Raw genomic sequence first — 571,166 nt, forward strand, 5'->3', positions numbered from 1 at the left:
GGTGCCAGCCCACTGTGCCACCTCACGCTAGAAGGCTTCCGGCCCTTTCACTGAAACTCTGCATGCCCCTTGGTTTTCTTTATGTACACTTGGGCTGCTTTAATGTCACAGTTACTGAAATGTCACCGTTTTGTTTAAATCACTCTCAGGCATTTTAAGAATGTAATATTAGGGTTTATCAGGCAGACCAATGATGTTAAGAAATGACAGGACACTTGTTTCCAGTTTTTAATGCTTTCTTTGTAAAACTGAAAATATAAAACCAGCTGAGCAAATGAAGATCTTTATATACATGAGGTCTGTGATTAAAAAAATCCTTTTAGTTAACAAAAAAAAAAAAAAAGAATTGATGAATGAGTTAAATGAAAACCGATTAAAGGGAACAACATTCTCAAATTGAAACATACTTCCCAGGAAAAAAGCCCCTTCTTTACAAGTTTATTATATAACTTACATTTACATTTTACTGAGAGAACTTACAAAACAAGCTGCTTGAAATGCTCCTCATTCCCTTAAAGCATTAATTTCAAAGTGCCACAGCAAAGGAACAGATTCCAATATTATCTTATACAGACTATTCATGTATAAAATGGTTTGGTAAATGTGAGGTGTTTATTTAAATGAGCACATATAGGGATACAGACTAAATAAAAGTACTTGAACAACACCTTTGTTATTACATACACAGTTATAGGTATAATAAAGGAAACAAGGTCAGCACTGCTCTTAGGTATCTGTATAGATGGAAGGAATGTGATTCAAGCAGTGATCAAAGGCGCCATTTTGGAAGAATCCATTGTCATCGGTTCCGTTGGAGACCATGTCTTCAGATACACACTGTGCTTCAGCGATTGCATCATAGCCTGAAAGCGGGACAAGTTGTATGGACATGATTTAGTACCGCAGTACATATAAGGAAGGAAGCATAGTTTGAGGCCTGGGATTATACAGTACAGCCCAGTGTTAATGAAAAGACAATAGTGTTTACCATCAAAGCCTTACCCAGGAGATACACAAACTAATCTCCACGGGCATTTGTGTCATAGTAGATGAAGCTCCCATTCATTTCTGTGGAAAGCTACGCATTTGGAAGTGAAGTGCAAGTATCAGAGCATGACTCTCTTGGGACTTTACAGTCATTATCTGAATAGGATGTCAAAACAATGAGTGGGCAAGGATCCTAGTCAGTGTGCACAAAGTGATGCAGTCCTTGTTTTACGTGTTTTTCCTTTTAATGGCACTTAGGAAAAACGTTCCATGTGTCTCCCAGCTGTTCTGAAGAGCCAGAAGATCTTAAGATCTTTAGACCTGCAGCAAGTGTCTAGATGTGGCTGAACCAGGCTCAACAGCCTGCAGGCTGTGCAGCACTGCACCACCAGCAGTAATGACAGATCCTGTAGTCTTGCGAGGCCAGTCCTGCTTTCACAAAGAACCGTCAGCTCACTCCTTAGAACTTAATTATAGGTATTTTACTATTAGGTATGTTTTTATTATTCAAGACCAAATTCTCTACTTATTTACATTTCTGCATTTTCCTATGACGTATTAATTTACTGTTAGTTTACAGGTCAAATTCTGCTGTCTGCGGAAATCTGGCATACAGCATGCGTCCCAAGTCTCTGGAAGACGAACTTGGCCTCTTTATTTGCCCTGTGCTGTGTCAGTCCAAGTGGAGTGACCAGTATTTTGATAACTTTTGCGAGTGTTTATGTTATGCTAATTTCTATTTGATGAGCCTGTATACAGGGTAGATACACAACCACAGATGGACAAAACCCAAGATAAGCATACACCCCAGAAATCATTATTAGATTCCACATAGAGTAAACTATCCAAAGTCCTGAACAGAAAATAAAAATTTATTGACTGTTAATGTGATTCATGGAACAGCTGTTTGCCAGTCACATTTGGCATTCCTGTGAGATGAGATCTCATTTAATATTAATGGTGCTATAAAAGCCTGAAAAAAAATAACGCATAGCCTTGATGAATCTTGCAAACCTGAATGGTTCTATTTTACACACAAAAAGATAAGATTTATATATTTCATATATATTTATATTTCAGCCTTTTAAGTATTTGCATACCTCAATAACCACTCTAAAAACAAAAATATTACACAGAAACATTTCATAATAGTTTAGCCCCAGACAGAAAAATCAACTGTTGTTGAAGTTGGTGTCTTGCCATTGTATTATTCTTTGCTCCTACAATTTCTTTTGGAAAGTTTATTTAGTCTGTTCTTTAAATACTGCAGGCTGTCAATCTGAACTTGAAATTTGATGTTAGCATGAAAAAACTATGTTTTAGTAACATCAAACTTACAAATAACACAAAAGAATTCAAAGTCGAAGTTGAAACTTCATCTTAAACTTTTCCCTTGTGTTTGTTACTGATGCATACACTTTCTAGCATGGAACACCAGACAAATGCATGCATGCTTTCTCTGAACAGAGTCTCCTTTAATATGAAACAAACAGGAAAGTCAACTCTAATTTTGTAGTCTGCCTTAGGCCCCATTTCAAAAAGCATTTAAACATATGTTTTCAGTATCATCCTTAACTGAGATGCCCTCCTGAATTCAGACATAAAGAAAAATTTATTGGAGATACATAAGTGAAGATTGCAGTAAATGGTGGTGTTTTGTGGCTCTCACAATACTCACATTTTGTTTGATTTCAGTAATTCTGCCAATTCTTAATCGTGGTTTTAAAAGTAGAAAAAAAGCTTCATAAAAATGAATACTTAAATATTGAAGTATTATAGTAATCTAGCTATAATAACTTGTTGCAAATTTTATGTTATGCAAATATGTAACTGAATGGGAAAATACAATTGCCATGAATGTGCAACAGCACAAACACAAAGGAACTTCTGAACAAAATGTAACTAACAAATATTTTTAGCTTAACCTATCAAAGCAGTGTCTTTCCATTTTGTAAATGTCAGCATTGCAAAACAAAGCCATCCTTTAATTCTTACATGGACAGGAAGTTCTTGCTGCTGCTATTTTCTTCGGAGTTGTGCTAATGATCTTCTTAACTTTGATCTGATTATAAAAGCCTGCCTGAGCCTACCTGAAGACATGTGCAATGAATAGCCAACACAATAAATGTGAGAAGTGTCTTTTTTGTCAGCCCTTCTGAAGGTGTGTGTTGCCTACGACATCCAGCAGAACAAAAGGAGGATTTGTCCATCAAATACAGGAGGATTAAAGAAAACAAATTTGCTTTCCTTTTGGGATTCTTCTAGATGCAAATGAATTTCAGTGACTACGTTTTTTATGCAAACGTTTTTGTAATAACATCATTGACTATAAAGTGTGTTCTTTTCTCCTCCTGCTAAAAATATCATAGGGATAATTTTTTATAGGCAGAATAAATTACCTGTTGAAGCTAGAGGTGTGCTGAGTATGTGATAGCCATTCTGTCTCAGAGGATTAAAGCAAGGCGATTCCCCTGTGAGCACATCACCAGTGACAGATTGGTCCATTGTTCTGTAGCAGTCTCCGTAGTGGAAACAGTTCTGTATTGAGTGAAAGCTGCCTTGGTAACCTGAAAACAGATATTGCACACACATTTTTAACACTACTGCAATGGTATTAGCTCCATTTCTGTCACAGTATTTCATTACTATTGTGGGGGGTTTAGTTCCTCCATTTTAACTATGGAAAAATGATCATGCTATTCTGTAAGGCGTAATAATATAAAGGCTACATCAGACTCGGTCCCACAAGGTGCTGTGGACTGTGATCCCCATCAAGCAAAAATGTCAAGGATGTGCTTGATTTCAAGCAATAGATCAGCTGAACAGTCAACAGTCCACTTGTGTTCAAAACTAAGTCTAAGTACTCACTGGATCAGGTCCAGGATGCTAAGCTCCTAAGGGAATGTGTCTATAATGAATTACTTTTAATTTAAATACAATAATGCACTATTTAAATGAATAGCACTGCTTTGTTTTCAGTTGAGTAAAGTCTTTTCCCATCTAGTGTGCTGGAGACAACGTTATTTATGAGAAATACCTCTAAGAGTACCTTAAACCTCTCCTTTCTCAGACTGCTCTTATTTCAAACGAAACCCCTTTCACTGAACACAGGGGCCACAGTCTGCCAGTAAAATTGAACTAGAGGTGCAGAACTGACTCCACATGGACGTCGGGTGAAGACTTCTAGTCCAGCTAGAGGCTCTTCGTGCTTCTGAAAAGTGCCAAGGTAAATCTGTATGGCCTCTGACTGCCTCAGTCATTCTGCTTTTGGGGCATGTTGACTTTTGTCCCTCACGTACATACCCTACATTTGTTATGTCCTGCTATTTTTGAAAGTATCATACTACCAGCGGACCAGCAGTTTGGTTTTTGCCAACAAAAGGTATGAATGAGCTGTATACAACAAGAGAAGATATTTAATAGTAAAGGATAAATGAATTGCTGAGGAATTTTACAACTTACAAGTTTGTGCCAGCATCCTAAAAGAAAATGTTATTTGCTCCGATAAGGGTGACCTCAAAGCATGCCACAAGATTTATACCAACCATCACCTGATTTAATTCTCTTCTGTCCTGACTCAATAACCTCTTCCTGATTCCAAGTTCATCACACATTGATTGCACATTCATATTAACTGTCTCTTCTCCTACCTTCTCTGAAAGTCCCTTCTGAAATGATGCTCCTTCCCTTATATGCAGCTGAAGTCAATCGTCAGACTTAAAGTTTAGTAGAATGTGCCATCAGGATTTTCCTCTAATTGCAAGAAAAAAATAAGGAGCTGTTGTTTTTCTTCCCTTGGACTTACTCAGGCTGAAACATTTCCTAAGGAACTACGGCAAAAGCCCCTGGTAGTTCAGTCAAACACAGCCACAACCAGATCTTCAGCTGATGAGAGCCGTCAGCACAGCTCCACTCACTGGTGGAAGACTTGGCTTGCTGGGCAAGTTGTGCAGCTATTCAGACGGTTTGTTCAGAAATGAAACACCCGTGCCTATCACCACAGCACCCGGTGCTGTACAGGGTGGAATTTGCCCCTTACAACTCATGCAGTGTATAAGCTCTTTCCTGTTAAGATCTCCTGTCTTTTTCCACCTTCTCCCTTTACTAACAAAATTTTACCAAGTAGATAATATCAAGCAAAACTCAGGGTCTGGCTGTTCCTTCTGGCTGTGTTTTTCTAAGGTGGTAATAAATAAGGCTGAGGCAATTCTTTAGTAGATATGCAATGAACTCATCGAGTGGTGAAAAATCTGCTCTGAAGTGTCACAGTTTAATATGTGTTTTGGCAGAATCTGCAAGGATTACATGAGTCATTTCTTGAGAACCTACGATCTACCACCACAAAATACCTAAATTGTTGATATCCATGATTGGTGAAGTACTAATGGATGACTATATTAGATAACGACACTGCACACTGTACCAAAGCTGTTCATATGTACTGCTATGTAAAAGACCCAGAAATTTGGAAAGCTAAGTATTGAATTATGCATGTCCTTCCTCAGAATAGACAGCCACTTCTATTTACTGCCTGGAAAGTCTGGCTCAAAAAACTGAACAGCTCTTGCTAGAGGTTGCAAAGCCATCTTTTGATGTGGTTTTAGGTACAGTGCTGTATTGACTGTCTTTTGATTATTATCCTGACTTTTCTGTTTATAAAACATGAACTCTCTCCTGTAAACCTTCTAAAAATATATCCTTTTGAGATGAGCAGTGAAAAAAAAGAGACACTTGTCTTCAGATGAGGTATAACTGGTTGCAGAGAGCACTTATATGCATTGCTAGAGAAAAAAAATGAACTTTTTCCAGAAAGTCTGCTATAGACATCACTTCTAGGGAAGGCATGACGTGTATTTTCTCTTTGTCTCTAATTGCTGCCCTGTCGTCATGCTCCCAGGTTTGCCTTTGTTAAATCAATTAAATATCTTTATGATCTACAGGGCTGGAACAGCGGCTTAGAAAAATCAGAGAACAGCCAACCATGACAGAACTGGATTGAAACTAGTTGGATCCAGGGTTTTCTCAAGACCTATGGGTAAGTCTTTCTTTTGAAGTGTTTTGAGTTACACTGTCTAGCTGCTCAGGAAAAAATATCTGAGGCAAAGAACTGCCTCAAACTCAAAAGTCTGGAAAAGAACTGCCATAAACAATCAAATTCTCTTTTGGGTTGCAGTAGCTGCCCCTCAGTTTCACTGTGTGATAATCTGAAAAGGCAGCACAAAAAGTTTTACTGGAACTATCCAATGAAGAGACACAATGTAGGAAAATACTAGTGTTATTGCACTGTTGTGTTCACTAGGAACAAATTTCTGCGAGTGCTTCACAAAGAAAATATAGAGAAAGACACCATTCCTGTTCTAATGTGCTTGCAGATGTGATAAATGTGGGTAGCAAACTAAAGATAAAAGATGGAGTGAGGAAGAGAAAGACTGCAGCAAGAACAATGGTCATGTAAAACAAACCATGACACTAAAAATGGGACTTTTAACCCTTCTGACCTGAGCAGGATAATGCAAGCTTACTTCCTTTTTCATTAGATTCATAGAAACAATGAGGTAGTGGGACCCTATAAGAAGGGGACAGAGGCTTTACAAGGCATTCTAGGATACAAAGGAAGAATTTGTTGATGTTCCCTGCACTTAAACTGGGCGTGAAACACCACTTGGGTGGGAAGAATTGTGCTTGCAGTATTCAAAGGTGTATTTGAAGTAAGTCTTGGATTGACTGCAATTGCATGCCTCCAGCTTGAAGGACCGCAGGATCAGGGAGTTGCTGTGTCACTAAGATTTTTTACATGGCTTTTTACATGGCTTTTTAATATACTTTCCATACTCCCACCCACTGCTTCAGAAGCACAATCGGAGAGTTTCTTTTGGTACCAGGTCAGTTGGCTCTTGCTGATGGCCTTTAGTAGCCTGGCATGGCTCAAGAGGTCAGTCACTCCAGAGGATCTGAGCCTCACACTTTTTTACACTATTAGAAAGGGAAATTGCAGCTTGTTTAAATGCTAAGTGTTCCCAAAAAGGGTAGTCTTTTCACAAGAGATGCAAAGGCCATGTGAGTTAAAGCAGCCACAAGGACTGTTGTAACAACGGGTGCTCTTACCAGATAAGGTTTCATTCATTTTACACAATCACAGGAAATGAAACTTGTTGCCTGCAGGCAATACAAAGTTTGATTTTCATATGCAGTATAGGGCAGAGCTTTACTGCATTTATACATTTTAAAAATGCGCAGTATGAAACAAAGGTGCTTTCGGTTCATGCCATTTCCTTGTGGTTCCTTTAGATTTTTTGAAATGCTTTACACAGAAAGTATTAGGAATTAAGATACGATTAAAATCCCATAACAGTTCAATTAACAACCACACATGGTTGTTTAGAGTAAACTAAACATGGAGCACTTTTTACAAGTTCTTAAATAGACTCTCCTCAGAGGTTAAAATATGAAGTAAACAAGAGGCTTCTCTGGTGCAAACATCCCTCTTCCTTCTAGGAAAGCAAAAGTGTAGCACCAATTTGGCAACATGTGTTTCACCAATATTTTTTTTTCCACGTGGATTGCAGGTTTTCCTTCAGTTTTGATTTAAATAAAAAATTTTCTGAGGTTAATTTTCAAGTGAAGAATTTACTAAATGTCCCGTCAGTTTAAATGATCACTATTAAATGTTTTATGTACAGTAGATGTAGAAATATCACAGTTAATAAAGGAATAAATCTAGTTCCAAACATAACATTTAGCTAAAATTTTGCTTTGACATAATTTGTGACAGAAAAGCTGCAGTTAACCACTTCACACAGTGCACTGGCTGCCTCTGTTTCTCTATGGCACAGCCTAGAAAACTTCAAGCCACTTTAAAATGAATGATGTAATGAGCAAATAATTGGTATATGCCTATTAAATACCATCTTGTTATGTAACGTCATTCACATGTATGTGCAAATAAATCTCAGCTTTTCAAATTCCATAAAATTTCAACAAGAAATCATGTCAGGTATAAATAACTACAGGATTCCATTGCCTGCCAAATTCTTTCAGCATGTAATAATTTCCATCTGATCTTCCTACAACTAGGTTTAAACATATAAATAATGTCCACTTATTCTTTCATTATCAATATTTCTGTTACCAGCTTGACAAAGCTTGCTGTCTTCTAAAAATGTCAGATCCACAATGTTTCTATGCTTCTATACAGATGCCCAGTTCTACAGCTAGACTTACATAGTGTTCCTTTTTTGGCAAAAATTCAAAACTCCCAAATTACTACAGATTTCATTATAAAAATGTGCTATTAATGAACTGAGAAGCGAAAAAGATGTAAAGCAAGTACAGCTAAGTACAGGTTACAGATCAATTGATTTCAAAGGCTGCTAATCAAAATTGATTTTTGAATGACCATTTCCATAATGAATTTAAAACACTACTTCAACATTTGGCTAAAGTAGAAAATTATTGCTTTTTCAAAACCACACGACATAACACTTAAAAAGCAACAATTCATTCAAAAGGAAATGTGGTTTTCTTAAGGAATAAAGTCAATTTATTTAAGTGGTTCAAAACTTGTTCTGTCTATGCATTTGTTTCTGCCATAGTAATGAGCTGCTAAACTTTCCTCTTGTGGTTTGTAGTTATTTAGCTCATTATAGTAACATAATCATATATCATTATATGCTATCATAAATCTGCCACTTTTCCCTTACAGAGTTAATCTTTTAAAATTGACTAATCTGTTGAGCATCAGGTCAAGTTAGTTTTGCCTTCAGCACAAATCACTTAATGTAGTACGCTTTAACTTTTCAGACTCAGTCAGTCCAACCAAAGAGTAAAAATACACCTTAGAGAACGAAGGGCTGAGGGAACTGTGGGGATACTGAACCCCACTGCAGCTGTGAGTTGCTCACTGGGTTTGTGTTCACCTCCTGTGTGTCCTCCGAGTCTCAGTGTACACTGAGGGAAAGCAAACCTCCTGGTTTGCCCACTGGTAAATTGATCGCGTGAGACTCTGCCAGCCAAAAATGACCTTATACAACTGACAGTACAGCTGTGAAATGAGTTTCAAAAACTGGTTATCTGCCTGTATAAACTTATACGCTTGGTTATACTTGCAACCAGACAGATGTCCTGCACGCTTCTTTATTGTGAGTATTTACCATACTAAGCAGCATACCATCTGGATTATAAAACACATTTCATAAATATGCAAGCTCCTGTTACTGGAAGAATCTGTGATGATAATAATATCTTTTGCTAATTTATACCTCAAAAATTGCAAACACATTAATTAGTTCCCACAGCAGAACTCTGGACTAGGTGAATGAGCTCCCGATTAAAAAGGCTGAATAATTCAGAATAAAAAATATTTTAAATTAAGCAGTGGGACAGCTGCTTAGCTGCTCCCATACCTGTCCTCAAACCACACCGGCACTCAGTAGCTATACGTAGTCCATTTGCATATTATTATATAAAATAATACAGATGCCAAATTTCCAAATAATAAATAGCAAAATATTTTTTCTTTGTCTAAGCTCATGTCTAGTGCATCACTATGAGTGGATGGAGCAGGCCATTGCCAAGGTGCTCTTCAGTCCACGTATTTTGGGACTAGATGGCTCTTGCTTTGGCAGTGTCCCTCCATTCAAGCTGACAAGGCCGGATGACAGCATACCAGCACAGCTAGTAGCCGTCTACTGAAAAATCTGAATAAATGCAATAAATCTGCTGTTGTAATAGCTTTCCACATTATGATAACATATCACAGCATGAACTGGTCTGAAAATTTTGCTCTATGTGTATAGCAAGCCACTTCAAAAATCGAAGTTCCCATTGAAATGCTGTCAGTCGCTTACTAAGACAGTATTCACTGAAAAGACAAAAACAAATTACTTCTCCCCAACTAGGAGTTGGGGGAAAAAAAAGGTGAAAAAAAGAAAAAGAAAACAAACAAACAAACAAAACCAAACCAAACAAACAAAAAAAAAAGAGGGAAGAGTTACCTTGAGATCCCTGCTGTACAGACTGGTTTTGAAACTGAGCGTATGGTTTATTTGGTATTCCAGAAAATTGCTGCCCATTTGGTGACTGGCTGTGTGATGATGGAGAGCCGTGTTTCTGCAATAGAGAAGGTGGAACTAATGCTTTCAGGGGGCTGACAAGTGGAGATATTATGTTGGGTGCAAGCCTAGAAAAAAAAAAACAGAAAAACTTCACATATCACATGCAATATGGGAAACTGAAATACTTGAATGGCCCTGTTGCCATGATGGCCAAACTATAGAAACATTTATTTTGCAGGTAGAAATTATATTGCAAAAAACCCAAAAAACCAAAATGATAATGCAGTGCAGCTTTCAGGTATTCATTAGTGGGGAAACGGCATAAGAAAAGGATTTCTGTTCCTTTGCACTGACTTCCTGTAATAGTCATAATGACAGGATTAGAATGACACCACTCCTCAGTAAGCAACTTAGACACAGCTCAGTTTTAATTTAAAATTTTGTGAGCTGAGAGACACATCCAGAAAACAGAAGTGGAAAATGTAGTTAAAGTGAGTAAATCCAACTAATGCCTTCATAGCTGTAATGGGGTGAAGCTTTACACCCAAATTTCAGCCAAGACAAAGAAAAGCATTTGTTCCAATTATTCCTCATGTAGAATTTTTTTAGACTTAGAAATACAACTTTAGCTGCAGCAGATGGTACTGTCCTTGCAAAGAAAATCCTGAGTAAGTGTTTGCCTGTGGCAGCACTGCTCAGCGGGAGACTGAGAAGTGATTGTACCTGAGAGATGGAAAATTCCCCCCAGATGTCTGGGACTGGGGACAGCAGAGGAGCGCGGGGGCTGTCCTGCTTGGGGAACAGAGCCTGACCCAACGCTCCCACGAGGCGCTGGAGCAGCTCAGGAAGAACCTCACTAACCCACTCCCATGAAGTCCCCGGGCATCTGCCACTGGTGGAGCAGAGAAGCTTCAGTCCTTCCTCCCTGTCCCAACGTGACTGTTCCATCAACAGGTGGTTCAGCATCTGGCCCAGAAGCGATGAACCCTTTGCCAGAGAACTGTCTTTTGGCCATTTACAGACAGAAAGAAGGCACGGTGCAGAAGATGGGACCAACAATCTGGACATTCACGTACGAACGCCTTTTATAGCTGCACTAAACTAACTCTATAAAGAGGTAAATACCCTGTTTCCCTGAAAATAAGACCTACCCTGAAAATAAGCCCTAGCATGATTTTTTCAGGATTTTTGAGGATGCTCAAAATATAAACCCTACTCCAAAAATAAGCCCTAGTTACAGTTAATTTTAAAAGTCAATTTAAATAGTGTCCAGGCAGCTATACATGTAAAAATGTAAGCATCTTTCAGAACAAAAATTAATATAGGACCCTGTCTTATTTTCCAGGAAACGGGGTAGGAAGAAGCTGGTTCTTTAACCCTGCTATGGTAGCTGTGACAAATGGCCTTTTGCTCCATAGCCCAGTGTCACACTGTCAGATGTGCTGGCTGCGTGGTCCCTGTGTTCACTGTATACTCTCTGTTGCCTCTGGAGCTTTTGCTAAACATAAGAAGCGGCTCTTTGAACAGCACTAGAACTTTCAGATGCTAGAAAAACCACTTGTCTGTTTGAGAGGCATCCTGCTGAAACTTCAGAGCTACAGGTCCTGAAACATGGAAATAAAATTACCCTGCAAGTTATAATACATCAACTAGCTGGAAAATATATTGAGTGCAAACCATTGCATGCATACAAAGAATCAACTAAAAACAAATTAAATCATTCACTGGTATCTTCCTCTACCACTGCACAAGCTGTTTGAACACCATAAACCATGATTTGCAATAGCAGTTCCTCACCAGTAACACGACTGCTTCTTGGAGCAGTTAGGATTAAACTTGAAGTGCAAGGCTATGCTTGACTTAGGGCTAAGCACTACATGGCAGCATTCAAGAGGTAAATATAGATGATCTGTGAATTAATGGTGACAACAGCTTAATCAAATTTAACATGAGAGGCAGCGGAACACTGCCAAATGCTGTCAGAGTGACACTCTATTAAAAGGGGCTAAAATAAATCAACCAGTCACAGCCCATCCTATGCTGAAATAATTCCATCTCCCAAAGCAGAAAAATAGGGCCTATAATACAAACCACAGACACTCTCAATATCCCCAAACTAAACTGAAGAATTAAACCAGTATTGTTTAATGGATGAAGGCAAGGATATTTTCAAGCCAAATATGTAAGAACTGGAAAATATGTTTTTGTAAGAAAGATAACACTCCCTCCAATAAGTGATGACTATGTGTAAACTAAAGAGGACTAAAGTCGAATTTTAAGAGCCAACATGCAAGGGAAAAAAAAAAAATCTTACCTGTTTTTTGTTTTAAGTGCATATTAAAAAGAGCTCTGCAACAGAGCTGGGATGGTTCTTGCCCTACCCAAGGGTAAGGGCCTGGGGCTGCAGAGGTGCTGAAAAGGGACACAGGGAATGCAGGGGCCACCTGTGCCCTCTTCAGGTCAGACACAGAAAATGTTCTCTGGAATCCAAACTGCTGAAGAGCATATGCTCAGGGGAAAATACTAAGTTCATTTGCTAAGAAGCAGCTAAATGCTAAGGTCAGCTCCCATGTGGCTGTAGTTTTTCCTCAAAGGTCTCAGTAGAGAAATAGTTTAACACAAATGAGCTGTCATGCAGCCCAGCTGCAAGTTCTGTCTTCTGCAAATGCTCTCTAATGTGTGTGCGTGGTCAACTATTGCATGAAGATGGGGCTGATGTTATCTGCTGGGACATGCAGAAAAGACTTTGCTATGGCCTCTTCTGAGGCTGCAAGTGAGTACTGGCAAAGCACAACCACAAATTACAAAATGGTCACCAGCCCCCTCAAATGGCACACACAGAGACATTGTCCTCGACATGCCAGAAATGCTATTAGAAGCCTGGAAATGCTTCTATCTGAAAGGAGATTTAAAAGATTGCAGTTGTTTTCATTGGAAAGATAATCGCTAAAAGAGTTCATGATAGTGACATTTATATGGATAATGACCACACACACATTTAAAAGAGAAACAAAAGATGTACTAAAAACTCCAAGGCCTGGATGAGCCAGAAACCACTCTGAATGAGGGAGGAAAATACTTCTGGTAAGCGAGTACTCTGGAGCTGCCTGTGCTGGGTTCCCTCTGCCGTCTCTTGAAATGTCTTGTCCTGGCTCCTGCTGGGAAATGCGGCACCCCAGCGAGGCCTGCGGGGCTGCTCGCTGTCGAGTGCTTTGTCAGGATGGTCGAGTAATTGCATTTTTAAATTCTTTGCAAATATGTTACATGTCAAACAAAAGTGGTACATTTAAGGTGTCCAGCTGTGGGAATACTGAAAATCACAGCTTCCCTACACAGTTGATCTACTCCCAGAGGCTATTTAAATCTTAACCATGTGAGAAGTATTTAACAGTTTTTATTGTTATTTTTAAAGCAGCGCTTCTCCCATTCACACTCTTTTGCATTCCTGTTTTTCCTCTGTGTGAGCTCAGCAGTTGTGACAGCATTTGTTATCTCGAAACCTTTGCAATGGCTGGTGAAGAGGTGAGGTTCCCCAGGCGAGGCCAAGGGGTGCGGAGGTGTGTGGGGCCCCGCTCCAGTGGGTGAGCCGAGCCGCCGGCTCGCTGCTCCCACTCGGCATGGCTGACACGGTGCCGGGCCCCAGCAAACATCCCTGTCTGCGGGCAGCAGGTATCCTGGGAACCTCCTGAAGCACAGGAGCTGGAGCTGAAACTCTGACAACTCTGTGTAACGCTTAACCACTGCTGCCTCTGTGTTAAGAGTTTAATACGGTTGAGCAGGTGACCGTAAAATCGACCATGTTCTGCTCAGTCTCTCCCAAACAGGGAGCTAAGGCACAGCTTTTAGTTAGGAAAGAGCTTTGCTCAGCAGAAAAATCTGGCTGTATTAGCACAAGTGGCCAACATGGGTATTTGTTGCCTTAAAACATTCATCACAATGCCTGCAGCTCAAGCTGGTCTCTAAAATATTATTTTGTGTGCATGTGTGAATGTGCTCTGGCATGCTCAAGGAGAGATTTTTCATCAGCTAACTGTCCAGTTCCCAGTGCCATGCTTTAAATTCTCTCCTGAATATTTGCCTACTAATTAGGTTGCTGTGATACTCAGGTTGTTAAAAGAGAGAAGAAATCATTCCTGATACAAATTAGATAATGCATTAGCAACAGAAAATAGCTTAAAAGGAGATGCCTTCTGTGTGGAAGGAGAAACACTAACCTACTTACACCAGGAACTCAGCTGGGTCTATTAAAAATTCCCAGGCAGTAGCTCAGGCATATGTTTCGATAACTAATAGCCTGGACATTTCCTGTTAATACTGTACTACACCCACAGTTTGCTTTGATTTGGATATTAATAATAAATACCATCTATTTTACTTTAATTGTAACCGGTATAATTCCGTAAACTTGCAGGTCCTTTGGGGGCCTTTTAATATATATCTGCGCCTATATATAGCTATATAGAAAGAAATATAAATAAATACTCTCACGCATATGTAAAAAAAAATCCTTAGCCTTCCTTAATTCATTAAAGTTGAGGGCTCCTGGCTATACGGAATATTTCTGTTCAGAAGGATAAATCTTTTTTATCCATCTCCCCAGTCTGGTGAGAAAGCTAAGAAGAATCAATGGTTCTCATAGGTTGCTTGCACTGCTGATGTAGTTTGACTGTCAATATAGTCTACCCTGTCTTACAAGGATTCTTGATGGTAAAAACACTTGGTAACTCAAACAACAAATTAACCCACTGCAATGCTTTCACTACTCCATTATCGGAAACTGTCTGTCCCTTATGTGGAAGGTAACCTGTTAACCATGCATTGACCTTATTCCTTAGCCATTATCTGCAATGGACACTAACAAAGTTACTTGCAAGCCCTCTCTGAATCCAGCAGATTTCTAGTTGCCAAACAATGACACTGCTATTGTTAAAACCCTCGCTGTATGTAATATATGATGCAAGCAGGAAAGCTTTTTCAGTTGAAGATTCATTTTGGTGAATTCAGACCTAAGAACAGTAGAGGCTTCTCAATATCTCTCAGACAGAGAGGTGTGCACCAAAAGAGTCTACGTTCCTTGCACGTGTTGACTGGTTTTGAACTTGAAGTATCTTTTGGGAACAGCACTCTTGTAGGAATGAAGTGCAATGCTCCTGAGCAGTGATAATAACAGAAAGGGAACTATACAGTTGTATGCACTAAGAATCTACTTACTATTACCCATGTATTACATAGTGGTGAAACCAGAAGAGCTGTATTCAGTTATCATACACCAAGTTACTACAGGAGTTAAAACTGCTGAAGATACACTACAAGAGAAAGACAGGGTTTTCTTACAAAGTAAAACTGCCAAAACTAGAAACATGCCACTGGAAGATGAAAATTTAGAATGCAGTTTTTTAGATTACAGTGGTGCAATGGAGGAGCCAGCCTCCTCTCCATGCTGTCCAAGGCCTGGGAGTGACAGGGCATGCACCACAGAGAGAAGCAGGTTGGTTTAAAACAAAAGCAGCATTTTCCTCACACAGCATGCTCTGGCCTGTGGCATTCACAGCCACAGCAAGTCACGGAATCAAACAGAATACCTAGGTTTTTAAAAACGGACTGAACAATTTAATGGCCAAAACCAACACTTCCATGCTAAGCAAGGGGTAATCAAATCTCGTGCTTCAGGATGTAAACTGATCACCCACAGAGTCAGAGAGAAATTCTCTCTCTTCACTCACCATACAACTTCATACGATTGACCAGGTATTGTGGGTTTTTTCAAATTGCCTTTGAAGCACCATGTGTAGGATGGCGTTGAAGACATAATACTAGTCTTGAGGGACCTATGATTTCAGGTGGAATTGCAAAGTTAATGTGTTCCTCACCTCAGGATGCATCAGCAGACAAGTAAAAGGACTAATCAGAAAAATCTTGTTTATCTAATACCTTCATCCACACAACCGACACAAAACTATCAGCAGAACTCATCCTAACTCGATAACATACCTTGTCTAGGATACCGCACAATTTCTGTACCATGCTAAACACTGTCTTCAAACACTGTCTTAAAATATTCAGCTTCACAGCCCTCCCTAAGGGAAGCTCTTCAACTCAGAGGGGAAACTACCCATGAAGGGTCATTAAACCAAGTGTTAGATACAGACAATGAGCCAATTCCTCACCTCTACTGCAAAGCATACTACTCACAGCAATCTGGATCTTTACAGAAAGATTTTTTTTATAAAAAGAAAATTAAACGTCAAAACATAGATTATATTAGTCTTCTCTATCATTTTATAAAGTGCATACCTTTAAGAATCTCAAACAGAAATCCTAGAAAGACTTCTATGTAAATTTTCTTGTTGATCCTGTTTTAACAATATATTTTGGATTGTGAATGTTAATATTAAATTATAAGGCATATGTGAAGGAACTATCTAGCTATGCCATGAGTTAGCAGTGATCTATAGAAAAGACACCTAATGGGTTAGAAGTGCCATTATCTTGTTTTAGAAGTCATTATCCTGCCTCCAGTTTCAGCCTCCCCAAGTAGGCAGTGGTGTATAAGAATTTGTGTAGTTTCACAAGGCACACCAAATGTCTTCTTCCAATGTTATTGCAACGTAAAGAACCAAAAAATAAATACATATCAACATTGACTTTTTTGAGCTTTCTGTCAAGATGTATGTTTTCTATATTCATTCACAGTAGTTAGTCTGAGTAAGAAATATTTTTACACTTTAGCCAGTCTTTGTTCAATAGCAGTTTCTGGGCAAATTAACACAGAATAAGAAATTATAAAGCCAGATTTTGAGCTGTGTTAAGATGAGCTTTTTCATGATCTAGTTGATCATCTCGACTGCCAAAAACTACACGCAGTATATTTAATTAGTAAATACTGAATGGAATTGAAAATTGAAAAATAATGAAAATAAATTCAAACTAAGTTTCTTGAATAAGTGGGAATGAAGTATAACCGCAAAATAGAAATAGCTAAAATAGGGATGTTTCCAATATGAAAACTGTTTTTTTCTTTTTATGATGTGATGGTTTGATTGGCAGATTCCTCAGCTAGACAAAAAAACCTCAGCCCATATCCCATTGAGTTCAGTGGAAACAGGACTGAATCCAGACTGAAAAACATCTGTCCTTTATCTCAAATAAATTTTTGTATATTTTGGGTTATAAGACCATTCTGTAATACAGTTCTCATGCATAGTGTATCGCCATATCAAACAATCTTGACTTTGAGAATTATGTGTAACTCATATTAAAATGAAAAGTATATGATAAAGCACCAGAGTGAAAAGTACAAAGCAAAGAAGCTCCATGTTTTATCTTAAGTGACTTGTACAGTATTGCAGCTAGTTACAGAAACCTGAGATTTTCCATGAAACCAGGTTCTACCATTAAATCCAGCATGCCAACCATTTCATTCACAAAATCTCTCCCCTAAGCATTATAGTTACTTACACTGTGAGAAAGTCCAATTCAGTTCCAGGACCAGGAGATTTTTTTTTTTTAAATGGAAAAAAAAGTTAACACTGATTTTCATCTCTTCCCATAATATTAAAAATGATGTGTAAAGCTCTGCTAATCTGGTCTCTGGATAGCGCCCAATCTCTTGCCACGTGTTTCTGTTCTGGGTCTTGCCCTACGGGAATTTCTGTCAGCACATGCTCAGGAAACAGTTATACCGTTCACTTTTTAAAAACTTTTTTCTTTTTTTTAAGATGGACTCTATCTGAAGTTTGGTGAACCTTTGCACTAATCACTGCCAGGTGCCTCTGGCTGCATTTCTGGAATGCAAGGAATCTTTTCCTTCTCTCCCTGTTTCTTCCTTTCTCCTCTTCCCCCCGTCTCTGTGATAAATAATAAATCCTTCATTGTGGATCACCTTGCTGGGCATCATTGCATTTTATTACCCTTTTCTATAAACAATGAGCAAACAAGTCACTGGGCTGTGACACCGTGCCCTTCTTACAAGCCTCAATCTCTGTTCCGCAACTGCAAGACATGACGCTGCGTTTCTGTTCTTCTCCTTTCTTGCTGTGCTTCTGGCAGCTCCAGCAGCTGCTGTTGAGAGACTCGGGCTCTATTCCTGGCTCTGCTACTAATGCAGCGTGTGACACCTCCACATGTAACATCTTTAAAGTAGGACGGAGGCCATGTCAGCCTTTTCCCAACTTCTAGTGCATACGAGATCCTATTTTTCATTCCGAATACTTCCTTGAATTACGTGAATCCGGTTCTGCGCCTTCACTCACCCGCGCTCTGAGCAGTGTCAACAAACACCTGGGCAATGAGGGCAGGAGCTCTGAGGAGCAAGAGCAGCTTCATACACAACATGGAGAACGATATCTGTGGGACCTTTAATGTGACTGGAGAGTCTTGGGTCACTTCATTGCTTCAGAGTATTTTTAGTAATACTAATCAACTGTGATATGAAAACAGCTTTGGGTTCAAAATTACTTACTGAAGTACTCACAATCTTTTCTAACTAATACACATACAAGTCTCAGTTGGGCTTAAAACATAACTCAGTATATTGTAATGAATTTCATTACTTAAACAAAGACTCACACATATACGCAAGCACAGTTCTTCCATGTTAAATGAGTACCTCTACAATTGTTCTGACCTGATATGTGCAATTTCTACTGAGCAGTTAATCATAGTGACCATTATAGGCACTGTGACAATCTAAAAGACATTTTTATTTATAAGGGTTTGTTCAATAATGTTCTTTGAAATGAAACTGATGACTCACTACAGTGGAAGCTGCTACACATAAGGGAAATTTGAAAACTTATTCTTGCTAACCATCTAGCAGGAAAATGTGTTTCAAAAGTAAAAAAAAAAAGTCCTTATCAATGTGGTCAGAGAAATACAAAAAATATTTCAATAAAGAGCGTTGTCTTAGGTTCACATGATTGCCAGGAAGACAATTACAAAGACATGCAATCAAACACAGATATTGTCTACTCAATATTTTCTGGCATGAACTGCATGCTTGACTGACCTATCTTATTTTTAGTCATTTAAGATCATTATTCTCTGGCAAATATGCAGCAAGATGCTTCTAGGTGCAGGTAGATTCTGTGCAGGTAGCTGATGCCCGCTTTCTTCAAGTTTAGAGTCTAAAAGGCACTCTACCAAATAGTGGGAGATATTAAAATAAATTATCATTTGTTATACCATGATGAATAATTGTGTTTGGGATATATGGCTTACATCTAACTGCAGAAGTTTTACTTAAAAGGAAAAACAAAATTTGGAAAAAAATAAAAATAAGTCTTTACACATAAGTGTAAATTTAAATACAGATAAAACCAGTAATGGCTAAAATCATTAATATAATGCAGAAGAGCTGTGGTTGAATCCATCTTAAATGTTCCCTGAGTTACTCTGACCAACTCCTTTATTCTCTCACCTTCTCCTGTAATTCTGTCATTTTTTACTCTAAGATAGTTTTGTTTACAGTGTCTATTCTAGGCAGGCGACACAGCATTTACTGTGAGGCCCACTGCTGAAGGCTCTCCAATGAATGTCAATTCAGCCCTTTCAGAAACACAAATGAAATACATGCCCACCTATTTCTGCCAATGACCAAACAGTATTTTACCCCATGATCAAGCACTAAGTTATTCTTAACCATATATTGTTGAAGTAAGCCTATGCTAATGCTAGTTTTGCTTTAAGGGGGGAAAAACTGTATAAGACTATCTGGACATGATTATAAATGAATTCTGATCACATTTTCTACAATGAGATAAATGACTTGGGATTTGAAACCAGATGCTTTTAATTACTGATTTTCTTTGTTACATGAACCTCAGCTCCACACCTGTACATTGTTCTTTCTTTGGACAGATGTACTGATGCCTCTTTTGCGTGCTCAGATCCGTAACACTGAGATAAATTATGATGGGTTCTTGGCTTCCTCCATTGAAAATGTTTTCAGCTGTCAGAGATATCTGTTTCTTGTTATTGGTTTTAGTGCTTTTGAAAGAAAGACTAAAACACTGACTTGTGTATTCTATTATAAATGAAGAGTATTCTCCAGTGGAATCCACAATGAACGAATGATGTATCTCCTTGGTCCTAGGAAGTGTTATAAAAACTGTGTAGGTATTTAGTTCTCCAGAGTACTTCTAGATGGCAAAAGTTTGTTTCCTACAAAGATTTTAGAAACATGCCAGTTACTACTCAATTTATTTATATGAGTTCACAAACTTAAAGATGAATAAAATTTAAACATAAGTACTTAGACACGTAATTGTCACTGAAAGTAATGAGAATTAGGTACACAAATGTATTTTCCTATTTGGCCATGGATTCTGGCATTTAAAGGAGATAGCACAACCTACTGAAAAGAATCTCCCCCATTTCTTTTACTGGTTTTGGGGAAATTTCTTCAATCTTATCCCAGAAAAATTCATGCTCCAGAAAAGTAGCTGCTTGCAAACAGTGAAACTCCTACAGCCACAATTTGAGTCTGGTCCCATCTGATAAGCAAGCACCTACCAAACCCTTTGTATGCCACCATCATCTACCAGCCAAGCTGAGGCCAAAAGCAACTCACAGAGCAGAGATGTGGGGTTGGTGGAAGGTGCTTCCTCCCAGCTCATCACTCACCAAGGACAGGCAGGGACACCAGGCCAGATTCCTCTTTGAAATGGCAGCACCTGACGGGGTCCTGGCCGTGTTTGTAACAGGCCTGAAAGGTGGCGGGGAGCCGGCTTACACTCTCTTATTGCCACAGTTTAACATGGTAGTAGTACAAAAGAAAATCTAACACACAAGATTTTTATCCTGCATATTTGTTTTCTACTTTAAAAATATCAGGAATTTAAAGTGTGGTGTTCCCTGATTGAGCAAGAAGGAAGGCTCTGTGTACCTTGTGTTACTTTACATAAAGAGAAATGAAGGACTAAACTTTTAACAGAGAACTCTTTACCTTTAAGTGTTTCTGTGGTATTTGAATTAATGGGTGCTAAGAAGCAAGCAAACAAAAATCCTGATGTTTAAGTAACCTGATTAAAATGTCTCTTTTCACTTGATCGTTTTCAAGTCCTGTTTCTTGTGATTTTGTACAGATAAGTGGCTCTTCAGGGGGGTCTGGAACATGGTTTGAACTGGTTGCAGTTAGCTGGTGAGAAGCCCAGGCAAAAGCGAGTTGTGTAAGCTCCGCCCTCTACCCTTGATTACTTAATCCTTTATATTAAAGGCTCACAAGATTGGATTCAGAGTTCTCATTAATCATCACCTATGGACATGTCTTAATCCCACTAGTTCTTCATTTACTGTTGTGTTTACAGATCAGAAAGCCCTAAATTACCACAGGAATATAAAAAAAGAGTTTCATTTTCCTTTCCCTTGGAGACACATCACCTTCCCAGTAAAGTTGTTATTTGTCAGTACTCCCAGCTTCTTTGGAGAACATAAGTGCTGTGTGTTATGGGTGACACAAGTGACAGAGGGCCTCACAGTCACATATAGAGGGACCGTGTTCAGATCCTACAAAGTGACCTTGTTAGGTCATTAAACTAAATTGCTGCAAATCGCTAACTTGGTGCCACCACTCAAACTCACTTAACTGTAATCGTATCAGTTTCATTTAAGCTGATAATTTATCACACTAAATAATTTAAACTGGAATTTACAGAGATAGTTTACAAATGAAACTAAGTACATTTTTAGATGACTTAGATAATAACAGCCAAAAAATAGTAGAAAGAAAGCCAAGTGCAACATCCACATAAGATTTAATACTAAAAACTGGTTTTCCATCTTCATACTGCTACAAATCAAAACAGACTATTTTTGCACAGGGCAAAATGAAACCAAGTTAGACATTATACATGGCATATGCTGCAAGAAATGCTAAAATAACACTTTAATACCTGAAATAAAAAATAAACATATATTTAAACCTGGATCATGACAAGCCCACTTTCTGGATGCCAAATTATTTCTCAGTCACACACTTTTAGTTTAATTAATATCAATATAAGTAAAATTTTTTTTGGTGTAGCATGCATTTCATACCAGAATTTCAAAAAATACTCTCCATATTGTATAAAGCCAGTATAAATACATTTGGTAATGAAGTCAGATTTTGTTAGAACATTTTCAAGTGAATTAGATAATTTTGTCAAACTATTTAAAAGTCTTAGCAAACCATTTGGGAAAATTGACTGCTGCACTTAGTATTGACTTTGGCAAAGGATGGTATAACATAGGGCGCTTTTTTTAAGAAAAAGCCTTTAAATCAAATTTTGAATCTTCTGTCAAATTTGAGTACACTATTTGTACTCTGCCTCATGTAGTTTTTGGCATCTTGCATATTTGATGACTCAGTAACTAGATTTCTTGATAGTAATCATTTGGTTCATTCCACAGACTTAAACTATGCAATCCAGTCTTGTCATCATACTGATTCACAGTATAGAAATTCTTTGCATTTACTTAAACATGAATGCTGAGACAGCTGACAAATGAGGGAAAACATTATATGTGTGCCAGGACGCTGGAGCAGTTAATATGAAGAAAGACAGTATTAGGTGTTTCTTTCCTATTGTAAACCATATATATTTTATATGAGTAATGGTGTACTGCTATGAACTGGCAAAGGTTTAACACTTCTGTAATTCAGTGGCTCCATGCATTAGGTTATGAAGTGATTTTGCCCAGTTAGATGGATGAATTCTTTAAACAAAACTGCACTAAATGAAATTCAAGGGCTATTAGTTCACACTAAGCTTTTTGTATTTGCACTTAAAATCTCAGTTATGGGCTTTATTTCAGCAGTCATTAATAATGTAAGCATAAACAATTAAAATACAGCAAAAGGATCTTGGACTGGGTATGACAGCGCCGAATGCAGATTATTTTGAGTTTAGAAAATGGCATTTGAGATGCTGAAAAATTCCATGTAATTATGTCATGAAACTAGACACCCTGTTTTAAAATAACTATTCAAAATTACATTCCACTCTCTATTTCCTGATGCTTGGTTCATGGTTAGAAATCTGTTATCCTCTCACTTTTACTTTTTGTCATAGGATATTGACTATAGTGTTTCTGCAAATAATTTACATCACTTAAGCATATAAGCGCTGAGATAATAAATCAGCACTGTTGTCCCCTCTGAGAAAGAATACCTATTTCACTAGAACGGAAAACAGTGGAGACAATTCTGATGTAAACTTTGTCCTAAGAAAATGATCAAAATGTCCATAGAAGGAGCTCAGTGAGAAACTCAGTTCACTCAGCACAGTGTTTCTGTGCCATACTCTGGCATGGAGATGAGGGCAGCACGGAGAATTCACCTGGGAGCTTCAGACCCCTCAAACTGGAAAACTGTCTGTTGCCCTCATTCTGGTCAACTCTTTGCTTTCATTTCTTATTAACAGTACTAGAACGTGAAGTGCCTTAGAAACAAATCCACCTTACTGACAGCCTATTAAATCCTTCCCATCCTTAATTTATTTCATTCTTGGTTGGCATTTTTTGCCTTAACTCCCCTAGGAACCAACTCAGGGAGGAAACAGCTGAGCAGCATCCTGGGCAGCCGCGAGCGGAAGGGATCCTACTGCCCCAGGCTCACCTAGTCCCATTCTGCAGGGAAAGAATAGCTCCTGGGTTACTTTATTTTGAACTGTCTGTCTCCATTCCTCCTGTTCGCACTCACTGCCTTTGCTGCAAAGAAAATGTCATATTTATCTGGTATAACTTCCATCTAAATCAGCATGCCCAGTGCCTCCCGTGGCCATGACTCTGCCATGGGCAGAGAGGAGCCGTCAGGAACGTGGGTGGTTGGGCGGGGAAGGAGCAGGGTTGGGCACAGGCATCTTACGTGAACTTTTCAGTACCTGAGGGACAGAGTAAGTCTACGATGGGCAGATATGAATCATACATTGGGAGGGGGCACTGGTACCTGCTGCTGGCATAGGTCAGAAGAGATGGCGGAAGGAGGAACAGGGTGTAGAAGTTAAACTTGCTACAGCATTCATTACCCAGCTAAGAAAAAGAATGGAGTAATTTGTTCCTAATTGAATTTCCTCAATTAGATTGTTCTTCACTACTCCGGGTGTAATTTTCCTTACTGTGCCCTTTCCATACCACATACCCTCTGCCTTTTGCTTAAAGCATACAATTACAAACTTTCTGGGCTTCCCTTTCCCCATAGAAAAGAAGGGATGGGTTAGTTACTAGACTAGGATGGAAAGACTCTACGTTCAATTGCTGTTTTTTCTAAAGAACTCCAATGTATTTTTAGGAAAAAAACCTCTTAATCTCTTTGTATCCCAAATTCCCATCAGTAAATCAAAATCAGAGTCCCTTCCCTGTCCAAAGTGCTGGGAAGAAAAACTATAAGTTTGATATTTAATTTGCATGAGTCAAAAAAAATCTGAGCAAAAAGAGCAGAATTTGGTGGCCTACAACAAACCTTTACTATTGAGAAGATGTTATGAGATTCTTGAGCAAACAGTGCTTTAGAAATATCAGATACTGTAGCAATGAAATCTATACAATCAATGTGAGTATACTCCTCCCTGATTGGGAGCTTACTGGCTAATGCCTGCTGCTGAGAGACGTATTACAGAAAATCTCAGAGAGAAAGGAAGTGAGAAAGCCTGCTGTTCTGACACAAAATAAGTCTTACTAAGGCAAACACTGCCTTATTGCTGAGTGAGTCATAGTTTGGGTTTTTACCCGTTGAGAGATTTCACATTTTAGCTGAGAAAAGTTATCTGCACTTATCCAAACCTACAAGAAGTCATCAAGGAAGAATTAAACCAAACGACCAACCAAACCAAACCAAAAACCAACCAAACAAAAACCAACCCGACACCAACTAACAAAAAAGCAAACCAAAAAAACACCCCACCAAAACCAACCAACCAACCAAAAACCAAACACCAAACAAAAACCCCCCACCTTGAATGGAATTACATGCTACATGGAATTACATGCTATGAAGAAAAAAAAACCTCTCTGTGTTTCGTTGAAGACAAGGACGAAGCCCTGAGCAACCTGACAGTAATGTCAAAGTTTACCCTGCTGTGCACAGGGGTGGATGACATGACCTTCTGAGGTCCCTTCAAAACAAGATTATTCTATGATTCTAAACCAAACCAAATTGCTTAGTTTAGGCCAGTGTTTTTCATTTGAACAGCATCCATGCAAAGTAAAATAAACAATCATTCATTATCATGCCAGACAGAGGCCAAATCATATTTCACACACATACCCTTCCCTGGCACTCTCCAACGGCGACTGATGGTGATGTGGACTGGAAAGGGTAGAGTCGAGTGGATGGTGTCTTGAAGGGACGTCATGAGGAGGAGGCAATATACCTGGTGAGGGACCGTTATGGTTAGCGCTGGAACCACTGTACATGCCTGTGAACACACAGCATTTTGCAAAATAAAATAAGCAAGGAAAGAAGCATCCAAGCAAGTTCTTGAAAGTCCCCAAGTTCTTCCCTATTCCGTAGCCAAACCTGAGACACTAACACACAGAAGCTCGCTTCTGTTGGGGAAGTTATAGTGCCAGGGGGAGTCACCCACTCAGATACACAGTGCCTCAGTGAATACTGCTGTGCTTGGAACAGCACTCAAAGCTCTATTAAGGTGCTTTGACACATGTGTGTCTCCTGGTCAGGCAATCCATTTCTTCCTTGCTGTGACTGCAGACCTGTAAGCACTGCTTCTAACGGCTGGCAGGACTTGGCAGGACTCTCACCCTGCATTCACCTGCTTCTAAGTGAGAACCTACAGTGCTCAGTTGTTTGCAGCACGATGGAGCTCATGTTGACAGCAGAGCAGCACATCATACTTACCAACATCACATTAGAGATTGAACTCAGAGCACTGTGTTTGCATAAGAGGGACCAGGACCTGGGTTTTATCATTGTTATTGCACTCTAGGCTACCTGGGGGTCAGGGCCTTGACACTGACTTTTGGGTGAAGGCTGCACTGAGGGCCAGTCTCTGTAATGAGGGGAGATCGCAGGAGTGCTCGCTGCCCAGAGTTACAAATGCCGTTTGCAAATGCCACCCTATAACAGGAGGAAAAAAGGACTGGCTGCTAGTAAATTCGATTATTGGAAAAGTCTACTCCTTCTTTACTCAGTTTCTCTTCCTAAAATTTGCCTACAAGATATCTCCTGGATTTTTGGCCCCCCCAGGGCATGCCTCCCAGGGAATCTGCATGCAGATAGGGATTAGAGCAGCTGCTCACATTGTATTCTGAAGGCTGTGGGGAGAAGTTAAGTTTGCCACCTCCCACAGTGTCCAGCCACACAGCACAGAAGACCCCACGCTCCCTCTGAGGCCTGGTTTCTTTGCCTTCTCTCCTCCCATAGCATTCACCTTTCCCACTCATGTGCAGAGCTACACATTCAGGAAGACAGCTGTGTGTCAGCTATGCTTGGCTGTGTCCCATGTCACTGACAGGATTCACGATGGCACTCCTCCCAAACCCTCACAGTGACATGGAACAAGGCAACATGAAAATCTGGAGCCGTGGAGAGTGTGTGACAGCCCTCTGGGCAGATAAGCAACAGCTGAACATCAGCATCTGTTTCTGTGCGATTGAAGAGAATGACTATGGCAAGATTCCAGCCACCTTTGTCAGGGACTTCAGATGAGTCAAAAACCTCTCATGAACAATAAGTCCTCAGCTGTTGACAGATCTAAAGCAACAAAAATGAACCGCATCATCTCTGTCTCCTGCTCGACAGACCATTTGTCAGCCAGCCAGTGAAACCAACTTGCTTTCTGCACTGAAAGCCAGACAGAAGGGGCTTTAAGAAGTCAGATGTTCCCAGGTGATGCTAGGATTTATTTGTCAAAGCTTCTTCTGATATCAGTAGGTCAGTAGCTAGGATGCTACACTGCGAAAATGTTTTCCACTGGTGGCTTCAGTCCATTTAATAATACAATAGTTTCCACTTCCCCCCAAATCCTTACTGTTCATATGTTCGTTATCAAGCTTGGACGGGTGAACCAAATACCAATTTGACCTTGACTCTACAGTGTCATTTCACACTTCAGCTCTCTTTCCTACAACATGCAGTTCAGGTATATTGGCAGCACAGCCTGGAGGAAACTGCTGAATCTAAAAAGAGACACTTGTGCTCTCTAAGGCTAGCAGAATATTACTGGCTCCTGTCAATAACTTGTCCAGAAAGTTCAAAACCTCTCAAAAGGCAGTTTTAGCAGTGTGATGGCCAGTAAACATACTCAAATGTTTTATCTTACAATCCCACCCATGAACAGTTCACAAATGTTTCAGAGGTCTCTCCTGGTCCCTTCCTTACTATCTCGGCTACTGATGACAGTTTCAATTCTTTGTTTGAGGTAGATGAGAAAGACAGAGGAGCAAAGTACCTACAATCAGAGTACCCCTCTAGAGAAGCAAAAAAATGTTAAAAAAAACCACTCCACACATCCATATGTACAGGAGCCGAGTCCTGCATGATTCTATGCACTCAAACACACCCCATTAGAAAACCAAATGAAACCAGAATCTGTGTCACTGTGAGTTTCTGTCATATCCAACCACTATGCAAAGTGTTTAACCATCCGTGGAACTACTTGGGTGGACATCCATTGCCCACTCTTGGGCTTGCATAGATGTCTAGCTGTGAACCTCCTCTCCTACTTAGAGTACGGCTTCTTCCACCTACCCTGAGTTTATCCATCTTTTGACTTACTGATCACACCTTCTCTGGAAAAGGACCCTGCTTGGAGCATGTGTGTGCTGAGGCTTGTAGGCTTTGATCATCCATGAGTTTTCCTCTTCCTACATCTTTATTTAGCACAACGCCATCAGTCATGCTGGGTTTGATATGTGGTGTCTCTTGTCCTCACATTTCCCTGACCCCCTTTCCACACCGCAGCTTGTGCTGCCTCAGCCCAGAATTCACTGACACCCCCTCTCCACAGCATTGCTCAATCGACAGCCACCACAACATCAGCTGAAGCATGTTGGGGTAAACCCAGCTGTCCCCAGATCCTCTGCAACACTTTGACAAATGCAGTGCTACACGTGTGCTGCCTGCGGCTGCGCAGCGTGTGTCACAGCTGAGCCCTGCCTGCCTCTTCTGCACTGGGAATGCTCATTTTGGGTGCCACACTCTGGTATCCAGCTGCCAGTGTTCATGAAACTTGTCAGAACACAATTATCTCTGAGGCATTTGTCAAATGTGGTTGAGCTTAGCTACTGGATTCAAAAAAATACTGAGAGGAAGAGGGCTGAGATACATGTGGACAGAGAAGCGAGCAAAATGACTGCAAAAGCTTTGCTTCCTAAGGAAATGAGACTAGGCCCTGAGTCCTGGTTTGTACAGCATGTATCCCTCAGATATGGGGCCAGTGCGAGGAACCGGGGCAAGCTGCAAGGCTGCTCTGGTGTCCGGGCTCGCTGGTGAGCATCCGAGAGGGCACAGCCTACCAGCTGGATGAGGGCTCCATCGCCCCTGAAGCTGCTGGATAGTGAGGAAGCTGAAACAGGGGCCAACACAGACAAATACTCGACCCTATTGTTCATTTGCTTCGCTTGCATGGAGTGTCTGCCTGTAATTAAGAGTGCTTCGAGGGCCATGTGGCACATACAATGGAAGATGAGATTTACTATGAGATTCCACGTGAATCTGCAATGAGACATTAGTCATTTCTGTTGAGTCACTGAGAACCAAATCAGTACTTACTTAAAATTAAAAGTTATTTATCTTACACAGTGCAGAACAAGGGTACTCAAACAGAATGTTAACTTTACTTCCTTCAGAGGGACAGACCTTTCTCTGGTCATGGGCACCGTGCAGGGTGTACTATACTACACACTATGCCTGCTGTCAGCCATTTATGCTGCTACTGGAATTCATTTTGACTGTAAAAAGTTTTGATTGATATGCATATTTTTATTCCAGAATTAAGACACTCAAAGTTTGGGGCTGTTGTCACTCTGATTGCATGACTATCTAACGGTATGTTCATGGGTGTTAAGCCCGCACATGGTGCTTTTAGAAGGAAATATTGGCAGTGGCAGAGTATCAGGAAAGAGAGAGAATGAACTGCCTTGTTCAGGGAAGCAGGAGGTACATGCTGATACAAGGGTGCATAAGGTCCTTCCCACTGCCAAGTCCTGACAGTAAGGAAGGGATGATGGGAGAGAAATGCCATCTTTGCTGCATGGATCCTTTTGCCCAGGGAACCAAGTGCCTCTACAATGGAAGAAGTCAAGGGGGGAAGAGCAGTTGCCGTTCCAGCCTCAGTATAATTTTCAATACTTCTAAAATGTCTCTTCGTTTAAAGTTTTTCTTCCCATTTTTCAGCAGTGAGTTATCCTGAGTACCTGAAGTTACACAGAAGCCTTTGGAGTGTTCTGAATGACCTCTCCTGCAAGTGCAACCCATTTCAGGGCTGTGCACCCTGGGCCTCTTCAGGCGTTGGCCATCTTGGATTGTAAATATATGTAATCAATTAATATTTTAAATAGCTTGGCCTTTCACCTTAACATCTGTTGCCAAAACAGTACTCTGAGCATCTGTGACTCACAGCTTTTCTTTTCCGCAGCTTTATGCCAACTGAAACCAGAATAACAACACTAATAAAGGCCCAGAGAAAATGAGTGGAATTACCTGAATGGAGATACTTGCTTTGTGGGGAGAGTGATAGGAGCTCTTGGGCACAGCTAGAGTTGAATCTGTGCAGCCATGAAGTATCTTAGTTACAAGGAGGGGAAAAGGAGGAAGATCTAAGCGAACAATGGGTTCCTCTCACTGCAAAACATTCTTTTGCTCACTGTCTTACCCAGTCCTAAGCACAAACCTTCTTTGAAGTTGGACACAAGGGATGGGAGCTTTTTAAATATTTCATTTTTTTTCTGTGATTGGCTTTCATCCCTGACATATTTAGAATGTGCTTTAACTTGGAGAAAGAAAAAACTGAAACTCTTCAAGAATCCAAGTGATCCCTAAAGCCCAGAGCTCTGCACATTAATAATGTGGTTTCTTTGGGAAAAAAAAAAAGGGGGGGGGGGGGGAGGGAAGCACTCAAAACAAAAACCCAAACCATGAACATTTTCAGATTTTCAAGTGGAATGAATAATATACTGTATTTATCCATATATAACCTACATAGAGTATTTTAGTGGATTTCTCCAGAAATATTACCTCCGCTTATTTGAAAGAGCAAATGTGTAATCATTGCAAACTGTAGGTGGTAGCAGGAGTATCCTTATCCTTTAGTTCTGTAAGGATCAGCACTTTAGCTTATATGCCCTAAACAATGACAGAGGAACGGTTTTGCTCATGGAATTGTACTTCACATAGTATGAAGCAACTTCATTTTAACTGTAAGACAGTCTTTTGACTCTTGATTTATTTTCCTTGGCATGTTTTCATACTGTGCATGTGATGGGGTCTCATACGGGGCGACCTGATGGGAATATCAGGGAAGATTTACTGGGTTTTTTACAACATCCTGGTGATGGATTGATATAATCAGCAAAGAAATCATATCAGAAAAAGCCAGTATTATTGATAGATAAAATCCTTAATTTCACAAGAGGTTCTCAGAAATGACACTGAGAGGTTTAGGGATGGTCTGTTTATCTGTAAGCTAATAACTTTTTTCCTTTTTTATTGTTATCACTTGAAATCTGAGGCTATTTCTGAGGTTCTTAAGTGCAGCCTGTTCTGAGGGACTTTTCACTGGTCTTTCCTGTCCTGCCTAGAAGTGAGAGGCCAAGCCACGCTGCAGCTATGCTGGGCTGGAAAGGTGGAGAGCAGAGGCCACGTGCTGCACTCGCAGATCTTAAGAGTGCAGATGACAAAGACAGAGAATAGAAAACATCCCCCCAAGTCCCTGCAGCTTCCTGCCACTTTTCAAGGAGCCACATATAAACCCTGAGTGCGGACTCCCAGGGGAACAATATTAGAATGATGGGTTATTTCCCTTTCTACTCCATTCTGTTCACCAGTTACATTCCAACATTTCAGTGCGACTTGAACTGGAGAGTAGGAGTTGTCAAGCAGGATGAGTTGTTTGTTTTTAAGATTTGTAATGAGAAGAAAAGCAGGAGATTCTTGCCTAAGTAATTTGTAGTAGTTCATTATTTTGGTCTTAGAAACCAAAATATATTAATAAAGTGCATCAGCTCTTCCCTTGGTGTAGGGGAACTAGCACAGGCATTTCCATTTTCTAATCCCAGTTTACCATTGTATTTCTCTAAACCTCAACAGAAACAAGCTAGGGTTTGTCTGGAAAGCTTATACTAAGTTACTACATCAATTAAAAAAAATATTTAGCAATATTAAGTAAAGCCTCTCCTCCACAATGGAACTGAAAGAGAATAAACTACATCTTATATCAATATAGATTAATTTAGCTCTATGCTAAATTGTTTTATGAATAATGTTGGATTTTAATAGCACTGAACATTTTCTTGTATTGACCAAATTTGAAAGTAAAGTTTACAAAAGTGGCATCTCCACCTTTTTTTTGTCTCACCTCTGCTCTGCAATCCAAAAACTTCCTCCTATAGGGAAAAGCTGAGAGAGCTGGGTGTGTTTAACCTGGTGAAGAGAAGGCTCCGGGGAGACCTTATTGTGGCCTTTCAATAGTTAAAGGGGACTTATAAGAAAGATGGGGACAGATTTTTCATAGGGCCCATTGCAATAGGACAAGGGGTAAAGGTTTTGAACTAAAAGAGAGTAGATTCAGACTAAAGACAAAGAAAACATTTTTTGCCAATGAGGGTGGTGAAACCCTGGCCCAGGTTGGCCAGAGAGGTGGTGGATGCCCCATCCCTGGAGACATCCCAGGCCAGGCTGGACAGGGCTCTGAGCAACCTGAGCTGGTGAAGATGTCCCTGCTCATGGCAGGGGTGGGAATGGATGAGCTGGGAAGATCCTGTCCAACTCAAACTATTCTATGATTTCATGATTCAAACTCTCCTCTGCCAAAGTGTGGGCTTGCTACTCACTGATACACGTCACATTGCTGAAGCCAAGAATAAAATAAATAAGAAAATTTGGAAAGGGTCTAAATAGTTACATGAGCAGAAAGAGATTTGAGAGTGAAAATAGTTAAGTGAAATGTTTGGCACTGTAATCTCTAGAATCATTGGAAGGATACGAGTGCCTTCACAGGGTGAGGCAGATTACAGTTAAACTGATGGCCTTGGAGAGTTCCTCTCTCTACTGGCTAAACACAGAACCTGGGATTGTTGCATCCCTGATTCAGGATCCTCTGCTGAGGTTCCAAAGTTGTGAATCTAGATCTTATTTTCAGCAGAAGGGAATGGAACCATCTTTTTCTCTTCATTTCAAATGTATAGAACAGTTTAAGGTCGCTGAAAGGTGCCAGCTCTTGTTCAAACCACAAGAAAGACAGACAAGAAGGAATGAAAAAAAGATTAAATACCAGAAAATAGAATTAAAACAACATGTTTGACATTTCAAATGCAAGCTTTTGCCCCATTCATACGTCACCATAGTATTTGTTGTAATCACACAATGTATGACAACACACAGCCTCATCAGCTTTTCTGCAGCTCCTGAAGAACTGGAAAACCTTATTGCTGCATGCATCTGTCTTTGCTAGAGCACTCGTTTGGCTTTAGCAAAGCTCATGCACCTGCATTTTGCTGAAGCCAAAGCAAACTTTTTAAAAGAGAACAAAATGGATGGAGGCTGACTTTCAGCAGGGCTGCTACCCGCTTCATGTGACATTATTAGGAGTTATTTGGTTGACTAACTCTGAAAAAAGAAAAAGTCAGGCCTTAGCAAACAAGTCACAAAATTATTTAATTTTTAAAAGAATTACTTTCATCTTCCATACTGGTAGATCAGCCCCAAAAGCTTTTCTCAAATTTTAAGTCCTGTATTATATGACATACTTAGCACCATACTTACTAGAAGTTTTCTTACCTGTAATTAAATCATGATGACCTACAGATCTACCACATTTCCCATCCAAAATGTGTTGTGAAGATGTGTGGAGTTGTTGTATAGCTAAGCATTCACTTAGTACGTCTTGTTCAATATCGGTACATGAATTTATCTACAAGAGGAGGATAAAACAAACATTTTATTTCAAAGTAAACCAAATTACTTCTAATTAAATTCATCTATCTTTGCTTAATTATTATGTATAGTAGGAAGGAACAAAATGTCATTCCTAGTAACTTGGTGTAATTAAGGTGTACCTATTACTTGGTATTTTTAACTAGAGATAATTCTGGTTTTCTTAAGTGCACAAGGTAAGTGTGCTAACCTTAAACCAGCATCAGTTTGCTTCAGAAAATAATGTACCCTGTGTTTCTTCAAACCTTCCTGAGTAATTTAACTGCATATTTTCAGGCTTTCTGTAGTTTCTGGGGTTCTGTGACAAAAGGATTGCATCACCCTGTAGCTGTGATACTTGGAAAGACATTTGATAGAGAAAGAAAAGTATTCGTGCTTATCAGATTAGAACTGGTGGAATAATATGCTGTCAGTAATGTGTAATAGGTATCACTGATATGTCAGCTGTTCTCCATGTAAATTAAAGCTCTGGCAAAAGTGTTTGAAGTGAACTCTTGAAAACCACAATGTCGATCATATTAAAAACAGCAGGAGAGGAGAATTAAGAAAGAAAAGCATTTCTAATTCTCTTTCAAACATGCTGATGTTGCCAAGCTTTTGTCATAATATAGTGCTTACCTTACACAAACAGCCATCATATTCTATAGCCATTAATAAATAGTTATTGTCTTTACGTTTACAGTTTTGCATACCGATCTCCCCTGGGTCTGGTTATTCTAAATAAAAGGTCCAGGCAGACCTATTTAGAATTCAGCTATGCAGTCATTTGTTGGTTCAAGATAAACATCTAACATTTGGATCACAAAGTGCATCTGCAGCCAATTAAACTTAAACTACTACTACATTAACAGCTAACTTTCTCCTATTCTGTGCTCGTAAAGCCTTTCAGAACAACCAAATATTACTACTGCACTCACCTTCTATGCTATGAACTAAATATTCAGGATTCCTTTGATGTAAGCCTAAACTCAGGGCATTTTGTTTTATATCAGAGATGGCACATTCTGGTAGCATATCTGAAGACATGGGCAGAGCAGCTTCTTAATTTTTCTTTCTTGGTGAAGTCATTTCCACTCAGAACTCTGGGGAAGCTGATACAAACAGACAACTGCCTTTGCCGAGTTACAACCAAAAATGAGCGAGTACAGTCTTTTGCCCTTTTTCCCAAAGCAGACTGTCACCGTTGCAATAACACTGAGATTTACATTGTGAAAGGGATTTTCTCCTATAATATGTTTAAGTGAAATATTTGGGGCGTTTTATTATTTCTTTATGAGTCAGATTTGCTTTGGTCCCTTTCAAGAGAGCCTGATCAAAATGCACTTTAAATCTGCTGCTTTTTCAGATGCCCTTTAAGTTCCAGGAAAAAAGACACAGTATCAAGTATTCATAAAGTTATCATGGATAAATGAGACGGGAAATCTGAAGATGATTTCAAACCACTGGAGGAGTGGTCTACTGGAGTAGACTGGTCTACCAAATAGAGTGTGGGAGGCAAGGAACTAACATTATTTTAAGATAGACTTGAGAAGTCTATGGGAGGGTATGTATATGCATTCAGGAAAATTCCTCAAGCTTGAGAGATATGAAACCCTGGATATTTGATGTCTTGGTATATCCAAGCAGCTTGAGTTTGCAACCTGTGTGTACCGCATTGGTCCTGTGTTGATTCTAGGCTTAAGGCCTTCCGTTGCTTACAGAGGACATACTTTGTGCCCCTTAATGCAAAGTACAGATTTAGGTTTTTTTTCCCACCTTCCTCTGTAGAACTGGAAATGGGCCTCAGCAGGTGACAGGGTGTAACAGTGGGGCCTGTTCCTTTGTCCCAGATGTAAAGGATGTTAACACGTTAATGCAGCCAGCCCAGTACACAGAGCTGAACACATGATACCCATGTTTAGTATTAGGAAATAATTCCCTCCTTCCTTCCCCCAAGAAATATGTCAACAACCACAGGAAGGAAAGATGGGGGTTCTCTCCTTTGGATTAGGGAGCAAAATCTTCCTGTCGCAATGATCTTGCCATTGCAAAAGACTTTGGTGCCACAGTTAGCCCTTCTGACTCTTACTCTCATTAAGACCTAAAGGTCACTTTAGCATTGAGAACTTTGCGACCTGTGGTGTGGGAGGCATGTGCACAGCACACCCTGTGGAACCTTCTCAAGTGCTGTAGTGAAACCACATGGCTTGATAATATAAAATTGGGCTTGAAAATTTGGTAGTCCTTTCCGGTCCTGCCAGGCTGAGAGTTCTGATTGAACATGATATATGCAGAGACAACAACCTGATGAACGGTGTGACTGCCAGGCACAAAGATTCTCATGTAATTAGTGTTTCTTGACTATTTAAAATAGCGTGCACAACTCTGGACACTGATATTCTAGAAACTGTTACTTAGGCACCATACACCTGATTAGGAAGAATTGGGGGACAGACAAATGTTCTAGGGAAGGGGACCGTAAGTTCAGATTGGTGAATCTAGCAAAGTGCAAACTATAGGGGACATCATTCACACAGGCAGGAAGTGGCATAAGACAAGGACATGGCTGACAAAAGGACAAACCAGTATGAACTCATCACAGTTGTATTCAAGAACAAAAATAAGACCTTTTTGACATCCATCTCCTCCACGGCTCATCCCAAATTCTGCAACTACAGTCACCTGGGTTCTGCTATTGTCTCTTCCCTCCATATGTTCCTCTCCTTGCCCTGCAGTACTTGTAGTTCTTTTGACATTTTTCCAAACTAGCTGCTCACTAGCTCTATCTCACCAGGCTGTCATTTCTGCTCTGCACTCCATCCTTTAAACACGCTTTGCTGTCTTATCCGTGATGCTCTTGGCAGTGGTGAAGCAGCTGGGGGAAGACGTCATTGCTGCTTATTGAACTAATTGTAATTGCTTGCTAAGACTTACATTCCCTTCCACTCCTGGGCCTGAAGTATACTCACGGTCTGTTCTGTCATAGATCAGCTCTGTGGGGTCCCAATTATCTTTTTACAAACTGTGTGTACAAATGTGTAATAAACAAGTTTCTGATCCTGGGTCGGTGCCCATAAGCACCCCCCATTTAATAATGAATTCAGGATTTAGCCCACAGAAACTAAAATACTTATTTTAATCTAATAGTAGTGAAAACATAACTAGCAGTCTGTGTTTGGAATGATTTATAAATGCATTTAAAATAGAGATGTGGTGGGAAAAGTGGGGGGTTTTCATTCTCATCTATTACAAGTGCTCCTTTCCTGACGTTTCCATAGTATCCTGGCTTAATCTCATTTGTGTTTTAGATGATCTGCAATATGTATTTACTAGCTGATTGCAGAAACTCAATGCATGGACATACGTGAATGACAGCAGAATTTGGGCTTGCCTATGATAGATGAACAGGAAAGAAATGCTTGGAGAGAAAGTGTGGGACAAACAAATTACAGGGTGGTAGCCTTGAAAGTGTAAAACTATAAAGTGGACTGGTTAACAATATTGATTAAAAACCAACAGGAAAATTAGCTCCTCTTAAGTTTTCTGCTAGCAATATTGCAGAACACTGATTTGAAAATAGAGAAACTAAAGTGAAATTATAAATAACTATATTGAGGAGATCTGGAGATCTGTCACTTTTTGCCTAGTGGGTCTTACCTTCTTACGCACCTGTTGTTCTTTGGCTGAATGAGCTTTCACATGTTTGCGCAGAGAGCTGGGGTCGGTGTAGCGTTTGGAACAGCCAGGAATCTGACAGGCATAGGGTTTCTGTAAATGTGAGGAAAGGGAAAAGATTTCATATTCCTCTGCATCTCTACAATCTCATACAGAGAGCTGAAGGACGGCCATTTCTGTTAAGCCTGAGCTATTTGCTCTGTTTGCTGTTTCCAGATTTGCTCTGTCTCCTCCATGTACGGAAGCCCAACATGATGCACACAGAATAACCACATAGATCGCTCTGGTTTTGCACTCCAAGTAAGCACCGACAGCACTCGACTGTACTCCGGCATGTTGGATATTGGGCTGAATTAAATGCTAATGAGATGTAACCAAATGGGTTTTGAGAGCATTACTTTTTTTCCTAGCCTTTACACTAGACAAAATGATCATGAGATCACCTAGTATCATTATAAATACAGAAAATGTGGGTTTGAGTTCTGATTTACATAGTTTTTGCAACAACTGTTCCATATGCAGCAGAGCAAAACTTGTGGCATAGCACACATTTTGTTTGCTTCATACCTTGTTCCTGTTTTGAATAAAAACAGCAGTATTTTCTTTTTGTAATTCCTAACCAAACAACCTCCATCAAACATTAACATCGGAGCAAATCAATACAGAAGGGAAAACCCACTGTTGTTGATTTTGTCGGGAAGATCTTTCCAGCTGATTTTGGCACGTGTCAGAGCTTACCACTTTAAGTGGCACAGCATGAGCCCTGTCTCCTGGGAAAGCCATCTGAGTCTGGGCACGCAGGTCCAGTCCTCTCTTCTCATAGAAAAATAAAAGCATAAATAAATGAGGATGCTCCAATTGAACTGCTCATTCTGGAGTCCCGATGACTGAAAGCCTCACCAAGTTCTCTTCTTAGTTATGCCTACTCCCAGCAAATGAAACACTATCTCTCTGTTACACTACAACCTCCAAACGAATGTGCAATTACCAAGCTGAATAAAGGGACTCTGGCACTTGTTATTAAGTAACTATTGACTTAAGTGAGAGCAAAATAGAGCTGCACGTCAAAGCTCACAAAATTTTAAAGTTAAGCCCGACATTCCTTTTTTCTCTGTTTTCTTGCCTCATCTGTTAACATTAGCTTAGCCTTCTCACTTGGACTCTAAGTCCTTTTGGTGTCTTCCCAAAGGTAGAAAACTGGTTTGTTGTAACCTCAGTCTCACATTCTTTAATCTCCTTGGTTTCAGAAAGGGGATGCACAAAAAGGAAAAACAAAAACAAATTTGAAGTGACTGTGAGTTCCTTTAAACAAGTTGCTCTACTCCTAGAGGAGTGATGACATGCCCTTTTTACCACAAGGACAGATATGTTCCCTTTGTTCTGTTTCTGCCTAGGAGAAGGATCTACTTCCAGATGATTTAGTAGAGATTTGATCTAACTAGCATACACCAGTAATCTCTGAAATGATTTACAGATTCTCCTTTTGGAGAAGATAAATGATGGAGTGACCTACATTGAGAAGCTTTAAAACCAGTTCCAAATGCACTCAATAAGGAATAAGCAGTCTATATAAACCCCTTTTCTTCATAAGTACCTCCAGAGGATAAGTATTGCTGCTCTGTCCAGCCAGCAGGAAATTTCTGAAGGAATAATAGAATCATTCACCAACTTATGACCTTACAAGCTAACGCAGCACCTACCCAGAAAGTTACAGGGCAAAGCAGATTTATTGAGAGTGTCTGGAACACAGAGAACTGACAGCTGAGGAAAAACTATGGAAAACTTTAACAAATCCTTTTGCAGAAAAACCAGCAGAGTATTTTTCAAATCAATCAATTTCACGTCATCCAAATTAGTGATAGAATTGTTCAACTTAGGGAAACTAGATGAAGATCTGACTACCCTTGAAAAGGTTCGTGGCTCTTCGTTTTGACATTCCAGGCAGTTATTTTCTTCGTGGAGCTAACGCAACGTGCAGGCTTTACAGCAGCACCATCCTGCAGCTCTGTTAATTTTCATATTCACATAAGCACATAATACGCTAAGCTAAACCACACAACTTCAATAAAACCAGGTGAGTGGAAGTTAGTTACTGTGGACTACAGGAAGAGTTTTAAATAATCTATAACAGAATAGCACGGAGGATGTTTTTAAACATTTAAGAAAGTTAGTAGAAAATGATTACTGTACCTTTTTCCTGATTTATGAGCATTTCAGATAATAAAGACAGAGATAAAGGGAGAAGAAAAGAAAATAGAAAGTTAAGAGATTTGTCTTCAGTAATGCACAGATCAACAGATATAAGAATTTTTGCTTATTTTAGTAAATATCTGAATTCTCTTTCAAAACTAAAAAATGGCATTCCATTTGTGACTTTGGCTAATAAAAAATGTATCTATTAGATTCAAGCAGTTAAATTTCAAAACCGTGCACTCAAGTTAATATATCCACTTTCAAAAGAGACACATTTTAGAACTAATTACAAATTCAAATATCTGAGGTTGACTTTCAAATAAATAAAACATTGTTATTTTAAGTGTGCTTTGGTTTGGAAAATGTGACTGACTCGCTTCTCTTACTTGTTTGTTTTTGCAAGGCATAATGTACATTAGACATTCCTTAATGCTGCACTGTCTGAAATGTGTAACTGCTTAAAAAGTAAATATCAATTAAACTCAAAGGTTCTGCCCCATAAACACTTGGCTAAACATTAAACCATATATTCACTTATTTGAAAAAGACAAAGGAACAACTCTGCCTGTGATTCTTTACAAGATTTATGCTGGGGATTTAGCTGGCCTGCAAAGCTGTCTACTTACTTTCTTTCCCCGAAATATGGTGATTTAATTTTATCAGAACCTAAGACAATAGACAGGCTCCCATCTTCTCTGCAAGACAAGTGAGAAGCCTTGTAGAGTTGAGCCAGAATTACCAACTGTACATATGAAAATAATTCGGTTTTTAAGTTAATTCTGACGGTGGGTACTTAATAAATTTAATATACTTACCAGACAGATGTATTTATATCTTTATAAAACTATGTCAGAACTCAGATGCATTTACCTTCCACTGAGATGTGTGAACTGCTTTTGCATTCCTTCAGAATAGACTTTATTGAAGCAACACAGGACAGGAAGACAAGGACACACATTTAGGTCAGCAGCAATGACTCAGCTTTCACTCACACTGTACCTTATTCTACTGCTGCCTCCTCTTACTGGAACGAGAACAATGGGAGAGTTTGCTGAGTAACTTATTCCTGAGTAACCTATTCCTGAGTAATTTACTCCTCAGCATGAGTAAGAGCTGAATTCGCCTTTCTGTAATCAAGATTTTTTCATTTCTCAGAGCACAAACAATTCAAAACAAAATTACAGATCTTTATAGCTGAGTTTTCTGAAACACTCCTCATGAGAAGGAAAAGTCACCCTCCAGTTGCAGAACAGATTGTGTAGAAGGACCATTGGAAAACTCAGTGCAACTCCCAGTATGAAATCGTGCTTACGGTATCCAGGTGTGTTCGCTGATGCTTCGCCCGGTCACTGGAGTTGCTGAAAGCTTTCTGGCAGCCAGGATGCTGACAAAGGTATGGCTTCTCCCCAGTATGACTCCGGAGGTGAATCTTGAGGTTCTCAAGCCTAGAAAATGCCTTGTTGCACCCTTCAAACTGAAAAATGTCATAAAAAATCGTTGTAAAGTACTATTAAATAAACCATATGCAGCCACAATGAGAACAGTGTTAAGATCCAAATTGGACATTCAAACATCTGTTGAAATTTATGGATGAAACACAACATTTTGTGCTGTTCATTTCATCTGTCACTAAAGACATGGTGTGTAGCTCTATAATAATACAAGGGTAATAAATATCTCACATGTTCTGTCTGGAAGTACTGAATGTTTAAAGACATGGTGTCAGAACAGTAAAATTTGAAGAAAGAACAAGTGTTCTGATGAGATCTCTTAGATGTTAATTGGCATCAGAACCACTGTGGGCAATAACAATCGGCTGCTACAGACAGAGAGAAAGAGAAGCTATTTGTGGCCGGTAAGAACCTGGTTTCAGATGTCTGAAATACTATACACTGGAGCAGATGAGCACGGACTATTACGAGAAGACCTGATCCATTTGAAGATCAATCCAAAGAAACTCTGCTGTTATTCTGCACCCTTTTCTTTATTAGCCGTATCATTCAGATCTGTTCTCAGCATTTACACAACCAGTAACCTGAGCAATTCTGACTTCTTAAGTACGCGTTTCATTAGATAACTTAGTAATAAAACACTGCATAGCATTCATAACAAAACTCACTGTTTCAAGTTAAATCTGGATAAATAAATAATTAAAATTTCCAGCTACTAGGCCAAGGGAAGGGTGTTTTTGCAGTGCTCAGTGCTAAGTTTCAGTGTTACAGACAACAGGTAACTGCAGTGGAGGCTCTGTCTCTGGGATGTGCTTTGGGAACTCGCTCAGGTGAGCACAAATACATGCATATGCACATTCATGCATCAATAGACCCATAAAATGCACTCAGATACTTGATGAATGCGTACACGCACTTATACACACACATGCTCACATGTGATGATATTTATATACTTTCTGTCCACTCTGCATTGCAGCTTCATGGCACTGCAGATCTAGTGTCTCTATACAGTTAGAACCCTGGCTCCTCTAAGAAACACAACCCAATTCACCTTCATACCAACACTAACAACAATTTTGAAATAAGACGTGTATCTTAAAACCACTGTTTCTGGAAGCCAGATTTTTTTGTACGATTCTTGCTCATAAAAACAGCAAAATCCTGATCCTCACAAAATTAGTGAGTGCTTTACCACTTCCTTCTGCTGAGTCAAGATTTTATTCAGCAGCTTTCCATGCACTACCTGTGGCTCCTCAGATGGCATCACAGAAATTAGAGTCTTGCCAATCCCTGTCACATTACACACATACCTCTCATATACATTGGTGTGTACAAACCTCTGACTCAGCGGTTGCCTCCAACGTTGCAGGCAGAGGGACGCAAAGGGAGAGCAGATGCAGATGGAGCCTGGATGCTGCTGTAAACTGGAGGCACCTGATCTCCTGGTGCCTTAACAAACCCAATTTAAACTACTCATGGACAAAAGGTCCATCACATTGTGCTCAGACCAGTGAACAAGTGATCTGGACTCTCAAGCTGTCACTCCATTTCACATGCTGTGTTGTGTCTTTGCATGCAGATCAGCTCTGCACACTACAAATTAAGCCCATTAGTGCGCTCACAGGCACCCATGCAGAGGTTTCCTGGCAGACTGCAAATTTGTGCCTTTCCCCACCACTCATACATGAAAGGATCACTACAGCTTTTACTGCCCTAAATATTTCACCACCCTGGACAGATATTTAATCTGTCTGAATGGCATATGTGGGTCTATGTGTGCAGATCACTATCTGATCTGTATATATTTCCACCTTTCCCCATCACAACTATCAGGATAGCTCCAGAGAGTCACCTGGAGACATGCAGTCTATGTCTTCAGAAGTTTGGCCACAACTCCACTCTGAACACTTGAAGTGATGTAGGGAGGCAGGGGAATTTTGGAAGTGACCAAGCCACCAAGGATTAAAAAGAAACAAATTTTATTCTTAATCATCACTAGAAATCTGGCAAGGATTCAAAACAAAGCAGTCTGAAATGTGCAAATATGCTGAAGTCTATGAAAAATAAAGCATCAAAAAACCCAGTCCAGAAGGACCCTATATCTCAATGCTCCTTGTTAATGTGTCCTTGGGACACTGTATTCGCTGTTGGCACCACAATCGCTACAGTGACACTGCACAACCTGATCCCATTTGTCTCCATGGTGTATCAGACCTGGAAGACCTGTTAGGTCACTGAAATAATTTCTCAGCTGTTCAGTCACAAATGCAGGATCTTGACCCCCAGAATGTTTTTCTAACGGATTACCAGTCTTCAGCTCCACATCTATGGCCTAATGCAAATTAGGAAAGTATGCAGAATAATCCAAACTAATTAAAGGTCCAGATCCATTCTCATTGATGTCAGTAGCAAAAATTCCAATGGCAAATGTCCTAAAACATGTAAACACAAACTGAATTTAAAACATATGAAAACACATATGTTTAAGAGTTTGCTGGATGCTGGGTCAGGACTTCAGGAAGAGATGGAACAGGCCCTACCATGAATGCTCAGAGCTACAAAGTGAACAGCAACACTCAAATAGGGGTTTATTATACTTTTACTGTGGTCCACAGCCTTTTTTTGGTATTAACACGTTATCCACAGGTCTAATGCCTTCAGCAGTAAAGTTCCTTCACCACCACATATGCCTGGACTTTAAGGACTTTTCTAGTTTATATTATTATTCCCTAATTTGTATTATTTATGTTATCCAGAGCTGGATAACAGACAGTGGGACCATCACAATGCTGTGATAAATTCGGTCTAATTGCATTAGGTGGGAGAACAGACCAGCAAAGAGAATGCTCTGACTCCAGCACTCACATTTTCAAGGAGGCCGGGTCGCTATAGGTAAGGTTGGCTAAATAGGGAGAAAATCAATGGAAAAGGAGTGGGGGTGAGATATTTGCTGGCAAGAGATAGGAAGAGGGGAAGATGATGTACAAAGGTGAATGAAGGTGAAAGGTCTGAGGCAGATGGAAAGGAGCTGAAGCAAAGAGGTGAGAAGCATGGGGCTGAGAGAATCCACTCAGAGCTGCAGAACTCTCTCTACTTTGAAGGACTCCAGGAAAACCCATTTCAACTCTGTTATTTCTTACTGGGGCTGCTCACTGTGTCCCTTGCAGTTTTCTCCTACAAATCCACATGTGGAGACAGCACTGCTGAGACCCAGCTCCCCCAAAGTGGAAGTGTCTCACCTGGACAGTTGTACGAGGACAAGATAACTTCAACTGGGTTGCTGAGGAAACTGTGTTAGGATGACTTTGTAAGGTAATTCTTGGACTTCATTGCTACTCACCAACACTTTTAACCCTTCCATCTGCCCTTGGTACTTGGAGTGTACTTGTATTTGTATATACACCAAATAAAACTGCTCCTGGACAAATGGGGTGCTCATTCTCCTTCTCAAATAACCTCCAGGAAGATCCATCAATCCCAGAAGTGTATCAGCTTCAACTACAAAGAACAAATGTTCAATTTCCAAAGGGCTTTAGGATTGTAACATCAACTGAGAAGGCTACTTACAGTATCTCCCAGACATCTGGCCCCAATCTGTCACTGCTTAATCCTACAATCTTAAACATTTTGTTGATGTTTGATGCCTGGGATAACTGTAAGAAATGCTGCATGATCCTCAAAGTCTGTAAATGTCAACAGAGCTCTTAAACAAGTTCATCAATAAAAATAATAATTATATTACAATTACTACTTTTGTCTTTCGTGTGAGATTGTTAATGTGTGCTTCAGACCCTGCTATGCTACACACATCTGAGCACAGACACAAAACAATGCCACATGATTACAGTAAATAGCATGATGCAATTATTGGATTTTATAACTACTGCTGCTTTTAGAATAGGGCTTCTGCCAGGAAAAAATACATTGCAGAAATTTACAGGACTAAATTAGTTCACTACCATACGGAAATACATATGTTATCTTTATTTTACACTAAAATATCACTGGAATGTAACTGCTTGCAATATCATGCATTTCAAAGGCATATTTTATGAAAACGCTAAATTATCTCACAGTGATCTAAACACATCACAATTTTCCTAACAAAACAATTTAATCTAGTAATTGTAATTGCTTAAAATGTTTTTTCTTTGCTTCCACATTATACTTTGAATGCACCTGAGAATGTTGCCATGCAGAAATAACAGCATATTCCCAAGAGGTTTTATATTATCAAATGTTTACCATTTTCATAAGTGTATTTAATCACAGTCATGTCTAGAATATGTCAGTGGTACAGATCAGAAGAAATAAACTATAAACTAAACAGCTCAGACCATAAGGTGAAGCAATAACTGACATTTTCTTAGGAAATGAGTTATGACTGCAAAAGAGAAGCCTTCACAGTCGTAGTGCTAAATAGGTCCAGTGTGCCATTAGAGAAAGCTCATTAATATACACCTCTGCTCTCTGCTGCAAGATCAGTTAAACAAGCTGCCTTTTATTTATAGACCTAAAAGGGAAAGAGCAGGTCATATTGGCTGCTGACATCTCAGACAGCCTGCAGATGGAAAACCCAAAACATTTCATTCCAAAGCATTTAATACTATCAATAGGAAATCTTATGTCTGGTCAAAACATCTACAAGCCTTATGAACATTGTGAAATATTCTTTCTTCCCAACTGATTACAAAATTGCGAGAATTTTATTGGAAAACATGTTATGAGAAAAAGGATCCTGTGAGGATATGTATCGCTTCTGGAGGGGAGGAAATAGTCACACCACTCTTTAAATAGCATCAATGTTTTATAGCACAGTGAGTCTAATGTTGGGGACATGGCAGGAGGCACACGAGACTCCAGACTGTTCTGAATGTCAGTAACTTAAGCACATGAGTTGTTTCACACAGTACAAGAATCAAAATATCTCATTTGGTGCTTTGTTTTTCCTAGCTAACTCCTGGCTGTATTCATTTTTAATTTGCTATTGTAGCTACAATGTAAAGCCCTGATCCTGCAAATACTTGAGCATGAGTAACATGACTCATGCAAGGAGTTTTATAAAACCCAACAGAACTATTTGTGTACATAAAAAGCAACCCATAGGACTGAGCTCTCAACTTCTTATAGAATCCCACTTCATATAGCCAGATTTAAATGCACAGATCTAAATTGTTAGAAGCTGTTTTTTTCCCTTTGTGGTAACAAAATAATGGAAGATACCTGTAACAGAAAAAGGTCTTGCCAATTTCTATGGGGTGGTTTGGGTTTTTTTTGAAGTCTGAACAATTTATGTTTGCAAAGTGGCACTTCTAAATGATACTGCATTTGAGTCCTGGGAAAAATTGCTTGTACTTGTTTTATTATTTGTATTACAAAAACGCATTTGGGGCTTTGGCCAGGCTATTGTACAATCGCTGGTGTGTAGGAGACGAAAAGGTAAAAAGGTTCAGAATGGGAAAAAGAAAAAATATAGAAAAGTAGGGCACAGTATAAATGCAAAACATCATTCACATTATTGGATTTTAGGGTAATTACAGCCAAGCATTTGACATCAACACACTGTACACCAGCAGTTAATTTTTCTTCATGCTGTTAGACAGGTTGCATATTTCCTAATTAACATGAAACTGGGAAATACTGATACACTGAAAATCCTGGAGGAGGTCTTTGATCAGCATACGTCACTGAATTAAACAAGACTTTGGGCTGTCTCTTTTTTTTCAACTTTATGAATTTTATAAGCCCTTAAGTCTGCATTCCCACCCTCCTCTCTGGCAGTACCAGGAGTTCTGGGTGTGCAGGAATGGAGACCTGGCCCATGCAAGGCGGAACAACAGACTCATTTAAGTCATGAGGCTTTCAACAGCAACCAGGTCTGATTCTGCATGCGAGGCAATTTCCACACACAGACTTCTCTGACTGCAAAGTCCAACCACCTGCCTGCCAGCATCCCCAGAGATGATTCCTCTGCTCTCACTGTACAGTCTGAAAATGAACAGCCTTGCTGTTTGAGCTGCACAAGTCCCCAGGGAATGGCAGTTCTGCCCAGCACGAGGTCGGCTGCTCAGAGAGCTCAGTGGGACACATCCTGCTCTGCAGGTTCCTGTCTCTTTCCCCCGACTACAGAGGCTTCTGGGTTTTGTTTTTTTAAAGATAGTTTTACCTGTGCTCCTGACTGTATCTGCCATTAAATGTGAGTTTTGCCGGTCATGTCCCAAGGTCTGCTGTCACACCGAGTGCAGAAGAGCAGCTCAGCAGGACCGGCACTGAATCTCAGCCTGTCTCTAAGTAGCACTGGCATGTTTTGGCTCTCAAAAGTCTTGCTCACGTAATTGTAAATTATCATATGTCAAGAAAGGGGTGAATGTTGTTCAAAGCCCTGAAATATTCACAGATTTATTTCTCCTACTACCACTAGATCAGGCACTTCATTGAGCATTTCAGCGAGCAGAGTTTTCCCTATATTTTCCAACGAAATCCAAAATATCTGAGAAACTATTGGAGCATCCTAACATTTTCACAAGACCCTGTTGATACTCTTAAAATTCTTTTTAGTAAGACTTCTTTAATCAAGCAGAAAGATAAACATTTGTCAAAAATGGGGATACTCGCATTTATTTGCTGCAACATATGAGAATGAACCAGGAAAGTTGGGGATATCTTATTATCAGCAGCATGACAGCCACAAATTTTGCCATAAGGTTTTGCTAAATATGTCATTTGGAAACTGAACAATTTTCTGAAACCTCATTACAGTTGGACTGAATGCAGTATTATGGCTTGCAGGCAAAAATAACATTGCATGGAGCAACACTTCAAAAAACAAAATGCAAAATTCATATGGTCATGTAATGAGCAAATAAGACATCCCTCCCAAAATCTAGATGTCGTTCCCTTCATTATCTCATATGTAATTGGGAAACTATTATTTATTTGAGATTATTTGAATAGCTTGCAAGTTGACATTAAGGAACAACACACACAATCAAAGATTTGCTGCTTCAATATCTGAAGCCAGATCCGCTTGTTCTGGGGACAAAATTTAGCTTGAACAAAATCAATTTAAAACCCTCTCCAGCTGTTCCAGCAAAGAAAATTAATTAAAAAATAAAATTAAAATGCTTCCCTCCACTTCTTTTAGAATTTTAACAAAATTATAGTTTACTACATGTACTTCGAAAGCTTGTTCCTCTGGATCAGTAAGTCATTATCTTACCTCACTTTCCAAGGAAACATTTCAATTCCAGTTTGCAACTAACACATCACCTATTTACAGCTATTTAAGCTGAAACTCTACTGACACTCTGTCCTATACTCTTGACTACGTCTTTGTATTCTGGTTGACATTTTAGTCCCATCTTTAAATAACAGACTGTGCTTTTGGTCTGGGAGGCCAGTTACGCTGCAAAGAGTTCTGTACAGAGTGCATTTCACTGACATGCAAGATGGAACAGGCGCTTGTAATTTACTTACAGGTACAGGAGTTTGCAATTTTGGAGTGAAGAATTCATTTGCTGAAGATAATGAATGCAGCCTCAGGACAAAGGGAGAGTCTGTTATGATTTATTTGGACTAAACAGTTGGGGGGGAAAAAAAAACCAAACCAAAACAACAAAAAAACCAAAACAGAAGACAACAGCAAGAAGGAAAAAAAAGTCATTACAAAAAGAAAAAAGCCCAAAGCTTATGGCTGATTAGCCTAGCGTAGCATCTTAAAAGGCCAAAATACCACATGTGTGGCATGTTACAAAAGAAGATTAAAATAAAGGAAAAAATATCCAGAGAACCATGAAGTCTTGAAACATCTGGAGTTTTATAGTAACAAGGAGGAAAAAATCAAAAACATAATTGAAAAAAGTCCACTGCAATACATTATTGTACAATGAAGCTTAATGGAATTGAAAGGAGAAGAGATGAAAAGGCAAAATAAGGAGGGGGAGGGAATAAATAAAAGAAACAAGAAAAGGCATTTATATTTTAAAGATGTCACTGAGGGTTTTTATCCCAGTTATTAAAAATTACACACTCTGCTTCTGTAAGCTGTTCCTGTAATGTGTTGAGCGCTCTCTTTCAGCATAGGACATTCATGCATGCTGGGGAATTCATCAACCCTTTTGTACCCGACGTAGGGACACTTTTCACTCCCGATTCTTTGAGAGACATCTGCAAAGAGAATGGCAGAGAAACTGCCTGTCCTGGTTTACATTCTGAATCCAATGGGAGATTCGAAGAGAGGCAAGACAAACGTGTAAATTAAAAATGTTTGCTAAAAACAATGCACACATTCAGGAATTAAGCAAACAATCCTAAGCTGTTGTATTGGGATCAGACACTAGAATAAACTGTAATTGAAATATTCTGAATGTATTCACTAACACACATTTATATGGAATAGTGAAATGAAAAACTTCCCCCTTTTTTTCGTATTTTTCTCTTTTTTTAATGAACCAGTAAAGGACGATCTGCACACAGTCCAGTCTGCCTTTGGAACATGCCAACAGTGTCTGTGAACAGGAAGGACCCCAGTACAGCACAGGCACAAACACCCTGGAGTAGCTCTGTGCTCTGTCCTCAGTCACAGGAAGATTTGAGACAAGCGTGTGCCAAACCCTGTCTGTAATAAATACGGTGTCATCTGGCAACAGTGAGTGTCCATCCTAACTCCCCACTAGACTCATCCCCCAGACTACTAGGGTTTTTTTAATCCTGGGAAATCCAGCTCATATCTTTGTCAATATGTTTTACAGTCATAGCTTGTCATATGTCATCACAGCTGACAAAGTGACTCCTGTCCTTGGCAGATCAAACAGAGGAGGATCCTGTGGGTGAAAACTGATCTACAGTTGGAAATTGCTGGCTACAGCTAACTAAACTACTCAATCACAACCAAATTCTTTCTTAGAAAAGATGAAAACTAGCAGCAAGGTAACTCTCCACCCACCTATGTGGGTTTTTTGTTGCAAATGTAACTTTTTATATGTAGTTCAACATAGGTCATTAGTTTTCCTCACAAAATCTGTTTCACAAAATGGAAAGCTTTACTGCTGGGGTTTTCTCCCATTTTAGATAGGGTGGATTTTTTATCTTAAAAGGTACTGTCCTTCTCACACTCTACCTGTATTTACTTCCATATGCACATAACGGAGCTTTTATCTCAAGTTGTTGTTTCTAAAGATCAGCTAGAAAGAATAAAGTCTCCCTGCAAATGGACAAGCTGCATGAAATTTTCAACACTGGACTAATCTTTGCACAAAGTGATAAGAAAGACATACGAATTTCTCCAAGGTTCTTCTTGGCAAGGGAGCAGACAACTCAGTGGGATTTTCCGTGCTCAGATAGGCTCTTGCTCTTTTCTGTACCATGATGGGCCAATTTGATTGTCCATAAATGAAGACCGGAGTTCCACCTGTAATCCAAGGAAGGCAAGGGATCTGCTAAGATGTACGTGATTATGCCCAACACCTCCTTGCAAGTGTAGAGTTGAGATCTGGCAAGACTCCTACAAGAGCTGCTGGTGAACCAGCAGGGAAAGAGAGATTGTGGAATGTGGTGGGAGCTTGTTCTCATTTCAGGGTCGGTTACTTTATTCTGCTTTCCCTTGTGCCCTGGTTGTGGAGCAGAACCTCAGGAGACACGGCTCCCTCCTTCAACACTGACCCACTCCAGTCACACTACAACAGAATCCCACAGGGTGACTTCACACTGGGAGACCTAGAGGGTAACAACATGGAGAAGAATAATCTCTTTTTGAGAGAACAGGCTTGCTTTCCTGTGGATGAGGAACTTCTCCTCAACTTACTCAAAGCTGTCAATTCTAGTCTTGCAGTGTTCTCATTTCATCTTGCTTGGCCATGTTCATTACATGAAGGAAAATCTGAGAGATGTATTCCTAGGAAAGTGGCTTCAAGACCTCACCTGTTTTAATGGAAGTCAGGTTTCTGGCTTTGCCAAAATCCAATCAGTGCCTAGGCTTGGTTAGGCACTGTGTTGTTCGAAGAGCCATGTTTTTGGAAACACAGTTCTGTTCTTGCACTTTGGACTTTGAGCCACAGCAATAGTCCATACCTAAGCTCCTTCTCTCTGTAAATCCAAGACCATGTCATGCCTTCTGTTTGAGGCTGAGCTCACTCCTATCACCTGACACTTCCATGCACTAAGTGCATGTGATTTGATACCTACAGTGGCTGGTGCACACCAACCTGTGAAGTGATTTTATTGGATTCTGCCTAAGCCCCTAAAGGGGATGTTAAATCAAAACTTTGCTAACAAACATCCCAAAGTCCATTGTTACTTCTAACTCATGGTGACTTACTACACCCTAGCACACGGAATTAGTGTGGGTAGTTACGACCTTCACCAAACCCTGCTCCAGTTTTATGTGGCGGAGTTGCCTTCTAAAGCCTATTGTGAAGATGAGCTCTCTGCTGAAGAGCTGACGGCATGGCAGCAGTGCCAGGTCCCTTCATTCTCTAGAGACTGTGGGATCCTTTGGATGAAAGGCAGTATAGCAATGTTCTTTTCTGAATAGCACTTAGTGTTTTCCCACAGTCTTATTGTTTACAGGGAGTTTAGCAAGTCACTTCACTAATTTAAAATAGATTTTATCCCACATGGGTGGATAACAATAACACATATTGGTGAATCATATGGCTTTCAAATGACATGTATGAAAAAGAAGTGCTACACATATTGTCTGACATTTTATTGTGTGAAACCACAGCACTTAGCTCCCTACCAGCTGTGTCAACAATTCAGTGTAATAAACTAATACAATTGTAGAATAACAGCAAGGTTAGTTCTGAAAAATGAAAAGCCAAGATTAAAAAAAAAAGGCAACAAGAAAATGTAAATGAATGCAGATGAACACCATTTCAGGTGGGAATAACCAGCCTTGCAAATGATGCGACCTCACAGTATTTAGATTCCATGGTTTCAGGCTGCCATTTAAAAACCTAAGAGGAAAAGAGATATATGGATGAAATTATTTTTTAAAAGGGAAGAAGAGCAGGTTTTGATATCTGAGGCAACTGATGTGTTACACTTAGACTGTACAGCCACCACAGAAGCATCCTATCTTACTACTAACTATATATGCAGGGTCAACTTTAAAATGAAAGAAGAATAAGAATCTTTCCTGGACTTTGCTTCCTAGGTTCAGATCAGCTTCATATCCATGCCGACTCGTTCATACGAGCTGCTTTACACACATGACGTAGCTCCCGAGGAGGACGCTGCCAAAGGACATTCCTGACATACTTGACCAATACCAGCCCATGCACAGGAATGGCTGAATGAGCCAGGCTCAAATAACAAAGGTTTCACATTGAGCTGTCTCACATGATTTTTAATATGCCGCTACATAAATAAATAAATAAATAACTGAAGAAAAGATATTTTCTAAGATAATATTTTGAGGGAAAACTGGAAATGGAACTCAACAGAAATAGGTTTTAAATTGAAATGTTGAACTGTAGCCCAGAAATGACAAGAAAATTAAGTCTCTTTTTTTCCTGAACCCCAACAAAAAAGTCTTAAACACTCTCGGTAGACCACAGTTTTGAAAGAAATGAAATTATGTTATTGTCATGCATGATTATCCAATATTTAGAAGGTACCTGCAAGGTTTTCCTGAGAGCTGTACCTCCATCCCATAACCTAGCAGGAAACCACAATCACTTCTATACCTTACGTGAAGGACTTTGAAATGAAAGTGCCTCAAAATAAAATATAAGCAGCTTTCAACATGTGCATTCAATCTTCCTAGGTTAAGAAACACCCTGTGGCCACCACACTAAAGAACTGAAAACGTAAATTGAAGAAATTATATCCATATGATTAAGTAAGATTCTTAAAGAGAAACATGTTTTTAAGTACTTCATTGAGAATAAAATGAAATGCAGTAAAATAGAAGCTATTTGGAATAAATCACTGATGCACATGCTTTCTATGCAAAATGGCATCGTTCAGCTCTGAGTGGACATCTGGATCAAATTAGCATTATGTTGAGAATAATATAAAATTAAAACATTTAGTTTCAGCTTCTAAAATTAAATATAAAATCAGAGACCAATGTTGTGTTGGACAGCTCGCCTTATGACTCTGATAGCAAGAGTTTATTTTGGTTTTAAAGTTGTTCATGCCTCCGATCACTGTTCTTGGAGCCCTGACTCACAGGTATTATCTGTGCAAACCCCACCAGGTAGAACAGTTGTATCACAAAACGTGCTGCCGAGTCCTGCATTGGGGGTTTGGATGAGGAGTCCAAGGCCAAGCATGGGTCAAAGCAGCTTGGGTAAAACAAGAGGTAATGACCTAAAACAAAAGGGAGAACTCGGACCACACCCAAGCCAAACCTGCCAGGGCCTGAATTTATTTCATTTTTATATTTGCATGCTGACTCTGCACTTTCTGGCTCTGGAGAACGTCCAGGGTTGATGTGTCGAAGGTGAGGGATGACTTCAAGCCCTTGCGGGGCTCCTCTTAAAATATGCCAAGCTCCTCCTGACTGCTGCTGCTGAAGCTACAAAATTCATATGAGGGTTGATATGGCCAACCAAGTAGCTCTCCCAGTTCCTACTGAGCTGAGAGACAGATGGGAAGATGCTGCTCCCGGTGGGCCCTGTCCTATTCGTTTCAGGGACACAGGCTCTGCAGGAGGCCACTGCACAGTTCCCTGTTTCCAAACCCAAAGAAAGCTTCTGTCCCCTTTCCTGTCTCTTCCGTATGCAAACTCCAGGCACTTAAGACAACCAAGCATTTGTACTGCTCTTCCTCTCACTTCCTCGAGACGTTAACCAGGATAAAGGATGTGTATGGGCTGTAGCTCGCTATAGTCACCCTCCTCCACAACTGGGTCCTCTGTGTCACTAAAGGGGAAAGGCAGCTGCCTTCAGCCTTAGGCTTGCCACAACCGGATGCCTGGTGCCTCCACTTTCATCCCAAAGCAGGAAAAATGAGTGCTTCTACTTCCTCGGGGCACCAGGTTCGGCATTTGACAAGACCACAAATTTCAGGGCAGAACTAACTTTACTCCTGGATCATCTCCTGTCCAGAGTTTAGTCCTTTGTAGTTTCTGACTGTACTGAAATGCCTAATGAGCAGGGACTGTGCAACATCAAGAGCCAAATGAGATGCTTTCAGAGCATCCTGAACTCAGCAGACACTGGTGTGAAGCCCTTGAGCCAGGGACAGGGCTCTGCACAATCAGGCCTTCCAGCAGAAAATCAACAACCATAAGACTCTAGATAATGCTAGACACATAAACATCTTCAGGTCATTTGCTAATTCACCTTTATGCTTTCAAATACTCTTCTAGTATTCGAATAAAATAACATCAAACAACCATCTAGCATTTACTTCATACAGCACAAACCCAAGCTCTTTATAGTATGGTTTATCTCTCTTTTGATATATTTGGGAACATGCCAATCTTGCCACCTGTTCCTGGGCTTCCTTTAAGGTAGCCCCGTCTTTCAACATGAAACCTAAATTGGATGTGCACAGACTTGCTCCTGCACTTTGCAATGTAAACACCTGCACATATGTTTTAAATAGTCTCACACCTCTATATGTAAAATTTCAGACACCTGTGAATTGGCTTTAAATAGCCCCACTGGGTTTTGTGGATATAGAACAACTTCCAGGTGCAGATGAATAAGGTTATTTCAAGGGCATAAGCAATGTACAGCCCCCAGTCACAGCACATACAATACCGCATTTCCAAATTTAAAGCAAGGCTTTAAACACTTGTCCTCTCTGTGACTCATTAATCTTCTACAAAATGCGGATATAAACACATTTGTGTCTCTCTGGATTGTACTGAGCCTTAATTCATTGGGTTTTAATTCTCTAAAGCACCTTGAGATCTTTGCACTGAGTGTGCACTCCGCAGGCAAGAATAGTCTCAGTCTTGCTCTTCAAACAGCTGCACAGGAAAGGCAAATTTTCGCTGGTCATGGGCTACACCACTTTGTGATTCTTCTGGAGAGAACTTTCTTTCCATGTCTCTATTTTTAAATAATGAAAAGATTCTGTTGTTTTTATTCCAACTCTACCAGGACCTCACAAATGATTTCTTATTCCAAAATTTTGGCCTGGTTTGGCCCATCATTTACTCATACAGATTTCTGATAAACACTTTCAATATGCTTTTGCAAACGATACTTTATGTGAATAAAGGGTGAGAACTCTGAATTGATCTACAGTACGTCTTTTTAAATCGCTGCCTTTCCTCCTACATTTCTTTTCCAGTCACCTCATAACTGAGAAAAAAAAAGATGGTCAGTTTATTTTTCTGTTAAAGAGATGAGTTCTGGAGTAAACTTGCTTTGATTTCACAGTGATCTATGTGACCACAATGCATTCTTTGAAATGCAGAATAAACTTTGGCATTTAATGAATGATTAGAACTTTTCCAAAAGCTACCATTATTTTTTTCAAAATGCTGTGTCTTTTTCTTCTTCCCCAGAAGAAAGTCCAAAACAACCTAAACTTTCCGTATACAAACAAACACATATTTTAATGACAGTGAGGAAAGTTTTGCAGGGAGGAATAGTACCTTTTATCAGACTAATACAGTTGAAAAAGACAGGCAGGCTCTCAGCACAGAAGCCCTTTGGATGTAAAACTCTCTCCAGACTGAACACAAAGAACTGTAGCCAGAGACTAAAGAAATCTGCATCAAATTTCCATGCTGCTCTATGAAGAGAAGAAGTCTAATGAGCAAGGGGGTCTTTGTGGCATATCTACACTAGCCTGAACAACAAGTGGCATGGGTTCACTTGTGCCCTTGAGAACATGTCGTTAATTCAGACTCAGGCCACCACAGCTGGACTAGTGAGGTTCCAGCTGTGGCACAGGCCAGAGCCAGGGCAGTGCCAGGCTCCCTGAGTGGGCACTTCATGCTGCTCAGGCATGGCACAGACCCAAGGAGATGACAGCTGACACAGCCACCCTCTGGGGTGGAACACTTTGCCTTGAACAGAGGAGGCCACGTATTATAAAATATATTAATAAAAGACAGCCTCTGCCTAGCACGGGTCCACTTACTTTTTAGCCTTGGAACCAGGGAGGAGATTTTGTGGATTCTTCCTAGTCCAACTCCCCTCCCACTGTTTGCAAACCTGGAAATACCAGGGCCCATAGGAATGGAGAGATGCAGCCCCTCTTTCTGTCCAAACAATCCTGGATCAATGTTTTATGTGGGGGAAAAAAACTCACGTTCCTCCTTTTGAGCTTTCCATGTTCTCTTCTCACTGCCAAACATGAGCATATGAAATAAGAACTCTTTAAATTTAATCTTGGATGCTGGTGCCTTTTTAATTAGCTCCTAATTACAGAGAAGCTAAAGAGCAAGCAGGCAAATACGCAGTTGGAAAACGTATGCAAGGAAAATTAAAGGGGCATGAGTGGTGGGCCTACTAGTCTTTACTGTTCTTCAGATTTTTATATACACATGACCTCACCAATTACATATGACATCAACAGCACCGTTCTCTCTGGGCTGAATGTCTTCAAAACATTCCCTGAAACCACTCACTAAAATCAGCCTTTCGCATATCCTGAAACAGAGACTTCACATACAGTCGTGCTTCTTCCAAATAATGAGTAGCACAACAGGTTACAGAGCCCTTGTACATATGACCACACACACAGCTACTGATGTGTGCATGCATTAAAAACTCTCTTGAACTGCTGGGGAAACTGTATTGCCCCGCTCAGTAGAAAATCTTCATAGAAGACTGCCTTAAAAGCTGATTCTTGAGCTATATTGGGATCTTCTGTTTTGCACAGGAAGAATGAAAGGGCATGCAATGAAATTAAGAGATGGCAAATTTAAAACTGAGGAAAAGTGAACACTTATTCACAGAACATGGGAGATTTCAGAGTTCATTACTGTGGGGAACTGGTGTGGAGGGAAAGTGAAATTTAGAAAAATTTTGGACCAATGCATGCATACCAATACTACTGAGAGCTGTCAAAATTCAAGCAAACAGTATGGAAAGGATACTAAGCCTCCTGCTTCTGGGCTTACGGCCACTTTCTAACATTCAGATGAGTACTATGTGACAGGAAGGTGTCATATCTGTTTGTTCCAGTTTTCATAGCTGTTGTGAAGCATTTGCTGCTGGCCACTGTCACCTGTTATAACACTAGGTACCTGTTGTACTACTGGGTTTCTTACCCACTGCTTGTGGGAGACAGCTTTAATGTTTTAAAGATCACAGACTCCTCAAAGTCATGTTAACCAGCCGTTCTGGAAGGATGCCTCACACACACTTAGAAATGAAACAGCTAGTTGTCTCAGTCACTGACACCCTCCTGATGAACGCGGAGGCAAAGAAGGTGACTGAGCCCCCTCATCCTCAGACAGCTGTCCAAGACAGCTAGGATATGCTGCCACCACTTTCCTCCTTACTGACCATTAGGAGATCCTAGAGAAAAATAAAATTAGGATTGCTCCTGAGGAGGTAAGGCTTAGAAAGTAATATTGGGCCCAACAGGCAACCAGGCCAACAAGATGCCACTGTAAATTCTGTGGCACCTCCCAGCTAAACAGCTGGTAGCAGGACAAAAATTGAACTCAATTTGCTGGAGAAAATAACATTTGGAAGGACAAATAAGAGAATGATGGCCTCTGGGAAGGCAAGACCAAAGCCTGATTGGGTGGGAGGACAAGGGAAGACAGGGTGTGGGGAGATAAAATCTAATTATTTCAGCTAAGCAAATGGAGCAGTCAGGTCTCAACAGTCAACTGCAGTCACTGTCTTGCTTTCACTGTGGGGTCACAAAGAAAAACAGAGCAGCACAGAAAAGCAAGACAGAGGAAGCAGAACAAATGCTGAGCGACCTGTGTGGTAGATTGTGCCCACTGAACAGAAAAGATTTAAAAATTAGAGGCCAGGATGGGGACGAAAGAAATGATACAAAGGGTACAGGATACGCCTTCTGACTGAGTCTTGTTTACAATTAATAACGTGTTACTGATTCTGACACGTGAACCTAGTTCTGCTTAGGATCAACCAAGTCCATGTACCTAAATACCCCATGTCAGGCAGCACAAAACATACCCCGATTTTTTGTTGTTGTTGTTTAGCTCTCCATTGAAATTTTTTACCATGACTAACACATGATTTTCCCTCAAAACTTACCATGACAAAATCACAGCTCTTAAACATAAGAGTACAGCCCGCAGGCAAGCCCTGGCACAACAACAGCATGGAGGACACAGCCACAAAGGATTACACCAGCAGATCACCACAAGACACATTTGTGCACTCACCCTTAAAAGCCACATGCACCAAACTTTGGCAAACAATGTCAATGACAATAGGAAATGACACTTCATCAGGGCACAGAAAAGATTTGGTCAACTGAGGAGAACCTCTACGAGCACTGGGTAAAACCATCTTCTCCCCTAGGTTGGCCTTCCCTGCAAATCAGCTGTATTGTCACACTGCAAGGCAAATTAATCAGATCAGTTGGTTCAAACCTTAATTAAGCTTGCAACCATTTTTTAGAGTCTTTTCCCCCTGCATTAATATCAGTTTTCTCAGCATATAAAACATTCTTGGCATAGGGCAGAACAAAGACAGAAAAAAAAAAGGTTATATTAACATAGTCATGGCTGAAAGGGTAGTTTCCCACAGCAGCATCTGTGAGGAATATTTTGTATTATCTCTAGTTGCCTTGGAGACACTGTGCCAACCTGATGAGCCAGTCACAATTTCAGCTGTGACCTCTTCAACTAAACCTCAAAAAAGCAATGCATTCGGGCATTGCAGGCTATCCATCTAGCCTGGTCTGGCATTACCTGGCACTCTGCTCTCTTCTCAGGATCACTGTATGAAGTTGAACCATCCCTGCAATTTGGATCCCATCTTTCTTTCCTACAAGACATTCAATGGTATGGTCCCACTGCATGTAAAACACTGACCAGAGTACAAAGAACAAGTCTTTGGTAGAGAGCTTCACTACTCCAGAGAATCAAAATCAACCAGTCCAGGGGCAAACAAGAACAGAAACTGTTCTCCCCAAGACCATTTCAGAGTTATTCTGCAATTCCACCAGCACAGCTACCTCAGAGCTGACATGCAGAACACTGACCTCTTTCTGGAGAGCCATCAGCAACAGATCTTCTCTGAAAAACTTCAGGCTGGACATGGCAGGATCTTACTCCAAAGATCTGCTCCTTGTACACAACCACCATGCTCCTCTTTCTACCACCTGAGCTCCTGGTTTCAGAAGGACTGACAATCGGCTGCAGGGCAAGCCGGCTCACCCCATGGACCCCAAAGGCAGACGGGGCTCAATGGCAGCACCAGGCAGCTGTAGCTGCTGGTCTGATTTGACCAAAAGCACTTTTTTCAAAGTAATGAAGGAACAGGTCAGAGTGAGTGTGCTGCCAAGTTTAATAGCAGGAAGAAATGATTTCGCTTTCACCAAAAGCATGTAATTGTTGTATCCATTTGCAGGTTGTTCTGAAAAGTCACTTTTTTTTTTTTTAAGCAAAACAAGTTTTGTGAATCCTTTCTTGTTCAAGCAGTCAAGTTACTCAGCTCTTCCATCTCAGACAAGGATGAATTGGTGTTAACTCATAGGACTTCTCTCCTGTGTGTAAACCCATTGACAAATAGCCCAGCACAGGAAGGGGACTGTAAAAAACGTGAAATCTTCTGGTTCACACACAATATCAACAAAGGCAGTCTCTCACCACTTCTCCTGGGATATTCTGCCTTTCTCCTCTTAAGTTGTAGGGTTGGAGTATTAGCAAAAAGTTGACACAGCTGTCCCAGATGCAAACCCACTGGCACTTCATCTGATAAAGTGACAGCAAACAAAACCAAAAAAGTTTTTATGCCAAAACCAGCAGTCCAGCTCCAAATACATGCTAACATTTATAGCAGGATAGATATGGAGGTGGGGACCATAGTACGTTAAAACATTTCGTTGCTTTTAATATCAGCTGGGAAGCCGTAAAAAACTGGTAAATTCTAAGCCCTAGGCACAACATGATGCTGGCCAAATTTCATGCTCTTCCAGTGCTGGGTAGGTGATCTAGGAGTAAATGGCAATATAATAATGGTAATGATAAACAAGATAAAAACATGTAATTCTGCATAGTAAAGAAAAGCCATTATGACCCAATTTTTGCTGTTGGCCATTGTTCAATAACTGGCAATTTAGCCACAAAGGAGCTTGTTGCTGTGCATCTGCGATCTGTCAGAAACAGTTCTCTATTGAAACGTACAGTTACTGCTGTCCTTTGATCTGCTGGTGTGTATGGGACTTTATACTCTGATTGTGCACACAGCACTCCTAACTGGAAAAGTGTGTGCTCTTATAACACAAGGGCCATACACTCTGTAATGTAGTACACTGCTTCATTTATAATATTAGCTAGTCTTTTATTTTACTTCAATCCTGCAAATTGACACTACCAGCACGCAACATGCATGATACACACTTCATCTGGAGTCAACCCTTGTCCCCAAAACTCCTCTAAATCCTAAAGTAATCCGAAGGTCTTTCTACTAAGGTTTTCAGGTAATAGAACCTGAACAAATGCCTTTCGATTTTAGTCCAAAATTTTGATCATGATTTTATAACTATTAAAAATAATCAATTTTTTAAAAAGTCTCCCTATTAAGGTTTCTCGTATGCCCTCTTTTTCTCTACCACAAGCTCATTTGAGAAAAAAGCTGAACTGGTTGAAGAGAGCACAAGCAACTCTTCCATCAAATCCTCATCCAGATTAACCTAAAACCACACCATACTTCTTTTTTAGTAGCTTTAAGCGTGCTTAAGAAAATATATATATTTTTTTAAAAAACTATTTATTTTCTTGTTCGTGTTTTCTAAAGTATCTTTGTGGGTCTAAAAGCTCAAAACTTTGGTTTGTTTTGCTTTTAATGAAAATGTAGATTCTGGCAATCATGTCCGTGTTAAAGGATTTGGGACGTGGCACAGGAATTTGGCCCATGGTGTGGATACCTCTTAAGTGCCTGCCTCTGGTTTACTTATCTCATTTCCCTCTGACCTAGTAATTCCTATTTTGATGCAAGTATTTAACGGATTTATGTGGAAGAGAGAGAGATATGTACATATTTCTGAATCCAGCCCAGTATGGAGCAATCATTTTCAATTAGCATGTCCTCAGATGAATACAATAAGCCAGTGTTTTCCATTTCCAATTTGTTTTGTTCCGTGAAAAAGGAATTAAAGCGATAAAGGACATACAAAGACTAGTCCCAGATGCAGCTGTAAAGCAAGATTTATCAATCAGCATGTTAGAAGTATCAGGCTGGCCACCATTCCTAGGGCTTCAGATTCTTGTCTTTTAGTTGTATCAAGTTTTCTGCTTTTAATTAAATATTGAACGTCAAGGTGGTTACTTGAGATATTGTGGCATCAAAATACGTAGCTGCACCCCAACACTGTTCTGTGATCGATGTTCTAGGATCGCTAGTGACATACAGTAATTTATTTTAACCATCACAATTAAAGGAAAAAGAAGATGTACTAAATAAAGGCCTCTTTCCATTTCACTTCTAGAGGAAGAAACTCTGGAGCATTAGGTACACAATATTGTACACAATATTCAGCACACAGCAAAGCCATCCTGTCTTTGCCTTCTCTGTGATGTCCCGTAACGCTGAAGTCATGCTCAGCACTTGTGCTGAATGTGCAGCTTTCTGTTAGAGCAAATGTAACATAGATGAGCAGGCACTGACTTAAGGAATTCTTGCTACTGTTTTCTACCCTTTTTTGCTCATTCCTACTTTGTTTTGCGTACCTTCAGTTCAGCCAAGACATGTGTTTGCAGGGCCATGCTGTGAACCGGACCAGTGATTTTATCAGAGTCAAAACCAGAGAATGTTCATTTTAATTAGGATCTGTTCAGTTCAAATTGCGGATCCCATAAACACAAATAATGGAAAGGAGAGCAACACTCAAACCCTGGTGCATGAATGAACAGCCAGGAGATAACTTCTTAAAACCCATTTGCTATTGAAAGCCCATGCACCGCAACACTAGGTTTGAAGTTGCAATGGACTAGCCCAGCTGAGGTTGCAGGGCACTATCTGAAAGCATAGCAAGTCACATCCCAGTCTCTTAATAAAATACCATTTATACAGTAAAACTGCAGCCCATTGTAATGCTCTCACCCTTGTTCAGCTCTGTATGATCTCTTTTCCTACCCTAAACTGCCAGACAAGCAGCCTGACCTGTGCCTTGGTTAAGGAATCTCAGACTTGTTGAAATAAAAGACTCTATACAACTGTAAGTGATTATTACTATTACAATTTCCATTCATCTTCGAGAGCTTATGTTTTCACAGGTACACAGGCATTCATGAACAAACTTTAACATGCACTTCAAAAAAGCTTTTCTAAGAAATAATGACCGTAAATCTTCGATTTATACCTACAATAATCTGCATGAGGGCCTATATGCTAGAACGAATGCCACTGAACACATTTTCCTTCTTAAATCCTCCATAACTGCACAGAAATGAACAAGCAAACCATTTATAAAAGGCACTAAGCACTTACGAAGCCAAAGGCAGGTTGACAGAAACCAGAAGTTTATTTGCCTTTAGAGCTGCATGTATTTTAAAATACATGAGATAATATAGGCATCCCCTGGTAGGTGCAGATGAGAAAACTCTGCTAAATTTAAAAAAAAAATGTCCTAAAAATGTTTAGCATTCCATACAGTAACACAGGGAGAGAGAGCATCTGATTATTCAGACATAAATCTTTGCAGATAAACAGCATACTGCATGACAAAATCTTTAAGTGCTCTCTCCTCAGCATCACCTAAAGAGCAAAGCCAAATTTGCAAAAGCCAAGAGGAAAAAAAAAAAAAAAAAGGAGAGCATCATAATTCATACTTTGAAAACCACAAAACAAGTACTCAGCAAAGCCATCCTATCTCTGTCCTCTCTATGCAACGGTCCATAACACTGCAAGTCACACTCAGCACCTATGCAGAATGTGTGCTTTTCTGTTAGAGCAAATGTAACATAGATGAGCTGCACCAAACAAAAATCACCTATGTTTGTCATACAGAATCACAGAATAGTTTGGGCTGGAAGGCCATCTCATCCAAGCCCATGCAATGAGCAGGGACATCTTCAACTAGGCTGATGTTTGTCCATGAAAATGAACCCTATCGCCTTACCATAATTTCCCAAACGCTTTTCTCATACACACAGGGCTGTTTTAAGCAGCTGGTTTTTATACGCAGGGTAACACCACATGTTGGCTGCCTGCTGATCATCTGGATAAGAAGAGGCCAGGGTATCCCTGCTCACACAGCTCACTACCGAAATAACACACGCCCTGCGTACACCTGCAGCTGCCACCTTCTTGCCACTGCTGTGCTGGGTGGGGAGAAGATGAGGGGTTGGCAAAGGTGACTTCAAACATCACCCTTGACTGTGGGAACGGACTTTCTCAGCTTGTCAGCTGTTCTTAGAGTGGCGAAGGCAGTGAGAAGGCAGGCAGACAATGCCCAGTGGCTTTTGCCAGCTCCAGTGGGACAGCTGAGGCTGCACTGGAGTCTGTGTGAACCACCTATTTTCTCATTTCGGCTTACGTTAACTCATTCTTCCATGGCTTCCGGATGCTTGTGCTTATCTCAACTGGATATTCCAGACAAGATAGACAAGTTGTCAGTAGGTAACTGCAGCTCCAGGTTAACTGAACTTCCGGCAAGTTTCTAGTTTTGTTCTATTTGTTAATAAAAGAACTGGGTGGGGGAGAGGGGGGCAGTATTAAACAGCTGGGACTAGTATGTTAATCTATACTTATGTTTCTCCTGTGGCTACATAGAGATCAATATTGCTAAGTAACTGCTACACATCCCTGTACTCTCCTGTGTAATCTTAGAAGAGTGAACTAGGGATACTAGGCACCAGAATTCCTCATGTCTTAAATCTCAAAGGTGTAAATTTAGCCACTGGGCAATCTCAACTGTGTGTCAGCGGAATTGTGTGCCATTTAATTTCTTTGCTTTTAAAACAATAATTTCTCATCATTCTCATTCACTATCCTTCTACACTCCCTCATCCCCTTGGCAATGACAGCCCCAGCTACACAATGCCCATTCTTACTTCTCTGCTTTTCTCTGCATCTCCAGTGCTGCTCGACGCCCCCTCCTCACGCAGCTTCCTCCCAAAGAGACCCGAGGAGCTGGGAGAGGGCACAGAAATGGCACAGAGTGTGGTCAGTGAGAACATTTCTGATTTTTCATGAAAGCAGAAACAGACACTCCTCAGGAGGACAGGCAGAACCAAGTGAACTGGGCTGATTGACCTCTATGCCATATCTCCCTCACCCCAGTAGCTGTGCTGCCCCAAAAAGCTCTCTTGCAGCAGCACTGACCCAAGTGAGCTCTCCAGGCCTCTTGCACCAAGAACGCGTACCTTTGCCCTTCTCCACAGTTGCTCCCTCCAGGAAAATGGTTTCTTGACCATTGCCTCCTGTCGGCCCCAGGTGTGACGGTGGTGAGGCTGTGGGACATGGGGGACCGCTGTGGCAGGAAGGGTCCAGAGAGCAGCAGCCCATGGCTGCTTGCCAGTGCCAGCAGGGTGTCAGAGCCCTCTCCTGCGGGGCAGCTCACACAGGAGGCTGGGGAAGGAGGAGTAGGGCCCTATCAGGACCTGCACTCGTCCTCTCTCCCTCCATGGTGCTCCTCACTGTGTCCTTTTCTCTCTGTCCCTGCTGAGCCCCTTTCCCCTTCTCAAACTCCACTGTGCCCCACACACTCCATGCTGCTCTGCCTTCACCTCCCCACACACGTGGCTGGTACTGATGTGCTTATTTCCTAAATCTGCCCCTCCAGGTACCACTGTCCCAAAATCCCAGAGGCCTCTCCCTGCAGAGAAGGCATGTATGTCATTCAGGAGACAAGATTACTTTATTGTAACCAACCTTCCTTTTCTCTCCAGCGCATCAGTGCTAAGGGTTCAATCTGTATAATCTTTCTGCAGTAGCTGTCCCCATGTGGAAGAAATGGCAACATGGTGATCATTCCAAACACATCTACAGAGACTATAGCATCTGTAATTTATTACCTTTAAAGAAGAGCCTCTCTAATGTTAGCTATGCAAATTAGCACAGCAAATCCCTGCACACACATACCCTCTCTGCAGAATGAAGCCTGCTCGCAAACAGCAGAGGACAGTTGCGACAGGGTGCCAGAAGACTGTCAGTGTTCTGCCAAGAGAAATAGATACGGCAGCAATTTGTCCACTTGACTTGCTGAAGTACTGTGACTATACACAGTCTAACAATTCGTTTGCTTGGTCTTTTTGGTATGTACCTATACAGCCATACTTTCTTTAGAAAAAGTATTCAAAGTTGTATCCCCAAGGGCACAATAGGAATCTTGAATTAGCCAAGACAAATCTCAAAAGGGTGCAATCAGTCAGGGTGGGAGATACAAGAAGAGCAATTTTAAGCTTCATGAGAGTACAAATACCCTGTGATAGTAAAAACACTTTTTGTGATTACCAAATTAATTTTTCTGAGTGCCAGGAGGAGTTAGATCTAACACCTTGCTACAGTGCTTCAGTTTTGTGACATTCTACACAAAGAATTTGAGTCTGAAAATAGGAATTATCTAGTGAGCCTAAGCCCAGTATTTCCCTTCTGAAAGTTAAAGATAACAACCAGTTTTTCAACACATCCAGTGAAACACCTAGGAGGTCCTAGCAGTTGAATTCATAAAACGTCAATCTTCTCTTTCACATCAGCACAGTATGGATGCAAGATATTTAAAAAGTAGTGTCAAGAAAGATACTGCTTCACATTGGCTTAGATACTGAAAAACAAACTAACCAACACAACCCATTTTCTCTTGCTTAGGTCCAAAAGGTGCACTCAGACATGGCAGGAAAGTCGTCTTCTGTATGTGCAACACAAACCTGCTCAGGCTCAAGTTCTCAAACATTAGCAAGGATCATCTGCAAACCCGGACACATATTTATCACATTTTTACTTAAGGATTAAGTAAAGCTGGTTAAAAAATGTGGACTAGTTTGCACAAAATAAATACAGGTATTTTGTGTGATACTTTCACTATAAAACTAGAATCCAAAAGCTCAATGCATGTAATTCCAACCTGCAGAATTACACATGCATAGGAGTGTGGGACAGAGCCTTCACCAAGAACAGCTTCAATTTCTAAGTGCTTTACTTCGTAATTTCAACAATTTTTCCCTGGTATTTGAAAGGCTGAGTTAAGAACCATGCAAGGGATGTCAGCCTGTGAGCAGAAGGGTGACAGGGATTTTGGCAGGTGGGCAGGGGCTGGAGAGCAGCCTGGCCAACTGATCAGAATTAACCTCCCTGTGTTCACAGATACTCAAACACCATGATCATGGTCTGCAAAGCCTGAACTCCTTGTCTGCAGCACTAGCTCTGAACAGTCAGTAAAACATCTATCCATGACTGAGCTCTCAAAGCAAAAGCTTTAACACAGCAATGGCTTAAACTCTAACTGCAAAATTACTTTCATTCCTACCTGTACTCTCCAGAAGAGAGTGGCAGTACCTGAAATTCCGATCTACAACATCTGTGCTGTCCTTTGCAAAACTAGATGCATTAAATTGAATAGTCTGGCCCAAATCACAATAATTCCTGCTCTGTACATCTTATATACCCCTAGCTGCTTCATTTTATCCTCATTGATGTCACTGTTTCAGCTGTGAGGAAATTAATTTCTGTGTCTCTAGAAAGCTGGAAAGCTGCACTGAGATTATTCAGGCTGAACGACGCTATATGCTGTAAGTATAATTGCTCAACAGGCACAGTAGCCACTATTTAAACGTGAATTTCTTAACTAGTTTTAATTCTTTGTAATACTCAAAGGCACCAGTAGATGTTTAAAGCTGTTTTGGGGCTAGAGAGCACTAAAAAAGGAAAAAAAAACTTTCTGAAACAATTAGATTTCTATTTCACTCGTCACTCTCTTGCAATCTGAAAACAGGCCCGTCAATAAACCAAATGTAGTTTAAATAAAAAAAGCAGCACGCTCTCAGGCTGGAACCCTGTGTGCCAAATTATAGCTTGCAGTAACTTTTTATGAGCAAGTTATAAACCCCTGAAAAATGGAGCTTACAACAGAAACACTGGAAGAGCCATCACTGCAGCAGCCCTAACATATACTGCTTATTCTTGCCTGGTGAAGTCTACTATAGCTTCATCTCTTCTTCCCCTTCAAGATCGATATGGCTTCCCAGAGTGACTGTGAATCTGCAGTCGCCTCTGAAAGGGCTGTACCTCCTGTCTCCACTGCTGAACACTGCCCTGAGCACCAAAATACAACACGTTCCCCGGCCTGTCATGCACCCTGCTCTACACTCTGATTTCTGTGGCTTATCCTTAGGGAACATCTCCTTCTCCGATTTGCGGTTTACCCTAAAGCCTCCTGTTGGCCTCTCACTTTCTACCTTGGCAGAGGAAATGTACTTCAATTTCACACATCAGTGACTGCCTATGGGGCTAATTTTGGAATAGCATTTTCAGAGCAAGGGTCTGTGAACAAAAGTGGAGATTCAGAAGAGAAAAGAGAATTCCAGAAAGAAGAAAAGCGTAACAGAGAATAACCAAATAACAGATGAGTGTTCATTATGAAGCTAAATCGGCTGTTTTATGAACTTGTCAATATAAAACCTATAATGGGAATACAGTAAATTTGCCCAATAGGATTATCACCTGAGTTGAATGGAGAACCTTGTCATCACAAATTGCCCCTGAAAACTGGGAGAAGGAAACTTGGATTTGTAGCCACAGACCGAAAGTAACGTAATTGAGTTCATCAGGATAATCTCTACTCATATAGCACATCTGAAAACACATTTCCAAACGGATCAAAAGCAAAGATGGACACAAGGGCAACACCACAGGCTGATGAAGAGAAAATGTGCAGGTTTAAAGGCAGTTGGAACTGCTGATCTGATTCAGAAGCACCATGAGGTTCATTTGTTGATGTACTAACACAGAGGTGCGTAGAAAATACATCAGACAAAGCTAAGCACTATTAACCACGACACCTTCAAAGTCTGAAAAAAACCCTATCTAATGGAAAAAAAGGAACAATGATCACATAAGTAATTGTCTGCAGTGATCACTTGTGTTCACTATGAGAACTGAGTTTTTAGGACCTGGAGTGGTCTGCTATTTCTTTTTTTTCATCTCCAGTTTAAAGTGACATTTCCCCAAACCTGAAAATGTTCATATATTTTAGATTTTTCTAAATGCTTCTAAAAGAATTCCCACAAACTTTTAAGTATTTCTTTGCTGGTTTTCTTCCCCCTTTTCCTCTTCCTTATTTTTCTTCTTGCTATCTGCTCCTTCTCTTTTTGCTTTTTTTCATTACTGGAAAGGCACTGAGGGGAAACAAAACGCAAAAATCTGTATTTTGCATTGGGCAATCAGGACATTTTTTGGTCAGGAAATGCTGAAGTTTTCAATGAGGCATAACTTGACTCATTTGCCAGCTCCATTCAGTGACCTCCTTTTTCACAGACCAGAGACTTTCTACAATATCACCCTGTTCTCATCAGGTTAAACCATAAGCTGGGAGCATCTTCCACAACCAGAATGTCACCAGAATGAGCTAGTGTTATTCCCTCATATAGCATGCAATATTTAGCTTAAGTCAAACCCAAACACAATTAATGGATTAATACCAGCTGTCATGACTGTACTTTGAAACCTGTTTGACCAAAGCACAGTCACTGTCATGGAAAACTACCTCCTTCAAGGCTTCTCTGGTCTCGCTGCTAACAAACACAATGCCAGTTACACACAGTACAGCCTATGGGAGCACTCCCTGTTTTCTCATTGTCTCAGTACATCGTCCGTGATTTAATTACAGATTTTGGCTCTGCTTTGATTTCAGTTTATACTAATGATATTTGATTGACAGTAACTTAAGAAAAATCACAAACTTATGTTAAATTACCAGATTATTTATGTATTTTCTGCTGTACTGGTAACAATGACTTCAGTGAAACATATGGAACAAATAATAGGATATTTAGAAATCAGGAGTTTATAAGAAACTGGAAACAACTTGATATAAGCCATTTAAAAACTATATTTTGCTTCATTAAAAAAGATATATATTTACCTAGTCTGTCTGGTATTACAGGAAGCAAATAAGAGAGAGGTACTTGCAACTGTAATTGAAGTGACAACATATTTCATGGTAGCTGGAGATTTCAACTATCTCTAAAGACTGGATTCACTCTAAAACTACACAGCCTACTCATATCACCGTCCAATTTCAAAACATGCCTAATATTAAGAAGAGTTAGCAATATGTTCCTCAAGCCAGAAAAGTACTTTACAGTATTAAAGCACAGTTGATTTTGATTATCCTGTTGTTAAATGTCACCCTTTAGGCACAGCCATCTTTCCTCCCCGGAGCCAGGTAATTCAGAGCTTCCACAGGCACAAGTTAGGCTGGTCTAGTTCAGTATTTGCACTGCTGCTGAGTCAGGTCTGGTGCAGATGAGCATCTGAGACGTCTCTACTTTTGACCCTGTCTGGTGATCTTCACAATCATGGTACCAGCAAAGAGCTTCCCCAAAATGCTGACTTTCCACAAAACACATCAGGTCAACCTACTTTGCAACATCCTGTCCCACTGGGCCCCAAAACCAAAAAGATCACCAAGTACGTGCTAATAGCAAACATGGTAGAAAGCCAACAGCAATTAAAGAGAGCACTAAAGTGGAGTGGCAGGCAGAGGACAAATTAACACACCGCCAGATACTAATTAAGGTGAAGCAATAATATGTTGGGAAGTTACACAATTAACAAATAGCTTGGGATAAATACAAAGTATTAAAAAGCAGTTTATGTGCTCGGTCATTTTTAATCACCACATTTATGAACAATTATGAATAATGACGCCTCACAACACTATGAATTAACAATACTGCTGTGACACAGGCAAAGCAAAAGCAGCCCATCATCACTCTTGGCTGCTACAGATGTCAACAGCTGCTATAAATTTGATTTGTCTTAAGTGGCATCTCCTACTCACATTGCAATCTAATTCCAAAACATACCAAATAGGTATCAAGGATATACTTCCCACAACAGAACGGTTTAAGTGCCTTACTCATGGTCACTTACAATGTCACCAGCAAAGCTGATCTGGAACTAACCACTCTATTTCTCTGGGCCCTTTGCTGGCCAGTAGAAAAATCTCCTCCAGTTTGCAATGAGAAACTTCTATTCTTAACAAAGATTGACTTTTATTTGGAAGTTGTTCTTCTAGGAAGGCTAGGAGTAACAATATTGGTGGAAAAGCTTCTTACTATGTATTCCTGTGAAGACAAATCTTGCTCCTGGGTAGCTGGCAGGGAATATTTGATATTACTCCACAAATTATTTGATAAAATGAAAAAATTAAATAGCAATTAAATAGCCTCGGAGAGTGGTCACACTGCATAGCTCAAGAGCCAAACCTATACTCGTGCTTTAAACCCACAACGTAGATTCCCACCATCACCTGTACCACAGTTTTTTTATGCTGGCGCTGGGCGCAGCCGTGGGAAGGCACTGAAGACTCTGTGTCCTACCCTGCTGAGTCTGAACAGAAGTAAAATCAGCATTTATGACATAGGCCTAGTGCCTGGCTCCATGAATACGAGGTACATTCCACTCTAAATATTTCTAATTGCCATGACTTAATGTGTAAATATTTGCAACACACGAATATAAAAGTGCTTCCATACTGTAGCTACAGACATGTTAGCAGCTGCTAGCATGTTTTCGAAGCCTTTGCAATTCCTCCAGACACAGGCCACGGAGTACAGCTCCTCAGCTGACGTAAGCCCTTTGAAGTGAGGGGCTGCCTTGTTTTGTTGAGGTTTTCAGCAGAGAGTTGAATGGGAACCAGTGCAGTTCTGATGCCCCAGTTTGCACACACCATCTTCCCATAAATCTTTCTTTTATCCATTTGTTATTGTTTTCCACTGCTGTTGGATGTCTATCACTTTGTTGCCTGAACCCCACCTACCCTAAATCTGCCTTTGCCCTGTCCTGACTGCTCCCTTGGTACTTAATATTCTTCCCCTCCTGCATCATGCTTACACTGTTCGTATTCTAGTATATTGGAGAACTTATATGGGCAAGATGAGGCAGAGGCCAGCTGATGGTAGAGCAGACATGACCCAAGCACATTCTTACCAATTTAGTCCCTTTTCTTGGTAGAGCCAAACCTGCAGAGTCAGAGACGAAGTCCAGGGTGGTCAGGGAGAGGGCTGAGTAGTGAGTGGCACTGGGAACCAGTGGGACTTTGGCTGCCAATTCCAGAAAGCTGACAGGATGCTTCTGGAGGCAGACGCTCCAGGGGCCAAGGCAACCATTTAAATGGAAGATTCTTAAGGTTACCCTGCAATGTTGCAATCAAGTTTTCCATGTCCATCAGCGTTACACCTCGAGCGGGTGTGCCAGAGCAGTCTGGCAGCATGAATTCTTCTCTACAGAGGTCAGATTTATTGACTGAATGCACCAATTGCTGTCAGCCACCGAGCTCTCCTGAAGCTGTAATGATTCTCAGCCTCCTTCCACTTGGGCCAGTAAATCAGAGCAGCTGAGATACTGTATGCAGACACAGTGCTGTAATTCATTACAAGTCCCCTGTGGCATCCTGGGCCATAATTTATACAGCTCTGAGTACTTTTATATTATATAGAACTGAGAGCTTGAAGGAAAACCAAACCAAATGAAACAAAGCAAATGCAGACAATGAATAGTCTGAAAAACTAAAATAGCCTCAAAACTTGAAGAACCCAAACTATCCCCCTAAATAACTCCTACTGAAGAAGATGCCTCATTTATTAGGCTGGAAGAATTGTAAAAATAAGGACAGACTCAAAGAAAGAGGGAGCTCTCAGGAGATTAATAGGTTACTCTGTTTTTTCTTTTCATTCTAATCTGTTATTACCTATTACATGTAAAGCCCTGCAGCTGCCCCAAGTCAAGGGGCTTTCACTATGGTGGTGACAGGGTAGCCTGTTCTTCCTCCTTTCTTTGAGGGTAGGGAAGGTACTGTAAAGGGCTAGGCATTATCACCACCTCAAAATCTGTTTTTTCTTTTCCATCTCCCAGGGCTAAATGTCTCTTGCCCAAAATCTGACAGACAGCATGTCCCACAGCAGGCCCCGCTAAGAGGCTGGGGAAGAGGAGGGTGAGACAGGACAGGTCACAGGATGACAGAGGATGACAACAGCCTGAGTTCATCCCCACTGAATCCTCTCCTTGTCCACTCTCACCTCGAAGAGTTCACAAGGTTTTGGCAATGTTGAAATAATTTTTAATGAACGGTAACAGCAAACCCAAGTTAGTCTAATAATGTAAGCTAATGCAAGTCATACTTCTCGCAGATAACACAATGCGCACACTCTACTGTTAGCCTCTTTATCCATGCCATTTTCCCCAGCATTCTTCTGCAAGTTGAATGGGAGTTTCTTTCTGGGACTAACAGTCCTCAGCAAACTCTGAGTAATAAATAATAATAATAAATAAATTGCAAAAGCCCTGGAGCAGTCTGCATAGTCATCTTATTAAGTGTTACCAACACTTTCACAGTGTTGAACAGGCCTTAGTCATTCACCCATTCCTGTAAAAGACACGGTTTTCTCATCAATAATCCTCTGCAAAAGTGCCAGAATGTCACGGCTGGAAAGAAATAGCTACAAGCAGAGTAAGGAGCTCCCCTCTGACCTCTCCCATCAGCCAGACAGCAATTAAAGGTTGTTCTGCACTTCGGAAGCCTGTTCTTTTAGTGTTGATTTTAACTACATGACAGCATTTGATAATTTCTGATTATCAGTCCGCTCCCACAGCAGTGAAAAGGGCTGGATTGCTTGTCTTTGGCTACAAGAAAAGCAAGAGAAAGACGCCGGATATGAGCTGGTGAGGCACTGCAACACATTATTATACAAATCTGCTTTTAAAAACAAGCAAAAGTTTTTCTCATTCTACGCAAAATAAAGGGGATATAATGACAAGGTAAAAAAGAAATCAAATAGTAACCCTCAAGAGTTTAAATTTCCAGGTGCTTTGAAGAGAAGTTCCTAAACTGTTTCTTGAATTTTAGAGATTGATTCACACGATCATGCTGTATCTGACCAGAAGTGTTAATCAGAATGAATAGTAACAGCTTATCACAATGGTAGTAAGTACATAAATATTATTTCACATACTTTTTCTATAATCTTATATGTGCTTTTTAACAAGCCTCCATAACACAGAGAACATATGAGCCCTGCTAATATATACTGTACGGCAAGGTAGTTAAGAATATATTGCATTTATAAACTATGCACAACTTTATGAGTCTCTAGCTATAATTTCATCATAGCACAGTAATTGAAAGTCTGCATAATTTTGGAAGGATATGTGTTTTAGTTAAAAGAACACTATTATTACTAATTGGATACCAAGCTTACGTTGTAAATCAGAGCAAAGTATGGGCTCCTAATTACAAACTTTTTTGAAACAAGCACTGTATGTCTTTACATTATTTTTGGCTAACAAGTGACTTAAATAACCTTAGTGTTACAAAGTCCATAAATCTTTTCTTTAGCTGTGGCTGATGAAATGTTACAGGATAAGAATGTGTGTTCCCAAGGTAAATATCTGGCTTGGCAGCCTCATCTCCTACAGAGAATCAAGGTAAAGGGGTATGTAAGTGATTGGCACTGGCAGAGCCCCAAGCAGAAAAGGTAAAAAGTAGAAAGCTGGTATTAACTTATTTACCATGTTGCAGGTTAACACATTTAAACAGCTTGGGTTCACTCTTTGGCATCTGGAGCTAAAAACTTACAGCCGTGTTCTTATGTGGAATGAACTTGTGTATTAGAGTTTTACAACACCAGCAACAAGCTTTCATGAAGTTGCTAGGGTCCTGAATTCAGAGCTGTTATGCAAGGCTATTTTAAAGATTATTTTTTCCACACAGCTTTTCCTCCCCATGCCTTGATCCACTCTTACACACCTGTGGCAGCAGAGACGGCACTCACCATTGAGCAGGGAGCTGGGCAACAAACACCAATGGAAATCAATGTGCTCGCTGGGTATGATCCTTCATGGACTCTGCTGGGCTGGAAAGTGCCATATGCCTCAACCTCCTATCAGAGGCTGTGGGAGCAGAGAACGTTCAACAGAAGTTGTGATCTTCACAGGATCTGCCTCCTGAGCACGCAGGGGCCAGGCCTTCCACCCCAACCCTGTAGCCAAGGCACAGGGAAGGCAGTTCACTACTCAGTGTTTGGTTGTTTACCATGGCCTTAAAAGCTCAGTGAGGGACAGAGTGAAAAGCCTTGTGCATTAAAAGGCATAAAAAGGAGGCAACTTAAAAACATGGGCCTCTTGGAACATGTAACATGGCCCAGGAAGATAAAAAATGCCAAGTCTGAAGTCTCTCATTCTCTCCCCATTTAAAGAAAATTCATGCCTATTTTTAAAGTCTGTTGCAAAGGCAACGATGTACTACAAATCTCTGGAAATTCTTTTCATCTTTCCTTTTGATTTTCAATGTATGATATATATTTATTAAAATAATGTAATGTAGACTCAGCCATGTTGATGCTGCTCAAATGTCAGCCTGCATAGCATCAAGACAGAGACCATGTGTTGCAGATTTAAAAGCTGTATTCACTTTTTGATATACCATTCAGCAAGGACTCACTGTCAGACAAGTCTTCTAATCTGTTCAGCATGTCTTCACCTCTTCTTGTTCAAGGAATGGTTGTGGGACATTTCACCAGGTTACCTAGTAATTTTGGTGTCTTAACAGCCTGTTGGAGCAGAAGAGGTCTTTAATAGTCTTGGATAGCCTATGGATCCCATCTAGACTGAAAAAGTCCCCAAGGTCTTGGAATTCAGCAGCTTGGCAGGGTATATATGTTTAACCTTTCATCCTGGGCAGGTTATTAAAATGAGTTCACTGAACTTGATTCCAGAAGCAGCGTGCTTGCGCTGTTGCAGATGAGTAAGTATGGTTAAGTCCTGTTTTATGACCACCTTAATTCCTTTCCCATAAATTCACTAGCTTCAAATTGCAACTGTGAATGCCTCTGACAAACAAGACTTGTCTGCATAGGAGCAGAGCACTGCAAGCTCCACTTGGCTTGTACCTATTTGGTAATGCAGGATCTGAAAACTATTTTTGTCACAAGTTCAAACACAATTTCTCCATCCACCACAGGGTTAACCCAGGTTCAGTCTTGCAGTGCAGATGACTCAAAATGTATTATTAAAAACATAGTGCACCAGGCACGCTGGCCACAGAAGCTGGCTTGTAGCCCCCTTGCCCCCAACGAAAAGTAGCACAGCTTTATCCCAAACCTATGGATCTAGGATGGTCAGATATCCATGACAGACAAAAATCAAACTGCCCTGGCAGGCAGAGAGACTAATGATGAGTTGCTCTGCGTTGATTTGACCACCTTGTTCCAGCTCAAGCTTTTAATATTCGAAGTCAGCCTTTTAAGATCATCCTGATAACCAAAGATACCATGACAACACTGTGTCCCTCCCAGAATGACTGGCTGAAGCACTACAGTGTCGGAAAAGCTCCCTTGTGGAGGAATGTGTCGCAGGTGTTTCCCATTGACCAGAAGAACTGGGAGTTGTTCTGGAACAGGAAACAAGTCCTTTGAGACCTGGAGGAAAATGCCAACTGGAAACTTTTAACAGTGCAGGTATGGCAGAAGCCTTAGACTAAATCATTAGTGTGTGATTGTAAAAGAAGAGAAAAAGGGGACAAAGTCAGATGTGGATATGTAGATTAGACAGGAGGACAAGATTCATCCCCTTCTGGATAACTTTAGCTCTTAATCAGAGTCTCTACTAGAGAATTCACCAACACATTCTTATGAAGCTGAACAGAACATGTGCTCTTCATAGCCCCCAGAAACCCAGGACAGATCGGGCACAGAGAAACGGGAGGCGAGCGTACATAGTTCAAACCTCTTTGGAAGGGAACCTGTAGGCTCCTTACATCAGATGCCCAGCCAGAAATGCTCCCTGAGAAGCTCTCATCTCAGCAGGCGAGAAAAGATTTACTATATCTGGAAAATAACCTTTCTACACAGAACAGAATTTGTTGTGCTAAAAAACAAGCTTAGACAGTCACAGACCGCACCATCCAAACTTCACCTGCAATGCATTTTTTAAACTTTCTGGTAAGATTTAATGTTTTTATTTTTATTTTGCTGTTCTGAAAATCCTGATGTTTCTGTTTAACATTGCTTGCAGTGAATAATTAATTTCAACTGAAACCAGGCCAAATTCTTCACCTAAATCCTTATTTAAACACCTTTCAAAGTAGCCTGTTTTTAAAGGTGCTGAGCACTTTACACCTCTGAAGAAAAATCAAAGTGCTCTTCTTTAGACACCATTTTTCTCTTGAGCTGACTGGTTTTTCAGATAACTTGAAATACTTTGTTTTCAAGTAAAAACCTATCCTCTGTATCCTTAGCGCTCTCTGACAGTTGATTCACTGGTTGTTTGTCGTTAGTTTTTTAGGGGCACAGAAATCACAATGTCTTCCCTGTCAAGATAAACACGTTCCTTTTCCTACTGACCACCTGAGTACAGCTATGGGGCTAGGTTCCCATTAAGTTATTGAAAGAATTGCCTCAAGACCAGGTCAGATGAAATTGGTGAACAACCCTGCAAACAAAAAGCAGAGAAAGAGCAGGAGCTTAGAAGAATCCCTCTTTTGCACAGGATATCCTGAGAGCACTGACCACTAACTCTGCTTTTGAAATAAAGTGAAACGGTCTGCTAAAATTGCTTTAAAGCCAGCTATTAGAATTACCATGTGCATGTTGTATGTGCATGTTTTAGACTATCCCTAAGTAACACATGACATTCCCATTAGCTTTTCTAAACTTCTACATCAGAGTAAGCCAGAATCTTAAGATTAACCTCTGTTCCTAACTGTTCCTTAATTTTTATTGGAACAATTTTTAGGGTAGTTTTGCGGGCTTTTTTTCTCCTTTTGGATGGATACAGACATTTCTATGATGAAAGCTTCACACTTTTTAATTTAAAAACAATACAAAACAAAAAAGCCAAAAACCCCCAACCTTGTAAAATTATTTTGCTTAAAGAAACTGCCAAAACTCCAGGAATCAAATTACAGAACAGAAGCAGACGTCACAATTCCAGCTCTACCTACTCGGGGAACCTGAATGCTTTTCTGAGGTGATGAGTTGATGGGAAACAGCACAATTCTGCACCAAGGAGGGAATTTCTATTTGTATTTAATGATCTTGGTGAAAGTGAAGCTTACGAGCACATGTAATGGATTTCTGTGTTCTTAAAAGCTGGAAAATAATTCTTTTGCCTACTGCTGAATAACTCCTACACACAAACCTAGAGCCATCTAAGAAAGAAAAAGACTGGGGGTTTCCGTCTGTTGTCTGCAAAGTGTTAAGGTTAACTATCTGCAAGACTGCCATAAAACATAATTACAAAAAGCTGATTACTAGTGGACATACATTTGCTATCCAGGAGTCTGCAATTCTACTCAACCATTTTTCAGAAATCTGAAAACTGAAAATGACTTCAGGGTCAGAGGGCCTGATTTTGGCCTTGTCCTTCACTCTCCTTCACTGTTTCTGCTTTTTAAATTGACATTGTTCATTCATAAGCCCCATTGTTTAAATGGTCATTGACTTCAGGAAAATAAGTCTCTGTTACATTCAATAACTGCTAACTCCATTTATCCAACCAATAAATAATCCCTCACCCTCTCCTCCCTCCCCCTCAACCCTTAGGTTACTACACTGCAACATCTTGGCTCTATGCCTATTTAATCTTGGTAATAATGATCAAAATCAGAGTGCACAGATCTCAGTACCCTGATTAGGATCAGCCATCCAACTATACATAATGCACATACCTCATTAGAAAAAGAAGGTTCTGCCAGAGGTTGCCATATTCGATTGGAACTTTTACATTTCTCAGGATTTAATATTATCATCAGCAGTTGAGATCCCACTGGACCTTAGATGGTAAATGGTAAGTTTATTAGATTTTTCCATTGTTAGAGGCAAATGAGGAAGTGGTTTGGTTTTCTTCCTTTTTTGCATGAACTTATGTCAAGAATGGTGACTCTAAAAAAGTCATTAGAGAGCAGGAAATAGAGGGTGATTACATTATAATACCTTACAGCTCACAAGGCTCTGTTCCTGCTCCAACCAATAAGAAATGTTGGGGAGGCTTCATAGTTACATGCACTAAGAAACAGGATAGTCAAAATTTAATGTCTGGGTGATGTCTCTTTGGAGCCTTTTGCAGTATACATTAGAGTCCACTCACAGAGGACATGACTCAGTTCCTATGTATGACAGTGGCCAAACATCTACCAACCAAAATTGTACAGGCTAAAGGTTTCGCTTGTCAGTCTCGTCCTATAAATAACCAGTCTCCAAGTGTACAGTCCAGTTTACCTTGGCAGGGAGAAGATGGCATACTGATGTACACAATCTAACTACTATCAACATGTCTTGCACTCAGATGTGCAACAACAGGTACCATTGGAACAATAACCCCCAATGTGTGGTCTTGAAATAGCTGATAAACAAAGGATTCACTGTAGTTATGTTGTTTATATTTTAAAGTCAACTCTACCTTCCAATATATGTGGGAAAGACAGGAATTAGTTTGGTTTCACTTCACACTTAGTGGCTGATTCCTCTGCAGATGGTGATTTTGTCGGCTAGCAGAGCTTTTCTTCCACTGATGCGCAGCTACATAAAAAATGTAAGGCCTGAGGGGTTAAATGAAGTTGTTTAAAGGGAAAAATGCAAAGATGTAGTTTTAAATTATGCTTTGCCATTGATCTGCCTTAAGTAGATTAAAATCAGCTTAGAGCCTTGTTCTTTTTTGCAGAGAGTCAGTGTCAATGAGGCTCAGAACATGGACAGAAATACCAAACCTGCAGCCTTGGCTGTAGATGGCTTGAGATACCCAAGTTTGTGCTGACTTGTTTCTGATTCATGGCCACTTTATAAAAAGAACCATTTTCCTTACCAGTAGGTTACCTTAACGAAAGCAACCTGCCTTTCCACTTTAAGTTGTCCAGAAACACTTAGGTGTGCAAGAGAGAAAGACTTTTCTGTGTAGAGAGAAAATTCCAGGCAAATTTGACAGAGGATTCCTGGTTGCAAATATATTAAGTTCTTACTAGGTTTTATGAATATTGGCAGCTGAGTAGGAGAGAGACTGAAGAAAATACCTCAATGGGAGACTTTTCCTAGACATCAGAGTCCTCAGAGGCACTCAGCCTTGAGACAACAAAAGGAAAATGGGCCTAATTAGCTCTGCCGTCCATAGACTTGTTTTTAGGTTAACTAATTTATCTCCTTTACAGAATACTAAAGAGTCCCTTACAGTAAAAATGCCTATGGTATGGGATGATACTGTACAAAGTGTTTCTGTCTATCTATTGTCTCTGTCCATAAAAAACATTAAGTCCCTCTGTCCAGCATGGACAATGTGGCGGGGTAGGGGGAGTGGGCAGGAATTGAGGGAGGAGGCATTTGCCTATGCACATGGGTTAAAAGACATTTAATGAATCACAGAAAATAATAGCTTTACACAGTAAAAACATTCCCTCTCCCTGCTTCTCTCCCCCTGCCTTTTGACATAAATTATGTGAACATATCATCAAAACATGATGATTTTTATTTTCATAAACGGGGCCATATGTCAGTTAAAACAGAAAATGTGTGCTGAACTGTGATGTGGGTTACATGATACACTTTAATTGGATGTCACTTTAATGTAAACAGCTTTACATAAAACTCAGCCTAAAAGAAAACTTTTTAAAATTGTCAAATATTAGTTGCTAAAACAACTCAGTGCTGTATTTGTATTTTGCATTGTCTAGTCAATCAAAGGGTATCAGTCACCAAGGGGCTAGATTCTGATCTCACTTGCACCACAGCAGTCACAGAGCCTTTGCTAGAGGTCCTTAGAACAGGGAGCCAGGGACAAAAAGACTTCTGCCTAAACATTTTTGCCTAAATTTTCAATGTAAGATTTTATTTTTTAATTGCAAATGTCATTGGCTCATCCAAACATTTAGCAAGTGCAATTCACTTGTGGTCAAGTCTGTATGCCAACATCCCTTTTTGCAGTGGGAGAAATCTTAATCTGAGAAGAAAAAAAAAGAACCAAACCCAAGTACTATACACACACTCTTATACAGGCGAAACAACCAACTTTCCCTCATGCAACACAAAACTTCAGGTACCCATAAGGAAATAACCTCTATGAACGACACACTACTGTAATAATGAATGGCTGAAAATAAGAGGCTTTAAAAAAAAATAAAAGCAGCTTTGGTAATGCTGATAAAACATCAACTGCTTATATTGGGAAACGTTACCAAGTCAGTACTTGCTAGCAGATACCACAGAGTCACCACAGTCATTTTCTATATATAAACACAGGAAAAAGCCGTCACATCTCACCTGCTGCTCCGTGGTAGCTGCTGGCAAAGGCTTATTCTTTCATGCCACTGTGCTCTACTATCACAGCAATACTCAGAATGGGACCTTTCGAATGATACTGTCAAGTTGAATTTCAAGTGACAACCGATTCTGCCTGACTTGCAATAACAAACTCAAATTTTGATACCAGATATGCAGCTGGATAACACCTGCTACCTTTTAAAAGTACTTACATGTTGAACAAAACTGCCGGCATTAACACATACAGCGAACCACTGAGGGGTTTATCGAATATCTTTTGTTTCTTTTAGCAATTAATCAGACCTGCAGGCACATACTGCTATGGACACACTCTCTAATCTTCAATGCTATCCCTAACACTTAAGGCAGAATCCCATTGCACAGTCAGAAGCATCCCCTATAAGCTACCCCACCAGAATCCAAGGTCTGCTTTGTAGAACAAATAACAGCTATCATTTCTTAATCTGCAACTTGCCACAGTAAGCCCACTGCACCTCAGAGCCACGGCAGAAGCCCACATGATGCCATCTTAGGCCTGGACTCCTCTGAAAACAAAAGAAGCTGCATGCTTCTCTCTGAGAATCATCTAACACGTTTTAGAATTACGTCTAGACCACCAACAAAGCTGTTGGGGAAAAAGAGGAGCGGCGTTATATTACAAAGCTTTTCCTTACAGTTCCTGTTACTAGTTATTTGACATCATTATGGCTTTTATAACAACGGCAGCGTAAATCAGCAGGCGAAGGTTGAATAGAATGTTCTATCCTTGTCTCCCAATGAAAATTCCCGTCCAAAGAAGGGATAAAATAATAAATTTGTTTTAAAGAATATTTTTTTCTTTGGGTTTATTTTGGTTTAATTTAGCAGAATGCATAAAAGAAGGATAAAAAAATCCACGAAGCCAAGAAAAACCACAAAATCCCCTTAAAAATGAGATTTATGTTCAAGTTCGAAATGGCATAAACAGGCATTACAAACATCATCTCTGTTCCAATCAGAGTAATAAAAATGGTCTTACAAATTAGAAGGCTATAAAAATTGAAGATGACTGTTTCTGCAGTCCAGTTGGCTTGCGCTAACTTCAGTATTTGGTGTTCAAATGTAAACAGCACTGCTGATTCTTCACGTGTTGCCTGTCACTCAGGCTTCCCACAGACAGATCACAACGTATGTAAGGAGGAAGCATTTCTGTGGGGCTGTTCCCTGAAACCATAAAGCACTCGAGCTGATCCCACATGCAATGCCGGGCGACAGAAACGATCAGGGAGACACTTCCAAAGCAGTGTGTCTTTTTCACTGGCTAGTAATTAAGAGAAACTTACCCTCATCAGAAGGAAAATTTAGGGGAAGCTTATTGCTTTAAAGCATTATTTTGCACATTAATGTCTGCTGAGATGGAAATAATCTTTAACCACATATTCTGGAATGAAAAAATGTTTCAGAATCTCATTTTTCTGGCTGTACTGAAGGGGGCATCCACTCTCTCAGCTCATAATCTAAAAAAAAAAAAAAAAAGGCAAAACTTTCGTAATAAAGCTGCTGTAACTGCAACAACACAAATAGAAAAATCCAAACCAGAATGGCGTTTATGATTTGTGTCAGGAAGGCTTTGAACCTGCTACATGTGAGCAGGGCAGTGACAGCACTGCAGCCCCGGTGCGTGCCATGTGTTCCCCATAAGCGTGTCCATGTGTATTTATGCAGCACCACCCCGCTGCCTGGGAAGCACGCTGTTCTTTCTTACACCACCCTGCCCATTAGTCAGATGGATTCTTTAAACAAAAGCCTATTTACACCAGCACAATATAAATCCCATGCATGAGTGCTCACTGGAGGTGCGCACTACCCCGTGCAAAGTCTCACCAGTGGTGGCTGTTCGACACAACATTTATCCCAGATACCCAGGGCCTGCAGCACTCATCCCTGCCCGGCGTCTGTCCCGCATTGGTGCTATGGCTCCTAAGCAGGGAGGCGTTTTGTCTTTCTGCCTCTGGGGCAGCCCTGGCAGGACACAGCCCTGCGATTCCTTTATATACCTTTTCGGTCAGGCAGTAGGATCCAGCATCCCATTGGCAGCAACTGCTAGGGATGTAAATCCCTCTCAAAATGAGGGTTAGGGTCTTGTTCTGCAGCAGTTCACATGAAATGTTAACTCAGACACTGCAAAATCAGCTCCTTACAGTTACCTGAGAAGTACAGAAGAAAACAATACATATTGGACCTATGGCTATTCACTCCCTGCCTCCTACATTCATCTGCAGTATATAGAACAGAAAGAGCACATTGAGATGTTAAATGTGCCTGGCAGCAGATGAATGATTTAACTGTGACTTGGTAACATGTTTTGCACAGGTGGTGGAATTTTGTATGTAAAGCATGAGCCTGGTTCAGGGAAAAAAAAAATATATATACACATGCACACACATACATATACATATATATACACACACACATACACTCTTCCTTTCTCCAAGAACCAGGCTGGGGAAGTGGGGTAGAGGGAGTATGCACACATACATACATACATGTATACACACTTACATATACATACACACATGCATGAATGCACACATATATATATGCTTTAAAACATGCCCAGAATGGAATACAGTTGCCTAACAAAATTACTAAATTTTGTATCCATTGTAGCAGCGCTGCCAATCTACCATCAAGCATTCCATCTTTCAGATAGAATTTGGTAAACATATCAATCCAAATCTACGACCCATAGCCAAGGTATCAATAACAGTGACATATTATGAAACTTTCATTCCCTTTCCCCCTCCCCTTCCAGCCCAGTAATAACTGTCAGGCGATCCTGGCAGTTTCACAAGCATAGCAATGATTCAGCTGGCAGATTTCAGTGGATTATTGTGGCCAATTTGGAAAAACACTCTAATAAGCGTTACTTTCCAGAAACCAATATAAATCTGGAAGAGGGGATTATTAAACCCAGGGAAACTATAACAAAAGACATTAATTGCATTTTTGGAAGGACCTTTTGAATTAAATTATTACCTGCTAGTTTATAAGGCAAATATATAGATAAAAACCACTACCATGACAAGAATTTATTTATATTGGCCATATATACTGTAGGAAATTTATATAAAAGCATAATTTACACACAAACACTATGCTCATTTATGGCATTATATAAGCAATACATTTTGTTATATGTCTATATGTATATCTTCAGACAATTAGGATTAAGTTATTTACTCTCACATACACACATATGCACACAAGTGATGTTAAGTAAAACAAAAGATCAAAGGTAGGAAGTGATCTCAATGAATTATAAGCCATCTGTTTGTGTATTTCTAAGTGTATTTTAAGATTTCTAGATAGTCTTACAACAGAATACAGCAGTTTCTTAAACTGAGTCTACAGGACTTAGAAGGATTTTCCTAGCTTGCTTCTCATTTGCTGCTTACACGTAATATTTAAAAATCACTGGCCTGCTCCAAAGTCTGTGAAGTATATGAGGAGCTTTCTCTTGACATCACTAAATGCTGGATCAGACCATTAATATAGAAAGATTAATCACTGCCTCTAACTTTTGTGTCTTTGGAGATTGTGCGAGAAGAACGATGGAACAACCACAAGCCATTTTGGAAATTTAAGCACTGGATGACTCAAGGATTCATCCTGCTGTTGAATAACAGCTTTGAAAACAAAAATAATGTATTCTTACAATAATATGATGTAACCTCCGATTTTCTTATTTTGCCTGCTGTGAGACTGTTAGCTTGTATACACATTCTTCACAATTTGTCTGCATTCTCTTTCTATTTATCTTTCCAAACACATCATGAGTAGCTTTGGAAGAAAAAGCGAAAATCTCTCCTTCACAGTGAACTTAATTCCTCATTGGAGCCAGTGCTCTAGAAGGCTTAATAAGGTAGCAGGAAGGTAGCGTGACGAGCAAATATTTAAATACTAAAGATCGTATAGCCCACATATGACTAAAACTGGTCACAAAGACTGCATTTCTTTTCATAACTCAAAAAAAGCTAGGATTTGACACTCTATTATTATTAATGAACAGACTCCCAACAAACACAGGAAGCCAAGCTCCACAATAACTACTGCATAGGACACTGCTGCTAAAACCCAAAGTGCCAACTGAAGAGGTAATGAGATCAGATCTATCTAAACAAAACACATGCAGGGACTGCGGCTGAGCCACAGGACTCCCACACAGCTACCTTTTGCCTTCCTGAGGGGGAAACAGAGTTTGTGTCTTGAACTCAAACACATTCAGCACCTCTCCAGTGCCAAACACCAGCCCCATCTACCCTGTCTCTGGTATTTCTGAGTCTGCATCTGGCTACCATAGGGTTTGAGAAACCTTCAAGCTTCTATAAACACAATTGCTCTGCACAGGTCCTTTCTAGCCAGCTCCCTCCAGAGACTGAACGTGACAAAAGACAAGTGAAAACGGGGTATTTGAACCTTCTGCTGATGCTGGCAGTTGACAAGGTCTCCCCACACCAGCATGGGGGTGAGACTGTCCCCTGTGGATGCTCACTTGCTCATGGTGCTGTGCCCACCTTGCTGGCCTAACTTTGATACCATCAGGAGCACGCTGCAGGGGATACACCTAACACATTGGCCTAAGCACCACTATCAGCTGTTAATTTTATTAATTTCTGAATTAACTGATACACTGTGCTAATAAACAGTGTCTTTCCCACTAATTCCTATCTTAAATTTTTGTTTCCTGGATACCCCAAGACCAAAAATTAAAACCACCACTATGTGGTAAAATTAAAATTCTGCATTCACCATGAAACAGAGAGGACCAGATATACAAAGGAAGAAAGAATAAAGGAGTTGTCTCCCTTTCTTCTCCTTTTAGCCCTGCACATTGATACGATCAAATAAGACCTGCCCCCTCCCACCCCAATCCCCAAAAGACAGCCAGGCATGAGTTGTCTGCTTAATTTGGCGAACACTTGGCTTTCAGTGGGATATGACTGGCTGTAACAAAAGGCTCCAATGTCTTACATTGTTTTGCCCTAAACTTTGTTGTAATGTGCAATTACCGTAGAATTCACTGAGAAAACAAAGTTCCTGGATGATTCATGTTGTGTATTTTCCCTAAACCTGAGCTAAAAACTTCAAAGTCTCCCAAACTGAATCACCAAACTGAATCATTCAGTTTTCAAACACGTGGAGCAACTCATGGAGAGCAGCATTGGGAGGGACTGTATAAGGGAGCTGTGTGCAGCACAGCAAAGCCCGGGGAAAGTCATCCACCCCTGCAGCAGAAGCACTCAACATCTTGTGAACTGGGACTTGATTATAAAGCTTGTATCATTCCAGCATTGGCTGTGCTCCCGCTCATTTGCGGTCAATGGGAATTTTGCCCCTGCTTTCAGTGCAGCTGAAATTTGCCTTTAGGAATTGGCAGAGGCTTAAAGTTTGCAGCTGGGAAGGCTCCATGCAGGTGCACAAAGGATGGAGCCCCTGCTTCGGCCGGAGAGACCACAGCTGGGGGACACTGGAGAAGCAGAAGTGTCTCTCCCTCACAGCTTCGCACGGTCACTGGCTGCTCGAGAGCGGAAACAAAGCAAAGAGCAGACGGGAGGGTGGGAGAACAGGACCCTCTGCCAGCCCACGCTGCGTTAGTGACAATCCCACCTGGGAGCTGCAATGGCCACTTCACAGCAGCTCCAGCACATCCAACAGCAGAGTTGCTTTCTCATCAGCAAACATTTCTACATATTTAGCAGAATAACCAGCCTCTTTGCTCTCAGCCCTTCCCACCAACATCTCTTCCCCTCCATAAGCCCAGCAACTTGATAGCTAAATGATGTGCCTATCGTTTCTATAATAACATCATGAAACATGTATCAAAATTTATCAGAACCAGACTCAGGTCATGAACAAAGCCACTGTACACTGATAAATGTTGTAAAGAACTGGGAATCATGGTTTAAAGGCTCTCTGTTCTTTGTCTTTCATAATCTAAATTAAAATTGGCTGCAGTCAGTCCTGGAAATGAGGCAGTCCAGCTACGGTTGTTTACTAGTAACTGTATTTAAGCTACATTTGCCAATATTCTCTATTTACCATTTCCTTAAGTATACACTGGAGTCTTTGCGTGTAGGGACGGAGAGTTGAAACAATGACAATGTTTTCAGTGCAACAAGGCAATCAAAAACGCTCGATTTCATATACATGTTTGATAGTTTGTTTTGTCTAAGGTGGCTATTTTGCACACTGTGTTTTTTTTCTTTAAATGGTTCCTGGGCAAAGCACCATAGATTTAGAATGACATGCTGCCATGTTTTCAAGGAAAATATGGTTTTGTTTAAGCTACAATTAGATGCTTTCACAATTTGTCTCTGGCAAACTGACACTGAAAACTCCAGAGTCAATTTGTTTGGTGTGAACTGAAGTAACATCTATCTCAATAAAGAAACTTTTACAACAAAAGAGTAAGTATCATCATAGTAAGACCTAGGAGTTTTCCTTCTAAAAATGCAGGGCTGCCATGCAATTCTTAACATAGTCAATTCACAAGGCTATGAACCATGTATTGTTTGGAAGCCATGGGGGTAAAACAAATTATCACGAATGACACTAATGATCCCATACTTGCCTGAACATAATGCACATTATATAGTCTTGCCTTTAGGGATTATTTTTTATATATATATAATTGGTATAAATGGCTCACTCCCTCTCTTTTGTTGATTTTACAAAGAAATGCACCCAGGTAGAGTCTGCCTTTCCCAGGTTAATTATGTGAGCCAAATCAGCCATGCCATGCTATCGTGAGAAGTCCCCAGGTAATGCCTTGGAAAGACCCAAGTGCAATAAATGCAGTAGTGTATCCTAAAACTCATACAACTACCCTCTCCTGGATGGAGCTAGAGCTGCTGAGCTGTGCCAGTGGATCCTCAAAGCCATGATTTAATAGAAGTCCTTTCACATCGACTGGGATGGGCTTGGGTTTTCACAGAAGTGGATCTAAATGCAGTTGTCAAAGGGAATTCCTGAGCGATCAAAGTCTGCTGTCTTTGGACAAAGAAGCGTTTCTGCTAAGTACAGGTCAATTATAAACACAACATAGAAAAAAGCAAAGGCTATATAATGAGAGAAGACAACCATCACAGACTTTCAAAAATCCAAATAGTTTCTTTGCCTTGCACTTTCCTTTCCCAGCAAAATCAGGCCAGATCCCAGCTGGTAAAAACTGGCAAATTTCCATTGGCCTGTGGGTCATTAACTCTGAAAAAAAGGGCAGTTTCAAAACCAGTTTTGTGTATAATGTTAGTTTTTGTCAGCGTTGCTATAAACAATTGAAATTGAAAGTATTTGGGATGACTACAATACCCATTTCTTTCTCTTGCCATTCAGAGATGTGTTCCAACACAGATTTTCCTAAAACAATTTACACATATCAGAGCCTATGAAATATTCAAAACAACAATACCTTCTAAGTTTACACCGCTGGTGTTACACAATGATAGTCCTCTGTTGTCCAACCACAACTGTTAGACAAATTCTTCATGAGGTTGCTTTTACCTGCTGAAAGTACGACTCCTTCGAAATGCCTGGTGAAAATACTGAGAGCAATTAGAGAGCTGGTGTGCTCTATGCTTGCTGATCACAGCAAACACCTTTGCAAGGAATCTCAACACACCCCAGATGTGAAAAAGGAAGGCAGGATTACTGTGCTTTTCATTGTCTTGCTTTTCAGCCATGTCTATCAGGCTCAGAGATAGGAAAAAAAATGGACAAACGTAAGCCTAGGTACAGATTTAGCAGAGGTGTCTAGAAAAAAGCTGGCTTCTTTCCTTCTCCCCAGGTTTTGCACAGCATCATCTGACTGTGATCCCGTATCTGTGCAGCTCCCACACCCCCAGCACAGCTGTATCCTGCACCTTTCCCCAGCCAAACACACACCAGTCCCCAGGACTTCAGGACACCAAACAAGCTTGATCTAAAACTTGAATTTCACTGCCTGAATTTTGAGAAAGTTGGACCGGGAATCTGCAGGTGAAGCTGCTGCATTCAACTGTCTTTATGTGCCCAGTTTCACGGCAGAAATAAAATATCCATGTGTCATGGCACAGTCATTTCTGGCACAATGGCCTATGCGGTACATTAGCATTCACTGGAATCAATAGCGAAGCTTTCATTCACGGTGAGGAGAAACTTTTTGTTCTATAAAGGTCAAATCTGGTAAGGGCAAAGCAAAACAAAAGGTATCTTTCTTGGCAAACTGTCTGCTCCAGCCCATCATCCCTGATTTCATACTTGCCAGCCTGCAAAGCAAATGTTCGTTTGTGAAATGGTCCGAGAGCCTCGCCTGGCAGGACAGTGGGGCCCACACATCAGGGGATGCTGAGCACCATTGCTCTGCATGGTGACTGTCCCCAGCCACCCCATAGCAACATTGGAAGGACAAAATATGCAAACAATATATTGGGAATAAAGACATGTGAAGGCTTAAACTGTGCTCCTGGGCCTGCTAATGCAATTCCTTCTCTTATGCCTAATGATGCAATCGATTTGCACAGAATGGCACAAATCAGGAATATGACAGTTTACATTCACAATGATTCTCCACAATATATTTCCAGTTTTTCAGACAGTCTAGCTTATATTATTCACACAGTTGGCCATCTTCTATTTCCACTACAAAAATGTTCCACTCTAAAATACTCCTCATTTTTAGGAAACTTTCACTGAAAGATTAACTTTACATTTTCCTTTGCTTGATTTTGCCTGATCATCCCTACTTATTCTCTACTCTCTTCTATACAATCCCTCCCTTTCCTTCATCTCCCCACCCCAGCCCTTGTTTAATTCCTTTAATCTTTTCTTAAAAGTTTGTTTCTCTATCCCCGTAATCATTTTTTAATTTCCCATCCTTGAGGCGAGTGCCAAAGATGCTAAAATGAGAAATGGATGCTTGCCATAAAGGAACAGAACTCCTGTAACTCCAAAACAGTTTAAATCATGAGAACTTGCAGGCCATTACCCCATTATGTGAATGGTATTTTTACAGCACTAGAAATGAAGTAATGCAGCTACAAATATTCATGTTTCAAGCGTGCTGTCATTCTAGCAGCCCAGCTACAAGTTGCCCGAGAGGTACTGATGGAAGGTTAGTGATATTGCGGTCCACAGTAAAGAACATCCACGCTTCACAAAGGTTCCTTCCACTGATCCCTTCAACTTTCCTTAGTGTTAAAAAGTATTTCCTTTAAAAGTTCTGTTTGCTGCTTTTCAGTATTCATCTGTGAGAACAGATGATACAGAGTCCCTTACCTGGCCCTTCCCGTGATGTTTGCTGTGTACCTCCAATACCTCTCTCTCTAAATTCAGTACAGTCTCTTCACACCTGGAAGTATTTCTGATTGCCTCTCTCCTTTCAAAATATGAACAAAAATGATCAGTGATCATCTGTGCTAACTTCGGCATGTAATTTCAGCCCAAAAGTAAGATCTATACAAGAGGAACTTTGCCTGTCTAAAGTGTAAAGCACACTATTTAGCATGTACCTGGCTAAATTACTTAGCTCTGTGCATCCGATGCATATGCCTTGCTTCAGTGTATTTGCTCTTGTCTTTTCACTTGTTGGTCTTGAAGACAAAGCACAAGCTAAAACTGTTTAGTTAGACCAAAGCACTGTAAACAGTGAACTCTGAAATCACCACAACTGTGCAATAACAAGTGTCATTATGTTGGAGGGTATGCAGGAAGAAAAAACTATCACAGTTATTCAGAGACTTTAAGTATTTTCACATAATCTGCTTTTTTCTGCTCTCCCATGTCTTGTCTGAGGAGACAATTTATTGCATGGACGCAAGTGGGCAACATGTCAAGCATTAGATGTGGTTTTGCTGAGAGCACCCCAAACTGAGTCAGGTCTACTGCTGGTTTTCCGTGAGCGCAAGCAAGCATCACAAGGTAGATCTCCTGCAAGATCCCTTCTCCCTGCAGTACTAGAACGTGTTTTCAGGCATCACGACTTGTGCCAGTCCAGGAGTAGCCCCCTGGGCCTTGTTTTACATGGAGACAGTGTGCTCGAGGTCTATGGGGAACTGGGTTGAGACTGTGTCTCTTTATAAGGGAAAGCAAAGCAACTCCTACAGCTGGCCAGTTCCTGGCAGAGGCAGACAAATAGAGTTGTACCCATTTTAAAAGCAGGGGGAAAAGGGCAGGATTTGTTTCACATAACTTTGAAAGATCCTAACTTACAAGTCAAAGTGTTGACACTGCATCTTTCTTGAAGGCACAGACATCAAGGTGTTCTGGGCCTCTGGGTGTACTGAAGGGATTACTATAAGGTGATCGGAGAGCCTGGGCTCAGTGACCCAGAGGGCCCTACCAGTTTTGCCTTGTGTTTTCCTTTTTGTAATACTCCATCTTCCTCACTCTCTCACTGCAACAGAGTGAAATCATACCAACATGGACACAGCAGATTAGTTTTACAAGGTTCCCACCAGTCTGACATTCATCAGCTTTCTAATCTAATAGTAACACAATACCCTTTACAAGTACATGTTGAAGCAGCGTGCTCTCAGTCTGTGTCCAAGGGCTGCAGGTTAAATTGATACGCAGGTCCTGCATTCTACCAGTCGCTGACTGACGAACGTTATCGGTGACATTCCCAGGGCCTGGCAGCCCTCCATGCAAGGGTTAAGTGAAAGTTGTAAGCAACAGTTCTAAAACACTTGGAAGAATCTCCTTGAATCAAAACCATTTCAGAAAAGGCTCTCTGCCAGGCAATAAAATATTTTTGATGGACTCTTATTTTATCATTACCCATGTAAGAAAAATGTATTGCAAGAATCCCAACACAATTCAGGGAAGTAATCATTTGCAGATTTAGTAGGCATTCTCAATTGGCAAAAATGAAAGATTTATTGTAGGGATGATGAAACAAAGAGCAGTTGTGCAAACTTTACTGAGCTGGATTATGAGAACATGCTTTTTCCATTTCCCACTTTTAAATGCTTTGGATGCAGTTTCAAAAGAAAGCTCAAGATCAATTATTTAACACTGCAGCTACACTGTACCTGAGTGTAGGATCTCTTCACACATATGTTATCTGTACACAACAATAGAAGGAGATCGACAGAAGACACTCCTATAGACAACAAAAGCAGACTTTGGAATAAAACTCATATCATTCCTTGATTCCATAATCAGCTCAGGGATGTAAATAGAAAAGTCAGGCAATGATAAATGTTTGTGATGTAAATGCGCAGCTATTTGAAATGAAGCCCCTTTTGACTTAACAAAACACAGAAAATACAGGTGTCCTTGAGATAGAATACAGGGCACTGAATACTTCATAACAGCAACATTTTCTTTGAAAGCCACTGTAGAGCTGAATAAAATTGCTGTCTTGCATACCCTTACTCACGTGAATAATGCTCTGAAGTGAACGGAACTTTCTGGGCAGCAAAGGGGTATAGTCTCACACCAACTTTAAGAAATAGGTAGAAGAGAAAACACTTTTGGAAGGAGGAGTTCTTTTTCTTGGCTTTTCTGCCAGGCACTCAATGTGTGACTTTTGGCATTTTCTGGCTGAGCCATTCTGGGCTCATGTACCCTGATGTAAATTCAGGATTCCTTTACAATTACACCAGCGTAAACAAGGACAGAAAGCAGCAGAGTAATTTGCCTTAACTGTGTCTGAAACTTGGGCACAGGAGTTTCCACTGCACAGAAATGCTGTAGGCAGGCAGAAGCTTGAAAGAGCTCTGAGATTCTCAGCAGAAGGAACCATTAGAGATGCAAAATAGCATTATAGACGCGTTACATTCTTAGCCTCACCACCTTACTGTGATTGTTCACCCTCACTGTGCTCCAAAGATTATTTCGTTGTACTTGCGAGGAAATGCAGATCTAAGGTCAAAATTTCCAGAAGTAATCATGAAATTTCCGTAACTCAGTTACACATTGTTTGGATCGAGAGAAAAAAGACCCCAACATCAGAGGTGCCCCATTTGAGTTGAGCAGCCCCAAAATAAAGCTATCCAAAACCAGGGCCTGCTTTTGAAAATCTTGCTCAATGTGAGTTGTCAGATGTCAAAAGGTCAAGTTTTGGTATATTTAGTTTAAATAACATATTGTTATTTTTTACTAGGCCCATTGGAGTACTTGCTAAACAAGTGAGTAAAGGTTTCAGAATCTGGCCCATTGTGAAGCCCAAGCCGACATAAACACTCAGCGCTGCAGAACGATGGCTGTTTATTTCTCATCTGATTGTTAACTGTTGCTGGTTTGCCCTGAAGTAACAAACAAATGCATCACATTTAGAACTGAGACCCAACTGCATAAATGACTGTATAAAGTTTTTAATGTGCACTAAATTCCTCTTTCTCCCCTGAGACTATACTATACAGCCTCTGTGCTGCCTGCAAATGCAGATTAACATTTTTATTAAATGACATATGTTTCACTAACACAGAGTATTAAAACGTATTGGCCTAATAAGAAACATTAATGAGTATATCATTGGCACAGTTTTTAAACAATATTTAATTTTACTGCTTTTTAATTTGACCAAGCCTTCTGCCAGGTGATTCAAGCTATTTTTCTTTCTTGAGGTTAATCACTGTTCAGAAAGGCTAAATCACTGACACTTCAGAACAATTCGATGCCATTTTTAATAATCCCCACAGAACATATATACAGAAATAAAATAAAGCTGAGCACTTAACCTCAAGAACACAATCACAAAGACTTCAAAATTTTAGAGCTTTCAAGCTCTCCACCTTCTAAATGATAAGAGTAATAACATTCAGAGGCTTTTTTTTTTTAAATGAAAATTTAGGAGGATAAAAAAAGCTTCTCTCACTGCTCCTAGATGTTTGATAACTACAGACTGCCTGCAAGTCACTGAACGTAACCCTCTTTCCCAGATCTTCTGGAAGACAACTCATCCTGCCAAAATGATGCTGGATCCTGCAGAATTACAGTTTTAGGACTTGACTGCCAGACGCATCTTTGAGGGCCTCTTGAGGTGCATTAAGACATTCTTACAAGAAGCAGGTAGTTCACAATTATATTTACTGCTCTGTAAACTTATGACTAAAATGGAGAATGCATCTGACTAGCTGAGGGTCTATCACTTGATCCTTAGTACTGTGCAGATTCATATAGTGAAACTGATGGATGATTCACTCCCAGACAGGATGCAGAATGAGAAAGAAATCTTGTCGCACTTTTGCTAGATGGGAAATCCTTAAGAGTTATAGTAAACTTAGTGCTTAAAGGCTGGAAAGCCTTTCCCTTTTTGCATCTTCAGATGTGATTATTTGATAGAATTCATTGATCTGCATGGCAAAGAAAGGGATCTTGTGGCGGATCTGGAATGAATTGGGAGTGAAGAGGCTGCTTGCAAGATATCTTCAAAAGCTGATGCCCCATGAGAGGTTTATAGGTCTGTGCTAAGACTGGGGTTTGAATAAATCTACATGTGGAGTATCATCCAAAGCCAGGCAGAGCTGGAAATAATTCTGAGTGTCTTAAAATAAGAAAGAATCACTATTTACTGAGTTTTATGGAACAAGAGGATAAAGATAAAAACACGGCATCGAGATGTCATTTTTGTGTGCAAACGGTAAAGGGAAGGGAAAGGAACGTAGCAGAAATTTTCTAAAAAGATGTGGGAGACATGCCTAGAAATTTGTCTGGCAGTCAAACATCGTAGGTCTCAACTAATAAATTTCACTTTTCTAAGCTGGGCATACTTTAGCCTATATTATTTGACAAAAACCATGAATGACATTGCTTGGCATGGAGGAGTTCTCATACAAATACCTTTTCTATGTGACATGATGCCAAGCAGCACAGTCACTGTGGAGAACCATTTCTAATACAAAAATGTATCCTTCCTTTAAGATGTTCTCTGTCAATCAGACCATTGTCAGGTATTTTTCAAAAGCTCAGAGTGTTCAGGATTCTGACGAATATCTGCTACTTTGTAGGAAAGTGGAAATTTTCCCTTTACTGAAATCATGTCACAGTTGGAATTGTGGTAAAAAATATGTATTTCAGTAGCCAAATCAAAACACTGAAGAATGAAGATAAATTAGTCCAGGATGAGCTGAAAAGTAATTGTTTGGGGGACTGCTCTAACAAAATGAAAATACTGAATAAATCAAATGGGAAGAGCTTTTAAACAACCAAAAAAAGCCTCTTTGTTTAACTTTTTTTCATTATGAAAGTCAAAAAAGATGGATTAAAATACAGAAACATTTCACTATTTCCAAAATAGTACACTATTTAGAAAATATCAATAGTAACAAAATCCTCCTGTCCTGTTCCCTGTCCTTCCACCACTGTTTTCCAAATTGAATGTGACCTGGATTCACTAATGTACTTTAATGTACTTGAAAGCCTCCCTCCATGAAGTTCCATGCTGTACCTCTAAAGAAGTACTTATCAGTATCACTTATCACTTATCAGATCTCTTCAATGTCCTTTACAACATTTTTAAAGCAGGCAAATGAACTTGAAAACCATTCTGGTTTTATTAGATTTACACAAACAAAAATAGTGAGAGCATGCCAGTCAGACCAAACCCATATCAAACTGCTGCAAAAGAACTGAAAAGGCAACCAGTCCTGCTTGGTCAGAGCCGAAGTCCATCTGGCCCAGCATCCTACACCTTTTTCTATCAACCTAATAAGGCAGATGCACCTCACAGAATGTCTTGAAGGTCAGCAATCCCAGGGGCCACACTGGGAAGCTGATAATCCCTCAGGGAAAGCAGCGGCAGCTCCCCTCTGCGCAGCTCAGCTCAAGAAGGCAGGTCTGCATCCCCTCAAGGCACTGCACCATCGTGTGTACCATAGCGCTGCACTTCCCATCTGCACCGAGAAGTGCAGGTTTGCATTTCTGTCCCACTGCACCAGAACATGAGACAATCCGACCCGCAGCAGAATCTGGGCCCAAACATTTCTACAGTGTTTGGGCTGCAAGATCTGCTGATGTGGAGTTCTGTGGACAGACAAGAGTCCTAATTCACCAACTGCCACTGGGCATGAGCGGACACAGTGCCAAGCCTAAAGCCATTTGCCAGCCTGCCCTCCAATGCTGGTGCACGCTTAAACCCATTTGCACAGCCATGTAATCTGTAGTGGTTTTTGTAAACAAACATTGTATTTTCACAAAACCACTGTATTGTTGTCTACTCCTCTAATCAGAGTGTTCTTAATGCTGCAGTTCCTTAGCAGTATTGGGAAATGCCATCAGAGACCTAATAAAAAAAGAGATCTCTGGTGAGGCAGCTTTGATAGAATGGATGTTTCTTACCATTGACTTCAAAGGAAAGAAAGTGAAGCTAATATTATTGTTTTTTAAAGCACTTCTTTGGCATCAGTGCATGACATCCTCTACTCCAAAAGCTGAAAACACTTTCCAGACTTCCACAACATTCCCTCGAGTCAGGCATGGAAACTTATTGTTTAGGTGAAGTTACTCAATATAAACTGGTGCATGCAGACCTATTTTTCCTGCAATGCAGGGCTGTCCTTTAGACTCATCTGTAGCTGTAGCCTGTAGAGATCTCATTACTCACCAGGCATTGCTAGGCACAAGCTCCCCACTGACTGCAGACAGTGTATTACTTGCTATCTACTGAGAACAGAGATTCCACATTGGTTCCCTTAGCAGCAGAAGCAATAATACTAATCTGCTCAATAGGCCCCTTTCTCCTGTAATCGTAATAACCAGGTTGCTGCCCTTGAAGGGTTACAAACGTAGCTGAGCCTTCTGATGAATTTTTTTACAGGTTTGTGACATGTCGAACCACCTGCGTCAGAGATATACAGTAAAAAGAACAGGAAGTTCAGCAGGACCACTGTTTTTTATGTAATCTGTACAAAAATCTGTTTCATAGGTAAATTGCAAATGGTTAGTTTGTGTGCTGTAGTGATTTGCACACAAGATCTGTGCTGGAATGCTGGAATTGCCTAAAGATGCCTTTAGGTAAGTTACTTATCTTCTGTGTGTCTCAATTTCCCCATGTTTAATGCAGTACCTATAGTGTCTCACTCTTAGGGATTCAAAAGAACTGACTACAAAGAGCGCAAATGCTGAATTTCACTGTGTACAATACAGCACCTAAACTGTTGCATCAGGACTATTCCCAAACTGAATATGTTGCATATATACAAGAAAAAAAATTCTACTAGAAAGTCTTAACTATCTAGGCAAGAACACGATGTGACTGACAGGTCTAGAAAGTAATCAGGAGGCATTTGTTTCCTTGAAATACACAAACTAGATACATCAACAATGGCTATTATCACTGTCCAGCTCCTTTCATGGATATCACATATGTTACGATACCCAATTGCATATGTAGAAATGACATAAATATATTAACCTTGATCATGTCTGTGGAGGCCTGCAACATGGGTTCCCTCAGCACATATGCATGCAGTGATGGGAACTTTATTTTCTATTCTTTATGAAGCCACAAGAGTGCAAGAGGATAAACTGATAAGCCAAGTATACATTTGTCCAAATCAAACAATTCTAGACAACTGAATGAGCAGCTCTATAATTACATTTGCAAGCAGAGGCTTAAACTGAGGATGCAATATCTGGAGATATTGGAAGAACTGAAAGCCAGCAAAATATGCAGCTATGAGAAACCTGGTTTTTAAATAAAAACCATTTAAGCTTGCTAATTTTTGCTGTCTCAGATAATCAAAATTCCAATTGTCTGGGACATCAAATCTAAAAAAGCACGAAATTAATCTTCAGAAGTTAAAGTCTTAAAGGCATTGCATCATTATTTTTGTTGGATATATTTTTGATTATAATGCAGATGAACCCCAAATTTAATAAAACTAAAATAACATGAGTTAAGTATGAAACATAACAGGATATTGCGAAGAGATTAGGTAGTTTCCTTTAGACTACTTGCGGAGCCCATGGAAAAACCAAACTGAGGGACATGATGACGAGAAGGCACCACTTAATTAGAATATTTAACAGAAGATGAAAACAGAATACTCATAGTACCCGTTTTGGCAATGAAACACAGTGAGCAGAATATGGACCCGAAACATCAGTAGTCCTCTACACCAGATACGGTTTTGCATGTCGACTGTCTGTAGTAAAGAAAGAAGCAGGCTAGCTAAATTTAAACCAGCTGTGACGATGAGAGTGTTACAGTTGGACTGAAGCAAGCTTACCTCATGAAAGTATTGTGGAAACTGCTGTTGGAAAGATAATAAAAGGATTAACTGCAGTTTTAGTGAACCATTTACTTTTCAATCAAAATGTCTCATGTATTTCCTGTTCTTAAGTAGCTTGAATTCCAAAATTCCTTTGTCTATTAGAGTACATAGTAGCAAAGCCTGTCATAAGAAATTAATAATTTTACATGGAAAAGTACTTTTATGTACGAGGGCAGGGTGCTGCTCACTGTTAACTTCTCCTGAGCAGTTCAATACCTAGTCAGCCAGTAATTTTACAGAGAGGAACAAAATCAAGGGCTTAAAAAGAAAGCACAATGGGTAATTGTGAACAGCGAAAGAAAATCTCCACTACAAATACCAAGAGATGTAAAGTTACTTTAACAGGGCTACAGCGAAAACGAAACAAAATCTCGGACCTCTATAGACAGAGAATGAATTGCCTTCTTAATTTGCAGGAATAACAGCACAATTATTACCACATCAAAAGAAAAGCCATCATTTAAAATGACATGACATCACTGCACAATGAAACACTGCACAGCAACCCTTGTTTAAAGTGGAATGGAATTCGCTGGGCAAATAATCCCCACTTGATATTAATAACTTTAAGGAGCTGTGTTGCAGCTTTGGATCTTGTCCCTGCTAGATCAAGGTCTTCTCAGAGTAGAAAATTAAATTTGCAAAGAAGACGTATTTTTCATGTGTTCACTTGGATCCAACTTTACTCCATGCAGAATTCGATGTTGTAACATCCGATACACGGATACCTCTGCTGACAGTGGAAGGCTCTTATTCTGGGAATAGAAGAGTTAACTGCAGGCTGTGCAATGTAAAGCTCCTAATTCTGATTGGGCCATTCCATGTATGGGAACAACTACAATACTGCTCAAATAAAGCAGATCTTGATGTACTTACATGGCAAGTCTACATACACGTGCCACGAAGGCTGTCTGCCATATCAGATGAAAGGTTTTTCCAACCTATTCACAATGTTAAACTTTGAGATGTTACATAAAGCCGGTTCTTTAACGTAGACAAACATAACTGAAAGCAGGAAATTTTTAGCATTTGCTAAGATATTACATCCTTTAATGTCTCTGGTTTATCCAGTTTCCTGTAGGAACGTCAATGTAACATTAGAAATCTGCTATAGAATACCTGCCAAATATGCATTTTCCTGAAAAGACAAAAGCTCCCGCACTCATGGAGTCCACGGAATCTTTCAGCGTCATAGTAAAGCTCATCAGGGTTTCACATTTTAAGTATTTCTTTTAAAAAGTGTGAGATAAAAGTGGGAGAAGACCAATCTCATTCCAGATGATAAAAACAGTAAGACAAAAAGTAGGCTAAAATAAAATCTGTAAGAACGCTTTCACGGCTTGCTTACTTATACTTTTGTTTGGAAAGAAGCAACTAACTTACATTATCCTTTGATGATTTACGACCAAATAAGAGATGTGCATAGGAAGTTAAATTCCTTTGTACTTTTACAGATTGTGATTGAGCTACTTCTGGAAATGACGAATTCAGTTCTTTCTCTCAAAGGAAAAAGAAACGGGTAAGTCTTAGAGCATTTCCAGTTTACCTTGGACAACTTCATGGTGTTCTCTCAATATCTGCATTGCTTCCAGTATTATTTTAGGGAATACCCACTGAACAGTGCCGACATTAAGATAACATTTTTAATTTATCCAATGGAAGTAAAAACATAATCAGGATGACCACTTACAGAGAAAACTTTTCTCTGTAAAACATTTTGAATATTGTTGTTTTCTTCCTTTTTCCAGGCCAGCATGCTTTTTGTTGAGCTAATGAAAAAAATAAGCTTTTTATATAAACATTCCTTCCTATTCCTCCATAGAAAGCTACAGTTTCTCATGAATAAGTTTGTCTTGATGTTACTTGAAGTATTTTCCATTATATCATTCTCTGATCAAAACAATAAAACAGACATACAGTTGAAAATTCTGCCTATCAAGAACTGCAACCTGTCGCCATAACCATTCCCTTTGTTTGTACTTATTTGTGTGTGTATGTGCATGCGTGCACACGCATGCGCATGTGGGTGTTACAAATAAGACTTTCCAAATTTCATGGCCCAATTTGGAAGCTTATGTCAAACTTGTTTTGCTTCATCTGTTTCAGTCAGGGTGTTATATCATTGTTTTTTCAAACATGTGGAAAGCTTAATGGAAGTCATTAACTTTTATTTTAGTTTGGCCATATTGTCATCATGGTGGGCAGATGCAGAGATGGTGTTATTCCCAAGATCCTCTTTTTGGAACACTGAGGTTGTTTACATCTTCTTGATCAGAAGAGAACAATGGTTTTTACTTATTTTTAAAGCTCTGGCAAATTTAAAAGCTCCTAACAACCTTTGAAAATGTAATTAAAGATATTCCTTTTATTCTTTTAACTGTTTCAAATCCTTAACAAGTTTCTTTTTCTTTTCTAAACCACCATTTGAAACTTTTGCACTCACAACTCTACGGGTTATTGTTCAACTGAAGGAATGAAAAGAATTTCATTAGATGTGGTTTATGTTTCTTGATTAAAAATGTCACCCGAGGCTCAGTGACTTTGTTTTATGTTAAATGACTGCAGTGTGCTTTGATCATCACTTTATTAATGCTTTAATGAATATTAAAAAAAATAAAACACTGTATTAAAAGTTAAGCTCTCATATGAGGAAACCGAATCCCTTTTCCAAGAACTACAGTATTCCTTACTCAAACACTTCCTTCTAGATTAAGGTTTTCTCCAATTCCCCTTTAGCCTGCTGCAGACTAAGTTACAGGAAAGCACAACAATTATATTGGGATAAGACTGAAGAGAGAGCAAGAAAGAGAGCAGAGTAGCATGTTTCTATTCAAATAAATATATTCCAGACTTACCATGCACTTGTTTGGTTTTTCTCCAGAATGAACCCTCATATGAATCAGCAGTTTGTAACGAGCATTGAAGGGTTTATATCGGCGGACACAGCCAGCCCAAAAGCAAGTGAAGTCCTCTCCTTTCCGCTGGTCAATGTGAGTCTTTTCTATGTGTCTGACCAGTTCATCTTGTTGGTCGTAAGCGGCACTGCAGTCAATCCACCGACAGACCTGTTTGCCATTGCTGAGGTCCTGTTCATCACCGTCGCTGGGCTGAAGGGACTTCGGAGACATAGAGGCGTGTAAGTGAGGCAGCGTCCCTTGAGTCTGGCTTAGCTGCTGGTGTAGGTGGTAAGGGGGAGGCAGCCCCTGGTGATGTCGAAAAAGATCAGCAGTGGAGGAATAATCGTCAGCTGGTTCTTGTTTTAAGAAACTCACCTTCTGGGTGCTGTGCGAGGTGTTTTGATGAGGAATGCTGGTACCATTCATCATAAGGCTGAGGCTTCCATTCTCCTCAACTTGCTGCATTTGTATCTGCTCACAGTCACTTCTGTCACATTCAGCAGAAATAGGTACAAGACATGCTGGCGGGGAGGGAATACTGCAAGGGTTTCCAGGCTGAGAGCAAGACTGGGGCCGAGAGGATTTTTGAGCACCGTGATGACTGATCTCCACAGGATGAGAGGAAATGCCAGCTGAATTAGTTCGCAGTCCATTCACACAGGTGACCAGTGACGTCTGTGACGTGCGGATGATAGCTGTAATATCAATTCCTTCAGCTGAAGACGGCACAACAGAGATGCATCTCTTCTTCAGGTTGCTTGTTTGTAGCCTAGCTGAGTGCTGAGGGGTGCCAAGTGACAAAGGACCGAGGGAGGAGCTATGTTCATTATTAAACAAGTAGGATGAAAGCGAATTTGTAAAGCCATTATTCATTAGGTCTATTTCAGGATGCAGACTACCGGAGGCTCTCAGCTCCATCCCCTCCGTAATCCTTCTATGTGTGGAAGCCTCAGACAGAACCTTATAATCACTTGGGCATTCTTGTTTAATGTGCTGAGCTGGGTGACTTCCATTCAGGCATGGAGCAGCAGAATCCACTGAGTCTTGAAATCTGGGTGACCTGTAATACAGTTTTCATTAAGCATCACTAACTACCACAGGATTTATGATTTTTGTACAAGACACAGCATTTGTTAAGCCCTGGAGCATGGGAGCACTTGCTCTCTGCTGAATGTTGCCTGTCTAATGCAGCAATTACGCTAAACAAATCTGCAATGCTTCCTCTACAACACTAGTAAAGGCAGCATCATTTTACATGGGATTAATTTTACACAGTGGGTTACGCACAGAACAGACAATCTCCCCTCCACTGCTACGGGCAGTTCATCAATCACAATCTAGTTTTTCAATGCATAATAGACCAGGCAAAACAATAGCTGAGAATTAAGTTTGAGAGCTTTGGACGTTTTTGAATTATTCAAATATCAGCATTTTCCTCAGAGCACACCGGGAAAATGCCTTGGCATCCTTTTCCACACAAATCAAAAAAAGGCTTGCTGAGCTTTGCTTACATGTCAGAGAGATCCTTCCCTTCGCTAAATTAAAAAAGGAGCAAGATCAGTGGGGAAAAAATGAATACAAGGAAGAACACCTTGCTTTCAACCAGTGGTCCAGAGTTGATGAGAGATCAGCTGAGTATTAATGTCTAATAGCTCTACAAAAGATAACTAAGAAAAGTTCACAACCAGTAGATTTAAACTGTCAGTCTATGTATTCCCGTTTTTCATCAAATCCGAAGACTGTTCTGCAGAAGCGATTTTTAATCTTTTTTGATGTGTGCTGAATCCAATCACTCAGGAAGCAGAACCTTGAGGAACCCCAAATAGACATTTCAGAAAAACACTGCATTTAGGAAACGTTTCTTCCTAACATTTTCCTCCAAGCAGTTAGCAACTGGTTTATGCCTTAAAATAAAACACTTTATCCCAGCTATAAACATTTACTGTGGATGACCGAACTGTGCGATTTGTCTTAGGACCAGCATGTGTTCCTTACATATCCCTAAAGCACTGTAGGGTTTAACCTATGGCTTCATCATGCAGCAATGTGCCAGACCGAGGAAACAGTACATCTGTGTGCAGGACAGCTCTACCTGAACTAATAAACCCTCCAGAGAGGTGATCCATGGCTCTTATGCTGACATGTTCCACCTACATGAATGGTATGCTTTTTTGATGTTGGCATCACAAAAGCTGAAGAAAACCTGGCAATTGGTAACTTGTGTGTGACACCGTAGCTAAGACAAATCTGACACATTTTAACACATGAAACACATATACATAAGGTATTTTAGACATATACATACATGTAACTGTGAAGCTGCTGAAAAAAGTGCATTTATTTTATGACTTAGATTGTTTTATCACTATTATTTCCATTAATCCACCACTAACATTAAGATGGGAAGCTGAGACAACTTCTAATGCTTCCTTGGTAACAGCTCCCAAAGAACTACCAATTGGGAAAAAAAAACCAACTTCCTTCCCATGAAATTAAGGATTTCAGAAAATGACACCTGCCTGAGGCACACAACTGGCAATACTGCATTCACTAGTGACAGGTTTCTATGCTCCAACAGTGTGCAGCCAGTAGGGCTTGATATAAAAAAAATCTTCAAGGTCAAGAAGGAAGTTAAATTCCCATTCATCGGTACAGAATAATCAGACCTTGCATTTACCACCAGAATTTAAAAAATACTACATTTTAAAATTTTAGAGGTTTCCATAATCCATTAGTTATAATTTCTCCCTTTAGGTTTGTGCAGTTGGTCTCAGGGTAAACTTAAAGCACCTGGTTTTGCAGCTGGTAAATTAAAAAAAAAAAAAAAAAAAAAATCTATCACAACCCCCCCCCATGACTAACACCCAACAGTATTCATACATTATTTTTTAACGTTTACAAAACCATATGTCTGTAAAATATGTGGCAAAAGCATAAAAACCTTTTATTGTACATATTTGGGAAACCCTGCCCTGCTTGCTTGTAGCTTCACGGCTCAGTAGAAGGTGTGCTGTTTTAAACTCATTCTGAGAAAGGTTTTACAGCATACCATGCCACGCACAATATTTCCTATTACTTAGTTTCTTTGTATGAGAACTCTTCTAAATAATTCAGTTTGTATCATAGTTTAGTGGTCCCAAAGCCCCAGGCTAAAGTAAACATAACACATTTCTTACATCATACAAAGCTAACCCAAGCCTTACGTTTCAGCCTGTGATAATTGGTGTCATATTATTAAGCTTTACATAAGCTCCCATCTTGCCAGAAATCTATGTGAGGAGTTCAAGCTGGAGTCAGTGCAGTATCTGCATGATGGATACAAACATTCCTGTCCTGAGAAATATTACATTCCCGAGACTCCCAGCAACATCGATCTGTATTTCCAGCACGAGATCTTACTCAGAGTCAGGACTCTATTCTGTGATGCCACAGTGCGGAACATGAGACACAAAAAGGAGGGGAGTTTTGAACCAAAAGGCAAGCTGAAATACCTTATTTCAAAAGCAAATGATATGAAGGCACTGAATTCATGCTTCTCATTGCCACAGTCGTGTCTTATCCAAGCTCTCTCTACATAATGCTATGCACAGGCTGCTTGTGCAGATCCAAAGCAAGTCTTTTCTGGGAGCTACGCTTTCCTCTGTAGCACTGTATATTTACACACATTATGTACCCTGTGTTAGTTAACTCTGCTGGGAGAATCCAGCATTCTTTCCATTTCCCGACTTTGAGTGTTGGGGTACTTAATGTCAAGGCTGCATTAATGCAAACTTTCTGTATTCCTGGCAGAAATTTGCCAGCACTGTTCTCAGCCAAGCCCTGCTGTTCCTCCCATTCCTGGGGGGTGGAGGGAGAAGGGGCACAGAGATAAAACTGATGTGGGAGAGAGACAAGGTGTCTGGCATCCAACTTGCTGGGTGGCTCCTCTTATACCCGTTTGCTCCTGTAACAGCATCTTGCTGTTACACCAAGGGATCAGATTCCAGGCAGGTACACACAGGCAGTGCTGGCCATAAGGATTTCATAATCTCTGGACAGCGGTGAAATATAAATATATATGAAACAAACAGCCAAGAGAACAGCGAGAAGCACGAAGGATAGCAGGACAGGGTAAAGAGCACTGTGTGGACACGCGGATCAGCATGAGCAGCTCTGGGGGCTTCCAGATGAAGAGAGTGGGGTCGGCAGGAGAATATACTCCACAACCACTCTTCACAGGGAGCATCTGTGTAACAGGGACAGACAGTCTGAGGCAACAGAGCTGCTGCTAAGCACATGAAAGCTGAGTGTAAGGCCTTTGAAGAGTAATAGCAGCTTCTCAGAGGATACTAAGGCAGCATTTCCAAAGAGACTCTCTTACGTGGTAATTGGAGCCAGAGCACGAGGCCAGTAGCACCATGCCAGAAGTACTGCAGTTCCCAGCTACCCTCAGAGGAAAAGATGACTGTATCTGAAATCTCCAGACTATTTACAAAACATACATGCCTTCACTTGCCACTGTAAATGTGTAATCAGTGATAACTGACAGTTTGAAGAAGCTGGTGGGGATTGTTCTGCTGCACATCCAGGGACCCTTTGCAGCACTATCTGACTGCTCTGGTGTCTTCCCCGGGTTTTATATGCCGAGCACTGAGCACAGTGTGGGCAGGTTTGCAGTGTCTGATAATGGATTATTTGACAAAAGGCCAGCATTAGTTGTGTGCTGTCTGCAATTGTGGTAAGAAAGGTATTAGGACTTTTCCAGTCCCACACACATTGCATTCACAGATAGCATGTAGCAGCAATCATGTTGCACAACTTAAAATCTATTAACCGAGTGGGGAAAAGGGGCCAGGAAGAAGAGGAATCATGATTCTTGGATTAAGGCAGTCATCTCTAGAAGACAGTTTCTGAGTGAAAGTGATTGAGGGGGAAGCTGAAGGGGATAACAAGTTTCAGTGCACTGAGAGAAGAAAAGACAAAGCCGATCATAACCCCAAATCCTGAGGGAGATTTTGGATTGCTAGGGGAGGTGCTCTTTGGTTTGTTTGGGTTTTCCTTGGACTTTGCATATCCTAGAAATGCAGAGTCGTTCAAAGCTCAACCCAGAGAGACTGTTTGAATTCGTATCTCCCTTTATTTCCGTGCTGGTCACTAGAGCTGGACAGAACAACCAAATAGAGTTTGCCCTGATGTCTGTGTGCTCCAAAATCTGTCCATTCCAGTCCTATTTCTCTCATCTATTTTCTAATGAAGGCTGAAATCTGAGGAGACACAGTGCACCCTTGGCTCCCACTGACTTCACTGAAACCTAATGGGCATCCACCCCCACATCGGTACTATTCTATTTTCAGATCTTCAAGGAAAGTGTATGTTTTCTCTTACTTGCTTGTCAAGAACCTTCAGCATCACAAACACCATGAAGATAAGTCATCCCAACTGCTGTCCACCTTCTCTCACATGCCAAGGTTTTGTGCCTCATGTGTACCATGAGTAGCATGGTGATAAAATTAGACACTGTGTCTATGAGGTCCACAGAGCAGGGCTGGGCATTGGCTTTACCTTGTAAATCCCATGCAGACCAAAATAGTATTAGCCAGGTGGACACACAAGCAGACCATGATCAGCAGGACATACAGCAATCCGTAAAGGAATGGAAGGATCCTTCAAGACATTCTCCAAACATTTCCAAACTATTGCTTTGAAGTATTAATAGAAGAGCCTCAAGGCTTTAGACCATGCTACAAAGCAAAAGGGAAGGAATCAGGCCTATCACCTGCTCCTTTCTCATGTTCTGCAGCAGACAATCCTTTATGCTGTTCTGGGAATCCTCTTCCAAATGGGGGCTGGAAGGGGTTCATATTTCTGAGGGTGGGTACTGTGATCCCCGGTATGCAAGTATCTGTCATTTTCTCATTATAGATTTTACAAAAAGGTTCAAAAAGATCTAAGCAGACTACTCTCTTCCTCCTTTTGTTTGGTCCTGCCCTAATTATCTTTGTTTCATAATTGTCCTCACTGACAGAATGACAAAAGGTTGATAACTGCCAGTCCCACATTGAGCCATAAAGAATCTGGGAGGGAGCAGACTTACATCCAGCTGCAACCTCATCTACAAATCTTCGTAGTGATAGCAGAATATTTTGTCATGTGGCATGGATATTATTTGTCATTTACAAACAAACAAACAAACAGCTCTTTCCACTTGCTTGCCATATTGCTGTGCCTCCTCCTCCTGAAAACACAGATGTTTTTACCCCACCAGTAAATGGAAAAGGGGAAACAAGACATAAATATTTATAATAAAATCAGAAACAGTCAGATTTCCACAACCAAGCTATAGGCCATATTTCCACTTGCTGCGACTATGGAAATTTGGGCTTGATAGTTCCATGCACGGAGTGCCAATTATTCCAAGCATCTAAGATAAAGGCTGCAACTTTATTGAGGTTTTTGTTTTCTACAGCTCTTCAAAAAGGTCAAGATTATTCCGTATTATATCCCCTGCCAAAAAGCAGCGTAATTAAAATAGATGGACAGATTTTAATTTGTAGCAGGCTTCTATTCACAATGGATGTCTGTTCAGGGTACTTGTTTAAAATCTGGTAATGTTAAATTTGTAACAACAACAAAAAAATAATGGAGTTCTGTGTTTTCATATAATTAATTTATAGCAAATGCTTAAATAGAGATTCTGTTCATAGCATATCCAACTACAGTGTATATATCAAAACCAGAGACCAAATTTTCACATTACTGCCTTAAAAGCAAATACCAAGGATGTGGCTGTATGGGAACATTGAAAATACTTCATTAAAAGAAACACTGTAGAAATAAAAGTGGCATTGGCTTCCTGTAGGTTTGATGGTGGCATGCCAAATTGCCATATGGGAGACATTGGTTTGGGAGCGAGTATCATCCCTGCCTTCCAGGCTTCAGTTTGGAAACAACATGGCATTGGGGTGCAGTGTGGAGGCAAGTCTGACCCTGCTTAAGCCCCTGGCAAAACTCTCATTGACTTCTGAGCATGCTGGAAGGGTCCCCACAGAGAAGCTGTATTTAAACCTGAATGCGGGGAGGCTGTGGCTGCACAAACAGGCACTGCTTGGGAGAGCTGTCTGTGCACATGTGCATGTCCACGCAGTGCAAACCTGGAAATGAGCAATGCAGTTCAATGAGCATCCAAAGGACTTCCAAAATGAAGAAAAAGCCAAAAATACTCTTATAAACGTAGCTCCCACAGATGCTACTGGGAAATATTTCAAGCAAAGAAGCACTCCAAGAGCAAAGTAAATCAAGCCATAAAACTTGCAGTGATACCTTATATCCGAGTGTGTCAAGTTGAGCTGACCAACGTGCAGCAGTCTCTCACAGGACAGTGGGTGGTCTCGCATCAGGGAGTTTCCTGTGTGGATGAACAGACCTTGTCTGCAGACAGGTACTGAGCTACTTGTCATCTCCATGTCCATCATGTTCTTCTTCTCAGAGGTCAAATTACAATGATTGTAGCCACCGTTCACTGTAACAACAAAACAAAACAAAACAAAACACACAAACATGAGCCTTTGACTAAGAACCCTCTACAGTGACTACTACTTTGTATATTCATCTTTAATCTCCTTGCAAAATTCTTGTAAATGACATGGCGGTAGAAAGGAAAGGTTTCACATGGAAGCAAAAAGTAATTGCAAAGGAATGGTTGTTTATTTCTCATTTCTCTTCTCTTATTACAACTATGGTTTATTTCTCATTTTAAGTTTTGTGGCTATTTTACACTTTGCAATCTAACTCAATAAAACTTAGTTTGATAGATTGCTTTCCTTCTGTGTATTTTTATGGTAGAGTCTTGTCTGTGTTAGATTTTGGAGAGGGATATTTTATTTTCAGGGAGTGAAACTCTGAAAACAGTGACGTAAGTCAAGTTTTTCTTTGCAGACAATTATCTCTATGATTATGACTTTAGATGGGCATGTTTCTACTTTACTGTCAGGTCAACAGTGTGAAAAAATGAAACTAATTTTGTTTCAATGTATACATTTAATTGTATTTTCCAAGTAAGCTATTATTACAAATGCTAATAATAATATATTCTGCTCCAGTGAACATCACATTTTACCAGACTTGGAAAAAGAAACTAAAGCTACAGCAATTTTCTTCAGAAATACAAATTATAATCTAGCTAAAAAGAGAGGACAAAGGGGGAATTGAGAATTTAGATTGTATTGGTCAAATGCTAGCAATTCCATTTAATTTAAAGCATATTAGTTGGGATTTTTACCTCTAGTGAACTAACCAAATACTCAAAGATAGGCACATATAAAAAGTACTTGTAAGAAATTTAGTCTTCAGAGGCTAGCTAAAAAAGTCACAATAGCCATTTACCATTATTTTCACTACTACATACGAATCATGCTTTTAAAATACATCTCCCTCTAATTTTTTTTTTTCATGGAGATAAAATGTAACAGTGTCAGATACTAACAGCAAACATATTTCTGTAGTTTTCATACAGAGCCCAGAAAATAACCCCTTCACCCTTGTACCCAATGCTCATGGTGATGAGTTCTATAGAGCTGGACTGCACCGTAGTTGGCCCATTCTCTACAGAGTGTTGCACATTACACCCAGATCATATAGGTATAATATCACATAATTAAGCAGTATCTAGTTAATTATATTTTCATGATATAAGGGTAAGTAAAAGCCTACTCGTGAAGTTCTGCAATCACTGCAGTTTTGTTACACTGTTTATGAAGTTCCAATCAGAGTTTGTGCTCAGTCACTGCTTCAGCACAGCTCCTCAGAGCACAGGCACCCTTGACAGACAGGACCCCCGTTTCCTCTCAGGGACGCTGCTACCCCTCTAGCTAACGAAAGGCAAGCAGGAGAGCCTGAGCTGCAGTAGAACTCTATAATGACAGTCTATGAATGCTTTGAAAGCAATGAGAATCACATTCAGGTTTTTGGTGAGTATAAATGAGAAGAAACAGGTGACAGGGGAAAGCAGAAAAAGTCTCTGGTAACTGGTGAAATTGTGAAAAGGATCACAGCACAAAAGTCCATTCTCCTCCACTGGCTGGGCTCCACAGCCTCCCCATCGTGCTCCCCGGCACCATTGTAATAGGGAAGACCATGGCAGATAAAGACGTAGTCCAGGCAAACATCCAGACCCAGAGAAAAGACTTGGATACATGTGACACCCAAATTACAAGTCCCATGAGGTATCATTGTGACATTTCCAGAATAGAATTCCTTGTTTCCAGAGAAAAGTTCTCAGCGTTTGGCTGATGCGTTACATTTCTTGACCATTTATTTATTTTTTATTTTTTAAAGAATTCAGAATCTTCAAAATTGGAAAAACAATACCAGGTTTTTCCTACCCAGCTCCATCAGAATGCCAAGGCGTGGGACAAGCCTTAGGAAGCGTAAGCCAGCATTATTTTATATAAAGAAAAAGCCCTTTTAAGATTTTTAGGAATGACACGAGATTTTAAAGATAAAACAGTTTGTATTTAAACTATATGAAATGGACTATTAGCCTTCTTCATGGTAAATACATATATTCCAGTTATTTCAGATTTATATTCAGAGTTCACTGAATTCACTGATACTCCGTGACTGTTCTGAATGACTCTGAAGAGACCAAGAAGCTGTACAGAAACACAGCATCTTTTGCCCTGCACAGGGCAGTCATTTGTAATCGGTGGTTTTGCAATGAGGCATTTGAGAAGATCACTTTGGATGCCTTTCAGCTTATAGTGGGTGTTTGTGACCATTAGCTCTGCCCTGCTTGTAATTACAGCATAAATGATCATTACATCCTCTCGAGTCCACAGTTCCATCCGGCTTTATTCCATTCCTATTTTAGCTTTATCCCATCATAACTTATCTTACTTCAGGGGTAATATCTGCCTTAGCAAGATGGCATAATAAAACTTGTGGTTGTTAATTAGGATACACGAATCACATTTAAAGGGTATCTAAATACATTGTTGAACACTGACAAAACAAGTTTTGTGCACTTTAAAAGGCCACACCATCAAGAGAAGCTGGTAAATCACTCGTACATACAATACCCAACTCATGGTTCCTCACTTTTTCCATCAGCAATGTTACCTGGAATAGATTAAAGATTTATCTTCCCTCCAAAATACTGTGGATTCTCTTAAAATGTGTCATATTTATACTGGACCCGTAATAAAAACATTTCCTTTCTTTAGTTCCCCAAATTATACAATTCTGAAATTCATTAGGGCTTTCTAAATATGCATTTTATCTATTTTATCATATTATTAAAACACAGAAACTTGAAGCTTCCACCAAAGTTCAGCAATACCAACTGTAGCACACACTGATACCTAATTGCGTGAAGGTGGCAATTTCCTATAATAACATGAACATTATCCCTGTGCTGTCAAAACCCATTATCTTCTCTTGTAGCTGTCAAATCAGAAAATACATTTTCTCCTTGCAAAGGAACAGAACACTTACACTGAAAATGTGAAATTATGTGTGTTTCAGCCAATCCACCCTACATTTGCCTTCACAAAGTACCTTGCAGATTTATTAACAAGAGCTAAAAATTTCTTGCACAACAGTGCCTTGAGTGAAGTCACACTTGCATCAAAGCCCTCTGAAATGTGCCCACCACACGGGAGTTGGAACAATGATGGAAAAGGAACAACACCAGCGACTCACTTCCCCCACGCCACAACTAAAACAAGAACCGAGAGATTGTCTCTGACCACAGACAACTAGAACCTACATTCAACTCCTCAAGCACATGTGAAAGCAGATTCATTGCCTCAGAAAAAAGAGGGGGAAAAAAAGCCTGGTTTACACCAGCGTAACTGAGAACAGAATCTGGCCCTTTGACAACTGGCTGTTTTATACAATATTAATATCACTGGCTGGCACACGCAAGATTTAAGCATTTTCCATGTCTGGAACTAGATCTCTTCTTTCACTGGTATCGAGGGGCCTTTAACCTACATACTGTAACTTACCACTAACAGACAAAAAGAGCACATACTCCCTGCCTTATACCAGAGGGTTCGCCCTCCTTTCCGCAGAACCATAGCTATTTCATAAATCCATATAAAAAACCTAATCCTAATTTACAGAGAGTAAATCTAATAAAAGCAGAATGTTTTCCAGAAGGAACTCATGGAAGTGGAATCCATCAAGGTAACTTTTGTCTTTCTCTTTTTCTGTCTTGCAGTTTTGATTTATATCTTCACAGTTAAATACTCGTGAAGGGAACAGAAGATACAATGTGCAAAGGCTTCAATCAGGCAATTCCTTCCATATGAGTAATCAAGTTAGTTCAGTTCTGGATATCTTGCTTCTTTCATTCTGGGGTAACTGACTTTGGGGGAGTTTTTTTTCTTGATTTATGCCAGATTAAGTAATGTGAGAATTGGTCCCATTGTGACGGGGCTCCACACCTCAGGAAGGGCTCACACTGGTCAGGACCTGCAGAGCCAGCCCTACATTTCTTGCTAGGGGTAAATTCTCCTTGAGGAAAACAGAACATCTCACACAGAGGGAACCCTGTCTGTGTAAAAATGAGATAAACATTTAAAACAACCCTGCTACAGGGCAATAGCGCTCTTTCTTCACTGGGGAACATCTTGTTTACCATTCAGGAAGACTTCACTCTTACTGATAAAATTAGCTATTAAGACTACGGAGATAAGAACAAGAACTCACCAAAAGGGTAATTATTCAACAATAAACACATGTTGCGGTGCTTTGGAGTTTACCTAATTAAGGCCAATGAACAAATAACTGAAATGATGTATAATTGAAATGACTCGCATTCAAAATAGAGATAGATTTGAAATATTTGCCTAACATACTTAGATATCTCCAGAGCATTGTGGGGTTTGCGGCAAAGACCAAACTAGGTCATTTGCTTTTTTTTCTTACTGCTTCATTCTTTTTAATTACTTTTTTCAAAAAAAAAAAAAAAGCCATTCTTGAGTTTTTTTGGATGTGATGTCCAAAATTTAGCACGACAACACTGAGAAATAGAACGCCGTTACTGGCAGCTGGATGAGTCATGTGAGACAAGTGAAAGACCAAACAGTACCAGATTTTCTCAAACAAGTGAAAATGATCCACACTGGAAGAGGCCATTAAAGCCCTCCACTGAGAGAAAACTATTAACTCAAAAGGTGCCAACACCGCAAAGCCATGCATCGTAGGGAAGGTACTGTACCCATGCTAAGCATCCTATTCTGCATAACTAGCACTGAATAATCTCCATTACTGTATGGCTGGAGCGACTGCCACAACTCCTACAGAGTCAGTAATTGGAAAGCATCAAGAGAAGTGTATAGCACTATGCAGCCTGCCTGAAGGCTCTAATGAATGAACTGAGTGCTTCAAAACACAGAATCTTCACGATTATTCATGAACGTACAGCATTTTTGACATTTTCAAAAACAACAACAAAATCAACACTTTCCCAAAGTATTTCATGCCTGTTATGCCATTCTCTATTGTGAACGGGAGGGTTTGTCTTAATCCTGCAACACCAAGCCTGAGGGACAGAAAAGTAGTATAAAAGGCCAGAAAACATATACCATAGTTGTTCTTACACCTCCTACAAAGCAAGTCTGACTGTGCGATTGTGGAGTTCATTTCCTACGCCTTGTGAAAAAACATGCTTTTACCTTCCATTTCAGTGAACCACTATTAGAAGGGATAAGAGTTTGGGTCTACATTTTTTCTGTTACTGACAGAGCTTAAGAGAAGGAAAACACATTAGAAGTAAGCTGGTGTCATTAGGCATGTATGACATTACAGCCTTAAGCAGACCTTACCCAAATGTAATGTTATTTTCACTCAGATCTTCAAGCTCATAACAAGATATCCTAAACACAGACTTCTAGATCTTGCCCTGGAGACCCAAAAGAGGGAATGTCAAGATGTTTTACTGACATCTTTGCAGTCATTTGCACCATCTGGTACACAACAAACTTCTAGACATTTGGGCTTCTCACCACTTGAAAGAGGAAAGTTCTGCACTCTAAGAGACCTTTGCAATAATTTCTAATTCGGCACAAGACTTCCAATAACATTTGACTATGAAAAATTATCTTCTTCAAATCACACAAACATGATGTGGTCCCAGATTGTCCGACCATGATTCTTTATGTAGGTAAATGTATACTCTCACAAAGCTTTGAAAACTCTTACCTTTTCATTACAAGGTAAGTTTTACTCTGTGTATTTCGGAAGTGTTTCAATTTAGTCTCTGTGTGATATCAATACTGTGCACCACTAAGTTTCTAAGTAGATGGAGGCAAGAAGCTCCTTAGAGCTGAATAGCCCCAGAGCAGTGCACTAAGGTGCAGAATTCTTTCCTTGTTCCATGAACTGAGTCATCTTTGATGTACAGGTAGCAAATGCAGGATCTGAATGTGGTGCTGAGGAAACAACTACATAGATAGTGACTACCAAACAAAATCAACATTACACAGAATAGTTACTAAAAATGTTAAAATATACTTGTGTAGTTCTTTAAGCCTATTGGGCAGCCCAACGGGTCAAGCACATTGACTTTCAAATATGACCATTTGTCACACATGGCTCCTTCGGTTCGTTCAAACTCACAAAGGAAGGCAACAATTCTCTCTCAAAGGCATCAAGACAAGAGATCTCCAAGTCTCTTTCATTGTTCTTTGTCCTTACCCAAGGACCGAAGTGGTTAACAATAACAGCACTACTGCATTCAGGAGTTCATATCTCAAAGATGAACAAAGCACCTCACACCACATTCCAGGTTCACCCTAGATCTCTGTATCCATTACAATCTGTTCACATTTTAAGGCCTGTTTCATACAGCTGATAGAGACTTGGCTTCACTTTTTATAATGCTTGTACAACAATCTTAATAAAAACACACTGAAAGCCAGAAGGTTCTTTATTACAGAGCAGACCATACTGTAGAGTCAGAGACCGGTGAAGACTCAAATTGTCCTACATTTGTGTATCAGAACAGAGGTGACAGGCTCTCTGCCTATCTGAAAATAGATACAGGTGATATGAATCTATAAAAAATGAGGGTTAGAAACAGCAGCATTCAACAAGATTAGAATGAAAAAGAAGGATCTCTTTCCTCCAAGTTGTTTTGAACCATCCTATAAAATCCTATAACAGAAATACTTACTTCTTTACTTCCACAATGATATATGAGCGAAGACAGAAGAGCTAAGGAAACTCTTGTAAACTAAACCAACCCAGCTAGCGAAATAAATTGTGGATTATCAATCTTAAAAACTTGTGAAAGATAAATATAACCCATGTGTGTCTTTCTAGTAGATTCTGGACCCTAAGTGTTGGCTACATCTATATTTATTATTTCATGTTCAATTTATTTTTAAAACAACTTATTTGGATTGCATTTTATTTCTGTTCTGTGGAATTTGTTTTCACAGACTACACACAGTATTTTAAAAGAGTGAATCAGTAGGGTTGGCATTACTGAATAAAGACGCATGGTTAATTTCATATCAGTCTAACTTAAAACTATTTGAAAACATTTCAGTGGTTTGGAGATCTGTAATCTTTTCACCTTTGAGCATGTGGGTATATATGGCTCCCATATTTGACTTCTTCATGATATTTTAACACAGTAACAATACATTACATCTTTCACTGCTAAAATGGCTTCCAATGTTAGGTAGTTTAGATTTCCAGCGAAGAACTTCACAACACTTTTTGAAGTTAGCAAGTATGGCCAAGATTCAGGAAAACACATGCCATGTGCTCAGGTTCCAGTGACTTCACAGACTTAGTTATGTTCTGAGTTAGGCTCTAGACGTGTAAGAATATAACCTTTTTAGGCAGCAGTGAATTGATTGTCAGAGAAATAATATAACTGTCTACTATCACAAGGAGTCTTTCACTACACTCAGGTTTGGAACACAACATTTTTGGGTTCCTATTTTGATCTCAGACCTCTAAATTATGCCCCCAAACAGAGCTGAGAGTAGACTGAAAATGACCACTGCCTTCTTTTGTGGCAATCAGGACAAAACCTTTTGCAGCCTGATGAAACACAGGTCTTGTCATTACATTTATTGTTAGAGAGTCTCCTCAGCTTGGAATCACCTTTTGCCTGTTGCCAGGCAATCTGAAAAATATTGTTCTCAGCACATCTGGCCTTTTTTGTGGTCAGTTACCCTTTCTTGCTGCTTGGATTTTAGTAACAGGGGGAAAAGACATTAAAATAAATGTTTTAGGAAAATATTAAGCTCAACAAACATTATTTTAATTAAAAGGAAATCCTAAAACCCTCCTAATGGGCACTTGGAGAATATAAGCTCAATGTAATGAAATTCGATGTATTTCTTTTTCTTTTTTTTAAGACCGTGTTTGGAATAGGTTTCATTCTCAGTATTTCTGATAGGTAGGATATATCATTACGGTTCTCCTTGCCCTACCAAACATTGGAGAATAGGGGTGTCTCTGACACCTGATGAGTAAACATATTCAAAGGAGATGCAAATACAGCCATTGGCGCCGTTTTCCTTTCCCACTTCTCCACTCATCTCCACTTGCCTTTCATTCCTAAGCTCAGTTTGAAACCCTCTCTGCCACTGACAACTTTAACCCTCTCCTACCTGTGCCTCACTCTCTGGTACACGCTCCAGGATGCCACAGATGCAGGACCGCTGCCGCACTGGACGAACCTGGCCCTGCCAAATCCATTGTACAGTTTAGATGCACGAGTTTTAACCCCAGGTGAAGCTGGTCACACTGTCCAGGCACCAGATGACTGAATTTTTCAATGCAACCAACACACATAACACAGCTGCTGTCAATCTACCTGCTTTAAAATCCCTGCTCTCATGTATGAGACTGAGGAACAACCTGTGCTCCCAGAGACCAGCTGAATCAATCCACACCCACCAAATAAATGCCATTGTGCATATTGGTGCAAGGAACAAGCCAACTCTATGCCATTTGTGGTTACATATACACTCACCTGCCCTTGTCCCCTTTAGTTTGTCTTTTTTATTGCTCTAAATGGACATCACCAGGGCTTTCACAGCAGCCTGTAGTTAGATGGGGCCTGTAGGTTAAAAGAACTCCAGAGTGACTCTTTCAAGACAGAAGTTCACACATTTTGTGAAGAGGGTACTTGAATTGTTCCTATTGTAAATGTGCTTTCATCATTGATTATATGACTCCACTGAGAAGACAGGATCTTTCTATACATGCACAGTTTGAGACAAATCTATTCCTTTTGGGTTTTTTCCTCTAAGTCATTTAGTTCACTAATAGCCAAAGCATGTCTACTATGAACTGCATGTGAGGTATTGCTTTCCCATCTACTTATTAAATCTTGAACTTTTAAACTCCCAGATCTTCTCTCCCCTATATTTTCCTTATTCCATTTAGTCTCTGTTTTCCATGGAAGTTCTAGCCAGAGGACCATGTAAAGACGCCATGGGGGTATATGCTCTCCCAAACATTTGAAACACAAGGATGTGCAGGGACTGAAAGCTGGGGTTTTGCCATATGGCACCTTGCATGTGTCTTGTGTAAACATAAATGTCTCTATGTCCCAAGAAGGAATTTTATGTCTGCCTGGCTCAGCAGTACACTATATATATTTAAAAAGGAAAAAATCCACCATCCAACAGAGCCCAACCAAAACTATTTTCATTAAGATGTTGGGCTCAATGACTTAGAAGCCTGGAAGTGTCACCAAGTCAGTAAAAGCCACAGAAGCTAACTGCTACACAGACTGAATCAGTGTAGATCACACAGGGTTATGCAGAAATGATAAACTTTAAATAAAGGGGCAAGCTCCTAACTAGAAAGGATTTTGTTCCTTTCAGTACAAGCTAGACAGTGGAAAAGATCTGGTGGGATGCAGATGCACAATGTCTAGTCTTAGGGACCTAATTCTGGAAACCAGTCTACTCATAGTCAAAAGAGACAGAAAATGACTAATAATAGGAATCAAAATGCACTGGGAGTCTAGAAAGAACTTGCCATATTGCTGTGTGATGGGAATGCTCCAATACGAAAAGGGAAGACAATGGAGGGAGGCCAGTAAACCTGCACTGCACAGCAGCTTGCAGCTATGAGTTGTCTTCCATTTGCTGGCCCTCCAAAAACTGTGAATTAAGCTCCTTTCCTGTGAGAGGCTTCATGAGTCTCTCCTCTCTACTGGTATCTTTGCTGCAAGCTCACTTGCTAAAGGAGTTTGTTCCAGGCATTTTTTTTCCTGGTTCATTATGTATTGGAGTGATGAAAAACTACAGTGAAAAGGCATTTGATTGCTGAAGACTACACATTCTCCTAATGCAACAGTGATTTCTCCATTCTATTATTAAAAAGGAGACAACTTCACATATACGACTTCCAGCTAGACCCACTGCAGGTCTCTCACACTTACCAAGTAACCTAGATCCCAAATCACTACTTTGTGCTCTTGTGTAATACTATTTTTTACAAGGAAAACTCAAACTGCTACCACAAACAGGCAACCATTTCACATACACAGTCTCCCTGATCGTTTAACAATTGATGCCTAATACAGTAATGGCTTCTTTGCAGCTTAGAATTAACACTGTCAGAAAAAAAATCCAAGACAAAGTTTCTCCAATATATGCTGAAAAGAGCAACAGCCTATCCCTGCTACTTTTCATTTGCTGTTTTCATTGTTTGACACTTCTTTCTGCCAAGATTTTGGCATTATTTCAAAGATTTATTTGAAATATATTTAACACCAAGTGGTTTGCAACGTTGTTTTTTATTTTACCAGAACTGTGCTTGGGACTAATTCTATTTAAGTAGAATTTACCCATTCTCTACTCACTGCCAGCGAACGAGCCTCTTGCGGGCTCTCCACAACGGAGTGTACTTCTCCCTAACTGTACACAACTCTGAGAACAGCAGTTACCTATAACTGCAGTCTTGAGATTGTAGGTATATGCAGTGCCCCTTAAACATGCACCTTAATGTTATCACCAGTAAGAACGATCTACGGAAAGACAGTGCCAAACATATGAGTTATTGGTGCAATAAATACCTATCTGCCATGCAACATAGGAAGAAGAAAAACTACGACTTAAATATAACTAGTGCAGGTGTATATCCAAAATTTGGCAGCTTCAGACAACAACTGGGACAACTGAACATCTTGACTATATCAGTCTCTTCAGAAAGTTGGATTCTGGTGATAACCATTCCACACTCACCATCATCTGTTGTGCTGTGGGGGTTTTTTAGCAGACGTTGGGACAGGGTAAGAAGAAGGCTACTGGAGAATCTGCTGTGAAGAGGTAAAGGCACAACGAAGAAGAAAAACAGAGACAGGATGATGCAGAAAGATTAAAGGGTACAAGGGCTGCTACAAAAAGGGAAAATGTTCTCACTGAATGGTGCTGGTTTACATAAACACTGAATAAACAACAATTAGAAGTTTAGCTTCTGCTAAAAGCCCTCTGTGAATCTTCCAGTGATGACAGTGGGCAGTTGCTGTTGATTAGGAGGTATATGGAGTACTCTCTTCTTTTATTTGGTATTGCTGCCTTCTACATCCTTCTGTAAACTGGATCTGCACTTTCCACACAAGTCATGAGAATAAGGTATCTCAGTGATTACATGAAGCTGGATATTCCAGTGAAGAAAGAGATACGTGTCATAGTGATCACCAGAAGCCCTTTACTCTGAAACACAGAGTATGCACCCATAGAAAACCAGGCTGAAAGAGTCTTCAGAAGGTGATTTACTCTACCCTGTTTCCCTATAGTGTAATCCAATCTCACAAATTTAAGGTGGTTGCCAATCTGCCCTTTACAGCCTCCAGCAATTCCCCAGCAATTCCCCAGCAATTCCCAGCAACCTATTCAGTTGTTTCACTTGACTTAGACATTTTTTCTAAATGTCTAACATAAAACCCCCTCAGCACAACTTAGCCTGTTACGTTTTGTCCTGTCCAAACTGGACATGGAGAAGAGTCTGTTCTCTTGCCCTCCATAGCAACCTTTTATGTCTGTGAAAGTTGTCTCCACTCAGTCTTCTCTCTTGCCAGTGTTACACAGCCCTCATTATTTTGTTTTTTTCTCATAAATGATGTTTTCCAGAGCTCTGATCTCTTCCCTCTGTCTCTCTTCTGAACTCTCTCCAGCAGACCCTTTTCTGTCCTTTATGCTACCTTTTTTTCCTCTGCATTTTACACTATCACGTCCTGTTCTTTACAGATGGAGGAGGCAGGTACACGCTTCCTTCACTGTGAGCCAGCAAAGCAGCAGAAAAATGGCAGTCAGACCCAGCAGCTCGATCTCATCTGGATTATTTTATCTTTTTTCTTGGATGGATAAGACACAGATTAATGAGGTTAACGAAGCTTTAGTATGACCCAGTGTTCCTGTTGGTTCTTACTGCTGCATTAAACTGCCCTCTGAAAAATGCCTAGAAATCTCAGTATAGAACTTACCAAAAGAATCCATGCAGAGGTAATGGTTGCTACATCAAGGCCCTATCACTCCATAATTCAACTTAACAGCATAAAACACTAAACAAAAACTCTCAGGAAAGTGCACATACTTGCACACTGTCCAGATTCCAGTGTTACAGCATTCCAAAACTCTGATTACAGCTGACTCTTCAGATTTACAGCACTTTTTCTGCTGACCATCCCTGCCATCAAGAATACATGAAGGGCATGAAATCATTCTAACGTGCTGATCTAATTGATGCAGTGAAACTGAGAGTAACCCATTAATCATGTTGTCTCTGTGTCCAGATCTGTTCTTGTCTGGTTGTCAATCAGGAGTCACTGCCATAGCCAGTGAAATAACAGTACTGCAAAACTAGAAGGTGCAAGATCAGACCTATGAAGTCTTCTAGAACTGAGTATCTAAAGGTGAATTCTAACATCTCCATTTTAATAAAAGCTTCCAGTGCTCCATTAGAGATACAAATACTGCAGCCAGCAACTCAGTAAATGTTGTTGACTAACCAAGTTGAGCAGAGAACCACAGACAAAACGATCTTTTTCAACTCAGACTAGATTTGGGGGCCTCAGACTGAGAAAGTCCAGCTTGTTCCAACCCTGGGCAGATGTTCCATTCCTTTTCTCTTTCCCATCGCCTTGGCACACTGCTGACCTTGATAATGAGGTATGAGGATTTATACCTGGAATGTGCATTTTTATGTGAATTTAGTGTTGGGAAAAAAAAATGCTAGGTTAAGAGCTGTGGAGATGGAAATGTTCAAGTGTGGTCAAAAGGTGTGCAAGGTTACCTAAATGTCAAGACCAAAGCTCCAGAAATGTGCCCCATAAGAACTACTTCTAAGTGGGAAATGGAGACACTATGGTGAAGTGATCGAGTTTGTGAATAGCAGGCACAGCACAGGAATAGAGAGCAAGTTCTAAAGACCACATAGTTTACAGGCTGAACCCAGAAAGAATGCCAGTGTGCTTGGTGCATTTTATTTCCCACGGGATATCTGTGTCTAGTTTAACCACACATTGTTGGATCTCGAGCACATCTTTTAGAAAGACATCAAATCTCGAAGTGGAATCTTTAAATGGTGGAGGATTGATTCTGTGGCAGTTTGTTCCATGGTTCTCAGCATGAATTTTATATAGCTTGAACTTGTTTGACTTCAGTTCCCAGGCACCGGGTCTCATTATGCCTTTGTAAGCTAGATTAAAACACAAGATGTACCCAGTACTTTCTCCCTCTGTAGATAACTTTAGAATTTGTTCCTACCTTTTCCTCAGTGACTAAGTGTCCTCTTCTTCGTTTTCTTACAGTATAGTATGTTCTCCAGATCATGAATCGTTTGCATGAATCTTAAACACAGCTGGTTTTTCCAGGGAACCTTATTAAATCATCAACACTAGACCAGTACAGTACTAGAATCATTAATAACATAAGACAGCAATGTTGTTTTGCTACTTCTTCCTAATGTATAACTAAGCACAGATCTCAATTTTTTTCTTTAATTATTATCCTGTTGCAGCATCAGAATAGGAACTCTTGTTCAGCCAGCAAATTCTTAATGTTTTACCTGAGGCTGCCTGAGTCCTTTAACGCTCTCAGAGTTTGGGGGAAGGGAGAAGGACGGTTATTCTCATTTTCTGTGTATGTGACTTTAATGCAAGTCTCTGCTAAGAAATAGAATAGTCACCAAATTATACTACTGTGCCTCCAAACTTAATGACCCAGAATGAGTTCTGCTGTCGATGGGCCTAACTCAATAGGCACCACTGAAAACAATGGAGTCTCCCAGTGTGTGACCAAAAAAGAAATAACAACTTTTTAAGGAATGTAGCAACTGCAGAAGCTCAGTAACCACTTATGAAACTGAGGGGGGAAAATCAGCCATTTTAATTTTTTGTTTACAGGCAAAAAGGACTCCAGCAACAGAGTCAGTGAGTGTGAGATTTCTGTTGTTTTAATTAAGCCTTTCTTAGGTTTGCCTTGTTTGGTTTAGCACAAGTTCTGCAGAACGCATCTAAACCCTATGAGTGGTTTGCAAAAGGCAGCAGAGAGAGAGAGTAACTGAAGCCATTTAAAAAATAAGGAGCTGGAAGCTGAACGTGTATGTCATCCGAGCTCCATGCAAAACCATGGCCTTTTAGAGCGAAAATGATTGCCGACAGAGCAGAGTACGGCTCACAAAAATCCTTATTTACCTGGCAGAAATCCATGTAATCCCAAGTATGCTGACTAAGAAATTAGCTGAGATGAAGGGTGAGGAATGCAACCTCTCAAAGTTCCCCAAAATAGAAAAACAAGGAATTTTTTCCTTCTCATTGTCATAGCTCTTCATTTGTATGAATTCTAGCAGTCAGCAAGAGGGAAAAGACAAAAGCAGCACAGCTCCAAAATCACTATTTGTAATATTATGGAAGCAAGTATCATGCATTATTTTCACTGTAAATCATTAGCACTAGTTTTCCAAAAAGCAAAGCAAGGAAAGAAGGGACTAGCGGCAGCAAAGCTGGGCAACCTCAGAGCATGTTGCAGGGATCTCTAAGTTGGTATGACTCGAGCTACCAAGTCCTCACGCTGCAGGGTAACACCTGGGGGGGTTTCCTGCCCCCCAGTAAGAAAGTTTGTCTCCAGAGGCCGCTTTAGCATGGGTCCGGGGCTAGGCTGGCAAAGCTGCTCAGAGTCTGGTTCAAAGGCAAGCCCAGATGTCAGGCACTGTGCTGTTGGCCACATGCGCTTACTCACTGGATATGCTTAGAAAGCACTAAGCTCTACAGAAACACCAGTATGCATGCTGCAGCGAATAGTCCTGCACAAACAAAGAGTGGCTTCCCAAAGCTCAGGTCTACACCCCCTGCGTGTCACTTCATTTTCCTCTTTTCAGTCAATGTGGAAAAGCAAAGTATCTTGTTTCTGTGTAACTGAATCCCAGCCATGTGTATACAGCTAATGACTAGTTACACCACACATAGTGAAGAGTCACGTTTTGCTAATTGCATAGAAAATAAACAAGCTAAAAAAGAAAACAATTACTGGCTTTGATAGGAATCTCTCTTGACCTTCCTTCTGGACTCAGACCCTTGATGCTCAGACTGCTATGCATTATAGTCACTGTCAGGCACATGTATTGCCTGCTCCAGTTCTGCTTTCCCTTTGATGCCCATTGATATTTATTAACTTTCTTTGCTGCAAAACATCCATCCAGCAGAGGCCAGAGCATCGGAATTACTGTGGTCTGCCTGGCATCATCCATGGCTTCCCACCTACCTGACTGAGATGAAGCAAAGGAGCCATCCCCAGCTTTTACTTCTGAGACACGGGTAGTGTTTGTCTAAACACAGAGACATGGCAGAGGTGTGAGGGAACCCTGTGCCCTCCTTCTCCTCCACATTGGAAAGAGGACTGTTCTTTGTACATACAGTGAGAACTGTGCAGTTCCACAGCATGCCTTGTTATTTATTTAATATTGCCAAAGTACAAAGGATTATAATGCCATTGCAGTTTATTCTGCACAGGAATGACCAAAAATATTACTCCTGCCTCAGAAAGTTCACAGCCTAAGAGACAGAGGGACACAAGCAGCAGAGCACAAAGGAATGATGAGCCAGTGCCACTCAGCATAGCAGCAGTGGCCTTGGCACAAATGTAGTTTAAGGTTTCTACCTATTTTGTCTGCACCATGGGCCAAACACAGCATGTCAAACCTCTCAACATGCACTAGAGACAACTGCTGGGCTTAGGCTGTGGTAGTAAATACCAGCAGTTAATGGCTGGCGGGAGAGAAAGCAGGGAAGGGCGAAACCATGAGAAGATATAGGGAGAGAGCTCACACAGACACAGGCCACGTTCTGCCCCTGCAACCTACGCTCACAGCTAAGGGAACCCCTTAGCACTTTCACATCAGTGCTTTGAGTAAAAAAGGAAAACAAGTCCCTCCTAAACCTCCTATCACCTCGGGACCTGTATCTCCCTCTGCTCTTTTATAGCCTACGGCAAGCCCTGTGTTACAGCGATGTCTCCAGAGATGATGTGGTGGCCTGCACACCCCTGTCCAGAGAAGCAGCAGCTCATCGGTTGTTTCAGTCACCACTGGACAGGGACATTTTATATAGAGGAGTGGAGATAGAGGAGGAAAAAAAATAAAAATAAATAAATAAAAAGAGGGACTTACGCTGACAAGTGCCTGGTGGGGATAATGACTCCAGTCAGAGCCCTTGTGTTCTTACAAAAAAACTCTCAACAAACCCCAGCATCTGGTAGTTCAGCTGTGGGTTTCCACTGTTTATTTTTCTATTCCAGTGCTCATCCCTATGCACTGCCTCTGCCTGGCTCTGTTAAGCATTCCAAGTGCTACAGAGTATAACTGAAAGAATAAAAACCCCAGGCTCTGCATCAAGCACGTACAGGGGAAAAAAAAAAAAAAAAAAAAAAAAAGGAAAAAAGAAAAGAAGGAAAAAAGAAAAGAAGGAAAAAAGAAAAGAAGAAAAAAGAAAAGAAGAAAAAAGAAAAGAAGAAAAAAGAAAAGAAGAAAAAAGAAAAAAGAAAAAAGAACAAAGAACAAAGAAAAAAGGAAAAAGGAAAAAGAAAGAAAAAGAAAGAAAAAGAAAGAAAAAAGAAAAAAAAAAGAAACTGCTTAAATCCTTCCTTACACTGATGAGAACACAGGCAATAATCCCCCAATGCCACGCCAGGCAGGTCTGAGGCAAATGCAAGCTACAAGTGCCAACCCCAGCAGCCTTCTCTGAAACAGTGATTGCACACATCAACACCAGGTTATTTTGTATAACTAGAGGGAACCATGACCAACCTCTGTGATGCACAGTGAGAAGCACTTACTCCAGTGAGCCATCCAGAGGATGGATCCTGTTCACATGTCCTCTTAATTTCAAAGAGATGAGTCCTTTCTCTACTTCCCTCCTCCCTCTTCACCTTCACACTGGTAACCTCAATTACAAAACCAAACATAACCATCCTGCCTCTGCTGATTATTGTCTGCCTACTACCGCTTAAAAATTCAGTCTCTGATGTTGTTTCCTAGATGATGTCACCAAAGGCAGCTCCATGCAGCCGAAAAACAGGCTGGTGCACCTTCAGTTTGCTTCTTCCTTCCAGTCTTACTTTGAACAGTCTCTGTCACAAGGTCTTCATAGCACAGGCTTCATCTCTGCCTTGGAACTCTCAGCTCTCACTTCACTTCCAGGCCTTTCTGCCGAATATTCCTAAGGCAATGCCTTTCTGATCTACCCACACCATCAGCACGTCCATCCAGCGCCTCATTACCCTGTGTTTCTATAGCTAATGCATCCTCTTATGCGATCTTTACTTATGTGATATTCACCTGCTGATAATCATCCAGAGTAGTACAGGAAAAAAATAATATACAGTGACAGGAGGGCTGAAAAAAAAAGAGCTGGGGAAAGGCTGTTCTCCTGACAAGATGAAAAAAAAAAAGGCAGCCTATCAGCTGTGATTCAAGAACATGAGGATTACAGGGGATCCCTGAGTTGTGTGAGCACTCAGAGAAGATTTCTCTCTTGCAACACTGGTAGAACTAAAACACTGTTCATTGCAGGGCTCACTGCCTGGTACCTGCCTCCTTCTTGCTGTACCAGCCCTCCACTTGCAATGCACTATTTCCAACTTGCCAACTCCACAGCTCAGAGTCAGGAATGGAGAGGTGGCCAGTGCCCAAGAGGCAGGTTGGAGAGGAGCCTGAAGTTCAGACTCTGCTCCTTTATGGCAAAGGGAGAGCAGGAAGAGTTTTATCAGCACCAGGGATGCAGCTCTCCTCCTGGAAGAGGGACCTACACTGTGAGGTGTCTCTGCAAAGCCTGAGGGGCTGTTAATGGTCAGGAATGCAGTCTCTGAAAGTCATTTTTAAAAAATCTTTTGAGAAATGCCCTTTCAGTTTGGGAAAACCACGTTTTTCATCTAATTCAGCAGGCCACCAGAGCTGTTAACTGTAATTGGTGATAATCATGGGAGAATTTTATTCAGTGACAATTCATTTTCTGTAATTATTTCTCTGTTCTTAGAGAAGTTACCTAAATGCTCACAGCTACAAGAAGAACATTCCTAATGCCAGCTCTCAACTTGTTTTCATTTATAGAGGTGCATAATATGGAAAGCAGATGTACCAAATTGAACCTTTTTCTTTTTTGCAACATACTGTAAATGTTTTTGACATGCACTGTACCAGAGTCACATTTGAAACAATTGAATCCAAGGTAAAAAGTGCTGCCAAAAACAGAAGACAAATGAAGTTTAAAATCAGTTTTGACAGATTAAATGGAGACACTTTGAAGCCATAAATCAGATGGCCAGTCTCTAGGAAGTTAATAATGAATGTATCTTTCCTCCCTATCTATTATCCTAAAGATACACAGAAAAACAAGCCAGCATCAAAAGCAAATTTGTACCTCCGTGTCTAAAATACTTCACCCAAGCAGCAGTGAAAGTATGAGCAAGTTCATCTCCCAATATTTGCTTGTTCTGAAGACAGATGAAAGACTAATATTTGTATGTAAAACACACAACTTCCCAGTGTTCAGAGTCATTGTCTAAAGTAAACATCTGAGCCTAGTGCATTCTCAATAATGTATGACTCTGCATGCACAAACGAGGGGATATCTGGATTATTCTTTTAAACATTTGTTACAAGAAAATCAGTGTCTGTTTCAAATTGGGGGTTTTTTTGGTTAAATTACATCCCAGTAGAGAAAGGACACAAGGAAACAAATTTTCCTTGTCAAACCTTATTCTACCTTCTGTGCAATCTGGGTGGTTATATTGGGTTAATTTCTTCACATGTAAAATGATGCATGCAAATAAAATCAAACCAAAACAAAGAAGGCAGAGCAAAATGTTTTCCAAGCTTTGCAACAGAGTACTTGCAGTGTTTATACAAATAGTAAAGTCTGGCTAAAACAAGCATCTGACAGCTTCGTGCTTCTTTCAGCCACATGACTCCTATTTGCCATTTATTCCATGGAGGCAGAACTGGGTGCCCAGGCAGAGTCCCAGTGAAATCCCTGGGGCAATGCATGAATGCAGCTTTGCTTGCACACATGCCATCGCTAGATTAGATCTCGCGTGTTGTGCACTCACTTCCATGCTCACTCAACACGTTCCCACTGAAGCTGAACAAATCTAGATATAAACAGTTACCACAGAATATATAATAAACAAAGGCCTAAGAAATTTGTGCACTAAAACACAACTTTCACCTCCTGGCTTTTTTTGTATTACAAATTATATTCCACAATCTGCTGGCATACATCCTACTTGGACATCAATGAAATCTCTGAAGAGCAAGGTCTAGCCAAAATGTAGCACTTGACAGTAAACTCAGCAAGGATTAAATGAGGAAGTCGCCACAGGTTGCAGGAGAAATACCTGTCACAGCAGCCTCCTAAATTCAAATTTAGGAGGGACAAGACTGGATTAGCACATACATCTATAAACATGTAAGTGCCAATACAAACATTAGCATTTGAGAATACTGCATGAATGAAGGACACTCTGTAGAGATTAATAGCATTACAATAATCTTGGAGTAGTTATATTTATACAGTCCTAAAATTAATTTGGCCCTTTGAAGGCAACCGCGAGGCTGATGTGGCTCCCGGTGAAAATGAGTGTGACACCCGTGATTTAGACATATGAAGAAATAAAATTCTCTTCTGATAAATTTGATGCTGATTCATTAAAACAGTCCTGCCATTTTGCTCAAGTCACTATTCTGAATTTTATTTCATCTGTGAAACAAAATCAGGAATAATCATTAAATCTCAACAGACTGTGTCTTTTGAAATCATAGTTTGCAATTAAAACATGCAACATTTTCTTTCAGCTGCTTAAGATCGCAGAACCTCTCTTAAGTGATCTCATACGTAAGTTACTCTTACTTGATTTTTATAAACATGATCACATACTGAGTTTATAAATGCATTTGTATGCAACAGTCTGACTTCACCACCACACAGCTGAAGGAATGGCCAGAATGTCAGGGGATGGGCAGTGCTCACAGGACTGCAGATTGTGACCTGCCAGCCTGCCCTGGGCTCAGCCGCTCTCCACATACAGCTGTGAAGAGCCTTTCGCCGACATCTGGGCCTAAGAAACAGGCATCCTATGCAAACGGACTTTGCATCCTAAGCAAAGCCATCCTTAGCCAATTTCTATTAAATATAACTCTTTGCTTTGACCCTGATGTAAGACAGTGTTGGTTCTACTCCCAGCACAGGGCACTCAATACCAACGATGACCTCAAATCAGTATGCACCATCGCTGGCTCTGGTAATTACTGCCAAGTTCTCCTAATTCAGGGATATTAGCATTTAAATCATAGATACTTCAGTTTTAATCCTATCACACACATCTCTATATAAGTAAAGTTCCTCTGGAATTCAACAAAATGCTGAGAGGCTTGCGAAAGTCACTACATAAATCATGTGGAGGAAGGGGGAAAATATGCAACACAGAGACAAGCAGAACTTGTTTTCTTTGCAAAACAGCATTTTCCATAGTTGGTGGTACCACATTCTTCTGTTCTTTGGAATATTATGTTAGAGTTAAAACTAGGATTTTAGTCAATGCAAGGTTTTCCTTTGTGAGTTCTTATCTTATGAGACAATTTATGTTATTTTATGGATCACTGAACTGCTGTTCACAAATACAACCCTAAACAATATGCTTTGTAAAATAGAGAGCTCAAAGCAACTCGCTCATTGCAAGATCCTGTACTTTGCCTAGAAGCAGTGCAGGCAAGTACACCAGAGCACAAGAAAGGCAGCAGAGCCCCATTTCGTTAGTATCAAAATTAGTCATTTTGCAACACTGAAATCTCCTCAATACCATTGGTTTAAGCTATTTTATAGATACAGCAGCTAAAGGCAAAACTGGGAACAAGACGCGTTCCTTCTATAAACACTGTTGCTTAGAAACCCTGTATTTTTAATAACCTAGCACTCTAAATTCAGCATGGCCTGTCAGTATGGGATTTCAGCACAAGACACTAAGGCATTTTGAGGCCAGTTTCCCAATTTGCACTGTACCATACACAGAGTTGTTCTTCATAGCAATACAGTGACATGGGCAATTGGGACAAGTAGACAGGAAGCTGAGGACTTGTTCATTATTCATATTGCCATAGTGCCTGAAATCTCAAGTCCTAAAGTACATTTTCTTTTGCTAGTGATGTGCAAATACAAAATGAGATAGACAAACCTTGCCCCCAGACAACTTAAATGTAGCAAACAGGACACCAAAAAGATATAAAGGGCAATGCATTTGAAAAATAACATATCCTACACACAAAAAAGTTACAAGATAAATAACAAACTACAACAAAAATTAAGCGGAGTTACTGCTTTTTGCTAGAATAAATATGGTATATTTGCTTGAAATATAGCCTTTGTTCTCAGAAATAAAGAAAAACATACAGATGCAGCTACTCTCTCTACTAAGTGGTACCTGACAGCTTACAGGATGCTGCTGAAGCACGGTCACATCTGCTCTTAGTATCTTCATTGTGTTTCATTATCTCCATCCTGCTGTATTGCTTCTTTGCCTGTTAAAGGTTTAAAGTTAAAAAGTTTTCTCTTACTTAGAGGAGCCTAGAAGAGTTGTTTCAGTTCAAGCAGTTAGGTTTGTACTAAGGGAAAAGTGATTTTTATAAAACCAAACATGACTCCTCAGAGACATCTGTATTTTTTCAGAGATATGCAAACATCTGGGAGTGAGATTCATATTGGTAAATAAGTTTTATAAATGGGGAACACGGGACAAAGTTCCCTCAGAAAGACAAGAATATGAAGCAGAATCAAAGACTAAATTCTGAGCTCTCCCAGACATAATCATCCATGGTTTTATTAGAAACTAATTATGAACAATAATTTGAAATACTTAGTGAACCAAATCCTAACCTTGCAGCCAAAATCTTCTTTGAAGTCTATTAACTTTTACCTAAGAAACAACCAAATCAGAAGGGTATACGGGTATTGAGATTTCATTCATGAGTTTTACCTTGATTGTACCTATTTTAATTGCCACTATTTTTTCTCAGGTACTTCCACCCATCACAGAAATTTGGTCACATCCCAGCAATATTACTTCACTTCCGTGTAATCTCTCTGTGCAGCTGGCCAACAGGTTGTTCTCGTGTAGAAATACACCATTCCTAGCCATAAAGGATGCAGAGTTCTAGCAAGGATAAGCTCAGCTCTACCTATAAATGTCCCTTCTCCTCCTAGTCCAAAGGGATGGCAAATCTTGCTGTTTTGCCAGGAAAACATTACGTCTAAATGTTGACACTCTGATCCTGACCCTCTATGGCATGTTACATCTTGTTCTCCAGCCATCAAGTTTTAACATCTATTGTGTAATTCTGCAACAGTGATGCTTTCAGAAGATACTGAAGGCCAAGGTTTTATTGCAATATGACGTACACCGAAATCAATGATGGGGCCTCAGTTTAAACAAAACAATACACTTTTACATATAGTTTATAGGGTTTAGCAGAGGGGCTCTAACTTCTCATGAGTGAACAGTGTACCGTGGATATTTCTGAGCACTTCATTGCTGAAAGTTTCTTAACAATTCTCCATTAAAGTGTTAGTGTTTATTCAAAACAGAACTATGCAAAAAAATGTACAAGACAAAGTCTGGATTAATTACACAGCAAAAACAGTTGTTACCAATGTGCTTTTTTTAAATTCTCTCCCTCTACTGGTTTAGTGCTTGAGGTTGCTCTATTGATTCTTGAAGAAGAATGCTGGAAGAAAAGTTTACAGTCAGTTGAGGCAGCCCTTAAACATTATCACGCTACTCTTCTGAGTAAGGTTAATTGATTTACCTGAATCTAATCCTTTCATTAAGATTACAGATTGGCTTGGTGGCCAGAGTAAGGTTTGTATGACAATTGCCTTCTATTGAAAGCAAGCAGCAACAATGGGCTCATAGAAGAATGTAACGAAATGCAAAACAAAGAGTGCACCCTGCCAGAAACTACTTCTTATCCTTAGGTTTTCAGCTTGCCAACACTTCAGTAGCTTGGGTAAGTCTGAAGATTTATTTATTTTTTATTAACTCAGCTGAAGTTTAGCAGAGACCAAGATCTTTTTAACATAGTCAATATTTTTTGAAAAGATATTTTATGTGGAGAAAAATGACTGCTAATTCCCCAAATGTTTTTAAAATCTTCAAAAACACTCATCATTCTTGGCCAAAGCCAACGGCGCCAGAATTTCCACAGATGCATCAGTACTGTTGCCATATTAACTCATGCTTTGAACTTGACAAGTCTTGCAAGCAAATCAACATTGAACACAGTCAGGTTTTGGTGGGAAATGTCCATGACAGCCTCAGGCACTACAGAAAGTGTTCTTGACACCTTGCGAGCCGCATGTTCCACTGCAATCAGTGCCTTCTGGATGCTCCAAGATGGTATTAATGTTACTACCTGCAAGGATCCCGATTGTTAATCTAAATAGCAAGCAGGCCCTGTTTATACGAAGTAAGTGCACACACGCACGCAATTACATACTGGTTTTGCAAATTAGTTTTTTAACAACAGCTACCAACTGCCTTTCAGGAAGACTGCGATCCTCTACTAAAAAATCCAAACAAAAAACCCAAATCAACAAAAACACACACACAAAACCAAACAACAAAACCAAACCAAAACAAACAAAAACCCCACCACCAGCAACACACCTTATGATCACTTTAAATTGTGACAGTTTACAGGAGTGAGAAACAGCCTCTGTATTGGTGGATTACATGCAACAGAACAGGCAAACCAAGAAGCAGCACAGATTTTCAAAACTGCACATTCTGTGAATGTAACTGCCCAGTACAAACTCCAGCTTAGACAGATTCCAGCAACATGAAATAAACCTTACAAATTCTTCTAAGTTTTACTAGATCACACAGATGCAGACAACACTAGGATGGCCCGCTAACAAAAATGACTGATAGAACTGATATGTTTTCAGAGATTAATAGAACTAACCTTCCACATATTTTACTGTTCTTTCAAAAATGACCCTTTACTGTCTGAATCTTTCAGGCCTCCCTATCAAGCTTCCATCACTTCCATCACAGCTTCCATCACAGCTGATGTCTTTTGTTATTGTTTTCTTAGGATACCTTAATTAGGGCAAGGTTAGGGCACATTTAAGTTTTCCTCCAACAGTGTACGACTTATTTTCAAAGACTATGTTGCCTATGTCCGCTTGAAGGTCTAAAAGGAAGAATGGTCCTTGGATCAGAGCAGACTCAAATGTTGGAGCTGATAATTCACATCTTGCATGGTACTCAGGTGAGTCACTGAGTTCGGCCTGCACTTTATACCTTTCTGGTAAAAAGGGAGTAAGAGCACTTCTGTCTCTCATAGGGATACCAATAAAATAAATATATATTAAAGGTTGAGAAACACCCAAGCTCTACAGGACCATCTAATAACCCTATACAGAGAAGTTACTGTCAAGGCGTTGCTTTCTGGCCACCCCCGTTTCAACGCTTTATGTATTTGCTGGCAAGATATAAAGCCTCCACAAAAAGTACCTTAAAATATAGCCAGAGAACACTCAGGGGATTGCACGATCTTTGTCAGAAAGAAGTCTGGATAACTCCAACAGGCTCTAGAATTGCACATATAAATGGATACTCACTGGAGCTAAGCCTGAATTCTGAACCTCCTAAGCCTCTGCTGTCACTGCCAGACAGGAGGAACCTCGATGGTAAATTTTAAAGCACGTGGAAGGATCTTCAGAAGCATCTCCAGGAACTGTCAATGCAAGTGACCCCCACAGACATGCCTCCTATCACAAATAAAAGTGATGCAAAGGCAGAAGGGAGAAAGAAAGCTCTTTCGAGCAGGTTTCTATACCTTTTACAATCTGTCTTCATTCTTGGCAAATAAGCTCAGACTGCACTGCCTTGTGTGCTGCAAGGACCATTCCCCAACAGATTACCAACCAGTGAAAGGGCAGGTAGCCAGGACCTTGCCAGAGCACATTTCAGTGAGGTTTTCTGGGACAAATAAGTTGGATTTAGTGCTCAAAGGATAGAAAGAGTGAGAAAGGATTTCTGGGAATGACGGTTTTGATGGGGGTAAAATAATAGTGCAGGCCAAGGAGCAGCCAGAAATAGAGCACAGTGCAGTTAGCCCCAAGGCTCAACCAAATCTGAGATCTGGGCCTATGTGAAAGCCAAGCTTAAGACAATAATTTAACCATAATGATTTCAGCCATTTCCCATTCACCTTAAGTTGTGGCCTAGTCACATTTTCATGGTTGCATCCACAGGGAAAAACAATAGGAAGGGACAAAAGGAAGGGAAAGAAGAGGAGCCCTGGAGTCCCTGTCACCACTTTCTCCCTCCCTTTCCCCAGCTTGTTCTCTGTTGGGTCATCCCAGCCCTCCCATCCCATCCCTCACACTCTTCTTTGCAAGGCCTGGAGGCCTGTCATCACCAGGGAGGCAAACTAGCACATCCCTCCCTCCGGCCTGCCTTGGGAATACAGTATGTTTGTAGTCTCCATGCCCATGCAAATGACTGCTGCTAGCAGAACCTCATAGGAAGGAGGAATGGCTGCAGGATATGTTCTACTCCATGACTGTTCAGAGACTAAGAATATACGTAGACCAGGACTTCTAATCACAAACCTCCCAGCAATCATTTACTTCTAGCTAAGAAGAAAGCCAAGCATCTCAGCCTCAATCAAACACAGTCTTTGACCAGCACTGAGTAGAGAGATTTTTAAAACTGGTGATACTAGGGTAGGTGGGAAAAGAGCTTTCTCCAGATGTCTCCACTGGATTGATTTAGTAGTGCTCCTGGAACAAAAACAGTTAAGAGAAAATACTTGCTTTAAAAGAAGGACATCCCTCTTCCCATCTCAGTTCCTTCCACTTCATCCAGTTTAGAGGACTTGTGTTACTCTGGGATCAACATTGAGTTTCAGGCTCTACATCCTTCTAGAGAAAGACCATAAGGAAATCAGACAATCAGGTAATAAAGCCCAAACCTATGGGAGACTTGCTATTTTTTCCCCTTTTTTTTTCAGCACTTGGGAGGAAAAGGAGGACAGTTTTTCTGAAGGGAATGTTGTGGTTGGGGACAGAGTGGAAATTAAATTTCCAAATTTTCATTCTACCAGAAATCCTCTAAGGGAGGACATTTCTTCAATGGAACAGCAAGAGCATTTTTGAACTTCCAAGGAAAGTAGCAGGGAGATACATGTTCTGAAGTCAGAAACAGATGAAGATGATTAAATTGTCTTTGACTTCTTTGTGAACTGGGGAAAAAAAAATGCTATATTTAAAGTAAAAGGAAACTGAGAAAACTCAGAGATCTAGAATTCAGCCACACAGATTAATTTTTGCAAAGTGGCAAGTTACTACTTATCAACCACTTCATATGAACTGTCTTGTACAGGCACTTTCCTTAAGTGTAACCTATTATAATTTAAGGTAGCTTTCCTTCACGACCAGAGAGCCAAAGTACCTCTCATTGACAAGGAGGTGCTGCAGGATCAGAGTTATTCACAACCAAGTAACCCACACATAGTGATTTATTACTCTCTAGTACTAAATTTTGCTGACACCCAAGTGCTAGGCCCTGTGCGTCCATCGACCACCTCTGCTCCTATCCATAGGCTCTTTAAGAGACCTGAAACATCAACACAATTTCTTCCCGGAAAGGGTTGTCAGGCATTGGAACAGGCTGTCTAGGGAAGTGGTGGAGTCACCATCCCTGGAGGTGTTTAAAAGACGTGTAGATGTGGTGCTTAGGGACATGGTTTAGAGGTGGATTTGTTAGTGTTAGGTTAACAATTGGACTTGATGATCCTAAAGGTCTTTTTCCAGCCTAAACAATTCTATGATAGTCATGACTCCTGACTGCTCAAGTTTTGTGATTTCACTGAAGTCTTGTTAGATACAGACTGAGGTGAAGGGTCATATACTATCAGTCAGCCAAAAATGAAGCCCTGAGTCAAACAAATCAACCGTTGTTAAAGGCAAGGACAGGTTTGCTTACCCAAGTTCAGCCAGAAATATAAGCTCTTCACATTCCAGGACAGCCTCTCAGTATTTTCCATTTTCATTTACATACCTTATAAAAATAGCCAACGTCTCATGATATATACTCATAGAAGTTAGTCCCTGAGGACAGATGCAATTTTTGTTTACAGGGAAAACCTGTCAAAGGCATTGGGGGATATATGAGCATTACTGTTAGCTGTTTGAATTGTGTCCAAAGAAGAAAATTAACTTTGTAATTAAAAAAACAAATCCTGCCTGAGGCTAGGCAAGGAAACCAAACAACAGTGGAGTAGATGTTCTGTACTGGGGAAAGGAGCTGTTTAACGTGGCATCTGGCAGAGCCATGATAAGCACAAAATGGAACTGCCTACAGAAAATGGCAAAGCAAAAAAAAAAATCCAGAGAAAACAGTAAAACACACAATGAACAAAAAGTGTCCTCAAACTCAGCACAGTTTAAATGCACCAGGAGTCCCTTCAAATATTGAGCCTTCACTGGAGAAGTCCCACAAACAACTCACTCTGGAACACAACTAAATCTTCATATTTCTCCAGATAGTTCGATCACCAATGTAACAGGATAGTGCTTTTCATTCTGCACGGTACCAACAACTTACTAATGACAACCTGAAAGCATTTAAGAATATCGGTATTGCAGCTCCATTGGAGCAGGTGCTCTATAACATAGTATGCACTCTAAGAGATACAAACCAAAGAATGATCTGGAGATAAAACACAAGCAAATGTCCTGTCCTGCACTTCTGGAATAATTTTTAAACAAACGAAAACAAGTTTAAGGAATTCTTTATACCAGTAAAGCATTCCAAATGCATGGTAACTTCTAGATCAAACCGAAACTTGTGATGCAGAAACATGCAAAATAATCTTCCTTCACATTAAGTAGTATCTATTTCGTATCTAAAGAACAGATTTGGTATGTCACTCACCATATTCTTGACTTCATTACAGGTCCTAAAATATGTCTCTTTGCAAGACAGGACTGCACCAACCAAAATATTTCCTTAAGCAAAATGCAACAGTACAAGCTCTTGAAATAGGAAAAGCTATTCCAGCAGCATCTGCTAATGTACAGAAATGTTAGCTTTCTGCACTGCTTTATATGGAACTCCTTGACAGACGCTCTATAAGTCAAAAACCAGAATAAAATGATTTATGTTCCTTGTGTATCTATTGGCAATAATACTTACACAATTTTAATGAATTTGCTGGTAAATCAATAGCTCTGTTTCTGTTCTGCATTACAAGTATTACTGCATGTCAAATAAATCATTGTAATGAAGTTTGATGAGCAAAGGGTTTGATGGTGGTGTTCCATAATTATAAACATCAGCAGTAAGACTTTTTCAAATCATGAAAGGAAAAGTGCTTTGATGATGGCAAGTAAATTCCCTGATTAAAATTACTTTAGACATTTCAGGCAATGGAAGTCTTCAAATTTGGCCCTGACCTTTGCTCTTCAAACTACATCTCTTCATTAGTAAATTGCAATACGTTTAATCATCAAATAATAAGAAGACACTGAACATCACAAAAGCCACAATACATAGCTGATTTATTTATGCAAATTTTAGAGATGCAGTTGCTTAAAACCATTTTGAAGGTATTCAACTTCTAAGAAAAGAAACAGCCATATCAACCTGATGGAAGTATTTGTTGCCTTCATATGGAAAGAATCAAAGGACTGAAGAAATAAAGTATCAGCTGGAACAGACACCACATTATCGAGATCATAAAATATGATTTATTTTCAAGTTTCTCCTTGACACAGCATTATAAATTTAAAACTCTAGCTAACACTGGATCAGGTGCAAGACTCAACAGAAGTAAAATCATATTCGCCACTCACCCAGTATTACATCAGATTCCTCCCATCTGCATATCAAATGAACACCTGAATGTCTCACATGCATGAAGGAACCAAATGACCCAACTAAATAGCTCTTGCTGTGAACTGTAAATAATTTAGGTGTTCCCATCAAAGAATAATAGCAAACAAACCTGGACAGTAACATCAGAACAGATGTGCAAATGGAGTGCTTGGAAATAAACAGGGCTTAGGTCACTATCCAACAGAAAAAAATATGGGCTTTTATAGGACAAATCATTTTATTTTTTGTCACTTTGTAACATCCCAAAATACTTCTATGTATTCTCAGTTATTATGCTTTTTGTTCTTGGTTACAACAATAAACTCCAACTACACACCAAAGACATTTTGCCAAACTCACACCACCACGAAACATTCCCACTGCTCCTCCCTCCCTGTATTTGTCCATGCCTCTAACCTTGCAGGCTGTACCTCTGAGAACACTTTGGAAACGGCATAGCAAAAGAGCTGTTATTTCTAACCTTTTTCCAGAACTGATCACGAGATTTCAAGGATCTGACAAACTACACATGCTGGAGAAGTAGCTGCCCTCTGCTCCATTAGCTCAAAGAATTAGGAGCAACAGAAACCTAATCCAGAGGCTTGCATTCAAGAATGTCTTCTCCTCTGATCCAAAAAGGGAATGTAAGAACTCAACACTTGTCCGGCCTTCTACCTTTCTTACAGGTCCCTCTGGAATTTGGGCAAGGACAAAAGCAAATCTCTTCTGAAAGCAGCATTAAATACACAGTGATTATAGAGGAACTACCTGAAGCAAAGCTTGAAAGAGAACCAAGTGTTCCTGCTGAACAGTGAGAGAGATGGCTCCAGGAATCTTGTTTACTAACCATAAGCTGAAGGGAAAAAAACAACCTATGAGACAGTGCAGTTGCATATAAAGGACAATGTCTATCCCTTGTCATACATGCATATAAATGTTTATTTTGAGAGTTGTTCCACAAGGTGTATGTCCAGAAGGTTTTTCCAGAATAGCTATAAGGCCAGATCACCATCAGACTTAAGAATGGTGCTACAGCTGGACAAATGGAGGGACACATTCTTCTTCCTCAAGCCCACCCTCAGGGCTACACAGTAGATGTAACCCAACCACAGCAAAACCAGATGACATCTTCTAGCATAAAAGTCAAACCACATCAGCACAGAAGTCAGAGTAATTCTCCTCACAGATGAAATGTCAGCGACACAGAACGTCACTTTGGAAAGCAGAATGTACACCAAACTTGCAGCAGCCCTATCAAGACAATAAAGGATGTGATACGTGTTGGGTTTGTGGCATGAATTCTCTATCACAGACTGCAGATACAATTAAAATAACCAAACAGAAAACCGCACTTTTAAATGGGACCAGATAGATGGTGAAAGGCAAATATTTAGGGATTGACTGAGGTGCTGATCCCTGAATGCTCATCCCTGGAATGCTCAATTAAATGAGGGAGAGGTTTTGCCGGAGACAAGACTGGCCCTGAGACTGGATATAAAGGGATGGCAGGCAGCTTGTTCCAAATGGTGAGGGCAGCAGATTGGAAGGGATAAAAAGAAAGGAGTCTGGTGCTTTGGCTGCCAGAAAACATTAGAAATATATTTTTAAATACCTTTAACTTAAACTTGGCTTTTTTTTTTTCTCCAATCAGTAATACAAGTACAATGAGAGACAAACTGAAACAGCTGCCTATGCTGCCACATCCAAGACACTCTGCAGAGATCACATCAGAGAGTCAGTGGCCCAAATCCAGAGGTGAGTATAAGCAAGGCTACAGGAAACCTGTGGTGATGTGACTTACATCACCTCCAAAAGTGGTTGGCCTACATGTCATCTCCACTCAGACTCCCTCCAGCTTATAGTGTACACTTATCTGTGCCTAACTTAAAAAACCTCTTACTCATGCTTCACTTCTAAAGTTGGCTCTTGGCATTTATAAGCACGTGAGGATGTTTTGGGGAGCCCAAGCTATGGGATCTGCCAAGAAAGCATGTACAGGATCCTAAGAGGGGGAAGAGTGCAACCCTGGGAGCAACTAACTGGAATGCAAAGAAAGTGCAACTCGAAGAATGGAAGGGACTACTTCAGCTTACAGCATCTTACGACTGATGTGTATATAAATTATAGCAGTCCTAAAAACACCTACACTAGAGGTATTTGTGACATGACATCTTTGGTTAGTCCCCAGTTCTGCCAAATAACAGTGAAATCTTAGTTTTCCCAAGGTGGCTCCCAAGGACATTGGAGTATCTCGCCCAGTGGTAGCCAGCTGCTGCCTAGTGCCGTTTCCCAGGGAGTAGGCAGGTGGCCAGTCTCCATGGGTACCAGACCCAAACCTTTCCATTCACCTTCATGAAGCTGTGCAGTTCTTAAGTGAATGTCATCATAATCTCTTAGGCTTTACTTCCAATATTAAAAGCCAGAGCCATTTTAAGTAGCACCCAAAAGTTAGCCAAGTGAGCTAACATTTTCCTTTGAACCCATGAGCCTTTAGAAAGGTTGGTAAATTTTTACACAGTATAGAAGCGTGGTGTGCTTGCTCCTTAACAATCCAGTTCTGTGCTGGATCTGTCACCACTACAGTAAAAAGTTTAAGTGTATAGTGTGCTTATAATAAATACTTTGCACAAAATTATTCATTCCACAGATGGGCAAAAGGGGCTTTAATGCTTACTTTGTTTGCAGAATGTTATATAAACCCTGCTAGTTACAGGCAAGAATATGGAAGTCGTTTTGTTCTATTAAATAGAGGAAACAAGGTTCTCATTTTAAAATTAATTCAATGAAAACTATTAAGTAGCTGACTGTGAATGCTTTGGGAATTTATATATACACACATATACATTTTTACCTGATACTGATTTCCCTCCCCCCTTACCTCTTAAACAAACACACTGTTAACCACATCATTTCCAGGGAGTTCTGCATGGGAAGGGCTTGCAAGTCAAGACCACATGGTAACATTCACTACCCAAGTATTGTAGCCCTACACAGCATCTTCCAGCAGGCACACAGGGAGGATAAGCTCAGAGGGTTTTCTCCCAACAGATGCAATTTGATCTCTCCCATAGTCACACTGGTTTAATACTAATAGCTGAGGAGGAACAGCATCACTGTCAGCATCACTTGGGGAATAAGCCCAGAGTAGCCTTTTGACCAAAGCATGACATCTGAGAGCTTGTCTGTGCTGGGTGTTTGCCTTGACTTCAGCTCCTCTTCACTGTGTTCAGGGCAACTAAGCTTTTATTCTGAGCTGAGACAGACGTAACAGCCCCATGCTTTCCGCAGCCTGTTGTGAGCTTACAATACAAACTTAACTAAGCATTTTAACTGCTTTTTCTGGGAGGCTCTCAGCTTTCCCAGAGCAAAGGTGCTGGCTATGAAGTTATCATTTTCTTCTGTGAAAATAGGCTCTCTCTTTTTATTCTCAACTGATTCTTTAGTTTTTGTATTTAACACCAAGCAAGATATGTGATAACATTATTCCAGAACATCCTCATATTGTCTGTGTGAGGCCACAAATGATGGGTTGTGTATCCAACTCACAAGGAGGTTGAGTGTTTGGGAAGAAAAGAGATTCAGTTTAAATAAAACCAATTGTTTATCAAGAACCACAGAACAAAGTAATAACCAAAAAATAAGAAGAAATTAATGCACTTAATTAGGAAATGTTACTGATGTTTTTAAACACTTTCATAGAACTTTTATGCATCCATGCCTCATTGAGTTTCCAACAACATATTTCTAATCTGTCACAGCACAAGTCACACATCGTAAAAAGCAATGATAACATGGCCAAAGTCAGAGATCCCTGCACCACTCACAGATGCCCTACCGTGGAGCTTTTCATTCTCTTGAATGGTGCTTCCCATGTCTCCTCTCTCTCTCAGGGCTGCATATTAGCTTCAGAGACAAATTCTGGCTTAAATTAAGATGGTTGTATCAGGATGAAATGTGCATGTCTTTCAAAACTATAATATATAAAATCTTTTAGCTGGCATGGGTTTTTTTCTAAAGCTTCACTGCTGATTTACACTATCTAATGATCTGTTTATTCTCTGGATTGTGTATAGCTCACAATGGTTTAAATTACTCATCTGCTTGCACTTAGGCATTTGGCCTCTATAAAAGATATGATAGGTAAGTGCAATGCAAATGTACTTCCCAATGATCAGTGCCACCAGGGTCAAAGCTGCAGGTGGGTAAACGCTGTACGAGCACACAGATTTATGCACCCTCTGATAGAACCCTTTGGTGAGGATCTGTGGAAATCTCTAACAGGAAAGTCAGTTTTTACTCTTAGTCTTATCTACAGGAGGTTTTAGCATAGCAATCTCCAGTGACATATTTTGAAGCTCAGTCTACTAAGCCACATGGATATCTTTAATGATGAAGCAACAACCTCTCTACACAGTTACATTAAAAGAAGCAGGGTATGCATCAGATTGGCTTGAACAAATGCAACATTTGGGTAACAGTGTAAAATTGTATTCAGCTCATCTGATCTCATCAGGTAGTTCCTCAGTATTTCATGGGGACATCAACATGTGCAATTATAAGGTTTACATGGGACATTAAGGCTCCAGGTTATTTGCTCTGTGTTGCTGGGGCACCTTGCCCTTGACACCAGAAACTTCTGCCTAGAGAATCTCCAAGAGTCATATACATATACATACACACTTAGACACAACACCTCAGCAGAGATTGTCTATATTCTTACTGAGATATAGCTCAGGATCCAAGTAAAATTGAATTAGCACATCCAGGGAAGCTTCCCAGCAACAATGATACACTTGCCACAATTACTATACAACCAAACCCATGCATCTGAAAGCTGGACTGGATCATTAAGACCATTAGGAATCTTTCACTACCCACAGAGTCAGCATGCTGTTGTTATCAAAGCTAAAACCATACAGAATCTTAATGTGATGCTCTTTTTTTCTGGAATAACCACATGTATTGCAGGTCAGAGTCAAACTTACGCAAAATGACCTAGAATCTCACCATAACATATTTGTTACTGTGGCAAGCCTGACCAATGCTCTTCAGCACACAAGATGTATCAGTAGCTTAACTTCATGAAACAACATGGCAGAGAGAAGCAAATAGAGGAGAAAGAACAAGAGAACTATTGTTAAGATCATTTAGCTATTCAGAGAAAGAAAAAGAAAACGCAAGCATGCTTTCTTAGGAAACAACAATAACAATTGTCTTTGTCAGCTAATTCCCTATTGGCTTCATCGGACTCCAGTAGAGACTTAGCTGAAGAGCATCGCGCAGATGAACTCAGTGAGGGCCTGGCATGTGTTTGGGAAATCCAGCAGAAGGGAGGGAGGTAGTTACTCAAGACACAGGAAAATAATCTACTGTGTGAAGGCATGATAGAGGGAACAAGGGGATAATAGGATTAGTGATAAAGACAAATCATCAGGGACAAGGCAAATTACTGACTTTCCTGAAGACAAAGCAAGTAGTATTATACCCAAAGCAGAGGAACATTGGAATCAAACAGAAGAATTCATTTGGGACATGATGTGATCTAATCACTGGGAGGGAATGCTCAAGATTTATCCCATCCATCATTTAACTACCGGAAAAAAAAAACAAACCCACACAAAATACCAAAAAAACCCAAACCAAACGAAAACAAAAAAACAATTAAAAAAAAAAGGGGGGGGGGGTTCAGTTCTTCTTGACTACAACAGAACACAGATTTGCTTCAGTATAATCAGAGACAAAGTCCAGACAGAGTGGACTGCATAAGTGAATAGGAGACAGGCTTGTCAGATGTGAAAACACTTTACTAGTAGAAGGTGAAACGAGAAAATAAAGGCAGGTATCACAGCTGTCATGCACTAGAATTGTACAAGACTGACGTAAGGAAATAAAAGTATTGCTTTAGTGCGTATACTTTGGAAATATTAAGGAACAAAAAACATGGAAATCTTCAATGCTGTTTTTAGAGCTGCTTTTCAGGGAGGAGCTGCCCTTTAAGTTTGAGTGACTAATGGCAACGAATGTAATCTGTTTTTTATTTGCAGTGCCAGGCTCATTTGGCTTGTGTAAAATGCAACCCTTTGTTTGGTAAACAAGCAAATTAAACTGGTGATCCAGAGAATCTTGGAAACTTTACTTAAATAAAGGAGCCTCTCTCTCTGAGAGTCATGGTTTAAAACCCGTTGGAAGGTGTGTTTCCAGATGTTTATCATGGGCTTTGCTGTCAAGATTAAATAGGTAACCTCTGCTAATACAGTCATGCCATATTAAAAATAGAAGTAGCGAATAAACTCCTATTTATTCATAAAGCAACAGTGGCTCAGCTTCTTGGTCAAGCCAGGACAGTGCTGCCCAATGTATTATAAATGAGTTAAAATTCAGTTACATCACTGGAAATAGCCTCAAAAAAGGCAAATATTGACACCAATGTTACGGTAGGAAGACTGATACAAAAAAAAGGAAACAGGGCAAGAGGAAAGAAAAATATGCACAGCAATAACTGTATAATCCTTTCAAAACCTCAGTAAGTTTTTTGAAATCTTAGGAAAGATGAGCAAAGACATATGCTGAATCTTGGGGGAATATTCCATGAGAGGTTCCTCCCAGGCAATGAACATGCCAGCCAGGGTTACACGCTGGCATCCCAAAAGACACAAGACAGAACCACACAACATCAACCTGCCTCAGTTGAGTTATGTCTATTTTCTCACACTCTAAGCCTGCTCATTGCAGAAGTGCAAATATTCCCCAGGATTCATTCGACGCAGTAAGCTTCCCATGTAACCAGGGCGTACACCATTCCTAGCTAATAAAGTCGTCTGTCCTAAAAGCACCCAGAGATATAGATGCAAGTGCAGCTGCTCATGCCAGTAAGAGCAAATTGCTTTGTTCCCACCAGATCTCAGCATCCCTAGGCAGAGCAGAGGTTGCAATAACAAAGCCTGCTAGTTTTAAGTGAGTTTGCAGCTATTGCAAGAAGCCTCCTCATAGGCACTGACTATTTCCAGACCATGGAAAAGGCAGTACTGAAAACAAACACATCGGTTCTTCTGCTGCAGTTCTTCTAAAAGATAAATTATGCAAAAATGTCACCCTCTGGCTCCCTGGGCAGAGCTGTTGTTTTAACATCTTAGACTGGACTGCATTCAGGTACTGACAGAATTTGGAAAATGCTTGCTACAGAAACCAAAGCTAAACAATACAGAGACACTCTAAGGACATCACTTGCCAAAATGCTTGTTTTCGCCCTTTCTACAGAATTAAGGCAGCAGAAGCAGGATTCCCTCTGCTACATTATCAACAGACCACTGTGTTGAACTCCAGGCAGTTGCACATATTTAAATGCACAATGTGTGTTTAAAGGAACTGAGGAAGGTCTAATCTTGGCTCAGTGACATGCAAGATGAAATAACCCATTCTTGAAGACCAAGGTTAGTTTGAGAAACTGGCAGTCAGAACCCACATCTTTCTATCTGCAAACAGAATAAACTGTTAAGCAATCAGAGACATAATAAATCTAGAAGCCATTGCCATTATTTTCATAGGCCTACTTTTCACAGCAAGGCTGGATCTGACCCTGATTTTATGTCCAAACAACACAAAGTCTTACAAAATGAAATATGCAAAAGGAGATAAATTAAAGCAGGTTCCTTCTGAGTTGAGACACCTCTTCCATCTTGAGTGAGTAACACAGTGGAGTACATATGTAAATCCATTTTATCTATTCCTCGTTGTGAGGTTAAGCTCAAGACAGCAATAAACTCCATTCTGAATTGTTTTGATTTTGTTGGTTTAAACTTGATCCTCAACATTTAGATTTTTTTCTTATTTGATTATACGCACTCTTGTCGGAAAGGAATGCAGAGGGCTCTCTCCAGCTTTCAATTAGGGTGATGAGATTACCTTGAATTTTGTAACACGGCAGCAATGCCTTAAAGTGAGGATGGAGTAGCCCCTTTGCCCCAACAACACTGGAGAAATGTGTGATTTCTAAGAATCTACATATGCTAATGCTCACTGTTTGGATATTAACTCGCAATGCAAAACCAGCAGCCAAAACACAAATTAGAGCTGGTGGCAAATCGACTCCTGATCTGTTTGGTACTGTGCAATGAAATCCCTCAGGAATTTGCTGTCATATTTTGGCTGCTCAGTCTGTTGCTTGTGTACGTGGTCACAAGCACACTGTAAGACCAACACCCTACTAATGAGCAAAATATGAAAAACCGTGATAGCTCAAGATAAACTCTGCCACAAACTCATGCACTCGTTGTTCTTTTTCCTTCCCAGACAAATCATCAGCTGTTAGGGGGAGGGGGGAATTTATACCTTTTTCATCTCCTGCATCTTCCCTAACCCAGCACATTGCCAACACCATGTTAACGGTTTTTGAATATGCCCCTGAAGAACAAAGATACTCTTTTTGCCAGATCCCAGTATTTACAAGCAAGCCCAAATCTGTGAGAAAATTCAATTGAACACAGATGGCAGGAAATTCCTCTAAAATGACAGTGGCCAAATTCAAACCACAAGACATGAAAATAACCCAACATACTAGACATGAAGAACATATCTTATAGATTTTTCCTCATGCAATTCACAATCTGTGATTGATTACTGGGAAGACAGACTGCAGATTTATTGGACTTCTGTAGAACAAGTATTCCATTTGCAACAATTAAATCTTATGTGGTTGAAAAATAGGTTGGAAGAACCAGTGGATGGCTCTGACACTGAGGAATGCAATTTTAGGTTGTCCGTAAGACTGTAGTTTGTTTAATTTTGCACTAGACCCCACTGTGCACTTATTTGTTTAAGGTAATTAACAGGGCTGACTCAAAATTTTTGTCATTGTATCAGAAAACCAGAGCAGAGAAATATTTTAACTGCTATAATTCCTTTTCAGTTTTTTCAACTACAGATGTCAGTCTTTTTTGATATAGCAACTAACTTAATCTTTATGTGCCCTTCAGAAAAAAAAAAGAAAAGGGAAAAGAAAAGGGAAAAGAAAAGGGAAAAGAAAAGGGAAAAGAAAAGGCAAAGGAAAAGGCAAAGGAAAAGGCAAAGGAAAAGGCAAAGGAAAAGGCAAAGGAAAAGGCAAAGGAAAAGGCAAAGGAAAAGGCAAAGGAAAAGGCAAAGGAAAAGGCAAAGGAAAAGGCAAAGGAAAAGGCAAAGGAAAAGGCAAAGGAAAAGGCAAAGGAAAAGGCAAAGGAAAAAGAGAGAAGAGAAGAGAAGAGAAGAGAAGAGAAGAGAAGAGAAGAGAAGAGAAGAGAAGAGAAGAGAAGAGAAGAGAAGAGAAGAGAAGAGAAGAGAAGAGAAGAGAAGAGAAGAGAAGAGAAGAGAAGAGAAGAGAAGAGAAGAGAAGAGGGGAAGAAAAAAGAAAAAGAGAAAAGAAAAGGTGGCAACATGGAGATGGAGCCTGGACAAACTACAACGATGCCTCAAACTCAGACAAGGATAAAGCTGAAGCAGTCTTCTGTGCTGAGGGGACCAACAACAAGTCAGCTGGACTAAGCTAAATCCTGATTCACTGAAATTTGACAAATTTATACTTTGCTCTGTGTCTGCTGTAAAACTCAACTGGCAATGCAAGGACAGAAAGGCACAGTCTGGTATTAGACAAATCCCAACAATCTGCATCACAGGAGATGAAATGCCATCTTCTTTACTTTCACTCTACCTCAAATGCAGGTGACCAGGGAATTCTGAAGGGTAGCATTCATACAACATTATGTTTCTGCTACCACTTCTGGTTTTGTTTTGTTCCAGCAAATTTTCAGGATTATTATGCTTTGTGTCAATACTCATATGAACTATTTGCCCTCCAGTTATGAGGATTCTGGTTAGGCAATCAAGAGACAGAAATCTTATCAAGCAGCTTACCAACACTAGAAAATACGAGAAAACCTCCCTGAAGAGACAGTGTCCAGAGTAGATCCTGTACACTAAAATACGATTGCATGGGATGTATGTGAACTTCTGGATAAATTCTAGTCCCAGGTAGTTCAAACACATACAAAGGGCTAAACTAACCAATACAAACACTCACCTGCAATGATCTATCCAGGCCTATTGTGCTTCCCTGAGCCCATGGAGTCCAATACAACTTTCCTGGTATTCTCTTAAACCAACAGCTTTTCTCTCCCTTCTCCGTTGTCATACGTAACCCCCCTTCCTTTCCATCAGTCTGCTGGCACCTCTCAGTTCAGAGTATTGAGGCAGACAAACTTCAAGTTTGGTCTGAACGTAGCGGCTTCTTGGGGAAAAGGAGTACAATAAGAAACAAGCAGTAAATGCTTCCCTCTCTCCCAGAGCTGTAGTAAGCCCTCTGGGCACTACATGGCATCCCCTCTCCCCAGAGAATTCCTGCATCTCAGGAACAGCCTCCCTGGGATGTCACAGTCACCAGCACAGGCCTGCAGCTCCTCTTCCCTGACAGCAGCACCATGTGAGGCTCAGGTGCATTGTCCCCATTAGGTACCACTTCTCTCATTGTCCCTAGTACAGCTCTTCTCTCCCCAGCTAGAGGAATACAGCTCCCTCCCCTTAGTTCCTAATACATCCCCCCTGCTAGGACAAGATAGGGCAGCAGAGACTTCACGCTGGCCTTTGTGGCACGCTATGTCTGTTTTCTGGCTGCAGCGTGCATTGTGCACGCAGCAACACAAAGAAACTTGGCAGTCCCTTCGCTTGCTGCACCGACCTGTAGAGCCCCCCCAGCCTCTTCCACTGCATATCCATTAGCTTTCATGGGAATTTTGCACGCACATCGAACAGAAAACAGAGATCTTGGCTGAGGCCTGCAAAGAACATTCGCCTAACAGCATGCAAAACAAACAAACACAGCCTATTTTCAAATGAAATACCATCTTCTCACAGTCACTGGGAAACAGGTAGCAAAAGCAACGGTTTAGACCATGATCAGGAATTGGCAGTCTCCTCCAGGCAGAAAGAGATACACAGCATGGATAATCCATTATACAATAACCTGGTGCAATGCTCAAACAAGAGCTGCCCAAATATGTTCTTAGGCACCACTGTCTATGCCATTTTTATGAGCAACAGTAACTTCTGTGCTGGGCCTAGGAATATCTCTTTTTTCTTTTTTGTCTCCAGGTACCTTTTAATATAGCTGTGAGAGCCTGGAAAAAATCTGCATTGCAGACAGGCTTTTTCTCTCTCTGCCTTTATCCTCCCCCCTTCTTCCTGCTCGTCCTTTTTCAAAATAACTCTTCAAACTCAAAAGTCCAAGGAGATCTCCATGGAAAGAACAGTGAAGACACGAAAGCAATTACAACTGAATCATGCAAATATAAACAAGTCTGATTCTGATCTTTCAGTTAATTTGTATGGGTAGGAATACATCAAATTTATTGCAATTGTTACCAAATGACACTGGAAAATGCAATATCCAAATTCTGATTTCTGTGTTAGCTCTTGGAAAGATAGTCAAATAACTATTCCAGTGCTTTAAAACTGCACTCAAAAGGGCTGCTTGTAGGAGAATGTGTTAGCAAATCTCTTGCATTTAATATCTGACATGAACACTACCAAATCAGAGTGCTGATCTGGGAGTAAAAATAATCCTATTTTGACTCACTCATTTTCACTGAAGCCAATGAAAGCCCTCCCGCTGAGCTAAATCAGACCCTTTTAAGGATGACAAAGAAAATCTGGTGAAGGTTAGCAGGAATGTGATATGATTAACATCTGCCTTTACCATCCCCGAGAGAGAGCTGGCTCTGCGCCTGACCCTAAGCTTTAGGTGATACAAATTTTCAATACTTTTTTTTCTTTCTTTTTTTTTTAATAAGACTGCTGGACCCATTGAATCCCATTGCCCGACCCCACATTTCTCTCAGTTACCTCTGATCCCATAAACTCATGTTATAGATGAACACGACTGCCAAAAAAGCATCCAGTCTTGATTTCAGGAGGCCAAGAGCCTTCACTTGTTCCAGGGATTCTTTACATCTTTTATTAAGAATTTATGACTTTTTTCATTTTATTTGTCTGATCTCAGTTTCAAGCCCCCTGTTTTTGCTACGCTTTTCTCTGCTGCATTAAGAATCCTTTCATGCACAGAGTTTTCTTGTTATTGAGTCACTTAACCTTTTTGATACGCTAGAGGCTAAAGCCCTCAAGTCCAGGAAGGTTTCTTCCTCTTTAATGCACTTTCTCCAACCTGTCATAATTTCTAGTGGCGCAGCCTAACAACATGCAACACCTCACTGCACATACCGCCACTGCTTCCCACAAATGCAAAATCACCTGTTAAGTCCAAGCTTCCTAGGACAAGGTGCTCCTCCTTCTGCAGATCCTGCCTGCCTGCCTTCCTTGCTTCCCCAGCAGCTACAAGACCTAATACCAAGCTGCGATAAAAACAATTTTTCCTCAGATGGCTCCAACTTATCAAGTGATTGACAAGCTACCTGTTGCACAACTCTGCTCTTCTCACGAGTTGGCATTGGGCCAATCTTCACATCACGCAGAATTTCTATCAGCAATGGTGTTAATGTTCTAGCCTCAAGCATCAAAAAATCTAACCACTCCATATGCAAACCTACTGGATCTACCTACTTTCTACTTGCTCCTGTAAGCCACTCTGAGACAGTACCTAAAAATGTTTAATAGATGTTTCAGCAATATCACATAATGTGTGTTAGGGGTTTTTTGGGTTTTGATTGTTGAGGTTTTTTCTAAGAAAACCTCAATCCATTAACCTTATAACCTCATGGAAATCTGACGTCAGTTTCTTGGACAAGATGCATTTTCCTTACAACCACATCAAACTCACTGTATGTCTATTCTTCAATACTTCAAACCATGATTTTGCAAAATATGAAGTTCTACTAACTGTCTCACCACCACCCCATTTGTTCTTTTTTAATATTGGCTCAACACCCACTTCATGCTACTCTTTCACAGCAATGTTGTCAGTAAAAGGTTTGAACCACAAGGAAAATAGCCAGGCTGTTGTGCTGTCTGCTAACTCCACTGTGAAGCCATCCAGCAAATACCTGACTCTAGTGATGCGACATATTAGCAACAGCGTCCAACCACAATCACGGAAATCAAGGCTTCTTTGTGCCAGAATTGGGACAAATACCTAATGATTTTGTACACACTAAACAAACAGAAAGATAAGTGAAATGGGGTAAGGGGGAGGAAAGGAAAACAAGTGGAGGATGTGCCTTGCCCACAGTCAGTCAATAGCTCCTCTGTATCCAGGGAATGTACTGCAGCAGCAGCAGCTATGGCTGTCAGAACCTATCATGGATCTTAAACACCTTGGGAAAACTGTCCTGTGGTTGCTGTTAGTGTAATTATTTTAACAAGATAAGCAGAGCTCTGAGAGATTCCCCATTACTCTTTAATTTCTGCTTCACAGACTTGAAAGACTCTTTCTCCCATGCTCTGCTCTTCTCTGCTCTGAGCATTGACTCTGTAGCAATCTAAACTCCTGCCAGTACTACGGCCGGAGACAGGATTCAGACATCTCACAGCTGTGTGCATCAATGGCATGAATTCACTGCAGACCTCTGGGGTCAGCCTGGGCTTCATTCAGACTTGTTCAGGAGTCAGCAAAGCCAACTGAGTCACATGCAATCTGCTTCCCACAGGGCCATCAGCCTTTGAGGAGGAAGCAGTTGCCACTGCTGCAACACCGTTCTGTGTCACATTTCTGATCCCGTGTGACTCACCCTCACGTTCCCCCATGCACCCAGCTACCTTAGCCCTGCAATTTCTTTGTCTCAGTCTCTCTGTCTCCTGGCCATGCTGAGGGCAGCACAAGACAGTTATGTGGCAATGGTTATCCAGTCACTTACCTCCCTCTGCTGAAGCAGGGAAAGCACCAGGATAGCAGATGCCAGGAGAAGGAAGAGATCACTCCAGCTAGTCAGAGGAATAATAAGAAAGGGGAGGAAAGGCCTAGAAAGTAAAAAACTGACATTTGACTTGGAAAAGCAGAGTTGAATCTGGGGAGAAAGAATGGAGACACATCCTTTCTAGGTGATTTGAAGGAGAAAGGCAAGTGGACGGCAATGATCCTACACAACACACTGGTATGTTGTTTAGTAAGGGAAGCAGAGGCAAATGCACGGGATGAAATTAAGGACAGAAAGCAGGAAAATACAGCCTGATAAGGGAGATCTATTCAGCTACAGAGAATTTTTTCCAGAAAATGCACTACTTAACAGAAGTTAGGATAGGGCACATCATACAAGAACTTTGTATATAAGCACACCACGAAATGCCAAGATGTCTGTAGACTGATTCTCAGTGCCTCTGTTTCCCCACTTGCAAACAGTGGTAACTTCATGCCACAAGGGTGATGTAAACTATAAAAAGAACCAGGAGAGCTATAACAGAAGATGCTGTAAGAAGCACAGAATGCTTTTGTTAAAATGGGAGAAAAGCTAGAGGAGCAAAGACAAGGAGAAAGAGAGAAGATGAAAGGATGAGGACAATCACATGACAATCTCTACAACAGCACTGCTGTTTTTGCAGAATTGTCTGAGTAAGCTCTTTAAGAGAAACATACTTACAGTAAGTGATGTCTAACTGGTCTGTGAATCACCCCATTCCCATTCCCTACTCTTTGTAAAAAAAAAAAAAAAAAGGTACATGCTTCTGTACTGCTCTTTGCTCAGATAACTCACTCAGAGCTGTGCTGGCTGGACATTCACAACACAAATACTTTCTACTAATGTTGCTCATGGTGACAACTTCTCCTCCAGCATATGGCTGGAAGCTCTGATGGGCAGCTATTCTACCAGGAAAGGTGAAGGTAAAATCACCCTCTACAATCAGTATTTTTAATTTTGAAAGGTTTATTCCTTCTCTTGCCTTGAGCTGCTTCCTGCCCAGGTACTGTCACAGCATACCCACAGACCTTGGTAATCCTGGTAAACACTCAGCTATTACTGGAACAAGAAGAGTACAAATATGTTGATTGACTGCACAGGCAATACTCAAACACCTTCCATACCCCGGTGAATAGAGATGAAACAGTGCCTATGCACACAGTGAGTAGGATCTCCAGGATCTCAAGCCTGGAGCCAAAAGACACTTCCACTGCATGAATTACAAATTGCTCTTTCGGGAAAACAAAACAAAGCAGAAGAATGAGAAAAGAAAATTAAAAACAAAAACAAAACAACAAAACCCACACACCTCAAAACAGAGAGCCTAGAAACCTTTACCAAGTACTGATGATGCACATTTATCCGAGGTTAAAAAACAAACAAACAAACAAACAAAACACACAAACAAAAAAAACGGGCAATTACAGACCCCTGGAGAGGAGCAGATAAAAGTGAACAGGAAATAACCAGAGGAATTCCAAAATCCTGCAACTGAGAGCAAGATTTCTACAATGTGCTTTAAGAGGGCCAGTGTGCATCAGCACAAGCAGCATTGTTGCATGTCAACCGTCACATATTCCTGACAATTTCACACAATTTAGGGCACACGCTGAAGCACTGAAATAGTCAAATGAGCCTGAACCATCAGCAAAAGAAGACAGCAGACTCTGGAAGTGCTGTTGAGGTAGGTGATGTTATGGAGCAGGATTTGCTTTTAACGAACAGTCACTTTCCCTGGGGTGACTGGACAGTGTGGTATGTTCAGCCCTGTGTTTTGATGACAATGCCTCTCTCTGTGCCCAACAGATCAACTGTTTGATGGGGCATTTGCTCAGCAGCTCCTGGAACAGCCTCAAGATCATGAAACTTCTGTCTAGTCACACTGCAACGCTGTTTCAGTCATAATTCAAAAGCTAGATTTTCTCTCGAAGTACTCCTGACGCCATTCTCCTTTTCATGAGTAAACAACAAAGAAGTCATTTCAGTTTCTGTAAACATGTTTTTCTTCATGAGCTAGACTGTTTAGTGTGCATTACACGCCATGCTGGCACAAGCCAGAATGTCTTGCAAAAATGCTTTCCACTAATACTGGAATCTTCCTACTCTGAGGGAATGCTGGGTTGCACAAGAGAGGCATCAAGAATCAATTCTGTGTTTTTCCCCACAATTTCAGATAAGAAGAATTAGTTTTATGTTAATTGCACATTCCATTTTTACAAAGCCCTTGGGTGTGAGTCAAAATTTCAAAAGAACTTATTTATTTCTCCAGAAAATTATAGTATTTAAATAAAGCAAACTAAGTACTTAGTAGGCTGAAGCAGACAACACTAATTTGTTACATGATGAAATGGCCACATTCCATTTTCACTCTAACTGAAACTAGAATAGAGACAGTGCATACTATGAGAGCGAATGGGAGGAAATTTCACATGTAAAATTTTATATAGGTAATAGATTGGCAAAGCAGGAGAATCATTTATTTAGCAAATGGGCTGGGGTTTGCTTCCATAAAGTGGCATTATGGTTGATTCTACTGAAGTGTATTTTCTTTCCCCTCTTGTCTTCGGGCCTGATTCTTACAACTCCTCCAATGGAACTGGCAGAGGATAGTGCACCTGACATTGTTTTGATGAAAACTTCTTGTTAAAGTAATTGTTTTATTTTTGTTCTCGTTTATCTGTTAGTGAATACTCCAAAGTTTCCATTGGGGATTTCCTGTCAAGACTATTCTGAGAAGAATCCCTATTCTTCCTAATAATGTATATATTATTTACTTCAGAATGGCATATCTTTTATGATATGATGAACTGTAATATAGTCAGCACTGCAGCTAGTCTGTGAATCTTCCAGTGATGCCATTTCCCAAGTTAAATGTAGCATCTAACTCCTTGTCTGTCATCCCTCCCTCTGAGCTCTCACTCACCGCTTTGGACAGTTGCTTATTAAGTCAGCAAGGGTCTCCATGATACTGGCTGCAGTAGCATACTGATTGAGAGGACATTTCAGAAAACACAGGTACGGAAACTGCTGCATACTATGGGCAAGGAATCACAGAAGGAAGCTGAATATAAACTCCATTGAAAGTCATGGGATTTGTGCTACTCCACTTAGAAAAATAATTTTTTAAGCCGGTTTTGATTAATGTGGGCTTCCTCTCAGCCTTTATTGAGATTCTTCATGTCCATCACAAGTCTATATCTGGCCTTTTATGTTGAAAAGTACCAGTCTGGCTCCACCTTCTTTTGAAAGCTAATAAAAATCTGTGGCTCAATTCACTACAGCCTACTCAGACCTCCACACTTAAATCCAGACCTGAATTCATTTGGAATCATCTTACTCTTGCATAAAAGTCAGAAGAGACACACACGCAACTCCAGATCTTAGATAACCAGATCAACCTTTGTGAAGTATCTGTCTTTTCATTAATCCCAGAACAAGCCTACGGATTTGGCCTCTCAGCAGAGATGGTTTTAATTCAAAAGCCTAAATTTAGCTGGGATGCCACTAGTAAGATGTCTTAGTCCAGAGGGACCTTATGGTACATTTGATTCTTCAGCTGGAATAGGTCCCTTATTTTTATCTCCAGAATCACTGATACATTTTTTTTTTACTTTATAAATACAGACTACAGTTTTCAAATGCACACTTTGCAACCAGACACCTACAAGCATCTGAACCTAAAGAATTTTGCTTTCCAAGAAGCTGGCTTTTCATATAAGTACGTGAATGAAGACAAAGAATGTAACTTCACGGAATTTTAGTTTGAAATGGATAGCCCCAGTGTGATTTCTCACTGCTAAAAGTTGCTTTAGACAAGTGCAGGCGACCCACTGTATGCCACAGAAGCAGCCTCCTGTGCCTCAGCTGTAGCTACCAGCAGTCTGCGCACAAATGCAGAGCAGTGGGATTGAGCTCACTGAGTGAAAAATCCCTCTAGTGGGGTGACATCGCAATCGTAAAGCAAGCACAAAGCTGGACTTGCTCAGGCTGCACCACTGCAGAGGGTGCAGCACAGCTGCTTTCCAGCCCCATGCACTCAGGCTCTGCAGCATCCTCATCACAGGTATTGCTCCTTAACTTGTGTAATGCAACTGCAGGATCCAGCTCATTTTCACAGTATGAATTTCTGTCTCTTCTTATTTCTAGACTTAACACTGCCTGAGGGGAAAGTTTCTTTTGGACGCAATGTCAGCTCTTCAGTAAACTGGATTTGACTTCTGTTTTGAACATCTTCTGAATTCAGAATCTGAGAAACAAAGATCTCCCAAAAGCTAACTACGGAAAAGGTGCAGAAAGGCAAGTTCTCTAACAAAATTCTACTGTAGGTAACAGCCCTTCTGCTCACATTGTCCTTATTATCAAAAATCTCATTGCACTTAGCCAAACTCCTATCAGCTTCAACAAAAGCAAGATAAAATCATGAGGTTACTACTGCACATGTATCTTTTAACTGGATGCAAGAGCTTTACAGCTAAAAGCACTTCTGCCTTGCTCTGAGATGTCACAGGTATTGTAACTCAGCTCAGCTCCAGGTATCACCTTTCCAGCAGCCACTATCTTATCTATTATCTTTGCTCTTTAGTCTTAAATGAAGATAACTCCAGTCACAGAATCACAGAATGTCAGGGATTGGAAGGGACCTCAAAAGACCACCTAGTCCAATCCCCCTGCCGGAGCAGGAACACCTAGATGAGGTTGCACAGGAAGGCGTCCAGGTGGGTTTTGAACATCTGCAGAGAAGACGACTCCACAACCTCCCTGGGCAGCCAGTGTTCTGTTACCCTCACTGAGAAGAAGTTTCTTCTCAAATTTAAGTGGAACCTCTTGTGTTCCAGTTTGAACCCATTACCCCTTGTCCTATCATTGGTTGTCACCGAGAAGAGCTTGGCTCCATCCTCGTGACACTCATCCTTTTTATATTTATATATTTATACTTATATATTTCTTGCTAAGCACATTCTTTGGGCCACCAGAGTGCTTCTAAGCCAGATGTACAGTTTTGTATACAGTAATGGGCTTCACGAATTATAAACCATTATGAAGGAGCAAAACAGTCTCCCAACTGCCCCTTGAAACAGTGAATGGAAATGCAGCATCCACCCACTAGGCTCGTGTCCATGCTGTGCTAGAACATCTCACCAAGGATCAGCTTGGCACTGCATACAAGAAACAGCTCTAAAATGCTGAAGGAGAAATCCTTGTTAAGAGTGCAATTAGAATGTGCTTTTCTTGCTTAAACAGACTGTGACGTGAAAATAAATACACACAGGAACACTCAGATTTACTGCTCTTTTGACTAGACAGGTCTCCTATGGCTTGGATCATTCAGTGACAGCCCCTGCCACCCTCACCCTGACCCCCGCCCACCCCAACTCCTCTCTGTTCTCAGCATCAGCCTATAAATGTGTATCACCCTGTTCAAAACATTGTTATTTTCTCTCTTTTTGTCCTTTAGCATGATACAGCTCCCTCCTTGCAGTCCAATTCCTTTGCTTCCCAACCTGCACACCACCTGCACACCTCTCCCCTCAGGAGAGCCACTGAATTCCCTTGAAGCAGATTAAGTTATCTAGGAGACAAAGTCTTATGCACAGGACATTAATAACTCACAACAAAGGCCCCTGGGCATTTATATTTATATTATATATTTATATCCCTATAGAAGAATCATTGGCTCCTCTTTCATTTGTTCAGAAAAAGGGTACCTCTGATTCTCCCCATGTTGTGCCTGCATGCTAGAGAGTACACATACATAATCTCTCACACACAGCAAGTTTGTAAGTCCAGAGTGTGACAAGGTGACCATATGCTCTGTAGTACTTCTCTGAGCATGTCTGGTGGCCAGGACACCTAAATAGCCAACGGAATTCTAGAAAGCCTCTGACAAGCCTTCCTTCTTTCTACCTGGGACTGCACCACCACCACTGCCAAAGGCACTGCTTTTGAAGCAGAAAGAGCTGCCCATTTTCCTTCTTTTCTCATCACCCATAACAGGAAACATTTTGACGACTGGCCATTGATGTATGTTAGAACATTACATCTCAACCTATTTAATGCCTATAGCAAGCTACAGCCTGATCACTGCACCAGTACAGTTAAATAAGTGTGCTTGGATCTTCATTTGTATCTCCAGGCTCAGCACTGAGAGCAGCCTTACAGGTCCAGAACTATTGTTTGAGACAGAACAGCCCATTAGTCTTAAAAACAAATAAATAAAAATTAACAATTTAAAAAATCCCAGTTCTTGAACCAGAGATGCGAATACCGTCATTCCTTAGCTTTCAATCTATGTGTTAGAGGCAGAACTGAGGCCTCACTCCCTGCTGCTGAGAGATGACGTTCTCTCCTGCACAGCAGGACTGTAGCAGAGCCAAGAGACCACATCTTCCCCTACTGCAGCTTGCTCAGCCACATCTCAGCACCACCAACCCAAACTGGTCTGCCTTATTAGTAACTGCATCCTTACTAAACCAGAGAAGAAATCCACAGTCTGACTGCATCTCACACAGCACGCTCTACGTGGGATATTTTGGTCAGGACTACTTTCATACTAAACGGACCTGAACAAAAAAAGGCAAACAAGAAGGTGGTACCAGGACCAGACACTCAAGATAACTATTCTGTCTGTTCAAATTAATCATAAGAGATTTTTGAAGAGAATGTGATCACTTCATAAGCAAATTAAGCTTGTAGTTTATTAATAACTGAAAGACCACCTATTTTCTTTGGCCTCATCTTGTAAGAAACTTACCTCTTTCCTGAAGAGAAGTCCAGCTGCATCTGAACTACAAAGAGCAGCCAAAGAGCAGCTTGATAAAGAAAGGCTGAGGTGATTTATGTAAGGATGGAGCTCTCCTGCCACGAGAGCTTACAAATAAGAAAAGAGTAAGATATACATCAAGTCTCTGGAAACCTCTGCATCAGCTCAAGAAAGACTGCTAGGGAGCACAGAGCAGAGTTGAATTCCTCTGCGGAGAATTCAGTGGTCACCAGTCTTTAGAGCTGATTGCTAAGCCACTTTGAATTCCTTTTTGCCAAGCTGAAAACCATTTAAATTCCAAGAGGTCCAGAAAATTACAGTATTTAAAGAACTCATCTTGTTGCTGATGTCCACAGATTTTCTATGCCACCTGCCCTCCACAGCAGCTCAACACCTTATGAAGAAAACAACCTCCTTTTCCAGATGTTTTTGTGTGATTTTAGAAGACTCAGTTTATTCTACTTTCTTTCAGCACTTGACACCATATTCAGTAATTCATAGCTTAGCTGTAGCTACCTTATTTCTCAGTTATTTAAAATATTTCCTCTCTCTTCCCATGCAGTTTCAACCCGAAACAATCTGGTTCTTTGCTCAGACTAAAAGAAAATATAAGGATCATGGCAGATGAGGTATGAATGGAATACATACACAAAAGCATGCTTAACTGAGTATAGTACCTACTCATATGAGTACTTGCTTATCCAAGCCACAATCTTCCCATGTACTCTGCCAGTGCCACAAGCCACACCCATGATTTTCTAACATCTATGGCTGGTGAGCAGGTTACAATTCCAGACAGGAGAAAACTGGGACCCCCAAGCCCGTTGCTTTGACAAGTGCCTTAAAACAGTCCTATTGGCAAATACAAGTAATCTCCGATGGCACATCACCATCCTATAAATTCAATGGAAGAGCACTTGAGGGTAGTGATCAAACTGAAAGCCAAAATAGTCTATTTAATGTATCAATGGCTTCCTTTTATCATGAATATAGTTAACCCTCAAGCCAAAAGGGACACAGTAGAAAGAGTGGGAATGTCAGAGACAGGTGGTAATGATGAGCAAAACCAGAAAATGCACCTCAGATTAAGAGATCCTGCAGAGATCTGTGACTTTATCTCAAAAACAGATATATGGGAGGTGACTAAGCTACATTATGAATTAGTATAAAATTAACCATGGAATAGTTAATTCTCACATCCTCATATCATAAGGAGAGGATATTCAACAAAACTTCACTAAGCCATCCCATAACTACCCTGCTGAAGGATCTCCTTCTCTGAAGCATCCAGGACTCACTGCTGCCTAAAAACAGACTCTGAACTACATGGACCAATGGTCCAAATTGCTTTGGCCAGCCCCTCATTCCCGCTATTGTAAGTTACCACTCCTACAAGGAAAGGGCTTTTCTTTTTAATTTTCTAAGTTGTCTTGTAATTGTTTTCAGAAAGCAATTGCAAAGCTAGAAGGGGTAGAAAGCACAGGGCTTCCGTCACCCAGGGAACAGACGATATCGTTCCAGGAGCTGGTGTAATCATAGCTATATTAACTGGCATCAGCTAACGGTTACCTTAAGCAATAAAACAGTCTCAAAGCTGGAAGAGTCCATTAGAGAACAATTACTCAGAATAACAGGGAAGGTAATAATTTTCCATATCATACCTTCAAACTTTCAGACACATGGCACTGAAATCCAGTACAGCTCAGCTGTAAATCAACTGTGCATCACAGGACTATTAAATACTTTTGAACCGGTCAAAAGGAGCTTTCCCACCACTTGGTACAAATTGAATCAAGATGTATTCACAGCTGTATGAATATCAGAAGGAATAATAATTTAGTTTTTCTCCATTTCAAAATCAATTTCTATTGGCGTATCTAATTTAATAGATTCTTTTTTCCAGTTTCACAGAATATGGCTGAAATGCAGAAAAGAAAAACGGTTGTTGATGCCTGAAGCAGGCACCTTTAGTTAGGAATGGAAGCTTACTGTGCAATTAAAATACAACTCCCAAAAAATCTTTAAAATAACTTATAATGCTTTTGAGAAAGCTCATAGTGATACATTTACTGCTTGTTTACTAAGAAAATCCAGCTTAGATTTAAGATGAAAGTGGTGGAGAAACCAGACGTTAGAACAAATATCTGAACCTAATGCAATGCAAAAACAATTCAGTCCTCATATTTTTAATGTTTCCCTCCATTTCCCACTTCATTTTGGCTCCCCTGAAGCAAGCTGGCCTTTTAAAATTATCTCATTTTACCCTAAAGGTCATGCTATAAAACTCAAGTGTGTGTCTGCACCAATCAAACCGAGTTCAATCCTGTGAAAAGTTTCCTTCAGGACAAAAAATAATGAGTTTCCTTCCCTAACATGTCTTTCAACATTGTGCAATCCAACTAGTAAAATAATACTAAGCAGCACATAGATTATGGACCACACCACTCACTCTCCTGTAAGGTGCAAAGCCAAGAAGGTGCCAAATGAAGACATCCTATGGCAGTTTCTTTGTAATCAGAATGGGTTAGCTTTTAATGGGGAGGTTAACTAACACACAGTTACACCATAAAACTTACCATCAGAGGACATTGTGAATGTATGTGTTCAAAAGTGATTAGAAAAAATTGGGATAGTAAAACTGGTCAAGGTCTATAAAACAGAACAGCATGAGTACTAATTAAAGAAGTCCCTAGGCTGCCTACTATTAGTGGCTGGGAGAATACACTCAGGAAGTTTGACTGCACCCTTTCTTCTGCTCTTCCTTCAGCATTTGTTCCCAGCTCCAACAAATACAGAATATTGGGGTTTTAATCCAATATGAGTGTTCATACATCAGACAGGACTGAGGAAAATTATCAGTCTCATGGAATAGAGATTAGAAGTTTCCCCCACATGTTATCTATGCAACTCTCTTTTAAATCAGAATAAATTGTATATCCGACTCTTCCCTGACAGATGTGTTCCTAAATACGGAAAATGTGATGACTTACCAAGCTCTCTGCCCTCAAACAGGTCTAGGTCTCATTTTGATCTGCAAGGGCTGACCTAGCTGTATGCGCGGGATCAGGCACAACCATGTCATGTCACAGTGCTAAGAGGTAGACTTTCTACTGTCTTCCCTCCTCAAGTAAATCCATGCCCATCATCTCATACTAAGTATCTGGGTACTGCTTCCTATGCCTTAACAGGTAAAGCTGCAGTCAAATCTGTGCCTTGTTAGATAAAAATCAATAAAAATCTCTCTCTTCAAATTATTTCAAAATTCTTATTTTTAAAAGTAACTGTGGGCAGCAGCCATGTTTACTGACAGAAACATCATGTATTCACCTTTCAAATTCAGGGGAAATATTGTAGCATACTGGCACTAAATGGCTGTGTCGGTTGTAAATCAAGGCGGTGGGTTTCTGAAACCCCACCTCATTTTGCACTGTAACACACTTGGCAGAGGCACACAGTCATGTACTGACTCTCACACCAAGGAAGCGGTAAGTTCTAAACCACACTCACGTGATCTCAAGCCCTCATCTTGAAGTAAAGCATTACTAATCACTCAATGTTGTGGAAGACTAACAAGAGGATTTGGTTTGCATCAACCTCAAATCAATCTGGGATCTAAACCTCAACTCTCTAGAAGCCTGAAAGCATCTCAACAATTTAGGTAAGGCTTTCTACAGCAAGAAAAACAAAATTCTGAATCCAGACTCCGGAGTTTTTTAAAAAATGGTATTCTTGACATACACATCTACATACAAATGTAGATACATATAAATGTCTTTACAGACCCCTTTTAAACAAATACCTAAACCCCTATGTTACCTAGATATACCATAAATATAGATTTGAGGCCTCTTTATCATGGAATGATGTAATGCAAAAAGAAAATACCGAGTTGAAATAATCATGTGAAATACAGCTGGTAAAAAAAAAATGTATTATTTGTTTGCAATCAGTAGGTTCTATTTTCAATTTCAACAATGTCACCATATGATCAATTGCTGTAGGATCAAAGGTATTAATTATGTAAGCCACGACAGATGTACTAGCTAAAACTGAGTTTTTACTACGTGCACCATAAACATAATCATCCCCAGCTGATGAAATTACATTACAATTAGTAAGGACACGTGCAATTCTCTTTTGGTAAAAGGGTCATTAGACACAAGCTCCTCACAGACTTCCAGACCTCTACAGCCCAGAATATTTCTTTAAAAGGAGTCAGGGCTATTCATGTCAAAGACAGTGGCAGACCTGTGCCCCTATAGGGGACTGAATGTGTATGGAACAAATTCTCTCATGCTGTGTCTCAACTTCAGCGAGTTATGTTAGCAGCAAACATGCCCTTTGCTCAAAGGATGTGCTCTTTTCCTTTGGTTCTCAGACATTTTGCATTTTTCCATAACTCTGAGGCTTACTACTAGATGGGGTTGTTGAATGTGCTGCATGTTTCTAAAACAATGCTCACTGCTGGATCCATTACGCCATCCTCAGGAACAGCAGTGGCCATCAGCATTAGTGGTGGAAGGGCTTGTCCCTCTTTGTAAACAGTTCCCTTTTTTCTGCTTGTGATCTCCCTCAACAAGGCTGGCACACCAGATGTGAGAAACTACCTTCTCATCCTCTCATATTGCGCATACATAAAAGGATATCACTCTGATAACACTCCTCTTGTTACCCTTGCATCTATTTGTAATAGGGGAGATAACTCAGAACAAAGTGATGTCCATGTAGTACCAAGCATGTCATTATTGTCTGACTGAAAATGTAGACAGCAACTCGCATCCTCCATTTCCTTCTTATGTATTGCTTGAAATTGCCTTGTCATTTTCCCCTCAGTGACCACACACTTTTCTCACATAGCTGTACAGACACAGTCATCTCAAGATAACAGTTTTAGCCAATACACAGTTAATACGATCTAAACTACTCTATTTTTTGCACGTATTACATAAAACAAATCATCTCTATTTTTTTATTATTCACAATTTTATACTTTTCTTGTCTTTAATTATCCTTTTGAAATGACATCACAGTATTTTTAAAACTTTTCTTCCTGAACTTGCATTTTCAAAAGGTACTTAACATGCAGATTAGATTGTGCCTTTTGATACTGAGCTTTCTAGCCATTGCATTGCTTCTATTAGTTCTAACATCTGGGATCAGCATGTCCCATTTCAAGGCATGAAAAAGTTCCTACAATAGAATAGTCAGTTCTGAGTAAGAATTCTGCAGCTTGCACTATTGATACTATGTGCCTCAAGAAAGTCAAAGTGCACTGAAAGCACTCCAAAAGCACATTTCTTCCTGGCTTTTCTCTAATTCCAAGCTCTGACCACTCAAGCAGTCAGCCAACAAAGCCTTCTAGCATCAGCGCCTAAATTCTACCAAAAAGGCATGTTAGGTGCCTAAGCATTTTTCTTACAGCTGGCCCTCAGAATCTCTCCACTTTGAATGAGCAGCACTGCAAGAGGCCCTAACATGTTTCTTTTAAGGCATATCATTTGCCATGGGTGTAGACACTTGTTTCTATGTGAAATAGTGGGGTAGGGAAGGGAGGAGAGACAGCTTGCATAGGAAAGCTGACAAACCATTTTTTCTATTGATTACAGTCAGCAGAATCAGTCCCCTGGATATGCAGTTTGCTCTTTAGTTCAGATGCACAGCTCTTCAATGGTCCCAGCTGCCGCTCCTCCCACAGAGTCAAGCGGCTCTTGGAAAATCGTTGTGAATGGATGGGCCTTTTCTACAACAGTGTCTGGATTCCTCTTTTTCCTGGCTGGAAGAATAACCTAACATGGCCTTCCCATTTGAGCCTGGCTGAAGTTTACCTGTCTCTACTTCTCCCATTTCTTCTACACTATTGTCCTGCTTCTCTCAAAAATGGCTTGTCTTTCACTGTTCACAAGGATACTCACTGTTTAAAGAGGCATGGTATAGGTCCAGCTAACTTCCTCTGCTCTTACCATTTCTTCTCTTTTGTCTCCAAGTTTCAATTATCTTTGCATCAGGAACAGCCAGCTTGGCAGCAGTGACACCATGATTTTTAGTGGACTTTCTGCGGCTTGAAATCCCACATCCATAAAGTGAAAGGGTTTCTTGCTCCCCTCTTAAATGCAGTTTCTCTATGCCAGAGGAAAATGCAAAGAGCTACCAGTTCATCACTTATGTTTTGTTTTTCTTTTGTAAATGATACATCATAAGGATTGTTCTTCTTCTACAAACACTGCAGTAGCTGTATAAAACTTTCTCTTTTCCAGACAGGATTACCTAAGTGATAAACAACCTACTATTGTACCATATCGCTGTGTCAGTAGTGTGTGAACAAAGCACAAAATTAGTGTAACTTCAAGGTGTCAAAATGAAAATCAGTTAAAGCTTTCTGATCACTGTGGAAAAAAAAGAAAAAAGGGAGAAAAAGAAACAAAACCACTAAACTTTCACTAATATGCAATTCAGCTTTTGCTGGCTAAAGTTATATCTGATGTTGTCTGCAGCCAAATCCAACCACAGCTTATCAAGAAAAATGCAATTCCTTTATTTGACTGTGTGTTCAGCTCCCTAACTTGAGGATTTTTAATAGTTCTGAGATTCTCAAAGTGGTCAGAGCACACACGGTTTCTACTGTTGTAGCTTGCACCCGAAAACTGAACTTTTGACTAACTGCACAGATGAAGCTTTTATGCCATCCATGTTTTCCAGTTGGGAGAAAAAACAATCTTAAAATCCATCTGAGATCACTGCAAAGCAGCTGATACTCTTCTAAAGCCCACAGAAATGTGGGTGAAATGCTAAATTTTCAATGTTCTCTAAAGAAAAAAAAACCAACAGGAAGATCCTTATGAAAATACTAAGTAGGAGGTATTATCTTGCTTGACAAAGGCTTGCACTGCAAGACCACCGAACTAAAGAAACTGAAAATATACCCTTTAGCAATGTTTAAAGTTGAAATCAATCTTAGCTGTCTTGTTTGCAAACGGAATCTGATCCTCATATTTCAAAGTAGCTGAAAATGACTCAAGACAAATTCACAAATCCAGTTACTCAACATGAGATAATGGAAATTATGGCTCTAAAACTCATGAGGGATGCTTCTGAGAAAATTTCTGGAAAGTGCTCTACCAATTATGAATTATGAAACAAAGGATTTCTCCAAAAGACAGCTAGCGGTTTTGTGTCTGCAGTATGTGGATGACAACATGAACATTCACACAAAGTTCGCCAAATTCTGCAATCCATTCTATACTTGTGGTGAAGTTATATCAATAATTAGAATGTTGTGTGTGGATCTAAAGGACATCCAATGGTATAGATAATGCTACAACAGTGCTGTTAAAATGGCAAGCTTTGCATCAGCCTGGCTACAGAAGGAAGAACTACAAGCCATTAATACTCACTAAAGATTTTCCTTTATCTCTACAGACATTTCTGAAAATCTTTAACTTTTTTGGAAATACTCAAAAGGGATGAAGCATATTAACAAGGATGTGTTGCATACATCACTTACCATGTGTGTCAATCTAGCAAGAGGAATAACTTCACATTCTGAGAAGTGCTTTGCACATGTGAAACTTGGGAGTATGTAAAGCGTACAGTGAAAGATCCTGAACTAATAGCACGGTAGCTCAGACACGAAAGAGAAATATCCTCTTTGGTACTGAATCAAGTAAGAGAATCCTAAATATGGTAAACAACCAATCTTTTCACAGCCCTGCAGCAGCTGGCTATATTAATAGAGAAGGCCACTTCCTTACACAAAGACATTAATTTCCTTCAGCCATCCAATAGAGATAAAAGTTACAACTTGTTTGTATCCAATGGCTTTTCACCAAAGATTACTGGAGTGCCTGAATGCAGTTACCAAAAATTAGAAGGGAGTTGTGTAAGTGTATCTGTGCTGAAGTAATTGTTTTGATAGCATCCAGTATTCAATCAATTTGAATGCACAGGCTTAGAAAATGATTCAAGATCTTTAAACTCGCATAACAACTCCAAACATAACAGAAATGCAAAAACAACATGGGCTTCAAGTGGCTGATTCTGATTTCAGCCGTAATTGCCCGATTACTCACCCTCTTCTGTTGCAAGCCAACTGTAAGCTCACAGAAAGGTCCTTGTAGTCAGTTCAGAAGTATTTTAGCTGGCTCAGCCAAGGCTGGCTTCCAGAACAGCACAGTCGATAAAGATAATTTTGATGTCACCAGCCACCAGTGCTACAAGCAAGTACAGTTTCAACGCTCTCTATCACGTTAAAAATAGAGCTTCAATCCAGGATGAGACAGTTATTTCTCCAGTCTCATATGGTTTTAAACATGAGAACAGAACTGATGACTTACAGATGTTTTGGAAGAACTCATACCATGACATGGAGGGCAAATATGGGTGACTAGAACTTTTGGGGGCCTGCATACGATTTATTTTATTCACATTTAAAAACTAGTCTTTTGTCCTCTTCTCACAGAGCAATGCTGATGTGCCTCCTCATAGGCTCAGGTGGCCCTGTGGGCAGTTGCTTCATCTTTTCCTCCAGTGCTCAGAAATAACCTTTTCCAAGCATGCACCTGTAAGACAAGGCTCCTGTTCCTCCAGAAGCCTCACACACTCAAAACAATCACCTGGCCCAAAGCAGAGAAAAAGCTGGCTTTCCTCTGAACACCTCTCAGGGGTATGACAGGAGCCTTGCCTCATCCCAAGACCTTACAGGAAGAGGGTGTGGGTTACTTACCCCTTCCCTTCTTCCAGCAAATGGCTCCAAGTATTGTCTTCACCTTCCCCTATTTATCCCCTAAATAAGTGGGAGAGGAGAAGTGTCCTCTCAAACTACTAGCTTGAGCTAGTCTCCCCCTTACACAGACAAGACAGTTTTTCCTTCCAAAGTCAGCATTTCCTAGGTTATAATTATAATCCTGTTTTTGAAAGGATTAAAGGTCCTAAAACCTCAAATTATTTGTGCCTATGCTGGTTCTAGAGCTAAAGCATTTAAAGTTCACACATACTGTGAAAGGGACATTTCCTCAATTCTCATAAAAGCTGCACTTATTAACAGCATAAATTTTGCATTGAGGTGCAAACTGTGGTCTATAGGCCACATAGTACTGATTCTTAAAGCTACAGTGAATACTTGAAAGTAGAAATCAGAATGTCTTTCAAGGTATTTTTGTTTAAAAATACTGGTCTTGAGTCCCTTATTCGCTGCTTAGCCTGACACTAGAGGAAACCTTCAGAAAAGGCCAGACTTTTAGAAAGAAGAGTGTCCATTACCTACCCAGTATTTCTCTCCCTGTAGGACATCCTGCTAGACTGCTGCCTTGACTCTGTTTGCCAAATAGTAAATACTTAAGATATATAATGCCTGATTCCTCTGCTTCCCCTAGGAACTACTTCAACATTAACAACTTAAGGAACTGATTTGCGTTCCCTCCTCCATTTCAGTACAGAAAACAACAAATAAGAAAAATCCTCACAAAATAGTTTGTCAGAAACCTTTGACTTTATCACCAGCACATATATTCCTATGATTTGTAAGTCTTCCTTCCTTATAAGAAGTCTGACTTCATAGTTCAGCACAGTTTGATCCAAAGATAGTTGGCATCTTTACAGTGAGTAGATAAGTAATGTTTTCATGCAATGTGACAGTAGTTACTGTGCATATAGCGGAGTAAAGTAATTGACTCTCCTGATTTATTACAAATGCTATCAACACAAAATTCACAGTAAGACTTTCATTATATTATGTTTTCTGTATAAACATCTCCATGGGTTTTGCTGATCCATTTTACATCCAAAAAAATGTTAACAGCAGGGATGCATAAAACATAAATATGTCTGAGTCTGTATTTTGACTATTCTAAGAAATATGCTTTAAGCAATTAAAATGATAAATAGAATAGAAAAGGAAGCTACTTCATTGTTTAAATCCAACATATCATGCTCAAATGATTTCACAGGATCTCTCTCTTCTCCAAATTGTCCTTCCATCTACCTGGATTTCCCCCAACCCCAAAGGAAATCAACTACAGACAGTTTGGGGGGAGATAAGATTTATGCGTCTTAAAGACTATAAAGACTTATTATATATTGCAGACGAGTTAGACAGTCCCTGCCAAAAACCCAGTCTATACATCCCTAGCTACAGACTGAGTTGGTGCCATAACCTGCAGTTGGGAATGTGTTTAAATCCAGCATTACCCAAGGTACAGATCAGGTGTTTTCAACCACCCAAAAATATCTATACTGAGTGTAGCCATGCTGATACTGCTGGCTTTACAGCACAATGGAAACATTTCATATCACCTGGTTTGTGATACCTGACCAATTTGTAATATCCAACACTCTAGGGCTTTTCCAACAGGGGCACCACTCCTCTACTAAAAGGCATCTTCAATTCAAAAAGCTTCAGTCTGAGCCTCTCTCGTACAAGGTCAGATTCAAAGCCAGGCTTTCAAAGGACAAAACCAGGGGCCACACAGAAAATGTATCAATATGTTCACATGCCTGTCTGTGTGTTTATCTGAGATAGATGAAAACTGAATACCTGCAGATGTAAAAGTCCAGTTAAGGTATTTACAGGAGCAAACTAGCTACAGTCCTGCCCTCATACTCAGCCTTCAAGATGTGAAGACTCAGTCCTCAATGAGATAATGCTTTTGACTTAATTGTGAAAAACCTTATGCAGCATTTGGGTTAGATTTTCAAATATCACTCCTTTGGATAGCTAGACATGAGACATTCATTAACAGAAGTGTCAAACAAGAGCAGATGAAAGTTCTATCACTAAGTATTTTTTTCCAATTCCACAATTCTTTCAGCAGCTATAAGCAAACAGTAGCACTCTTGTCCATCAGGAAGAGTCTGTGGGCCAGACAGATCTTATTGGCTGGAAATCAAGAAAACTCCCAAAGAGATTTGGGAAAAAAAAAAAAAAAAGTAAAGTATTGTAAAATCTTACAGACATTTGTTGGCAAAAAAGTACACATACATAAAAAGCAGATTCTGCATTTGCATCTGGAAAAAAAGCTCTTGCAAGTGTTTTGTTTGCAAAGCATCTATTTCCTCTACTCCCACCCTTAAATCTCCTGTATGTCAGCAGTAATTTAAAGTATTTATTTGCAAGTTATTATTTTTGAAATACAGGTAGCAGGTTGTATGTATTACTCTGGCTACTGATATAATATCCTTGTAGAAAAGTAGGGCTTCCATGGACTCTACCTTTAGAAAGAAGTCCTAGGACACCTTAAACTCTCGGGCTTGTATATCAACTTTCTCACACATCTGAATAAAATACAAAGGTGATAGTTAGCTAGGAACACCTGTAATTATCAAGAAGTAAAAGTCCAACGAAATACCACTTTCCATATCTTTCCTTCTTTGTGGTATTACTGTGCCTTCTGTGGGCTAAAACTTCTTTTAACTCTACCAAGAGAGATAGGAGGGAGAACAAACATTCATTGGGTCTAACCAGGAGATTTCTTTATGCCTCAGAGACAAGGACTGAGCTGATAATCTATAGTAGAAATCCATCAGTAGATCAGAAAGGTCCTCCTTGATAGGTCAATAAAGCTCACTCCAGCACTGCATAATCTTTTTACATAGCAGGTCTGGTTTAACACTGTCAGGTTTTTTGAATACTTTCATACAATCTTCATGAAAGGTCACTGTTGTGCTACTCACTAAGATCTCCAGAAACAGCAGTCGCAACAAGAGATCTTATTACACACCGTTAAAAACAAAATGAAACTCTCTTCTGTAGTGGAAGTAAACGTATTCTAATCTCAGCTCCACAGGTGTCTGCCAATGCGATCTTAAATGTCTGTCTTCCAAGCACATGTAATTTGGTCTAGACTCCATCAGCCAAATCTTTCTGTGAAAACTGGATCTATAGCAACTGCCAAATGCTTCAGCAATTGCATATGTCCAGCAACGCATGTCTAACCTACTTGTAGATAAAGAGCTCTCTATCACTGCCTTGTTCAGGCCTAGGTCCAATGACAAGACATTATGCTAATAAAAACAAAATATGACGCTTAAACCTGCCTTCCCACAGGCCGAGAGTGAAATACTGTACTGCAAAGAGGTAGCTATTGCCATCATTTTAATGATGACTAAATGGTATCTTGATTCCAAAAGCTAATCCTTGTCTTGAACGAAGTTAGCTAATCCATCTGCTGTGTCACTTGTGTTCAGAGAGGATGTTTGTCTTTATTAGGCTGTGATGTTGAATCAGATACTAAGAAGAAACAGCTTCTTTATCTATTCCAACTGCCAAAACTAGCAAAGACACAGAACTGGTGCTCTCATACTGGGAAATGTTACAGGGTTCATCCTCCAAAACAACTACTACAAGATTACAGAATGTTTTATACTTTTAAGTGCGTGTAAGATGGCAGGAATGGCAGTGACTTGCATTGATCCTCTTTCTGTCAGGTCATTACGCCCTACTCACAGTAAAGCAAAACCTTTAAAGCAGCAGAGCAGACAGGCACTCTGAGAGCCCTGTCCCAGGCTTCAAGCTTTGCTCAAGAACCCTGGCGCTGGCCTGCTGTCCTTAGGCTGATGTGACTTCGCTGAAGTAACTTCTGCAAATGCACGCACTTCAGTACTGGCCCAACCAGAGGCCTTTATTATTGAAGCCCCTAACTTCCACTGAACACAACAGCTAATGTTAAGTCAGACTTCAAGGCAAGTACTATCTGCAATGTTCTCTAGAGACATTAATGAATCTGCACTGAGTCTAGGGTAATATCAGAGTAGTTACGGCTTCCTGCCTTTTACAGGTGAAGGACTGGAAGCAAGGAGACTTACTTACTAAGTCCAGGACAAGTTACAGGACTGTATTCAGAATAATGCTGTCCCTCAAGTTCACAGTCTCTTTAGCTGCCTGTCCTTGTGTTATGCCTCAGAATGCCTTATGAACTATCCAGAATGTTTTGGGCAGAGAAAGGGTAAGATAATTTTGTTCTTAAGGAGGTCCATCTTCATCTAAACTTGTGCAAAAGAGTAACGGTACTGCTAGGGACCAGGGTAGGGATGGGAGCAGCTGCTCCAAATATTCACATAATCAAGATGTCCAAATGAAAACATGCGGTTGTAGTGGCTGCCATTTCTGCTTGCTAATTTTTCCCCTGTTACTGCATACATAACTCAGCCTGCCTGACATGCATATGTACATGACCGTTTCGTATTTGCCAGAACACTCACAAATATTTCTATGGTCAAAGTATATCCAGGTCCCTACTGAGATGCAGTATCCTTTGTCTAGATAACATACACAAGGCTTATAGACAGTTACAGCCTGAGGAATTTAAAAAAATAAGAGGGCAAGGGAGGGAAAGCGGAGAACTGAGGCACAGAAAGTTCAAGTAACATGTTTGCAGTTGTACAGCAAGCCTGGAGAAAGTTGGGAATTAAAGCCAGAACTCCCAAGGCCCAGCTCAGTGCATTAACCATTAGAATCTCCTTCCTGAAAAGCCTGCTCCCACTTTCAATTGCACAGCAAATTGGAGCATTGAACCAAATACTTGGCACCAAGGAGCAATACTGATGGATCACTTAATTTCCTGATACCTCAACTCATCACTATACACATTGTGGTCTCTTGCTCCACAATATGTACACTATATAGTATATTTTCACAAAGCCACAAGTAATTGTTGCTTCATCTGTTAAAGAGTATTTTGGCAGGATAGAGGTTTTTTGTTTTGTTTTTGTTTGGAAATCCTGCCAAGAAACCCTCTTTAGTGGATAGTAACACATTTAGGGACTTGTTACATTACAAGTTAAAAGGAAAACTTGATTAAAAATTATATTGAACAGAATGAAGTTGGCTGAAGAATCAGAGCATCAAAGAATGGGAATCTTTCCCAGTAAGGCCAAAGTTACTGCCCAGAGTCCATGGCAAACAATGGAAGTATTCATCAGAAGTAGTACACCTTCCCCACTGAATGTTTGCAAGAACATAGAAAAGCAGAGCTGGTCCTGGTATCAATAGGTTAACTCTATCTTCGAAAAAAACCCATGGCCTAGAGTCAGTCACAATGTCCACAATATATTTCAAATTTTAACCATGCTTCACAAGATCAGACAGATCATGTTTCCTAAACAACTTAAGAGTTAGCTCACAGGGCTTCCAAAAAGCTGTTTAAGGAGAAGTGAACCCCTGAGAGTTTTATATATATCCACGTATATACACACAGAAATACCTAGCATAAATTTTCAAGGCTTTCAGGAGACCTGCATACATGCAATGAGCTGCCAACATGAGCCAAAGCCCACAAAACCCAACTCGAAGAGACGCTAAATGCTACAGCCCTGTTTCTCTGCTGGAGCAGTAGGTAGCAGCTTATCACACCTGACCTGGGGATGTACAGGGCACTGAAACCTCTTGAGGTGGCCTCCATCTTGTTGATGTGTAATAACAAGGGAATGATTTGTATTTGAGTACATACAAGATGCTCTTGGATTGGAAGATTTCCATGGGTTCAAATCACCACAGCTTAATAGCTGAGCCATTCTGTCTGTTCATGGAGTAAGCATTTTTAGCCTGAAGTAGGTGTGAGATCATTCATCTCAAATATTTTTTCCATGGTGAGACAAACTAAGTTACATTCTCTCCTCTTTGCCACAGGCCAAGAGCACAGTAGGGGACAGTCATCACAGTGTAGCTGGCACATGAGAATTTTTATTTTGCAAAAATGAACAACAGTTATAAAAGCAGAAGACTTTCATTGTCCTCTATCCCCATAACAAAAACAAAACCTGCCTAAAAATATACCCCTCCATTAAACAGAAATGTCTTCGGGCAAATAAAGTCATTTAAAAAAAGCAAGAAAGGGAAGAAAAGAAAAAGAAAAAAACAAGGAGCATGAGCAGCTCTCAATGGCTCAAGTCAATGAAAACAGTAGGTGTAATATGTAAACACTTCTTCACTGAAAGATCAGGACTAGTTCTGCACAGCTCTGCAGCTCTTAGACGTGTAACACCTGAACAGCCACTGGGCTAGTCCCAATGCTCCATCTTTTCTTTTTCTTTTTTTCCCTACAAAGCTGAGTTTATAGTAATTGAACTATTTTCTTAGCCCTGACCGCATGCTGCAAACATTGGTGCTACAGCATGGACATTATGACGTTAATAAAACTAGAAGCAACTAATGGTTAACAATAAAAAATAATATTTTTCCTTCAAGCAATTAAATTGTAATATAGGGCTCTCTAATTCCTTCCTGTCTGGTCCCATGGGCCTAAGAATAAGGCAACATGAGAAATAAATAATGTGTTGCTGTTACACTGTTTCAACCAAATCTTAAAAGTCTTTACAGGAGAAATATTGTCTCCCTCATTAATTCTGAAATCTCTTTTATGGTTTCATATATCAAGTTACCTTTCTGCTAACTTTTTATTTATATGCTAGTTTACTGCATTATGTTTCCAATTCAGCATTGTTTTAATGAGTAATTTGACTTTGATAAGTCTATTGCACACCACAGACAAATTCATGTTACGTTTAGACCAGCAAAAACTCAAAAATAAGCAGACACACAGCATTCAAAGGGCATACAATATTTTGCAACCGCACCTTAATGTTAGTTCGTTTTTATTTATTCCCTTCCAAATGCAAATAACTACCCAGCTCACTGTAACAAAGAAGTACTAACAGCAGACAAGAAAGGGATTATGTTAGAAGTAAGGGAGGATTCAATAAGCATTTAGACATGAGTATTAAAATATCAGAGTCTGATTTCTAAATCAGACCCTAAATAACCAATGCAGAATTGAAGAAACAACCCCAAAACTGCAGCTTCAACATAATCTGGGACTCAACTTAATCTGCTATTATGGAAGCTATAGATGGTCTGGTCAAGATCAGTCTTTCAGTGCTAGGTGCTGTATGAACAGATGCAGCCTTCTAACTGTTTTTTTTACAGTCTGGATGGTAGTTACATATGGGTATCAGATGGCTCTGTGAGTAGAACAGCAGCTTCTCAAGTCTACAAAGTAATTTACAAGCATTTGCAAGATTGTACTTATGCGAAAGAACTGGACAATGTACAGAGAACAAAAGGGAAACCACAAAAACATGCAGTGGAAATGCAACCATCACATCGGGAAGTCTTGCACAGGGATCTGAGGCAAGACAAGGAATCCATACCTTGCAGTGAAATCAGAGTAGGACTAAAAAGGTAACACGGGGGAAAGCATCAAAGTGTCTGCTAGACTAAAAGCAGATGAGAAACCCTCAAATTCAAACAAGTTTGGGGTTTTTGATGTGTTTTTCTTTTGTTTTGTGTTGGAGTTTTTTGTTTGTTGGTTTGGTTTTACTGTTGTTTGTTTTTCTTTTTTTTTTTTTTTTAAACAACTCTGAGACTCAGGTCATAAAGCGACCCCGGGTTGAACCTGAAGAGCTGGGGGTTCTGCTTTCACCACAGGGCTTGTTCAGGGTTCTTCAAGCAGCCACTGTGGCCTGTCCATCCTGAGCCTTGGACTTGCAGCTATTTGTTCTAGGCAGGAGGCATACCTGATCTCAATTACTGTCACCACCAGGGACAGACATTTCAATGCGAAATGTCCCTCTCGTGCCACCTGGGTTGCAGATCTCCTACATAATGTAACCCTGAAGTTGTTACAGAACCTGCATCATGAAGATTCACAGAAGCTGCTCGATGCATCATCCATTTTTCAAAAAAAAAAAAAAAAAAAAAAGAAACCACACATCAATTATAAGAAAATAAGTGTTATTTCCCCAATATTGTAAAAAAAAAAAAATCATTCCAATTTAAAATAAGATGGGAAAAAAAGGGCTTAGTTCTGTTTCTTTTTTTAACCTGATGAATGACTGTTGCTTGAGTATGTGAAAAATCACAGTTATGACAGCATAAACAGCACTGAGGAGAGTCTATCTTCCCATTTCAGAGGAACTGCATTAGGATACAGATCCTAAGGCAGCAACTTAATTAAAAAAAAAAAAAAAAAGTTTTTCAGTGTTGGCAGTATATGACTGAAATGAGTGTGTGTTGTGTTAACTAGCTTAGCTGTGCTTCAGAGACCTCTTCCATCCAGTAAGACTCCTTAGTATTTTACAATGACACATGTGCCCCACACACTCCTTTGCCATCTTCAGTCATGATGTTTGTCCTGGAAATACTAGTTATTGTAGTTCCAAGCCCTGCATTTTATGAGCCCTGAGTAATTCTTAGCATTCAAAAACCTCATTCCAAAGGAGAAGAATAACAAAGTTTATTAAAAAAAAAAAAAAGGCAAAGAGGGGTAGTGGTTGGCATGAACAGAAATGGGCACCAGAAGTTTCTTTCTCCCTGCACATAGTTTTGGTTGCACTGACAGGCTGCTCCATTCAATAGCTTCATCAGTTCCACATTAAGTGAAACTCAACTTTTTACCAGTGTTCTCAAAAGTGGAGCTCTAAGGATTTCTGGGTTACAATATTTACTTATATGGAGTGCTCTTGGACCACATATTCTCTCCTCAGCCACTAAGCACTTTACAAAAGCAGAGCAGTACCACTAGCTTCATTCTGCAACCAGCAAGCCCAAGGCACAGAGAAGCTGCCCAACTCGTTCAAGATTGTAATGATGAGCCAAGTCTCCATTTACATAGCATCAGGTTCATAAACTTCTTTTAAGTTAAAACTTTAAAAATAACAATATTTACTTTTTGTCTTCTTTCGCCCTCCGCTTCTCAGTTACAAGAGTTTGCTTATGAATGCAGAGAAGAGATAAATAAAATGAAGCTGCTTTTTAAGAGAGAATTATTTACTGCTGCTTTTCAAAATTGTAACTGATGCAGTAACATGTAGGACACTTCGGTATCTTTGATTCACAAAAGAGGTTATTTATATTATACATTGTATATATTTAGTACATATTAATATGTAAGTATATAAACGTATGTACTACAGTGCATACTGAACTACTTCGATAAAACATTTGTCAGAAAGGACAATGTCTTAAACAGCACAGAGCTGAACAGAGTTGTTTCTGTTTAACTGTTTCTGTTTCACGGAGTGTTTATTCTACTCCATTAACTATTTTTTCTGTTCTTCTCAATTGGGGCTCATACTGCTATCACTTTCACCACCAAAACTAAAACTACAAAATGCTCTATAAAAGCCTGCATTATAATATCACAGTTTAATCACCCCTAACCTGTCTAGCTTAATGAGGAACAATTGTATAAGTAGGAAAATTATTTATCTTGGGACTGTGAGGCAGATAATTTTGGCTAAATTTTTCCGGATGGCTTCAAAATCTGAAAATTAGCCAAATCCTTTACCGACCTACTGAAAGAGCTTGGATGCCTTCCCTGGCTGATTCATAAAAATAACATGTTGTATATACTCTATATGGCATTATACTCTCCATTCTTGGCCACTGGCACAGGGATATAATTCGTCAGTACTAGCTGATATGCGTTTTTCTTTCTGTTTATATTAGAAATGCAGATTAAACACAAACTTCCTACAACCTTTGGGTTTGATTTGCTTCCCTTCTCTTTGATCTGGTAAGCTCTAATGGCGGGAAACGAGGCACTGCTGCCTCCCAGCAGCACAGAGAACTGGGATAATGCTCATGCTATATGCATGTGCTTATGTATATGTATAGTTACCTAGCATAGTGCTTTGAACATGCTTGACAATAAGGACTTAAATATAGCTGTTCGGTACCATCTAGAATGCACCACAAAAAACAGTGGCACATGTTAGACATGGACTTTACCTCACTGACACCTAGTGCTCAATTATCCCCTGGCGACAGTGCTCCCCGTGACTGTCTGTCTCTGCATACCAGCTGGGGTTCCTTGGAGTTGTCTTCTTTTTACAATGACCCAACACCATGGCCAGTAGGTCATCCTTGCTTCCCAAGCACCACCCAGGGAGATCCTGATGTGCAATTTAGCTGTTACAGTCATCTCCTAAAGTCCTCCTGCTCAGCCTGTTAAGCTTCCTTAAGCAATGTCCCAGCACCATTAGTCTGCATCCTTCACAGCAAGGAGATGCAGAAACACAAACCAGCAGTAAGCCAAAAAAAAAAAACCCCACCAAACCACACAAAGAAAAAGCAACATGTTGAAGAGGAACAACCACTCTGGCAAAGCATGGCAGGACAGAGCCAAGGAAGTAGAGAAACTGTTGGTGCCAGCAAGAACCTTTGCAGTAGGAAGCCACATTGCAAGGAAAGTTATAACTGCAGGGCTTCCTCCCTGGCAGCCTGGTACCAACACTTTGACTCCAAGGACAATTCTTTTATGAGACAGGAAATCACTAATAGCATGACTGGTTTTCCAAGGGAAGCAGTATCTGTTAGAGCTGAAGGAATTCATGTGTCCTTCAACTCACACATACTTAGAAAAATCTAAGTCAAGAAGAAGATTTCTAGATCCAGTTCCTGACCTATTGCTAGCACTACTACATAAAGCTCCAAATTAATTTTGCTGACAGAAGTCAAGCTTAGCAAGCGACACTGAGTTTAAACATCAAGGAGAGGGCTGTGAAAGATAGCTAAGCATTACGACGGGGGAGCAGAGAATCTCTGTTCTTGACGGCATGTAAGAACAGACTTGGCAAAGTTCTACCAGAAATGGTGTAGGAAGAATTGGTCCTGGCTGGGGAAGGAGGTTGTCTGTCACCTATTGAGTGCTGACCATCATCACCAGCCATTTTCACTGGTGATTAAAAGTGCTGTTTTTCCAGGAGAACCTGACAACCCAGCTATGAGGGCAGAGGGTTGCAATGCCTTCACGAGTCTTAGGGGTACCATCACTTGTATAAGCCGAAATGCAACAAATATTTTTCTACCTGCCCTTCCTGTTCAGCATCCAGTTACCCATTTGAAGATACCATCTTACTAAAAGTGATAATTTTTTCCATTTTATGTATGACTGAGGGCCTAAGCTGCATCTTCTTCAATACTATTCATTTTCTACCCTCCGCCCCCTCATTTTTTTTGCACAAACACTGTGCATCTCTGATCTGTATCAGTTCACAACAAAATCATTCCCATTCTTTTCAATCTTAATATGCTTTTTTTTTAAGCCTCTGATCTATTATTCAATCCATCTTGGAAGCCTTTTAAAATTATGCTAAATCCTCCAGGAGGCAAAATATTAATAGAACAATCTTAAATTACTTCCAGTGTTATTTTTTTATTCTCTGCTTTTTATTCTCTAACATCTGTTGGTTTGGCTTATGCCATAAAGTTGGGGATGGAGGGCTGAAATCTCTACAACGAAACATCTGTATTATGAAGATTTTCACCTTCTAATGGCAGAGAAGGCATATTCTAAAATCTCAGGTAGGTAGGAATGTTTCAGTGAGCGAGCTGTAAAAAGAAAAAAAAAAAAGATCATTTCCACTGGATTTGTTGGAAAGCAGGGATGTACTCTAGCTATCAGATTTTCAAATACAACTCATTCTGATGACACTGGGTGGAAAGTCCTGCTTTAACTCAAATTGAATCATACAATGCTTTATGAAATTTCTTTTATATAGCTTTCTCATTTTGTAAATATCAGTTATCTGTCCTGAGAAGTCCAAATGAAAGCAAATTATAAGTGTGCCTATAATTTGCATTCCGTCCCTGTAGAAGATATTAAAGCATTTTATCTGATAAATATTTGAAACCTGTAATTTTAACACTTTTTTTTACTGTATCTCATCCAGAAAATATTTTGCTTTTAGATTAAAAGTAAACAGCTACTAATTTGGCACAAGTCTTTCAGTTATGATGAAGAGGTTACAGGAAGGAGGTGAATATTGCACATCAATATGTAATTTTACTTTGTTGTCATAAAAAGTATACTTAACATTTTCTTCTAGTGAACAGTACTTCTAAAAATCTAAGTTGATATGAGGTAAAATGCAATATAAACCAGCTTACAAACTCAAGGCCATCTTCTCATGCAACAATTTGTCTGTTCTAGAGAAGATGAATATTTGAGGAAGATCCAGGCTACCACAAATTCAGCCACAGAATGCTAAAATTCAGGAGTAAAAAATGCTGCACCAAGCCAGAATGTGTCCTTAGCTACAGCCATGTAACTGAAATCAGCAGAAATATTGCAGGTTTGCACCTGTGTAACTGAAAGTAGAATTCAGGTATCTGATTTCCTTTTAGACTTAACATTCAGTAAGACAATAAAACAAATTCAAACTCTTCCCACTTCTTGTGTTTATCAAAGTCCTATAATTGCTCTCCACAGGAAATACTTAGAAGGTACTCTTAACCTGACGTGCAAAATATTACACAGGGTGATTCCCTACTAACAACTCTGTGTGAAGGCCCAGATATCAAGGTGGGGAGAAGCAGCTCCAGCTCACTCTTGCCGATTTACCGATTTACCAATTTGCACCCGTGTAAGCAGAACTTAGAGCATGTCTATAGAGCAGTTTTTAGCAGTGTCAAAAGCTGCTTGCACAGATCTGCTGACTGGGAATCCTGAAGCATAGAGAACACAGGTACCACCAACGGTAAAAGCAGTAGGCCATAAAAGGTCACAAGTTCTTAAGTAGAACTGAATAAATTCACTTGAAAGACCAGAAATATGAGGTAGCCAGTGGCTCACAAAGGGAGAAAAACAAAACTCAAACTTTCCAAAAAGCAAAAGCTTACTAATCTTTTCTGTTCAGTTTCTAGAGTTTTATAACTACATATCTCACCTATAAATACTCAGTCTAAGACCAGTGTGTCTTGTTCCGTGTAAACTCCCCAATCAATGCTGCCTCCTTTTCTACTAATCCACCCTTTAAAATACATTCTTTTATCAGGTTTTAATGTCTAACATGATTTAATCAGGAACACATGCCTCATAAATATCATCTGTCATGTTCCATTAGTTTCATGTGGAAAAGTACAAGTCAATAAACAAAGGTTGTGCCATAAATCTGCCTTGAACACATTATACCTCAAATAAGAAAATAAAAACATGTGTGTCCTTTGACCTGGATATTCTTAAAATGGAACTTCAGGTATTGTCTTATGCCTTTAAAAATGGCTAAAGCATTCACAATTAATTGCGTACCTAAGCAATTTCAATTTACATAATGTTGATATGGAGACGATGATTAAATAAGCACTATGCCTTTAAGGCACCTGTTAAATAACATCACTGCCTCTGGGTTAAAACTGATATCCTGGACTGCACAATGAAAACCAGGTCTCTCCACCATGCAACTCTGCTGTAAAAATCCCTCATAACTCAGAGGAGCCATTGGGTTCAGTGATTAAGAGAGAGAGAGGAAGAAAGGAAAAAGAAGGGGAAAAACAAAACAAAAAAGCACCTTCTCTTGTGCACTGCATGAAAATGTGGTTGCTGTAAACACCTGTGAGTCCAAACAGCATGCACAGGATCCCCGTCAGCGTTCCTCAGCCCCTTCACTCAGGGGTTGGTGAGCACCAGTTTGTCACCGGTTCTCTGATTGTCCAAGTACACAAATAACACAAGGTATATGGTTTTGGTACTTAAACCAATGATCAAATTTGATGCTTGGATCATCTGGGGATTTTTATTTAAGGAAATTCCCAGCCTTTCCAGAGTTGCAAGCCACAGTCAGTGCTTTCAACCTCTCCTGCTCTCTACTCTACACAGCAGTTTGTGGCTTTCGGTATTTTCCACTAATGATCTCTGTTTGTTACAGGCTGTTGGGGAGTGCTTTGTGGCTTCTGAGTGGTGTGGGACAGATGCTCCCCAGACTGAGCATCGATTTCCTGCAACAGCAACAAACTGGATTCGATTGTCCGTGTGGTCCTTCCCAGTCCTTTGCTCCTACCAAGCCAGTGGGCTTTGGATCAGACACCCTCCCTGCCCAGCCTTCCAGCCTACAGCGGGGGACTCACTGGAGTCCCTGTCCATCCCCCAGCACCTTTCTGTGTGGCATGCTGCCTGTTGTGTCCTACCGCTGGCCAACTTGCTATGTGGCTCACTCAGTTTAGCTATGTCGGAAGACATTCTTTTTCCAAGGACCCACTGACTTCTGTAGGATCTAGAAGCAGGGAATAGTTCTGATTCCTGTGTAAAACCAGGGAAATAGGAGTTACAACAGCTCTAGAGTCCTTGAGAAAGGAAGTCAAAATGTTTTCCTCTCATGCATTGTGACATCTGAGGAACAAGCAGCTCACAAATCAGTAGTTCAATTCTGAAGCTTTAAAAAGAAAATAAATACCTGCTTTTTTCCTTAGTGACTACTTTGACCAAACACACACTCTTCCTGCAGGTCTGGTTTGACCACTTTGTGCAGATGGGCCTATACTCATGTCTACATTAGGTGATCTCCATTGGTTTTCTTTTTTTCCTGTTCCTCCCGTCTTTTCCCAGTGTTCCTCCCCTACCATGTCCAATCTCACCTTCAACTTCTCCCAGCCCTTCAGCCACCAACTGATCAGCCTAGGATGTGCACAGACACAGATGGTCTGGGTGTCCTTTACCATCATTCACCTCTCAGAAGCAAATGGGTCAACACATTTTCTCTCCCTGTCCAACTCTACAGTTGGAGCACTTTCTCCTACGGGGAACAGCTGAAGTCAATGTCAAACAGTTTTATGTAAGTCCCAACACAGCATCTTCTAGATTTCACTCCTTTCTCAAATGTTCACCTTTGAAAATGGGAGCTGCATATCACCAGTAGGGTGATCATCATCACAGCACCCATCAGAGTAACCCTCACAGCATACTCATGTAGCCCTTCGCAAGTCTGAGACTAGAGAACTGGCCCAAATGGCTGGGCAGTGACTCAGATCTCTGGAGTGTCTGACAGGACACACCGGGAGCAGGCAAAGTATTTTATTTTATACGTTAAGTGAGAGGACACTTCATGTTCTCAGTGCCAGACGCGGAATCAGTGTATGGCAGGCAGTTCCCAAGTCCTTACTCCCAGACTACATCTAACCTGGCTGAACACCAGGGCCCTTTGCTGGCAGAGGAACAAGTCTCTTCCAAAAACCTGTACTAATTACAGCTGCTTTCAGGGCCCCTATAAATTTCAGGCTCCGCTTTCCAGCTTTTGTGTTTCCTTTTCTTTCAATAACAAAATTTTAAAACAAAAGCTAGTTTTCTGGGTCAGAACACACTATGCATCAGAACAGTTTGATAGGGAAGTCATAATACTTATAATTCCCTGAGATCTTTTATCTTGCACATCTCAGATGGACTCCAATGGTACCACCTGGCAAGGAGCCAAAGGAGCTCTGCCACTAAACCAGCATGATAAGATCAACATTGAATGGAGGAAATGCCAATAAAAATCTCCCGCTTTTCCCTGGATTTTCATCCAAGCAAATGAATATGGCACTTTAGTTTCCCTCTCAATATAGTGCCTGAAGGTTATCCCCATCCTCCCTCAGTAACACTAAATTAACAAAAGAGCAGTGTATTTTCTCTGAGTCGCTCTCCCACCCCACTGCTTGTCTAGGAGGCCTCAACTCCTTGGTGGAACAGTAGATTATCAGATGGCATAGCTTTCTAGGCAACTGTCTGCATCATGTGCTGGAACTCATGATGGGAAGAATTCAAATTGCACCACTCACAGAAGATGCCATAAAAGGAGACTCACAGAAACCTGAATATTCAATGCCAGAAGGCTAAGGACCAGATCCAGAGAGGTATTTAGGCACTGAATTTTCACTGATGTCAATGGGAGTTAGGTGCTGAAATACCTCTCTGGATCAGACCTTCAGTAGAGGAAGCTTTAAAGCTTGATTTTTCAGTGGTTCTACAGTTCCTACAAACTCTTCAGCACCTTGAGGAGCAAGTCCTTCAAAGGAATGCCTAGGAGACTCATCACATATTTGTCTTGCCTGAAAACAACCATCCAGTCCTTAAAGGAAACAGACTGGAACTGATAAGAACATTAAACAAAAAACCCCTGCCTTTTATGACATCGTTCAAGTGTCACTGCTTGGCTTCCTAGGAGCCATTTAACTCCATGAATCTCTAAGGCAGGATTCTGTCTCTACTGCCAGGCTTATAGAGTGGCGATATGATAGGAGGCATCTAACAGCTATTTCATTGTGGAAGAACACCTGACAGACATTAGCTGCTCGCTAAAACTTACACTTGTTTTCAGTTAACGTAGGCATCAATGGATTTCACTGACTCTTAAAACAAAATAACAACAAATAAATAAAACTGTTCACAATAACATAAACCAAGAATCTGATCAGATTGATCAACTATAAAGAAAATGAACTGCACATGCTCTTAGTGGGCACCAAAGGGCAATCACTTGCACCATTCAGAAATATAAATCAAAGATACCACCCAAAGGAAAGGGGAAGGGGAAAAAAGGGCCTCGTGATGACAGTTCAGATGGAAATTAATTTGCCCACTTGCAGAAATTCTGCAAGTGTTTGCTCTTGATTTTTCATCCCCACCACATGCCAGCTGCTTTCTTCCAAAGCACACACTTGCACTGTTGTGGGCTGTTGGAGCAAGACAGCCAACACTGGCAATAGACGTGTCCCACAGTGGCATGGCAAGCAATGGGTACAGCGGCCACACCGCAGGGTGTGCAGAGCCGTAAGTACATATACAGACACAGACTTGTGTCTGGCCCAGGGACTGACAGAGGGGGAAGGTGTCACAAATATAAATCTCAGGCCAGGGAGCCAAAGAACTCAACTGAATTTTAGTCATGTGGGTATCTCTCAGTTTCCCTTGGCTGCCTCGATCAACTGTGGCCCAAAGTTGTAAAACCTGCCCACAGCTGCTCTGCTCACCCCCAACCTGATGTTTCACACTGTGACTTTATGCAGGCTTGTTTGGGTCTAACAAGGTCCTTATTTTTCTACAATGCAGGAAATAAGGAAACCAGCCATCAATTATTAGAAGCGCAGCAGATCTGAGCCGCGTGGCTGTAAAACAGATTTTTCTTTAATGAAACTGAGCTGGCATTTGCCAGAAATAACAAGTGCCCAAGACCAAAATGTAAATCAAAACTAAAGGAGAGTTTTCAAAACTTTGAATCATTGGTAGCAACAGACAAGCTCAGAAGGAGGTTGGTATGATTTTGGAATGTCTTAAAAATGTGTGACTAATATGACTTCTAAAGACATTATTTGTGAGTTAGTATTTCAGTCTCCCCACAGAAAGAAAACATCATGACCAAAGAGCGCCACAATGTTTGCTGTAATAACTGTGTTAGTATGTCACTATTGCTATGCTAGGAAGGAGGCTAAGAGCCTTTGTTTTCATTTCAGAAAGAAAAGAAAGGGAAGACATTAATGCTGAAAATCATCAGTGCTTGGTAAGAGAAGGAAGAACACAGCTGTCACCCTTTCCTTACACATCCAGGTTTTAAATCCAGCACTTGGTTTTAGTTGGTCTCAGCCCAGGTCCTAAGAGACAGCAGGTTCCATCACAACATATCTGAATAGGGACTAGTCTAGTCACAGAGGAGTGGTGCTGTTTGCTGAAGAGAGAGACATAAAAAAGAGGAAAGAAAAAGTGGTTTGGAGGAAAGACTAGTTGCTAGCAATTGCCTTACTCTAATTTCTGTTATAACTATGCGATTGTGGTGCCATAATGCTCCTGCTTCCCCAGCCTGCCCCCTACTCTTTATGTCAAAACCCAGAATGAGTACCTAAATTTGGCCCTAATACGGATGCTAGGCCCAAGGATTGGAATGCAGAGGGCACATGAAGGAAAAGTAGCACCAGGTCTGGCAGAAGCAGACGGTCTGGGACCTGATCTTTTACAGATGGAAGCTGTTGGGACAGTCCAGTTTGTTCGTCTAGTGATTCTACCATTTAATGCAATCATCCATGGTTGAAATGAATCATTTCTTCCATAGGAACATCTAAAACTGGCTCGGCAACTCCACGTACCAGAGGATTTATCACATCTTTTGCTAAGCTGTGTTAATCATCCTTGCAGTCAAAAACATGGGTCTTCCTTCTTGTTTGATCTTTCTCAGCTCGAGTTTCCAGCCAGGAGATGCTGTTCTGCATTCACCTGCACTCAAAAGAACCCTCAAGTATCACGTATTTTCTCCTTTGGTGCATCTCCAGAACACACCAGATCGCCTCTAATCTTCCATTAGTCCATCAGTATGACATATGGGTTAGCATCTTCCAGTTCTTCTCCAAATCCTTTGATTTTTCAAAGCCGCTTAAGAAAGTTTGAGCATTACTCTACCTTCCTGCAACTAGAGCGATGCTTAACAGAAAGATAGCATCACTTCTCTATGCTTTTTAATAATGTATCACATCACCTCTTACTCTATTAGAAATGTATTTTCTCATACCAATTGAATATGACATCCCAATCCTTTCCAGTGTCGCTGGTCTCCAGGTCATACAGCCATCCATCTATAAAACCAGCTTATATCCTCCATGCCAAGGTACAGTCTCATGTGTTTGACTGTATGAAAATATTCATTGTCCAGTTCCTGATCACTGCTTAAGAAACGCACGTCGCATGCCAGTCACATCCTAATTTTTATGTATTATTCCCTCAATCTGAAATAACAGACAAACTTTACTGGCAGCAGTTTTCTATTTTCTGTCAGGATTTCAGTAGGAAATAGGGAACAAAACTCAAACTTTCAGAGTTGTATTCAAAATACTGTCACTGTATAAAATATTGTTGCTTGGTATGAATATCAGTTTCTATAGATAAATCAGTTTTAACTTCATTCAAAAGGCAACATTGTTTTCTATACCACTATTTTTCTGCCATCAGTATTGCATGTAACAATTCAAAATGTATGCCAGAAACTTCAGTCTAATCTACCAACACATTTACCTTTGCCAGCCTCGCTCCCAGGCTTGTTATGAAACAAGAACAAGCTTGAAGAACTCTTCTAAGCAGCAGAACAGCTTCCTTCATCTGCTGTGTTAGTGTAGATTTCCACCGCAATACATCCTCCGTCCTAAACAGTCTAGACTCCACCTGGACCATAAGGATGTAGAAATGACCAGCAACTAAAGGCTAATAATGCTGGAGGACTTCAGTATGGTCACTTAATTTTTATATCTGGAAAACAGGATGCACTGCAAATGAATAATAATTATTATTCAATGTGAGCCTAATTCAGTATCAATAAGGCTATTTCCTTCTTCAGAACAATGGCTGGCATTTTCTATCCCCAACAGGCAATCGTTTGTTAGCAATGGCATGTCCCCAGAATGCCACAGAACATTTCACAACTGCTTTGCACATAAAAATCAATCATTTTCCATGCCCAGTTGTCCCACCACTGGTTCTCCCAGCTGCTGCTCTTAGAACCCATCTCTCAGTCTGGTTTCTATTGCATGCCTTCTCAGTGTTTTCTTGACAAACGAGTGGCCAGAAACACCAACATTAGACAAGTAGAGATTTGAACTTTGTTCACTAAGTCAGAGAGGATAAAAGCCTGGAGTACTCCAGTTTGAGGGACCTCTTGTAACTCTTTATCATGTGTAAGCAGTTGAGCGTGAGAATTAAAAATGGCACCGGAAAGACAGTTGGGCCCCAAGAGGTACATCCCACAATAGGATTTCCATCCAGCCTGTCTTTAAAAACTCCAGTGACAAACAACTCACAGCCTGCTTGGGCACCATATATCAAAAGCCAAGTATATTCCTAGTTAACATGTTTCCTAATGTCAAGCCCACATAATCTCTGTGGAAGAACAAACCAATGTAGAAGAGACAGAAGGTGCTCAATATCAGGTGCATTTCAGAAAGTACCAACAGGGAAATGCTACAGCCACACAGGTTCAGAAAGGATGCAATAGGAGATTTTCTTCCATGCCAGCAGAACAAGACTGGTGCCTTTGAAGGATGTGTGGGCACCATGCATACGAATTATAACTCTGATCTATAAATCAGTGGATTCCATGTTTAGAAGGTCCTTGTCATATCCAGCTTATATTCTAAATCTGGGTTACTTATCTAACTAGTAAATGCTGTAGTCAGGAGCCTTCACACTGGAAGCTGTATCCAACCTTCCAGGTTGTTTTTTCCAGTGGTAGCTAATATCACAATTCATTTTTACCTAAATGCTAGTTGGTTATGAGGCTATTTTTCACCAGGGTTCTTCTGAAGTCTCATTATCTAGGTTTTGAAACTGCCTCCCTGTCACTTCAGAGTGACCACTTGTTGCCAAAACATCTACCCTACACATAAACATCTTTCCCACTGCTAATGTTTACTGTCCTGAATTTTCAAGTCTCCCAGCAACTTCTCCAGCAGCTAATAAAAACTCTGTTGTTGGCATTAACACTAACCCTTAGCAAGGAAATCTCCCCAAGCAGGTCAGTCCCATTTTGAGAAACTTAACCTGGGTACCACTGAAGTAGCAAACCTCTGCAAAACACCAGTGTTTTAATTCAAGTTTGCCAAATAAACTGTACTTGTAGCCAATGTCATCATGCATTCAGGCTCAAAACACTATTGATGATTAATCATTCCAATGGCTTGCTCTGACTTTCTAGATTTTGGTCCCCTTTACATTATCTTTCTATGACTAATCTTGCAAAACATACAGACTTGTCAAAGTATTTGTGGAAGTGGTAAACTTATAACCAAATAGGCATAAAAGCAAATTTTGACAAAGCAATCCGAGTATTCATGCCAGTAATCTCTGCCTAACAGCTTCTGACAGGATGCAGTAAGAGAATGGAGATCTCATATGAATAATGTTTCCAATAAAAGCTAGCTAAATCATTCTGTCAGATTTTGAGTATTTACACATTCAACAGGCCAAAAGCTATTTACACCAGTTGCCATACTTCCACATATTTAGCCCACAATTCAAATAAGTCACAGCCCTTTATACATATTTAAAAATAAGCCAACAGCAAAGTTGCACAAAGTAAAAAGCAGTAGCCAGGAGGCTAACAGAGTAGAAAGAATAAGTTATTAAGACTGGAGGGCAAGGAAAGAGCAAGTGGGCTCTAGGAGTAAACATCCCCTTAAATTTCCTGCATAGCCATTCAAATCAGAGAAATGCTGAAATGCATGAGGAACTTTGTTTTGAAAAGAGAACCATTCACACACATAGACTGTAGCTTATCCTCATGAAAATATGACAAGTCAGCAAACCTTATCGAATAGCTCAGAAACTCAAAGAAAAATAATATAAGCCAATTTGTGGGAAGTTGGCAAGAGGAAAAAAATACACAAAACTGTTCAGATTAAAAATGTGAGACATCTTTTTCTTTAGCCAAGCGAAATGAGTCCATACTTACACGACAAACTTACACATATTAGCCCTCCAGGGCCCAACTCTGTCTCCTTTTTATCCACTCTTGGTTTAAAAATGGTGTCACTTCAGATCTGCACCAGAGCTAGGAATAATGGAATCAGGCCAGCTCAGTTTCAGTTGAACATAAACCAGCTTTGATGACTTCAAGGAAATTGAACATTACAACAATCAGATATCCAGAAAGAAGGAATGTAGTGTTGCTTTTTCTTCTTCAAGTCCTGGGAGACAGTCTCAGCTGCACACAAAATCTGTTCTGCCAGAGCAACGAGGATCTCAGGAACTTTGGAGTAGCTACCTGCACCTCAAACCCAGGAAGCATACAATCCATATGGTGATTTCTGCCTCAAGAACAACGGCCATCTGCTGAAAGGCAAGGGCAACCCTGAAGTTGCTTCCTCCAGCACACCAGGGTGGAAAGATTTTCTTCCCAACAAGTACTTACATTGGCTGTTTCCAACACAGCTCCTTTAATGCAGCCTCCTTTCCCTCACCTCAGCATGTCAAGCACTAAAATAAATGTATTTGTTCCTCAGCAACAATTCTGCAACTGGCAGCATAAAGCAGATGCCAAGCAGAAAGAACCCCAACCAAAATGTTCCACTAAAAACATTGCTCCCCCAAAGGTAACAAATACGTATTTTGCATTTTTTTTACCACCAATACTTGAAGAGACCTACCAACAAGGGCAAGCACCACGTACTTCATGCAGCAAAGAGAGAAATCCGCTTCATTCGCACACTGTATAGAGGGGTATGGCCATGCTCAAGCAAGTGCCACCCCAGACTGACAGAGCTACACATCACAGTGCAGCATCCTGCAACACCACCAGATCAGATCTCAAACACAGCACAGCCACATCACCCAAACACTGCACCTGAACTAACAAACTCTGTCCTTCAGAATAGAAAATTAAGCTGGCCCTGATGGTATGCCAAAACAACTGCTGTTTCTTTCACGACACCATACTCCGTTACACTCCTGCAGAAGAAATATCATAAGCAGTACACATATTTGCCCCAAAATGATAGAAGTGGTACAGCCTAGAACAGAGTTCAAGCACCCTAACACTTTTCATCCGAAACATTTATATATTGGGCCATGTCAACTGCTAGCACAATCCTTCACCATTTTTGCCTGTTTCATGTACAATGGCAGATAACACCAGCTTTAGACCTATGCATAGTCTTGAACAGGAAGAAAAATTAAAGGTGGACATGCTGCACTGTGACATCCGAGCTACTGGGCTGCTTCTGCTTGCACACTTTTCTCTCTGGGAGAGAGTTTAACACTTGGATGTTCTCTTCTGTTCCTCAAAAGAGCATGGATGGGATTTTAAAACACATTCAGTATTGGCCTCTTCCTGAAGTTGATGCTACAACTCCCTGCAATTTCAGCAGGAGCAGCAAGGCAAAGCAAAAGTTATGAAACCTCATGTTAAATCCATTCTGGGATTAAAAAAAAAAAACCACTCAGAAATAAACCAGAAATATCCTTTTTTATCTGCTCTCACTTCAACTCTCTCTTCTCTGTCCAGCACCGATGGGGGTTGGGAGGTAGGCAGGAACAATAAGCAAAAGCTGTTTTGGCATAAAATGAGTCCTTCTGAATGCAAAATGCTGGTTCCTTGAGCACCCTTCCTTTATATTTGGTCTTCTCTCTCAAGCATCTGCCACTGCAGAGATGTTCCATTAAAGAGCACAACATACAGCCATCGTAAGTGACTGATCATTTGCCCTCAGTGAAGGATTCAGGTTAAATCAAAGCCAGCTGCTTCAGAGGGAGGCAGACATCTAAAAAGAAGTTAAACAAAATAATAATAAAAAAATGCAGTCTAGAACCTACATACATGGGAAATTTACTCTTGTATTTCAAACAAATAACTCCAAGGTATTTAAGTCTCATGCCCAGAAAACAATTTTGTAACTTTTTAAAGTCATCCTCTTGATTTGTTGTTCTGCCCTAATAACTCTGAAATGTGCTACTCATCTCTCTCCGTTAAATATCCTGTTTCACAAGCCCACTCCTAGATATCTGAAACTGCACAGCATTTCTATCTAGCTTTAGGCATCTAGCATTCCAAAGAATTAATATTTAAACTTATTATAAAGGAATGGGGGTTGCATTAAGCATGTAGTATTTAGCAAAACATTCACATTAATAAACTGTTTTGTTGCTTGTTTGAAGCACATTCATAATTCTTTAATCTAAAAACAAAAAACAAAACGAAACAAGGTCCAAAACTGACACATGTATCTATTTTCCTTTTAATACAACCAAGACTTAGATAGGTTTATAGAGTGGAAGCTATCAAATTTCAATTTTTACAGTACACTTAAAATTATATTATCTTTCTTTGCCTAGGGGATTGTTGACTTCAGTATTTAAGTGACTTAACCACAGCAAATTGTGAAATAGCAGTGAACTTATTTTAAATAATCCTAGACCCTCTACCTCTTCTTGGGAAGCGCCTCAAGTTAACATTTTTATACATATTATTGCTCTTATATCTCTTGATTATAGGTAAATTAATAAATTCTAATCAGTTACAAGATGTCACTAATTGAGGGTTTTTTTTCTCTTGTATTAGCCTTTGATTTACACCTGGATACGTTCTCCCAAGGCAGCATGTGTAATTTATTTACAGCATTGGAAGGCAGGCAAAATACATCATCTACCATTATACAACCTTCTAGTAGGTATTAAAATACCAGGCCCCTGGAGACACACTTCATGTAGTTCAGCGAGTTCCAAAATAAACCAAACCGCCAACCCTTTAAGCACTTAAAACAACAATGGAGATCTGTATTTAAAAGTTAGTTTTACAGTATTTCATGATGTCGCCTTAGTGTCATTTTCCCCTCTAGCTAGATATGCATAAAACCACGTAAGAATGTATTTGCTTTCCCCTCATTCTAAAACAATTGACAATTTGATAGCTCTCATAAAGCCTTCTTCTTATCACACGCTTAAATGCCAGAATTAGATGTAGTTTTAAGATGTTTTGCATTCATTTAACTGTGCAAATACATTTGATCAGGTAGGTTCAATTACAGTGCTCCTTACAAATCCACTATGCAAAATAAGCACATATACATTCAGACATAATGACAGAAAAGTCAGACATAACTAGAGATACAACTCAAGCACTTTACGATGATTAGACTGGTTTCAAACTATTGCAGCTCTGGCAATGTCTCATCTGTTTTTCAAGTAGTTCCCTTTCTACAAATAATCATTAACAGTCATTTAATATATCGAAAGTAACGACTGTAATAAAATCTTAAAAAAAAAAAAAAAAGAAAAAAAAAGTTCTTGTTCCAGGTTACTAGTGAAGCACAGATTCTGAGAACAGAAAGTTCCAGGTTCCAACTGAGATTTCACATACTATGTGCCAGAAATGTAATAGGAGGGTAAGGAAAAAGGGGAATTCTTTGCCTCTGTTCTTCAAAGCCTGCACAGAAAGGTAGCACTGCAGCAGTCTGAACTGATACCCATCTGAATGAAACAACCAGCCCTCGCTTTTTTTACATGCTCCATTTAAACGCAATAAAATGGCATGAGTGGTTTTAACTGGTCATTCTGTCTATGTCATTGTAACGCTCCCTGCTCTTGGGAGAAGGTAACAGCTGTGCCATATTCAGAAACACATACTTTTGCTATTGTCTGCACATTTGTAGGGCAAGATTATGCTGTGCCACAGTTAGTGAGCACTGGCGTTGCTTTGCAACCCTATATTCTTTGAGTTACATCAGTGTGCTGGGAAACAACATTTGGTGGCTGAGAAAAAAAAAAAGCAAACAAAAACAACAGTCTATTAAAAGCAGTTTCATGCACTGTAAAATGATTACTAGATTGCATGCCTTGTTCAAGCTTGTTGACATATAACGACAGAAACCTGCAGTACAAAATGGAGTGGTTTACATCCATATTCCCTCTCCAATTACACTGCCATCGACATCTTCAACAATTCTAAAAAAAAATTAAAAAAAAAAAAAAAAATCACTAAACAGCAGAGGTTCACATTTCTAGAATAATTATAATCATGGTACTGAACATGGAAATTATATTCAAAGTACTACAAATTTCCCTTCCTAGTCCATACATTATTCCGCTTTCTAGCTTACAGATGGATTTAATACAAGCTTGTTATTTGTCCTACAAGCTTTCCCCAGTACACAGGATAAATAACTTCTGTAATAGTAGGATTGAAATACTGACCCAGCTAAATTTAGTGGCAAGACTCCTGCTGATATTAATCATTTACAGTAAAATTTTGTCCCTCCTATTCAACATACTGAGCATCTTCGCTCACCGAAAGCGAAGAAAAAAAACCAAACCACAACACAACTTTGTTGCAATAAAGAAGTACTATCTCCAAGAAGACACTCACAAGTAGTAGTTTTACTTAAGAGAATCTTGAAGCACTTCCAGAATATGATTTCAAATCTACTAAAAATCCTCAGCATACACTTCAACAGCTCATGTGTGTACAGAGTTGAACTCTAACACACAAATAATCATTTAGATATAGTTGAATGCATAAATTAGCAAATTCTAAGTCCAAAGTATTTGTAGTTGATGAGACAACTGACAGGAACACAGTAATACACATACTTAAGCACTTGAAAGATTTAGATTTTAAACTTTTTCTTAATGTAAAATAAGAAAGGGAAAGATACTTCCCTTCTCATTCCATTTAGCAGAGTATATAACAATCTCCATTTTCATTCCATGTGTTAATGTAACATTTTAAAGCCAGAACAAGTAATTTCTTATTTTTCACTTCTTTTCCCTCAAGTAAAACTTGGTAACTTAAAAAATCTCTTCCATAGATCGAACTTATTTCCTGCAATATGACATTATTTGTTATTCCATATATTTCTACACAATATAAAGATAGATACAATATTTATTCTCTTAATTTGTTCCAATAGCTGAATGTTTTTCCTGAAGTAGAATAGAGGTTTTTTGCTTTCATTTTACAAGTGCCAAATGCCTTTATATGACGGGTTGATTGTTAGATCTTCTGGGTTGTATTTACTAAATATTCTCTGTCACTGATCCCTAAATAACAAATATTTTAATTATTAGATACACTTAAACTTCTTTTAAATTAAAACCATGAAAGGCTCATCTTCAATTCAGTGACTTTGATTTTACAATGCAAATTGTTAAAAGAACTTCCTTCAGTAAGTAACTGAAAGTTATTTTCTTATTCAAGACAAGTAAGCATTTTAGCCAGTTTAAGGGAGGAGGGGACAGTCACAATTTATCCCGAATTACTTTATGCACACATTCTTCAGTCTGCAGTTTCTTCTCCTTTCTCCCCTTACAAAAAACAACCAAAAAAAAGTGCACAGATCATGAAATAAAAAGGAGTTCTGTTACTGCAAGTTCGTTTCCAATAAAGCTTTAAATTCCTTTTTTGTGGTGGAGAGTTCTAATGCATAATACAGCAAGCAAGAGAAACACAGTGAAAATTAAAAAAAATTTATTACTACAGCTCTATATAAAATTGAGTTTAGAGATCACCATATCAGTGAGCCCATTGCCTGTCTCCTTATCAACCCAAATAATATTTATCAGCTCTAGGCAGTCCCATTTGCTCCAGTGGGATAATTCAGGTGAATACAGATAATGTATATGAAAGAAAACGGCAAAATCAGGTCCGAGACCAGTTGATACACCTAATAAGTCATATAACCAAAACATATGCTTTTGCTTAAGATCCCAACAGTCTAAGCTGTTTCTTATGCAAAGACTGTCCTGCTAACCAAGGGAATAGTCACAGGGGGTTGAAATGGCAAGATCCTCATTCTCAACAGCAGAAGAAAATTAAAACATTTCAATACCTTAGTCGTATGTTTGCTGAAAGGAGCTACAGCTAAAAAACCAAACAAACAAGAAAAGAAACCCAACCAACTTTTTCCTTGTCTCTCAACAAGGAAACATCCAGCCACTGCAACCAGAACAGCTTATTGTTTTGCCCACTGTAAGTTAATATCTGAAGTGGTTACTGCAAAGGTCTGTGCCATTTGGATGACTTCCCAGTGGCACAACTAACAGGATAAATCTCGTCATTTCTACTGAGTCATGAATCAGGTACACCAAACAAAACTGGAAAAGAATGAAAAGGAGAAGTGTTTCCTGGTAACAACCATAATCAATGTCATTAAAAAAACCCTCAGATATCTGACATCTTTATAGATTACTTTTTTGCCACCACTAAAGCTTTCTTTCACAAAAGTTTCTTCCCAGGTGACAACAATTAATTTGTCCTGTGTTACTTTCAAAATAGTAATACCGTAGTATGTAATTCAACGAAACAGAACCAAACCCACAGAATCCCTGGAAAACATCGTTATACAGACATCATACCTTAGGGTACAGTTAATTCGATGCTGAGCAGACTACAAATGCCTATAGGAAGCACCATCTGGGTGCAAATACTCTGCCTTGTGACACCCAGAGAAATCAACGATCAAGAAAAGCGGGGTGTGTATCACAGCCAATCATACCAGAAGGGGGAGGCTGGGTGAAAACTGGGTGTTTATTTTAAACAGCTCCCAAACAGAACAAAACGTGAAGCACAGTTCCAAAATACTGACATTTTTGGTGAACAAACAACTGCTCCATCCTGGAAAGTTTAGACACAAGTGATCTGATTCCCAGAAGTAATCCTCACCGCCACTCCTCAAGTTTTTGTTTGGCTGTTCATGTAAAAAGACTTGCTCAGGCACGGAAGCATTTTGCAGTATCATAACTTTACTGTGAAGCAGTGGAGTAACACCACACAGACATTATAACAGCAGGATGCTTTTTTCCCCATTGTGATTACTTCAAAGCTCCCCTTTTTATTAGTAGTGTATCATTTTGATTCCTTCTTTTTTGAAAAAAAATCTTAAAAAAAAAAAAGTAAAGGCATGTTTAGAACAAAAAAAAAATGTCTTTTTACAGGCAACTATAAAAATTGATTTTGCTCTTGTTAAAGAGGGTTTTTTACCCTCCCTACTTGCAGCTTTCAACTGTGGATAAACCAAAACCAGGAGGCACATTCTGTAATCTAACCCAGATTGCAAAGGGAATTACTGCATACATGGTACTCAGGGGCTGGAGAGCAGGAGACACACAGTGTGATGATGTGAAATCAAGCTGTCATCAGTTTCCTTCCCAAAACCTTTTACTGGGTAAATCTGAATATTTCCCTCATTCACACTTTTTAGCTATATATTGTTATATCATTTCCGCATACAGCCATCCTTGGCCCTTTTCTTATCGTCTTGAGAGAACCAGGGTTGTTGGAAGATAGTTTACACCACTCCTTGAAAGACCAGTAGTTCTCCCATTTGCAGCATAACTCACTTTAGATACACAGAGCTCTGATTTTACCATTAGATCCCAGTGAGCAACTGAGTGCCTTCTGTTATTTCTGTGGAACTGACGCGGAAGGATAGGTTGCTGAGCAGAGACTGGCAGCTCACAGTATTTGGTGGGAGAACTCCCAAATGCTCGAGTGGACACTAAGGCACTTGATGACACCAGAAGCAGCATCACAGCTCACATATTTGAAATCCAACTCTAGCCCAAATTTTTTCTTTCCCTAACTTCTCCTAAAAATATCTTCACAAGGTAAAACAAAACAAAAAAAAAAGGAAGCAAAAAAAATACCCACCCCCCCCAAAAAACCCAGTACTGCTGTCTTTGTAAAAATCCAACATTATCCATCAAATCACCACACTCAGTAAATGAACCCTATCCTGACCATGGATACCTCCTACTAACTCCCCATGACTCAAGTCACCCACATGCTGAAGCAACCACAAAGTAACAGCCTGGACAGAAAATGCATTAAACAAAAAACAGCAACAAAACTTAAAACGTGGGGTTTTTTCCCAGTAGTGAAAAGTGGAAACTGATCAGTCAGGAAAGATAAATTAGCATCCTCTCCCAGTGCCCATCTACACCTAGTATAAGAAGTCCCCAGTGAATGGAATTTACACTACTTCTTTCCTTCCCTACATTCCTGACCTTCGCAGCATCCACTAGAGAAATAACCATGAAAAGAGGAGTAAGTAGCTCCACGTGAAGGCAAAAAAAAAAAAAAAAAGAAAAGAAAGCACTTCAACAGTCTGCTTGAGTAGGGCAACTCATGAGATGTTTTAAGCTAGTACAAACCCTAGTTGTCCCACGAGTGAGGTTGGTACCACTTGAGTTCATATCAGCTTAAACATCTCACGAGTCCCTTCTACAAGCAGTAGCCATAGCGGCAGGGCAGTACTAGAGCTCATAGCTATCCCTTCATACTTGGTGAACCCTCCTTCTCCCGCCTCCAAATCTGGTTCTGCATAACAGACCTTCATTTCATTCTTGCCAAACATTAACGACCTTTTTTTTTTTTTTTTTCCCTAAATCAGGAGAGGAGAACTGCAGCATTAACAAACAGAAAAATAAAAAAGGTAATTTATAACCCGTTGCTCCACTCTGTCTGCTTTCACTGGTGATGAACAAACACATCCTACAGTTTGCAGGACAGACCTAGCACAGATTGAGGTGTTCATTAACATAACTTCATGGCAATGAAAGGTGCCATCACCCTAGGTAAAGAGCTCACAAAAGAAAATGTTAGTAGTCCAAGGGCATGCAGTCTATTTTTATTTTTCAGAAGAACAGACAGAAAGGGACGCACTGAAAAAATCCTAGTGGGAACTGTCTTACACCAACAAGAAAACAGCATGTACATCTCTAAAACAGAGAGCAGGAGAGGACTGAGGAAAAGAGGATTAACTTTTTAACTTCACAAAAAAACATTGCTTTCATATTAATAACCTCAGGTGCATATATGTCTCTGTAAGTGGCTTTGGACTGTAAAAGAATGTTTGAATTCCCTCCGAATCCACCCAGTGATACCTCAGAGGGATTATTTCCAAACTAAATTTTGATTAACAAATTCCAGCTCAGTTAACAAGTTCTGGCTCGAAAGGGTAACTAACAGATTTTAGTGGGCAATTCCTAACCTAACTTCAATGCCACGTCTTGACAATGGATTGATGAAAACTGGGTACTTGTTAAGTAGCAGAATTTGAACTTACGCCATGCCTTTCAGGCACCAGGAATCCCGAATTTGAGGATTCACTGCCTGAATCCAGCGTTTGTAACACCTCCTTGAAATACAAACTATAAATCCAAGCAACCGTAGTGAAACTGCTGAATAAGAGCCCGGCATTTATTGTCAGTCAGGCATGCTCACAAACAAACACCCCACACGCAGGCTGAGGCGCGGGACAGACTAACCCTGTGTCCAGCACCATCCTCAAAACAACCACCACTGAGAAGCGATCAAACCGAGCAGCAGTCACTCAGGAGAACTAAAGAAGATGCTGGTCACAGGATTTCTTAAAGAATATTGAAAAAGTCTCTGCTGCCCATTGGCAAAAAACCACTCAGGTTTATCCTGCATCTCCAAGGTGCACAGAAATTTTAAAAAAAAAAAAAAAAAAAGTTTTAAAGCTTGCAGTTAAATAAACAAGTTAGAAAATATTCTTAAAGGGGCAAAAAAGCCCCAAACAAACATGAAAGGAGCTTGATACACATTTTCATTTGTTTGTGGATATACTTTTTTTGTGGTGGTAGTGTTCAGTTCATGCATTTTTAAACTCACCCTTCACGCTTTGATGTTTCTGCTGCTGGAAATATTCTCTGGAGCCTCTAGCGCATCGCAGCTCCTGCGCCCTGGGCAGAATCGGGATCCTCTCGAATATGCTGGGTCTTTTGGGGACGAAATCTAGCAGAGGCGCTGACATTTCAGGGGGGCTCTGCTGAGGCTCCGTGTGGTCGCTGCTGTTGCTGACAGTCACTTTAAAGGACATCTGAGGATTCAAAAGAGCTTCACCAGCGCTGGGACGAGCCACCCGCGGCGCTTCCTTCACATGCGCTGCCTGGCATTTATCGGTCACCTCGCAGCGAGCCGAACCGGCGTTGGCTTTCTGACCCCCCGCGGGCTCACAGTGCATGTCCGCGTCCGGCGGCTGCCAGGGCCCTCGCCGCTCTCCTGCACCGAAGGGCACACGGGGTGTCAGCCCGGCCGCCTCAGCCCGGCCGCCTCCTCAGCCCCGCGCGCGCCGCCAACGGCCGTTAACGGCCGCCCGCGAGGAGCCTCACGCGCCCGCAGCCCCGCTCGCGCTCGCACGCACCCCGGGGAAGAAACGGGGCGGGGGGGGAGGGGGGTCAGACCTCGGCGGCGTCCCGCCTGGCAGGGACGGGGAGGCTGGCGCCGCGCCTCGGCTTTCCTCCCTCTCCAGGCAACGCCGCCGGGCTTTTCGTAACCGCTGCGGGGAAGGCGAGACCGGCCGGCAGGGGAGGGGGGCCCGGCGCACGGCCGGGGCTGCGTTCGAGGCCGGTGCCGCGTTCGAGGCCGGTGCCTTTCAGCTGAGGCATCCAAACAGCGGGCACCCAGGCAACGGCGGACGCGGCGGCAGCGCACGCAGCGCCGCGGGGCGTGTTTGCCGACGCCGGGCGTCCACGCCGGGCTCACCGCGGCCCCTGGGTCACCGGCCCCGGCCGTGCGGGAGGGAGAGCAGCGCCTCGGTGGGGCGGTGACAGCCGCGCCCCCGCGCTCCTACCTGGGAGGGGCCGCCCGGGGGGCCGCGCTGCCCGCCGGCTCCCGCCGCGCCCCGTCCTGCCGCCGCCGCGCCGGGCTCATTGGGCTCAGCCCCGCTCCCCCGCCGCACAGCCGGCTGCCTGAGTGAAGGCGGCCCGGGCCATTACCCTGGCGCGGCGGCGGGGCCAGCCCTTCGCTCGGGCCAGTCGGGGCGGGCAGGGGGAGGGCTGTGCCGCCGGGGCCGCCCCTCGGGGCTTTGACAGCAGCGAGGCGGGCAGCGGGGCCCGGCCGCCCCCCGCGGCCTCGCCGCGCCGGAGACGGGCAGGGACGAGCAGGGAGTCGGGAGCCCCGCGGGCATCGGGGGAGGGTCGGCATCTCCCTGCGCCCTGAGCTCGTCTCAGCGCCCGCACCTTCCCAGCGGCCACCCTGGGGCCACGTTTGTCCCTCACACCTGCTGCCGAGGGGCTGGTCTCTTCCCCTTTTCCTCGAGGGTCCCCCCGTGCCTGTCCCCAGGCAACCTGCTCATGCATCCGGCTGCCTTTGCGCCAGGCACACACCAGGCGGGAGACGTGGGGCACCCGCAAACCAGCCAGCCGCAAGACAGCCAGCAGCACCCTATAAACAACTTCTGTGCGAAAGCCACAGCAACTGCAGCGTGTCACGGAGGAGCAGCGGGAAACAGCGAAAGCCCTGCCAACAGCCTGGGCCCAGGAAGGAGGATGTCAGAACCAGGTACAACCTGGCCAAGACGTCTCCTCAGTGACGCAGCTTCAGATGCATTCAGTGCTCCTCTTTACACAGTGGCCACACATCATTCTCTTCCTCTCCTACAGGTGCCTGGAGCTGGCCCACTCTGGTAGAGACATTAAACTAGCTCAGTGCAAGCAGCACAGAACACAGTGACATTTGCGCTGGCTCCTCCTGGGCCAGCGCGGGTCTGGAAGCAATCTAGCTGGGTTTATTAGCTTGGGCCTGGTTCCAAGCGAACACAGGCTGAGCTACGATGTGCAGCTTTGCACCAGCGAGATTTACCAGCCCGCTCTTTGCCGACACGGGGATGTCTGCACCCTGCTGCCCTGCCTGCTGCAGTCGGCACAGGTGCAGCGCGGCAGGTCTGTGACACACCAGGACAGTTCAAAGCTAGGAGTGACTCAGAGGCACCTCTGATTCACATGGGTGTAAATCAGGCAGACATCTGGTTGAAAATCATGCCTGTTCACATCAAACCTAAAGGAGAGGCTTGGGAGATTTAGCACAAGGAGGAGGCACAGCTACCAAACTGGCGTCTTGCTACACCCCTCCCAAGGAGCATCCCGCAGCTGGATGACAGAGATCTTCTTGCAGCACAGATGCTGCACAAAGCGCCTTGCCCAGTTTTATCCATCTCCTTAATAACATATGCCACCCTACAGAATAAAGGAATGGTCAAGACAGGAGCATGTGACTTTTTCTTGGCAAATGCTATCAATGTGGATTTGGTGGGAAGGAGGTGAATCTCCATAAAAGACATGAGATCTTGAGATGGTACAAGCAGTTCCGGGAGCAGCAGTACTAATGAAGTCCCGTTTGCAGTGCCTCTCTTCCTTCCTGCCCAGCATGGATGCCCTGAAATCTACCAAAGAAATAGTTTGCAAGCCTTTCCCCTCAAGAAGGGCAGTAATATGGTCTTTTTCTTCTGCAAGACCATGTCTTAAATTGTCAGAAGTTAATAGCTCTCTGTCAAATTTGGTAGAAAACTGGTTAAACGTCCTCAGAACATGCTAGTGGAAACAAGATGCTATGAAAAGGAAGAAATCCTCACCTTACCTCTATAGGAAATGAACCTAAATATCAACACTTAATTTTAACGGTGATATCCTGGGGATTTATAAAAAGAAAAGTAAAAATTCTCAGCGTACATTGTCCCTCTGCATGGCTGTCCTCTGCAGCTCCACACCACCTCTCAGCGCTCCGCGAACCCACCTCCATGCCCCGCTCCCACCGGCCCGCGGGGCCCTCGGAACCGAGCAGCTCCTTCTCTTCCATTTGGAATTGCTAAGGGCACCTGGCAGTGCCACCAGAAACAGCAATGACTCAAGACACAAATACACTGTGGTAACAATCTAAACCCCAGTGATGTGAAGAGGCAGTAAAATTTACTGAGGAAATATTATCCCAGAGCATAGTGTAACCAGGGTAATCCCTCTGCTTCCAGCACAACTAGTGTTTAGGTGGATACCGAACATGGCCTCAGCTTGTTCAAATTATTACACCTACATTGATGCACACCGTCTAAATATCTAAACTAGAGGGGGTTTCCTAGAAAACAAGTAGTTCTGGCTATATTGTATAACTTCCTGGAGGGATTTTCTTTCATGGCTATGGATCTTCCCACAGCAAGCCGAGAAAAGGACAGACTTCAACACTTGGCTGCTCTCACCTCGTTAACCCACACCGTTGTGAATTCCCTACCTCGGGCCACGTGTGTCCTGCTCTGAACCGCTGTTTTAATTCCATTTCTTTTCCTCACCATCACCGTTATCCAAAATATTCAGCAAAATGCCGGCAGGTGCCGCCACTCGCTTAGCAATAGCCCAGGGCTGGGCTGCTCTGTGCTCTGCAGCAGGAGGGGGCACGAAGCCTCCTCCGTGCTCTGGGCACCCTCGGAGCAGATTTAAAAATAAAATTAAAATAATAAAATAAAATAAAATAAAATCTTTTTTACACACGATTGGCCAGGAAGGTTTTGGACTGAAGCACATTACAGCTCCAAGCCATCAACAGCCTGTAGGGTTAAGGCCCTTCACAGCACGGTAAATGTCTGTGGCAGATGATCTCTCATGGACTGCATAGTTCAAGCTGCAGTTACCCACATTCCTTCCAGCCCAGTAGGAAATGAGGCTACATGGACTCAAGCCTTCTCTCACAACAGTATTTGCCAGTTTCCAGTGAGGCGTTTGGCGGCTGCCCTGTCTTTGCTGGGACTATTCAGCTGGGGATGCCCATCCCTGGGCCTCAGCAAGGGAAGCAGGTGGTGGATGGACATCCTCCTCCAGATCTAGCTGTGCCCGAGAGGGACTTGATGTCTAGAGCTCTTTCAAAGCAACGACTTGGCTCCTCTGGCAAGTTCACAGATGTGGGAGGAACAAGTGCTCCTTGAATCATTGTACTAATGAAAGAGTTAAGTAGTTGCCTTTCTCTCCCTGCTGAATCAGAAGATGCTTCATATGTTTTGGTTCTGGAACAAAGGCCAAGGAAGTGCAATCATAGTTGCTAAGACTGTTTTATGCCCTGGGTCACCATGACTTCGCTGTATGCACAAGCTGTACAGCAAATACTGATTCACCCAATGTTGTCGCTACATCCATGAGTTAGGTGGGTGTCTCCCCTCCTTGTGTCCTTGCGTAAACCAGTCATTGGCCTCTTCCCCCATGACAGCGATACAGGGGGGAGGAGATTTCTCCACATTAGCCTTCTTATTCAACATTCCTAGTTGCCAAGGGCTGTCGTCATGGGTCATAGCATGACCCACAACTAGCCCAGTTGCCTCTTCCCTCTGTTAATGAAGTTGCCATCATGCATCACCAAATCAGACCTTCCAGTTAAGGCAGACAGGCCATCTTCAGTCCCTGAAGATAGTCCCTGGGGGTGCTTCATTTCAAGTCAGATATGAAACATGAGGTTGCAATATGGGATAAAAAACATCCAGAGGAATCCAGCTGCTTGCCTGAATATCCTCCCCCTAAGTCAAGGTAGGACACAGGTGGTAAGTAACCAGAAACTTGCCCATCTGCCCATTTACTCCTAGTTGGTGACCAAAGAAAGAGAAAACAGATAGTAGTCTAAGGCTAGCTCAGGCTAGGGTGAGATTGTACCTCACAGCAACTAAGAAAAAGCCAGGACATAGACAATTCCTGGAGCAATGGTGCTAGTTGTGCCGAATGGTGTCCTTGTAGCCAGACAGCACTGAAACACCAAGAACTTCCCTGTCCTTGTGGTTGTGGGCATTGGTGGTGGTAGGACAAGGCTGTGACACCAAAACCAGCTCCCAGACCGTGTTAGCCACAGAAACTAGGCAGTCCCGCACCACCGCTGCACAATTTAGTGTAAGTACGCCCTGAGCACACACAAGGCTGTATCACACCAGGCCCAACTCAAAGCTTACTCAGAGCAGTGAGGAGAAAAACAAAGTTTAAACATGTTTGATACTTAAGCTTTTTCCTCGCTGATACCAGCCAAGATCAGGTCATTGCCACAACAGTGGTTTTCTCAGCATCTACAGGTGGCTTTGGAGACTCGCAGCCTCTTTGCTCCAGACAGCATGAGCCCCTGTGGTCACAGCTGCAGAAGCAGAGGCACAGCCGTCCCAGCTGGAGATGATGCTGCCTGGGAGCTGAATACACGAGGACAATGAGAGATCATCTGTAAAATGTGAGGGAAAGAGGAGGGGTAAAAGAACATTATGTGAAGGGAACCCCGGTTTACCATAATCAGTCTTCAAAGTGTGCTCTTTACCTTTGTCAGGAGCAGACGGTTGTAACTGGCCTCAGCACTATGGCTGGTCACAAACCAGATCTTTGAGAAACTTGTAGACGCTGAAAACTCCAGTTCCCCAAGCAGTTCTTCTGTGGGAGGAGAGGAATGAAGCAGGACAGATACAGGTAACGTGAGCTGCGCAGAGCAAACAAGCTGAGTTGAAGTATTAATCTCTAGCTCACGTACTGAAATCCCTGCTTCTACTCCAGCAGGCAACAAAATTAAATTTCAAAAGGACACAATTGAAATGGTGAGGCCTTCGTGTAACTGCTGCAATATAGACAGAGGTGGGAGGTGTTACCATAAGCATTCTGTTCATACAGGGCAAAACAAGCTCTCTGTTGGGAGAAACAACAAACTTTGTTATAAATAACCTGGTTGCAAACGAGCTGTCAATTCACCACAGCAGTTTATTTACAAAGACGTGCCAAGTCCAGACTTGTTTTTGTTTTAATTTACTGCACCACAGATAGTAAAAAAGAAACAACCAAACAAAAACTGAGCCAAAAGGATTGTCTCTGTAAGCATGCCCGTTTCTTAGAGATTGCCCATATCCCTTTAAGGCAGCACAAAGCCCTTCTTTATAGTGGTTTTAAAGTGACCTCCTAAATTAAGACAGCGAGGTCAAACTGACCACACATTATCTAGCGATGTACTCAGCTATTGCCTCATAACTTACAGATTTGTTTATAGCTCTTGTAGTTAGAAAAAAAGAGATTCCTGAGATCACTGTGGCTTATCTTTTAGAAACAAGGCTCTCTTCAATAGCTAGCATGTTCTGGGAAAATCATACAGTAATCTTGAATCCACCTTGGTCTTACAGAGACTGCAAGAAATGACCAGCATCTCCAAAAGCCACTGTAACACTACAGATCCCTCCTTCCTGCCTCCCCAGTTCTTGGTGGATCATTCTAGAGGACTTTGAGGAAAAAAACCCGTAAAGAAGGGTTTGACCAGCCTCCATCGAGGACATGGTTGTTCACAGCTGCAGTTAGCTTCCTCAAACATTCATCTCTAGTATTTCTCTGCATCAGTCCATAAATAGATTCATCTCTCACTCCATGCCTACACAACACAGGTAGTAAAATAAACTTAAGTCATAAACAAACAAACAAACAAACCAGGACAGCACAACTTAGGAATGTTCGGCTTGTAAAATCCAGCCCTCAGCATTGGGACATGCCAGAACTAGAATGACTGGTAAAACCTTGGTTCATGCCTGCTATAAATGAGTTAGAGTACTGGCTTCATAACATGGACCCACGGTCATTTTGCCTGGGGACCCACATATTCAATGCACTGAAGATAGGGATTGTGGAATGAGCAGCCAGTCGCTTTTCTCTTCTCTCTTCATTGGCACAGCGTCTGGATCACACATTGACTATATTTACCGCACACCAGCCAAGCCCTGTGCAGAACACAGAATTATTAATTTTCTCCAGGGCATTTCTTTGGTGTCCATCACTGCAGCGGCCTACTGATTTGAAAACAAGTATTTACTCGTCATCATTGGAGGTGAAGGAGGATGGGTTTAGACTAAATCCCATTTTCCAACAGAGGCCCAGAAGCCAAAAGCTTCAGTTTGAGTACTAAGCTTGTGACAAAGACTGACTGCTTTCCCCACCCCTCGCTCCAGGTTATTTAGCATTTCCCATCATTGTATATGGTACAGCACATTTCCAGTTCCATCAGTTAAATTCAACCCTTGGTGTCCCCAGCGGAGCATGTGGAAACTGGGAGTTTTGCAAAGCGTGGCCACCCGTGAAGGGCTGAAGTGCTGCACAGGATCTCTGTGACAAAGGCAAGGACAAACCATTTCTCCCTGCAGCGTTCAGTGTGCACTAACAACAAGGCTGGGCTTTCTCTTCCTACAACACTCTTCCTGGTTGCTGATAAATCCTTCCCCAGGCCCTGTGCTCAACCCAGAACTTTGTACCACCAAAGGTCCACAGCCTGGCACTTCCCCAAACCTGCTTTGAGCAGTGATCTCTGCTGGTAAACAGAGAGGGAACCCAGCGGTTTACAAAACTGGTGCTCCATCCACCTGGTCCTCCAAGCTTGCCCTGAAGGTATTCACCCAGCCTGTCTCTTGATCTGAAACATCCTGACATTACTAAGCCCACAACTGGAACTTGCTAAGCGAGAGCGGAGAATGATGCTTACACGTCACCTGTATCAACCTTTGACTCACAGGCAGCTATATAATCCCCCTCAAAATTCACTCCAGGGCTCTTGCTGTACCTTTTCAGGCAAGATGCAGTTAAATACAACAGCCGCCTCAGCATTGCTGTTTTAGTCGTCAGATTTAAAAGTTGAGTTATTCAAGAAGCAAAAGGCAAAGTCTGTATTTTTTTATGTGCTTTGGGCAGGGGAGGCAGAGGAGCTCACTATTTGCTCAGCACTTGGTTCCTTTGATGATTGCGTGAGCACATACACATGCTTCTTAGGCCACAGATTTCTCTGAAATTCTTCCTACTTCAGGAACTGACTCTTTAAAGGGATTAAGAAAAAAAAAAGGAGAAAACTCCTATGCCATCACCACCTATTAGAAGAATCATCTAGCACATCCAGCAGGCCACCCAGGGGACTATTCCCCCCTGAATTTGTGTTTTGATCTCACAGCAGGCTCCAGAGACACCACATTCATTTATCTCCTGACTGACTAGCTCTCCTGTAGTCTCAACATTTTTGCAAGGGCAGAAAGGTGAAATCCTCTGTAGTTTATTGTTTGTCTTCTGAAATCAAGAGTACAGTGTAGGTTTTGCTTTCTCAGGCTGTTTTCTCAGACACAAGAGAGCTGTACAGTTTGTTTATACCACAGGTTTGTCCAAAGCTGATAGGCCACATGCAGATCTCTACCATGAGTCTGCAGCGAGGGGAAGCAATATTCTGGTGCAAGAACATCCCCTTACAACACAAGAGCTTGGCAAACCAGACTCCAGATATGTCCCCCGGCCCCCAAATGCATTTGATCCACATAGTAAATATGTTAACATAGCATCAGTGATGGGAAATAAAGACTGCAGGGGAAAGAAGGTGTGTGAGTAGTATGGCGGGTCCTTAACTTGCAGCATCTGTGATGATTCCACCCAGACCTTCATCTTCTTATTGCATCTTTGAGGCAGGGTGGCGGTGGGAGGGTGGGGGCATGGCTGCCACCAGCAGTGAAGCCCCACAGCTATCAAATACCTGCCTGACCACACAAAGCCCCACAAGCTGCCACCATCCATCCCTGCGGAAAGGGGACAGCACTGCACATGGTGAGAAGCACCTCCACAGCTGAGGGTGCTCCTAGGGCCACCTCATAGGGATCCACACATACCACAACCCCACACACACACCCCTCCGAAAGTGTCAGACCCCCCTCCCAAGGCAGATCCTGCTCATGGCCAGTTCCAGCAGCTGGAAGGGGGTCTGGTGAGCACACAGCCCACACACTGCACGACTTGCCTGGGAATGAACAGGAACCAGCAAATTCATCAGGAAGGGACCAATGTTTCCATAGGTGCAGGTGGATGCATCCCCAGGGGTGCTCGCCTTGTCCTCAGAGCCACACATGTGTCTCAGGAGGTGGGAAGATGGCTGCTTAGGGCCTTAAGACACCGAGCACGGCACATACAATACAGCCTCTGTTCAAAGTAAGCAGCAACAGAATCGAAACCACTTCATTTCAAGGGTGCATTCAGGCCCTGAGCTGCAGTTGGCATTGGGACAATTCTCCAAAGAGGCAAAGTGCTTCTGTTGCGTGAGCAAGTCCTGCCCGGCTTCCCCAGGGACAGCAGCGTACAGCCGTTTCAAGGACTAGGGCCACTGCATTTGTCCACCTACAGACTGAATTTCCAAATTTGTATTGCAGAACATGCAGCAGGATAGGCTTTTTTCAGATTTATAAGGGACTGTTTAAGAGCTAAAGCCTCTATTTTATTACTCCATTGTTAACAGGAACACATATCTGAACAATCAACTATGTACTCTCTCCACAGCTGCCGGGGAAATAATTTGAGATGCTGTTGTCTACAGCTAACCTGGAGGGAGAGGCAGGTAGTTCATGAGCTTACCAGAACGCCATCAAACCAAATGCTATCGGTTTCACTTGTGCATTTGTTATGCAATCCAGCAAGATGCAGCTCAGCTTTGAGATTATTAAACAGATGAGAAATATTATGAGGCTTGAGGGATCCAATTGAACTGCAGTTACATAGAAACCAACTGTAAAAAGGCTTTATTTTTTTCCTTATTACCCAGAATGCAGAAATGAAACAGAGAGACTCTTCCCATACCTCACAGAAGCTTCACAGACTGATTATTTTTATGTTAAGACAGAAGTATATAAAAGGACTTGAAACACCAGCACAGTTTGCCAGAGGAATATAATTATTCCCAAAGCCAAAACTAGAATAAGATGTTATCACTGTTTGAGTTGTGTGAACCAGTTACTGCATCTCCAGAAGGCACCCAATGTACGCTTTATATTCTTGTACACTTATATTCATAAGTGTGAGATACTGTTAAAGATGCATTTTTAAGTAAAGGTTTAAAAAAAATAAAAATAAAAAGGTCGACAGCTCTAAGAATTGGAGCTTGTAAAGAAACCACAAAGCAATCAGCTTTTGAAAACTCTTCAGTCATACACTGAGAATGCTGTGAATCACATGCACATTAGCAGATGTCGCGTGCAAATCTCCACTGCAACACAAGGAGGACAGACCTCAAGCACTTTGGCATCAAAAAGAAGTCACATTTATGCCTGCTGCTGACAGCCATAACACTATTACAACTTACAGCTTATAGCTGTGGAAGCGTTGCAGAAAATACCAGCGCAATAAAAAAATATATATATATTATATATATTCTGCACCTGTTGAAATGCATGAAAAAAATTATTTGAAACTTTCAGCTGAAGTATTTGCGTCAACAGTTACACCCAAAGTACTAGCTAAAGCACCATTTTAACTGCAGGTGCACATTGCAATACCAGAAAATAAGCAAATTAAATTCTTTAGTAAGCCAGACAGGCAAAAGGCTTTGACATAATAGTCAAACCTGTGGTAGAAGTTAAGCCTGGGGAAGCTTTAAAAGACTTTGTGCTTAACCTCTAAATATAATGAAAGGCATTTGCTGTAAGCCACCTCAATGCAAAAGGAACAATAGAGTTCTAATTTCTGCTATCACATCTAACATTTGCAGTGCCTGCGTTACAAGAAAACTATGTGTCTTTTGTACTGAGGAAAGCAATGGGAAGGTCTCATTGTAGATTTGGGGTTTGCTTTTACCCAAACCTTACAGGCCCCCTAAGAATTATTACTACACAACCACCCACTACCCGCTGATCATTTCATCACGCCAACATAACTGACACCATGACCATCCTCAGATCTTAGGTCTCCTAGCAAAAAAAAAAAACACCAACCAAAATCCTATAGGACTAACAGCACTGAAGAGAAAGGGAAGAAAATTCTCTAAATTTTGTTACCCCTTAACATACTAAATTCATTTGCAAGGAAATTCCAGTAAGGTACTGCAGCTACATCTAAGCTCTTCAAACATGTTTTCTAGTGTAGATATCACAATAACTGGAGTTAAAAATTCAGTAGATAATTTTTAAACAATTTGGAAAGGTTTACTTTCAGATAAAGAGCTTAAAAAAATGCTTTTTAAAAGTCATGTTTTTCACCAGAAGCTACCCACAATGTATATTATTTTAGAAGAGCTGGATATACTGCAAACGTCCTTCCTATCCCCCTTAACAGAAAGCTCTTGACATAAACTTTAATTCACAATACCGTAACGTGGAGTTTTATTAAATGCAGTAGTGTTTCCTGTATGCTTCAGCATAGATCAGAACTTAGTTTCCTAGGTCACCTTAAAGATAAAACCCAAGCTGCTGGGCTTTTCAAGCAGTATTTGTGCCTTCACAATGCTTTTCTGCACACCCATTTCACTCTGAAGGAACATTTCCATCGTACAGAAGAATAGCATGTTTTATTCCTGGGCACATCTGTTTCCTAGTCTTAAAGCACTCACTTCATCTGCACTGAAAGTGTTATCAATTAAATTTATGAAACACTTAAGCACACTAAGTATCTATGGAAATCTCTACTCGGCCCTTTAACAGAAAAGGGTAGGGAAGGAACACATAGTAAAAAACAGTGAAGGATCTGAGTGGCAAAGTAACTCTGATAATCTCAAATGTCATGGTCTTATGTAAAATAAGAACTGACACTTTCTCATTTGTAAATGATATTAAAAGAAGGCAAGATGAATTTTTAGAAAAGTTTTATTATACAAAAGAAGATCCAAACCCAGAAGAGCCCTTCTACAGCTCTAAGAGTTTTGTTCTGTGACTTGTACTTCCATATGCTTTTCCAAAAAGCCAAAATAAAAAGGCTCATTAGTCCCACTTTCTTCTTACCAAGAGTGTTGAAAAAACCAAAGGTAGCTCCATCAAAATCTGTTATTTATTCTTTGTATTCCAAGAATTGCTGAAGTCTTTTCTTATGTTCTGCAGACACTTGCACTGCACTAAAAACAACAAATGCAGAACATAAGATTTTACATTAAACGCAATACAGCACAAAAATAAAGCCTCATGCCAAAATTAAGTATAAATTGAAATCAACAATTGCACTGAAGCTAAATTTTATAAAACCCATCTGTACGAAAAACCTATATTCCAAGAGAAAGACAAAAAAGTATATTAACTCTTAAAACTGTCAGTTCTTACCCTCAACAGCTTCTACCACTAAAAGACCCCAATCTCAAGAAACCTGGCTTATTTCCTTACCTTTAAACACACACAAGCAATTGTTTAACTTGCAAGACTGAGTAAGGTAAGAAAGAATCTCTTAAAAAGGATCTCTCCTGTATAACCAGCACTTCCAAACTGAGTAACATTTCATCTCCACAGGGAGAGATGGGCTGATACTGCAGGAAGTTTCGGTCCCACATATTCAGACGCCAAGTATGAAAGTCTGCGGCAGTGGCTGAGCAAGAGCCACCAGACAACCAAGCAGCGAGGGAATTTGATTATTTGGAGTCTTCATACGATTCTCAGCATTCTCTCCCTACAGAACAGACAATTGTCTCTAGTTGATTTACCTTCTTTTCAACAGCTAAGATTTATTAAACAAGGGCTATTCATGGACTGCTTAAGAGTTCATGAAAAGTCACTAAGAAAAATTGCTCAGAAATCTATGAATAATAAGTTTCTAAGGGGAACCATATATCTACACAAGGATTTTAAGGTTCCACAAATCAAAAAATACTAAAATACCATCTTAGAATAATGACCTGAAGGGATTTTTGCACAAACTTCCTTTATCACAGGTCCTACAATAACGTTAATTAAAACTAAATTTAGCAAGCAATGGATCATGAAAAAGCTCTTACTTTAAGTGTTCTCCAAAGACAGTAGTTATCCGGTACAGTGCTGTTTTCAGAGATGCTCTAAGTGCAAATCGCAGCGTTTTGTAGGATGTGTCCACCAGGCTTCCTGAAATCCTGGGGGGTTTGCTAGAAACATGAGGCAGTTTGAAATGTCTGTCTACAACCTGATTGAGGAGAAAAACAAATGAACTTGTTTCATCTGTTAAATTATTTCATAGCGTAACTAGCAACATGTTTATGTCAAATAAAGCAAAAAGAAAGTGCAAGTTCATAAATGCCACCAAGACGCACAAAAATGTTTTGGTAACTGAGCGTGACCTTGCATTTCTTGGCCATCAACTGAATACAGAACCAAATTCAGTGAAATAAGATTCTCTGTTAATGAGTCTTAAATGCTAAGCACAGCACACACTGCAGCAGGAATACAATTCTATCCCGACGGTATCGTTTTGTTTTTCTCCCCTCCCACCCCCCAGCCTGGTGCCTGTTATTGGAATAGATGACTTACACTGAAGAACTTTAATAACCTCTAAATTCTTTCCAAGAATCTCCATTAAGGCAGTGTAAAATGATTATGGCAATCGAACATGCATAGCATTGGAAACAAATCTGGATTTTTAAAAAAATAATCCATATTACACAAACATCAGTAATTTGAGAGTGATGTCTTAGGAGACAAACACCACACAGATATCATCTCCCACAACTTGCAATATCTCCAAGTGCTCCAGGTTGTATTAGGAATTGTGTACAGCCAAATAAATATTAAGTCCTAACTATGCATAAAATATAGTATTATAATTGCTGCATCCCTGAAATAAGGTCTTTTAACTGAGCACATACTACCTTTTTTTTAATTAAACATTCAATTAAAAACATGCTTTCTACTCCTACATTTTAAAAACCTAACACGGTTTTTATTTGCTTTTTCGTAACTCACATAGTGGCAACTGTTTTATTTAGACTAACTGCAGAGGAGAAGCCATGTACAGTGGTAGCAGCTTGAATGTTTTGACTAGTTGGCAAGGTCAAAATATAATATTAACAAAACTCCTCCTCTTCTCTTGAAGTTGTTCTGCAATAAGGAAAATCTAACAGTTTTTACCTCCTGAAGAGTCAGTAAAGTATTGAGGATAGCTGGCAGGGCGGTTTGGACAACTCCAAAGTGGTCTTCAGTAAAGGAGGCTGCTACCAAGTGCGACAGACCTTAAAAAAAAAAAAAAAACAGTTTGCTCTAATTACTGAATTCTCAGCTTCTGAAGTGTTAACAAAGATCATGGCTTTGCCTCAATATTCTACCAGTGTGGTGGAATTCTTCGGGACTTACTGCAGGCAGTTACCTCAGCTTCAGCTTGCTTCAGTACTAAACCAGTCACTGGTTTGACAGATGTACAATAGTTTGAGGTTGATAAGGCAAGAGAGATCATATATAAAATAAATTTAAAAAAACAAAAACCAAAAAACATTGACCCCCTTTTTCCCCTGCTCTGATCAGAGGTGTACCTGACATCAACCAAAAGACAAGACCTATTTCACAATTCTTCTGGTCATACACAAACATTTCCAGATCACTTAACTTTCTTTGTTCAGCTTTTATGAAGAGAACTCTACTTGTGCGGGAAACCTTAGTTTAGTTTTAAAGCCCTTCTCAGTTTACTTGTTTATCATATTTTAAAAAATTACAGCCTAGCCCTCTGCCCTTAGTTAAAACACAAATGGTATCTTTTGCTTTTCTGTAAATTGTGAATCCCATCTCCTGACTCTATATATCCCAACTCATCCCCTTCCATCTGATGCAGCCTGGCATATCTGCCCACAAAACATATAATCTAGGAAAGAAGATGACCTTTTGCACAGACAAATCTAATAAAAGATTCTATCAAACAAGAAAATCCTGTAGTGTGACCGTATACTGTCATTGTTCTTTTAGTTCTCTGCAGACCACCTTTTCCCATTTATTTGTTAAGTTCCTACCCGAGTGCCTCCCTCCCTCGAGTCTCCGTGATTAACAAAGAAAGACTCAGAGCCTTTAGTCAGAAAAGCTGTTGTAAAGAGACACCACAAATCTATTACTGAAAAATAAAAAATGTGAAAGCGATACATGTCGGAGAGAAACAACAGAAATCAGGTTTAGGAATCTCTACCAAATGTCTGCAGAACATAGACCAAGAGATCTCACATGGGATCGCAAAACTAACAAGTGTATTAGACCTTTATGCATGTTGGTATCTGAAATGCAGTCAGGTTTTTGTCAAAATAGATTCAAAGATTTTTCTTCCGTTACATTTATGAAGGACAGAGCCCCAGAAACCTGGAATCGGATCCTTTTAGTTGTAGTTTCATGAGCCGGAGCAGATCACCTGGGAATAGAAACTGCTCACCTTCCAAAGCCCAGATGTGCATTTGAGCATCGGAGAAGACAGCTTGGATGGAGGCTTCTGGGTGCTGAGAAGAAATCAAAGCATTCCAAGTTCACTTTACAAATAATATCACAAAAATTGCAGGTTTCAATTAAGGTATCACACATTTGACAGGGTCATATCCCTTCCCTCCAAAAACACCTTTGAGGCTGACAGATCTCAGGCAATACCCAGAAAAATCTGATCTTTTAAGAAACTAAAATTATTTTTGGACAGGAGCTGCCCACAAAGCTATAGCTACGGTTGGGACTTGAAGAAAATAAAGGATATTAGCTAGTAACTACCTTTCAAAGGCTAAATGAACAACACAATTCCTCTAGGCCTATTTCATGATCTTGCTTGCCTCAGGCTCTGCTCCAGACTATAACTGAGCAGAAAACACTGCTGTAAATGGAAGCATAAACCATTATCACATACACAGAAAAGACCTGCATATAAAAATATGATCTCTACTTGCAGGAAACATTTAAATCCCTGAAAACCAAAGACTTAAAGTAGAGAGGGATGCTTCTGTAAAATGTAACTGAGTTATTGTTCAATTATGCTAAAAGAAATACCCAGTTGTTTTTCTGTGTAAACACTATGCAAGTTTAGTTTAAGTTTTTGAGTTCACCTGGAAAGTAGTAGTAACATGAAATATCACCATTATTTCATAAGGAGAAATTCCCAACATTCCAGCTACCGCTTCTCCCACAAAGGAAAACCATGAAGAATTTATTTGATACAGTGGTCTAACAAAAAGCAGTTAACTGAATTATAAAATGAACTAGAAGCCGTGTCATCTTGCAATTACTATACCAAGACAATTGCATTTAAGTTCTCAGTTGCATTTTACTAGTACATGACACTTTAAACAAAATGCAGTTTATAATCAGATGAGTTTAAAGTAGTAGTATTATTCTTTTTTATGCAGGTATGCGATAATCCTCTATGAAACTCATGGTTAGTACAATGTTGCTCTTATGGAAAACCTTAGATTAAAAAAAAGGTTTTAGAACCGTTACTATATGCAAAAGGTAGTGTCACAGCAGAACCCATATGCTCATGCGTTTCTAGTCCATGCTTCTCAGTCACAAAATATAAGATCATGATTACCTTGCTGAAGAAATACATTATCAGCACTCGTTTTGACAAGAAGTTTTTTATCTGGAAAGAAACAAAAGATTATATTGAATTGGTATTTATCTGAAGGTATGTACAGTTGGCCCTCCTCAACCCGTCTCACAGTATAAAGGGATTGGGGGCTGGGAGGAAGGATTTTTGTGATGTAAGCTAATTGGAGAAGGAAGTATTAATTAACAAAAACGGAAAGTTCTTTCAGAAGTGAGAACACCTAAGCTGTAACCTATCTGTACCGCAACTTTTACTCTACCTGTTCTTGCTTGTTCTGAAGCCACGTGTAAATAAAACTTGGCTGTACCACCTTACTGTCAGTTCTTGCAGCAGAGAGCACTGGGAAGGATTCATGGTGGGAACCATTCATTTGCAGCTCTACAAGAGAAATACAGTATCTTCAGGAAAACTCTGGTTGCTGGCACTTTAATCCTCAAGATACAGATTTCTGTTGACACAGCTACTACATTCATGACTACAAGGCTAAAACCAGCGCTGGCGGAAAATCTCTACCTGAACCCAATGTCCACAGCTTTGGTCCCCCTCTCCTGAGGTGAGGACTTTGGACTGATCCATGCCAAGGAGAGTTTACATCCAACATTCCCGTCTTGCAATTTAAAGCAGGTGAGCTGAAAGGTGAACCAACATCAGACCCAGGCGATGCCTTTAAATGCATTACAGATGATTTAACCAGTGAAGACATGGAGGCTCTGGGAAGGATATTAGACCTCTGTGGTTGGAAAGACACATCTTCTGTCACAACTGCTCCTAGGGACAAAGAACACACTGCATGAAGACAAACAGTCTAGCACACATGAAATAGGAGAGGGATTTCTTATTTGACTGCTGTTTCAACCACCTCTCTATCATTAGAGCTTTTAATAAAAGACATTGTTTCCACTGTGGCCTTGCAAAGGAGTAAACATCAGTGTGAGCACGGAGTGTTTTAAAAGTTCATCAGCTTAAGAACAGCAAGTGATGAGAAGGCTGCCTGTGGATTTATTTCTTTCTCTCCTTTTGCTAGCTAGCATTACTACGCCCTGCTATGTATCTACATAAAGTGTGCTTTCCGGATAAAGTACTAGAAAAAAGGCCAACTATAGAAGAATGGCAATTCTTTCTGGTCCTGCTGGGTATGTAAGACAAGACATAACAGTCACAAAATCCAAGGAGCTGCAGCACTAGAAGAAATTCACCTCTGACGTACGAACAGTCCCCTGCTGTTCCCAGGACACTTGTATCCTGGGCACTGGCTGCTAAGGGATTCCATCATCTGGCACCTTGCATGCCAACGCAACGCTGCTGACAGGAACGATGCCCGAGTCTGGCGTGTAAATCACCTGAAATGCTTGCAGGCTGCACGCAGCTCAAGAGTCAGATCGGCTTTTCTTATTCTACAGTGATATCAGCAAATCACACAAACATAATGTCCCCACAACAACAAAACAAAAACTAACTTTACCATCTTCAACTAACCGTAAGAGCAGCTACACAAATTACAAAGTATTTCTTGGCAAGACTTACGTTCTCCCTGTAACCAGGTTCAACCACTTACTAATACTGAAATAATTAGACTTAATTCATGCAAGTGTGGAAAAAACACTGTATCGAACATAACGTCATGCAAAATAAACAAACCAAGTAAACATGACCTTTCCAAGTCTTCTAGTTATTTTGGGATTATTTCAACATGAATACCTAAAATGAAACCGGGGCAGAGACGTGTTTCTTTGCAGAAAACCCCGTGACTCATTTTCCTCATACAACTTAATTGAGACTAATGTACCTGTGTAATCTATCATCACTTTCATGGTTCACGAAGTATTATGAGCATTTCCTCGCATACCTGGGGTCTGTGGAGCTACTTTCAGCTCTCCTATTGGCTGCTTTGCTCTCCCATTTGCCGCTGCAGCTTCCTGCTGTGCCATCAGCCTCTGGGTCAGATCACTCAGAAGACTCAAACACTCTCTTGATATCGCAGTCCAGTTGTGCGGGTGCCCACCTAGCGATATGCAAACAAAAAGGAAATGTAGTATGTACGTACAACCCAGCTGCTCACTCTTTTATCTATTCTGACAGTGCTCATGTGGTCTCAGTATAAGCTTCAAAAATTATAGTACCACTTCATTTCTAAAAATACATAGAGTGTATTTGCACTGTGACAGTTTATTTGTACTGTGAGGAAGATGAAGACATGGACAGATTCTATCCTCCTGTCAATGGATAACTCTAAAAAGACTTCAGTGAAACTTGCTAAGCAAGTAAGAAAAACAGGCAGTTCAGCCCAGCAAATCTGAAATCACTGAACAACTAAAATGAACAAAGTAATATCAATGGCGATGAGTAAACAGTTTTGGGGTAGTACAAACGCTAGAATTCCTGATGAGGTGTAACGAAAAGTTCCTGGAGGCTTTTAAGCAGTTTTAATTTACTTTCTCTGCCATATCTTTGTATATAGCAAGAGCCTTGAATGCTGATTGAAATTAGAGCCACTGTTTGCTTTCACAACTCTAGTGGTGACTCACTATTTATGTTTGATTTCACCTCACATCAGAACATCAGGTTTTCAAAGCCATCTGTTAGATTATTCAGTTTTGACTGTTTGACTGGTGGTGTCAAGAGGATCCTGCTTTCAGTACCCCAAGACCTGTGTTCCCTCATGGCTGTCATTTAAATCAAACAACGGGCACCAGAATTTGTTGAGTTTAGTACATGAAACTAAATATAGACAATCAAGCATCCTCTTGGAAAAGGCATCATAGGGATACTTTCACTTATGAGGCTTTCCGGCTTATGTAGCATGACTCAGAGCATTAAATAACTTGTAAAAGCATTTGATTAACACTTTAAAAAAAAAAAAGTATCACGACAAGATAGTTTCTATAATTACCTGGTTGACTAAGGCTAAAGACTTCCTGTCGTCGAATAGGAGAATATTGGGAAAGTAACATCAAGTCTTGTAAGGCTAAAAACTAGAAAGAAAGGAAAATGTTTTAGCAAATGCGAAGTCTAATGGATTTTTTTTTACAAAATGTAGTTATCCATACAAAAGCAATCCCTAACAAAGAGTGAGTTCACACAGACTAAAACCAGCTATTATAACAGAAAAAGAAAGAAGGCAAATGACTGCAGACATCCCTAAACCCACTCTGGATGGGGCTGCTAAGTTAGTAAGAGCTTCAGAGAAATTAACTGGAAAGTTGTTTCTTTGGAGTTAAAGACAACCTAACACCATTTTTTATCTCAACAACTAACAGCTCTGATAGAAAGAACCTAAGATGCAAAAAAAATCTAAGGAAAGAATTCTTGCAAGCCAGAGCTCAACTACGCAGTATGCCATACAGTACTGGACCTAATACTGCCTTTTCACGTGATTCAGTAGTTAAATGTGGCAAACCAAAAATAACCAGATTTCTCAAACTATGCAAGACCCAATTATAAATTAGACACTTTAGTAACCACTGAGATTACAAATCAGACTTCGTCTACCTTTAACTGTGCTGTGCTCAACTCTTCCCACCCATCCTTTGATAATGCAGCAAAGCTTAAAAAAGGATTCAAATGAATTGCAGCCGGTTATATCTCCAGTCCTATCAGAGATCTGTAAAGTCAGTAAATGCAGATTTTGCATGTGCAGGAGACTATTCTTATCTTTATTTACATAATAATTCTATGGGGTCTCCAATTTCTAAGTATTACAATCAGTAAATCCCATTAATGATTACCATAGACCAAAATTACTCTTCTTTTCTCACAGATTTTAAGTAGCTTTTTACTATTGTATTTTTTAAAAAAAGAAATTCAACTTCCAACATGCACATGGAAACAATTTAAGTTCAAGAGAGAACACACAGATAAGAACTCAAATATAAGCAGCAGGAGCCAAAGTGTTAATAGTGTACAAAGGTTTGATAAAACACCTGCTTATCTGACAAGACTTGAATGAGTTAGAAAAAAAATGAATCTCACTGATCTGTTGGTGTTGCATCAGTACAGACTAATATGCTGCAGACAAATAGATCTTACCTCGAACTAAATGAGTCTATTTTCAGCTCAAAGTAACACTGTGCTGAGCACCAGCAGATGTCACTACTCAACAAATTTTCACCATGAAGCGTAACCGCCTCCTCCAGTGCTCTGAAGCAGATTTTAAAGAACTATCACCTCAGCTAAAATAACCGGTACCTTGAGGATCTGATTGCAGGCTTTGAGAAGCACCTCCTCAGCACACACCTGGCTGGGAAGACAGTGAGAATTCAATTACCTTTATAATGAGGGGAGGGTTGCTGTTTAAAATTTTAGGCAGGCACTGGTCTGTCTCCTCAGCAAAAGTTGGCTGGATAGGAAAATGATGTGTCTAAATACAAACATCAGAAGTTGTGTTATACAGAGCAAAATACTACAAAACCTTATGAAAGACCCCACCTGAGCTGTTATTTGTCAGATGAATGATGAACTACAAAAGCACATACTCCATCACTTCAAGTTACTCTAAACAGGCTTGACATTTCTAAAGCAGAAACAAAAGACTTTACTTCTTACGTTTAAAATCGAGAAATCTTAGACAATCCAGGTACCTTTATCTTCAAATACCTTCCATGTACCCATATAATTCACAGCTGGGGCATCATATCATTATGAAAATAAATTCCTCTAACCACATACCCAGGGGAAAACCTAGTGACACCATTCAAAAACAAGGCAGAAATCAAAACTGTAATGTCCCTCTTTAGCCACTCCGGTGAAGAACTTGGGGTTCTTTTATCAAATAGTAAAAGATTTAGCACCAGTTACTATGGGTACAAGTTACACCTGGGGACATTCCGATTGGACACAAGATGGACATTTTTCACGATGAGAACAATCAGCCATTGGAATAATCTCCTTGGGGAAGTGGTGGATTCCCCAACACTGGACACTTTTAAGATGCAGCTGGACAGGGTGCTGGGCCAGCTTGTATAGACCAGGCTTGTGCCAAGAAAGGCTGGACCAGATGACCCCTTTGGTCCCTCCCAATCTGGTATTCTATGATTGTATCATTTGCTTAATTCTTCTTTTGCACTATTGCACTGATAAACTAAGGAATTATTATTTTTATCATCATGATATTCATATTCTGTGTAACATATTTTTTGTTCTTGTGCCTACAACATTTAAAATGTAAATAGCAGTGCTTAAATTGCATCAAACATTGCATCTTCTTAGCACAATTTACCATGGACCAGTTTGGGCACAGATTACCTGTTAGTTTTGTGTTAGTGCACTCATTTTAGCTTTTTTCTCCTCAGCTTCCAACTGCAAAATTGAAATTTGAGGTACCAATTTGTTAGGGAAATTATCTTCAAAGTGTTAATAAAGTGACTTAATGTGGACTAAGTTTACATCTTTCCTGAGTTTTCAGTTAACGCTATACAAATATTTACCAACAGCTTTGGAAGTTTTTTAGCTCATTAAAAAATAATTATGTGGATAAACCAATCTTCTGTTCAACAGTCAAAAGGGCAAAGTCCATTTTATGCCTTCACAGCTGAATGTTTGTCTTCCACAGTTTTACAAGCAGTACAATAATTACAGACATTGACAGGCAGTGTTCACTAGTGCTTCAGGTATTAATATTATCCTTTGAAAAAGGTTGTTCCCACCTCAGAGCTGTTGTTGGTAGATTCTGATGCATCATTATATCAGTTATGCTTGATTCATTGTTAACCTTTTCTCCACGCAGCCACAACTACTAGACCTTTTTAATTAAAGCTAACACTCCAACAAGCACTTTATGCCATTTCATCCCCTAAGAGTGTTTTGCCAGGATTAAACCTCGGGGTTTTTTCCTACTAATCTGCAGTCTAGTAATGTTTTCAAAAAGAAAAAAAACCATCAGGTTAGATGAACAAGTTTTTACCTCTGTTCTTACAAGAAATATCTGGATTAGGCAATAAAGATCAAGTCTTCTCCAATTCTTTCTTGGCAAGACTTTTTTTTCCTCTTCAATCATGGTCTCACATTTATTCTAATACGATTACATATTTAAACAGCCTTTTTTAGCCATATCCATTTGTAACTTTACGGCTGAATGAAAAAGCACAAATGTCTTAACTCCCAAGATTGCTTGAAGTCCATATTAATACTGGAGCCTGAATTAAATTAACATGTCTCGGCTTTGGAGAACTGTGTACTTTGATGGTTTGCTTAAGTTTGAGATTTCTAGAACTTAGCTTACAGAAAATTTACAGTATTTTGTTCTCTTCCCTATTGTAAAGTTGGATTGGGAGCTACACAGTTTCTGATATTATCTTCCCACGTAACCTGTAGCTGTTTGTCACAAGTCTTCAGCTAGTCTCATACTCAAATCCAAAATCATTGCTTGGAAACACATACATACACCAAATTAGTAAATTTTGCCAGACACATACAGGCCTCGCGCTGGCTCATCTGTCTTTACACCTGAAGAGGTCAAGGAACACGGTACAGACACTGTGAAACAATGTGGTTCTGTGTTAGGGTGGCCCCAACAGCATCTGCAAGGATTTAGCATCAACCACAAAGAGAAGTGGGACATGGGAACAGAAGTAGAGGAGTAAGAAAAGGAACATTGCTGTAAACCTGTTAATTTTGTAAGCAGCGCCAGTTTGTGTTATAGCAAAACTGAAGGTCAGTTAACGCCCAGGCCTATTATATGTGGTGTTGAAAATTCAAGAATTCATAGTAAGTTACTTCCTAGTAAAACTGCTTTTGAAAAGTAAGAATTATCTAAGAAACACTGATGTTACACCTTTAGCACCGCCACTGAGTACTAACCTCTGTAGCATAGATTCTGAAGAGTGACCACGCAATGTACCAGGTCATCAGAAGAAATACGCCACATAACCAGGCATGGTAAAACAAGGAGAGATCCAATAACCCAGTCAGGGTGTCAAGAGGATGCAATTTACTGCAAATTAAAAAAAATAAAGAAGACATAAGTACTATTATTATGAAAAATGTCTACAGTAAGCTGTTACAGTAGCAAAAATTTCAAGAATAAAATCGCATTTTTTGCAAAACCAGTTTCTTAAATATGTTTGAGATACCATTTCTTTAATTTTTCAATAATTGTGAGGAAACGAAGAAAAATAAATAACGAAATTTAGGAAAATAAATATGAAATACAGTTTTGGTCAATTAAGGTATTAGGGCTCCAATTTCCCTATTTTAAAACAAATGGCAGCCATATAAAAACAAGGATATGCCCCCCTCAAAACACAGAAAAGCAGAGAAAACTCACATACGCGATTTGGAGAGATTAGTCTTTCTAATACGTTTAGGACTTAGAGAGATGAGGGAAACTGAGAGTATTTCTTAATGACTGTTTACAAGTGGACGTTGGTTCCATTTGGATCCATTTCAGAAGTACCCAACGTTCCCCGCATTCTGCACGGGAGGTGAGGAGCCAAAGAACCAGCTGCTAAACTGGATTTCTTCAGCCCGGGGAGCTGTCGGCAACATTCTCCTGTGAGTTTTCAGCACAACCCACCTGTCCGGATGAAGATCCATCGTGGTGCTTATCCACATCTTTGGGATATAACCTAGGGGATAAAAAAGAAACACTGCAAAACACATCACAATAGACCAAAAAGATGACAAAAGTACAATGCATGTATAGAGAGGAGACTGGTCTCGTAACATCCATACACCAGGAAACAACCTGCGTTTGTTATGTCTTTCTTTTGTTGTTGTTGTTGTTGGGGGTTTTTTTGTTGTTTTTGTTTTGGTTTTTTAAGAAATATAAACAGGAGAATGAAAAAAAGGCTTCGAGCCAGCAACTACACATTGAGAGATACAAACCTTATCTTTTATTGCCAGCCTCTCAGCATCAAGTCATTTGTGTTTCCTCACTTACAAAAGAGGGTTAATAGTCATTTAATGTTCATTTTCACTACAGCTCAGGCAGCAGCAGAGTATGCTTTTAAAGACTTAATGGAAACTGATAAAGAACTACCGGACTTTAATTTATCCCCTAATGTAAAGGAAGTGGAAATAATTCTGGCATATTTTGACATCATTTAGGAGGATAACTACAACCATAACATTAAAAAAATCCTGATTTTCAGGAAGTCCAGTGCAATCACCTCCATCAGCAGATTTTTTTTACCATAGTTTTAAAGGCCAAACTTCATTTTCCTATGGGAGGAAGCCATACTGCCTTTGTCCCTCCAGCTTTCTCCAAATAATATAAAGGAGACTTGCGAATCAAGCCAAAGTGCTAATTTTTACTTTAAAAACAGTGAAAATATAGCAACATTACACATGGTGAAGTCATGTCCACTGCTGGTATGTCAGGTTCAGCTCCGTGACATTTTATTTCCAATACCAGGCAATGGAAGGAACAATCCAAGGCATGAGATGTTTATCCATGTTAAAAATATTTGGGAATATTTAATACAGACTTCAGGTTAGAAACTGTTGTTCCCCACTCCCTTCTCTTTAGAATCCTGTCATCTTCTTAGAATGGTACCAGCTAGACAATAAATTCTTGTAGAAGATGTTAATCCTCTTGAGAAAAGACATTTCTGATATGCTAAACGAGCTTCTGTGAGGCTGTAAGAATTGCCATCACATAAATACCATATAAGTATCGCTGTACAAACCTTGTACCTTTTCTTACTGTTTTAGAGAGGTGCGAGATCTCTTTATTTGTTTAAACAGGTCTATGTAAGTTACCTGGAAGGCTGACAAATAGCATAACAGGCTGACTAAATATAGTTTTCAAAATACAGGAATTAAAAAAGGAGAATTTCAGGAACCCTTACCAAAAAAGTAATACGTGGCACAGAAGTTTCTAACGAAATACAGTGATTCCACACAACTGTGTTTAACCAGGAGAGGCAAAGATCTTCTGAAACGCAAGTACTTGTATTGCTAAAAACAAAAATAGTTTAGTATTCCACATTCAAGAACAAATTAATAAAATAGTAAAAAAAAAAAAAGTACTTGAAAACCTGAACTCTAGATGAATTAAAAAGAAAATAGTTTAAGGCAATTTCAAAGTGTTACAGCTATTATTTTTTCTGTCATTTTGTAATCATCTCTAGTTCTTATCCGTCTTCCTATTTGTGACAGCACGAAAATGGAGGGTGGGGTAAATTGACTCTATAGACAGGGGAACTAAGTAGAAGAATGCTGTCTAATGCAAAATAAACAACAAAAAAGGCATATTTAATCTTCTAGATTTCATTTAGATTAGAAGTGTTCCATTAAAATATAGGTAAAATTCAGACAAGCATGAGTTACAGAGTCAATAATCCTCCAAGCAGCAAAACCAGTGTAAAACTGACGCCCTTCTCCATTCAAACAAATTATATCTCTTTCCAAATAACCAAAGCGACCCATGTGACACTACATGCAAATGAACCCAAAATGATTTCATTTTTTACTTGGCTAAATTGCATTAAAAAAAAAAAAAGGGTGGGGGGGAGGGGGGAGGAATTAACAGTATTCAAATAATAGAATTTTTAAAAATACTATAACTACAGCATTGCCAAAATGATGCTTGGTTTGCTGACAAACTGAATGGTCATGACTTAAAATGTTTTCCACTAATACAAATATCTTTGGCTAAAGTTACCTTTTGCCAAATTGGTTGGACTTTGTAAATCTGGGAATCAGGCAAAGCTATGGCTGCTGTGAGGCTACAGCAACACAGGAAATATTTGCAAGACGATATTTCACAAGCCGCCCCTCACCACTTTGCATTGGTACAGATTTCTGTAGAACTGCTGGAGTCCCCTCCAACGGAATTGACAGAATTTCAGTTTTCATAGCACTACACACATGAACAGGCTTTGGATGTCGAGCTTTACACAAGATTTAATGTGCTATTTAGACTTTAAATTACCTGGTACCCAGTTACAAATGATAATATGCTTCTTCTCAGGTTTCTCAGCTTTTAGGTGACCCTTGTTGTCAGTTCCTGAGGTTAATATTCAGTTTATACAGTTCACTTCCTGCAACAGCCCAGCTCAGCCGGCTTTTAATGTGCATCAGTGGAGCATAAGTTGTATAGTCAGAGCATCCCAGATTTCTGTGTTCATTTCAAAGCAGGAAGGAGGAAGATGAACTCTCCAGGCATTTAAAGTAGATTGTACACTTCATCTACTAAGGAAAGCCTGCCAACAGACAGCTGCTACTGACATATTCAAAATATAAACAATTAAGGCTTTTTTTTTGTTTACTTAGACATGTCTATCTGCAAAGGTGTTTAAATCTCTTACCTGTATGATTGGAAATGGCAAATAATTCATATTGTTAATAAGATACAAAAGACTATAACTGTATCCCATGAAAGCTCCAGAGAGTAGAAAAAAGAGGTGATATTCATTCAGGCACATCTGAGGAACAGCATCATCTAGGCTAAAATAGGAAGCTTAGAATTAATTCTGAGTTAAAAAAAAATAAAGAAAAAAAAGTCATTCTAGCCTTAGGAAGTTCAAATCAAAAGCTTGATGTTACTTTCCTGATCAGTACACATGATGATTTCTCAGTTTGTTTGAAAGAAGACATCAGTAAATAAATTTAGCAATAGAAGTTCTCCGCATAATTTATCTTTAATACACACAAATAATTACCTTTCTGAAGGTGTGCAGGGCACAGCAAGAAACTGGAACTTCCCTTTTGTCATAACGGCAGCGCACCAAGCAACCAACATTCCCATTACAGCATGGACAACCGAATGGATAACTTGCTGAGGGTGAAATATTTTTCCTATCAGTGCCAATCGAGAGCATGGTATTGATGGCACAACTGTAAATAAAAGCCCAAAGTGAATTTTCATTTCTTATTAATAAAATCCTCCATTAGGGAAAAAAAAAAAAAAGAAAAGGAAAAAAAGCCATTGTCGCCAAAGAACTTTTCACAGTTGGAATCAGTCACAGGGTGATCGAGAAATCAATGAAGCAGCTCAGCTAAGAGCATCTCAGCCATGAGGTAAGCAGGAACCTGGAATGATTTGCTTGAAAACAAGCTTTGTGTATTGTCTATGTTAATTTAGAAGAAAATCTATCAATGTTCAGCACACTGAATGTAAATATAGATCTCTTTAAATGGTCTTCCTATTTAATTCAAGTATCACAGCAATTCACATAACTCACCTGCATAAAATTCAGCGTTGAAGATGCTTATTACTAATATAACCACAGACATAAGGAGGATACAAAAGATGACATAGGAAGTATATAAATCATTCAAGGAATCTAAAATTTAAAAAAATAATATTATTGCTTCAAGACTGCACAACAGTTACACATTAAGTAACAGAAAAGAACACTTAAGCAGTTCGCAATAATCCACTAAGTGCATAAAGGGGAATCATGTTCAATGGACTTTGTAATCTCACACCAGATCTGCCCAGCTGCACAACTTTCCTGCGTAAAAGCTTTCTTAAATTGCACAGACAATACTTTACACCCTTATAATTGGTCTTCTCACAAGCAATTTAAACGATTACACTATGGCTGAACTAACAGCTTCCTTTCACTTAAGGAAAGCTGTAACCATACAGCCACACTTAAAAAGTAAAAAATTCCTTCTTCTGGGCTTTTATATTTTCAGAAGGGGAAAGAAACCAAGTCTCTCTGCCCAGAGCAGCTACACAATCACAGGTATCAAGCTTCCATTCAAACATCTCTCAATTTTCTGTGTGTGCACTCAAAGGAAAGTTATTCTCACCACGCAGAGCAGCTGTTTCAGGAACTTCACTTGTGATTCAATGCAAAGTCAGAGGAAACCTGAGGTCTTTATGCAAACAGCGGCTGCACGGGGCGGAAAGGGGAAGCATGTCCAAGTGCTCAGACACTAAGACAGTGACAAGTGGCAGACAACTAAGTCACTTGACCTAATTTTTTCCCTGAAGGATACACTTACATGAACTTGCAACAGTTATTTCTACCTAGGAAGCATTCATAGAATGTCCTGAGTTGGAAGGGACCCACAGGGATCATCGAGTCCAACTCCAGTCCCTGCACAGGACAACCCCACAGTTCACACCACGTGTCTGAGGGCGTTGTGGCTTAGCACTACGGCATCGCATTATGGCTGTTATGGTTATAAGTAACACAGAAACTTGTACTTCAAAGCCTAAAGACCATTCAGAAACACACAAAGTAGAACCGTAACTCAATGCCATAGTCAGTTCCCATTATTAGAAACTGAGCCCAAGCAACAGGTAGGGGGAAAACCGCAAATACGAACGTGTGACTTTAAAATTACAAAAAAAAACACATCAAAAGGCACCTTTTAAAGTAATAACTTGTCAAGTTATAAACGGATTTAAATATTAATATCGGGTCACTTGATGTAACAAAGCAGTTAAATCTCTGCCGTGATCACGGGGGAAGGCCGGGGCACCTACTGGAGATCCAGCGCAGCGGGTGGAAGGGGTCCAGGCCGCTCAGCACGACGAAGGCCGCGGTGCAGACGGGCAGCAGCAGCACGGACCAGGCCACGGCGGCCGCCACCCTCCAGCCCAGCACCTGCGGGAAGCGCAGCGTGAGGGGCCGCGGGCGACGGGGGGGCCCGGGACCCGCCGCCCGCAGGAGGCCCCGCACTCACCTGGCGGAGCAGCGCCCGCTGCGGGGCCGCCCCCGCCGCCTCCATGGCCGCCGCCGTTCAAAGTCTCCGCCGGCCACCTCCGCCGGCCTCACGCTACTTCCGCCGGGCGGCCAGCAGCCAATGGGAGGAGCGCCAGACACACTTGCCCCGCCCCCCCGAGCGGAGTGACGGGCGGGGTTGCGGAGGACTACAAGTCCCGGCGTGCCCCGCGCCCCGCCATGGCGGCCTGGGGACAACGGGAAACGGGACAGAGCCCCACGGGAGGGCGAGCGTCGCTGCGGGGGAACAACGCGGGAGCGGCCTTGGACGGAGGTGGTTCAACAGTAACCCAAAACAATCCCGTCTCACTGCCCCGCTGGCTTCACAGCTCTCGTCAAACCCCCTTGGCAGCTGCGAAAGAGAACTGGACGTTTCATGCGCAAAACAAAAATCTCAGATCACTTTCAGAACACTTTATTCAGAAGCAAAATAGCGTGGTGAGTGTAGATGAAATTTAAAACAGGAAAATAGCTACAAAGGATTAGGGATGAACAAGTTCATGCTCCTGATGGAACCAGTCAGTCTCCCGTCATCCGTATGCGTGGGACAGCGCTGTCCTTTCTACAGAAAACTACCCCTGTTCTTGCAGTTCCCGTGTTCTTCGGTGAAAAAATAATCTAAAATGCAATTACTGTACAGATGGAGAAACAGGCATTGTAATCTGAAAGAGACAAATAACTCCTGTGAGTATTATGGCTCCTCACAGTCACCAGAGAACAACAGGGCACATATTTATATCTAAGTACTAAAATACATTACTATCATATTGAATCTTAATAGGCACCTGGGATGAGAAACTGATTTTGCAGGAGGAAAGCTTCTAAAATTGATCTGCATGATTCAATTGTGTCACAGCTGGTAACTTCTTACAATCATTATTGCTAAGCATACTAGGGCTTTTTTTTTTTTTTTTAAATCTAATATAACTTCTAGTCAGTAAATACTCTGATCTCCGCATGCACACTGGGGGCTGCTGTACTGGCAGAGGCCTGGCCGCTGCATGTCTATGAGCCTTTTCCTGGACCTGCTTCATGTCTCATCTCTCCAACAGAATTCAGGCATCAGCTGCCCCTGGCAGCGCTGCCGGCTGAACCTCCAACCATCCCACACCAGGAACGCGGCCGGTGCGGGTCGCGCAGACTCCCAGTCAGCCCCGCTCAGCGACTACACGGGTGTCCCCGTGCAGAGCTGCTGCTCTGAAACACAGTCACAAACATCCGGGGGGTGGGGCAGAAATATTTTTTATTTTTAGCATTAAAAGGGAAATAATAGTTTATTGTTTAATTTTTACTTGTGCAGTAAAATATTAACAAACACTTTCAGGTTTTTGTAAGGGATTGAGGGGGAAAAATAAAAAAATATCTTTGAAACTACCTACAGCGCTGAGTAGATTATTTAAATGTGTGTTTCTTTGCCAAAAGTAAACCTCAAAGAAAAGAAAGATAACACGTCTTTGTTCCTCCGAGTCTTTTACGCTTTTATGGCTATACTTAAAACGTGCAACTGTAAGAAAAGTTAATAAATGGTATTTATATATAGGTGGCACTTGGCAAAATCAGTCTGTTAAATCCTTTTCCACTCACCATAGTGATGGGGAAAAGTCTGAAGATGTCCGTGATGATTACAGAAGAAAGTCTAGATTAGATTCTTACCTTATTTACTGACTTTGTTATTACTGTTGTTCCATTGTGAGCAGGGATAATAGGTGCAGGAAAATCCACTTCAGGGGCATCAAAAAAGTACGCCTACATTATTATGGAGGAGAAAAAGACTGTTTAGAGAGAAACAACTAGTTCTGCCTCATCTCAGCTCTTTCTTGCTACACACACTGTTTACAAGGTACAAACACAGCACTGAAATGGCTAATTTGGATATTTTCTGATTTTACTAGATTAGAAACAATTAAAATCGTGCTCTAAACTGTACTTTTAAATATAGTGGCAGCGAAGGCCTTTGAAAAAGACCTGTGCTGGAAAGGACTGGATTGCAGATATGTATTTGAGTGTTTTAACTGCTGAAGCTCCAGGCCTCCAGTGCTGGGAGCCCCGCTGCGGTCAGCTGCACGTCTCCTGCTGACACCAGAGCTGCGTTTTGCCTTCACCCCCCTGCACGCAGAGCTGCAGGGAACCAAATCCATCTACTCTGGAGCCTGGATTATATAAACTATGATTGGATACTGCTGATACTACGATGAATTCCAGATAAATTAAAGACTATTCTGTGAGTGATTTTGCACTAAAGACATACTAATTATTGAGTTTGTTACTGGTGCTGTCAAAGTCAGACTGGCAGCAATTTTTGCCACATTTGAAAAAATTGGAACTTCTACTTTGGAGTTTTTTCAGAAGTACTATTTCTTTCTTTATTAAGAAAGATTTTCCAGCAACCAGCCAACACCTCCTTCCCTGCTCCATAACAAGTCACCAGTACCAGGTCAAGGCAGCATCATACCAAACAACCGACAGATAGCAGGGCATGGAGCAGAACGATGGTCCCCACAGTCGCCAGCGCGATCCTCCGGTTGTCATCTCGGACAGCGGGCCAAAAGGTCATCACCAAAACAGAGCCCGAAAGGCACAGGGAGAACATCATCAGGACCCAGCGCACCACCCTTTCTGGAATGATCCACAACATCTGTAAAAAGGAGGAAAATGATCGTTAAAGAGATGGTGTGAAACAATGATTCATTTATTTAATGCATTGTTCTGTGACATTTCATCACTTCCAGCCAATTCGCGCACAAATTAACTCACGCCTTATCTGATATGTCTGTTATTTGAGGAAAGAATAACAGCAATAGCAGGGATGAGCTTCCCTCCCGGACGCGACAAGATGATGTGCCCAGTCCCCAAGATTTTGACTAATAGGAACAATATTACAAGAAATAGCAAAGTTTCTGAACCAGGACCTTTTTGCAGGGCATTTAATAGGGGTGTACTCTTTAGGCCATACGTACTGCTGTGGGTATGTAGACAAAGAGGGAGTAGCCATATACACACACTATCTCCAAGAACGAGTAGGACACAATGTTCATAACTTTACTGTTCCTCCACATCAGGAATCCCCAGAGAGCAAGGGGAACGAGCCAAGCGTATGCATAAATCGTCGTTGCTGCTATGGACACTGGAAATATGACAAAAGATTTCACATTTTACTTAAATACCAGCCAGAATCAAAAGTGTAGAAGCATTTAGCCTGAAAACTAGAAAGCTACCTTTGAAGTTGCTTTCAATATATAAAGAACTTTGCATTTACGTCCAGTTTACGCCCACTACTTTGCCCACACTTCCGGTTAGTTTAAAAGTAAAGACTCCAGAAAGTATTATCTTGATATTTTAAATTTCTTGGCTAAAAATAAAAATTCAGCTACTGACAGCTACTGAAAAATGAGAACAGAATGCAGACACAAATGTCAAATCTGAAATTATTGAAGTGACTGGATTCCCAAATGGCAGTATTCTTCCAACACACAGCAGCCGCGTTCCTCTGCGGGGACAGCAGTCCCTTCAAACTACAAGGACAAGTACAGACTATTGGCTCCACACTCCGAGTTCTTTCTTTGAGGAATGTATCAGTTGAGAATCTTTTGCTTATTTTCGAGTTTGCCAGAAGGTAACAACTTCCAGCCCTCAGTAGGTGATATGAGTAATACTCTAATTCAGACATTTTCTGGCTGAGGTCTGCAGGCTCCTACGAGGCACCTACAAAAGCACCACAGTGGCCACTGCTGGGCCTTCCCTCTCCATACATGGGGGCTTTCAGTAAGGCTAGAAAAATAACTGCTGTAATTACTCCTGCCTGCTCTACTAAAACCCTGTAACTACTTTATGCTCTGGAGAAGTACAGCTCTGCCAGTTACAGCCCACTTTAAGGACTTGTTTCACATCTCTAAAAGTTTAAATAAAGCAATCAAAAGACTCTGCTAAATCAAAGCTGTGACCTGTTCTTACATTACTTCCCTAACACATTAAAAAACAAACAAATGCCAACAAAACCAACACTCAGGACTGTACCAACTATTTACAAACCTTTCCTGAACTCTGGCACATAGTGGTATGTTGGTTTGCCCAGATGGATGAAGAAATTAGAGAGATTGCCACTAACTGCAATGGTAAAGACGAGTGTGGCACATATCCAAAAGGGACCTAAAAATAAAAAAAACACACAAGTTCAATAACAACTCCTCCAGCCTCTTGTTTTTTACGATTAGCAAGTAAAAGGTAATACAAACTCGTAACATTTGGTGCAGAAGAGAACTTCTCACACCTCATACCTACCGTAAAGGTCGGGATTGCTGCGGATATACAGCCTCACAAAGTTCTTCCCTGGTACTGGGAAAACTGAACCTTTGATTCTGTCCAGGACCTATGGAAGCATACAGATTTGTCTGACTGAAGATGCAAAATGGAAAAAATCTCAATGTCTGGATAAGGCACAGTTCAGACAATAGTTCTCTGGAATGGAGAATTAACCTGGTATGTGTCCACATCAAAGAATGTCTGGTAGTAGTCAAATGTCCAGAAAGGGGCACTTTTCTTCTGTCCTGCAAGCAGCTGTATGGGGGAAAGGCAACATGAAAAATGTTACAAGCATGCAATTTATGTATTACTAGTTCACTTACACACTAGTTAAATGATTTCTGTACCCAGACAGGAAAAAAAACTTAACAGGGCAACACTTAATTATTTGACCGTTTCCCTTTCCTCCTCTAATATTTGTTAGCAGCAGCTAGTCCTGCAAGCAGAATAGTGGCCTGGGGTTCAAAGGAACAGAATCACGATCCTTGGAGGTGTTCAAAAGGCATATAGACAACGTTCTTAGGGACATGGTTTAGTGCTAGAGTTAGGTTAGGTTATGGTTGGACTTGATGATCTCAAGGGTCTCTTCCAACTGAAATGATTCTGTGAGATCCTATACATGCCTTCATCAGCATCACCAGTGCGATCGCTGACAGCTGCATTAGCTGAACCCTCCAGACAAGCCCTGCCCGTTCCAAAGGTTCCTGCTCTCCTGACAGTCACCAGCCCCACAGCAGAACTGACAGAAACACACACAGTGCTGCTTTCCAGCTGCTGCTGTGCTTATCTCCTGGCACCTTTGCTTTGCTTAAATAGCCACCATCTCAGTTCCATTTCCTAGGCTGCAAACCACAACAGCTGAAGAGCCAACGCACATTTGCTTCTGCCAGTTCTGCTATTGAGAAAGTAACCTGTGACAGAGAAGAAGCGGAGTTTTAAGTCACCCAGCACGAATCCCTGGTGTCCTCTAGAAATACCTCAGTGTTGTCAGCACCATTTGCGTACACGCCGACGGAGGCACAGGAGGTGTAAGAGCATTACCTCCGTTTTATCGGAGTCATCCGTCCCCAGTAACTCATCATCTTCTTCTCTCCCTGGCTCTTGCAGACGGCTGCGCTGGTTCTTCGGGATTTGAACTGGCTCGTCGATGCTTATTGTGGTAGCGCCAGGATTTGCTGCAAGCAAATTAGCTGCATCGTCAAATTCTGCAAATAAGTACATTACAAGAGAGGCATTGATCAAGCTAACAAAGTTTTTTGCTTTTGTGGTTCAAAAGAGTCCAGCACAGAGCCACGAAGATGCTGAAGGGAGTGGAGCATCTCCCTTATAAGGAAAGGCTGAGGGAGCTGGGGCTCTTTAGTTTGGAGAACAGAAGACTGAGGGGTGACCTCATTAATGTTTATAAATATGTAAAGGGTGAGTGTCACAAGGATGGAGCTAGGCTCTTCTCGGTGACAACCAATGATAGGACAAGGGGCAATGGGTACAAACTGGAACACAGGAGGTTCCACTTAAATATGAGAAGAAACTTCTTAACAGTGAAGGTGACAGACACTGGAACAAGCTGCCCAGGGAGGTTGTGGAGTCTCCTTCTCTGGAGACATTCAAAACCCGCCTGGACACCTTCCTGTGTAACCTCATCTGGGTGTTCCTGCTCTGGCAGGGGGATTGGACTACATGATCTTTCGAGGTCCCTTCCAATCCCTAACATTTGGTGATTCTGTAAAAAAAAAAACAAACACTACTTTAAGAACCCCAACGCAGCCCAAGAAAACATAAATGACTAGTTTGGGCACATCAAATGTGATCTGTTTCTTAAAGCCCAGACTGACACAGATTAAGCTGAACGTTTATTTAGTTAACAGTGTGAGGCCTTTCCTGCTAATCTGCTTTGTGTGATGGAGCCTGTGTCTCCTTCCTGCCGTCAGCCCCAGAGCGAGGACTGGCAGGTCTCTGCAAGGCCAGGGGGAAGCTGAGACTGCAGAAATGAGTAATTTTAATCGTCTCATAAAACTGGGGGGTTTTTTCAGGCCTAAATTTATCAATAAATATGCTTAAGCAAGTCTGAAACTACAGTCCATAACACGTTAGAGTGCTCTGCCTGCTTTCAGCTTTACTTTCCCGTCAGAAAGGATTTCAGTCAACACAGGTAACACATTTTATCTCACCAACAGCACAACCTTATTGCAGAAAACCGGAGATATTCCTGCCACTACGGCAAAGCTTCACGGAAGCTTTTAATCAGGAGGAACCCAGAGCAAAGCTCAGAAACGCTTCCAAACCTCTAAGCGTTTGACCGCTCCATCAGCTGGGCCCCAAACCTCACATTTACCTTGAAATTTGAGGTCATCCGCAGCCGCCATTCACCCGCTGGGTCGAGGAGCAGGTCCCCGAGGCCTTGACCCTCCTGACACAGACCAGCTGGTCCCGTCCCAGCTGCCCCAGGCCCGGGGAAGCTCCAGCACCTCCGGGCTCCACAGCCCAACCGCTCCCGGTAGTAGCCGCTTCGCTCCCTTAAAGGGACCGCAGGCGCTGCGCGGCGACAGCCAATCAGCGGCTCCGCTGCTCCCCTCTCCTCCCCCGCCTTCAGAATCATGCGGGCGACACTCGTCTGGCCAGCCAATCAGAGGCCACGCGGCGCTTCCTCGTCCGCCTCCGCCCGCCCCCTTAAAGGGCCCGCGGCGCCTTGGGAGGCCCTGGGACTGCGCTGCCCCGGGGTCCTGAGCCGCACTCGGCAGGGGTTCCAGGAACGGGCAATGGCCGCTCCATATATACATATATAACACATTTAGATTATATATATAGTTACAGGTTTTTATAGTCTATTATAAACATATATTATATATATTGATTTTTTAATATATATCTATATATTGGAGTATATATGTATTTTGGGGTATCCTTCCAGCCCAACGTGACAACTATGGGTGTGGAGCAGAGCACTGGAGGATGCAGAACTGTAGGAACGGGACACGCAAAACGCAAATGGCTGCATCAATCCAAGGCCCCAGTGTCAACGTCAACAGTTTTGTATGAAAACGTGCAGCCCTGAGCCCTGCGCGTGCAGGATCAGACTCTCGGGTACCACTAACAGAATTCTTGCTTTTAGTCTGTGGTTCGGAGAAAATACCCTGATTCAGCTCCTCCCGTTAGTAAAATACACCACATATTTGTGAATAAGCCTCATAGCTGTGCTGTTAGCGCTGAAAATCTACGGTCACTGTAATTAATGCCTTCGGTGTGGGTGGAGGCAGCGCAGCTGACAGGGTCCTCGCTCTCGCAGATGCTGAAGTTCACAGAAGGGTGATGGTTCACGAGACAAGCAGAAATTTGCCCAAACACGTGGACATTTTTCCTCCCCCTCACTCTCTACCTTTGCCCCTGCTGCCGCACTGTGTTCCCGTCAGAAGCACTCAGACCTCCTCCACCGCGATGTTTGGAGTCAGGGTTTTCCTACAAAAATTCCTGATTCTTCTGCACGTTACTACGTGCACCATCATTGGCAAAACGCTGATGATCCTGTTCCCTAACGCCATGAAAAGATACATCCTAAAACTGGGCGAAAAGAGCAGAATGAATGAGAATCCAAAGTTTAGCTATGAAAACTGGGGTCCAACTTTTTTCAGCTTCAAGTATCTGCTCTTTGTGCTGAAGGTGAAGTGGAAGAGGCTGGAGGACGAAGCCTACGAGGGACATCCTGCTCCCAACACACCGGTGGTGACTCTCAATGGAGAAGCTCGTCACCTCTCTGATTTCATGCGAGGTCAGTAAATCCACCATGCAGCTGGGTTGAGTTTGGCAAGAGGATAAACAAGAAGAGGCTGCTGAGGGCACAGGCATAGACAGCTGGTGTGAGAGTGCACAACACAGCAGGCCAGGCTATCAGCGTTCATTTGATGGAAAAAAATCATGATTCTAAAAAACAAGCTGTATTTATAATCCTGGCTACAACATCCCTTCATGCCATTAAGTTTAGGAATCTCTTGCAAAAGCTGGCTCTGCCTGGAAATACCTCTTCACTGAAAGGCAAGGTAATTTATTTTATGGAGAGAAGACCCAGAATTGGAACAGCGTGCAGTGACTCACGACTGTTGGCTGTCATTCCCTGTACATACAGAAAGTCCCACACCAGCTCCCTTCACAAGCCTAAAGCCCAGAAAGCACAGGGTGATTTTTTTTTTGAGATTCAAGGTGGCTGAAAATAAAGCAGAAGAAATAGAAGTTGCTTTGTACTTTGTCCGCTGCCTCCCACTGAGATCTCTGTAGAACGTGGAATTAATCATTAAGCTGCAGTCTTGATCCCCATGGGAGGCATTACATCCTTCTCTAACTCCGCTTTTCTAATTATAGACAGATATATACATATTTATGTAGAAAATAGGATGGAAATTTGGAAAAGAGATACACAGTATCTGAAAGAATGTACCCCCTTTATTAGATTCTTTAGGATGTGGATCTATGTTTGCAGCAGTTTTTGAAGATAAGGCCAGCCAGAAGGAAGATCTTGAACAAATTTCAGATAATTTAGCATGACCACAGACTAACAGACACGCTTAAAAATCTTGCAGATTCTCATTAATCGAGGCCTTGCAAACAGATGCTAACACCTGTGGGCAGATACTGTGTTAATTTGTAAGCAACTGTATAAATACTTTTCGCCAGTGGCTTGTGTAACATTAGTTTAATAAATAATAATATATAACGAGTGTTCTGTTTGGACAAGAAATTGCAGAAATACATGGAAAGCATGAAAGCCTGTGATGCATGACTGAAAAGTCTGCAGCTTCTACTCAGCTCAGCTCTAACAAACACCTCTGGAAAAAATCAAGTCCAATAGGTTCACCAAACAGCATTAAGACATCTCTGAACCACTGTTCTGGGAAAAACATTGCAGATTATCATGTTTAGTGCTTTTTAAGTTTCTTTGTAAGAAGTATCTTTGGGAGGCTGTGATACACGATATGCTATATATCCATTTTAGATCAGCTCCCCATCCCAAAATGTTAACTTGAGAATTTGCTGTCGTGATGAGGACATGAGAAGTGACTGCTCGGTGCCTCCTGCCTTTACGGGGCTTTCCAGAGGAAAGGGTCCCCCTGGGTTCAGCTCATTGCTGGATCCAGCTCAGGTCAGAGCCAGGCTAGGGAAAAAAAAACATCCTCATGCCTGTTTCGCATAGATGTAGAAGTTCTGCTGCTGATTTTAATGTCCAAAAAAAGTTGTGGGTTAAGTGACTTGCCCACTGCTGCCCAGGAAACAGTTCAGTGCATTAATCTGATTCTGTCCTTCTTCCAAACGATTTAACCACAAACTGTCTCCTTTTTTTTCCCAGATAACCGGCCCTTAATCCTGAATTTTGGAAGTTGCACCTGACCTTCATTTATGTTAAAATTTGATGAGTTCAACAAGCTCATCAAAGATTTCAGCCCTATAGCAGATTTCCTTATCATCTACATCGAAGAAGCTCACGCAGTAGGTACAGTACAAACATCACAGTGTTCAGACCCATGTCATTCCTGTAAGGAAAAGATGTTAAGAAAGCAAGGAGCTGCAAACGGGAAAGAAAACTCCCTCAAATCAAAAGGGGCAACACCAAATCTAGGCACCAATTTGTGTCCCTATTAAGCCAAAGATTTTACTCACACAGCTGACTTCACACCAAGGTGCTCCTGCTGAAGACACTCATCTCGGTGAAGTGAAGCACAGAGGTGTATCTTTACTAAACTTCCTCTCAGTGTTAGCACAGCTCCTTTTGGAAAGAAAAAAAAAAAAGGTGTTTCATAGAACAAAGGTTACATGTGTGACGCCAGCATGTTATATATTTTTAAAAAGTATAATTAGTATAAATAATTTTTATCATGTCTCAAGAACAGCATGCAGACTCTAATTTGAAAAATACAGCAAACGAACCGCACCCACTCTTTTATCTACACTAGACTCTAAGTAACACAGCGGCACCAATTTCATCCCAGAGTTAAGGTAGTTTTCTAAAATGTGAGATTTACAGTTTTCAAGTTTTCTAACAATACCTCACTGTCAGTAGTTAAGAAACAGATAATAATCAAGTCAGTCATCAAAAACTTTTACTACTTTCTCATTGACTAGGAATTGCGTGCAAATGTGTGTTTGCATATTTCTGAAAAAGGTGTGCCCTGGCTCAAATATGTTTCAGTTCTCACAAACCTGAATTTATTTTTACAGCCTTAATGAGTAGAATCAAACAGAATTGCTGAGGCTGTGCTAAATGAGCAGGTGCCAGCTGATAGCACTACTAGCCATTTTAAAATCTCCTCCTCTGTGCCACTAATTTTGTCAAACCTTACCCAAACAGGATCTATCTCCCCCACCTGGTATCTTCCTATGGTTGATTTATGTGGGAAAAATTCAGCTAAAATACATCAAATATTACCAAATCCAGGGCAAGGGGAAAATACAGTTTTCCCAAATCAAAGAAATATCTTGGCTCCATTTATTTGAAAAGCTGTGGTGCTCTCAAACTCTGAGGGAGCAGCTTTCCTTTCATGGCAAGTTTTAGTGTTGGGAGTAAATTCCAGTGTTCTTTTAACCCAGTTTTGGGATATGACACACAATACATCTCCACTTACTTAACACTTACTTAAAATGTGCCTTGCTAAATCCCTTTCTCATTTGTTTTAGATGGATGGGCTTTTAAAAACAATATTGTTATTAAAAATCACAGAAGCCTTGAAGATCGAAAAATTGCAGCACAATTTCTTCAGAAAAAAAATCCTTTATGTCCAGTGGTTTTAGACACTATGGAAAACCCAAGCAGTTCAAAATACGCTGCGATGCCAGAACGCCTGTATCTACTTCAAGGAGGGAAGGTCGTCTATAAGGTAAAAAAAAATACCAACTATAATAATGAGCACAATATATTGAGATTTTTAAATTTCAAAGTAATTTGAGAATGCTTTACATTCAACAGTCAGTATTTCATTCTGTTTCAGAGCTAAAAAATTCACAATTCACTGTAACTGCCAGACAAGCACTGGCAGCAAAACCAGTCTGGGCCTTTATAATGTACATATTTGATGTACACCTCAGTCTCGCTCAAATATTTATCTTTTGGCTCATTAGGAAACCCTAAGTACATGTAAGCTGCGAGATCCGGGAACGCTTCCCAGCTCCAGGATCCAGACCTTGGCCCTGTCCCTGTTACACAGCGGGTGTAACCTGTGCATGCAGCATCTCCCACAGGAGGCCCAAGCACCCCTGCCCGCAGTCCTGGGGCAACTGCTGTGCTCTGCAGGGCTTCTGCTCTGGGTATTTGAGCATCGCTCCATGATTTTATTGCCTTTGCAGGGAGGACCGGGGCCTTGGAATTACCACCCCCAGGAAATACGCGCCATCCTGGAAAAAATGAAATAGAAAAAGAAGAGGACTTTGGAATAAAGACTATCTCAATCAAGAAGCTAAATAAATAGGTTTTCATCCATTTACAACCCCAGCTACTGCACTGTAGTATCTTACTGTCAGGACTGGCTACCAACGTTTACATTTGGGCAGGATAAACTTCAGGAGTGGTGACATTTGCAAGAGTCGACTGGCATGCAAAACAAACCATTTCACATGACTCTTGTATACATACAATTTTCCTAAATGTTCCCTTTCACCGACTTCAGAAGGCTTCTGAAGAACACAAGCTCTATCAACATTTGTTTCTATTAGTATTTGTTATGATGGTCATGGCATAAAGCACAGACAGCTGTGACCTGATGGTAGAAAATATTTATAGAAACAAGAGACTGACCTGCAATTATTAAAAATCTATCAGACCACTTCATATGGCTTCAGATTATTCCCCTCCCTGCCCCAGTTATTTCTAAGCATTAGTAGACGTTTATATTCATCCTATCAATCTTGAACAGTTTGAGCTGATAAGAAAGTTACCAATTTTAAAACTTTTGAAGGACTTATTTGACAGTAAGACAACCTCCCATTTAAGTATTTCACACTTTTTTTTCTATTTAGCTCAGAGTGCAAGGGAAACATTTTACAGGAAATAGTTTTAATTCATAGATTACAAAAGCCTGATATAAACAAACTAATTTAAATGGACTCAGATATGTTCAAGTGTTCTACAGTAACAGTCTAGATTATAAAACTAGAAAGCCGTTACTACAATTAACAAGAGTACTGCATTACATACATTAAACCGGTGAGGAATACATACTACATCCATACCTTCAAAAACCACTTTAATGCAAGGTTTTAATAATAAATATTCTCTGTGCCACAGATGTCAAAATATAACTTCTTTATAAAAAAACTGAAGTACAAATTTAAGCTGGACTTAAGCGTCTTCTGGTGTGCCCTCTGCCATCACCCTGTGCACGGACACAAAGTGATCAAAGGCAGATTTGATGATGAAACGCAAGTAAGTGGCTTGGAAATCAGGAAGCTGTAGAAGAAAAAAAAAAGTTATTGCATTCTCTGTAATAACATAACTATCAAACAACATTTGCAGATGTTTGTTAGACAGAATGATCTAGATATTTGTGTCTGTTTTCAAACTGCACAAAAATCAAGCTCTTTTAATACATCTAGCCAGCCTCAGAGCTTCTTTAGACGACAACAATTCAAAAAAGTCCCACCCCTCCCAAATACTGCAGCCTTAAAGGCAACAACAGAGAGAGGAAAGATTGCCATGCTTCAGGAAAGAGCTCTTTCACATAGTTCAGAGCAGTGCACAGGTGCAATTTCATACCATAATCTACAAAGGTGCAGTCAGGATGTGCAATTTCATACCATGATCTACAAATTCCTACATCTAACACCAGCAGAACAGTAATTATAAATAAGGACATGTTTTGGTTTTTCAGTAGTTTCTCCTCAGATAGTCTAGACATCCTGTCCCATCAAGCACTACTTATGTACACTGGAAATACTTACTGGAAATTCTTCCATTTGAAGCTGCCCTTCTGTGTGTTGCAAATCTAGAAAATACAGGTTAAAGCAATGCTGTGAAAAGTATTCACTGCACTTCAGAGCTCAAGAGAGCTTAAAGACCATAAACTTACATCATCTATAGAAATCATTCTTTTTTTTTTTTTTTTTTTTAACAAGGTGACTTAAGAGAACAAGTACTGTTTGCAACATCCTAGTGGGTATATATATATATATATATATCCCACTCATTACACTGTTTTATAAAATGTCACCCAAGAGGCATTAAAAAACAAAACCACAACAACAAAAACCAAACGATCTGGGAAATGTCACTCGATTATGCTATGTAAGTCTGGTTTTAATTTTTGGAATATAAAAGTGAGCGCACAAGTAGTGCTTTTAGCCCTTATACACCATTTTACATCTCCAAACTGCTCCAGAGACCAGCAGAGTTCACAAACTTCATTTAAATGTGACTATTACCTTTATAAATAATAAAATAATCATCAAGCCACACATGACTACTCAACAAATAGACATGGGGTTAAAATGACTCACTGAAAAAGATCAATGTTATTCCCACAAAATCCCCACTGCTTCAGATTCAGACTCTTACCTTTTTCAATGCACTGTTCAAAACCTACAGGGTCTTTAGATATGCTTCTTTCAATCCTTAAGGTCCGCACTAAAATATAGACACATTTAAAATATCAACACAAGTTCTGATTCTTTATTGATATTTATTCCATCACTTTTCAGCTACAAAGGACTTCAAAAGCATTAACTGATCCATTATTGTGGGGCAGTACTGTAATACAACCAGCATCCTCACGGTCCAAGTTGGACAAACAATAAATTTTCGCATCTTTTGCGTAACCCTTGCTAACGGTCAAGCTCCTGTCTCCATGCTCTGACCTCGTAACAGTCCTTTCTGGTTTAGAATTCACATTTTCCTTCACATTATTTTAAAAAGACTAAGACAGTTCTGTCCAAGAAATTAGAATAATCACTATTCAAAATAAATAAACAGTAGTCCAGGCCATTAAACTACAACAGCCATCGCTGTGCAAGAGAATAGTTAATGATAAGCTTGATGCAATATGTTGTAAGAAAAAAATAAGTGCCGGTGAGGTAGATTTTCCATCTTTTCCTGATTTATGAAAAACTTTGGACTTGCTTTGTGGAGTTAAATCTTTTTGAATCTGTTAACAGTGGCTACTTACAGAATGCAACACTGAGAATTCATATACAGGCACAGACACACATTTTAACATAGCACGTATTACCTACTGCAATGCATCAAGTCTTACCCAAGTAACACTGGATTGCAACTTTGCTGATTTTTACACATTTGGGAAAACCAATAATGAATTCTTGTGGGAACATGCCCGTCGTCGTCCAGAACGTTTCCGAACTTCTGTGGAGAGAACAGGACAAAACCCCCCACCTGTGGCTTTCCATCTACAACCAAACCTGCAAAGCCATTTTTTATTTGGGGTATTTTGAGCAAACACCAGTATGACGATGGGGAAGCTCTCTGGAGGTATTAACACCTCCGCGTTCACGCTCTGTACCACAAGACGACTCAAGAATGGTGACCGGGGGTCCTTCAAAAAAGAAGTTAAACTATGTGCCAACACGAGCGGGTAAGCAAAGCAGAGCCCGGCGGTGAGAGGCTCCGGTAACGGCAGCACCGGGCGGGATCTCTGCGGGGATCGGCCGCCCCGGAGGAGCCGCTTCCCGCCCGGGCCCGCGGCCCCTCCCGGCCCCTCGGCGCCGCGCGCCCCCTCACCCGTCCGCCATGTTCTCGGCGGGGTGCTGCTCGTCGCTGGAGGTGGCCAGGACCAGGGCAGCCCCCGCCGAGCTCAGGCACCAGTCGGTTGCCCTCATCCCGGAGCGGCGGGGAGGGCAAGGCCGGCCCTGCCGCTGCCAGGCAACGGCCCAGCGCCCGCCCTTCCGCCGGCGGCAGCTGCGCGGTGCTTCGCGGGCTCCTGCGGGACCCGCCGCCTCGCACGAAGCGCCTCACAAGCGCGGAGCAGCCACAGCCCCTCACAGCGCCGGCGCCCCCTTTCCCGCCTCCCCGCCGCGGCCGTGGCCGCCCGGGAGCCGCACGCCCGGGACCCCGCGCGGAGGGGTGGGGCGGGGCGGTTGCCGCCGCGGAGGGGGGAGGTTTGGCAGCGGTGAGGTCGCCCCACACAAGCGCTGAGGTAGCCGGACGGCTTCCCACCGCAGCCCACCGCCCTCAGCCCCGCTCCCGGCGTGCCCCGCGCCGCCCGCTCCGGTCCCCGCCCCCGGTGCGGCTCCGCCCGGCCGCTCCGGGATGGGCGGCGGGAGCTCCGAGCCGCGGTCCGGCTGACGGCGCGTCGGGGCAGCCCCTCCCGGGGCAGGTAGGTGAGGGCCGAGCCGGTGGGGAGCGGGACGCGGGTCGCTCGCCTCCCTGCCCCAAACCTCCGGGCCCGGCGGGGCGAGGACACTTCCCCTTGCGCCCCTCGGGGCTGCGCCCGGCCCCGGCGCACTCACCCCCGGCGCACTCACCCCGGGCAGGACGCTCTCCATTCACAGACCCGCCCTGGGAAGGGCCCGGTCCCCTCGGCACCCCCTTCCCCACCCCGGGCAGGGCCCGATCCCCTCCCGCCCCGCAGGACCTGAGCCCCCAACCCCTCAGGGCAGGAGCTGACACGACCCCATCCCTCCTCAGCCCCCGCCATGGGTGGGTTTGCGCCCTCCAGGCCCCCACCACGACCCCCGCTCACAGACCGGAGCCCCCCGGCACCGGCTGGGCTGGGGAAGGAGCACCAGGAGCCTGCCCACCCTCCCGGGGGGGTTCCCCAGCAGGCTGCCCTGCCCTGCCGCAGTCAGCCATTTACCCTCCGCCTCCCCCCGCCTGCAGCAGGGTTCACCTCCCACACAGCGCCCAGACCCGCTCCCGCTGCCCGGCTGCGATGGGCATCCAGCCCCCGGCCACTGCCCCCGGCCTGGGTTCAGTGGTATTTGCGGTTCGACGGCAGAGAGCACACACCCCTGCTCCGTGCAGCCTGGAATTCCTTGCCCTGCAGGATCATTTCACCGTGCTCGGGGCATTGAGAGCTGCCAGGGTCTGGGGGGCTGTGTAGTGTTTTCCTCTGTGGCTATTCTTCACCTGTCTATGATGATGGGTTTTTTTTTTTGCAGAACTGGATGAAGGGAATGTCTTACTGTCTCCACTCAGAAAGCCACTTGGATACTGGGCCAATATACGTGCGTGAAAATGGGACGCTGCACATGGTAAATCAGGGTGCAGGCAGCATACAAAACGTCACTCCCAAAACAAGACCTTTTAGGCTTTTTTCCAGAGGATTTTCGGTGGAGCTTTGTATGAACAGGGAGGACGATAGGGCAAGGAGGCAGAGGACTGATCATTTCATCTTCACGTACACTAAGGAGGGGAACCTCCGGTACTCAGCCAAGTCTCTCTTCAGCCTAGTGCTGGGTTACATTTCTGACAATGTTGATCACATTGACTCGTTGATTGGTTTCCCAGAGCAGATTGCTGAAAAGCTCTTTTCAGCCGCAGAAGCAAGACAAAAGTTCACAGAACCAGTGACGGGACTGAGAGCTCTACGGAAGTTTACTGAAGCATATGGCAATTTGGTGCTATGTTCATTATGCTTGCGGAATAGGTAAGTGTGTTCAGTAACAAATACCGTTGTCCACTAGTGCTTTTTGCTAGCACATTTGAAGTTTCCCTCAAATGATTTTATTCCAAAAATAATTTAAAAAATAAATCTCTTTGGCTTATGTTTTAATGAAATTACCTGAGCCTTACGTCACTCTTCTTGCTTCCTTTTGCCCCATTCCTTTCCTACAAGTGCAGCTGCTGCTTTCATTCTAAGATACAAAACATAATACAGGTAACAGACTACATCCATGTTAACTAACAGGTGATTTTGTATGAAGGGTTTAACCTACAACTATTTTTTAACAATAATAATCAGCACTTGCATAGTACACCCTTGCAAACTGGCTGGGTTTATTTGCTGTAAGCTTGCTGTCCCATTCAATTTTGAGGGATGAGAAGAAGATTCAGTCTTGTAGGTAAGTTACAAGCTTGGAAGTCAGCCAGGTTTTACATTAGTTTATTTTGGTTCCCATCATATTGAATGTGCTTTAACGAGGTTCTGATGGGAGTCCAGCACCAGTTTTTTCATCTACTCAATGTCAATGTTGTCTTTCACTAAAAGAGAGTCTCGCCAAGCTTAAAACTGGGTTATGTTTTTAAAGCCTTGTGCCCACTGTAGTCTTCTCCGGTAATATAACCAGTCTATCTTCCATCTGTGCACTTGAAAAAGGGGGATGTTTTATCCAGTTTAAAATCAAAGTACAGGCACATTCATCTGAAGTGCTGAGAGTGTTTTGAGCACAGTAGGAATCTTTGAGCAGAGGTCAATTATCCTTTGCTTTATCCTTTAAACCCATTCCCTTTTTATCTCTAGTATAGATACTTTTTATGGCTTAATTCAGAAATGAAGTTACCTCTGGCATCTTCTGCCATTACAGAAATCTGAGTTAAGTATAAAGTCTTTGAAATCCAGGAAGATATTAAGGCGTTTTCTGATGAATCTTATTTCTAAAAGAGCCTGCTCTTCTCTTCACGACCTCCCTGAGCTAGTGGTATCTCTCAAGAGCTGGTTTGTGCTCTGAATACACGTACTGCCTTCGTGTAGCTGAATTGTACAGCAAAGGGATATAGTGGGGTAGTTTAATAGGTATACTCGCAGTGGGAGGATATTAAGGTCCCTTTATTTGCTTGGCCAAAGAGGTGTTCCTTGAGAGATCAAATTAGCAAGCACCCTTCATTTCAGCAGCAAAGATGCTGACCTCGGGGTTTGTCTTGCTTGGGGAATATAAGGTAAATTCAGGAGAGAGTAGGGAATTTGAGGTTTGTCTTGCCACAGGGACAGTAAAAAGTAAATGCAGGGGAGACTGGTGAGGTAGTAACTGCTATGTTCTTATTACTGCATATTCATGCATGCCATTCTTCAGTGGTTTGTTCCCATCTCTAAACCTCCTACTGAATAGTTCCAGCACAGATGTTTGCATGGCTGCAGAGTGAATCAGATCAAGGAACCAAGACAGCTAAAAAAAAAACCCACTGAGGAGCTACTGCCTGAGGTGTACTCACAGCTCTAGTTGGAGTCCTGCAGATGTCCTATAGGACTTACATCTCTAGTGAAGTATTTTTTTTACATATACAAAAAGTAAAATTTTGCCATTTGACAAGCCATCCTCATACATTTGAAGTGGACTTTAAACCTGGATGAATGTGGGTTTGTCTACATACTTCCTAGATACTGAGGATAAGTCAACTGAAGTTGATTTATGGTAAACTGGAATGTATATTATGCATTATTCTAAAATACTACAATAATAGTCTATAAAGAAGTCCCTAGTTGTGATGGTCACAAGTTTTGAAGTCTTAAGTCTGTGCGATATTTTGGATCAAAGCAAAACCATGACATTTGTTCAAGGAGAAGACTGTGAACTCAGATGTGTTGTGTGCAGACTGCACATAAAATGGTTGTTAGGACAGCTGGCTAATTTATGTCAATTTTCTTGTAGGTACTTCCAGGAAACAACTGCATTGTGCTTGTGACACTTGAGCATAGAGGTGCCTTTTTATGTGCCTGAACACTGGTAGCTTTTTTTTTCTTTCCTCTTTGCAGATACCTGGTTATCTCTGCGAAGCTAGAAGAAATTAAGTCTTTCCGGGAGCTGACGTGTTTGGATCTCTCCTGTTGTAAACTCGGAGATGAACATGAGCTGCTGGAACACCTCACCAAAGAGGCTCTGTCTAGGTACAGATTTCTTGACACGTAGCTAAAAGTGACACTTTAGTTCCCTTTCACCAAGTGGTTCAAAGGATCTGGCTGTGACTTTAAAGGAAAGTTTCACAGGCAGCAATGTGTAAGTTTGAAGATTTTGGTGGTTCATAAAACTTGTTCTTGAGATAAATAAAATACAGAATTTATTGTGCACGAAGCACATGATCCAAAGCACATACTGAATCATAAAAAGTCCTACAAATCTGCAAGATGTCTCATGTTTTTAAATCAACTTTTTCTAATTTTCATTGGCCAGGTAAAAACTGCATCTTAAGCATTTGGAACACTTTTACACTTTTATTTGACGATAAGATTTCGGTACATTTTGCATCAAGGTGGTGTCTTGAAGTGCTCTGGAGAATGTTTCAGTGTTATGTTTTTCCCTGAGTTTTGTTCGTCTACGTTATACCACCTCATTGTTTACTTAAAATAATTTCTGTATCTCTTACCCAATTTCCCTCTCCCATTTTGCCAAGCATTTTTCTCTTTTTAGTTCCAAGTGGATTTGAGATTGGCAGCTTTGGTTTAAAGAACTTCAGTGTATAAAGAACCTTATTGTCTCTGTTAGCAAACACTTGTGCTCTAGGATCAATTTGTCACTACAGCTCTGGGAATAGCTGGTCAAGTAAGCCCTTAACTCTAGAGCTAGCAGAGGCAATAGAAAAATATTTGTTAGTCCTATGAACCCAGGCTTCTTTCTTGCTATGTTTTACTAACGTTAACAAAGTAGGCTGAAGGGTTGGCAGAGGAAGACCCCAGCCTTCTGACGCAGAGTTTTAGGACATTTTGCAAAACTATCTAAAGTAATGACTGTAAACTATGCGTTTGTATCTCTCCTCCCAGCGTAAAACAGCTGCTCCTGAAAGACAACTCTTTATCAGATGCAGGCCTTCGCAGAATGACAGCACCAGTAAGAGTATTGAAAAAGGGACTTGAGAATCTTTCGGTATTAGACTTGTCTTGTAAGTACTTCATGGTTTAATATTAGAAGCAATTTGTATCCCTTCCAATAAAGAATTTACCCTCCTTAATATTGAAGGAATACAATTAATTTGATGATTCCCATGATACTCAACCCCAGATTTCACCTGCGACTTTCCAGAAGGCACAGATCATACCTGTGGTCTCAGCCACTTGCTACTCACCATAAATATTTGTAATAGTTTGAGAATTAGTATTGTAAATACTTGTATTTTGATCATTAGAGGGCAAAAGTCAGTTTTGACTCACTTTCAAAACATACTACAAAAAAAGGCCAAAACCCCCTCGTTCCAGTATTAGCTTTTGGAACAAATAGTTTCTTGGTATTCTGATCCCTTTTCTCCACATCTTGCATCTTCATTAACTTTACTTGATCTTACAGGTAATCCTAAAATCACAGACGTGGGAATCAGATACCTTCTTTCTTTCAAGAAATTGAATTGTTTGGACATTTCTGGGACAGGTCTCAAGGTAAAAAAAGCATCTAAGTTTACTGCATGAGCATAATCAAATGTTCTTCTCCTCTGACTATTTTATTTCCCTTTTCCCTAGGATGTTAATGCCGTCATTAAGCGGATCCAAACACAGATAGGCCTGGTTCACTCAAAAGTGCCTCTGAAAGAATTTGACCATAGTAACTGCAAAACAGAGGGATGGGCAGAACAGGTATGGGGTTTTAAGTCTTTTATTCTCTAGAAATTGTCCTTATGGAGTGTTAAATCACTGAATTGGAGGGAATAAGGGATAGAGTGGCTTCCAATGATATTTCAAGAGATATTTTAACTGCTTCAAATGTTATTTCAGACAGTTTTGCAGTGGGAGCAGGCAGTTATGGAGGCCATCAAGCCACAAGACAACTTGAGATCCAGAACAGCAGCTCTGCGCTTCTGTACGTAACCGCATAGAGACCACATAGTTTGTTTTGTTTTCTACAAGGAATATTTTCTTTTTTTTCTTTTTTTGTTTAGTACAAATAGCATCTCAGTTGTGCAATTTCAGCCATTCGTGTAACTGCATTACCCTGTGTTTCAGTTTTTTCATTTGTTAGACTACTGCATAATTCTTGAAAGTAGAGCATGGCAGCACGCTTAGGAGAACATATAATAACTGAGTTTTCTCTTGAAAACTCTGAACTATTTTTCCCTACACACATTTCAGCAAAGCAGTCAGTATTTCAGGTTGGCTTGGCCAAAACAATTTGCGACACAAGTGTGCATTTTACGGCGTAATTCTGTTTTTCTCAAAATCTAAACTCGATTTTTTTCCCCTGTAGATGGCAAGACACACAGAATAAAAGAAGTAGTCAAATGCAAGCTGGTGGAGGCAGAAGCAAATGCATCTGTAAACTTGCAGTTTTATAAGGAAAAAGTTCAAAATTGTCATTTACCTTTGAAAAATGAGGTTGCAGGCAGCCACGAATTAAAGAACAATAAAAAAAGACCTTTGGCTGAACAAGAGAGAGAAAGGACTTCCAAAAAGAAGCATCTCTGCCTCACTGTGGAGGACTGGGATTTGTTAAACACCTACTGAGTCAGAAAGAACTGGGTTTTTTGTTTGCTGTTTTCTTGCTGATGACAGAATTTAAACATATCGAGAGGAAGTAACAAAGGAGACCAGTACTGTCAAATCTGGTTGCTGTGATATGTTTGGGGAGGGACAGAGTCAAGGAGAAGGTTGACGATACTACTGTATATTTTCAATACACAATAATTTTTTCAAATAAAGTTTTTGTTGTCATCCTTAACTAATTCTTCTGACAATAGATAGCATTCACAAAAATAGCAGGTGCTATCCCTCCTCCTCTGTTGCCTCTTGAGAGGCAGAAAGACAAATCACTGCAGCTTCTCTGAAATGAAGCTGCACTGTGCTTGTCAAGTGCCCTGGGATGTGAATCGTGCTGGCAGAACATAAACCTCAGCCTGGGAGCACCAGGCTGGGCTGACAGAGTTCTGACAACCAGAGGAAGCGAAAAGGAGAAGCACAAGCCCCAGGGGAGGAAGGCAGAGAGACAGTAACCCTTTGCTAACAGGTATTGCAGAAATCCAAAGTAGAACACAAGTCCCTCATCTCTCATTTTAGCCCAGGAAATGAAAGCTGAAACTGGGTTACTGTAGGGATTAGACTCTGCAGTTTTAATATATTCTCCCTTACAAGCAAATTCACTGCGTTTGAGAGCCTTCTGGGGTTTAAAACCCATTCTCAGCATCCATGCACGCTTGGGTACTTCCCCATCTAAACACAGGGATGTTTATAATTCGAATATGAATTATACACATTTGCTGTAAAAAAAACCCTTGACACTCAGATTCTTGTGTCGGTCTGTCTGAAGCCAGGAGCACAGCTGGAATGCTGCAGATCTGTTAGTCATTGAATTCCTGCCTTGAGTGATTCTATTATAGCAACATTGACCGAGGTGCACAGTGCCCATGAGTTGGGCCCTGTGACCATCAGGGTGCTCTTACGCCTAAGACCAAGAATTTACTACAGGTTTCCTCTACTAGTGCTTATTTAGAGGATATCTGCCTTTTACACTGTTGCTTACCATAATTCAGCGACAAGAAAAGCAATGCATCCTTGGGAGTCATGAAGAGGCCACGAAAAGGAACTTCACCTCAAAAATGCATACAGAGCTAAACCCCTTCCTCTCTTTGTTCTTTTATTGCTGAATTTGCCTCAAAAAAAGACTTCAAAAGGACGGGGACAAGCATACTTGCATTCAAGCCCTACATTTTTTCCCAGAAACTCAAGGCTATTAATAGCTTCCACTGACAACTACATCAGGCCTCTGCTGAGACAAATAACAGCACAAAGAGTGACTGAGCAAAACAGCGTCTCAACAGGGAGGAAGACAACTGTGACACTCAAGTATAATCCTCCTCCTGCCGCTGGTTCAACGGCCACCAGGGATTTCTTTCACTAGTCTTTCCACCACCGTGGAGATCTGCTAATCTGACCATGGAGACACGCACGTCCCAGAGAACCGTACACTCCGTTTCACATCGGTAAAGCAGCTGGGAGCTGATGCCTCGAGCTGGAAAATAGGCACATTGTGATTTGACATCAACAGTCTGCCCAGGTCACAGGCTTGTTAGTAAAATAATACAGTACAGCTTTCCTCTCCAGAAGAGGTATTTAAGAGCACTGTGTTTCTTACGCTCTCCATCTCTGGTACGATTACCCCTTTTCTTAGGTTTCTTGCTGATGAGCAGACTTTTAAACACACTACTGTGTAAGTTTTTCCCTAGGAAGACTTAAGACACACAACTATGTCCTCAACCCACTAATCTCTGTTTATCGCTCTCTGTAAGGCACACAGCCTCTGCTGACCAGGAACAAGGCAGTAAGTAAGAAAATTACAGGAGGAGACTCACCCTGAAACAGAGCGGCTCAGCCAAGTGCCTGCCACGTCCCAGGCTGTTTCCAGGCTGGCTTCTGGGTCTCGCTGCCCGTGGACTGCTGCTTCGCATGTCTCTCTTGGTTAGTCTCTTCACAGGTGTAAATCCAGAGCAGGATGAGTCCCCAGTTCCTCTCTCCTAAGCCAGGGCCATTAATCACAGCTCTGGCCTCCCAGGAGCACTCGCTGGGACCTGATACAGGGACATCAGCTGGAGAGCAACCCTGGGGCTCTACCCTGCAGGTACTGAGAGGGCCAGCTCCTCCGATGCAGAGATCACACTCCTGACCCCATTTCTTTGTGGTTCAGCTCAACTACAAAGCTGAGAGATGGAAGAAAGGGAGAGGAAGACTGCATTTGGTTTCCCCTTTGCAGCCAGGGACACCTCCCATGCACCCTGAGCCTGCCTCTGTTTCCTCACCCACCTTCCTTTGGCTGCTGCCCCATAGAATCATGCAGCAGTCACAGCCCACCTGCCCCCTCCCAACGCAGAGAGCTTGTTGCGCATCCTTTTCAAAGCCAAGGAACAGGCGAACAATCCCTGGATGAACCCAATTGGCATTGGAAAGAAGCACTTCTTCCCCAGGAAGGAGAGGCTGACCCAGTAGCGCTGCCTCTGAACCATCCTTCCTTGAGCTCATCTTAAGAAATGCTGCAAGACTTCCTCGCTGGTTGCCCCAGAACATACTTTGAGGAACAACCACCACCACAATAAGGTTTTATTTACCAACCCTAGCTCAGCCTTGTTGAAGCGTTAGATGTCTGTGACTCTCCAGTGAAAATGTGCATCTTGATTTCAGGTTTTGATTGAGGCTGGAAGCTTGCAAGTGAGAAATGTTTACCTAGAAAACTCCTAACCTCTCTTCCGAGCTGCAGCACTGAATGCACTGCAGTATGTTTTACAGGCACAGAGATACAAGCCATCCATCCTAGCCAGGCGTGGAGAGGGACAGGTTATTAAATATGATTTCCTGTAGTACCAGTTCCATTACGCAGAGTTTTGCCATCTCATTCCAGGTGAAGTATGAGTCAGAATACTGTAAAGTTATTTTAAAAAGATCTCCAGATCTACAGCTGTATCCCAGCTACAAATTAGGAGAAACATTCACCATTGATACAAGTCATGGTGACGGGCAGAGTTGCAGATCACAGGACAGAGAGGGAATGAGTGAACAGGGTTTTCTTTTTAAAGATCTATGACCTGGGATGGTGTTGGGAAGAAGACCACCTGATGTTTATTTTGGGCTTAGAAAAGTAAATGCACACACTGTAAATGTGGCTTTTTCTCAGAGATGTGTTAGACACAGATGAGATTTTTCAAAGGAGCATAGAAAAACTGCATCTTTCTTAAACTTCAGTGGCACGTCTGTATCTATATCCTGAGGACTGCTTTGAAGGTTTGGCTGCCTGATCCTGCTTTGCTGTCAGAGGAATGAAACGAGCAGTGAACAGACCCTGTGTCATCCCACATCACCCTGGGAGCGGCACTTGGTTTTCTGTTGCTCCCTGCTCTGAGGCTGCAACTTATTTTTCTCCTTTCTTTGCCAACTTCAGTGCAAACACATCCCAGCCCCACGGCTGTTCTCAACCTGCTAAGCTGCTGCTCCAGAACTGCACAGCCCTGAGAGAAGTACATTTTATACACGCGCCAGTTCCCTGCCCTGGCACACAGGGACATCTGCGTGGTCACAGAGACACAGTGATTTGTCCCCACAAACAGCCACTTCAGACTTCCTTGCCATTACACTCCCTGTGTTGGCTTTCGTGGTTTGAGAAGAGCATAGGGGGTGGCCCATGCAGCAGCTTCCCACCGTGTCACCCTCAGCACAGCATTCCCGAGGAAGTCTCCTGGGAGCATCAACACAGAACCTGCAAAGCTGCTGCTGAAACATCCGCAGACGTGCTTTGAACACAAACACAGGCTTCTCCTTCCTGTGAGGATCAGGAGTGTGAAGACATGTCAGAGAGAAATTCTAACCCAAGGGCTACAAAGGCTCACCTCACTCAGCTCCTGGTCTTTAGGGTAGCCCTCAATGTACCTTCATCTGGCTGCCTGCAAAGGCACCAGCGTGTCCCTACAGCAGAAATCCCTTGCCCAGGGTTTGCCAGACATGGTGTCTGTGTTGGCAGCAGCTGGGACGCAGCCTCCAGCAGCCTGCACACAACCCATCGAGTCAATGCTGCAAGAGAGTGCTCTGCCCATGTAGAAAGGACTCACCCTTACAAGACAGGAGAACCCTTGAAGGTGTCCCACAGCCAGTGTCCAGCCTGCAGCATGGGCTGCCATATGCGCTTCATCCCTGTTCGGTGTCACTGTGTGCTGGTCAGCACGCTGCTGATGAGGATTTGCTTGGGTTGGAGCTTCCCAAGCGGGTGGCAGAGCAGGAGGACACCAAGGCTTAAAGTTGACAAAGAAGGAAGCATCCTGTGGTCTCCAGCGTTGCTGGGTGCCAAGACTTCATGGTCTGCAGATATACTCATCGGACCAGCTGAGGCAATGCTGGACGCCATCCCGGCACAGCCTCCTGGGGACGCAGGAGCAGTACTGGTAGAGCACGGGGCTGCAGCTCCACCACTCCGACCCACACGGGGGGCAGGCGGCCACTGCGAGGGATGGAAAGCACGGAACAGAAATGGTTCTGCTGCACTGACCCCCTTCCCTCCTCTCTTACACAGGTAGCTAACCTTTTGTCCCTGGCAGCTACTGAAAACTGGTGATGACTCTGAGTGTCAGAACCCATCAAAGAGGACACTCGCTTGATGCTGCATGTGGGAGACAGCCATGGAGCGTGACATTGCGATGACCTTTGTGGCAGACATGCCATCCTGGGAGGAACAACTAGCTGTATTTATTTTTTTAGCAAGCTACTCTGGAGAAAGCTGCTGATACAGGCAGGTCTTGCCCGAGGTTCAGAACCAAAGGGGTGACTTAGCAAAGCTGCTGCTCATTTTAGTGAGAGAAGGATCTAGATGCCTTTGAAGCCGCTGAGGCACACATACCATCTCCTGGCCAGCCACCAGAGGTCAGTTTGAATGATTGCTGCTGCCTGCAGCTACACATTCCAACAAAACTGCTCCACACTAAGCAAAGCTGCAGAGGAGGAACAACTTTTGGGGCTGGGAAAAAAGCATGGAGCCTTTCCTCTCATGGTTGCCACCAGGCTGTGACACAGAAGCCCTGGCAGCTGATGGGAGGGAGCCCACACAGTTCATACTCATGTCCTATCCCATCTATTTTGTGTTTTAGCAGTGGATGCCAGCCTCCCAGCATTTCCAGCAGCATCAGTGAGCACCACACCTGTACAGCCTATTTAAATCCATCGGCAGAAAAGACCTTTTGCCCAGAAGGAGCCCAAAGAGAGACTTACAGCTCCCCATCTCGTCTGAGCAGTCTCCGCAGTCGTTCATCCCGTCACACCTCCGATCAGCATAGACCCAGTCCGTGGGGTTACTGCAGCGGAAAACCAGATATCCCGGGAGGCTGCGGGGCACGTCACCTGCAAGGGTGGACACGCAGGATGTGCTCAACTCCACCAGGTCAGACGCACTGGTCAAAATGGGGATGGCAGCTACCAAAGGCTGCTGTCACGGGGAGTCAGTCAGTCTGTCCTTCCCCACGTGGTGTCGGCACGAACGACAGCACAGATGGGGAAGCTGCAGTTGGAGAGGAACAGGGACGTTTGTGGCTGAGCCAGGAACAGAGTCTGGGTGCCCTGGGCTTCTGCTTTAAAGAGTTTTTTCCAGGGTAGCTGGACAAGAAATTAACTCCATAGGCATGCAGCTTAAAAAAATGGAGGAAAATAGCATCATGGTTTAAAAACTAAACCAAGGAAGGTCAGCGGAGCTTGGGGTCTTTGATTCCTGGCACTCTCACTGGGTTTTGGGCAGCACCGTATCTCCGCATCTGCCCTACAAAAGATCTACCAGGTTCATCTGCTCTTGTATGTGTCCAGAAGTGTGAAGCAGGATTAGAGTGACACTGGCTGCTCTGTCTCACAACAGGAAGACCAGCATGGAGAGGACAGTGACAAAAAAACCACTCACCACAGAGTTCCTCCTGCTCATCCTCTCCGTTCCTGCAGTTGCTGACTCCGTTGCAGACCTGACTGGCTGGGACGCAGGTCGCTCTGTCGTCGCACAAGAAGCCTGTCCGGTTATTGGAAGCTGCACAGAAGCGGTTCACTGAAGGGAAAGCAAGAAATACTTTATTTTCCAACATTTTCATGGTATGAAAAACATATCGAAGGGAAGAAAAGGGGATTTCTGAAGTGCGTTTGTTGCTCTGGAATAACCAGGGGCCAGGATTAATCTCTAGTGGGTTCATGGCGGAGTCTGAAGACTACACCAGCAGTCTGAAGCACCACCGCACCACCCAGAGTTACCACAGCCCTATGGAGCAGGACACTGGAGCCGAGGAACAGCTCATGGTGACTTGGGTTGTCCAAAGCTGCCCCAGCCCCACATCACTCTGCTGGTCCCCTTCCTTCCTCCTGGTCTGCACTGGGAAGCGCTGCTTCACGCACAGTGATGGACATGAAAGCTCTTCTCATGCAACACCATTTTCTGCCACCCTTATTAAAAAAAGAAAAAAACAAAAAAAATCCTCAGGAGACACACCTGGTGCACGTGGCAGGAGTCCCAGTGCCACCGCCAAGCCCACGGCAGCCACGAGGACGAGCAGTGCCACGGCAGAGATGCAGACACGTCTCCGTGTGCAGCCCCCACGGGCGCTGCACGGCCAGCAGCAGCCTGCGGGGGGAAAAGCCAGAGGTGAGGGGCTGGGGAAGGGTCCGGCACAGTCAGGGTGTTTCGGAGGGGAACGGCACAGAGCCGTGGGGGTGATGTTTTGGGGGGTTCTGTGTGTGGGACTGGCAGGGGGTTACTGGGGCTTGGGGGTTGATAGTTGACTTTTAATAGACAAACTCTCATCTTGAACACCTCCTTGTAAGGAATTTTGCTGCTTGCGGTGTGGAAGAGCCTGTGCTGCCATTATGGAGCACCAGGACCAAATGGCACAAACACCACTTCTCCAACAGAGCTCACCGAACGCACTGGGATGGAGAAGATGGAGAAGCCCAAGCCCCTGCCCGGCCCCCCAGGACAGGAGCATCTTTTCCACGGTGGGAGCAGCCGAAACAGAAGGCAGGTCACTGAAAGGCTGGGAAAGGTGCCCTCCCAGAGCCCACAGCACAACTCCTCAAGAGGTAAAAATTTGACTTTACAGCATTTGGGGCTTTCTGCCCCAACCAGGACTTTAACACTTCCACAGAACCAGGCTGAATTATCAGCTCAAAACAGTGAGAACTGGCAGAAGAGCAGCCCTTTTCCTCCCCAAAGACACTTCCAGGATACAAAGGGCAGCAACCCTCCAGGGAGTCCAGCTTTGAGAAAGTCACGTATGTAAACCAAGCCAAATGCAGCAGCTGAATGCCAAGCCCACAGTCACCACAGCACAAGAGCAGCCTGTGTAACAGCAACACGGATCTGCCCTCATCTCAGCGACCTGCAGCACCAGTGCTTTGTCTCTAAACCAAGGTTGTATTTTCTTGCATTCTTTCGTATTTCCAGACCAACAGAAAAAAAAAAAAATTAACATGGTCATCTGAGAAACACATAATCGGTCACTTAAGACAACCCTGCATGTGTGACTGGATTTTGGTATTTCTGAACTTAAAGAGCTTTAATCAAAATTTAGAATTTGTCTTAGCTGTGCTTCATATTTAATTAGTTATTGTGTTGAACACACGCCAAGTAAAGGCACAGCCTTTGCTCAACAGCAAAGGGATCCGGGTTACAGTTACCACCCCTCTGTCACGCCCGAGAGGGAATCAAACGCAGAACATTTCAGCTTGAAAGAAAAGTGGTGAATTACAGCATGTCTGTGTCCACAAGACAACACGTTTGACCAGAAAGCACAACAGTTGCAAACAGACACGAGTACAAAATGACGGCAGTGATGAAATGTTGCTGCAACCCGATCTACAGGTTTGCTATTGATTCCGTTTGATCTCGCCTTCTCCTTCTTAAAATGGTCAAAATTGGCTGAAGTTTGGCTATCAGAAATGTATAGAAAGCTGATGGAAAGTTCATTAGGAACCTCTTCTGAGACAAAGACTACTTATCATGCCGCTGTACCATAAAACTGCCAACTCCAGGCCAACAAAGAACAGCTTAAGTTTATTAATTTTATAGTCTGGACATTACACTACACAGAAGGGGGGAAAAAAACCCGAGTCTCAACAGACCATAAATAATACTTGTATTTTACATTACATAGATAATTTCAATTGATGTATACTTTAATAATAACAATGTTAAGCTCTGCATTTTATTCGTTACCTCTTTCTTCAGAGAAGGACTTTGTTGAATCAAAAGTAGCTACATCACCATTTCTCTAGAAGGAAATGAATAAAAGTCTGATTACAGAAGCAGCATGCAGTAATCATGCAGTTAGGCCTTTCTAGTTCTCATACCATCTTACTCAGGAATATATAATGAATGGCATTCTTTTCCATACAAGCAAAAACTGCTTCAGTGGAAAAGTGGCCCAGATTTAATTCACAGAGCGGTCAATCAGATCAACTTTTAAATCTTAGTTACACATTTGTAAAACAAACACTAATGCAAGTCCAGCACTTTATATCAGTACTTTCCTTTTGTATCAAATTAGGTTAAGAAGAAACAACTCCAAATCCTACAGAAACCAGAGATAACGAGCTCAAACAACACTAGCAAGAATGTGTGCTTTAGGAAGCAGCTGCACATAAGATTTATCCGAAGAGAAGGGCTGTACCTGGGGGCGAATTTTGTTCATCCTTCCCAGAGCGACGGCCCTCGCAGCAGCTCAGGGGACCACAGGGAGTTTTCTGCACCCGCACACGAGCGATGTTACCAGGATACAAACCCCAACAGAGGCAGGAGAGCAGGGAGCGTGCTGCTGCCCGGGCACGCGGGCCGGAGACGATGCGGGAGGCAGTGCCGAGCCCGCGCTCCAGCTCCGCTTGGAAGCGGAGTTTCTGGTTTGCTTAGAATCATAGAATCATTTCAGTTGGAAGAGACCCTCAGGATCATCAAGTTCAACCATAACCTAACCTAATTCTAGCACTAAACCATGTCCCTGAGAACCTCATTTAAATGCCTTTTGAACACCTCCAAGGTTGGTGACTCCACCACTGCCCTGGGCAGCCTGTTCCAGCTTCTGATTCCTCCTGGCTCAATCTTGGTTTCACAACAGGGCATTATGCAAATCCTAAAGCACACAGAGATTTTGGATGCTGAGAACCCCGTTGCCACTCCTGACACCAGTTCAGAAAATAAACGCTCACCTGCAGCTGATGTTGGCTGCATTTACCCTGGTCCTGGAGAACCCTGCTTTGTGGGGAAAGCTTGAGGGAAGAGAGTGTCATCGTCTCCACACACACCCCCTTTCTCCCCATCTCCTTCCCACAACAGGGCTGACAAGACAGCAGCATCAGCCCTATTTATACTGACCACATAGCAGCATCAGCCCAATTTATGCTGACCTCATAGCAGCATCAGCCCAGACTCCTGCGAGATGATCAGATCCCAGCAGAGCTGTGCAGGATCCAACTGTTTGGAACAGCTTCCCTGCCTGGACACTGAGCACAGGCAGAGCAAATCCTCCTGGTTCCTCTCCTTTACCTGCATACTTGAACTTCCAGGCCTGCAGTAAGTCTCAGCAGCTCAGCCTGTAGCTAACATGAACTTAGAAATAGGTTGCAGCCTTCTAAACTGGCTGCAGGCTTCAGCACAGCGCACACGGAGTGTTTTACAGCTTCAAGGATAAAACAGCAGGAGCAGGCTGCTTTACCATGGGGTAGGGAGCAAGAAGCACTGGAATAAAGTGCTTGAGGAGCATAAATTCCTCTTCTTGCTTTCAGGAAGGTCTATAGGACTCAAGCACCTGCAAATCGTTGCCACCCCACAGATCAGGATTCCTCCCCAAGCACCAGCAAAACCGGCTCACCAGGGCTTCAGAGGAGACCTCGGCAGCTCCATTGCTTCTAAGTTCGCTCTGAGACAGTTGCCTTAAGTGAATTGATTCGAAGCACCAAATAACACCTGACACGGAGGAACAGTCAGGGCCCCTTCTCTCTCCATCCCCCTCCACCCCCCAATACAACTCATTCCTGATTACACTGAGTTAACATATGCTTCCTGACAAGGGCGTCTGCCAACGCTGCCCTCACCTGTTAATAGACAAACCAGAAATCAAATACAGTCTCTGGGAGCTCCTCCTTCAGCAGGGCAACACCAATCTGTCCAGAGAAGAGGTTTCTAACGTGGATACATCACTGTTAAACGTGGTGCTAGAAAGTTCTCCTGTTCAGGGGAGAATTTGGGGTGACAACACCAAATGACCTGCCAAGCCTGGGCACCTGCTGCAATATGGAAGAATGACAGACTAAGGGCTAAAACCTGTGTATCTTAAATTCTGGATGTGTTTCTCTTTGAAGAGGAAGTTTCTCATTGGACTTGAGACAGAAGAACTATTTTGAGCCTCTAAAAAGCTTGTTAAGTGACGGTGAGTTTGCGAAGAGTCCCATGTAAGGGCTGGGTCAAGCAGGCTAGTTATCCACACCCCACAGAACAACCCATGATGAAAATGTTTAAAATGTGGAGTAAACCCACTCTTGGAAGCAAGCGTCCATAAGACCTGACATCTACCACCATCTATGTCCTAAACCAAGATTATCGAGCTCAGCTGTAGCCAAGGAGGCAGTTGGATTTTAGAGCAGTTACATCAAAGACTGCTACAGTTCAGAAAAATGAGTTCATGAGAACGAGGTAACAAACACAAGCAAGCCCTTCTGAAGTAAAAGAAATAAAATTTTAAAGCAGCTGTAAATGGAACACAAATCAAGATATCCAGTGTGATGGGAGACTACTGGTTAATTCTAGAACCCGCAAAAAGCTCCACGTCCCCCCGAAAGTACCATGGTTATTTCTGCCAGCAGTGACTTGCACACTTGAGGGGGTTGCCTCACTTGTGTTAAGATGATTCTATTTAAAATCAGATACAAGTTCAATTGAATACATGCCTAAAGAGAATATAAAATGCTTTCCTCCTGCGATTTCAGTAATTTAAGGCCCTTCATTTAAACGGTGGTCTTGGGCTGAGATCAAACCCAAACTGCAGCTTCTGAGAAGGAAGATACCAGAAGTCAAACATTTAAAAATAAAAGAAAAAAAGTGCCATTTTGTAAAGTCGAACACCAAAATAGCTTAAACACTCCATTTAAACTAGAAATCTTGAGAAACAGTTCAATTACTGCAGCCCAGCAAATCTCTCATTTGACTGAGGGAAGGTCCTTTGACAAGAGCTTACAAGTACAACACTGAGCAAACTCTTCACCCTCCGGCTCACCCTGGGGGCAGCAGTGCCAAGTGACAGATTGCCAGCGGCAGAGTGTCCTGTGACCTGACTGCACACGTTCAAATCACTGGCTTCAATGCACAGTTATTTACCTGAAACGTCATTAAACAGCGAACAAAAAACAAACCGTGTTTTCTCCCTTTGTTGTAGACAGATAAAACACCAAATGAAAGCAGAAGTGGTTTAACTCAAACCAAGGAATGTGAGCAACAAAGTCAAATGTTTTGGAACAGAAAGTTTTGTGAAATCGTCAACACGACAGAGGCTGTGCTGTACACACCTGAAACCGGCAAAGCACCACATTTTCATGAAGCTGTAACACTCTGCGACTACATGCAATAGTACAGGAAAACATTTTAGCAGACTTGAAAACATTTAAACAGTTAGAAAACCTGTGATTTCTAAAATCTCTTCTGAAAAGGCAATCCCAAACAACATAGTGCTAAGACAACAGGCAATAATCACTGAAGTATAGCTCATACTTACAAATAAATGTAAATATCTGTTGCACGCATCACATTTGATATCCCCTGAAGCCAAACACTGGCATCCTGCACTGAAACGAGGCTGTATATTGAGATATTGAGGTTTGCACTATGTGAGCAGGAACACACATCTCAATGGAATCACTACTGCAGAGGGATTTCCTGCCCGATATGAACACTGTTCTGAAGACATCATACCATCGATTTTCACAATAAGTCACGCCTGAGGCCTTTGCAATAACACCACCAACACACAAAGGTACCTGCCAGTGGCTGCTGGCTCTCAAATTTCTGGGCTGTTGTCCCACTGAAGAATTTCACATGAAGAGGTACCACTAATTTAAGACTTCAACTTACAATTTCTGCATGTTGATACAAGCCTGCTTAAACATCTCTTAGTGCCCTTAAACTTCACTGACAGAAAGCCTGCTTGAGCGCATCTACACTGAGGTTTTCAGCAGCAGGTATGGGCCACTTCATGCACATTCTTGTTTAATGATCCCTCTATGGCTCCATCATCCGTAGTTACACAACCATCAGTGTTACAGCTGAGTTAGGAACAACTATCGAACCAGTTTTAACAGTAAGGGAACACATACTGTATCCTCCAGCACCGCTACAGTTCTCACCAGAATTCAAAACCTGAAGAGGTGGTGTTTGATTCTGTGTCCTTTTTAAATTTTCAAGGGACTTCTCTATAACCAACAAAATGAGCTGGAGATCGTGCATTTGAGCCAACTTTCAAACACAGAGACCTTAAAATAAATCACATACATCCTCAACTTGCCAATGCTATGGGCATCAGCATGTAGTCATCTCCTCAAAGAAAAGAGACGCAAAAATATGTTAGAAATACGAGGGACATTGTTAGTTGCAGTTGTTAGTGACTCATACAGCAAAACCAGGTCACGCTGCCCAAGAGAGGAACGCTCAAGACAGGTTTTCGTAATGAATATATTCTTGTCAATAATTAACCATACCAAAAGCTACACAGTCAACATTTTCTATACAGTCAATTTTATTTGCCTGTTCTCATTTCTCAGGAATCAACTTGTTTCTGTAAATAAACTTAGAAGACTAGAATAGTTAATCCAGAAAGTAGAATTTCTTCAGAAAACACAGGTGCTAATTTTACAAGCAATTCAAGACTTAAAGGCTAAAGTTTGACAGAATAATCGACCGTGTTATGTTCTGTGTGCAAAGGGATATGTCTATAAGTTTTAACAAAGTTTCCACCTTTCACAAACTGAATTCTAGCCTACAATACCTCACAAATGCTTTCCATCTTGGATATCGCCATGCTGTAGAAAAAAATAGATTTCTATTTTTGGAGACAGGGTTGTTTGTGCATGGAACATTAACAAGTACAAAAATTCAGCAGATAATTTTATAATATTTTCTCTTAACTACAACAGAAAGTGCAACACTAAAAAGGCATCTCCTGCCTACTTAAAATTTCTCATACGTTTACGAAGCTAACTCTGAATGTACATATTACATCCTAGAACACACAAATAAGTTTGAAAGTGTCACGGCAGAAGTATGGAAAACAAGCTTACATCTTTTGTAAGCAAAAAGACACATAGCAAACACCAGTGAAAAGTGACTATGTCTGGAAACAAATTCAAGATGACTGAATCTTCACTACTAGTTGAAAACAAAATCCCATGACATTTGTTGATTCTGTAACTTTATTTGCATTTAAACATTGGCTGCTAAGCTTCTTATCTGAAGAACCACCACGAACAATCAGGAGTTGCTAGCTCTGTTAGAATTAGTCTATTGGATCCAATGGAGACTTCTTAAATTGCTGACTGAGCCAGATTGACTTTTGTAGGAAGAGGTCCTGCTTCTTCATGTTCCTCAGTGTTGCATCTGACCACAACAAGTGCAGAGGATGGATATCTGTTCAGTTTTTGTTCATTCATGTATTCCAAATCTCCATAGATGCTCAGCTTCTGAAATATTTAAACAATTTACTTTAAGACAAAGACTCTCCATACTGTGAATAAAATGCATTTCGTTATCCAGCTACATTCCTGGTTCCAATGGCTGCAGCCTTCACCACGAGTTAGCCCAGACTATCTGTAACATCTGAAATTTATGGCTGGGATTAGATTTGAGTCCAAAATAAATGTATTAAATCTGCCAGAACAACAGTAGATACAGTTCCTGTGTACAAGCTCCTTTAGTTTGCAAATGCTGTGAGTCTTATTTATTTCAGAAGTGCGGGGATCTCTCTGGGCACAAAGGATGCTGGTTCAGCCGGTTCCCCTCTGATCAGACTCTTGGTGCTCACCAATAATATGCTGATTGATCCTCCTGGATTAAACCCGTACTGGGTTCCACCTACACCATCCGCCCCTCAGTACAGCTTTATTCCCAGAGAAATTAGAAGCAGCCTCCATTTGTTGAGAGTAGTCTGAAGGTTGTTGAGAGCACTGCAAACCAGAGGACATCGTACCTGGGCTGCCTGAGTAAGGCTCAGCCACAGGAATGGGCAAGAATTGTTCAGCTATAAAGTTGTCATTTAAATAACAAACCTGGTTTGCTAACCACATCAGCAAAATAGAATACCCCCTCTTTCTAGTTGCATGTCCCCCCAAATGTTTCTTAGTCTCTAGACAGCTGTAACATAAAAGCAATATAATGAATAAATTCAAAATATTGGAAGTTATAAAATAGAGTTACCTCAGATGGAACATATTGCTCTACAGCTGTAGCTACAGTTGCACAACAAATCCAGAGCAGCACAAACACTGACAGGACAAGCGTAGTGGTTAAAATCCAACTGGAGTTTCTGAAATGAAAAGAACGTAACTAGATTCCACACACTGAAAATAAGACAATGGACTCTTTAAAAAGTTCATCTCAGTTTGACTGCATTTGCTGCTGATGCATTAGCCTCTAGCTCTTCCAGCTACAAGGCCCATTACAGACTCTTGGGTACCCGGGTGTCTATTTATTATCTGACTTGAAAGACACACGACTTGCTAGATTCTCTTCGTTGGGCCCCAAGCATCTTCCCATTTACAATTTGAAAAACAGACTTTTCTGTTAACGTATTTGGGGTGCAATTCACTAATCCTTCATGTGTAAACTTTTAAAGAGAAAGAAATCAGAGTAAGGGAAAGAAGAACCAACACCCTGATCTTCAGCAAAGCTTTAAAGATACACTAGATATTTTCAGCTTGGAAATTAAGACACAATAGTGTCTTATTTGATACCAGATAATCCCAAACCAAAATAGAAAACAAGTGCTTTGCCCTGAAATATATCCAGAGCTAAAGAACAGGCAACACACAGTATTGATTAAACAGTTTGTAGAACACACTCAAAAAAAACGTGTAGGAAATTATCGACATGTTCAGTTGAAATGGAAAGGAGAATCAAAGTCAGCAGAAAAACCTGCAAATAACATGGGCCCAGCATGGAAAAATAGCAATAACAGTCAGTCAGATACACAATTTTAACTGCTATGCATCCTAGACCTAGCAGACTTGGAGCACTTTGAGATCTTGTAACGGTGCCCCTGTACACACAGAGGAAAGGCCACTATCCCACTTACTAGGTAGGGACATTCTAGAATATACATACATGGAAAGACACTTGAAAAAGCTGTCATTTTCTCGCTCTTCAAAAAGTCCTCGGTATGTCTGTGAACTTCCCGGACGGAGGTCTGCTGGAATACGAGAGCAGAAAGAGTGGTCAGGAGAGCAATGAGAGAGAAGACCCAAGCACCACAGTTTGTCTATACAGAGCATAAAAGGAAGCTCTTAGAGTGGCCCTTGCATGTTTCTATTTCCAGCAGAGCTTGCTTTCTACCACAGACTTTGCTAAGTGTACACAGTGCGGTCTACAGTGCAAACAATTATATTTCAGCTTTCTAAAAATTTGCTTCTATGTGCCACCTGCAACTTTTCTTTCTTTTCCATGAGAGGGAATATTTGCATTTGTTCTTCCAAAGCACAAAGAACAACTTACAAGCTGTTTTACTCAGCGACAAGGATCCTCTTGTGTCTCCAGTTTCCTGATCAAGCTGTGGAACATACTGTACTTCTGGCTTTGACTAAAACAAAACAAGGAGTTAGGAGATCCTGCTAGCTGGCTTCCACGGATTGTAATCATTTACATTTTCAGAACTAATACAAAGTTAACCCTAAGACATGCACTATTCACATAAGTTTAATTTTTACCCCCCTGCACTGGCCCTAAGGGCAGTTAAATACTATAAAAGACTAAACACTTCTGATAGTGCTCCATAGTCTGCGACTAGAAGGAGCAGAGTTGAACGTTTAGCAGCCACGACACCTTAATCTCAACAAAAAAGTCAAGCACCTGGAATATGACAATCTTGCCATCATCTGCTTGAAGGTAGAAAGTCCACGAGGATGTTATGAAGCTCTGAGCTGAATCCATCACGTCACTCCAGAATGACCTCACCAGTGTCAGAGGAAAGAGGAGATGAATTCTTGGCATCAGGGACATTAACTGCAAACAAAACATTAACTGGTTTTCCCTTTGTTTTTACACGAAAAGGACAGAAGTTTGTTCTCGCTAACCCCTCACTCCATGTCTAGATTTCAGTCCTTAGGAAGATTTATTTTCTATTTGAAGAAATTTAAAGAAGAGAAGACACCCACTGAACAGAAAACAAGTAGGTGGTATTTGAGAAACATGTCATCTACTTACTTGTTCTTGCCTTAACTCAGCAAATGGCAATTGGTTCTGGCATCCAAGATGGCAAGCATATTGTTCATCAGATTGGGAGTATGCTTCAGTACAGGCTGCAGGGAAGAAGTTCCCCAAATGAGAAGATAAATTCTGCATTTTAGTTAAGAAAACATTTTCAGTATAAGTTGGATCAGTAACAAAGCAGCAGTTAAAAGACTGACAATCCCATTTGTAGGGAAAGAGATGGCAATCGCTCCACGGGTAGCATTTGCTCTGAGGTCTAATGAAGTTTAAGGACTCCAACCACAGACAGATGAGGTAACTGAAATGAGTGCAACCGATCAGAAATGTTACTCTGGACAAAATCGGGAATGCAAGTTTTCATTGATCCTCCCACTACCACTAGAGTTTTTCCTCTACACATCACATAAACATGATTTTTTTTTTTTACCTCTGAGAACAGAGCTGGAATCCTAAAAAGGAGAGAGGAACCATCAGTCCATTAAATCCCTTAGTGGTAACAGAAGTAGTCACGGTATCACAGCAAAACCAAAGGAGCATTTTCCTGCTAGTGTAAGGAATACAGAAACTGCATTGAAAGTATTATGGAATATTTTTTAATGAAAAATGAAGCCAACTCTTTGCTTTATGGAACACTTCTATTAATTTTTCACTAGAGACCATAAAGACAAAGAAATTATTCTCTCTGAATAATTTAGATTATTCTGCCCATAGAGATATTGGGCAGACAATACATAGGCATAGCTCTTCTCCAAAACAGTCAAGTGTTTGAGGACAACAGTGCAGCACTACCTGAACTAAAGACTCAAACCAGGTAGCAACGCAGATGACAGTAGCTTTCCCAGTTATCCCCAGGAATAAATGAACAATCATATAGGCTAAGAACAATACAGCATTAACAGTGAAACACCTGAGTATGCAGCTCACAGCACGCGAACAGCAATTCCATGGTAAAACTGCCACCAAACTACTGTTTGTAGAAATAAAGAAGCATCAGAAGACAGAATGCAGATCAGCCAAGACGTATCTTGCCAAGCACAGAACACTTAGTCAGGGCACCAAGCAGTGTAACAGATTATGGAACAGAAGCCAGCAAAAGACAACAGCCTCCGGAAGGAGAGTTAAACCAGAAAGTAAGCAACTGTTCAGTTACCTCTACATGTGGTCTATCGCTACATTACCCTTTTTTATGGCACTCTTTCCTGCGTGGTTTGACAACTCGATTGACGTGCTGTATCACAGCTACATACAGTGTATGACAGACTAGAGCATTAGCCCATTTCTAGAGTATTTCGTGCAGTTTTGTATCACACTGGCATCTCTGCATGTCAGGCTTTCTACTTCCCTGCCTTCCATCAGCTCCCTCAGCTAGCCCCTGGCCCTCTTGTTTTTATGACCTACTGAGAGGATAAAAGCCACCTTTGAGTGCTTACTTGGTGCTTAATTATAGACTACGAGCTTCTACCTTTCCTGCTTTGGATGGTTACGTCCCACTTACTCTCTGAATAATTTCCAATTAACATAACATCCAATATTCTCAGATGAAAGTTCTACACAATTCCAAAAATAATATTAATTGGCCTATAGTACACATATCTCAGATCCACTATGAAATGTTTGTCCTAACACAGATAATCTGAGAGAATTAGTCACAAGTATTTACTGGCCTAACTCTAACAAAACATGTACCTCATCCCCAAGAGTTTAGCTGTAGGTAAACCTCAGGATGTGGCCCAGACCACAAGTTACAAGGCAGAGAGCAGATTAAGATCTTTGTTCTTATTCCAGCTAAGCAACTCACTTCTATACACAAGTTTGTTAGGAATTGTAAATGTGACCAATTGTCACATGGAATTATTAAAGGAAAAGTGTTAATTTGACTGGATTTTGCCCCATGCATTTTGTGTTTTCCATGACAAACCGTTTATAGTAAAATAAAGTGTTTCTAATTTATTTACAATGACAGACGATACTTAAAAAATTCAGGAAAATAGTAACACTAAGTATCAGGTAAGAAGAAACTCGCAGAGAACAGATAGCCTTTCCCTAAGATTTTTTTTTTTCATCCTGAACATAAACTTCAAGAATTTGTTTAAAAAAACTCCAGAAAGCAACTGAAGCAACCTGACCAATTTAACCACACCCTTTTACAAGTTCCTGCTCTTCCCTCCATTACGTGTCTACAGGATTGTTGAAACATACTGACGTCTTACCAGAGTCGCATTCCTGTTTAGTTCGATTCAAATCGATGCCGTCATCCACAAATTGACAAATGGAAAACAGTCTGCAGCCTCGCTGGCACGCGTACAGTTCCTCTTCCTGGGAAGGCACAAAAAAAGACTTGCATTTCTCCATTCAAGAATAAATTGTCAGAAAATAAACAACTTCTTTTTTTGCAAGTGCTACAAAAAGCCACCCACCAGAGAAGCATCCTCCTCCCCTCCACTAGACCTACAAGCCAGCAAAACCTGATACTCTGGATAATCTGAAATAAAACCAAACTACAGCTCTTTAACACTGACATAACTATTGATTGATTTCAAACAGAGCTCTCTATTCTGTGGTGGGGCAGGCCTGGAACAGCAAATTCTGTTTTGTAGTTTCAGTCCTACAACTCACAAGCAAAGTTGCACTGCATTTTTTTTTAAGTGTTGGTTTTTAAAGTAGGAGATACAGCTGTAAAAGATTTACTGACATTTAACCCTACCAACTGTAAATAGTCTTCCATCTCTGAACTTAAACTGTAGAACCCAACAGAAGAAGACAAAAAAAAGACTGATTTTGTCAGTATATTACAATGTACCTACCTGACTCTAATCAGCACTACCACAGAACTGTCCAAATAAAATATTATCTTCTGATGTACTATACCAGTAACCTGGTCAACTGTCTGCTTGACAAACTTGTTCCACAAACCCACATTCTTATTTATTATATTGGACTAAAGGGGAAAAACACTTCCTCACCGCAACTATTCAAATCATGCAAATACAGAAAACCTCCTATTTCTTCTGTCCACAGTCCCAAAGGGGTGGATGTGCACTTTCCGTACAATGTGCTCTCCACGTTGCAGAACTAAAGCCCCTATTATGTGAGCGCTCCTGCTCCTCATCACATTCTCCCGTGAATCGATCCATCAGAACTACTAGTGACGTAACCACTCAAGTGATGGCAGCCAGTTGCTGTACAGGTGAGAAATGGGCTCAGAATTAATTAAAAGGAAAAAAAAAACCAAACATACCACACCTTACTGTATAACCTACTGTAAATTAACTGGCCATTGTTTGTCTCTGACATCATACATTCACATGCTTTAAAGGCACAAAAGTAGAGAAGTGTGAGTGTAAATTAAAACTTAACTCTAAGAACACTGACAAGGTGGCCAAGATAGTTATGCTGTTGCAGAAAACACATTTTGTAATTTGATATCCAGATAGAATCAGCTTTAGCAGACAGATTTCTATGACAGTCTTCCACAAAAATCTTACTGAAGCTTGTCTTATTTTCCAATTACAACTAAAGCAGTTCCCTTCAATTCAACCAGTAATTTTGTGATAAACAGAACAAATACTACATTAATAAAGGAGAAGATGGCTGTTTTATTTGACAACTGCAACAACACAAACGAAGAATTTAAAAACACAGTAAAGATCACAAAAATATCAGCTTTCCCTGAACTTGAAAGAATCCTGTAACAGAAACAAGAGCACTGTGCTACAACAGGATGGAAAGATACTAGGATAATGTTTAGTCTTAATTTCTCAGTTTTAGCTCTTTCTTCTCACTCGCATCACATGTAGGTACCAAAACATGTCATGAGTACAGATATGTTTACTTGTATTCCACATAACTCCCTGTTACTTCTCTGTGTGGGGATACCAATGCCAGCTCGAGTCACAAAATCTGATTTAAGTACCACATGAAAGCAAAGCTCTATTACCTGATACTGTCATTGCTGCCATTTGCCTGCTGCCCTCGTCTGAAATCTCAAAAGGAGGGTAAGAGCTCCCATCACTTACAGTTCAACCTGCTCCAGAGCTGCAGCTGATAATGCAGCGTATTGCCAAGGAAGTACGAGGAAAGACAAGATTTTTGGTAATAGATTTTCCAAATTCAAACCAGTAGTTAAAGGTTTACAAAGCTTTGAACCAACAGCAAACTCTGGACTATGAAATTAGATTCCCACCAGACACTACTTCTGTATTTTATTATGAGATGAAAAAAAATTCCAGACACATGAATCAAAACACAGGTTGCATGTTCTGACAAGCTACTTGTTAATCACCATTCACGCTTCATCCTTTAACATCCAAGTGTCACACTGGTGTCCTGGCTCAGGATCTCTGGCCTGTCATGAACACAGCAGTGCCCTAGTGCCCAAATCCTCTGGAACAGCATAAGTCAAATTACAGTTGCCTCTTCAGGAACAGGAGTAAAAAAAGCAGAAAGAAAACCCCAAATCCACAAAAGTACCCAGGATTAACAAAGCTATACTTTGTAGGCGGCATTTCTTTGGCAAGCTGCAGCCTAACCATTTATTTTCAAAAGGAAAAATCTATCTTTAGAGAAGCCACTGCATTCCCTGGGTTCATGAGGCGACAATCTAAGCCAGACGAGCCAACACCACAGCAGCCCTGCCACAGGCTGCTCCTGAACACAAGCTCCCTTTGTGTTCACGTTTGCTTTTGCACATCCAGTGCTGCTCCAGAGAACACGCACAGGGATGTGCCTCGAAAAAGAGAAAATCCCGGGTATGTCTAATACCTGTATTTCTAACTACTAGACCGTATTTTAGGCAATTATAGAACTCAGTTTAGGAGAACATTAAGGTAGCAACCTTTAAAGATTAACCAACCTCGTAACCATAGAATCCGTATAAGCTGACCTTGCAACCATAGAATCTTTGTATAAGCAGACATTGAAACCATAGAACCTTTGTATAAGCAGACCTTGTAACTATAGAATCTTTGTACTTAGTAACCACACCCTATTCTTAAAATTGACATAGATTTATGACATATTCTTTTAAAACAGGTAACTGAGAAATAACTGAGAAATAACTGAGAAACAGGTGAAGGTTACTTAGCATTGCTTAAACAGCTTGTGTTAGAATAGGTGTGGAATATGTCAATGGTTGTCAAGAATTGTAATTGTTACAGGGAACTAACAATTAAAGGGTTAACCACGTAGCAAGGGCCTAGAGTTTTGTGCATTATGTTAAGACACAGAGCCTCACTGAATGCAAAGATAAGAAGTTTTACAGAACCCAGATGTAACCTGGAGGAGACGAGACAACAAAGATTTACAGCAGAAAGGAGGGCACCAGGAGACGAGACAACAAAGACTTACAGCAGAAAGGAGGGCATCAATCTGGTTTCAAATGACTTGGCAGTTTAGGCTTAAGTCAATTCAGCATACCAAACCAAAGGTAAAAAGTTCACAGTGCATAATGAAGATGTAATTTTTCTGTCAATATAAGCCATGTCTGACCAACTGGTCAGCGGCAGACCTATGGATGGACACCCTCGGTCCGGCCCCGACGCTGAATAAAGAAATGCTACTTTTGAAACCCTAAAACGCGGGTTTAAGAGTCCATTGCTTTGCCGATTTTACGCTATCATGTCCTGTCAGTGCGGCGCACAAGGAGGAAGAAAACAGGAGACGGGGCTGCGGGGGCAGAGGGGCGGCAGGAGCCCGGGGAGCCCGAGGCCGTACTGCTCGCCAGCCCCCCAGCACAGCCCCGGGGGAGGGAGGAGGGAGCGGGGCCGAGCCCGGGCAGGGCCCAGCCGCCGCCGGGGGCCCGCCCGTACCTTGGGGTAGGTGTGCAGGGAGTAGGTCAGCTGGCAGGCGCGGTGACACGACGCCGTGTTGCCCAGCACGGAGTCAAAAGCCTCGGACGAGGCGGCGGGTAACGGCCCGGCCGCCCGAACGCCGCTGCTGCCCGCCAGGAGCGCCAGGGCCAGAGGGAGGCAGAGCAGGCCGCCCCGCCGCGCCGCCATCTTGCTCCTCCCGCAGGACCCCACTGCCGGGAGCGGGCGCTGGGGGACTCTCGCGAGATTAACCCCCTGCGCCCCGCGCGGTGCCTGCTGGGAGATGTAGTCCCCACCGCGGGGCAACCCCAGCCATCCCATAGGGCATCACCGGCCGCGGGAACTACACGGGCGGGAAGGGCGGGGGCTGCGGCTTCCGGGAGGTCGGGCGAGCGGCCCCGCTGCGGGGCGGGAGGATGGAGCGGTTCCTGGTGCGCAGGGCCCGCGGTCCGGAGAGCCCCCGCCGGGCCGGGCCGGCCCCCCGCGTCTACCGGCAGGTCACCCTCGAGTCCCTCAAGGCAGGTCACTGGGCGGGGGGGAGGCGGGGCACGGCTCGGCCCGGCCTGAGGGGAAGCTCATCACCTCGCGGCACCGGGTGCCGCTGCGGGGCCCGCTGCCGGCGAGGCCTTCCCCGGGGCGGGGTGCAGGGAGCACCCCGGGAGGAGCCGGGCTGGGCCTGAGGCACCTGGGAGTGAAGAAGGGGAGGTTTGGGTTGGGCATTGGGAAAAGGCTCTTCACCCAGAGGGTGCTGGAGCACTGAACAGGCTCCCCAGGGAGGTGTCACGGCCCCAACCTGACAGTGTTCAAGAAGAGACTGGACAAGGGCCTCAGACACACGGTGTGAACCGTGGGGTTGTCCTGTGCAGGGACAGGAGTTGGACTCAACGATCCGTGTGGGTCCCTTCCAACTCAGGACATTCTGTAAAGGGGATCAGGCCTTCGCCAGCCTCTGCACGGAGCTGGGGGGTGTCAGCGGGAGGAACGTTTGGTAAATTAAACCCAAACTGATATCCTTTTGTGGCCAGGGAAGACATTAACCTCAGCGTACCATCCCAGCAGCTGCTCTGTGCCCACCTAGGGGTTCACCTGTGGTTCTGGTTCTTCACCGAAATCTTCACAGCGCTCAGGTGGCATCTTCACTGAGAGCGGGGTGGGCGCACTAGGAAATGGAGTTAGAAGGGTGCAGAGGGCCCTGCAGCACTGAAAGGGGGTTCCTCAACCCAGATGGGTCAGGTTGGGCACACAGTTTGGGTTCAGCAGCTGGTTTGCTTCTCTCCCCAGCAAGGAGAGCCCCTCTGTTGGTTGCATGGTGGACCTGTGTGAGACCTGCATAACATTTCAGCCCCTCTTTGCCACCTCTTTATAGAAACAGAGTGAGAAAGCATTTGCTGCACCAAAGAGCTTATTAGCATAAGGTAGAAAGCAAAAGAATAGTGCAGAAAGCACCCCAGTTGTCTGACCTTGCTGAATCTTCGCAAGATGCTTCACATCCGAAACATGAGACTTACACTCTTTGCAGCCCGTTCTGTCAACACCTGTGGCAAAACCAGTTGGGATGAAAAACATTGTGCAAACAGCCAGTGCACCTGAGTTTGTGCTCATGCTCCCTAATTCTTTCTCTGCTGTCATTATTTTAAATTTAAAGCCAATCTGAGCAGGATTCAGATTCCGTCAAGCTGCTGAAGACAATTAGCTACCCCCCTCTTATACCTTTTTTCTATTAAAAGACATTTATACGATGGAGTTGTTAAGTTCAAAACACTTCTAGCAGACATTTGCTGTTACATGCCCTAAGTTTGGCAGACCAAGGTTAAGCATCTCACTTTGTCTTCTGGTTTCTTCTGTCTAGATTTGCAGCAGGGCGCTAATCCCAAACAAATACCCATCATTCCGAGCCGTCATGTATTCTGTACTCTGGTTCACGTCACAATCAAAATTCGTGTGTTGATAACAGTCCTATGAACTGGGATGAAGCCAGTGTCCTCATTCATGATAAGAATATTCCGCTTTCCTAATGGCTTTTCTCTTTTCCAGAGAGTTGTGGTTGTGGAAGACATAAAACGATGGAAGTCTATGCTTGAGCTTCCTGGGCAGCCAAAAGAGAACCTGATCGAAGCTTTGGAGGAGCTAAAGAAGAAAATACCTTCCAAGGAAGTGTTACTTTCAACAAAAATAGGTACATCTTGTCTGATCTAGACTGTGAATGTTATGCTGTCTTGTGTGTGCTTGGCTTGTCACTACAAAAGAGAGTAGCTTGCAAGCTTTTTAAGACATGAGCGTAGCTGCCAATAAAAAATTGTTGATATCCAGCCTGCAGTTTTCAGAGCTTGTACTGAAAAAGTCAACTGTCCTCTAATTCCTCCCAGGTTGCCTGCTTATTACCAAATACTCTGTCTAGTCTATGATTCTATGATCACCCCCTGCTGCGGTCAAATTTTTGAAGAGCTCTTCTTGGGCACCTCTGTGCCTTATTCCTCCTCGTGCTGTCTTCCATGGGCACGGCAGAGCGCTCTCTTGCCATCCAAGACATGGCGTGGCTATTTGACTTGGCTGAATCCGCTGAACATGGGAGAAATTCTCCTCAGATTGGCCCAGAACTGCTTAGCGCATCCTCACACTGAGAAATCCCCAGCAGGGGGGCAGCTCCGTGCAGATGACACTACCCTGGCGCTTTTCCTTAGGACTTGGAGGAGGGATAATGCAAGACCACACATCCCTGCCTTTCCTGGTCGTGCTGGCCTTTGTTTGCAAGTGGAGCAGCTGGATCTCTATTCAAAGAGCCCTTCTTGCCTTAAAAAAAGACATGATCTGCGTCTTTCGCTTTACTTCCAAATTGTCATTTCATTTGCCATGTTCAACTTATTTGGGCTTTTCCCTGAGATTTTTTCTTCCCACTGCCTGCCTGAACACGGCTGGGCTGGAAGAGCCACCGAAGCCTAACAGTGACATCTCCTGGTGGTCAGAGAGAAATACCCCCTGGAAAAAGGTCCCTTTTGTCTCCTCTCAGAGGAAACCCTCTTTGCAGGACCTGTCGGTTGGAAAAATTCTGCTTGAAGTCACTGTGATGTTTGCATGTGACAGTGCTACAGCCATCACCACCATCTGCTGCTTTAAAAGGGTTTCTTGTTTAAAACCAGAGTTCTTTGTAGGCCAATCTTACAAACTTTCGCCAGATCTAGTATCTGTGTAGAAAATTAACATAGCCCTGTATTACATAAACATCTCTCCACACCTCAGTGACTTGCAAAAGTTAATTTTCACACGTATAGGTCAATTCCTTGCTAATTATTCAGGCAAAAATCGCTGCAGAAGTCAAAGAGCGAGAACTTCAGGCTTCATTCCTAATAATTTTATATTTATGTTTGTATCAATGCCCTGGTTGTCTTGCTGACACTGCCCGAATTAAAAATGTGTATGGCTGCTTTAGCACCCATATGACTTGACTCATGTCCATTATATTTTGTCCGCCTACCAAAGCTGAAGGAGCTGTCGCTCTTTTCCAGGTCACACCGTGAATAAGATGCGCAAACATTCAGATCATGATGTGGCCAGCCTCGCCAAAGATATTTACACGGAGTGGCGAACTTTCATCAGAGACCATTCAAGCAAGCCCTCAATAGAGGTCAGGAGCGATCCCAAGACTGAGGCTTTCAGAAAGAACGCACGGAAGCTGCTTTGGGAAGCCCTGGATCTAGAGGTAGCGTTCAAATCCATTTGTCTTTGGCTCAAAGAGTTACTTCTTGTAGGAACAAGTTAAACAACCCTTTTTCAGGCACAGCTACTGTAAAATTGGTCATGCCTGCAGGGTGGGGACAAGACTCTTCCTATTTTCAGTGATTCTCTGCTAGCCCCTATTTATAAGTAGCTTTGGTTTTAAGGTAGATTTTTTTGTGGAGGGTTGTTAACCATGAAAACATGCTAATTGTGAGGTGTATTTGCTCTCATTATACATAACTAGCCAACAGAATAGTTGTGTATCTACTGCAGTTGGGCTGCACAAAAGAAGGAGGAAGTTAATAGAAAGTCTTTCCTTCTACTTAGCAGCTGTGAAAGCAACACAGGGACCTTTTGGGTGTTTCATATTTGAGTAATTAAACATTTGTAAATTTAAATCTATTGCAAAAACAGAGAGGTAGGGTTGACAGTATATAAAGTGGTGATAAATACCAGATCCCTCAGGTATCTTTAAGTAAATGAACAAGGCTTTGCTGTAAGGCTTAATGACTAGTTTGCTTGGTCTATGAAATGCCATAATAATTATCCTTTTTAATTTATTCATTAATTATCCTTTAAATGGCAAGTCAAGTGATAAGCACTCAAGAGTTTCAAAGCTACATGTTTGCTAGCTGTGAGAACAACCTCTCCACTTTCCAGTCCATCTGGACCAAGGCAGCACAAAAGGACAGTTTGCTGTGGGAATGCCTCAGAAAAATTAGGTGGGAGCTCACCTTTGCCAGGCTGGTGGGTCAGGCTTAGTTCTTGGAAAGCACATCTGTGTGCGTGGTGATAAGCCTGGTAGTAAAGTCTGAGCCTGCAGGACATAAAGGTTGTGGTACCATCCTAAAACAAGTAACATTGGGTAAAGCAGAATTACCTTTTAAGAGGACTCACCTGGAAGCACAGCAAGGAAAAATAACCATTCTGGCTCATAGCTACCTTCTTCTGCATCAACAGAGCTTGCAGCAGCAGATGAACAACATACATAGGCAAGTGAGGTACAGAGGTCCTGCAAATGGGGAGTGAGGACACCTGGGAGGCTGCCAAAAAGGAGAAGGGAAGGTGGGGCTGAACAGATCCAAGGGGCAATTTAGGGATGGGTAGCAAAACCAGAGTGGGCAAAGGGCTTGGAGGAATCCTACTTGGCACACTGGAATCTCCTGTATGCAAAGCATGGGAGATTCCCCAGCACAAAAGGCAGAAGTGAAATTAAAACCTTTTCTTGATGGGTGGAGGATTTTTTTTCTAAGCTGTGCTAAATTACAGGTTTTGGCACATGTTGGAGCAATAACTACATAATTAACATTTAGCAAATCCCTTTCTGCATTCTTAATTACACCACCTTCTACACACAGAGAGCCCACATTTCCCTTTATAGCACCAGGCAGAGTTGCCAAGTGTTTGGCATGTCTTAGAGTTGCTCTTGGAATCAAGTTTAAAATGGTATCCAAGGTACCTTATATCAGCAAGATCAAAAGTGAGCTTTATGGAGACACTACAACATACCTTATAATTGCAGTTGAGCTTGATACCCAAAGCGGGTTGCAGATTAGTTTCCTGCTGTGATGGCAAAGTACTGCCACCCAGCTGGAGATGTGGATATGTTCCCTGCTACTGACCACGTTGCCTGGTTCCTTAATTGCTGGGGTGGAATTAAATTGCACTTCCTCTTACACTTGTGATGGGAAGTAGATTTCCTTGAATCTAAGGTGATTAATGAAGAAACACTGAAAAGCACCACACTCCAATTTCAATCAGTTGGTCTCCTTATTAAATGTAAAGATCTAATTTTATACTTTGCTGTTTTCAGATTGATCACCCACTGGCTGAAAATATTGAGCGAGAAGCTTTTCATCTCTCTTCCCGTCTCATTAGCACACAGTATCGCAGAATGGTGCGAGCTCTTGTCTTCTCATTAAAGCACAAACCTGAAATTCGAGCAGAAGTCAAGACTGGCGTGCTCACTGTCCCTGCATTTGTACAGAGCCATAAAAAGTGAGGCGGCGTGCGTGATCCTGAGTGAGAACTTCATGTGCCCACGTCTCTGTGGAAGTGGGAGCCCTTTTTGTCAGGAGGGGAGTGCAGGAGTGCTGACTGCGTGTCTCACGTGGCACTACTCTGAGCAGGGCTGCCTAAGACAAGAACTACTGATGATGAAAGTGGTGCTGTAGATCTGACTTGGTGGAAATCTGTGTGGGCTGGTTGCAAGAAAAGTTTCTTCTACTCTGCTGTATATTTTCCCGCTACAAAATGATCTCGGATTTAGCTGTTTCTTCTGCCTGTTTGTCACACCTCAATTTAGCTCCATCCCTGATGTGGATCTTCAGGTGTAATCAGCTGAATGACATAAAGGAGCAGCTCTGTGCTGTGCTGGTAGGAAATACTGGGAATTCAGGGTAATTGGTCCATGGTGGGAGATTCCTAGTTATCCACTGCAAAATCTAGTTAACCCTAAATCAGCCACATTTGCTGCATTCCAGAGCTGGATGCAAAATGGGTTTCCGTAACTTGCTATCCACCATTCCACAGGCTCAGTCAGCCTGCGATTTAGGGCATTTTCTAAAGCTCTGGGGTGAAAAACAAAATGCCCTGGAGTATAGGTGCTATCTAATGCCTCTGCTGTTTAACAAGCAGCTCACTCAGACTTCCATACCTCACTCATGATTTAAATGTGGTGCTTGTTCTTATTGTAACGTGGAAAAAACCTTGAAATGAATTTTCTAAATAAAATCAGGTTGTAACCAAAATACTCCTTTTAAAGGCTTTTTTTTCTCCTCCAAAAAGAACATGGTTCAGAATGACTGTGGGAATAAATTTAAGCAACAAACTATTATTTTAATTCCTTCTAGTTATTAAAAACTGGAAATCTCGCCTTTCATATTTGCTCTGATTTCTTTAGGGCCTCAAGTCATCCTGTTCTCCATAAGCTGTTATTAAGGCTGCAATAGACACAGCCTTTCTCTACTGGTAGGTAATAAAGTGCTCCCTGTTCTGTTCTGAGTGTGTGTTCGTACACAGGGGACTGGTCACAAGCCATTTCCTGAGTTACCAGGGTAGAGAGAACCAAATACAGGGATGAGTGAAACCTGCCTGTTCATAGTCACGGGAACTGAGGTCTTATCTACCATCAGGAAGTGTCTTTTGGTCAGTCGTGGGCAGCACTCTTGTTTCAGAAGAGTCACTTAAGGACAAATAATGCAGGGGCAAAACTATTAGTTAATCTCCACCCTAAAATAGCACAGAGTGTCATTATGTGGACCTGCTAAATTTTTTTTTCTTCTCTGGACACTAAAACCTAAAAAAAATACTCAAAACTTACCTAGGGTGTTGAACTCCCTACATTTCATTAGATAATTGCGGGTTCTCTTAACATCTAAATCCCATTTTGTTTGCTTAAGCCAGTTCAAGACCATTTTTTTCTGTACACAGCTGGCTTTGACAAGAGTGATGCTCTGGCATACAGACATTTCATTTGTAGAAAGTTGAGGTTAGGAGACAGTATGGGACAAACTGGTAGGCAGGTGAGTGGTGACTATATGGATAATAGGTCAATAAAGACTTAACACTGGTTGGCCAGGCTGTAGTAAGAGATGTGAAAACCCTCAGTTTTATTTCTTACAAGTAGTCAGCTCTATTTCCCACTTAAATAACTTCAAACTGCGCAGCTGTAATTGAATTCACGTGTCCTGGACTGTCATGGAAGGAGGTCGGGATCAATGAACAACCCAGGTTTTCCTTCCAGAGCTACAACACCAAGACCTGTAGTATTTATTTCCATCTTTCTCTTCCTGATGCTGGGCTGTGTTTTCTCTATTTAGGTAACTTGTGAGAAGCAAAAATCCTGAAAATTAGGAACTTCTGGTCCTAGTGAAAGCCAGGCCAGAGCAGTTTCCTACACAGGCCAGATACGGTCAGAGAACTTTGGCTGTTCTGAACACATGGCCAGTTTATGCAGTGTGTTGGTTTGCAAGACAGGTCTAGGAACTGCCCAAATTGTTCACAGTGCAGGTAACAACTGAGGACAGTTGCTGTCTGAAAGTGAACTGCTCGATAGCGATGGCAGCTCTATTCTGAAAACAGCAACTCAGCGAGATTCACTTCTGTTTTTACAGTTTAGCCCTGGGAACCAAGTCGGAGAGGGGAAAGTGATGTGGGTGAATCTTTCCCCTCTTACTAGTTTACTAATCCAAAACTGGTCCTAAACTAATCCTACAACAGTCCTGTGGAAGGGATGCCAATTCATGACACAGCACTGTAAAATTTAACAGCGAGAGCAACGTAGATATAAACAAGCACCTGCCATGAGAGTTCCTGTGTTGTTTGCAACACGTGGAGGAACAGGAAGATGGTGGGGAGCATGAGCCTTGTGCTCAAAGTGCATTCAGAAAAAAGCAAAACTACAACCTGACCACATCTTATCCTGTCTGAAGTGGTGCAAGCTGAAAGAGAGACCAGCCGCTGTCAGCAGGCCCGTGAGTTCCGTTCTCTGTAACCTTGCAGACTGTCCGAACATCACCCGGGGTTAGCGTGGGACAGCCAGCGCCTTCCCGAGCCTGCAGACAGCAGGAACACCTCAGATGCACGTGAGCTCCTCTGCTCCAGGCAAACTACAAGCTCAGTCTGTCCTATGCTGTCAGGCTCCGATTTGGGATATAAGCAAAGCTCTGCTGTGCCCATCTCTTCCAGGTGACTTTTTCCCTGCCCTCTCCTCATCCCTGACACCTTTCTTTTCTGAACTGCCTTCAGGGAAGAAAGATTCTGTTTATTTGTTTGATCTACTTTGGATACCTTCAGCTCTTCAAGGTACACATCACAGAGGGGTTTTTTTTTAACTTCATTCTCAATACGTGCCAAATATTTTTCTTTTAGGAACTAATTTCAGGGATGCAGAGTTACTGTACATGGGGATAAAACTCTCCTATGAATTTCTTCTATTTTCTGGCTAATATTTTTGCCCAGCTTTTTTTCCAAGGAACCTAAGTGTATAGCACCGGGTCCAGCTCTTGCAACTTGATGTTAAAGCTGGCAGTATCACTTGGGCTGAAGATTCAGAGACTCAGGTTTGCATAAAACTGACTGTCTGGAGGAACTGGAAAAGATCCCAGAGGGTTGGACTTGAGACCTGCAGCACAGGGTGAAATGTAGAGAACAAGGGAATGGTTTAAGGACAAAACCAGAAAGGAAGGTGGGGAAGAATAACAAAACTAGAGACAAAAAAAAGCAATAGGCCAAAGGAGGGTTTCATTTTCCCGAAAAGCAATGCTGAATGTGACAAGAAGATACTCAATACCTGACAGTAATCAAGTTTTTAATTATGCTGTAAAGACCAGATTCCCCCCTTGAAGCAATCTCACCTACACAACTGCATTTATTTACGCCTAGTCATACGCCTAGGGAGCAGTTCACGCCTTCTCCAGCTAAAGCCAAGCTCAGCCCCTTCTCACTTCCCTCCCTGACGGGTGCAGCCAGTGGGGAGACTGGAGCTCATGCATAAAGCAGGAGGCCAGCGCTGGCTGGTTCCCAGCCCGTGTCATTTCTGGAAATCCCTTGAAATAGAGGGTCAGGAAGGGCACAGGCACCTGAACCCTACAGAGCACACCTCGCCCAAGGCTGGCCTGGCTCCGAAATGTCTGATCTGCTTCAGTTTGCCTGTGGCACACCTACTCCCAGGGAGTCCTGCAGGACCCTCACCCGCTCAGGTTCCCCACCACATGGGTTTACACCTCCAGCTGGGGGATAAAAAGGCCCCTCATGCATCCTAAAGTTTGGCTTCACTGGTCCAGGCACGCGTTTCTCCTAAATTCTGCTGTTTCTCCTCTGGTTTTACTTGGCAGCTGCTGTGCGTTGCAGACCAGCCACAAGGTATCAGCAAGTCTCCTTACACAGGCAGGGACTCTCCACAAGCTCCTGTCTTCACACTGGGGAAACCCTTTTAGATTAAAAGGGAGGATGAAAGGGCTGAGCAGTGGCTCCCTTGGGCAAGGTGTCTCTGGCATGGTGCCTTTGAAATAGCTGGTTCCCTTTTTACAGGGGAAACATTAAATCAAGAAACCTCCCAGCCTGGAGAAAAGGTTCTTTTTTCCCCTTTTTTTAACAGATTAAGCCCAGCTCATAGATTTTTTTTTTTTTTTAGTGAAAGAGACCTGCTGCACCCAGCAAAGAGAGGAGGGAAGCACCTTCTGGAGCTGAGGGACATCTGCTCTCCTCCCCACATGAGCTGTTGGCCCTGGGGGAATGCAGGGTGGGCTCAGAGCCACCCCAGGAAGGATGGAGGGGGAATTCACCCCTGCCAGAGCCAACTTCTGACCCTGGCTTCTGAAGAGCAATTTTTGAGAGGCACCAGGTGACAGCTTGCCCTGTTCCCCATCAGCAGGCACAGCTCAGGAGAGCTTTGTCCTGCCGCAAATTACTTGGGCGAAAGGAGACAGGAGTAGACAAGACCCTCCCTGTCCTTCAGAGAACAAGGTGCACAGCAGCTCACCATTTTTTCATCTTTTAAGAGGCTCTTCAAAGGTTTCTCCACAAAAGAACCCAAACTTTTAGATCTCATTTGCTTCCCTGGCAGACCTATAACATGAAGGGCTTGCTAGGCTGGCCCCGGATTAAGAGGCACTAAGGCAAGGAGCAGCCAGAAATGTCTTTTGGAGCCCAGATCATTTGAACAAGGCTCCGAGAACCTTCCTCCCAGGGTATGTTCACACACCATGGGGCAGGAGCATCAGATGGAGCAGAAATTGGGGTATGGAGCAGAAATTGGGGTCTGGAGCAGAGGAGGGATGGAGGAAAGCAGAAAAGAAGAGGCAGAAGGAGAAAAGCATGTCGGGGAGCTCCCCAGCCCCGCAGCCAACAAACCCTTGCTCGCCCGTGCAGTGCACAGCACAAGCAGCACTGAGCTTCCCTTGCTGCTTTAAATGGCTGCGGCACTTTTAAAGTGTTTTCAATGCTAATGAGTGAGCCCTCTCATAGCAGAGCTCATGTTGGGGAGGATACCACAAGGGCTGGAGAGCTCTCCTGCATTTGTTTAAACACTCCTCTGCACAGGCACTGATACTGCAGGTTAAATCCCATGCCCCAATTCAGGTGGATGTACTGGCATTTCACAGGAGGGGAAACTGAAGCACAAAGGGCCTCTGACATGCCACGGGGTGCGGAAAAGGGAAGCCCGTGCTAAGGTTACGCTGCAATTAATGATGCTCTAATTCTTCTGCTGGCAGTCCACTGAACAACATCCACAGTTTCTGTCAATTAGACTAGATTATGGGATAATCTTTGTTAATTCTACATTATTATATAGCAAGTGGCTATATCCCTGTAAATGGTGCTCCTATAATGGACAAACACTGTTCCTCCAGCACAGCCAGCCCCAATGGCAAAAAACGAAAAGCCAAAGCTGTGGCCAATATTTTGCCTGAGATGAAATTTTCACATTGCAAACAGTGCAGTCCTGTCCTAGACGGAGAGAGGAGGAGGAGGAGGGCTGTGGTGTGCAGAGCCAGCGGGAGAGGGGGGGACAGCGTCAAATCCACATCCCCCAAACCTGCTGCAAAGGCATGACTGTAAGATCAGAATCCAGCTGTAAACTCTCCCATACATCATGGAGCAAATGCCACATTCAGCCTCCGCACACCAAAACCCCCGTGGGCAGGGGAGGAAAACCTTGCTGTCCCTGGGGCTGTGACAACCAGGAAACAGGGTTTAAAATAAGCTGTGAAAACTGCTCCCAGTGAACACCATCATTGCATTTTTAATTGTCCATATGCGTGATCCATTCTGATTCCTCAGACGGCAGGGCTGCTTGACTACTGCCTCCTCAGCTGTGCCACCATGGCTGGGGTCTCTAGCAGGTACCTGCGTGCCCAAGGCAGTGATGCCCCACACCAGGTTAGCATTGCCCACCCAAGAAGGCAGGGTTAGCCACTGCTCTGTGGAAAGGGGCTGTGGTTTGCTAGGGAGGGGGGTCTGCATGTGGCCGAGGCCAAAGGGGGTGGCAGGTCCTGTTTCCCATATTGCTAGTTCACATCACGAGACTTCAACTCATGTAGGGACACCGTAGGGAGACTGGATGGCCGAAGGCTGGATGTGAGTTGCTGATGGGGAAGGAAAAAATCCCAGGTGTGAGGTCTAACAGCTGCTTGGCTCAAGAAAATAACTCCATGGCTCCCCAGGTGTCACAAGTCTGCCAGTTCTCTGCACTCCACTCCCAGGCTGCGGGACTTGAGTGTAAAAACTTAAAATACACAAATAACTCTCTGAGCAGAGGAATAGGGGGAGAGGGAAGAAATCACCAGAGGAGAGCTGAGTGAGACATTTAAATACATTTCCCCCTTTCCCTCAGCAGGAGCCTGACATGGGGGAGCAGACCAGCTACCACATCTACAACATGAGGCTGAACACACATCCCAATGGTTCACTGCAAGAGCACAGAGGGGAACAGCTTCTGGAGCAAGGGGAGCTCCCAAACCAGCGTGAGCTCAGGGACTGCTGACACCCACAGCGAGAGCATGCACCCCACAGCCCCGGTTCTGGCTCCCCTTCCCACCACAGGCATCGCTGGCATTACCTCAGATAACTTCAATGATCATTACATAGAATGAACCACCAAAGGACAGTTGCCTGGTAAGCGATGAGAACCCAGCTGGTGCTCAGGAAGCTTTTCTCTTTCTTTCTTTCTGTAGCCAGCAAGGTGACACACTGACCATTTTATTTTCATTTTAAGAGAAAGATGTGAGTCAGCAGAATCTCACTGTGCCCCTCAGGCCACATAAATCACAAGCAAGCAGAGCGTGTGATGCTTCTGCTTAAGGAAGCATCAGGACCTCCTTTGTTTTTTCCAGGCATGGAGACCTGGGATCTATAAAGCATTCCTAGAAGGAGAACGACTCAAGCTACATGTCACAGCCAAAGCATTGCTTTGGAAAGGAGAAGCCCCTCAAACAGCTATCTCCTGTGCAGTGACCCCCCAGGGCTGGGTTTACAGCCCCTGACCCGCAGCATCACTCTGCCTATGGGAGCAGGGCCAGACCTGGGGTGCTGAGCTCGGGTGATGAATCAAACACCTGCTCCCTAATTACAGCACCACAGCCAGAGGGGCCGCGTCCCCCTCCCCACACCAGCAGACTGCAATATGTGCAGCCAGGGTGCAGGAGCAACCAGAGAGCCCCAGGCTCTACTCCACGCTGCAGGGACAGACCCTGTGTCCCTGGCAGCCTCCAGCATGGCCACCACGGAGCCACCCAGCCCCAGGTTATCCCCAGAGCTCACCCAGCTGCTGCACTGCTCAGCCTCTTGCCTCCTTCATGCTGCTCCAGGGGACTGGAGAGGGTGATGCCAGCTCAAGCAAGGTATCACCTTGCTTGCCCCACACTCCTTCCCAGCCCCACAGTGCCCCTCCTGCCTGCCCACAGCTTTATGGGCATCAGAGGGACTCTGTGTGACACTGGGTTCAGCTATGTCCATTTTCACCCCCAGCAGAGTGCTCCCTCCCTGGGATGCTGCTCATGGCCAACATTGAGTGACTGCCTGCACCTAAGCAGGGCTGCTCCGGGTGCAGGTGGGATTTTCCGAGGCTGCCAGACCCTCGCGTTGTGGATCAATGACACCGTTACCCAGCCACACATATGCTTGCTGCGAGCCCCAGTGGGATGCCCCGTTCTGCCCAGTGCCTCCGGGCGGGGGGAGCAAGGTCCTGCACAGGCAGCAGTGCCCATTTTGGGGCACTTCCACCATCGTTGTATTTACCCAGTGCAGCAGCACAAAAGCACAGCGCCCATCAGCACATCCCTCATCAGCCCATCACACCAGCGTGACACGTTAGGAAAACCTTCCCAGTAAATAGAGAAAATGCAGAGATTGCTGGGACTTTTGGGATATTTTAGCCCAGCTTCGCTCTGGTAGAAGCGATTCCTCCAGGGAGGGAGAGGAATAAACCAAGCAATCTCCTGGGGGCTCTTCCAGTCCTGTTTTCTATGATCTACAATTTTCACCAGCCATTCTTCATCAGATTTGCTTGCAGGCATTTGCAGGGAGATAACAGAGGCTCTCGCTTGCGCACAACAGCAAAGCCTTTGTCTGCTCCAGAGGGACACGACTCCACGTCCACAAGCAAAGCCGGGAGATGGGGCGGCTGCATTCAGCCCATGCAATCAAATCATCAGGCTCTAAATAATTAACCAGATGAGTAACGGGAGCGCTGCCTGTGTCCACTGCTCTCCCTGCCTGCTCAGGAAATGCTGGGCAAATGCTAAGGAGGGAAACTGAGGCCCGATGTGTGAGGACCATGGGCATGGCAGAGGGGAGGGAGTCCCAGTGATGGATTCCTTCTCCAAAGGCACACACCACAGATGATTTTGGCTGGGCTCTCCTCTTGCCACAGCTTTTGGTGGAGACCCTGAATAGGAGTTTGCTGTCTCTGTGCCGCAGTTTCACCAGGTTCTTCCTCGAGTGGGGTATATTCAAGCTCAGTTTTGTGCAAAGCTGGAGCTCCTAGTAGGTGAAGCCTCTTTTTCCCAGCAAACCAGGCGAGGACGCGCCCATCCTGTGGGCAAAGGGCTGGATGCAAAATGATTCGATGGTTCTGTGATGCTGCTGGGCGCTGCGGGCTCCCTGTCAGCCGTGAGCCGCTGCAGCGTTCACCTGTTTCAGCAAAATCCGGGCTGCCAGGAAGGTTGATTATATCTTTAAGTTTCTTCGGTTGTCAAATCTTGTAACTATTGTCTGAAGCTGACAGTGATACACCTGGCAATTAGGTGGCAGCAAGGCTTTGCAGGCAGCAGGGGGGGTCTGGCCTTGTTTCCCATCTATGTACAAGCTCTCAAAATATTGCCTTAATGGAGCCTAAGAGTGCTGGCAAATATTTCACTCCGGAATCTTGCATTTGACAACATGTTGCACCAACAAACACCGAATCAATCAGGGCTCCAATAATGAAGGCTCCTCGTTAGGAGGCATGCGCAGATTTGTGCCTACTTTCCTCCCCAGACACCCTCTTAGGCATCCACAGGCTGGTGCAAAACAGGAGGAAAAGCTGCTTGATCACCTTCGTTTTCCTTTACTGATTCTTCTGATGCTCAGCAGCAGGTACAACCTGTCGCAGGGGCTGTGAGAGGCAGGACATCGGTCAGGAAAGCCTCTCACCTATGGGACTGTCCTGTCAGCCCCTGCTAAAACCCCCTTGGGTGGATGCAGTAGCAAGAGGGGTTTGCTGTGCAGGGCGATGCTGCCACAGGGACAGCTGGTACCTTCCATAGGATGGAGTCCCCTTGGGAGATAGTGCTACCAGAAAAAAAAAGGGCTCCTAGATTAGCCCCTGCCCTCAGCTTCAATTTTTTTTGCCCTTGAATGACCACATTTGGACATTTTAAGATCCCTCCCTGCATCACAGTGTGTTTTACACAGGCTGGGCTGGGCGGCCTCTATGCCAGGCTCCCAGGGCTGCATTCACCCTGCTGCTGAAGCAAGATTTGACGTTGGCTTCACCATGCGCTGGCTCTGACCCATGCCGGGACAAACACAGGCAGGTCTGCCATAGCCACCCCTGTGTGATGCTGAAAGGGAGTTTTCTTTTAATTGGTACAGCACAAGAGGTGCGTCAGGGCAGCCAAAGGAGTTTTCCCTGGAGCTTTAGAGCCTCTAGATCAGGGGCGTCAAACTCATTTTCACCGGAGGCCACATCGGCCTCGCGGTTGCCTTCAAAAGGCCAAATATAATTTTAAGACTGTATAAATGTAACTACTCCTACATTAATCCAGTCTTAAAATTACATTTGGCTCTTTGAAGGCAACCATGAGGCTGATGTGGCCTCCAGTGAAAATGAGTTTGATGCCCCTGCTCTAGATGGAGGCAGGGAGGACACATCTTGGAGTCACCATCCCCAGAGGTGTTTACAAGACATGTAGATGAGGTTCTTAGGGACTTTGCCAAGGTTTCAGACTCCAGAAGTGATACTGGTATGGAGCTCACAGTGCTGGACACCTGGACGTTCTGTAAAGGAGGAAAACGCAGAAGAGAAATGGTTCTCTTTGCCTTCAGCTGCTGGTGGCTGAAGCGCTCAGGTGAGTCCTGCAAGGAAGGGGTGGGTTAGACAATGTGTGAAGATCAAACAAGGAGCTCCAGGGCCCATGGACATCCAGAAACACCTCCTGAGAACATCTATATGAGCTAAATTGATACTTGACAAGCGGGGATACCTATAACACAGCTCCACAGTATCCCCCCCCGAGCACAGGTGGGAGCGTGGAAAGTATTTTTTGGGAATATTGCTGTGTTTGGGGGTGGTTTGTACCTTCAAGAATTCAGCTAGAAGTAATTGACAGGGTGATTTGCAGCCATCAACAAACAATGTCACTTTCCCAAAAGCAGCAGCACTGGAGGGAAAACAAATTGAAGCAGGTGTGGGAAGAGTTAGGAAGCTCAAGAATTGTGTTCCCAAGCCAAATGGACAGATTGAGACAGAGGAAAACAAATTGGGAAGGGAAACGGCTGCCTAGTGCCCAGATTTTTCAGGCGCTGGGAAGAGATGGAGATTGGGTTCAGGCTCTGTTTCGGGGCCTGGGAGCTGTGTCTGCCTCTGAGCAGCTGTGTTAGAGCTCAGCCTGGGGTGAGGGTGGATTTTGGGGTGCATTTCCACCCTGGGCAGGGCAGGGATTGCAAGCCCTTAGTTCAAGAAGGACAGGGAACTGCTGGAGAGAGTCCAGCGCAGGGCCATGAAGATGCTGAAGGGAGTGGAGCATCTCCCCTATGAGAAAAGGCTGAGGGAGCTGGAGCTCTTCAGCTTGGAAAAGAGGAGACTGAGGGGTGACCTCATTAATGTTTATAAATATATAAAGGGTGAGTGTCACAAGGATGGAGCCAGGCTCTTCTTGGTGACAACCAACGATAAGACAAGGGACAATGGGTGCAAATTGGAACATAAGAGGTTCCACTTAAATATGAGAAGAAACTTCTTCACAGTGAGGGTGACAGAGCCTGGAACAAGCTGCCCAAGGAGGTTGTGGATTCTCCTTCTCTGCAGACATTCAAAACCCGCCTGGATGCCTTCCTGTGTAACCTCACCTGGGTGTTCCTGCCCTGGTAGGCGAATTGGACTAGATGATCTTTCGAGGTCCCTTCCAATCCCTAACATTCGGTGATTCTGTGATGTGGGGAGCAGCATCCTACAGAAGCACCAGCCCCACCACCGCAATGACCATGAGGAGCCCAGCCAGGATGCAGATGCTGATGAAGACAATGTCACTGGTGTCCTGGCTCCTGATTTCGCGGGTATCCATCGCTTCCCCTTCTCGCTGCTGGGCATCCACCAGGTTTTCTCCCTGGCTGAGCCTGGACGGGTCAGGGCCGATGATGAGGGTCACTGAGGCTTCCTTCCTCTTTGGCTCACACTGCACCTCGTACTGGTGAATGTCCTCCTGGTCACCTGCTGAAAAATCGATGTAGAGGGTGCTGACGATGACAGATGTGTTGTTGCGTTTCTGCAAGACAAGGGTCACGGCTCATCAAGGCTTTGTGCAGCTCGTTTTCACAGAGGTCTGGAGGGTATTGGCCCACAGATCAGACCAGCATCTACTGGGAAGATGGGACTGGGAACTCCTCTCTGCAGCTGGTACAACCGGCATGGGGCTAAACATCTATTCAGCTTGCTTTAAAAGAAGGTTTGCTGACCACGTACCTGGGATTCGGTGCCGCAGGTGTCGAACCTGGTGTGTATTTTAAAGTTGCCGCCAACCACCTGGGCCGCACAGGAGGGGGTCCCCAAATAAATCCTATTCTTCTCCAGCTGGGCCAGGGACCGCACGGGGATCTGGATGTGGAAGTCTGTCCGGGTGCAGCTGATGTTGACAGGCACGACTATTGGGATAGAAAAGAAGGTCCACGTGAAGGTCCATTGGGATAGGGTTTCCCCAGGCTGCAGTGACTGCAGGAGCTATGGGCAGAGCCACAGCTGTTCTCCGAGCTCACTGTCCCCATCACACACGAACAAGGCAACTGATGGTGCCAGGAGTACCAGGGACATTGGCCTCGTGAGTTTGCCGTGCATCTTGCAGTACCTGGACTCATGTGACGAGTTTTCAGGCAGAAAGGAGCTACACCTGAAATGCAGAATGCATTATTTTATATATTAATTTTAACCCTGCCGTGTGACAAGGTCAGACACGATTGGCTCCCAGGCGTTGCCCTGCTTTCTGCCACTCTCCACCACTACAAAGCCAGGGAAACATTTGAGTTGCTGCCCAGGATTAGACCGTGAAAGCTTTGCTGATGGCTTGATATGGGCACAGAGCTTCCCGACATGCTACAACACTCCTGCAAGAGACAGCACTGAAAGGGAGGAGATGTATTTCAGAGTAAGCACACGCCTGCCCACCCTGGAGTGATGCAGCTGCACGGCTGCAACATAGTCCCTGGAGAAGGGTGAGCCAGGTCCCCAGCACTGGGACACCCTTCTGGGCACGGCCTGGCCCAGCCCAGGTCCTGTCCCAAACATCATCAGCCCTCCACCACCCTCAGGATGTTATTTTTGTTGGGGAGCTGGTACGTGGGGGGAATCACAGAATGTCAGGGATTGGAAGGGACCTCGAAAGATCATCCAGTCCAATCCCCCCGGCCAGAGCAGGAACACCCAGATGAGGTTACACAGGAAGGTGTCCAGGCAGGTTTTGGATATCTCCAGAGAAGGAGACTCCACAACCTCCCTGGGCAGCCTGGTCCAGAGTTCTGTCGCCCTCACTGTGAAGAAGTTTCTTCTCATATTTAAGTGGAACCTCCTGAGTTGCTGGAGTTGCTGTTGAGCTGCCCATGACACCAAGATAAAGAGCAAGGCAATGGGGAACCCAGCCCCTCTCCATCGTTCTCCCTCTGACACTGTATTTGCCCCCTCTGAATGCAGAAAGTCTCCAAGCAGGAAAGGCGGCAGGGAGAAAAAACGCCCCTCCCCTCTCCTTTAAAGTTAATCCTCGCTCAGCTTGAACCAACCACTTGGGCAGTATGAATTATTGAATTATTCCAGCTCCCTCTGAATCTTGGCCTTATGAAACTGGTAAGATGCAATAAAATCGATACAAAAAAAATAGTGTCACTTGGCTCCACTTAGTGCATTATAAAACCATTAGAAGATTTACCAAATAACTGAAGTGCATTAGATCAAGAGGAGGAGGAGGAGAAAATGGATCCTCTCTCCTGGCGTGAAGGCTTTCGTTCAAATGGCCATAAATCATGCATGCCCAGCCCAAGTCACACCCTTTCATGGGCCAAAAAGGAATATATCTGAATGGTTGAAGAGAGGGGGATGTGCAGGCTGAGGTGCCCTTTGCCAGGCAGGGCTCCTGAGGCAGCCGGCGGTGGGGAGAGGCCGGTGCCCCCCGTGAGAGCAGCTGGCAGGTGCTGGGGGTTGGATGTGCCATGCAGGCTGCTAATTGCAAACAGATGCCCAAATCACTGGGAAAACATAGTGTGCAGCCTTAGCTTCATGGAGGGAGGCTCGGTTTTGTGGCCAAGCTTTTAGAATCATAGAATCATTTTGGTTGGAAGAAACCCTCAAGATCACCAAGTCCATTAACCCAACACTGCCACTAAATCATGTCCCTAAGAACCTCATCTACACATCTTTTAAACCCCTCCAGAGATGGTGACTCCAGCACTGCCCTGGGCAGCCTGTTCCAATGCCTGACAACCCTTTCCAGGAAGAAATGTTTCCTGATATCCAATCTGAACCTCCTCTAGCACAACTTGAGGCCATTTCTTATTGTCCACTTGCTTGTTATGTGGGAGCAGAGACCAGCGCCCTCCATGCTACAACCTCCTTTCAGGCAGTTGTAGACAGTGATAAGGTCTCCTCTCAGCCTCCTGTTCTCCAGGCTGAACAGCCCCAGTTCCCTCAGCTGTTCCTCATCAGACTTGTGCTCCAGACCCTTCAGCTTTTGTCCTCCCCCAACACACCCGGCAGTGTGTACCGGGGGATGCAGGAGCCTCGGGCAGCTCGTCCATCAGGAACAGGGTTTCTCCATGACCAGACACAGTGAGGCCAAGACTTCTCTCCCTGTACACTGCTGTAAAACAGAAATAAGCAGGATATAGACAGGGATAGCCCTGCCATGCACACTAAAGCCCTTCTAGATGCCTGGTACAACCTCCCTCCAGAGGCTCAGGACAAAACTCTATCCCATTTCTTACTCCTAGAGCCACATACCCCAAAAATCCCTTCTGCTACACTGGAAATGAAGAGGGATTTTGCTACGGAGGCAGAAAAGCTCAGAAACCCAGGGCCAGCCACCCCCAGCTCCTGTGCTGCTGGTCAAGCATCCCTGTTCTGTCTGCAGCCCACCTGCAAGGCTGCCTGTCTGAATCACCCCTGACACACAGGTCAGCTCAGATGTAATTATCTTGAAACACGATGAACACCATAAATTCACTGTCTTCTGAGGTGCAAAGGTTGGCAAGTGCAGGAGAGAGGTTACACGCCACTCCTCCCACCGGCTATGGATGCATTGGTGGGGACACAGGGCAGGTGCTGGGCAGGGCTGGCCATGGATTTGGGAGTGCTGCATCCTGGGGGTCCTGCCCATCCAGCGGTGGAGGAGCCCCTGTGTTTTATATTTGCCTGCTGAGCCATGTGCCAGCAGGGCTGGAGCTTTCCTGGGGAGCTGGGTTGTGACGCTTGAGCTGGTCACCTCCCCTGGGGCATTGGTCCCCTGAAAGCCCCCTGGGTTTTGTCTCTTTTACACCCTAAGAGAGGAGCAGAGCACAGCAGTGGCAAAGATGTGAGGAGGAGAAGCCAGGAAGTATCTCTTAACTAGTAAACACAAACTGGAGCATGCACGTCTCGCAGCCTGAGAGAGCTGGGGCTCACCCACCACATCTCATCCACCCCAGCCCCGAAGAGCTGCAGAACTTGCTCCTGCAGACAAGTATCTTCACTGCACAGTCCTTTGGAAATTACAGGACCTCAGGCATGTCCCAATGGAAATGAAATGCTGCAGAGCACCCAAGTGAGACCTTACCTCCCATGTAGGCAATGGAGAAGCCCCTCTTGGCCGTGTTGCGGTCAGTGTGGAGGACCAGCAGCAGCTGGTTGCTGTGGGAGGTGATGGGTGCCGGGCTCTCCCGCCCGCACCACCGCCCTAGCAGGGACCCTTTCTCAGTGCTGCCATCGAAAGCAGCCAGGTGGTCGTAATCGCAGCCGCCCGTCAGGCTGCTCCGACCCTCCAGCTCCATGTCCAAGAAGAAGACCTTGATCCGATAGCCCAGGGGCAGCTGGATGCTCCACTGGCACTGGAGGTTGTTGGGGTAGAAGTTGGGGTATCGAGGGCTGGAGAAATTCCCTTTGATGGTGGTGAACACCTCCTGGCACTCGCCTGCTCAGGGAAAACAGGGAAAGGAAAAAATGAAACCAAACCTGGAGCCCCCTGGGTGTGGACAAGCTGGTGGCTGAGTCATCACTTGTTTTATTGCTAAAGCATGTTCTGCCACCCCGGCCTTGCATTTGGCTGATGGACAGCCATCGGTTTTGGGGGATGGCAACACCCAAGTTGGCCGAAGTCCTACAAGAGCAGATGGGGAAAACCCAGATCCCCAGGGAACAGCAAGAGCAAGGGTGGCTCTTGTTCATGAGAAAGACAACCCGGAGCCTGGGATAGCCACAACAATGCCATTTGCATTGAGTGGTGATTTACACTTCCCACCATCATTTCATGAGCTCTCCCCAAAGGGCTCCTCTCTGCTATCATCTCCACTTGCTGCTATGGGAAAGCATCATCACCACCACCACCCTGGGGACCCGTCCCCACGTCCTTCCCACCACCCCAAGACCCCCTCACCTGAGTAGAAATGGGCCTTGAAGCCCCTGCCACCGATGTTGAAGTCTGACTTGAAGAGAACGAGGAGGTGTGGGGCGGAGGAGACGGTGCGGGGTGGGCGGGTGCTTCCGCAATAGCGTCCCAGGCCGGGGGCGGCGGTGGTGGGGCCGCCGAAAAGGGCCACGTAGTCGAAGCCGCAGCCCTGGCCACCCTCCACCTGGAAGTCAGCGAACACCAGGGTGAGGGGGCCGCTGCCACCGGCCACCCCAATGGTCCAGCGGCACTCAGCGTCATTGGGGTAGCTCTCGGGGTAGCGGGGGCTGGTGATCTCCCCAGACAGGCCCGTCAGCTGCCCACCACAGGCATCTGCAAGGAGGCACGGGTGATGAGGATGGTGGGGAAGGATGGATGGACGCTCCACCATCGCCATCCCTCCCCGCTACCTTTGCGGTAGGCGGCAGCGAAGCCGCGCTTGGCCACGTGTCGGTCAGAGCGGAAGATGACGGCCATGACGTGCCAGGCGGAGGAGAAGGGTGGTGGGGGGCTGCGGCCGCAGAAGGTGCCCAGGAGGTTGCCCCGGTCCCGGGTGGCCCCGTTGTAGACCTGGAGGTAGTCATAGGCGCAGGCAGCGTGGTACTCCAGCTCAAAGTGGCTGAAGGAGAGCAGGACGGAGGAGCCCTCGGCCACCACGATCAGCCATGTGCACTCCGTCTCGTAGGGGTACGGCCTCGGGAAGTTGGGGCTGGAGAAATTGCCGGAGGGTGCTGAGAGCACCCCGCCACATTTGATGCCTGGGGGACACAGAGGTGGATGTGATGTCCCCTTTCCAGCCTAAAAGGATGGAGACAGGATGCACGGCACCAGTTCCATCCCACCACTGGCACTACCGAAACACCAGCACCCTGCAGATGCCCATTGAGCTTGGCCATCCCTTGTCCCCCAAGGACACATTTCCCCCCCATCACCTTTCATCCCTCCATGTAACCCCCTTCTCCCCGCACCATCCTCACGCTGCCCCATGGCCTGGTTGCAGCAGGGCTCAGCTATGCCCAGGAGATTGTCCTACCAGCAACAGCACCGTGTCCCCATCTATTTATTGCTGGGAACAAGAAAGCAGGGACCGAGTTTCAGAGGCTCAGTGGTTCCAGACTTTCAGGTGTCACGGCTACCCAGCCCTTCAGCTTTGTGTCTCCTGCTGCTGATGTTCTTTCCAGATAATGGTGATATTGGTGAATTCAAGCTGGGAGAAATGGGGGTGAAGGGCTCGAAGCACTTAACAGTGAGTTATGCACGTAGGGATCGATTTTCTAATGAAATCTTTATACTGAGACATAGCTATCATAAAATAAGGCCGAGGAAGAGGGACACTGCTACCTGCCCCTCAGTCTGATTAGGGTTGGGGTGAAAAGGCTGATATAGCAGGCACATACATCATGTCTGGGGGGGACACAGACTCTGTGTAGCCTCTGGGGCACATGTGCGGGTTCCCAAGCAAGGCTGGGTGCTCACTGCCATCAATCTGGGCCAAGTATATTGCAAATCAATAGTCAGCCAGTGTGCATTGCTGTCCATCACGCTCACTGGTGTGGTGACCTCCTGGCGATGGGAGTTCCTGCAGATGCGTGTGATGCAGCACCACAGCAAATGGGTAAGGGGTGGCGGGCGGAGCGGGGCGTGTGTTTCCACAAGCAGCAAAGCTGGCCAGATCTAAAAAATCACCCTGCTAATTACCGGGGATAAAGTAATATGAGGCTGATACTAAAGGAATAATGTTATTGAGATAAATATCCAAGAGGGCAGCCTGTAGGAGGGGTAAGTAGCCACAGGGCAGGTAGATGGAAGGATGGATGAAGGGCTGGGAGCCTCAGGGTGCTCTGGGAAGCCCAGGTGGGTGCAGGCAAGGGGGTGAGCAGGCAGCACCAGCCAACGGGGCAGCTGCTCACCGCTCAGGAGCACCTGCACCAGGGCCAAGGATGGGTTTGGATTTCTGAGAACAGCCCTGCCGTTTTGGGGGAGGGGTATCACTCACCAGCTGAGTTGCAAGGCTGACCTGGCCTACTCTGTCCCCCAAATTACTGTGTTGTCTGCTAGCCTTGCCCTGCATCCTGGGGGTGTTTTATCCAGGTAAGGTGAGGGGTTTATTACATGCATAGCAACATACACATGCATACATAAATTCACCTATATATGTGTGTGCATATACATGTGCAACTCCAGAAGTTAACTAACCTTTCAGCAAAGCACCTGTACACCAAAACAGGACAATCCCTTCCTGCAATCTTCAGTAAAATAAGCATGAAGCAGAAACTCAAGCACTCACTGGAGTCCCACGCTTGTAGCAACTGCAGATCCCAGCTCCTTTCCCCAGGCCAAGCTGGGTGGCCCCTGTCTCTTCACGGGCTGAGCGCTGGGACCCGCTCGCACCCCAGAGCAGCCACAGCACCTGCAAACAACCCTCTCCTCCCCGGGGACCACAGATGCCCATCAGCCCCAGGGTCCCCACTGGGAGCTGGGATTGGGTTCTTACCTCTGCTGGGAGCATCCCCCAGAGCCCCGCACAGCACAGCCAGCACTGCCAGGCATCCCGCCCCCACGCACCCCATCCTCCGGCAGGCAAATCTCCCCTCAGCGGCACCCGAGCATCCTTTCGAAGCTGTCTATCTGGGAGGAAAAAAATAAATAGAGAAATAAATAAAAAGCAGGAGGACTGTAGAATTAATAGCAGGATGAATAATTCATCGCTTGTTTGAATTAAGAGCGGCAAGGTAACTTGATCTATTCCTCCCTTCCTTCACTTGGTTTTAATGATCTGGATCAAATATCCTAAGGATTTACACTATACCAGATACCTTGTCAATACACTATATTTAGAAGAGATATTAATGTTTCAGATATGGTGTATAACAGCAGTAAGTCTGGGCTGACAATATGCCCTTAAGGGGCTATGAAAATAATTTAGTTCACCAGGCAAGTCAGTGAACCAAAATGGGAATTTCAGACTTACCACAGAAAAACACCTCAGGAATTAACATGATTTATACTGCAGCATCCACTGCACAGAGCTAACCAGTAGTAAAGGCTAAAGAAACAGCGAAAAGGATTTAAACACCGCCGCGTCTCCACGTCGCTGCCAGGTCAGCATCCCTGCAGCGAGTGCCCGGGCTCAGCGGGATGCGCAGCCTGGGAGAGCGGCAGTCGCCAGCACTAAAGATCGCAAATCCTACCTCCCCCGAGGAAGATTAGAGATGAATTGTGACTCACGGGCAAAAAGCATCGATTATTATAGAACCTGCTAAGGCCTTGGAGAATTACCATGTTCTTTCATGCTAGTTCATGCTCCTTCTTGCCCAGGCTCTTGGATGCGCTCGGCTGAAAGTAATCAAGCCCTTGCATTTGGTGAGGAAGGTGTGCTCCTCGTGCTGTGCCGTGTCAGCTGGAGACACCCCAAACGCAGCAGATTTCAGTTCCTTCCCTCCCACCCAGAAGAGAAAAGACCTTCCTGCTGCCATCACCCACATCCAGATGAATGCCAGGAAACAAAAACCCACAAGGGTGTCCTGGTGTGAGGGACCTGGGCTTTTTTAAGCCACCTTCAAAGCTGCGGGGAAAGAAGCAGTGAGTACCTGTAAATCTCAGGCAGGGAGACAAGTTGCCTTTATTAATTAAGCAATGAGGATCGATGCCCGAGACATTTCCTGTGGATTAATGATGGGCTGGGAGGAGCTGATGGCCTGAGGTGCAGCTAAGGACCATTAACACCAACTGGTCATGAATCCCCAGGAAATGCTTCATGCCAAGGTCGTTAAGTGCCTGCATATATTTATGGGTAATAATAACAACAATAATATTTGTACAGGCTCTCTCCTCGCTGCCCAGCCTTGCTGGAGCTACACCAAGGGCTGGTGGAAGCATTGGGGCATCCCAGCCAGGAGCCCAGCTGAAGTGGGGGACATCGGGGCGCCTGTCCTGAGGTGCTGGGCACTCTGTCACCCCACTAGCACCAGGAGTAAGTGCAAATTGGAGTGAGGAGATGCAAGGCAGCCGTCCCTGTCCCCAGGCACTGTGCAAAGCTCCTGCTCCAGTGCAGGCTCTGGGAGATGGTTGAGATGCTGGTGCATCTCCTACAGACCTCCCAGGGACACTGCAGAACTTAATTAGCTACTGCCCTAACGGGCTTGGAGAGGAGGTCTGTCCCTGTGCCTTGTACAACACATGCAGGGCCAGAGCCCGCAGCAAAGAGGCAGGAGAGCTCTGGCCCATGTTGCAGTGGCCTCTCCTGGATATTTCCATAATCACAGCTCCAGCTCGGCCAGGAGAGCTCAGCCTTCCTGGCCACCATCCCCTGGTTTTGGGGACAACATGCTCCACCGCTTCTCCATTGCTACACATCCATCCTCTTTGCATCCATCTCCAGCAACACCCACTGTCCTCCAAGCCCTTCCACTGCCAGCCTCAGCACCGAGGCACATCCCAGCACACAGCCAGTGTCACAGACACAGCACCCACGTGGTGGCTCTTCTCCATCCCTCCGGCTGCGCTCTGCGGTCCCGCTTTGTGCTGTGTGTCAGCGATACCCCCAGGAGCCGGGGCTGTACAGCACAGCAGCTGTGTCCGCCTCCCAGGAGACCCCATCCATCAACCACCAGCACATTCACCCTTCTCCTGACCTGGGGGTGGCCATCCCTGGCTGCGTCCGAGCCCAGGCAACGCTGCTGGGCAGCGGCAGAGCTGGGCGGGATGCTGGAGAAGGGCAGGAGGAGGATGAGATGCAGCAGAGAGCGGGCAAAGGAGCCAGGCAGGTCCTTCCACACCAAGGTCTGTTTGGGGCTGCTCTGTCTTCGAGGTGTGCTGTATCGGGGCTGCCTCTATTCCTCTGTGAGCAAATTTATAAATCATGAGCCAAAAAGGCATTTGATTCATTTAAATAGAAAGGATGTGATCAGGACTGTGAGACTTCAGAGAAGATCAAAGGTTTAAACACGGTCCCCAGGAGAAACAGGAATTATTTAGGCAGGAAATAATGAGATGAAATTAAGAAGGCATTTAGTTTGCACATGAAGATGAAGAAAGGAAGCGAAGCCCCTCTCCCCAGCCCAGTGCCGTGTGGATGGCGAGGGCTTCCCAGGGGGTGGCCATTGCACCGGAGCTCCCCACCAGCCCCACCCTGGCAGAGAAGTAGGGTGCCAGCACCCCCCACCACCTCCAGCCCCACAGATCCCACAATAACCCACAGCATCACCACCGTTTCCCTATAAATCTGCCACCGCGGAGTGGTTCCTGGGCCTCCAAACGGAAGGAAGCCTCTCCTCTTCCCTTGGTAGGGAAAACCCTGCCCCAGAGCCTTTCCACCCACACAAGCCTCTGAAAAGGGCTGATGGGTTGGGAAGTGGAGACTCATGAGAGATCCAGCCTGAGAAATGACAAAGGGCAGGAGGGGGAAGGGAGAGAAGGGCAGAAAATAGAAAACAAAGTGCCCATGGGTGGTTTAAAGGCCCCTTCCGAGCTCATACTTCCAAGGACATGGTCTCCCCCACAATGTCTCGCCGAGACCCCCCGTCTGCTTGCATCACCTCCTCCCGCTCTGCCCGCTGCCGCAGGATTGCAACCCGCAGCACTCACAGCTTGCTCCGTCTCTCACCACCCTCCCTCTCAGCCGCGAACAAAGACGAGAGGCTTCACGGCAGAACGGCCGGACCAGCTGGGTAGGGTTTAACCAGCATGGCCCATATGTGCTGAAATACCCAGACATATTGGGGTTGCGTTTAAAGGAACAGTCTCGGCTTTTCGCGCAGAAAGTCATCGTTTTCCAAAGCAAGCGTCAAGTTTTACTCCAGGCCTCTGTAAAAATCTCAAAAACGCAGAATATTTAAAGCAAGAGGTATGTAAGTAAGGTTTTCAGAGTGCATAATATCAGAGGAAAATATTTTCTCCACGTTCCTAGCTACAGATAAAGTAGAGAGAGCAACCAGAGAAAGCAAATAATTATCAGCCCCAGGCTGTGCAGAAGCATCTCTGCTACACCAGTGGCTGACAGCAGACAAAACATGGTTTGGATGGGAGGTGAGAGCTTTTCTTGGAACTACCATGGACAACTTCCCTGGATCCCTACGCATTAAAAGCCAGAACCCTGTTTTGGGTTAGGAAGATCACGTTCTTGTCAGTCCTTGCTCTGATGAAGTTAACATAAAAGCTGCAGTTACACGGGATTAATTCCAGGCATTTGGTAACTGGAGACAAATCTCACTGATGCGATGGGAACCTACACTTCCTTCCAACATGTAAATCGCGGCCATCATTTTAGTGCGCACTGCTTATTTTGAGCAATTTTTAACTACATCTCCTTTGTGCACGGAGTACTATTTGATACAGGTAAAAAAAATGAGACAAAAATATCATCTGTCACAGCCTGGAAAATCCCAAAACAGGATGAACTGGGAACAAACAGGAAAACACAAAAGTGTGCAGAAAGGCTGTTATCTCCTGGTGTAATTAGTAAACACCATGGTCTAAGAAGGTAAAAGAGTGGACAGCAGGTATCTGTGATTCTGTGATCTGGGAGGAAAGGCAGCAGCATCCTGGACTGAAAGAGGAGAAACGGGCCGAGGCACCCAGGCTGGGTGCTGTGCCAGGCAGCCCTGGGGCTGCCACCCTCTGCGCCAGCCCCTCAGCTCTGCCCCTGTCCCATGGGGGAGCAGCCCAGCAAAGCCCCATGATGCTGTCACTCCTCAGGTGGTGTTCTTGTGGCTTACAGCACTCCTTGGGCACCTGCGAGAGTCCTGTGACAAAAAGGAACAGCTGTTTATTTGAAAAGAAGTTCAATTTAATGAACCACGGCTATTATACAACACTTAGGGGACATGGAAAGCAAACAATCATCCGCCCTGACAGCAGCTACAACCCAGATGCTTTCCCACAAAGAGTTTTAGGATGTGTTCTTTCTCTCCCCTGGCAACATTTCAATGGTTGAGGATCAGGGTGGGCAAGAGGGCAGCCTGCCTAAGTCCTCATAGAATTCCACCCCCAAGTACAGCCATTTCCCTACGTGGCTGGAAAGGTTCTTTCCAGAGATCGGTACCATCTCCTCTGGATTAGTGTCTGACAGGGCAACTGGGGCACAGAGAGGCCGAAGTGACTCGCCTGGCACCACCCAGTCAGACAACAACACAACCGAAATGAACCCCACAGAGTGCCAGGCCAGCGCTCTGCTGTTCCCTCAGCCAGGCAGTCTTCTCCCTGAGGATTAAATCTCTCCTCTGGATATCTCAGAGGACACAATACCACTGCAGACTAACAGGGACTGCAAAGCAAGTCACTTGTCTTCGTATCACAGCAGAGCTGTGTGCTTGGATACTTTTTAGTACCCTTGGGAGATCTGTCTCTTGAAATTGCACATAAAGACTCCCATTAACATCAACATGCTGTTCCCTGAGGTGTGGGTGATTGTAGCAGCCACTCCGGAATGGCACCTAATCCTTTAAACACTCTCAAGAGTGAGAATCATACTGGAGACAAATATTTGATCCAAAGGCCTATGAAAGTATATGCACAAGGAACCCAGTCTATGGAGATGACCGATTTTGAGCAATGTCTGCAGAAAAACAAGGATGTCCAAGGCTCAGCTTAAGGTTTCTCAGGTCAGGATTATCCTGCTAAAAGACAAAACAGGAATTTTCTTCGATCCCTGCAGCTTTCAAATATCTACTCATATCTTCATTGAATGTAGAAGAGCCACAGATTAATACATATGGCTTTCTTCGACAGGAATTTATTATAGTCTTCATCAAATCTTCATTTAGACGACCAGTGTACGTGTTTTCCTGATAGCTCCAAGGAAGTTTTTCTAGTGAAGTTTCCTGAAAAGGCAAAAGGTTTGCAGTGAGCCACGTTAAAAAGGATAACTGATTGTTTACCACTGAATCTCCCTCCTCCCCCCAGAGTACCACACAGGACATTTTTCACCCTTGTGACTCCATTTGGGTAGAACTGATCCTTCCCAAGACCCCTATTTCTCTTCCAAAGCCCAGATCAGATCTCTCCCTGCCACAGGACCCGGCCACTCAGGGGAGACTAAACAAAAATCAGAGCAGAACTATCACTAATAAATGCTGCAGAACCTTCTCCTGTGAGAAGCACTTCCCAGTGCACCTTTTCTACTCCCAAGTCCCAAGATTATTCCTCTCTATTGCCTCTCCCAGTCCCAAGTCTCTTTCAGTCTCCTCAACCAAAACTGAAAGAAGCCAGCCCAGCTCCAAACACAGCTCTGATCCCATGAGAAATGTTACATCCCACAGCGCTGGATCCAGCGGGGACTCCCCTACTGCTATTAATTAGAAGCAGAAGGTGCTCAGATGGTGACAGGCAGCAGAGCGAAGTAGTGAGACAGACAGATATTTAATCCTAAAAGGGAGGATGCACGAGTCAGTGTTGGACTGCAACAAATGTGCAAAGAGAAGAAAGGGAGAGATGTACACATGGGACAGTGTTGACAGGGGTCAGGTGGGTTTCTTGCCCTTCACTGATCAAATTTCAAGATCTCCTCATGCTCTGGAGACAGCAATGTCCCAAAAAGGGTATTTAAGCTACATCAGAGAAAATCACTGGTTACACTCCTATAAAGTAGCTGAGAGGGTGCCTAAGTCACACACACTTTTCTCTGTACCCAGCCTCAACTCACCAAGGCCGTATCTGGAACATAATGGATGAGCCAGATCCACCACGAGAAATACAAGAAAATGATTCATCTGAGAAACTAAAAAATGCAGTGGGATTCATTCCCTTAGCATAAATAATTCTTTCTATATCCTCCCTGCAATGAATCCTCATTTCTGAGGGAAATAATTTTCAGCCACCAAATCCACACAGAACACAGGCAAATGGGACCGAATGGAAATGAAAAAGACTGCTCGAAATGTAAGACCACTGAGAGGAATGCCCTCATCCCATGGATTTGGCTGAAAAAGTAATTTTGCAGAAGGGGAAACAACTTTAAGAAGTTTAAAAATGGGTCAGCTGGGAAAAATAATTGCTGGGAAGTTGGTACTAACTTACTAGAAGAAGAGAGCTCTAGCCACAAGCAATGAATGGAAGATAAGGACAGATGAAGGCACTGGTGTTAGGAAAGAGGAAATAGTTCATTTGCTGTGAGACTCCCAGAGTCAAGTTTTCTTTACACAAATGTTTAGGTGCAGAAACAACTCCTTAAGGTTGGGAGGAATGATCAACACTGACTACGAATCAGCGGGTCCATCCCAACAGAACAGGTACCAAGGAGGTAAAGAGGGACAAGCAGCAGCAGTTGCTTCCCCAAAACTCTCCAGATTGGTAGCGTTCTCCAGTGTGAGAATATAAAACAGATTTCAGAACAGCAGCTACTGCATCACAAAATACCCTTGATGACTCGGAAAAAAAAAAAAAAAAAAAAATCAAGATCACGCTGATGGAAAAACAGAGGAGACAGAGGCTCATCCAACACACAGCACCCTCCACAAACACACTTCATATCCATTTATTTACCTGGCTTAGGACATAAAATATTCTGATGTTCCAGTATCGAGCCAGATCCTGGAGAAGAGGTTTCAAATAAATTTTGTCAAAGGTACGGAAGCAGCCTACAAGAGTTACAAAGGTTTCATCCTCTTCATCATCTGTTATGGACTGGAGGATGGGAAGCATCGGTGCGAGGCCGGTACCAGATGCCAGCATGAGGAGTTCTCCATGCTAACAACAAAACAGAGAATTTGGAATGAGCTGTGGTGACTGGAGACAGATGTGCTCACGGTCAGTTCCTCCTTGCTGCCACACCAGTAAAGGGTCCCCTGAGAGATGACATGTCGGATGGTCACGAACTGGTAAATTCAAATCTCAGAATGTATTTTTCTGCAAAGCATTACAGATAGCACTTTCAGGGTTTATATATCAAACCTAATGAAACTGGATTTTACCCAAATATAATGATTTATCCTAACTTTAGCCTTGATTTCAGTTAATTTATATTTCGGTTTCAATTCTGCAGTACACTGTGTGTTGTTTTCCCACTGGAAATTATCCCTGTGTTTACCTCACATTCTGCAAAGCACAACCCTGAATGCTCTCTGGTGGAAATGGTTTCTTCTCCATCCGTATCTTCCTGGTGCGTTACCTCACTTTTCTCAAAGAGCTACCAGCAGTACATTGTGCTTCCCGCCTGCAAGGGGGGAGATTCACTCTGCTCACAATAGAGATGTCCGGGCAGTAAGGTGCGGTGTGTAGGGGACAGAACGCTCCCAGCACTTTCCCCAGCTGCCAGCCAGTGCACCAGTGCCACAACTGGGATTTAAGCCCCTATTAAGCCCTCAGAGGCTGCTCACGCTCCGTTTTAACTGGGCAGTTTATTGTGAACGGATCTGATCAGCCCAAATCTGAATCCTATTTTATTGGCTGCAGATAGAGATAAAAGAAGATTTTACTATGAAACTAATATTCAAGAACTTTGTTATAATGAACAGTTCTTCTACAGCAAGTTGCTTTAAAGATTGCCCAGGTGCTTTGCAAACTGCATGTGCACAGATCACTCAAACAGCCCCTGAACGCAGCTACTTGTAGGAAGGACTACCATGTTCTGTCTCAAATTATCTGGAAGCTTTTAAGAATAGAATGGAACAGTAGCCTAAAACAGCAGGGAGAGCACTTCAGGAAGCAGAACACAATTGCTCTGCACAGAGCTTGGCCTCTTGGATTTTACAGCCTTATTTTTATTAGGGGAGAAATAAAAAGAAAAAAAAAGAAAAGAGAAGAGAAGAAAAAACAAGGCCTTGGGATCTTAATGACCCGTGTTTCAATTTTGCTCCTCATTTGAAAGGTCAGAATTAAGTAATCGAATAAGTATGTGTGAGCAGCCTTCCCCTGACACAGGATCTGCCTTTCTTTGCAGCGAGCCTGGTATCAGCAGGTGGGATCAACGTTTGCAGAGCGGCTGGGTGACACGACACCTCGCTGGAGCTGCTACAGTTCAGGGAATACCCAAGAGAGAAAAAGATCAACACCTCCCCTTCGCTTGTGCTTGTCACAAAACAACAACATGGTTCAAACAAGGTAAAAACCAATCCACACTCAGTGGGGGAAAAGTTAAGTTCCTTTTGTTACACACATGAGGAACTTCTAATGCAAGCAATGAACAAAGAACCTTGCTGGTATTTTCCAGTCTCCCATCCACCTCCCTCTCTTCCTTCTTAAATATTCTGCAGTTCAATAAGGTGTACTTTCTCCAACTGACTGCTAAGGCTGCAGCACTCTACAGTAACCCAGGAAGTCCCTAAAATAATCATGAAAACTGTAATCAAATCGATGTCTTCCCTTTAGAATATTAAACAAAGCTGGCTGCCACAACCCGAAACATCCTCCGTCTCTTAGGGAACAAACCTTATTAGGTTGATATGGGAACCCTCCAAACGGCCCACGCCAAAAGACTGTGTCTCCTTTTTTCCACGTTTTTATGTATTGTGACATTAGCCCAGCTTCATAGCACTAATAAAGAAAACATTGCACAAAAGAAAAGAATAATTATACTCTGTTGGAAAGTTTCCCAGCTTAAAGTCAATTATAAACTTATCTACATTTAAACAAGAAGGGGGTAAAAAAAAAAAACAAACAAAAACAAACCACCAACATTTTATGCGTTTCAAAAGAAAAAAAGATCATTCTATTTGAAAAATAGCTCAAAGTTATACCCAAAACAAAGACATTTAAATTAAATCATATTGGATCCATTCCAGCTTGACTGTAATGTAAACACAACCCACTCTCATGCAGTCTGAATTTCCAAAACTGGAAAAAGCTTATCAGAGTTCTTGCTTACAAAGCACACAGAGAAGGGTGTCTTGAATGCAAAGCACAGTCCAAGCCTTCACATGTTCTCCAAATCTCAGGTTATGGGGTCTGGAAACACCCTCTGGGTACCGCTAGTTCTATAAACACTGCATAGCTCTGGTTTTATTTCAGTCTCTCAGATGCTGTGTTGATACAATTAGTGACCCAAAGTCAGGTTTCTCATTTATAAACCTCTTGTTTTCAGAACAGATCATCTGGATGCTAAGGGATGCCTTCACATTAAAAAAAAAATTTTTAAAAAGTTAACGCAGGCCTCATGGAAGAAAAGAATTAGCAAAAAACTGCCTTATTTTCTACCAGGCACATAGAATATCATCTAGGCTTTTTCCTGCAGGAATGCTAACCTCAGTCATGGCTGATGAGAAAGGGTGGGTGCTTGCAAGAAACACAGAAGGAGAGGCTGGAAAAGGAAGGGCTCATCCCAGCAGTCTTGTTGCTGTGTGCTAGGTGTATATCCCAGATGTATGATCACTTTATGGTTAATGAGGACAAACATGAGCAAAAGAACGGCCGCAGTCTACGGGATCTGGCCACAGAACAAGGGCTGCTCCCAACAGCAAGAGCAGATAAGCCCAACAGCTGTGGCAGAGAACCGGCCTCACACGAGGCAGCGCCACTGATAAGCCCAAGGAAGAGCAACACAACTAGAGGTCGAAAGATGAGATGTGATATAAGCCTTCGAAGACACCAGCCCGTACAAAAGCAGATTATTTTGGGGTATTTTCTGCACGTGCATTGGACAGAAGCCCAGCTCCACACCCCAGTGCCTTGGCTGGCCACCAAGCTGCACTGCAGGCAAACAAAGTTGGTGAATCACAAAGAAGCCAAGAAAAAGTGAGTGTGTGTTTGTGCTTGCAAGCAGAGTGAGCTAATAAAGAATATAGATGCTCCTCCCCTCCTAACAACCTCACTTAAAGAAGATACTGAAGTATTAAGAACTATTAGCACCAGTTGTTACAGTCAAAAGGTAAAGGCATAATGTATGGACATCCAGGCTCCGAATTACCATCAAAAATGTTTTATGTTCAGAGGGCTCTGGGCAGGTACCAAGTCTCATGCAGAGGATGTGCAGTTGTGTCAAAGCAGCAGTATTTTATACCTGCTTTCTTCAAACGTATGTGGAAACCCAAGGCAAGAGCAGAAGAGTCAGCCCCACTTATCTCCTATTCCAAATGGACCAGGGTAAAGGAAACTAAAACAATCCTTCTTTCACCAGAATTATTTCCAAAAATTGAAGTGAAAAGTGAGAGAGTGGGTTTTAAATAATTTTTTCTAACTAAAAAGAAAAAAATACTTATCTCCTGGGGGAAAACTTCGACACCCAGTTTTACAAGGAGAGAAACCCTAACATTATAAAATCACTCAAAAAGAGGGTTATGCTCTGTAAATGGCAACTCCCTCACTCTTAACTGTAGTATCACAAGTGCAATGCTGTAATAACAGGAGACAGAAGGGTTTGAACAGTGCTTGGATTGCATAGTAATAATAATAATAATATAGTACTTTGCAAAATTGCCTGAATAGTGTGAAATATACCACAACCTACAGAGTGAGTTATAAAAATGGCTGCTTTGCACTGGGTGTTACCAACCTCTTTTGTCACTGCCAGAGAATAACTATAGCTCCCTTTGGGATGAAAGGTTCTATATAAAGGAAAGGTATCATTACAATCATTACTATTATTATTGAAATGCAAAACCTGTGGGCAATAAGCAAGTATACATGAAATTTCACAGTCATTCTGTGAACATATCCTATTAAGACAGCTCAAATGCAACATTTTTCTCCCCTACCACACATCAATTGCCACAAGAATGGTGAAATGACCCTCCCACGGGTGTCCTATAGAAGCTATACACTTTTCTAAAGAACAGGGTTTGCGTTTGAATGTACAATGCATAATAAACCCCAAAAATGTGAAATCCTGGAAGACAGCCAGAGGACACAAGTGGTCACTCTCTGCAAACCACCTGGGACACCCAGCACTCTGAATTTCACACCTCTACTGAAGTCTGTGTCTGCCCTGAGGAATCACTAGTGACATACAAATGCAGTATCAGAAAAACTTTCTTCAATATGATACTCTCCACACAAAGTAACCATTCACTAGGGCACTTCAGACTTTATTCAGACAGATTTCCATCCAAATTCTCCCATCAAATCCTTTTAAACTTGATCAACATTTTGTAGTGGCCTCCAGAAGGTTCAGGACACTCGTCCAAAATTCAGCTCTGCCACCCCATCCACCCCGACAGCTGCAGCCTGTGCCAGTGGGCCACCTCTCTGCCCCGTGGGCCACCAGGACCCTCTCGGACTGCAGGCAGCTCCCAAGCCCTGCCTGCAAACCAGAAACAGCTGCCTGCTCTCTGTCTACATTTTTCACCAAAATGAAGAATTTTTCTCAGGCGTGTTCTTAAAGCAAAATACAGAGGGTAGGATAAGGGTTGGGCAAAGACTTCCCCAAATCAGTGGCTCTACTGGGCACAATTTCCAAGACAGACTGAAAAGGCAAAATGAAATGGTGGAAGTAGAACAGGCTCTTTCCACACTGGTGACCACAGGGTTCCCAAGAGGTTCTCCCAACTGATTAACAGGGCTTATGCTGCAAAGCACTTGTTTGTGCGTCACCTTCTTCTGTTTGCAGTTTTGCGAGAAAAACTGCAATTTTTATCAGCAAAGCACAACTACTTCAAAATGCCACCAGAACAGTCCATGAAGGATTTGAGTATCTCACCTGAAGTGCTGACAGCATGCTGGGTTTCTAAAGAAAACAGTCCCTGGCACCTGAGATTCTAATCCATATTGTCAAGGCTTACTTACTTTCATTAAAACTTCAAAGTAACCTTCTGCATTCCCGGGGCTAATTGGAGTGTAGGCTCGCTGGACCTCCAAACCATTCACCACTCCTCTGAGGAGAGAAATACAGGAACCCACTGTGACCTGGGTCATCGACTGGTATTACCAAACTTCTGCAGTTCTCTGGGGAGAGGAGGGAGGCAGCAGGTTCGCTTCTCAATGGTCCAGACTGTGCACAGATGCAAAACGCTTCCCTTCCAGACATAAAAATCCAGGGAAAAGATAGTGGCTAAATGTACCTTTTGTCTTCCCAGTGGTGGCCCCAGCTGTACTACATATTCAGGTTATGGGCACATCCCTGAAGGGTGTTTGAGCTGTTTCATGATAAATGGCCAAACATGCAAGAGTGGTAAAGGGGAGAGAAAATGCTTTCATGAGGGTCTGGAGCACAAGTCTTATGAGGAGCAGCGGAGGGAACTGGGGATGTGTAGCCTGGAGAAAAGGAGGCTGAGGGGAGACCTTATCGCTGTCTACAAATGCCTGAAAGGAGGTTGTAGCATGGAGGGTGTTGGTCTCTTCTCACAAGTAACTAATGACAGGACGAGAGGAAATGGCCTCAAGTTGCACTGGGGAGGTTTAGATTGGATATTAGGAAAATTTCTTCCCAGAAAGGGCTGTTGGGCATTGGAACAGGCTGCCCAGGGCAGTGGTGGAGTCACCATCCCTGGAAGGGTTTAAAAGACACATAGATGAGGTTCTTAGGGACATGGTTTACTGACAGTGTTGGGTTAATGGTTGGACTCTGTGATCTTGAGAGTCTTTGCCATCCAAAATGAGTCTATGTAAGTTTGCTGCCACTTTTTGGGCTGGGGTCTACCTTCCTTGCTGTGTTCAGACAGCATCTGGTAATTAAATAATAAAGCTAGGGCACAACCTTGACCTGAGGTCTTGCCAATATGCACTGTGTTTTCCTGTAAGTCTTCTCTTTCCACAGAATATATCCACCCCGCTCTTTACTACTGACTACAGTAATTGATTGAAGTGACCGAACCTTCTCCTCTGCTGCATTATGACAGGGCTGAAGGAAGAAGCATGTATTTTCAGCAGCCAGCCAGCTGTACACATCAGCTGTTAAGGTACAAATAACGTCAACGGATATAGATCAATGGCATCATAACATGACTTTTTCTATCTGGCAATGATCACCACAGATGGCTGAGAGAGACAAACTCTTCCCAAGTGGCTCCTTTCTGGCAAGCAATAAACCGCACAGGAGGCTTGTTTTGCAAGAAATCAGTTAGGGAGTGCCTGGACACTGGGGGGTAACACCACAGGTGCTGAGTTACCCCAAGATAAACAGCCTAAAATACTCAGTTCTGAGGTAAGCACAGCTCATTGTCTTCGCCCCAACATGCCTGAGGGACATGATGACATCCAGAGGGACCTGGACAAGCTCGAGAAGTGGGCCCATGCGAACCTCATGAGGTTCAACATGGCCAAGTGCAAGGTCCTGCACCTGGGTTGGGGCAACCCCGGTATCAATCCAGGCTGCGGATGAAGGGATGGAGAGCAGCCCTGTGGAGGAGGACTTGGGGGTACTGGTGGATGAAAGATTGGCCATGAGCCGGCAACACGTGCTTGCAGCCCAGAAGGCCAACTGTATCTTAGGCTGCATCAGAAGGAGCGTGGGCAGCAGATGGAGGGAGGTGATCCTGCCCCTCCACTCCACTCTGGTGAGACCCCACCTGGAGTCTTGTGTCCAGCTCTGGAGCCCTCAGTACAGGAGAGACATGGACCTGTTGGAGAGGGGCCAGAGGAGGCCACAAGAATGATCAGAGGGCTGGAACAGCTCTGTTAGGGCAGGCTGAGAGTTGGGGTTTGTTCAGCCTGGAAAAGAGAAGGCTCTGGGGAGGCCCTATTGCAGCCTTTCTGTACTTAAAAAGAGCATATAAAAAAGATGGGGAGAGACTTTTTAGAAGGGCAAGTTAAATCATGACAAGGGGTGATGGTTTTAAACTAAAGGAAGCGAGATTCAGGCCAGACATGAGGAAGAAATTTTTTGCAATGAGGGTGGTAAAATAGTGGCCCAGGTTTCCCAGAGAGGTGGTGGATGCCCCATCCCAGGCCAGGCTGGACACGGCTCTGAGCAACCTGAGCTGGTGAAGATGTCCCTGCTCATGGCACGGGTGGCACTGGATGAGCTGGGAAGGTCCCTTCCAACACAAACTATTCCATGATTCTATGAAATGACCTGTTGTCACCTCTTTGACTCCTTCTTTCTGCAAATGGATTCTCTTAATCACACCTAGTTCTTTCTGACCCACCAATGCAAGGATAATGCTGAAGAAAAATACAGCTTTGGAATGGCTTTTACCATAAAATTAGTAGAGCTAATGAGCTCACAAGTTCTTTCATCTGTGTCATTCTGGAAGTATAGAAATTATGATTTGCCTGGTATGAAGCCTTTGTCTATTGACAAAAAGCTATGTATTAGGTTGCATAATGCAGACTGTTTAACTAGCACAGAGAATAATACCTTAACACGATATGTTGTCCTAAACTCAATCGCAGGCTGCTATTTCCCAGTAATTCAAATTTGTACTGGTAGGTGTCCTCTGTTAGCTGCTCCACCGAGCTTATGTTGAATGCAGTAAATGTATCTGGATTCAGTTCTGAATTATTGCTCTGCAAGAACAACAATAAATAATTACTTGGTTAGATGGTGTCTTTTATTACTTCATTTTTCCTTGGAAGCAAATGTGTGTGCTAATTTAGTGCTGTAGATACTCAGGACTCCAAAAGAACACGTATTAAACGCTGCGGCCCAGCGCAAATTTCAGCTCTCTGCTGATTCATTATCATGTTCTGCAGCATGCACTTTGGGATCTTGCATTTTCCCCTCCTTCCCCCCATTTTTAAATTACATTTTTACACCTTAGAGCAAGGTCATCCTATTATGACTCACTGCAATAATTTTCTCTGGAAATAAACAGAAATAATAGTGCTAAAAGAGCTGAGCACTGCTTTAGGGGCAACTTTGAAACCTACTGATGACCACTGCAAACAGGAAATATTGTTAGCTGTTTCAACGCTGATCATTTTCGCTTGACCCAGCATATTTAATCTTACGTAAAAGGGCCCTGTCAAGCTTAAAATTATGCTCTGAAGACAACTAACTCCACCACAGACTATGCAGCTTTTTTCATCCTCAAAGCACAAGTCTAAAAGAACCAGGAAAAGATGAAAAAGGTCAGGGAAATGGAGCTTCTCCAAGGAATCTGTCAGCAGAGAAAATGGTGATTCTTTGTACCTTTCACCTATTCCCACTTCCCAGAGAGGCTGGCCCTGGCTGCCGGGGTACCCCAGCAAGGAGGAGCTGCAGAGCCAGGGCTGAAATTCGACACCAGGGAAAACCCGACACTTGGAAAATCACATTACAGCAGGGAGAGAGCGGGCAAGGGGGAGGGTGGCTGTGAACAGAGTTTGGGGGGCCTCTACAGCCTTCTCTTAAGGCACCACTTTAATCTACTGCTGCATCCCTGACCCATCACCACAACCCCACATGCTAACACGTACAATCAAAGCTCTAGGATGTGATGAATATAAATTGACCTGCTCCTTTTTTTCCATGAGGAGGCTTTTGTCTTGCTTTGCTTTGGCCCTTTCCCATAGTGCAAGCTCCTTCTCGTACACATCGTAGATGCAGGGTTTGCAGCCGCTGCCACAGCACTGGGATGGAGAAGGTTCCTGGGGTTTGAGAGCCAGCCAGTCGTCCTCATTTCCACTCATTGTCTGCAAAACACAAGCCCTGCATCAAAACCAGCACGGTGAAGAGCAGCACATGCTCATCACCAGAGCGTTATTTGGAGAAGGACTGTGAAACCTCTCTCGAGCACCTTGCACACGTATCTCAGGGGGACTCAGAAAACTGAAAACCTGTGAGCCAATCTGGCGCCTGCAACACTGTTTTTGTTCAAGTGTTTGCTGGTTCTGCCTTGTCCGGTGCAGAAATGCCAGGCTGCCTCAGCAGCGGCAGCACACCCTCACTCCTGCTCCTGCAAGGATTTCTAACCAAAGAGCGGCCTGGCCACCTGGAACAGAAACACCTTAAAAATCTGCAGCTTGATCCAGGAGAACAGATAACGAACTCCAACCACCGCGTCCTGCCCAAGGGGGAAGAGCAGCAAGCTGGAAGCGGGGCTTGGAGCCAGGAGAGGCAAACACGGTGAGGCCACAGGCGGTTTGTTTAGGAGCCGGGTTGAGTTTGGCTTCAACTGCGGACACGTAGAAAAGGGCAGGAACCACGCGCCACCCTGGCTCTAGAGCTGCGCTCAGGGCGCTGCTCTCCCAGGGACCCAGCTACCTGTGCGCAGCGGCTGGCTCAGCGCTACCTGTGCACAGCGGCTGGCTCAGTGCTGTGCCCGACCGGGGACCCCGCTACCTGTGCACAGCGGCTGGCTCAGTGCTGTGCTCTCCCGGGGACCCCGCTACCTGTGCACAGCGGCTGGCTCAGCGCTACCTGTGCACAGCGGCTGGCTCAGTGCTGTGCTCTCCCGGGGACCCCGCTACCTGCGCGCAGCGGCTGGCTCAGTGCTGTGCCCGACCGGGGACCCCGCTACCTGTGCACAGCGGCTGGCTCAGTGCTGTGCCCGACCGGGGACCCCGCTACCTGTGCACAGCGGCTGGCTCAGTGCTGTGCTCTCCCGGGGACCCCGCTACCTGTGCGCAGCGGCTGGCTCAGCGCTGTGTCCGACTGGGGACCCCGCTACCTGCGCACAGCGGCTGGCTCAGCGCTACCGGCGCGCAGCGGCTGGCTCAGCGCTGCGCCCGACGCGTTTGCACCTGTAGCGCTTACACAAAAGCGGGCCCAGAGGAAATTACGGAGCCACAGGTGGTGACACTCCAGAAGAGAACACTTAGAGCAGCTTCATTTTCAAGGTGAGTTAATTAGCTAACCTTCACCTCCGCAACACAAACACTCTTATCCTGATGTTACAGAGGAAGAAGAGGGAACAAAGACAAGCGGTTCTGCCCCCCACAGCACACGCAGCTCCTGAGGGCTGTGAGGGGAGGAGCCCGGACCCCCGGGCTCGGGGCTGGCCACGTGTAGAGTTCCGAGCGCTTACCGTGCGTGCCGGGGGGCTCGGGCAGCCCAGCCGCCCCGCTCTGCGGGGAGCGGCCCCGGGGCTCGGGCCTGGGCCCGGCTCGGCACGGCAGCCCCGCACAGCGGCTTCGCGGGCCCCGGCGGCCCCACCCGCCAAGGGCCGGTCTCGCAACTGCTCCCCGCCGGGAGGAGAGGGGAGGTGGCTTCCCTTCCCCACCTCCTGACTTACCAACATGGCATCTACCCTTCGCCCGCCACCACCTCCAAGCAATTTATCGACCCTCCCTTATCCCGGGTGACTAGCGCTATTGGCTGCCACCGCCGTCAGTCACCGCAGGGGGCAATGGGGGGCGTGAGCCCGCCCGCCGCGCTCCCGCCGTGCCGCGCGCGCCAAGATGGCGGGGGGCGGGCGCTGAGGGCCGGAGGCGGCGGGGCCGATGGCGGCGGCGGGGCCGATGGCGCTGGGGCGGGCGGCCGCGGCGGCGCGGGGCCGCGGCCTCACCCGCGGCATCCTTACTCGCCCGGGGCCGCCTCGCCCCCGCGGGCCGCTGCCGCGCACGCCCTGGACCACCCGCGGGCCGCCGCCGGAGGTGCTGGCCCGGGCGGTGGAGCGGCGGCCGGTGCGGGAGCAGGTGGAGCTGGACACCATCACCTACGCGGGGCGGCAGCACTTCGTGCCCGGTCTGGCCCACCCGCGTTTCCCGCCCTGGGAGCGCGGCTGGCGGGACCCCTGGCACTCGCCGGGCCCGCGGTACGAGGAGATGCCGCAGCGCAAGGAGCGCGGCTGCTTCATCTGCCACCAGCGCGTCCGCATGCTGGAAGGTACCGCCCGAGCGCGGGGGTTCCGCCTCAGCCTGAGGAGAAACCTCTGTACCGTGAGGGTGCCAGAGCCCGGGACAGGCTGCCCAGGGGGGTTGTGGAGTCTCCTTCTCTGGAGACATTCCAGCCCGCCTGGACGCCTTCCTGTGCGATCTGCTCTGGGGAACCTGCGTTGGCGGGTGGGTTGGACTGGACGATCTGCAGAGGTCCCTTCCAACCCCAGCCACAAGGTACGGGTGTGCAGCCCCTGCCCCTCCTCGGTCACGCCGTGGTGCCCCCAGCGCTGCCCTGGGCTGCCCAGCATCTCCAAGCACTCACCCTTCACCGTCAGCCAAGGCTTGTCACACAGCACATAAAAACACGGAGCCCACCCGCCTCGTGAACCAACTGACTGTGCTGTCAGCCTGCCCGACAACCTCAATAATACGTATGTTCTTGTTTCCTCTTTCAAGGAGTTCGGCAAGCGCAGTGGCTCACCAAGACGAAGCTGGTGGAAGGTTTACCCCCGTCGGTGCTCCGCATCATTGACAACCCGGCTCACCGGCTGGAGGAGCACGAGGAGAGGGTGAAGCAGGCGATCTCACACGCGCGGCTCTGGGACACGAGAGAACCTGCTCCCAGGAGAGAACATTATTGGTGAGTCTTTGTTCATAGGGAAGATCTGCTGCGTTGTTACAGTTTTTGCATAACCTGGTCATCAAGGAGGTAACTTAAGATCCAGAGTTTTTAACATTGCAAAGAAAATACATACATACGTCTATTGTTGAGAGATTGACTTACTGTGCAAAACTGTTAGACCCTTTGTGTCAGGTTGTCAACTTGTAACATAAAACAAACAACAGCAACCAAAACAAACAGAACACAATTCTAAATATTGACAGTAGCACCAATGTAAACACATCATCTACATTAAAGCTTCTTCTGGCCAAGGTTTGTGTTTCAACCTGAGATCTACTTCTAGCTGATGCAGAATGTCAGTTTTTTAAGCAACTAATGGTAAGCATTACCTCTGCCAACTTGGAACAGGACTGGCGTGTGGAATATTAATCCAACATCTGTGTTAACTGTTTGGAAATGTTGTGCTATTATATGTGTTACGTGTAGTAACATAACAGTATTCGTGACCCAGAACCATCTGCATTCCATTATGATAACATTTTTTATGTAACTTTTTTTTCCTCCTTCTAAAGCCCAGTACTATTTGAAGACTTGATACATATATGTCGGTTAATGTCCATGAAGTATCCTTCTCTGATGAAAAGAATGTTGTCTAGAAACTACAAGATAGCAGCTACGTGGGAAAGAGGTTAGTTGCTGCTGTAGTGGAAGCGTTTAGCTCTTTTCATTAACATAAGAGAGGTAACAAAGCCACTGGCTTTAAGGCTGAGGACTTGGAGAAAATGAAACATTTTCTGGAACCAAGTAATTCTTTCGGTTTTAAATAGTGCTGTAAGCATGGGCAGCCTTGCATGATGGCAGGGTGCTTGCCCTGAGAAGATTATTGGGTATTAGACAATATCAACAAGATGACAAGAGCGTGTAAGAGTGTCTTAGAACTGATTGGGGTTTTTTTGCGTCCCAAATCTCTACTCTTGTTTTTCTAAGTACATTTAGTTAAGAAACTAACACCAGCAATTAACACTGGTATTTTAGAAGAAGAACCTTCAGCTGAGCCACTATTTAAGATGAGTTTGCAGGTGAGGGGTAGAGAGCGAACGTTGCAGAACAACAATTTGCTAGAATGCTGCTGCCCAAAAGGAAACATATGTCTTTCCCTAGTCTTACTTCAGCGATGTTTGAATGCAGCCTAATTTCCCTCCCCAGAATCCATCCTCCTTCAGGTCCGAGGCCTGAATGGAATACTCCTGAACTCTATGGCCCCAATACCACCAGTAGCCTCCAAGGAGGAGATACTGGCCACTGAAGCACACGTTCTGGAGACCTTCCATCCCATTTCTCCTACAATTGATCTCCAGGAAGTGAATGTGTACAAAGAGCTCAACGATACAGGTACATCCAGCTGTTGATAATAATTTTCTGTCAGACTAAGTGTTTGGGTTAAGCTGGAGTCCTTGCCCTTCTGTGAGACAGGTGTGGGGAGGGGGTGGATGGGAGTGAGGGGACAAGGGAGCCAGGCACAGAGTGTGCAGTGCAAGCGCTCCAGACCTGTGGTGAGTACACTGTGATCTACGCAGGGCTGTGGAGAAGAACTTAAATCCTGGCAGATTAACAGATCCTGAAAATATGGGAGAAAACATTGCCTGTGTAGTCTCTCACCAAGCGATTCCTGGCACGATTATCTGCCATTTAGGTTTTCGAGATGGTTATCCGTACCCTCATCCTCACACTCTGTTCTTCCTGGAATCGGCCAATGTTCGTACCGACAGGTTCAGACCAGAACAACTTCGTGCTAAAATGCTGATGTTTGCCTTCGGCAACGCGCTGGCAAAGGCCAAGGTGCTGTACGGGGTACGTATGGGAGGCTGCTGCTGACTTGCTGGGCCTTTGTTCTCTCTCTAAAGCTGCAGCTAGTGGAAAGAACCCTGAAATTCCCTTGCTGTGGCATATTGCAGTAGTTTTCAACCCTGAGTTTCCCATTCCAGAGGTCTAACTGACCTTCAGGTATGGCTCTTCCAGAAAAAGATCTCTCAGCAGTGAGCGAGTTCATGATGTAACATGCATTGGAGTGGTAATGGGTAGGAACCAGGGAGCAGGTTCAACTGTAAAAGTCTAACCCACCCCACAGCTCAGTATGTAAATTGATATTTCATTGCTGGCTGAAGGAGGAATTTTAATTAAAATACAAAATCTACATTCAGAACTTGTTTGACTAGAGTAATTTTCTGGGCAAGGTAACAATACATTTATTAAAATCCTGGCTTTAAACCAAGGAGAAGATGCAGAATCAGCAAGTACTTGTACCATTTATGTAGTAACTGCCTTTTTAAACGTTCTCCTCCCTCCCACCTTCTTTCCTAGAATGATCCCAAGGTTTTGGAGCAGCCAATAGTGGTACAAAGCATTGGCACAGATGGTCAGCTCTTCCAGTTCATGGTGTTGCAGTTAAATACAACAGACCTTGTCTCTAGCGATGGCATAAAAAATCTAGTCTGGGTTGACTCTGATCAGAACCTGTATGAAAAAGCCCAGTGTGTTCCTGAAGTCAAGAAGAGAGTCGTTACGGTAAGCAAGCCGGAGCGAAACTTGGGAAACCATCCTGGAAATCCAACCCTTTCACCTCTGCTGGAGGTTTGGGAGCTGTCGTAGAGCTGCAGCGTGGGTTTTAAACCAGCTGAACAAATCTGACACAGGCACCGGCCTCGTTCTTACTTCAGGTGTTACTGACGGGGACTATTTGTAGCGCTGATGTACTGCATAGTGTGCACACCACGTGCCGAGCTTAACATGAGCTTCTATGTAAAGATATCCCCGTCTGTAATCTACCAGCTCAACATACACTTGTTTAAAATCAACTGATGCTCTGATGAAGGCAGCGCTTACGTGCAGCGGTCAGTAAATACCGCGCACAGCACTGTCAGCCGTGGTTATGCTGGGAGGGGGTCTGATGGGCAAAGGGGTTTTTTGCCGTCTGAGATTTACACCAGTGGAAGTACCCACGCACAAACTTGTCTGGGTAGGGAGAGCACAATTTGGAAGCTGCCATGTCTGGAGTCTTATTCAAGCGTATTTAAAGCTGTTGTTTGTCTACATTAATCACTTCACTGCAAACTGAGCATCCATGTCTTTTTTTCTCTGCAGAAGCCCGCTGGAATATATGGCTTTCAGCCAGACACATTCAAGAAGTTTCTGGCACTGTATCTGCATGGAACTGTGTGAAATTCAGCTCAAATGAAAATACTTCACCAACTGTACCTGCTGCTTCTCTGTGCCAGAACCATCACATAATTAAAGAAGGGTGGATTAATTTACTTTAAAAAATAAATTATATTGTTACTGAGAGTAAAAAAAAATTTTCCAACTAAATTGTGCATGAAGAAACTCTTTCATTTTTGGGGCTCACTTCTGAGTTCATTTCAGAGAGAGTCATCAAATGCATCGTCCTGCACTCCTCCACCGTTGCCTAGAAAGAACATAAGCCAGTCATTATTCCTCTGCACAGGTTCTGCTCCCAGTGGGCTTTTGCGCAGAGCTCGACTCAAACCTATTTTCCGAGGTGTCTTTGAGCACCTCTGAAGGCCGTGTACGTGGAAAAGCCGTACAAAGCTTCAAGGGGGGAGCCTGAGACATGAGCCTTTTTCATTCTGCCTAGCTTTTACTTTGTTTTACTCCTGGCTGCTTCGGGATGTGTCATGCTGCCCTGCGCTTAGTTCCCAAAGCACTTAATCGGTGAGATTGCTTTGTTTGGATCTATAGAACCACAGTTCTTTTATCCCCCAATCCTGGATGAAGAGACTTACCCATTTTGGGAAAGCGGCGTAGAATGTAGCGTGAAACTTTGGTGCCTGGTAGCTGCTATTTGCTGCTAAAAATACAAAGGGAGAATTTCTTCCTGCTGCAGAGTTAACTGAGCAGGCAGCGTATTCTTTATAAAATGGAGGGATTAGCGTGGTTTTTGTAAAATGAAGGCTAAATTAGCTCCAGCCAAATGTAGAATGTTTTGCAGTTCTGCACTGACACCCTGCAGCAGAGGGGAAGGAATAGAGGAGCCTGTGCTATTTTAAGGTGTGTAAGAGCGTATTTCCAAGAAATCCATCTCACGTCAGTGTCTTGTGTCAGAGACTGGTCTGTGCTTTGTGATCTTCTCTGGCCATCTGGATGAACACCCCCAGTTGCATGTTCCAGTCTCGACCCATCAGCCAGCCCTACTCGGCAGGTTTCGGAAAACAGATTTTCACTAGTCAAATTTGAGATCGACAGTTGCACCTAGTAAATTGGGAAGCACTGGCTGTTAAATTAACAAATCCCTTAGTAGTTAGGAGAAAATGCTTGAAAAATAAATAATCTAGTAAGTGTTGCATTGATCTAAATCACGTTAATTCTGCCTGCTCAAGGGATGCTTAATTCAGCTCATTGATTTAAATCTGCTCAGATCTGTAATTTGCACCCAGTTATTTAGGAATATATTTGAATACACTCCTGCTCTGTGGTGACTCTTTCAGGAGTTGTTTCTTTCTCAGGCTGTTGACTCTCCCCTGTGTCACACGGACCCTGCTGAACAGCTTGAGGCAACAGCCCTCGGACTGTTGACATCCCCTTGGACTGTTGATGTCCACTCACCCTCCCAGCACTGGGTGGTTACTCGTCTTCAGGAGGGAGCCCTGTAGGGCAGCCAACTCCCACGTTAACATTTCTGAGCAGAGGTTTCACTAAGGAAGCTGGTAGAAGAGTGGCTGTGGTGGAGATGGGGGTGAGGAGATGTGAAACACCTCGCGTGCTCCTAGCAGGTGTGGGAATCTGTGAAGATGCTCTACATGGGAAAGAGCCGAAGTCCCTTTAGATGCTTTTACCTCTCAACAAAGACATCTCTCTTAGGACAGGCAGTAGCGGAGGAGAAGTTACGCGAAGCTGGAGTCCTGCTGTCTCCAAGACTGAGCAGAGACAAAGCACAAGCACAGGGAGGGATGGATTAAGGCAGGACAAAGGCAATTTTGAAAAATCACAAAATCGCAGAACGGCTGGGGTTGGAAGAGACCTCTGGAGATCATCCAGTCCAACCCACCTGCTAAAGCAGGGTCACCAGAGCAGATCACACAGGATCACGTCCAGGTGGGTTTTGAATGTCTCCAGAGAAGGAGACTCCACAGCCTCTCTGGGCAGCCTGTTCCAGGGCTGTAGCACCTCAAAGTAAAGAAGTTTCTCCTCATATTCAGATGGAACCTCCTGTGCTTCAGTCTGTGCCTGTTGCCCCTCATCCTGTCGTTGGGCACCAGTGAACAGTGTCTGGTCACATCCTCTTGACACCCACCCTTGAGATATTTTTAAGCATGACAGAAGCAATAAATAAAGGACAGTCAGCAGGGGAATGAGGCCTCAGCAGGTTACAAAAGGCATCAGGAAGCCACTTGAGATGAGGGGACCATACACAAGCATGCAAGACGACATCCCTGGTTTGCTCAGGCTGATCGTGCCTGTGGTGAGGGCACAGCAGGACTCACATGTTGCTGGAAGGAACAGCTGATCCTTGTGCTGGGTGAGCTCCTCTGGGGTCCAGGAGAACTCAAGGAGGGGGAAAGGAGGGCTCCCAGCTTGGGATGGATGCTCAGGTTGGTCCATCGTGGTCGGTGAACCCGGCAGCCCCTGCAGAGCAGCCCCCCTGCCACAGCCAGCCGTGCACACGTGTGGTGTCCCGCTGCTCTTCCCAAGCTCGGTACACATGGTTCACCCACTCGTTCCTCCAGCGTGACCTGCTGGAATTAGCCCGGCTGAGGGAGGTGGGACCGTGAGCAGGACAACGGGTCACAGAGGCACATCTGGGTTGGCATCAATAAATTATAAAGGCTTGTCAGCAGATGAATGGCATTACCTCAGCACGGGCTGAGAACCGGGCATTAACTTTTAATGAACGGCAGCCGGGGGAAGCAGAGCATGCGAGAACAGGGCAGCTGGACTCCGAGAAGAAGGCTTGGTGGTGCCCGGCTGCCCGGAGGTGCAGAATTTGGCCCTCAGCCTGCCCTGGGGATGATACACGGTGCTGTCCCGGCTCCACCACTCTACACTACCCCCCCGAAACGCTCCTGGTGCAAAATCCGACTCCACGGGCTGCACTTGTCGTGCCAGCAAGTACACACCGTGCTCAGGCTGGAGCCCCTGCTTGTTCAGATCCTCCTCCCACATTTAATTTGATGAAAACTAATGTGGGAGACAATTATCCCTAAGGCTGGGCTGAGGAGACATTCAGGGGAGGGAACCTGGCAGTTTCTCATGGCGGTGTTTAACAAAACGAGCCTGTAACCCAGTAAGAACCCACGGGAAGGGCTTCTCTATGCCCTGCAATGAGAACACAACAGACAGCGATGCTGCCCATCGCTCCGGACAGGCGAGCAGTGCCTGGCTGGGCAAGAGGTCCTCATCAGGGCCAACTGATTACCCTTGGGGGACAAATTTCCAAATGATGGACAATGCCCACATGCTACTTTCTGCAAAGCACAGAGGGATGTGGTTGCCTGGACCAAAAACTGCCTGGGGGGATGGCTGCGGACCCCACACAAGGACATCTCTGGCGTTAACCCAGAGGCAAACCTGCACAGGTAGCAAAGGGTGTGAACACACACCACTCCTCGGACTCACCATTAATTACATGCTAATGAGCTCTGCACCAGGATGATTTTTCAGGGTGGTTCCCAAACCCAGCAGACACCCAACGCCTCGCCCCCGCGCCCACGAGCACCCACCACCGCAGGGCTCCTGGGATCGAGCAGTGACAAAGCTGCAGGGGCGTCCCCCAGGACCAGCGGAGCTCCAGGATGGCTCATAGCCCCCTGAGCCCACAGGATCCCCAAACCTGCAGCCCCCCCGAGCCCACAGCCCACACTTGAACCTTCCCACAAGGAGGGAGAGACGCTGCACAAGGGCAGCCAGCCCCATCCTGCCCAAACTAGTCAGAGAACAAGCCTCGAACAGCAGTTCCTGGGAGCGTTTCAGGCACCCAGTACTCACAACCACTCATCTGAAGACTTAAAAAACCTCAGTCTCTCCCCAAATGCTGCAGCAGCCTCTTGTGCTGCCCGTGGGGCACCAGGTCAGTCTTCCCAGGGTTTCTGCATCCCCACTGCACCGCAGCCGCCCTTGCTTGATGAGGGGGTCAGCAGACCCCATTTCAAGCCTATATATGTGTGTGTATATATATATATATATAAAATTTTTTTTAAGGTGACACTCGCATCTCCTCCCTCACTTACCTCCCAGCAGTGCAGGACTCCAGCAGCAGGACGTAGCAAGATGTGGCTCCTCTCCTGGGACATCCCCCATCTTCAGCCTGGTGCCTGGGATGCAGGCACCATGTCAGCATCATCACCATGTCAGCACCCTGACTCCTCTGGCTTCTATCGGGGAAATCCTGGGGGACAAGGTGCAAAAATCTCCCCTTTTTAACCCTAAAAAGCCACCCCTCCGCCTGCAGCCAGGCAGGAGGGCAAGTGTCCAGCGAGCACATCCTCAGTGTGGTACAGGCAACAATGACCATTTTCCTAAGCTAAAAGCTGAAATTTCAAAATCCTTAAAAAAAACCCTAAAAAAATAAGCAAGCATCGTTAAACCAAACCTCTCACAGCCTCCTGGGTCCTGCATCGCAGCCGAATCCCTGTCCACCTCCCCAAGCTCAGCCAGACCGCACAACGCCGGCCACCTCTCAGCTCCGCATCCCCCGTTTTTGCATCCAAAGCTGGGGTTTGGTCCTCCAGAAATAAGGGTTAAAAAAAAAAAATCCACCCCCCCCCGCCCCCCCCAGCCTGGGTCTGGCAACAAACACCAGGAACAAACTGCAGAGCACCAAAATCAAATGTTTATGTTGATATTTATTACAGCATGGGGGTGGGGGGGTGGGGAGAACCGCTTCATTCCAAAAACCATCCCATACCAATGAAGACAATAATTTAGCTATTCATTTAAAACCACATTAAAACCGGTCCTTTCATTTCCTCACGTCAGGAAAAAAACAAAACAAACAAAAAAAAAAGAGAAGAAAAAAAATCCCCGAACCTGAACAAGATGTAAAGCACAAAAAGAAAAAAAACTTGTCCCTTTGGGGAGCCCCCGGGTATATTTGCAATGCAACAAATCTGCATTCAGTTATTTCTCAGCATTACTTGGAAAATATTAACGTGACTGTAACTATGAGACTGACACCCCTGGACCTCCCCCATCCCACCCACCCTTCCCCCCAGTGACTTTCTACAGGTAATGCACAATTAAAATGCCTGGGAAAAAGAAAGCGAACATTAAAAAAAAAAAAAAACATATTACACACTAAAACAACATTTTGTCATCTCGTGTCTTGCAGTTAGAATAATGAAAACAAGCCAAATATTCCCCAAAAACATTTCAATGAAGGGGTGCGGAAAAAAGACATCCCTTTAATAAAACATTATCAACAAATATCGTACACAAACTACAATGTATAATAATTACTTTTTTTTTTTTTTCCCCTCTCGGTAATTTTCGAACCAGACTACAAGGTAAGAAAAAACACTGAAACAAGATACAATGCTTTCAATAATCCGCACAAAGGTCAAATCCAAGGGAGAGAATATTTTACAGAATATGATATACATGGAGCAGAAATGGGAGCTGGAGAAAAACAAAGACCAAACTACAGGGTAGTGTCATGTACAGAGATCCCAACCCGCCGCCTTGGCTCGTCCCTTCCTCTCCCGCCAGAAGGAAGGGCCTCCAATGCTTGCCATTAATTTTTATTTTCTCATTACAGAGCGAGCCTACAGAATAGCAAGGTTACATTTTTAAACAACAAGAATTCCTTAAAAAATATCTCCATCCAGTTCCAAATCATAGATAAATGAAACCCTGACAAGAGCACATCTCTAAAGAAAAGAAAGCCCCCCCCAAATACCCTCAAAGGAAATCCCCCCCAAAACTCCCAAAGTTAGCTGGAGATCACAGTTTCAAAGTCCCAGGTCAGATTAACCCTTTCTTTCGGTGGATTTAAAAAGGAAAAAAAAAATTTTTTAAAAATCAATTTTTGCAGTGAACCAGCTGAAGGACTCTGGGGAAGGGAGGGACAGAGATTTCTTTTTGTACTCAGAGAGGGGGGAAAGACTAACACAGTGCATGCCACAGTCACAGAGAGCAAGATCACGATTCATTCGAGGATGTGATCCTAGAAGGGGCCACCCGCGTTAACAAGTTTATAACGAGGTGGTGGAGTCTCTTCCCCAAAGCAGATCTTGTTAACTGGAGGAGGAAGCGTTGTGCTGCAAACGAACCAAAGAAAAACAAACAAACAAAAAACAACAAACAAAAATAGAAGGAAAAAAAAAAACCCAAACCAAAAATAAAGCAAACAGGCCTTCTGAACGAAAACCACCATTGTAAACTGTCCAGTTTATTTAAAAAAATGACTACAACAGAGACAACATGAGATTTCACATCTAGACTAGCTTCCTGGTGTCGCACGGCACAAACATACAACAGGTTCGGTTTCTGTCTTTATTTAAAAGAACAAAGCAAAGAGATCGGAGTTGGGTGCTAGAGGCTTCTGTTTGTTTCCAAAAAGAAGTGTCATGTACATATATAAACCCTTCTGCACAAAGAAGGGTCTTGTCATGTCTTGAAATATTTTAAGTTTTGTCCTTCATGTTTTATGGAATAAAAAGTTCGGCCTTTTTATTGCATGAAACTAAACCTGGGGTTTTGGCCCCCGCCACGCGTCTCCCTGCCCATACACCTAGCTTCTTCTTCTTCTTCTTCTTGCATAATTCGTTGAGATCCTCCGAACGGCAGCTGACTCTCTTGATCCTGGAGAGGAGGAGGGGGAGGGAAATCACACACTCATCGTCATGCTGGGGGAATACTGGAAAGAGAGACAGAGCCAGGGTGAGAAACCCCCAGGCGGAAGGGGGATGTAAGAGGAGGCTGATGACAACTACGCAGCGACCTAATTGGATCGAATAAATCAGGAGGAGAGGATATGCTGGAGACTGGAATTTATCAGGGCGTAATCTGCTCCGTAACTTGCCTTTCCAGGGAGAAAATTAGCAGAACAGTATGGGGTGAGATACAATTTAAAACAAATAATTAACATGCGTGTGCGTATGTGCTGCTAATAGAGGAAGACGAGGAGGGATGTCTGCAGCCATGCAGAATGCCTTGGATTGGCACAGCCAGCACAGCTGGCTGCATCTGTGCCAGCTCCTCTCCACCGCTCCCGCGGGATCCTCTCCCCTCCATCCTGTGGGATCCTCTCCCCTCCATCCTGTGGGATCCTCTCCCCTCCATCCCGTGGGACCCTCTGCCCTCCCTTGGGTCCCCCATCCCACCAAGGACCCAAGCTTGCACCCCACAGTGTATTTCTTCCTCCCCACTTTTGTCCCGGAGCAGCTCACACACAGCACGAGCCATTTCCAGAAGGCACCCATCACCAAATCCACCCACTCCCGTGCCGGGATGCGCTGGGGACCATCCCTCCCATCCCCAGGGAGGCACTAACTCACATTGTCGTTTTGGAAGGAATGGAGAAAGTTGCCTCCCAGCTCCCCGTCGTCTCTTGGAGTGCCCGGGGGATTGCTAATGCCACTTATGTTGTTTGGAGAATTCTGCAGGAGATGTCAGGGGGAGGCAGTGAGCAGGTCTCCTCACCTCCCAAAACGCCATGGGGGCAGGACACAGCTCCACCTGCACCAGTCACCTCCCCCCAGTGTGTCCCCATCCATCAGGGTCACACTGTCATCCCAGTGCCACTTACTTTTGGAAGTCCATCTATGTCTCCTGACCCTGCGCCGGGGGACACAAAAGGAGAGCAGCCTTATTGAGCATGAAGCGATAGCCTCCGCTCCCCCCTGCCCTGCTCCCTCCCAGACCCCACCTCCAGCCAAAGGCTCTGCTTCGAGCACTGGTCCAAACTGGAGGCAGGCACTGGGATGCTCTGCCAGCATCCCCATACAGCAAGGGCACGGTGTGGGGCACCTAGTGCACAGGTGCTTACCTAACGATCCATTCATGTGATGGGGCTCCATGCCGCCCATGCCGCCCATGGGGCCGTCGGAGCCAGGGCCCATTGGGAACTGTGGAAGAAAAAGGTGATAAAACCCAAAATCAGCCAAAAAACCACCCTGCACATCTGCCACGGCCCCGGCGGTTCCTGGGGACCGTCCCCTCCCCAGCCATCCCTCCGAAGCGGGGTGAGAGGAGGGACATGAGGCACGTCTGGGGGCTCACGGTCCTGTGATTTCACCTACAAAATTTGGCCGGATGGGTGCGGGCACACCCAGACCCATGGCAGCACAGAGGGCTCCCTCCAACTAATATTTAAAGAGGTTTAAAGTCTGCCCACACCCCACAAAACACAGCATCTCGCGGGACACGCAGCTGCCACCACCTCGGCCGGAGCAGCAGGACCGCCACTCTCTTAATAAGCATAAAAAATTAACAAAGTCGCCGAAGAGTTAATCGCTTTTTGATGGTTTGTTTTATTTCTGTTTTGTAACAAATGGCTGAAATCAATTAAACTGCTTTACTCTCAACTGATGAAGTTAATTATGATTTGTTATGGTATCTGATATGTAAATTATTAGAAAGCAGACTTACATTCGATCGACTGCCTGCGGGCGGTACTGGATTAATCATTGTGTAGATGTTGTCACTTGAATTTGTTGAATCTGTGGAACAGTGAAGCCCAGTAAGTCGGGTGATTAATTCATTTCTTAATTAAAACAAACTCATGCCACTTGAACTCATTCTTTTGTATTTTATCACCTAAAATTCTCTCTAAGTACCACCATTTTCTGGCTAATTTGTATTTAATGAAGATCCACAAAGTTTTTAATCACAGAAACTCAACTGTGAAAAATAATTCAACTCTTGGCTGGGAAGTGTGGCGAGGTAATTCCCTGCCGTGCAGTACTCCGAGCCCCCCCCATCCAAATCCATAGGGGGATACAGGGGTATATAGAAACATCCCCAAATCCCACCCTGAAGCCAAGCAGCCCACGCTGATGCTCCCCAGAAAAGCGAAAGCTACATAAATTGGTTATTGCCAGTTGGGAAGGGGTTGCTGGTACGTGGTGGCACAGCCCCAGGATGGGCGTGTCTGGGCAGAGGAAGGGGCAGGAGCCCATGGGGGGGTGACCCCAGTGAGGGGGGGCTGGAGAGCCTCGTACCTGCGGGACTGGGCATGATGGGCGTCCCCGGAGGACCGCCGCCACCAGGGGGGCCCTGCGGAGAGACGATGGAGAGAGGGTCAGCCATGCCAACACCAGCATCGCCCACCTCCCCACGTTTGCAAACACCTCCCTCGGCCAGACGTTGCACCCCCAAACCCAGCCTGGCCCCCGCCACAGCACTGATTCCTCCCCAAATTGCATGAGCTCCCCATGCGGTAACATCTAAGCTAAACAACTCAATCTAATCTATTCTAAGCAACTAAAAGAGGGGAGATTCAGGCTTGACATGAGGAAGAGATTTTTTACACCGAGGGTGGTGAGACCTGGGCCCAGGTTGGCCAGAGAGGTGGTGGATGAACCATCCTTGGAGACATCCCAGGCCAGGCTGGATGGGGCTCTGAGCGACCTGAGCTCGTGCAGATGTCCCTGCTCATGGCAGGGGGGGCACTGGATGAGCTTGGAAGGTCCCTACCAACCCAAACTATCCTTACAATCCTCTGATTTCTGCACCCCAATGACAGGACAAACAGATGGAGTGGGAGGACTCACCACGTATGTACCAGGTGATGAAGAAGAGTATGGGATCTATACAGAGAAGAGAAAACGGGTTCAGCTGTGGGGTGCACAGGGGCCCCTGTGGGCTGGACCCCAGCAGGGCACAGCCAAGAGCCCCCCTGCCCAGCCAGGATGGGGGTCCCACCAGCCCCCATAGCTGCACCCCACTGCAGGGAGAGCAGCATGGGAGCAGCATTTAGGTTTTAGATGCAACCTGGGGAACACCCTCTCGTTAGCAGGATTCAGCTAACGAGGAATCACCCTGTTCGTGGGACAGTCCTTGACCAGACCTGCTCTGGATCCCTGCGGGATACTCACTGAATTAGCACTGCTGGGGTTCGGCCACGGTCTGCCGGCTCCCGGCCCCCTGGGGTCAAAATTAAACAGGAAAAAATAAAATAATGTGTTTTTAGCCACACGATCCCACAAAGCCCGAGTTGGCAGCGAAACATCCCCAGCATGGGTTTTGCCTTACATGTTAATTCCAGGCATGCCGGGACCAAGGGAGTTGGGTGGAGGTCTCATGCCGCTGCCGTAGTTCTGCAACGATAAGCAAGGGTCAGCGTACTGTAATGGGAATGGAAAACGGAGAAAACGAGAGAAGGGAAAAGAAAAAAACCCAACAACCACCAACAAACAAAACAACCAGAGGGTTAATTTGCAAAAATGAGCTTTAAAAAAAACTAGATTATGATGAATGTACAGGCAGTTAGCAACTGCATTTATAAAAACCCTGGGCAGCTAAATATGGAACGGAGCCAGGCTGAGCCCCAAAGTCTCCCCTGGTCTCTGACGCCATGCTGGCGGAGGGAAAACAGCAACAGCCTTTTGGGTTTGTGTTTTTGTGCAGGAGGAAACAGGGGCACAAGGAGAAAAGAAGGTCGTGCTTGGAAGGCTATTGCTGCAGCATAAGGATGGGAAAAGGCTGTGTGAATGTCCCCAAGACAGAGCATCCAGCCCCTGCTCCCAGGACGACGGCTGGAGCAGGGAAAACCAAGCCAGGCATGTTTTCCTGGTGCTTCCCAGCTCCCTGCTATATCCCCTGAGCAGGTCTGCAGCCCTGGGGAGCGGGTTAGGACAGGCAGCCCCTTGGGGCTCCACTCCCAGCTTAGTTCAGCCCGGCTCAGCCTCCAGCCCGGACCGGCAGCCTCAGATCTGCACCCCTCATCTCCTAAAACCAGCTCTAGTACAAAGCCCAGCCCAAGGCAGTGAAGGAATTCCCCGAATGCCGCGCTCCATTTGGTCTGCGCTTTGCTCCCTGTGCCTTCCAGGCGATGAGCAGCCGGATTTAGGTCACGCTGCCTCCCCCTCACTGCCGTAATGCATCTTTTTGGGCTGTGTTTCTGCCATTTAGAGACAAAATTGCCAGGGCAGGAGGGGGGACAGCTGGCTGCTTCCTATTTCACAGCCCCTCGGAGCACTCTGAGCTGGATTTCAAGTGCAATACTTCAGCGCCGTCGACTTTTCCCTGGATTTATGGATGGACAGGAGCACGGTGCTCTGCTGAGGGCAATGCCAAAGTTTGTTTTGAAGAGGCAGAAGAGGGTTTTCCCCAAACAAATTACCAGCAAGTCCTTAATTGATCAAAATTCCAGCCATTTACACTCAATAGTAGCAACAAACGCCTTGTTCAAAAAGAAAAAAACCCAACCAAACGCGTTTTTAATTGGAGCTGAAAGGCTGGAAAACTAAGCCATCTGAAAGATGCTCAGGGAGGGAACGCAGCTGTGCCGAGCGACCTGGATGCCGAGCTCTGGCAAGATGCTGCTGAAATCCAGCGAGCTACAAAACCTCTTCATCGAGGCACCGGCAAACCTAACCCTGGCCTCTGCAGAGCTAAAGCTGCGACTATTAAAGGGAAAAAGGCAGCGGCGACCAGCTGTAAGGGATGATTCATCGCTGGTGCGTAAGAAGTAGCTGTTGTCAGGATGCCGGGATGTCCTGGCTGGATGCTCTGCCATCCTTTGGGATAATTTAAGGAGCATTTGGGAAGGTCCTGATGCAAAGCTTAAAGAAAAAAAAAAGTCCTGGGCACACAAGGTGCGAGGGGCTGCTGGGTTTGGTTGGATATTTTTGGTGGCTGCCTGCGCTCGTTCCTGGGAGGCAGCGCCCGGCGGGTGCCAGATTGGGAAGCCCAGCGCTTCCCCAGGGGAAAGCAGCCTTTTCAGAAGCCTCTCCCCTAATGTACCTACACAGGGAACGGCAGAGTCAAAAATAAAAGCTCGGAACATTTCACAGCTCCTGCCGGCTCCCGGAGCCACCGCCAGCCCACGCGGCGCTGAATGCGCGCTCACGGCTTCCAAGTTTTGCAGCGAGCTCTGCAAGTGGGAAGCGAGCAGCCTCCCCCAGGCAAACGGCCGCTGCTCTCCTTGGCACAGGCCATGCTAACAAATGACATTTTTTTTGAGTGCGATCCTCCTGGAAAGGAGGATTTTAAGCAGAGCAGTAGCGCTATCAGAGGGCTTGTCTGAAACGATGCTCGCACAGGTTCTTTATCCCCTGCCCTAGGATGGATCTGGGTGCCTGCAGAGACAGCCGGGTACCCCTGAGCAGCATCCTCAGGCTGGTGTCAAAAAGAGATGACACAACTCCCTCTTTACACAATATTCACTTATCTCAACAGTCTCCAGGGGAAAAACAAAACAAAACAAAACAAAACTCCAGCACACCCGCTCGTCTCTTGACAGACTCTGATCCTCGCACTACAAACTCAACGTAGGCGACGAGGCAGAGAGGATAAACCTCCAACCAAAATATGGTAATCCGGTTTTGAAGTCTCGCAGAAGGAACAAACAGGAGTAAGTCAACAAAACGCCACTCCGTAAAGTGAATCAATGGAAAGACAGCATATATTAACCCAGATCTGCTTAATTTCAAGAGTTCACTCCCCTTGCCTGAAACACAGAGCTCAAGCAGGCAGCAGGGAAGGGCAGGCGGAGGGGAGCCTTGCAGAGGAAAGCCTTATTCCCCTGCTAAAGGGATCTTTGCCGTTTCTTTTTATTTATTTATTTTTAATGCAAACCTCCTTTCCCTTTCCTGCTGTTAGGGTCATAACTATTTCCCAGGCAGGCAGTGTAATGCACTCAAAAGGCTGCTCCAGCGCGGCGCTAAGTGCCATCCCCTTTGACAGTAGGGCAAGAGGGAGGCTGCAATACCCTTAATGAGCTCTGAAGATCTCACTCCCGTTAAAAGGAGGGATTTTCCAGATGCAAGACTAATGTAAAACGCATTAACACTAATGGGGAAACAGGGCAGAGGGGGGAGAAGACGCTCTTTGGCGCCGGGCTTACCTGTGGACCAGGACCCATGGGGCCCATCCCTCGCGGAGGATTCATCCTTTGCATGGGGCCGCCCATGTTAGGGTGCCCTGTTGGGAGGAAAGCAGGGGCGTTACACTGCACAGCAGCCACTCCAGGTCCCAAATTAACAGCTAACGAGAAAAACAATGTTCAACCCTCCTCCGCTGGGTTTACCTTGCTGTCGCGTGGGATCCATTGAATTGGGCAGCAATGGCTGTGTACCGGGAACGGCGCCCGGGGGCTGTGAAAACAAGGAAGATTTTTACAAAATAATAATTGCTAAAATACAGCCCATGGAGATAGATTTGGGTTGAGGCTTTAGGCTTTCGATGGGCTCCTCAGTGCATTCCCCAGGATGCACAACCTCTCCTGCTGCAGCATGACCCGAGCTGCCCGAGCATCCCGCATCCCACTGCGTCCTGCATCCCGGCATCTTCCTACGGCCTCCAGACATTTGCCTCCCCTTCCCTTTCACAAACAGCCTCTAAAAACCCAACAAGGCACCAGCGTTTCCTCTTCTCCCTGCATCCCATGTGCCGCCAGGCTGCTGTATTTTAGGGGAGCGGGGGAAATGCTGGGCTGTGTGGGCAGAGGTCTCAAGGCCGGCAGGGAAAGGGGACCACCAGCATGGCTCCCTGGTATTTACACATTGCCAGGGCCAAACTGTACAGGTTGCAGCGACTCATCGGCTGCAGACAGGGAGATGCTCCATTTGCAGCAGAGCAGCGTTCGGACCCGTCCCCACGCAAGCACAGGGGGCAGGTGGATGCTCCCTCTTCCCAAACCCAGCTCTGCTCAGGCAACACAACTATTTAAAGTTCAAAGGCTGCTCCGAACAGATAAAGGGGGAGAAAAAGGCAGATACCATCTGCCTGGGGGAAGCAAACAGTAAACAGTTTTGCTACAGCACTGCCTTTTATTCGAGTATTGACACAGATCCCGCCGCTGGAGCACAGTGCAGGCACCGGCTGCACATGGACACACTGAGGCAGAATCTGCCTGGTCCCCATTTTTTTGCAGCTTGGAAGCTGGCAGCAGGACAAAGACAAACCAGAAGGGTTGTAGTGATGGATATTTATACTTCTGCTGCCTGACGTTCCTGCCCACCTGTTTATTCCTCTTGTCCCTCTGGATGTGACCATAACCTCGCTGAACTCTTGGTAGGTACAAACCTGTGTTTTATATGTGGTGACTGGGAGGAAAAAATTAAAATCTTTCTAACTTTACCCACCGATGGATGCTCGACCCTGCTGGAAGAGCAGCCACCCCAGCTCCTCATGCTCACCTCCAGTGGCACTGGGTACTGCAGCAGGACAGAGGCCTGTTAAACTGCCCCATTAGAAGGTGTCATTAATTAATAACTTGCTAAACTAGCCACCAGTGCCCTGGGTGGGAGGCTCTTGAAGGTCCCACATCAGCCCCCCTTGAGTTTTTCTCAGCTACATCTCACCATCATTTTGCAGGTTCCAGCGATTCAAGTCTCAAACCCATCAAGCACAAACACCAAGCAGGCTGCTACATCCTATTTCCTGCCTATCCTGCTCTTTCTGCTAATCAGAGCTATCTAAAAATAACAGTTAGCCAAAAAACAAGCTCCCAAGTTAATTTTTGTGCAGCCACCTTTGCTATGCAAAGGAATTGCAGGTTTCCTTTAATGACAAATAATCTCTGGTTCGGTCATTACCCTGCGGATCTGCACAGCATCACTGGGAACGAGACGAATCCCTCAAGCAAAAGCCACGTGTTTGGGCAGTGCGTGGGGTGGAAGCCTCCGTGCGTAAGACCAGAAACAAACTGCCCTTGTTTAAGCTGGGATAAGAGGATAAACCCAACCCAAAAAATTCAGCAGTGACCTGCCCCGCTTGACCCCGCCGTTGCTCTAAGCGGTCGGTCAACCCAGCTGCGGGATTATCTCCATCACTTTAATTTTCTGCGATCGCAGGGAAAATCCAGCCAGGCAGCGAGCACACACTGAAAATGCCATAAATAAAAACTGGCACACGCCTCGCCACCGTTTACACCGTGGATATACCCAAACATCAAAATAAAATTTAAATAAAATGGTTATGTGTCACTTGATGCTCCAGCACGAAGAAAATGAGGATGCCCGAGGGAGGGGATGCCTGCCATCCAAACCCAAGGAGCATCTGCAGGACGCCTGGTCTGTGTCCCCCTCCCCAAATAACAGCCACCCCCAGGACACCCGCCGCCGCAGTACCTGGTTGCCCATCCTGATGGGGGGCCGGGGACCTCCGGCGTAGCGCGGTGACATGAACGGCTGCGGGGACACAAAAGGGAGGTGAGGACCGAGCTGCGGGGGGGCAGCACGCTCCCCACGCACGCCGGTTAGACTGTTCACACCGTGTTTGTCTGTTATTTTTGTCTGGAGACATCCTTTTTTTAAAAAAGTGAGATTTCAAAAGACAACAAAAAAAAAAAAAAAAAGAGAGAAAAAAAAAAGAGTTGTCCGGAGTCCATTTTTAATATTTTCTCTGCAGATTTATTGTTTGAGAGCGTGTGACATCGGCAATACTAGGTGAGGCTGTTAAAAAATTAGTGCATGGGAAACCCTGAGTGTTAGATACTGTTCAAAGTTTAAATATATAGAGATATATTAAAAAAAGTGGCAAATAAGCACATACAGACACGCACACATAAAAAAAACCCCAATGCTAAGTACTGAAAAAAAAAGAAGAAAGACTTAAAGTTACTTTTTTTTTTTTTTTTACAACTGCTGCTACTAACAGAAGCTTAAAAACCCACAAGTTAAATTTCTCAGGCTACCTTGGGAAGGTAAAACAGTCTGATACCCATGATTGACTTCTCAGTCCATTGACAACTGCACATCCAAAAAAAAAGAAAGAAAAATGGGAAAAAACCCCAGCATTTTTGCTTCGGAGCTGGGCTGCCCAGGGGGATGCTCCCCGGGGGAGCGGGTACCCGCTGCCCAGCATACTTACAGAGGAAAAAAAAAAAAAAAAAAAAAAAAAAAGGCAAATCGAGCGCACGTCCCGGTTCACAGCCCTACCCATCGCCTGTGTCTTTACCTGACTGTGGGGTCCCATCATGCTGTTAGGGTTGTGGGGTGGAGGCTGTGCGTGTGGCGAGGGCTGTGACCCAGGCGGTCCCTGTGAGGTCAGACAGTAGAAGGAGGTTATAGATTAGCACATGAAAGCGCAGAAAGAGCTAAAAAAAGGATTTCATGGGTGGACCTGTTTTGTTGGGAAGTCGGTTCTCTCATTTTAAATTTTTTTCTTTTTTTTTTTTTTCCTCTTTCTAATTGAGTTTCTATTCATTCGTAGCCGAACAATGAATAATGATTTATGCAAAAAAAAAAAAAAAAAAAAAAAAAAAAAAAAAAAAAATTAAAAATCAGAACATCTGTCAAAATATAGCAGCCACATTGACGGTAAACGGTCCGGTAGTTCAACCAAGTCTGCAATGATAAACACACAGGGAAACACTTTGCAAGGGTGTGCAATGAGGAAGAAAAAATACACAGGAGAGGACCAGAGAGGTTGGGGGGAAATACAAAAAAACACCCCCAAACCAAAAAAAACCCAAAAAACCCAAAAAAAAAAAAACCCAACAAAACCATTTTATCCTCTCTCATGCCAAAGGTTGGAAACACCTCTGGGGTTTTTTGGTTTTTCTTTTTTTTTTTTTTTTTTGATGGTGGTTCAGTGGAGGTGCTGGAGCGAGAGGACGAGGAGCACGTCCCAGCTCGCGCCTGGGCAGCGTTTGGCCGGGGCTGCAGCGCCAGCCCGTGTGGGTGCAACATCCTTCCTCGAGGTGCATTCCCTACGGACGCCAGTAAAATGGCTTGCGAGCAAAGAAAGGATGTCTAAGGGAAAAAAGGAGAGATTAGTCGGTGCAGGTTTAAGGCTGTGATGCAGCAGCCGCTGACATTTTGGGCTTGAAAACCCACTTTTCCCCTCTCCCCCCCAGATTTCCCTTAAAAGCACAAAACGAAAATTTGCTTGGAAAAATTTGCTCAGTGCAAGAATAAACCGATGCGTGTTAACGTAAGGAGAAGAAAAAAAAAAAAAGTAGGATTTTTTGAGTCAAAGGAGGTGTAATTGGTAGAAAAAGCAAAGGAGCTTTGTCAGGAGGTGATGGGAAGCGACGGCAGGCTCCAGGACCGGCGCCGGAGCAGATGTTCTCTACCTGCCTCGTTACTAATTTCAACAAGTGTTCGCCTTCTAGCTGCTGCCAGCAATGGCATGGTTTGTTACCATGAGCAATTTTCTTAATTAACAGACATTAATTAGCCATTTAGCAATTTTGCAAGCATTTGTTTAGCAGCTTTCCTAAACATGAATACCACTGTGATAATGGTACTGATTAGAGGGTCCCCTAATTAACAGTACAGGGAAGGAAAATTGAAATCACATAAATTAAAAAGGGAGGGGAAGTTAATGAAGGCAGGACATATTTGCACCTGCAAATCTTTTGTACAGCAGAAACTTGAGTGCAATGTAAATAAAGTAAGAGGGTGGGATTTTTCCCTCTCTTTTTTTTTTTTTTTTTTTTTTTTAAATTTGAACGGTTTGGCGGCGAGATGGAGCCAAGTGGATTTAAACTACCAGCCTCCCCGGGCAGGGAAATGAAGTCCCACCATTCACACCACCGTTTCTTCTACAGGAGCCAAAGGCAACCAGCCTCTACAGCCCAGCAGACCTTGGCTGGAAGAGGTCACAGCACCTCAGGACAACCCCCCTGGTGCCAACACAACTGCTTCTCCATCCACGTCCCACTGCAGTGGAGCAGACAAACCTCTGTGGTCCAACTGTAGCATCAACCACCTTTAGCAGAAGTCATCTCCATGCAAGAAACTTGACTTATTTTTGCTTCTGAGGTGGGTAACTGTGCGAATCCAAACCACACCAGGGGCAGCAGCCACCTCCCACCACCGGTTCACGGAGGACAGCACCCCCAATGAGGTCTGGCCACCACCAAAGCCTGTCCTACACATTACAGCTGCAGGACTTGGGCTAGGGAAGACTGGCAAAGGCGAACAAGCAATGAAACCAAGTGGTAAGGACAAACAAGGACTCACAGAGGCCAACTCTCAAGATCCATCAACACAAGAGCCAACAGGTCCCCCACAGCACCTGCCTTGCTGCGCCACAAGGATTAGGACATTGTTACCCAGATACCGACTGGACAGGCACCCAGACCCCATCCTGACGTCCTGGTTAAACCCCTGATGTCCCCCCTCTCGTATCCCCCAGCCTGTGAGGGCATGGGGAAAACAGGTATGGAACGCATGAGGGACATGGCCACCCTGGAGGTGATGCCTTGGGGCTGCATTGGGAGCCTCAGAGCAAGCAGCGCCTGGCTCTTGCAGAGAAAACATCTGTAAGACACCGCGGCATTTTTCACCAGATAAAAATCCCCTGTGGCAATCGGATCAGGACAGCGCTGGTTGTCTGTGCTGCTGAACGCGTACTCGGCGCGTGGTCCTGCCGCCCGGGGCTGCTCCCTGGGATGCTCCGGGCTTGGTGCTGCCGCATCCTCGCCGTTGTGTTACCCCATGTGCGAGACCTCTGCATACCATGACTGCAGACACCCAGCTCGTGCAAATGTCTTGGCAGGCGGGGAGGCGCTGAAAGGGGTTTTTCTTCCTTTTTTTCCTTCCCCCTCTTCTTCTCTTGCTTTTTCAAAACGGCAACGAGCAGCAGCATCTGAAATGTTCGCTCTGGGCTCCAACCGCCACAGCCCCCTCCCATGCCCCCGCTGCTCTGTCAGAAACGCAGACCCTCTGGATATTGTTATATCCGTAAATATTTGCAGATGTTCCAGGGCCGCGGCCGCCTGCCGGATCGGCTGCTTTTTCGCACGGGCTTCCCTGGCTGCAGAGGAAGCGGCAGATGATCCCGATGGATCCCGGCGGTTTGAGACAAGTGTTTTGCAGAGATGACACGTGGGCTCCAACCAACAGAACAACCCTTTTTTTTTTTTTTTCTTAAGAAACATGTATTTAGCAGTTATTAACTAGTGCTGTTACAAGAGGCGGCTGAACGCACGCACAGTCCTGCTTCCTCCGCACCACCTCCCTCCAGACCCCAAATTCCAAGCGCTGCATCCTCGCGGCAGAGCTCCATCCGACACACTGTGCCGGGCGAGCAGGACCTGTTCTGCAGCTAATTCACCCACATCTCCAGACCAGCACTTTCCCCAACCAGAGAAATTCCAACATCTTCAGAGTTTTCTCTTTTTTTTTTTTTTAATATTTTTTTCCCAAACTGGATGCCTTGCAGAGCGGGGTGGGGAGTTACTCTTCACCTTCCTGTGGCTGTCTCAAAAAACCCCCAAACATCTAAAATGGCATTAGAAGAAACTTTCTGATAGCTCTTGTTGCCCCAACCTCATCTGCTCCATTTCCCACCCCCTTCTACACTACAGGGACTTTAAAAGCCCAACCTGGCCCATCAGACGACCAAAGTTTGTTGCTGCTGCTGCTTTCTAAGGGGAGTTTCCAGGCGATCAGGTTATTTCCACTCTGTCTTTACATGAGCTCGACTCCTCAAAACTTCTTGTAAAATATTAAAGATGGAAAATGGCACGAGCAATCATAGCTCCGCACGTGTCAATTTATGTTTCCAGCGTAATTCACCACAAATGGATCATGTTTTATAGGCTACATACTTTCAGCTAATGGGGGAGTTTTTCTATTTAAAATCATCTTCAAGCACGTCTGGGGGTGGCAGAACAATGCAGGACGGTACAAGAAGGCAAAGCATCGCTGCCATGAGATACTGACAACTTAGGGTTAGCAACACGAAGGCATCTTGTATTTTAAAATACCTGCCCCTGCCTACCAGTTTTGACATCAGGAAAAACTAAAATAGACGGAAATTAATTAAAGACGTGCCTGGGTTTATATGAATAGGAGGTTTACTCCTACTGAAGGAGAGGGAAGTTTTGCAAGTTCTCAATGAAAAAAAATTAGATATCCCTGAAGAAGCCTATTGGAGATGCTCCAGGTGCCCTTGAGAGGAGGACCATGGTCACCTTCCAGAACGTGGTGCTGGGTGAGGACCCAACTGTACCTTCCCAAGAGAGGGGAAAAGCAAGGCAGGGAAAAGCAAGGCAGGGAAAAGCAAGGCAGGGAAAAGCAAGGCAGGGAAAAGCAAGGCAGGGAAAAGCAAGGCAGGGAAAAGCAAGGCAGGGAAAAGCAAGGCAGGGAAAAGCAAGGCAGGGAAAAGCAAGGCAAGGCGAGTCGGGCCACGTTCCCCCGCAGACAGTGGAAGGCAGCCGTGGGCAGGAGCTCTGCTTTGCCTGCAGCTGGGGCTCCCAACTACAGAGCCTGGTTTTAAGGAATATGTTAAACACAAGCTCTTCAGGAAACAAACCCATGTCAGTCGGAGCCAAGAACAGTCACCTCCATCTGGCTGGAGCACCCGAGAGAAAGTTGACTGCAAATCCCACCATATGCTCCAGACGCTTGGTACAAAAGCCTCGGGCATCCTACTAAACTTCCAGAAAAAAAACCCAAAACTTTCTCCAGCACTTGCTTTTCCTTTCCTCCAGCTCATAACCCATCTTCCTTCAAACCCTGCCTGGTACAAGGCTGATCACCAGCTCTGCCCTGGGATTTCGTGATGGGCAGTCCGGTTTTGTGGCTCTTGTGCCACCTCACCGGAGCTGGTTGACCGTAGAGTGACAATGGCAGCTCCCGCTACAACCAGGTGCCCAGAGAGCCAAGCAGGGGGAAAATGGTGGCATCCGAGGAGGCAGCAGGACAACATGGAGTCCGGCCTGGCTTCACCATCCTCACCCGCCGTGGGTGACCTTACCCAAAGAGCTGCACCCCAGGATGCGGGGAGGGCCGGGGGTGTTGGGGGGATCCCCCCGCACTGCGAAGCCCCCTGTCCTCCCCAGTTCCCGAGGTCTCTCTGCATTAGGGGGCAGTGTGGGAACACCGAGCAGGCGGCGCTTTGTTTTGGTGCATCTCGGCGCCGAGCCGCTGATGCATAGCTAACGCAGCCGCCGACATTGATTTATGGTCAACTTTCCATTTCATCAGCGCGCGGGGTACGGGGCGGCGCGGGGAGTTCGCGCTGGGGAGAGGAGGCATAGCCGTGGCGGGGGGCTGCTGACTGGGTATCCCCCCTATTTATTTAGTTTTAGGAAGGTGCGGTATTAATTGCTTTCAATTTTTCATTTTCCTTCCTACACTTCCCTGGCACCCCCCCATCCCTGCTTTGAGGGATCTGTACCCCGGCATCAATCCAGCTTTCAAAACAAAGGCGGGAACGCCTCTGATGACCTTTAGGAGGATGAGCAGAGGGTTTGTTTGCTGATCTCAAAGGGACAAAGAGAGAGATTTAAATAAAAGCATCTACCCATGCCAGCCACCAACCCAGCTGCCTTTTGTCAGAGCGCTGCCCGATGCCGTGCCGTCGGCCGGCACCACGCGATGCCCAGGAAACCCGAGGGTGCCCAGGGCCTCTCCTTTCCCATTGTTTTGGGAAGGTTTTGGGAGACTCTGCGAGCTGCATTTCCCTTGGCCCCCATCCCGACAGTCGCTGCTGAGCCCCAGCACGGGGCAGGGGCTCTCCCTGTGGGTGGGCACTGCAGCCCGGACTCCTCTTCTCCCCTTCCCGGTGCATCGCTTCTCCCTCAAGCTCACCCCTGTGGGTTTTTCGGCTACCAGCTCCCATGAATGACCCGTATAGTTTTTTCCCTTTGCCAGACAGCAGCGCACATCCCAATGCGCAGGGCTGGGGGGGTTCACGCACCCCCAGGGTGGCAAGACAGGGCTTCTGCAACCTCAGCTCCTGCTGTGATGCCCCGCCATGCCAGGACAGGATCAGGCCCTCTAAAACCTCTAGAAAACAGTCTGCCCATGCCTGCTATCCTCAGGGCTATCCCTGCAGGTCCCTGGTGCTTGCAGCATAGAGCAGAAGAGTGAGATGCTGAAAACCCTCAAGACCTCTCCATCCTCTGGCCTCCCATCACCGGCCAAGGTGGTACCACCAGGAACCGCACCCACTCCCACGGCTGGCACGGAAAGGGTCGAGGAGAAGTCCTTTGCATCTCCTGTGATCTTTTTTGTTTCACCCTCTTGAATTCGGCGCTTTGATTTCCTACAGATATAAGAAATTACCCCTGCTGCAACCGTCTTGCTGCCGAGCCTCCAGGCCACCTCTGCAAGAGTTGGTCTCCAGCACCCGTGATAAATCAGACGGGCTTTCACGCAGCGTGGGGGATGTTCAGACTGTGTTAAAAGGTGGGATTTTTCTTCTCCCCTCCTCCTCTCCATCCCCAGGGCTGGAAGGAGAAACCAGATGTTGGAGGGCTTTCAGGAAAGGCAGGCTCTTGAGATGTCACATGTGAGCCATATGCATCGCGCCCGTCCTCTCTTCCCTCCGGCAGCGCTGGGGACGGGCAGCGTCCGTGTGAATGACAGCTGCACCGGTGCCATTACTTCTGCTGGGTCTTCAGGACAACCCCAACAAAGGTCCTAAGAAACTGGGGCTGCTTTTGAGCCCCCATCCCCAGCAGCTCCTCCTCCAGCCGCACGAGAAGCAGGGAGCTGTAATGGGTTGTTTGCTCCCAAGTTAGACCCTCGGCGCAAAAAATGCCATGGGAAGGCAGAGAGAAAAGCAGGGGGGGCAGCTTGGAGGCTGTCAACGTGAAGAGCCAAGATGGGAACATGCACAGCATGTCTGGGGAGATGCGACTCCTCTTCCTCACCTTCCCCTCTTGGGGAAAGCCAACCCATCCTCTTGAAGCCTTGCCCTAACTTGGTGCCAGTTTTGCAGCTCTGCGTGAAGCACGAGCACCAAAGGACACTCAGCTTCGCCTCGGGGCGAGATCGGGGCTTTTGGAGACAGATTTGTTGGAAGCGGCAGCTTGGCACTCAGATTGCTGGCAGCAGCTATGACCTGCGAGATAGCGTCTCTGCCGTTGGCTTCACCCCGTGCCACCGAGCGCTGCTACAAGATTGGCCCGTTTTAGGGTTCCCGATCGATATCAGACATTCTTACTTTGTCAGAAACATGTTCAGGAAATGGGATCTCTCTAAAAAAAACCAAAAGACAGGACCCTACTTCCCCCTTCCAATACACATGCAAACGGCAGTACCATGCTCAGATATCACCACAATAAATCATAAGTGCCTTATCAAGTTCGCCTGTCTACTGCCCGAGAAGTTCTCCAATATACAAATCACAAGCCCAGATTAAAAAAAAAAAAAAAAAAGCGGCTTGCCAAAACAAATATTCCTTTCAAATCTGATCCCATTTGTTACACGAACAAGTGTTTCTTCCTCAAGAAGGAAGATTTTAATGCACCAAGAGCTTACGCCGCTGCAAACCAGTGCAAAGAGATTCCAGAGAAATCAAGAAAACCCCCACGGTTCAAGTTTTGAAAACTCCTTTTCTGAGCGCTTGTTGAGATCCCCGCCATCAGTGTCACCCCAAACATACGTTACCCCCTCCTCGGTCAGAGCTTGGCATGGGAGAAGGAAGAAGCGGGAGGACTTTGGGGACTTTGTGAGGTATTTGCTTACAAGGTGCCTCCACAGCATTCAGGGACTTGGCTGGAGCCGGCTCCTGCCTGCAGCCACAGCCAGCGTTTGTTAATGCTTTCAGTGATTGCATTTGGAAAAAATCAAGCGGTTAACCAGAGAGGAGGGGAAAAAGTTTCAGGAATCAAAATCCAGAATGTTTTCAATTACGCACGTCTGTTAGGACTGGAGAACAAATACAATCTCAACCCAAACACAAACCAAGCAGCTTTGGAAAAAACCATCAGTTGTAAATACACAGTAACCTCATCGAGCAAGAAAGAAATTTGCAATAAGGCCACAAAAAAATAGAAAGCAAACGTGGAAGGACAGCAGAACGTAAGTTATTCCTAGACAGGTCAGCTATGCGAGCATGCTGCTTCCCTAGCATCCCCTTGGAAAAAAAACAAAACCAAAACCAAACAAAACACAGGCACGACAGCGCGGACATCCAGAGCGTAAGCGAACACATGCGCGCTGTGGAGACGAGAATGGGGACGAGTGGCAGCCTACCTGGAAGAAACCGGGTGGGATGGGGCCCCCGGGCATCCCGTCGTTCGGGGGAATGTTTCCAAGCACGGGACTCGGGGCGGCAGCTGCGCTCTGCGGGGAACAAAACCAGTACAGACACGGTGGGTTTGAGTTGGAGTTAAGAAAAAAAAACACATTAAAAAAGCTGTTTCTCCTGCCACACCACATTGAGCCTATTAGCCCATTACCTCCAGAGCCCTGAGCATCACTCCCTGCGCCCCAAGCATCTTTCCCCCGTGGGGGAACGAGTAGAGGACGCTCGGAGCCGCAGCAGGACTGGCCTCTTCAGTTTGCCCATGGAGAAGATGGCCGTGCAAAAACTGGGGATGATTCTGGGGCTGTCTTTTCATTTACCCAGGCATTTAGTCTCATTAAACCATGGAGAAGCCTCATCCTATGCAACGCTTCAGGCGGAAGCTGTTTTAAGGCTTTAAAAATGCTTTTCCTACCCCACCTCCCCCTGCACGTTCACCGGTTCAGTTCCGTCCTCTGAAAAAGATGCTTCCCTGACCTCACCATCACGCCAAGGCTTTATTATGAATTTCCAAATCCATTGCACACGATCTGGGGGTCACGCTCCTGCTCACGTCTCCCTGGGAAGAGCCACCCGAGCGGCTCCAGCTCTGAAAAGGAGGGACGGGAGCAGACACGGGATACCCGGACACCCCAGTCACTCCTTCTCAGCATCTCTGTTCACAGTTACTTCCTCTCTCTGATGTACATTGACGGACAAAAGAGCTTTTCCCGGCGCAAGGAGCAGCTCCAGAACTGCTGAAAGAAGGGTGGCAACTGCCTCGGGGAAGCACCAGCGTGATGAGAGGCTCCCACCCAGAAGGAAAATGGTAAGAAAAAGATCTTTCTCTAAAGATCACTGCTGGCAACACATCCCTGCTGGGTTAGGAGCGGTCCCTGTGCCATTGAAGTGCACTCTCCTTTACCCATCACCAAACACACCCCCATTCCCAGAGCAGTTACAAGGGAGCCTCAGTGATATTAATTGGGTTTAGAACACTGAACTACTCCCTCCACAAATTTTTACGATTGACTTACACACCTAAAACCACGTGCGGCCGAGGAAAATCATCCGCCACAAAAAAAAAAAAAAAAGGTGGAAAATTTTTCCACCAAGAAAATCCCGTGAGCAGATGGGATACACATGAGCCTGTTCAGGCTTGGTTTTACCCCAAAGCTTGTAGCACCTCAGCCTCACCAAATCCCACATCCCGACAGCAGCTGATCCAGCCCCGGTTGCTTTTCCCACCCTGCAAGGCTGATTCCCCAAAAAGAGACCCCCAGCTTTGCAAAATAACCAGGGCGACCCTCGGTTACGGGGTGCCGCACCCCCGGGCACAGCCCTTGCCGCGCTCCCCCGAACAAGGCGTCCCGAGCAGCTTTCCCCACACCGACGGCCAGATCTGAGTGTTTTTACAGTTAATAAAAAGAAAAAAAAAAGTCCTGGCAGGAAAAATAAGCCTGCCCATTTCAGGCTCTTTTTATACATCAGACGGCAGCAAAAATAGACTGGAGAGGGAGTGAACCCAGTTCTCCCCCTCCCTCCATCCCCCCAAGTGGGTCAGCTATAAAAGTAAAACCAAATCTTAATCCAAGGCCATGAACATATTGCAGTTTCTCTGCAAAGCAGATGACGGTTCTTAACGCAAAAATATATAAGACCGAGCCCCAAACTGCAGTGAGCCCATTTGGAATTTCCTTTATTAAACCCTCTATCACGCAAAACGCTTCTCTCCCAAGGCGGCGAGCGCTGCAATAAAGCTGCCAAGGTGATATTTTATGGTTTCAAGAGATTTCCAGCACACCATAATCCTTTGCTGGGGGAATCTCCCAACACAAAATGGATCCCAAAGCGGTGGGGAGTGAGGGTGGACACGTATTTGGGGATCCAGGGGGAAAGTATGCTGCCCTCCTCCTTCCCTCTGCACCAGGGAGGAGGGCAAAGCAGCCAAAGAAAATGTTTAAGCAAAATGCCCATTTTTCCACAAAACCACAAGAGTATTTTTCCATGTTAAACACCCCGAAACCTCACCTATGCCTTTGCAGTGTAAACGGGGATTTAAAGTTCCTCACACATGTGGCACTTGGCAGAACTCGGTAATTAAAAACCCGCAAGTGCCCTGAGAATATCGTAGGATGGGAGCCAAATTGGTCAGCCCTTGATGAATGATTTACAAGGCTGCGAAGTGACATTTTATTTCTTTTTTATTCCCCTCCCCATCACCGCTGCTAAGGTAAACACTGAGGCACCTTTAGCCCTGTGAAGTGATGGGAGCATGGCTGCGGCTGGAACGGCTCTGCAAAACCATGGGGATGCGCAAGAAAAGGAAGAAAAAGGGGAAAAAAAGGCAGTGGGAACAAATTTCCCCAACCCCAAGGGTGAGTACCCAAACCCTGAGGGTCAGCACCCAAACCCCAAGGGCTTTCCAGCACCAAATTAAAAAAAAAAAAAAACAAAACAGGACTTTTTTGCTCTCCCGGCTTCCCCCACCCTTTTTTTCACTGTTTTGGTTAAGAAACTTTTTTTAGGGACTCTGGAGAGCACACGTATATAGATATATACAAACCCTTGCATATACATATATAATTTTTTTTTCCTCCCAACATACGTTGGATTTTTTCCCTTTTTTTGGTGGAAGCGAGCGGAGCAATGACAATCTGGATTGCCGCGTTTCGCTTCCAAACTGAAGCTCTCAGTTAACACACCGGCTCGGTACGCCAGCAGATGCCGTCTAAGCCTTTAAATCGCACACTAATTGCACTAATTGAGCTAACAGTCTCTGTTTCGTCTCCCTACCCTGAGTCAACCAGCGTCTTCTGGTACTGCTGTAGAGATCCAAGCTGTTGACTGTAGTGTTATTTTGTCAGCCATTAAACGATTCATCAGAGTCATTAATTGATTTATTACCGCTGCCTGCGAGTATAGCTTTGCAAATAAAGAAGGATGGAGGTCAGGAGGCAATGGAAATTGGACAAAACAGCACAGCCAGGAGCTGGGCACTTGAATTATCGATAGGAGCCCACTCGCGCAGGATGGCTGGCATGAGGTTATGGGGGAAAAACAGGAAAAAAGAAAAAGATGTGCCATTTGGCTGCGCTGCCAAACCAGTTAGGTTTTTCAGCTAAAATCTACGTAGGATATAAAAGAGCTATTAAAACTGTCTTGTTTTCTTAACCTAATCCTTAGGAAGACATCAGGTTATTCCTCTGTATTAATTGCATTTAAGAGCGGTGGGGAAGAGGCACCGGCGCAGCTGCACCGAGCAGCTGGACCCTGGAGCATCCCGAGCTGCCCTGACGACACCTTGGTGTCACCCAAATTTGCTCTCCCAGACGGGCTGAGCTGGGAACACAACTCGCGCCCCCGACCCCACAGCCCCAGGAGGAGCTGCGGACTGGGGCTTTTATTTATTTGCCCTCTTTACCGCACAGTTGAGGTCTTTGCTAGGCGGGAAGGTTTGGTGCGAGCAGGGTGCGGCGAGTGGTTTCCTGCCCCCCGCCCCACGGAGACTCAACCCGAGAGGAGCCGTGAGGCACCACCGAGCTGGAAGGGTTTTGGGGGACGGATTTAAGAACCAGAGCAGAGCTGGTGGGCTGAAATTGCTGTCCCCAGCCCCAGGGTAATGCCACCTGCGGTACCTGACGGCACCCAACAAGGGATGGTTTGGCAAGCTGGGCAGCTTTCTGGATGCACCATCCCCACGCCAGCCCTTGGGATTCAGCAGCTGGATTCCTCCTCTCCATCCCCAGCCAGCAGGCACTGGACAAGCCTGAGTCACCTGCAAGAGCGGCTGGAAGGTGGGATAAGGTGCTGCACCCCAATGCACCCCATCCTGCAAGGCTTCCAGCGCCGTGCTGAGCCGATACCCCGCAGGGCAGCCCGTGACCCCGCACGCCTCGGCTGGAGTGTTAGCCCAGCCCCAGCTTTCTGCCCGAACCCACCACGCTTCGCCAACACCAGTGACGGTTTCTACTAACGATGAAAACCAGGTCCCAGTTCCCATCAGCAGTATTTACTCTGCTGTTAAACACGAGCCGGTGTCCCCACCACCATCTTTGGGTCACACAGGCAGCTGTGCAGCTCGCCCAAGCGTCCTACGGCTGGCTTTCACCAAACACTTTTTTTTTTTAAAAAAAAATTAACCTCCGAACAGTGGTGCGAGGCGCTGGCAGGCAGCAGAGAGGATGCTCTCTCTGTGGGAAGCACCGTGGGCACTGGCTGCTCTGCCAGCCCCAGCCTCCACCAACACGACAGAGACGGAGAGAACAAATATCTTCATGCCACAGACCTAAAGCCAAACTAAAGACGGCTGGAAATTTGCCTCTTTTTTTTTTGGCAAAAAAATATAGTTTTGCCCTCACTCTCCTCTCCAGAAGAGCAGATCGGAGGATTTTGGCTGGATCTCACACCTCGCAGCTGCAGCAGCACAAGGCACTCGAGGGCAGCTGCCTCCGGTACAAGTGCGTGGGGATGCTCGGGACATGTTGGTGATCTGGTATCTATCCATTGTCTTTGATTTTATTTTTTTTTGCCTAGAGCACAGCCTAAGGAAGAAACCAGCATGCAGGTCAAGACTTAAGCAGGCTGCGTAAACAGGTAATACAGAATTTAATTGGACTCCAGTTAAGCCTTTTCATCTCGTTAAAGCTGCCTTCATCTTACATAGCCAGGTTTTAAATTTAATAATAGAACCCTCCCACACCTCGCAGTAACCTGATTAACACCGGGGAGGATGGCACAGCGACTGCTTCCTCTGGACCGGGCCCTCAGATGCTCTCCTGCATCCGTCCCCTCCGCAGCGCGGTGGCAGCATCTGTGTTACATCAACGTGCATGAAAATAAATAAAATGCCAGCCCACCGCAGCCGAGGAAGTGTGATGGCCGTCCCATGTGCCAGAACCCACTGAGTTTGGTTTATTTTAGGGTAAAGAGAAGGTAAGAGGAAGCTGGGATGAAGCCTTGTGTATTGGCAAGAGGAAGATGATAGAAAAAAAAATAAAATGGGCTTGTAGCAGTATCCCCATCATACCACCCAAACACCATCACCGCACTCCCATGGGACACTGAGCTGCGTATATAAGTTCAGCTTAATTATACTTCTAGGATAGCACAAGCTTTTTGTGCTTGTTTTAAATACATCACCTGCGAGGTGCCCAGCACGGGGTGCCCTGGCACACAAAGCACCAGTGTAAGCCCGGCCGGGAACAGCCACGCTCAGCCACTTTCTTCCCCTCCTTTAAAAAGAAAGAAGCAACGCCCAGCCCTGTATTTTCCTTGAGCTTCAAAAAAAAAAAAAAAAAAGGCAAAACAGTTGAATGGTGTTTCAAGCTAATACGGGGCTTTTTTTTTTTCTTCCCCCTCTTGTAAAGGATAATCTGAGACAGCAGCTCTGGCCACGAAACAATAGGATTTTAATCTCTTAAGTCGGCGTCCCCCTTATCCCTGAGAAGGAAACCCCTTCAGTCATTTAGAAGTTTGTAAATAAGGCTCTTGGTAGCATCTCGGGGACATCTGCTCCGCCAGCCCGACACCGTTCCTGCTAACATTTACAAACATCCTTACGCAAACACCCAGCGCGCTCTGCTGAGCTGGCTTTCTCTAAATATATCCCAAGGAAATAACTTGGCAGGGCTGCAAAAATTTCACAGTAACCGAATTAAAAGGGGGAGGGGGGAGGGATAAGCATGGGAGGTGTAAAACAGACTAAATGCAATTAGGCTCGGTTTTGCACACGCGTGTGTACGGAAAGGTTTACAAAGGGAAACTTCTGGGAAGTTAAGCCAGGCTTACTGCTAGTGCTTCCCCTGACTTAGGAAGGGCTTTGCAGAGCAGAGTGCTCCGGTGCTTCACGCCACGCAGTTGGTGTACAGATGCACCCTGTGCCTGGTTTTTAGGGATGTTCTGCCATGGGCATCCCTGAGATCCCCCATCCCCAGCACAAGTCCCACGTCCAGCCCATACCAACTACCAAACAGCCCAAATGGATCTCCTGCAATTAGCAGCCTGGAAAATGCTGTAAATAGACAGGTATTAATTACTATCAATTCTCCTCTAATAATTCTAGCAACAGACAGGGCAGGCTCTTTTCCAGCAATCAATACCATCCATTTCAGGGTCATACCTGCCAAAAAAGTTATATAAAATAATTATATAAATTTTTCATTAGATAATGCAATTGCTTAGGACTATTAATCTACCGCCCATCTATCAGCGCGGGATGCTCGGCTGCACCGAGGGCCGCCCGGCCAGCACCGCCGTGCAGCTCCTCGCACCAAAAAAATGGATTTTCACCCGCATCAGACACTTCGCTCCCAAAGTACCTACACAAGCTTCATGCAAAGCTTACAGGTTCATCTCAGATTTTTAAAAATTATCATTATTTTTAAAACCAGAAGGGAAAGAGTCCCAGCAAGCAAGGCTGCCAGGAGAGGTTAATTTGACAGAGTTTTCTGCAAAGTTGTGGCGATTAAAGCAGACGGGTGTTTGCTCCTCTTGATGCCCCTAGTTTTGCACCGCTGCCGTCAGGGTGTAATTACGTGGGGTTGCGTGGTTGGATGCTTTTCGGTACATGCACCGGCTTGCTTTCCACCCCTGCCTTGAGCACGACAGCTGAAATCAAGTCCCCTCCTTTACCAGCCTTTGAAAAGCCCAGATTAAGGAAAAATACTGCCTCCCTCTTGAAGAAATAGTAATAAATTGGCGATGAGGTGCAAGGTAGGCTGGCAGCCCGACTTCTGCTTCCCAGTGCTTGTACAAATCACCGCTCCTCTGCCTTCCTCCAGATTGAAATTGCCAAGCGAATTTTGGAAGGGGTTATAAGAAAAGCTAGATTTAAACTGGTAATCTAATTTAAAAGAGAAAAAAATATTCATATAATCCGTGGCTTTAGAAAAATGCCGTGCCACTGCACCATGTGCATTTGAAAAAATATAGTTTAAACTTGTCCAAAGGATTTACTAACAACTAACGAGGATATTGCCAATCCCATCGGCTGGCCGGCACACCGCAAAACACCCCAGAGGCATCCACCGCCCAGCAGTGGTTTCACCATTAGAGATGGGTGCAGATTTTTTTTCTTTTTTTCATTTTTGCCACCACGTGTTTCAGCTAGCCGAACTCACCGCTTGCTGTTTGCAGTCAACAATAACACAAAAAAAGGTGCAAGTCTGGATAGGGAGAGTGATAACCCGTACATAACCATCCTTTGGATCCAGGGAAGGGGGTGAGACCCTCCTGGCACCTGCCTTTGCAATGCAACCAGAAACACTGTGACCTCCCTGGAAAAACACCCATTTCCATTGTTCGGGCAGCAGGATGCTGTGGGATGGAGCAACAACACCCCAAAACAGCATCCAGCACTTCACCCCTGGGTCCAGCCAGAGAGGACCAGGACCCGTCTCTGCCCCGCGGGAAAACATCCCCATTTTCTCCATCACCTCCTGCCGCAGGGGAAAGAGAGGAGGGAATTAATGCAAATACTCCCATTCTTGTCATGCACTTGAATGCCAAAATATCCCATTTGCTTAAGCCTATTTTACTGCTAGCAGCTGCCCTGGTATTATTCCCCGACACCAAAGGCAAAGGGCGAAAGAAGTTGGTCCGGAGCAGGTGAACACCATCTGCCCATCCCCAACACGATGCTGATGGCCACCATCTCCATGTAACAACACAAAGCCCATTTGAACGCCCGCGAAAGGTTACGGCGGCGCTTGAAAAAGCGCCGCCGTAACCTTTCGCGGGCGTTCAAACGGGTTTTGTGTACCTATGGAGGCAGTCAAGCATCCGTCCCTGCTCGCAGCGGCCCCTGATGGATGTGCTTGCTGATCTATAACGAGTAAAGTTTTTCCACAACGAGCTTTAAAAAAAATTTTTTTTTAAAAAAAAGTAATAATAATTTTAAAAATACTGAACCAAGTCCTCTCCTCTAACAAAGTGGCAGGTTAACAGGAAAAAAAAAGAAAATCGTGATTTTTAACAAAAGTGTCTTTGTTGATGTCTGAGGATGCTTCGTAGCATCTTCTCTGCACAGCATTTTCTATTAAATACGCTCGTGGAAGGATGGAAATGCCTTAAATCGAGGTGGAGGTGGCACCTGATTTAAAAAAGGGCTGCGACTTGCTGGGCAGGTACAAAGTCCAGCATCTCATATAAACCCTGGCGAGGCGGATGGGGAGGACAGCGGTGGACTTTGCACAGGAGCAGCCGGCACCGTCGCGGCCAGACGCAGGGCAGCCTGTCAGAGCTCTAAATTAACCAGGATGGATGGATGGACTTATTGCCCATTTTGGGGACTCCTGTATTTGGTGTCAATGCTGGCTATGGCGTTTTGTCCTCCTCATCACCCAAACAGCGCCCATCCCATAGCACCCACCCTCCTGGGAGCATCGCCATGGTGGGCCCACCAGGTTTCTGAACCCTCGATGCATCCCCAGCAGCAAGTACGGGCTTGAAGTCCTTCATGGGGCTGTGGTCATGCTCCGAGAGTCAACCTGGCCCTTGATGAGCCTTTGCTGGGACGGCAACATTGCGGCATCACGAGGAAAGTCGTCAGCAAACCCCAATCCCACATGAGATAGTTTTGCAATTGAGTGATGCCCTCGCTGGAGTGCATAGAGAAAAGCCACAGTGCCACCGCATGATTCCTACCATTTCCAGGGTGATGTTTTTAAAAATGATCAAAATATTCTGCCCTCCATGCAGCACTTTACACCTAAGTGCTGCCCAGGTACGGAGCTGCAGAGCATCCTGCATCCACGCAGCTTTTACCACCTAGGACAGGGTTGCAGAGCATCCTGCATCCCTGCATTGCCATGACAAGCTCTGGGGGGCACAGTTAAAGCCAAAGCGGTGCTAAACATCCCCAGAAATCACCCCTGCACATCTGCCAGGGGTCAGAGATGAGGGGTTTTGGGGAGGGGGGAATGGATTGCAGCAACTTTCCCCTCCTCTCTGCTCATCTAATCCTCTGGGCTAATCCCTTCCAGCCATATGGAGCCCTCGCATCCCAAATCTGCCCCTGGGAAGCACCCACTGCTGCCCCTCCGCACCCCTTATCCCCTGGGAGCAGCGCTTTGGACTTCAAAAGCAATGTATGGGGGCAGAAAGGGTGAGAGCCCCCCCACAGCTCTCTGAGAGACGCTCCCCTGCAGCAGCCCCCCAACAGACCATGCATGCAGTTTCTTATTATTCACACGAAAAATACTCTTTAAACCCAGGTAAGCAAAGCCCCCATGTCCATTTCCCCCCTCTTTTTTAACAGCAGGGTTTATAAACTGCAGTTATTTCTGGGTGCTGGCCCCAAAAATACTGTTTCCCAGATCCGGAAATTGCTCGAGGCATTTGAAAATTAATGGAACAGCTAGAGCAAAGGACAGGAGGAGTAAATCTGACATAAGCCAGCACGTAATTCAGCACCCTTCTCAAGAACTGGGGGATTTCTCCACACCCAGCAAAAGCCAAGGGCTAAGGTAGCTCAGACAGGGCACAGATCTTCCCTGGTGGGTCAGGATTTTTCAAAAGAAGGATGGTGAATGGGCAAAGTTTAATTTCCAGAGCATTTTAAATATTTTGGCATGTTGTGGAGAAGGAGAAAAGGTGTGTATCCACGGGACAGGAGGGAATCTACTGTGCTACCTTGCTTCCAGCCCTGCTTTTTCTTGCCTACCCCTACCTGGGGTAGGAAACACCGCTCCAAAGTGGCCCCAAGTTTTATTTACCTTAACGCCAGCTCTCCGGATTGCTTTGGCACCGCTGGCACTGGCGGTTCGGGCACAGCTGAGCCATGGGGCTTCTCTGTGGAAAAGTCCCTGTGGGGCTGTATAACTCAAGGAGCAACCTCACAAGGTGCACATCGGGCTAGGAGAGGATTTCTGATTAAAATGTGTTGGTTTTTTTTTAAATTAGTCACTTTTTTGGCATGCTTAGAGAGAGGTCTGGTTAGATGAAACTCCAAGCTGTGTTACCCTTAAAGCTTACAAAACATTAATTATTTCACTTCTAAGAGTACCTCTCCCTGTCAAAATAAGGCACTTAATACAAACCCCCCATTTATGAACTGGGAGCTTTTTGAAGCTGGCTCTGGAGAGACCTTATAAAACCAGCATGCAAACCCCTGCCCCCTGACCCAGCAATAAACTAGTACGTGAGGCAGGAAAACTTAGTCTTGAGAACACGGAAAAAAAAAAAAAAAAATTAGCCCCAGGCTTTCAGACAGCCGAGGGGGGAGGGAGAGACGTGAGAGCACCGAGCATCACCGCAAGGTCTTGTTTAGACTGGCAGCACCGGGAAAACCTGGTTACAGAGCGTGTGGGCAGAGTCCGAGGGATGGACGGGGATGATGAGCCAAGGGAGGGGATGGGCACGATGGTGATGGCCATGAACTGCTGATGGGAACTTCCTGATGGGCTTTTTTTTTTTTTACATCTACCATTTGATATCCATACTCCCCGCAGTCAGTCACTCTTGCAGCACCCCAACGCGTGGCTCCTGCAAGCCCAGGGACACAGCCAGTGGGTCTGAGCCCCAATGACACCGTCCTCTCCACCGGTGACATGCCCATGGGCACCAGGTTGTGTCCCCATCCCTGTGGTGAACCCTCCTCGGTTCTCAAAGCTGAGCATCCCACAGCCTGGTAGCTCTGATGGCCACAGCCCTTCACCTCCCGTGGAACAAAACACCCCCAAGCCCCACAGGCAGACCTTGAGCTCCCCAAAATGCCTCATAGCACTTGAACTTTTCTAAGCCTCCGTACAAGCCAGAGAGGAGCCCCACATCCTCAGCATGATGCCCACCCTGCAGCCCCCCGTGTCAGTGAAGCTCTGGTGGTCTGTGGGGTTTCTCCCTCCTCCTGTCCTGGAGGGAGCGATGGGGCACCCACCGCAGCAGCCCCCCCAGCACCCACCAGTGTTTCGGTAGGTGACAGCCCCTCCTGGGAAAATGCTTCCTGGCCACGGCATGGAAGCAGCATCAGGGACGAGGGGCTTTTGTGCAGGCAGCACCCCGCTAAGCCGCACAAAGCCAGGGGGGTTTCCAAGGGCTCCCGGTGCAGGGAAGGGGCCCCTCCATCTTCCCCCCCTCCTCCCCGGCACTGGCTTTTGTATCGCCTTGGCCGGATTCATTAACTCCCCTCCCGGAGCTGGGGCCTCCTCTGCCTGCAATCCCTGCGGATTTTACCTCCGGGCAAGAGCAAGGGGGGGAAACAAAAAAGGGGGAGCAGCTCAGAGCCATGAAAGAGCCTGGTAAAAACAACAGACTGCGGTTGAGGGATAGATATGCGATGGCTTTAAAAAAGCGCACCGCCGAGGAGAGTTGGATGGCTCTGCCAGAAGGAAAGAAGTGTCTTCCCACTTGCAAACAAGAGTTAATTATAGAAAAAAAAAAAAAAAAAAGGCCCAGGAAAGTGTTAAAACCATCTGTGCCATGAGGAAGAGGCTGGGGCAAGGCGGGCGCAGGCAGCAGCACCGACAGCTGCTGTGCACAGGCAGCACAGACCGCTCCCCCCGCGCCGTGCCATGCCATCCCGGCCATGCCATCCTCACTGCGACATCTTTGCCGTGCCTTTCCTGCCATGCCATCCTCCCGAGCCAGTGGTGTTAGCCAGCCACATTGCTGCCAGGTCCTACCCATCTCGGCACTGTGGGTCCCCAATGGGACACACCGCCCAGCAGTCGCCCTCCTGGAGGGGTGCACCGGGCAGCAGGTTTGGCAGACGAGGCCACCGCCAACCCCCAAAAGTGCCTCAGGTGGCAGAGAAGGGACATCCCTGGGATGCACAGCACAGCTTCACCAGGAGACTCATCCTTCAAATACATCCCACTGAAGCATCACACCGGTACGTCCCAAGGAACAGGCCTCTAGACACCCGTTTTTACCCCAAACCCCGGGGAAACGAGGTATGCGTGATGATGCCATGCGCCCCACGTTGCCCCTGCCACCTCCTAGACAGGGCTGGGGACGGTTGTGCCTCCTGGCCCGGGAAGGACGGGGACAACAGGAGGCTGGAGACCAACCTGCCCAGCTGCAGCACCGCAGCCGGATCCCAACTGCTTCACAAATATTTACCTAACTGGTTTTTAAACAAACCCGAAATGCCAGAGAGTTTAAAGTCCACGTCCCAAACAGCTCCTGTCTTGCTCTCTCGCCTGCTGTCGTGTCCCCTGTCGCCTGCCTGGGGGAGCCTCCGGGTTCCCACACCCTGCGCCCCAATCCCCCAATTTTCAAAAACCTGCAGGCAGGCAGGCAGGCTCCTGCCTGGTCAGGCAGCCGGGCCAGCAGCAACACTCCTGCCTCTGATTTTATTAGGGACATTCAGGCTGGATGATGCCTGAACACGCAACTGGTGCATTTCAGAGGAGACCTCACGCTGATGAGCTTGCATATAGATTCACCGCAGAAAATAATTAGCCATAATTAAGGGCTTCTGGTTTATGGCTCCAACAATTGTTTAAACAGCAGAGCTCTGTTCAAATTAAGTTCCAGACTCGCCAATAAATATTTCTTTACCGTGATACGGTTTAGTTTCAAACTCCTGCTCCGAGCAGACAGCCTGGGCTGCTCAGATCGGGGACAGAGCTGCTTCTCCTGCGAGGAGGCACGGGAGCCGCACATCTGGACTCAGCCCCAAAATCACGTTCTTTTAGAGCAAAAGCTTGCTGGAGCTAAGAGGAGGGAAAGAGGAATGGTAGGAAAAAACTACCAGGAGTTGAAGACAAGAGCAGATGAAGACCAAGAAGGTGGTGCTGCTGGTGGGTCGATGGCTCTGTGGTGTGACCACGGCACAGGCAGATTGGGTGGCATTTTGGATCACCGAGATGGAAGAGCAGTTTGAGGCTCTTCCACGTAACATCTACCCACCGGGCCGGCCCCCGCGCCACCTGCGGCGCTCCCTCCGTACGGACAACATATGGCACGTCTCACCTCATTAGATACATAACTAGCAGAAATAATAAGCAAGTTTGGTTCCTCTGCCACCACGTGCTGTTGTAAGAGAGCGATCAACACGCAAAATCTAAACTAATGCGCTAGAACAAGCTGTTCAGCACTGAAGTTTTTTGGTGTCCCCCCCCAAAACCCTGTCCCCCAAGCCCGCCCTGGTCCTGCGGTGTGCTCGTGCTCCACAACACCAGCATGGGCGATAACAACTGAGCAAAGCAGAGTTAAATTTGAAGATCACTATTCGTTTCAAGAGATTTTGGCCATGCAAGGCCATGCTGCCAAGGCAGCCGTATGCTGCCCAGGGGCCCTTGGGGGGCATCCACACCACTGTGTTCTCTGGAGCAAGAAGACAGCGAGAGGGAGTCCCAGGCTGCAGGAACCACGCGTGGCAAGCAGCTCCACAACGCGTAAGCTCAAAGTTTTGTTGGTGTGGTTTTGGGTTTTTTTTTTTTTGGTTGCTTGGTTGTTTTTTTCCCCTTTTCAATTAACACCAGCACTCTGTTAGCACTGGCGAAGAGGGAACCCATCGCTGTGCCACCATCCACCACAAGGCACCATGCTGTTTTCTTTGAGTAAAATGGATGTTTTCCCCCACCACTGCTTCTTCCAGCAGAAGAAACCTCATGAAGTCCTGGGAGTGAAACCCTGATGCTGCTCTGCCCCCCAACACAGGTTTGGTGGCTGCCCAGAGGGAGAAGCCGGGAGCACCCCTGGCTCCTGCCAGCTGCAGGGTTTTTCCAAGCACGACTGAGGAGCACCGTGGGAAGCACGCAGGGAAAATGGTCATATCATAAACCAACTCAACTTTATGACCTGAACATTTTAAGACATAGCAGGAGCCTTTGTACTGTGGATGTAACTGCAATATATCAGCCACTGCTCCCACCAAGATCTAGCGCTCTAGATTTTGCAGCAAACACTGACTTGAAGACCCATATCAAAGACATTATGGTACCACTATTTCCCGTTACCCATGCTGATGATTCAATTAATTTAAAAACACCACTGAAACTTAATTTTGCCATTAACCCTGCAATCCCCAGCAAGTGCCAGCTGGGAATACGGCAGCCGCCTGCCCAAGTCTGGATGGACCGGAGGGGTGAGAGGAGAGCGAAGGGATGAAAGATGAGGATTGATGGATGTGAGCAGAGAAAAAGGGCAAGGCAGGATTTTTTTAAGTCATGTTCAGGGACAGAAAGTTTGCAGGAGAGATGGGACATACAGCAAACAAGGGGCTGCAGAACAGCCCACAAAGGGCTTTATTCAAAGCAGGCTCTTGTGGAGAAGACTTGCTCTCCTCCTTCCACCAGCACGGCTTGAACTTACATGGTCCTGCACAAATCCAAAGACAAACACGATACAGAACGCAAAACATCCCAGCAGGCACCCTCCAAAAGGGTAACCACCAAAGCCTGCCTGGGTCTCCTCTTGGATTCATCAGTAGGGCCAAGGGTTAACAGGAACCACCAAACAGAGCACAAACTCCATAAAAGCAAGCTGTTCTTCTGCAAGGTGGGGGAAGGCTGGGCTTTAGAGACCTGCAGCAATGGTTTGCACGTAGGCTCAGGCCTCGGGTGAAGCAGGGCTCACCCGTGGCTTCTTCGGCCAGCCCAGCTCATCACAGAGGCACCGCACAGAAGGGACACGGCTGCCCGACAAGCCTTCCTCCCCAACATGAGGCCGGAGAAGAATAGTTAGCTCAAGCAGAGCCCTCCCATCTGCTTTTGTTTTCCAGTCTTCAGTCCTGGGCTCCGCTAAAGCCCCTGAAGTCACTGGGCATCTGTTCTCCTCCACCCATCGCAATCTGCCAGCCACCGCCGCTCTGACAGCCATCCATCACGCCGTAATACGCTGACCACGAGACCCAGTGGGACATCATTTTCAAGTCAAACGCAGCAGTTAGCATAAAATAAAACATCGCCCTGGTTTGGTCTTTTTTTTTTTTTTTGTCTTTTTTTTTTTTATGATTTCACAGCTGCAGCTAGGGACTCACTATGCAACAAAAGTGAGGGGGGAGAAAAAGGCACAGGAAAATGGCAATTCTGCTCTTCTGAGTCATAACAATTATGACGTTGTGATAAGAAACGTTTTCTATGAATTTTTAAGTACCAGTAATCCTGTTTTGCAATTGTCCCCCGGGAACAAGGCGACAGATTGAATGGAGCTGACAGTTATTTCCATCCTGACGAACGTGGCTCCGACGCGCCGTCTCCTCCCTCCAAACTTCCCAGCCCGGCGCTCAGCCCACCGCTCCAGCTCCGGCTTGTTCGGCGCAAGCAAAGCAGAGCTGGTTCAGCTACTGGTGTGATGGAGGACATCCCCGATAACCCTGCGAAAACAACTCCACTGGCCCCAAACGTGAATTTATTGCGGTGCCCATGAGGCAGAGCTGCCCTCCAACAGCACGCACGGGGAGGAAATGCACCCGATAAAGTCCCTTTTCCTTGCACATGTGGCTGTCCCCTTGAGAAACACTCAGCTGTGAACTACAAGACAAGTCCAGCATCTCAGACCCCTGGTCCAGCCACCACAAACACCCTTGTTGGTCCCAGGAAGATGCTGTTCAACAGCACCAGACTCCAGGGAAGAACATCCCTCGACGTTTCAGTGTTTGAGACTCCAAAATTTACATCGCCACCCTAAAAAAGGCAGATTTCTCTCACTGACATCGAAATGGGCTGCAGGAGCGCGCAGCAGGGAAACGCACCTTTTTGTTAAAAATCTTTTAGACTGGGAACAAACCCAGTTCCTTTTACCTCTTTTGTAAAATAAGCGCCGTCATCAGAATCAGTGCTGAGGAGCGAATTTGTTTTGCAGAGAAACAAATAAATAATGGATGACGAAGGAAAGCTGCCACGGTGAGACTGCTCAGGAGATGCTCTGCTCTACACAGCCTTTCCCAATATGCTTGTTTTTATGGTGCCTCATGCAGGCACCAGCTCCAGCCGCAGCGATGCTCCCCAAACCAGGTACCAAAGGGCACACTTGCCAAAGCAACACACTCGAGGACATAGGTGCCTTACAGCTGTTGGTTTTGGCATCTTGTACATATGATGGGGATGTGTTTTAATTGCCAGTGGGCGAGGAGAGATGCAGGATGCGCTCCTGCAAACCCAGGGCATCGCACGGGCCTTGACGTACAGCCCAGCACAGAGCAGCATCCCCGGAGGGACGCCCAGCTCATCATCCTCCAGCGCTGGCCATCCTCAGCCACCAAGCTGTCAGTAACTCTCAATCCTTTCAATAATGTTAAAAAAAAAAAAAAAAAAAAGAAAGAAAACCACTAAGTTTCTGCTTCCCTGTAAACAGTCACGCTGTGCATCTCTCACCTCTGCCCTGGGACTGCTCCACGTCAGCACCCTGCGCAAGTGGGGACGATGCCCCACGCCCACCCACAACAGAAGCCTGGGCCTTTAAACGCTATAGAGCCAGAAGACTTTAAAACCAGCCTGTCAATTTAGATGCAAATTTATTTTAGATGCGACAGAGGGCTTACAAAAGAAGGTGCAGCTAGATGCTGTTTGCTTCTGCTAAAGGCTGTTGGGATTTGGCTCCCAAGGGCGCTGGGATGGGTGACGGAGGAGCTAGCGGGATGAGTGCCAGGTTGCAGAAGCTTTCACCTCCAGATCAGTCCCTGGCTAAAACCCAGCTCCATAATAACCAAAAACCTTTGGACTGAAGGCTCTGCAAGCTGCTGCCATTGGGGAGGTACAAACACAGAAACGTGCCCACCACCACACCTCTTCCCGGCATGTCCTCCTCCGAGCGACTCCGCGGAGACCAGCATCCTTTGTTTTCCACTTTGTTTTCCTTCCCCGCGCCTGGGCAGCCCTGCTCCTCCTCCTCCCTGTCCCCACCACCCCGGGGCCAGGCTGCAGCCCGGCAGGTCCCAGAGGCGGTTTCTCAGAAAGTGCAACCGTTTCTGCAGAAAGTTTGGCAGCTCGGGCCAATGGCAGGAGTTTCTTTAATCAACTCAAATTGCATTTTCTGCAGATAAGTCCCCTACTCTCAGCTGCCAAGAAAAAGCCAGCCGGACAGCAGGAGAAAAAAAAAAAAAAAAAAAAAAGACACAACCAAAACCCAACATACACCCCTCATGCAGGCTGCAAAGTCACCGCACAAGCTCGCAGGATGATTATTTATAGCCTTCCCCTCTGCAAAAGCCAAAAATAATTGTTCCAGCCCAATTACCGAATTTCTGAGTGCTCGGCTCAGGGGTAGCCACCGAAGCGCTGAGCCTCGAGCCGCTCGCAATCAGCACCCGGCGAGGTGGGACGGCTAACGGCGGCGGGCACCTCTGGAGAGCCAGCACAGCGGCGCTTCCCAGATGCTGGGCTTTGGTGAGGAGGACACGTCCCACAAATGTAACCTCCACGGGGTTGCCCTGGGGCTCCAAAGATCCCCTTTTCTATTGGCAGCAAAGGCAGGAGAAAAGAAGCAAGCATATTTTGCATGGGAAGAGGGGGAATGCACCAGGTACCTGCTTTGAGTCCCCCACCTCTTACCACCTTCCTTAATACACAAAAAAAAATTACATATATACATCAAAAACACTGGTGGTGGAGCAAAGCCAAAGGGCAATTTAGGGCTGTGTGCCACACAGTTGCCATGCCTGCAATCAAAACTGATCTCCGGGATTGGGTATTAGACGTTTTGGAGATGATCATCTCTTGATGACCGTGTAAAGAACAACGCAAGCTCCTATAACTCAGCGTAAGCCCCTCGGGGCAGGCAGAGACCCTGGCATGGCTGCCTTTGGAGGGAGAAAGCCCAGGCTTCTGTGGCCACAGGAAGGTCTCAAAAAAAAAAAAACCACAAACAGTTTTGTAAAGACCGCATCAAGTAGAGGGAAAGCCAGCTGGTCCAGCGGGCCCAGCCAAAGAGCCAGGAGGACCCTGTGTAGGAACCCAGAGATACTCCCGCACCAAACCCACAAGTAAACACCTTTGTTTCTTTTGAGAGACAGCCTAAAATTTCATCTTATTAGGGAGGGAGTTTTCTTTTGGTATCTGCTTCAGGAGGACCAGATGTGTCACACGGAGCTGCCTTCATACCCATGGCCTGGGATGGTGGGTCCCCATGAGGTGCGCCCCATGCTGCAGAGCACCCAATTGCCAGCATGTCCTTCCAACTCAAGCAACTAGTGAAGCTGCAAACGCCTAAAAAAACCCCAAAACGTGCCCATTCCCTTTTACATGACTCATCCCACCCCATGACCATCCTCATCCTGAGGGTGACCCAGGCACCTTTTCCTCCTAGGCGCAGAGGAGGGGGCTGCAGACGCTCCAGGGCATCCACCTCCATGGGACACCTCCTACCAGAACCAGCCTGGACGTCAAACCTCCCTCCAGGACCACTGAGCTGCCAGGTGGGGGGATATGGGGTGGGGGACCCCATCTCTACCCCAGCAGGTGCTGCTCTCCCTCCCCACGAGCTCCAGGCGCTCCTGCCATCCAAACGGAGCAGATGGCACCCGCAACACTTACGGCTTCGCTTTCCAGCCGCCATCGCAGAGCCGCTTCTCGGCAGGGTGGAGGCGGGGGGGGAGACGGCGTGTGGGGTTTTTTTAATTTTCCCTGGGAATTTTGATTTTCTTAAAAAAAAAAAAAAACAAAAAAAAACCCCACCCCACACAAAACCAAAAAAACAACAAAACACCAACACGTATAATCCTGCGCTTGAGACCCAGGAGCCCCTGGCAGGCAGAGCGCGGTGCTCTGCGGATGGACAGTGTGTGCCAGATGATCGGCAGTTTGTCTGTCTGTCCGTCCCCTTGGGAACTGGCTGACCACCCAAAATCCTCATCAAGAGGGATGAATTCTGGGAAGCCTCACAAAGCAGACACGGGGCAGGGGAAAAAAGGGAACAAGCAATCAAATAAGGGCTTTCTAGGAATTCTGCTCTCTTTTGATGGTTCATCCCCTGCTTGCCAAGGGGTGGCTTCTGCCTCTGATACCTCATTGAGGCAGCAGGGGGTTTGGAGAAATGTGCCCTGAGGGGAGAAGACCTGAAAGCCAAGTCGTGTTTCAGCTCCCTGGGACATCGGTCCTCCCGCCTCCACCAGCTAAGATGGAGCAAGGGAGATGCTGTCCCACTTGGGGCGATGACGGGCTCTTGGGGCATTTGCCAGCTGAGGTACCAGACCTGCCCAGGTCCGATGCTGCAGCACACCACGGCCGTCTCGTCCTACACCGATGGCTCAAACCAGGTTTTTGCTTCCCGGTGGAAGCCAACACCTAGAAATGAGGCTGGGAAACCATAAATCTGGGCATCGCAGACACCAGATTGCTTTCAGCAGCCGCGCTCCGCACAGAGCTCGGCGATAAGCAACAAAAAAAGTCTGCGCTTTGTGCCACTGATTTCTTGTCTGGAGATGCATAAAACCTGGGAGATGACAGATCGACACCTCGATCCAAGAGCATCCCCGCACTCGCTCTGCTGGAGAGGTGGATAAACAAAGGCAGCTCTCCCTGGCGTCCGCAGGCAGCTGCCATTGCATGATAGTGAGAGGGGGGAAAAACAAAAGAGGTCTGCACTGCCGGGATCCGCGGGAATGGGAAGCTCCTGGCCCCTTTATGCCGTTGGTACCTATGGGGAGCTTGGCCCTGGTCCCTCAGACACATCCCTTCCCTGGGGGTCTCCTTGCTGCGGTGGGATGCCAAGGGCAGTGCCGCGCACCGTAACCACTTGGCATCGCACAGCCAGGAGGAAAACATCCCCGTTTTGGGCACACAGAGCGGCTTGGCCATCCCGGCAAAGAGCTCAGTGATGCTTTGGAGCAGGCTGCGGGGGTTCGGTGCTGACAGGTGCTGTCGGGTGTAACAGACACCCATCCGAATCCCACACAGGACTGCATGGGTGGAAGAGCCTGAGCACCCGGCCGATGGCACACGGAGATTTGGCAAGGTCAAATATTTGGCGGGGAAGTCTTCTGATGCTGTTTCTTAATTTAGACAGCCCCACCGCTGGCAAGGAGCGGCGGGCACTCACTGACGCTTCACGCAGGGCGGTCACGACAGCGAGGGAAAAGGGAGCGCACTGGGAAACACCAACTTGAGGATGTCTCCAAGAAAAAAAAAAAAAGAGAGAAGGCAGCCATGGCTAATACACCAAAACTCCCAGGTCTTGGTCCATCCATAGGTGTGCACGTGCTGGTTGAGCTCACCTGGCCTGAAGCAGCTGGAATAATGCTGATGCTCTTCTCCCAGACCCACTCTCCTTCCCCAAAACACTGCCTGGACCCCTGCACCTCATCTCTACCACCTCTTCCAACCACCCTGGACCTGCGCTGCCCTACTCGTGCCCCATCAGTTTGTTGCTCAAGCCCCAGCTCCTCGCGTGAGAGCCCCGTTGCTGGGCTTCACCCCGACGGAGCAGCACAGACCCAAAAATTCGGGATTTGGAAGCGCCAACGAGGGCATCTCTAGCTCCTGAGGGACACAGGGATTATTTCACCAGGCCACCACTGCAAATCCTTCAGAAGGAGGGAAGGCAACGCAGGAAATCATCTTTGCCACCCCAAACTTGAATAATTATCACCTGGGCTGCGAAAAGCCCTTTTCCTCTCCCTGGGCAACAGCTCCCAGGACCCCCCAGCACCCAGGGAGGGGACCAGGCCGGTGCTTTGCCAAGGAATGCCGGGGGCGGTGGCGGAGGGAGCAGCCGCGGCGGCAGCGCTGGGAAGGGAACCAGCTGGAGAGCCGCAGCCTCATGAAATAATGAAATGCCAAACCAACCCCTGCATCTTCCACAGTCTCTCAGGTCACCTACCAGATTAGGAGGCCTGTTGCTAAGGCAACCATATCTTGCAAGTGCTAGCTGAACTTCCCCATCGTTTTTAACCCTTTAAGGAGCAAAAAAAAAAAAAAAAAAGAAAAAGATATATAAAAAAATAAAACAAAAGGGTAACACCAGTGATGCAACCTGCAGGAGACCAGCAGAAGCAAAGTGGGGGCGGCTGGGAAAGGGAAATAAAAACCCAGGCGCCCCAGTAGCCGCCTCCCGCGCGATGCACGCCACGCTGGCTCCCTTCCAGGCAGCTAATAAAATTATTCGGCATCTGCACACGCACGCGAGACCCAGCAAACTTTCGATGTGCCTGGCACGGCAGCAGGGCGGGGGGGAAAAAAAAAGCCAACAAAAAGTAGAGTTACGCATATGAAATAGGGACAAACAAAGCAAAACCAGAACTTTTTTTTCCTTTTTTTTTTTTTCTTTCTTTTTTAGATACAAGCCCTCGCAGACGCCGGGCAAGCCCTGCTGCCGTGGCGAGCAGCCGGCAGGCCGGCGCCGCACAGGAGGGGACAGATGGCCGGCGCTGCGCCCAGCCCGGCAACAACGTCGGGATGAGAGGCGATGGGGGACCGCGGCCACCCCGCCAGTTTGCCTGTAACCAAAGGCCAGGAGCATCCACAACAGGGATGCACGGCTTATGCTCTGCGACGGTAAAATAAAATTAAAAAAAAAATAAAATCCCCCCCCTCGTCACCAAGGGACCATGTCCCAGCGGGGTGATGAGGATGATGGTCCCCTCCTCTGGGAGGATTAAAGCCCAATTTGAGTGCACACAAGCAGCAAGCCCCAAATATTGTAGCTTTCTGGCATAACGGGGAGGCCTGCGAGCAATAAGGAGGAAAAAAAAAAAAAAAGGCAGCAATGCAATGCACAGGCAGCACAAGGGAAAAAAAAAAAAAAGTAGGGAGGGGAGAAAGAGGCATGGAAACGAGGAGAAAATGTGGAGCGGCATAAATCAGGCGCGGGGGGAGCGGGGCCGGGGAGGCACGGCAGCACGTGCTGCCCTCCGAGCACGCAGGCAGCGCAGGCAGCGCAGGCAGCCGGCTCCTGCCTGCGGGGTCAGCACTGGGAAGCGAATCAGCCCCCGGGAAAGGGGCTGCCACCCCCCCAGGTGCTAATTCAGTGCGGGGTATCGGCTCTGCCACCCAACACACCCTTGTTGTTCCCTCCATCGAAATCTCTTGGGGAAAGAAAAAGCCTCTCTGCTGGCGCTGAAGATGTTCGATCGCAAAAATTTAGGGGGTTCCCCTTTTTGCATCCCCCTTCTAACCCTCAGGTCGGGGTGAGGACAGCAAGTGTGACAATTCCTGCTCAGTTCCCCTGAAATGAGGGCAGCAAGATGGAAATTTTCTCCCAAAGCCACCTTCTTCCCACCAGCCTGCTCCAAAATCATCATAAAGAGAGGTGCAGGGGTCCCCGCCAACCCAGCCCCGCTTTGCCCTGGGGCTGCGGTGACATGGGCTCACGGCTGGGCCACCACACCAAGGGGCTGCTCTGGTCCTGCCCTCCGACCTTGCCCTCTTTGCGGCACCCCTGCACCTTGCCAACCGGCTGGCAGGAGAAACTTAATTAGCCATGTCCGTCAACCCCAAACATCTGTAACAAGCAAAATTTACAACCAGAAATAAAGAGGAGTGACCTTCGCGGTGTTGAAAGACAGTTGGGTTCTTGTATTACAACGGCGGGGACAGGCAAAATTCATTATCTCTAATAGCCGTCCTTATAACCAGATTAAACACAAAGGCAGCAATTCCATATTCCCTGACCTGCCACCGTCCCCACCCCAAGCAGAGGGGAACCCCCCTCTGCCACAGCGCTGCTCACACAAACACCATCACTGCAAATTTGGTTGATGTTTATGCATGTGGCAACCTCCATCCCTCCTCCCCGGGAAAGACAATAGCCTGGCTCGTCCCACCCCACCAGCCTGGGGACACCCAGCTGGTGTCACATCCCTCTGGGTCCTTCTCCAGGCAGATGCTTGGCTCCCCTGTGAGCATCCCGGGGGGTACCAGCCACGAGCTCCCCCCCACACCAGGGATGCTGCGGTGGTACCCGGAGTCGGTGCTGCAGATGTTTGCTCAGAGGATGCAAGGGAAAAACACCTGGTTTCCAGCACACAACAAAACAAGAGACTGACCCTCCAGAAATAAATCATCATGTCCTGGCGCGCGTACGTTCCCAAGCACGAGGGCTTTTGTCCTGAAGATGCAGCCAAGGCTTTCACCTCCGGCTGCGAGACGCACGCGGTGCCAATCACCGGCTGGGGAGCAAGAGCCTGTTATTTTCATCAGAGGATGTTCTCTGTGGGGACCTTCAGCTGCCAGCCAGGAGAAACAAGCCACTGGAGAAAACTCAAGCCTCCTAATGGCTTTTTCTTCACCACCCCCAGCCCTGGCAGTGACACGAGGGCAGGTCCTTCTCCAGAAGATGAGCACCAGCAGGGCCAGCTGGTTTCTCCCATGTTCAACAGCAACAAGTCAAACTGCTTGGAAAACACTTAAGGTGGGGGGGGAGAAGCTTCAAATGGACCAGGCGGACGCTGCACCGTGCTGGAGCAATGGTAAAAGTTAAAATTAATTAGCTGGCAGGATGACAAAGAAGCCATTGTGTAGCATGGTGGAGCAATCCAAGTACAAAGGCTTTATATAAGGCATGTTGAAAACTCCTTGATGACTGCAGGTAAGGACGGACAAGCTGTCAGGACGTGCCATGACACCCTGAAGTGCTCTGGGACAAGCAAGTAGATGTGTTTTTAATGATGAAACGAGCCCTGGAAGCCCCAACCTGGACCTCTCTCCAGAGGAGACCAGCAGACATGAAGCACCCAGGTGCTATCAGCACAGAGATGCCCAGGATAAAAAACAAACAAACTAACCAAGCAACCAACAAACCTTCCAAACACGAACAGCTGATTTTTCTTTTTGTTCAGGGAAAATAGATGCTGAGCTGGTCTGAGGATGCCCACACGCAACACGGAACAGCAATTTCTTCCTTGTGAGCTCCCACCTCCATCCCCAGCCATACCCCACCAAGCACACCCCTGCCATAAGCCCCCGTAATGTGACCAAGTGCTCTGGAGGAGGGGGCCATCCCTGCCTCAAACCAGCCCCCAACAGGGTTTTACCAAGTCAGCCCTACCTCCTGGTTCACACCTGCACCCCCAGTTGGGAGAAAGACCCCAACAGCAGAAGGGTCTCCGTCACCAAGGGGCAGACCGGCAGCCTCCCAGAGCCACAGGGATGCAGGAGGAGGGCAAAGTGGGCTGAAGCTGCAATGGAAAGTCACCCCAACACTGCTCCCAGCCACAAACTTCCCCCCGCCTTCACCTCCCTGCCCCGCAGGCAGATGGGCGGTGGTGCGGGGAGGCCGGGTGTGATTTACACCCCACCAGCTGCACTGCTCCTCCGCAGAAAGGAGCTGAGGGGGAGGGAAGCACCTCTCCCCCCTCTTCCTCCCTGCAGCATCGCTCCTGGGAAGGGGGCTGCGGGGGCTCAAGCAGCCCCTGCACCCCATCAGCTGCCCTTATCCCTAAGGGAGCCCCCCCCCAAAAATGGGGATGAGCACCTAGTGAGGGCTGGGCAAGGAGGATGCTCTGCTGGGCTTTGGCCGGGGAGTGGAGCCGAGCAAGATGCTGCAGCCTTATCTGCCCCCCCCAAACCAGGGTGTGCTGTGAGGAAGCGCCCTGCCCCCTTCCCTGGCATGTACCGCCTTTTTTTCCACTTAAAAAAAAATAAAAATAAACCACAAACCCAACAAACCAAGCTCCCAACTCCTCCTCCCCAGCACAGAAACTGAGCTGCAAAGTGCAGCTCGGGGCAGGCAGGGGGCACAGCCAGGCACCACTACCTGCCCATGGGGGTGACGGGGGGCTCTTCCCCCTTACAGTTGCCAGAAATTAATAAATAAGTGAAGCCAAGTTTGGAACACGCTTGCAGCAAGCCCCTTTTGGGAGGAATGGGATGCCAGTCAGCTGCTCGCCTTGGTGGGCACCCATGGGTGCTGGGCCAGGCATGGCGGCAGGCACAGGGCTGGGAGCTGGGACAAGGGGGATGCAGGAGAAAACCCACATCAGGGAGGAGGGACCGGCTCCAGGAACACCACGGGACGCCAGCGCCCGAGCTGTGTCAGACAGGTCACGCTCGGGGGCAAAGCAGAGCCGCTGCTGCACATCCCCTGCTTCAGTCTGTAGCCAAAAACATCCCAATTATAGGTGCAAGCTCAGCCCTGCGAGGCTGCAGGAAAGCAGCCCAAACCAGAGAAAACGGGAGGGAAAGCCCCCGCAGCCCAGCCCCTGTTTGAGGCAGGCAGGAGGGGTGGCGAGAGCTCATTTTCACTACAGAAAGCCGCCGCACCCTGGGGAGGAGAGGCACCAGATCAAATGTTCAAGGGTTGATGCAGAAACATAGAAAAAAAAAAATAAATAAAAAGAAAATGTTAGCTTAAGACACAGCCAGAGGTCTTCCTTTGGACTTTATCTTGAGGTGGCAGGCTGCAGCGGCGCTGCCTCGCACATGGACAGACAGACAGACCCTGCAGCCTCCTGCCCGGTACAGGGAACACGGAGGTGGAAATCACCTTGTTAAACGCTACCGGTGGTGGTGGCGATGGCCACGGAGGAGGAAGAGTAAGGCAAGTAGGAGAGCAGTTGGTGGCCAGGTGTGAAGCACCACTTTGCTCTGCCCTGCTGCCCCAACCACATGTCAAACATACAGGCATGTGCACGTACTTCTATATCCATATATGTGTCTTAATTCTGCATACTACACAGATATAATTGCATGCATACACATGCATATATACATTTTGCTTAATTCTGATATTAACGGTCTCCACGCATGCAGCACTAAACTCCGTCAGGAGATCAGGCATTTCTCCTTGTCTCCAAAAAAAAAAAAAAAAATAGATGATTTAAATGCACAAACCTGAGACAAAAGAAAAGCTGGTGTCACTGCAGGGGGAGGTACACCCCATCTATGCCCAAATCTTACCCAAAGCCATCCGGGTGTCCTTCTCACCCCAGCTGGGCACAGGGGATGGCTGTCACCACCGTGGGATGCAGGGACCAGAGCAGGGAGGTGGCAGAGGGAAGCAGCTGGGTCCCACCATGCGTGGAAAGTGGTGCCCACGCCACAAGCAGCCGCCCCCATATTTTGGAAATCCCCCCCTGACTGCAGAAGGTATTTGTTTACTTGCAAAGAGACATTTTTGCTCCGCACCAGCCCAGAGGAGAGCACTGCATCCACTCCACCGAGCCCCCCCCCAGACCAGGAGGGTCTCCCCAAAGGATCTGCAGGGTCAGGACTTGGAGGGAGAAGTTGCTGGGATATAAGGGGAGGACATACTCGTGGTCAGGGCTGAGCAGAAGCCTCAGCGGGAGTTTGATAACCCGCCCCAGGAGCGGGATGCTGGTGAGGCGGGGGTGTGACGCTCGGGGGGACGCATCCTGCTCCGTGGTCCCCGTGGGCAGAACCGGGCTGGGATGCACCGAGGGGATGAGCTGCTCTGGGTTCTGTACCTTGCCCTCTGCCACACCGTTTATATGGATTTCAAAGAAAAACGGGACCAAAAGCCGCTGCAGCAGCTCCCCCAACTCCTCTCTAAAGCACCAACCCCATCAGCGAGGGTTTTGCACAGCCGGCTGCCATTTAGGAGGTGCCAGCTCTGCCGTGGGGGCCATGCGCGGTCAAAGAGGAGAAAGAGCCGGAGCCCCCCGCCCGCTCCCCGGGACAGCTGTTTCCAATAGATCCAGGGACGGCTTTACGAGAGAAAAAATAGGGAACAAAAGGTAGGAGAAAATCCAAGTTTCCAAGGTAAGGAAGGAAATGATCAGGGGAACAGGAAAGCCTCACTCGTACCCAATACACGGCGTCCTGACCTAACGAACCTCCCCGCTGCCCCCCCGGGCCCCGCCACCGGCCGGCCTCCCCGGCATGGCGACCGGCGGCCCCTCGCCCTCTTTGTTCCTGGGAAGGGACCCCGGAACGCAGGGGAGGGCAGGGCTGCGAGCTTTGTGCTCGCCCAGAGCCCAAGCATCTGCCGGGGAGGGGGCGGCCGCTCCCCCCACAGCCCCCCGCGCCGGGTCCCCTCGCCGGCCTCACCGCGCTGGCCCACGTGGCCGCGGCTTCGCCAGGGCAAACAATGGGATGGCGCGGGCTGCCGCGCTCGCCACGCAAGGCCTTCCTCCTCCTCCTCCCCGCCCCTCTCCAGCACCGGGGCGGGGGGGGATTAAAAAATAAAATACAAAAAACCCACAGAAAATAATAATAAAAAAAAGACTCAGATCCACCTCGTTCTGCACATCGGTTCATGCGAGGCGACACCACGCTGCCCCGCGCACATCGAGACGGGCGATGGGGCTGGCAGAGCGGGACATCCCCAGGCAGCACCCAGACACCCGCCCCAGCAGCCGGGGTGCCCCTGCCCACAGCACAAACCCCCACCTGCCCTCCCATCATCAGCCAGGATTGAAGAAATTCTCCCCTCTCCTCCCATAGCAGCCCCCGGCTTTTTGCGGAGAAACCCCTCCCGGATTGGAGCTGGAGAAACTTTGCATCTTCACACCATTTGTTGACATAAAATCCATCCCCTGCCTTACTTTTGCAGAGGCACTCGGGGTGGGGTGGAGGGGGGGGAACGTCTGTTTCCATTTGAAACTGTCAAAATTAGCATTCAGTAATTAAAAATCACACCCTTTCTCTTAATAACCTAACCAGCATGATACAATCAGGTTGTGCCAACTCTTTAATCTAATTGACTAATTACAGATTTTAATTTAGTCAGTTACTGAACAACTGTTGACAATTTGTTTTCATTAGGGACAGAACAGGATAAATATTTAGGCTCCCCAGTCAAAGACTAAGACATAAGCTCTGGGCTCTGACCTCCAGTTTCCTGCCGGCAGCTCCTCCATCAGCATCACCCCGGGAAAGGTGCCGCTCTGAAATGTCCCGGCCAGGCAGAAGTGGAGGTTGCTCCATCACAACAGCCAGTGTCATTTAAAATAGAAAATTAAACTACTCCAGCTTTGCACGGCACTCCAGCAAAAGCAGGGTTTAAGGGACTCAAGCTTACAGGCAGGATGGGCGCACCAGTACCCTAAACTGGGAGGGAAGGCTAAACCCAGCACACTGCTGGGAGGGAATTTCTTAAAGTGATGTGGAGTTTTGCAGCTGCTCCTGGCAGCCTGCCACTCCCAAAGGAAACTCCTCTCTCTGGTTACCTACCAGGGAACCCTGTCCCCGCAGAGCAGCGCTGGATGGAGCCCAGATGGAACGCTGTCCGGCACAGAGATGGGCTGGAGCAATGCGTGCCATGGGCTGAGCCCCGTGCCCAGGGCTCCGGTGATGCCCGGGGGGGCTCCCAGGGGCCACACAAAGGTGTTTCCAACCCCTGTCCCTGCATCGTGCCAAACCTGCCCCAAAAACATCTGCACTCTTACGCAATATGTTTCTAATACACTGGCTGCAAAGGGCACATTGCAGAGGCACTCATGGACCACCAGAGCTGGAGAAGCACTCATGGATCTCCAGCACTACCACCACGTGCACAGAGGTACTCAAGGACCACCACCACCACGTGCACAGAGGTACTCAAGGACCACGACCACCACGTGCACAGAGGTACTCAAGGACCACCACCACCACGTGCACAGAGGTACTCAAGGACCACCACCACCACCATTGCAGAAGCATTCATGGACCTCTGCCACGAGTCCAGAGCTATTCATAGACCTCCACCACCATCATACTGGCCCCACACAGTTATGAGTGCTTGGAACGGAGGTCTCACAGCCTTTGCTGTTCCTGGAGCAAGAATACAGTACGGCACGGGAGAGGCAACAGTCACACCAAACCCCTCACGCATGCAGAGCATCTGCTCCCAGGAAGGGTCCCACGAGGCTATCTCGCTTGCCAAGGTGCCACACCATGAGGTGGCTACACAGACCACAGGGAGCAGAAGCTGCTGTGACAACCAGGATGGGATGACACGAGCCCCAAGCGCACCATCTTTTCCCAGATGACACTTAGAAAGAACTGCAGCAGCTTTCCAAAGTTAAAAAAAAAGAGCAATAAATCAACGCTTTGCGTTAATGGCAAGTTGGAGCCACCACTCCCGTACATCTTGCACTGCAAAGAAAAGAGCATTTCAAAGGCTCCCAAGTGTGGGTCATTCTCAGGGGTGAGCTGGAGGAAATGGAAGAGGAGGAGAAGGATAAAGTCAAAGTCTCCAGCAGCCAAAGGCTACCCTGACTTTTCTCTCCTGCACATTGACACACCAAGCTGGCCGTGCAGGCAGAGCAATACCACAAAAAAAGTATGTAGCAACAGCCAACTAGATTTAAGTTCATTTTCTGTAGCTCGAGGCCAAAATCGACTGAAGTGGTTCTGGTGATCAAGTTTTCTGCAATTCCCCTTTCTATGTATTAGCTCTTTGACAGAAATTCACTGCGGTATTTAAACTGGCAGTCATCACCGCTAACTCAAATTGTATTGGCTTTCACGGCGTTGAAATGCTCAACTGCGACCAGCCATCGGCCAATTCCCAGATAACGCGGCGGCTGAAATCCCCTGTCATGCCGAGCGATCCTGTTGCAAGCCCGCCAGCTCTGGGAGCTCACGGTAACGCCGGGACACTCGCCACGGGATTCTGCCTAGCAAAGGAGCCCAAATCAATAGCTATGGGTTGAGTTTTAGGAGCTGACAAGTGTTCATGGTGCTGCTAACTTGGATAAACTCTGTTGATACAGGTGGGAGAGGCTGACTAATGACCCTCTGACCAGCACAACTTGTTAGTTGTGTTAACAAACTCACAGCTGTGCTGGAGATGGAAGGAAAGAGGCTCAGTGTTCCTCCTACTTGCACCTGGCAAATCCCTGGTCCCATCACCCCTTTCCCAACAAGCACCTTTCTACCCAGTCCCATCACCCTTTTGTCCCAGCTTAGGAGAAAAGCCTCAGGAGAAAGGTAAAAAGCAACATTTCTCAGCCGTGGCAAGAGCGTGCAGCTTTCAAGGGTCTTAAAAAAAAAAAAAAAAAAAGAGAGAGGTGGGATTTCCTTCCCCCTCCCACCACCAAAGAGTTCAATATTAAAAACCAAAGGGGGAAATTGGTGATTTGTTCTGCTGCTCCTAATAGTTTTCATACGGCTACACTGGGAAGTGAAGTGGAAACGACACAGCATGCAAACCCCACCGTTAGCATCCCGCTAGCGAGGTGCACTGCTCTCCCTCCCGCAGACGCGTCTCCTGGGTGAGCACCCCGCCGCTGCCGGCTATGGCACAGCAGCGAGCCAAACCCCGGCTGGCCTGGCACTGCCACGCTGCTCCCAGAGCATCCTCCTGCCTTGTGCTTCCAGCAGCACGGTAAATACATCATCTTTGGGTAAATAAACACTGTATTTTGGGCAAACACTGAGCTGGCAGCGCAGAGGTTGCCCATCGTCAGTGAAGTGTAAATACGATGCTCTACCAATCTGGGCCAAGGCTTATATTGGGATGTTTTTAACCACAACTACCATATGAAGTGATTCATGACTCACTGGTCCAGCCCCATTCGGGGCTCATACCCCATTTTAGCTGCCACGCACCGCTGATGGGTTGTGTGGTTTGGTGCTTGATAAAAACGTGCGTTCTGGCTCCGGTGCCCATTGGCGAGTTCGGCCACCGCGCTCACCGGCACCGCCAGCCCGCTCCAGCACCAAGGCTGGCAAGAAACAAGGTGCTATTCATACACCCCTAGTTATCATTCACTTCTTTGGTCAATAATAAAGTTTTCGCCAGGTAGGGCCCTCGCCCTGTAAAGTACACGCTGCGCTGGGAAAACACTGCCGCTCGGAGAGGGACTGCACTGCGAGCATCCACCACTGGCCACGTCGGGCACGACAAAAACAACCCCTGTTCTGAGGCCAAAAGACATCCAGGGAAACAAAACCACTGCCACCAAGCCACAGCACAGGAGAGCAAAAAATCGTCTTATGAGTCTTGGCGGTAAAGCCCAAAATGTAAAGCACTTGGGGCTGTTACAAAACTGCATTACACCGAGAATTAAAAACAATCAGGATTGTGTCTATTTACTGTAAGCTTAAAGCAACGTGTATTAAAGAAGTTTATGCGAGTCATCTAATGCACTCAGGCCTTTTGTTAGAATTATTACCAAGCTAAAAAAAGATTAATTTCTCTAAATACACTAAATCCTCAGACACGACAAGAAGACTACCGTGAATGGAGCATTTCCATGTCTTGATTGCTTATGTCATCTTCACCTGTGGCTTTGCTGCCCTAAGATATACCTTAGCCTTGCTCCTGATGAGCTTGCGATCCTAACTGGGCTCCAAAAAAACCCAGATTTTGGCCCAAAACGCCCAGGAAGTGAGCAGCTGCCCACACCCAGCCAAGCACTGGTAGATGTGCTGCCAATTGCCAGCTCTGACCCTCAGTTCAGGAGTTCACCATCTTAATCCCACCTAGTATAAACAAGCGATGCAGAGAGTGGCCGCAAGGAGTGACAGACGGATGGACAAACCCCCACCTAGCAAACACCCAGAGCCGCTTCCCCCATGCCTGGGCAGAACGGGCATTTTTCCACCCTGGGCACAGAGCAGAGGCAGCCTGGCAGCCAGCCCAGGCTCTCCCGTGTCCCAGGGTGACCACCGTGTCCACCACCAGCACGCCGGAGCACCACAGAGGTCCCCGAGACGCTCGCCCAGCGCTGCTCACCAGCAAACCCTCGCACACCCCAACCCAGCCATGCTGAGGCAACAAGAAACTCGGGAAGGGAGGAAAAATGGTTTCCATACCATAGGCTCCCGGGAGCAGACAAAACCAGCTCCTGCTGCAGGGTTTAAACTCACTTGACTGGGGTCCAAGCCCGCAGCCAGGTGACTAATCCTTTGATGCAAATTCCTCCCGACACTGCGGGTGCAGGTGACGCGCGCGGGACGGGAGTGGGCAGCCCACCCATCGCCCACCGCAGCCAACACGCACCCTCACCAAGAGGTGTCTTTTTGGGAAGCACCTCAGCCCCAGCATCCCACCCCAGGAGCATCATCCCTGCATCACAATAACACTCCTCTGGACAACAACCCAAAATACTGATGGACGAGATTCACACCATCAACCAAGTGGGGTCCACAACACCACCTTTGACAAGCAAACATCTCCACCTTGCTGGTGTCAAGGGAGGACTCAGACAACCAAGAAGGCTCCCAGCCTTGTCGAAGACAAGGAGATATTCATCGGGGCATTCCATGGCATTTTGGGAATTCACCCCTCCACAATCCAACCCCCGCCCACCCTTCGAGGTGTCCTCAGCACGAAACATCTCACCATGCATCCTATAGTAAACACTTTGATGTCCATCGCTATGCAAAACTGCTTAGTTCTACCAGTAGCCTGTACGCCTTTAAGTGCTTAAGATAAATATCTGAGCCAGTTTACATAATTGCGACATTATGAAATACTGTTCAGTCAAATCAGAACATTGTTGGTTAAAAAAAACATGCTTTTGCCAGTCGGTTACGTTGGCTGTTGGTGCGCCGGAGAAGCCGGAGCTCCCCAACGCTGTAATTACCGTGAGGATTAGAAACTTGTTACTCACATAGTCATGAAAGGCTTTCGCTTCACTCGAATGTTCACAAGTGTCTCGCCTTTCGGGAGCTGCACAGTAAAGGTCCCAAAACACGCTGCGTGGTGGAGAAAGTCGATAGAGGAGGCAGTTAATCATCAGTGATCGTGCACCGAGACGAGGTGGGGGGTCACGGGAGGTGAGCAGCTTCCCACCCCACCGGGCCCACGGTCGGGGAGGGAACCTCAGCCAGATCCGGCCATGCATGATGCCACTCGGACCTCTGGAAGTGCCTGACCTGGTGCTGTCCCCAGGATGGGGGATGTTGAGTGTTTTAAGAGGCAATCGCAGCCTTTAAGGGGTAACAACCCCAGCACCTCATGGACCTCTCCAGCCCTGGCAGCAGCGCTGCCGCCTCGCCCTGCCATCCCCCGGAGGGGGGACCCCAACGGCCGCACCACAGCTCGGTCCCTCGGGCCCCACCGAGGGCTGCCAGGCCTGCCCGCCGCCCCGCAGCCCGCCCGCTCCCGCGGGGCCGGCTCGGCCGCCCCGCCGCGCCTCGGCACCCCGCGGGGAGCGGGAGCGCGGAGCCGGGGCGGCTTGGGGCTCGGCGCGCCGCTGCTGACTCACGCCCTGGCCGGGGCTTCACCCCGTGGGGCCGCGCTCCGCCGGTGTAACCCCCCCCCAGCGCCCCGGGGCTACCGGGCCGCTCCCAACCGCCACGGGGCACCGTGAGATGCTCCCACCCGCCAGGACGACTCCCCCCGCGCCGACCCCGGCACTTACCACCACCAGGAGTGCAGGAAGCCGGGGGGCTCGCCCAGAGTGATGTTCTTCTCCCACCGGATCTGCGGGCGAGAGGAAGGCGGTGGGGAGGGGGGGATGGGAAGGGGTGGTGGTGGGTGGTCACGAGTGGGCGTGGGCCCCCACGCGCGGCGACCCCCCGGCGCCGCCGCCGCCGCCCCGCGCAAGATGGAGGGCGGGCGTGCGTGCGGCGGCGCACAAAGGGCGCGGGGGGCGGCGGGGCTCACCTCGGACAGGAAGGTCTGCGCCGACTTCTGGGCGCCGACGTGCAGCAGGTACTCATAGACGTACAGCGCCAGCCTGCAACAGCCGAGCGGCGGGTCGGCGGGGGGAAAGAGGAGGAGTTCCCCCCCCCGCGCCCCGCACAAAGCCGCCCCGCCGCCACCCCGCTCCCCCCGCCGCCGCGCTTACTTCTCCCGCGCCTGCCCGTCCGAGGGCACCGCCGAGCCCTTCCCTTTGGCGAACATGGTCCGCGCCGAGGAGGGAGTGGGGGGGGCGGCCGCCGCCGCCGCCACCACCACCGGGAGCCGCTCTGCCCGCCGCGGAAGGAGCGCCGGGGGCTGTCAGAGCGCCGGCCGCCGCCGCGCCCCCATCGCCCCGCGCCCGCCGCCGCTCGCTGCGCCCGCCGCGCCGCTGGCCGCGCACCCGAACGTGGCCGCGCCGGGCACCGCCCCCCCTCCGCCGACGGGCGCTCGCTCCCGCCAATCACCGGCGAGGAAGGGCGGGGCCGACCCGCGCCACGCCCCTCTCCGGAGGCGGCGGGCGGCCTCCCGCGGCGGGGAAGGAGGGAGGGAGAGCGGCGACGCGCGGTCCTAGCGTCCCCCCCGCTCAGCCCGCAGGCGGCGCACTTTCCCTAGCGCGCCGCCGCGCCATGGCCCTTTAAGGCGCCCGGCCGCGGCGCGCAGCGCTCGCTGATTGGCCGGCGCCGCGGAGACCTCGGAAGGGGGGACTTGAAACCGCCCGCCGGGCACGAAGGTGGGGGGAGCGCGTCGGTGCGCCCGGGCGGGCGCTGCCTCTGGCCGCGGCGCCGGGCGGGACCCGCCGGGGATCGGAGCGGTGCCCGCTCCCCACCGCCTCCGGTCCGGCCCCGGCGAGTCCCGCCCGGCGCCGCGCACCCCAACCCTGCAGTGTGGGCGGTGATCTCAGGGCCGGGAGCCCTAAGAGCAGGCTGGGGCCGCCCCCCCAGCCCCGGCTGCCAACTCCAGCGCTTCTGGTCTCGGGGCGAGGCTTGCGGTGGGGCCGCTGCTGCCGGTTGTGCTTGCTGCCCTTAAAAACAAGGGGAGAAGCCACCGCCGTGGCGCTGGGTGCAGCCCTGGGCTGGCTGGGGGGTCCCTTTTGCCTCTCGTCGGGGGCTTGGGCAAGGCCGCATGCACCCCAGGGCAGCCCTGCTTTTGGGGGGCTTGGCACCCCTCGCCCCATTCCTACAGCAGCCTGGGAGTCCAAGGACCCAGCGCTTGTGGTGGCAGTTTCCACGGGAACAGAGGTTGGAGCAGCACAAAAACACAAGAGCTGCTCAGAGCTCTTCCCCCCCTGCCCCGGCCTCACCTCTACCTCTGAAGTGACTCGCTGAACCAAAACCAGCAGAGACGGAGACTGCATGTTAGTTACCACTTGTTAAAATGAGGATGTTACGTGCACCAAGCTTCATCCTGCAGACGCTTGAGGAGTTTTGAGCGAGGCTGCGTGTGCCCAGTGACCCTCCTGCAATGTGGGGCGGCGATGTGGGGAGCCATGGGGTGCAGAAATGACTCCTCCGGCGGCAGGCAGTCCTGCTGCGCCCCGTGGGAATATTCCTGGCCACCGGGACCTGCCTGAGCAGGGCCAAACTCGCTTTAGAGCAAGGTTTAAAACAAACAGGAGGAAAAAAAAAATTATCCTTGCAATGCAGTAGGTCGAAAAGGATCAAAACTCGAAGGCACTCGAGGTCCTCTCTTTGGGAAGAGAAAACCCGGCACTTTGCACAAGTTTTGCTTTGCAGGGCAAGGTGATGGTGGAGATGACAAGACGGGCTTTGGGGGCTCTGCTCCATGCACGTCTCTGCGGCAGACCAGAGAGCTGGGCCAGGCAAATCCCAGACTTAGTGTCTCCTGAGCCTTCATGTCCCTCTGCTGCTCTGATGGACTCAAAAATAACTGGGAGCCTCCCCCGGGACTGAGGCTATGGGATAAATTTGACCCTTCAGCAGCACGTGAGGCATCTGCTAAATATCCCCGGTTAAAAATAATACTCTCATATTCTGTACCCTCTGTGTGGAGGTGGAAAGCATTATTGCCACCGGTGTCATGGGTGCCATGCCCTAAGCAGCAAAAGGGCCTCTCTGTGCCCACTATCACTGTGCCCCACTCCTGTTCATCAGGAGTTTGTTTTCTTTTAACTCCCTGATTTTCTGGCATAGGTGAGTAGCCAGAACCCGGTCACCTCCTGTCCCCAACCCCTGGCGTTGTTCGTGACATGAAGCTCGCACAGGGAAATGCGATGGGAGCCAGGATCTTTGCCTCCTTAGGTGCCTTCAGCTCTCTGGTGTTCAGCCGGGAGCGGAGGACATTGCTAAGATGCTCAGAAGTGAGAGCAGCCTGGGGCAGGGCAGGGAACCACCTCGGTTCTCCCTCCTCTCCTCCGGACCAGCTCCAGTTCTTGGCTGTTGCCAGGGGAGATGGAGAAGAGCAGTTGATGGGAAGCTTCCCGTAAGTGGCACAAAAAAAAAGTCTCAATGTTGGCATCCTGACCTACCAGCCACCGAACGCCGACACAGCGAGGGTGGAAACTCGTGACCCACGTGAATTCACAGGGTACCAGCCCTGCCTTCGCATCTTCCGCGACCTGGTGATTAGAGCAAATTATAAAGCTGGCGCTTTGCACCAACTTAGCTAAAGATCAGAAGGGAGACTGATTTCATATCATCGCCACCACAGAATGTAATTAAATGGCTCTGCAAAGTTTTAGCGCAAGTTGTGACAGGAAATCTGGGAAAAAAAAAATCAAAGAAATCCCCATACCTGAAGCCAGCAGCTCTGTCTAGCCAAGCCACTGGTAGACATACCAAGGCTATCGAGTGCTCCCGAGGCTCGGTGGGCAACCTGTGGGCTACCTGGCTTGGCTTTCTCTTCGGCAGGAGTTTTTCTTGGATTGCAGCAATTAAGGTACCAGAATTCATTAAAAAAAAAAACCAAACCAAGAGCCCAGCTGGTTGTTTTAACCACCTGTCTGTGGATTTCTCCCTCACCGGTGCCGTGTTGCACAGCACCCACCCGGTACCCAACAAACCCCACTCCGCCGAGCCCGAAAGCAGGAGAAGGTGCCGGGGGGGAACAGGCAGCGTCCCCCGGGCACAGCGGGGACAAGACACGAACGCACCGGGCGCTGCCGACGGCTCGGCCGGGGCTGCTGTGGGATCCCCGTGGGCAGGGATGTGCAGCAGGAAGGACAGGTTTGGGAGGGAGCAGCTGTGGGAAGAGTGGCCTCGCCACATTGCATATTAACACTCTGCGTGCTTTAATTGCGGTGGGACCTCTTGCGCAGAGCCATTAGCATGCAATGTGGAGGAACACGTATTTTTGGGATGCCTGCCTGGCTTGCGGACTCTCAGCCAGTGGGAGGAGGTGGGCCATGGGATGCAGGGAGAGGTGTCTCGGCCCCCATCCTCCCCCCAGGGATGCCGCTGGAGTCGCAGCTCCTTCCTCCAGCCCCTGAATCATCCCCGCTGCCATCTGCTGCACCCTCGCTCTTCCCCGCAGATGTCCTTCTTCCTTCCCCAGGAGGAGATGAGAACCCAGGATGAGGTGCCAAACGCGACTTCGAACAGCATCTAATAAAACATGGGATTAATTTCTTCTGACTGGTGTTCAATGGCTCTGATTAAACAGGGCAGGATTTAATTAGCTTGTTTGGACTGCCTGGAAACCCCTGCCAAAGATGAGGGAGCCTCAGCAGCTGGGTCCCCCTGGGCTCCGACCACAATCCGATGGGGGCAGGCAGGACCTTCCCCCCCATGCAGCAGAGCCCACTGCCTGCGCTGCCAGGCCAGCAGCTCCTTTGAGATCCCGTGAGCACCCTCTAACAATCAGGACGGGTGCCCTTGGCTCTGCTTAATTCCAGTGACACCCATGGAGCAGGCATGGGGGGACAGGGAGGAGCAGGACAGGGGGTGATGGAAACACAGACAGGTGGGTGGCCCTGCTAAGGGGACACTTCTGTCTTCCCGAACTGCGTCTCACCCTCTAAACGCCGTGCCTCTCAGCATAAACCAAACTCACCCTGCCACTAAGCCCTTGAATTTAAAGTAACCCTGTTCTCTCCCTGATTTACTACCAGTTGCTGGCTCCTCTCCTCTCCCTCCGCCTGTCTCCTTTAACCCATTTCATTATCTATGCTAGCTTAGGCTTGTCTACGTGGGAACATCACGGTGAAGTTATTGCAAAATAGATGGGCTGTGAATGTAAAGCGTGGCAGCTCTTCCCTGGCAGCTCCTGGCTCGGATTCCTCACCAGCAATACCTGCATCACCTGGGCTGCAGGCAGCCCCTGCAAAGGCCAGAGCAGGAGCACCCATGGTGATGGTTTTAAACTGAAGGAGGGGAGATTCAGGCTAGGCATGAGGAAGAATTTTTTACACTGAGGGTGGTAAAACCCTGGCCCAGGTTGTCCATAGAGGTGGTGGATGCCCCATCCCTGGAGACATCCCAGGCCAGGCTGGATGGGGCTCTGAGCAACCTGAGCTGGTGCAGATGTCCCTGCTCATGGCAGGGATGGCACTGGATGAGCTGTGAAAGTTCATTCCAACCCAAACTATTCTATGATTCTATGGGGGATGAGGCTTCTGGGCTTCCCCTGAATTCAGGAAGGTTGGGACAGACAGCTGCATTCCCAGAGCTGACACTCCTGGGATTTTAACTCTGAGGAGATAAACAGAGAGAGAAAGCTCAAAGGGAGAAAGCACCAAAGATAACAGCTGCAGAGCAGAACTTCCCCATCAGAGGAGCATGGACAACTTGTGAACCCCAAATCTGTGCTCCAGGGTGTGGTTGGGCTCCTGAGGAACAGGATGGGCTGCACAGAGGCAAACCCCCAAATGTCAGACCTCTGTCACCCCGTAGCCCTGACAAAGGGTCACCTCCGCCCACCACCTGCCAGTGCCTGGTCAGGTCCTCATGGTCTCCACCCACCTCACCACTAGCCGACATCTCCCTGCAAGGGATGTTTTGCAATGAAATATCCTCTCCCCAAGCTAACCAGCATGCAAGAGCAGTGGCACAGTGATAACCCCCAGCCTGGCACTTACCGGTGATGGTGGCATTGTCATGCTGTGCTATGTCCCTGCTTGTTCCTTGTGGCTGGGCTCTGGTGGCAGCTACGTGGGGCCAAGAAGGGCACTGGTGTGGGATGAGGATGCTGCAGGGGTTTATGTATAAGCACTGCCCGCAGGTCTTCTATGGCAATGGTATAGCAGAGACCCTCCCGGGGGGTCCCTGCAGAGCTGTGTGTGCCTGCAGCCCCTGTAGACAAGAGGATGGTCAGTGGTTTCCTTGCCCGCTGCCCTCAGCAAGGTGGGGTTTATGTGGGGAGCGGGTGCCTGGCCAGCATTACAGGATTGTTGTGGTTTAATCCCAGCCAGCAACTAAGCCCCGCACTAAGCTCACTCACTCCCCCCTGGTGGGATGGGGGAGAGACTCAGTAAAGTGTGAAAACTTATATATTCAGACAAATACAACAACTGAACAGGCAAAGCAAGAGCTGTGCACGCCAGCAAGGCAAACCAATGGATTCATTCACCACTTCCCATGGGAAGGCAGGTGTTCGGCCATCTCCAGGACAGCCGGGCTCCATCACCCCTAACGGTTACTTGGGAAGACAAATGCCATAACTCCAAACGTCTCCCCTTCCTTCTTCTTCCCCCAGCTTTTTATACTAAGCATGACATCTTATGGTATGGAATACCCCTTTGGTTAGCTATACCCCCCCAACTTCTTGCTGGTGGGGAGGTGTGAGGAGCAGAAAAGGCCTTGACTCTGTACAAGCACCGCTCAGCAACAACAAAAACATCCCCGTACTATCAACACCCATTTCAGCACAAATCCAAAACATGGCCCCATACTAGCTACTAGGAAGAAAACCAACTCCATCCCAGCCAAAACCAGCTCGGGGACCTAAATCCAGCTCTGCTGGGTCTAGCCTCCAGCCTCCTTGCTCTGCGGCAGAAGCGCCTTTGGGTCCTATCGCTCCCGTTTCTTCCCCGGTCTGAGACCCTTATCTGCCACCTCTTCCATCTGTCCCTGCCTGATATGGTGCCCCGAGCCGGCCGCCCCCGCCAGCACCCTGCAACGGGCAGGAACGTCTCTTCGGCTCTGCTTTCCCCGAATGCTCCACGGAGCTGGCCAGAGGGTGACCTTGGGTTTCGCAGCAGATGTCCCCGCTGCTGCCACCGGCCCCACAGGTGCTCCCAGCCAGGGTGGCCGTGTGCACGGGTAGAGCTGTAAATCTGCTGCCAGCGCTGTGGCAGTACGTATATTTTAGCAGCCTTATTTTAGGCAAAAAGCTGCTGCAGTGTGAGCTGTGGCCGAACTGGCTCTGCTGCCCATGAGGGCTTTTTCTGGTGTTCGCAGGAGCTTTTTGGGAGAAAGGGGAACCCCAGGAGCTGGAAGAGAGGGGAGTAGCCTGCCATTGGAGTCAGCATCCTCTGGGACACTTGCCTCTGCTGCATCCTCCAAGGTTTCAAAACCAGCTCAAGACCATGCGACCTTCCCTGCTCCCTTGCTGCACTGAGCGCCTGTTTTCCTAACTCAAAAAAACCCCCTCTTTTCGTCCAGCTCATGTTTTCCTGGCCTGCACCCTCACTTTGTCCCACGGAAATGCTGTGACCAGCTCTCCCCCTCTGACCTTCAGGCAGGGAGCTGCTCCTCCCCGGCTTTCACCTTTACTGTTTCAAGCACGGTCTCCTCCTTCTCCCTCTGAACATTCCTCGTTTGTGTCGAGCCTGCACGACTTGCTGACCCAGCACTCCTGCCCGCTCCTCCATCCGTTTTGCCTCCACGCGTAATGCATGTCCATTATCTTCCCTGGAAAGGACGTGTAGAGCAGGGTGATGGTGCCACATCGGGGGCTGTGACCGCACAGGGGTCCCCATGCACTGCCCAGGGTCCGCCACCTGGGTTTTCCTACCCGTCCGCCTTGGTACTTGGCCCAGACACCTCCAAGGATGAGGGAAACACCAAAATATCTAATTAGAGGGCTGCCTGCAGGACAGCGATGCTCCTCTGTGATGCACCCTGCTGTGCCAACCAGCTCGCTGGCCCTGGGGACCTTTGCACTAAGCCAGGCTTAGTGCTTGGGCTGCTGACAGCCCCCTAACATCCTCGTCCTGGCTGCTGCCAGATGAGTGGGGAGGGCGCAGGGGCTTGTGGCTGCCTAAAACAACAGTCTAGAGGGTAAAACAACAGCCCAGATGTGAATAGCCCAGATGTGTACACCAGCCCAGACAGGAACTATCGCCCAGCTCTGCCCACACCACAAACCAAAAGATGCTTCATGCTCCAGCACCTCCCTCTGCCCCAAAATCTCATCCTGCTGCAAGCGCTGCTTGTGCCTGGGGCGCAGCCTCCAGGGGTTTGCTGTGCCCACAGTGTCCCCCCGGTCACCACCCTTGTCCCAGCTGGTGGCAAACACAAGGGCCATCGCATGGGACCCAGCCAAAGCCTCTCTTGGTTTCATCAGCAGGGGCATGGGTTGCTAACCACAGCGCCTCGTTAGCTTAATGAATGAATTTCAAAGCTGGGCTTTCGGAGCAGTTTTGGAGATACAGCAAACTCTTTGGGAGCACCAGGCTAGGACACAGTCTCAGTATCACCAAAAAGCCTCATCTTTTGGTTTCTGAGTGAAATAATAACCAAACCAGGAGATTTTCATAAAGGAGATCAGCAAAGACAACTACTTTTATATGTGCGCTTAAGTATTTAGGTCAGTATTTTTAGAATAAATAGCCGTGGGTTGGTTCCTATCTTTTTGCTTTCATTTTTCACACTTCAGCTTCATTTTCCCGAATCTGGTTATACTGAAGCAGCAATTGGGTTTTTCAAAGCGCTCACACCTACCAGCACACTGACCTCGCAGGCTCCCGTTTCTCCGCCGGTTCCTCTGGCCTCTTCTTCTCCCCTGAGCTGTTTGCACAACTAGGGAGTGAACCTGGCCCCCTCTGCCTTAAAGATTTCCCAGAGAGGAGGGACGGGCTGTGGGGCGGTTGGCTCTGCAAGGAGGTGAGGAGCTTTGCTGGTCTGAACCGGGAAGGGGGTGCACGTGGTGCGTGGCCATGGCCCGTGATGGATACGTTTGGCTCTGGGAAAGGGTCCATCCTGCACCCAACGTCACCCAGTCCCTTCCCGCACCAGGGAGAGCCCGGGCCACCAGCTGGGCGTTGCACCCTGCAGCCTGCTATTAAAAGCAAACCATCTAGATGAGTCCTTCGGAGTGAAAGCAGCTTTTAAAGGAAACATTGGCAGTCTCGTTTGGCTGCAGCAGCGCCTGCTTTGCTAACGGCCTCCAAAATTAGAAGAGGCTCAGAAAACTTAGGATGGATGTTACTGCAGCAGAGCGGGGAGGGGGGGACGCTGGAGCCTGCTCAGCCTCAGCTGTACTTCCCCAGAAACCGGGATGCGGCTCCATAGCCCATCGATACAACCTTTTTTCGGTGGGGGGAAGATCAGATTGCTGTGGGAACGGAGCATGGGGAGCAACGCCTGGCCAGCGTGGAAACCCTGGGCACACACGTGCAGCTGGAAAAAGCAGCGATCTCCGCTGTGCTAAACACGCTCCACGGGAGCAACGGAGATGTGCCAAAGCCTCTTCATGACTTAGCTCCTAATAAACACGCTGCGGATGGGAAACAAGCCTTTGGCTTTCCCCAGTGCGGGCGAGCAGGGAGCAGCGATGCTCTGTCCCTACAAGCTGGGGGGGGCTGGGGGGAGCACAGAGCATGTTCCTGCTGGTCTCTGGGGCTGCGGCCAGGCTCCTGCCTGTCCCGTACAGCTCCTGGGGGAGTTTATCCCGAAATAAAGCCCTCCTCCTCCCCAGCTCAATGGCCGCTTCACCTCCAAGAGTTATTCACAGATAAACTCCATAAATTTGGGGGACAGCCATTTTATCACTCCTGGCAGTTCTCTGCGTTGCCTGCCACAAGGTGAAGCCAAGGGAGCTGGGAAGGGATGGAAAACCATCTCCCGGGAGAGCAGGAGCATCAGAACGCCTGGCCAGAGCCGGCTCTGCTGCAGGACAGCGGTGACCATGGGACAGCCGGCTCCTGCCCCGGCTCTCGCTGCCCGCCTGGGCAATCCGAGGCTTTGTTCGATGCTGGGAGGCACGGGAGCAGCAAACCTCCTCCTCTCTGCCTTGCCTCCATGGATGATTTATTTCGACACGCGACTCCAGCCTGTTTTGCTGCATCATTCCAAGCGCTTTATTGCCTCTGGCCTGGGCTGGCGACATCCCCGCACCCAGCCCCGGCTGCCCTCAGAGCCTGCCGATGGGGCTTGTGACGATACCAAAACGCTCCTGAGTGGTTAGTTGGCCTTTCCTGACCTCCTGGAGCAGCTCCCCTTCTCCTGGCCCCTTCTCTGAACTCCATGTATCGCTGCTTGATGGTTCAACGCTGCCCGCCAGCTCCCATCCGTGGCTGTTTGAGACGCCCATCGCTGTGGAGGATGCCTCTCATTGCATTCGGACTATTCTGCTGGATTGCCACCTGTAAAAACCAATACATTTTTAAAAATATCCCCAATTTTGCAGCAGGCATGCGGGCAGTGTGTTGCGGTGGCCGGGCAGGGACCCGTGCAGACCGTTCCTGCACAGCACGCAGTGCCCCCAGCCCGGCCCTGGGACCCTCTGCCCACCAAGCTCTGCTACCGCTGCCAGCAGCCGGAGCTTCCTCTGCTATGAGCAAGTTTGGCTTTTGAATTTTAACCAAACCATAGATTTTTTTTTTTCCTTAATTTCCAGGTTGCTGCCAGCCCGGTACTCCTTTTTCCCATGGAAAAGCCAAACCCCGGGATGCGACAATTGCTGGAGGTGCTGATGGGGAGGATGGGAGCTGGACTCCCAGCAGACCAGGGCACTACATGCTCACTGTACCCCCCCTAAAACATCTCCTCCATTTCACAGCCTTCCTGGAGCGCAAAGCCACCGTTGAGAGGGGCTGGACTCAGGCTTGCTACCAAGGACCTACCATTTAGTGTCAAAAATTTCCTTATCTTCTAATAAGGCTTTTTGAATTTTTTTTCCCCAGACCTGCTAGCAAGAAGAAACCCCTCCTCGACTGGGTGAGATTTCCACACCTCAGTGCCGGTGCCGAGTGCTCTGCATGGCTCGCATTCCAATGAACCCGGCGCGGGCAGCGCGGTGGGTGCTGACACCCACCTCCTCTCCCGCCCCAGCACCGCTGACATTTTTCGGAAAGAGTCACTCGCCCCTCCTTGGGGTTGGGGCTTCTGGGTCCCACGGGGGCTGCGGTGTTGGGGTTTCCTGTTTACCCACGCAGCTGCGCCGGCGGTTGGAAAATCCGGGGTGCGTTACCCACGATGCCGAAACATCACCAGGGCCATCACTGGCTCTGGTGCGGACTTCAAGGCCTTCCCCAATGCCGGCTCCTGGGCTGCGGGCTTGCAAAAACCTAGCCAGCAAAAGGCTTTTGACGAAGGAAGACAGTACCAGCAATCTGCTAGTATGCGCATAATTAATCAAACTGCATAATTAATAACACTGCATTATTTATAAAGGGCTAGGGGATGTCCCCGCCATAAGCAAGGGGTGAGTGCCACCCTACCCTGCAGAAAGCCGAGGCCAAGCCCCGCACTGCCTGCCCCCGGGCCCCCACGGGCACGGCCACGCGTGGGGCTGCATTCCCTTGGGTGCGCTGCATTTCCCTGCCCACCCCCCCGCGCTGGGCTGCCGCCGGGGCCTGCTGGCGTGGGCAGCATAGGCGGGAGCCGGGCAGGCGGGGTGGCGGAGCGGGACGCCCGGGGCACATCGTCCGGCCCCGCTCCGCTCCGTGCGGGGCCCCGCCGGGGCCGCCCCCCCGCGGAGCAGCGCAGCGGGGCGGGGCGCGGAAGGGGCCTCTTGAAACCGCCGCGCGCTGATTGGCGGAGCGCTGGCCCCGCCCCCTCTCCTCTCCCCCCCCCCCCCCCGCCCCAGCCCGGAGGGGCCCGCGGGTGCTGGAGGGCTCCGTGCCCCCGCCCCCGGCCCCGGCCCCGGCGGCGGGCGGGCCGCAGCCGCCGGAAGGCCGCGCCTGTGCGCCCGGGCGGGGCGCTGAGCCGGGGCGGCCGCGGGCATGGCGGGGGGGGCGGGGGGGGCGGGGGGCGCAGCGCGGCCGCTCGGAGCAACGGCGCCCCCTGGCGGCGCGCGGTGGCGCGGACGGCGCCGGTACCGAGCGGAGCTCTCGGGGTCCTGTGTCCCCTGCACCCCCCTGAGGTCCTGTGCCCGTGCCCCTGTGCCTGTGCCCCCCAGGTGTCCTTGTGGCCCTGGCGGTGTCCCGTGCATCCCCGGGGTCCTGTGCCCCTGTAGCCCCCCGGGGGTGTCCTGTGTCCGTGTCGCCCCCCGGGATCCTCTGCCACTGTGCGCCCCTGGGGTCTTGTGTCCGTGTCCCCTCTGAGATCCTGTGCCCCTGTATCCCCCGCCCACGGCAGTGTCCTGTGTCCCTGTGCTCCCCGGCGTCCTGTGCCCACGGGTGTCCGTGTCTCTGCGCCCACCCCGGGGGTATCCGTGTCCCCATGCACCCGTGGCGTCCTGTGCCTGCCGCTGTCCTGTGCCTGCGCACCCCGCAGGATGTCCCAGTGTTCATGGACCCCAAGCCTGTCCCTGTCCCCGTGTAACCCCGGGTGTCGCTATCACCACACACCCCCCCTGGGACTGTCCCTGTCCCCATATAGCCTCTGAGTATCCCTGTCCCCACACACCCCTTTGGACTGTCCCTGTCCCCATATAGCCTCTGAGTATCCCTGTCCCCACACACCCCTTTGGACTGTCCCTGTCCCCATATAGCCCCTGGGTGTCCCTGTCCCCACACACCCCTTTGGACTGTCCCTGTCCCCATATAGCCCCTGGGTATTCCTGTCCCCACACACCTCCTTGGACTGTCCCTGTCCCCATATAGCCTCTGAGTATCCCTGTCCCCACACACCCCTTTGGACTGTCCCTGTCCCCATATAGCCCCTGGGTATTCCTGTCCCCACACACCTCCTTGGACTGTCCCTGTCCCCATATACCCTCCAGGCTGTCCCTGTCCCCATGTAGCCCTGGGCATCCCTGTCCTTACGACCCCCGGGACTGCCTCTGTCCATGTGGACCCCTGGGGCTGTCCCTGTCCTCATGTACCCCCCTGGGCAGTCCCTGCCCGCACAGGTCACCATCAGCAGACCTGTGCCTTGGCATCTCCCAAACCTTCTCCAGAAGGTCCTGCTTCCTAGTGGCCTTTCCCCCTGGTGCTCCCCATCCCCATCACAGTTGGGCACTGCATTGGTGTCCCACGTCACCTGCTGTCCCTTTTGTTAACCAGCGTTCAAATAAACCATACTTGCTCTGGACTTTCGTGTTTGAATTAAAACCAAAATAAACCCCACAATGAGACAGAGCCCTGCTTAGCCTAACGGCATACAGCCTCCCTCCTCCGCTCTGTTGTGGGGCGGGCAAGCCGGCCTTAGGAAATTAAGTAAATACCAATGGAGGAGCTGAAAAATAGGTTACCTTGTAATTGAATTTTTTTGCCTGCAGCTAAAGAAAAATTAGCCTTCCTCCTATCTTGTGGAGCCTGTATGTTTGAGAACTTACCAGGCTGTGTAATAGCTGAAAGGGTGGCGTGACGGCTCCTTGGCCCAGCCTTTTCCACTGCCTCACTCCTGAGCTCTGCCTTTTTTTTTTTTTCCCCCTTTCCCCTGCCTTTAAACTCCAAGCGCTGCCAGGGAAATGTAGAGCTTTGACAGCTCAGAGGAGCCAAGAACAGGACTCCTGGCAGAGCAGTGCAGCCCCAATGCCGCACCAGGAGCTGGGGGAGAGCCCAAATCCAGGGGAGACCCCAGCTCAGGGGGGGCCATCACCCCATCCTGCAGCAAATGCTGCTGCAGCCACCGTCAAGTGGCAGAGGTCATCGGGGTGGGAGAGAGGTTCAGGGTGGAGCACCCCAAGTGCTGGACCCTGAGTGGCCAGGGGCTCATCTTCCCCTGTTCTGGTGAATGCAGGACCCCCGGCATGGGCAGGCAGTGTGGCTGCGGTCTGGCTCTCCTCCCCACAGCTCCAGCAGCTCCTGATGCAGCAAGATGACACAGGCTTTGATTTATTAAGCTGGTGCATTAGTATCAATTTTTTTTCTCTCTTTTCCATAATGAGCTGTTTGCATAGTGGTGCCTGCTGTGCTCCTTTTCCTCCTTCCCCCCAGCACCCAGGTTTTGGGGGGCATTTTCCCTGGAGAAGAGACCCACAGCCCAACCTTGGGTACCGCACCATCATCCTGCAAAGAGGGAGATGTGCTTGGCCCCTCCAGGAGCCAGGGACACCTCGAGCACCAGGCTCCCACTCCTATTCCCACTCGGGGTGTGGGATCACAGGTACAAACCCTCCTGGGGTGTTGAGCATGGATGGCTGCACGACTTGGGGATGATGGATGCATCCCATGGCAGAAAGCAGGGTCTCTACTAGGGGAACACAGAGCAGCCTGGGGCATCCCAAGAGCATCTCCAAGACCCTGGCATTTTGGTGTACCCCCCCAGCAGCAAGTCGAGGGCTGGGGCTCTCACTCCCAGCTGCTCAGCTTTGTTTCCACCCCATCCCTGGTGAGGGTCTTGCTCCTGGGCTCATGGGGCTGCTGGGGTCAGCACTCACCAAGAAAAGAATAATAATAATAAAAATAATAATAATAGCCAAGAAAACCTACGGTTCTGCAAAGATCTGACTTAGGCTGCATCCGCTTGCTCCCACTGCTGAGCCCATGAGCAATTTATCTTTCTGACTGCTCCAAGAAGTGATGAAACCTATAGGTCACTTTTTTTTTTTTTTGCTCAGCAGTAATTAATGGTTTAATTAACACTCACGACATCCAATTCCCATTGCTTTGCACAAGCAGCCTCCACTGCCGGGGCCTCGCTGCAAACTCTCCAGTAAGTGGCGGTGGAAAGGGTTAGCTGCCGGCTGGAGGCCGCCCATCTGGTCATGATTTCATCCCAAGCTGGAAACTTCTCCTCCTCCCGAGCAGCAGCGGCATTTCCAACACCTCTCACAGCCTGCTTTGCCTTTGCACGGGCTTGTTTATGGTGCAGTGTCTTTTATGGCCAAGGGAAGAAACCAGGCGCCATGCGCTATGCACGGCCCTTGTTATTTACTCTTAACGATTTTACAGGTTTTTAACACCAGTCCCCAAGAAATTTTAGTTGTCCCAAGGAGAATAGCTGCTTGTAACGGGTTGCTAATTACAAGTATGAATGTCAATTAATTCATTTAGCTAATTATCCACTCTCTGAGCATCACGCACCAAAGAACTGTAAAAGATGGGCATATGGTGATGGATGGGAAGGAAGAAGCTGGTGCCTGTGTGTGCTCATCGGGATGCTGGGGCGAGGGGATGCAGGCAGCGTGAGAGAGGGGGGGGAATACTGTGGCCTCTGCAAGCTGTAATTACAGCACAATGCTAATTGAGCCTGAAAAACATCAGCCCTCTCCTTGCAACTTTTGTTTGGAGGCTTGTGTGTGGGTCAAGCATCTGAAGTGTTTCTAATTGTGCTGCTCTGTCTGACATGGAGGTGGGGAGGAATCATTTTCCCTGCATCCAGCAAGCCTCTTGATCATCAGGGATTGCAGAAACAAACAGTCCTAAGGAGGGAGGGAGAGATCCCTGATGAGCCTCCGTGCTAAAGGTGGGGAGATGTGCTGGAGGATGCTTGTTGCAATCTGGCCACCTGTGAGCCTTGCAGGGCACCTGGGCTGCTGTGAGTGAATATAAAACCGTCTTGGTGAAAAATAACCTTATTTTCTGTCCCAAAAACATGTTAAAGGAGATGTTTTTTTCTGAAATGATTTGAGTTAAATCACATCTGGGTGTGCAGACTTACCTGGAAGGCACAGAAGAGGTTGTGAGGGGACCCCAGAGCAGACACTCCCTCCCCACTCTCAAAAAGCCAAAGAGGAATTGCAGGTTTTATCCTGGCAGCTGAGCAGCACGTGCTCGGTGGGGTTAAAGTCCTCGGTCAAAGCAGGACACCAGTCTTCTTCCGGAAGGAATCTCCATCACAGTCACCCGGTGTGACACTGCTTCCATCCCACCATCAGATACTGACGCTCGGTGCCCACCACTTTGTTATTCTTATTTACCAAGGAAACTGAGGTCTTATTTCCTGTGTAAATTGCTTAATTATTTCACCGCCGACTTTCCAATGGCAACGTTTGTGCTGCCTCTGCCCGCTAGGAGCTTTGATCAAACTCATGTATGTCAATTACCAAGATTCACTTATAAAAGCACATAAATAAAATACAAATAGAACAACATCTCTCCCAAACCCAATAGGCTGTATCATTGATGTGATGACATGGTGATTTGCATTTTATTTCCTTACTATTTAAAAAAAAGGGGTTTTATTATAAGCCTTGTTAGAGGTGCTTCAAAGGCAGCAGGGACAAGGAGCTGAGCTGTGGGGATTGGAGTGCCTCTGGAGAAGTTTGTGGAGGCTTTTCCAGCTGGTGAGCTCCGGGGAAAATCCAAATATTTTCAGGCAGGTTTAATTAAGGGCAGGGAAGAGCCTCATATGATGCTGTGCTGTAGGTACCGAGTGGACTGGGGGAGCAGCCGGGCACCCCTGTGCCCCTCACTGGGGCAATGGGGGGGGGGTAGAGGGGGCAATGCACGGGGCCAGAGAGGGGACCCAGGACCCCGGACCCCATCTCAGGGGCTGCTCACCAGGAGGAGATGGAAGGCAAAACGCTGGGCGCTGCTCCGCAGAGCTGCTGGCAGCGTGCCGGTGCCCCCGCTGCGCTCCCCGGCTTTCACTTCTGCAGTGGAGTATTGGCCAAGATGCAAATCTCCCGAGCACCGGTCATTTTCCAGGCAAGAGCAGATTTGCCAAGCGCTACCTTAAGAAAAGTTATGCGTGACTGTACATTTAAGGAAGCGGGGGGGTGTGTGCTGGCCCCATCCCAGAGCCCCACGCCAGCCCTGGCCTCGACACCCGCGCTCGCTGCCGCTGCGTGCGCAGGTGTCCGGACGCTTCTCCTCCGAGCCCGCCGTCGCCTCGCCGCCGCCGGCAAATGCTCAGCTTCTTCTGGCTGAGGTGAGGGCTGGGGACAATGGGGACAAGGAGGGGGGACGCTGGGGCTGGGTGAGCAGGAGCCAGCATCCACGGAGACTTGCACGCCCAGCGATGGAGCGGTGGCTTGTCCTGGCTTGTGTTGGTGCTGAGTGGCTCTGCCGGGAGGTGGGATGTGGAGTGAAAGCCCCTTGTGCCCGCACACCTTGCTTGGGTGATGCCCTGGGGGGTTGCAGCGAGCCGTGCCACAGCCACATCACTGTGGGGGACGTGGCACCCTCTGGCTGCAATGGGGACGGTGGGTGACAGCCAGCAACATCAACCCCCTCCCAGGTCATTCTGGGTGTGCTGGGAGGGATGCTGGGGTTGTTTGGCTTGAATCAGCCTTTTTTCATTTAAAAGTGGGGACAGATATTTGGGAAGGGCAAGCACAGGGCTGCTAGGAATGCTGGTGCTGTGGGAAGGGCAGAGGGAAGCACCAGAGCTGGCTGGGGTAGTGTGGGTGGCCGGGTGGGGTGGGTGTCATGACACCGTGGTGGTCTCCACTCTGGTGGCCTCGACCGCAGTGGACCACCGTGGTGTCCACCCTGGTGGTCTCTACTCCGGTAGTCTCAACAGTGGTGGTCACCACAGCTAAGACGGCCAGGGTCTCCACGTCATCTCCACTCGGTCTTGGATGCACTGATCTACACTACAATGGTCTCCATCTTGGTGGGCTCGACCGTGGTGGTCTCGATGCTATGGCAGTCTCCTCCCCGGGAAAGCCGTGGGTGGCAGGGGAAGGGTGCCTGGGCTGGGCAATGCTGTTGGGTGTCCCCATGCTTCTGAATTTTGGCCCTGGCGGTGTTTGCAGCCGTGACAGGGTGACACGCGGCTTCTCTGTCCCCCTGGGCTGGAGGCAGCAGTGCCAGGAGACCTTTGTTCCCTGGGACACTCCCTGGGGAGACTTTGACACCACACCGGCAAAACCGCATCAGCCTTCCCGGGAACCTCCCAGGAGCTGCAGAGAGCAGCTGGGGGGGTATGGCCAGGGCTGGGGGCTGTGGACATGGACAGGGCTGGGGATGCTTCACCTGGTGTTGAACTGAGTGGTAGAGTGGGATGCAATGGGGCTGGAGGGGTGCCCCCCAGGTAAAGGTTTCCCAAGGGTGGTGGCTACAAAACTGTTGACTGTTGTGTCCCCCCACGCTGCCTTTGGCCCTCAGTTCACACTTTCCTGGCTCAGCGCCTCTCTTCGCTCCATGAAACCCTGGGGAAAGCATGATGTGTGGTCCCAAAAATATTCCTCACAGGGCATCTTGGCCTTTCTTCTGAGCTGGCCGCCCTCCTGGGGTCCCGCCAAGACCCACCAACAGAGCTGCCACATCTCCTCACCATGCAGTCACCTGGTGATTCAGTCCCTCTGGTCCCAGCGGGGCCACCAACCCGGTGGCCCTGCAGAGGAGCCAGCACTGTGCACCCAAGAAAGCACCATGGGTCTTGTCCCAGGGACCTCGCTCCATGCCTGCGGCCAGGGGGTGATGGAGCCAGGCTGGACATCTCCACCGCCGCTCACTGGTGGGGGTCCCGCTGGAGGGGACATCTCCCCTTGCACAAAACCTGCCTGTCCTGTCCCTGGGAGTACCGGGGCTGTTTGGGGGCTCTGGCCCCATGGAGGACTTGTGATCCAGGTCTTGGGGGAAGGAGAGCCCTCGCTACCCTGTTGAGATGGCAGAATTTCCCAAAGTAGGTCAGGTTAATTTTTTAACGCATGCAGATTTGCTTGTTACCATGGATATTGCTCAATTATACACCAATAATCCCCCATGAGAACTTCATTGTCGCCACTTTCCTCCCCGCCATCTCCCCGCTTTTTTATTTAAATATTCCCAGGGAGGGTAAGGATGTGCCAAAGAGCTGGGGTGACGGTATGAGACTGGAGCCAGGAGAGGGAAAATGGGGTTTAGGTGTTTGGGAGGTGGTGGTGGGGCAGTGGGAGAGCTCTGGAGGGTTGGGGGGTGCAGCTTGAGGCTGCAGGACCTGAGGAGGTTTTTCAATGGAGGTTCCCCCAGGCCGGTGGGCCCCTCGATGCTTTTCCAAGAGGCCAGAACCCAATTCGGCAGCAGAGACCATCCCTGGAGCCTGTGAGTGCTTCGGTGCTTCGGGATACCCTCCTGCCAGGGTATAGGAGAGCAGTGGGGGGTCATCGGGTTGTCTACACCTCCATGCCATCCCCTGGTTTGCTCTGCAAGCTCCTTACACCCTCAGCAGTGCAGGAAGCGAGTGTGGCAGGAGGCAAGAAAAATATTCTGCTGGAAGGTTTTTTTTCCCCTCATGAAAACTTTTTTTTTTTTTTTTTGGTAGAAGTGGGTCACTCGAGGGGTGACAGAGTAAGAGCATCATTGCCTGGGTACTTCATCCCGTTGCCATGGTGACCCGAGGGCTGCATCAGTCAACAACTTTAGAAATGTGACGGTTGAGTAAGGCTGAAGATTTTAATGAGGACAGACACTTGCTCTCTTAGTTTCAATAACCAAATACTCTATAAATACCCACCGGCTGAATGGCTCTGGGTCTCTGAACCGTGTTTGCGACGTGTGGCCGTGGTGCTCCCTGTCCCTGGGCGAGCCCTGCGCTCCAGGGTGGGCTCAGAAGTACTGGGGGGATGGATGCAAAGCAGATGGCTCTTTTTTTTTTTTTTTACCCTCCTGCTGACCCAACCCAGGGGACAAGGTGACACGGTTGCAATAAGAGAGCATGGAGCCAGAAGCAGGTTTGGGTTTCCAAGGTACAGCCCAGGCCACGTGTCCTCTGGCACTGGCCACTGCATTTGTGGGGTGTGGCGGGGCTACCCCCGGCCACCACCTTGTGCCTGCAATAAAGGAAACCCAGGGAGCAAACCCAGCTTGCTAAGGATGGGATTAACTCTTATACCAGGCTCTTGCAAGAGTGAGTGAGCCATAAGCAAGCTCCCAAGCCTCGACAGCAAGCCCAGAGAAGTTGTGGGGCTGCACTGGGGGGCTTTGAAAGCCTCAGCGGTGCTGCTTGCATCCGTCAGTGCTCTGAGCACCCTCATTTCATCCCGACCACAGCAGGTGTGCACTGTGCGACACCCCAACACCGGCTCCCACGAAGGGCTGACGGTGCAGGAGGTAAAATTGCAGCTTCCAGTTTTTTGTCTCTGTGCCAAAATCGGTCAGTCCCACGCCTTGGCTGGAGCTGCGTGGGAGTGGGATGCTTGCTGGGACAGTTGAGAGCACGCCAAGGGCCTGCTGGTGTTGTGTTTAAAAGCAAAATGTAAATATAAAGCCTCTTCCACTTGTTTCTGCTGCAGCTCCCACACTACCTTTCCTTGCAACACCACCACCATGTCCAGCTGAGACCTCATGGCCGTGCACGTGGCCAGGGAGCCTGCGGTCACCCAAGGGCATGCGATGCCCTTGGCAATGCCAGAGCTCTGCAGGCAGAGGGGCTGGTGCCGGGCACAGCGGCGTTGCCCATGACGGGCGCTTCCCATTTGCTGCCTCCGGTACCACCCGTGCATTGCGTGAGTCCTGCTGGCTGCCAAAAATACGCTCCTGGCTGTCTTGTGACCATGGCAGTGTCACCGTGCCGGCTGGAGGAGCTTCAAGACACATCTCTTTGTCACATGTAGTAACATGGAAAGTACTGGCACAGCGTCACCGATCAAGGAATGGGCCATGGCACCATGCCCTGGGCTCAGTCCAGCACCCCAAAATAGATGGGAGTGTTTCCATCGCAGCTGGCGGGCACTGGACCTGACCCCCAAGGAATGGCAGGTGCCAGCCCCACCTCTGCCCTTCTCTGTTTTGGCTCCAGCAGCCACCCCGGTAGGTTCTGGTGCCATGGGGAGGGATGTCAGTGTGGGGCATGGGGACAGGGTGTGACAACCAGCCACACAGGTGGCTGTGGCAGACGGTGGCTCCAGAACACCTGCCACACATGGGGCCTTGTCCCAACTGAGGGACAACCACAGCCATCCTCAAAACCCGGCCCTGCTGGTCCTGCGGTAACCGCAGCCACTCTTCTGCTTTCCAGGTGTCTCTTAAAAATGGTCAAGGAGAATATTGTAGTGCCCGAAGAGATCTTGAGCTTCTGTTGCAATGGCCTCCAGGTACCCGCCGTGCCGTGCAACTAACCCTGGGGCTCTCTGTTGTGCCAGTGGCTACTAACCACGGCTGTGCCAGTGGCTACTAACCACGGCTGTGCCAGGCAGGTGCCGCCCGGTGCCGGGAGCCGCTCCCAGCCCTGCGCCGGTCCCAGCGGCATCCGCTCCCCATGTGTTCCCCAGCAGCATCCTCAGCCTCTTGCTGGCCACCGTGGGGTCAAGGCTATTCCCATGGAATGCCATTTTTTGCCCTAAAATTTAGAAACAGCAAGTGCTGGCAGAATGAGCGGTGGGAGCTCCGGCCAGGCTGGCTGCTCGCTTTGCAGCAAGCGGCTTTGGAGCTCTTTGAATTGCTGGCTCGTACCCCAGAGCCTGCTGGCTTCCCGAAATAGCTCCGTTGTGCTTGTGTGAGTACCTTGGCACACTGGAAAACAGCCTGGGGGGTTCTCAAAGGGGCTCTGGTGGCTGGGGGTCCGTCCTGCTGCAGGATGGGGGGCCCTTTGCCACAGGCTTGGCTTGCTGTGTTTGCCGCCGTCTCTGCTTAGCGGAGTTTTGTGCCGTTCCTGGGATGTCGTGTACCAGTAGCTATGGAAACAGAGGTTAGACCCACCAGAGAAAAATGCTGTTCTGAGAGGCAGTGAGCCCGAGGTAGTCAGGAAAGCTTCATTTTCAGCATAAACCCATCTTTAAAAGTAGCTGGGCAAACCAAAGGGCAAAAAAGCTGCTGCAATGGGGCTCTCGCAACAAGTGCTGCAAACAGGAGCCGTGGTGGGAGCAGAAAGCGGAAGGAAGAAAGGCTGTAACGAAGCCCAGACGGCTCCTAGCATCTCCTCAATTACTCACCGGGCTAACTGAGTTCACTCCTTGTGTAACACAGCTTCGCTTGACGTCTCGTCAGCTATTTTTATTGTCGGCACAGTTGCAATACCAGCCGCTCTCTTCTAAACCCCCTCCCTCCGGGGCGGCTCTGTGCCCAGCAAACCCCAAAGCCCACAAGAACTGTCTTTAACTGAGCAAACAACCCCAAACCAAGCATGGTCTCCCTGCCTCTGCTTGTCCCAGCCACGAAAAGCTGCTTTTGATGTTTTCTCTGGCGAAAGCGGCTGTTGGTGGAAGGTGTGGAGCATTGCTGCATGCCCAGCCCTGGGCACAAACCCTGGGAGCACAAACCCACCCTTTGCTGCGGCATCCCAAAAACGAAGCTGTTGGGGGAGCAAAATTCTTTCCCAGAGAATTGATTGACTTTGGGAGGGGGTTTTGCACAGTTTTTGGGAGGAAGCAGCAGGGCTGGGTGATAAATGGCCCGGAAACCTGTAGTGATCACCCACAGAGCTCTGTTAAGAGAGGTTTTTCCTTTTTGCTGTGGACATCACATCGCTGGCAAGGGCTGGGTGGGTTTTGGTGGTGCCCAGGGCCGTGCAGGGTTGGGGGTCCCTCTGGCCCTGCGTGGGGCTGTGGGGGTCACTCTTTTCTCAGGGTATTTTTCCTCTGTTTGGGTAAAACAGAGCTCTCATCACCCTCAGGGCTCGACGTCTCCGCCACGTGCCCGGGAGCCAGGGGAGGAGGTACCAGGGGCCATGGCGAACCACTCACCCGCCCGCAACCCCACCGAGGTGCAGATGAGCCAGCTGGTGCTGCCCTGCCACACCAACCACCGCGGCGAGCTCAGCACCGGCCAGCTGCTCAAGTGGATCGACACGGCCGCCTGCCTCTCCGGTAAGTCATCCTCTCCCGCCGGACCCATCGCTGGGCCGGGAGGGAAGGGACCTGGCGATGTCCCCAGGAGCTGGCTCATTGACGGCGTGCCCAGCAGTCCAGCACCGGCCCTCGGAGCTGACGCCAGCCGGGGACCCGCGTCATGCCATTCTGCTGAGTAATTAGAGAGCGAACGGGAGCAGGATGAGAGGGGGAGGAGATGTGCACTGCAGCACGCACGCTTGCTCGGGGACAGATCAAAATTGACGCCTGCTTCTTTCCAAGCACTGTCCTTGTCCTTGCCTCGTGCACAGGACATGGCAAGACTGGGCTGGTGGCATCCCTGGCATCCCGGCAGAGCTTTGCCAGATGGGGCCGAGCTCCTCTGCCCAGCAAGAAGCTCATCCCATGAGTCACCAAGCACCAGGAAAGGAAAAAGGGTGCAGCCTTGCAGTTTGATGAGCTTCCCGGTGCAATTTTGCACTTCGAGGTTCCTAGAGTCCCGAGGGAAAGCTGGAACAGCGAGACAGCTTTAAAATATTTACTACGTATGGGGAGATGATATCAGCTGGTTGCGCATCCCTGCAGTGTCTGAAAGCATGAAGGGAAGGCAAACAGCAGGGCAGTGTGCCTCCTAGTTACAACACACCCTCCAAACCCTCAAAACACCTGCAAACCCACACTGCTACCGGGTGGAGAAACCCCAAACCCTGCTCTCATCCCTTGCAAATGCAGCAGGAGGGCACAAGCAGGGAAAAGGACACCAGCTGGGTTTTCATGGGTGCCACCAGCCCTGAGACAGCAGCCCTCGGGCAGAGAAGCCCCCATGCCCCTGGCATGCTCGCTGTGTTGCTGCAGGTAGCTGATGCAGTTTGTTTTTCCTTTCCAGCTGAGAGACATGCCGGCTGCCCGTGCGTCACGGCTTCCATGGATGATATCTATTTTGAGCATACCATTAGGTAAATACTCAGCTCTCCAGTGGGGCATGCACCTGGGATGTGAATGGGGTTTTTTCCTGTCTGCTGGGTGCAATGTGGACGGTGGGGCTGGAGCTGGGACAGGGAGCAGCATGTTTGGGAGGGCAGGAGATGCAGTGGCAGTGTCAGGCTCATGGGGCAGGCAGGGATTAAGGCTCTGGCTCTGCCGTGGGGCTGTGGACTGACTCTCTGCTCTGATTTATCCACTGTCTGGTCACCTGGGGAACTCCTGCTGGGTTGGCTTCCTAGTATTTCCCCTGGCCCCAGCTCCTCCCTGGCTTTGTTGAAGGAACAACTCTGACTTAGTGCTCTGGAAAACTTAAATCTTGCAAACTGTGCCTCTGTAATAGCCACTCACCCACCCACCCACTGGATCATGAGATACACCAGGCTGAGCTTTTCCTGGCCAAAATCCCCTCCCAGGCTTGTCCTGGCACCCCCTGGGTGCTGCCCCCGAGGAGGTGGCCACCCCGATGCCCCTGGGCTGCCCTGTTGCAGGGGACAACAGAAGTATTCCCGCCAGGCGCAGGTCTTATGTGCCCAAGGTGGTCACCTCCCTTGCTCGCCCGGTGATCCCGTGTGCTGCGCTCTCCTTTACCCATCTCCCAGAGCCCCTGTCTCCCCTACACAGGGGGACGCGCCTTTGCTCACCTCTGGGTACCATCCAGGCGGATCCGGGGCTGTTTTGGTGCAGGGTTTTGGTGCACCCACCAAGATGCCCACAGGGCCAGATGGCAGAGGTGCCTGTGTGCTGGCAATGGGGTTTTTGGCAGCCCCGTTCCCTGGGGTCCTGTTGACCGAAGCTGTGCCATATAGTATCCATGCTACCTGGCAGCTCCCTGGGGCAGAGACCAGCTGTGGGCACTCGGGACTAGCGCTGGAGTCCCAGGGTGTCAGCTGATTTATTCGGTGCTGGGAAGTCCGACTCGCTCTTGGGTTTCCCTGTCATCCCCAGGAAATGTTAAACTCCCCCTTTCACCATATCACATTGTGGTGCTGGCGGGGATGAGTTGCACATCACCCTGTGCTGAAGCCGTGGCGCAGAGATGTGGTGCAGCCCCGTGTGACACTGGCGGAGGCGGCACCGCTGGGGTCAATGCCCGGTGTCAAGCAGTTCCAGCTGCTGGGGCAGCTTTTCCTGGGAAGATTTTCCCTGTGGGTTTTGGAAGCAGGAGGACAGATCCGAGCCCCATTTCAGAGCATTGAATGCAGCCCTGCAAGGCATTCGTCCTCCTCAGGGACAAGCCAAGCACCGCTCCAGGGGGTTGGGGAATTTGTGCTGCTCCTGGCTCAGCTCCTGTTTGCTGTGGTCCTGCACGATGCTCCATGTAGGGGGATTTCTCACCGAGCTGTGTGAGGGCAGAGGGAGCTTTGGGTGGTGTTTGCCATCCGCTTGCCTCCTTGCCCAGCTGTTTGTGCTTTCTGCCACTCTCCCACTGAGAGGGAGAGACTCTCTTGGGCAGGGAAAGGCTATAGGTGCTTGGGGACACAGAGAAAACCCCGAGAAATCACTGACTTAAAAACTCACCATCTGGGCATCGGATGCTCCCCATCCCTCAGCCCTGCCGTGGGCAGCTGCAGCCTCCCCAGAGGATTGCATGTGGGTTCGTGTGGCTCTTATTGCACCAGCTTGTGCTGTTTGGTAAGAAGAGGATAAAGCATTTCTGGGGCTGTAATATAGACAACCGGGGCCACCAATGTGCCTGCCCAGCCCCCTGTCCTTACCTCCTCACTGCAAACCCGGCTGGAGCGTCTGTGCTCCAGCCTCGCCATGCCACTGCTTCCTCATCTCTAACCCTCTCCTCCCCATCTCACTTTTTCTTTTCGCACCAGCCAGCAGTATATAAACCCTCCTGGGCAGCGGGACGGGAAGAGCGGTGTCTGGTACGAAGGTTTGCAGCCCTAGAGCAGCCAGCCTAACGCAGCGCTGCCGTGAGTTGGGAGCATTAACCTCGCTGATGCGGCCTGGCCTGGCCCGGGAGGTGCACGGAGGCTGCTCACGTAACCCCGCTAGTGTTTCGGCATGCTGCAGCGGGCGCAGGGGCTGCCTCTGGGACCAGGGTCCGTGCTGGGGGACAACCAGAGGCACCGTCCCAACCTCGTGTCATCCCTGCTCCAGCCAGAGCCAACGTGCAAAGCGTGTCAAGTAGCTGAGAGGATTCTGGTTGTTTGAGGTCAAAAGTCATGCACAGGGACAAAGCAGGAGTTATGGTCCAAAACACATGCTGACTCTTCCTTGCTTCTGGTTTTGAGCCCCCTGCGGTGCAAACCTGCAGCGGCCGTCCTAGGGATTATTTTTCCACTGTTTTTTCTGGCGTTGATCTCTTTTAGGAGATGAAGAATATTCCTGATTTAATAATGCATTTAGTAAAGACTCTGCTGTCGGTCTCCCCAGTAAGCTTCATTTGCTCATTTGGTCAGTACTGGTCTGGAGTAGGCTAGGCTGCAGAGCTGAAGCTGTATGTTTACTCTGAAACCTACCGAAGGCACACAGGAGATCACCTGGGCTCTGCAAGCAGCAATTTGCTGCCGGCAGATGTTTCTTGTGAGAGATGATGCAAAATGCCCCTGGCCAGATCCTGCCTCCTGCTGTATCCCGAGGTGTCCGTGCCTGGGAGACCCTGGAGAGGAGGAGGGAGAGGAGCAGTCAAGGCTCGTGCAGCTTTGGGGCTGCTGCTGCCAGTCGAGGGCCCATGGGGAGACACCACAGGTGCCCGCATTGCGCAGGACAGCCCATGTGGGGCTGGAGGAGCCGTTTGCTCTGGCAGGAGGGTGCATGCCCGCACGGCGGGGGGTGCCAAGTGAGCCTCGGGCACCCCTGAACCTCCCAGGTGTCCTGGCAGCACCCCAGTCTTGAGACTTGTTTGCATGCAGCTGCTGGGGGGTGACATCTCACTGCCAGGCTTGGACACCTGTGGGGTCCCATGACGGGGACGTGGCTGTGCCCATGTCCTGCCAGCCACCCCGGCATGTCCCCACTGTCCCGGGCAGTGAGCCGTAACGCTGTCGCACCTCCGTGACCCCCAAGCGCTTTCTCCTCTTTGTGTTTTTCAGTGTCGGACAAGTTGTCAACATCAAAGCCAAAGTGAACCGAGCCTTCAACTCCAGCATGGAGGTTGGTGTGTCACCCTCCGCCTTCATTCACCCCCACCCCATCGCTCTCGCCCATCCCCACCAGCCGCATGCACCCGTTCCCCGTGGCCAAATGCAAAACACCCCAATCGTCCCATGGTTCCCAGCTTTGACCCACATGGAGAACCCTTCCTGCTGTGCTCAGTGGGACACAGGTCCCCGGAGAGCAGAGCTGGCTCTCAGGGGTGCTGTGCCCCCTCCCAGGTGGGCATCCAGGTGAGCTACGAGGACCTGTGCAGCGGGAAGCACTGCAGCATCTGCAAGGCGTACGCCACCTTCGTGGCGCAGGGACCCGCCGGCTGCAAGGTGAGTGGTGGCCGGTGGCTCCGGGGGCTCGGGCAGTGAGGAAATGGCTCCTTAGCAGCAGTGCTGATCATAGAATCCTAGAATCATTTTGGTTGGAAGAAACCCTCAAGATCAAGTCCAACCGTTAACCTCATTCTGGTTCTAAACTATGTCCCTAAGAACCTCATCTACATGTCTTTCAAACCTCTCCACTGATGGTGACTCCACCACTGCCCTGGGCAGCCCATTCCAACACCTGACAACCCTTTCTGGGAAGAAATTTTTCCAAATATCCAATCTAAACCTCCCCTGGCACAACTTGGGGCCATGGTCCTCACTGCGTGACACCTCCCAGGGGGTTCCTATCCGGCTATCAGAGCTGTTTGCCCTCTGGCCCCTTCAGCAGCAGCTATAATATAACCCAGGAGCACGGCTAGTCCTGGCACGCCTACGGAGGGCCATACGGTGCTATGGGAGCACGTGCTGTCACCCGAAGGAGCCCTGCCTTCTCCTGCAGCCGTGTCCCCTTTGCAGGTGAAGCTGAAGCCGCTGACCCCGCAGACAGAGGAGGAGAAGATCGAGCACAGCATCGCTGCCGAGCGCCGCCGCATGCGGCTGGTCCACAAGGACACCCTCAAGGACCTCCTCACCAGCAGCCCCTCCGAAACAGGTACCGTGTCCTGCAGCTTCCAGCCCCGACACCCACCGGTGACACCCTCCTTCCTCGGTGTGACTCTGCAGGGGGAAAGTGGTGATTGCAGTGGAGGTTTGGGGATGTCCTGGCCATGGGTTAGGGATCAGCCCCTGCATCCCAGACCCCCAGGCTGAGAGGGTGGCTGTGGGAGTCCCACTGTCCGGCACGCTGAGCCGCGTCCTCCCCACACAGCAGAGCTGGAGACGCGGGACGGCAGCGTGGCAGTGCCAGCGGAGAAGACGCGGGTGGAAAGTGTGGAGCTGGTGCTGCCCCCGCACGCCAACCATCAGGGCAACACCTTCGGTGGGCAGATCATGGCCTGGATGGAGAACGTGGCCACCATCGCAGCCAGGTGACCCGATGGAGATTCGGGGTGGGGACATGGTGTGGCTGGAGGGGACGCACAGCCAGGGCAGCATCCAGCCAGACTGGGACACAGCTGGGTTTGTGGGAACCCTCCAAAGGGATGGTCCCCCTGGGCGATGCCATAGAGGGGGTCACGCAGGAGCGTGTTGCTGGAGGACTCCAGGGGAAGGTTCGCACTCACCACACTGCCCCTTCTCATGGCTGGTTTTGGCAGTTAGCAGCCAGGGGTGACTTTTTGGGGGTCTCCTCAGCTTTAGCTGGGACAGGGAGGGTGCACGGGGTTGCCAGGGTGCTACGGGCAGGGGGGTGACACCTGTCCCCACAGCCGGCTGTGCCATGCCCACCCCACGCTGCGGGCCATCGAGATGTTCCACTTTCGGGGACCGTCGCAAGTCGGAGACCGCCTGGTCCTCAAAGCCATTGTCAACAACTCCTTCAAAAACAGGTGGGTGCTGGCAGCGGGAGGTCCCATCCCACCCTCCTGGTGGCTCTCCACACACTCACCCCTTTTTCTCCGCTCCCCCCCAGCATGGAGGTGGGGGTCTGCGCCGAGGCGTACGGTCAGGAGATGTCCGTCAGCAGGAGACACATCAACAGTGCCTTCATGACCTTCGTGGTGCTGGACGAGGAGGGGCGGCCCCGCACCCTGCCCATGGTGGCACCCGAGCCAGGGGTAAGGACGGGCAGGGGTGGCTTGTCCCCACCACGGTGACATGGGACCCCCAGGAATCCTGCTTAGCCCCAAAAGGCTCTCAAATTCACAGCAAAACAAATGCAGTTTTATGATGATGGAAATCAAACTGCCTGATAGCAAGTGAATTAAATTGATTGCTCGGTATAACTAATAATAAAATAAACCACTTGCCCGTGCAGAGGTGGAGATGTATTATATTAGCCACGCAAGGCTTAACAGAATATTGCCTGCAAGTTTGAGCTCATATTTTCTGTAATTTAGGGGAAAGAATGCAAACGTCTTAAGTTGCTTTTTACCTTTCAAACTATCCTAATCCATGATTTGCTTAGATCCAAATATTTGAGAAAACCTGTCATGCAAGCGTGGCAGTGAAGCAAACACCTGCGTATCTCAGGGCACAGTGTAGCCTTCCCCTTGGCCGATCCCTGCCACCTACCTCATTTTTTGATGCCTTAAAACTAAGACTCACACCACTCTGCAGGAGAGCATCTCGTATCCAGAGCCAAGCTCCCTGAAACCTCCTCTCCGCCTGCTTTAAAGTGCTGCGCTACTGCTTTCTTTGGAATAAGCTGCTTTTCTGGAGTTTTTATTTCCCTGGGAAGGCATATTTGCATTGCCAGAGGGTGCAATTTGTGTTTCAGCTGCTGTTTGCAGCTCTGCAGCCACAGTAAGGGTTTTTTCCTAATGTGCCAGTGCCTGTTGCTTGATCCCAGCAAGTGGTAGTGATGCCGAAATAGCTCAGGGTTAATAACGAGCCACCTCTGCCAGCACAGCCGGGGCAGCAGCCAGCGAGCGCAGGGGCTTTACCCTCCTAAAAAGACATCTGTTTTGTTTTGTTTTTTCCCTCTCCTTTTCCTGTTAACCTAATGAGCTTTTCCCATTTATCAGGATGGAGAGAGGAGGTACAGGGAAGCCAGCGCTAGGAAAAAAATCCGTCTGGACCGGTGAGTGGAAAAAGCAAGTGGGATGCAGGGATGGAGGCAGGAGAGGAATTGGGGCTCAGCACTGCAAAACTGTTTCTTTCCTGCAGAAAATACGTCGTCTCCTGCAAACAGACCGAGGTGCCGCTCTCTGTGCCCTGGGACCAAAGCAACAAGGTAGGGTGCTGCCCCCCGGGAGCAGCTGCCCCCCGGGAGCTGCTGCCTCCTGTCTCCCCCTTCCCACTCCTGACCTGCTGCCCCTGCCCCAGGTTTATCTGAGCTACAACAACGTCTCTGCGCTGAAGACTCTTGTAGCCAAAGCCAACTGGGCACTGGCCAGAGAAAAGGAAAAGGTACTAAATCTGCCCCGTCCCTCCAAGATGCTTCTCGCCCCCAAAGCGTGGGCACCCTGGGGGCTCGGCAGTGGCTGAGCATGTCCCAGCCCATGCCCTGTGCTTCCCCAGGTGCGGATGTACACGCTGGAGGAGGACAAGTTCCTCTCCTTCCGCATTGAGATGTCGGTCTGCATCACCTCCAGCCGAGCCTTCGCCCTGCTCTCCGACCTGCGGCGCCGGCACGAGTGGGACAGACACTATGCGTGAGTTCCCCTCTCCGAAATCCTTAAATTTGAGGCTCATCACAGAACACCCCTTTGGGCTCTCCTGGGAACAAATGCACCACCCCAGAGCCACGATTGCTCCTAGAGACCTTTCACCATGCACCGCTGTCCACCTGGGCTGATGGGTGCACTTTGCTGCAGAAAACATCTATTTTGGGTCCCCCAAAATATTTTGGGTATGGCACTAGGCTGTACATGTGTACGCCCCCAGACTTGGGGGTGACAGCTGGATTTCTCTGATCGGCCTCCTCCCACCTCACAGGAGCGCTGAGCTCGTCCAGCAAGTGGACGACGACGACATGATCTACCACGTGGTGAGCCAGACGCTCAGCCACGAGAACAAGCCACAGGACTTTGTCATCCTGGCGTCCCGACGGAAACCCTGCAGCAAGGGGTAACTGTCCCCTTGTCCCCATCCCCTGCTCCCCACTGGCTGGGCTGCACCGGCTCACCGGGCTCTTTCCTCCGCAGGGACCCCTATGTGGTGGCCTTTCGGTCGGTGACACTGCCCACCCACCCCGCCAGCGCCGGCTTCACACGAGGGGAGACGCTCTGCTCTGGTTTCTGCATTTGGCCAGAGTCAGAGGAGATGAGCAAGGTGAGATGGATGCTGTGGCCGTGCCATGGGGCTGTGCCACCCACACCCCATCAGGGGGGCTTCCCCATCCCCACGTGTCCCTACTAACCGCCTCCCGTGCCTCGCAGGTGGCTTACTACAACCAGGCCACACCGGGGTACCTCAACTACGTCACCACTAACGTGGCGGGACTGTCCTCCAACTTCTGCGCCACCTTTGAAGCCTGCGAGAAGTTCCTGCTGAAGAACAAGGAGGACCTGATCGTGCGGCTGTAGGATCTCTAGAGCCAGAGCAGCCCTGCTGACAGACGGACAGACAGATGGGGGGCACCTCCGTGGTGAAGGGGACACGGGACGGTGGTACCCAGACCCTGCCGCCCCCAGTGAGGTCCCAGGAGCTGGGGTGGAGGAGCAGCCCTGTACCGCCTCATCCCTTGCACTGACATGTCAGGTCTTTTCTCTTCTTCTTCCTTTTTTTATTTAGAATTTTTGTAAGCTGTTGTACAGGAGTTGGTTTTCTAGTTCACTTAACGCTACTTGAAACTTTATATGATTCAAAGTCTTCCTAAAACTGATTTTTTTTTTTTTTTTTTTTTTACTGTTTCTTTATGGGGGAAACTGGTTCCCTTCAAGGCAGCAAAGGGAGAGAGGGGACAGTGACGTGGGGAGGGGTCTGTACCCCTCCTTGGTGCAGGGGTGGCCAGCAGAGCATCCCGCTCCCCCCGTAGCTGCCCGGTGCTGCTCCCCTTCCCAGGGCAAGGCTGGAAAACAGTCCCTGCTCCCCCGCCCCGGGCTGAAATCCCACCCGTGGGGCTGCAGAAGGAGCAGCAAGGGAAGCGCATTCAAGGAAAAATACCTGTATCTGCTCCGAGTCTCTGCTCTGGGGGTTCGCTGTGTGGCTGGTGAGTGTGGGGTGGGCTCCTTTGAGGCAGGACTGTGCTGCAGAAAGGGGGGTGTCAGCCAGTGCTCCTTGCGAGGGGCTTTGGGGGACTGCCCAGAGGTGTTGCCACCACGGCAGGGGCAGCATGGGCTGGTGCCCCTAGTCCCCATCCATGGGCTGCAGCAACACCTTAAACCATAAACCCCAAACTGCCCCAGGGGCACTGAAAAAGCAAGAAAAAGACAAGTCCAAACCTTGTTTCCTTAAGTCTGAGCAATGCTGCTGAGGATACAGAGCGGTTGCAGCAGATGCCAAAGTCCAGGGCCTTAAAGGCTTCGATGCCATCTTAATTGCTCTGAGCGCTAATGAGCCGAGTGCCTCCAGGGGTGTTTCCCTCCCAGCCGCTTTGATGGAGCTGTTTCGCAGATATCCACAGCAGCAGCAGATGAGCTTAGGGCCATTGCAAAGACCTTGCTGCCAACCTGCTTCTCCCCAAGATGCTCCAGGAAAGCCGCCAAAATGTAGCGCGGGTGACACTGGCAGTGCCACTCACCCATCACACCCCAGGGGGTGTCTGTCCTCAGCCACAGGCTGACTGAGCCACCTCCCGCCTTTCCTGGGTCACACGACCAGAGCTTTGCTGATGGCATGGAGGTTTTTGAAAGGTTTATAAGCTGAAGGAGCTTCCTGCCCTTCTACCCAGCCAGCAGCTCCCACCCCTGGTCCCAGCTGCATCCATAAACTCCTAATCTCTGCCCTATCTCTGATCATAAACATCGTGCAAGGCCTGGCACGGCGCTGCCCTGACCTCCCCTGCTGTGCTAAGGCCACCAGATAAAGCCATCTCAAGCTGAACACGGCACAAAACCTTCAATTTTTACAGAGCCCTCTTATCTTCTGAAACTCTGAGCAATCCTGCCTTTTATCACTGTGATACGAGCCATCCTTTCTACTTTATCGCTAGAAATCGCTGCTGCTTGACTGAGTGCAGGGAATGATGTATCGGCCTGAACATTAAACTTTAACTGACCTCTCCGTCTCCTTAAATAGTGTGCTTTTCCCTGCTGTGAGGCCACGGTCAGCCCTCGCCCAGGCCTGGCTGGGTCCCTGGGGGTGCAGGGTGACAGAGCACGAGTGACTTGGGGACACAAGGGTGAGCTGCACCGCTGTGAAACATCTGGTGGTTGACATGCATTTGGGAGAACAGCTTCTTAATGCCCCCTGCACCAGCTGTGTCTAAAAGGGCAATGTATTTCTGCAGTCACAGAGACTGCAGCAGAGAGAGAAATTATTTAGAATTACTTTTAATTCAATGCTGAAAGCTCATACAGAATCACAGAAGACCCTGTACGTTGGCTTTACAAGTTAGTGTAATGGATAAGGTTGTTATCTTTGGGTTTAGAACTCCTGTTTTGTCATTCTCTTGTAGCATTTCATGAGGCGAGAAAAATTTTTGTCTGATTTACTAGGCAGAAGTCAGTCCACTTAAAATAGACTTATTTCCAGGTTCTACAGGACAATCAGTAAGGCAAAGGGTCAGTAAAACACACCTCTCTGAAAAAAGAGTTCAGCTTTACTCTGGCCAGCAGCAGAGCCAAGGGGTGAAAACAAACAGTGGCTGCTTAATCCCAGGCAGGAATCTGACTCCATCCATCCCACTGCAGCAGGCAGGAATCTCCCAGACCACTGTTAAATCCCAGCAGCCACAGCCCACCTCCAAGGAAAATGGTGATTTTTCACAGGTAAGTACGTACATCCCCAGCTGCTGGTGCTTCAAACTGCAGCCAGTGCTTGGCACTGCTCAGCTTTATTTCAAAACCACATGCAGCCCGTCATAGAGAAGACCTTCTGCAAGCCAGTTGGATTTCTTTTTAGACAAATAATCCCCTCTTGTAAGCCCTTTATTCTCCTGTGCTGCTTTCCTGGAAGTTTCCCTGTGCGCCAAGATTGTTTCTCCCCTGAAGTGTGCAAGGTATTTTTGTTCAAGCAGAAGTTTGCAGCCTGTAGCCGGGACGACAAACAACAGCCTCTCGCACAGGATTCCTCGTTTAGTTTTTGCTCATTATAGTCGATGCACCTTCTTGCCAGAGAAGTACTTCTTAGAGAAAGGAGAACCCTTTACAAATGCCAAAACTGTCGGAGTCCCAGCCTTTACAAAATACCTGCAAAGATTAAAAGGAGTCCTTTGGCTTCCTTGTAGCTGGCCAAGTGTCACACAAAGTGAGCGACTACCACCCGGCTCAATAAAACCTGACCTCCCCAGGGCTGACAACAAGCTTTTTTGGTTACCAGCAGAGCCTTTCACAGCCAGGAGGAACATGTTATGAATCAACTCTTCTCCCAACAGCTACTTCTAATTAAAACAGCTGTTATTTTCCTTCTGGAAGGAGGTTTCTTTTGCAAGTGCCCTTATGCACGCTGCTGTTTTATGGACTGACAGTTCAGAGCCCACAGCAGCGGACGCAGAGCTCTGCGTTCTCTGGCTAGCTACAACATGGTGCAAGTTAGTAGCACAGGCTTTACAATCGCTTTTTGGCTTCACAAACAGCAAATTCTTCTAAATAACTGCAACACTTTAAAGTCCAAGCAAAGCTCTGCTGCGTGCTGTGTCGGGGGCTGCTCGCACAGCATTATTAACAGTAAGAGCATTGTTAACCTTCAACATGCTCTTTATATGCTGCTGCCTTTTTTTAAAATTTAAAGTAGAACTGTGTAGATGGAATCTGAAACGGCACTTTTGTGATGCTGCTTGTGTGTAGCCCAACTCCCCTTCTCAACTCCATCCAGCCCTGGCAAGAGTCACTAATTTTTTTTTGGGGGGAAAACCCAGAAATCTAAGTTGCTAAAGCCAGAGACAAAATCCATGCAGTCCCACTGCTTCATGCCTTCCCCACTTAGAGATGCCAAGAATTAGGGTGATTAAATCAGGGAACAAACTGCACTTAAAGCTCAAAACTCATGCTTTTTGTGCTCTCTCTGGACATGAACAGGTACAGCCTCACCTTTGGTGCTGCAGCACTTGCAGCAACGTGTGTTCTGGGTTCAGCTCATGCATTTCTGCTCTTTCTTCATCCTCAAAATAGAGCTGAAAAAATTTGGAAGGGTTATTAAATACTAAAGATACATGAAGGCAAACTACCAAGCTGTTGAAAGTCTAGTCACTGCACACCAGATATCTAAGAGGTTTAGCATTTAGCAAACTGCTGGAAGTTGCACTGACCGTGTCGGATGCGAACTTCAGCAATGCAGACGCTGGTTTGTGTGAATTCCCAGTCTGCCCTGTATAAACCAGCTCAGCTTCTTACGGCAGTGGCAGCAGGAAGGCAAAACACACTGTCTGGTCCTGTGCTTTACAAAGAGGCAAACCAAATCTACAGGCTGCTTTTTAACAGGTGAAACACAGCGATGGTATGAGCTAAACTGAGTAGGTTTAAAGATATTTGAACAAAATAGAGCAAATTTAAGAGATATGAATCCAGCAACTGTGCCTTACACTGTATGTACACACAGAGCTATAATCCCAGTTTTTAACCTGGTAAAGTACACAGCCACTGTCTTTTTTGATCTGTCTGGCACATGTGACAATGAAGTGGAAAATGAAAAATAAACATCTGTATCCTTCTATGTACAATATCTGAAAAATTCTCCAAACCTGCTGCAACCACAACCTACTCAAATCCCACCTTTGCTAAAGTCTTAATAGACAAATATTGTCTTGATGTGATTCAGTGTTTAAATATCTCCAGTCAGGTCTGAAAACAACCTGGTTTTTAAATAATATTTTCTCATTTGTACTGAGTAACTTCACAGCAATGCAGTTAAAAAAACCAGACAGCCTACCAGTTCAATGGTCTAAATCTTACTCATCGTTACAAAGATGGGAATCTAAGCAACATCTATAAACGCCTTCTATCAAATACAACATAAGTGAAAGACAAAACAACCTTCATTTTCATTAATGAATTCTGTATCCATGTCAGCAGATCTGGAAAATGTCTGAGTTTATAAGTGAATGTAGCTCTCCAGATCCTTATTTCACATCTGTGCATGGTAAACAGGTAATGATGCCATTGCTTTTATACATTCAAAGCTGCTCAATCTCACTCCAGGAAAAAAAAAAAATGCAACACGACAATCCTGAAAACGGAAGGAAAGTCAAACTTCTCACCTCGAGATTGCTGGGAAGGTATTTTCTCTCTAAATCCCAAGGAGGTAACTCAGCAAACATCACCATTAAATGATCAATAAACCTAAAAGCCAAAATACACTCGGTTAGCTTAGACGAAGTGTTCAGCTTCAATAATTTGTACAGTTTCATTTGAACAATGGCAAAAATACATTAGGAAATTAGACAATAGACTTGAAAGCAAGTTTAGATCACTAATAGTTTCTTCCCTTCAAACTCCTTGCATTCCTGGTGAGACCAAGGCCCTGTTGTAACCCATGCTATTGGTTTCAAACTTGAGCAGTGCAACTGCAAATTATTTGTAACTTTTCATTTTCACACTGAAAAAAACATCAAAATAAACACCCTGCAATTCGTCTAAAATTGATTTTCCTTCTACATGGCCCCACCAGCACCACGCTTCATCAGATCAGAGTGCTCAGAATGTGCTTGTCTGTCCGAGGTTTGTTTATTTTGGTACTTCAGGAGTGCTGGTGGCCAGTTTGTTCTAAAAACCCATTATCTCTTCCTTTGGTCATGAAAAGGCATAGTGAACACTACCATAGAAGAACCACAACTTAAAATTACAGTGCAAGCAGCTTAGTAAAGTCCTAAACTTACTAGTAGATCTGAGGAAAACGCATCTCCCCGCACACACATACAAAAAAGTCACAAATTCCAAGTTTGCCTGACATTGTAAGATCAGAAACTGAAGTTAACACCAAGAAAAGTGAAATTCCCACCTTGCCAGTCACTTGCTTACAGTTCAAAAGGTCTGCAGCACTTCGGTCAGCCTGCTGCAAGCCCTAAGGAAAACTATGGGGTCACTGGTGGTTACGAGGTCCCTTCTGGAAGCTTTTTAGAATTTTTAAGTTTAATCCTCTTTCCGAGACCCCGTATTTGAAGAGCTTTGGAACAGCACCTTAATGAACCTCTGAAGTCCATGCATGCGGATGGGTCACTGGTATCACTGGCTGCTGGTCTAAGCCGACACCGCGAGCCCCTTTGATCACACTGGCTAAATCTGGCGTGTTTCCCTGTGCCATAAATTTTTGCAACATTGAGATTTTGGCCCTCGTATTTTAAAGTGGCATTTGTAAATCACAGAATAATTCAGGTTGTAAAGGACCTCAGGAGGTCATTTAGTGCAACCTCCTGCTCAAGAGCAGGGTCAGCTACGAGATTAAGCATCTAGAACTACTTTATTCACACTTGCTCTCTGTTCTCATCTACTTAAACGACTCCTTTATGCAGGAATGCTGCTGACTGTGCATGTACCTGGATTGCTCATGAAAAGCTGCGATGAAGTCTGTTTGTTCGTGCTCAGGGTACAGAAAGAGGACAGGCCAGTTCAGGTTGCCATCAGCATCTAAGTGCACCTTTGCCCCCGTGGCATTGTCAGAGTGGAACCCATCTAAGGATATCTCAGCCAGCCCATCTGATATTTCCTCTTCTTCATTTGAAGGCTCATGAACCAGCTTGATATTTCTTTCCTGGAGGGGAGGAAGGGAAAAAACCAAACCAAATCAAAACAAAAACCAACCAAACCCCAAATAGGTATGGTGGGGAGAATAAGAGCAAAAAAATTAGCAATTCGTAAAAGGACAAATTGTGTCATAATTAATAAGTGAGCTCTTAAACATGTCATCAAAAGCCTTCCTACAGCTATCAGACTCAGGTGACTGGTCTTCACAGTAAAATCCAGAACCTCAGTCAGACACTCAGATTCCTTATAAAACAGATGAGGAGAGGTGGGAATCCGGAGGAGCTCACATGCTGACAGAAGAGCCCGAGAAAATGTGGGGAGAGGGATGCATCTGAAACCCTGTTCCTTGGGACCCAGCAGGTATAACATCAGGGTACAACTACCTGCACCAGCTCCTGAGAACATGCACTCTTTCAGAGAACTGGAGAAAACTCACTGTTTTCTTTAAAAAGGCAACTACAGAAGGGGAGATCAGATTTTACGTAACAGCCTACAATATTTTAACATGGCCCAAACATTTGCCGAGGAAGGAGGGGATCCAGGATTGATTCTCTCCTCCACCCTTCTGGATGGTTATCTGCTATCCTTCCACTGAATAATGCCCATCGGCACTAAAGCAAGCAAGGTTCACTGGGCCGTGTGACACTACAGCCCAGCAGCCAGAGCACTCTCGGGGTGCTCAGTCCATCTCCTGACACTGAGTTTGTATCTTGCATTAGTTGTCACCTGAAATACGGAAACCTGGGAGCTGGTGCTAGAGCCACACAGATAAAGAGAATCATGGTTTTAACTCAATTTTTTGGCTCTAGCCCTCAAAAGCCTGTGTACAGGAAAAACCTCTTAGAAACCAACATGAGAGCTCTTAAAAAAATCCAGCAAAACAAAACCAAAACCAAACTCCCTCACCGACCCACCTTTATTGCTGCAAGTAAAATTTCCTTTTGACGCTGCTCTTTCTTCTCCATCGCCTTTGCTTTCCTTGCATCCCGCTCCTCAGCTCGCTACGCATAAGAAAAGGTTGCACTGTGGTCACACACGACAAGTCAATGCCTATCACTGCTCTACCCTTTCAGTAAGTGGAAAAATCAGTTCAGATCCCCAGAAGGGTTCCCTCCAGCTCTTTCCCCACACATCCCAATAACACACACTACACAGAACCACCACTCAGTTGTTTTTGGAGATATTAAACTACACAGAAACTTGTGCAGAGCACTCTTCAACCAAAGATCCCAAAGTGCTTCTCAACACAAAGCAGGCAACAAGCACTCTAGATGCCAGACTGCCTTAATACCTACCTTTAATTTGTCAGCTTTAGCTCTCATTTCCACAAGCTTTTTCTCTTTCGGATCTATTCGTAAGCCCTCCTCACACCATGCTATTGCTTCCGAGAAATTCTTCAGCTCCATGTGACAGAGAGCTCCTGGAAGGATTACGATTTTAAGTTTCTAGTATTGGAGTCAGTGTGCAACTACTACACAAAGCGGCGGTTATAAACACAGCATTAGTCCGGTGTTTTCAAGAGGCTCACGCAGCGGCACACACTGTTACCTTGCGGGGTCATGTTCAATCGTCAACTTCCAGCAGGTCAGCTGAGAACAAAACCTAAAATATTTCAGCAGTTCTTACATCATTTGCTCAGCTAGTCACAGAAATCAGCAGAATGATGCTAGAAGTGTCTCTCTTACAAGCAAAATTTTATCATTATATTTAACGTATCAGTATTTGTCTCGTAAGGAAAAACAAAGTGCCTGTTTCCATGGAGTGAGAAAGGCTGGGGAAAGCAAAGTGAAACAAACCAAAAACTAGTATTGTGGAAAACAGCAAAAGTTACGCTCTACAGAAACACATCCAATGCTGCTTCGGCAGGTATAGATTCTGAAGAGCAAAGAGCAAAAAATACAGTGTTTTTACTGAAAAAACAGAGCAAACACAGAGTTCTGTTTTGGGGAGAAACAGCAACAGCAACACAAGAGAAGAGATCTGTTACAGTAACTGTTTTAATTTTCTGAAATGAATACTGTCCTGAAGCAAAGTATGAACACACCCACAGTAATTTAAGGTTTACAAACATTGTTATTTAACACATAGAAACATGCAGTGAAACAAAGTGACATGCCACAACAGTGTTCCAGTGCTTGTAACAGTAACAGCATAATAAGTAAAAATAACATGTGAAAAGCTGTTTTGGAACAGGTTCCTTCCATGTGCTTTGACTCTTACCTCTTATGATGGCTTTGAGATGGGTGGGCTTGAGCTTCTTCGCTTGGATGGCATCGTTGAGAGCAGAACGATAGTTACCTACAAAGAATCACAGACTGGTTGGGGTTGAAGGGACCTCTGGAGATCGTCCAGTCCAACCCACCTGCTAAAGCAGGGTCACCAGAGTGGATCACACAGGATCATCTGAATGTCTCCAGAGAAGGAGACTCCACAGCCTCCCTGGGCAGCCTGTTCCAGGGCTCTGCCACCCTCAAAATAAAGAAGTTTCTCCTCATTTTCAGAGGGAACCTCCTGTGCTTCAGCCTGTGCCCATTGCCCCTCATTCTGTCATTTGGCACCACTGAAGAGTCTGGTCAGTTTTCATTTTCAGCAACACTGCTCAGAACTTTTTGTTTACATTTAAAATCCAACCAGATCCAAAGGTGACAAAACAGCTTATGTGGAGACTCTGTAGTTTGCCGTTTCTACAATCACTGTGAGGTGAGTGGAGGAAGAAAGAGCAAACTGAGAGCAAGAGGTGAAAAGATAGGAATCCATCAGACAGGTAAGAGCTGGGGCAGGATCATACAAACACAGAACACCAGGATGGAAGGGACCACAAGGATCATAGACTGGTTTGGGTTGGAAGGGACCTTCAAAGCTCATCTAGTCCAACCCCACTGCCATGAGCAGGGACATCTTCACCCAGCGCAGGTCGCTCTGGACCCTCTGACCCGTCTCCTCACCCAGGTGAAACTGTGCGGCCCCCCGGTTTGTGTGCAGCACGGCGTTCAGCTCCGCGTCCTCACAGCCCTTCTTCAGCCCCTCGCTGTAGGCGATGACCGCTTTCCCGTAGTCCTTCTCCCTGAAATACTCGTTCCCCTCGTTTTTGTACATCCTGGCCAGCTCTGCAGGGATGGGAGGGGAGGAGGCAGAGTCTGAGCGGGGGGGGGCAGCTCCCCAAGCCCCCTCCCCCGGCCAGACCCGGGGGGACAGACCGGCAGGACCCCCCCGGCCCCGGCCGCCCACCTGCGGGGCCCCGCTCCTCGTCGAAGAGCAGCGACTGCAGACAGGCCAGCTCGGGCTGCCGCGCCGCGTCGATCTCAACCGGGCAGCGCTTCATGAACATGGGGATGGCCTCAAGCTCCTGCGGGGACACACACACCGGCCCTCAGCCCGGCCCGGGACCCCGCACCGGCTCCCCGTACCCCACCCGCCCGGCCCCGCCGCCTCACCTGCTCCCAGGTGTCGGGGTGCAGAGCGCCCCGGTAACGCGCAGAACCGCCGTCCGGCCCGGCGGCCGCCATGCTGCTGGTGCTGCTGCTCCGCCCCGCTCCTTCCAACCGCCCCCGCTTCTACGGACCGCCCCATCCGCTCCTTCCGACCGTCCCCGCTTCTACCGACCGCCCCGTCCGCTCCTTCCGACCGCCCCCGCTTCTACCGACCGCCCCGTCCGCTCCTTCCGACCGCCCCGTCCGCTCCTTGCGACCGCCCCCACTCCTACCGACCGTCCCCGCTTCATGCGACCGCCCCCGCTCCTTCCGACCGCCCCGTCCGCTCCTTCCGACGGCCCCCGGCTTCTACCAACCGCCCCCTGGCTCCTCCCGACCGCCCCGTCCGCTACCCAGCTCCTCCCGACCGTCCCCCGCTTCTACCTACCGCCCTGTCCGTTCCTTCCGACGGCTCCCGGGTCCTCTCGAACGTTCCTCTCTCGCCCCTTCCAGCCGCCCCCGCTCCTCCCGGCCCTCGCAGCTTCAGGCCGCCTTTCAGCAGCCGATTTAGTTGGCATCTCCCATGGGGATGGCAGGTGGAGCTGGTCCTGCTCGGGACAGGGAGGAGAAGGACCAGGTGACCTCCTCAGCTCCGGGAGCATGTGGGGCCACCACACCGTGCGACATGACAGCGGCCCCATCCTTGCTCACAATACCCAAATCTCAGACCCAGGAGCTGCAGCACAAGGAGACTCTCTCAGAAGAGCTCCCTGTCCAGGGTGGGACAGCAAAGTCACAGAAGGGCCCATGAGGTGGTGGCACCACTTAGTGCTGCTGGGATGGTGATGAACTGTTCTTCAGGGGAGCTCCGGTGTGGACAGCCCCACACTGCCACGGGCACATCCAAGTGGGATGTCACCACCCTGGGGGACAGCGTTACTACAGCCTAAAAGCAACAACATGGCCTCAATATTTTTACCCTCAGGCTTTGCAGTCCCCAGACATCACATTTCAACGTTCGGGGTTTTTTTGCAAAGATTTTCTACAACTCTGAGGCTGCATTCCTGACACCACACTGTCACCACCCAAGCGTGGCAGATCCAGGCATCTCACCAGCTGGACTGACCTGCGGGACTGGGGTGTGGATGTCCAACACCTTTCTTCATCTTAATTCCTGCAGATTCACAGCACTACAGCATTTTCAAGGTGAAGGAGGCTCTGGACTTCATCATTTTGCTTTAATTAAAACTGCATCCAGATTAGCCTTCACAAAACCCAGGTGTCTATAAAGACAAGACACAGATGGAAGAAAGGCATCTTCCTTCCTCTCCTTCTTAAAATTCCTCATGCTGAGAACTCAGCACCTGAAAAGGGCGAGGGAAGCCCTCCTGTCCCTCCTCCTGCAGCCTCAGATGTTGTGTGCACCCAACACGAGGGTCACCAGCCATCTGCCATGGCCAGGCAGTGAAGGGCTGACCCTGCCAGTGCTCCTACAGTTGCACAAGGCTACATGTGCTGGCAAAAACAGCTCACAGAAGGAGAAATGTCCCCCAGTCCCATGGGGGAATGTGGGCCGACCCCAGCTCACTCCCAGCACAGTTGCAAGACACCCTGGCTGGCTCTGATGTGAGCTGGATGAGGGTCCGCTCACCCAGTGCCATTGATGACAACCTGCATGTCCTTGAAAGGGAACCAAGGCTGTTCAGAGAAACTTAGTACAGCAAACACGAGAGATTCAGAGTTTAAGGGACTTGTGCTTTACTCAGCAACTCAATGACACCTTCCTTGGTGAGGAATAGAACCTCACCAGCATTCTGATTCCAGACCTCAAAGACTGGGGGGTCCTCACAAACCCTCTTCCCAGCTACGATCACGTAGGGATAACCCAGCTTGTTGGCGTCCTTTAGCCTTTTGCCGATGGTCAGCTGTGTCCTGTCATCCAGCACTGAGTCACCTGCAAGGCGTGGCAGTGCTTCGGCGACGTCGTTGTACAGCCCGTCCAGCAGCGCGGCTCCCTCCTCCTCCTCCTTGCTGCCTCTCTTTGGTGGGATGAAGCAGAGCTGGTAGGGCGTGATGAGGCTGGGCCAGCGGATGTTGTCCTCTGTAGAGAGCACCTCTATGGAGGCCGCCAGGATGCGAGTGACACCCAGGCCATAGCAACCCATTTCTGCCAGTTGGGGCTTGTTCTCAGGGGAGCAGAAGACAGCGTTGGAGACAGAGGAGTACTTGGTGCCCAGATAAAATGTGTGCCCCACTTCGATCCCTCTGGTCTGGGTGAGTTTTTCCCCACACGTGGGGCAAGACGTTTGTTCCCCGTTTAGCGTTTCCACGTTGGCCGCAAAATGTCCATCAGGGCACAGCACCAGCCTGTCCTCGCCGACGTCTGCCGGGAGCTGGAACTCATGGGACATGGTACCACCGATGTTGCCCGTGGCTGCCTGCACTTCGACAAAGGGAAGGCCCAGGCGGTTGAAGAGGCTGCGGTAGGCACCGCACACCAGTTTGTAAGTCTGCCGAGCCGCCTCTTCGGAGGCGTCAAAGGTGTACATGTCCTTCATGTAGAACTCTCGGCTGCGCAGCAAGCCAAAGCGGGGCTTGGGCTCATCCCGAAACTTCCTGGTTATCTGGTAGAGGCGCAGCGGGAGCTGCTTGTAGGACAGGTTGCTGTGAGCGGCCACCAGCTCCGTCACTGCCTCCTCGTGCGTGGGGCCCAGGCAGTACCCCTTGCCGTGCCGGTCCTCCAGCCGGAAAAGCTCCGTCCCTATCTTGTCCCAGCGGCCGCTGGCCTGCCACAGCTCCGCCGAGCTCAGGCTGGGCATGTTCACCTTCTGCCCCCCCACAGCCTGCATCTCCTCGTCCATCACCCGGATGAGCTTCTCCATGGCGCGGACAGTGGGTGGCAGGTAGTGGTAGCAGCCGGGGCTGGCGGGGTGGATGAGCCCCGCTTGCAGCATCAGCTTCTGGCTCCGGCAGCTGAGCTCCCCGGCCCGGCCGTCGCACCCCACCTCCCCACCCGCCTGCAGGTTGAAGGGCTGGAAAAGCTGCGAGAGCAGCAGCCGCTTCGCCCTGCCCGGGGCTCCGTGCCGGGGCCTGCGGCCGCGCAGCGCCGGAAGCCGCCATCTTCTCAGCAAGGCCTCCATGGCGGGGCCGGGGCCCGCGGGGGCGGCAGCGGGAAGCGCTGCCTGCAATGCGGGGACTGCCCGGAGAGGGAACCCGGCGGTACCGACACACGTGTGCGAGAACACGTGTGTACCCACACGCACCCCTTCCGGGTTGTGGATGTAACCACGCCCACCCCCCCACGGACGCAACCAATAGGAACCGCAATCGCCTATCACGTGGAGGCGGAGGAGACTAGGGCTCTATGCTTCTGCCGCTATGGCGGCGGAGCGCCACCTGCCGGTCGGGCGGGAGCGCGGTGTGTCTGCTTTGGGGTGACACGGGGGGGGTGCGGGGACACTCGCGATGTCCCACCCGGCGTGGGGTCGCAGCGCTCCCGTGGTCGCACGGAGCTCCCGTGGCTGGATTGCGCCGAACGGCGCAATCCAGCCACGGGAGCTCCGTGCGACCACGGGAGCGAATGAGCCCTTATTTTATTTAAAAATGGGGTTGGAAGAAATCTTCGTGATCCTTGTATGACGCAAAATACTAATGTGCACTCCTGTTTACAGGGAGCTGGGAATGGGCAAAACCAAGGGATTAAAAGGGCACGTTTTTTTTATGCTCCCGAGTGATTTAGGAGCATTAAAGTAATTAAATAGTTGAGGGTGACTCGACATCCTGGGGTACTCCCTCAGCACCACAGCACCAGAACCAGCATCTGGCCCAAATTTCCTGGCTGCCAGGTAGCAACTTCACTCCCAGACTGGCCTTTTCGTGGTTGTGTCAGGCAATTACTTCTCCCTACATGGTTTCTCACCGCAATTAAACAAGAAATGCAAAAGCTGCCTGGGAGAAGCGCCGTGGCTGCCTCGGGGGCTGGAGGAGCAGGACAGGTCCCTGGGTGCAGTATGTGGGTCCCACAGGACACCCCGTGCCATATTGCATATCCCTTTGGACATCCCCTTTTTGTCCAGAAAATGGAAGATTTTCGCCTGGCAGTTCAGGACAGGAGGGTTGTTTTTCGCTGTTTCAGTTGCCTTTTTGAGCCGCAGAAGCCAAGCATGTTTCCATCAGTGACTTATTGCCTGCTATGCTGATCAAAGGGACAAAAACATCTTGGATTCATTCGCCGGGATGGTGTTTTAACCGGGAGGGTTTAAGGCTGTACAAGAGATGCGGTCTGTGGGGAAAGGTGATATCTCTTATTAAATCAGCAGACGGGACTGAACGCGGGGCTGGGCTTGGGGGTTTCGTGCCTGAAACCCTGTCTGTGCTCCTTATTTTTTCCAGATGTGCTGGAGGAATCTAATAAAGGTCCTGCTGTCCCTGCAGCCTCTCACTGATCTGGTTGCCCACTGCTTTGCCAGAGGCTGATTTTTGCCATCGGGGCCAAACGTGTCTGTTCTGTGCGTGGCAGGGTTGTGGGTATCGGCTCTGTCTGGGGTTTCCCTTGTCGCCCCAGGAGGAAAAGCACTGAGGATGGGGGAAGGTGAATGAAGGGCCCAAATCAGTCCCCGGCACAGCAGTGCTGGGTTATGCCCTTGCCAAAGCAATCAAAAGGATCAGTTTTAGAGAAGCCACTGTCCTGGATCCCCATCGGGATGGTGGAAAATATTTATTTTCTTTCCAGCAGCACCAGACCAGGGCTAGGGAAGAGAAGTCAGAGCAGGTGGGAGGCCAAGTCATTCAGCAGCTGAACCTCGCTCTGTCCTGCAGAGGATTTGCAGTACAGGCTTGGAGTCTCGGCACAGAGAGATGACACGTCCCGATGGACCCTGGGCACGCTCTTAGCTTGTAGGGTTCATGAGCCCACAGCTCTGACTCGCACACCTGGCTGACTTTCACAAATACTTTCATTCCCTTCAGTGATGTTGCCGACGCAGCAAATATGGTGCTACAGAAGACACAAGCACTAAAAGCTGCGTTTCGTTACCCAAAGTGGGATTGGCAGGTTGGGCAGTTGCTTTAAGAATATACTTTCTTGCAGCTTAGAGATAATTTGTCCCTACGAAAGCTTAGTAAATGGTTGGATCAAACACTGAATATGTTGCATTAGCCAGACTGGGAACCTCCATTACCATCAAGATCTCTGGCTATACCCTGGCCCTGTCTGCTCCTGGGAAGGGACGTTCCCTGGGGAACAGGGATGCCGGGTGCCACGGTGACAGCTGCCACGGTGACAGCTGCCACGGCAAGGGCTGCCACCATCCCCGCAGCCCTTGGGGATCAGAGCTCCAGTGTGGGGCTGCAGGGGCTCCTCAGGGACATGGGCAGCCAGGTGAGGCCACCAGCTGGGATGCATGGGGAGAGCTGGACTCACTGGTGTAGCTCCCCTCACCTCCCAGATCATCTGAGCCCACTGGAAAGCAGCTTCTTTCTGCACAGGATGGTCTGGGACACCCAGCTCAGGCTGGCAGCACGCTGGGGTGGGAGCTGTGGGATGTGGGCTGCTCATACCAGAGCTCGCTGGTGCCTTCCCAGTGCCCAGAAAACACAGAGCATGGAGTGGGACGTGGAGCAGCAGATGCCCATGTCCATCACCCTTCTTCACCTGGCCGTGGAGCCACGGTTGCCTGCGCCTGGGCTCAGCTTTGGGCTCTGGCTTTGCCTTGCAGGGGAAAGCACCAGCCTCTGGCTGGGCCAGAGCAGAGACGGCCTCCAGGCTTAGTCAGCTGCCCCATTTCCAGTTCAAGGAGATAACGAAGAGCCGCAAGCGCTGGGTAAGAGCTGGGTTTCACCTGCCCTCCGTGCACGTTTTCTGCGGGTGAGCAGTGCAGGCAGCACAGGCAGTGATACCCAGCTCTGTTCTTATTCTCCTCCCGCAGCAGGAAAGGCTGGGCCCAGGAAAGTACAACATCAGGGACTTTCTGCAGGAGACACGTCCCTGCAGCCTCCGAGGGATCTGCGACACAAGGGAGCGGCGGTTCAGGGACAGCCATAGGGTATGCCGCACCCTGACGCGGGAGGTGCTCGGGAACGGTGCCCGCTGGCTCCAGGCTGGTTCCTCCAGAGAATAAGCCCTTTGCAAGGATTAGGAGCTACTGTGGGTGTCATCTGCTCCTGCCGGGCTGGGGACTGTCCCCAGCCACCCACCCCTCCTGCAGGACTGTGTCCCTGGCCCTGGCACGTACGGCCCCGGCGGGAACCCCTACACCCCCGTCGAGGAGAGGGACAAGCGCTCAGCCGGCACACGAGGGCTGATGGACAGCGGGACGGCAAAGTGTGTCCTGCCAGCAGCCATGGCAAGTCCTGCCCCTCGCCCTGGGGACACGCTGGTGGGGTGGCCCTGTCCCACACTCAGTGCAGCCCCTGTCACCTTTCCCCACCCCTCAGGGCAGCGGCCTGGGACCTGGCACCTACCACCTGAAGAGCAGCATCGACGCGGGGCTGCAGCGGGCACACAGCCCCGGCCAGACCTTCTTGGGGGACAGGAGAAAGCCCGCTGGTGGTGGACATCGTGCCTTGGAGGTGCGTTGCCCTGGGATCATGCACTGGAAGGGGTTTCTCAGGGAGCTGTGTCCTTGCCAGCATACTGTGAGAAGGATACCTCTGTCCCATTTGGATTTTGCGCTTTGATTTCCCTTGAATCCAGGGATGGATCACAGAGTCATAAAATAGTTTGGATTGGAAGGCACCTTCAAGGGTCACCTCGTCCAACCACCCTGCAATGAGCAGGGACATCTTCACCCAGATCAGATTAATGGATGGGATGCCCGCAGGGACCACCGGCAGCTCAGCCTCTCGCACCATTCCCTTGTCCTGGCAGAGACGCACCAAGCCGAGCACCAGCACTGTCAAGAGTTTCTTGGATGAGCTGATGTTGAGGGAGAACAAGAAGAAAGGGTGCTTCAGCACCATGCCGAGGAACCCGGGCTGCCCCACAGAGAGGATCTTCTGGGCCACGCTCAGCCAGTGCCCGAAGGAGAAGGTCAGGGGGGACATGGACATGTCACATGGATGGGGTGTCACCAGCATCCCCAGCAGTGCAGCGGGTGCCTGCAGTGGGGATGCATTAGGCCCTGGGGGAATGGATGGGTGGGTGGTTGGATGGGTGGCTCTCCTACTTTGTGCACCTCTTTTTACAAGCAACCTGAAGCATAACAGGTTTCCTTCTGTTTAGTATGCAGTGGGGCCGGGCTCATATGACCCAAAGCCCATGGAGGGATCAGTGTACTCCAACCAACCCCCATTCTGGACATCTGCCAAGAGGTTTGACAGAAAGTCCTACCGCCTCTTTACTGGGAACGAGGTGAGTGAACAGACAAGGCAGTGAGAGAGGGACGCAGGAACGGTCAGACTCTGAGCTTCCTCCATCACCATCCCCAATCCATGACCAGCACCCATGGCAGAGGACGAAAGCCGGAGCCGAAGGAAGGGTGGGCGCTCCTCACCAGCTGAAGGTTATGTGTGTCCTCTGAAGGGGAGCAGCACCCCAGCATAAGCCCCACACCAGGTGGCCATCTGCGATAGAAGGCAGGCTTGAGCTCAGGAGGTGCTTTTCTCTCCCCATTATCAAGGAAACTGGGGTGACGTGGCCACACGCTCATCCTTTAGAGAGAGGAGTTCCTCTCTGGGTGCTGTCGTTCTTCCCCAGAACAGGTTGCTAAAGAATAAACAGTGACTGAGGCCCAGTGTCCTGCCAGGTGAAGGGGAAGGTGCCCCCCGCATACAGCAGCACGCTGGGCACAAGCTGCCTGGAGGCGGGTGAGCTCAGCAGTGACCACGTTGTCTCTGCTGCATCCTCGGGCCTTTGCCCTTTTCAAAGGATGCTCAGATAGCCCTTCCCATTAGTTCTGCTCCACACCAGCTGCAAGCAAGCAGATGCATTTCATGGATGAAGGCAGCCGGGTCTGAGTCCTTTTCAGTGCCAGGAGCTCTTTGTAACCTCCCAGAAAGTCATATTTTGCTGCTTGAAAGCCGGTTTTTCCTCTAGCAGCATCAGCAGCACGTTGCAGACCCAGTGCTGGTGCGAGCCCTTCCCTTAATACCTGTTCTTGGAGCTGTATTCATCTTGGCAGCTTCCCCATAGAGAGCCAGAACAAAGCCTAAAGGGCTCAAAGCAGGGAGGGAAGGCTTTAGTCTGAAATAGTCCACCTTGGCTGGGGATGAGGACCAGGCTTCCATGTGGCTTCTCTCCTTGATCCAGCTGAGTGCAGGACAGGCAACTTGAAAGAGGTCAAGGATGAAGACATGTTTGTAATTGCTGGGGGAACTCGACAGATTAGATTTCAGCAGGGAGGTTGCGACACAGCAGCCCTTGACTACAGCGAGCCGTAGGCATCTGACAAGCGTGCTCGAGCCCACAGAGCTAATTGACTTCTTAACACACCACTGTGATGAGAGGAACTGCTAATGAAGGGAACTGGCTGGGTTAACACCAATTAGTGTCTCTTCTCCTCCCTCCCCTGACACATAGGCCTGGTTTGGTTAAGAAATGCCACCTATTATTGTATTTTTTGCAACTGAAGGCCTGGCCATGTGAAGGCACCACCTGGTTTTGTGTCCCTCCTGCTGCCTCTGGTTGGAGAAGCACATGAGACCTTCTCCTTCCAGAACCGTGTGGGTGTTGGTCGCTACGACGTCACCAAGCATGAAAAATACCCTCAGAAGATGAGATACCAGTCCCTGTACCAGTGTGATGTGCAGAGGTACCTGAGCGACTTGCAGCGTGATGCCTACTTGCTGTAAGTCTGACTGAGAGGGCGGTGTAGGAGATTTCACACTGGCTTACAGGGAAATCATCTAGAGCAGCTCTGAGGAGACTCAGTGCACATTACTGACACCACAGCTGATGTGAGATGGGATGATTGTGTGGTCAAAGCACTGGGTGGTTGTTGAATCTTGCAAAATGTGATTTGTCTGCAGTGGAGGTGTAGGCAAATAGTGTCCATCGGGTTAGAGAGGGCAGCTTGGGAAGAAACTGGGAGGCGGATGGACAATCCGTCTGTCTCCACTCATTCCCAGTGCCAGCAACAGCCCTGAACAAAAATCCCCTTTCTCAGGCTGTGCCTTGGTTTACCCATCTGAGAAAGGAAGATAACAAGGCTCGCTTCCACCGCAAAGGGCTTTGAAATTGCTAGCGTGAAAGCCCTGTGAAGCAGTTTGAAACGCTGCTAATGAGAGGCCTGGGGACAGCCCTCCGGTCTCACCTTTGCTGTGGCCGAGATGAGCAAAGTGCTACAGTGGCACCGTGGGCTGGCAGCTCTGCAAAGGTCTGTCTTGATCTCCAGAGAGTAATTAGGAACCGGTCCTGGCTGAATACAACTTGGTAGCTTTCAGTGGGGCAGCCACAAGTTAGATAACCTATGATGGAGAAAGCATCTTGAAATCTAGCTTTCAGTATTGCCTGCTTTTGATAATTTTGCAATTCCAGGAAGAATTTAAAAAAATCTGAACAGTGAGCAGGACTTGGAATTCAAATGCATCTCTCTGATCAAACAACACTAGCTACAAAATCACTTTTTGGGCTATAGCTGTGCTTTCTAGGGAATAGGCAGGTTTTTAAGAGCTCTGTTCACCTCCACGCTCATTAAGACTAACGAGATTAAACCAGCCAATAATTTGAGCCTGCTGAATCGCATCCTCTTTCCACAGTGAGCGGCTCAAGCCTGTTGCTAAAAACAACTGGAGTGATTTGATTTCTGCTCCACGATGTCCAGATACCTCTGAAGAACTCACTACTGTTTTCCAAACTTAAGATGTTGCTGGGAAGCTCAAATCAGTGAGTAAATGCCACACACCAGCGGATGAGATGGGGTAGATGAAAATACTTACAGTGTGCTGCCATGCAACTCAAGGGATGGGAAACAACTCAAGTCTTGTCCTGTGGCAATAAAACACTTTTAGACAACAACAAGTCTAACTTTTCTGTTGAGTAATTAATTATTTCCACCTTGGCCTTTACAAAAAGATAATTAAGTAAAACCTTCGTTAACTGCCTATATACCTGTCCTGTGCCATCTTTAGCTGTGTGCAAGGTTCTGAATCGCAACCTGTAACACAACAGCTTCACTTGCATCAACAGTGCCAATGTTTATAAGCAGCTGGAGGGAATTAGGGGGAATTTAATGTCATTGTTCCCAGTTTTGTAGGATATTAAAACCTAGAGGCAATGGGGAAAGTAAAATGAAGAGAGAGTTGTGTCAGTGGTAACAAGGGATGGCCCTAAAAATGTACTGGGAGTACACTGGTTCACTTGGAATTAACCTTTGTGAAGTCTCCTACTAGTGTTTAGACCAGACCAGAATAATTAAATCTATGTGTAATTACATGTTAATTGTGGCTGATTAAGTATGCTAATTAATCTGCAATTATCCTTTGGTGTGGGGAGATACACAGGTAGAACTGCAGAAATTCAGGTAAATCTTGTTGTTTGTCCCAGAGAGGCAAAAGAGGAAGATCTCTGAAATACCTGAGCAGTGATGTGGCTGAGTGCTGGGGTAACAAAAGGGGATTGTGAAATGCAGCGTCAGCCGCAGCACAGAATGTTATTAAAGGAACGCGGGGCTCTGAATGAGCCTGCAGAGCTGCTGTGAAGGCGTTTTTCAAGGAAACAGAAGATGTGGATGCAGAACTCCTCAGGCTGAAGAGCACACTGAATCTTCATCTTTGCTTCTGTGGCTGATCATTCAAGCCAGGGATCAGATCAGCATGAAGTGAGAAGAATGAGGTAGCTCTCCCTGTTAACTGCTGTAGTACCTGAATCCAAAATGGGGTTTTGTCCTCCTTGGATGGAATGTCACAGGGAAAGAAAGAGGTGAGGGGGGGGGCGGAGGGGAAATAATCAGGATAACTGGCATCATGAGGTTCTGTAGAGTTAGTAGGGTATAAGGGAAGGGTTAAGGCTCAGCTAGAAGGTGTTTGCTTTGTAGGAGTGTGACTTGGGGTAGAGATAAGGGCAGGCTCACTGACTTCAAAGACATTCCTTCAAAGCTGTTTGCAGTGCTGGGCTCCTCGTCCCCCAACCGCCTCTAATGCCTCTGGTCTCTTACTCTCAGTAATTGCTGACCATTTGTAAAGATACAATGAGCAGCAGAAATGATAAATACAAGTAAGTAATCATTCATTAAGAGACATGGCTTTGAACAGTAGGCTGGCTAGGTCTTTATTTTAAACAGCCTGTACAACCAAAAATTAAGAGCAATGGCAATTATGCATGTGTGTGACTGGTACAGTTACAGTACCCAATCACCTCATACAAAGTCTGCCAATAAATTAAGGAATGAAAAAAACCAAATGCAGTGCATACCTAAAGATCCTCAGTACATAAGTGAGAGAAACACAGCCTAAGTGAAAGTGTTTGCATATCCTCTAGCTGTTTTAACATCGCCCTTTAAAAGCTGACCAAACCCACCCTTGCTCTGCGCACACTATTTTACACGCGCTGGGCGAAATCGCAGCTTTGCCCCCAGGACAAGGAGATGCCTGGCGTGTCCAGGAAGGCAGGTGACGCCCTGAGAACCAGCCCTCGCCTTCCCACGTACCCTGAGGCCTGGAACGAAGCAGCAGATGCTCCTGGATCACTGACGCAGCTCCTGCCGGACTCTGTGGTTCCTCCGCATTGGCTGCGTCTCCCCCTGCTACCCGTCCCCTGCGTGGGATCTTAACAAGTACCTTATTTGCACACAATATGCCCAGCGCGCGTCACTAACAGGCTGAACTTGTTACTGCTTTATCATTGGTTTCATCTGGACCATAAGTATCCATCTATCAATAAATAAAATCATTGGTTTAGCACTCGTATGAAAATTACAACACCTCCCACTGGCAACTGCTTAAAACGCTCTGCATGTCACCCTCTACCCAAGCCTCAAGAAAATTACTTCTTTTTCCCTCCAGCTCAGTGATGTTTCAAGTAACAATTTTAAGTACTGCTCGGACAAGGCACACGCTTGGTTTGGAACCATGTTTCTGGCTACAGGGTCAAAACATTTCTACACTTGACCGTCTGAAGTGCGTGACTGCGCCATTCTCACCAGCGAGCAGCAGCAGGGGAACTGAACAGCACTTGCTGTTGGTTTCCTCTGCAGGTGAGGGAAACAGCCCTTTTACAAAGCCTATCAACCTAATCCAGCTAAAACAAAAAGCAAAAATGTCACTGGAGTCAGAACCAAAGCCTGCGTGTATCCAGACGCACAACAAGAATTCTTATCCACAGCCACTTGCTCTAACAAACCTCGTACAAATAAAGCCTTGACTTCCTTTTTCTATCAGCCAGGACAGAACGGCCTGAAATCACCCATGTCTTCCTCCAACTGAGTACTTATAAGGCACTAAAATTAAGCAACAACCAAAAAACAAAACAAAAAAAATCCAAATAAACTGACCCGCAATGAGTAAGAATTGAAATTAAAACTTGCTTATATGAAACAGCAGGATTTTTTTTTTGGTAGTCTAACAAAGCCAGAACATTGACATTTCGGGGCAAAACCCAACGCACTACTAACCAACTAAAAAGTACCTAAAACCTACATCCACTTACACTTTATAATTAAAATCAGTACAAATCCGATAGGCACAAGTAAAAAGCATTGTCTTCACACCTCGGTGCTTGGTTTTGCAACTGAAGCCGCTGGAGGGGAGTTTCACTGCTCTGCAGAGACACTACAGGACAGTAAAACCCCAGCGTTTTAGTACACACCTCACACAGCACCACACAGCCCAGAGACGATGGTACCTTGCTAAGCCATTTTACAGGTTACTGACCGGAGGCAAATGTTTGTCACATCATGATTAATTTGACAACGTGTTCAGCTTTGGCACCTATATCTGAGCCCTCCTTATGACTTTCAAAAGTCACATTAAACAGACCTCTAGCACACAGCTGGTGTAACTCCAGCACCCTCTTCTTTCCAATAATTTTTCTTCTGCCTGGAAACAGGTGAGTTTGCCTATGTCACTACATTAGATACAAAGGCCAGCACTTCAGATTTCTTATAAACAATCACTCTGAGTTTGGAAAATTGGTTTTAAAACATACAAAGAAACATAAATTCATAAAGCAGGAATTCATACCTTTAAACACCAACAAGAATGAGCGTATTTGGAGAGCAATAAAGCTTTTTTTTTTTTTTTCCAAAGGATATACTGACTAGCTATAGGTAAATTCATCTTTCCCTGATTGCTTGATTAGATCATCCAGGCTCAGTGCCTTGCAGCTTTGCAGATTTTGTCATACACTTCTGGAAAGGCATCCTTGCAATTCATTTGCTCCCTCAGCTTGTGGTATAAAGAACCATCAAACATATCCCAGAACTCCTCACGGGTCATGTAGCAATCTGCGTACAGCATCTGGAAACTGGAGAGGGGAAAAAGCCCAAAGAGACAGAGATTCAGTATTAATTGTGCCAACGGACTTGAAATAGAATATTAAAAAAAAAAAAAAAAAGCAAGATACAAATAGCTAATATTCAACAAAAATGCTTTCTAAAAAGAAGCAAGTCTAAATGCTGGGACACTCAGCCAATTATATTTTGTGGATTTAACATTACCATGAGCTCTTTTCCAAGAGGAAATAATGTGTAATGGTGAAAACAGCAGAAGACCTCTACAGTCACTTTGGGAAGATGGGAAAATAAAGCAATTAAAATAACTGTTGCTTTCAAAATTTGGTTGAGAACACTTCTTTAACCATCAATGTATTGATACTTTCATTACGAGGAGTGGCTGAGGGAGCTGGGGCTGTTTATCCTGGAGAAAAGGAGGCTGAGGGGAGACCTTATCACTCTCTAGAACACCTGAAAGGAGGTTGTAGCATGGAGGGGGTCGGTCTATTCTCCCAAGTAGCAAGTGATAGGACAAGAGGAAATGGCCTCAAGTTGCACCAGGGGAGGTTTAGATTGGATACTAGGAAAAAATTCTTCACTGAAAGGGTTGTCAGGCATTGGAACAGGCTGCCCAGGCAGTGGTGGAGTCACCATCCCTGGAGGGGTTTAAAAGACATGGAGATGAGGTTCTCAGGGACATGGGTTAGTGGTGGATTTGGCAGCGTTGGGTTAACGGTTGGACTCGATGATCTTAAAGGTCTGTTCCAAACAAAATGATTCTATGATTAGTTTTGCTACTATGAAGAGCAAAGGAGGAGGACTAAAAAATATGTATAAAACAGCAGTTCACGTTTAGACATTCTAACCATGTGCAGCCAGATCTTCTGACACCTTGTACTCTAAAAACTTGTGTTCACAGAAACACAAGTCTAGGGAGAACTTCAAGAGCTCCCCCAAATCAAGAGTCTGGCCCCTTGCATGAAAAACCGCACATAACCTGAATACCCCCCAACAAATACTTTTTGAGCTGCTCTTGAAAGCCTGCTTTTCTTTTTCTCCCATTCAAAACCTTTTCATTCCAGCTTCAGAAAAAGGAGGTATTTTTTCTGCATGCTTTATGATCCATGGAGGTACAGTCATGGCATCTTGCGCTAATCTGCATTACAAAATGCATTCAAGGCAGAGGTAGCAATACCTTCCGTGACTTTTATGGTTTCTTTGAACTGGACATTGAGAATATAATGACGAAGGCAAAACCCTGCCAAATCAGACCAGGCTGAGAAGATAAATTTATAGTGTAAATGAAGCACAGCGTAACAAATGTCCATTTAAAAAAATAATGCAATCAATATTTAGCTGTGGCTCTTCCTTACTTTCATACTGTGCTCTCTAAAATGCAGCCAGCACCAGAGTACAGCAGTAAAACACAGTTACATAAAACCTCTATTGTTGTGTGATTACAAAACTGTAAGATTAAGCATTTATCCATCGTTAACTTCCCAGTGACAGGTAGAGAAAAGACAAAACTTTGTTAGTAAAGAGCTTTAAATTAAAAGCTTAACTTCAATTAAAAAAAGCTTAAAATTCACTTTTGGTTGCTTTGTTCTCTGGCAGATCACTTATAGCTAGAAGTCATTTACACTCTGCAAATCGTCTCGAAGCGGACTCACCACTGTTACTCACCCACATGGGGTATAATCACTGTTAGACTGAGAAGCAGGACAAAATAGAAATGTGGATAAATTATATTGATGGTGTAAAAATACCGCGTAGTTGTTTTTTTGTTCCTGAGAAACAAGTCTGTTACTGACGCTACTACAGCAAACGAGGCTGGCAGGAGCCTGTGACAGATGGCGGGCACATACCTCACGCCTACTGCAGTGTGACTGCAACCGGGGCAGGAAAAAAAAAAAGGACGCTGTGGAAGTACAAGTTGTGAGGCAGGGAAGATCCCCCCACGGCGCAGGGACCGCGGGGGAGTCAGGGCTGGACTCCCTGTGCAAGGACAAGGCGGAGCTGCAGCACAATGCTCAAGGACAGCAGGGAGCAGGACGGTCCCAAGGACTGCGGGTAGGCTGCCCGAGCTCCGACAGCCCGCGGGATTCCTGCAGGGACAGCGGCCAGCGCAGCTCTGGCTCTGCCTTGTCCCCAGGGCTGTGCTGCCGGCCCTGCCGAGCGGCCACACGCCCAGGGTGACACTGCTAGAACTTCAGGCAGCGCGCTCGTTTGGGTTTGCGATCAAATAACGAAAGTAAAATCATACTTAAAAATCGTAACGGCGAAATTAGCTGTTAAAATCAGTTTCCCGTTATTGTGCTTGTTAAATTATTGCAATATTGAAGTGCTGTGGGATTAAATAACTGTGATTAAATCACATGGGTGTAAATGATATGGCATTGTTACTATTCTAAGGAGTGGGATCCTTACCCATGCACACTTCTTACAAACTTTTCCATCTGCCTCATTGAAGCCCTGGCTTCAAATTGTTTCCTTTTGGGCTCTCCATAAGCTCCTATATCCACATAGAGTTCTGCTTCATCCCCTTTTGGGTGGACCATACCAGGATTATTGGGCAATATGAAAGGGCACAACCAAAGAGGGTAGACCTGCAGAAATAAGAAAACGTTTTATCACTTATTTTTAACAGAATAATCCTTTCAGCTGCCTCCTAGTAAAGGTGACAAAATGAAAAGCTAAGAGGACTTCTTCCCAATTTGGGATTGAAACCGGCACAGCTCTTCCTTTCCAATTCTCTTACTGCACTTTCTAATGACCATAATACAAATAGATTGAGATGCTCAGACTATGTGCTGTATCCTCCTGGAAGTACATCTCTTCTCCCTTAAATATTTGTAATGAAAAAAATATCCCTGATCCCAAAGCAACAACTGAATACACATTCTGAGTAAAAAGAGAATGAAGAGTTTTCTTTTCCAGGTCAGTCTAAAGCTGAAATTGCCAAGTTTGTACTTCTTACACTAACTAAAATAAATCCAGAAATAAAAGCAAGAAAGGGAAATTAATTCCCACAGTTTGGCTTTAGTGAGACTGCCAGTGATTTCAGGTGAAAGAAAAATCAGTTCAGGCTTTACTAAGTGATGAATCCTTTCAGAAACGTTTCCCTTATACTAAAATCTGAATCTCACGTTTTAATTTTTTTTCAGAAAGCTGCACTGATTTCTTCTGCTGCCTTGTGTCACAGACTCACAAAGCACAGTACTCCCCAGAATCCAATAACAACCTTTTACACAGGCAGACTATTATGCCCTAAGACCAACAGTCACAGTTGTTATTACACACAGTCCAAAAGTCATTGTAGTTTAAAAACATGTGTTCTTACATTAAGGTCAACATGGAAGGTTTGGATAGATTTTTCAAGGCTCTTCATTGGGACCAACATGTCCTGCACAACATGGTGCTGCTCGTACAGCTTTCGAATAGCTTCTCCTTGGGTGAGTTTTAACAAAGAGATTTTTGGAGGGACCATCCAGCCAAACAGGTAACGGAACACAGGGTTGTTGCCAAACGGAATGATATCCTTTAAAGAGGAAAGAAAAAAAGTTTCAATTAAGAATGTCTAAGTAACCCCCAAAGCAATACTTCAGAATCCTCAGAGTAATATCAAGCCAGATTTTCAATAAATTTAACTGCTGATACTTTTGCTAAACTGCTATAATACAAATACGAACAAATAAGAGAGGTCTGGACTGAGCAGCTCTGCCCTCAGCCTCCTCTAGATACAAGGACTGATTTTCAGTCATACGAATCACAACATACTGAGCCCCAAACACTTTCAGACAATGAAGGTCAGAGAACAGCAGGTTATTATCTTAAAATAGCTAAGGAAGGAGCTCATGAGAAGCTAAACTTACAGAACTCTTGCAAGAATAAACACATACAAGATCAAGTCATAAAAGGATTTTAAAGCTGTAAAATTTTAAGTACTTCCTGTGCAGCCAACTCCTGTTTGACTTCTCTGGGAGCTGAAAGGATTCAGTATCTCACTCTAGAGATTCAAAATCTTTCAGATTCCCAAATAAAGTTTTGGGTAAATGCACATGACAGCAAATGAATTTATGAAATTCAAGGTAATGAACTTGCTGTACAGTATTTATAGTAATTAGTATTCTGAGTTTATGCAGGGCAAATTTTCAGCCATAATTTCACATTCATGTTTCTTCCACTGTCTCTCTTTGAAAATCACTAAGTAGGTATAAAAGCTTAATGCTGAAATAATGTACTTAAGGTCTAAATCACCAAAAGAACTAAACCAGAACTTAGGAGGTTATGACATAATGCCTTATATATAAAGAAGTGCCTTTGAATTTGTTTTGCCCAAATACAGGACTTATAAATTTGCCATAAACTTCACAGGTTTTTTTTCTGCCATGAAAGACAGAAGTGTTGCCCAGCAGAAGAGCAGGGTACCTTCCTGTAGATGTTATTTTAATTTTTGAACTGGTCTTACTTGGAGCTCCCAGAAGATACTGCGTGTATGTCTGTGGTAATACTGCCTGGAGGGAATGTATTCTATTCCAGTCCTGTCAGCTTTCAAATACTTCTCCACATGCTTAAAGAACCACGGCTTGTAGTAGTTGCCAATCCTGTTTATCTGCAAGAAAACAGGCGTTCATTAGCAAACACCAACACAGATAAGTTACACCTTGCTAGGCAAATTCCTTTACTGTTTGGGATCAATGTTAGACCCTCTGTGACAGTTTGAACGAGACTGTCACAAGAGATCTAGGGAGCCTTCATTTCTCCACAGACATGGCTCCTTTTTATCTTTCTTGCCATTAAGGTTTAATTTAAATAAAGCTTGCTAAGGCTTGCCTGTTACAAGCTAATTAAGAGACCATGAATGTGACAGAACTGGATTCCTAAAATTCCGATTTCTCAACCCATCTTTAATCCAAAGTGTCATTATGGTAAAGGAGATACATCCATGGTGAGTGATGCGGTGAACAGCTAGCATGTCTCTCTGGTAAATGTTCCTTATGCGTTTTACCAATATTAACTGTATTAAAGGCTTGCTGGGAGAAGTTACTCCAAATAACTGCAGATTAAAACAGCATTGCCTGGTATATGAGAATAGATACTTCTCTTCCTCCTTAGGTACCACAACGAAAAGGCTGTAGACTAAATTATTTGCTAGAAAAATGGAATCAATGAGTCATTTCTTATCAGCTGAAAAGATTTAGAACACAGACTCTATTATAGTTACAAAGAGCTGTAATTTAAAATATTCTGATGGACAGATCTTTAATGCCATGTTAAAAGGTTGTTCTAATCTTATAATGATTCTGGTTTTATATTGGCATATAGTAAAGCTTCAGTTAAACTTTGGGGTTTCAGTTAAACTTTGATTTGTGAGTCACCTCCCTTTAGTTACCTTGCTTTGCTCAGCTTTGTCAGTCAAGACTCCTGTCATGATGACGGCTTCTTCCAAGGAATACACAAGTCCTTCCACAAAACTATTCTCCTTTTTCTTAGATTCTTCAGTAAACTTTTCACAAATCTTCTGCAGTCCTCTCACAGGCTCATAATGTATTTTGACGTATTTCTTGGCAGGAATCATTTTTATTTCTGCTGCAACCAGGAAACCCAGAGTACCACAAGACCAAGGCACTGCATAAAATAGGTCTGAATTTTCAGTCTGCAAAAAGTATGTCATACTAAATCATACATCCATACCGATAACTGTCAATGACATTGTAAATGATAGCAAAATAACATTTTGTCTTACTGGTGAACATCTCACAAGGCTTCCATCAGCAAGAACAAGTTCATAGGCCACACAGGTGTGTTGAAAAAGTCCGTAGATGTGGGATGAAGACTCAATGCCAGTTCCCATGATCAGGCCACCTTATCAAGAGAGCACATGACAAATCAAATGAAACACAGTCCAAGATGAAGGCAGTTTATGACAACAAAACCCCACTTTCAAGCAATGGGCATGACTTTCAAGACTATTCATTACAAAAAAAAAAAAAAAAAAAAAGAAAAAAGAAAAAAGGAAGTGCTTATAAATACCACAACAGAACATAAGGTTCAACAGAGTATTTCCGGAACCTTTAAAGTATGTTACTGCATAAAAAGCTAATGAAAATGCTGCAAAATCAGGGAATCTTTTGTCATCACAATGAGCCTTACCTACTGTGAGATCATCAAGCTCTGGTACCACAGGAATAGTCCAGCCCATGGGATTCAGGTGTGCAGTCAACTGGCCCATGGTCACCAAAGGTTCCACACGAACCACCTAAACAGCGAAAAAAATCATTTTACCCCACCAAGCATAAATTAAGTGTTCAGCATTAATGATGACAAAATACGGCTAACTGGATTGTACCTCCATCTGTTATCAGCATTCAGAGACTTACTTTCCTAAGAGCACTACTAAAAATAGCTGAAACTGTTTAGTGATTCCTCCTCTGCCTCAACATCTTGTTGCTCAGCCCACCGAATCATAAATCAATCTGGTCTTTTAGACTTCAGCACATAAAAGCTAAGCAATCCCATATGCTGCTTTTTTGGATAGAGTGATCCAAGCATACAATGTAAAACCTGAAATTTGGTGGGTCTACTGCTACAAAAATCCTTTGTTCTTTATGGACTCTACTCTCCCCTTCAGCTACAAATACAGTTAAAAAAGCTGTAAACTTCATTATTATGAAAGCTTTGTGCTGAATTTATTACCTGTCTTTCACTGTCCACTTCCAGAACATCCATTAAGTTGATCATGATGTTCTTATGAATCTTCTTGTACTTCCCAACACGAAGTGACACAGTCAGCCAGCCGGGCCGGCCAGTGCACATGTATCTTTTGCTGCCTTCGTTTTTCCATTCCCGAACCTGCAAGAGGTAATAACTGAATGGACACTGTAAGGCATACACACGTAGTCAATAATGTATAGAAGAAACATTCTTCTCTCCTTGTGAAAAAACATTCAGAAATACTGTTATTCCTCTACACGCAAGTTACCTGCAAGTAACAAAACCTGGATGTTGAGTAGCGATGCTTTGGAAGTCTCTGTAGATATCTGAACTTGTAAATAAAATACCAACAGAGGGGTCCAGTTATGTAGAGGAAGCATCTCTAGTACCTTGTAGGTTCTGGGGTTTTTTTGAGATGGCATTCAGAAAACTAGCAAGAGACGGACACTTCTAAAAACCCGTGGGAAAGCCTATAGTGGAAATGAGGCATTATCACTGTCATAAACAATCGTAGTGCTGCGAAGGCTGATGAAGCAACGTCTCCTCCTAAACACACACACAAAATGGTCTGAGTGTGCAAATGAACAGGCAAAGAGAGAAAAGTTGAGAAGGAAAATGTGCAAGCCATACAAACTACATGACCCACGACTTTTGCAAAGCCACAGTGCAAAGCATTCAGAGAACAAACATCAACTGCAGCATTTTCTTCAAAGCTCAACTGCTGCTACAGCTGGAAATAACAACCCCCACCCCTCAGATAATAAGTGTGTGCACGTTAATATTCATCCGCACCTGCAACGAACACGAGAGACAAGGAAGAGAACAGAAGCAGACATGACAGAATTAGCATAAATACCAGAGAAACATTAAGGAAATCCGCATTTCTGGGTGGACGAGAAGTTTTGGATCCCCTTCGATCATCTCTAGGGACCAAGGCAGTCAAGAAGCCGGAGGCGAGCGGTGATAAAACACGGTGTTAGGCCGGCCATCCACAGACCACATCCCCACGTCACACGCAGAATCGCACATTTTGGTCACGCAGGTACAGACCCACAGCCCGTCCCCGGGGACGCGGCACCAGCCGCGCCGCAACTTTGAGAGGAGTTTCTGACACGGAAAAAAAAAAAGAAAACCAAACCCCAACCCCACAGGTGCGGAAGCACCCGCCGGCTTTTATTCGTTTGCTTTTTATTTATTTTTTTTTTTCCCCCGCAATCGGACCCACGGCCGGATTTTGGCGGGGAGGGCGGGGGCCGCCGCCAGGCCCCGGGCGCGGGCAGGGCCGGGGGACCAGCTGCCCTCCCGCAGAGCCGCCCCCCGGGCCGGGCCGGGGCTGCAGGGTCCGTGCGGGCCTCACCTGCGCCTGGATGTGCCGGACGCGCTGTGCGTGCTGCCGGGGGGCGCTGTGCAGGCGCCACACGGCCCAGGCGCGCAGCTGGTAGTAGACGTCGAAGAGGATGGAGAGGGGCAGGAGGAAGAGGCAGACGAAGACCCAGCGGTGGTGCACCAGCACGGCCTCCAGCCCGCGGTGCCGCACCCACAGCAGCAGCAGCAGCAGCCCCGCGCACAGCGACCACACCGGCGACATGGCGGCCGCCCGCGCTCCCTCAGCGCCGCCGGGACCCCGCCATCCGCCGCTCGCGCGCCCGGCCGCGCCGGGCCCCGCCCCTCGCCCCCCGCCAACCAGCCGCCCCCGTTGCTCGCCGCCGGTGGGGCGAGGGGAGGGGAGCGGCCAATGAGAGCGCTGCGGGGAGATCGGACCAGGCGCTGAGGGCGCCGATTGGCTGCGGGCGCCGGGCCCCGCGCTCCCCTCATCGCCGCCGCCGCCCCCCGGCCGGCCCGCGGCCCCCGCTGTGCGGCCGTGCCGGCCCGGCGGGCAGCGAGCGGGCCCGGCGGGGCTGGGGACGGGCCGAGAGGGACGGCGGCTGGGGGCGTGAGGAACGTGTAGCCAAGAGCTGTTGTTTTTACGTAACTGGGGACCTGGCGCCTGGCCCCAGCAGGGGGGAAGGACCGAGGGACGTCGGACTATGAATCCTTAATGTAAAACGCAGTCCCTTCGCGGAATATAGACTGATACCTGTATGCATACTGATACCTGTATTTACAAGTTAATTTAGGGGGAAGGGTAGCCGAAGTACCAGGAACCCATACCTTAAATAGATTGGTACGGGGAAGGGTATTGCATGTAAACTGAGGCAGGGTCGGGTGGTCTGTAAACCCTGGAGTACCAACCGATGCGGGACGGGGGGGGGAAATCGCGACCGGGTATTTGGGGGATATAAACAGGAGCTTTTTGCCCTATTATGTGTGCCTACCTTGAGGTAGAACACCTGGTGTCGCAATATTGTTATTAAAAAAATTGCTTTGCTGAGACATCCTGCCTGAGCCTATTATATTTGCAAAATAATTGTTTCCTACAAAGGGGGTGTAGGGCTGAGGGGGCTGTGGGGCTGGGGACAGGCCCTTGGCAGTGCTGTGGTGCCCAGTGACCCTCAGGCTTGCCCTGGTGGCTTTGTGCTGGGGGGCAGGAGCAAACCACCTCTGCACGCCTCTCGTGTGCACCCTTGTGCCGTATGAGGAAAGGCTGAGAGAGCTGGGTTGGTTCCGTCTCAAGGCTTAGGGCGACCTTGTCGCCGTGTTCTGGTACATAAAGGGTGGCTGCAGAGGAGATGGGGACTCCCTTTGTACAAGTATTCACATGGGAAAGACCAGCGGTAACAGGTACAAATTGCTCCCGGGGAGATTCCAATTGGAAACAAGAGGGAAATTTTTCACGGGAACAATCAGCCATTGGAATGATCTCCTTGGGGAAGTGGTAGATTCCCCAACACTGGACACTTTTAAGATTCAGCTGGACGGGGTGCTGGGCCAGCTTGTCTAGACTGGGCTTTTGCTGAGAAAGGCTGGACCAGATGATCCTTGTGGTCCCTTCCAACCTGCTATTCTATGATTCCGTGATTCTTATGGTGTTGTTTTAGGTACCAGTGAACCTGGCAGTGCAGGTGTCTCCCACAGCAAGTCAAAAGTGCCGTGCGGTCCACTTTCCAGAAGGAAGAAGGAAATGCCTCCCTCTGAAACATAGCTTGCCTTCTAAAACACCGGCAGAAAATTCCTCTCCATGACGGAACAGCAGGAGGGAAGATACATAAAGTCTGCGAGGAGGATAAGCTGCTTTTTAAAAGCTGAAATCCGCTGTGTCCCTGGAAAGTTGTGCTGTTTGAGAGGACAGCGGCTGCCCCAGGAGATGCTGGTGGGGACCCTGGAGTGACACAGAGAGCTGCCACGGCACCGCTGGCCTCCGCGAGGAACGCGCTGTCCAGGTGTGCTGTGAGGACGCTACCGCAGCGACGCAGCACATGGACGTGTCAGATAGTGCCTCTTTGTCAGCGGGACAAATACCTTTGCCTTGAGCTGCCACAGGAGATACTCGGGAGCACCAGACTGGCAGCATCAAGGTTCAGAGCTCAGCTGTGACAGGCAGCCACACCTGGTCTTGTTCAGATAGCTTGCAGGCTTCCTTTTGAACCCAGTTCACTTTTTGTCCCCCTGCTTTTATCTAAAGACTGGTCTGGAAGTTCCCTGCTCTGATGTTTGAGAACGTTCTCCTGATTTCCAGCCTAAATGTATTCACGGCCAAATTTATTCATTGCACTTATGCCTAGTCTGCCCACTAGCGCTTTTCTTTCTTACGTCCGAGTTGATGTTATATCTGCTTTTGTTTACCAATTTGTCTGCTGACTAGAATTATGCATGGAAAAGAAGGTTCCTGTGCCCCAGGAGACGTTATTTTAACCTCTCTGAAGGAACTAAATAATTATTCTTGATCTGAGTGTGACCAAGGGCCGGGCTTATTGGGTAGCAGCATCATTTATTTATAGGGGATATTTATACACTCAGTGTAAATACTGTTTTGAAATTGTTTTTATAAGGAACTATTAGAAGTGTTTATAGTGTCAGCCATATTCTTGTTTTTGTAAGGCCCTAGGCAGCAAGAAGGGAGTAGGTGAGCTTGAAGATTGCCATGTGAAACCGTGTTATAAAAGAGAGGAGTGAATCACCATTAAGATTATGGTAAAATTGCCTGTGTACCCAGTGACACCAAGCACAGAAAATACAGGAATGAGAAGGGGATGAGGGAAGGGGAGACAGATGTTTGAGATGCTGCTGTTTTTCAGTTTTAGTTATTTTAGGTGTGAGCAAAACGTCATCCAACAATTTATGTAGGCTTAGGAAAACATCGTCTGCAAATCAGGTTTGAAAAGCTAAGATTCCCTCGGTATCTTTGTAAGACTAAAATCCCCGTCTCTTCAATTAAATTATCATTTTAAGTGTGTTTCAGCTGTTAGTGCTTCTTAAAAAAGCAGCCCTCCTCCCTCCCTCCTGCCATCCCACCCACCCACTCACGCTGTTCGGGGCACGCTGTGCGGTACGAATGCTTCTGCCGTCACTCGATAGAACAGGTTGGGGAACTGATCTGACTGAAGAATTGAACTGGGTTTGTGGGGTTTTTTTTTGTTTGGTTTGGGTTTTTTAAAATATTTTTTATTTTCCCGCCCGGATCAGCTCTCTGCTGGAGTTCACCCGCCACATGTTTGCGCAGGTGGGGTGCAGGGGCCAGAGCAGAGGCCTCTCGGTGACCACGACGGAGCTGCCCATCTCCCTGGTCACAGATCGCCCTCCCAATACTGTGCAGGACTCTGTTACCAAGCAGGACTTACTAATAACTACACAAAGGACAAAGAATGAAAAGATGCAGCTGTAAGGAGACAGCTAACAGGGAGACGATAATAATGTATAGAGCATTTGAGCTGCAGACAAAAGTGGGCTGAAAACTTCTGTCTCTGTAAGACAAATATCAAGAGGCATTCAGAGGAACCAAAGAAAGGCGTTGAAGAGCGTTAAAAAGCCCCTTTTTTCAGGCTTTCTCATAGCCGTGGTACTGACTGCCACGGAGCTGCTGCTGAGGGTACCAGGACAACAACAGAACAGGCATTTTAATAGTAATAATTATGAAAACTAATCAAGAATTTGGGGAAGGTTGCAAACCTTCATTCAACAAACCAGCCCGTGGTTGCTAAGGGTTAGGAGCGTATTTCCCTAATCGCCTCCCTTTGGGTTTCCTGTGCGTTGGTTTCGATCGTGGCACTGTCGGAAATGAGATGTGGTTTCAGAGGTTTGGAGGGAGGTGTTGTTCACACTGCCGGGCGAGAAGCTCCCTCTGCTGAGAAAATATACGTATATTCGGTCGCCTTGAAGGAAAAGCCGGTGGGAGGACAGGGGCTGGAGGGGAACTTTGTGTGCGACACAATTCTGGATATGGGGTGAACAAATCTCGAGAGCTTTCATACATCCAGTAATTGAGGAAAAATGACAAATTTCAGCCTGAAGGGAAAAAATACAGAGGAATACCATCGGCTGTTTTAGAGACTGATGATATCAGAACAACTGCCAGAATATTCCAGAGGGATGACACATCCTTACGTGTCACCTCTGAAAGAAAACAAAGCCGCTTTGTGGCGCAGCGAGGTTTAAAGCCGGGCTGGTCCAGGGAGCGCTCTGTGCCTTTCTCAGGGCTGTATCAGGCAGGAGAAGCACAGACCCCACCAAACATGACAGCCACGTGCTGGGATTAGGGGACATTTCCAAGAAATATGGGGAAGGGTGGCCAAACACTGCTAAACCCTTTTGGTAACGTAAATCTAAATGGAAAATAGCTGGTGTGCTGGTCTGAAGAGCAGGGACTTAGGAACTGGAGTGGCTTCATGTCACCTTTCCCCACCTGGCTGCGTATTTGTGAAGCCCAGGAGATTTCAAAAGACGTTTCTACTGACATTTGATTCACCAGACCTGCATGCTGTACCTTAGAAAACCTCCTCTTTAGAGGGTGTATGGGAAGAACATGGTTTACCTGATGTTGCTTGATTGCCTGGCTTCCAGATGGTGTTTTTTGAAAGGTGTCAGTAGGATGTCCATTACCCAGGACCTGCTTCTCAGGCATCTCAAAGATTTCATGTGGGGGAGCAGAGACGCGTGATGGCTTGAGGAGGAGCGGGGCAGAGGGTTTAGTACAACTGGAGCTGCGGAGGCTGTCGGAAAACCAACAGAAAAGGGACAATGGGATTGTAGTTACTTTAGAAGCTGCCAGGTAGCTCTCAGGGAAGGTGAAACACCATCTGATAGCTCAGACAAGGACCTTTAGGATGATTAAGCTATTTTAGGTGTAGGTGGACCTAGTGTAAAGTGGAAGATCTTGTTTAACATCTATGATAGGCATGGAAGGACTGGGGAGGGGTTTCCAGGTGGCTGCAGCCCCAGCCTGCTCAGCACATCTCGTCCTCAGGGTGACTTTGCTCTTTTGTCCTTGCCTTCCCCTTGTCCTCTCAAGGCTGCCCTCACCCTGTTTGCCCTGGGAAGGGCTTTACCAAGAGAAGGAATCACTCTGGTCCTGCAAGGCAGGACAAGGAACCAAGGATGGCCGGGCAGCACCCTGTGTGTTTGCATACTGGCCATGTCGCGTGGCTCCGCTCTTCCAGCAACGAGTTATTGCAGGTGGGTGGTGGGACCCCAGTCCTTGTCTTGGGAGGAAGCAGATGTAGGATGTGAAGTGAAAGCTGGAATATTAACGATGGCAGAACGCGGCCCATCCTTCAGTGGCTGTGTCAGGAGGCAAGGTCAGCCACCGGTCAGCACGTTTGCAGAGCTGCTGAAAAAAACCACGCTGCAGAACATGCGAGAGCTTTCGTGTGTTCTCTCTGACGTGTATTAAATCCAGCTTTACAACCGCCTGTGAAAAGACACGTTGTCTGGGATTTGTAAGAGTAATCGCTTGTCAAAACAGAGAGCCGGGCCGGGAAAGGAATTCAGCCATCCCTTCATTGTGGCTGGGGCCAGTGTCCTCAGCAGCAAAAGCGAAGTGGCTGTGGCAAGGTAGCTGGCACCATGAGCTGGTTGCTGAAGGACCTGGGGTTCCAGCACTGAAACTACAAACTGAGGGAGGCCACTGTCCTCCTGGGTGAGCAGTGGAGGAGAATGAGCTCATGGACATCCATCAGTTGGCTTCATGGTCCCTCTGGGCATGAGGCTGTTGGAGGAGTGGTGGTGGTCCCATCTCCTTCCATCAGTGGGATCCTGGAGACACCGACTGTGCTGCGCGTCAGGAAGGAGCTGCAGTCACTGAAAGGCCCACCCTGTGCACTAAATGTGTTGTTTCAGACTCATTATATATATCTATATCTCCATATAATGGACATGCGTACCGGTGGCCTCCAAGATGCCCAGGATGAACTTTGTCACGCAGGCAGCTGTGAACTGCGGCTGGTGATGAGCGACTCCTGGGTACCTTCTCCCAGCACTTGCCTCTGGGCTCCTCGTGCCTGGAGTGGCAAATGCTGTGGGAACACAGAAAAAACATCTGAGGCTAATGTAATGGTGAAGGCTTGCCAGCGTGGAAGTTATTTTTCTGCATAGGCCACATTTTTCTCCAGTTTTCCGCTCCCTTCTCCTCCAAATAAAGCTCAGACTTGTGCTGCCTTGGCCATTGCTGTTCTCTCTGTCTGGTGCTGTCACTCCGTCACCTGTCTGCTTTCATTTATTTCAGTGTTCTAAGAACTTCATGGGCCCATGCCCAGATGATGTGAACTGATAAAACCCCAGGCCATGCTCCAAAAACATCAGTGTAACTGTGGGATCTGACCCTGTGGGTTTACTTACCTGTGCCAAAGAAAAAGGGAAAAGCTGAAAGCCAAGCAAAAAAGGAAAAGAATAGCTAAAAAAAAGCAGCTTAAAATGTTGATTATGTAAAAGTCGTATAGCTATTTTAGCATAGCCTTTTCATAAGCGAAGCAATCACAGCCAGATAAGTTAATAATTACGGGCGGCAAAAATATACCATTGTCCCAATAATAAGGAATGGTATTAGTCTTATCAAAGATAACTGGAGGCGTATTTAATGTGGTTCAGTGCTATGCTGATAGGCTAAAATGCCCCTTCTTCACTGGAAAAATGGGTACAAAATCAGGTCAAAAACTGATTGCTGGTATCTGTGAAGCCATTTTACTTCCCTCCTTTTGATGGCAGAAGTGCCTTTGTGAGAACCCACGTTGGGAAGCAACTCCCATGAGTGTGGAGCTGAGCAGAAGGAAGCTGGAGGCTCCCATGTGTGGAGCATCCTTGGAGACACAGAACAATTTCAGACTGAGGACTGAATGAGTAGAGTGGTCCTTGCCCCTGCGAGTAAGTGACTGGCAAGGGTCTGTGCACAGGAAGGTGACGAGGGTGCGATTGTTCACATTCTTTTAATACAAGAGATTCCTGTAAAATTCAATTTGGCAGACTTGAATAGAGCAATACCTCGTAAACCGAGACAGCAGTTCCAGTAGTACCTCCTGACATAATAAAACCCCAATTTTTTCATACCTCTAGCAAGCGCAGAAATGTGATGTCTGCAAAACTGTGCTGATGGGGAACAGTGGCCTTTCCATCTCCACACACAGGAATCCTGTGACTCCCAAAATAGGTCTGAGAATGCGTAAACGTACAGATCCTGTCTCCAGCTCTTCCCAAGCCTCGTATAGTGAGCTGGAGACTCAAACAACTGCTTTCTGTCTCCTGCCCTCTCCATCCTTGACGAGGCCTGTTTTTGCACAAAACACTCAAGAAAAGCATTGGGAGATCAGCCAGCAATAAACTGCCATCATCCCAGGGCAGTTAATTACCATTGTCACTAGTATCGGCCGAGAGCCTGTAATAAGCTCTGAAGTTCTATTGCAGGGAGGTGTCTGTTCACATCCAGGCTAACACAGATTACAGGGCTCTCTCTCCCTCTTGCTGCATGTGATACCGTGAATCACTGAGGGAGAAGAGTTTTATCCAGCTGCGAGGCAAGGAGTCACCCGCCAACAGGGGCTGACAGTTTTCTGGCAGAGGAGTATTTACACCTCCAGGGAAGTGGAACTACACTTTTTTGGAAGAAGATGAGTAGCCAGACTAGCTCCTAGCTGAGGAAAGGACAGGGTACATTTTGGCGAGAAAGACTAACTCTCTGGGTCCCGGGTGACTGGACAGGGAGGTCGAGCAGGGAAGCATTTGTTCTCCATCGGGGATGGCAGGTCTGGGTCTCAGGAGTGCTATGGGTGCTTTCCCTGAGGTCCTGCCACAGAGATGCTGATGGTAAATCGTCTGGATATGGGAGACAAAAGGTTTTTTTTTTTTCTCAGCCTGAAGGTAAGTTATTTGGGCAATGTCTTCCATCTGTTTCTTAACATGCATCTTTATAAACATATGTTACTCACCTTCGTGTCCTCCTCTGTCTCCCAGGCCAGCGTAGGGTCTTTTTCGCTGACACATCAAGGGAAGAGATAGGAGCAACCTGCTCCTACACCTCCACAGGAGAAAGCTGCTGCTACTGCTGTTTCTTTCAGGAGTAAATCAGGAGAACATGTTGGCAATGGGGTCTCACAGAGCCTCAAACTGCAGAGCTAATCAGGGTGTGAGCCAAATTCACTGCTGAGGAACCGCGGCACTGCCATTGGGATCTGCAGCCAGCCTGGCTCTGACACTTTTAATGCCATTACCCAGAAGCTGCAGCCCTCTATTTCCCAAACTCACCTCCTCTCATTTTTGCAGGACTTCCAAGTTGTCTCCAGTTACCTAGAAACTCGGGTAAGAGGATGTACACGTTCCAGGTTAAAAGTAAGGCAGGGCATGCAGGCAGGAACAACAGCTTTTACTAGGTCAGCAGACGACACCACAGACAAGCTTTGAAGAAAGCAGACAAGCTTTGGAGCACAGCGGTACAGCCAGAGCAGCATCACTGCCGCTGGGAGGGAGAGAGTGACATTTGCTGTTTGAAGCAGAGACCACACGGCGTGAAGAAAAGAGCAGCAAGCTGAACACCACCTACCTCCTCAGCTGGGGCAAGAAAACACCACAGGTGCAAGAAATACTGCTCCACCTACAGCCCTCAGACACCAGGTGCTGCCCTAAATACTCCGACCTGCAGAACGGCTTTTATGCCTGAATTTTTTTTTTCTTCCGAGCTACAAATCCCTCTGACTAATAAAAGTTGCTCTCCCCTTTCAGCCATACCTTGTGTACCTCCTCAGGCTGTCATACTCCCTACAAAAGTTTTGCAAGGTTTGCTGGCAGCACAATATCACCCAGCCCCCTCCCAGCACAGCACACCAATGTAGGCAAATACTTGTGGGCAGCCCGGTGCCAAGCCAGGCAGTGGGATCGTGCAGGGGGCACTGGGAATAAAAACCAGTTGTAGAGCACCTGGGATGGTCGTGTGTTGGACACCAAGGGCTTCCTTGTGGCTCCACACATGGTGGCGACCAGAAGAGCTAGATGGCTGCTCCATCCTCTTTCTAAAAATCATAATTAATGCTGCTTTTAAGCTTCTCTTTTGCATTTCTGTGCCGATATAAAAAAGAAAAAAAGCCCATTACCTCCTCCCTGGAGAGCACTGCAATAGCTCAGCACAGCAGAGGCATGAAGACTGCACAGGGTCTTGGGGGTGTCAGGGTAGCTGGAGTTCATCCCATGTATAATATAAGGCTGTGTTTGCTAGAAAACAAATTTAGCCAGTTTTGCCTTTGATTATAAGTGCTTGCTACTTTTTTGACCATTGGGCTTTGGAATCAAGGATACACAGGAGCTTCATCCTGAACCATCGATGTGTGCAGTCGAGCCAGCCCGTGCCGTGTCTCAGCGGCCAGCGCAGGTCGCCGCTCGCTCCCTGCTCAGATGCAAACGCTGCGCTGCTTGACTGAGGAACCTACAAGGCTGAAAATCGATGCTTCTTCGCCGCCAGCCAAACGGCAGCTCATGCTGTAGCAGAGCCGCAACATCTGCAGCGTGTAAAACATGCCGGGTGGTGGGTTACGTGCCTGTTAGCACAGCGGTTCTGCCTCTTCCCAGAGAAATGGAGCTCAGACCCGAAACCTGCACAGCACATGGGGCCTCCCTAAGGCAAAAATCTCCAGAGCTCAAGAGGAGTTTTGCCTGACTAAAGATTGAGCAGAGGAATCTGGATTTAACTCTTTCCTTCCCCCAGCCCTTTTTAGGCAAATTTCAGATCCTTTGCAGATTTTGGTGGAAAGCTCCTAGGAAGCTCTTACTGTCCTCATTTGCAACACAGAAATTTCCCTTGCAGGAAACCCTCAGCCTTTTTACACTGTTCATCTACACAACAGCCTCAGCAGGAGGTGGCACATCAGCCTGGTGCTCCTGCTGACACAAGTCCCAAATGAAGAGCAGAAGGAATTTGAGATCGTTGCTGGTCCGTCAGGCTCTCTGTGGATGAGGGTATCAGAACTTCACCCTTTCCAGGACTTCCCATCACAGCCACGATCCTTAGCGTGGTGCAGCTTTACAAACTGCTGGTTAGGACACTGTTATGCTCAGGTTAGCACACTTTTAAACTTTAAAACACTCAGAGGTTTTTGAGTCCGGAGGTCTGCTAGGTGATGGACATAGCTAGTGCAGAAACCCCTTCAAAAACTGATATGAAAGAAGTGACTGAACTGAATGTAGTTTATACACCTCTCGCTCTTCTGTTATAATTAAAATCCAGTAAAAGGCATTGGAACTAAATAACAAAATATCTTACGTACAAAGTGGGCTTGTGCAGTCAGTAAAGTCTCGGGGCAAAAAAATAGCTGTCCACAGAAACAGTACTTCTTGGTGAACCTGGACAAGAAAAACACCACTTTGTGGTCATGGGGATGACCACCTCTCACATCCAAATGCCAGGTTTTTCCTGCTGGAGAGCAAGAATGAGTAGTCCCAAAACCTCCAGCTGCCCACACAGCAGAACCACAAAATGGCCAGCTGCAGGTTCAGCCCAAAATAAGCCTGAGGACACTGATGAAAACTGCACCATTTGAAGATGTAGGACGAATATTTTCAATGGCCAGATTCACTGACTGGATTAGGTAGGAGTGCCTGAGCCAGTACATCAACTAACGCAACTAATTAGGTGTTTTAAGAAGATGCAAATTAAGGCACAGATAAACAGCAGGAGGCTTCTCCCTTGCTTTACGTCTGCCGAGTATAGGGACTCCTTCCCATCTGCACATCCTCATGGCTGGGTGCTGCAGGGTGCACCCACCTCTGTTGTGCCCAGCAGCCCATGCTAAGGGGAACACGAGCTCTGCCAGCCCCAATGAATGGATCTGAACCATGTGAGCACCTTATGCCTGCAGAGACGTGTCCCCTGAGCCCTCCCCAGTGGCTTTTTAGTGACCATGTCACGGGTGGCAGCACCCTGCCCAGCGTTGCTTGCCAGGGAGAGTGGCTCAGGTGCCAAATCACCGATGGAGACCTGTGACCTGGCCCAGGGTGTCGGCACCCCTGACCCCAGCAGGAAGCCTGGGCTCCTCCGGGCTTGGTGCCCTGGTGCACCCAAATTTACTCGACTTGTTGCTCTGGTATTGTAATGAGGCAGAAAGTGCATGTGTGTGCACACATGCACACGGAGGTATAGAAAAAGCTAATTTATTTAGCCTGATTATACAGTGATATACACTATTTTACATGTGATGTGCTGCGGCAGCAAGATGGGGTGAACGGTGAATCAAAAAGCAGCACTTTTCTGTGCCAGCAGCGTTGATCAGGCACAGCATCCTTACCTGGGGGAGGCAATTACTGGAACAATCTCTCCCTCTGTTCCTCCTTTGTTCCTCTTCTTGCAGGGGCTGTAACTACCTTTTATATCTTCTTGTTTTCTCCACTGCAGTTTCACCGTGCATGGGATGTTTTACATATTTTGCCCAGAGATTCTGTCTTTATTCTGGAGAAGCCCTTTGCCTGTGCTTGTGATGTCTTGCAGCACCTTGTCCGCCAGCAGGAAAGTTCTCAAAGAAGGAAAATGAAGTTTGGCCAAGGTGCTGCTAAACAGCCAGAGGTGCTGGCACTCTGCTGCGATGGGCAAACTCAACACTTACAGCCTGTACACTGTTGCAAGATATTTGTCATGTGTTTGTGTCTACATGTGGGCCAGCTCTCTGGGGAGGACAGAAGATCCCAGCAGGTTCCCGGGGCTGGAGGACCAAAGGGCCAGAGCAATAACACGTTGGTGCTGAGCCACCTCCCTCTATGCAGCCCTGTGCTAGGAACAGCACACAGAGCCACCTGCAAATGCTGCCTTGAAGTGCTTCAGAAGCTGTTGACAATGAAATTTCAGTTAAATATAATATCTGAGCAGGTAATGAGCAGATGAAGGTGTCTCACTGTCCTTTAATGGAGAACTGGTGATTCACCGTGCCCGTGTCACTCATGGATGGTAACGTGAGTTCTCGGCACTGGCTTATCTGCGGCAGAGGAACCCAGATGTTCTACCCTGGGATTCCCGAACCAAACTGTCCTGCCAAGGAGTGAGCACCACAGTGTTTGGAGGACATGTGGGATTTATTGTCAGGAATCGCAACCTGGGGTTCAAGCACCTCGCTGCATCCCAGCACATGGGGTGAGACCATGCTGGGGTGCTGGCTTTGGGGACCCCTGTCCCATGTTCCTCTATACTGGAGACCCAAACTGCCAGAGGGCCAAGTCCCCTGTGAACCAGCCCTCTTTGTGCCTCAGTTTACTATTTGTAAAATGCCTCGGTGTCTGCAGGTAAAAGGGGCTGCACACCTACGCATTTTCAGCTGGGCCGAGCAGCTGCTAAGCATATATGAAACAGATATGAATTACATGACGGGGCTTTGCATCAGTCCCTGCAGCCCCTGCAGATAAACCCCGAGCTGGTTTTGAAGCAACAAGGTGAGGAGCTGCGAGCAGCGCAGGAACAGCAGCCCAGGGTTGAGCTACAGCGCAGATGTATCCATAGAAATAGCTTTGTCTGTCAGGGATGCTCAGCTGTAGCTCAAGAGGAACACAACAGATCTGTGAGAGTGCACAGCAACAGCACAGTGGGGCATGACAGCTGTTCATAACATCTACCCCCACCTCGGTGATGAGAGATGTGCGGGAATACAGGTGCCAGTCACACGGACCAGCCTGAGCCTCAGCTCAGAGCACCCACACGTTATTTAGTGTACAGGTGCCCTCGTGAGTACTGCCAGGTGAAAAGGTCCAGCTGGAGGGAAAGGGGCACTATCGGCATCTGACAGAGAGGTCAGGAGAACCGAGGCTTGTGGCAAAGATCTCCCCGTGCTGCAGTGTGCATGTCCCACCCATAGGACAGTGGTGTCCCATCCATGGGGTACTGGTGTCCCACCCCTGGGGCAGTGATGTCCACAGAGTGGAGGTGTCCCAGCCACAGGGTACCTCCCATGGGCTTTGCAGCCTGAAGCTGTCTCCAGGTCCCTGATATGTCTGTTCCCCAACCCCTGAGCCCCGGGGTGGGGCTCTGAGCTCCCAGTCCCATGGGAGCACGGGCAGTGCCACCCCAGCCGAGTTCACCCACCACTGCGAGAACCAACACACCCAGGGCATCTCCAGCCTTCCTGACCTGCACTCCCCAACACCTGTGGACTGGGAGATTCTCCCCAGCAAGTTGTCTCCTCAACGAGCAGAAAACAGCAGCACGGTGCATATGGGGGCACTTTCTGGTGCCATTTATTTTCCTTTTCCTTTTCCTTTTTTCCTTTTTTCCTTTTTTCTTATTTTCTTTTTTCTTTTTTCCTTTTTTTCCTTTTTTTCCTTTCCTTTTCCTCTCTTTATTTTTATATTTATATTTATATTTTTTATATATATATTTATATTTTTATATATATTAATGTTTCCCCCCGCCGCCAAGACCGGGGGTCCTGGCCGGAGTGCGCGGTAGCCCTGCGCCCCGACGGGCCGGGCCAGGACCGGAGCGGCGCTCCGAGAATCGCCCCTGGCCGCCGCCTCGACGGGCCAGGAGGGGAACGATGGGCGCCCGCCCCGCCGCCGCCTCCCGCCCCCGGCCCCGCCCGGCCCCGGCCCCGCCCGCCCCGCGGGCCGGGCTCCGCGGGAGCCGCCGCTCGGCCGGAACGGGGCTGGCGGCGAGGGGTGAGTACTGAGTACGGCGGCGCGTCCGGGACGGGAGGGTCAAGGGGACGCGGACCCCTCTCCCCCGGGCTGGTCGCTTTGCCAGAGGGGAGAGGCGGCGGGGGCACCGGCTGAGGCGGGGACGGGTCCCCCGGGGGTGGCACCAGGTGACAGTCGCTTCTTTAGAGGGGACGTCGGGTTCAGGCATCGCTGCTCTCGGGGCAGCCGAAGCAGCTGCTGGCCTGGTATTGGGGCTTAGGGGTACATGTGCTGCGCTCCCCAAGGGCTCCGCTCCCTCTTAACCCGTCTTTGGGAGGCTGAGGACAGCACAGCTTCTGGGATGCTCTTTCCAAAGCATCATTGTCAGTATGGTTTGGATGGGTACCAACCCGCTAACTAATAATACTAATAATACTAGCAAATTCAGATCAAGGCAGGAAAGAATCTTCCTAATGACACGCTCACGCTTCGGTGCGTCTCTCCCCAATGTTCCTCTTGGTGTGTCTGTGTGTGGTTAAAGGTCTCCAGCCCGCGCGATGTGGAAGGACAAGCTGTAAGCGCTGTGGAGGGACGGGGTGTGGAGGTGGATTTCTGGTTGATGGCGGTGGGAGAGATTCAAAACTCTTTTCATTTCTTGTGTCGCTGGAAAAGAGTGTTTTTCTGAGTAATGCTTAGTAGACCCTATGAATCACCATCTGCATAACTTTATATGGGGGATGCTATTCTCAGCATCTTACTGGAACTATGTAAACTATTAACATCCGTATCTATTTGTCCATGCAACATGCAAACCTATTTCCCTGGAAAAATTATTTTGGAGCAGAGCAAAGGAGGAGACAGGGCAAAACAAAATGTGAGGGTGGCTTGGTGAGTGGAGATGGGAGTATGGGATTTGGCAACTGGTGTCTTCGGAGGAAGTTCAGTGGGAGACCTGATGTGCTGGATGCTGAGTGCCCGGGAATGGAACCAGGGGCCAGCTCAGGGAGCAGAGACTCGGGTCTTGCCCCAGCCTCATAGCTCCCTTCCCACCCCTGCTCCTTCATCCTCTTCTTCCAGCAGCTGGTCCGCTGAGAAAAACGTCGTGGGTCTTTCAAAGAGGCTCAGGAGAGCTGTGCCAGCCCAAGAGGGGGTTTGGCAAGGGGATGGTGCAATGGCAATGTCACCCAGCGCGGAGGAGCCACCCCCGCACACGCACTGTGGGAACACGTGCCGGGTAGGCTGGAGGAGCTTTTAGCGTTTTATCAAGAGAGAAGAGTTTATTCTCTCAAGCTGTCAATCTGTCACCTCCCAGAGGCTCTGCCTTCCCTCCACATCTGCCTCCCTCTCACTGCCACCGCTCCCAGGTGTGCACAGAGCTGGGGGCTGCAAAATTCCACGTGCTCGCGCAAGGGAATTGCAGCATCTCCCAAACCTCACCAGGGGAATCGTGGCATCTCCCAGACCTCACCAGGGGAATCGCGACGTCTCTCAAACATCACCAGGCTGTCCCCAAAATGAAGAGAGCGTTGACTGCAGGAGTTGAACATTTCAACTCTTGGAGCTGTTTCAATCCAGGCTTTCAGCATGGACGACCTGTAATTTCCACGCAGGTGGAATGAAAATTTCACTGTAGGGTTTTTGTTTGTTTGTTATTTTCTTTTCCCCAAATGATATTGGCTGAAAAAATTTCCAGGAAAATGTGATGCTGTCAAAAGGAGCTGGATTCATGGGTCAGTAGGGTCCTTGCACTCTCCTGAGCATCTACTGCTGCAAGGCAATGTAAACCCAGCTTGTCTGCTGTGTCCTGCTCGAGTTCGGTGGCGAGTTGGAGGACACTGATGCCTCATAACATCTAATAGTGTCTCTAACAATTCCTTCTCCATCTCAGCTCAGCCAAGCCTCTGCCGTTCAGGAGGGAGCATCTAAACACACCCCCTCCTTACTGGGGGGAAGCTCTGTCTCCTCTCAGCCTAGAAACACCATATCCTTCCCGGTGGGTCACTGTGGCTGCTGGTGGGGACCACTGGCCACCGCCAGTGTGGGTGGCAGTTCAGGCTTGTGACCGTGGGACGAGAGCTGGACTGTGTTATCGGGGCTCCCAGTCCTGCAGCTGTCCTGCTGGTTTCCTAAATCCCGCTTCTCATCAGATTCCTTCATTCAACATAGATTAGATCAGATGGTGTTTCTTTCACTACAAAGTAATTTGGCTTTCCATTTAGTGGGCCCATCTGATAAATAATGTCTTGAAATAATGTAATTCCACCTGCCCTAGGTCACACTGAGTCTGTGCTGGACTTCTGCTCCCTGCTGAGCTCCGGCTTGGCGCTCCCCGATCTCAGGGTGCAGTTTAAGTCCCTGCTGTAGGAAGCAAGCCCTGCCTGAGGAATGGAGACGAAAGCCATCAGATTATCTTAATTTACTGATGAACAGACAAAGTGATGAAGGCAGAGGTGGAAATGCCCTTTCTGATGGTCAATAACAAGTAGCTAAAGAGAGTGCAACCCCCAGCGAGGTCCCATTTCAGTAGTTTTCTCCTCTGGCAGGTCTTCCATGACCTCGTCCCATTCAAACCCAGTCCCGTTCTTCTCTTGCAGGACGTGGGTTCTCTCATGCCTCGCCTTGCTCTTCTCCCTGTCTAAAACCTCCTCCTGAATGATGGTGGCTGCCTCTTTCCGCTACGGTGTGACCATCACCGGGGCCGTGCTGCTGGTGACGGGGACACTGTGCTTTGCCTGGTGGAGTGACGGGGAGGTGGGCAGCCCGGCCGGTGGTGGGACTCCCCTCCTGCCGCCCCGGGAAGCCGAGGTGGTTCCCAGCTCCTCCTCCAGCGCCTTGCTCCGCTCAGCCAGCTTCTTCTGCTGCGGCATCGGCGGCATCCTCCTCCTCTTTGGGCTCCTCTGGTCTGTGAAAGCCAATGCCAGGGTGGTGTCCCGCCGCTACCAGTACCATTTCCCCAGGGACCTGCAGTACTTCACCGCAGAGCCTCCAGAGAAGTGGAACTGCAGGTGGGTGCCATGTCCCTTCACAGCGCTTGGGTAGGAAGAAGTCTTTTAGCAGAGCCCGTTGTGACAGGAAAAGAGGTGATGGTTTTAAACTAAAGGAGGGGAGATTCAGGCTGGACATGAGGAAGAAATTTTTTACATTGAGAGTGCTGAAACCCTGGCCCAGGTTGGCCAGAGAGGTGGTGGATGCCCCATCCCTGGAGACATCCCAGGCCAGGCTGGACGGGGCTCTGAGCAACCTGAGCTGGTGCAGATGTCCCTGCTCATGGCAGGGGTGGCACTGGATGAGCTGTGAAGGTACCTTCCAACACAAACTATTCTATAATTCTACGAGTTGAGGGTGCTCACTGGCTGCTCCCATGGCTGGCTCAGCCGCAGCCAGCTCTCCTTGCCTTGCGGGGCCATCACTGGCCAAGGCAGACATGTCCTTAGCAGAGCCACTGAGCAGAAGACCGCATTGGTTTTCTGGCAGAGTGCCTGGGTTTGGGGGTAGGGGGGCCATGCAGACCTCCAGCTGTTGAAAGCTTCCCTGGTGCCACAGGCTTGCGGTGCTCTGTAAGGACGATGGCGTTTGTGGCATCTTTAAGGGAAGCAAAATCTATGTTAAAAGGGACTTAAAAGAAAAAAAGAAGGAAAATAATCCTCAGATTGGCATTGAGAGGGGAGTCCAGGTGGAGGGTCTCTTTATGAAGCCTGTTTTAGGGTGTGGGAAGACCCCTTGAGCCCTTAGACACTACTGCTACTTGTTGGGTCTTCAGATTCTTCCTGTGTGGCCTGAGACTATTCCCACTTCTTGATTTAAAAGTTTTTTGATCAAAAGGGCTTTTTTTTTCCAGAGACTGCTGTGGAAGACGAGCCAGCCGGCCCTTCCCAGTGCTGTTTTATGGGGTCACAGCAAAGACCTTGGCTCCAGCATAAATCGGGCTCTGGGGAAAAGCAGCACTAAAAGAAACTCCTAAGAACATAAAACCGTAAAAATTCAGTTAGTGCGGGAGGCACGTTCCTGGTTCTCCAGGGGTTTCAGTGCCCATTTGAATATCTGGGGATGAGATCAGGGGCTGGTCTGGGTAGTCTGGGGCATTTCCTTCTCCCGCGGAGGGCTTTGCTGTGTCCCCTGTGGGGAATGTCCCCTCCCCGAGCATCCTGCTGGATGGGAAGGCATCACCTTCGCATTGCTGACACTGCAGCAGCTCCTCCAGCCCCAAATGTGCTGGCATTCACACAGCAAAGCATCCTGTGCTGGGAGACATCCCCCTCTCTGTAATTCCAGGGCAGCACCCCTTTGCAAGCCAAAGCTGTTTAGCAAAAATGAGAGCGCAGATGTTCTGGGCGGTAGGTCGGGGACTGAATGCTGCCAAGTTTGGGATGGAGACATCCCTGTGGAGCATCACAGTGTTCCCTTGAGACCAGCTGTGCCCCTCTGACACTCACAGCCTCCTCGAGCACGCTGTGCTGGGTTTTCAGATACAAAAGCAAGTGGAGGGGATATTGCTTTCAAAGCCTCTCCCTATTTGGTGCTGCACCATTTTGCAGGGTGCCGAGCAGGGCCATGCGTGGGGCAAAGGTTGGGCAGAGGTTTTCCCTGTACACAAATGGTGTTTGCTCAGCAAAGTGCTGCTGGAGGTGGCACCAGGCTTGGCTGGTGTGCGGAGGGCTCCATCGGGCACGAGGGTGGGGTGTGACCGCATTGAACCGGGACACCTGGCTCTCACCTATCTGCTCATGCCAAACCACTCACTCAGCTACCAGCAGCCACGGTGCTTCAGGGGTGACTCTGGGATTTGGCAGGTGATGAGGATGAAGATGCTCTCCTGCCCGCGGGCAGCAGCGTGGTGCAGAATGAAGGGGCAGAGGTCTCGGGAGCCAGCAGCTCTGCTGCTTTGCCATCAGCCACACCTGCAGTTGTATTACAGCTCTAAACACCAGAGGTTCTTGCCAGGCTGCTCATCCTCTTCTTGGGTGAGGGGTTAGTGAAGTCAGTGGGAACTGGGCAATGTCGCCTTGTCGCAAGGTCTGATGGATGGTGCCCATCATCCTACATGGTTCCCCACCCTCCCAGTGCTGGAAAGCAGACAACACAGTCTTCAAAATGTGCCCATGTGTCGTTCCCTGCACACACGTGTCCACTATGCTCGGGGATGCTCCAGCCAATGGGGTTGATAGGTGATGGGATGCTCTGGTTGACGGGGCACTGGGATGCTCCAGTTGTTGGGTGCTGGGATGCTCCAGTTGACGGGATGTGCTGCTGGGTTTCTTCTTCTTCCCTCGCAGCACCTGGGACTCCAGCGCCATCCCCACCTACGAAGAAGCCCTGACCTGCAGACCTGCCCAGGGTGCCCCAACCTACGTCCAGCCCCCAGGGAGGAAGGAGGAGCTCACGCCGCCCTTGTACCACTACCTGGAGGAGGACGAGAGCTGGCAGGGCGGCCGTCGGCGCAGCTGCTCTGACAGCGCCTTGTTCCGCCCCAGCCCGTCCTGGCTGGAGACCCAGCACCCTGGGGAGCTGCAGGCAACGCCTCCCCCCAGCTATGAGAACATCAGCGTCCGGGGTGTCTGAGCTGGCGGTGGCATGGGGCTGGGACTCTGCAGGTGGCTGTCTGGTCCCTCAGCTTTAAACTGAGCCCCCTCCTTTGCTGGGGTGAGAGGACGGTGGGTGAGAGGGGGAAGGAGGAGGGGGTCCATCTCTCTTTCCCAGCGATCACTCCGGGGCTGTCGGGATTGCGGGTCCTGTGGTCGATGTGTTCGGAGTGTCAGGGGTAACTGGCATGTTTGAAAGCCTTCGTATTTTTAATAAAACCACTGCTTGTTGCAGATGCTTTGCATTCCCTGCTCTGACCCACCCTGGGAAGCTCAGATCAAGCCAGGGGGCTGCCCACTCAAAGCAAGAGCTGTATAACAAAAACAGCAGCAAAGAATGAGGAATTGGGCCAGAGAAAAACCAGCTCTGTGCCAGCCTTTTTGCTCCTCTTCCTCTTCAATGCCCTTTCCAGTCACATCTCCATCCCTTCCACCTTGCTTTCCCCGCATACCGACATCCCATGCCTCACTTCGTTTGGTTTAGAGATGCTCAGCGACTTGTGCGTGTGCTCAGGGCACCCAAGCGCACTTGACTTTTCAGGCAGCATCCTATAAAAAGACACCCTGAGTGGCACAGCCACCTCCCTGCCCACCACCAAGGTTTGCAGCCTTGCCCAGGGGAAAGGCTGACAGCATCGGGGGCTGCTGCCGGTTGCTCCATCCCATTGAAATAAGGGGCTGCGCTGGGCCCCCTGCAGACCTGTGGGGCTGCAGAGTGGCTGCAGAGCCACAGCCAGATGTAACATACTGTTTACAATAGAATCAATAATTTTTCATAAGTCAGGTATTTGTGCTTCCACGTGGGCAGGCAAGCAAGGGAACAGAATTAAGGCTAATTAAAGCCGCTGCTCTCTGGCTATCAGACCTGTGGTGGGAAGGGGACACCTTTTGACAGCCCAGCTCCATCTTACCAAACACAGGGCACATGGATGCTCTGTCCTTCCTCCACCTGGGTGGACCAACCTTGCTCCATCCTTCCCCACCTTTAGCCCCACTTTGTAGCCCAGTTGCAGCCCCACTGATGAGTCTCCAGGACCCAGCTGGGGTGAGGTGGGGGCTATTCCCAACCCACCAGCCTCCAAAAAGACTCCGGAGCGCTCACTCCTCCCCTGCTGCACCTTGACATCCCCCTCATATGGGGCTCTGCAGCTCTGATTTATGGCTGAGTCCAGCTCCAGCCCCCAGCCAGGGCTGGGACAGCCCTGTAGGGACCAGCCGCTCCCTGGGTCCCTGTCTCGGCCACCATGTCCCCCTCTTCCTCCCCATCCCAGACATGGGGTCCGGCCGCTGGTGCCTGCAGGGAAGGTTACGCGGACACGTGCCGGGCGGCTTCAGTGGAGTGTGAACGGCGGGTGAGTGTTTGCATTCATTACAAACCCGTTAAAAACTGGCTGGCTCAGCCCTGGGCAGGACCAGGCTCAACTTGCAGCTGATCCTCAGCCTCTGGCAGCCTCCAGAGACAGAAACCACTCCTTGCTGTACCCCGGGGTGTGCTCAGCAGGCAGCAGCTGCAGGGAAACGGGCTTCACAGGCTTCCCCAGCATCTCTCCTCCTCCCCTGTCTCTACCACCTGGCACCCATGGCCGAGGAGAAGAGCTTTCGCTATGGGTTCATCATGCTGGGTTTCTTCCTGGTGATGACGGGGATGTTCATAATGAGTGTGGAAAAGCCCCAGATCTACATCACCTTCTGCACCCTGGGTGTCCTGCTTGTGGCTGTTGGCATCACCTGGAGCATGTGCCAGTGCTACCCTAAGGTAGGGTCCGTTCCATTGCCTCGGGAGGCTGGTTTTGGGGGGTTTTGGCTGCTGCGGACATGTAGCCATGGGCTGTGCCTCAGTTTCCCCGTCCGTGGGGTGGGGTGGTGGCAGATCCCACGGGAAAGCCGGCTGGGGCGATCCAGAGGGGGACGTGTTGGTTTGTGAGGCTCATGCTCTGCTACACCTCCCCAATGACAGCTGCGGGATGTGGCCCCACTCCTTTGCCCCCCTGCACCCCTCCCTGAGACTGGGTCTCTGCTCTCAAGCAAGCGGTGGGGAATAAGCCCAAGAAAATCAGCCTGTGTTCTTCTCTCCCATGCAAATCCCCTCCCAAACCAGCCCCTTCCTTGCACCTGTGGGAGTCGGGGGCTCAGCAGGCTCCCAGGACTTCAGAAGGAGGGGCTGTTGTGGCCTTGGAGGTTTTGGAGGGGCCCGGCGCCCCCAAGCACAGCCCTGACCTGCCCGTCTCCTTGGCAGAGGGCACAGCAGGGCGGCCACACGTCCCTGCCCTGGGACACTGAGCTGGCAGAAAGGGCTCTTTTCCAAGGAGCGGTCGGCTGTGAGGCTGATCTCGGTCCCGCAGGACAGCCCGTCGACAGCTTGACTGCACCCCAAAATGTGGGGTGGTGCATGGGACCCCAGGACCAGCTGGGACCTCGGGGACTGGGGTGAAGCTGATCCCAGCTCCCCACAAAGCTGAGCTCAGCCCAGCAAGGGGGAGATGTGGCTTTGTCCCTGTGCTCAGGGCTCAAGGACGGGGCACCCTTGGGGTTGTCCCTGGCCACGGACCTGCACCATGGGCCCTGGGACCTCCCCTGGGCTCGTGGACACACATGACCCACCTGGGGACAAGGTGCTGAGAGTGAGGCAGTGCTGGGTTCATTCAAACTCTTATTGATTTTCCCCAAAAAAAACATTTCCAAGCAAGACATCCAAATCTGCTAGGAAAAGCCCAAACACTCAACTGCAGAGACACCCTGGACTTTTTACCGCTAACAGGTGAGGGTCTCCATGATGCCCAGTGCATCCCCTGGGCTCTGCATTTGTTTTCCCCACAGATAACATTTGTCCCTGTGGACCTCGAGGCCGAGCGGTTCCTGGACCACAAACCCCTCATGCTGACGGAGAAGGACACCCGGTAGGTCTCAGCACCCAACCCTGGTGCCGTGAGCTGCTGTTTGCCTTTTGGCAGGTGTTTCATCTGTACACACAGTTATCTGCCTGTCCCCGGGGACAAGGGCAGTGTCTGAGCACACTGGCACCAGGGACAAATACACCTATTGCAGCGAAAAACAACAAGCAGGGCCTGGGGCTGGTGGGGTGGGGAGGACAAGGGCTGGCTGAGCCCCCCAGGGCTGGAGCGATGCTGGAGGGTGCAGAGCATCCAACTGCATCCCTGCAGGAATCCCCCTGCAAGGGCAGAAGGGCAATGAAGGTGAAGGGTCTGGAGCACAAGGCTGATGAGGAGCGGCTGAGGGAACTGGGGGGTTTATCCTGGAGAAAAGGAGGCTGAGGGGAGAGCTTATCGCTGTCTGCAACTGCCTGAAAGCAGGTTGTAGCATGCAGGGTGTTGGTCTCTTCTGCCAAGTAGCAAGTGATAGGACAAGAGGAAATGGCCTCAAGTTGTGCCAGGGGAGGTTTAGATTGGATATTAGGAAAAAATTCTTCACGGAAAGGGTTGTGAGGCATTGGAACAGGCTGCCCAGGGCAGTGGTGGAGTCACCATCCCTGGAGGGGTTTAAAAGGTGTGTAGATATGGCTCTTAGTGACGTGGTTTAGTGACAATGTTAGGTTATGGTTGGACTCGACGGTCTTGAGGGTCTTTTCCAACCAAAATGATTCTATGATCCTAAGAACCCACTGGCTCTGCTGCCGGCGAGGGCAGTGGTGTGGCCTCAGTGGCCTCTACAGCACCTGATGGGGTGTGTGTGTCCCCAAGCATGTCCTGGCTCCGCAGGGGTCCAGGTCCTGCTCAGCATCCCGTTCCTCCTTCACCCACAGCTTGATTGTACCCTGCCCCAACCAAGAGGCCACCAGCAGCTACGAGAAGAGCCTGCCATCCTACGAGCAGATCCAGCAGCAGGCGATGGGCTCGGCCCCCACAGCCCAGCCCAGACCCCGCAGCTGCTCCCAGCCCGTGGTGCACGCCAGAGCAGAGGTCCATCGGGAGCTGGGGGGAGCTGAGGATCCCCCTCCAGAGACGGCTCCTCTGCTGGAAACAGTGGCAGGCAGCTGGTATGTGAGGTCTGCAGGGTTGGGGTGGCACTGGGGGCACGTGGGGTGAAATTGGAGCAGTCAGACCCCCAGCAAGGGGGAGGGAGAGGAGGCAGAGGCGTCTTTGCTGCTCACACAGCACTGACCCCCAGACCTGGAGCCCGGACGGTGTCTCAGCCCACGGGGTCGCTCAGGACCAAAATATTTACCAGGGTGAAATCAGGAGGAAATCTGAACTGCCTTTGGTCGTGATTTGCATTTTGCTTTTATTTCATTTTACAAACACGAACAATGTCCCTCACCAGAATAAATCCCAAGTTCCTGGTCAGACTTGGGTAGAAATGAGACGCTCAGTACGTGTCCCTCAAACCAGATGCCACATGTTATGGCCACACGTTATGACCACACATTGGTCCAGGAGATCCCAAAAGCGCTTTGCAGGTGATGGGGGTCACTGGTGCAGCCTCGGGGTGTAAGCACCCACACACCTCCCCTGCCAAAATGCAGCTCCAGCTGGGACAAGGCGCTTTGCTTTCTCCCCAGGATGTGGGCACAGCGTGCGAGGGCAGCAGCTACTTTGTCCCATGGGCAGGAGAGGGACCAGCAGACAGGTTGTCCCCATAGAGGCAGGCAGTGGGGGTTGAGACAGGGCACTCCTGGGGTGGCCAACCCATCCAGCAAGGGGACCGGTGGCTCTGGGACACTGGCTGAGCGACGCGGAGCTCTGCCCGCTGCCCCTCAGCCCTCCCTGTTCCCGCAGCCCCCCCCGGCCGGCCATGGGGGCCGCACCGCTGGCGTCGCTCCTGGAGGACATGGACACGCCATCGCTGGAGGGCTCCCTGCCCAGCAGCCCCGTGCCACAGGGTCATCCCCCACCATATGCCACCCACTCCGGCTGCACCCCAACCAGCTGTCCAGCCAGGGGAGAGCACTCCAGCACCCCCCACAAAGGCACCAGGGAGGAGGATGACCTGTATTATGGGCTCCAAGAGGGGCCGGACACTGTCCTTGAGGACAGTGACCGCCTTTTTGAGCCTGAAAACTGATTTCCTGGAGAGGAGAGCCGCTTGGTGTGGACCCATCTCGTGGAGGGGACACAAACATCACAGCCTGGAAGGGAAAGGCTGGGGCTGCTCCCCAAAAGCCCTTGCAGTGTGGAGGAGCCCCCAGACTCCTGCCCTTCCCTTGTCCCCTCCTGCACCCCTCGCACCGCCCCCCCCAACCTGCACCAGAGGCTGCCGTCCCAAAAACCCAAGAGGAACATCATCATCTCCCATCATCTGCAGTAGAGGGGACAAGGACGCTCTCACTGGAGCCCTTTGGGTGGGTGCAGATGAGCATGAATGCTGGGCTGGGCAGGATCTGGGCTAAATAATGTGCTTAGGAAGGGGAGAGATTAGCTTGGCTGCTTGAAACAGGATCAGTGTTTAGGTAGGTAAAGATGTATTCACCCCAGGTAGGCTTTATGAGGAAAGTATGTCCCCAAGGACTTTTTCTCACTTATCAAAGCTCCTTTGGAATTAAAATTAGATCCTGAGACTCCTGCAGCAGCCAGCCTTGATGTTTTTGCCCTGGAAAAGCTCTCCAGGTTGGGAGGGGGGTGATAAGGGGGAGAGGCCATGCAGACCCCATCTCTCCTGCATGAGGAGCAGCTTCTAGCGCTGATGGGTGCAGGGGAATGGCTGTGGCTTCCTGAGGGCTTGCCAGGCTTGGCGTGGGGCAAGGAAGCCCAGCTGGCACTGAGGACGATGAGCACGTTGCAGCTTTCAGGCCACTCAAGGTGGTGGCTTTGGGCAACCCTCTCTCCGCTGGGTGGGTGTCATCAGCTGTGGCACTGCGGGTGGCTTTGCATGCCAGCAACTGCTGTCCCCAAACTCCCTCAGAACAATAAGTGTTTGTTTCAAGTCACAGGGACGGAGCTAAGGCTGGTTTGTCACCACGACAGGGGCAGCACAGTGGCTTTCGAGCAGCCTGTTTGCAACACGCAGAGACGGCAGCGCTGGCAGGAGCTGTGACCTCTGCCTGCCCTTCGGCTGCTCGGTGCTGTGGGCTCTGCATGGCTGAGCCTCCCTGGGAAAGCTGAGTTTGGCTCAAAGCATCAGCAGATCCAGCAGTATGGGGATGCTGGAAGTCCCTCACCTTGTTTTGGGAAAGCTGGGCTGGATGCTGCGTGTGCCTGGCATGGCCCGAGGAGGCTTGGGAGCACATATCTGCTGGCAGAGAGGCTCTCCAGCAAATTTATGCAGTTTGACAAGCCCCAAAGTGGGGGGAAAGCTGTCTGTCCTCCAGCACCTGAGGGGGACGGAGCATGGGAGCCCTGGAAACGATGCTCCTCACACCTAGTGAGCGCTTTGCCTGTGCAGTCCAGGGTGGTGCAAGAAATGGCTCTACCGGGGGGCTCTGTGCCCCAGTGACATCCATCCTGGTGTTACTGCAGCCCTTGCGCACCTTCATGTCACCGCAGCAAGGGGACAAGGGCAGCGCCCTGCGCACTTGGGGTGTTTATGGCCAACTATGCCCTCAGGCGGGTGGGGAGCAAAGACACCCGTGTTTGCTAAATATTGCTGGCAGGGTTGTGAGCGGCTGTCCCAGAGGAAGCGTCATTCAGCAGTTTACACTTGCTCTATTCCTGCCCCTCCTTCCCGACGAGGGGGAGCAGGGTGGCTGCGGGGAAACCGCTGGGGTGGGGCTGGGTCCTGGACGGTGTCTGGGGCAGGACCTGGCCCTGTGTCGCTGGCTGGTATTGAGTGTAGGAACCCTGTAGAGACCTGAAAGCTTTTGCCCATCTCACGTCCTGGGACTCACTACCACTTTTGGCAAAAGAAACTTAATTTCATAGAATCACAGAATGTCAGGGATCGGAAGGGACCTCGAAAGCTCATCCAGTCCAATCTCCCTGCCAGAGCAGGAACACCCAGATGAGGTTACACAGGAAGGTGTCCAGGCGGGTTGGAATGTCTCCGGAGAAGAAGACTCCACAACCTACCTGGGCAGCCTGGTCCAGTGTCTGTCACCCTCACTGTGTAGAAGTTTCTTCTCAAATTTAAACGGAACCTCCTGTGTCCCAGTTTATACCCATTGCCCCTTGTCTTATTTTCCAAAGTATTTTCTTTGGGCAAGGAAGACGGGTGAGATAGGGGGGCTGGAGCCTCCTCCCCCTCCAGGAACCCATTGTGCAGCTGGACTCGAGTCCCCACACCCCTCAGCGACACGTCCTTGCGCAGAGGCTGCCGCGACCAGAGGGTTCAGCTCCCCCCGCGCCGAAACGCGGTTAAACATTGCGAGAAACGGGACATTCCTGCATCGCATTAAACCCCGCAGAGCCCCGGACCCCGCCCGCCCGCCCGGCTCCCGCGGGAACCCCGTGTCCGCGGGACACGCCGGTCACGGTCACCCGCGAACGGGACTGTCCCCTCCACGGGGGGAGGAGGCGCGGCTGCCCGCGCTGCCCACGCGGGAAGGGGTCGCGGCGCGCGGCCGCGGCAGCGCACCAGTGGTGTAGTGGTATCATGCAAGATTCCCATTCTTGCGACCCGGGTTCGATTCCCGGCTGGTGCAAAAACAACCTCTCTGCAGTGATGAACAGTCCATTCGCTGCTTGAAAAATCGGGGGTAAAGAAGCCATCTTTCATCCTTCTTGCCTCTGCCACAGAGGGGTGTGCGGGAGGTTCCCCGGTCCGGCGTCACCCTGCCCTCTGCCAGCACCGCTCCGGGGCTCCCCAGCTCCCCTGGGGCTGGAGGCCAGCAGGGGATTTAGGTCCCCTCTCCCCCTTGTCTTCTCTGTTGCCTTTTTTGCTCTCTCCTTACCCCACCCACTAAACAGGACCCCCTCCCTCTACACAGATACAGCCGGAGGGTACCACTCCTCTCAGCAGCAGCAGGAATTGCTGCTGCAAGCTCGCCTGTGTGACAAGATGGGAATCAGATCTCTTCTCTACAAGATGCAAGTTTTTGGCTATTTCTGAATATTTTTTAAATGCAAAAAATAACCTTTCTGCAGATATCCACTTCTTCCAGAGAGCTCTGGGTCTGGGTGTCTCTCACATTCCTTGCGCAGGCGTTGGGGTTGGGTATTCGGGCCAAGACCTCCCTGTGTTGCTCAGCACATGTGGGTGCACGTGGGGCTTTGCCTTCGCCACCCCCTTCTCTGTGGGCTCCCCCCATCCTTCCCTCGGACCCCAGGAAAAAAGGAAGGAAATGAGTCTGTAGGGAGAGGGAGACTTTCCCCCCAAAAATGGGGTCCCCCAGTGCTTTGCCTGCCTTGAAGGTGTCCTGGAGCATCAGCTGCGTGTTGCAGGACCTAGCAGCACCTGATTAAACCGAGCCAAAAACCAGGAGAGAGACTTATCCCCCTGAGGAGCCTGCTGGACACCAGACCCTGGCAATGTCAGCTCGCTGTGGCAGAGAGCAGGTGGGAAGTGGGGTCTGGCATCCCCCCACTTACCCAAACCAGGGTGCAGGCACCCACTCGAGGTCTCATTAAAAATGGAACATATACATATCCATAAAACTTATACATCCATGTAAAACATAGAAGCTCTGAGGAGCCTATAAATAGCCAGTAAAAAAAAAAAAATCGCTATTTCCTTCAGTAGCAGGGAGCAGGGAAGGTCACTGGGGATATTGGGACAGCGTGGGAGCCTGGCGCTGTGGAGGGGCAGCAGTGGAAAGCAGCAGCGAAAGCACCAACTGTATCCCAGAAAAAATAATATTTGCGATGTGTGACGACTCTGTAAAAAATGCCTAAACAGGATTAGAGGCTTTCATGGAAATTTATCTCTGAAGTAAGCCAGTAAGAGGCACATAAAAGCTTTCAGCCCTTTCTGAAAATAGTCCTTGAGCGTCTGCGTTTTGCTTGCCAGAGCTCCCACGGATGCACGGGGACTCTGGGGGGAATTCCCAGCTGGCTGGTGAGCAGCGGCTGCTGCGGGCAGCGCTCCCAGCTCCGCCGCTCCCCCCGCGCCCCCACGCCGTGCGCTCCCCCGCGCCCCCCGCTCCCCTCCCCGTTAATGGTTAACGCGCCCGGTCGGGCCGACGGGGCCGGCGGCGGTGGCGCCATCCCCGCCCCGCCGCGCCGGGCAGAGCCGCAACCGCGGGTCCGCTCCGGCTCTTCGGCTTCTCCGCGGGTGCGCGGCGGTTCCTCCGCGGCCGGGGCTGCGCTGTGCTGAGGGCGCTCGGCGGCTGCCGGCAGCTCCGCGCTGCCCGTCGGGGCTCGGGGCCGCCATGGCCCCGCGGGTGCTGGCGCTGGTGCTGGCGCTGGTGCTGGCGCTGGTGGCGGCGGCGGCGGCGGAGCTGGGGGCGGCCGAGGAGGAGGCAGCCGCCGTCGGGGCCGCCCCGTCGGGACCCGCCGCCTTGCACCGTGCCGCCAAGGTGAGGAGCGCGGGGTGGGTTTGGAGCAGGGGGGGGCGGCCAGGACAGCCACGCGTGTGTGCGTCCCCCAAACCCGGCGCTTGTGTCCCCGCAGGTGTCGTGGCGGCTGCCCGGGCGCTACGTGGTGGTGCTGCGGGCGGGCAGCGGCGAGGCCAAGGTGCGACGGACGGCGCGGCGGCTGCAGGCCCGGGCGGCTCGGCGTGGGTACCTGAGCGAGCTGCTGCACGTCTTCCACCTGCTGCCCGCCTTCTTGGTGAAGATGAGCAGTGACGTCCTGGACATGGTTTGTGGGGCAGAGGACGGGTCCCGGGGTGGTGGGTCGCAGAGAGGACAACAGGAGGGGTGGTGCCGGTTTCCCCCCAGGCTCGGGGGGAACAGGAGCTTTGCCACTGCACTGTGTCTCCTCCCTGCAGGCGCTGAAGCTGCCGCACGTGGAGTATGTCGAGGAGGACGCCTACGTCTTTGCCCAGAGCGTCCCCTGGAACCTGGGCAGGATCGTGCCGCTGCAGCCCTCGGGTGCCTACAGCCCTCCCAGTAAGCGCCAGGGTGTGTGGGGAGATCTACGGGTGTGTGGGGAATGGTCGATGACCCCATCCCCTCTCTTAATCTCAAGGGGATGGGGGATATCCCCCTGCCCCATGGTGCTGTGGCTGTGAAGCTGCATTTTGGGAGCATCCCAGGTGCCTGAGGTGACTGTGGCTGTGGTCGCTTTCCCCCCCTTTCTGGGTCTCTGGTAGATAAAGGCGATCTGGTGGACATTTACCTGCTGGACACCAGTGTGCAGAGCACCCATCGGGAGATCAAGGGCAAGGTGCTTGTGACCGACTTTGAGAATGTCCCTGAGGAGGACAGCACCCGCTTCCACAAGCAGGTGAGCCCCAGGGTGCTGCATGCTGTAGCCTGGTTAGAGCATCCCCCTGCACCCACAAAACCCTTGTCAGGCTTGCGGGGCTTCTCAGGACAAGAGGTTCACTTGGCTTGTGGCAAGATGCTGGGCAGGGCATGCAGCAGTGGGAACTGGGGGATGCTGGGACCCTCAATGTGGTCTATTTGGGGTTGTGGCTGAGCCGAGCAGGGCTCCTTTCCCAGGAAAGCAGGCTGGGGGGGGGCATGGTTGCATCTCGAGGTGTTGTTGCAAGAGGGAATCGAGGTCCACCCCACACTTGGGGCTGGGAAACCTTCCTGCACCCTGCGGTGTGTGCTAGTGCTGCCTGCATCGCTGCGTGCACAGGGGACCCTGGTGCGAGCACAGCCCCTGGGAAGGCTGGCTGCATCCTCCATCCTTTCTGCCAGCTTTTCTCCTTCTGCACAGGATGATTTTTTTCTTTTCCCCCCATCCTGAAATATTTTTAAGGATTTATTCTGCAGCAGGATTTAGCTGGTGCCAAGCACAAGGGATGGGGTGGGATGTAGAGGATGCTGCAAACGTGCTTGGATGCAATGAGCCCAGGTGTAAAACCATGGTACCTGTGCCAGGCCAGCAAGTGCGACAGCCACGGGACCCACGTGGCTGGGGTGCTGAGCGGGCGCGATGCTGGTGTGGCCACTCGTGCCAACATCCACAGCCTCCGTGTGCTGAACTGCCAGGGCAAAGGCACCATCAGTGGGACCCTCATCGGTGAGTCACCCCGTGCCCTGGGGAGCAGCGCACTCCCTCCTGGAGCCCCCTGCCTCGTCCCCCTCCTGTGAGAGTGTCCCGTCCCTTGTCTCATCCCCCCTCAGGCCTGGAGTTTATCAAGGCGACGCTGGAGGCTCAGCCTCACGCACCGCTTGTGGTGCTGCTGCCCTTCGCCGGCGCCTACAGCCGCGTGCTGAACGCCGGCTGCTGGCAGATGGCGCGGATGGGGGTGGTGATGGTCGCGGCTGCCGGTAACTATAAGGACGATGCCTGCCTCTACTCACCAGCGTCTGAATCGGAGGTACGGGCTGGGGGAGTCCCCGAGGCGTGGGGACATGTGGGGACACGCTACCACCTCTCCAGGCTCATCTGTTCCAGTGCGAAGTGGGCTGGGGCTGCGCATCCCATCCCGCCCGTGGTCACTGCCCTGGCAGGTCATCACGGTTGGTGCCACCAACAGCGAGGACCAGCCCGCTTCCATCGGCACCCTGGGCACCAACTTTGGCCGCTGCGTGGACCTATTCGCCCCGGGGGACGACATCGTCGGTGCCTCCAGCGACTGCAGCACGTGCTTCATGGCGCAGAGCGGGACGTCACAGGCGGCCGCGCATGTGGCAGGCGAGCTGGGCTGCGGGGTGGCGGGCAGGGCTGTCCATCTGCCTGCTGGTGTTGGGCATCTGTCCCTGCAGGCACAGGACGTCAGGGCTGCCTGTGCTGGGGACATTTTTGAGTGCCACGGTGCCATGGTTTTGGCACGTTTGGGTGCTGCAGCCCGCACAGAGCTCTCGCATCCCGTGTGTGTTGATGATGGGATGCAGCGATTCCTCTCGCATCTCTCTGGAGTTGTGTTGCTCAGGGGGGTTATGTGTAGGTGGCTGTGCAGCCCCCAGGTCTCACCGCAGCCCCTCTGGGCTCTCCGCAGGCATCGCCGCCATGCTGCTCAGCGCCAAGCCCCAGCTGAGCCTTGCCGAGCTCCGGCAGCGCCTCCTGCACTTTGCCACCAAGAATGTCATGGACATGGCGTGGTTCCCCGAGGAGCAGCAGCTCCAGACACCCAACAGTGTGGCCGGGCTGCCTCCCCGGCTGGGCGCAGGTAAAGACCTCGGCTGCATGCTCAGCAGAGCTCTGCCCGTACTGGGGAGAGAAGTGCCTGGGTGAAAGCACGGTGCATTGGCAGGGCATGTCCCAGTGCACGGGTTCTGGGTGCCCACCGTGCCGCTGACGCCATCTGCCCCGTTGCAGATGAGCAGCTGTACTGCCGTTCAGTGTGGTCGGCGCGCTCGGGGCTCACCCGGCACGCCACGGCCGTGGCTCGCTGTGCCGGCGCCGAGGAGATGCTCAGTTGCTCCAGCTTCTCCCGCAGCGGCCGGCGGCTGGGGGAGCACATGGAGGTGAGCAGGGTGTGCAGAGCCTCAAGCGCTGCCCCTGGGGTGGCCGCTGGCCTCACAGGGGTGTCCCCATGCCCCGAGCACCCCCGTGACACTGTGCTGCCCCGGCTGCAGGACAAGGATGGGCAGAAGCAGTGCGTGGCCCACAACGCTTTCCAGGGCCAGCATGTCTATGCCATCGCCAGGTGCTGCACATGGCCCAGGGCTCAGTGCCGGATCAGCACCAGCTCTGCGGCGGCCGAGGGGGTCGGCTGCTCCTCGTGGGACCATGTGCTGACCGGTAACGCCCGACACAGGGGGTTAGAGAGCCTTGAGCCAGCATCCTGATGGCCAAGGGTCTTTTTACCAGAAAAGCTCTGGGAGGTGTGGGTAAAAGTGTGGGTGTGAGTGCTGAGCTAGCAGGGAATCATAGAATCATAGAATAGTCTAGTTTGGAAGGCACCTTCCCAGCTCATCCAGCGCCCCCCCTGCCATGAGCAGGGACATCTGCCCCAGCTCAGGTTGCTCAGAGCCCCGTCCAGCCTGGCCTGGGATGTCTCCAGGGATGGGGCATCCACCACCTCCCAGGGCAACCTGGGCCACTGTTTTAACACCCTCAGTGTAAAAAATTTCTTCCTCATGTCCAGCCTGAATCTCTTTTCCTTTAGTTTAAAACTATCACCCCTTGTCCTATCACGACAGGCTCTGCTAAAAAGTCTGTCCCCATCTCATAGGCCCCTTTTAAGTACTGAAGGGGGACACGTGCTGCGTGTGCAGAGGCAGGGAGGGCTCAGGGCTCAGCAGGAACATCCCTTAGTGCCTGTGTCTGCCCTGGGATGCTGCCACAGCTGCCCCACGCCGACAGCCCCTCTCCCCTTGCAGGGTGCAGTTTTCACTCCCCCGCCGCAGCGCTGGGTGATGGTGGCAGACCCGTCCCAGGGCCAGGGAGTGCGCCCAGCCGCTGTGCTGTCAGGACAGAGGTGGTGGCACACGCCTTGTGCTGCCCCGCTGCCAGTCTCGAGTGCCAGGTGAAGGAGCACGTGTCCCCGGGCGCTGCGGAGAAGGTAGGGACAGTGCACGCTCCTGTGCCATGGTGCTGTCCTCGCCTCCGCTCATCCCTCTGCCACCTTGATTCGATGTCAGGTTGGCTTCGACATCTCATTGTGACTGTAGCTCCAACCCCAGCCTTCGGTGATGTCCCCAGTCACCTACCTGTATTGGGACATTCCCCTCGGCTGGGGTCCAGCCAGTGCGACACCAGCCACATCACCCTGAGCCCTGGGGACCACTGGGGACAGGCAGAGCCTTTGCTGGCCCATGGAGTGTGGCCTCTTCTCTCCCATTAGGTGACAGTGGCCTGTGACGATGGCTGGACACTGACGGGCTGTAACGCCCGTGCCCAGAGCCCCGGCGCCATGGGAACCTACGCCGTGGACAACACCTGCGTGGCAGCCGGTGTCCCGGGCAGCAGCGTGGCCGCGGCCATTGCCGTTTGCTGCCGGAGCCGGCCCTAGGGACGGGCTGAGCCGGAGCCACAGCCGCTCTGGTCCAGCGTGGTAGGGACGGGAGCCTGGCTGGCTGTGTCACCAGCTCGGTGCCTTCCCGGGGCCGAGCTGGCGCTCCTAGCACGGTCCACACTCCGACATGCTCCACGCTTGGGCTGCTGCCGTGGTTGGTACAAGCTCCTCGCCCTCTTGCATCCCAGGGGGCCAAGCCCAAGGGTGGCTCTGCAAGAGCTTCCCGAAGTCCTGCCCCATCACTGGAGCCATCCCAGCATCCTTTCCCCACCACACACCGGGCCTTTCTATAGACACCCTGACTGTATGAGCCGTCTCAAGGCTCTTTGTTCTTGTTGTCACTCAGCACACAACAAAACCACCACCTTTAGAAAAAATGCAACAAAACCAATTGTGGTGAGTGTTGCTCCTTTCTTTTCTGGTAGTTGCTCGTTAGATGTCAGCGAACGCTGCTTAGCAGCTGGAAATCATGGTTTAGCCATTTTTGGGCAGTTTTATAACTGCTTACTCATGTACTTAGGAGACTTTACTTTTTAGTCAAGTGTAAGGGCTCTAGTTTAAACAGTCTGCTTGTTTAATTAGATTTTAATCTGCATTACTACAGAGTCAGCTACTGCTTTGTTAGTGTTTTTTTGTTGTTGTTAAGTGAAAGCTAATGATCTGCTGGTGGTATGCCTTTCTTTAACAGGGCTTCCCAAGACACATAGAACTGGCTGTAACTCTTTTCGGAAAAAAAAAAAAAAAAAGAAAAAGCTTTCATGGTATCTTGGTTTTTACATTTGTACCTTAAGTATTTATTTGGAATTTTATAAATAAACATTTTATAAATGTCTTTTTAAAATAAAATTCATGACCAGTGCTCAATAGATATGATCCTTCGTCTGGCTTCATGTACATCCCTGGGGGAAACAGTGTGGAAGGGGGAGCTGGTACCCGCCTGGCAGGGTTGCTGCTCCCCTAAACGAGCTCTCCTTCATTAGCGGGTCTGCACGGTCGCTCCTTCTGCTTCCAGGTGTCCCTGGACCATCACTGGCCCCCTGAAGACACCTGACCTCTGGGACAGGCGCAGGGACCAGGGGCTGAGTCCTGTTGTCCCACACACACATAACAAAAGCTGTTTGTTTTTAAAACAGTGGCGTAGGTCAAGAGCATCCAGTTACGGAAACAAACCGTCATCCAGCTCAGGGAACGTGCCCCTGTGCTTGTTGCTGCTGTTGCCGGTAACACTGGGCTTCACTCCATAAACACTGAAGCACCAGAGAGAAAATAAAGTGTAAGCACTCAGAGATGCACAGCAGCAGAGAAAGAAGTACCTGAAGCCACCAAAGCTGGGTCTCACTTTATTTTTTTTGGTGATTAGCGGCCTCCTGGCACTACAATATATAATTTTTTGTTGTGTTACCTGCGGACAGATTAAAAAAATTAAGCTTGGTGCCACAAGCACCAGGCTAAACTGTCAAACTTTGGCTATTCTGGGTCAGGTGTTTTTCCCCAGCAAAAAGCCCCTCACAGATTTGTTACTCCGGCTTCAACTGGCAAGAGAAGACCAACACACAGTAGGAAGCACCACTTTGAAACGTTTAAATTATCACCTAAAGATGGCAAAAAGCCAACTCTAACCTAAACACGTAATTACATAACATGTATGTAATTACCGCCCATTTTTTTATCGGCTATAGTCTGAATTTTCCACAAAAGGGATGTTGGCCCAAGAGCTCCCAAACAGCCTGGACACAACTGGCGCTTTTTCAGCTGATGTACAAGGTTGTAACCCCCCGATATTTCACCTCCACTGACTGCCCTGCGACAGGGGAAGGTCCTGCTGCCCACTCGCCCGCCGGCTCCCAGCAGAAGGTGTGAGCACGTTCCACACACGATAAGCCAGATCCAGCTTTCATGGCTTAGTTCAAGCCTGCATAGACCTGGTGGAAGGAGACAATATTAAAAGATTAGCCCTGGCTTAGTATCTCGTAGGTGAGTGGGCTGCCTGTCCAGCCTTCTGCACCTCACACCAGCAGTTTCGAGATAAGGGGATCAACAGGACAACAGCAGAGCAGCATATGCGCAATCTAAAGATTACACTGGTTTTCTGTGAAAGGAATAACTTTATTCCATTGACCAGGAATCCCAAGACTGTTCATCAAGACTGTCTGTTTTTCCAGTGCCAAATGTCTACGTATTCATCGGACAACATCTCCCCGAATGCTCACAGGCAGGCTGGGGCTGCTCCTCACTGAACATTTTGTAAGCTGTATAAAAACATTTTCATCCAAAAAGATTGGCAGTAAAAATTACAACATAGAAATGCATCACAATTTACACAAAAACTAGTTTTGTTGAACTCTATTTTCCAAAAAATAATCTTCAGCAGGTTCAAATGACAGCAGCTGGAAACAAAAATAATTGACCAAGTATCATCTTATTGCAAATTATAACCACTGACTTTGTACAAGCGTGAGCAGAACCATGAAAAAGTTTGTATTGGTTTCAAGTATACAGCGGTGATGAGCCATCAGGATGCAATTCTCATTATGAACGCTTCTCTAGGCCTGCGGTAATTGAGGACGTTGTTTCCATAGGAAATAACAGGAACCTGAAGTGAGAAGTGGTGCCAACCCATAGGAACGTTACCAGCTTCTTCCATCGCCATCACCGCTGTGTACTGACTTCTCCTGATGATTTATGGCCCGAAGTGTTAGGGATGGGGGAAAAGGGAGAAAGGGGTATCCCGTAAGAAATGATTTATTCAACATTAATTTAAAACATCACATTTTAAAATGTCCCGGCACATTATCAGAAACACCTACAAAATGCTAACTCTGCCGTGTCTATGAAGACATCGTTTGGAAAAGGAAGCGAGAGATTCGCTACGATGCCACTCTTACTTCTTCACACGTGCAACTCGTGACAACGGTTCTCTTAACCCGCAATAAGTTATAAAGCTGTACAGCTGAAATCAGATCGGATGTTTACTCCCAACAGTGAAATGACTGGTTAATTTTAATATTAGTGCACAACAGTGAAAAGCTGTCTGCTGCTTCTTGTTTCGGCAACAGTATGTAAAAAAGAAAAAAAAAAAAAAAGGCACTTTTTGGCTGGTTGTGCCTTTAACTTGGCAAATTCGTCTATTCTGGAGGTACCCAGGCACTCCTTAAGATGTCCCCCATTTCTGTGCATGTTTGTTTATATAATTTTTTTTTTAAAGTAAGGCAGAATCCATAAATAAAGGCAAAAAGCAGTGCAGAAAACGTGACAAACGCAAAATGTACAAAAGATGAAGAGTTAGTTGGCACAAAAGAAGCCTGTATCCAGAGCCAGAAATCACTGAACTGCACTTGACATGGAGAACAAAACTGTGCTCAAACCATCCCAACTGGTTTCCAGTGGTTTATGAGCAAATCAAGAGTTGTGATATTTTTAAACATTGCCTGGTCAAGTGAAAATACAAACAAAGCCAAATCATTCTTTCCCCATGTGAAAATCACTGTAAAATCTGCACAGTAGTGTTCCCAACTCAAGGAATTATTCATCATATACAACCAATACCAACTTTCTCAGTGATTTCAAAGCACAAGCAAGTGATTGCAAATCACATGATTGAGACTACATTTTATTCAATATGTCTCCAAAGGTTAAAAAAAATTTAATGAGTAAAACTGTAACAGAATTCCATCTTAAAGTGCTTTTTCTTTCTTTTAAACTACTCATTAACTTTTTTTTTAAATCCACCAACATCCTTTAATAATAAACACTTGCATACCTAGAGAGCAAAGCTCTTATTGCCCTTCCCAATTGTCTGTGGTTTTTGAGGAGTACCAGAAAAGATGACCCATTCCAGATCTCCTTGACCAAACCATTCTGTAAGGAATCTCTCCTTACAGAGAAATCTTCTCATAAAGACCTTTACAACTTGGCAGGGAGACATATTAAATACAGAAAGTCCTTATGTAAACCCATTCTTTAACTAATATTTTACAATGAAATGTAAGTCATCACACATCTTTACAGAAATTTGAATATTCCTATTCAATATTATCAGAAAGATTAAAAATTTGCCCTCCATACATAAGGGCAATCCATTTTTTTTCCTGTATAAAAACCAAAAGATTTTTTTTTTTGCAGCATCACAGAAAAGCAACAGTTTTACATTCACTCATTTAATGTTCACATAAAAATTCAACCACTAGCATTTGTGTATTTGATAAAATCTTCTTGACAAACTGTTTTTGGTGTCTGGACTTTCATAAGCTACTGCAGGCGAAGATGCAGTTTTCTAGAATATTTATTGATCTGAAGCCTTCGTGGCTAAAAAAAAAAAAATGCTTTTGGCTTTCAGGGAAACAACCTCCTCCAGCATCGCCTCTGACCCTGTAAAGCCACTTCTCTTCCAGACTCTTGTAACGGCGTAAGAACGGGACTCCAGTTTCAGTAGGTACCAGGCATTAAATGTTTGTGTTGATCTGTTCCTGCGTCCATAGGATCCTCTACGGGTCAACATCATCAAGGTCACTTTTAGGCTCACCGATCATCATAGGAGACTCTGAGCCCTTCAATACACACAAGGAGAGAGAGAAAAACGTGGCAAGTTGCTTTTGCAAGGTGCACAACTGATCTAAATTCAGCAATGGTTCTGACCCCAGCCCCAGGAACGAGATAACAGAGCAACGCAACAGAAGATAAACATGCCGTTATTTGTTGTTACCTGCTGCAGATGTCTCTCTCCATTCTCGTTGGCTGGACTACTTTCTGACCCGTTACTGCTTCCAGACTGATCCTTCTCGTTCAGCAAGGCTGTGGCATAGGCCAGCGTGTCCTGAGTTGAAAACAGTCCAAGACAGTGTCAGGGGCCATGGAGATAACCTTTATTTCATAATATCTCTCTTTTTTTAAAAAGTTGATTCTGAAACAATACAGCTGCTGTAGTGAGATAGCTGAGTCACCACAGCTAATTGTGAGGTATTGACTAATATCATTCATGGCTTGGTTTTTTTAGGTACAACCACACAGTCTAGGCTTCTAAAAGAAGAACGGTCTTAAGTGCACTGGAATATGCTAAGTTGCCAAAACCAAAGACGCTAACTGAAAAGCAAAAAAAAAAAGGAAACAAAACAAGTTTAACATCGTCTCCCAAGACTGACACATACCTGTGCTGAAATAGTGCGCTGGAAGGTTTTTGCAGTTGATGTTTCATTGGACACGTTACTCTGTGGAGCCCAATAATGTTCAGACATCTGCATAAAAAGCCAAGAAAGCCATAAAATTGTCATAGGGGTTTTAGATGTGTAAAGCCTCATCCACTTGTAATGGTAAGTGAACTAACAAGTCTGGAACAAGCTTCCTGAATCCTTTGGCAATGAGCTGGAGATCTGAGGCACAGACAAGGATGCACTTTTAATGTGGCCAGAACAGTCAGAGAGGTTATTGTCCCTCAGCTGAAAACCAGCAGCCAACTTCCTGTAGTGGTGGATTCGAGGTTTACACGAGCCAGTACCAAATAAAAACGGGTACAGCAGGACTACCCAGACCTGTCAGTTCACTGTGGCAACAAGTCGTGCCAGCTGTGCTGCCAGTATCCCACTAAACCTGTTTCCAATACGGGTTCCCGTGTCTGACATCTGCCTGGCAGCAGCTGTCTGGCCAGAAAGGAGCCTGGAGCTGGGATGCTGTTGTGTTGTACGTGCAGGGCTGGGAGACCAAGCATAACCATGCTTGGCTAGAGGGAAACCTGAGACAATTCTTCTGAGCTTTAAGTTTCCAAAGTGTCCTTGGGTATTTAATAAAGATGCGTTAGCCAACCTACGTTAAGTTTAGAGGGAAGAACAAAAACTACACGTGTGGGAGGAAGAATATAGCTGTCAACAGCTATGTTTTGTGCAAAGCTGCAATGATTTGGTAAGGAATCCACTCATTTATGGATTCTCTCACATCACACACAGGCAAACTGCTTTTTTAAAAAAGTGAAACCTTCTAACAGGAATATAGTGGCACTGAAAGCTTCCCACATGGCCAGGAATAATCACTACGACCATTCACTCGGTTTTACTCACTGTACACGCATCTATGCCTGAAACACATGGGGGCCTATTGAAGTTCTTGCATGTATCAGATTTAGCTGCACACAAACTATTCTTGTAAAAAAGAAAGTAGCTTGTATTTTGTCTTTAGTGTCATCTCAGAGAGCCATACAGAGCATAGAGATTTCATAATTCTCACTTTAAACATAAAGTAACAGCCAAATTACCTTCTTCTGTAGCCACTGCACAGCCCAACTCCAGTGGTGAGAATTCTCCTTGAAATAATCTTTTGCAGTAGGACACCTTGGAAATCGAAATTATTTTCATTAGTTACAAACACAGCATTCTGGCAAACTGAAAAAAATCTGAAGACTTCTCTCTCTTTGCGCTGCTGCCCTGTGTATGCACTGTAAGCACTGCAAACTCTGACTTAAACTGTACAACCCTGTTATTAACTGATTTAGCAAGAGTAAAGTTTACACAAAGTCTACTACACAGATTCACGTATTTCAGAACTATGCTTTATCAGGACATATGCCAACTTCTAAAACAAACAGAATTTAGGAATCAATACATTGCAAAAATCTGGGACAGCTTCCTTATGTTTTTGGTGGTCCCAGTGCCAGGCTCCTGCCCTACAGAATGCAGCTGACCTTTGCCTTTATAAACAGCAATTACCAGTTGTTATATGAGAAATCTAACGGAGGTACTAATCAGTAACAATTTAACTTCATACTGACACAGGTACTGTCAAGACCTTTGAGCACCACTTATATCACAGTAACAAAAGGTAAAGTTGACCAAAAGTATAAAGAATAGTAGCATAAAGAGTCACAGAGGGGCCTAAGGTAGGGATGACATTAAACTCCGAAACCTGTATTACTCACTTCTGAGCCAAAGTAACAAGGAACTTGACACACTGGTAACAGCGGCTGCTGTCCACATGGTTGCTGTGGTGCATCAGGGCTGTGGGGACAAACACATGGATTAAAGAACACAATTCAGATTCCTGTGCACCAGCCAGGCTGAAAACACAGCAAAGATGCAGCTGAAATTTTAACTTAGGTGGTAGAAGTTATTTCTACAGATGTTAGCGCGAGTATGTGGGTTAAACACACTGCTGTACTGCTAGGAGTTTTGAGTAATTCCACAACTCTGTTGGATTAAAAATAGATCAAAGCGAAAATGCAGTAATTCTTTCAAATGTGGTACCTGAATTTTAAACAGTCTTCTCCTAATGCAGTTATTTTCCCTCTATAATCCATTCTATGTTAGATAATCACTATGGTTACATCTATCTGAAGGAAAAAAGGATTGTTTGAAACCCCCACAAATGGACCAGATCACCAGCTTCTGCCTGGACCAAAATTTGCAAAGCTAGGAGAATGTTTAAAGCTGCTTCACACACCCAAATACAGTGGAATTCAACAGCCACCAAACTCTTCTATGGGACATTTGGGCAAAACCCCAGGCCATTCCAACCAGGAAGTTTTCTATGGCATAAATTCCCACATCTTTTAACAAATTTCTTTGAGGAAAAGCACAAAGATTTTCACAGGGCTTCCACAATCAGATTTGCTACTCAAAAACTGCTCTGTCCTTAGCAGTTATTGAAGAACACTGCAGCGAAACCCCTAAAGTTGGCAAATACTCACCAGGGAACTGCAAATTGCCAGTTTTTCTACCGTTGAAGCACAGCAGATGATTAAAATTACAGCACTGGTGTACTGCAAATTATGCACGAACACCCTACTGAGGACCACAGAAAACTACTATTTGACTAATTTTTCTCCGAGAAAAAAAATCAGCAATGTGAGGGTCAGGTCACGGTCCACATGCAGTGAGGCTGGGTGCTGTTCTATGCTGTTGTAAGGCAGCTCCAAAGTAAAACTACAGCTTTCACTCCCAGAACTCAGCAGTTCTTGAAGCCTTTAACGTAAAAATCCAATTGAATAATTGCAGCTCTCCTCTGTAGAGGATAAAAAGGTCATGTATTGCCCAAGTTACAGGATAGAATTGGTCCAAGTGGGACCAATTTATCCAGAAATAAAATATCCACTTAGCTATTCTCTGCTGCACATTATCTTCTATCAGTCATACACAGAAACTACTAAACAGCAGAGCACTGAAGTGTAAGAGAGAAATAAAGAACAAAGCTAAACATTCCTTCTCACTAAACAGAATCCAAAATGACTTAAGGTGAAAGTCACAGTCTGAAGCAGCTCCTCACCCAAACAGCTACGACAAGGATGCTCAAGCTGCACTAACTCAGAGGTGCTGTCTGAGCACCGTGTGGTTACCCCACATTTCTCTTGCACACAAAGCCTCTTCTCTGATTCATATCCACAAAGCTCTCATTGCTTCTGGGACTTTTCTGTTGCTTTTGAATGCTTTAGCAACTTCAGTAAAGTTTCTGTATCAAATGGATTCACTGACTGCTGTTGTTGGAGATAATTAATTTTTCAAAGTTAGATTCCTTTCCAGTTTGCTGTAACAATAACATTCTAATGTTTATTTTGGATTTTCTTGGAGCATTTTTATGGGTGGTGGTGGCTAAGTCAAACGTGTCAAGTTGTTTTCCCTGAGAAATAACAACAGTTTAGAAGGATTAGAAACTAGGAGATGACATGAACCATCATCAACATAAGGGTCAGTATGATACAGGAGCATTCACCAACTGGCTTACTTGCCTATTAATCCATTTTCAGTTTCAAAGGCAAATTTGATGCGGTCTACTTGTAATGGGTCTTCAATAACCTGTTAGAAAAGAAAAAGGTCAATGTAATTAAGTTGTGTGGAATGGAACGGTTTTATCCACCTCAACATGAAAAACAAATAACACTTGTGAAGCTTCATATATCACCAGATTATCAAGACAGCAGGTCAAAAATTAATAAAAACTCCAAATTGAAGATTAAAAGATACGTGGATGTTTAAAATTAGCCACGCAGTTATTTTTTTTCATTCTGCATCGACACAAAATCCATCCTGTACAAGTCTTTACTCTTCACCTACCAGTATCTCATGGAGTAACTGGAATATGTTTTTCAGTTCATGAGGTGGAGCAGTTTCCAGCTGAGTCTGCATGTAAGAAAAATGAAGTTACTTAGTAAAATATGCTGATGATGCAAAAATTACAAGACAACTTTACAGATTTTTGAAAATGTGTTGTTTTAAACAGTAAAAGCCTAAAATAATCTCCCAACTCCCCAACGCCTCCCCAGTCCAACAATCTGTACTGCTTGTTCTGCACATCCCAGTGTCATTGTAACCCACGAGTCTCAGTATGACCCAAGTCTAGAAGAAACACACGAAAATTAGATTCCCTACCTTGATGAAGTGTAGCACAGTAAAGGAGAAGTGCTCATTACAAAAGCAGCAGTACACCACCATCTCAATGAGAATCGACAGAGATCCAGTCAGCTCTCGTAACGCATACATCACCTAATGGAAAAGTGTAAACAATTTCAGACACCGCCATACAATTATTTTTAAGTTTGTAACAGAATGTTAGCCTCTTCCAGGAAGGAGGCAGCTTTTTCTCCCAGCACCTTCACAGTCCAGTGAGCTGAACCTCTGCCCTCCTGACCCACCACCAAGGGTCTGGTCAAGCACGATCCATTAGGTCAGAACGATTCAAGGCAGCACCTCCAGCTGACGTGGTAACTGATTGCATGGGCCCTTGAAAAATGTGTTCAACTGCCTTTGCTAACTTTCTAAACTCTCAAACCAGATCCCTAAGTGTAGGGATACACTAGAATAAGAAGGGGTCAAGAAGAAACCAAAGGTGCCTTCTTGTTTAGGCTCAAAACAGTAACCTCATACCCCCCAGCTGGCTGCTTTTTAATATGAGGTGTTTTTCATGAAAGGATACTACAAAGAAATCACATCAGAGCAGCTTTTAGGTTTAAGCAGGGCAGAATTTAGAACAGATACCTCCATTAAGTAGGGTTTTCCCTCAGACAGGAATAACAAGGCTTCCACTTCTTCATGGAGCATCAAAAGTGGACCTGAAGTGGTGATGCTTAGAGGTGGACGCTGCTTAAAAAGACCAGGAGCTATAACAGCAAATACAAAAACAATCCACTAATAAATTAGTTCGTTCTACACACCTCGAAGACACTGCTGCTCATCTGGCACCTTGTCACCTCTAATGACATTCATCTCAACTAGCTTATAGCTCGTATGCTGCCACTCTGAGTAATGATCTCTTGCACACTGAAGTGTCATCTACTTTAGTGACAACATAGGCAAATGAACTGCAAGAAGATCAAAGCAAAATGTTCATATTTACTATCAGTACTTTGAGCTTTAGTTTCATTCCCAATCACTGTTGCACATTCATCATATTCAGAACGTTTATCGTTCTTCTTTTACTTCATGATTTTTGACTGCCTCTAACTCTAAACAGAAATCAAGTCATTATTTTAAAAAGACAACTTTAAATTCCTCTCCCAGTAAACTGAAGATCTCAACTTGTTACTTTATATCTTTATTTGGATATTTCTGTCTCTTGTAAGAAGTATCTAGGAGAGTATTTCATTGCTTGTTATTCAGTAGCTCAGTCTAAATACTCCCCTTGAGATTAGCAAAAGGCATAACAAATCTAAGCAAAATATTAATACAGCCTATTTGGTTGTGAGTCTGTTCCAGCCAACAACGACACAGCCTGATTCGCTCACATGAAGAAAGACCTTTTAAGCATATGGGGGAGGAGGAGAAGGCACAATAATATTAATATAAAGATTTCCCCCCTCCCCAAGTGCCTGTAATACCTTCTGTTTGCCACAGCCTCTTGGTACATTTACAGCCAGAGAAAAAGTAATCAAACATATGTGAACCATTGCTGCCTTAAATTAAAGGTTATTGTATTTTCCTCACTGATATTAAGTTACTCCCAGGGAAAGTATCTGAAATGTAAAGTCACCAAAAGGCAAAAACCGCAATTCTTACCAACATTCCTTTGTGAAGAGACATCAGAATGCAAAACCAGCAGTGCTACAGTATTGTGAAGATATCCAAACTCACGTGCTTGTGCTGAACTCCACCTGCGATTCTGCTTGAGCCAAATGAGAGATTTAATTAACTTTTGATTCGTTAATTTAGTTAACTTCTGTTAGGTCAAAACAAAACAATGTCCTTAACAGTCCATCACAGTGTTCTAATTACTTTGAAGTTGGTAGAAAATTTTGTTATTATCAAAACCAGGATGCTCACTTCTGCCAAAACAGCCATTTCCACTCTACTCATCTGTAGATTAAGACTTGCATGAAGCTTGCAGAATAATCCAATGATTCATCTATCCTACCACATGAAAAGTATTTATCCAGAATTTGAACATCATAAAAAACCCACGGGGATAGAAAAACTACAGCACAACACATGCTACATAAACTTTACCTGATTATTTTGCCGGTTGGGGCCAAGGAGAAAGTTGATCATGTGCCTCAGAGCAGAGTGTCTGAGAAGAAGACTGCAAGCCCTTATACCCTGCTGTTCAGACAACAATAAAAAGTTACATTTCTGTGCTGGTAAAGAGTTAGTGCTCTAGGAAATAAAAAGTGAAATGCAAGGGCTAAGCACTGCATTTGCTATTCTTAAAAAATTAATCGTGCAGATCAATAAGGTACACCTCTAAAAAGCTGTCTCATATAAACCAGATCGGAATTAGCATATGCAAAATAACTGTCCTATAAAAAGAAAAAAAGAATAGAGAAACCATACTGGGGTGAACAGTCCAGTCAGTTTTATATATATACACACGCACACACACATATATTTTTAAGAACAGTCAAGAACACCCCCACAAAACAGAAGCCCAAAATGCAAACTCTGGGTATGGCATCTTCAACTGGCATACTTTGCTGCTATATTTTTGTGTTATTTTATCCTAAGCCAGTGTTCAAAGCCATTTCCTTTTCTGAAAAAAAAAGAAAAAAGAAACAAACAAACAAAAAAACCCCCCAAAAAGCCCACACATTCTGGAAGAGTTTCACTGTGTTGCTTAGACCTCCTATGAGTATGGATGACTGGCTGCTTTACTACTGTCCTTTGAAATAGAATGAAAAAATAATGGCTTCTTACCTTCTGCACAAAGTTATTGAATAGCAAAAAGTACTGAGCACAGTTTTTACAGTTTTCAGGTACATCTTTATCCAGAAGAGCAAGTAGCACCTCCAACAGTTGATGTAGACTTTTTAACTGTGAAAAAATTATTAACTTGAATGTAAAGAGTTGTCTACTGCCTAAAAACCGTAAGTGTTTCATATATCAGAGTTAAGGTATAGTTAACAAAATCATTTGTGTGGTCAGATAGATTTGCTGTGACGAGTATCAACACCTAACACAGGATTGCAGCCTTTCCATTTTTAATTCTTCTGAATGAATGCTGCATATATACTAAAGAGAAAAGTCACGAAAGTGTTAGCGTGTAGGTGACTTACTCAAAGAAGTGGAACTCAGTTACATAACCTTGCAATATTTTTAAAGCAAATCAAATTACTCCTCAGGCTGATGTTCAAATGTTCCAGTTGTTACAGTAACGCAAAATGAATGAGATGTCACTCAAGGTCTCATACTAGCATACTATCACACTAAACTATGCAAAAAATGATGTTAGAGTTCAGTTCGCATCAGAGCACACTACAGGTATACACACCAGTATATAATGTATTACATCTCAGTTAAAAGATAGCAACTCATAGCCAATATAAATTAACCAGAAACTATATTTGTAAATGTTCATCTCCCTACTATTGTTTTCAGCTTGTAGGACCTCATAAAAACCTTTCCTTAAAGCTCTACACATGACAAACCTTCTCAACAGAAGCCTATAGAATCGTAGTGCCTTCCATCCATGACACTGGATGAAAAAGGATAGATCCCAGAAACTGGATAGAAAAAAATATTCTATTGCATCAAATATTAACATTTGATGTTAAAAAAAAAATTCAGGTTAAACAAGACTTGGACATTTAAAAGTGTCCAAGCCCCCACTGAGAACTGACAGCAGGAACATGCCAGAACACAGATAACACTTCTGTCCCAGTTATCTTAACAGAAATGATTTGGTATCCCAAGGGAAACAGGTAAATCTCAAACATTCTACAAATGACTCCTTTTCACACATTTCCTGTTGGGTTTTCCTAGAATATTAAGATCAGCGAAATGTAACAAAGCTGCACTTCCAAGCTTACTTGCCGAGATTTTCTAATAGAAAATTAAACCTTTAACAATAACCACTCTCTGGAACAAGATAAATCACTTACTACTGCTATAGGCTTCTGAGTGAGGAAGGAGAATCAGTTAAAAAATAAGCTGATCTCTGGAATCAGAAAAACATAATAAATCTAAGAAAACACTGTTTCCAAACTATTAAAAGAATATGCGATACTAGTTTATAAAACGATTTGAAATCAGGCAGAATTGTTTGTAAGTAATACTTCAAACTTAAAATTCTGAGAATTACAGCAGCATGGTCCCTGCCAGGGTAGGAACAGACGAGCATTGACCTATTCAAGAAATGAAGAGCTACAAGCACCATCAAGACGAGGGCATTTCACTCTGTTATTTACAAACCACAGGGTGTTGTCTGCAAATACAGCAAGAACCTTTTGGTAGGGACAACCAGCAGGCTGGGGGGTGAGGAGGTGACACCAACCTTCTCCTGATAAAGCAAGGCACTGTCAAGGGTTTTTTCAAGAATAGTGGCTACAGCAACTCGCACCTCTCGCACGCTGCACTCCAGGAGGAAAGTCCTGGAAGATAAAAGGCGAAGCTGCAAAGAGAACTGGAATCAACGGGTACACACAGTTACTCTGATTAAGTGTGGTGTTTACTGTGGTGTTTGTTATTTTAAAAATGAGAACCATCCAGATACTACTTGTACTTCTGTGGATAAGCTTTAACTTAGTTTCCTGCACTCCTGCTTGTAGCTACTAAGGCCTATAGTATTACTTTATATTTATTCATCCAAGTAACAACAAAGCTAAAACTAAGAGCTATCATAGGATCCTGTCTTTCAATGCAACTTCAAAGATAAAATTTTCTTTACATTGACACACCTCTCTAAGTGTGTCAGTCCTCCAAGTATGTGTCTTGGGTGTTTTCAAAACATCTATCAGCTGATCTTGAGCTTGGCAAGAAAAACTCTTTCCAGTTTATCTGTGATCTTTGTCAGGTAAGTATTTAACTTACCTTATCCCAAACACTTTGACCACGTTCTCCTTTCCCACCACTTGCAGGAGTGACCAGACACAAACATATTCCAAGGCACTCCACTGAATTAAACATCTGCATCCTCCTCCACATACACTGCACTATTTTATGAGATTTTCAGAATTACTCAGAAAGCTGCACAATCATAGAAAATACTAGAAATAAAAACTTAAGTGATTATCTAGAGTGTCTGTTTCAAGAATGTGCACAGTCGGCTCTTTGGGAATACATCAGTATAGGTCAGATCATGTTATTAGGAAGCCTTATCCACACGAGACACAAAACACCTAAGACAGAATTACCATCACTTACTTGACAAGCTCCCGGCCCTCTGGCCCGACGAAATATTCAACTAACCACTGACAAGCATCGATGCTTTTGGATAGCAGTGCATCTATGGTGGCAATCCATTCTTCCGTGTCAGCCCTTTAACAACACAGGGACAACTGTCAGTAAGGAAAGAGAAAAAACACCTCCAAAACCTAAGCTGTGTTTCTTGTTTGCCCAATATAAAGAATTTTGAGTTTAATTGAACATACATCAGATGTCTTAAGTAGTATTTTGGAACAACTTGCTGCCTTTACATCTATTAAAGCCTTTCCATGCCCAATCCACTACCACTGAAATAACAGACAGCCAGGAGAGGCAGCAAACTGTCAGGTTATACATGACCCTCCTTCCCCTCTCAGATTTCTTTGTGATGGGATTTCAGTGCAAAGCAGAAATGTGCTGCTACTCCAGCGAATGTCCACGCTACCTGCAGTATTTCAAGGTGCTATAGGTACAACAAGCAGGAAAATATGTTGTTACAGTACCCAGAACAAGGCCTTACCTGAGTTTCTTCTTGGTTCGGAGATAGGTTTGGAAGAGGAATTGGAGTGCCAGTTGTAAGCTCACCTTTGCCATGCACGGGTAATAAGGATGCTTTACCTTAGTCTGAAAGAGATGGCAAATTTACTTCAGAGCAGAAGTGTGCCTGCAGCACACATGCCTTCTTTTAAACAGATCAACATGTTTCATTCAAGTAGCTTACTTCATTTGGATAAAATAAAACAAAGCATTTTTCTGTGCTAAAAAACAGTCTCCAGTACTGATGATGTTACTTAACAAATAGCTAAAACAGGAACAAACTTGCTGTAAGGCCCACTAGATCTGTGGATTTAATACATTTAATAAATGCTGGCTTGCTTATTATTCCATTTAGAAAAACTTGATTAGTAAACTGTATTTCCAAAGAAAGTATCAACTTGGAGGTGACTAACACCAATTTTTGGATCTTCCATATAAGGAGGAATTTCTGCCCCTCTAGAGCGGGGCATCAAACTCATTTTCACCACAGGCCACATCAGCCTTGCGGTTGCCTTCCAAGGGCCGAATGTAATTTTAGGACTGGATCAATGTAACTACTCCTACATACAGTCCTAAAATTACGTTCGGCCCTTGGAAGGCAACCGCTAGGCTGATGTGGTCCCCGGTGAAAATTAGTTTGACACCCCTGTTCTAGAGCTTAATTCGCATTGATACAAAAACACGTATGCTATTTCACAAATTTTACTAAGGCACAATGATATTTCTCCCACTACTAGAACAGGAGGCTGGAGTCTGCTTTGAGACAGATGTTATCAGCGTGAAAAATTATTGGAGACAATGAGTTGCTCAGCTGGAAAAATCATGTCAACTCTTCTCTTCCAGTTTTCCCAGTTGTGACCCAAATAGCTTCTGTGGCCCTTTCTACCCAGCACATTCTGAAATACTCTAGAATGAAAATCTAGGTACTTACAGCATTCAGTGAAGCTAATGACAGAACAAAACTGAAGTAGTCACTACTGTAGACATCCCTGTTCTTCATAAATTTCAAGTTTTCATCTCTCACCATCTGTACAAGGCAAAAATATTGAAATGTTGTCAAAGTACATTTCTCTAACTAAAATTGCATGTTTTATGTATGTATGCGTAGTGTTTAAAAGCCAGTGTCAGATCAGCAAGATGTTATGTTCAGAAGGCCAAATATATGCAAGATTATACCCTCTCCTGTACAGACCAGAGCTGCAAGCCTGCAGACCAAGATGTTCCTCTGTGCCAGCGAATATCCATGTTCTACGACCCTGCCACTGCTCTGCCAAGGCCATCACACCTCCATTTTCTGTCCTGACTTGCAAACTCACCTTCAACGTCCATGTTTTCCCCTTTGAGATCACATTCAATATTACAGAAACTAACAGACATGAACGGATTGAAGCTGTTTGCTTCTCTTCTCCTCTTTCTACATTCTTGTGAAGTCAAGAACTCGAGGATGACTGTAATTTGCCATCATCTCCGTTACTCCTCAAGTGTACTTCAAATGAAGCATCTTCTCTGCTCTTGTCTCTCCCTGCTCGCATGCTGACTGCTGCTCATGTTCAACTAATTTGCATGCACTTTCTTCAAAGCAAAGAATGATGGGACAATTTTGTGAGAAGGGACAGCAAAACTTACAGTAGTGTATCCCTAAGCGACTTGTTAAGAACTTTACGTCAGAATCCAGAATTATTTTCTAGCTTTGCTTTCAAGAAGGTAATTACTTCAAGGCCACCTTCGAAGTCACTGCATTTCTCTTACCAGGTGCTTGAATTTCATATGAGTAGGATTTAGTTGCCACTGTCAGAGTGCTCTACCTGATATATCCGCACAGGCATCTTCTCTACAAAAAGTCCCTTTTTTTCTCCTTTTCGAACCAGCTTAGTCAAGATGGAAAGGCGATCACTGTTGGGCCTGTGGGGTCGAGGTGATGACTGGGGTGAAATTTCTGGTGAAGACGGAGCAGATCTGAAATATATAGAAGCTCCAGATGAATAATGAAATCCTGTGACAAACCTACAGTTCAAGCTTAAAATACCAGTACAGCCAGTATAATCTTAAGGCAAATTTAGATGACAGTCTAAATACTTTTTGAGGCTGTCAGTCAGCTTGAATGTCTTACTGCAATAGTGACAGCAGCATGGAAGGGGAGGTTGTGAAAGCAATAAAAGACTATTCACTAACCAGCTTAAAAAACAAAACAGAAAGGTGAGTATACTCCTTTGTCAAACAAGAATTATTAATTTCATAGCTCTGGAGATAAGGTCAAGATATCAAGAAAAGAGAAACCTTTACAGACACAAGAGGAACTTACAACGAGAGGTCCTCAGCTTCTTGCCGTACCACACTCACTCGACTTTTCTTTGGTAAGACCGGAGAGTTCTGATCAGACACTCTCTGGTAAAACAGCATGTAGGCGTTCCAGTAGCGCCGGCGCACGTCAGGATAAGGGTTCGCTGGTGGGAGAAAAGGCATTTGATTAAGGCTTCTGAAGATTTAGTACCTTTTTCATCCCTATAAGGAAGTGAAACTGGGTGTGCAAGTAATATACGCTGTGGCAGTATAAAGTCATTTGTCAGAGCAAAACATCAGTCTATGTTAGCAAATAACAAAAACCTGAATTCTAAAACCTTTTTGCAAAAAGCATATGTATTTTAAAAAATAATTATCATACGAAACAATTGAATATTGGTGGAAATGCTTTTGGAATTAATTCCTTAAAGTGTTGAAAAGTTTAACTATACCATGCCACACCATGTACTATGCACAGTCACAAGTCTAAAACAAGGCCTGTTTTGTGGCTTTTGTTTTTTTAAACTATTTAAACAACGTGCTATTTTATTTTTGAATCTCCTCTGCTACTAAGTCTACAAAGTGCTGAACAACAGTGAATATGGTTCAATTAATATTAGGCTACATACAAGCTGTTATGTTCTTCAGTAAACAGAAGGCTTTAGGAAAAAATTGCTTCAGAAGGATTATTAGACCAAATAAAGAAGATACAACAGACTGAGCTCTACCTCTCCCGAGAACCAGTATGAAACACAAAGCTACTGTGAATCAATCTGTTCTTCTCCTTACATTGATCATAGACTTTAGGTCTATACTCTCCACCAAAGCATTCATATTCCAAGGTTTCATCAGTCAAATCAAATTCTTCAACAACGGTGTCATTAAATTTATACCACTTTCCTTTTCCACATCCCCTGTGATCAAAACAGAATAGAAACACAACAAAGTTACTTGGTTGTCTAGTAAAAAAACAAAACCACCCTCAATATCCTTGAAATTACAACCCTGAAATCACCTTTGTTTTGACAGTAAATAGAAAGCTTAGTTCAATGTCAAAGTTATATTTAAAAAACGAGGTTGACTAGAAATATGAGAAGTGAGTCACCGGCAATGAAGCGTCATAGGAAGCCCTCAAACTGCAATACAGGTAGGCAAGAATTGCTGAAGCTTTTATAATATGGTGTCCCACATTATTGTCTTAACACTCACAATGTTGGGTGTTAAGAAAGGGAAGAGTGTTTCCGATAGAGCACTGAATGGCTCACTGGACCTTCCCAAAACAAGTAACATCTCTAGACCACTCTCAAAGTCCCCACACAAATCTTCCTGGCCGTTACCTCCTGTCCTTTATAAAGGAGTAGTAGTGCCCTGCGTGTGCCTGGCCGCTGTGAACAATCACACCAACGAGCTCATAGTTTTCTGTAGGGGCAACTTTCTTCCTCGGGGAGCCTCCGCCTCCTTGATCCGCGTTTCTACCATTGTCGCCCACTTCTGAGGACGAGTCCTGGCGAGCCATCCCTGACACTGTGTAAGGTTCCATGTTCAGCATCCAAGGAAACTGTTTGAAAATATATTTGGGATTAACCAAGAGATTATATTGTGTACGCGCTTAGTGTAATTTTATGAGCACTGTATTGATACTTCCCACGTTGGAAACACCAAAGGAAAATGTGGCACTTCAATTTTTTATCCTTATGACACAGAAGTTAAATAAAATGTTTTTTACAGAGGATTTTGCTCTTGCTTTCTGAAAGGATCTCAAGAATGCTGCAGACAAGGAAATCTCTAAGGAAAAATGTTTATTTTCTGTAGCATGACCATGTTGTAAGTGTACCATGTACCCAAAATTCCTGTATCAAAATGTGGGGAAAAGGAGGAACGAATAGGAAGCACTCCATGAGACAGCATGGGGGGGTGGTGCCAAAGAGAAAAAATTTGTCTTACCCTTATTTGTTCATCATATTTAATAGAACGTCCGCTCTCCCAATCAAAGCCAAATCTCATCAGGTGAATCACCAACAGGCTAGGTAAGACCTTAATGCATGTGCGCTTCACTGTAGTTCTCTTAAAAAGAAAAGACAGAGTATCACCTCTATCTATACGCCTCAAGCTTCTGTAGTGTTCTTCTACGGATGCACAATTCTCCAGCCACCTCGAACTGTTGTGAAGTACAGCGATGGGATAACTACGACATGTACAGATAATGTACTATTACAGGTATTAAAGAGTTTGTGCAGTGGGCTGGTATGTTACAGAACATTTTAACATCCTGCCATATGTCTAAGTGTTCAGTCTACAATACAAGTTACAGGGAACAAAGAATGTTATTGGCATGGATTTAACGTTTTGATTATATCTTCAATGTGGAAAGAGTAAGCAGTATCTAAGTGTGGCTTGTATGACCATGTAATGCTTAAGAAAATACCAAAGCTACAGCTGAATCTTCTTTCATATGCATTAAGAACCAATACCTTTTCTTTACACTTTTCACAGTAGTATGCGTTGCTTCCTTCCAGAACTTCTCCTCTAACAAACTGATCCAATGATATTTCCAGACTTTGACATGAAGTCACACCTAGGTTGAGAGCCATGAAGGCTTCCTCGCGCTCATACCTAAATACAAGGAGAAAAACAGTCAAGGCGTTGACAAAGTAGAACGTAGCCAACTTACATGAACAAGTCGCATACACATGTTTAGCAAATAATATTGCATTTGCCCCACAGTCATCAACAGCTGTGATGCTCACAAAGGCGTATGTCTCTACCTTCTTATGCTATTTTGACCTACATATATTTTAATAGTTATGAGAGTACATAACTTGGTAACTGAAGCACTAAATTTACCATTACCTGTGAGGACAGTCCTTGCAGATCTTCTGATCAGAGAAGATTCCTTGAAAAGTATTCTTAAATATTTGGTCTCTTCCTATTTTCTGTTGAAGATGTAAAGTGAGACATCAGTTGGATATATTGCGGAGTGGAAGACCAAGAAAGCAACAGGAATTTTAAACTTCTGGATACTATGTAGATTATAAAATAAGCTGAATGGCTCTCTGCCTTAATTTCTGAAGAACAAAGGAGAAAGAGAAAAAAAGTACCAAGGAGATGCATATAAACAAGGAAAAAAAATCCCTGAAGCTTTTACCTTGAGGTACTCATCCATTTGATCTATAAGACTGGTGAAGAACTCATAAGCATCCTGTTGTTCTCTAACATAAAGTTCCTTATTCCACATCTTGAAAATCTGTAAAAATAAGTATATATAAAAAGGTGGTCCATATACTCATCACTAAAGAAAGTGATTTTTAAAAGAAATTTGCTATTTTTACATTTTTTTACTTTTGAAGTAGGAATTGCATGATCTCTAGAAATTCTGCAATGAGCAAAGGCTGAATAAATGATTGTTAAGTAGGAAAGCTATACATTCTAAACAAAAATATATAATACCTTCCAGAAGTTCTCAGGTACATAATACTGTAGCTTGCTTTCCATCAAATGACCAAAAAGAGATTGAACTTGATAGAACACATTGTCATCTGGATTGTCTGTATCATCATCAATGGAAAGCAAGGCCTGGAAGCAAGGAAGGAAATAACCTTACTAAATTGGTTCTTGGCAAAGTTATTATTGTGAATTGTCATGACGCAACTTATATGTTTATTGTGTGTATATATTTACGCACGCACACATACATGCACAGGTTTATTTTTATTTAAACAATTCATTTACAAATGGTGCTAAGATGACCTTGCAGTTCAGGTGACAATAATTCCAAAAAGAGGATTTGACTGGATGTTGAATCAATTACCTCTGGGAGGCCAGGCTGCATATAGAGCTGCTGGAAGACGGCATTCATGTAACAAGTAGCCCCACCATTCTTCAGTCCCACAAATCCTGAAATGGAGCGACTATCCACTGGCGGAAGATACTGGAATAAATGACAAACCACATTTTTTGGTCCCAGTAAGTTATAAGAAGCACAAGACTCCAATAACATACTATAGCTCTTATAATCACCTTTATATGAGCTGTAAAGAGCAATTTAATGGAAATCCAGGAATATAAATTCTGAAAGATTGCAAGAGCACTATATTTGGTCATCTAGATATTTAACACTTTGCACAAATCTGTTAAAATGGCCTAAAATGTATGTAAATAGAATTGGCGATATTTAGGAAATACTTCTTTCTTATCCAGATAATAACTGACAAAGACTCACTGGAGTCTTTGCTTCCCTGGAAGATCAAATGTTTTTGCATTTATTCTTATCTCCTTCTCGTTATTTTAAATTGAAGACCATGGAAATTTCATGACTGGAGCAGTGAAGTAGGATCACACACAGCATTCCAAACCACACTAATACAAATCAAAAAAAGCTTCCTGCTTACATCAAACTCCTTGGTAAGTGCAGGGTCACACTGGTGGTGCATAGAAAGCAGCTCTTTTGTAATAAGCTGGAGATTGGAGGGTGAGCTATCAGCCAGCATTACTAACACTTCGTAAGCAGCTAATCGGCTGTCTGCTGTACTGCACCTAAAAAGAAAACCACATTTGAGATCTATTTTGTAGATGACTCAATTATTTCTAATTCAAGAAAGCCATAGTACTGAGAACAAGCTGATAATTAATGTTCAGAAGGAACACTAGCTGATAAAACACTCCTGAGAGACTGCAAAGTGCTATTTTTTTCTTTCTTGAGGACGGATAACAGGGAAGAATCGAATCGAAAGAGCAGCACCAGGAAATGCTCCTTTAAATAAGCCTCCCTTACTGACATGGAGACACCTGTTGCTAACATTCAGCAACAAGGAAAAGTGCGTGCCCTAAAAAGACAACACAGAATGGGTTGCACATCAGAGAACAAATAGAGAGATACTCTATCACTGTATCAATGCTGGACACATAATGACTTATTTACAGAGAGACAAGATTTGAAAGAGCTAGACCAGATAACTTGCTACAAGAGATGACCTTAGACCTAAGGTTTTTTCAGTGGATCACCAAACACACTGGCCCTTTCTTCTTAAGGCCAAAGAAAGGGCTTTATTTACTTTAAGCCAACAAAAAAGCACACTTGAGATAACTGCAATGGAGCAAAACACTGAGGCATAGCAAGTCACATTGAGTTCAGGGGTTGCTAAATGCTCCGCTGGAACCTTCTTTAGGGTTTGCGGAAAGGCAGTGAGGATGTACCTGGTCCAGCTCTAGCACCATCTAGTCAGTGTAATGTAAGAAATGCAGCTGCAGCAGCACAAAGCTCCACAGGAGCCAATTTACCCACCCTTCAGATATTGCACAGCAATAAGAGAAGGCAAGTGTGACAGGAAAGAGGAAGCCCACTCTTTTTTCCCCATTTGATATATTCTGGGCTATTATCAGTTATCTCAGGTGCAAGGAGACTGGCTCAGTGTTAGCTTTTTACAAAATACAGTTCTTTTGAAGGGAAAAAAAAATCACAGAACTTTTCAGATTCTCATTTACAAGGGGCTTGGAAAGTTAATTTGCTGCTCATACTCCAACTTAGCCAACTTCCCAAGCAATGATGGGCTAAAGGAGTGCTCTTTGGATTCATAAAATCAGCACCTGGTTGGGCTTGCAGTTCATTGATCTAACAAGGCACAGACTTTGGAAGTACAGAAAAGCAAATATTTTAGGCCACATAAAAACTTACAAAAATCTTATTTGGACACTTATGTAGGAAATGTAGAGAAGTGGAGGGATGCTCCAATATTGGTATTAAATACTAGCATCTGTAGCCCCAGTGTGACATTTGCATTCATGAGATTTTGGACAAAACCCAACATAAACAAAAAACCCCCTATTTTTACTTTGGATGAAAGTCTTGCTGACTGATTGCAGCAGTGCCTGCTGGCGAATGGCTATTCAGAATAATCCTGGATGCTCGGAAGAGGAAATCATCCAACAGTGGCTTAATCAAAGAGGAACCTGTAACAGAGTAATCCACAGGTACTGTTAAAGACTTATCACTGCACATGTCAGAAGGTGTTTCATAACAGCAAAATCACTTAACAGCACCATATCAACGAAAAAACATATCCAAATATTTTATCAAAGGTACAAAGGTACTCCCAAAATTACTCCTTATAGCTCTGTATCACTTCTACTGATGTATTAAAAAGTTTTCACATGTGCTGCCTATTCATCAAGTCATCAGTGCTATGCAGAATTCACACCAGTCCAGTCACTTCAGAGTAAAAAGCAACACTTACCAACCATTTCCTTCTCTGCCCCGCAAAGTGACAGGAGAGTCTTGATGAGCCTCAGGTGTCCTGCTAACAGGATGTTATCAGCTTCACTGGTCTCACACTCAGCTGTGCGGTTGGGTTCAAAATTGTCCAGCCAGGTGATCTCGTCTTCTAACATGGCAGCTGGGCTTATCTTTAGCTGCTCCATTTCTGATGCTGCAAGAGAAAAAGAAAACCCAGGAGGAAAAAAAAACAACCAAAAAAACCAAAAAAAACCAAACGATCAACAGCTCTGTAAGTGCAGAATATAGATACAAAGAATTTCAAACATTTTGATAATGGTCTGTTTTCCCCCACAATGTGCACAGAGCATGCCTTCCACAAAGAAACTCATCCCACTTTCCAAAAGCAGCGAGCTGTCTTGCTTACTGGACGCCAAGAACAGCCCATGCCAGGCATTAACACACTGGCAGGTCACATCGAGTTTGCGGTGGTGCAACCCCTCCATGAAGGCAATTCTACATCTTGTCTCCAGGAGGACATGCTTGGAAGCCGTGATCAGGATGACAAGTGTGCCTGTACATACTTACATGTGAGGTCATCCAATAACTGACATCTCAGGTCAAAATATTCTGTACACTGGGACAAAAGTCTGAAATAGGTACAAATAGAGGAAGGGTTTAGTTTAAAATCAGACGCTTTTTTCTAAGCAGTTGCTTTTAAGGCCTGTGTGCTCTGTCCATCTAATCCAAACCAGCACAGCTATCTAGCTATGCTTCTGCATGCACATGCTGCAGCTTTAAAACAATTCCTTCCCAACAGCTACTTCTGAATGTTGAGTAACATCTATTTCTGCTTTCTTACTTCACCTCATAAAAATTTTAGTTAATTATCAGACAATAAAAAAACATGTCTGAACTTCTCAAGTTTCTCCTCTATTCAGATTCCTCTTGAAATTGCTGTTTAAATTTACTGTTACATTCAACAACCTTTGGCCAGTCAGGGACAAGTTAACAGGACTGACAACTCCAGTCTTTACAGGTGTAATGGGCAACATAAGCAACAAGAAATCAGGTGAAGCCATGGGTCCAGACATCACTGAAAGGGCTGGAACCTTTAGAATTGGTTTCTGAACTGGATCTATGCAACACTACCAAATAAACTCAATGTGACTGTCACATATCCCATCACCTCTGCCTCACACAGGATTCCAGCCAGGTTCTGACTGTCACAACCACACCCTAGAAAGAGCAGGGACTGTTTGGCAACTACCACCTCCCAAATGGGAAGTCAAATAAGCTGAACTGTAAGAGTTCACAGAGGAAGAGGTGTACCTTGAGAATTCAGCCTTATTTTCTGTCAGTCTACACACTTCCAAAACTCTCCGGGGTGTGACAGACATCTACTTTTGACAGACTAGCGAGGTCCTAATCCCTTGTGTCTCAGAGCTTCCATGGCCCTGCTCATTTAAAAATGCGACAGATCTGCTGCCTCAGTCAACACACGTCTGACTTACCTCTGGTTGATTCCTCTCATGATGCTGGTTGGTGACCAAAGAGGCAGCTGGGCACCAAGAACAACACTCAGGAGAAACTGGTTTGGCTTTTGTACATCTGGGTGAGCTGACGTGTCGGTCTGGCTAAGGGTGTACAACTGGTCACAGGCAACACGACGAATCTGAAACAGTGGTATTGTCAAACACTAGCAGTGTTGCAAAAAATAAACTTCTGTTTTGCTAGAGATCTAACAGAAAAAAAACAGACATAAAAAAGACTAATAACTCTGCACCCCACAGCCAGGGTTTCTCTGTTTATATGGATTTAGCAATCCACATTCATTCCTGAGCTAAAAGATCTGATGCTTTATTAAACACAGATTATAAACTCAGATAAGGGGGAAAAGATGCAAAATATAGGAGATGCAATTAAATGAAGCAAGTGTGACTTGAAAATATCTAGATTTTAGAATATTCAGAATAATCAAATCAGAAAGAATTAATTTTAGGAGGGTTCTGACATTTGGAAGAATTTTTCAGAAGTTCAGAAGAGTCCATTAAATCTTACCCAAATCTTTCGAGATGAAAGTTACTTAGAACTTTCCCTAAAGTACTTGTTTTACAGAATGTGCCTCACCAAAATGAGAATATTTTCTTTAGACTAGCTACAGCACAGTTCTGTGCGCCTCATGGATTAAACAAGCCTAAAGAATGTAATACTTCAGCATTTTCTATCAACACATCACTAGATCCTGGAATTACTAACAATTATACAGACATTATTCATTCAAATACAAAGAACTGTGGGAATATTTGTAATGAACAATTTTATCTTCAGACCATATTAAATGGTCAAAGTGTACATATTTCAGAAATATAATAATAAAGAAGTTTTCAGAGAAAGACCCTCACCTCAGCACTTGGTGATCCGAGCAGTATGTCAATGATGAAATCAGCAACACAAGGCAAATTGTAAAAAGACCCTGGAACAGAAGAATACCAGGCTATCTTTTTTAAAATAATAATTTAAAATATGTCCGTTACAGTCTTGCATTAAAACACCATGGGACAGAGAACATTCTCCTGTCAATGCTGAAAAGCAGCGAGGGCTATTTGCACATTCCCCCATCACCAGAGACTGGCACTACCTTATAGCAGTGTTTTCCTTCTCCTTCCACCACCACTAATATTTACGCTTCATGTACACAAAGGTTCAAGTACTAAAACACTTGCTATGCAAACAGTAGCACTTACAGAACTACACACTTCAAAGCCAGTGCAAATATTTATATACAGGCAGTAAGTCAGCTTTCCCAAAACATTTCACTAAGGCATGGAACTACCCGCCTTGTTTCATGCCACCTGTTTTTCAGTCCCTGGAAAAAAAAAAAACCACCAAACCACAAACCAAAAAAACCAAACCAAACCACCTCTATTTTTAAACGAAATTTTATGGCATTAACGTGGGCTGTCTCAGCTTATAAAGCTAGAAATTTCTCCGGATTTTTTGTATTTGTCCGTATCCAAAAGCCATCCCCCACCTTACCTATTTTTCAGATAGTGAGTAATCCAATTCTATTTCCTACCTAGTTGCTGACTGCGTAGCTGAAGGCAGGTTACCAGGAGGGACAAGGCTTCTCCAGCAATCAGAGCATCCTTGGTGGACACAGACTGCTGTCGCACACAGATGCCAGCGTGCAGTGCGGTTGGCTCTCCTTCGCTTCCTGAACTGCAGTTACTTCCTGCATTAAGAAAGGAACAAGTGCTCTAGTCCATTAAATTTTTCAGATGTTTTCAGCTTCTGGTCAGTTATCTGCAATTTAAAAAAACTCCTCCAAATGCCACATGAATGTACAGCATTTTGCTCAGATTTGTGTAATTCAATCATAGAATATCCTGAGTGGGAAGGGACCCAAAGCAGATCATCGAGTGCAACTCCAATGAATTCAGCTTCAAGCTTCAAAAGCGTTCAATTAAGAATAAACCGAATGCTTCCTTTAGATTGGTTTAGAGACAGAGTTAACCTACCTGAGCTGCTAAGTCTGTTTCGAATCCCTGCAGGAAATAAAGTGTTGCTCTCTTTTATGGGCTGGCTGCTTCCCACGAGGTCCAGGCGTCCGGCAGCAGCAGCCCAGGAGAGGCGCATGAAACAAGCCACCGTGGAAGTGAAATCGTTCACCTCCATCGTCTGCAGGGACAAGAAACAGTAGTTAGTTCAGCGATATTCAACAGCATCTGTTAGTCACAGGGGTAAGAGGAATATATCCTCTGGATCATGTCAAACTGACGTTTAGATTTGTTTTCCTCTCTCTTTTCTAAGCAGGCTCAAGGATACAAGAGTCGTTTTGGTCCCAAGAAGAGATCAGTATTGCTCCTTTAATAGGAAGTAGTTTTGTTTTTAAATTCTTCACTAGGGTACATACCCTTTTCACCTATCTGGAGTTAGGCATGTGGATTTCAATCATATCAATCCATTTGGGAAGCACTGCCCAAGAACCCAACACACCACACTCGTAATATTAACTATCAAGTTTTTTTCAACTGGACTCAAACTTCCAAATGGGTTGAATTCTTGTCAGATTTGATCATTTAGTAAACAGCTAGTCTCAGATTAATTACACTGACATGCCTATAAAGGGGAAACCAGCATTTTCTTGAAGTATCGAAAAGAAAAATTTCCTTTTTCCCCAGAGTACCATCAAGAAAGTTTATTTTCAATGAGCCATTTGAAACAAAAACTTGCCCCAAATTTGTAATTCAAAGAAACATGGACTATAACCCACAAGGTCAAGCTGGAACCTTCTCCTCTCTATTCACAGAAAATTAACAAGAACAAGATCTTAGAGTTAAGTGTGATGGAAAAATAAACCACAAGGAAGATTTCTGGGTATATCTATTTCTGGTAAGCATTTTTGTGGTACTGCTTCCCTTTGTACTGCCAAAATAATTTCTAAGACTATGTTAAAATTCAGATGAGGATCGGGAAGAGACACTTATGGTCTGGATTTTCAGAGGCTTTTAAAACAGAACCTGGGCGAGAACCTGTATAAAAGGCAGACTTTTGATTAAAAATCAAAAGTTAATTAAAAATCAAAGAGTTACACAGCTGTCGCTGGAGACGACACTGCTACATCACCATAAATCAAACACTTCCTTACTTGTATGGCAACTCTTGCTGCTGGGATGATTTCTTCTACCCGAATGGAGGATCTATCAGACACGGAGAGCTGGCGGTAGGATGACTTCTCAGGTGTTCCACAAATAGACATTTGTCTACTTGCTTGTCGGCTGACGTTACGGAAGGGGCGCGAGGACAACGCTTCTACCCCATCTTTAACAAAATCCTCATCCAGTAAGGTAGGCATTGTCTGGCCAACAAGCAAGAACCTACATTCAGAGAGCAAAAACATCAGGCTTATTTTTGAATGTTTACAGCAAGTGAATGAAACAGAACTCAAAGTACCGATTAATCTTAAATATGACAAGCCACACTCTAAAAGCCAAGAAAGGAGCACTTTTGCTAATGAAAGGCAATTACATACCTTGCAAGTTGCAGACAGATGGAATAGACTCCCTGTCTTGTTTCATAGTCTACCTCTGATGGGATGGAATCTCTCTGCATCACATTCACCACCAAACTTAAAAACAAATCAATAAGACAGACTGTGTTTGAAAATGTTTTACATTAGGAGAGAGCTGTAATTAATTTATCTCTGTCCTTCCCCCCTCCTATTCAGTCAGCTGATTGCCAGTTAAAACTGCCAAACCGGTGTCTTTGGAGACTTACATCCCCATTTTCCCCTCCTACATCTACAGATACAGGCTTCCTGTTGGAAAATGCTTCAGGACCTATGGGGCAGGGAGGGTGGCGGACAGAATTACTAAGAGCAACGTATACTCGATAAATCCGACCAGCACAAGCAGTATAACCACGTCTTCCAAACCACTCACACTGTGGCTCAACTTTATTTGAAGTGTCTGAATTTTGCAGACTATAAAATTTAATTTGGTTCCCACTACATGATCTAGGTTTTGACGGCTTTAAGTGTCCACTGGTGTCTCTGCAGGATACAGTGTGATGTACACACTCGCAAATTTGAACTGAAACACTTAAATGCTAACTATCCAAACACCAAATACCTTAATAAAAGCTACGCTTCACAAGCTTATCTGCACCTAAATTTATTTTGGGGCTTAACAACATGTACTCTGTTGCACTTCTATGGTAGCTGCAGTAGCTTTTCAGACACTGGATAATAAAAAACCAGCTCTGGGTGGATTTTTTTTTTTTCCTCTGAAAAAGAAGCTGACAGGTGTACTAGTGTGCTACAGTGTGGAAATCAGAAACCACACAGAACTGTTAACTAATTAAGTGTTATAAATTGAGTCAAGATTTAGAAATCTAACCTCAAACCTCCTGCTCTGAGGAAGTTTTCACAGAAAGACTTGGCGCAGTTTCTTGCCATTTCATCATCTGCAGTTGGCATCAGTTTGGAGCTCAGTACCTAAAATAAATGAATAAATAAGCCCCGATATTCTTTATCTCCTGAAGGTTAAAAGTATATCAGAAAAAAAAATCCACTACGAATGAAGTAATTAACAATTCACTTATGAAATGATGTCGTCAGGCTCAGCTTGTGCTCCTTAAAGAGCCCAAATTGTTCTCCTTTCTAGATTTTCAGTTGACAGTATCCCTTAAAACACCTTACAGATGGCTTATGTATTGATTCACGCCTTCTGAAACATAACCATGTTATAATTATTTTTTGGTAAAAGATGGTCCAGGTAATTCTACAGGCCTTATGAACATCACCAGGGTGTTATTCCTTCTGTTTTAAGTCAGCACAAAACTTCACAGAATGCAATAACGCTCAGAAACATGGCCATAAGGAAGTCTGTGGTCTCTGTGGGTCAGATGTCATGTACATTTATAACCAATTTTATTTCATTTTACGCAAAGAAAAAACCCACCCAAACAAAAGAACGCAGCCCCTCCCAAAACCCCAGAAAACCACCAGAAGTTATTTACTTTCTTGAAAAGCGTCTTTGGCACGTACAGCCAACAGTGCTGCATGTGGGAAAACAAAATATATCTTTTTCAGGTTCACAGGTCAGAAGCCTGGTTTACACAGTTCCAGGCATTAAATCATCTCACAACACTGCATGATATAACCTTGAACATCTGCAACATTTAATTTTCGTCTCTTTCATATACTCTGCAGATTCTTCGTGTACAATTTTTCAGAAGCAGTTCAGACTGGCTCCCATTTTTTCAACAGACCACCAGTTGAGGGGAAAAAAAAAAAGGCACATCATCCTTTTCCTGACAGAAATAATCTTCCAATTGGCTTGACTGGACTTGAACAAGTCTGCTCATATAGTCTACACATCTAATCCAATTTACTGCTTCTCATTCCTTGCCAGAAAAGCAAACAATTTATTACTTGCTTTTATTATTTTTTTCTGGCACAGAAGCAGCAGATAACTGTCTTGTCATACTGTAATAGAACCTGCCAGTTCGACAAGATCCCCTTGCTGTGATATGTGGAGCCATTTGCTCTTAGTCATTGAACTTGTCAATGTATTTTAAAGGCATCATCAAATATCTTTCATTCCAGGGGTACAGAAAATAGGGAATCCAAACGCTGCAGTGATGACAGCGCAGGAAGATGAAGAGCAAACATTAGACTGCAGAAACTCAAAGAAAAAAAACTACAAGAAAATTCCTACAGTAATCTTGGCACACACTGGGAACAAAAGATAATAACTTTGACCACTGTTTTTGATGGCAACCGGTCCTCCCAGCTCCAAATTGTTCAAACCACATTTGTAATGAGTCTTTACAAACAGTGGTGCCTGTGAGTAGAACGAGAAACTGTCCAGGTTCCTACAGTGTGCAGGCTACTGTGTCCTAAAAATGACACCAGCTGAACTCTCACACTCTTTAGAATCCATGCACTGAACACTTGGAAATAACCTTTTTTACAGGGTCCAATCTAGTGTTTTGTCCAAAGAACTTACTCAGGAGAATATTTAGGGGTAAAAAAAATTTTGTGTGTTCCACTCACTTTACATGCATGGCTAAAACAGGCCAGAAGCTTCTGGGTAAAAGCCCTGCACATCTGGATAGTGAAAATTCTTCACAGTTGAATGCTTCTCAAAAATATTCCTCCTTAGCCTCTACAGACAGAATACAGCACTTACATAGAAGGGAAATTAGCATTGTTTTCCTTTCAAATTGAATTGAGCAAAACCAAACAGCAGCTCCCATTAATTTTTAAAAGAGACAACCTTTTTTTTTATATAGACACTAAAAATCACATACTTGGAATTGCTAGAGATTCAAGCAGGAATTTTACCTAAACAGTTAAGGACTTCAATATTTCTTTGCTTCTCTCCACTTATTCCTTCCACCTTGCAAACCACACAAAGAAGGACCTGGCTTCACAGTAAAGTCTCTAAAGGGGAACTTTTTACCCCTTTGATTTTAGGTAAAATTTATCACATACATAAAAGCAGACTATGACATGACATTTGCATTTTGTATGATGACCCTGTCATGACGGACTCCTGCCCAAGAAACTTAGAACTACTTAAACCTTAGTGCTCAGAAACAAGTAGAAAGAAGTAAAATTGTTTTCTTACCTCTAAATTGTAAAGCACTCTGAAGGTGGACATGCCTGGAGCAAAAGATTTGAAAAGACTTTCTAATATTGAGCTAGCACTGGGTTGATGTTGGTGTTTTGAAGACAAGGATGGTGATTTTGAAGACTGAGAACTTGATTCCGATAGCAGTGTTTTCTAGGAGGAATAAGCCACAGAAGAAATATTTTGAGACTACTGCATTTTGTTGTAATTGGCAATAGTTTTTCTATAATCCCTGTAATAACCCTCTTGACTCCAGCTGCTTGGAAATAAGTCAATAATCCTTAACACAAGCATTATTTTGCAGTGGAGTTTCAAACCCTTCACAGGTTATAATCTAACAGGAAATCCAAGAAACCTGGTAGTAAAATCCTTTTTGTTAAAGTCACCAAGATTATTTATTGTTTGATCCTTACCTTCCTTCCCAGCGAATCAAGCTGATCAAGAGCCTCCTGAATAGCTGGGTCAGTGGGAATCAAGAGCAGAAGTTTCCTCACTCGCAGTGTTATCCTGAAAAGTTATCAGAAGTTACTCGCGCAAACAGAGCTCAACCACAGTGTGGCCTAGTGGATGCCTGCACACTGCAAAATAAGTAGCTACTAAAACTTTGCAGCGTGAGCATTTCTTCAACATTTAATAACCATTTAGTTCGCTTACCTTGGCTCCTCTAGGTTGGCAAGCTGGTAAAGCATATCAAACACATTACAGACAAGAGCCATGACTACTCCAGGGAGGGATTTCTCCTGAGAATTAAGCAGAAACACAAAGGCCTTTTTCTCTCCTCTCTGTTGCAAGTAATTTAAAGAGAGTTCTTTACTGAAGCAACTGATTCAGATGTCAACCTGGCCTGTAGAAATCCAAGTTACTTTCTAGAATGTGACAATATTTTGATTTTTACATTAGCCCATTTCCTTTATAACAACGAATTTTTGAAGTCAACTGTTAAGTTAGGGTTGACATTCAAAGCAGGCCAGGAGTGGTCGAATACACTAGCTTAGGCTTCTTAGTTTAATTTCATAATGCAGCTTTATCAATACTGGAAATCTGGAGAACTCTCCTCCAACAAATATACAACCTAAAAACTGAAACATACGTGGTCTTGTTTGTTTAAAAGACTCTGTAGAGATTAATAAACACCAAGCAGGCTACAATAGGTGACAGAATACAGATTATAAAATCCAATCTGCATGCATAAAGCAATTGCGTATTTAAATGTTTTGTTTCAATTGCAGTTTGAAAGCAAAACCAGACTAAAGACTGGATGCTCAAGCTGATGTGAACAGCTCCTGTCTCACCATACTGAACCTCTTTCACCCCAGCTCTGTTTCCTTCAACTATCCACACTCCAAGAAAAATCTGAGAAGGTTATTACGCTGTACCTGTTCCATTGCATAGGACGAACTGAATACACTGCCGCTGTTGCTGGAACTGGTCGAGGAATCTGCAGAGCTCCCTGACGGAGTCCCACTTCCTGATGTCTTTACTGTAAGGACTTGTTCATCAGAGAAGCCCAGTTGGTGGAGTAGTTTCTGATCTTTGTTTACGGTTAGCTGCAAGAAAACATTTTTACCATTTAGTCCTAGAAAAGAGACTCAATTTCATAAAGAATGAGAATTCTTTGTAGTTAACATACCAGGCTGTCATTGGCAAATATCTGTATATTATCCACAGGCGAATTCAACATCTTTGCTATCTTCCACCTGACACTCCCTACAGTTTCGTTGCTATGAGCCTGTAAAAATCAAACAACACTGGCTCAGTAAGTCTGCTCAAGCAGTAAATTCCAAGAGAAAAAAAGGAAAGTCTTCCACTGAAGTCTTCCTGCTCCTCTGCAGAGTTTTCAAATTGACTGAAGTCCTTTAAACTAGCTTACTCTGTTCCACCCAGGCATCAAAAAACACACACGACCTGTGCACACATACCTCTATGGTGAAGGTATCTTTGGTAGACTCGTACGTAACATTAAGTGTTAAAAGATGTCCATGGAAAGAGGCACCATGAGGTAGAATAGTTCGGGGAACAGAGTAAAGGTCCTACAGGAAGAAAAGGATAATCAATACTACCCTTGAAAACAAGATAATTCTATGATGGTACGTAACAAAGTCACTAGAGTTGCATAGGTTTAAATAACTTTTACTGTTTTTAATAGTATCAGAACTTGTGTTCTTACCCTTGCCTAGTAAGAAATCACATCTCTTACCTCTATTGTTATCACGTAACGCTCTGCCAACAGCAGCAGTCTCTCAATTATTACAAGTTTAGTTGACCTAGAGATAAACATTGAAAACAAGAGCAGATTGTCTCAGAGATTAATTTTCAACGTCCACGGGTAACTACCATGAATTATCCGTTTTCAAATATAATTCCTTGAAATTGGAGTTAACTAGGAAAACAGGCTTGTGTCATACTGCTTAAGAGGCAGCCAACTTTAGAAGCAGCTTCATGTTTCTAAAGGTCCAACCCTGAGCTCATATATTTAAGCTACATACACTTAGGTGCGTACGTCAAGCTAGAAGATGAAAAACCATCCTCTTCTCTCCCAATTAAAAAAAAACCCAAACCAAACCCTGCTACCCCAGAAATATAGACTAATAGGCAGGTAATAGTCTGTGGTTGTGGTTTTCTTTTTTTTTTTTTTTGGTTGGTTGGTTTTGGTTTTCAGGAGGCCAGAAGAGGGCAAGTGTTTCTTGTGGATTTTTTTTTTTTTTTTTTAAGGCACAGGTTTTCAAAAGTCTCTTTAGAACTCAATTTGCATTGTGGTTGGAATATTGAGAAACCACCAGAATATACAACTACCAATACTGAGAATTTTAAGTAGCACTCAGAGTCATGTGGTAAACAGCTGGGAAGAAATTTCTACTGTCATATTTGTTCTTTTAAAGGCAGGCCTACCTGTAAGGAGACTGAACTGATGTTGCTACGGTAGGCATAGCAGTTGCTGTGAGCATTTTTGTAGCTCTTGTAACAGCGTGTGTTAACGTTGGACCACCGAGCGCAGAGCTGGCTGCCTAGAATACAAAGCAGAGTACAAGCGCTGGTTGACGTGGACACTTAAGTATGTCTTGAAGAGCCACAAAGAAATATTTATGGAAATAATATTTTTTTCTTTAAATAGAATTATTATAGTCAATTATTCTAATTCTAAGATACGAAGCTGGAAAAGGATGTAGGTAAAGGAACAATTAAAATTCGTCCTATACCTCTAATCGTGTGTAGCAATCAGCAATGAATTTCTTGTGCAGTGATACTGAATCCTAAAGATAAAATGTATAAACAAATTAGAACTTGAACCAAAATCATGGGAATTACTCATAAATCGACAGAAACCAACAAATCACACATTTTAACATGCAGAGTATCAAGGCTCTATGAATGTCAAAGCACTCTGATGTACAAATATGTGCCTACCTTTTTCAATCTAGGAGTTAGATTAATATAGCTGTAATTTATTATCAATTGAATAGCTTCATTGGCAATTTCTTCATCAGGTGACTCCATTGCAATCTTCCAAATGAAATCCATTCCTATTAATTCCAGTTTTTCTACACTCTACACGAGAATGAACAACAGTAAAACGTGACTGGATTTCTTACACAATAGTGAGTTGAACCACAGGAACAAACCAGTCTTCCATCTGCTGGAAAAACACCTTTTGACTGAATCTTAAAGATTTTCTTTTCCAACACGCTGCCAAGTTTTGGCACCGTGCAAAGTGAAATCGATAGCTGTGGATTTGTATATTTATACTAGACAAAGATAATTCATTTATAGGTGGATAAACAAGGTCCAAAGAACACAGTCAAGACAACTTCAAAAATGAAAAACTTAAAAAGCACAAAATAATTTAATCGGGAATGGAATTTGTTTCACAAAGGTCAACATGGTAACTAACCACAAAATAAACCATCACAAAACCTACTATGATACTTGGCAAATAATTAAGCATTTGAAGTTAGTTGACCCTCTGTGATAAAGACCTAAAATGCTTACAGAACACTACTTAACATATAACCAATAATTTAACAGAAACATTGAAAGATCAGAGAGTTAAAAATTATTGTAGGTCGGAATTTGAATATGATTAGCTTAAATCTCTTGTAAAGACGACTTTTTTTTTTTTTAAAGGAATATTTCCCTGCTAGGGAAGAGCAAAAAATGCGCACTAGAATTCATGATTATTAATAAAAAAATCAGTTCACTCATTCCTCCTGCAAAATTGTAGAAGCTACATACCAGCTTCCAGCTACCAATTGCTGAATTTTAACTGTCATAATTCCAGAGTTTTAGCTTCAGAATTTAACAATGTTAATACTAGAAGGACAATCTGCGTATTAATACAAACTGGATCACAGCCAACAGCTGCTAAAGAATCCTTGTCTCATCTCCTCCCATCCCCAAGATGCCAAAAGTATTATATGAGAACAAACTTGCTGGAACACTCACCAGTTGAGTTCCTTGCCTCTTTAGTCGATGGTCACAGAGGTTCACATTTTCAAAGAAAGTCTTAAATAAACTAAAACCTGAAAGTGAAAAAAGGTGAAAGCTTTTTATTCAGGTCAGGCTAAGTTTCTATGCTTATTGAAAAAAAATGAAGATATCAAATACAAGAGATGACCCTTTCCCTTCTACAACTATTAGAACTGAAAATGACAGAAAAAAACCCTTTATTATACTGATTTACAAAGCTGTTTGGATATTTAATTTGAAGGCTTAAGAAGGAAATTTCTGGTATATATTTCAAAACCAAATCTGTTGACCCAAGCCATTTTCTTACCATTCATTGTAATTTCATACGACTCCAGTTTAAGAATTTTCTCTTTGAAGAGCTGTTGCTGTACATCACTCTCTAGGTCGTGCTGTCCTTTTGTAAACCACTCGAAGCACATCTGTGAATGAAAGGTACATTTGTTATTGCAAGTATTTTCATTTTAGACAACATCGGCAAACTATGTCAGATACTACAGTAACTCATCTTACCGAAGTTTCATCTACAGCAAGAGGTTCAAAAGCTAATCTCCTAGTAACCTCAGGCATTATACAGGCTGTATTACAGCATTAAGGTATTTCATCTTCACAGTCATCTTTCACCCAAATAATGCTGAATGTCTCTTTTATGACTCTGCAAATTCACACATACCCTTTTTCAAACCAGCATCCATAAGCCTGCAACTAATCTCCTGGCCAACGTTTGCCCTTCTGTCAAATTTAATGTTAAAAGAGCATCCTAGTCAAATGTGAACATGTGACAGTTGCTCCATTAGCTTACACAAAACCTATAAATGCATTATTAGTTTGTGTTTGCTACTTATGTTTCACATATCTCAACAAATACACATACTATTCATGATCCATTAGGATTCGCTCTGCAACCACAGACACGAACTTTTCAAGTTTTTCTTACCTCCCGATCTAACTCACAAACATCCTGGCCAGTTACAAGGCACTCCCAGATCTCCCTGGCACGATTCCAGCCCAAATAAAGCGTGGCTTCTTGCAGGAAAAATGCCAAAAATTTTAGATGTGCCTCCAAATACTAAGAAAGAGGAAACAAAGACTCAAGCTTAAGACTTTTCTTTCTGAAACAAGAATTCTAAGCATTGTTTTTATTGTTTGCAAACTTAGTTGTCAAATAACAGTACAGTCTGGAAAACAGAAGTTGTTTCTGCAGTAAGGTTTAGTTCTATTTTACACAATTTAAACATTATTTCTTTTTGATTACCTTTCTAAAACAGAACATTGAAGTCTCCCTGGATTTGCTATTACTCTCCTGATATGGAAATTATTTTACATTAGTTACTAAATCACAACTAGTGTGGAAAAAATAACTATAAAAACTCAGGAACAAACCATTACAAGCTACCTGTGTGCATAGCTTCCACGCTCTAACTAGCAAATATATTTCAGGTTTCAAGACCTTCACACCAAATTCAAAGGTACGGCCTCTACAAGGGTGGAGAAGCTGGAAGTTGTACAAGCTGGAGACAGGAGATCCTGGGGTGGGAAGATCAAGCTCTTGACTAATTAAAGACTTTGCTAAGAAATGTGTAGATTGTGATGTTTGCCCACCCTTGCTCTAGAATATAATGTAATAACAAGGCTAAAACAAGCCCTAATAGAGAAGTGTCAGAACTATAAATAAAAACTAGTGTTGTTATTCACCAGAGAAAAAATACACACCAGTGAACTTCAAGAACGAAATCATCATCTCATCTTAGGCAAGTTGTTCAGTGATACACTACACCATGTTTTCAAAAACCTAAGGTAGTAATAAATCCAGGGTTCGGTACCTCCCGGTAAGTGTATCGGCCATCCACTAATGTTGCTCCAATAAGCCCTCCTGGACCTGCCACAGATGCAGCCAAACGGTGACATGATATTAAGCTTCCTGTCACCAACTTCACTATTTCAAAGTTTTTCTTTAAATCTTGAATAATGCTCTTGGCAAAAAGAGAGAGAGAGAAGAGGTTTTTAAGAAAATACATAAACAGGCACGTGCACACAGCAGTCTGCTCTCCTAGAGACATGTGTCCTATGGGAAGCAGTAATGTTCCCCCCTCCCCGGGCAGCTGTATCCCTTTCCAAGCACCCAAAGCCCGCTGACGTTAGTGTTTTCAGCATGTGCTGAAACACACGTGCTGCAGATTGCAAACAACATCCCACACTTCCACCCAGCCGCTGCACAACACATGTGACTTGCTGGCACTTTAGTCTGTTTTCCAAGAGTCAATGTCAATTCAATTACAAAGCAGCTGGTCTAAACACCACCCATTGTTCAATTCTGCCTGTTAATTATTCTACAGAAAGCTCAGAATAAAATAAATTAGTCCTGACACAGCAAACAGATTTATACATAAATTTACGTGCGCACACACGGATGGCACACAATACAGCATCTCTACTTGAACAGTTTGTTTGCGCTACATCACTATACTGTACTTGTCAAAGTGTTTTTCAGTGTTTTCTTTTTTCCGCCTCACTTCTAAATTTGAATTTCCATGTTCTATAGAAGCAGAATCACACAGACATAACAAGGGCTTCAAAAATCATCTCAGCACATTTTCTTACCTTGTCTTGTTTTTGGTAAGTTTGCTTAATAAATGACCGTGTGATTTCATGGAGCTGACGTAACGCTGGCACCACCCACACAAATTGAGGATTATTGTGCTGGGACGACTAGTAGTGGGAAAGGTAAAAACAATTACACACGTGTATATGCTCGACAACAGATTAACTTTCCTCTTAGACTCCTAGAAGCCTAACGATTCCTATTAGTGCCACTGTTTCAAAACAACAGCTACTGCCTCCAAAGGCTTTAGTTACTTGGTCCTGGTCCCCTTCCAAACACACTCAAGGTGCCCTTCTTCACTTTCTGCAACAAGTCCTTTGACACACACAAACACCATTTTGCTCTCATTATTAAGCCCAAAGTACCACATCCTGGCTAGAGAACATGCAGATTAAGTAGACAGAGAACTCAGTTGCACCAGGGAGAGATGATAACCACCACCTTCCTCAATTATGGAGGATGAAGCAGGCCTGCTAGGGCATAAAAGGGCAAATCCAGTCAAATGATGTTAATTATCGCTAAAGCAGGAATAATAGAAGAAAGAACCTGAAATACTACTGAGTGTTAAGAGACGAGACGACATGACATTTCTGATTGGTGCTGCAAGGAGCCCTCTGACAAGAAGCAAAGGATACTTCAGCTGCATTTTGGAAGAGATCCTACAAAGAACAACCCTCCTACCTCATTTTTAGAACTGCTCATCACTTTTCTGGGAGGCTTCATTTTCTGTAAAGTTCGACCACACAAACCAGTACTGAGGTTGCTTGTTCAGAAGTGATGTCTGGTTTAAACACTGACCACAACCAGTGCCACCTACACTTGGAGAGGTTAAAGTCACCTGCCCATAACAGAGAGCTCCCTAATGAAGACTCACATACTTTGAAAATGCTGCCTTAAGATTACATTCCCTCGCAGTTTATGTCTTCATTTCCCCTAATGAAGGGAAATAAGAAAATGAAGTATTTTTAAACATCTGCTGCACGGTTACCCCGACCCCTTCCAGCCTATTACAACTTTCCTTTCATGTTCCCCACTGCAGCACCTCTGTTAAGGCCCTTGCCAGAATGTAATCAAAAAGAACGCAAGGACAGGAAAGGACGAGAGAAGATCCAAAAGAAAGGACTGCAAGTTGTACGAGATTGAGAACTCCAAGTTTGAAATACGTGTTCATAAACACACACACAAAAAAGAGCGTGATCAATATCAAGAAGCAACATACTGTGGCTCCTAAACAATTAAAATCCTCTACAGAGGCTGCGACACAGATAAAACTTAATTTACCATGAAATAAATTAATTTAAAAAAGTACAAGCCTTTTTCTTTATTTACAGGTACACTTCAGACTGAAAAAAAAGACGACAAGAGCATTCCAGTTGACTTCAAGAAAAACTACCTGCTATGTGGACAGTGCCAGACAGAGTGTGTGCAGTCTCATAAGCCATGCACATCTCTGCTGCTGCCAGGAAACATCAGAGCACAGGCAGCTGCAGGAGTGGCCTCTTTATGTTAGATGAAAAGAGTTGAAGTACTTTATTAAAATACAAAACTACTATGATTTAAATATCAATTTGCATTTTGAGACTTAATGGCCATGCCAGAACACATGCTTAACTCAAAGAAAACTAATCTACGCTTTCACATGAAAGGGACAGTTAAAATACTGACATACCTTTATAGTGGTTCCATTTGCAAATTCTAACCTTGGGCCCATCCTGGTAGTTTCCCATAAACTGATCACTCCATGTGCTGAAAATTTGCTTAAAACAAAGGCAAGAGACTTACTATGAGTCTCATGGTCAACAAAGTGGCTCACACAAAGCCTACCCCTCTCGTGGACTCCCCAAGGTAAGAACTTACAGATGGGACACACAATTTGTGCATCTTGAAAGAAAGGGCAACATCAAGGCTAGCTAACATTTCATTTTGGAAAAGATAAAATATTAAACCAACCCTCTTAATATCCTCTATGCATTTGATGATGTAGCTTCTTTTGATTGCCTCTTTCACTGCATAGGCATCACTGAGGATTGTCAGATGTTCCTCCAAGGCCTGCTGAATAAGACTACAAGGTAACGTTGGAAGATGAGCCAGCTCCCAAAGCACCTCCAGAACCTAGAGGAAGAAGCGCAAGATTAGTCAGGACCTAGTGAATACAGAGATTAGTAACCCTACGTTTAATTTAAAAAAAAAAAAAAAAAAAGATTTTATTTCACATTCACTTGCCTTTCCAGTGGTTGTCTCCACCCGCGCTTCTCGACCAATGCGCCCTATGAGGCTCAACAGCTTCTGCCGCACTCTATCGCTCTCTGTCTCCCAGCTCTGCGTGGCAAAGAAATGACATTCGCTATTACGGCAGCAAACACTGACAGTCTGTTCCATCTCAAGTGTACACAAAAATACAATTTACAACTGTTTTACTGCAGGAAAATCAAAATACAAACAGGTATGTTTCCGCCATGAATATTTCCTTATTCTTATTACTGGGAGTTACAGTTGCTAATTTGTGCAACTCTTTTTCAAATATAAACTAGAAGAGATTAAATATTATAATAAAATCTCACTTTTTAAGTACCTTAGCACTGCCTATACAATGTACTTAAAATCTAAGTCAAGGAGCAGAACCGGTAGCAGAACAAGGCTTCTGGGTTAAAAAAAACCACAAATCAGTATTAAAAATGTTATTTTATAGCCAATTTTATATTTTTATGTAGGAAATATAAATGTATTCAAGGCATTGGCCTTTTGGTATGCTGGATGCACGAGTATATCTCATCAATTCACTTCCTAAGGAATGTAAATTCATGTGAAAACTTACCTTTTGGATCAGGACAAATAAATGATTGAGCTGATCAGAGCTAAACTTCACGGCGGCTGCAGCAATAATGGTATGTATGTTTTCAATCACAGTGGAGGATTGTCCCGACTGAAAAGAGGAAGGCAAACACATATTTGCGATAAAGACCTACCTTCATGACAAAGAAAAATCTTCATGTAAGCCTTATCCTACTATTCATACTGAGAAAGAATAACAGCTTTTGACATGTTAGAAACACAAGGTAGAATAATTGTCTCTGCTCCTTGTTTCACTGGCAGAGAGGTCTCGGGAAGCAATTCCAAAGCAGGAAAGAACATGTTAGTCTGCCGTTATTACAGCAGCTTCACGAAGCTGTGATGGCACGTAACGCTGCAAGGTGTGGTGCCAGCAACACAAACATCACTGTTCTCATCGCCTGGTTAAGTTCACATGTGGGGTGCTCCATCCCTGATGCTCTTTAAGGCTTTACTCAAAAGTGAGCAATGCAAACATCTCCTCCCACGCTGATGGCAGCACCATGGTAACAACAGCCAGAAGGGGGAGGAAGTATTGCATTTTATTAAAAAATACAAGTGAGTGAGCCAGAATCATACTTCAGCTCTACTAAGCATGCAAGACTTGCTACCATGCCCGCACATCCTGCGGATCAGACAGCGTCCCATGAGTTTAGTCTAAAACGTCAACATTTGGACAGAGAAGAAAACCATTTCCTGCAGCAATAGATTATGTTTCTGGTCAAATTTTCCACATGTCATTTGCATTAAGCAGTCAAACCACCTTTCCTACACAGCCGTAAGTTGAATATACATGAAGTGAATGTGGAAAGACGACTTGTCAGTCAATTGGATGTATGTACAGGAAGTTAAAAGGGAATTCATACCATCTGAGCCCACTCTCTTTCAAGCCATACGGTGAGCGGCATTCAAATCTATATCTCCAGCCATGAAAATTAATATCCTTAGGCATGGTCTTTTGTCTAGACAAACACTCTACCATCTATTTCAGGCTGACAACTTCTAACTTCAAGTCAAATATTTTTGCTGCCCCTTAATACTTGTTGCAAATAACTAAACTTCATCATAAGATTTAACAGCTGTGTTACAAGAAATTGTCAGAACACTTGATTTTAAATGGTAAAGGAAGAAGCAGAAGAAAGCCTTTGTTAATTATGCTGTTAAAGTCTCAACACCTCCACTTCACAATAGAGATGCTTATATTACAATAGAAACCAAAAACTTCCACCACTAGAATGTCTGCTTTTGTAAGACAGTCTAAAAGCACCTGCCTAGTCTTGGTCGCTTACCTGAATTCTCCAAATTTTAGTGAGCTCATCTAAAGATAATTTACTGCCCAGCAGTTCAATAATTCCCTTTATACGATCACAGTATTGCGCTTGGTCTATATTACCTATGAAATAAAGGCAACTAAATTAATATATTTAAAACACTAGTAGAGACATTAAATGCATAAGAATAAACAAGTTCTTTTAAAAGGGAGAAGAACAAAGTCATCTTCATTTGAAAATTCTTCACTGTTATAGACAAATCTATCAGTTCAAAGAGAAAGAAAAGGCTCCTTCCAATTTTGTTTTATACATCTGATAGCAGTTCACACCTACAGGGCCTTACTACTTCGAAAAAAACCCCAAACCTCTTTCCTAGGGGCTAACAATATACAAAGATAAACCAAGAGTAAAAACCCCAGGAACAGCAGAAGACATCTGCACAGATGTGAAATACAGGAATAGACAATAACAACAGAATTTGCAGGGTTTTCCTTAAGCAATTTTGAAGATGATAAAAACCTTGAACTCCTTCACTGATAGTGTTCCATTAAAATGTAATGAAAGAGACAGACAAAATTTTTAATTTTAAGACATTCAAAGCACATGGCAAAGTCTTTGTGAAAGTGCTTACCTTCTAGAGCAATTGACAGGACAGAATTTTCTACTAGCCAGTTCAGTAGTCTGTCTGTATCTATTGCATTCTTCACTGATTTGGATACAGTGCTGTCTTCTATTAATTTTGTTACCTAGAAATTGCAAAATGTGAGATTCTAACAATGATTCCCACATGCATCACACACATATATGATGAAATCTATTCAAAAGGCTTACTGGGAAGCTTCAGTGCGAATCCTGAAATATTTTGAGCACCAGTGCTTGGGTTTTTTTATTTGGTTGGTGTTTGGTTGTTGTTGTTTTTGTTTAGGGCTGGTTTGTTTGTTTAGGGGAGAGTTTGTTTTTAATAAACTGTTTGAAAGCAAGTTTCTAACCAGAAACACCTCCTTGCCACCAGTCTGACGCAGTAGATTCTTATTTCTGATGTGACACAGAAAAGCTGGCCTCTGTGCCAGGAATATTTCTACACATATACCAGAAGTAGGTTATCTCAGGCTTCTGCTTGTTACACTGGAATCAGTGTCCTATTTTTTATCCAATACAGAACTGATACGGGCTCCTCACTCTAGGGAGAAAAGAGTACATTTCTGTTAACGCCTCCAAAAGCCGCATTTTTATCACTTCACCAAGGATACATGGCACTTATGATTAAGAACCAAACAGCAATGGGGTTTAACAGCTCAATTTCCCCATAAATAAAGAAGCAAAACCCTCAAAAGACAGACTCTAAAACACCTTACAATGTCTGCATGCTAAAAAAATGCCTTTTTTGGGGACACTTGAATTGTATGAGTTCTGGGAGGAAGAGACGAACAAAAAAGCACAACTCCCATGAAAAATAAACTGCTTTCTTCTTCTACTTAGTTATAAGATTCTAGCACAAAGAGCCTTGGTCCATAAACTCCAGCTCATAGGTGCTACTATAGTGTCCACGTACAACCACAATAAAAATATACAGTCACGTAATGATCTGATATAACTGAACTAAGATACCAATCTAGAATTAAGTCACTTTCCCCCCGAGACGCTTTCCTCTAATGAGAAGAGAAAAGGGATATCCCATAGGATGCTCTGAATTATCAGAGCTATCTCAAAGTGAATATTTAATGAATAGCAGAGACCATCACTCATAAATCAATCTGAAACTGCAGTTCTTAGAAAAGGTTCAAACTATGGCTAGTTGTTTTCTAATTGGGAGACCACGGTCCTTGCAGTGGCTACTAATATTACAAATGACACTTGTCATATTAACTTGTTTCGGTATTTATTACAAACTAAGCTTTTGCTAAGGCAATGTAATTTGTCAGGAAATATTGCACCATCTCTTTTTTAAGGTTGTGGCTTCAATGAGTAACTAGCCACCCATCCCACCTACACACATGCACATGTACACACACAAAAAGCAAACCTACTTCTTTGAGGGAATTCATTTTTGCACTGAAGTGAGGAGATTTTAACATGCGCAACAGAATGTCCAGCCGTAAATCATCTACCGCAGTGACCAAATCGGGTTGGAAGCGCATACACAGCAGTTTGATACCAGACAAGAGCTCAGGGATACTGACCAGTCTCTGGTTAAAACAAAACAACAAAAAGGGACAAACAGAAGCACTGCTATTTCTGCTATTCTGTTTCAGACTTCGATAATTCACAAACAGTAGGTTTAGTGATCCAGTACAGACCATTTAATCTATGAAATGCAGTACCACGTACATCAGAAAGTATTACTTGTACACTAGAAATTCTACGACAACAAAACTTGTGGTTAAAGTGGAATCTCCTTCTACAGATTTGCTACACTAAATTGCTCCTCTGTAATTACACAACCTATGCATACTTATCAGATTACAACTAACAATTTAAGTCTAAGCAAAAAGTCAACAGTCAAAAATTTAATAGAACTGAATGCCAAATTCAGGGTAACACAGGAAGTAGTCACAAGTTACACGGACATTTTATCAACAGTTACCAAATTCTTGGAAGCAAACAGTTAAAGAATTTAACAGACTGCAAGACAGGAAATATCTTCAAGTCAGTTAGAGAAGTGAACACTGTGCACTTCAGAAGGGGACCAACAAAAACATAATTGATAGGAACGGCAGCAAAATATTTTTAAGAGGGTCGTGACAGATATCTACTGAAAAGGGTATTGAATGGAATTGGCTAAATGTATTTTGTCTAGTCAGAACAGAGAACAGGCTGTATTTTTGCCAGTGAAAATAAAGCTATTGTTGTAGTCTATGTTGCCAGCATTTCCAAGACACACAGGAAGTTCTTCCTAAATATTTAATATATAAAACATTACCTTGTCTTTCAAGTCCTTCTCTTCTACATTCTGTACATATTTAATCATTTTATGAATGATTGGATCCAGCATGGGCTAAAGAATGTGAGAAAAGGCAGGACAATCATTTTAGGTTTCCTGAAATCAATTACGTTACTCAGAAGATCTGGCTGCAGTGAAGTGAAATACATAGCTGAAAGCTCACAATTATGTTAGACATAAAGCAACACCTACAACATACATAAAACTGGTAGGTACGTCCAGAAAAAGCAATTAGAGAAAGAAGCCATTTCAGACCACTATAATATAGGATTAAAAAAAAAACCAAACCAGCTTTCAAAATGCATCTGTTATTAGATGCCTATGCTGCTGACTCCCCGTGGCTTCTAAACTACCTCCTCTTCAAATAAAGACTTTCAGTCACTTATTAAATTGACAGTTTTTGTCAGTGAGTGTAGGTGTGAATTTTTTTCCTCTACCATAACTTTTTCCAGTGTAAACTCTCATATCCATGTGCTTGATCTCAGTCAGAAAGTTAAATTTAAACCAAAATCCATCCATTGAGCTAGACTCTTTTCCCCCGTGCCTTACACTGATGAAACTCACTAATGGCAGCGACGAAGCTTCTCACTGTTGCAGATGTAGGTAAGTGGCTACATATCAGTGTGCTTAGAAAATGAATCTGAACATCATCTGAGCTCTCTATCCACCACCCTCAGGATGCTCAACGTGATTCTTGTACTTTATGCAAAGTGACTTTTGAAGACTTCAAATTAGTCACCGGTTTCACATCAACACAGTTGTAAACTAATTTTCAGTCCTCTGTCTTTTTCAAATTCCTACGATAAAAAGCTCTCATGTAGGTGTCTTTCTGATATCACGCTGCCCATGATCTACTTTAATACTGAGAGCTCCATCTAAATTTGAGAAAATTACTACTGTCACATTTCAAGGCTTTACTATGTGCTGATAAGAAATCATAACAAAGACATTTTACCTGTACTACAGAAGAGTTGAGATATTCTGCACAAACTCCAAATGGTTGGACTAACGCAGAGATTGCCTGAAAGAAATAGAGCAAGTATTCAGCTGCACACATAAAAGATCTTTTCAGAGCTACTGATCTACACTTTAAAAGTCAAATGAAGATGAATAAGCGTTATTTATCTCATACGGTAATTTCTAGTCATTTGCTACAAATCAGTTTTGGTGTGTAATTCCTTTATAACAACACATGGTTCAGGGAAGAGATTTACTCTACAGCATATGGTATGTGTTTTATATTTTTGCCCGAAATAAAAAATGCTTTCCCATTATTCACTAATCTTGGTCCTCTCATAATTCTGTTTAGTCTTCTCTGTCTCATCCTTTTTCAGTCACAGAAGTAAACAGAAAGGGACACCTCACATTTTGGTTTCTGTCCACAGAAATTAGAAGTGTGAATGCAAGACAAGGCTAAAGCCAATGGCAAGAGAGATTTTGTAGATGTGTCACATATATGCCAAGATCCCTTTGATGCATGATTGATTTTATTCTTATTTACTTTGTAGCCAAACTATATACTTATACCACCTAAAATATTCTATGATTCTGTGATTTTCAAGTGATATCTATCATCAAGAAATCAAATGTGTAAAGGCATTGTTTACCAACAAATAATACCAAAATTGGTTTCTTCTCACACTGGATCAAGAATTGTGGAATTGAGTGTGTACCACTGCAATCAAAGGCCTAAGTTAAGTGATGCTGAACCAGACTTCCTTGCTAAGCAAGCAGTTTTAAACTAAGTCAAAGTTTCTATTGCAATATCAGGATTTAAATCGAGTTTCCTTATTCTTTCGTCATGCTCATATATATCTATGTATCTATATATCTCTATATATATCTCTTTACAAAATAGCAAACATCAATACTCCAAGAAAAGAAGTTGAATTCTCTCCAAATGGCATTTCACTGAAAGCAGATTGATTTTATACTGAAGGACAAGATTTTAAATTATACTGTTTTCCCTTGGCTTCCTTGTTCTTTAAAGCTTGAAAGATTACGAAGCCTTCTGAATATAGGTTAGGAAGCTAAAACTAAACAAGTAAGGCTCTGTCACTAAAACCAGTTTACAACTGTTGACCCAGTCAGTTTTTAGACACAGGTCTTGAAAACTTGCTTAGGATTAGACAGTGTCTGTCTTCCTGAGGACTTTTTTTCCCTTAAACCATGATTTCTGTAATAAATGAGGGAAGTCAATTCACTTGCAGCTAAATGCGGCTACAGTTGAAATAAACAGAAAACCAGGGACATACTTGTGAATTGACAGTGTGATTAGACTGATTGGTGTCTAACTGGAAGGCTGAATGTTAACCAGAAAGGTCCACAAACCCTTCCTCTTTTCTGGGATGTCTCTAAAGCTCTTCAGTCAGGATTCTCATGCACAACCTCATTTGCCTTTCAGTCTGACAGCACTTCTCCAGGGTTCTGGGGAACGTTGCTCTGGCACTGGAGCAGAGGTAAGAGCGCTGTCAAAAGGGACGTGACTGGTTCTACATGAAGTGTATAATGGAAAGGGAAAAGGCTCGGGACAGAAGATGAACTTACCCCAAGTTCAATATCTTCTGAATTGAGTTTGGACTGAATTGCTGAAAATCCACCCAGCTCTGCAAACTGAAAATAAATAATTAAATAATCAGTATGTTAGTGAACTACAGTATTTTATCTTTTAAATAAGTCATTACAGAAAACACTCCACTGAGAGTTCCTGGGATGCCCACAAGTATCCTTTACCATTGAACATCACATCCAACATAAGCTTTGTGTTTTCACAGGAATTCAGGGGCAACACTGGGGAGTGGAATTATACCTGCTACCAGTTTAAACATGAAGCTAGAAACTCTGTTTTAGGTAAAAATGGATATAGGGAAGAAAGCTAGGCCACATATGGCAACAGCTGACTGGCCTAGCACGTTTGACTGGGAAACAGCACTTCAGCCTAAGCTGAGCTCTCAACTTCCCCCAGTCATAGCCATAACATTAGGCTAAAGGTGCTCAAGGGAGAAGGCAGCAACTCAACATTTATTGAGCAAGGCCCCTTCCCTACGTGTAGGCCAGATGAAAATCTTAAACTATTTTTTTTGGTGGTTGTCACAAAAGTGAACAGTGGAAAAACAAGTCAGGGGGCAGGGGGGCAATAAGAATTTCTCTCTGAAGTGCAAAGAATTCAAGTGACAAATAACAATTCTGCTTGGCTTACATTTACCTACCCTGTTTACCAGATCCACCAGCCACCCATGAGGTTCCTTGAACAATTAAAATATTAATAAATTAGTAGTTGCAACAATCAACACTAAACATCTGTCTTCTGAAACAGATATGGACAGACACACACGTTCAGCCCACTAACTCACACCCGAAACGCATGAGCTATTATTTCAAAGAAAACAGCAACGTGTTTGTAACAGCTCCTTTCCTACGCACGTAGCTGGAGCTCTGGGAGGTTCTCATTAGCATCAGCCTTTTTTGGACTCCCCTTGACATCACTGACCACGTGCTGTGAAAACACTATGCACTGTGGCTGCTGACTCACAATCAACTATATTTATAGCACGTTAGCAGCGTGAAACATCACTAACAAACCTTCCCCAAAGCAGCAGACGTAGAATTTTCTTTGTACGGCCACAAACTTGTTTCCTGAAGGAGAGACCAATGCCACCGAGGCTGCTTTTTTAAACTCACCCACCTAGAACTACTGTGACAAGACAGTGCAAATCTCAAAAACTGCCTGCCTCCTTGTCAGCGTGTCTGACTTGAAGATACCCTGTCCTTGGCTGTCAGAAAAGCACAAATTCTCTGCTAAATTGTAGACTTTGAATTGTCCTGGTCATTTCATATTCAACAGCCAAGCAGATGTCAGTCCTTGGATGCAACAGATCCATCCCTCTGACTGTTGTGATACTTTAGACATTGAAAGTACATCGATTTCTAAATCCAGCTGTTAACAGAGAACTGGGATAATTTGAGAGGACAAATTCATTTATACAGACCAACATACACTAAAGATCTATTTGCTGTAATTCTTGGTGACACATTTAAGCTTTCTTGTATTGTAAATACCTACTAATCAAACAACCCTTCCTGAAACAAAGACGTCTACCCTAAAAACAGGTTTTAGGGCATGCTTACCTTCTGAAAAGTGGATATAGGTGAGACGGCATGCATGTTCCCCTCCCCGAAGACTTCTGCCCAGTTTCTCTGGCATACCTTCATTCGGTTCTTGAAATGATACTCATTGACGGGGTTAAATGCCTTGAAAGAAAAGCCCATAGCAATGAGCGTCACGGCTTACACCAGCCTCCAAACTTATCTTGATAATATCTGACTTTTTCAGTTGAGCATTCGTCTGGTTGATAGTTAAATATCTAGCAAGAAGTAAAGTTTAACAGAAGACCTCTGCTGCTGCCTCTCAGTTCTCACTGTATAAAGCATTCTGAAGCTTCTACTCTGTATAGACAATATCCAGTACCGACGTGAGCCAGTTATCTGTATAAAGGGGAGATGAACTCAAAGTACCAGTGTTAAAAAATAAACAGTGAAGTGACAGCAGATGTAATTTTATTTTTTTTTCTTGAGAGCACGAGTTTTCAGTAGTTTTGAACAGCACTCAACCCTCTACAAGTTGCATACTGGATGTTAGAAATCTGCAGTAAGCAATGGCTGCAGATTGCAAAGCAATATACTACAACCTAAATATAGTTAGAAAAAGCAGCAGCAGCATAAATATAAAATGCCAAATACCCAAATATTAGAAACTGCATCAAAGAGTCGCATACCATTGTAAGTACACTGAGCAGGCCCACAGGAATAGGATCTTGTTTTACTCTTTCTGCAACCAGGTCCACTAGCAGCATAAGCATGTTATATATTCCTTCATGGATTTCAGTTCCCCATTTGTGAACAGCACTGGATGTCAACAGCTAAAACAAACAAACAAAAGGTATTTTTTTAAAATTTGAGCACAAGCACCAAAAAGGAGAAATCTATCGAGCCTTGAGACTGTTTCCAGAGCAAACGCTTCCTTAGAGTGTACTAAACGCTGCCTGGTGTGTTTTTCAGATACTCTTCCTGCACTAATGGCTCAAGAGTTAATTAAATTTGTAATTTCCTTGAAGAACACCTTAAATCAGAGTTTATGACACAAAATACAATGTAGCAAAGCAAACTGTTTTCCATTTCCACGCACTAGTAAAGACTGTAATTTTTGCAAAGAACAACTAACATGCAAATAATTTTTTTGCAGATTGATGACACAACTATTAAATCTTCAGGGAGATGTGCCACAAAGCTGCACTGATTCAGCTATAATAACCATTTACCAATTCACACTTTTTGAGCAGTTTCTATTGGAAAACAAAGAACATGTACCATGAAAAGAGAGGTATTTAATGCTGCTTTCCCACCTACTGAAATATGTTCTTTAAATCTGGTCTAATGTGGTTGTTTATAAAGGACACCGAGCTTCCATCTGCAAATTTCTGCTAGCTGTGTCTGAACACGAGCAGCTAAAAAACTTAATACTTCAAATAAAATTACTTTTTGTGCCATTTGAAGAAACAAGAGAGTTTCTTGCAAATATTTCAGCACATTCTGAACTGAGATTTTTACAGATTATCCTTCTGGAGGCACAATCTACACTGTTTATATAATACGCAAAAAATACCAAGTGACTTAAAAGCATTATATATAAAGCTATTACTCAAATAGAAATTCAAGGGAAAATATATTTTTTCATTTGGCTGTCTTCTTTAAACATACCTATATTCTCAGTATTCTAAGAAGAATTTAGCAACCCTCTAAAGAAGGAACAGAAAAAATAGAGTTAAAGGAAATCTGACTCAAACTTGCCATTAATGGCTGTATCCAAGTGTCTTTAAGCCTAGGCTCCATTAATTAATATAGAGCTCTTCATTTAAGAAGGAAAAAAGGGGGAAGAAAAAAAAGAGTACTATGTACCAGAATTGGCCAGACCTGCAGAATTGGGACTCTGTATGATTTTTAATGTAAGTCTATATATGATTTTTATCTAGGAAAATAACCTGAGTGTGATTTTAATCTAAGAACACACTCAGTAGTTACCATAGTTTCTGAAGTCTGGATAAGACACTGCTTCCACCATGAACAAGGCAAAGAAACATTGAATTGGTCCACTGTACCTACTTACCTTTTTAAATGCTTCAGGCATACATCTGTCCATAAACCTCTTGCAATTCTCATCAGAATCAGACAGACCTTTGCAGAAAGGAGAGTGCTTTTTAGAAACATTTAAAAAACCCCAGCTTTTAAAGATTACTGCACGGAGCTTGCTGCAGGTTTTTGGGAACATTGACCAAAACCAGCAGTAATAAATGTGCCACTGTTCACTCATAACCAGCATGCTTTTTCAGTCACAAAAAAGTGTGAGTCGAGAGAACTTGCCTTTTAGAAATCAGAAGTTTCCCCATGTTCTTTTCCAACTTCTTCAAGCATTATTAGTACCATACGTATTTCTCCCTTCAAAGTTTCTAACTTAGATACTAGCTTCAGATAATTTCTGATGCTTCACAGCCTCCACCCAAAACCAAATTAAGCACACCCTTTGAATACAGGTTAGAAACAAAGAAGTAAACCACCTAACAACTTCCATTCTTCCAAGAGATCATAAAACCATAGAATGTCCTGAGTTGGAAGGGACTCACAAGGATCATTGAGTCCAACTCCTGTCCCTGCACAGGACAAATCCACAGTTCACACCATGTGTCTCAATACTGAATACAGAAGAGTCAAATTCAGGGTCTAATGCAGTATAAGCACTTCAGCAGCGAAAAACAAGCAGTTACACAAGTGTGGTACAGCATGGATTTAGACAACAGCTTGTTTTATGAACTGAAAATAACCAGCACAATGAAAAAAAAGGCGTCAGTAATTCGGCTCTGAAAACCAGTAATTCCTACGATCTTTAGAAAATAAAGAAACGTGCTCCACTTTTAAAAAAAGCTTAAGTAAACAAATTGCTTTAGAGAAAAAAGATTCCAACATTCTTTTCACAGGATTGGATAGAACAGTTCACTGTTAACCATGTTCACAGAGATGCGATTGTTCTGCAGGGTGCCAAGTAAACAACTGCAAGATTAATAGGAAAGACATGACTGCCCACCATACTATCCGTGAAATCCTTTGAACAGATAAACTTTGTATGTGCGGAAAGAGAACTCACCCAGTCTTGCCAGGTAGGTGGATGCAATTAGGCACTTGCCTAGAGACTCTTCCCGCTTATAGGGTATGGACCAGTGATCTGTTAGAACTCTGCTCTCCAGTTCGTACAAGTTAGTTGTTGGAAACTCAATACCTTCACCGGAGCAATTCCCATTTTCATCATTTTTCTGTGAATAAAAGGGAAGTTTAAGTGAAACAATTTTTCTCTCCTAGACATTTTGAAGGATTCAGTGGCTTCAGAAAAAGTGGCTGTGCTTGTGACAAGTGTGAGGCTGCTTGTGTTTTTCAAAGCAGAAATTAATATTTCAAGTTGAATTGAAGGGATTACATACTTTTATGTATTTCATGCAGGTGATAACTACTATGTTTACATAACTAATTGCTAACTAATTGCCTGTTTAAGTGGCAAATCTTGTTCCTTAGCATATCAGATTCTACAGCCAAGTGATATGTATTTCCAGTCCCTGTGAGACTGTAGAGTACAAACCTTGATCCTCACAGATCTGCATATTAATCCTCTGTTCAGAAACTGCTGTAGAATATGGAACAGTTTATTCTAAGGGAGGCCAATTTCATCATCCTCTCACCCCATCACATTAAGAAACATAAGACACTAATGCAGTACATCAGGATTCTTTTTTAATAGCTAATTATCTAAAGAAAAATTTACATCTCAAATACAGTTGCCCAACCAGGAAACTACAATTGTCCTTATCCTGAAGTTAAAGCGAGTTACTGAAAAATGTTCTGGAAGGCAAACACAGAAAAAGCAAGCAGATGCCTGCAGCAAAGCTTCACAGGTTTTCTTGCTAGTGCCACTAAACAGCAGCTATTTCTGCGTACAAGCAGAACTCAGAATTAGCCCCACGTTCTTTGCTAAGTGCCATATGAGGTAACCGCCTCAGGAGCGCCAAACGAACGAGTGGACAAGTTATCCATTTATTTTCTTTTGTTTATTTTTTAACCTCACATACTACCCGACGTGTCAAAGAGCTCACAGAGACTAGCTTTCCCTGCCTTGACAAGGGCAGACAACCCGAGCAGGAGAAAGGCCAGAATGTCTGGATCAGGCCCGGCAGCAACCAGGAGCAACTGTCAGGGTTGGAGGAAAACACGAGTGCAGTGATGGTAACAAGATCCCCTGAGAGAGAAGCCAGGGACGTGTAGAGAAAGGACAAACAGAAAACACATTTGAGAGTTTAAAAAACAGTGCCAGGGGAGTGAAAGGAACAAATCGAAAGGAATAAACGAGAAAAAGGACTGAACTGGGGAGGAAATGGATGCAAAGAATGAAATCTATGGATGCGGACAAGTGTGCTTCCAGCTCTCTGCCTGCACTTGCTATTACTAAACAGTGAATGTGTCATATTCACTTTCACAATGACTCAAGAATATTAAGCCAGGGAAACAGCAATGGTACAGAGCTGATCCTTTAAAGTTCACTGGTGCAGGTGATGGTAGCAAACAGTGCTGGACTTACTGACAGGTCCTAGGGAGCAGCAGTGAAGTTTATACAAATTGAACACAGAATAGCACTCAGAAAAAAACTCCAAACATGTCAGTGTTTGGGAAGTAAGGTGCCACCTTCCCCCAACTCACTACTAAACATTTAGTCCTAAGTTTCTCATTATGGGAAGTTGTACTTTAACAGACCTGAATAGCAGCTTCTGCAAGTGCAGTCAGCCGACCCAGAACTGTGCATGAAGTTTAATGTAATTCACATCTAGCAAATCATGCCCTGTTTAAAGAATTCAAGTTTTGGAGAAGAGATGTTTGAAGGTCTAAATGAAAAGACACAAAAAGCATTTAAAAGCAAAAGTTTTCTAGGAAATATGCTGTTGTATTAACAACAGTTAAGTTTACAGCTTTTGTAAAGGACACCCATCCAGAACACAAATCCATTTCCTGTAGAAAATAAACGCGCAGTTATAAAGAAAGTGTGGGATACAATGATTAGTCTAATAAAGGTAGACTGAGTACAATATAAACACTTAATTGCTAGGTCCCACATTTCAGCTCAGCCTAGACTTGCAGCAAAGGAAAGCAACACTTCAACAAACGATTACACTAACTGAGCTACGGTTGCTGCATTCCCTGGAGGAAAGTGTCCACATTAAATAAAAATATCCATCGCTAACACTAGTTCCAGAGGTGCAGCCTAGTAGTACTGCAGACTTTCAACTCTTGCTGACAAACTCCACTTGTTGTTCCGCTTCCCCATCTGCATCTAAGCCACATTGCTCTTTATTTACTTCTTTCCACAGGTCTGTAATTTTATGGAAATTCATAAGGAAAGAGTGAAAAAACACATGTTCACTGTACAATCTGCCACAAATAATGGCATTATCATAAATTGTGCTAAGTCTATGTCTGGCCTATTGCTGGATTCAGTCTAGCAACAATGTAGTGAAAAGATTTATTATTTTTTCTTTTAAACACAAGATATAACAACAGGTATGATACTGGGAATATTGCCCTAATAACAAATGGAACTATTTACACTGAAGGAGCACATTTTTGGCATATTCCACTAATTAGAGACAAGTTGTCTTCCTTGTTGATTTTCCGGTACTAAAACCCTGTCCAGAAAGCATAAAGTTATTAACTTTAGAACATACCACATACCAGTAGCTTCACAGCTATTGTGAAATCTGCAACAGGCTGAAACAAATGCCCAGGCAGTTCAAAACTCAAATTCCTCTTCGAATAATTCATAAATTTAACACCCTGCATTTTTGGAGATTACTACTACGTTCAGTTTATATTAGTGCAGACTGAGTTGTTTCTTAGAACATATCTAGTATGACTAACAGTCTCTTTAAAGACTCATTGCTGCTCTTTCGAAATCAGTGTCCTTCTTTACAAGAAAACCCCCAAACTGTTCACCATCCAACTTTTAAATCAATTTGTGTACTGCCCTTTAAAGCGAGGAGTTTATTAACAGCAGCTCAGCTCTTGCACTATGTTATGCTGCTCACTAATTAACACAGGCTGAACATCTTACTTGCTCTGTTGACGTCCATAGCTGCAACACATCGCAGCTCGGAATAGGCAGCCACAGTTAACACTTTATATTTTAACTGAGGAGGCAGGAATTGTCACAGCAGACACTAATGTGGGTCCACAGCTGAAATAAAAGCTTTTAAACAAAGAGTGTGCCATAAATAATAATAAATAGTACACAAGGCCATGTCAGCCTCCCATAAAGTGTTTTTTTGGGAATTACCTTTTTTAAAAATATATAGAAAGTTCCTCCCCTCAAACAGATGGCTTAAGAATGGCATCTACCAGCTGATGATGACCTAAATCAGGACTACACAATTGTTGCTGAACAGACTTATACTGGACTGGCACCTGACATGTTAAGGATTTGTAGGGATATTCTCCAACAACAGAGTAATAAAAAGCAAAGAATCTACTCCTGGCAGTCAAGGAGTCATCCAAAGATAAACTGTTTAAAAGTCTGCAAAAATCATCTGTCTTCTGAGATAGGAAATCATGGTGCACATCGCACATCCTGTGACTGTTCTCCCTTCTGCAGCCAGAATCTTGAGACCAAAAAACATTTGCTGGCAAACATTTTTGATGCCTTCCGAGCCATCTCTTATTACACAAAAGTCCTGAGGATCCCTCCATTCTAATAGCACTACTTGACTCTTTTGGGTTATTTTCAAGGTGTGCAAATGCAGTTATATCCAAACATACACACACAGGCCCCCAAGAGAAATATCCTCACGTGAACAGTCTCAAGTACTGACTTGAGATTCTCACTCTGGGGATCTGGCAACTCCCAGAGTTGTTTGCAAGGCTGAATAAACAAAAATTGTTACATATCTGATCAATAAAGCATTGCGTGAGTCTGTAGGATAAAATTTCCATAGAGAGTAACACAGAACAAAGATCAGCCTTCACACAAAAAGTGAAATATAAATTAATTGCTGAAAGGTCACAGTTCAAAGCTGCAAAATGTATTCCTGCAATACTCCGCTAATTAACTCACCCAACACTGTTTAAGTAAACCTGACGTTTACCATACCACTCACTTTACATAAAACAATAAGGAGTTTAAGAAAGTGTTTTGATGCTTATTGGCAGTCTTAGTAATGAAATTACAGTCATATTATAATTTAAATTAGTTAATTTGATTTTGATAGAAGGTTACCAGCAGAATTTATTATCACCAGAGCTAAGTCACATTATGTGCTCCTGAATCCAGTGTAACTTATGAAGCAGAACTCCAAGGTCATGTTTCTTTCAACAAGCAACAGAATCAGACTTCCTAAGACACCAACAGACCAAGCAGTTCTCTTCACCCTCATGCCTCTACAGTAAGTGATTTTCATAAAATTACCATCATTTTGTAGGTAAGAAAACAGATTTTTGATGCTTCACTGTTTTGTTAAAAAAACTCAAACAAACAAAATGTATTTTGTTGCTACGCACCTACAAACAGGACCAAATTTAATTGCTCTGAAAAGCAGTAATGAAAAACACAACTAAAGCCAGAATGAGAAGCCAAAAATTCTAGGTGCACCGTTCAGTTTTTATCACGGACATACTAAGAAATAAGGAGAAAATCCATTTTTCAGTGCTCCAGTTTCTCCGGCTGTGAAGTGCCAGCAGTGACACTGCCCTGTGCCGCAGCGCTGCTGCACCAGCCCAAGTGTCTGCAAGGTGCTCAGGTTGAGGTGAGAGAAATACATCAAATACCCAGAAAAACAGAGCATTTTGCTGCTCTCTTATCTATTATGTCCATCAGTCTGTGGGAGAAGCTATGAATCCTGAAGTCATGACTTGACAATCCCTCTACCTGGCACACTACTGATTAAAGCAGCTTTTACTTTCAAGCCGGGATGTCAATTCTTTTTTCTTTTAATTAACTCCTAAAAGGAGGATATTCTGTTACCTAGAACCGAATCATGGGGGTAAGAATTGAAAGGCTTTGAAATAAATCAAAGCTACCACTTTGCACTTACACTTGAAGACACTAAGCGTGAGGTATGGAATGTTTTAAAAAAATTACATTTTCATACCTGTAATCTACTTACTTTTTATCAACTGGTATTCCAGAAGCTTAGAGAGCTTCTTCAAACTCATGTGAAGTGGTAGATGTGGGAACAAAATTGAAGAGTATTTCCCAGTTGCCTGTTCTTGCTAGCAGATCAAGCTCATTCAACTCACACTGCTAAGAGCAAGCTGGGTGTCCTTTTAAGAATATGACAATATTAGTAACCCTCAGAAAATAGTGTCATATATGGAATTTCCACGTTATGTTTCTTCTTTGGCAATAAGAAAACCCACTGTGATTTTTCTAAATGCTTTACTGGTGAGCGAGCATTTATTTGCAAAGTATAGTAACAGTTTTAAGTCCTAAAAAGATACAGCATCTTGCCCTTGCATCTTCATCCACAGGAAATTATCTGTGTGCAAAACTACTGAGTACAGCAATAGATATGAATGCTTTTTGGCATTTATGTTCTGCTAGGAGAAAGTAAGCCTGTTGGGGAGATATATGTATGTTTTATTCCTTTTGCATAGAAATTAAACTATTTAGTCCACATTTTTACTATGCAGTCTTTTCATAAGAAAAAAATGTTAGTATTTCAACATGTAAATACAAAGGAATGAAACCAGTCTATCACTAAAGGAAAATAAATTCTATGTTACAGACTCTACTTAAGTGAAGCTGATTTAGACACTCACCTCACCATAAAGATGTCCTAAGAAAATTCTGATTTATTTAGTGAACGTCCTCAAAGAACGTTTTGGACACTGACCTTAACTGAGGGTCATACAAGTGCATCAGCAAGAATGTATGGTTAAACTAAACCCTTCTTAGTAGTTGTAAGGGATTAGACCAAATCAACCACAAAAAGCCCGTGGCTTCCCCTCTTGCCCGACCTCTCACAAGCAAGAACTGTATAAGACTGGGAATAAGGACACAATATAAATTTGAAAAACAGAAATAAAAATAAATTCGGCAAAGCTAAAAATTAACTAGGACTTTCTAGAAACATTACTTGTACAGCTCTCCCTGATTTCTACGGTGACAGTGCGATATTACCAAGCAATATTCCCCAATGTACTTGCCTAGTTGTTCAGAGGTAAACACAGTACTAAGCATAACGACAAAACAAAATAACTGAGGCCCTGCAAAAATGATTTGAATTAAAAGATCTATTTAACTTAAAAAAAAAGGAATATCTTTGCCCTTTCATACTACTCTTACCACAGTATTCGGTGGAATATGAGGCGGTCAGATTAGTTACAACCACTTTTGGCAACGTATTTTAAAGTTTGATAACTAGCTGTAGGCGAGGGAGAGGTCATGGAAAGCACTATGAGGAATGCCATTCATAAGGAACCAAGGAAAACACACTTATCTTGCATGTGTTCTCAGTATTGCTGGTGGATACATTTAAAACACTTACTCCACTAGTGTAACTACAAACAGCCAGACTTCTTGAGTTGTTACCATTATTCCTCCCAGCCCTTGAGTTTTCATAAGCACACCCCACCATGCTTATTTCCAAATAACTCAAAACAACTTTGTGTGGTATCAGATAAACACTGTGCTTCAATGTGATAAAACAATCACAAACGCTTAGCATTTTAGTACTTAAAATCAAGTCAATGCTTCTATCTTCCTTTGCCGAAACACCAGGCATTAATAGAGAAGTGCTGCAGAAAACACTAGAGAAAGTATTTATTATACCATTTTAGCGGCCAAAGGTCAGGCTCTGGAAAGGAGAATAAATTCACTCATCTACACTTCTGTTCTATGGCTGCATGCTGGTGTGGAATGACACAGAAGCTAGGAGTGACAAAGCAGGTACAGAGTCAAGTTATACCATGTATCACTACAAAACTGCGATTAACTAATATGGAAAAAAAAAAATCTTTAAATGCCTCTTGAGAGGTATCAGAACAAGAGAAGCCAGAACTGCTGGTAAGTAGTGAGCAGGAAGCTCAAGCAGCAAGAAACATTGAGCACATTGGCTTTTTAAAATTTACTTTCTTTTGGCCCATGAAGCATCACTGAAATGTACATACCAAAGACTATTCCTATGGCAGCACAAATACGTAGTTTTTTCAAAATAAGAGCTTACAAATGAAACAGGGACCTCCTTTCCATCTTTGCCCTCCTCATACAAAGAGCTACTGTTCCTTAATCCAAAAGCAATCCAAATGATTTGCTGGAATTAACTACTAACACCGGCTAATTTGTTTTTATTCTTTCTTCCTCAGTATTTCACTTCCTCATTAAACAGCTGCCACAGAATAGCACTGTAAACTGGGAAGATGACCAGAAAATGCCTCCAGAGAACATTCTATCAAAGCCGCTTCCTGCCCAGCTGAGAAGCTGCTTGTGCAGAACCGTCTCCTGCCTCCACCAGCCTCCACCAGCCCCGCAGGCATCACCTTCGCTGATGAACCCCTAATTATAAAGTGCTAGTCGCAATCTGAGGATTACTCTGACAATCACATTACATGATAATGATTTTATAAATTATTCAAAGTAAAGCTTACATTTAAAATTAACCCACCGCACCTCTCCGTATTACCCGTATTTTCCCTAACTTCACGTAGCATCTCTAATAGTCTGTATTATATCGAGAATGAAAATCAGGGTATTTTCGTTCAAAGTCCAAGAAAACGCTAACATAACCAGAACCTAAATAATGGTTCTACGCCAGGGCCACTGATTTTTGAAAACAGTGATGCCAAAAACCAGAAGCACTAAAATACTAATTCCACTTGACATTCTGATGGCATCCAGCCAGGGACTCGATGCCAGAATCCACCACAGAGCTTTATTTGATTGCTTAATTGTTTTACAAGGCCAATTCCTAGACAAGCCACACTGTAAAACTTCCATGTGAGAATGCCAGAAAGATTCACTTTTGCAAAGCTCCACACTACTTATGAAACAGGGGACTGACTTTAAATTTATTAAATTGTAGTGTGAAATTCATCTAATTTGCTCAAAGGCTAAATACTTTTTTTGGTCCTTAAATAAATACAGCTCCTTCCATTCAAGGATCAAAGAACCTCACAAACCTTACGTCCGTGGTACTCCTAACAAAGCACACACCATGCTGAAGTTACACCCACACTGTGACACAGCACTTCTGTGGCAGAACTGCTGTGGGTACTGAGCTCTGATAATGAGGAGAGAGAGGGCTGTGAACACCACAGCTCTGCAGCATGACTAGCGAGAATGTTCCTGGCACCGTTACTCACTACAGCCGCTGGCCTGTTCCTTGCACAAAACCCTCTTCTCTCGAAATCAAACAGCACCTCTAAAAGCAATCTCGGACAAGTTTTACTATAAATCTGATCTAGTAAAATCTGGTGTGTATGAGGTTTTGATCCAGTTCAACTGAAAAAAAAAACCAACAAACCACACACAATCAAAGAGCACATGCTAAATGAGACAGAATAGCTAGAAGGTAATATAATCTGTTAATAACAATCTACCCCAAAGGTCATAGTAATGACTCTCAGAAGCTGTTTAAAAACAAATCAAGACTATTTTAGTAAAGGTTATACAAACTGTTGTTACACTTTCAACATTTTTAGTGCAAGTGGGTTCCTACCCGCTACGGCAATCTGAAGTTCTCTGGTCATAATCCCCACATTCATTCTGACCTGCTCTTCTCTATCCCGTTCCCCCAACTCCTGAAAGTCACCACTTGTGGTGCTCACAGCAATTCATGGACACACCGACAGACATTGTCATCACATTCTATTATAGTCTTATCTTAAATTATATGAACTTAGCAGCAGTTGATAAAACAGTTTATCTGTCAGTCAGATAAGCACACCATCCTTCCACCCTTCCCCATCAGCAAAGAATCACACTGTAAAAATCTGTAGGTTGCCTAAGGAATAAATGCAGAAATCTCAGGTTCTTGCCAAAGTGTACTTACCAGATTCACTTCAGCCAACACACATAAACATAAAAGGTATGTCAGGCAAAGTTACCTCTTGTAAAACAGGTGATCTCAGCCTATCAATGTGGTTGGTACTACACAAGGCAAAACTTCAAACCGACTGTAAGCCCAAAATTGAACTTCCTGATATTTCACAAGACTACACAAACCAATGTGAAGCCACCTTTGTATTTCCAAGTTTGCCTGGCCCTTTTTCTTCCAATGAGTTAAGCACAGTCACTCTAACAGTGTCAACTCCAGAGGCACACCACAGCTATTAATGTAAAACTGAACCAACTGCACAGTCTTTGGAAGACATTAACCTGCTGAAACTGAAGCTTCAGCGTTCATTAAAATGAATTTATATATGTAGCTTCATCTCAAGCCTCACATATAAAGCATAGAGCACATGTCAGGCCAGCTCAGAGTAGCTGTCTTGCTTCTGGGCCAGTTTTTCCAAATTCAGGTTTCTGTAACACTTCCAGACATTCATCAAGACCAGCAGGCTGGACCACAGAGAGAGGATTCACACTGGTTTTACTCTTATCGAAAGAAAAAAAAGTTTTTACTAGTATGATACGTATCTGGTTGCTGTGCTGTTCTCAAAGAAAACCAACAGACAGGCCTTTCTTTCATCAACGTGCTTACTGAACACAACAGATCCTAACATCATGTAATAGAAACCAAATAAGCATATGCAAACATAATGGATTCATTACTGATTAGGGAAAATGTAAAGTGTTTAATCATTCATAAATCTATTCTTATATGCATGGTAAACTCTACTCAGCCAAAAAAAAAAAAAGAATGTAAATACAAAGCACAGACCTGCTACACACAGGTCTTGGAGAATAACTAAAGCTTATTTTTTTAAATTAAAAATGAATCTAATCCTAACTTTTGTTCATGGAGAAGACTCCTAGACTGGAAAATTTTATTTAAGAGAACAGTTCTACTAATTGTGCTCATTTGATTTATATGTTCACAGACATTGCTGATAAATAAAATCCAAAAATCACACCAAAAATCTAGCAGACCACTATCTATCTCCCCACTAAATGAAAGTTAATACTGGTATGATGACGAGAAGGGGGAACATACGCTCTAAGGGCTGGCAGAAAGAGAGATGATACTGTGAAGAAGATAAACAGAAATAACATCTGAATTACCACAAGACAGTATGGGGTACAATATGTTCCAGCATAATGTATATGACTACAATGAATAATATAGCTATTTGTGCAATGGCTTTATGTACTGCTTCATATGCCATAAGCTTGTGCTGAATGGAAAGCTACTTACTGATTAACCACCTAAATAATAGCTGTAGTTTACTAAATGTGGTTTTAGATTACATTGAAGAATAGAGAAAACAACAACTGATCATATTTAATTTTCCTCCTCTTTATAAAATGTATGTCAAAAGCTGCTAGGCTGTACTGCAATATTAGACAAATAAGCCCAGGCAACAGTCCCAAGTCTTAAGATTTTTACAGCTATAACTCTTATATTACAAAAATATCGTTTTGCATACACATGCAAGAATTGACTGATGCTCGCGTGCAAATGAATCCAATTACTAAATTGAGGCCCAAATTTTTACAAAGTTTCATGTAGCGAGATACTTCAATCCTTCTGAAATGCCTATTTTGTGGATTTGCAGTCATTTGCCTATATTGAAATGTCTTGGTTTCCCTCCTGTGGGTTAACAAGAACACAAGTCAAAGCAAACAAGAACAAGAGTGGCAAAGGAAAGTATAATGTGTAAGTAAGTTTGATCAGACATACAAGCTGAAATAACAGGGGAAAAAAACCCTCTTAGTCAGAGTTGTCAAAGTGTCATTTGTAATAGGAACAGGAGGGGGAAAAAGAAGTGCTTCTCTGAAGTTTACACTGACAGTTTCTCTCAAAATGTCACACTGACAACCCAGATTGTCCCAACTATAACTGTACCTGATAGGAAAATCCACCCTCTTGCTGGCTAAAGAGAACTGAATTCACTCCCAAGCCTTCAAAGCAAAGGTTTGAAGCAACAGGGAACTGGTTTCTATCAGTGAAGTTAAACAGCAACTCCTCTTCCGCACAGCACACATGCCGTCCCACAGATCACCTTACTCTACAAGCATATATCATCATCTTATATGAGCTGCGGACCTAACCCAATTTATTCAGTGAACAGGATCACTATCTTTATCCCGCAAGACTGAACTGCAACATACCAAGGCTATGGATAGGGATGATCTCTGCAAGTGTAGTCATGTACAAGAAGGTATGTGCATGTCTTCTTCATATATATATAAATATTTATAGATACATACACAGAAAGATACCACTTCTGGTGCAGGAAATCCTTAGGACACTGTTGACTTGCAGCCTGGGAGGGTGCGTGAGTTTCCCTGGTTTTATTCATGTGCTTAGGAATCTGCTATTGGCCACTTGAGAAAGACTACGCAAGCTGGCCCTTTAGTACCATACAGCAAGGCTGTTCTTCTGCTCTCACCCCAGGAGTTCCAGAGTCTGGACACTACTAATTAGCTCTTTTCATACGAGCACTCTGAGAAGTTTTGGAAAAAAGACCTGGAGGAGGAGAAAGCTTTACAGGTAAGTGCTGCTAGACTGTTCCAGGCAGCAGGGAAAGTGCCATGAGTGTATCTGCTGGCTGAGGAGTTCAGAGTTCTGGAAGAGGATGGAAGAGAGAATAAGGCATGTAAGGAGGATAGAGAGGAACTGGGAAAGGTTGGCATTCTCTGCTTCAGGTCCATTTTAGAATATAGCTATAATTTATGAGTTAAAACCTTTGTTTTGAAAATACTTGAACTCACTGCATTTCTATTTCTGAATTTATGCTTAGCTTATCCAAATAAAATCGTATGCAAAGTAACACCCTTTCCTTCACATTGTGTGAACAGTTAAAAAAAAAAAAATCAGCCATTAGTCACTCGGCTTATGCAAGAAGGGACGAGAGGGGGTGAACACGAAATAATCCTACGGTAGCCACACATTCCTGGAACGCCACGAACAGCCTGGGTGCTCTTCACCCTGCAGCGATCGCAACAGCGGCCACGGCGCGCCCGGCCCGGCAGCGAACGGGACCGAGCGGGGCGGGCGGGAGGAAAAGCGCCCGGCCCGGGGGCGACGGCGCCGACCCCGCGGGGAGCCGGGGCTCCCCTGGGCCACCCTCCCGCCTGCCCGCCGGCAGCCCCGCAGCACGGAGGCTCCCGGGGAGCTTCCCCTCGGCCGGCGCGGACAGGAGGCCGGGCCCCGGGGCAGCCCGCAGCTCACCTCGGTCTCCACCACTTCGTGGTAGGCGGGCGGCGGGTCGAAGCCGCCTCCGCCGCCGTCCCCGTCGCCGCCGCGGGGGCCGTGCCCGCCGGCGGGGGAGCCGTGCCCGCCCGGCGGGCCCTGCCCGCTCTCCATGGGCTCGTAGCCGCCGTAGTGGAGGCCGGGCCGCTCGTTGGTGAGCAGCGCCACGGCCTCGTTGATGTCGTTCTTGGCCAGGCGCAGGGCCTTGCGGATGGCGGCCGCGTCCGAGAAGCCCATGCAGAGCAGCGTGGTCATGTGCTGCTCCTCCTCGCTCTCCATGGCCGCGCCGGGCCGGGTCGGGGAGGCGGCCGCGCACCGAGCTCAGGCGCTGCCCGCCCCGCGCGCCGCCATGTTGACGGGAGCGCCTCTCCGCGCCGCTCCTTCCCTCTCGCGCCGCTCCTCTCCTCTCCCCGCCGCCGCGGCCGCCCCCGCCCCCCGCGCGCCCTCACACACACGCGCCCCCTCCGCCCCGCCCTCGGCCCGGAAGCGGCGGCCGCAGCCCGGCCGGGGAAGCGCACGCCGGGACCCGCGTCACGTGAGGGGGGCGGCGCAGCCCGGGCGTGAATGGGCTGGCAGGGGTGGAGGGGGGAGAGGAATGGGAGGGAGCGGCCGTCGCCATAGCAACGGGAGCGGGCGGGCGTGGCCGGCGGGAGTCACGTGAGGGGGCGTTGCCAGGGCAACGGGACCCCAGCCGGAGGGTCGGGCCTGGCGGTGCCTCAGCGGCCGCGCCGACCCCGTGCAGCGGAGCCCGCCTAGCGGGAACTGGGCTGCGCGCCCGGCCTCCTGACCGCTGCTGGTAGTTCCTCCTTTAATTACGGCTCTTACTAGTGAATAAGTCCCGCAGGGGCACGGCCGGCGGGGCGGTGGCTGGGCTTTCACTGCGGAACACGAGCGGGCCCCGGGGCTGAGGGGAGGCCGGGCGAGGCGGGAAAGCGCTCGCGCACGCGGTGAGGGCCTGTGGGCGGGAGCGAGGGAGCTGCTCGGGGAGGCGGCGGGCAGGGTTCTCTGAGGTGATGAGGGTCGCTTTTAACGAAAAATGAAGCCTTGGCCCCTGCCACTTGTGGGCGGCAGCTGGACAGCGAGTTCTGGGGTGCAAGAGGTGAGCGGCGGCGTGTGGGGCCCGCCCAGGGGAGGATGCGGTTATAGCGCACCCAGAGCTCCCTGTGGCTGCAGGCCGAGTGCTGCCCTCACTGCCAGCTGCCAGGGGATTGCTCTGGAGAAATGAGTTCTTCAAGTATGTAATACAGCAAACAGAGATGCAAATCCACACGGAATGAAGTAGAGTGCAATCAGATAACAACAACTGAAAAAAAAAATTGCTAGTGCCCACAGCAGAAAATAAGTTGTATATATTTCTTAAACACACTTAGCGAACTCTGGTACTGCACGAAAGTCAGTAGATCTAGATCTCCTGGCAATCTCCCTGGCAAAATTTATTACTTTGTTTTAACGATGTATTTTCTATGTCCAGAGAAGAGGAGGAAGCAGGAAACAGATAAAAGATTTGTCAAGACCAGTGCTGGTATCTGTGTATATACATTTGTCTTTGGAGGCTCATGTTTTCTGGCAAAGTATTTTGTGTTCGCAGTGGCTGATATGACTGAAAGCAATGGGGTTAGGAATCTAGAAGCAGCTGTCTGAAGTTTTAGATGCAAATCACATTCAGTGTAAAGGAAACTTTCAGGTGTATGGGACACCAACAACATTCAGGTGTCTAACCTACATGAATTTTCAGAGCTCAGTGTCTTGTCTCTGCTCCTGAGTTTGTCTGTAGAGACAAACTGATGGATCAGTCTGTTAGACTGGCAAGGTTTTGGATTAATTTTTAGGTTTCAGTATGCCACCAGTGGTCTCATATTCCTTGTATACTGTCCCAAAAGGTAATCATGACTCCTTTGTCTTGCTTATTCATCTCTGATTTTTTTTTCTGTAGGCTGACATTCAGTAGAATGGAGGTAATGTGCATATGACTCTGAACTTCAGCTTCTGGATCTAAGGAAGGTCTTTCATTCATGCTGATCTCCAGTTATAAAAGGAACTGTTATGGCTCAAGCTTGGCAGGCTTCAGAAACTTTCCAGCACTTCAAATACATTCAATTAATATGCTGAATATTGACTCACTGCTTACTCATGTGACCAATATTTAAATTACACTTTCTCATTTTTGAAGCATATTATAAATAATGGTTGAATCCTCACAGCCTGATGAAGTCAGTTGGCATCATTTTCCCCTCCTAATGGAAGAAAAGTTAGTAGGAAAAAGTAATATCTTTTATTAGATGTCATTATTGCTTTCAGATTTATTTCAAGGAAGTGCTCCTGTAAATTTGTGCTGAGCTAACTAATGAAAACATACCAAAAGTAATGGAGGAACTGATTGTAATCCCAGGTGAGCAAGAAAGAAGAGAATGCTTTACAGTTAAGTTACCTTTGCTCTGTAGTCCAGCTGTCCTGAAGGAAGTTTGAAGCGAATTTGAATTTACCAATGTGTAAGGGTAACACTTGGACACAGCAGCTGGACATAACTGACAGTGAGGTGTGCTGGTGCTAAAATTAATTTTTACAGACTTCTCTGACAGCATCTCTCTTGAGATGGCTGGAAGGACCAGATTGTATATTCCAGCTTAGTGAAGGAACGGCTTCATCTTCTTCTAGAAGTTATTCAGTGTGGAAGTCCCAAGCTGCAAATGTTTTTCATGCATTGTCCCTTCGAGAAAAGTTGCAGGGAGAAGCACAGCAGACTTGTCTAACCGAGAGCTAGAAAAGCAGCGAGTGAGTCTTCTGATGGGGCACCAGGAGGTGCAAGGAGACAAGGCAAAGAAATTGAAGTGGGGAGCAAATATCCTCAGGATCTGCCTTTGAATAATTTGGAGTTTGTGCTTGTGTAGTTGCCAGTTTGATATGACACAAGTTTACTAGTTATTTGATCATGTTACTTTATGGAAGGCAGTTATTTTCTACAGAATGCATCATATGTGTGTCCTGAAGCACGTCTGGACATGACGAACCCCTATGTTACAGAAAGAGACATTTTGTAACAGAAACAGCTGTTTGGTAAGTGGTCATGCTGTGACATAGAACATGGCTTTTTGGGTTGACCGTGGAGTTGTCAGGTAACTTAAAAATAGAGTTTGATGGAGAATTGCAATCACTTCTGCAAAGGTGTTACTGTAGGAGTGTTTGGTTAATTTGTGGTTTTTAACTGAAAATGCTTTTATGCATTTTTCAGTATTTAACTGAAAATACTTTTATGCTTTTCTTCATAAGCCTGTTTTAAAGCCAGTCCTGTGTTTACAGCTCATTTACTATTTGAACAAGCAAATGCAGCATTTTCCCTCAAAGAGAAACAGCCGTTTTGTTCTGGTGGAACGTACACATGCAGCCAAACTAAGAGGTGACTCTCTGCCTTGTTGAACTCGAAGGTTTCCCTTGGTTACAACTGCCTGGGAATTCCAACCAAAATCTCATATGTAATTGGAAAACATCCTTGCCACCCTCATTTTGTTTGCCTCTTTGCTGTACCTTCCCAGCCATGACTGTTACATATATACTTACAGAGTTTGACAGAAGGGAATGTAAAGTTTATGTTGCCACCAAATCTTTAATGTATATGTTTTACTCAGGATAAAAGAGCATCTTCCTCATATTTTCTTAGAAGTACCATAGGAATATATTACCAAGGGAAAACTTAATATGAGCTAAAACTTACTGTTCATAAGTCTTTTACAAATCATGACTAAATATGGGAAATCAGGACAAAATTTAATTACAGGGCTCTACCACTATATGGTACATAAGCACAGGAGGAGTTATATGAAAACTAGAGTTGCAGCAGCTGGAAGAAATTCCTTTGCAGTTGTTGCATGAATGAGGAGGGGTGTGAGTCTGTATGAGATCCAGCTGCTTCATTTGGAAGGGAAGAAAACTTTCTCTCACTGATTTTAATGGTTTGGGGTTAAGCACCTAATATAGTCGAATCTCATGATGATAAGAAGAGGCTGCTGTCCTGTCTGACAGATGAACAGAAACACTCTCCACAGGCTGCAGGGTAAATTCTTTTTTGTAGACTTGAATTAGATTAACAGAAGGGGCACAAAAGCGAATTATATTGTCTTGCAGGAAAACTCATCACCCAATGGAAACAAGAAGGTAACTTGCTGGTGACAAACATCTTGTCGCTGTACCCCTAAACATACCAAGCACTGGCAAGAGAAACATGTTTACAAAGGTTTCCCTAAGTTTGTGGTGTGGATAGGCAAAGCACTTCTTGGTTTTTAGTGTTGCTGGCTGTTGAGGCAAAGGAACTCTTTACTGCCTAAAGAAAGAGTATCTGAGATAGCACAGAACTTGGCTTTTGTATAGCATTGCAAATAATTAATTTAGGTTTTCTGAAATGACTTTATCTGTCTTTCCTTCCTTTTACTCCTTGTCCCACCCAGTCTCCCAGTTTCCTGCTTCTGCTTTATTTATCGTTAAATGTAATAGGTGTGTTTTAAGAAAGTGTCTCGGGGACCAGATAGTGCAAATCCCCCCAAATTATGGAAAATCACATTTCTTACATGTAGGCATTGATGAATTGTATTTGATTGACTTCAGTAGAGGGGTTAAAATTGTAGTGAAGAACTATGTAAACCCCCTGAAAAGTACAGTCGCAATAGACAGATAATGGAATGCGTTTGACTCCTCAGGCAGCTCCACAGCTTCACGCAAAACAAAGGTTATAGCAGAGACAAGAAGTGTGTGAATCTGTTCGTGAGCACTAGCTGACAGATTCGTGCAATTTTACTTTTAGACTTTGTGCTACGAGTTTTTGCTGCCTTAACAGCTTTCGACTAGTTAGAAAGGAGATTTGTACTGGGGTAGCTGCCAAGGCAAAGCCTGCTGTCAGCACTGATTTGCAAAGAGGCAGTTTACCTTGGTTTCAAGCTGGGACTCATGTACAGTAGTAATCATAATTACAATATTTAGCTGTAATACTGTGCTTTTAAGATGGGTATCTAACAAGCCTTATGGGGGGGATGGAGGGTTATCATTAGCTCTTCAATATGTATTAATTTTTACAACTGCTGCAAACCGTAGAGAGGCTGAAAGGGAAAGAAGAAAGGTGAACAGATGTCGTGGTGTTGATGCACCTCCTCCAGCAAGTCTGTCCCTGTTGTTATTCTAGTGCCCAAAGGGAACAGGAGCTGAACCATGACGGTTCTTCCTTGAGCAGAAGCTGAGTACCCGCTGGTCTCCTGAATACAAAAACGAAGTTTCATACTGTTTGCCTTGAATGGAAGCAGCATGACGTGAGTGTGAAAAGAGTGGAACAGTATGTTAAGGGAAACACAACTGCAAGGAGAGAACAGCAGACTCCAGGGGCTGAGCAGATCTGCCCCCTCTGCTTCACGATATGAGTCTGTTTTCAGCTCTTCAACTCAGACCATCTCATGGGTCTCACAACACATCTCCACAGCTCTGGGCTGGAAAATGAAACAATTGCAAGGGAGTTCGTTCTTCCTGAAACAAGCTTCATGAGCTGTGGAAAATGAAAGCTAAGGCTGAACTTTAAAACAAGCTTAAAGCACTAAGATGCAGAAATGCGGAGTGAAGCCATTCAATAGAATTAGATTTGGAACAGAGCCCTGAAAAAACCTGCAGTTATGACTAATCCATTTTTGATCTGTGTGGTTGTAGGTAAGATCAATTCTTTTAAAGATAATTTCTCTCCTTGTGTTGGTTACAGTTCTTTACTGTCATTTTAGATAAATGACATGTTGACATGTGAGTTCAGTATCGCATAAACTGCAAAGACAGAATTATTTCTGATGCTGGAGTGGCCCTGGCTGAGCTGCTGGTGAAGGAGAGAAACAATACAACAGGATATTCGGTGTCAAGCTGCAGCGGCACCCTGAGAGTTCCACCCAGACACAGGCACTCAAATGCTCCCTCCATCCTGCTGCCCAGTTAGCTGAGGAAACTTGACGTAATAGCAGACGGTACAGCTCAGTTTGTGCAGGGACAAACTCACGCGGTGACATTTTAGAAGTGAACCAATCTGAAATGGAAACTTCTGGTGTTCTTGTTACACTGAACAAGTCTGTGAGGCACCATGCGGTTTTACATGATAGCCTTTGGGTGCGTTTATTTTGTCCTCAAATTGTCCCATCCTTACTCGCCAATCCCTTCTCAGGGATCCCTCCAATCTCGTGATATAGAGCCACTGAAGTTAACACGCTGCTGTAGGGAGGGGAGCTGTGGTATGATGCTGTGAGTGTCATGGCAGTTGTGATACCAATCCAATGTTTACAGGCTTTGCAGTCTTATTATAATCAATAAAGCTGTGAACGGGAGTTTGAATTTAATACAAACAAGCAGGAGACTGTGGAGGGGAACAGCATATGGACTCTGCTCAGGAAATTAGGAAAAAGTACAGTGAGCCCAACGCTGACGGGACGTGCTCAACTTACGGACTGCATCAGCCTCGCTAAGGGCAGTGCAGTGGTGACAGTGCATGTAGGAACACGCAGCGCTCTGAGGGTGAAGGCTGTTTTCTGTAGCACGTGTGTATCTGATATCCAGGAACAAAAGCAGCTGGTGTTTCCCTGATGTAGGCTGAAATGTGGTGCAATGTGATAGAGCCACAGGGAGCTCCTTGCTGGCTTTTTGCCCTGTGCAGATTCCTTTTGAATTAGGTTTTGACCTTTAAAGCAAGACCTGCTTCTTCAGTTTCTCATTGTCTAAATTCTGCACTGAAGCTTAAGAAACAAGTCTGTGAAGCTGGAGGATTTTTTTAAGCTCTAATTAGTGAAACACAGAATGGGTAGGAAGGAGTCTGCTGAGGGAGAGAATCCATTTTACAGATCTGGTGCCTTTTATTTTTTATTTCACTTGGTTCCACAGCAACAGAGGCCTGTGTGGCGCTGGGCTTAAATCAGAACAAAAAAAGCTTTATATTGAAGAATGCTCCACAACTCCTCTCCTGCTCTTAAGAGGTACCTCTGCCTCCTGAATAAAACACCACCCTCAGTGATGTGGAAACCTGCAGTCATGTTCCTGCTGCCAGGATTTTGTACCAGAGCACTGCAGCTGCTTGGCACCAGCAGCCCCATGCAGGAGTTTGGAGGTGGGAGAGGTGAAAACCACTATCCTGACTAAAAATCTGGGGGTATTTAGGCAGAGGGGCTGTGATGGAAAAACCTCTTTCTCTTTTTTAATATCTTTAATATCTTTCCCTTTTTTAATATCTTTAACATTACTATTGCTTCAGTTGTATTTGCACACTTTTTCTCAATTTCTCATTTTGGCAGATTCTGTAATTTCACGCAGAATATTAAGTGCAGACCAAAGGGTAACTGAAACTGAAGCTCAGCGCTGGGATGGGAGGCAGCAGCTGTTCTGTGCCAGAGAAAGGCCTCGGTGCTCTGCGTAGGGATCTGCAGGTGGAAAGCATGCGATTATTTTTGGTTCAAACACAAGGCCTAAGTTCTAAGAAATACCAAGAGGTTCTTCAGGGTTGTGAGAGCCTAAAGCCTTGGATTTCTCCTGCCTCATCTGCCTGCTGGCACGCACAGCCATGTTGTCCCTTTCACAATGTGTTTGATCTGTCAGTGACTCATTTGAAGGCTTTCTGTCTTCACCACCAAGGTGCTTCAGGGCTGAGTCGCACCCATGTATCAGTTCTGGTACTGTACCCCTTTATCAGCTACTCCTTTCACTCCGAGGGTGCTCCCAGCCTTTGATCTGTTAATGATACTGCAGCGACAACTTCCCTTGTTTTTTAATGCTGCGCTACGTTGTGCAAGGATCTTGTCAGTCCACAAATGCTGCAGTTGCTGCTGCCTGTGCTCTCCATGCTCTCACAAGTATGTCTGTACTTTAAAGGATGAAATAAACTCTTGTTCCCTTCAATCCTCGAATAATCATAGGGGAAATTTTTACTACAAGATAGCAGTTTTCATCAGATGCTACATGGAGATATAATGATATGGCTAATTCTTCCCTTGCTGGACCGCTCTCCATCATCTTTGCCAAGCCTTGGGAAACGGGAGAGGTGCCTGAGGACTGGAGGAAAGCAAATGTCACTCCGGTCTTCAAAAAGGGCCAGAAGGAGGACCCGGGCAACTATAGACCGGTCAGCCTCACCTCCATCCCTGGGAAAGTGATGGAACACCTTATCCTTGGTGCCGTCTTAAGACATATCAAGGATAAGAGGGTCATCAGGGACAGTCAACATGGCTTCACCAAGGGGAAGTCGTGTTTGACCAACCTCATAGCCTTTTATGAAGACATAACAAGGTGGATTGACGATGGCAGAGCAGTGGATGTGGTCTACCTTGACTTCAGCAAAGCATTTGACACCGTCTCCCACAGCATCCTCACGGCAAAACTGAGGAAGTGTGGACTGGATGATCGGGTAGTGAGGTGGACTGCAAACTGGCTGAAGGAGAGAAGCCAGAGAATCGTGGTCAATGGGGCGGAGTCTGGTTGGAGGCCTGTATCTAGTGGAGTGCCTCAAGGGTCAGTTCTGGGACCAATACTATTCAATATATTCATCAATGACTTGGATGAGGGAATTGAGTGTACTATCAGCAAGTTTGCTGATGACACCAAGCTGGGAGGAGTGGCTGACGTGCCAGAAGGCTGTGCTGCCATCCAGTGAGATCTGGACAGGCTAGAGAGTTGGGCGGGGAAAAATTTAATGAAATATAACAAGGGAAAATGTAGAGTCTTGCATCTGGGCAGGAACAACCCCAGATTCCAGTATAGGTTGGGGAATGACCTATTGGAGAGCAGTGTAGGGGAAAGGGACCTGGGGGTCCTGGTGGACAGCAGGATGACCATGAGCCAGCACTGTGCCCTTGTGGCCAAGAAGGCCAATGGCATCCTGGGGTGTATTAGAAGCGGGGTGGTTAGTAGGTCGAGAGAGGTTCTGCTTCCTCTCTACTCTGCCCTGGTGAGACCTCATCTGGAATATTGTGTCCAGTTCTGGGCCCCTCAGTTCAAGAAGGACAGGGAACTGCTGGAGAGAGTCCAGCGCAGGGCCACAAAGATGATTAAGGGAGTGGAGCATCTCCCTTATGAGGAAAGGCTGAGGGAGCTGGGTCTCTTTAGCTTGGAGAAGAGGAGACTGAGGGGTGACCTCATTAATGTTTATAAATATATAAAGGGTGGGTGTCACGAGGATGGAGCCAGGCTCTTCTCGGTGACAACCAACAGTAAGACAAGGGGTAATGGGTTCAAGCTGGAACACAAGAGGTTCCACTTAAATTTGAGAAGAAACTTCTTCTCAGTGAGGGTGACGGAACACTGGAACAGGCTGCCCAGGGAGGTTGTGGATTCTCCTTCTCTGGAGACATTCAAAACCCGCCTGGACGCCTTCCTGTGTAACCTCACCTAGGTGTTCCTGCCCTGGCAGGGGGATTGGACTAGATGATCTTTTGAGGTCCCTTCCAATCCCTAACATTCTGTGATTCTGTGATTCTGTGATTCCTTCTCCCTGTTGCATTTGTCTGGCTCCTGCTTTTAAAAAAGTATGGAGTGGGGGCTGTTTAGTCCATCCATACAGCACCTGGTGCTGTGGGCTCTGACTGGTCTGTAAATCCTGATGTTACTGAGCAGTGATGAGTCCTGTCCGGCAGCAGGGAGTCCCCTCAGCTTGCCAGGCTGGGTCTTGTTTAATTCAAGGTTGATTATGTCAAATCTAGAGACCTCAGTAGAAAGAAAGGTGCTCTGTGTGCAGCAGGACTGAAAACGCTTTCTGTGTTTTACAGGTTTTTTTACAGTCACACAATAATTTAAAACTTATTTGCTTAAAATCAGCTAAATTCCTAGTAGTGGTGGAAGCAAGACCAGGAGCAGCATCTGAGCTGGTTCTGCTGGAGATGGTGCTTATCATATGAGCTGGGAAAGCCTTCTTGACTTGTAGGATTTGGGGCAGAAACTCTGGCGTAAGAAACCCATGCCATCTCACAGCCTCCAGAGCAGTTGATTCTTGCGGTGGTTCTGTGGATCAGCGATCCAACTCATGTCGTCGGTGTCCTCAAGAGTGGGCCTTGGCTGGGCTATGGGTGGAGGACGTGTTTGCTGCACTAGGTCATGCAAAGCTGTGGCTACCTGGGTGTTTATCTCTTAATGGAGTCCAGCCAAGTGGCACAGCCCGTATCTGCAACGCATCCCTAACACTGGGAGTCCTGACCACAGTATGTTGATCCTAACGTGATTTAATAGTGACGAATCACTTTCCTTCCACTGGCTAGGTTGGGCTTGTTTTATTTATGCCTTAAAACCTCTCCTCTCCCTGACACTGTGATCTGTGCAAAACTGTTTGGCAAATTAAAAGCTCTGCGTGGTGTGTGGGCAGAAGGGCCTGGTATGGAAAACATGTGAGATGTGGTCCAGGCTTGTGGGGAGAATGAGATGAGGACTAGAGGTGCCAGTTGTGTGCTCAGTTCATGTGAGCTTGCCCAGCCTGTTTCACAGACTCATAACTGCTGATCCTTCACTATGTTTCAGGCCTGGCCTACAGTCACTAATTGTCAGTGTCCTGGGACTTCTTCCAGGTTTTAATTGTCCATATTAGTATGATGGATTCTGGAAATAAGGACGCACTGGAGAAAGGTGGTAGCATTCTCAGTACTGCCGTTGTTGTGGCTGGGGCTGCCCTTAAAGCTGCTTACTGGCATTTGCCCTCCTGTGAAATGTGTAGGTGAGCTATTTATAAGTGTGCAGAGAGATCCCACAACTCTATCTTGTGCTCCAATTTAAGGGTAATCCCCACCAGGAGGGGAGAATCGGTCCAGGACTGCGAAGGAGGTTAGTGGCAGAGTTGAAAATAATCCACCACTTCTGAGCTTCAGCGTCGTCTTTACAATGGGGTGGATTTATGGGGAAAGGAGCGGGAGTGGAGAAGCAGCACACTCTTTCCACATTTGCTCTGCCTGTTAGAGCATGATCTCCTGTTTTCAGGGTGAAGAGAGGCACTTTTGCTGCTGCACAGCCCCCTCTCCTGTCTTCCTCTACACAGCAGATGCACATAGCTCTGTCCTGGTCTGCATTCAGCCTCCGTCTTTGCTTACTTTTCATGTCTGGAGTGGATTCAGCCTGGTGTGTTGGGGGAAATGGCCCTTTTTCTCGAGCAGTCCAGTCCCAAACACATGGCAGTTAGTCTCTGTACTTCTTAAATATTCTTCTGAATTAGTCTTCTGAAAGTAGATACAGCAACTTGCTTTCATTGTTCCTCGACTAGAAGGTGCAAATTACCTCACTCTTTAAAGCATGAAGTTTCTTGAACAGCAAGATTAATATAGCCAGATTTCTAGTGTATCTGATTGTCTTTTACCTTTCCACGTATGGATTTGCTGATGACTAATAAGAGGCAAGCTTCTCAGCCTTTCCTCAGTGGGAACACGATTTTTCTGCCTGACTCTTAGTTTTTATGAAGCTGAGGGAAATTATCTACCTTTGAGGCCTGCACCTCAGTGTGCAGCTTGGTTAGGGCTGACCACAGGACTCGAGTAGGATTAAACAGACACAGGTGCACCCCAAATGGATAGCGTGAGCCTGATTGCTATAAGAAACAAGGCCAATGTGATGTGGTTGCAGTGAGGGAATGGGAGTCTTGTTCTTTCCCTGAGAGATCCTGGCATGCTGACTGTATCTGCAGGACACGCTGGTCCTAGGTGGGCTCTGGATCTGGGCTGAGGAACCTGCTGTTCGTGGGTGTCCAGGTGGCCAAGGGGCGATTGCTGGAGCCTTGTGGGAGAATGTGATATGTGCTGTGATTTGTAAACTCGGTCAGAGTTACAGACTTTGTAGGTGATTCCAACATCCCCTCCAGGACCTCACGAGAGGGTTTATATGGAGCTTCAGCACCGCATGAAATCAATTATGGGAAAAATAACTAATGAGTGATTTTATCATTGTATACAAGAAAACGATGTAAGAAACTGCAGAAATCTGCTAGCTGGATTCTTGAACTCATGGTGGAAGACTTTCATCTGTTTTTTTTCTTGTGAACAAGAGTTTTATGTAAATGTTGGAAAATCATAATTACAACATAAACATTTCGGAGAATTTACACTTCCAGATGTAAGGGAGTTATGGGATCAGTCTAGGAACAGAGATTTGTTTGAGAGAGACATCTCTGACTTGATCTCAGTGATGCCCTTTGGGTTATACTACCTTAGAGCCTGTCTCTGGCTTCTCACTGAGTGATTTAGCATGAAGCTGAGCACTGGACTGCTCAATACAGGTATTTTAACAGATGGGATGTAGTGGTTTCACATCTGCACATTTCTGCTGCATCTTGTTTTTGTTCCTGCCCTTGTGTAGGTTGTTTTGTACTGGCAGTGTCTGACATTGTGTTCAACCTTTTTTTATGTCCTGGAGAACCTCATTCATCTGCTCAATCTCCTTTTTGGATTACTGAAATGTCATTTTACAGCAACATGGAGGCAGCTAGGGAAAGTTTTTCAGAGCAACTGTGTTCTTTTGTTTTGTCTTTTATCAAAATAATTGTTGTTAGCAAGAAAACTCAGCGTGGCTTGGAAGTGTATGGACTCACTGTGCATACTCTTGAAGGAGTGATACATGGAAATAAGCTGTGCTTGGGTCAGAGTGCCTCAGAACAGTGAGTGTCTTGGGGCTGCACAAGTTAATGGATATCTCTCCTTTCATGTAAATGCACATGGAGCCACAGAGCTAATTCTAAAAAAAAGAAAAGAAAAATATGCTGTGATCCCAAATGTCTCACCTTTCTTACCTGTCTCACTGGAGGAGTCACCTCTCCTCACTGCGCACCTCTTGTGTGGATTGCAGATCTCCTGGTGTGCCTGTAGCTCTGTTTCTACACCATCCCAGTGCTGCCTGCTCTGCTCTGTCGCTGCCTGGCTCCCCGCAGCCGGGAAGTCCCCACGGGCTGTACCTACATCGTGAGTCAAACCCAAAGTCGAAATCGAAACACCTATACAGAGAGTGGGAGAGCTGGGTTTTCCGCATTGCAGGGGAGTTTGTACACACCTCCCTGAGACTGCGTGGAACCACGAGGTGCCAGGCAAGGCCAGGGCAGGCTGAGGGAGGGCTTGGGGCACTCTCACTGGGAAGCGGAGGGGTAGAGAGGGGCAGAGTTACCCACATGAGAAAGCCTAGTGCACTCGGACAGGAGGAGCAGGCTCTGGGCTCTGCTCTCAGTTTGCTTTTGCCAAGATCCTGAGGAGACATCTCTGTTTTAAGAACCCACTGTCCTGGGGCACAGGACACCTGCTCAGTGCTCTGCCAGGCTGGTACTCCTTCTTTTGCTTTTAAAAGGAAAAAAATAACTTCTGATCTGCAGTACCTCACAGCAGGCAGCACCTACTCTTTGAAGAGCATTGCCAGCTCCAGATGTAAAGAAGCCTGACAGCAAATAGTGGTCAGAGGAAGGAGCATCCAAATAATGTCTCTGCTTGCTTGCCTTTGCGAGTTCCCACTCCAGGAAATATATTTTTTATGCCTTACACTTACTAGGTGGGTTTCTGAATCCTGGGTGGCTGGGGCTGTAGGTGCAGACATATGTTGGGTTAACAGGGAGCTGGTTACCTGACTAGCTCTTGTTGTCCTGTGACAGCTAAAACACAGCATTAGATGGGAAAGCATATGCTGGCTAGCAGAGCTCGGCTGGTATCTGTCTCCATAATACTGGGGAGCGTGGGTCAGCCACAACCCGAAAGCACTGGGGTTTCTCTGCACTGCTCAGGCTGATGATGCATCTGGCACGTGGGTTTGGTGAGCAGGAGAGAAGCCCCGTGCCCATTCCTTGAGCTTGGCTTTTCCTCTGGCAGCCTGTGGGTTTCCTTGAGCCATGGGCTATACCTGGCAGTCTTGGCTGGTGGACCACCAGAAGTCAGATTATAGTGGGAGGAGTTGGGGTGCCAGGAAGGGGAACTGTTGCGTGAAAAAAATTCAGCACAGATTTTACATCACAGGAAGAAATAGCTTCTCTTTCGCTGCATCTCCCCTGCCTCTGCTCCTCTGTCCCTACTTTCAGGGGGGTGTACGTGTCGCCTCTGTGGTTTTTGAGGTTTGCGACGTCTGGTTTGGGGAGTCTGCCATGTAGTGAATGCTCACGTGTATTAGTGGTCTGCTGGCTGCATCGTGATTTCCTTACTCCTGTGCAGGTGAGAAACCGGCCATCTGAAAGTGGAAAGTTCCTGACTTCGTGCCCAGCCTCACTTCTTCTGCCTGTGGTCTTGCAGGCTCAGTGCCAGCAGTGAGCGGCTCTGTGCTGGTGCTGCCTGGCTGGGCCCGCTCAAGGGAAAGGCAGTCTCCAAGCCTAACAAGTGTTCACTCCAAATCACCACTTGGTATTTTTATAGTGATTTACACCTCTCTGAGATCAAGCCTTTGAACCAGAATTTTCTTTAAAACCACAATGAAAAGGGAAAGCTGGAAAAACAGCCAAAGGATTTTTTTTTTTTTCTTTCCGATGCAACAAGCCAGGTTTTGAAGACAGGCTCAGATTCCTGCTGGCCAGCTGCGTGGAAGACCTTGTGCAGGTGGCAGCCTCCTTGCTGAGCGATTACCTCGTGCAGGTCCAGCTGTTGGTGACCAGCCTGGGCAAGTCCGCAGGTCACCATGGGAAGTCCAGAGCGGGAGCGTGTGCGTTCACATCGACAATTTGTTTTGCAGTTCTCACGCTTCAACTTGACCAAAACCATACCCTGACCTTATAGCTACAGGCGAGATCAAACTGACTTAGCAACTGTTATTTATGCACTTACATTAGTCACTCGTGTGATGAGAAGATAAAAGAGACCTGCATTTTGCACCGGCTGTGGGTGGCGAGGTGGGAGCTGCCACCAGAGGACACTGTTGGACAGGCTATGGACCCTTGGCCACCTTCCCTCTCTGGTTTGTCTCAGCTTGATCATCCTGCACTCCAGCCCCAGCCCCCCTCCCTCCACTACCCTCTGCAAAGCTCTTGGCCTTGGCACTCCTTGCTCTGGCATTGGTTTCTTTAGAGCTGTTCCCTGCAACCCTGGCTATCTGTTTTCCTTTGGCAATTTTATCGCTCAAGGTCACACCGTTGCAGTATCTTGTGTTTCATTCTCTCTCTCCTCCTCAGAGGCCAGTAGCCAACGCACCAGTTTGCTGGGAACTTTGTCAAGGACCTGCATGGAGCTGCAGAACTTGGCATGCTCAGGACCAAGAGACATAAACCAGACGCAACCTGCCCTGAAGTTTGGAAGCACTCGGAGTGGAGATTTGGGTTTGGGCCTGTTTGAGAGATTACGTTCAGTCTGGATTCAGACCACTCCAGTTCCCTATGTTAAAAAATGTCCTATAATTCTATTCCCTGTAATAAGAGTGGAGTGTAAGATTCGTTGCTTTTGAAGTTAGTGCCTTGATGGTTTCTGCAATAAGACAGACATGTCATTACTTGCTTGAAATAAAAGTTGTCAGGTTGCTTTTTCAGATGGAAAGAGGCATTCATTCCTTAAGGAGCCCGAACAGGTGGGCATGTGAGTGATGTGGGTTCCTGCAGGTTTCCTTCTGAGAAAGGCAAGCGGAGTTACTTCTGTGTAAAAAGAGCCTTCTCCCAGGGCTGATCGCTGAGCCTGGGCTTGAGGCAGAGAGGCAGCGTCCATCGCTGCTGCTGAGAGGTTCTTCCTGGCACCCCACCCCAGGCAGAGCAGCTTGGCTGTGCTGGCTGTCACACAGGCAGCCTTGGGGACAGGGAAATGGAGACTGTGAGCCTTGTCTGGGGACTCTTCACTCATGGTGGCAAAAGTGGACTTGACTGATTCTCTGTGGTTAAACCCATCATTTGCGCTTTCCCTGGGGCCTGCTTCAGTACTGCCCCTGGCTGCAACTTCTCGAGAGTTTTGGAGTCACTTTGCAAAGTGCTGGAGAATTGGACACTGCCCCAGGCAGCACAGAGGCATTTTGCAGGGCCTTGTTCTGAATGTAAAACTGCTTCATCTGTGAGAAGTTTTGGGATTATTATAATTTTGGAGGGGAAGCACCTCTGTTTTAGGACCCTCCATGGCATGAGATATCTTCTGATTTACAGCATTGCCTGAACATCAGGACAGGGTTGTTACCATCTACTGTTACGCCTTTCACTGCTAAGACAGATTTAGAGAAACCATGAATCTGTATCTCTGCTCATGTCATTTGGCATAGCTGCCTTGAATTAAAAGAGTTTAGTCCAGCTGAGAATATGGTCCATCTTATACACACAGGGCTTCATTTTATGTAGTAATATTTCTGCAAACATCTTTGCTGAGTGTTAATAGTGCACCAGAGAGAAAGTTCACGCTTGTGCTTTGGTGAGAACTAGTCTGCCAAAGAACTCCATGCATTGTGCTTAGACCAACAAACAGGGCTTCAAACACCTCTGTGATGGGGAAAGACTTTCAGGTGGCAGTTTCCTTTCTGTTCAGGAGATGAAGTGCCCGCAACAGTTACTGTAGGAAAATTTAGCTGGTCAGCTCATGAGCACTTTTATATTTGAAGTGTTTAAAAAAGGGGATGGTGATTTTAGAAGTGAAGAGTAAAAATGGTCTGGCAGTCAAGTGATGTTTAAGGATGAATGCAGTGTAGGCAGCGTTCCCTTGTAATATGTCAGGAGACGGGAGATAGGAGTCTGTGTTAATTATGCTTACAGTTAGCAGCCAATGCCTGTGCTTCAGCCAGGACTAAATGGGCTGATTATGATTGATTGGAATTCCAGAGAAGACTCAAACTCTGTGTCTTCTCAAAGGGATAGATAAGTATGCCGAGATGATAATAATAATTCACTAAAGTTTTATATTCTTTATGGTGCTTTGTCCATTGTGCTGGTAGAAGCATTTCTGTAATCTACAGTGTGTTGGAATATTCCTGGAACATTTCTTTCCTAAAGAGTATTCTCATTCAGAAGACTGCTTCAACTTACTGGGAATGAATCTTTCCTTCAGAGCCCAGATTTCATGTGTAAGCGGCAGCCTGGGAATCAGTGGAAAGAAAAGGAAGGTGCTGAAACTCATAAGAGAAAACTCCCTGCTCCCCTTCATCCCACAGTGCTTGCTGAAATGACTGAGGAGTTCAGCAGGGCCTCCTGGTTCTTATAGACACACTGAAGAGTCTTCATGTCACTGAGGTCCAGGCCACACGTTGGAAAGGTAGTTTCCTCCTGTAGCTGAAGAAGAAAGAGATATTCTGGCATAAGAATGGGGGATTGACATTTCACTGCCATCTCGTACCTAGAGAAAAACGGGATCTGTGGCAAGAGTGGATGTCCTTGCATTTTTGCTGAATTATCCAGAACAGATGAGGTGGTTTTATCCTCTTGTGCTGCAAGGACACAGCAAGGTCCTGATCTAACATAGGGCCTGCAACAGCGAAAGGTAAACCTATGCATTTCAGTTGGATCTTCACTTTTGCATCACATAACTCTGGCTTTTTTGACCCAATATTAGGATTCCTAGAGTTTGGTTTAATATTTCAGGGTACGATGGCTTGGACTGTTCCAGTTTTGAATCCTTTCCTACGGAGTGTCTTTTTTCCCACGGGCTCTTTGATTGCCTACATTGCTGAGCAGCCCACAAAAAATGGTAGTCAGAAGTGATCTGAACACACTCTCCTGCCCCTGGTGACAAACTTCTCTGGAGGGTCTGCTGGAAGTTAACAATCATGCTGTGGAGGACAGGCACCCCCACCTTTTCTTTTAAGTGTTGCTTTTTGTCTGAATTTACTTCTTGCAAATATCTTTGTAAACATGCACAACATGTACAGAAGGAAAGACCAGGGCCTCACAGCTGGGATCCGGTGCAGAGGAGCAGGAGAACACCAGCGGTCTGCTTTCATGGAGGGAGCACATGGAAACCACTCAATATTGTGTCTCAGTTTCTCCCTTTGCAAACTGGGGGACTTGGTAACAAGATGACTCCCACGGTGTGGCATTGGTGTCTCTGTAACACGGGGCCCCAGCAGAACAGCTCTTGCAGCAAGATATGATTTAGATTCTTTAGGGTGTTGTCACGTGATCAGAACTGATTGAGTTCCTGTGGCTTAACAAGTTGCCATCTGTTATCATCTCCATTATGAATTATGCATTAGCTTAAATCAAGGCTTAAACCAAAGGAGTTCAAGCAAAGTCCTCGCCCCAATGATACCATAAAACTGTCTTTAGGGCTGTTAGTACTGGATCCAAAACTCTGCAGCCACACGAGAGAGCATGCTGGTCCAGTACAAGCTCTCTCTGCTGGTTCAAACCATTCTGGCAGATTCCCTGGGTAGTGGCAGGCTTTCTGCTGGGCCAGGTGTCAGCTGTCCTCCTGGTGCAGGCTCATAAAACTGATGAAAACTCCATTGCCTGTGTCCTGGCTAAGTAGACAGAAATGAGACTGTGGGCCCACACTGGAGTCCCAACAGGCTCAGGATGGTGTGGTCAGGGATCCGAGGCTGAAGAAGGCACAGTGGCCACATGCTGACTTCTTGGCTAACTTGATGTGAGGCTTTGTGAAGCTGTTGGCTCTGGAAGTGCTGTGAGCTCTACTATTAAACTTGGCAGTACGTGTACATGTGGCAGTATTAGAGCGGCCATTTGTGTTAAAACACTTCAAGCTCAACTCAGACATTCATCTGAGTCCTCCATGACTTGGAAGTGTTGTGGCTAGAAATCAGGCTCTGCCAGAACATTCCCATTTCTCAAGCTGATCTACAGTGTGTCAGCTGGTCAGTGTACATTCCCCAAGAAGGACTGGTGCCCCAAGCTGCTCCAGCTCTGTGTATGGACCACTTCCCTCTTAGGACAAAGTGGTGTTGCTCCTTCATGGCTCTGGAAGCTCTCGCTGCCCAAGCTGTGAAGTCTTTCCCTTTTGGTTGTGTAGCTTATATTGGATCTGCAATGGCGAAAGCAGTTAGGGGCTGCTGTTCTTCCAAAGGTGCAATTCCCTGATGTCCCATCATCTCTCAGGTCACATTTCCAGGCCAGGCACTCTCTGCCTGTGATACACCAACACAGGGTGACCAGCTTGGCAGCCCAGGGTGGTTGTGGCAGGCTTGGCTGTTACCGCAGTTCTGGGGCTGGGTGAATTTAGACATGTTTGCAGGGCAGCAGATTGGGTCAGTGACCTAGTTCTGATGCAGGGGCAGGCCATTTATTACCTTCCATTTGGGATCAGAGCCTATAAAATAAACATTTCCCTTTATGGGAACGGGCAGCAGAGATTACTGTAGCTAAATCGAGACTTACTTGGTGAGTGTGAGTAGTAGGGAACACAGAAAATTCATGGCATCCACAGGAGCCAAGTGCTTTCACATAGATTGTGTGGCTGTCCTGAGGAGGACCACTGGGATCTGTGAGCCAAACAGGATGGATAAGCAGGCAATGAATGTCTCCTGGCATCAGCAGTGGTTGCAATGATAATTCCTGTTTGGATTTTGGGTCATAAATCTGTGGTTGCAAGGACACTTCCAGTGGCTCCAGCTTTATCCCAGTGTTCATAGCTATTTTTTTACAGTTGGAAGATGCTCATTCCATCAGCTGGCAGAATGACTGACTCCATGGCTCCCGGTTTCTGCCCTTGGAGATTTGAGGGCAAAATCCTTTGACTTCAGAGGGAGTTACTCATGCAATGTCCCCGCTAGAAATAGAACTATGTCCCTTCTCTTTAAAGCAGGGCCAGATTCTCTATCTTCAGCTCAATGTGCAAAGCCCTTCCCCTGGTAGACAGTGAGCCTGCTTTTTCTCCCGAATTCACAAGTGTCTGTACCCCTGGCAGTTTTACAGAGGGCTGTAGAGTCTCTTCAACTGAGACAGGAATTCAGAGTCTTTCTTAACCTCCTTTGGAAAGAGGGAGGTGTATAGGAAAGCAATGGCACTGCTGTTAGATTTGTGTGAGCAGGTTGGACATATTCTCTCACATTTTGTCCTGATAACTTTGCAGTCTCAAGATGAAGAAAAAGAATGGTGAAGCTCTGGATGCTGAGGCCCTAGTGGATAGGGAAGGAAGGGATTTAGTGCGGACCACCAGGATGGGAGAAAAGCAAGACAAATTCTTGGACTAATTCTTCAATTGCCCAAACCACATGGTATTGTGCTTGAGGGAGAGGCAGGGAGGGAGCAGTTGAGCAATTTCATCCTCAATCATGCAAAGGCAAATTATTGGACAAAGGGATTGTATTAGATGTATTGCAGTTGGAGCTTAGTAGAGCATTTGATAGAGGGTCTTACAAGATCTTGCCCTCCCTCTAGAATTGTTTGGCTGGTCTTGGATAGGAGCTCAGTCATGTGGATTAGTAGAAATGACAAATGATACATGGCTCTGATCATGCAGATTTTTGACTAGTGTGACTGATGAAAGTTGTTGGTGCATCTGTTTTACTGAGGGCTCCTCCTGTGCACGAGCAAAGCAATAAAGAGCATTTTAATTAATGTTTGAGGTGTGATGTTTTGCAAACATTACTGAGTACCTTGCACATCATGCATGGTATAAACTGGCAAGTTGGGTAATTTTGGTGGAATAAAAATAATGAAAGCGATGGAATATTAGAGGAGGAAAATAAGTTTTTCTACCTGGGAAAAACATCTGAAAGCAAAATTCTTTAGGAAGAAGGAAACCTGAAAGCTTTAATGTAAGAAACAGTGAAGTAAGCAGTGTATAGTTGGGGCTTGCATACTTGGGTGCTTGTGACAGGCTAACAACAAGGTAACTGAAGTCAAGGTTTTTGGGCCAGACTGTAAACTGGGGTAAGCAGCATTAGCTCCATGGAAATCTATAGCGATCTGGCAGTTTATTCCCACAGAAGATACAGTTGGGGTAGAATTTACTGCCAAGAAATTACCAATCAACTGGATTGAAATCAGAGCTGAAAGTCAGAGGGATGAGTTAAATGAATTGACTTCTTCCCACATGTTAAAGAAGAGAGTCTGTTTACCCCAGGCCAGAGGAGAAGGAGGGAGGCTGTAGAGGAACCTGCCAAAACTGCAGAAGCGTGGGAGTGTTACTGAGTGGTATGGGAGGACTTGGTACACTTGAAAGGTAATGGAGAATGGCACTGAAGCCCATTCCTTGGGAGCAAGACTGCTGGCTGGGAGGCAGCCTTGATGACCAAATCAGTCTTCCTACCTCTGTATATTTGGAGCCTGTGGACTATGGCTAAGATTTTACTACAGGCAGGTTGTGAGATTTTTACCCAATAGTCCCACAGAAGAAGGAATTACTCTGCCCAGTAGTAGATGTGAGTATTGTCTGGCCCAAGCAATTGTGGCTCAATATGAGATTTTCTTCAGAAAGCTTCCCACTTGTGATGCAAAGACTCCAAATACAATGACTTTAACATTAATGTATAGTCCATACTCAGCTCCTATCCTTGGAGAATTGCATGCATGCAGGTCACTTACATACTGTGGTTCAGGAAGGAACCTGTGTGCCTCTGCAGTGTATTTCTCCATCCAACTTGCATCCAATAAAGCTCTGACCACCTGGTTGAAGAATAGGAGTGCTAAGGTTATCCTTCTCCCTGCTCAGGCTGAGTTTCCACCTGCATCATCTGCGACACTGTAAAACACAGTCAGCATTGTGAGGATGGAAGAGCTAAACTTGAAACACTCTTGCATCGCTGAGCTTGGCTGCTGCTTCTGGAACTGGAGAAGGATGAAGGGTTTCCTCAGCTAATTTCCACAGTTTATATCAAGTGCTGCCTGGGCCCTTCTCAACATCTACCAGTGAGGAAATTGCAAGTTGGTGCTACTCTTCAGTGCTTTTTGCTCCAGGAATGACCTGTGTTGCTTTATGTGGCATTTAGCAGTTTAGTCTTTTGGAGCATATGCTGATAGCTGTGTGAAATAGTGACTTAGACATGTGAGCATTTAAAATGATGGCTAGTCATACTATAGCCTTTGCATTATAAGCAGTAATGCTAATATGAGATGCTTTCGGTGTGAAAGCCATTCAGCTGAAAGCTTCTGATCCAGGCAACTGGTAGTTCATAGCATGATCTTATACTGCAGCTTCAAACTTCGGTACTCATGGCATTATTTGCCATGTATTGAGTTTTAGCTACACCAGTTGTCCTCTGGCCTGTCTTGTGTGAACTGCAGACGCTGAGTTCACATGGTGGAAAGCAGAATTCTGTTCTTCCTCTCTTCAGTCTCTCTGCAGCTCCACTACTTATAGTGGCATTATTCCTGGGTTACACCAAATTTGGGCCTGTTGTCTTTTGATTTGCTAGCACATCAGGGTGAAGATGCATACCTGGTCACTCCCCAGTCCATTTTAGGAGAGAACTGGGTGGTCAAAAGATTACTTTAAAAAAAAAATACTTAGTTTTATACCTTTATTTGCTCCCACTTCATGATTTCATCCCATAAAAATAGATCTGGGATTGTTAAAGGCAGTTCTTTTAGATAGTGGTGTGCAGCAGAAAAGGCAGCATGCCTGAAGCAAGGAGTAAGCAGCTAGGTTTCAAACACTCACTGAGCTTGGTCCTTCAGACAAGTCTTTAAGAGTTTTGTGCCAACAGAAAAGGAGAGAAAAAAGGAGAAACTGGGAGTGTTTGTATTGAAATCTTTATTTAGTTCCAAAAGCCTAGAGCAAAGCATGAAAACACGGAGTGCTTCGTACAAGCCGAGACAGGGAACAGAATTTCCATTTCATTCCAGATGAGAAGTAGGTCTTGTTATAAAGGGTTTGGTGACAAAGCTAAATGTACTTTAAGTTTCTACTCCAATCTATTTTTAATTATTCTTGCGTAGATCCTTTTGTAGGGTTAACAAGGAATTTGCCAGAAGCCAGCCCACAAAGGCTCAAGTTGTAGTTTTCCAGCAGACATCCTGAAAAAAACATTTGTCACAGGCAATCAGCATCCTTGGGGAGGTGGCCTGTTAGCAGGGTGTTTACTAATTGGGATCATTCTGCATTGGATAATTGTTTGTGACACCCACGCTGATTGGACCCACAATATCTCCCCATCCTACAAATTGCCTGTGACAGTTTTGATGAATTTGGAGTTCGGAGTCTGAATAAATCTATGGAAGGAAAAAAGAAGTGATTACACTGGAAAATATATGGAGAAGAGCAGAGCTCTGCCCTGGGTCAGCCTCCAAGAATGGAGCCACATGAGCACACAGAGAGTGCACTCGGTGGGTCTTGTCTGACTTTCTATGTTTTCCTCTTGCGTTTAATTAAGAGGCTGGGGGAAGACCAGCCATGCCAAATTAAAAATGGGAGAGTTGGTTGAGCTTGCACAGGACATGGATGTCCTAACCAAGGACTTCTGGGCTTACTGGGAAACTGTAGATTTATTGAAATATCCCTGTAATGAGTTCAGATGCAGGTCAGGCCTTCTTGCTGGCAGACAATAGCCAAAGTGACGCAGATGTCCCCAGCAAATGGGCAGTTCCTTGGGCTGGGGAGCAGTATGGGAGCATTGCAAGCATCATTTTGCAGAGGAGCTGTAGAGATTTTTTTGTTTCTAGGGTCTGGACCAAAATGTATTTTACATTTTTTGCTGTATTTGACTGCTACATTGATGCACGCATTATGGCTAGATTGAGCATCACAGTTCCCTGCTCAAAGCTTATTTGTCCTTCTGGCCCAAGCATACATTTTATAGCCAGGATCAGCACCATATAATGTAATTTCACACATTTGACAGAAATGTAGTTGTCATGCGTTGTCTGGTTTGCATCTGTACTGCACCAAGGTGAGCTGGAGATGGAGCAGGTTTAGTTTTTACAGTTAAGAGACCAGAGCTTCAGTTGGATTCTGTAAGCTCCATGCACGTGAGCAGTGTTTGCCAGATTTCAGGCTGAGGATGAAGTTCCTGGGCTGATCTCAGGCCAGGAATCAATGATATGATATTCTGGGCTTCCCTGTTTCTAAAAGGTCCTAAGTGGTCAATATTTTTTTCTATACACGTTTCAGGAAGACTCTTGCAAAATTAGTACTGGACATAGATCAGGTCTAAGAATCACTGCTACAGTTCCCATGTCTACTCTCTGGACCTTTTGATTAGGAAGTAAGGAATTAAAGAAGCATAACTCTGTAATAAGCTTTGTCACATCAGGAAAGCCGTTAGTGCTGTTAGGATAAGCCCATATTCGTGTCCTGGAATCACAGGGCTAGTAATGGCCAAAGCACAGGAGACCATGTTTCAATGTTCCTGTCCAGAACAAAGGTCAGTCGCCTTCCTAAGCAAGAAACTATTTCTGGAGACAGAGCTCTTCTGTAATAGCCATGCTCCATTCCACAAGGAAATGAAGTTCTAGATGCAAATTAGCATGGAAAATTACGAGAAGCCATTTAGATCTGAGCTTTAGAAAAGGGGAACTTTTTATATCATCTCTCATTTCTTCCAAGTCCTCCCTGCCCTGCCCCATGAGAGGCGTTCTATGAAAGCCCAGCTCACTAGACATTTTAGTGATGGTCCTTGTAGAAGAGCTGAGTGGTGGTATATAACACAACTGCAAATCCCTTCTCTCAGTGGTCTTATCAAAATGCAAACAGTTCTCTGAAGATCTGACTGGATGCTGAAGAGTGATTTCAATAAACTCATCACCCTGGGTCCGTGATTACACTGCACCGACTGAGTTAGATGGTGGGAGAGAAACCAGTGTCTTGTCTTTGAGGCAAAGCTGAAGGTGCTTTTCAGGAAATTAAAACCGTAAGATAGAGTAAAATTGTCAGAGCATTAAAATTATGTAGCTTCATCATTTCTTCAGATGTGTTGCTCAATTCTGTACAGAATCGCTAATGTAATGAGCACCCAGCTGGCAGATCAGGAACCTGGGATGAATGAGTGAATGAAAAAGCACAGGACTTGCAGAAGGAGATCCATTGCCACAGAAAGGTAGGTCGTGCATATCAGATACTGGCCATTTGATGCTCTGTACTTAACATTTATCCAGGGAAACGCTCTAATTAAAAAAGAACTATATTCCCTAAAATAAAAATTTCAAGTATTTCTCAGCACCTCTGTTAATCTTGTGTTATGTTGTGGTAAAGTCAAAAGACTTGCCCAAAGCCATACAAAGAATGAAAAGGTCCTGACTGAAAGTGTCTGGGTGCACTTTACAGTTGTCCCTTGTATGTGATGAATGGGGTTAATTAACTGTTTCTGAAAATACATTAGTTTCCCCAGTAGTAAAAGCCAGGATACTCTTCTGGTCCTGCAGCATTCCACCGAAGCCAGCAGAATTGTACAGGAGTGGTGTGGTCCAGCTTTCTGGCTCCTGTCAGAAGATGATGACTTAAATGGGATCAAGGACTCAGCCTTTGAGTCGAAGCACTGGCTACAAGAGATGATCATTTTTATGACTCTTACCAGGGGCAACCCATCTCCTCAAACCCAGCATCCTGCACATTAGCTTAACTCTGATAATCTTCTGGAGCCTTAGCAGATTCACAGGAAAGGGCGGACCTGGAAGTGTTCCTGGAGGCTGTCAAATAAGTATCCAGCGTTTCAATTGCAATGAGCTCCAGTGCATCTTCTCTAAATCTGTTTCAAGTTGTTTTTTCAGGGTCAGTGGAACACAGTATAAATCCTGGCTCGCTCAAGTCCTTCAGGCAGAGAATTTGGGGAATACATATGGAAATACTTTTGCCTGATGTTCTCTACTCTTCACCCCTCCCAAACAGAACATATATTTGTTTTGCAGTATAGAAGGGAAAAACCTCTGAGCCTGGAGTAATATACACAGTTCAATAATATGTGAAATTCAAAGCCACACATTAATCACATTTGTGTTTAACTTTCAGATGTAAAACCCTGCAGGTTGGCTGCCCTTTGTTCTGCTAAGTGGAAGGGGGCATTCCAGCCTCTCGGTGCAGAGTTCAAAAGCTGCCTCGGGTAACAAGTGCAATTGGCTTTATAGGCCTCATTGTGTTCTCCCTTCGGGGCACAGTGAGAAGCTACTGCACAGGTTGGCCCCTTATCAGGCTGTTCAAAGGAAGAAAAGTTTGGATAGCAAAGGTTTAGCAGGTTCAGGAGGCCAAGACTGGAAAAGTGATGATGCTGCGAGTCAGAATCCAGCGGCACTGGCAGGTCTGGGCAGGAGGAACACGTTATATGACAAACTCTCCTTTTCTCTCGCCACCATCCAGTTTCCAAGCCTCTTGTTTTCAGTTGTGTTAGCTCATTTGCAGATTTTCGTGAACAGCATTTCATGTCGGAGTGCTTGTCTCTCATGTGCCCTTGTGTCTTGGGTTATTATTAACTCTTCGCGGTGGTTACTTTAGTCCAGGACTCACTCAGCTTCCTTGCCTCCGGCTGTTCAGACTCCTGTTCTCCCCTCCTCTTTTGGTTTACTCAAAATGCTGTTACGTGATGCCCTTATCCTGCCTTTTCCCAGCCAGCCTGGCTTCCCAGGGCACCACACAGCCAAGTTAAGCCACCGGGATGGAAGAATATTCTGCTGCCATTTAGCAACCCGCTGCCATAGACACCTGCCTACTTGCTAATATCTACCCTGGCCTTAGTTATCAACACCAGTGGGGTGCCGTGGCTAACCAGAGAATAGATTTATTTGCAGTAGCTGATCTACATCAGGATTGTAGTTCTGGGCAATCCAGTCATAGCAAGATGTGGCAGGAGTGATGGTTGTGCTGTGGCTTCAGATATATTCTAAGTAACTTCACGTGGACCAGCTTGGGGGCTGGTAGCAGTCCAACTGTGGTACTGTGGAGGTTAAGAGGGCAGCGAAATCCTCACAGGAACTTAGTAAATGGTAATTAATGTACAATATTTTGGCCGTCAAGTAAAGTGCATCCACAGAGCTGTAATGACATGTCCTCCTGCTTCCAAATCCCAGTGTGTCATCCCACACTTAAGATGTTCTGTCTGAATGGGAGTGATGCAATGAACATCCCCAAAGCGCTTATAAACATCACAGAAAACAGGATATAGGACAGACTTCTTGGAAGTAAACACACCGGGGTTACTCAGTGAGACGACCCATCACCGGCAAATGAGCCTGAACTTTGAAGTTAAATGATCTAAATTCCAGGGAGTTCGAAGGTTTTACGCAGTGGAGTGAAATGCCAGATTCTGTGGGCATATCAGAGGTGTAGTGTTGGATTAAGAGCTGTATATATAGTGATGACCTCTTGCTGGTGGGTCAGCCAAGGACATTTTCTGAGCTAAACTCAGCTTCTGACGGTGCAAATCATTAATGACCTCAAAGTGGTGGAAGAGTTTGATCCTGTGAGGTCCTCTCCAAAACCTAAGCAGGAGAATAAAGATGTCTTTTAATAGGAGGTGGAATTCAAATGCCTGTTAAGATCAAGTGGTAAATTCATCACTCTCACTTGCAGAATTGGGGGCTGGCGAACTGAGCCCACCACCTGACGAGAAAGACACCATGGCCTGAAAGACTTTCATATAGAAGACAAATACAGAGGTGCAGCAAAGGGCATATTTTCCTGTGCTGTCTGTTGGAGAGAGAATATTTTGTGCAACAACACTGAATTTAACTGTATGTGCTGTTCTTGTAGGGCCACACTGGAGTTTTAATGAAGCAAGTGGCAAAGCTCCCACTGATGGGGTTTGGCCCTCAGCAACTTCAGCTCCAGAAGTTATTCTGTTACGTATTCTATGTAGAAAGAGGAAAGTTTCCAACCTATCAAGCTTTGATACAAGCAACTTTTCCTATTTATGTCAAATGGATGAAGTGTGTCCTGTAAGCAGCGTGCAAGAATTTCTAAAAGGCTGGATTATTGAACAGTACAACAGAGTTGACTTTCCAAACTTACTCCCTGTGGTTCTGCACTCTCCAAATATATGGCAAATATATGGATCAGGCTTTTCAAAGGCATTAAGCACCCCGCCCCCGTGTTAAGAGCTGTATTAGCTTGAATTCAAGTTAAAACCAGGTGTCTAGCTTAGGCAATCCCCAGTGTTTCATAGTTAAAGGTTGCCATAAAGAGCAGCATTAGTTAGGACATAGTGAAAGATCTCAGGAAAGTTCTGTTGACTTCAAAAGGAACAGGACTCAGCTCAGCTTCTGATCTAAAGGGTTTGACACACAAGCACGCCTCTGTCAGCTGCCCACTAATAACTTGCTGTTGGTATATTGCGACCCTTTGACAATCCACAATAAATGGAAAATAATTAGATTTGGTGTTTTTCTCTTTTAACTCATGGGAAAGCTACTCCATATTTGAAAAACAAGCTCTCCTAGGGATATGAGCTTGCATGTGGACTGAGAGAAGCTGGTGTGTGGTAGTTTATGTTGCAAACGCTCATTCCTGTGTCAGAGCTCTGTGATACAGCAGTTTCCATTTTTTCTAACTTCTCTTGTCTTTCCAGCTGCTTCTTTTCAAGTGCCATTTTCCCTAATAGAAAAGAAGAGAGATTTCTGTCATGGCATTCATAGGCCAATACTGAAATGGTAGGTTTGATGTCCATACACTGTTTCTTCTTTCTCTTTTCCTGACTGATGGAGATAAGCTGTATCCCATTGCCCTAAGGGAACAAGACCCATGGCGGTGGTTGCCTGCTGGTTCTCTCAGCTTAGAATAACATGATGCAAACTACAGCTTTTCTTGACATTTGTAAGGGTTAGGTGGATGTTCACTCAGCCACTGGAGGCACCTGTCCTTTAAGGTGGCTTATACCTGGAAGATGTCTTTATGATCAGCCAAACTGATCCAACTTCTGAAAACCCAGCAGGCACCCTCTGGTTTGGACTGTGGAAAACACTCATGGACAGATGATAGGAATGTCCAGTTCTTTCATATCTCTTCTGCTTGTAAAAATATCATTTATTCATATAAGGAAGGTGTCAAGTGAGACCTGTGCAAACAAAACCCTGTTTGTGATGTTGTGGAAGCTGGGGTGGTTCCTGAGCAAGCCCAGGAGGGATAAAGTGTTTCCAGAAGCCTGGGAAGAGCAGAGGTGGCTGGAATGCTGATGGAGAGAAAGGACTTGGGTTTCCCTCCTCCAGTGCTGGACATTGGCTTTTCTCTCTCGCAAAGCCTAGGAAGGTGTCAGAGGTTCTCTGCGGAGAACCACCTGCCTGGAGAGACCCATGGCGAGCTCACACGGTGGTGTCTTGACCAGAGTTGTGTTCAGGGTGGCTGAAGACACCATCCGCTGTGAGCATTAGCTCTCTATTAGCAGTAACCAGCTATGGGATGAAAATGCAGCAGGACACATTTGGTTCAAAGTTTATAATTAGTGGGCTACGAAGAGGAGTACAGTTCCCATCACATGAGGGGCAAATTCAGAAAATAACGTTTTATCAGTCCAAGGTGTGGGAAAATGAAACTTCTGTGTCATTCTGGAGAGGGGAGACTATTGCTCTTTGTTTTACAGCAAGACAGTGGTAACTTGTACCTTCTAGAAAGCTGTGTAGGCCTTGCATGGGTCAGGTTCAGCTCCCTGGTGTCATGACAGTGCTCTGGCAGAGCAGGAGATCAGTCCCAATATGCCCAATCGTTAAAAATATAGTTAGAAGTACTCATTGAGATACCCTGAAATTAGTGTGGGGCAACAGGTTACATCTAAAAGGACTTTTTTTCTCAGAGAGCAGTGTCTCATGAAAGACTCGCAGTCTTTCTTCAGTTCATATGGTGGCAAAAAAATATTTTAGCCACACTGCAGGCAGCCAGATAGTTCATAAAAAGATTCAGTAACTTAACGTGATCTTACTTGTATAGAACTTGCTGTTCTTTGATCCAACTAACTCAATCCAGGAGGGCTTTAAAAGGAGAGAAATAAAGTGTTTCTAATTAAAAATTTGAAAAAAGTTTTCAAGAAAAAAAAAAGCAACAACAGAAGAACATCTATCATAGAATCATTTAATTTAGAAAGTTTCCTAATTCTCCCCATGTTTCGACATGAAATGTGGATCTGTGGCCAGCTCGTTAAGTGGGATCGCTTGGCCACTGGCCCACGCACATGAGTAGCGAGCCAGTTTCTGCCCTACCTCCTCCCGGCACCGCCGATGTGCCGCGGCGTGCGGGAGCAGACACGTGGACGTGAGCAGGAACACTGCAAAACTGGCAGAGTCAGCACTTGATTGGATGCCATTTTTACAGCTGTTGGATGTTTGAATTTGGGAAAGGAAAGCTCACTCGTGATTTTAAGACAAGGATAATTCCAGTCCTTTAGTGCCTCAAAAGGGGAGCGACCAGGAGTAACAAAATCTTTGAGATCTTGCAACTTGTGTGCGCGTTTCTCCTTGTCAGCTTCTTAAGGTGACAAATTAGGAGAAAGGCTTGCTTTTTTTTTTTTTTTGTTAAATCTTTGGGGGGAAAAACATGTATGATATTTCTTAAGTAGGTTTAGGTCAGGGCAGAACTTATTTGATCTTGAGTTTCACTGCAATTTTGATCATTCTCTGTGGCATCTGGTGCCCATTTATAAGGTACAAAATAAGGAATCACTTAAAAGCATGAGAAAGCAAATGTGAAATTTGTGCTAAAACAATGCACTTGGGGATTTTAATACAATAATTGACCCCTTCCTTGTTTGTCTGTCTAATGCTCACTTTGTTCTCTCTAGATCTCACAAGATATTGAATTTACTGGCTAGAGAAGGGTTGCAGACTAGAGAAAACAGAAAAAATTGCTGAGAAAGCAGAAGAGGTTAGTGGAAAAAATCTTGTTTTCTCTGGGCAAATAGTACTTATTCTCCTTGTGATCAACACCAGATACTCTCCAGCAATGATTTCTTGTTTTTCACTTCACCCCGAAAGAGTTCTTCAAACCAGAACTATTGTGTTTTACTGGTTTTACAGATCCGATAAAAAAATTCAGAGCACCATGCAATCCATTTGAGATAACAGCAGATCAGTACTGAAAACCTTCCACCTCACAAATTCCCAGCTACCAAAGAGATTTACAGACAGTGGTGACAGCCCTAAGCTCTCTTGCTCTTGTTCTGCACATTTGTCATGCTGCAGGGTTCTTGGGGTTTTTTTGCAGGTAGATCTTAAATTTGTAATGTAAAGGAAACCTGGTGAGTGTTTTGTGGCTGGCAGGCTGGGAGGGAAAAACAATGTGCGTCTGACTCTGGGGGATTCCTTGTGCTCATTACAAAAGGAACAGTCAGTGGTGCAAACCCCTTGTGCTTCCGTGTGACATGGGTACTGTGAAACCTGCACACTGCCACCATGGTTTGAGTGCTTGTTCTTTGGATGAGAGTATGCAGCTTTTTCTGGAAACTAAGAATTCAGTGCTTCCTACGTGTCAGGTCACCGGGAGAGAGCTGGTGTGGACTTCACTGAATGTTCTGACAGTGGAAACGGGGGCAAGAACCACAGCTTCAGTGGCATCTTTTCAGTGGCGTCTCCTTGTCTGCACCTGTTTCTTGTGTCCACTCATCCCAGATGCTTCCAGCTGATCTCCCTGTTCTGGGTGAGGCTCCTTCAATCAACGAATGCCATGATCTCAGGATTTCCTGTTCTAGCTCTTGGACTAATGCTGAGGTCTCCGGCGTCTGATTTAGTTCCTTGCTTCTCGGATGCCAAGCAGCTATTCGAGTGCCGTAACCAGGGTTTCCTCACGCTGGCAGAATGAATTACCAGCATGTCCTCATTGCTATCAGTAAGCATGCTCTATTTTGTTTCTCAGCCTGTTAGTTTTACCTGTCCCCTACAGCAAGTGTTCAGCAGAGGAGGGATTGCACAGGCAGGCCCCGGTGCAGGACATCCATTTGTCTTGCTTGGAAATCCTGAGTTTTGGGTCTGAAAATTAAGTGTTTCATTAAGCCTGATGCTGCGGTGGAGCCTGGAAAAGTTATGTGCTGCATGTTAGAGCACTTTCACGTGCTGGAACACAGACCTCTCTGCTAGAAACAGCCACTGGGGGAGAGTTGCGGCTGCTGCATCGGATAAAATCTTTGTCTGGAAGGATCCAGTGGGTCTCTGAGTGAGGAAGAGGAGCAGCTGATGGCAGCATGTCCCAGCAACACACTGCACCACCTGCGGCTTCTTCCGCAGGAACCTCCCGAGCAGAAGCAGAACAGCCCAGAGGAGAAGACCTGTCCTGGCGGGGAGGAGACATGAGAATTTTGAGGAGGGCCAGAAAGTCCCAGGGAGCTGGAAGACTGTCAGAAAGGAAAGACATGACTGGAAGGGTCCCAAAGACATGAAATGTGGTGAGGAGATTTTCTCTGCATCTTTAAATGAACTGGAAGGCATTTGAGTGTGGCTGGTTCCCTGTCAGCTCCTTATCACCATTTTCAGGCATCTCTCCAGAGCCTGTCAGAAAAAAGCAGTTTCTCAGTGAATCATTTGCCCTGATTAGTTCTGCTGCAGACACCATAGGTGCAAGGCACTCTTTCATTTCTGTTGGAAGAGACCCTCAGGATCATGGAGTCCAACCATGACCTAACTCTACCATTAAATGGTTTTAACCAGGGCGGTAAGTTTTCTAAGCCTTTAACCTTGGCCCCAGCGAGGCAGCACTTCCCTCAGAAGTGGGTCAGGCCTGCACATTGAGCCTTCTGTGCCCTTTAGAAAGGGGTCTCCTGCAAGCAGGACCAGCCTTTTTTGCTTTGTGGGAGCTGTTTTTGATGGAGGATGCAGGACGACTCTGTCAGCTCTTACCACTTCCCTCAATGTTGTAGTTTGGTTCTGCTTGCAAGGCCTCATACCTATTCAGTAGGTTCAGTCTGGTCCATTCTTATTCAGGAATGGACCCTCCTCCTCGGCTGGGCAGCGATGTGCTGCCACTGTCCCCTATTCCTCAAGTCACTGCATTCCCCATCCAGGGCCTCATAACAAGTTGAACAAAGGCACCTGCTGGGAGGGTGGTGAGTCACCGCAGCTGGGACTTGAACCCTCAATTTCTGGTTTCGAAGGCCAGCACAGGCACAGGGGCCCTGTGCTTCTGTGGTTTGATGCAGTTATACTGAGCTACATCACATCTCCACTCAAAATCATTTTTGTCCTCGGAGTCATTGCTTATCTTGATCAAAACAGTCATATTTCAGGAAGAACAAAATGAAAATTAAATGGCAAACAGTTCCAATAAATGGAGTTAAATCTTAGAAAAAGACTGATGCTCCCACTGGTGTTGGATTGTGCTGTAGTCAGTCACGTCAGCATTGCATTGGCCTGTCTGATATTCCCAGGTGTCAGCTGGGTTTATGGGTTGTACCTGTACAAGGAAGAAAAACCTTGTATGATGCTGAGAACTCCCTGTTGAGGTGCCTGTGCAGGGCACAGTCACAGTTAGATAAAGGATGTTCAGTGGCTGGAAGAAAATGCTGTGGAGCATTTTTTTTACACCAGTGGGAATGACCTGTGGTTTCTGCTTTTCTATTCAGCCTGTTGTTTATTGCTCACAAACAATGGAAATAGCTCACATTTAAAGTGTTTGCTCATCTTAAAACCAAGACCCAATCAAAAAGGAACTCTTTGAAAGAAGTTTTCAGCAATAATTTATTTCACCATAATATGAACAAGCTTGAACTGAAACTTTTATGACCTATGACTTGTCAGATTTTTCTTCACAGACCTTACCCTTTAGCACATTTTTCATGATAATACAAGCCAATCTGTTTATTATTTTCAATTTTAAAAAGTAAAAAAGTATTGCATCCTCATGAAAATTGCTTCATTGTTGGGCCGTTTGAGTGGTCAATGTAATATATCATTGTTTGATCTGGCAGAATCATCTATTTATAAGCTAGTATGTGTCAAACTATTTTTTTGGCAAAACTGGGAAGACACCTGGTTTAGTTTAGATTCCTCGCTATGTAATTCCAAACATCTCTCAGTCCTCTTGGATTGAAAACACAGGCTAGCATCCAGGCTTAAGAGTGCTGCTGTCATTCACAAGATGCTCAAGGGCCTCTGCTCTCAAGGTTCGTGAGATCATAAATTCTTTTTTAATTTTTCTTTTTTTCTAGTTCAAGTCTAGGCACAAACCCAAAGTAGGGTACAGATTAAATGTGAGGTGCAGCCAGTCCCCTTCACAGTTTCAGAGAGTTGCCTGTATTGACCAAGAGGAGGCAGCAAGGCAGTCAATGAAAATCTCCCCATGAGATCAGGAGGAGTGGGGTCACCTCTGCAGAGCTGTCGTAAAACTTGGGCAGGCAGCACAACCATGGGCCACATTTGGGAATGAGAATTAGAAATGTTGTTTCTGCAGCTAAGTTTAAGGGGGGTGATGATTGACTTGCTGTTGAAAGGCGCTGCTCAATAACAGTGCAATTGTGCCTTTACAGAGGTGTCTTTGGAGTTTTCTAGTTCCCTCTTGTTAGAACTGATATACGACGTACTGTATCAGTACTATTTTAATAGAGTTCCCCTTTGAATTAGCTTGATTATGCTGTTAGACAAGATTCAGGATGTACATGTCACTGTTGCTTGGTTGTAAAGTTCAAGAGCTCATATTGATGGATTCATATTAATTTCAACTATAATTGTTTACAGGTCTCATAAGGGGCACTGGGATCATCATTGTCAAGCGACTGGTATGATGAGAGTTGTAGTTTGCAATACTGTGAGAGCAAGAGAGGAGGTTGAGACAGGAGAAGAAAGGTGTAGATCCTGACCAGGTGCTGTGTTCCTGTTTAAACCAGTGAACCTGATCCTTTCTGTCCAGTAACACCATACCATTGCATTGCTACCATGTTCAGCCTTTAGCAGGCTTTGTTTTTCCTGTGTGGTGGATCTTCTAACTGAGAAGGAGCCCTTTGCAAGGAGCTGGCCAGTTGTCTAAATAGGCTCCAGCCCCTCTTGATTATTTTCTCTTCATCCTCCTGGTGAGGGAGATAGGTGGTCTGGAAAACAGAGTCCGAGTGAAATGGTTCATGCCCAGAGCAGCTAAGCAAAACTATGCTTTGAGGCCAACTTATTTTTCATAATTTATGTTGTAATGTAAGCCAATGCAGTAGTTTAAGACAAATTTATTTTAAGTCTTAAAGGGCAAAGGACTTGTATATTTAACCACAGGCTAAGCTTGACTAAAGTACACTGAAGTCAGCACAGGCTGTTACCACAGTGACCTCCTGTCTCCTAGTAGGCAAAGTTCTTCTGTTTCTGCAGCCTGTGTTTAGACACTCCTCAGTAATACAACCTTGCTCCAGGAAGAAGAAACAGAGCTTGGTTGTGAATGGACGAGTCCTTATTAGTGGCAGCTCAACACTTCCCATGTGGTGAGCAACAGCGTGTCACCATTTCTAACGTGTGTTAAGTAGTGGGTTGTGCACTGAATGCAGAGTTAGGCACCCAAAACCAGCACTGACCTCAGCCAGCTGGCTGGCAGGGCTGTGACAGGCTGCCAAGAGAAACAGCCAAGAGAAAAGGGTGTCTGAAATATTTCCTCTCACGGTACTTCGTGTTACTCGAAGTACCTGCAGGCTGGATTTAACCAACTTTATGAGATTGTCCTTCGCAGCCCAAAGCGGTGTGTGGTGCTGCGCTGCTCCATGAGACGGGCTTTCGGTTCAAATGCAGCCAGGTGGGGTGACAGCGGTGACAGACCTCAAGCTGCAACACTTGGCGAAGTGGAAGAGATAACACTTCAGACCTTCCTTAGCCCAGAGGGTTTCTGATCCTCCTCTTTCCATTTCATACTGGACAATAACTTGGGATCAGGTAAGGGGATTCTCTAGCTTTCCCATCAAAGCTGCCAGGGCCAGAGGGAGCATTACTCTAGCCACAGAAGATATTCCCTTGTTTTCCAGTAGTCCCTGTTCTTAAAACTCTGTACATATTTCACTGGGTGGCTCCGTAATGCGAAACTTAGAAACTATCTAGTTACATGGGGTTTGTGTCTTATCTTCTTGGACTCTGATATCTGAAATCCATCCAGCTTGCACTGTAGGTACCCAAGCGGCTGGATCTGGCCCTAAATACTTCTTCCACTCAAAATATGAAGTGTCACCTTCCTACTAATGGAGCATCTTCTTTGATAAGGCCATTCCTTTTCTTAGTTGTCTTACACCAACTCCAGGCTGTTTAAATGAATGGAAGTTACATGGATATGCATGACAAATACCTTCATTTAAAACCAGACAGTAACTGTGCCAGCCCAGTCTCTGATGGTTTCTGGGTCTGAAAAGATAGATAAGCTAAGAACCTAGAGAAGGTAAAAGAAAATGTTATCAGGAGTCAGTAAATGGGCTACATTTTCTGCTTTTGCATTAGAGGTTCTTTCCTGTAACTCTTGCGGAAGAAGCGGGACAGACTATCCCTCACTATATTATTTCTTTGAGCATATATTGGGTTTGAGTTGTTATCCAGTGAGAGAAAGCAAGATGTCATGGATTGGAAGTGTTTCATACTGACTCTGTGCGGACTGAGAAATCAGTCCTGCAGACAGTGAGACTTCTTCATTTTTGTTTTTCTTGTGCTAGTAGATCACTGTAGAAACAGCACTTTCCAGCTTCTTGAAAAATAAGAAATATTGTGACATCTTTCACGGCTTTTAAATGTAATATTTAATTTTTAAACAGATCCATGTCTCTGTCCAGAGCCTGGGACAACTGCAAACTTTAGTAGATTAACATTCCTTAAAAAATGTGAACATCTTGAGCTATTTCTTAGACAGTTACTCGCTCATCCTTGAAGGATGTTGATTACCTTCAGTTTCTTGTAAGGCGTGGCTTTTTATTTCTTGATTAGCCGATTTTCAGGATCCCAAGATTTTCTATTATCTTAACCTTGGGTTTTTGAAACACTGTGTCACCTTTAACACTGTAGGGCTTTGTTGAAAACTTAGTCTTTCTTGGACACAATGAGCCATCACCTATCCAACAGTTAGACAGCAGAGTAAGAGGAATATGACCCAAAGTGCTTGCATCAGGCTTAAGAATGTCTTTTCACACTACAGTCAATTGCACATCTTTATTCTGCTCCCTTAATACTTCTGACCTCTCTGCCTCTTAGTGTACCTGTTCATTTCAGCTATTGAGGTCAGTCTTTTATATTTGTCCTTAATATCATAAGACTAAAGAGGATGTGGGCCAGAACAACTAAATTATTTTGTCTTCCATAAGCACTATGGAGTCCCAACACAGGATCCTTCTTAGCTACTTCCAGTTCTGTACATATCACAGTAAAAAGTATGGCCTGTTCCAGTGGTGGAGGCATAGATTTGTTTTATGAGTCTGTTATACAAAACACCACAAGCTAGTAGATTCTGATTTTTATTTGGTGGTAATCTTGATCAATAGCAGCTAAATCATTTACAGAAGAAAAATAAATGGGAAGAAAATGTCACATTTATATTCCAGCTGTGCAAAGGGATCTTGGGTTTTCCCCCATCCTCTCTTCCCAGAGCTTGTCAGCAGTAGGAATTCATACTAATAAAAGCCAGACTTATTTCCAATGCAGGTGTTTCTAGAGTGATTGTAATCTTTCTGAGGAGCGGCGTCTGCAAGAAATCTCATCATTACAAGCAAGGCAGAAGTTATGAAGTAAGGTGCCTCTAAAGCAGTGAATTGACAATTAAAATAATATTATAGGCCCTGAAACATGGAATTGCATGGGGAGTTTGGAAATACAGTAAAGATAGGTCTGAAGATGTCATTATGCCACCAAAATCTTTGAAGCCCACAGCAGCAGAATGAGTGGCAAAGGCAAAGGAGCTCAACGTGATTAGGTAGTGCTGAAATCCAGCTTTTGAAGATTAAGCTGTTACTAAGATCAGGAGCCCTTATCAAACTCAGTCACAGCAGACTGCCCGAAGTCATCTGCCCTAAGTCATCTAGGAAATGGCTGCAGAAAAGTGAAGTGCTGAGTCTTGTGAAAACAGCATTTTACTGCTTGTGAAAGTCCCTCGGATGACAGTTTTGGAGACTGGGGTCTGATTTCCTCACGCAGAGCAGCAACATAAGGTTTGGTACATTATAAACTGAGTGGTCTCACGCTGCATTTGGAACAAGATTTAATTGAGATGGAAATTGATTAACAGTTGCTAATCAAGGCCACATTTTCTTCTAGCCTCTCAGTTGGGGCATGTGAAACATTTGCGAATGGTTGTCATTCCAAGCCGAAGTTTTAGCGAGAGCAGGATAAATTTACATATGTAAAATGTATATGCCATAACCTGCCAGGGGTTTTTCAGAGTCTGAGTAGAGTTGTCACAGAAGGGTGGCACTGGGAAAAGCGGAGTGGACCTCAGCTTCCTCATGGCAACACTGTCCCCTTCTGCTCGCCCTTGCTGCTGCTGGCAGATCTTATTCCAGATCTTTCTTGGTTGCCTGGGACTGAGATTCCTTTCCCCTAAAGCTCATTTCTAGTCTCAGCCTTCCAGTCATAACAGGATATTGTCCCTACAGCAGCTTTTTGAGGTGAGAACTGATTTCCATACAATCAGATGCAAAAATAGGTGATTACCTAGGACATGTGTCACAATTTGAACCGTCAAGTGCCAGTCCAAACCACTATTTTTGAGATAATCTATCCTGCATCCTGCTTTGTGGTGCAAAACCAGCTGAGACATGGATGGGTGGCACAAACAGTTAAACTGTCCCTTCTCAACTACAGGCATGACAGTCCTTTGCTTTTTGCATCATTACTTGTAGAGAGACAAATGAAAGGAATCCTTCAGTGTCATACAGCCATGACCTAAAGTCAAAAGGCTGTCTAAGTTGTTACTGGCCAAGATCCAGTTGTAGAA

General features: G+C 45.1%; 22 protein-coding genes and 1 non-coding gene across 41 annotated transcripts; 10 read left to right on the forward strand and 13 right to left on the reverse strand.

Annotated features, from left to right (window-relative positions):
- Positions 1–418: 418 nt before the first annotated feature.
- Positions 419–197,981, reverse strand: GLIS1 (GLIS family zinc finger 1). Of its 2 annotated transcripts, none has more exons than XM_065656441.1 (11): positions 197,921–197,981; positions 196,960–197,349; positions 107,396–107,594; positions 100,055–101,156; positions 40,289–40,450; positions 36,766–36,876; positions 32,974–33,106; positions 25,285–25,390; positions 9,981–10,165; positions 3,387–3,554; positions 419–863 (listed from the first exon to the last, which is right to left on the reverse strand). In XM_065656441.1, exons 2-11 carry the CDS (start codon positions 197,309–197,311, stop codon positions 727–729), a joined length of 2,655 nt encoding a protein of 884 aa, XP_065512513.1. In that variant the 5' UTR covers positions 197,312–197,349; positions 197,921–197,981; the 3' UTR covers positions 419–726. The 2 variants fall into 2 exon arrangements, with proteins under 2 accessions (XP_065512513.1, XP_065512512.1); XM_065656440.1 differs by having other exon boundaries at positions 25,285–25,435.
- Positions 197,982–208,670: 10,689 nt separating this feature from the next.
- NDC1 (NDC1 transmembrane nucleoporin) lies at positions 208,671–226,006 on the reverse strand. Of its 2 annotated transcripts, XM_065656713.1 has the most exons (18): positions 225,915–226,006; positions 225,715–225,835; positions 224,456–224,557; positions 223,934–224,108; positions 223,580–223,718; positions 222,119–222,227; positions 220,843–220,894; positions 220,128–220,260; positions 217,597–217,689; positions 216,223–216,304; positions 215,179–215,334; positions 213,846–214,100; positions 213,592–213,710; positions 213,315–213,365; positions 212,181–212,244; positions 210,905–211,005; positions 209,803–209,963; positions 208,671–208,935 (listed from the first exon to the last, which is right to left on the reverse strand). In XM_065656713.1, exons 1-18 carry the CDS (start codon positions 225,957–225,959, stop codon positions 208,872–208,874), a joined length of 2,022 nt encoding a protein of 673 aa, XP_065512785.1. In that variant the 5' UTR covers positions 225,960–226,006; the 3' UTR covers positions 208,671–208,871. The 2 variants fall into 2 exon arrangements, with proteins under 2 accessions (XP_065512785.1, XP_065512786.1); XM_065656714.1 differs by lacking the exons at positions 208,671–208,935; positions 209,803–209,963; positions 210,905–211,005; positions 212,181–212,244 and adding an exon at positions 212,540–212,603.
- Positions 226,007–226,351: 345 nt separating this feature from the next.
- On the reverse strand, positions 226,352–232,765 carry YIPF1 (Yip1 domain family member 1). 2 transcript variants are annotated; one of them, XM_065656702.1, is made up of 9 exons: positions 232,584–232,765; positions 231,293–231,426; positions 230,426–230,506; positions 230,231–230,318; positions 229,982–230,098; positions 228,910–229,076; positions 228,405–228,587; positions 227,606–227,698; positions 226,352–226,614 (listed from the first exon to the last, which is right to left on the reverse strand). In XM_065656702.1, the coding sequence occupies exons 1-9, from the start codon at positions 232,612–232,614 to the stop codon at positions 226,582–226,584; spliced, it is 927 nt and encodes a 308-aa protein (XP_065512774.1). In that variant the 5' UTR covers positions 232,615–232,765; the 3' UTR covers positions 226,352–226,581. The 2 variants fall into 2 exon arrangements, with proteins under 2 accessions (XP_065512774.1, XP_065512773.1); XM_065656701.1 differs by having other exon boundaries at positions 231,293–231,456.
- Positions 232,766–233,658: 893 nt separating this feature from the next.
- Positions 233,659–237,718, forward strand: DIO1 (iodothyronine deiodinase 1). The gene is made up of 4 exons (XM_065656489.1): positions 233,659–234,014; positions 235,584–235,727; positions 236,909–237,108; positions 237,575–237,718. The coding sequence occupies exons 1-4, from the start codon at positions 233,684–233,686 to the stop codon at positions 237,638–237,640; spliced, it is 741 nt and encodes a 246-aa protein (XP_065512561.1). The 5' UTR covers positions 233,659–233,683; the 3' UTR covers positions 237,641–237,718.
- On the reverse strand, positions 237,539–241,429 carry IFT25 (intraflagellar transport 25). 2 transcript variants are annotated; one of them, XR_010607847.1, is made up of 6 exons: positions 240,954–241,429; positions 240,472–240,578; positions 239,778–239,846; positions 239,165–239,208; positions 238,457–238,673; positions 237,539–237,622 (listed from the first exon to the last, which is right to left on the reverse strand). XR_010607847.1 is itself a non-coding variant. In XM_065656490.1 (5 exons), the coding sequence occupies exons 1-5, from the start codon at positions 241,049–241,051 to the stop codon at positions 238,566–238,568; spliced, it is 426 nt and encodes a 141-aa protein (XP_065512562.1). In that variant the 5' UTR covers positions 241,052–241,429; the 3' UTR covers positions 238,249–238,565. The 2 variants fall into 2 exon arrangements, 1 of the variants encoding a protein (XP_065512562.1); XM_065656490.1 differs by lacking the exon at positions 237,539–237,622 and having other exon boundaries at positions 238,249–238,673.
- Positions 241,430–241,466: 37 nt separating this feature from the next.
- LRRC42 (leucine rich repeat containing 42) lies at positions 241,467–247,676 on the forward strand. Its single transcript, XM_065657197.1, has 8 exons — positions 241,467–241,548; positions 242,333–242,820; positions 244,864–244,995; positions 245,866–245,984; positions 246,386–246,474; positions 246,556–246,669; positions 246,808–246,892; positions 247,277–247,676. The coding sequence occupies exons 2-8, from the start codon at positions 242,339–242,341 to the stop codon at positions 247,531–247,533; spliced, it is 1,278 nt and encodes a 425-aa protein (XP_065513269.1). The 5' UTR covers positions 241,467–241,548; positions 242,333–242,338; the 3' UTR covers positions 247,534–247,676.
- A 4,179-nt stretch (positions 247,677–251,855) lies between these two features.
- LDLRAD1 (low density lipoprotein receptor class A domain containing 1) lies at positions 251,856–256,211 on the reverse strand. Its single transcript, XM_065657353.1, has 6 exons — positions 256,191–256,211; positions 255,737–255,791; positions 254,015–254,146; positions 253,442–253,579; positions 252,766–252,894; positions 251,856–252,001 (listed from the first exon to the last, which is right to left on the reverse strand). The coding sequence occupies exons 1-6, from the start codon at positions 256,209–256,211 to the stop codon at positions 251,856–251,858; spliced, it is 621 nt and encodes a 206-aa protein (XP_065513425.1).
- A 3,807-nt stretch (positions 256,212–260,018) lies between these two features.
- On the reverse strand, positions 260,019–269,988 carry TMEM59 (transmembrane protein 59). 2 transcript variants are annotated; one of them, XM_065656503.1, is made up of 8 exons: positions 269,785–269,988; positions 266,188–266,293; positions 263,972–264,066; positions 263,618–263,770; positions 263,264–263,348; positions 262,877–262,958; positions 261,971–262,079; positions 260,019–261,237 (listed from the first exon to the last, which is right to left on the reverse strand). In XM_065656503.1, exons 1-8 carry the CDS (start codon positions 269,971–269,973, stop codon positions 261,082–261,084), a joined length of 975 nt encoding a protein of 324 aa, XP_065512575.1. In that variant the 5' UTR covers positions 269,974–269,988; the 3' UTR covers positions 260,019–261,081. The 2 variants fall into 2 exon arrangements, with proteins under 2 accessions (XP_065512575.1, XP_065512573.1); XM_065656501.1 differs by having other exon boundaries at positions 260,023–261,237; positions 262,877–262,961.
- A 190-nt stretch (positions 269,989–270,178) lies between these two features.
- On the forward strand, positions 270,179–276,234 carry TCEANC2 (transcription elongation factor A N-terminal and central domain containing 2). The gene is made up of 4 exons (XM_065657238.1): positions 270,179–270,302; positions 271,819–271,960; positions 273,288–273,481; positions 275,312–276,234. Exons 1-4 carry the CDS (start codon positions 270,201–270,203, stop codon positions 275,498–275,500), a joined length of 627 nt encoding a protein of 208 aa, XP_065513310.1. The 5' UTR covers positions 270,179–270,200; the 3' UTR covers positions 275,501–276,234.
- Positions 276,235–286,652: 10,418 nt separating this feature from the next.
- Positions 286,653–293,890, reverse strand: CDCP2 (CUB domain containing protein 2). Its single transcript, XM_065657534.1, has 6 exons — positions 293,815–293,890; positions 291,731–292,078; positions 291,309–291,653; positions 290,493–290,846; positions 287,165–287,343; positions 286,653–286,967 (listed from the first exon to the last, which is right to left on the reverse strand). The coding sequence occupies exons 1-6, from the start codon at positions 293,888–293,890 to the stop codon at positions 286,653–286,655; spliced, it is 1,617 nt and encodes a 538-aa protein (XP_065513606.1).
- Positions 293,891–298,122: 4,232 nt separating this feature from the next.
- Positions 298,123–311,189, reverse strand: LOC136002047 (NADH-cytochrome b5 reductase-like). Of its 2 annotated transcripts, XM_065656872.1 has the most exons (7): positions 311,075–311,189; positions 309,561–309,740; positions 308,485–308,633; positions 305,973–306,060; positions 302,685–302,789; positions 300,801–301,004; positions 298,123–299,140 (listed from the first exon to the last, which is right to left on the reverse strand). In XM_065656872.1, exons 2-7 carry the CDS (start codon positions 309,735–309,737, stop codon positions 298,937–298,939), a joined length of 927 nt encoding a protein of 308 aa, XP_065512944.1. In that variant the 5' UTR covers positions 309,738–309,740; positions 311,075–311,189; the 3' UTR covers positions 298,123–298,936. The 2 variants fall into 2 exon arrangements, with proteins under 2 accessions (XP_065512944.1, XP_065512945.1); XM_065656873.1 differs by lacking the exon at positions 302,685–302,789.
- A 242-nt stretch (positions 311,190–311,431) lies between these two features.
- MRPL37 (mitochondrial ribosomal protein L37) lies at positions 311,432–315,855 on the forward strand. Its single transcript, XM_065656178.1, has 7 exons — positions 311,432–311,874; positions 312,324–312,507; positions 313,062–313,177; positions 313,696–313,881; positions 314,183–314,340; positions 314,851–315,054; positions 315,631–315,855. The coding sequence occupies exons 1-7, from the start codon at positions 311,490–311,492 to the stop codon at positions 315,706–315,708; spliced, it is 1,311 nt and encodes a 436-aa protein (XP_065512250.1). The 5' UTR covers positions 311,432–311,489; the 3' UTR covers positions 315,709–315,855.
- A 4,895-nt stretch (positions 315,856–320,750) lies between these two features.
- Positions 320,751–373,415, reverse strand: SSBP3 (single stranded DNA binding protein 3). 4 transcript variants are annotated; one of them, XM_065655793.1, is made up of 18 exons: positions 373,088–373,415; positions 372,904–372,976; positions 372,659–372,720; positions 371,906–371,990; positions 339,552–339,641; positions 331,567–331,647; positions 330,738–330,797; positions 328,694–328,760; positions 328,511–328,587; positions 325,696–325,760; positions 325,539–325,587; positions 325,215–325,250; positions 324,663–324,717; positions 324,091–324,161; positions 323,489–323,567; positions 323,249–323,277; positions 322,998–323,099; positions 320,752–322,302 (listed from the first exon to the last, which is right to left on the reverse strand). In XM_065655793.1, exons 1-18 carry the CDS (start codon positions 373,141–373,143, stop codon positions 322,171–322,173), a joined length of 1,269 nt encoding a protein of 422 aa, XP_065511865.1. In that variant the 5' UTR covers positions 373,144–373,415; the 3' UTR covers positions 320,752–322,170. The 4 variants fall into 4 exon arrangements, with proteins under 4 accessions (XP_065511866.1, XP_065511865.1, XP_065511867.1 ...); XM_065655795.1 differs by having other exon boundaries at positions 322,209–322,357; XM_065655794.1 differs by lacking the exon at positions 331,567–331,647 and having other exon boundaries at positions 320,751–322,302.
- A 15,444-nt stretch (positions 373,416–388,859) lies between these two features.
- Positions 388,860–405,474, forward strand: ACOT11 (acyl-CoA thioesterase 11). 7 transcript variants are annotated; one of them, XM_065655540.1, is made up of 18 exons: positions 388,860–388,961; positions 392,976–393,051; positions 394,551–394,761; positions 395,630–395,699; positions 397,551–397,601; positions 398,772–398,832; positions 399,054–399,155; positions 399,669–399,804; positions 400,021–400,180; positions 400,520–400,639; positions 400,723–400,867; positions 401,777–401,832; positions 401,919–401,985; positions 402,078–402,161; positions 402,273–402,406; positions 402,690–402,821; positions 402,899–403,025; positions 403,133–405,474. In XM_065655540.1, the coding sequence occupies exons 1-18, from the start codon at positions 388,939–388,941 to the stop codon at positions 403,277–403,279; spliced, it is 1,902 nt and encodes a 633-aa protein (XP_065511612.1). In that variant the 5' UTR covers positions 388,860–388,938; the 3' UTR covers positions 403,280–405,474. The 7 variants fall into 7 exon arrangements, with proteins under 7 accessions (XP_065511612.1, XP_065511613.1, XP_065511617.1 ...); XM_065655541.1 differs by having other exon boundaries at positions 400,024–400,180; XM_065655545.1 differs by having other exon boundaries at positions 394,569–394,761; positions 400,024–400,180.
- TTC4 (tetratricopeptide repeat domain 4) lies at positions 405,113–413,064 on the reverse strand. 2 transcript variants are annotated; one of them, XM_065655549.1, is made up of 10 exons: positions 412,969–413,064; positions 412,763–412,880; positions 412,480–412,641; positions 411,755–411,832; positions 410,830–410,954; positions 410,449–410,535; positions 409,327–409,541; positions 408,052–408,133; positions 406,886–406,968; positions 405,113–406,045 (listed from the first exon to the last, which is right to left on the reverse strand). In XM_065655549.1, the coding sequence occupies exons 1-10, from the start codon at positions 413,038–413,040 to the stop codon at positions 405,946–405,948; spliced, it is 1,122 nt and encodes a 373-aa protein (XP_065511621.1). In that variant the 5' UTR covers positions 413,041–413,064; the 3' UTR covers positions 405,113–405,945. The 2 variants fall into 2 exon arrangements, with proteins under 2 accessions (XP_065511621.1, XP_065511622.1); XM_065655550.1 differs by lacking the exons at positions 405,113–406,045; positions 406,886–406,968 and adding an exon at positions 407,115–407,231.
- Positions 413,065–414,686: 1,622 nt separating this feature from the next.
- On the reverse strand, positions 414,687–416,089 carry PARS2 (prolyl-tRNA synthetase 2, mitochondrial). The gene has a single exon (XM_065657273.1). The coding sequence runs from the start codon at positions 416,082–416,084 to the stop codon at positions 414,687–414,689; it is 1,398 nt and encodes a 465-aa protein (XP_065513345.1). The 5' UTR covers positions 416,085–416,089.
- Positions 416,090–418,312: 2,223 nt separating this feature from the next.
- Positions 418,313–422,743, forward strand: CIMAP2 (ciliary microtubule associated protein 2). The gene is made up of 10 exons (XM_065656984.1): positions 418,313–418,324; positions 418,662–418,766; positions 418,872–418,988; positions 419,151–419,288; positions 419,380–419,514; positions 419,813–419,974; positions 420,167–420,295; positions 420,980–421,012; positions 421,600–421,730; positions 422,641–422,743. Exons 1-10 carry the CDS (start codon positions 418,313–418,315, stop codon positions 422,741–422,743), a joined length of 1,065 nt encoding a protein of 354 aa, XP_065513056.1.
- A 1,409-nt stretch (positions 422,744–424,152) lies between these two features.
- Positions 424,153–434,677, reverse strand: DHCR24 (24-dehydrocholesterol reductase). Its single transcript, XM_065656411.1, has 9 exons — positions 434,383–434,677; positions 433,008–433,163; positions 432,465–432,570; positions 432,058–432,176; positions 431,704–431,967; positions 430,780–430,923; positions 429,652–429,849; positions 428,739–428,917; positions 424,153–426,343 (listed from the first exon to the last, which is right to left on the reverse strand). The coding sequence occupies exons 1-9, from the start codon at positions 434,611–434,613 to the stop codon at positions 426,190–426,192; spliced, it is 1,551 nt and encodes a 516-aa protein (XP_065512483.1). The 5' UTR covers positions 434,614–434,677; the 3' UTR covers positions 424,153–426,189.
- Positions 434,678–450,620: 15,943 nt separating this feature from the next.
- Positions 450,621–453,524, forward strand: TMEM61 (transmembrane protein 61). Its single transcript, XM_065657679.1, has 2 exons — positions 450,621–450,970; positions 453,239–453,524. Exons 1-2 carry the CDS (start codon positions 450,621–450,623, stop codon positions 453,522–453,524), a joined length of 636 nt encoding a protein of 211 aa, XP_065513751.1.
- A 1,599-nt stretch (positions 453,525–455,123) lies between these two features.
- Positions 455,124–458,563, forward strand: BSND (barttin CLCNK type accessory subunit beta). Its single transcript, XM_065657791.1, has 4 exons — positions 455,124–455,300; positions 456,362–456,441; positions 457,305–457,538; positions 458,278–458,563. Exons 1-4 carry the CDS (start codon positions 455,124–455,126, stop codon positions 458,561–458,563), a joined length of 777 nt encoding a protein of 258 aa, XP_065513863.1.
- A 2,441-nt stretch (positions 458,564–461,004) lies between these two features.
- Positions 461,005–461,075, forward strand: TRNAG-CCC (transfer RNA glycine (anticodon CCC)). The gene has a single exon. It is a non-coding gene; the product is annotated as a tRNA-Gly (tRNA).
- A 1,455-nt stretch (positions 461,076–462,530) lies between these two features.
- On the forward strand, positions 462,531–467,386 carry PCSK9 (proprotein convertase subtilisin/kexin type 9; the record flags this gene model as incomplete). The annotated part of the gene is made up of 12 exons (XM_065656985.1): positions 462,531–462,887; positions 462,982–463,170; positions 463,301–463,421; positions 463,625–463,758; positions 464,364–464,505; positions 464,610–464,806; positions 464,940–465,123; positions 465,428–465,598; positions 465,748–465,896; positions 466,008–466,173; positions 466,755–466,936; positions 467,219–467,386. Coding segments are annotated over 12 exons (2,160 nt in total), but the record flags the coding sequence as incomplete, so codon positions are not given.
- A 2,729-nt stretch (positions 467,387–470,115) lies between these two features.
- On the reverse strand, positions 470,116–533,067 carry USP24 (ubiquitin specific peptidase 24). Of its 3 annotated transcripts, none has more exons than XM_065655535.1 (67): positions 532,615–533,067; positions 520,398–520,563; positions 519,366–519,433; positions 517,978–518,121; positions 517,331–517,453; positions 516,412–516,447; positions 515,750–515,815; positions 514,158–514,223; positions 513,182–513,256; positions 512,289–512,447; positions 510,893–511,007; positions 510,280–510,383; positions 508,977–509,084; positions 508,385–508,480; positions 508,112–508,273; positions 506,161–506,268; positions 505,383–505,532; positions 504,497–504,628; positions 503,870–503,981; positions 503,539–503,615; positions 502,504–502,644; positions 502,296–502,349; positions 501,988–502,103; positions 501,296–501,362; positions 501,018–501,128; positions 500,729–500,827; positions 500,475–500,645; positions 499,753–499,838; positions 499,512–499,605; positions 499,096–499,251; positions 496,858–496,955; positions 495,993–496,088; positions 495,609–495,837; positions 494,479–494,638; positions 494,037–494,192; positions 493,363–493,433; positions 492,472–492,632; positions 491,546–491,607; positions 490,980–491,171; positions 490,578–490,695; positions 489,138–489,282; positions 488,558–488,677; positions 488,197–488,322; positions 487,895–487,993; positions 487,600–487,682; positions 487,221–487,362; positions 486,694–486,813; positions 486,087–486,307; positions 485,539–485,663; positions 484,772–484,913; positions 484,275–484,425; positions 483,401–483,496; positions 482,453–482,556; positions 481,933–482,046; positions 481,064–481,160; positions 479,488–479,604; positions 478,804–478,893; positions 478,357–478,462; positions 477,340–477,461; positions 476,734–476,847; positions 476,419–476,484; positions 476,094–476,160; positions 474,291–474,369; positions 473,631–473,706; positions 472,534–472,620; positions 472,092–472,202; positions 470,116–471,936 (listed from the first exon to the last, which is right to left on the reverse strand). In XM_065655535.1, exons 1-67 carry the CDS (start codon positions 532,912–532,914, stop codon positions 471,874–471,876), a joined length of 7,788 nt encoding a protein of 2,595 aa, XP_065511607.1. In that variant the 5' UTR covers positions 532,915–533,067; the 3' UTR covers positions 470,116–471,873. The 3 variants fall into 3 exon arrangements, with proteins under 3 accessions (XP_065511607.1, XP_065511605.1, XP_065511604.1); XM_065655533.1 differs by having other exon boundaries at positions 478,357–478,459; positions 478,804–478,896; XM_065655532.1 differs by having other exon boundaries at positions 478,804–478,896.
- Positions 533,068–571,166: the final 38,099 nt, after the last annotated feature.

Source organism: Caloenas nicobarica, chromosome Z (assembly GCF_036013445.1).
Source record: "Caloenas nicobarica isolate bCalNic1 chromosome Z, bCalNic1.hap1, whole genome shotgun sequence".
NCBI lineage: Eukaryota > Metazoa > Chordata > Aves > Columbiformes > Columbidae > Caloenas > Caloenas nicobarica.

What these genes read in the sequence shown, in the direction of transcription:
- GLIS1 (XM_065656440.1), bottom strand. Translation starts at nt 197,311, where the DNA reads ATGCACTGTGAGCCCGCGGGGGGTCAGAAAGCCAACGCCGGTTCGGCT. An exon ending in AGCGAACACACCTGGATACC is followed by an intron (nt 36,877 to 40,288) that starts GTAAGCACGATT and finishes TCACATTTACAG; the next exon opens with AAACCCTATGCCTGTCAGAT. An exon ending in TCATCATGATTTAATTACAG is followed by an intron (nt 25,436 to 32,973) that starts GTAAGAAAACTT and finishes GTGTGTTCACAG; the next exon opens with GCATGTACAGTGGTTCCAGC.
- NDC1 (XM_065656713.1), bottom strand. Translation starts at nt 225,959, where the DNA reads ATGGAGGCGGCGGGGGCGGCCCCGCAGCGGGCGCTGCTCCGCCAG. An exon ending in AGCGGGCGCTGCTCCGCCAG is followed by an intron (nt 225,836 to 225,914) that starts GTGAGTGCGGGG and finishes CGCTTCCCGCAG; the next exon opens with GTGCTGGGCTGGAGGGTGGC. An exon ending in ACCCTCCCCTCATTATAAAG is followed by an intron (nt 216,305 to 217,596) that starts GTAATTGAATTC and finishes CTTTCTTTCTAG; the next exon opens with TTTTTAGCCTTACAAGACTT.
- YIPF1 (XM_065656701.1), bottom strand. Translation starts at nt 232,614, where the DNA reads ATGGCGGCTGCGGATGACCTCAAATTTCAAG. An exon ending in CAGCAATCCCGACCTTTACG is followed by an intron (nt 230,099 to 230,230) that starts GTAGGTATGAGG and finishes TTTTATTTTTAG; the next exon opens with GTCCCTTTTGGATATGTGCC. An exon ending in TGCTATCTGTCGGTTGTTTG is followed by an intron (nt 227,699 to 228,404) that starts GTATGATGCTGC and finishes ATAATAATGTAG; the next exon opens with GCGTACTTTTTTGATGCCCC.
- IFT25 (XM_065656490.1), bottom strand. Translation starts at nt 241,051, where the DNA reads ATGAGGGCAACCGACTGGTGCCTGAGCTCGGCGGGGGCTGCCCTGGTC. An exon ending in GCCGAGAACATGGCGGACGG is followed by an intron (nt 240,579 to 240,953) that starts GTGAGGGGGCGC and finishes TTCTCTCCACAG; the next exon opens with AAGTTCGGAAACGTTCTGGA. An exon ending in TGCAATCCAGTGTTACTTGG is followed by an intron (nt 239,847 to 240,471) that starts GTAAGACTTGAT and finishes TCTATATTTTAG; the next exon opens with TGCGGACCTTAAGGATTGAA.
- LRRC42 (XM_065657197.1), top strand. Translation starts at nt 242,339, where the DNA reads ATGAAGGGAATGTCTTACTGTCTCCACTCAGAAAGCCACTTGGATACT. An exon ending in TCATTATGCTTGCGGAATAG is followed by an intron (nt 242,821 to 244,863) that starts GTAAGTGTGTTC and finishes TCCTCTTTGCAG; the next exon opens with ATACCTGGTTATCTCTGCGA. An exon ending in AACAGCAGCTCTGCGCTTCT is followed by an intron (nt 246,893 to 247,276) that starts GTACGTAACCGC and finishes TTTCCCCTGTAG; the next exon opens with ATGGCAAGACACACAGAATA.
- LDLRAD1 (XM_065657353.1), bottom strand. Translation starts at nt 256,211, where the DNA reads ATGAACAAAATTCGCCCCCAG. An exon ending in TGAGCAGGAGGAACTCTGTG is followed by an intron (nt 252,895 to 253,441) that starts GTGAGTGGTTTT and finishes CCACCCTTGCAG; the next exon opens with GTGACGTGCCCCGCAGCCTC. An exon ending in CTCAGACGAGATGGGGAGCT is followed by an intron (nt 252,002 to 252,765) that starts GTAAGTCTCTCT and finishes CATCCCTCGCAG; the next exon opens with TGGCCGCCTGCCCCCCGTGT.
- TMEM59 (XM_065656501.1), bottom strand. Translation starts at nt 269,973, where the DNA reads ATGGCGGCGCGGCGGGGCGGCCTGCTCTGCCTCCCTCTGGCCCTGGCG. An exon ending in CCCTGCACACCTACCCCAAG is followed by an intron (nt 266,294 to 269,784) that starts GTACGGGCGGGC and finishes GTGCCTTCCCAG; the next exon opens with GAAGAGGAACTGTACGCGTG. An exon ending in GTCGCTGAGTAAAACAGCTT is followed by an intron (nt 262,962 to 263,263) that starts GTAAGTTGTTCT and finishes CTCGTATTCCAG; the next exon opens with CAGACCTCCGTCCGGGAAGT.
- TCEANC2 (XM_065657238.1), top strand. Translation starts at nt 270,201, where the DNA reads ATGGAGCGGTTCCTGGTGCGCAGGGCCCGCGGTCCGGAGAGCCCCCGC. An exon ending in TCACCCTCGAGTCCCTCAAG is followed by an intron (nt 270,303 to 271,818) that starts GCAGGTCACTGG and finishes TCTCTTTTCCAG; the next exon opens with AGAGTTGTGGTTGTGGAAGA. An exon ending in GTTACTTTCAACAAAAATAG is followed by an intron (nt 271,961 to 273,287) that starts GTACATCTTGTC and finishes GCTCTTTTCCAG; the next exon opens with GTCACACCGTGAATAAGATG.
- CDCP2 (XM_065657534.1), bottom strand. Translation starts at nt 293,890, where the DNA reads ATGGGGTGCGTGGGGGCGGGATGCCTGGCAGTGCTGGCTGTGCTGTGC. An exon ending in GGGGGATGCTCCCAGCAGAG is followed by an intron (nt 292,079 to 293,814) that starts GTAAGAACCCAA and finishes TGTGTCCCCCAG; the next exon opens with GCATCAAATGTGGCGGGGTG. An exon ending in CTCCATTGCCTACATGGGAG is followed by an intron (nt 287,344 to 290,492) that starts GTAAGGTCTCAC and finishes CTATCCCAATAG; the next exon opens with TCGTGCCTGTCAACATCAGC.
- LOC136002047 (XM_065656872.1), bottom strand. Translation starts at nt 309,737, where the DNA reads ATGAGTGGAAATGAGGACGACTGGCTGGCTCTCAAACCCCAGGAACCT. An exon ending in TCATGGAAAAAAAGGAGCAG is followed by an intron (nt 308,634 to 309,560) that starts GTCAATTTATAT and finishes TTGTTCTTGCAG; the next exon opens with AGCAATAATTCAGAACTGAA. An exon ending in TATTTTATGTCCTAAGCCAG is followed by an intron (nt 299,141 to 300,800) that starts GTAAATAAATGG and finishes TTGCCTTTTCAG; the next exon opens with GAAACTTCACTAGAAAAACT.
- MRPL37 (XM_065656178.1), top strand. Translation starts at nt 311,490, where the DNA reads ATGGCGGCGGCGGGGCCGATGGCGCTGGGGCGGGCGGCCGCGGCGGCG. An exon ending in CCCAGGAGAGAACATTATTG is followed by an intron (nt 312,508 to 313,061) that starts GTGAGTCTTTGT and finishes CTCCTTCTAAAG; the next exon opens with CCCAGTACTATTTGAAGACT. An exon ending in AGCAGCTACGTGGGAAAGAG is followed by an intron (nt 313,178 to 313,695) that starts GTTAGTTGCTGC and finishes TTCCCTCCCCAG; the next exon opens with AATCCATCCTCCTTCAGGTC.
- SSBP3 (XM_065655793.1), bottom strand. Translation starts at nt 373,143, where the DNA reads ATGTTCGCCAAAGGGAAGGGCTCGGCGGTGCCCTCGGACGGGCAGGCG. An exon ending in CGAAAGCCTTTCATGACTAT is followed by an intron (nt 339,642 to 371,905) that starts GTGAGTAACAAG and finishes TGTTCCCCGCAG; the next exon opens with AGCGCAGCTGCCGCCCCGAG. An exon ending in CCGCAGGCAGTCGATCGAAT is followed by an intron (nt 323,568 to 324,090) that starts GTAAGTCTGCTT and finishes TTTCTTCCACAG; the next exon opens with TTCCCAATGGGCCCTGGCTC.
- ACOT11 (XM_065655540.1), top strand. Translation starts at nt 388,939, where the DNA reads ATGCTCAGCTTCTTCTGGCTGAG. An exon ending in TATTTTGAGCATACCATTAG is followed by an intron (nt 395,700 to 397,550) that starts GTAAATACTCAG and finishes TTTTCGCACCAG; the next exon opens with CCAGCAGTATATAAACCCTC. An exon ending in AAAAAAATCCGTCTGGACCG is followed by an intron (nt 401,833 to 401,918) that starts GTGAGTGGAAAA and finishes TCTTTCCTGCAG; the next exon opens with AAAATACGTCGTCTCCTGCA.
- TTC4 (XM_065655549.1), bottom strand. Translation starts at nt 413,040, where the DNA reads ATGGCGGCCGCCGGGCCGGACGGCGGTTCTGCGCGTTACCGGGGCGCT. An exon ending in TTTTACTTGCAGCAATAAAG is followed by an intron (nt 409,542 to 410,448) that starts GTGGGTCGGTGA and finishes CCTCCCCTCCAG; the next exon opens with GAAAGAAATATCAAGCTGGT. An exon ending in ACCTTCCCAGCAATCTCGAG is followed by an intron (nt 406,969 to 408,051) that starts GTGAGAAGTTTG and finishes AAATTTTTTCAG; the next exon opens with CTCTATTTTGAGGATGAAGA.
- PARS2 (XM_065657273.1), bottom strand. Translation starts at nt 416,084, where the DNA reads ATGGAGGCCTTGCTGAGAAGATGGCGGCTTCCGGCGCTGCGCGGCCGC.
- CIMAP2 (XM_065656984.1), top strand. An exon ending in GGTTCAGGGACAGCCATAGG is followed by an intron (nt 418,989 to 419,150) that starts GTATGCCGCACC and finishes CCCCTCCTGCAG; the next exon opens with GACTGTGTCCCTGGCCCTGG. An exon ending in CAGCGTGATGCCTACTTGCT is followed by an intron (nt 421,731 to 422,640) that starts GTAAGTCTGACT and finishes CTCTTTCCACAG; the next exon opens with TGAGCGGCTCAAGCCTGTTG.
- DHCR24 (XM_065656411.1), bottom strand. Translation starts at nt 434,613, where the DNA reads ATGTCGCCGGTGTGGTCGCTGTGCGCGGGGCTGCTGCTGCTGCTGCTG. An exon ending in ACAAAGCTGAGCAAAGCAAG is followed by an intron (nt 430,924 to 431,703) that starts GTAACTAAAGGG and finishes GTTTTCTTGCAG; the next exon opens with ATAAACAGGATTGGCAACTA. An exon ending in CCTTCCATGTTGACCTTAAT is followed by an intron (nt 428,918 to 429,651) that starts GTAAGAACACAT and finishes TTATTTCTGCAG; the next exon opens with GTCTACCCTCTTTGGTTGTG.
- TMEM61 (XM_065657679.1), top strand. Translation starts at nt 450,621, where the DNA reads ATGGTGGCTGCCTCTTTCCGCTACGGTGTGACCATCACCGGGGCCGTG. An exon ending in CCAGAGAAGTGGAACTGCAG is followed by an intron (nt 450,971 to 453,238) that starts GTGGGTGCCATG and finishes CTTCCCTCGCAG; the next exon opens with CACCTGGGACTCCAGCGCCA.
- BSND (XM_065657791.1), top strand. Translation starts at nt 455,124, where the DNA reads ATGGCCGAGGAGAAGAGCTTTCGCTATGGGTTCATCATGCTGGGTTTC. An exon ending in CTGACGGAGAAGGACACCCG is followed by an intron (nt 456,442 to 457,304) that starts GTAGGTCTCAGC and finishes CTTCACCCACAG; the next exon opens with CTTGATTGTACCCTGCCCCA. An exon ending in GAAACAGTGGCAGGCAGCTG is followed by an intron (nt 457,539 to 458,277) that starts GTATGTGAGGTC and finishes CTGTTCCCGCAG; the next exon opens with CCCCCCCCGGCCGGCCATGG.
- USP24 (XM_065655532.1), bottom strand. Translation starts at nt 532,914, where the DNA reads ATGGAGAGCGAGGAGGAGCAGCACATGACCACGCTGCTCTGCATGGGC. An exon ending in TGGAGACAACCACTGGAAAG is followed by an intron (nt 508,274 to 508,384) that starts GCAAGTGAATGT and finishes TTCTTCCTCTAG; the next exon opens with GTTCTGGAGGTGCTTTGGGA. An exon ending in GTTATTGGATGACCTCACAT is followed by an intron (nt 491,172 to 491,545) that starts GTAAGTATGTAC and finishes TTTCTCTTGCAG; the next exon opens with CATCAGAAATGGAGCAGCTA.